The following is a 460,000-nucleotide window of genomic DNA, read 5'->3' as shown; positions in this document are numbered from 1 at the left end:
GCAAAGGATCATGAGTTCAAAGACAGCAGGCCTGAAACTCACTGAGTAGCGAAGGATGACCTTGAACTTCTCGTCTTCCAGCCTCTACTTTCCCAGTACTGGGATTACAGGAATGTACCACTATGCCTGGTTGCCTGGTTTATATGGTACTGTGGATCAAACCCAGAGCTTCTTGCCTGCTAGGCAACCACTCTACCAATACAGCCACATCTACAACCCCAAGACCTTGTGAAAGAAAGGAAGGAAGGAAGGAGGGACGGGGGAGGGAAGGGGAAAAGGAAAAGGAAAAGGGAAAGGGAAAGGAAAGGGAAGGGAAGGGAAGGGAAGGGAAGGGAAGGAAAGGAAAGGAAAGGAAAGGAAAGGAAAGGAAAGGAAAGGAAAGGAAAGGAAAGGAAAGGAAAGGAAAGGAAAGGAAAGGAAAGTTCAGGTCAGGTGTGGCGGTGCACACTGTAATCTCATACTCAAGCGGCTGAAGCAGGAAGATTATAGAGGGCAGCCTCAGCTACATAGTTCCAGGCAGCTTGGGCTACAGTTTTTTTTCTAACAAGAAAAGAGGAGGGGGCAGAGTGAGAGAGAAAGGAGAGGGAAGAGGAAAGGAAAAGAGCAAGCTAAGCTCAGCAAAGTCCTTACTTATGTCATACAGCTGCACCCTTCCCAGGACTTCGCCTGCTTAACTTTCAGCAAATAAGATGGGATTTTGGTGTAATTAACATTGTAAGGCAAGTTCAGCCCTGTCTTCATAGCCTTAAGGCTGCTGAGTAAATCTAGAATCATGGTACATGATTTTGATACTGAAAAAAAAAAAAGACAGGAAGAAGGTGGCTCAGCAACAAGGAAAATATCCAAGAAGCACATTAAGAAAAAAAAATAGGCTCTAGGGTGCTGGCCTGTAGTTTTTTAAAAACTTCTTTATACAGAATCTATCAAACTGTTACTAATATGTACACATTTCAGAGAAGGTCACAGGCTCATACCTAAGCCTTGGGGAGAGAAATAATCAATTTTAACAAGTTATCATTTAAGATTCCATTATAGGTATCAAGTTCAATGTGAAGACCACATTTTTAATCCTTAATTATAATAAGTATGCTCGTTTTATAAAAGAAGTGACTCACAGAATTTGCAAATTATTCAAAAGTTAGTACTGGAGGAGGGGATGCTCACTATATTCAAACCCAGATCTCTACCTGAGTGTAGACTTCACACTCTAAAAGGAGTTTTTTAAACATTTTCAGCCTTGAAAGAACTGAATCACGAACTTTAGAAAAGATAATCACAAGAAAAAGATTTGGCCAAGTTACAAAGCATCTTAATTAGTGAGAAATATGCTTTGGATTTCCTAACTTTTACCTAAGCACCGTAGCCCAGGCCGCCTCTTTTAACTGTAATTCCTCCATTTAATTATAATTGCGGGGGGTGGGGGCACGACACGCTGACACGGATGACACCAAATAGCTAAGGACAGACAAAGCGTGTCCCAAAGCACTGATAAAATTCCTTCAGTCTTGCCGCTGACATCACGTATCACTACATTTGGGAAGAATGAAAAAGTTTACAGCTCTATCTAAGTCATGAGGTAATTAAAACAGTATGTTTGGCTGGATCCAAGATTCACCTAAATCCTACACAGTAAACCCAATATAGACTTCATATCCTTTTTATTGTTTTTCTGACAGAACAAAATGCACTCACTATAATGAAGAAACATATAAATCTATGTGTTCATATTGTGTCTAGGAAATTAAAGCCATAATTTCTCTTTAGATGAGCCGTATCTCTTGTCTTTTTCCTCCTGTGCTGACTTAGCATGGAGAAAGGGGAGAAAAAACGAGGGAGGTGGTAAAGGATATAGTCAATGCATAAATAATATCGGCTGCTATCATTACTCGTTACTATGTATGAAAGAAGCTGGTGGCTGAGACAGGCCCCATCGGATCGCTTTCCCAAAAGTAGCAGCGTTTCTTCCTAACACTTTCTGCTCACAATCGACGAAATGAGCCTTCTCTTCATACACGATCTAGTAATTCTGTTGAGCAGACATCTGAAGAGTGAACCGTCTCTCCATTACCCTTCTACCATCTACAAGCACGGTGCAAGGAAATGCAGGGCAGAAAGGAAGGACACAGGATCAGTACTGCCCTGTGGAAAGCTGCAGGCGACAGAAAGGCAGAAAGTCACCGTCTGTACAGAAGCCAGACAACTCAGAGGGCTGCCTGAGCTCGCATGAGAGCTAGCTACTGCTTCCCCGCTCTCCGGGGAAAAAGATCTTCCCATCCTTATCGCTGGAGGGAAGGATTTCTATGCCGCCGAACAGTCCGAAAAAAATCACACGCGGGAGTGTGCTGGAGGCGAGGGGGTGGGGGGTGTGTAGTAGTAGGTGCCTCTCGTCCAAGTAGTAGCGAAGAGCGCTACCTCCGTGTTATTCGTAGAGAAGTACGGCCGTGGCACCTGGAGGCACCGCTTGGCCGCGGAGCACCGAGTGGCGGTCGCTCTGAGAGCCGGTTCAGGGGGGAAAGGGCTCTCAGCTCCCCGATCTAGAGGGCGTGGAAGAGGGTGCTGCCGTGCCGCCAAGGGCCGCCGCTCCCCTGCCCGCCCTCCCCGCCTCTCCGAGAGGCAGCCTGGCCACAGTACCTTCTTGACCGTGCGCGGCGCCTCGGTGACCGTGCCGTCGGGGCTGACCAGGGCCTCACCGCCGTCGCGATGCCGCTGGTGCTGGTGATGCGGGTCACTCCGCTTCATGGCCGACGCTTGAGGTACCTTCCCGGCCGCGGGGCTGAGAGCCGCGGTGGGCCCCGAGCCCGGGCCAGGGGCTGGGGGCCGCTCCGCTGCGGGAGCCGGAGCTGGAGCCTCTGGGTCCCCGCCGCCCGCCGGGGGTACCATGGCGCCCACGGCCGCCGTGCTCAGTCCTAACTGGGGCTCCGCCTCGGAGGGGCTCAGATCCTTCAGCTCCACCTCAGGCACCTTGGGGGTAGCAGCTGCTGACACAACCTGCACCGACATCACCGCCTCCACTGCAACCGCCGGCTCAGACTCCAGCTCCAGCTCCAGCTCCCACTCGGCCCCGCCTCCCGCCTCCCTTCCCCTTCCCTCCCCAATACCCCCACTCCTCCCCTTCATCGCCTCCGCTCCCACCCCCTTCCTCCGCCCGCTCGCTCGCCGCCAGCCCGACCCCTCCAGCCCCGCCCCACCCCAGGCCTACTCACGCGCGAGGCCCCACGGAACCTGTAGTACGCTTACTTCGGGCAGCACGTGGCTAGAAGACTGTGGGACTTCAGCACCCAACCTGCACTGCGCGCGCGGGGACAGGCCGCAGATCTCCTTGGGAGTTGTAGTCCCTTTGGCCTTCCTCCGAAAAGTAGTTTTCTGTGGAGAGGGAACTCCCAGAACAGCGACTAACGGAAAAGTATGAAAACGGATGACGCGACGGAATAGATGAGGAAAACGTCTCCAGAGGGGTTGCGGTTTCCGGAAGGGAATGCCAGAAACCCCAGGGAAAGTGGGGGAAGAATGACCCGCTCCCCTGACGGCGTGAATTTCCTCCGGAGTGTGCGCATGTGTGCGATCATGTGGGCGGCCTTTAAAGGAAAAGCGGCACATCATGGGAGGTGGACGCCGGCTGCGGGCTGGGAGGCATGGTTTTCTCCCTTTGGAGCTGGCTCTCTAAAGCTTTTTTTCAGTGGGTTGGTTTCTACAAGAAATGAAATAAGCCATTGCCTGCTCTGATGATTTCTGGCATATTCTTAGTGAAGAAGCTAAAATCAGCCCAAAAGGAAGAAATTTTGTCAGGGTGTGGTGGAGTTCTCAGTAATACTAGCAGTTCAACAACCAAAACCTGCACGGCACCAGTAGTTCAAGGCCAGCAAACCTGAACTAAGAAGCAGGACACTGCCTTAAAAAATAAAGTAAAAAGTTAATTTCTTCAAGTTGAAATTTCAGAGCTGAGAATTACACACTGCTTTTAAATGAAGCCAAATCTTGACTATTAATTCTCTAGAAATAATCAGAAATTCAGATACGCATTATTGCATAGCAGAATATTAATCCAAATAGTGATTTTTCTAAGTGATACAAATTTACTGTGATAAAGTGATACTGATTTACTGTCTATATTTTTCTATTTTGCACTTAGTGTAAGAAAGATATATAGAAATTTTATGTAGTGAGACAAGGTCTTGTCATCTGTCTTCGGCTGGCCTAGAACTCTCTAAGTAGATTAGTCCTGGCTTTATATTCACAGAGATTTGTCTGTCACTGCCTCCAGAGTGTTGGAGTTAGAAAATGTGTCACACACCCATCGAGACGTTCTAACATCGCGTGTGTATCTGTGTGTGTGTGTCTGTGTGTGTCTTATACCATGGTGTGTTATGCCCAGCTCACGGAGTCCCCCTAAAACCATCTAGGAGACCGAGTCCTATATATAAAAACAAAAAGTCTTGGGCTGGAGAGATTGCTCAGTGGTTAAGAGCATTGCCTGCTCTTCCAAAGGTCCTGAGTTCAATTCCCAGCAACCACATGGTGGCCCACAGCCATCTGTAATGAGGTCTGGTGCCCTCTTCTGGTTAACTGTATACTATATGTGTGTGTGTGTGTGTTATATATAAATTATTTCGTTATTTTTTCAAATTATATATAAGTTATTTCAAATTATTATTATTTTTTTGAGACAGGGTTTCTCTGTAGCTTTTTAGAGCCTGTCCTGGAACTAGCTCTTGTAGACCAGGCTGGCCTCGAACTCACAGAGATCCGCCTGCCTCTGCCTCCCAAGTGCTGGGATTAAAGGCGTGCGCCACCTCCGCCCGGCTCAAATTATTTTTTTAAAAAAGCCTTTATTCTTACACAAGTTTGCAAACTCAGTCTCTCTGTGTGTCCAACATATTGAAACTATTGGAGAGCTCTGAGCTCAACTAGTTAGATTTTTGTAGTAGTAGCAAAGGTGGGGGTGAGGGATTTCTAAGGTTCAGGACCCCTGATTGACTGACATTTGTCTATGGGTGTCCTGGTGAAAAGCCATGGGTGTGTGCTGGCAGGCGATCCTATCTACAATGGTTGGAACGTTATGAATTCCCTTTGGATGGTTGGTCTGTTCCTGGGTGGTGCCTGAGTACCATCAATTTGTGGTCTTTCTTGCCACCACGTACTGTCTCAGGGAAAACACCTGAGAATCAGGCCTCTGTTGCTGGGTTCTCCAGTCACAGGTAGAAGTCGAAGGCATCTGTGAGTTTGTTCTCTTCCTATGTATGGGCTCCAGATAATGGATTTAGGTAGTAGACTCGGAGGGCAAGTGCTTTTAAAGGGCACACCATTTTGCTGGCGTAGTATAATTTTTCAATCTAATATTTCTTTAGATTTTCTTTCTTTTGATTATGTATGACTTTCTGCCTGCATGTACGCCTGCAGGCCAGAAGAGGGCGCCAAATCTCATTACAGATGGTTGTGAGCCACCACGTGGTTGCTGGAAATTGGAACTCAGGACTTGTGAGAGAACAGCCAACGCTCTTAACCTCTGAGCCATCTCGCCAGCCCTAGATTCACCTATTTTGTTGTGTTATGTGTGTTAGGGTTTTGCTTGCACCTTGTGGGTTCTAGGTGCTGGCTGAAGTCAGGTTTTAGGTCTTGTGGAACTAGTTAAGAGATCATTGTGTGATGATATGTGGGTACTGGGAATCGAACCTGGGTCCTCTGAAAGAACAACAAATTCTCTTAACCGCTAAGCCAGATCACCAGCCTCCAGTTTTATTTTTAATAACAAAAAATAAAATAAAATGACCTACCTCTCAGCTAGGTCATAGTGGTAATCTGAGCACTGAGGGAACTGAGACCTGACTATCAAGAATTTGCCAAGGTTGGCCTTGACTACTTAGCAAAATCTTGTCTCAAAAATAAGGAATATCTGGGCAATTGTGGTACATGCCTTTAATCCCAGCACTCAGGGAGGCAGAGGCAGTAGGATTTCTGAGTTCAAGGCCAGCCTGATCTGCAGAGCTAGTTCTAGGACAGAGCTACACAGAGAAACCATGTCTCAAAAAACAGACAAACAAAAAAGTCTAAAAAAAAAGGAGACAACACTACACATTTTAGGGGTGAGAGAGTTGGCTCAGAACTTAGGAACCATTGCTGGAGTTTGTTCCCAACAACCACATCGTGTGGGTGCGCACGCGCACACACACATATACACACACACACACACACACAAACTAAAAATCTATTTTTAATTGCACATTCTTTGAGATTTTATGTGACTATTAACTAAAGGAAAATGCATTAAAATATAGTTGGCTTTTATTTTTTATGTGCATTGGTGTTCTGCCTGCATGTATATCTGTATGGAGGTATCAGGTACCCTGGAACTGGAGTTACAGACAGTTATGAGCTGCCATGTGGTGCTGGGAATTGAACCTGGGTCCTCTGGAAGAACAGTGAGCCACCTCTCCAACCCCATATTATAAGGTAGGCTTTTTTATTTGTAAAGAAACTGAGGCAAAGGTGATCACAGAGTTTGTGCTGCTCAGAACGCAACAACAGCCCTGAAACTCAAGTGGGCCGCTGGCCAGCAATCATTGGAGAAGCTAATTTCCCCTTAGCCAGAAGGAGACGAAGGGAGAAATCACCTGCTTCCGTCTGCTACTAGCATCTTGGAAGTCTCTGCATTTGATAGCTTTGGAAACTTTCATTTCCCGGTCTCCAAACCTGTACTGGAAGGCCCCTGAGCACTGCCATTTCCACAAAACCCCAAAATCTGCCAGACACAAGAGTATATTAGTTTTTCTCTTCACATGTCTGGCTTTGATCATTTCCTTCCTGTTTTGAAGAAGGGGCCCAGAGCTTCGTTCTCCAGCTGTTGGGCAGAAGCTAACAATCTAGAACTGATTTCTTCTCATAATGCACAAGGGAGCGTCAGCACAGCCACCTGGCATACACGGAGCTCGTACCCAGCAGCTGCTTACCTGGCCGGCCACTAGAATTGATTTCTGAGCGGAAGAACCCACCTTCCGTGGGATGTGGTGATGAAACAGAAGGAGTGTGAGCCCTGGAAAGAGGCGGACATTAGTCTCTGTCCGTGTCCTTCCATTAGAATCAACAAGCAGATCATTTTCCTCGCCTTTCCAGCTCCCTCCCATCCACCTGCCATTCCTGTGACAGCCTCGTTGCTGAGGCAGACCAAGCATAGGGAAAGGTGAGCTTGCTAGACTAGAAGCAGGGGGATCGTGCATTAACTATTAACTATTTAAGGAAAGTTTAAGTTTATGCCTACAGGTCTTTTTCCTTCTGCTGGCTCATTCAGCTTCCAGAAGCCTGGTAGACAGCAATAATCTTCCATAAGGCATCTGACAGGTCCAAGAGAGAAAATGAAAATCCTACTGCTGGGGAATTCTCCAAGGACACAGGGTGGCCCGATTACACACAGTGAAGATCACTCTGTGAAACAGCTAGTGGCCTCTGTGAGCAGACAGCCAAAGTCACCAGGCACATGAGGCAAGAAAGGGAGCCGGGGGAAGCTCAGGGGAGAGTGCAGTGCGCGCCTAGCGTTCAGAGGCCCAGGTCCATCAACACAAGAGGAAGAGGCTAATATTATTTTATCATAAAATAACTGGTAGTGCACACATATATTCTAGTACTCAGGACACCAAGGAAGGATTGTGAGTTCAGTGCTCCCTGGCACACAAAGAGGGCAAAGCCTAAGCTGTGTAGACTGCCCCACTACACCAAATCATTAATACACTTGGAGACATATAATACCGGGTTTGTGAAGGAGCATACAGTTTCAATGAGTAAACATTCAGAAAACAAAAGCACTCCCCGTCCCCTTGGCTTTTCAAAGCAGGGTTTCTCTGCGTAACAGCCCTGATTGCTCTGGAACTCATTCTGTAGACCAGGCTGGCCTGGAACTCACAGAGATCCACCTGCCTCTGCCTTCCAAGTGCTGGGATTAAAGGTGTGTGCCACCACCGCCCGGCACAAAAGCACTTTTTAAAAGAGAGCCTGCTAGCAGAATTTTTTTTTCATCAGAAATTTTTAACTAGACAAGTTTTGTTGTGGCTGTTGTTCGTTTGTTGAGGTAGGATCTTCCTGTGCAGCCTGGCTGGCCTAGAACTTACCATTCAGGCCAGGCTGACCCAAAACTTCATCAAGTCCTCCTGCTTCTGCCTCCTAAGTGTGCTGAGATTCCAGGTGTGTGTATGCCTGTATAGAAAAGATATTTTCTATCTTTTGCTCAGAAGTAAAAAATGGTAGCTTATATGCATCACAAGTGTTTTAATGTATATTTTGGCGTAATATATGCAATGCACTGAATAGCTGTAGTGTTTTGGCAAAGCATTTTTTAGATGAACATGTTCTTTACATCTCAGAAGCAGAACTGCAGGTACAGTGCAGTGGGAGAGCGCCTGCTGTGCCCGCTCTGAGGCTTGGGCTGCATTCCTAATACCACAGTAAGGAACCACAAAGTCACAGAGGATAAAAATTAAATATTGAGAGAGGGTGGGGTGAAAGTGATAAAGATACAGAACATTTGAAACTCACTAAGTAAATGTTAAGCACACATAAAATCAATTAGATGACTGACTAGCAAAGCCCAAATAATAAACATTCCAGAAGGACAAAGAAAGTAGAGAGGGGAGTTAGGGAGCAGCAGTGGTGGAGGACTTGCCTGGCATGTGTAGAGCCCTGGGCAGGAGCAAGAATGCAAAAGGAGGGACTGGAGAGATGGCTCAGAGGTTAAGAGCACTGACTGCTCTTCCAGGGGACCTAGGTTCAATTCCCAGCACCCACATTAACAACTGCAACTCCAGAATCTGACACCCTCACACAGACATACATGCAGGCAAAATACCAGTGCATATAAAATGAAAATAAATAAATTATTTAAAAAAGACTCTCTGCAGGGGAACCTAACCATCTGTGCTTATATTTCACAAAGAAAAGTGGGAAGATGCTGAGGGGCAAAGTGTCAAGAAGGTGGCTTCAACATTGACAAGAAGAAGGAAGGGTCAAGGAAGGTCAACAAGTTTTTTAAAAAAAATGAAAGGAGCAACTTCATGCCTAGCACAGTGTGTGAAAATATGTCGGGGACCAGCATGCACACAAACCATTTTTTGTACCAGAGTGGAGGTGTGGGAATAAAAATACAGCTCGCACAACTATATTGGGAGGGAGTTTTATTATTTTATATCATTGTGGAATTTCAAAATTCTGACAAAAAGAGTACCTTTCAAATGGGGTAAGTCTACTTAGAGAATGTGAAGTCATCCTGTTTACATAGCAAGACCCTATCTCAGAAACATAAAAGGGACTGGCAAGACAAGTCAGCAGGTAGAGGCACTTACCATCAAGTCCCATAGGGACCAATCAAACACAAAGCAATATGTAAACTGCCTGTAGATACAAAACTGCATCTACACATAAGAAAGTATAAGAGCGGGGCGGTGGTGGCGCACGCCTTTAATCCCAGCATTCGGGAGGAAGAGGCAGGCGGATCTCTGTGAGTTTGAGGCCAGCCTGGTCTATAAGAGCTAGTTCCAGAACAGGCACCAAAAAAAAAGAAAGTATAAGAAACAGCCAAGTATGGAGGTACCTGCCTGTAATAACAGTTTACTAGAAGGCTGAAGCAGAATTGAGAGTTTAAGGCCAGTGTAAAGAATATATAGAATTATGGGCCAATCTGAGCTATATAGCAAGAACTCAGCCAAGCATAGTGGTGCATGCCTTTAATCCCAGCACTCAAGATCTCTGGGTTCAAGGCCAGTGTGGTCTACAAAGCAAGTTCTAGGACAGACAGGGCTACACAGAGAAACCCTGTCTTGAAAAACAAACAGAAAAGTCCTGAAACCGTGTTTCAAAGCAGACTAAAAAGAAATTTAAAAAAAAAAATACAGACTGTTCCTTTCAAGAAACATGAAGAACTAACTCATGAAAGCTGTCCTCTGACCTCTTCATGTGTGCATGGCATATGGGCACACACACAATAAGCATAATGAAAATGTGTGTTTGCGTGTGTACACATGCACCACCTTGTGGGCTCCAGGGATCAAACTCAGGTTGTCATGCTTGGCTGCAAGCCGTTACCTGCTGAGCCATCTCCCCGGCCCTGCCCAGCATTTTCACATGCATTCTATGTAGCAAACTCAGGTCTTACGCTTGCAAGGCAAGCATTTTATCAGTAAGCTATCTCCCCAGCCCTGGAATGAGTTTTTAATCTATTCTTCTTTTGTATTTTTTCTTGTCTTTTCAATTTTTCACACTAAAAGCTCAAGTGGGCAGGGGAATTTAAGGAAACTGGGACAGAGGTAGGAACTGGGAGTCTGAGGTTGAGAGTGTGGTAGGGGAAGGTGAGCACAGCTGGTCGGGGAGGGTTCTCAGGACAGCAGGAAGCCAAAACCGGCACCTCTTCAGCCAGTTTTTTTTAAGGTGTTTCCTTAGGAATCAGATTCAAGACTTTTAAACGGAATGGTGGTCATTGTTGTTCAGCGTGACTTCCTACAGAAATCCTGTAAGGCTTCCTGTTTGCTTGGGTGTCACATTCCTGGGCATCCAGCTGCACCTGAGTCTTCATGCAGGTGCGGGGGTGGGGATTGAGTTAGTGCTGCCCTCTAGTGCTCACAATCTGTCACTTCAATGGGTTTTTCAGCTTTTTGAAGACTCAGATTGAACTCAATACTCCATCCTATACACAAGCAACCCTTCTAAGGAAAGAAGAAAGAGAGGAAAACTAATAACTAATAGTTAAATGTTCATGGATAAGAAATGAAGAAAACCATAGCAATTCCTTATTTCAGAAAATACCGCACAACACGGATACATATTGTTTTAAATGCTGTCAATGATTTTTAAAGCCGTACTTCTGTACAGAGCTGTAATGGCAAGAATGAACACGACAGGCAAGTGCAGAGGATGGGGTGGCCTGAGGAAAACACAAAACGGGGAATCTGGGGATGAACTACCACTGAGCTGGAAGAGCCAGGGCTTCAGGATCAGAAATCCCGGGCCACTGTCTGAGCCATTCCGGCTGTGCGGTTGTGTGCAGGTCACTTTGCCTTGCTTTGCACCCCTGGTCGGATCCCTGTCACACTGAGACCAGAAGGCCCTGCCTGAATGCCAGCAGTACCAGTAGCTGAATGGTTTGGAGCAGCCTGTAGGTCTTTTGTGCCTCAGTACCTTGAGAGGCCTAACAGAACCATGCAGGGCTGGGAGGTTTCGTGAGCTGAATCCTGCGGAGGGCTCGGAAGAGTGTCTAGCTAATATTTGGTGTTAGGTATCAGTGATATAACATATCTACAAGCTTACCTAGGATAAAATCAACATGTCCTTTCTTTTCTCCCTGAAATCTGGCTCTGATGAAAATCCTGGTGTCCCCATCACACATGGCCGAAGGAGATACTCCTGAAACACACTCAGCAGTCAGTGACTCTCAGGTCCGTGGGTCTCACTATCTTTCCTCCACAGCCCTTCTTGCTGTAAAGTGTAGTCTCTTGAATGCTGTTCCCAATCTTCTGCTGACGTGTTGAAGAAGCAAAACTAAACTTCCCTTTGACTGCCCAGAAAGCAAGCTGTGAACCCAAATGCACCGACCTAACATCTCTGGTAGAAGGCAGAGCATGCCATCTGCTGCAATGGTGGAACCTGGGATTGGCAAGAGCTGTGCCCATCTGTACACCACCAGGGACTTCCCACGGCCACTCCAAGGGCCTGTTGCATGTCTGTCCTTGACTCTCTTGTTCGGTGCTTAAGGATACAGCTGTGGCCACAGAGGATCTTTTGTCCACTTCGAGCCAAGGAGCTGGAGAGGGCAGCCAGCACAATAAGCCGAATCAGCCCAACATCTGACTCAATCATAACCTCATCAGTCCCAAGCTCTCCACTGGTCAAAAAACCTTAGGAACACATAGAAGATACAGACCAGGTACATAGGCTAGAGCTGGGGCTGGGCAAAGAAACACACATGAACTTATACAAAAACATTTATTTACTGTTTATATTTCTTCTTCTCATACCGATCCCCTGAACTGGAACCCAGTCAGCTTCTAAGACATCCCGCTGTCTGGTTCTTGAATGTGGGGCACTATGAACACGACTAGACATTGTAAAAAAAGTGGGGCTTCCCCCTTCCCAGCAGATAAAGAAGTCAGAAGCTTTTGTGCCTAGCTCAAGCTATAGAAGCTTCCCGACATAGCCCCTTAAGTCAGAGGGTCCATCCCCACTGGATGGACATGTGGAAGAAAGAACATGTCTCTCAGAGGCCTGGAGTGGAACCAGTCTCTCAGCTGGAGACTGAGCTCAGTAGTAAGGTGTGTGTGTGTGTGTGTGTGTGTGTGTGTGTGCATGTACACATGCTGCTGTTTTAGGGTGCTAAGCAGGAAGAGGTTAGTCTGGTGGAGGTGAGACGTGAATGTGGAAGAGAGTACAGGAAAACAGGATGTGTCTGGGGTAGGGCCACCTGCTGAGATCAGCTATGGCCTTTATGGGAGTGGTCATCACAACTACCCGGAAGAGGAGGAAGAGAGTCCTGTCCCCACTTAGACAAAAGACAAACGACACAACGAACACTTTTGGTCTAAGAGTGCCAGAAAGGAAGGACAGCCAGCCCTCATCTGCCAGACATGGGTTCGGTCGCCTCACTGGCCACCATAGCCCACTCTGGGTAATGTCGCCCCTGCCCCTGCCATTCCTGCCTTAGCACAGCTCTACTGGAGACTGCCCCTGCCAGCCGGACTCTAGTCGTTGGGGCAGAGACGGGTGGGGGTGTCTTACTCCTGACGTGAGACCTATCAACGGCTATATTCAGCTTGTTCCCACAGTCCGGTGCTTTGAGGCAGACGCACAGAACTCTTCTAGCCGGCACGTGGCCCACTGACTCTGTCCGATGAGACCCCAGAGGTGTGCTCTCAGGAAGAAGAGCCACAGAAAAGGGTGCGTTCATCTTTCTCATCCCAGGGCCTGCCCTGCAGGCTCAGAAGTCCGAGTCTGCATCCAGAAGCTCAGCCTCCATTAGGTTAGTGCGGGAATGAATGGATCCCAGCCCCTGGAGGCGGCCCTGGGCCCAGACCTTAGGGGCTGAGGCACCAGGGAGAAATGGGTCTTGATGGGGACTAGGCTCTGGACAGAAGGGGTTGGAGACTAGAGTCCAGGCTCCCTGTCGGCAGGGCTCCCCTGTTCCCCAGGCATTTGCAGCCACCAGGCACTTCTGCCGGGGCAGCTGAGGCAGCCGAGGAACTGCACTGGGGGCAGGGGCAGGGGCAGGGTGGTGAAGCTCGGGAGCTGGTCCCAGTGGGCACACCTCCTTCTTCCTCTTCCTCCGCTTCTTCTTCCGGCCCAAGCGCTTCTCTAGCTCTGGGGAGATCTCTGCCTCAACCAGCCACAGGTTGGCTTGTTCCTCTGGTGGCACTGTCAGGAGGAAAAAAAACTCTGTCCTTGCCACCCTTCCCTCACCAGAACCCCTATTCCTGAGCTCCGGGACTCCCCAAGCCTTGGCACCCCTTCAGATCCTCTGGGGCCTTTCCTGCCTTCCCCCAGCCTAGCAGCCCCATACACTCCAGTCACAGGAGCTCCTAGCCTCTGTGGCCCCGCCCCTTCCTGCAGAAGCTAGAGCCCTCATACCTGGAGTTGCCACAGGGGTAACAGACACATCCTGGGGCAGTATGGCTCCTCTCCGAGCCACCATTTTGGTGACATGCTGGGCCCAGGCAGAGGAGACGTCCGCTGAAGGTTCGTTGAGGTCAAAAGCCAAACCCGCTTTGGAAACGAAAGGAGAGTGAACAGTAAACTCCTTTCTGTAATACGTCCATCTTCTCAGCCAGTCCCTCCCCCTGCGCTGGCAGAGTCCACCCTGTAACCAGTGGTCGCTGCCCATTCAAAACCGGAGGGGAGCAGCCTCTGGTCCCCAAAAGGCGTAACCTGAGCCCGCAAGTCCAGAGCCAGCACCCTGATTTGCACTGGCCCAGAAAAGCCACTGGAGATGGCAGACAAGAAGGGGGAGGAGATTCGACTCCTCAGAGAACCGCAATAGCAGTGAACAGGCCAGGAGAAGAAAGAAACGGGGGAGGACCCATGTTGGGGAGACTGGAACAGAGTGCAGTGCCTTATTTCTCAGTTTGCCAGACAGCCCATGTGTCCTGGATGGGACAGGTCTGCTACTGTGGCGGTTAAGTGTCTCAGCGGGAGAAGAGACTGAGGCTCACCCACAGGCCCGTCATGGGAGACAGTGTGCATGCTGAAGGAGAGCTCCTGGCCCGGGTTCTGCAGCAGCTCACGCCGCTTAGAGAAAGCCTTGGCAATCATCTTGCTCTTCTTGATCCTCTTGGGCTCATCGTCACTCTGCCCAGTCAGCCTGAGAACAGAAAGGGCGGGGCTGGAACATGGAGGAGCAGCTGCTTTCTTTCAAATCCATCGAAAGGCCTGGGATTCTCGGCCTAAGGACCTGCAGTCGTGAGGACTCTGACAACCTGAGGCCTTCACTGTAGCAAAGCACGCCTAGAATGCCGGGCTCTGGTGGGCCCTCCTTGCAAAACACTGGCACTCAGACTCAGCTCAGGGCCAAGCTGCATGGGGACAGGAGCTGTCACTAGAGGGCACTGGTGAGCTGCTAAAAAGTTAGCCACACAGCTCTTGAGTGGGGCGGGCGTTTTGGCAAACAGCTGCCCCAGCTGTGTTTTGGATTAGACAAGGCCTCAAGTGAGGCCATGGAGCTGAGGGTGAGACAGGAAGGACAAGACCAGAGGGCTGCTGACCCCACCTGCACCAGGTGCGCCTCCAGATGAGCAGTGTGGCCTTGGTCCAGACCCAGGTGCTCATGGCAATGCCAGTGCCAAACATGGCAAACAGATTGATCTTCTCTACCAGGAGGCTGGGCCGATTCTTGATCTCACAGTCTGGAATGGGCTTCTTGGTAGGCAACCCAATGGTCACATTGGCCTGGCACCTGTGGTGAGGGAGGACCAACAGCTGAGGCTATCTGGATCCAATAAGAAGGCGCCCAAACAGAAATCCATTTAGGGAAGAGCTGAGCCCCAGTGAGATTCTCCCCGTGTTCCCTGTCCAGAGGTGTTGTCTATATGTCTGTGTGTGTCAGTGCTGGGATGGAACCCAGGCTGTAAGCATGCTAGACTCTACCACTGAACTAAACCTTTAGCACCCCATGACTTTCTTTGGAATCATCTAGGGAGCTTTTATGAACTACTGGTGTCTGAGCCTCAGATCAAACCTCTGGGACAAGAGCCCAGTATCACTGGGTTACCCCTTCCCAGGCTGGAAGGTAAAAAGTCCAAGAATGAGCCAGAAACAGTCAGGGCAAGCATCCCTATCCCCTTTTTTTATTAATGAGATTTACTTATATTTATGTATATATCTATATCTATCTAACTATCTATATCTATATATCTATATATCTATATATATATGTCCTATATGTGTATACCATTTATATCCAGATGTCTGCGGAGTCCAGGAGAGGGTATTGAATCCCTGGAGCTGGGGTTACTGGTATTTGTGAGCTACCAGGTATAGGTACAGGAAACTGAACTTGGGTCCTATGGAAGGGTAGAAAGCAGTCCTAACAGCAGAGTCGTCTCTCTAGGCCAATAGTACCCCTTTAAAGGGGAGTTTAACCATGGCTCCAGTGGCAGCGGGCATCCTTTTAGCAGTAGAGATGACTCACTTGCTCTGGTTCACCTCCTTGGGCACAAAAAACGCTCAAGCAAAACTGGCTAACTTGACCAGGTTGCTGAACTGTCACAGGACCCGCCCCTGTGCAGGGGCTCAGTGAGAGCCGCAGAAGGCAGAAGGCTCGCACAATGAGAGAGCTCAACTTCTGCAGCCAGAACAGAATTGGGCAGAGAACAAGGGTTGGCTTCTGAACTCTTGCAAACACACAGGACAGCCCAACCAGGGGGTGCAGACAGACATGCAGGTGAACGGCAATTTGAAAGCCGTTTCTATCTGAGGGACCCTGGAAGACCACAGGCGAATGGGATGCTGCCTTGTAGCCGGAGCTCCAATTCTGCCCACCCCCACAACCAAACTCCGGGCCCCTCACTCACAGCACATAGTCCCGGAAGCTACGCTCCCACTCAGCCTGGTTGAAGAAGTCATAGAAGTGGCAGCTGAAGGTGATGAGCACAAAGCCAAAAGCCAGGAAGCCAAAAATGCCTGTGGAATTCAGGGGCAGGATCGGTTATCAGAGCAGACACTGTTGTGGCACAGGAGAGGGGACCGACTGCCCCACTGAGTACTGAAGACAGCCAAGTCCAGAGTGACTCATGCTGGGCTCGGGTCTTGACTGAATCCTCCAAAATAAATCCAGAAGGTTCTGGAGGCAACTATGGGAGGCCACAGAGAGGGAAAGGGGCCTGTGGAAGTATTCTTGGCACCAACCTGGATTCTTCACTTCTTACAGGAACTTGCCACCTCCACTATCACCTACACCTCTGCTTTGTTCCCTGAATACTTTCTTAACTCTCCCCACTGGTTTTCTGCATCCCGGAGGCCCCGGGAGGATTCAGCATTGAGCTGACCAAAGTCCCCTGGGCACTACTCACCCAGGCGCAGCATGGTCTCATTGATCTTGCTGGCAGCCTTCTCACTCAGAAGCCCAGGGTGGTTGCTCTTGATGGAGAACAGAGTCATGACCCCTGAGCAGAAAGACAGCTCAGGCATTAGCTGGGGAGAAGCCGCTCTCCTGGGAGGGTTGGGGAGGGAGGGCCCATGGCAGTGGAATCCTACGACTAATTATGCCCAGCCTGACTTAAACCTTGGGGAACCAGAGAATGAGAGAACAGCTGTTGGCAATAGGCTATGGGCTGGGGTAACTGTGGCAGAGCCTAGAAAACAGCCAAGGACAGAGAGAGGAAACCAGATGAAAGCTACTCTGATGGAAACCATCAACAACAGAAATACATTGTGTGACTGACATAAAACCTCAAGTTTTCTAGAAGCCACGTTAAAAAAGAAACTATAATTTTACTGTATTTTATAAACCAAATATATCCAAAATAGAACCGCTTCTACATTTCATATGACAAAGTATTAGTGATATAATTTGTATTTTACCCTTTTTTTCATGTTAAGTCTCGAATGCACTGGTTTTTTTTAAACTTAAAAAGCATCCCAGTTTGACCTCCTTTCAACATCCATGGCTACTGGCTACCGTAAGAGATGAAGCAGACGCGCAACCTACAGCAGAGGCTTGGACTCCCCCAGAAAAGCAGGGAAGAAGGCTGAACAGAAGGTGGGCAGTTCAGTGGGAGGAAACCCAAACTGACAAAGAAAACCAAGAAAAATGAGCTGGAAACCAAGGCAAACCATGGGGTGACAGATTGAGACGGGGAAGTTGGGGACCAGTAAATCTGTACATGTCGTGAAAACTGTTTGTGTATGTTAGGGGATGAAATGACTTGGAAACCAAGCTCCAAACATGACAGTGTATTTCAAGTTAGTGTGAGAACACATAAGCAATGGTCCCAAGATGGTCCACGTGGATCAGCTAGGTGTCCCAGGGTGTTCATCACACAAGTACACCCTGACAAAAAGGTACAAAAAGGTTTGGAACCCAGCCCAACCTCCCCTCAAAAGAACCAAAAACTTGGTCATGGCTTTGGAAGAAGAGGTACATTTTTCTGTCCTCACAGAAATGCTATCCTGCCTATGGCGTCATCTTCCATACTGAACCAAGGACTTAGGTCTCCTGTCAATGGAAGGCAGCAGAGCTGGAAGCTCCTGTTCCTACTTCCACAGAGCGGGCGCTCAGCATACCACATTACCTGGCTGGCTCTGGCTGAGTCACTCACCTCGGATGAGAAAGTAGCCTCCCACGATAAGCACCAAGCCAATGGGGGCCAGCACAAAGCCAGCACGGTAGCGGTAGTTCTTGTAGCCCACAAAACAGATGCCACTCACAGAGTCTCCATCTACCTGGAGCAGGACGGTACGGAAGGTAAGTTAGTTCCGGCCCTTCCTCCAAGCTCGCCCCTTTCAGCCGGCGCCCCACCACTCACTATACCTGGGCCACAGCGAGGATTGCCACAGTGAGGACAAAGGGGAGTGACCATGTGAGCAGGTGGAAGTAGGAGGTCTTGCCTGAGAGAGGCTGGTAGGTGGTACCCAGGGCTTTGAAGGAAGTGTGCCAGGCATAGGTGAGGACCACGAACCAGACCACTCCCGCCATCAAGGCATAGTACACGATGACGAAGATGATGACACACGACAGGGTCTCGCTGGAGCTGTGGAGATGTGGGATGGCACTCTTCTGCCAGGTTGCTCCACCCTGCCCAGGTCCTAGTCTACTGAAACGTGGAGGGTTCCCGGGAGTTTAGGACACAGGCCAGATGTGAAGAGGCTCTAGAGCACATCTCTTAAAGAGACAGTGACAATTTCGGTGCTGAGACTAAAGCCATGGTCTCAACACTGAACACAATAAGCCAGTGCTAAATCCTACCCAGAATGGTCATTACAGTCTTTTCTCCTCCCATCCTCGCCTCTGGGTCCCCAAAATACTTACGTGGGCTCCCCAAATCTCATGGTGCCATCTGCTCGGCAAACAATCTCCCGACGGGCACCATCCATGAACTGGGCCAGCCAGCCAATGCTGCCCACGAAGAAACATGCATTGACATAGAAGAGAATAACCGCGGGGTAGCGATTGGAGTTCCGCCAGTCAGCCACAAAGGTGGCCTAAAGGGAGAGGCAGCCGTGCAGTGACGTGAGGGTTTGTTCCGCTACAGATGCCCTGATCTGAACCCAAGACCCCACCTCCAGAATCATCCATGGGTACCCTACCGAGCAATTTCGTTCTAGAGTCCCTGCGCCTTGGGCTGTCCAAAGTCCCAGGCCCTTGCCCTTGAACACTGCTCACCAGTGTGAAGAGTGTGCAGAGACCTGTGACCGCCCCGAAGGACGCGATGTAGCTGTGCATGTCCTGGTGTTCGGCCTCGGTGTAGAGCGGGTTCTGGCACTGGATCCCGCAGCCTTCCACATCCTCGTACCAGCTCTTGGGGTTGTCTGTCCGCACCAATGGGGCTTCGCATTGGCCTGAGCTGTTGAACTTGATGTTCTGCACCTCGTTCTGGCACAGGGGAGGAGAAAGGAAACGCCAAGGGGAGACGGAAGTCAGGGTTGAGGCTCTTGTTTGGAAAACCCGGCAAGAGCAGGTATGCTAACTGGAGGCCCACCTGCTGCTCAATGGTTCTACAGCCTTGGACAAATTATTTGACTACTCTGTATCTCATTTTTCACATCTGAGAGAGTAGCCCCTACCTCATGATAGGGCCTAAGGATTAGGTTGAAGTTCCTACAGTGGTATCATATGTAGAAAATGATAATCAGCATCATCGTGATTGTTCTGTTCTCACTTCAGACGTCTCTTTTCCAACCCACACTAGCTCACGCCCTTCTATCTTCCTGTTTCCAGTGCTTTATGTATGTATGCCCTGACTCCTATTTATAACAAAAGTCCCTGAAGACAGGCTCCTGTCACAGCCGTAACAGCTCAAAAACTATATACTGAACTTAGTTATCTCGGGTCAACAGAGAAGCCTTCATAGAGACCCAGACAGTGGGTTACAGCTTGGGTGGGTGGTTCATGTGTTTTCTGACTACAGACCTAGCGGCTCCTAGGAGAGACATCTTTGGCTACCCTGTATTCAGGTCAATGCCGCTCTAAGCCAGGTTAGATCAGGCTAGACCACCCTATCTTGCCCCATAAAGCACTTACTGGGCAGCCTTCGGGGAAATGGTCCGGGGTGCAACGCAGGAAGTCAGGCCATCCTCGCTCCCGCTCCACAATGGCACAGGGGCCTCGGGTGGCCTGGCAGAGGGTGCGGCTGGGCAGCTCCACTCGGTCATTCTCACACTTGGGCATGTAGACAGCACATAGCAGGGGCTGAATCACTGCCCAACAGCGGGGGGCATTCCGGAGGCCTGGGAAATGGTGACAGTGTGGGTACACTGCAGCGAAGACCTCCTCCACACTGACCCACTGATACAGCTGTAGCCCCGCCCCTAAACCTTGGCCATACCATTTCTCAATAGGACGCCTGGAGAGAGCAATCTCGGTGCTACAGGCCTGCCCATGCATTGCAGGACACCTGGCACAACTAGACCCTGCTTTCTAAATGCCAGCAAAACCCTGAGGTCAAGGTGACAACCAAAAATATACACTCCCAACTCCAGAGATGTCAACTAAAAGACAGCCAGAAGAGCCAGAATCTCTGCGCAGTCTAACTCTTTAAAAAAAATTTTCTAAGATGTACATATTTTATTTTATGCAAGAGTCTTTTGCCTGCATGTTCACACCATGTGTATGCCTGGTGTCTATGGAGGTCAGTCAGAAAGGGCGTTGGATCCCCGGAAATGGAGCTACAGATAGATAGGTGAGAGCTGCCACGTTGGTGCTGGAGTTGATCAGGGTTCTCTGCAGGAGCAAATGCTCGTAACTGCTGAGCCGTCTCTCCAGCCCCACATGGTCTCATTCTTGATTAGATGTTGGTTACATGAGTGTATTTGCTTTGTGCAAGTCAAACTTGGGGCTCATTCACTATTGCCGACACTACAATTCACTTACCAATTCTTAAAACAGCTGCCACTTTGGAATACCCTGCTGAGGGGTGGTAGGGCCTCTGACTGAACCTCAGGTGGGGAAGTACCTAAACCCTTCTACAGGCCTCTCTGTCCCAATACAGAAGGGCTGTGGGACCCATTCACCAAAACCAAGAGATGTTTCCCCGCGCCCAGCTCCCAGAGCCCCTTATCCTCTTACCAAGCTGAGGCAGAGAGAGAAGAGATGGGGGTTTAAGAGGAGGTACTCAGGGGAGCCAGGAACTCCAGAGCCAGAGGAGGAAACAGGTCAGATGGAGAGAAACAGAAGAGGCTCTGTCCAGTGCACAGGAAGGAAAGACAGACGCTATCAGCACAGACACACAGACTTCTCCCCAACCCCCAACCCAGCCTAGGTGTTGACATGCTCATCCCAGGTCTCAGCTTGCTGTTTTCTGCCCTCCTGAACCCCTCTAAAATCACTCCTACTTTGGGAACACCAACATTCCAGGCAAGAAGTTGTACTCGGAGAACCTTCTGAGGGCGTGAGAGCCACTGTGGATAGCTGTCCCACTGTCCGGCTAGGGATGGTGGGGCAGGCAACCATTCTCTCAGGGAGGAGGAGAACAATGGAACACAGGAGTAAAGGGTATGGACATTGTGATCCGCCTGCCTGGGTCCAGATCTTGGCCCCACCACACCCTGGCTGTGTGCTCTGGAGTACTTTACCTCTGGTCTCAGTCTCTGTATCTGTAAAATGGAGATGACAGATTTACATGGTGGGACACTGGGCAGAGTGAGAAATGGCATAATATATGTATTTGGCACAGAACCTATCAGGGACTAACAGAAAGACTAGCTGTTTTAGTACCAGTCCTAAGGCCCACCCTCAGGCTTCACAGCTCCAAGAATACTCCAAGGTGCCAAGAAAGGTCCTGCCAGTTATGATGCACTATCCTCAGAAAACAGTCCCTCCTCTGATGCCAGTCACCACCACCTGGGAACCTTATCACCTCGAGGGAAGACCCAGTTGGGAAACTCTGAGCCCGCAGCTTTAAGTAGCAAATAGAGCTGTCGGGAGGCCACTGTAAGGGGGCTGTGCAGTATGCCCTGGCTTGTGAGGAGGATGTGTCCCCACGAACACATCATGAGGTAAAGACATACTAAGAAGAAAAGGCATTTAGTATCCATGAACAACTGAGCAGACAGGTTTAACAACACAGTATGCTGTGTGCAGCATGCTGAATATCTCCCCATGTGATCGAAGGGCTGAGTTGGGACTGTGGCTAATGGCTGCTACCCAGCATCTGGAAAGAAAAGTCAGACCACATAGTGCTAGCCCGGGAAAAGATCCAAATTCAAAAGTAGTGAGTGGCATGATGTCTATTTAATGCACGTCACTTCTGCACCATCCTTCAGACAAAAAGTTGTTTCAGCTGAACCACTGTAAACTGGGCTGTCCGCTTCCGTGCGGACTGGGAGCCGGTGAGATGGCTCAGTAGGTAAGGAGCTTGCTACCAAGTCTGGCAACCTGACTTTGAATTCTGCGGCCACATAGTGAAGGAGAGAAACAACTCTCTTAAGCTGTCATATGATTGCCACATGTCCACCATGGCACGGGACAATATACATCTGCACACGTTCAAACACACGCGCGCGCGTGCGCGCGCACACACACACATACACACACGTGCGCACAAATAAATGTAATAAAACATTGTTTAAAAAAGAAAATAGGCCGGGTAGTGGTGGCACATGTCTTTGGACACAGCACTTGGGAGGCAAGCAGACTTCTGAGTTTGAAGCCAGCCTGGTCTACAGAGTGAGTTCTAGGATAGCCAGAGTTACACAGAGAAACACTGTTTTGAAAAAAAATAAAATAAAATCAGATAAGATCATTCTCCATCTTGAATACGGTGACTAGTCACACAACTTTATCCTTTCTATAAAACAGCTGTTTTGTTTTGTTTTTCCAGACAGGGTTTCTCTGTGTAACAGTCCTGGATGTCCTGGAACTAGCTCTGTAGATCAGGCTGGCCTCGAACTCACAGAGATCCATCTGCCTCTGCCTCCCAAGCACTGGGATTAAAGGCATGCACCCCCACCACCCAGCATAAAACAGTTTTTTATGTCATACAACTATGCTTTTGTCTAAACTCACAATACTGAGAAGCATGGGGTTGGGGATGCACCTCAGTTGGCGAAAGATGCTTGTCTAGCACAAACAAAGTCCTGCGTTTGATCCTCAGCACCAGACAAACTGCCTAGTGGTGCATGCCTATAATCCCAGCACTAGGAGGCCAGATGATCAGGAGTTCAAGTTCATCCTAGACAATAATACATACAAAGTCCAAGGCTAGTCTTGGATATATGAGACCTTGTCTTAAAGGGGGTGGGGAGGAGGATTTTATTGAATGTTTATTAAGTAATATATTTAAAATACAAAAGGGGGACGTATCAGGCAATCTTTTTTCTAATTTTAAATATTTTATTATTTCACACTTTAAAAACAAACTATCCAGGGCTGGAGAGATGGCTCAGTGATTAAGAGCACTGGCTGCTCTTCTAGAGGTCCTGAGTTCAATTCCCAGCAACCACATGGTGGCTCACAACCATCTGTACTGAGATCTAGCGCCCTCCTCTGGTGTGCGGGCATACATGGAGGCAGAATGTTGTATACATACATAAATAAATCTTTAAAAAAAAAAATCCAAGGTTTTTTTTTTGTCTTTTTTTTTTTTTTTTTTTTTTTTTTTTGCTTTTTAAAGACGAAATCTTACTATGTAGTTCCGGCTGGCCTGAAACTCACTGGTAGATCATCAGGCTTCCCTGAAATTAACAGAAATCCACCTTTCTTTGCCTCCCAAGTACTGGGATTAAAGGCTTGTGCCAATAGGGAAAAAGCCCCCCCCCATGCTCCAATTTTTACATAAAAGAAAATTCCAGGGGCTAGAGAAGGGTCAGTGGTTAAGAGAGCACATTGCTCTTGAAGAGGGCCTAAGTTTAGTTCCCACATTAGGCAGCTCACAAACCCTGGCACTCCAACTCCGGGGGAATCTGTTTCTCTGGCCACCCTGGTTACTTGCACTCACATACGCGCGCACACACACACACACACACACACACACACACACATTAAGAATTCGTAATAATAAAAATTTTTAAAGAGAAAATTCCAGGTGGGTCAAAAGTAACAATATTTTAAAAATTAAAGTAGTAGAGGAAAAGATGAGAAATAAAGGGGTATTATTTGTTATGTGTGTGTGTGGTGTGTGTGTATGTGTGGTATGTAAGTATGTATATGTGGTGTGTGTGTTTATATGTGGTATGTATATACATACGGTATATGTATGTGTGGTATGTGTGGTGTGCGTGTGTGCGCGTGCCTGTTTGAGTCTGGAAACCGGAGGTCAACATCAGGGACCTTCCTCCTTCCTTCTCAACCTTACTTTTGTCTCTAAAACATTTTTGCATTTTTTCTGTGCTGCTGGGGGGCAGGCTGTGCCTGGGCACACACAAGACTGGGACTTGGTTTGGGACTCTGTCCTCTCCTTCCACCATGTGGTCCTGAGGACTGAACTTACGTCCCAGACTGGACGTAAGCTCTTACTCACTGAGCGATCTCACCAACCCTCCTCTCTATTTTTTGAGGCCCAGAGTTCGTTGATTTGGTAGACTAGCTCTCTTTCCTGAGCCTAAGGATCCTAAGGGATCTGCTGTCTTTTTCCCCAGTGCTGGGATCATAACAGTGGCCTCCAGGTCTAGATTTTTACACTGCTGCTGGGAATCTGAACTCAGGTCCTCACGCCTGCCTGCACAGCTAGCACTTCCCCCGCTTAGTTATTTCTCTAGCAGTGGGGTCTGAAGGAGAATGGCCCCACAGACTCATTCATTGTTCTCTAGTTGGCGGAACTGTTTGGGGAGGACTGGGAGGTGTGACCTTGTTGGAGAAGGTGTGTCACGGGGAACAGGCTTTGCGGTTCCAAAAGCCCACAGCACTCCCGGGCTGTGCCTCAGGCTTGTAGATCAAACTCACAGCTACAGCCTCAGTGCCATGTCTGCCTGCCTACTGTCATGCTCCCCAGCTATGATGGTGAGGGACTCTACCTGACACTGTGAGCCGGTCCCAAATGAATTGTTTTTTTCTGTAGGTTGCCTCGGCTGTGGTATCAGAGCAACAGGACAAACTAAGACACTAGCCCTATCTCGTTTTGTTTGTTTTTAAGACAGGGTTTCTTTATATAATCTTGGCTGGCCTATAACTCAGTAGGTAGATCAGCCTGGCCTCAAATTTATGACAGTCCACGTGTGGAAACCTCCCAAGGCTGAGATTTTAAAGTCATCGCGTCTGGCTTTGTGAATTGGTTTTGTTTTGTTGTTGTTGTTTTTAAACCCTGGAGAATGACACCATGCAAACAAAACAACACAACAATAAAAACAAAACAAAAACCCTCCAAAAAACAAACAAAAAAAACCTTGAAGCTACAAAATAAACAAATTTAAAAAAAAACTTCGGAAAAATTCAACAGGGTAAAAAAAAAAAAAAAAACAAAACCCAGAATCATGGGGACAGAGAGATGGCCCAGCAGGTAAGAGCACTGGGAGCTCTTCCACAGAACCCCAGTTAAGTTCCCAGCACCCACATCAGGAGACTAGCAAGCACCTATAGTTCCAACTCCAGGAGAGTCAACTCTCTCTTCTTGCCTCCAGTGACACCCGTGCACATGTCACACACACACACACACACACACACAAATCTTTTTTAATCACAAGAAAAGTAGCATACTGAGAAAATATATTTCCAGCATATATCAATGATAAAAGGCTAATCTTAAATACACAAAACTGTTCCAAATCAGTAAGAAAAGTTTAATCCTGTAGAATGATGGGCAAAGATAGAATAAATCACACAAATAATGAATGTATGGCCTTTAAGAACATAAATCTTCAATCTTGGTCTTAACAAGATAAATGCAAAATGAAACCATAGTGATATATAACTTTTTATATCTTTTTATATCTAGACTAATAAAAATGAAGGCATTTCAAAATCTTGAACCATCAAGCATGTGGGGGTAAACAGACACTTTTATATATTGTCAGAGATAACAAACATTGCTAATTCTTGGGGAGACCACTTATCGTTATCAGAATTTTATAGCAATTTTACTTCACAAGTTGATGATATATATGATATGTATCACATGATATTCATGACAGTACTGACCGGAAAAACAGCTTGAGTTTATATCCTTCATAGGAGACCAGCCATAAAACACACAAGTCAATCAGGGCTGGGATGTAGCTCAGAGCTAGAGCAAATGCCTCACATTTACAAGGTTCTGGGTTCCAGTCCCAGCATAACACACACACACACACACACACACACCCCACAAACAACATAATACAACACAGGCTCAGCACTTAAGAACACAGGTTACTTTTCCAGAAGAACAGGGTTTGAGTCTCAGTGCCCACATGGCAGCTCACAACCATCTCAGGCATACACGCAGTGCAGACATACACACAGGCAAATTACTCTGCCTCCCAAATGCTAGGATTAAAGGTGTGCACCACCACTACCACCTGGCTTGAAACTAGAGTTCTAAAAAACAAACAAACAAACAAAAACAAAAAGCCTGTAGGTGAATTATATGTCTAAAAGTGACTGGGAAATCTATGAAATTTTCTCTTTAAGTAAATTCATGAGCCGGGTGGTGGTGGCGCACGCCTTTAATCCCAGCACATGGGAGGCAGAGGCAGAGATCTCTGTGAGTTCGAGGCCAGCCTGGTATACAAGAGCTAGTTCCAGGACAGGCTCCAAAAGCTACAGAGAAACCCTGTCTCAAAAAACAAACAAACAAAAAAAGTAAATTCATGATTTGGGAAGAAAAAAGGATTTTTCCCCTAAATAAGACACAAAAAAGCACAAATCATAAATGTTTGATAAATGCCTACATTAATATTCAAATATTCACACAGAAAGGAGAATGTGAAAGTAAGCTATGAAGATATTTTTAACCCTTACAACCAACAAAGGGTTCATATCCAGCATATGTGAAGAATTCACACCAACCTAATAAAAATGTCAGGCAGCCCTCTGGAAAAAACAGATGAAGAATTTCCACAGATACTTCACAGCAGAAATTCAAATGGTCAGCAAACATCTGCAGAAATGTGGCCTTTGCAGGCAATCAAGGAAACGTAAATTAAAATAATAAGGACTAATGAAGTTGCTTCATATGTATGGGGCCCTGGGTTCGAACTCCAGCGCAGCTAAAAAAAAAAAAAAAAAAAAAAAAAACCTCAAAATTAAAATCAGATTAGCCAGGTCTTTAATCCCAGCTTTCAGGAAGCAGAGGCAGGAGAATCTCTGTGAGTTTGAGGACAGTCTAGATTACAGAGTGCATTCCAAGATAGACAGAACCACACGGAGAAGCCCTGTTTCAAAAACCAAAACAAAACAAAAACATAAAATGGACAAATTGCAGTATGTTCATATGATGAAACTATTCAGTAACTAAAAAGAGCTACAGTAACATGGATAAATCTTATGTAATAAAGAAGCAAGACATCTGGACATGGCAGCAGTGAGGGGCGGAGGCAGAAGGATTACCACGAGTTTGAGACCAGCCAGAGCTACAGAATAAGACTATCTATCAAATAAATACATTGTTAGCTAGCAAGGGTTGGGAATTGGGGGCATAGCTCAGTAGCAGAACATTTCCTAGCACATATGAGGTCCGGGGTTTGATCTCCAGTATCGAAGGAGGAGAAACCAGAGCATAAAGGATATAGCTCATTTGTAGGGTGCTTTCGGAGCAGCTGCCAGGCCCTGGGTTCAGCCCTTAGACATCACTTTATAATTATTTTTTATCTGGTATCCTTATGTTTTATGTACTTCCTGTAGGCTTGAATATTTTGCAATTAAAAGAATAAAAATGTGAAGCAAAGATGAAAACCTTGGTCTATAGGTATGTTTTCTCCTTCCTTCCTTCCTTCCTTCCTTCCTTCCTTCCTTCCTTCCTTCCTTCTTTCTTTTTGGTTTTTCAAGACAGGGTTTTGTTGTAGTTTTAGAGCCTGTCCTGGAACTAGCTCTTGTAGAGCAGGCTGGCCTCGAACTTACAGAGATCCTTCTGCCTCTATCTCCTGAGTGCTGGGATTAAAGGCGTGAGCCACCACCGCCCGGCATGTTTTCTATATTTTCATACTTCACACACACAATTTATTTATTTACTTATTTTGAAACAGAGACTTGCTATGTATGGCCCAAGCTGGCTTCAAACTTACAACTATATTTCGGCCTTAGCTTCCTAAGTACTGGAACTCAGACATGCGTCATTATGTGTACACACACACACACACACACACACACATAAAACACACACCACATCACACCACACTCACACACAGTTTTTAATTGCCCTGATGATCAGCCTGTTTTTGAAAACAGCCAGAAGGAAATTCTTCCGAAGCTCTCCTTGCCAATTACCCACCAACACTAACAACATCCCAACTTGAGGTCTGAGAGACCAGCGAGACATTCCTCCCAGTTTCTCGGTCTTTTTCCTGCTAGCCGGACCCTAGCTAGGCAACAGAGCCACACACCCATGTATACACAGACACAGCACAGCAGCGGTAGGGGAGGCTACGTGCTGGCTCTCAGGAACCTATCCCCTCACCACCTGCAGGCTTCTCTTTCTCGCTTTCTTGCCCCACTTCCTAAACCAGATTTGGCCCAAGGTGGACCATGGCCTGGACAGTATGTTTGTCTGGTCAGCTTGGAATGCATGGAAGGACACATTTCCAGCCGTAATGGGGAGAAACACTAAGTGAGTAAGGAAACCCAAGTTTGGAGGGATGAAAAACATAGGAGAGGCCTGAGTTCTATACACATCCAGGAGTCAGAATGACCTAGTTATAAACTTCACAATTTGCAGATTTGGCGATCCGGATGAAGAAAGCATTTAGTGGCCTGTTCTCTGTGGCAACTCCTCCTTTCCAGATCTGTTAGGAATCTCTGTGTAGATATCCACTGAGCAGTCTAACACACAAAGCCAAAGCCAAACCCGCACTTTCTTCTTCAACCTTCCTCTGCTACCAGGAGAAAGCAATGGGACCATCACCCACAGCATCTCACGCTTCCTCCGGCTCAGTCAAGGCTGTTATCCACTCATCAGCAAATCTACCTCCGACACTCTAAATCTGCCTAGCCTTCCGTCTATTCCTCCTATCCTGATCACCATCATCTCCCACCTAGACTATTTTATTTCCCAACAAGTAACCAGGATCCGGGTTCTCTCTTCTCTCTGGCAGCTGTTTCTACAACAGCCCCTGCCCCTCCGATGCATGTGTGTGCACCTGAGTGTGTGTATGCACACTGCAGATGCACTGAGGTCAGAAGAGAACATTGGATCTCCTGGAACTGATGTTATAGGCTGTAGTGAGATACCAGATGTGGGTGGTGGGAATAGAACCTGTGTTCTCCGCAAGATCAGCAAGTGCTCTTAACCACTGAGCAATCGCTCCAGTTGTTCTTCTCCCAGTTTGTTTGTTTGTAGTTGTTTTTGGAGACAGGGTCTTGAGCTTTAGCTGGCCTGGTGCTCACATCTACACAGCTGACCTAGCACTCACAATGATCCTCCTGTCTCAGCCTCCCAAGACCTGGAGTTACTATCATGCATCACCACGTCCAGGCAAAAATAATCCTTCAAAATCCCTCAAAAATGCAAATAGATTACATTTTTTCCTTTGCTTAAAACCTTCTTTATCAGAGGCTTCTTGTCATCCTTCAATAGATAACATCTCAATTTACTAAGGGGCAAGAAGCTTCGGCTTTCTAGTCCCGTCATCTCCTGCAGTTCTGTTTCTAAGGTGCCTTGGTCCAGTTCTATGCCTCTATTGTTATGGTTTTGGTCCCTGTCCCTTTAAGAGAAAAGCCACGCCCATTCCCTCCCCATCCGCTGAGGCAGGCTGATCTTCAGCTTCCGGCCCGAGCTTGCTCTCTTTTCCAACTTCCTCTCAGAGAGGCAGCTTCGCCTCTGCCTCTCTCCCCACTTCTCTGCTTCCCCCCCCATCTCTCTTCTCTCTCTCTCTCTCCTCGCCTCCCTCCTGCCCTTTCACCCCACTGTGGAACACCCCCTTCCCTGGGTTTCGGCCCCAGTGTTGTGTTTCTTTCTGCGGCTCGTGTTTACCCGTGGAGTCGGAGGGAGTAACCTGGGACTCGACCACGCACGCAGGAAGCTAAAGATCAGCGGATGGAGAGGGAATGGGCGTGGCTTGTCTCTTAAAGGGACAGGGACCAAAACCACACCCCCTTCCCTGGGTTTCGGCCCCAGTGTTGTGTTTCTTTCTGCGGCTCGTGTTTACCCGTGGAGTCGGAGGGAGTAACCTGGGACTCGACCACGCACGCAGGAAGCTGAAGATCAGCGGATGGAGAGGGAATGGGCGTGGCTTGTCTCTTAAAGGGACAGGGACCAAAACCATAACATCTATTATATTTCTTTCTAAGTACCATGCTCTCTTCCTCTGTACTATCACCTCTTTCCATCCCTTGTCCCAACCCTCCCTGCTTATTTCTCAGGCCACTGATTAGATGTCAGCTTCTCTGGGTACCTTCTCTGGCTTCCCAAAGCTCTGTGTTCCTTCAGCACCCACAATACTTTTCATAGATAGTGCCAACACCTGTTTAATCGTCCTTTCTCCTCTTGAAATCATAGAGCTCACTTCTATAATCTCCATCTTGATATACTTAGCTCCTGCCCCAGGATGGGATGTACTCACTGCAGAATTGAATGAGGCTCTGAAAACCATAAAGATCCATCTCTATCCTCAAGTTTATGATGAGCACAAGTTAGAGTATCTTTTATCACCCACAAAATCCCCTGCCAAAGTCAGACCATGCCTAACACTCATCAGACTCTAATTCCAGACAGGACAAACACTAGTTCCTGCTCAAACATACCTGTGATTCTCACACATGACTCACTTTCTCCCCATCCATCTACGGGTCCAGCCTGTGCCAGCACCCACTTCTGGATCACACACAGAGAAGAGATCTAAGCTGTAAACAATGGACAACAGCAGGAAAGAGATCAGTGTGACCCAGAAGCCCTGGGCTCAGAGCTTGCACCTCTGCTCAACCCTGATTAGACAGCTAGTGAGCCTGGAATCTGAACAACTGGCAGACGGCTCTAACTCCTGCACACTCCTGCCAGCTCGGCAGCTGCTCTCGCGCGATGTGGGACGGAATAAGGTGCATTCATTTCCTCCTTGATCTGATGACAACTTCGGAGGGCAACTTTTTCACATGTCACTTGAGAGAATTCAATCACAGGCCCCACAAATAATATTATACATAGAGAAACAAACTATTTTACACACATACACACACGGGTGTATTCTTTCAGCAACACAAAACTTGATTATCTAGTGCTGAGAGATCTGCATTTTGGTTGTGAGCCTAGCCTTTAACAGCTGAGCCATCCCTCCAGTCCTAGATCTGCATTTTTATATGGCTGCCTCCTAAACTCAAGTCTTATCTCTGATGGTGCTCAGAGATACCTTGTTGAATCCTTTCTTTCTTTCTTCCTCTTGGGAGGGCTGTTTTATTTTTTTGTTTTTTTGTTTTCTGAGACAGAGTCTCACTATATAGCTCTGGTTGTCCTGGAGCTCACTATGAAGACCAGGTGGGTCTCGAACTCACAGAGACCTGCCTGCCTCTCAAGTACTGGGATTATGCCCTGATAGATTTTTTTTAAATTGTTTATTGGTGTGGGGGGGGAGGGAGGAAGGGAGAGAGGAGGAGAGAGAGAGAGAGAGAGAGAGAGAGGGAGAGAGAGAGGGAGGGAGAGAGAGGGAGAGAGAGAGAGAGGGAGGGAGGGATGGAGGGAGGGAGGCAGGAACATTTCACAACTCAGTTTTCTCCTAGCTTGGGATCTGGGGATCAAACTCGGGTCTTGGGCTCACACAGCAAGCACGTCTACCTGAGCCATCCTGCTGGCTCTTAACTTTCTTTCATGTCCTTTTTTTCATTCTGCCGGTCTTCTGCACACACATTGCATGTATATAACTTCAAAGACTACAATTATATTCCCTCTGTCTCTTCATTCTTATACCTTCTATGCTACATTTATGCATATATGTGTATGTGTGAAATCACACAGACCTTATATTGATTTATGGATTGTTTTCAAACCTACTCTTGATTACATATAGCATATGCCTCAGAGTCTACAGTTCTCAACCTTCCTAAGGCTGTGACCCTTTAACACAGTTACTCGTGTTGTGGAGACCCCAACATCAAATCATTTCGTTGCTACTTCATAACTGTAATGTAAGTATCTGTGTTTACTGATGGTCTTAGGTGACCCCTGTGAAAGGGTTGCTCGCCCCTTAGAGGGGTCGAGACCCACAGATTGAGAACTGCTGCTTTAGAACGCCATCTCCTTGTAGGATACAGTTCTACCTCCTGGGTATCAGCCACCCTCTAAGTTCCTCCTCTAGCATCAGCATCAAGCCTTATAGCCTCAGGCAACATGCAGCTTCAGCTGAGAACTCTAGTGGTCAAGTTGACAATGACAGTCTACCTACGCCTAACACTACCCCAGCCCCAGGATCCTACCAGCCTTGGGGGGGGGGGGGGAGCTATGGCTAGGGACACTGCAGGCCAGTCCAGCAGGCTCTCTGGTTTGCTCCAGGCTCCGGATTTTCTTTTCTATCCCATCAAGAGCAGCTTTTACATCATACTGGGGTTGGGGGGTTGGGAGGGGGTGAGGGGAATGAGAAGGTGAGAGGCTAGTTACCCTCCCAAGCATCCTACAGGTTCTCAATCCAAAACGGTGACAGGTAGGTAGACAAACCATTCGAAATAATCTAGGATGGACTTCGGGTGCAGCTGCATTTTCAGGCTCTGCCACAATCCTACCCCAAGTAAAGGACTGTGGGACTTCCAGCTACCCTGGACGGTGTCCATGGGCTCTCAACACCCGGACTTCGTGTTCTTCCATAGCTCTCACTGGCCTGAGGCTCCACATTTCCAAAGAGCCACAAACAATTGCTAAAACTGTCTCCTTCCTTCTTAACCCGAGTGGGTCAGAGTTTCCATTTCTCAGATAAGGAAGTTGAAACAAGTAAAAGCAAGACAAAAATCACAGGTTTCCTAGACTGATCTAAATTAAGATTACTAGACGGCTCGTATGGCTTTTAGTTATTACAAGGGGGGCATCTTTTCCTTCACAAATTTCACAAGTATTTTCTCACTCCTTCCCTTCAAATTCTTAAACGTCTTCCCCCGTCATCCTTGTCTTTCTTCTCTCCAAATCGGATTTCCTCAAGGTCTGAACACTGCCCAGAATCCCTGCGGACCTTGCTTCAAGAAAATATCTCCTCTCCCTTTGCTGTGGCTGAGCGCTCCCTCCTAAAAGGCCCCACGTTCCCCCAACCCCATCGTTGCTCAGGCTCTTTGTAACTGGCCGGCTTCCCCGGCCCCATCTCCATCACGAAGGTTCCCCTTCCCGCACACGACCTGCCCCCAAAGTTCCAGACTCGTTTCTCCGGCTCTCCCGGGTACAAGCCGCGCCCGCTCAACAGTTCAGGCCTGAGCCTTTTCTTTCCATCACTGTCCCGTCCCATCACCTCTGGGTCGCAGTGCCGGTTCCCGCGCGCTTACCCGACCAGAGCACGAGCTTGCCGTGCGCTTCCTCCTGGGAGTCCGAGTCCCCAGCCAGCAGCGTGGAGGTGGCTCCGTAGGGCAGCGCCGAGCCCAGGCACACGTTGTAGCGCAGAGGTTCGCAGTGGGCGGCCCGGCCACAGTGGCTCAGCAACGGCGGCGGAGGGCTGGTCACCGGCGCGTTCCTCCTCCCGCTCCCGCCGGCGCTTCGAGGCCCAGGCCCGGTCGCGTTCCCGCTCAAGGCCGTCCCCCGACCCGGGCCCCCCAGCAGTACCACCAGCAGCAACTGCAGCAGCCTCGGGGACGCCAGCTCGGGCCCACGCGCGGGGCGGGCAGCGGCCATGGCCAAACCCGCCAACTCAGCAGAAGCCGAGGCGCCCCCGCGCTCCCCGGAGTCCGTTGGCTAAACACACGACCCCGGGGGCCGCGGAGGCTACTTAGGCGACCGGTGCGCCCCGTGAGTCTGGGGCCAGTTTTCGCCAGGCGCAGCGCGCGTCCGTGCCCCTCTTCTCCCAACTTTGCAAACTTTGGAACCCGGGCCCCATGTTGGGCAGCGCAGGCCCGGGCCAGGATGCACGGACTCCGGACTGCCTCGCCTGGCGATCGGAGTTGACTTCAGCCCTGGGAGCCCCCTGGGGCTCCGATCTCCAGCCCCATTCCCTCTCCCACCATTAAAACCAACTCCCAGCTCCTCGGAGGAGGCCAGGCACCGGCCGGGGGGTGCGGGAGTTGGTCCCCGGCTCCGCCCCCACACCAGCCCGCGGCCCAGCAGCCACCTCCGCGCGAGCGCGCCGCAGCCCCCTGAGCTCTCCGGGCTGCCGACTACCGGGCTCCTTTGTTGCTCTAGCTGGCCGTGCTCTCTGGAATGCATGGGCCTCGCGGAGCCAAGCCCTGCCCCCCCATTCCCCACCCCCGCCTCCGCCAAGGCTAGGGGAGGGCCTGGGCGAGGGAGAGCAGGAGGAGAGTAAAGCTGGGGAGGTGGAGCCCGAACTTCGGCGGCCTAAGCGCCCGCTGGGGCTGGGGTTGGGGGATTTGGGAACCTTCATCCCACCCGGCGCCATGCTGGGGTAAGATACGTGCAAGTCGTGTCCCAGAGCTGCTATGAGACACTTGACTGAACCTTTAGTTGATCCGAGGGTTGTTCGATGTGATGATTTTCAGAAGAGGACTTTTCTGGTTTAGGGTAGCAGGAGGATGCCTAAAGTAGTCAGGAGTTTTCACTCGTCACTACCCAATTCCCAAACCCCGCCAATCTTTCTTGTTTTTTGTTAGATCTTTAAACTTAACCAGTTACCCTGGTGAAGAAGGACCGAGTTTAGGGTTTCTACTTCTTCAAATTCTTCCAGCTCTAGATATATGTGGGAAAATGACCTCAGAGTCACCCAGAGTAGCTGCTGTTACCTGTGGGAACAGATGTCTGGCATGAGAACATGTCAACACCAAGCCTTTATTGCTCAAATGTGTTGTCTGGACTGTGATTTCCACTACTGTCCCTGGTGTGCCCTCGGGTTTTGTCCACAGGAAGCCAGTCCGTCTTGGATGAGTCCTCGCTGCTGATCTGCCCCTCATCTGCCCCATGAAGTTTCTCCAGTTCCCTTCCACACTCAACTCCGCTTGCTTTCTTCATTGTTTCAAGCAGCTCCTTTAAATCACAGCTCCCTTAAGCAAGAGAAGCTAAGAGACTAATTACCTTGAGTAACTTTTCCTTGTGGCTTGCTAGTTTAGCTTTTTCTTGTTTCCTGAAGAATAAATAGTTCACAGCCTATCCCTCTTAGCAAAAACAGTTTCTGTTACCCTACTAAGAACAAATTAGCTGCCAGGCGGTGGTGGCGCACACCTTTAATCCCAGCACTCGGGAGACAGAGGCAGGCAGATCTCTGAGCTCGAGGCCAGCCTGGTCTACAAGAGCTAGTTCCAGGACAGGCTCTAGAAACTACAGGGAAACCCTGTCTCGAAAAACCAAAAAAAAAAAAAGAACCAAAATTCAGATACATCCTTAATTGGTACTCAATCCCCAGAGTTATAGGAGGTATTTAATTCAATCTGGGGGCTTGCTTTATGTTTTTCATTCTATTCCTGTTGCTGTGGTAAATGTCCTAACAGAGTAACTTTAAGGGAGAAAGGACTTATTCTGGGCTCACTGTTTCGGGTCACAGTCTATCACTGTGGAGAAATTCAGGCAGGAGATCGAAGCAGCTGGATTGTGGATTGTGCATCCACAATCTAGAGCAGAGAGAAATGAATACACGCATGCTTCCTGGTACTCATCACCTTCTGTGTACTTACACAGCCCAGGATCCCCTGCCTAGGGAATGGTGCTGCCTATCGTGGGCAGTCCTGTCTATATCAGTTAGTGTAAGCAAGATGATTCTCCATAGACATACCAACAAGTCAGCTTCATCTAGAGATCCCTCCTGGAGAGCCTCTTCCCACAGGATTCTAGACTGTGTCAAGATGACAATTAAAACTGTCACCAGAGGTCTTCCTAAAATCCTAGGATGCACTCAAGTGGTGGCTTCAGGTTTTCATTTTACTGCGCTGACAAGGCTTGTCCTCAAGAAACATCCACAACGTCCTGGCAAAGCAGCCAAGTTTTCTCCTCCAGTGCAGGGACCTTATCTTCTTATACTCTTTGTATCCACATAGCATTTATCTCATATAGTATATACATTTAGCTCATTTAGTATATACATATTGATCACTTGATTAGCTACTTAAAATGAGGTATATTTGAGTGTGTCATGGGAATTTATAGCAAAGAGAAATCAGTGTGAGAATTGGATAATATGGGATTTGAACCCACATTACTGAAGTGTGACTAGGAGGGACCAGAACGAGAGAAACAGACAAAGACAATATATGTTGGGAATCCATGACTACAGCTGAGAGCATGGTTGTCCTGGTAACTGGATGTAGTTGAGCATAAACACAGGGAGGCTTATTGATAAAAAGCCTCACATGACAGAGATATTAATACTTTTATCAGTAATAAAAATGTAAATGATATGGGGAGTGATAGTAATCATTCATAACTAATAAGATGATGTGATAACATGAGCTGGAGGCAAGGGACCATTGGAGGGCAGTCATTTGTAATTTATGGGAAAAAGTAAACTAGACAATGTCCTTAGGGCATAACATCCCCACGGGAAAAATAATTTGAAACATAATGATCTTCTTCAGGATTTCTTTTTCCCTGTGATAAAAATGAAATAGCTGATATAACCTGTCTCCGTCTGTGCTGTACAGAAAACTACCTCGGAACCTAAATCACACGGACACTCTACTTTGTGAACTTCCTCTACTTATTATCTGGCTGGTTGTTACCAGGGGTAGTTTTGTTTTTTGAGGTTTGCTCTCATTGTGCATCCTTGGCTGAAACTTGCTACTTAGACCAAGTTGGCCTTGAACTCAGATCCGCCTACCTCGGTCTCCAGGGTGCTGGGATTAAAGGCGTGCACAACTATACCCAGGATCACGAGAGCTTTGAAGGCTGGAGGATGTTTCTAGAATATTCAGCGCTCTATACATTAAAATCTTTTCGTGCTGTCACCATGGTGCCCATGAATATCCTAGCTGATGTTCTCAGGAGCATCAACAATGCTGAGAGAAGAGGCCCTGCTCCAAAGCTTCAGTTCCTCACCGTGATGATGAAGCCTGGTTGCGTTGGTGAATTTGACATCGCTGCTGACCACAGAGTGAGGAAAATCGTTGTGAACCTCACAGGCTGGTTGGACAAGTGTGAAGTGATCAGCTCAATGTGCAACTCAGACCTAGAAAAATGGCAGAACAGTCTGCTCCCATCCCGTCAGTTTGGCTTCATTGTACTGACCACCTCAGCTGGCATCATGGACGATGAAGAGGTAAGACGAAAACACAGGACGGAAAATCCTGGGATTCTTTTTCTAGATATGTAAACACATAAATAAAAAGCATTCATGGGGGGGGGGGGGGAGAACCTCCACATGCGCTGAAATAGTCACTTGTCTCTGCTTTATAATATCAGCAGGTCCAGCGGATTGAAAGCCTTCTTTTAGCCTCTGCAGTCACAGCTCTCCTCTCTTTCTCTCTCTCTCTCTCTCTCTCTCTCTCTCTCTCTCTCTCTCTCTCTCTCTCTGTTTCCCTGTCTCTCTGTCTTTCTCTCTCTCACACACACTTGCATGTGTGCGCGCACACACACATCATAAAAATGCCCAAAGGTCCTTCTTCAAGCTACGAAGGAAGGCTTTACATTTCTTGTCTGGGATTTCTTGTTAGGGATGAGGAAAATTCATGGTTAAGCATGGTGGCACATGCCTGTGGTGTTATTAGTACTTGGGAAGTGGAGATGGGAAAACCAGAAGTTCAAAGTCATCCTTGGCTATATAATGAGTTAGAGATGAGCCTGGACTACCTGAAACTCATGTAAAAAAATATAAAAAGGAGGATGCTGGAGAGATGGCTCAGTGGTTAAGAGTACCGACTGCTCTTCCAGAGGTCCTGGGTTCAATTCCTAGCACCCACATGGCAGCTTACAACTGTTTGAAAATGCAGTTCCACGAGTTCTGACACCGTCACACCCAGTGCACATAAAAATAAAGTTAGATGAATCATTAAAAATATTTTTTAAAAATATAAAAAGAAGGAAGGAAAGAAAGAAGGAAGGAAGAAGAAGAAAAAAGGAGAGAAGAAGGTTGTTTTAGTTTTGTTTGTTTGTAGTAGAGTCTTGCTACATAGCCTGGCTGCTGTTGAACTCTTGGCCCTTCTCCTGCCTCAACTCCTGAATGTTGAGATTGTAGGCAGGGCTAGAAGAAGGAATTGAGAACAGCTTTAAGGCAGAAGGTAGAAAGATGGCTCAGCAGTTAAGCATACCAGCTGCTCTTCCAGAGTATCAAGGTACAATTACCAGTACCACATGGCAGCTCACAATCATGTGTAACTCCAGTTCCAGGGCATTTGACATCCTTTACTGGCTTCTGCAGGCACCAGGCACACAAGTGGTTCATAGGCACACATGCAAGCAAAAAATTCTTACACATAAAATAATAAAATTTCTTTTCAAAAAAAGAGCTTAAGATGTTTCTCTGAGCCAGTATAAATATTCTTCTCTAAAGAGAGAGGTTGTGTGTGTATACATACATACATATATGTATATGTATATACATATACATATGTGTATGTGTGTTTTGAGACAGGGTTTCTCTGTAGCTTTGGAGCCTGTCCTGGATCTAGCTCTTGTAGACCAGTCTGGCCTAGAACTCACAGAGATCTGCCTGTCTCTGCCTCCCGAGTGCTGGGATTAAAGGTGTGCACCACCACTGCCCAGATGAGAGAGGTTAAAGATATTTTTTATTTCTCAGCTTTCACAGTGTGTGCATGATTCCATTCACCAGACTTCAGGGTTCATTTCTGGGGGGACTCTGTTGACCTAACAAAAGGAAGCAGGAAGGCTGGCAGAGGAAATGCCAGTGGTGCTATCCTAACAGTGCTGTTCACAGCTACTGAACCAAGTGCTCATGCATAGCCACACAGCCAAGTGCTACTCCCTAGACAGAAGGAAGCAGAAAGAGGCTGTGGAAAAGAAGGGTGTTCGTCGAGAACTGAGATGTCCTGGCGGACCTTCAATAGCACTCGGTTTGTCCAAGTTGGCCCAGCCCTCCAAGAAGACCAAAGTCATCAAAGTCTGCTGAAAGCTTGTCTGTATGACGTGATGTGCTCCCTTCTGCAGCACGGGGCTAAGATGTCAATTCAAGAGTCTTAGCCCTGTCTACATGTCCTGGCACAATTCTGTCCGAGGTTACCAAGGCGTTACAGGACTTGATTTGCTACGTGTAGCTTCTTGATTTCTGAGTCATTCTCTTCAAATATCTTGGCAGTCTGAGGTCATGTAATCGCTGATGACTTTGTGATTTGCCATAGGGCCCTTTGCTCAGACAGGTTTGACGTGAACCTATCTATCGGGTCTCCGTGGATATCCTTAAGACCATGGTACCTCTTTACAGATCAGCTGTTGCACGGGCCAGAACCTGGAGCAGAACTGTTATATGTTCCAGTTCTTTCCTCTTCTAGTGTTTCTTGGTTTTCAGATATGGTTTTCAGAGAAGAGCATTGAGCATAGGGAAGAGACAAAATGAAAACAAGCCGAGGAAGCAACCTCAGAGGGCTTAGCAATATAGATTCGAAACTGAAGATTTGCACTAGCCATTGCTAACTGAGCCCTAGCGGGTAATTTCTGTGCCATTCTTTCTTCCTTTCCAAAAATAAATTATCAGTTGTGTTCCTATAGAGCAAAAACGAACAAGCCTGAAAGGAAATTAAGACAGTGATTATATTCATAATAACATCGAAAAGAATTAAAGAATTTTGAGTAATTCTGACCAAGGAAATTGAAAGACCTGTAATATACAAAACCATAAAATAGCCAGGCGGTGGTGCATACCTTTAAATACTTGGGAGGCAGAGGCAGGTGGATCTCTGAGTTCAAGATCAGCTTGGTTTACAGAGCTAGGGGTTACATGGGGAAATCCTGTCTCGAAAAAAACAAAACACAACACAAAACAAAAACCCCACAAAACAGGGGCTAAAGAGGCATCTCAACAGTTAAGAGCATTTGTTCTTGAAAAGACCCAGGTTCAATTCCCAGCACCCATAGGGTGGACCAACTCCAGTTCCAGGAATCCTCATGTAGTCTTCTGATGCCCTTGAGTTCCAGCACGCACATGGTACATGTATATACACACTCTGGCACATACGCATACACATAAAATAAATGAATAGATATTTAAAACTCAAAATACTAATGAAAGGAATTAAAAGAGCCTTAAATCAATGATCAAAGTAGGAAATCTCAGCATGGTTAAGGTATTAATACTGAACTACAGATTTGACATTTTCCCTAAAAAAATTTCAACAACTTTTCCAGGCCTTGTAACCCAGGCCTGTAATGTCAACTCCCAGGAGGCTGAGGTGTAAAGATCATAAAGCAAGGTCTGCCTGGACTGCAGAGAAACTTCAAGGCTAACCTGGGAAAGAACTAAACATTTTTTAAGGACTAGCTAGGACTGCAGTTCAGAGGTAGAATGACTTCCTAGCGTGTCCAAGGCTCTGGAGAGAATCCCCAGTACTGAAAACTAATTAATTAAGGGGCTCCGAGCAAACACATTGGAGGAGTCACTCTTCTCAGTGTCAAAGCTCTTCTAATTAAAACACCACGGAGAGGGGAAGTGTGGAGAGACGGCTCAACAGTTAAGAGCACACATGGTGGCTGACAACCATCCAGAACTCCGGTCGCAGGGGATGGGACAGCCTCAGCTGAACTCAACACCAGGCTTGCACTGCTGCACACATGCAGTCAACACGTGCGAAACTCCTAAAAGTAAATAGATAAAAGCAAATCTTTTTATCTTTTATCTCTATGGGCACATGTTTCTGTGTACCATGTACGTTCATGTACGGAGACCAAAAGAGGAAGAGGAATTCACTGGAACTAGAGCCATGGCCAGGTAGGAGCCGATATGTGATACTGGGAATTGAACTCGGTTCTCTGAAAAAGGAGCAACTGTTCTCATCACTGAGCCACCCCTCCAGCCCCAAATAAAGTTCTTTAAAAAACTGGGCTGGGCAGTGGTGGCGAACACCCTTAATCCCAGCACTTGGGAGGCAGAGGCAAGTGGATCTCTGAGTTCGAGGCCAGCCTGGTCTACAGAGTGAGTTCCAGGACAGTCAGAGAGCTACAGAGAAACCCTGTCTGGGCGGGGGTTGGGGGAAAGTGGTATCAGAATAGGACAGACATACAATAGACTAGACATACAGACTAGAATAGAAACCTTAGAAATAAAACCCTTTACATCTGTGGCTATTTTGTTTTTCTCTAATTGGTCATTTGAGTCACGGTCTCAGCGTATATTCCTGTCTGGCCTGAACCCACAGAAATCTGCCTTCCTCTTCCTCACAAATGCTGGCATTAAAGGCAAGTAACACCTTGCCTACTTTGTCTATTTGCTTTCAATAAAGGCACCAACAGCAATTCGTGAGAAAAGACATCTTTTCAACAAACAGTGCTGGGGAAACCTGACAGTCCTGTGCAAAAGAATGGAGCTGGCCTGTTACCTGAAGGTGTGTGTTTTTAACGTGGCTTATCTCTGCCAAAATTCACACCGAGGCTTGCACCTCACTGAACATTCGGGTGACGGTGATGAGGTGGTGCAAGGGAGCAATGATGAGGTGCTGGGGAGGTTAAGAGATGTGTGGTCAGGAGGCTCCACTGTCATGAGTGGATCCATATGTTCTCAGTGATGGTTTGTTCTTTGAAGCTGGGTCAGGTCTGGTGGAGCTGGGTCGGGAAGGTTGTTCTAAACCAAGTTCAACTTCCACAGCCTTCTCCTTTGCGCTGTCTTCTCATGGCCCCTCCCTTTCTCCCCATCCAGCACATTCTCTTGCCATGTGACACAGCATGATTGGGCCGCTCAAAGAGCCAAAATAAAACTCCTTTCTGTATAATTTAATCAGTTATACCTATTTTTTTACAGCAGCACACAAAAAACTATTGTGTACAAAATACACACACACACACACACACACACACTCAAAATGGAGCAAACTCCTTAAATACTACAGAAAATCTGCCTGGTATTTGATTTGGCAATGGAAATTCCATGGCCATGATACCAAAAGTATAGGCAATGAAAGAAAAACCAAATAGACTGGACTTTATCAAAATTAAGAGCTTTGGGAACCAGAAGAATAGCTCAATAGTGGAACATGTGCATAGCATTTACAAGGCTCAAGTTTCAACCCCCAACACCAAAACAATAATAACAATTGTTATTATAACAGCAGGTCTTGGGATGTAACTTAATTGGTAGAGTGCTTGCTTCTCATGTACAAAGCCCTGGGCTTGATCTACAGAAACACACAAACTTTATTTATTTATTTATTTATTTATTTATTTATTTATTTATTTATTTATTTTTGGTTTTTCGAGACAAGGTTTCTCTGTAGCTTTGGTGTCTGTCCTGGAACTAGCTCTTGTAGACCAGGCTGACCTCAAACTCACAGAGATCCACCTACCTCTGCCTCCTGAGTGCTGGGATTAAAGGTATGCACCACCATCGTCCAACAAACAACACACAAATTTAATGTGCATAACTATATATGTTGTGGAATAATCTTTTTGCATACTGTGATATGTGTCACTCTGATTGGTTTAATAAGAAGCTGAACAGCCAATGGCTAGGCAGGATTTTGGGGGCAGAGAAAACACTGGGGAGAAGGGCAGAGTCACAGGGAGACACCAGGACTCAGGGCAAGCAGCATGGGCCTTATAAAGTAAAGGTTACTAAGGCATGAAAAGAATGTAGATTAATAAAATTAAGCTAATTTAAGTTATAAAAGCTAGTTAGAAACAAGCCTAAGAGCAGTGGAGACGCACACACGCCATTAATCCCAGCACTTGGGAGGCAGAGGCAGGCAGATCTCTGTGAGTTCCAGGTCTACAGAACGAGTTCTAGGACAGTCAGGGGTACACAGAGAAACAAGCCTAAGCTGCCAACCAAGCTTTCATAATTAATAATAAGTCTCCATTAATAAATCAAATATTAGAGTAAAAAAAAAGTCTCCATGTTGTGCTTTGGGAGCTGAGTGGCGGGACAGAGAAGGCCACCTACATATGTATACATTTAGTTATACCATATGTATATGTATAACTATACTGAAACTATAATTCCAGTACTTGGGAAGTGGAGGCAAGGGGATCAAAAGTTTAAAGTTATCCTTGACTATATAGTAAATTCGAGGCCAGCTGGGCTACACAGATCATGTTTCAAAAAAGTAACAAAAAGAATTAACTTGTGCAAATCAAAGGACACTGTCAAGAAAATGAAAAAAAACTATAGAATTAGAGGAAATTTTATAAAACATGCATCTAGTACTAGGTACTAATATTGAGAGCACGTACAGAACTTTAAACTCAACAACAAACAACTTAATTAAAGAGAGGGAAGTCTGTGCCTGTAGCTCAGATGGTAGAGAGCTTGCTTAGCATCCACGGGGCCCTGAGCTTCATTCTCGACAGTGAATGTACCGGCCAGGACGGTACACATCTGTAATCCCAGCGCATGGTAGATGGAAACAGGTAGCTCAGAGGTCAAGGTCTTCCTCAGCTACCTTGTCAGTCTGAGGCCACCTTGTACTTCATAAGACCCTGTCTCAAAAAAAAAAACAAGAAAAGTTAACTATACACCTAACAAAATATATACAGAATCTATATGATGAAGAATTTTTAATGTTAAAGAAAGGAGTCAAAGGCAACTCAAGACAGACTTACCATGTTCATGGCCTAAAGACCTGATGTGGCAAGGACTTCCTTTTTTTCCTCTAAATTGATTTCCAAGACCTCTTGTTTGATCACAGCAGGGGTCTGACAGCTCCAAGGACAGTGAGTGTGAGTTGGCCAGAGAGTGACAATGGTAGGATTTCCACATATCTGTGGCCTGAGTCTCTTAATCAGGCTTCTGCAGGAAGCTCCTCTTGCTGGAGAGTAAATGAGATTCGTTCAATTCTAAAATGAATGGAAATACAGACCTCACAGTTGGTAATGGTTTCTTCTGGCTGTTAGCAATCGTTTCTCAGTCTTGTGCCACTCGAAGACAAGATGCTATGGAGATGAACTGTGGGGCTGGTATTTACGACAGAGAGAAATTTACAAAAGCAGAATTTATCCAAAGGGACAAACCAAGCGCTGTTTGGATTGCTATAAAATGCCAAGACATTGTGAGCAGTCAGCTAATCATATTCTTGTAAACAGATTTTTTTCTCTAAATATTGTTCTCAATTCTAAAAGTTTCTCTGCAGATGTAAGTTTACTCTAAAATTTGAGTGGAAGTTGGAAGACATTAGGGTAGCTGAGATCTTGTCTGTGTGTGATACTGGGGACTGAGCCCAGGGCCTCCCACATGCTAGACGAGTGCTCAAGCCATCCCCCAAGACAGTTCCTGAAAAACAAAAGGAATCCCTGCCCAGTGTTGAAATGGGCTACTCCAGTTATCAAGATGGTGCAGGAACAGAAACGTAGCTCAGCTGGTAGAGTGCTTGCTTAGTACGCACAAAGCCTGGGTGTTGCGTGCCTATAATCCAGCATTTGGGAGGTAGAGGCAAGATCAGGAGTTCAAGGACATCTTGGGCTACATCATAAGTTCTAGGCCCACCTAGGCTCCCTGAGATCCCTATCTGGAAACAAAAGACATCAGGCAGTGCAGTACTAGCAAGAAGGTAGATATTTACTTCAACGAAACAGAAATCTCTCTCTCTCTCTCTCTCTCTCTCTCTCTCTCTCTCTGTGTGTGTGTGTGTGTGTGTGTGTGTGTGTGTGTGTGTACACTTGCCCTTATGCCACAGCCTGCATGTGGAGGACAGAGGACAATTTTCAGGAGTCAGCTTTCTCCTTCCACCGCCTGGGCTCCCCCCATCAAGTTCAGACCATTAGTCTTGACAGCAAGCACCATCTTACCTGCCGGACTAGCTCACTGGCCCCTTCACTTAGTGGGTTTTGTTTGTCTATTTGTTTTGAGATAAGTGAAAAATTTCTGAACCCCAATGAATCTCTTTGCCAACACAATAATCTAAATCAGACCAAATCAAACCAAATTAGAAAAAGCCGAGGTTTAATGGATACAAATGCTCCCAGATGGCTTTCCAGCCCCCCAGACAGGAGATGGGAAAGGAAGACCAGAAAACCTTGTGTCTGTTTTCTGAGAGACAGTTAAATACCCATGGGAGTGGTCTTGAGCATCTCTGGGGAGGGGTCATCGTTTGTCAGGCTTCCTCGGGGGCAGAGTCTGGACTGAGGCAACTCCAAGACATTCCAAACGCTTCGGGTATATACGGATGGGGGACGGTGCTGGAGTGACGCTTTCACCTGAACATCTCAGACTCTTTGATGCATGAGCACCAGGGGCTGGAGTGGTGTCTTGACCCAAAGACGAGGTCTCACTCTGCAGCCCTGGCTGGCTTGGAATTCACTATGTAGTCCAGGTTGACTTTGAGCTCTCAGAGATCCTCCTGCTTCTACCTCCAGAGTGCTGGGATTAAAGGCGTGCATCACCACATCTGGTTGGTCTCTGGTTAATATAACAAAACAAGCTGGGCAGTGGTGGTGCATGCCTTTAATCCCAGCACAGGAGGCAGAGACAAGTGGATCTCTGTAAGTTTGAGACCAGCCTGGTCTATACAGAGTTCCAGGACAGGCTTCAAAGCTACAGAGAAACCCTGTCTCGAAAAACCAAACCAAAACAACAACAACAAAAAAAACCCATGAATTTTTATTTATTTATTTTTATTTTATGTGTATAGATAGGTGTTTTGCATGGTGTTTGGGGAGGTCAGAGAGGCCAGTTGTGAGATACCCTGTGGGTGCTGAAAATCAAATCTCTCTCTCTCTCTCTTTTTCTCTCTTTCATTAGAAAACAAACAGGCATGTAAAAAAAATAAAATAAAATAAAAACAAACAAATTTGAATAGGACAAAGGGAAAAAAAAGAACCAAAGAAAGAGCACAAGGAACACATATTAACACAGACACACACACACATTAACACACACAGAAATCCCATGAAGACACAAAATCAGAAACCATAATATATAGCAAAAGATCTGTAGGTGAGGGGGAAATCCCCAGACAAGCGTTATGAGACAAAAACAAAAACAAAACAAAACACTGGAAATACGATTGATTTCATCCATGCTGGCTATCTACTGCAGGTCCTAGGGCCTGGCCTTAAGAGCAGTTTGTATACCCAGTGAGACTCCATTGGAGAAAAACAATTTTCCTTTTTTTAGTGGTTATCAATTGGACATAGCTTCTGGGTTAGAGTCCACTAACCCAGAGAAAGTGAGTCCACTTTCTCTCTCTGCTCTGGGACCTTCATCTGACTTAGACCTGTGCAGGCTGTGTGCATGCTGCCACGCAAAATCTCTGCACAGGCTGTGCGCGTGCTGCCTCGCACTATGTCTGCACAGGCTGTGCGCGTGCTGCCACGCACTGTCTCTGCACAGACTGTGCGCGTGCTGCCACGCACTGTCTCTGCTCAGGCTATGCAGGCTGTGCGCGTGCTGCCTCGCACTATGTCTGCGCTGGCGGTGTGCATGCTGCCACTCACTATCTCTGCGCAGGCTATGCGCGTGCTGCCACGTGCATAGTCTCTGTGCAGGCTGCACGCGTGCTGCCACGCACAGTCTCTGTGAGTTCATATGTGCATCAGTCTTGCTGGGTCTAGAAAGTCTTGTTTCTTTGGTGTCTTCCAGCCACACTGGCTTTTACAGTCTTTCCGCAACTTGACACCAGAAGCATGAGGCAGAAGACAGAACGCTGATGTTGGAAAGATACTGATAAATTAAACCTTTTTTTTTTTTTTTTACTCTGCAAGAGACACTGTTAAAAGAATGAAAAGAGAGGCTAGAGAGATGGTTCATTGGTTAAGAACATGGACTGCTCTTGTAGAGGACCCGAGTTTGATTCTCAGCACCCATGTTGAGTAACTCACAACTTCCTATAAACATAGCTCCAGAAGGATGTGACTCCTTCTGGCCTCTATGGGCATGAGCACAGACATACATACAAACACACACACACACACACACACACACACACACAAATTAAATCAATTAAAATAATTAATCAATTAAAACAGGCACAGTGACACATGCTTTTAATAACAGCACTTTAGAGGCAGAGGCAGGTGGATCTCTGAGTTTGAAACTAGCTTGATCTACAGAGAGAGTTCCAGGACAACCAGGGTTGCACAGAGAAACCCTGTCTAAAATAAAACCAAAACCAAATGATCAAGATAAGAAGAAAAATTACATACTGAGAGGAAATATGTACACGTTACTCGTTCAACAAAGCCTTGTGTCTGAGCTACACGTGAAGAGCTTGTGCTGGGTGATGGTGGCGCACACCTTTAATCCCAGCACTCAGAAGGCAGAGGCAGGTGGATCCTGAGTTCAAGGCCAGCTTGGTCTACAGAGAGAGTTCCAGGACAGCCAGGACTACACAGAGAACCCTGTCTTTAAAAACAAACACAAAGAAAAAAGAAAAAGAAAATAACATTAAAAAGTCCAACAACTCTAAAACAGAGAGGTGGCACACACGTGTAATCCTAGAACTCAAGAGGTATACGCAAAAAGACTTTTTTATTTTTTCAAGACAGGGTTTCTCTGTGGAAATGGAGCCTGTCCTGGAACTTGCTCTGTAGACCAGGCTGGTCTCGAACTCACAGAGATCTGCCTGCGTCTGCCTCCCGAGTGCTGGGATTAAAGGCGTGCGCCACCACCGCTCGGCTAGGCAAAAAGGTTGTTCAAGGTTATCCTTGGGCATATATCAAATCTGAGGCTAGTTTGTGATATATGGGACTTTTTCACAAAACAAAATAAAATCAAACGATTCAATTACACATTCAATGAACAAACAACATGCAGAGCTAACTCATCAAGAGAATAAGTAACAGCTGGGTATGGAGTGAGCTCTGTGGTCCCTGTAATAGGGGAGGCTGAGGAAGAGCACTCCCCACAAATTCAAAAACAGCCTGACCAACATAACAAGATCCTAATGAGGTAGGGGAAGGAGAGAAGAAAGAATCAGGAGGGAAAAAAAAAGAAGAGATGAGAGGAGAGAGAAAGGGCATTTAGATGTCAGATAAGTGAAAATTTAGCATTAGTAGCCCTTAGAGAAATGTAAATTAAGCCATAACGAGACATCACCACACACTTATAAAAATGTACAGGTCTGCTCTGCATGTATGAGGCCCTGGGTTACACACATCCATCGCGTTTAACAAAGCTGCAGAGAAACCGTGCCACTCACTCTCACACTCACACTGTTGGTGAACACAAAGTGATACCATTTGGAAAAACATTCGTCTGTTCCCAAAATCAAATCAAACAACAAATAACCCAAACAAACACAAATACCATATATATATATATATATATATATATATATATATATATATATATGCATGCTCCTGGGCATCTTTCCAAGAGATATGAAGGTTCATTTTCATGCAGGAACTTGAACCTGCATGTCATAGCAATTTAATTTGTAAGAACCTCCAAACTGGAAACCAGCCAAATACCCGGTAATGGATGAGTGGCTGAATGAACCAGGATTCGTCCATTCTTATCACCGTGTAGTAGCCAGAATTTAAAAGGACAGTGTTGTTGATATAAGTAACAGCTTGGATGGATGGTAAAAGAATTACAAAGGGTGGGGAAAAAAGCTGGTCTCACAGGGACACCCACTGGCTTGCTCCGTTTCTGTATCATTCGTGGAGTAGCGTAATTACAGAGATGGAAGACAGATTAGTGGTTGCCAGGGGTGGGTGATGGTAGGGAGGGATGGGTGTGGCCACAAAAGGGCAACACCAGTGTTTCTTGTATGATGATACAGTTGAGGTGGGTTTTTGTTGTTGTTTTGTTTTGATTTTTACTTCTAGTGCTGCAGGTCATACCCATGCTATCTACATACCAGGCAAGCGGTGTAGCACCGAACTATGCTACCAACGTCATGATTTTGTTTTTTTGTTTTGTTTTTCAAGACAGGGTTTCTCTGTAGCTTTGGAGCCTGTCCTGGAGCCAGGCTGGCCTCAGACTCACAGAGATCCGCCTGCCTCTGCCTCCTGAGTGCTGGGATTAAAGGCGTGCGCCACCACTGCCCGGCTTATTTTTGTCTTTTAATTAAGAACATTTGGGGGGGGGGGGGCTGGAAAGGTAGTTCTGTGGTTAAGAGCACTTCCTGCTCTTATAGAAGACCCAAGTTTGGCTCCCAGCACCCATATCAGATGGCTCATGACTGCCTGTAACTCCAACTCCAGTGGATGCAATGAGCTCTCCTGGCTTCTGTGGGTACCCACAAACACATGGCAGACACAGCCATCTTCAACTACATAGTGAGTTTGATGCTAGCCTGGGCTACATGAGACCTTGCCTCAAAAATAAATAAATAAAATAAAATAAACAAACAAAAAAAGGCAAAGAGAAATAGCAAATCCCCTCTGAGCTAAGTCTGGAGTGGAAATCTTGATAAAGAGCTTAGCTAAGTGAATGGACCGCTACAGGGAGGCAGGCAAACCTGGGTATTGACTCAGCAAACATGGCATGCCAGGTGCCTTTTGAGTACTAGGGAGAGACCATGACAAGCGTCTACCCTTTTAAGCTTATACTCAACTAGAGGAAACAGATTTATTTGAGTATGTGTTATAGCTCACTCACTCTACGTACCATAAAGCTGGAGACGGAGGCTTTGAGCAGAAGTTGTGAAGGCTAAGAGTACACTGAGGGGCGTTATTCTTGACAGGGCATTTGGAGGAAATGCTTGTGATACTAGCAGTTGGAATGCTGAGGCAGAAGGGAAACTGTGAGTTTGAAGCTGGCCTGGCCTCTGTTAGCAAATACCAAGCCAGCCAGGACTACCATAGTGAGATTCTGCCCAAGGGGGGGAGAAAGAAAGAGAGAGAGAGAGAGAGAGAGAGAGAGAGAGAGAGAGAGAGAGAGAGAGAGAGAGAGAGAGAGAAAGAAAGAGAGCTTTGTTTGTTGATCCATTGCCTCCACATCTTCCTGGGGAGTCTGTATATCTAGCTGCTATTGCCACCATTGCTACATTCCTTTCCTGATGTCAGAACCTTGCTTCTTTGGGCTTCCCACATGGTCTGAAGACAATAACTCCGCAGCAACCCACCAGGCCTTCAGCACCAGACTGAGACTGCTGGAGCTTGCAGCCTTGTGGCCTGAGCAGCTTCTGAGCTCTCAGCCTCTCCGGTGTGAGACGGGCTTTGTTGGACTATCCAGGCAATATTGAACTCCTGATAGCCTCCATGCCAAGAGTTGCTGGGATTACAGGTATGTGCCACCATGCTTGGTCAGATTTTAATTTCTTTACAAATTTCTTCCCTTCAGTAATTTTGTTTAATAAATGCAACTTGGCAGTGAATGTCTTAAGTGTCCTTTTCCCTTGCTGTGATAAATACCCAGACAAAAGTGACTTGAGGGAGAAAGGCTTTTATTTGGTCAGTTTCAGGTCATCACATCAGTTACGGCAAGGAAGCAAAACGTTGGGAGCCTGAAGCAACTGGGTCACAGTTCATTCACAGTGGGACAGAGAGCAAGGGATGAATGCAAGCATCTAGTGTTCGGCTCATGGTCTCCTTTTCTTGTAGTCCAGGCCCAGTGGATCAAATGGTGCTGTCCACATTGGGTGGGTTTTCCTACAAAAATTAACCCAAATTAAAATCCCTCACAGGTATGCCAGCAGGCCAACCTAACATAAGCAGTGTCTCACTGAGACTTCTTTCCCAGGCAATTTTATATTGTGTCAAGCTGACATCCAAACCAATCCTCGCGATAGGGGTATAGATTACACCCTATTTTTTCTTTTTTCTCTAGCTCTGACCAGGCCTTCTGGGAATATGTCTTCATTTAGTGTCTTTCTGCAACTTTAACCATGAAAAGGCAGCTGAAAAAAGGGCCTAGAACATGACAGTGTTGACCCCGTGTTCCTCAGAAAGAACTTCAAATGGAGCAGTTCAATGAAAGGAAGCAGTTTCGTAAGGAAAAGCAGCAGTTCATGGCAGTTAAACCATTGGCCTTCTAGCCTATGGCAAACGTTCATGGTAAGTTTTATTATACTGTGGGCTTGACAAAATAATTAGCCCTAAAAATTTCCACATCCTAAACACCCATCACACACAGCCAGCCATGTTACCCCACATGGCAAAAGGGACTTTGTCAATGGGTACAATTAGTGACTGAGATTCCTGAGAGCGGAGAATGGACTAGGTTATACACATGAGCCCAAGCTAATTATATGAGCTTTACAAATAGAAAACTTCTCTTAGCTGCAGAACCAGGGAGAGGAATAGAAGGACCCAACCCCACATTGCTGACTCTGAGGATGGAGGTAGGGGCTGCCAGCCAAGGAATGCAGGTGGCCCAGGAGCCAAGATTCCAGAAAGGACTGTAGCCCTGTTGATACCTTGATTTCTGCCCAGTGAGACCCATATCAGACTTCTCCCCTGCAAAACTGCAAGGCAGTAACTTTGGTTTTTGCATGAAGTTCGTGAAAAAAGTACTGGAGCACCTATTGAAAATGAACATAGCCTTTCATTTGTTTCTAGTTTCTTTAAATTATTTTGTTTATGAGCAAGAGGAACCAGGTTGAGCTTCCTTGAACCAAGGAAAAAGGCCTTCTGTGAGCACACAGGGCACCTCAGGGAACCCCAAGGTAGAAAAGCAGAAGAGCTACAGAGAGGCAGCTTGGGGATAAGCTGCTCCAGGAGGCTCCTTACTCTGGTCCATCTCTGCCTCCCATCCACCTCCACTCCGCTTCATCTCACTCTCCCCTCTTGGTAACTGTACATTCTCTGCTGCTTAGTCCAGGAATAACTTCCACTTCCCTACTGGACTAGAGTCTCATTCCCAAAGCCAAAGTCCCAAAAGAAGAGATTGATTCTGGGATTATTTGTATAAAGTACCCTATAGGGGTTAAACTCTTCCCAAGAACACACACTACCACTGGGCTGGTGGTGGCGCATGCCTTTAATCCCAGCACTTAAGAGGCAGAGGCAGGTGGATCTCTGTGAATTTGAGGCCAGCCTGGTCTGCAGAGCGGGTTCCAGGAAAGGCTTCAAAGATACACAGAGAAATCCTGTATCCAAAAGCCAAACAAACAAAAGACACACTACCTCACCCAACTCAGAACGTGACCTTTCTTGGAGAGGGTCATTGCAGATATAATGAGGACATAATATAGTAGAGTGGAGTCTTAGTTCAAGGACTAGTGTCCCTGTAGGGAGAGGGAAACTGGGACACAGACAGATACAGATGAGGATGGTCATGTAAGGATTCGGAGCAGTTGCAATGATGCTCCCTTGAGCCAATGGCCTCCAGAAATTGGAGAGGCAAAGACGGCTCTTACCTTAGAAGCTTCAGATGAATGTGACCCAGGCAAACCTGACTTTCATACTTCTGGCCTCCAAGGTGAAGCAACAGTTTTTGTGCTTAAAGCAATGTGAGCTTTGGTGGTGGCAGATTTTGTGGTGGCAGATTTAGGAAAACCAATACAGTGCCAAGTGTGATCCAGTCCTTTGTGCCTAGGGAACAAGGTCTTTCTTTTTTTTCTTTTCAAGACAGGGTTGAGCTTTGGAGATTTTCCTGGAACTTGCTCTGTAGACCAAGCTGGCCCAGAACTCAGAGATCCTCCTGCCTCTGCCTCCGAAGCGTTGAGATTAAAGGTGTGCACCATCTGGCCAGGACTAGATCTTAGCGTACAAACGTGACACTTCAAGACTCACCCCCATGGAAGGATGGATCACAGGATGTGGGGCTGATACCCTGAAATGCTATCCTTCTACTTCCATAGATCTGGGACAAATACAGTCTCTCCTACTCTCCTCTTTCTTCTTTTCTGGTTTCCCTTTAAAGTATTTAGCTTTTTAACCTTCTGGAAAGTACTATAGTGTGTGGTATAAGATACAAATTGGGGGCTGGAGATGATTCAGTGGTTAAGAGCACTGATTGCTCTTCCAGAGGACCTGGGCTCTTCAATTCCCAGCACCTATGTGGCAGCTCACAACTGTCTTTAATTCCAGTTCCAGGGGAGCCAACACTCATGGCAAAACACCAATGCACGTGTTTTATATATATATATATATATATATTTTGAGATAGGGTTTCTCCGTGTATCTTTGGTTGTCTTGGAACTCATTCTGTAGACCAGGTTGACCTTGAACTCACAGAGATCTGCCTGCCTCTGCCTCCCAAGTGCTAGGATTAAAAACATACCCAGCTAATATTTTTTTTAAGATTTTATTTATTATATATACATGTACACCTGCAGGTCAGAAGAGGGCACCAGATCTCATAGATGGTTGTGAGCCACCATGTGGTTGCTGGGTCTTGAACTCAGGACCTCTGGAAGAGCAGACATTGCTCTTAACCTCTGAACCATCTCTCCAGCCCAGCAGCTAATATTTTTTTTAAAAAAGGGTACAAATTGGTTGTCTTCCATACTGCAATCCATTTGTCAATTTCTATTAGTGTTCTTCTTATTGCCATGTTGCATTTCATTTATTAAATTGAGCACTGATGTTTGAACATTATTTTTGGAATCTCTAGGCTCTATTCCTCTGATTGGCTCATTGGGTTTCTGCCATGGAGTGAGATGACTCTGTATGTTTGCAGGATTTGGGGGGTGGGGTAGGGTGGGAGTTTGATCCATGACTGCTGGCCAAGGGTTCTAACCCTGAGCTACATCCTCCAGCAACTCTGCAAGCTGAGTTCTGGGTTCCCCCTTGTTTTAAGCCTTCCTCTAAATGCTTTATCTATAGGATCTGAAATATCCACTTCCTATGAACATACTCTGGAGAGAATGGGGTGTTTATAAAATGTTTCTGAAGTTTTGTAAAAACACACTCGAACTCTTCTGGTGGGAGTAGCTGTGCTGCACCCCCACCCCCCACCCCTAATCTGTGAAGGTCTCGTTATGTTGCCCAGATTAGTCTTGAAATCCTGACTTCAAGTGCTCTGCTATCAGCTTCTTGACTAGCTGAGACTCCAGGCTTACCACTGTGCCCAGCCTGTTTCTCTTTTTGAAATGGATCCTGGTCCTATTAACACATCTGCCCTTATGATGAGTTAAAGCACAGTGAAGCCTGCATATGTACTATGACCTTCATCGTATGTACACACAGTAAGCACTCAGTCGGGTGATAGAGATGACCACAATATTCCTACCTCATTCTTGCCAGTATCCAACTCTGTTCATCCTCTGCCTTCCTCTAGTTGTGCATAGGTCTAGAAGAGGGATTTGTGACAGGCTAACCAATGGCCACCCTCAGCATGTCTATGTCTGAAGCCCTACAGTCTTTATCTATCTCACGGTGAAAGGAACTTTGGAGATGTGGTTAAGCTAAGCTAAGGATTTTTAACCTCTTTACATTAGTTACTTTACTGTGTGTGGCACACATACCCACGGAGGCATTTCTGGTTTATGTGTGGCAATCAGTAGCTATCTTACAAAAGTAAGTTTTATCCTTCTGCTGTTTGGTTCTTGGCATCCAACTCAGGCTTGGCAGCAAGTGCCTTTATCCCGGCCATCTAACTGGCCCCAAGCTAAGGGTTTAAAAATGAGACAATCAACCTGGAGAATCACAAGGTCCTATAAGAAGGGTGGTGGGAGAGGTAGAGAAAAGGAAAGGCAATGGCAGAAGTTGGAACGATTCATTCTGAGGGAGGAAGGGGACCTGCCAAGGACCCATGTAGCCTCTAGAAGCTGGGAGGAAAAAAAAAAAAACAAAAACAAAATAAACACAGATCCTTCCCTGGAGCCCCCAAAATGTAGAGTCCTGGCCACATTTTCATTCTAGCTCGGCCAGACTCATTTGGGACTGTTTTCTAGAATTGTATAACAGATTTGTGCTCTGAAACACTAAGTTTGTGATAATCCGTTGAAAAGGAAAAAGTTAGGAGGCAGAGGCAGGTGGATCGTTGTGAATTTGGGGTCAGCCTGGTCTACATGATGTTGAGCCAGTGAAACCTCGTCTTAGAAATGAAAGGGAGGGAGGCGGGAGGCAGATAAAGGAAGCCCTGCTTAGCTGTAGGTGTGAAGCTAGTGGCTCTTTTCTTGCTATGCCATCCAGCCAGGTATCCACTGACTGCTGGTCTTGCGGGTTTCTAACCTTGTAGCTCGATTTCAGCAGTCAGTGACGAGTCACCACTGGATACTCACTCACCTTTGGGTTTTTTTAATTCTTAATTTTTATTTGATCAGCTGTTCCAATATATCAATGGTAAGCCCTCCTGATTGACTGAAGTTACTGAAGTTACTAGCAGTATGTAGAAATTTAACTGAAAAATAAAAAAGAAGAAAAAAAGAAAGAAAAAAACAAGCAAGCAAGCTAGCTTAGCGGGGCAGTGGTGGTGTAAGTACGCCTTTAGTCCCAGCACTCAGGAGGCAGAGGCAGGCAGAGCTCTTTGAATTTGAGGCTGGCCTGGTCCAGAGCTATTACACAGAGGAACCCTCTCCGGAAAACCCAAACAAGTCAAACAAACAACCCCTCACCAAAAGAAGTTGATTAATCCAGGAGACATTTTCTCTCCTAGCAAAGGTGCGAGCCGGGGGAGGGGAGCACAAACTTGAATTTAGCCAGAATCGTTTGAGCTGTGCTTCTGAACATTTTTTTTATTCACTGGGTTTAAAATCTGGGGCTCTGGCAGAAACTGGAGAAACTGGTCCGTAGTCCAAGCAAATCTCACCGCCGGTGAGCTACTCAAAGCAGCAGTATTGGCAAATACACACCACCCCAATTCCTAACTCAAGATTCATTCTCTGGGTCTGTATCATTGGAAGAAAAAAAGCATAAGACGCATGTTTTGGGCACTCCTGAAGAATGGCATCTTACCACGAAAGAGCTTTTTCACTCCTCTCTTTCGGAATAAAAAGGCTCTTGCTCGTGATTTTTATATGCATGATGATTTTATTTCTTCTTCCCGATGTTTCAAGCTGGGCGCTAAACATTGGCCTAGGCCCCAGGCGCCTGCTGGAAAGCCCTCACAGGCTCAGAAGGTTGGCAGAGGAAGCCGTAGGGGCAGGAGGCACCCACCCCCCCCCCCCCCCCCCCCCCCCCCACACACACACGCTTTTGTTTCCTAGAACCTGAGGGATTTTCTTGAAGTCCCCTGAGCCAGGCCAAAGACTCCCCCAATCCAAGACCCTGGCTGCAGGGGTCGATGCTCTCCTAGGTCCCCAGATCACGGGTGTGGGGACCACCCATGTAGCAGAGCCTCCCCGTCCCGCCCCGAGCCGAGCCCCGCCCTCGCAAGCTGCTCCAGCCTGAGGAAGCCCCACACACTGCCGAGGGCTGGCTGAGTCCTCCCTAACGGAGGCTGGCCGTCAGGACCCAGCTCCTCCAGATACAGGCAGAGGATGGACCGGGCCTTTCCCTTCGTCCCCTTCCACTATCATGTCGAGTGCTCTTTCCTAACTCCACGTGCCATCCTAAGTAAATTTCAACACGCTGTCATATGAGAAAAAGCAAACAAAACAAAACAAAAACAAAGATAACAAAGATAATGATTTCAGCACCTGAAATCATTCTACCTAATTTAGACCGGAGAGCGCGACCCTGATGTAGATAGATGGGGCATGTGGAGGAACAGGGAGTCATTGTGCGACTTAGGGGTCTCAAGTCTCCTCCAGGAGGCAGGGCCCACGGTCTGGTCCTTTCTCTTCTAGTTGCCCAAATGGAAAATTGATGTAGGACAGCTTAGCCCAGGTCAACAAACTTTTATTGCCATTTCTGCCAGATTCCCGATTCTTCCGCTGTAGAAACACTGAGTTCTGGTGCTGAGGGATGAGGGTGGAGGGTGTTGCCACTCTTCTGCCAAGTTAAAGAAAACCCCACTTGCTGGAGAGGGAGGGCCAGACAGAGAGGAATTCAAGGGCATCTATGGCTTAGGCCGGCTTCGGCTGGCTGCAGAATATAGGGACCGTGGTTCCAAACTTTTTTGCGAAGGGGGTGGGGATGAATTTGGCTGCTGTTGTACCCCTTGCCCTTGCTGCCATGTTTCCATGGAAATGAAGGAGGGGCAGGATGTAGCTCACTCTGAGTACCTGGGAGGGTGGCAGGGCAAGCATTTGGTAAACATATCCCCTTCTACTCCTTCCCCCCATATACCCAGCTGTCCCCATGCAACCCCCAGGCTCACTCCCCTCTGCCTGCTCCACTCCCTTCCACTCCGGAGCTGGGGTTATGCCAACTGGACTCCAGGCAGGGCCGCTAGTGTCTGGTCTCCACAGCTAGGTCTCCCTGGCAGCAAACTCTAAGTATGTCCACCTAGCTCCAGAGCAGCCCTAACAGGACTGTCTGTTGTGCCTCAGGAAGCTACGCAACTAGTATCCCAACAACTGTCGGTACCTCCGCTGCTTCCCACACACCGCTGACCAGATGAAACTTCAAAACACAAACCCAAATGTTCAAGGTTAGAAACAGGACAAAATAGTTCTCTAACAATGCTGAGGCTAGGATGGGGGATGTGAGGCACGTCCTTCTGAGACCTGAGCCATCTTGTGCCCTGTCTTCTGGAGTTTGCTTCTTTCCACTGGGCCCTCATTGCTGGGGGGCTGAAATCCAAATCTCCATAGGGTACCGTTCTCAGTACCCTCTGCTGTTGGTCCATGAGGCTTGCCCATCACCACGGCCAGGCCACGGGAAGGCTTCTCAGTACCACGGGTCAGCCCGGTGCTGCTGGTTGTAGAGCTGGAGTTTGATCTGATCTTTGATTTGATTCACGAGGACCTGGGACAGCAGGATTCCCACCAGCTGCAAGGGACAGAATGGATGTAGCCCTCAGCAGAGAGTGACTGTCTGGCTTTCCCTGTCTTAGTCTTCCCAAGGAAGCACCCCCACCCTCACCCCATGTCAGTACCCAGCCGATCCATGGATGCCTCCACAAATGACAGCCTTCGCAGAGTTAGTAAGACCTCGAAGTTGGGCAGGGTAAGTTACCTGCGGTATGGCCAGGCCTAGTGCCACGCCGCCGAGTAGGAACAGGTTGCTGTGTATCCAGTTGACCAGCTTGTCAATACAGCCGTTAGTGTAGATGACTTTACTAGCTTCCAAGTAGTCAAGAGCCTGCATACCTTGGCCACACATAGTGTTGATCACTGCCTGAGGGAAAAGTTGAGAAGCCGAATGGTACTCCCACACCAGGAAACACTGGCTTATAAACATGCCAACTTTCCCAACTCCCTACGTTGTCAGAGAAGGTCTGCAGAGAATACCGGAATAAAAGTGGCTTAGTGCAGAACTCCTTTCCAAACTCCCTGGGTCTGATGCTCTGTTTCAGACCTGCCTCTTCTGAGGCCCACGTGGGCTGTTGGAGTGAAAGGCAAGCGTGACCCCATAGTGGGGTGAACACAAGCATCTACCAGCCACCCTGCGCACCAACTGGTTAAACTAGGGGGATGGATGGAGTGTAACCATAACAGCCTTGCTGACCAGGAAGTAACTTGGAGTGTTCCCAGGAGGAAGTGAAGTAGGGTGTTTGCTCACCTGATTGGGGGTGGGCAAGCAACAGGAATAAGGCACAGAGCAACGCTCACGGCTGGGGTTGTCCTCCGAGCAGTTGAAGTACATATTCTGAGACCAGTCTCTGTAGGAAATCCCTCCACAGCAGCTGAACTGCAACAAGACCACCAGAGAGATTAAGAATCACTGGTTCAGCCTACAGTCCACAACCCCAGAGAACCTAGACAACAAAGAGGACCCTAAGAGAAATATATGGATCCACCTAGGAAGGAGAAAAAGACAAGATCTCCTAAATAAATTGGGAGCACAGCGGGGAGAGGGGGAGGAGGGGGAGGGTGAAAGGGGAGAGGGGAGGAAAGGAGAGGAGTGGGGAAATATATAGCTCAGTATAGCTCAATTAAAAACAATAAATCAAATAAAAATTTAAAAAATCACTATTCCCCCTGATTCCCCACACTAAGATGGCCAAGGGGGTTCATTTGTAACATCAAGTTATTCTAAACACATCTATGAATTCAAGCTTCTTGGTTGCTTTCACCTGAAGAAATTCTCTTTTTAATTCTTCATGTGTCTTATTAGTTAGTGCTTGATACTCCGGCTGCATGCATCTCACACACACGCGTATGTGCGCGAGTACACACACACACACACACACAAAACTGTACATATAATTCAGGTGTACCCTCTTGAGAGAAGGTTCTGAGTTTACAACCCCATAAAACATAGCCTGACAGAAGGAGATACTTAAGTTTCTGGCTAGACTGGGGGTGCGCAGTGATGGAGAATATGCTTAGACTGTGTGACCCCTGGATTCACTTCAGCACTACCAAGAAAAACTATTTAAATAAAATCCAAACTGAAAAACTTGACATTAAAAAAAAAATCCAAGAAGAAAATCTTCAATATCATGAGTCCACAATTACTCCAGGGAAGCAAACTGAATCCTAAAGTCAAAAGTCGCTGACCAGGGGAAGAGACAACCATCAGTGGAGCCGAAAACACCTCCATTCAAATCTCCCTTTGATTCACAGCACCATAACGCAGAATAGCCACAAGGTGGATGTTACCACCCTCTGCTGAACAAAATATGGCAGTCACTCGAAGAGTATTATTTAGTCTTAAAAAAGGAAATTCTGGGGGCTGGAGAGATGGCTCAGAGGTTAAGAGCATTGCCTGCTCTTCCAAAGGTCCTGAGTTCAATTCCCAGCAACTACATGGTGGCTCACAACCATCTGTAATGGGGTCTGGTGCCCTCTTCTGGCCTGCAGGCATACACACAGACAGAATATTGTATACATAATAAATAAATTAAAAAAAAAAAGGAAATTCTGGGGGCTGGAGAGATGGCTCCGAGGTTAAGAGCACTGACTGCTCTTCCAGAGGACCTGAGTTCAATCCCTAGCAACAACACGGTGGCTCACAGCCATCTGTAATGAGATCTGGCGCCCTCTTCTGCTGTGCATGCATACATGCAGGCAGAACACTGCGTAATAAATAAATAAAACCTTTAAAATGTAAGGAAATTCTGGCACATGCTACAGCATAGATGAAACTTGAAGCCATGCCAAGTGAAAGGAATCAGTCGCAAAAGGACACATACTGCATAATTCCATTCATATGAAGCCCCCAGAGTAGTAACATTCACAGAAAGTTGAATAGTGGTTGCCTCCATGAGAGTGAAATGGAAAATATTTAATGGGCACAGTTCAGTAGGGAAAAATGAAGTGGTTTTAGTTTTTAAATTGTTCACACACACACACACACACACACACACACACACACACACACGACTCCACAGTGCATATGTGAAGGCCAGACGACAACTTTTGGGCGTTAGCTCTCTCCTTCCACTGAGGATCCCTTGCACCAAACTCAGGTTGTCAGTCAGGTTTTTACCCTCTCAGCCATCCCACCAGCCTGAAGAGCTTCGTTTTGTTGTTAAATTGAGGGTTCCTGCAGCCACGCTGGCCGGGAACGTAGTATGTAGCCAAGTCTGGCTTTGAACGCTCAATCTTTCTGCTTTCATTTCCCTAGCACAAGCGATGGTGTGCACTGCCATACAGACAAAGACGGGAAAGTTCTGCTAATAAATGGTAGTGATGGGCACAGACAATGTGATTTTTTTCCCCTCCTGTACTGGAGATTGAACCTGAGACCTAACCCATACCAGGTGCTCTATTACCGAACTACAACCCCAGGATCTCACAAGTTACTCAGGCTGTCCTTGAACTCACACTACAGGCCAGGAAAGCCTTCAATTCTTGATCCTTCTGTTTTAGCCTCCCAAGCAGGGAGGATTACAAGTTATGTCAACACATCCAGCTAATGTAAATATTTTTAATACTTAAAATGGTAAATTCTGGGTTGTGGGCACAGCCCAGTGTTATAGTATTTGCCCATGATGTTCAAGGCTTTGAGTTCTACTCCTAGTTTCACAAAAACAAGAAAAGCAAACAAACAAAAATGGTATTTTTGGTTGTGTATATTTGGCCACTTTTTTTTTTTTTTTTTTTTTTTGGTTTTTTGAGAAAGGGTTTCTCTGTAGCTTTGGAACCTGTCCTGGAACTAGCTCTTGTAGACCAGGCTGGCCTCGAACTCACAGAGATCCTCCTGCCTCTATTTCCCGAGTGCTGGGATTAAAGGCATGTGCCCCGGCCCGGCTCACAATTTTTAATGTAATAAAATATATAGTTCCTCATTCCCCTACAGGAAACCCCTTACAATGGATTTCTTAAAAATTCTTCCAGAATCCTTTTGCAAATAAGAACCCAGAGTCTTTCCTGTCCTTTTCTTTACATAAGCAGTAGATTATGCAAATTATATGCACCATTATGCTCTTAACAGTACCTGTTTCTCCCATAAAGTCCTTCCCAGAATATATTACTTTGCAAGTAAAAGAAGTCCACAGGCTTACAGAGTGAGACATTTCTTGGACAACCGTAACTTTTAGCCCCTACCCCCCAGGACATTGGATGACCACACTATGCATGGCTTGTACCTTCTTCTGGCCAAAGTCAATTAGGTTCTGCAGGTCCAGGTCGTCTCGATAATGCACAATAGCATTGTTGATTAATTCACTCACTTTCCCCCGAGCCTGCCAGATACACAGTGAAGCAATCAGGACAAAGGACTAAACCATAATTTATTAATTCCCTCAGAAATGACAGCAAACACAGATGGGCATCTGTGGTAGTTTGACTATGCCCCCTAGTCTCCGATGTTTGAATATCAGTCCCTCATTGGTGGTACTGTTTTGGGAGATGTGGGAGGTGTGGCTTTGTTGAAGGAAATGTGTCACTGGGGGTGGGCTTTGACGTTTAAAAGCCTTGCACCATTCCCAGTGCACTCTCTTCTCTCCTCGTGGGTCAAGACGTGAGTCCTCAGCATCCTACCTCTGTCACCATGCCTGCTGCTTGCTGCCCTGTCTCCCCTGCCACGCAGACTTACCCCTCTGGATCTGTAAGTTCTCTTAAGTTGCCTTGGTAGGGGTATCTTATCACAGCAACAGAAAAGTGGCTTATATACCACTGTTTTGTCTTTTTGCTCTCTTTTTCAGATTTCTTCCTGTTTTAGGGTCACAGCACAATTTGTAGGGCAGAAGGGCACCCGCCGCACATACATACTACAGTGTGGTTGGAGGCCCAGGGTAGCCCTTCCCAGTCTTATGCTACACCCCAGCAGATCAGCGCATTCTGCATCCCATTCTGCGTATACACTGACAGCCACTAAAGTTAGTGAAGCCAAATGACCCTAAGTCCCTACCTTAGTACCAGCTCCCGTCTCTCCAGCAAACCTAGTCGTTGCCACTGTCTCCCATTCTGGCCTCCTTTTTTACACACTGGATGTTTCTATCACATCCTGCGGGCCATTAACTCACCAGTGAGCCTCATTCCGTCACAAATGCATTTTGTACTTTACCCTTCAACAACCTTAACTTTAATGAGAAGCCCTGTGAGCTTTAGTGACTGAGGCCATGCTAAGCTTCCAATCCTTGTTCATACAGGATGAAGGGGGAAGAGCCTGACTGCTAGAGAGATAAAACTTACACTCTTTGCTCCTTAACACCAACGAGAAAGCGTAATTTAGGGGCCTGGGTCACTAAGCGGTATTAGTGACGAGGCAGTCACTAATTTCCCCCCAAGAGCCGGGGCAAATCACAGACTAAAGTTCAAAATTAGGGCAGCTACCAAAGGTCATGGTCATATCCCCTCAGATCATCTTTAATCTGAATCAGCCTTGAAATCCGACCTACCCAGGGAAGCCAGTTGGTTTTCAAGGCTCATCCACTCTGGGGGTCAGGTGGGCAAGAGAAACATTGATCCTGACGTCATTGCTTCTCAGAACTAGCTTTCAAAATAATGCAGTGTTTGTCTACCTCTGCATATCAGTACGTCAAAATATATATTGACTAATACCACGAAGAAATGAATTTTGTGTTGATTTTTAGAAGAGCTTACTGTGCGGAGACACTGACCCCTAGTGGACACAAGAAAACTGCATCTCTTTAGACTTGATGCATCTACTTTATTACGGCAGAAGGGCTTGTCAGCTGCAGATCAGCTCAAGACTGCTCAGTTTAACAATCTCGTATCATGGTCTCTTTCTGCTCAACACTTTTCCTATGGATTTTTGTGTATTTGTGTGTTGAGACAGGGTTTCTCTGTGTATCCCTGGATGTCCTAGAACTCACTGTAGACCAGGCTGGCCTGGAACTCAGAGATCTACCTGGGATTAAAGGCATGTGCCACCACACCTGGCTTCTTTTCCTGTGATTTTATCACACAGCCTTGTACTTTATTCCTGCTGACTATCTGTCAGTTGAGAATGGAATTCTGGTTCTCCCCACCCCCAGTCACTCAGGTTTCTGAGACAGGGTCTCATTAGGTAGCTCAGGCTGTCCTGGAATGCACTACACAGACCAGGTTATCCTCAAACTCACAGTCATCCACCTGCCTCTGCCTCCTGAGTGCTGGGACTAAAGGCGTGCACTACCACACCTGCCTACGTTTTCTTCTTCCTTTATCTTAAAAGATAGATTTCTCACTATGTAGCCCCAGCTAGCCTGGAACTCACTAAACTCATGGATGTTTCTGCTTCTGGCTTCCCAGTACTAGGATTAAAGGAAAGGCTGGTTCTTCATTAGGCCTGTTGCCTCAAGACAGCCCACCTTCAAATGTGGGAAACGTGGTTCAGAACAGGCTTAGCCTTCCCTCTGCCTACGCATCTAGTTCAATAAACAGTTCTTGATTAAGAGTCTCTTCAGGTCTGTGGTTCTGATCACAGTTCTACTCGGTCATTTACCATTCACGTTTGCAGGTTATCTTAATGTCTCTCACGGTTATAGAATTTTCTTCTCTAATGGCATCTCGGATTGTCAAAGGAAAACGCCTTACTATTATGAGATTCTCTTTAAACAGGTGATGTTAAAGGCCATTTATTCATCCCTAAGGGGAAACGTTCAAAGGCTGGTACTTCCCAGGGGAAAAAGTGCTGTGGCTAATTAGTCAGGAGTAGGAGCTTCCCCTTCCTCCCTCTGGTACTGAAGAGGCCTCTAGGCTCCCAGTGTTACCTTGTCTGAGAAGACGAAGCCCAGGATGCCGGCAGCCAGCTGCAGCAGGAACACGATGGTGAGGCAGATGGAGAACTGTGGCACACAGACAAGACAGGAGACAGTCGTCACTGCTCAGGGAAACAGCCCTTTCCAGGGCCAAGCCGAGTACTGAGAGGCAGCTAGGCTCTTCTCCACACCCCACCCCCACCCAGCATGGCAAAGGCTACAGCTCCAGGACAGTGATGCAGAGGTGGCCACCCTGTGCTGGGTCACCCAGAGCACTCTGCGGTGAGCAGCCGCCAGCACTTAGAAGGTAGCACACGACAGAACGGTGGCCTAGCGGTTCAGAAGGCACAGGGAGAGGAAAGCGAGGTCCTTCTGTGGAGCCTCTGCGCACTCACCGTCTGCAGAAGGCAGATGTTCTCGCGAAGGGATCCGATACAGCCACAGAAGGTGAGGAGGAACATAAGGACACCCACCACGATCAGCAGGATGGCAGGGTCCACCGCCAGACAAGCCAAGGCTGCTTCTGGGAGAGAGGCTGACCCTCAACTGGAGCCCGGTGCCCTCCGAGGGGGCTCCCAGGAATGGATGGGACGGGAGGGGTGTACCCACACTGTTCTTCCTGCACTAGGGGAGTCTCCTTGCCTGGTGATGATTATGAGAAAGCAAGACCTTCCCCAGGGAAGAACAGAGAGCATGTGGAGGGAGTCCTGGCATGTAACTGCAGGAACTGGGGAGCAGGCTCATGGTGGGGCGCGGGGGGGGGGGGGGGGGGGGGTGGAGGGGCACTGTCACTCCAGAGATGAATTAGAATGACACTGGGCTCACAGCTGGGTGGATTCCTAGAAACTCCGCAGAGGAATCCAGCTTGAGTTATTTCAGGGTAAACTAGCTAGGGAGGGCAAAGTCCTTGACTGCTCTCTGCTTCCACAGGCTCAGCTTCTCTCCAGGACCTAGGCTCACGGGCAGGCAGATCTTGGGAGAGGGACGGGGGCTCAGGAACGCCCAAGTGAACCGCCAGTCTGACCTGACCCAGGGCCAGGGCGGAAGCAAACAAGGGCACAGTGAGAGTGTGAGAGGTAGAGGGAGACCTGGAACCCACCTGCGTGCTTCATTAGCCTGGCATAGACACCCACAGCCACCATGACCATGGAAATGACCTGTGGGAAGAGGCAAGGAGTCAGATTGAGACTGGGATTGAGAGAGCTCAGGACACAATGAAAATCCTGCTAGGAGGGCAGGGAGGACAGCTCTCCCGGGGTCCGGGTGCAACATCCCTACCTGCCTGCCCCCAGTGACAATGTGAATGCCGCTTTACCTCCGTGAGAAATCCCCAGTACCGGCTCCTTCATTCTCTGTGACACAGCTATCTCGTGAGACAGAGAGTGTCCCCATTTCACAGGTGCAGAAATTAAGATAGTACAAGTTTCATATAGAATGGAACAGTGATTAGAAACACAAGTTTCGCCGGGCGGTGGTGGCGCACGCCTTTAATCCCAGCACTTGGGAGGCAGAGGCAGGCGGATCTCTGTGAGTTCGAGACCAGCCTGGTCTACAAGAGCTAGTTCCAGGACAGGCTCCAAAGCCACAGAGAAACCCTGTCTCGAAAAACCAAAAAAAAAAAAAAAAAAAAAGAAACACAAGTTTCCAGACAGGCTTGGGGGTATAACTCAGCACAAGGCCTGGGTTCAATCACAAACATCAGAACTTCACACACATGCTGCGTGAGCACATGCACATGCACGCACACACACACACGCACACACACACACAATTGAAACAAAGTACGGCCTTCTGAAAGATTCAGATAGTTAACCCTATTTAGGACAAATTTCTGAGTCTTAGTTGATTCCTGCATGTGAAGCTGGAATGCTGGAATTAAGGACAGAGAGCCAGGTGTGATGGTTTATGGCAGCCAATCTCAGCATTTAGGAGGCTGAAATGGAGAATTAAGAGTTCAAGGTCAGCACTGTGTTCCAGTGCAAGAGCCTGCCTCAAAGGAAAAAAAATATTTTATTTTTATTTGTGTCTGTGTGGACGCGCACTGAAGCCAGAAGATGGCGTAGGTGATCCTTGGATCCCTCGGCACTAGAATTACAGGTGTTTGTGAAATGCTTAGCGTGGGTGTCCTCTGAGTTACAGCAATCAGCGTTCTTAACCACCGAGCCATCTCTCTAGCCAAACTTTAAAAACGAATACTCATATTTCTTCTCGTTTCTTCTCTCACCACCCCCAGGAAAGGTTTCTCCACGTAGCTCAGGCTATAATGGTACTCGCTCTGTACACCAGACTGTCCTCAATCTTAGAGATCTGCCCACCTGTCTCCCAAGTGCTGGGATTAAAGGTATGAGCCACCATGCCCCATTGAACTTGTATTTTTTATATCTTAAAAAATGTTTTAGGGGCTGAAGAAATATCTCAGTGGTTGAGAGCACTTGCTCTTGCAGAGGACCTGGGTTAAGTTCCCAGCACCCACACAGTGGCTCATAAACACCTGTAACCCCAGTTTCAGGCAATCTGGTCCCTTTCTCTGGCTTCTGAGGGCAACTTACATACATGCAGGCAAAATGCCCATACACATAAATAAAAATAAGCTAATTTTTAATGGTTGCATTCATATCTTCATTTGCGTATGTATGGGCTCATGCCACATACACACGAAGGTCAGAGGACAGCCTGCAGGAGCTGATTCTTTCCTTCCAGGGAACAAACTTGGGTTGTCAGGCTTGGCACTGAGCTATACCAGCTGACTCATGCCACCAGTCCAGAAAAAAAATATTTTTGTAAGAGTTAAATAAAATAATGTTTGGAAAGCACCTAACACAATTTCCGACATTAAATATCCATCACCAGTGTGATCACACAGGGATTGTGCGATTCTGAATTCTAACCCACCTGCATCAAAAGGCAGGGTTTCCAGGAAGATAGATCTGGGCTCTAGCTCTCCAACTCCTTGGAAGCCAAGGATAAAATGCACACGGACACAAAAGGCAGGAGTGTGTGTGATTCCTGGCACTACCACAGAAAGGAATCTTTATAGACTCCGGTGCCAGTGCGGAAGAATACAACCCAGGCCTGACAAATGTCATGGCTCCTCCCTGTGAGAGCAAACCCATTAAAGGTCCCCAGAGGCTTTTAATCCCTGGACCTCCAAGAACGCTCGCTAGGTAGCCCCAGCTCCCTGCTCAGCTTCAAGCTCCGTTTCCAGGCTGGTGCTAAGCAGCAGCTGACTGTCACCATGGCAATAGATGAGGCCAAGCTTTGGCAGAGAGAGTTCTTAGTAGCAGGGACTTGACCAACTCGGGAAGGAAGGGTATGGCAGTTAGACCCCCACATCCTGCAAGACAAGAATCAGCTGGAAAGGGCCATTTGGAGGGGGTCTTCCATGAAAGAAGGGAGCTGGGCCCCAGTTCAGGTAATAGGGTCAAACCTAGTCCTCTGTGAAAAAGGTATGTTTTCATTTGGCACTTATTTCTGAAAATTCTTTATTATTTAGTGAGTTAATGGCTAATCCTGGATTAAAAATAGGTCTCTGGTGGATTTTTGTGAATCCACCGCCCTTTCTCCTTGCTCCTTCATCTGGCCCTTCCTCTGACTCATGCCCAGCATTATCAACTGGCCTCCAAAATTGTGTTTGTGCATCCACAACCCTGTCTACACACATACACACACACACACAAAACTGAAATCTGGCCCTTCCTTAGACTTGGCTCCATGTATTATCAGCTTTCATATTCTGCCCAGAACAAACAGGACATCTTACAGAGCCGAATGTGGGGCTGGAGGTGCAGCTGACTCTTCTATAGCATGGCCAGGCTTAGGAAATATGGGGGAGGTAGGAAAACCATAGGTCAGTCACCTCCAGGTATGGAAGGGCCCTTTGACAGTATGAGTAAATGTCTCTGTCCTTTAAAACTTACCACACCTGGGCCGGCAGATGGCTCAACAGGCAGAGACACTTGCTGTGCCGTACCTGGAACCTATTCCACAAAACCATCCCCTGCCCTACACACACACACACACACACACACACACACACACACACACACACACACGTCTTTAGTTAGGGTTTCTATTACTGGGACGAAACACTACAGCCAAAGAGCAAGAAAGAGTTTATTAGGAAGTCAGGACCGGGGATCAAAACAGGACAGGATCTGGAGGCAGGAGCTGATGCAGGGGCCACAGAGGGGAGCTGCTTACTGGCTTTCTTCCCCTGGCCCGCTCAGCCCACCTTCTTATAGAACCCAGGACCACCTGCCCAGGGATGGCACCACCCACCATGGGTTGGGTCCTCCCTTAATGATCACTAAATGGGAAAATACTTTCCAGCGGAATCTCATCGAGGCATTTCCTCAGCTGAGGCTCCTTTTCTCTAATGACTCTAGCTTGTGTTAAGTTGCCACACACAGCTAGCCAGTACAGCATGCAATTCCCTCGTCGCTACACATAACTGCAGTTCTGAGTACCATTTTACTATGGACTGAATTAAAAACAAGTATCTATTCTGTGTTTTTGTTGCTCCCAGTCTCCTTGCATGCTAAAATGTTCTAGACTGGTTAACTTTGTACAGGGATCAAATCAGCCGGCGTGATGGTGCACAGCTGTAATCCCAGTGCTCTGGAGGGAGAACTGGGAGACTTAGAATTTCAAGGCCAGCCTTGGCTATGTTGTAAGGAAGCCAGAATGGGCTACATGAAACCTTATTTCAACAAGAGAGAGGGGAGAGGAGGAACAGAAGAAAGAGAGGGAGGGAGAGAGGCAACATATCATAGGGCAACTTAATTCTCTCCATGGGCCTATAATTGCAACAGTAGCTCTGTCTACTAGAGTAAGTAGAATAGCATCCTCCAAAGACAATAATGTCCTAATTCTATGAACTATGAATATATTATCTTACATGGCCAAAGAGACATTTTGCAAATGTGATTTAAGATTTAGAGACTGACAGATTACCCCCCCAGGGCCCAATATGATCACAAGCATGGTGCAGGAGAATTGTCTGTATTCTGTCAATCATGTTTTAAACACTGATTGGCCAGGCAGGAGGTAAAGGTGGGAAAACAAGACAGGAAGTAGAAATGATGTAATGAGAACAGGAGAACTCTGGGAAGGAGGAAGTTGATTCCTCCCATTCCTGCCCAGACCACCGAAGCAGCAGGATGTGATCTGCCCCACTGAAAAAAGGTACTGAGCCACATGGCTAACATAGATCAGAAAAATGGGTTAATTAAGATGTGAGAGTTAGCCAGTGAGAGGCTAGAGCTAATGGGCCAATCAGCTTTATAACGTATAGAGATCTCTGTGTGATTTTCTTTGGGGCTTGTCGGCTGTGGGGTACCGGGCAGGACAGAAACCACAACAAACAAGCAGGCCCAGACCGTTCATTGTTACACAAGCAGACCTTATCAGAAGGAAGGAAGAGGGGCAGGTTCAGAGAGGGAGGTAGAGCAGTGGAGGTATCATGGACCGCATCACTCCAGCCATGGATGCGGTGCCATGGATGTAGGCAGCCTCGGATGCTGGAGCAGGAAAAGGTCATCTCCTGCAGAGAACACAGGAAGGGAGCATGGCACTGCTGACACTTGATGATAGCCCAAGGAAGCTGGTTTTGGATTTTGGACCTCTAGAAATTGGAAAGATCAAATCTGTGTTATTTTTAAACATTAAGTTTGGGGAGACAGGATCCAACACACTGTTCAAATCCAACCAATCAGCTGTTAGTATAAGGTACTGTGAAGACATACAATCTGTGTGTTATCCTGGAGAGAAAACAAGAGCATCTATAACTTAGAGTGATGGCTCTCAATTCCACCTGCCATAGAGTCGCCTGGGCACCTGGGAGTGGAGGAGATACCTCAACTCTTAATGCCTCTACTGCAAGTCAAATAGTTTACAATCTCTGGCAAGGAGGCCCAGGCAAGCATAGTTGTGGAAGAGTTCCAGGTGATCACACAGGGCAGCCAGCTTGAGGACTTTGAAGTCTAAAGTGCAGCCAACCAGGAATGTAAAGTTGAAGCTAGGTTACATTAACATCAAGACTGAGGCTTGACTATTCTTAGTAGCTCACGTGATCACTAAGGATGCCCTTCCTCGGAGCTCTCCAGACCTGCATCTCACCGTTTTATCTCCCACACTTCTGTTCTTGCCCTCATTTCCCACCCCGGAGTCCTCAAAGCTGCTGCCATGGCAAGGGGGGTGTTGCCAATATCAACACCAAATTTCAAAGCTGAACAGAACTTCAGAACCGGACCCTTACACTCACACCTAAATACAGAGGAAGCTAAAGAGCAGAAGGGACATTTGGTCAAGTGTATACGGATGCTGTGGCGACGTCTGAACCCAGTGCAATTTCCTATCTCATTCCAGGATTCTTTCTAGGGTATCAGTCTTTGCTACAAAATCTTCATAATAATGACTTCCTTTCACGAGGAGAGAGATAAAGTCACTGTTCTTCTTAGAGTGGGTTTTCAGATAATGGACAGAATGAAGACTGGTTAGAAACTTTTAAAAGCTAGGTACCATTTTCAAAATAGCTGAGTCTAGCTTTTACGCAAATTTATATTCCTGAAAAGCTGACAGTCAAATGATATAAAATAATTTGTATGCACCAATGCACACACACACACACACACACATATATATATATATATATATATATATATATATATATATATATATTCTTATATACAGTGAGTTATCACCTTGGAATGATAATGGTCATCCCCTGGGCTTCAGTGAGGAAGGGCTAGTTTAGGACCAGAGCAGAAACGTATTACGAAGAACATGGAACAGGTTGGGGCAGAAAGTAAGAAAGTATTCAGCCATAAAACTGGGGCAGGGGAGATGGCTCAGTGGGTAAGAGGATTTGTCATGCAAGCGTGAGGACCTGGGTTCAGATCCCAGCACCACGTAAAAGCTGGGTATGGCTAAGTGTGCCGGTAACCCCAATACTGGGGAGCACATAACTGGAGAACTTGTTGATCTGCCAGCTGTGTCAAAGTGGAGAGTTTCGCATTCAATGAAAGGCCCTATATCAAAGAAACTGGCAGAGAATGGTAGAGGGAATCAGTGTCTTCCTTTGGCCTCCACATGGGCACTCACAGACAGACACACGCACGCACATGCACGCACACACACACACACACACAGACACCACACAGTCAAAATTCTCATATTGGTGAGACACAGGCACCAAGTGAATGAGCCACCAAAGGCCAAAGCTAGAAACACTTAAAGCATCACTGAAGAGAGGACCCAGGCTTGGTTCCCAGTAACCACACTGGGTGACTCACAACTGCCTGTAACTTCAGTTCCAGGGGATCTGAAACCTCCTCTGTTCTCTTCAGACATTTACCCTTACACGCACATACCTACACACAGCCATACACACATGCACATACACATACAGGTAATTTAAAAATAAAAACTAGGGGCTGGAGAGATGGCTCAGAGGTTAAGAGCATTGCCTGCTCTTCCAGAGGTCCTGAGTTCAATTCCCAGGAACCACATGGTGGCTCACAACCATCTGTAATGGGGTCTGGTGCCCTCTTCTGGCCTGCAGGCATACTACTGTATACATAATAAATAAATATAAAAAATAAATAAAAACTAATTGTATTATGATCCACAGTATAAAATGGATTATTTGTGCATCTTTACTGATACAAATAAAGGACTTAGTAAATAGACAATAGCTAATAAACGTAGGTATCAAAGAGGTATAACACAGCTCCTTGCTGCTAAGTGTGCACTGTGCACCCAAAGACCACAGCACAGAAGAGGAACAAGCAATTACCCAATCATGGAAACCAACCCACAGCACCTCAGGCTCTCGATCAAGGTCAGCAGCAAGAGGGATGATGGTGATGAATCACCGAGATAATACAAAGTGAGGAAAGCGTTACTTTGCCACTGTGGTCTTCCCCTCAAAACCACAACCCCAGGAACACCATGAGCAAGATATCAGGCAGTTCTAATACAGAGATGTCTACAAAATACTACAAAAAGCCCCTCAGCAACCTTCAAGGCTATCAAAAACAAGTTTGGGAAACGTCACAGCCAAGAGGAAGGAAACATGGCAACCAAATGTAATGCAGTATCCTGGAAGAAAGAGGTGGGGAGACTAAGGGAGCCTGATTGAAGTCCAGAGCAGGACAGCATTGGTGCAACAGACTTAAAGAGCCTTTTTAAGTAAGGGCTGGTGAAAGGGGTCAGTGAGAAAGGGAGCTTGCCAACAAGCCTAAAGACCTGAGTTCAAGTCCTGGGACACACATGGTAGCCCACACTAATCCAGGACTTGGGAGGCAGAGGCAGGTGGATCGCTGTGAATTTGAGGCCAGCCTGGTCTACAGAGTGAGCTCCAGGACAGGATCCAAAGCTACACGTGGAAACCTGTCTTGAAAAGCCAAAAAAAAAAAAAAAAGAAAGAAAACCAAACTACCTTAAAATTTTAAACTTAAGTTTTTGGGGTAGCATCTTCTGTTGAAATTTTTTTCATAATATATATATATATATATACATATATATATATATATATATGTTTTTTCGAGACAGGGTTTCTCTGTGGCTTTGGAGCCTGTTCTGGAACTAGCACTTGTAGACCAGGCTGGCCTCGAACTCACAGAAATCCACCTGCCTCTGCCTCCCGAGTGCTGGGATTAAAGGCGTGTGCCACTACCGCCCGGCCAAATATAACGTATTTTGATCATGTTTTTCCTCTCCCCAAATTCCTCCCACCCAACTTTATGTTCTCTCTCCCCCCATTTCAAAATGACAACAAAAAAAAACAAGAAACAACAACAAAAACCTCCACAAACCCAAAAGTCAAAACAAGCAAAAGACCAACAAGCAAAAACAAAACGTCCACAAAAGCAACACTGGGTTAGTTCTGTGTTGGTCAGCTGCATCTGTGCAAGGGGGCCTGTTCTGAAGTGCGGTTCATATACTCAATGGATTCCACTGGAGAAAGCTGGTTTCCCTTTACCAGTGGGTATCAGGTGCAGATAATGTTCCTGTCAGGGGAGGGACCCAATATCTACTTCACCCTCTTCGTGCCGGGACCCCATATGATCTGAACCTGTACAGGTCTTATGCATGCTGCCAGTCTCTGGGAGTTCATATACACCAGCCCTGCTGTGTCCTCTGTTAGCGCTGGTTCTTACAGTCTTTCTGCCTCCTCTTTTGCATAGTTCCCTGAGTCTTGCGGGGAGGGATTTGATGACAGCATCCCTTTTAGAACCTGGTGCTTCAGTCCCTCACTCTCTGCACACGGTCCAGTTGTGGGTGTCTGTGTTAATCCCCATCGACCGCCAGAAGAAGCGTCACTGATGTGGGTTGAGGTATTGATATGCACCCCAGGCCAGTGTCATCACTGGAGATCCCTAGGAAAAGCTGGAGACAGGCTAGAAGGCAAGCTGGGGTAACATTTTAAAATAGGGTCTTGTTGTCAATGCCGGCTTCAAACTCACTATGCAGCTGAGAGTGACCTTGAACTACCGTTGCTGCCCATGCCCCCTCCACATCTCCCCTGGCCTCCCAAGTGCTGAGAATACAGGCATTTGCTACCACATCTGGTAAATTACACATTTTTGACGGGATTATTATATAGATATTGTTGTATTCTGAGGAAGCATAGGACACTAATTTCTATGATAGAGAGAAACACTTTTACTAACATAATACGCTATTAAATATATGTCTCTGCATGTCATAAAACAACACAGGCAGTACTCTGAATAAAGAGCTTCCTTGTTTCCATTACAGTATTGTTACTGGGCCTCTTCTCCAGTGCTGACTAGAGGATTAACAGCGAAGGCACTGACCTGTTTTCTTTTCAAAAAGAAAACAGGAAACAAAATTCTCCCCACTATTTTACCTTCTCTTGCAAATTAGGAAAAGACACCCATGATTGGATATATGTAAGGAAAAAAAGTCTTGTTCTAGCCCCTACTGTACTAGTTCACAACCCCAGGTTGAGGCACTGAACACAGGTTCCCCAGCTCAGTATCAACGACTACAGGCAAACTGGTAGCTGGTGGTTTGCCAAACCCTGAGGAGGCCCTGGGAGATAAGAGCAGGGCCCTGTTCCTAGACACTACACACATGCAAGGGGCTTTTGTAAAACAGAAAATATTAATCATTACCAAATATTAGTATCATTAAATATCATCTTTCTATGGCTGATGGTGGGACTGTGAGCAAACCAGTTTTAAGTTCGAGGCTGACTCATTCCCATCTACACAGCATTCTCTTCCTCCCTGAAGGAGGTTTCACCTTAGGGCCCACCTCCAGCAGGGGACTCCTAGGAGCCGCTTCCAGGGACAGTAGTAGGACTCCCTTCTGTGAGAGCCAAGAGTTAGCACCAGACTAAACTTGGTTTTTTTTTTTTACATTTATTTATTTATTCACCTATTTATCTGTGTGTGTCCATACATGCATGTTCATGCCACGGTGTACATATGGAGATTGGAGGCCAACTTTTAAGGAGTTGGCTCACTCCTTCCATGTTCTGGACTGAACTCAGGTCACCAAATTTAGAGAAAGAGACTTTTATCTGCTGAGCCATTCTGCCAGTTCCAGACTACACTTACACACGCTATTTCATCCCAACTGCGAGGGCACTAATGTCTCCATTTTATAGAGCTGAGGTTCACGGCATTCAGGTGGCGTTGCTAGTTCATTCAGGTCGTGAGGCTGAAATGGGATGGGAACTTATTCTAGTCCTCAGAGCCTTAGGACCTCAGCCACAGGGCCGGCCTCTTATCTCTGTGTAACAGGCACCCCGGACCCCACGCGCATGCGCACGTTTCCAATGGGCTATCACCAGGCAGGAAGAACAGCTGCCCTCGGCTATCTTGGGGAGCAGCCGGCAATCTCCAAAGTAGGCAGAGCTCAGGGAGGGCGAAAAGATAGCATGAGAAAATAACAGGGTACCAGCAAGCCGTAGGGGGACATTCAGAGGAATCTCTAAGTGACACCCTGAAAGGGGAAGTCATGGCATGAAGAAGCAGGACCTACCAGTCAGAGAACCCTCCAAGAGAAAGCATGGGCCATGTCTGGTGGCTCCACATTTCTTAATCCAGTCTGCAGACAGCTGTGGTGGGGGCGGGGGTGATTTCAACGGCCACTTCATTAGCGTCTTTGCCCCTCTTATAAGGTTAATGGTAGAAGACAGCTGTTGCACTGCCTGGAAATCCAAGGTGCCAGATTCAACCCTTAGCCAAAGCAGTTACTCCAACCCTATTTAGAGGAAACAGGAAGGAGTCTCTCCTTTGTTTCTCAGATTTTCTATCCTATTTCTGGGTGGAATGGAGGAAATCACAGCTTCCCAGAGCAAAGCAGAGCCCACCCCTCACGTCCCAAGACCCTCACATGCTTGTCATCCCAGAACTGCGGATCCTGGAGTTCTGAGGAGGCAACTGTCTGTGTGGCATGGGCTCTTGGCTTGCTCCTTCTGAACTGGATGATGTTACTTTGACGGAATGGAGGAGTCTGCAGGGCTCTTCCCTCATTACGTCTATGGCTGACCCTTTGGTGTCTTCCTCAGATCATGGCTGCTTTTGCACTTCCAAGGAATGCATGAGGAAGGGAAGTCCAGAGCTTCCCACAGTACAACTGTGCAAACTCAATGGTTGCTGGACATAGTAATGCATGCCTGGAATCCCCAAACTCAGAAAGCTGAGGCAAGGGGACTGCTGTGAGTTCAAGGGCAGCCTGAGCTACACAGTGAAGCCTCCCACCCCAATCCAAACTCAAGGTCCTAGAAGGACCAGCCTAATTCATAGTCTGACAGTCTGTTACTAAAACTATGAGAAGAATTTTACATTTTAAAAATTCCTTCTAAAAGATGCTGAAAATTTAACTTTCTACTTAATATAAGACCAGTGGAGTCTCTAGGGGAGATAGGAAAGCATGCACGATATGATGGTTCTTATCACCATTTAAGTGGTTTGAAGCTTATTTGTTGTTTAGTGACAAGGTCTTACTATGCGCCCATGAGTCCGGCTTGCCTGGAATTTGCCTGGTAGCAGGGCAGGCTGATCTGGAATTCAGAATAGTCTATTCTGACATTGAATTTAGGATCCTCTGCTTCTTCACTTTCCTGAGTTATAGGATTACAGGAATTCGATAATCTGGCATTTCTATTTTTTTTTTTAAAAGAATCTGAAGGTAGACATGGTGATTCATGCCCACAATCCCAGCACTCAGGAGGTTGAGGCAAGAAGATCTCTGTGAGTTTGAGGCCTGTCTCACAAAATCAGAAAGAGCAGCTGGAGAGATGGCTCAGTGAGCAAAGGACTTCTAGTCCCAGAACAAAGACCTGAGTTCAAATCCCCAGACCCACATGAAAAGCTGGACTTAGAGGAACAGTGTCTACAATCTCAGTACTCCTATTATGAGATGGGAGGCAGGGACAAGGGAATCCTAGAAGCTCTGAGGCCAGCTACCCTAGCATAGGCAGCATAAGAGGCCCTGTCTTAAACAAGGTGAAGACAGATACCTGAGGTACACACGCACACACACACACACACACACACAGAGAGAGAGAAAGAGAGAGAGACAGAGACAGAGACAGAGACAGATAGAAGAGAGAAAAAATAGATATCCAGGACAGCCTCCAGGACTGTATAGAGAAACCGTGTCTCAAAAAAGAAAAGAAAAGAAAAAAATCAGAAAGAAGCTAGACTCAGTGGTACAAATTTGTCTGTAATCTCAGCATTCAGGAAGTAGAGGCAGGAGGATCAGAAGTTCAAAGTCAGACTCGACTACATAGTGAGTTTGAGTCAGCCTTTCTCAAAAACAAAACAAGAATCTGATTGCTTCATTTATTGAAGCCTCCCTAGCCTGCTGGCTTCATGAATGTGGGAGAGAAGAGGAGGTGGGAAAGTGTATCAGGAGAGATGGAAAGACCCTTCCAGCACTATAGGATTTTGATAGGTTTAAAGTCTGGTCACCTCCTCCTGGCTTCAGAGGCAAGTCACATTGCCGCAGGTGGTCTGGGATGATTCTCAGTGTCTGGAGGACTCCAAAAATAATGGTCAGGAAGTGGACTATAATGGGTGCTACTTCTTCATGCAAATCAGGACATTTATTCAAAGGGTTTTTGAAACAACATGCATCATGATATAACTAGGATCCAAAACCAACAGATCTCCTAAGCCTTCTCTAGGCTGTGTAATGGCCATGTTGCCCTATAGTACAAAATGGCATTTTGATAATAAGGTAGTATTAGGTTAATCCTTACAATACAACTACAATTCTATTGACCATGTCTGAAGCGTTAAGCGTGTTAACCTTCTCCCTGTCTCTGTTCTCTCTCAGGAGACTATACTTTTTAAATTTGAGAGCTTACAATGGTAGAAAAGATTCCGTTTGGTTGGTTTTTTTGTTTTTTGGGGTTTTTTTTGCTGTTTGTTTTTGTTTTTTCGAGACAGGGTTTCACTATGTAGCCCTGGCTGTTCTGGAACTCACTCTGTAGACCAGGCTGGTCTCGAACTCACAGAGATCTGTCTACATCTGCCTCCCGAGTACTGGGATTAATGGCGTGTACCACCACTGCCTGGCTCTAATTTTTTTAAGAGTCCTCACCAGTGGCTGGGATTGGCCTATGGAAGATACGGATGGGGTCTAAATGTGTCACAGATGAAGAAAAGAAATCCAGATGCTGGGGGTGGCAACCACATGTGGCTCTAAGGGCATGGCTGTCACTTTTGTCTGACCTGACTCAAGGGAGAGGTGTCAGGCAGGTAAATCTATGAGGGAGACAGTCTAGGAACGAGTCTAGGAGGGAGGGAGAGAGAAGGGACACTGTGTGTCTGTCCACTGACGAAGCTTCGCCCTCTCAGGCAACAAACATTCCCTCAACCTCTACTCCTGCCCCAGCTACTAAGAATCCAGAACTGGCTGGGTGGGCGGTGGTGGCACACACCTTTAATCTCAGCACTTGGGAGGCAAAGGCAGGAAGATCTCTGTGAGTTTGAAGCCAGCTTGGTCTACAGAGTGAGTTCCAGGAAACCCTGTCTCAAAAACCAAAACAAAGAAACAAAACAACAACAACAACAACAAACCAAAGCAAAAACAAAACATCCAGAATTGAACTCAGCAGTCTCTTCCCTCAGGAGCCTGGGGTCTAGATGGGGAGACGGATAAATAAGCACATGACTGCAGTGAGGGAAGGAAAAGGAGGGACCAAGTAAGCACCCCAACTGCTGCCCTAGGTGGAGATAAAGGGCCAGCAGGGAGCGGAGCTGTGCTGTTACTGCCCGGGGCTAATACTCTGTTTCCCCGCTGCACTGTGTTAACTCTGTACAGAGGTGACCAACACAGGGAGGGTGGAGAAAGGCAGTTACTTCTGAAGAGTTTTAATACAACTTCTAGGATCTTGGAGCAGTTACTTCAGGCCATGGAAACCCAACAACCCGTCGCCCAGCAACCTGATTCTGGGGAGAAAACCAGAGCTTCCAGGCCAAAGAGGAAATGAGATTTGAAACATAAACAGGAGAGACTGATTCTGATTCCAAGGGAGGCATGAGCCTTCCGAATCAGACTCCAAATGCCCTGAGAGCCAGGGCTCCTGCAGCAGTAGAGGTGGCCCCTGCCACCACAATCCCTGAATGTGAGCCCAGATGATGCTGGCCACCTTCCTAATGTCTATCAGGCACAGAGACAAACAGCATCCCTACATAGCTCCCAGGAGCTGGCAAGATGCATGACTCTGCCTACAAAGTGGCCCAACTGTCCCGGCCATGGGTGCTTTCCATGCAGAAAAGGGGAATTTGATTGGGATAGTGGAAGCCTACAAGGGACATCGCATACCAGTCCCTTAAGCAGATGGGAACAAAGACAAGCTCAGAGCTGGAGAAGTTGTCCTTCACTGACAGCTGCATGGGTATGGGGTACAACTGGGGCTCTGGGCCTGAGAGAGAAGTGATAATCAGCAATGCCTGAAAAGTACCTCCCCTTTCACCCTCTCTTAGGGAGGCCAACGTCCCAGGGACCAAGACACAGAGAGCTTCACGCTTAGATCCTGCCCCAGGTCTTAACGAGAGAAAGCAGTTCCCAAAGTGATTTATTCTTCTATACATAGCTTACAGAAATAGACAAATTCCTCCTTTAGAGGGGAAAGATTAAGGACAGAGAGACAGATACGTTGGTTTAGCGTCATACAGTAAGTAGGAGCCGGAAAGAAACTGGGACTCTTGTCCTTCCATGTGCTATTTCTAGAGCCACCAACCTTTTGCATCTGCAGTAGGCCAAAAGGGGATTCTGCCCTAATCCGGGGGTAGTACTGGATAGCCTCTGATTTTGAACGAAGCATTTTTTTAATTTTAGTTTATTTAGTTTTTTGGCAGGGTCACGTTTATTCAAGGTGGGGGAGCATTTTGTCACCCATGTGAGTGGATGGCCAAAATGCTTTCGTGAAGCATTTTAACCAACGTAAATGGGCCTAGGAGCCTGGCTCTCTGCTGGGCTGTGACCCCCAAAGTTATTTGTTTGATAAAAGGGGTAGAGAGTAGAGCATAACAGTTCAAGAAAATGTTCCAGGACACGAGTGGCAGATGCGCCAGCTGCTGACCTGAGGGTGACAGAAGAGAGAGGCATCCAAGGAGGACCCACTCGAAGGTGGTGCCTCTGGTTCTTACCCCTGCAGGGGGAGTTCCCCTCAGTATATCCCTTCAGCCCTGAAGTGTGCTGGTGAGGGGTTTTCTTGTTTGCAAACTTCTCAGGAAAGCAGAACCCAGGCCATGAGAACTCGGGTTGACTGGTTACCCCACAGGCTACAGTAGCAGCCATCTGGGCCACAGACCTCCCTGACAAGCATGCCGATTCAGTAGCAAATCACCAGTCCAGGCCTGCTAACCAGCTGCTGGAGCCTGGTGAAGACACTGGCCATGGCTGTGATTGCGCTTCCTCCCCGGTAAAATGTGGAAGTCTACCAGGATGCCTGCTACATTTTTTTTTATCCTAGTTCTAAAACCGAGAATTTGATAAAAGCCCAAACTTCAGTCTTCCCAAGAGTATGAGGGCTGAGAGTGAGCTGTCACCACCCCCCTCTGGGATTTCTCTCATTTGTCCCAACAGGCTAACACTTATGTACTCTGTCTCTGCACTTCACACCATGGCCCCTGTGAAACCTTCCCGGCAGCCGCTCAGAGGTCTGGTCTGCTCCTTCTCCTAGGAAACAGATTAAACCCACTGTTCTTCCCTCCCGCAAACCTGAACTATTGGTCTCAGGCTGAGGTAGGCACGGATGATAGGTTTAGGGGGCTGCAGCTCTGGTGTGGTAGGAGCTGTCAGAAGGATGGGGAGACGGGAAAGGACTTCCCTCTGGTATCAAATCCAGAGGGGCCCAAGCACTCTCTAGCGGTGAAACAGGACTCGGCTAACATTTTCTGATGAGCTCCCCCTGAATTCTCAGCCCGCTTCTGCCACCTCTCCATCACACCGGATTGGAATTTTGGGGGGAGGAGGAAGGGAAGGCCTGCAGGTTTGAATGGATTTACCCAGATCGGTCAAATCAACAAGGATTGTAGAGTGGGGACCGAAATCCAGGTGTCTGGAGCCCTAGGTCAACATTGTTTACACTTTTCCCACCCCCAAACGGAAGATTCTGAAGGGGCTCCCAGCCTTCTAGCCCAACAGAGGATCCCTTTTAAATTAGCTGAAGGCTGTCAGCTCAGAGAGGAAAAGCTGATCTTGAAGGAGGCAGGGCAAAGTTTAGGGCCACTCTGGGATAAGCAGGATATACATCGGACCTAGAGGCCATTCTTAACCCTTTTCAGCCTTGACAGGAGCAGACACCGAGGCCTGCAAAAGGGAGAGATATAGCCCCTTGACCCATCCCCCCGAGGAACTGGGGGAGGGAAGGCTTGGGGTTTCCCTTCCTTCTCTCTCCCTCTCCCTCACTGCCTGTTTTGGCAGTTGGGCCTTCCAGCACCCAGGCCTGAAAGTCCCTAACCATGAAACGTGCCCATGGGGCTGTCCAGCCAGCTCTTCTCCCAAACACATCTCTTCTGGCCTCACACAGATCCTCATCCCTGCTAAACCTTCATCCCTGGCAGCAAAAATGATGCCCCCTCCTAACGTCCCCTCCTGACACGGAGGCACAGTGGTGTTCCTCCCCAGGAGACATGCCCCTCAAGTGTCACCAGCCCAGAAAACTAGGCGGCACCACTCACCACGCTCCTGGGCACCGGACAGCCCAGGTCGGCCCTCCCCAGCCACAGGCAGCCCCCCTTGGCGCTCCGGGATGCCCTGCAGCCCTTGTGCCCCTTGACCCCCGAGCCTCACCCAGAAGAGCATGTTGAAGAAAAAGAGCAGGTATTTCACCAGCGGACTGACGAAGGAGAACTCCTCCCCGTAGGCAGCGGGCGCGCCAGGTCTCCGCGCCATGGTCCGCCGATGCCCCCGGGGGCCTATCTCCCAGCGGCCGCCGGCCCACCTGCGTGCCCCGCAGCCCCGGACTTGAGCCGCGGGCCCACGGGGACCCGGACGCCGGGATAGCCGCACCGCACCGGGAGCCGCCCGAGCCGTGCGTCGGGGAGCAGCGAGGCCGGGGAACGGCGCCGCCGCTGGAGTCGCGGCGGGCAGCGTGAGCAGCGGAGTATCCACCGCGGCCGCAGAGCAGCCTAGTCCGCCCGGCTCCCAGGCAATCGGGTCCGCCCCCTGGCCGGCCATTGGCGAGGCTGCCTAAGCCTGACTTCTCATTGGTTGGCGGCTGATGTCACTAAGCTGCCAGCCATCCCTCTCCTCGGAGAGGCGGGGGAGACACCTGTTCTGTGAGGGACAACTTGTTAAAGGGTCAGTGGTTCTGCTTCTCCCCGCCTAGACTGGAAAGCCTGCGGGCTGCAGCTGCTTAGGGGAAAAAGAATGAGGAAAAGGAATGCACCCTGCATCCCACACCCACGGCCTCTGCCCAGTTGGTGTGCACACAAGCAAACACACGTACGTTAAAATCAACAAGTACGTATTCTGTGTTGAGCAATTCCTTCAACGCTGTGGAAACAGAAAAGGATGAATGTGATCCCCAAGGGATCAATAAAATCAGAGAGACAAACGACAGGTACCTACTGGAGGGTAAAGAATAGATGCAATCCTGATTAGTAACCATGTATTTTAAATGCTTGTTTAAAGCTCAGTAGTGGAATTCTCAAACCGTCCTCACCAATCCTGCCATCCTGTCATTACCGTCCGGGCCCTCTATTCAAGCCTTCTCGGAACCTTGATCTACATGGATACATGTTTTTTAGCATGCTGATGGGGCATGCACAGATTGAATCCTGAGCAAGCGGTGGCCATTGTGCAGGCTACAAGTAATATAAACCTAACTTTGGGGAGGGGCCTGATTCTGCGATCATTAGTATGCTCTCCCCAAGCTGCACTTCGTGTAACGTTAAATCTAAGGATCAAGTTAGACAGTGCGTGTGAATCACTCACACATACCAGGGCTCACTAAATGTGGTGTTTTAAAAATTTGACTTCTTTAAAAGATTTTTTTAAAGAAAAAAAATATGTGTATGTGTGTGGGCCTAATTGTATGTATACTTACGCATGCAGGTGCTGATGGAGGCCGGAAAAGGCATCAGATCCCCTGGGACTAGAGTTAGAGAGCATTGTGAGCCACCTAATGTCAGTGCTGGGAACTGAACTTCGGTCCTCTGTGAGGGCTGTAAGGGCTGTTAATGACTGAGCCACCTCTCCAGCTCTGGTGTTTTGTTTCAGTAGAATTCAGAATCCCGTGTGGAAAAAAAACAACAGCAGAATCACCATCATGTAAGTGTTAGAAGCTGAGCAGCAGAAGGTGTTGTGGCAGGAGAGACCAGGGGAGGCTGAGAATGAGAATAATAGAGACAGCGGGGAGGAGAGGTGGACACAGAAAGGTGTGTCAAAGCTTGGACATATAAAAGCATATCATGTGTTGTGTGAAAAATAAGCAGATCACTTTTCATGGCTTGGTGTAGCAGTGCAAGACAACACCAGCTAATGCCAGCATGTGTTGGATTGAATTAAAACTGTAGAAGGACTTATATCAGATGGCTGAGTTTGTGTTGAACTGATTGGGACATAGTAGTTTTGTAGAAGGAAATGTGGTAAAATCTTTGTTTTCAGATAGAGTGTGAAAGAGGCTGAAGAAAGCTTAATCCCAGCACTTAGGAGGCAGGTGTATCTCTATGAGTTTGAGGCCAACCTGGTCAACGTAGTGAGTTCTAGGTCAGCCAGGGGGTACACAGTAAAATCCTATTTTTAAAAATCCTAATACTATTGTTCAACTGTCCCCTAAGTTTTTATCTTTATGGCCATACATTAGTGCACCTCTTCACCCTCATCGAAGAAATCTCTTTTTGCAGTAGATGGTTATTAATACGGGAACCCATAACTTGTCAGCAAACAGGGAACATGATACTGTAGAATGCTCAAGCTGTAAACGGGATGTGTATTTTACATCCCCTCTGCCCACAAGGTTCAGAGATCACTGGAGGAGCTAAGCTTGTAACAGTGAGAGGCAGCAGACACGTGTACTGAGACAGTATTTGCTGGACATGACAGGGCTGTTGTATACATGAGCTCGCAATGGCTGTGACTTCATGCGCTCAGATGTTAGGGTTTTTAAAAATCTGTTTTTAGAACCAGGCATGGTGGCACATACCCTAATCCCAGCATTCATGAGGCAGAGGCAAGCAAATCTTTTCAAGTTTTTTTTCAAATTTATTTATTTATTTATTTATTTATTTATTTATTATGTATACAATATTCTGTCTGTGTGTATGACCGCAGGCCAGAAGAGGGCACCAGACCCTGTTATGTGGTTGACTGGGAATTGAACTCAGGACCTTTGGAAGAGCAGGCAATGCTCTTAACATCTGAGCCATCTCTCCAGCCCCAAATCTTTTCAAGTTGGAGGCCAACATGGTCTACATAGTGAATTCCAGGTCATCCAGGGCTACATAGTGGGACTCTGTCTCAAAATAAATAAATAAATAAAAGCTTGCCTTTTGTATAAGATTAACTTAATCAAAAAAGAATGACAAAATTGGATAGAATATTTTGAGCCTGAAAACAATTAATAACTCAGGAAAGGCTTAAACTAAGGGAATATTAAGTAAGAATTATATTGTATTTTGTACATTTCAAATTTATTAGACAATTGCAATAGGTACTGAGTACAATTGCACATTCAAAATGGAAATATGATTGGCAGTATTCAGAAAAAGGAGAGAGCAGGCAAGGTATGATATTTGAGACTGAGCAAATTTAGTCAGAATAAGCATTACGAAGAAAGCTTAACTGTGTCCTCTTACCAAAGCCTGACAGTTATCCTTCTTGGGGCCAGGCCTTCTTTTATGACTTTCTCGAGAAGGTCAGTTAGTCTGGGGATGGCTGCAGAACTGGAAAAATCCAAGCCAAAGCCTAAAATCCAAAGAACAAAAATAACATCAGTAAATGAGATGATTAACGCTGGTTGGTTTTTCAGGTGTGTGTGTGTGTGTGTGTGTGTGTACATGCACATATGCTTGCACCAGAATTCAATGTCAGTTGCTATCTTCAATTGGTCCCCACTTTATTTATTTAGTTATTTATTTGTATTGTGTTGCGGGGGAGTTGGGGATTTGTGGACAGTGGACCGCTTCTAAGAATCAGTTCGCTCTACTGTGTGGATTCTGTCTTTCCAATATGTCCGTTCCATGAACGCGAGCCACCAGGTTTGGTGGTGAGGCGCCTTTCCCTGCTAACCGTCTTGCTTGCTTCCGCCTTATGATGATTTTCTGAAAGAGTTATTGTCATTTGTGCAGAAGCCAGAAAAGGTGTCAGATCCCTTGGAGTTGGAGTTACAGGTGGCTGTGAGCTGCCCAACATGGGTGCTGAGAAACAAACTCACGTCCTCTGGAAGAGCAATAAGTATTCTTAACTGCTGAGCCATCTCTTCAGGATAGAGTGAGGGATACGGTCGAGAACCAGAACCACTTTGCAGTGTTGTACTGAAGCATCTTTATGGCAGTGTTTATACTATGGTGGGCGTCTAAACATGTAAGTCTGCGCATATTAATTCAGATATGTATGTGTGCCTAACGTGCGAGCTAGGAGCCACAGAACTGTTAGAAGTGCATCAGTAAATGCTTGTTTCTCGGCAAAAGACTATGAAGGTGAGCAAGACCTTGAAGGTGACCCCTGCCCTTGAAGAGCTCACATTCTCGCTGGGAAATCAGATACACATAAAACTTCAAGAGACATTTAGACCATCTACCATGTCTCCAAGGACCCCTGATTGCTCTCGTCCCATCCATAGAGATAGTTGTCATTTTGAACAATTTAATCATCCACCCCACCCAAATAAACCCTATATGAGTCCAGTTAATTTTTCATTTCATGTTGTGAGATACCAAGAGGGCCACTTAATTCTCCCCCTCAAATACAAATTTTGACAAACTTCTAGTGAATAACTTTGGTAGCTTAAGAAGACAGGCATAATTTACCACAGAGACTAGAAAGCCCCCCCCCCCCAATGGCTTTCATCAGGAGAATGAGCAGGAAAGGGAAGGCTGAGGAGAAGAGCTTGTCCACTAGATCAACACCTCGGTGCAGAGGCTACTTGCCCTTGAGTCTCACAGATCTACTTACTAGTTATTTTAATAGAATTCCTATTAAGTCTGTTTAAGCCAAACAGTCCTAATCAATACCATGAAATTATGAACCAAGATCTATTGGAGTAGAAGGAAAAGGAAACTTGGTGTTGATAGAGAGAGATGGGGCATAAAGAAAGTGAAGGGAGACCCTAGAGAGGAGAAACAGAAGTGGCACCTGAGCTGAGCCAGAAGGTACTCAGAAGACCTGCTGAAGAGGGACATGCCATGCAAGCATATATGATTGACAGAAAGCAGCTACACACGACCTCGCTCCACCAACAGACAAGCACGCTCATAATTACTACACCTTTTCATGAAACTGTTCACATGGTATTTATAGCTCATTCTTGCACCTTGAACATTCACCTCAGCAGGTTGTGATCTGAAGGAGAGACCAAAAACTCCCCTCAGAAGGAGCTGGCCCTTTAACAGCCCTACTAGTAAAGTTTATAGCAGACTTGCTGGCTGACTCATCTTACAAGATCAAGTTCAGGCTAACTTGCCTTCATTTCTTGATCTGGAGAGAGTGTACTGAATACCAACTTCATAATTTCATCCTTGCTTGCTTTCGTTTTGTTCTGAGGACGGAACGGCCTTGTGCAGTCCGCAGGAGTGTTCTACCCCTGAGCCACATGCCAACGATCCAACTGCCTTCATTCTCCAAGATCCATGTCTTCAGAGACCAAATAAGGAGGTCGAGAGGGAGCTTCTTAGGAACCATCGCAGTGATGAAGCTAGAGTCTTTGAAACTGGCCTTGACCTCCAGAGAGTGGTTCTGAGCGTAGTTTATTGGCCTGGTAGCTAGAAGCAGTTTCAAAGGCTTCTGCAGTAAAGCCTTCTTTACTGCTGTAGCCCCCACCCGTTGTGTTCAGAGGCCAGCGTAGGGACTCTGCTGAGCATACCTGTGGCATGTATATGTATATGTATATCAGATGTACATTTATATCATGGGCAATGACTGAGATAAGCTGATGCTGAGCTCTGCGGCCCTCCTGACAACCAAACCTGTTCTGACTTGTTCTGACTAGTTCTGACTAGTTCGTGTTGAGTGTTTAGGGCTCAGGACCAATCCAGAAACCATTTCAATTTCCCTTCAGTTGTTTCCCCCTTTCTGATTTACAGCCATCAGCAAAGGACTGCAGTTTCTGTAGAGGGGTTAGGAAGATGTCTACTGTGAGTGGCTGCCTGCGTAGTGGGACCCTTCTTTCTAGGGAGTTAAACTTCATGCAAGGTCTCTGGGTCTGGCACTCTGCTGCAGTCCGTAAATTGGTTAAAGGATTAAGATTCTTTTTTCTTTTCTTTTCTTTTCTTTTTTTCAAGACAGGGTGTTTTTGTAGCTTTGGAGCCTGTCCTGGATCCTGGAACTAGCTCTTGTAGCCCAGGCTGACTTCGAACTCACAGAGATCCGAATGCCTCTGCCTTCCGAGTGCTGGTACTAAAGGCATGTGCCACCACCGCCTGGCTAGGACTAAGATTCTTTATTATGGTGCCAAACCTAAAACTTCTTCACACACACTCACAAACACACACACACAAACACACACATACACACACACACACACACACATACACACAAACATGTTAGGATGCATAAGGTCCTAAGTTCAATTCCCAGCAGTACAAAAACAGGCAAACCCTTCTATCGGCTGCCCATCTACTCTGGTTCCAGCAGCACAACTTGCCATTGTCAAGGACACTCTGCAGGTCTGATTGCTGCTTTGGCTCCACCGTCAATTACAGAACCAGAACCACACTTTGCTGACTAGCTGCTGCCACTTGCTCCAGGCCACCCAGAATCCCATTATCTTCCCTGCATTCGGAGCTCGTGTTAATGGCAGCAGTTTCTGCCATGTCCCTGGCCTACAGAGAGTTGTCACAAGAGGTCTTTAAGGGAGCACTTCTTACAATGTATTTCTCTTTGCTTTGGGGACTCTCCTAGTGGGCTTAGGAAAGGGCAGATGAGAGTGGCTTACATAAGCCTACTGCTTTAGTCCAATAGCTCCGAGCCTTTGGAAGTTCTCCTCTGTAGTGGCTATTCTCTACTAGAGCCAATGGTGCCCTCCAGCAGCACTTGGAAACCGTTTCTGGACATAACTAGAAGACTGTGACTGGTATCTAGGAGGTAGGATACTGCCAAATGAGGCAGGATTCCGATGAGGCAAGGCATCTAGGGCACACAGCTAGATATGCCACTTAGCTCATTCTAATCTTGTCCCTACTGCTGAACACCGCACAGTGCTCCATGACAAAGTATTGTATTAATACTTTCAGTGTTGAGTGACCCTGCTTTATATTAGAAGGAATAGCTGCTGATTTAGGTCACCTGCAGGTCCAGATTTGTATTAACTAACCAAACACCCTGAGCCCTTTTAGATCAAGAATTCCTGCAGGTGAACATAAATCAATAAATGTGGTTACTTCATCTTCATGCTTCCTTCACCCTGGTCCATACTCTTAAGATCCATTCCCACACACATCCCCAGGTTAAGACACACTGGTTGTTAGCCAAGCAGTGGTGGCACACGCCTTTAATCCCAGGACTCAGAAGACAGAGGCAGGTGGATCTCTGTGAGTTCAAGCACAGCCTGTCTACAGAGCGAGTTCTAGAACACCCAGGACAGCAACAACAACAAAAGATGAACTGATTGTTTAAAATTGCGAACTTGCTGAAGAGATGGCTCGGTGGCTAAGGGCACTTGTTGCCCTTGCAGAGAATCCGAGTTCAGTTTCCCTGCATTCGCAATCATCCATAACTCTAGCTTCAGGGGATCCAATGCCCTCTTCCGAACTTCAAGGACACTGTGAGCACACGAGGCACATGCATACATGAAGGCCAAACACACATACATATAAAATAAATAAATCGAAGAGCAAACAAACTAAAACCCAAAATTGCAGGCTTTCTTCAGTCTGGGCAGATATATATCAGTGGGCTAACGTAGTTCTTCACTGCCTATCCTTTTTTTTTTTATGGTTAGACTTTGTATGCCAGCCTATGGGACCTGCTTTAACTTGGAACTTAATAGATCCGGTAGCAATGAGAAGCAGAGGGGTGTGTTCATGGGGGAAACTGTACCCCTTGTTAAAGCTCCTACCTCATGGGAAGCCCTTATGATTTCTTCAGGCAAAGAAAGTCTGTCACAAATGTTTAATGGAATGACATGGGGAGAATAAATAAAAATATTGAAGTATAATTGAATTTTATATTTCAAGTATGATCCATTCTTTACAGATATGATTTCATTATAGAGAATCAGATGAGATTTGTCTATTTTGAAAGGAAAGCTGGATATAAATAGGTTTTCATAGATTACATTAGTTCTATTATGAAATTCATGTATTTGTGATGCAATTGTTAGGGTACGTCTTTCACCTGATTACAGGCAAGATGCAATTCACCTTTTCAAGGTGAGGTGTTTGTAACGATACATTGTTTTCTGTGGTATTTTGTTCTTTGTGGTACATTGTTCCCTGTGGTACTTTGTTCTTTGTGGTACATTGTTCTCTGTGGTACCTTCACTCACCATGAATGAAAACCCGTGATAATAATATCCATGCATTGGATCCTTGCATCTACAATAGAGCTATGCTTACGGGAGTGTTCAAACCAGAACAGCAAACGTCTATGAACACCCATTAGACTGTGCTAAGCGCAGGGGCACAAAGATTGACGAGGTATAGCTGTACCCATAGGTGCACACAGTCTAGCTCTGAGCTTGGCTAAGTTGTGTAGATTGAAAACAGATTGGGTCTAGCTTTGCCAAAGATAAAAGAATATAAATTTAGGGAAGTGTGTTAGCTCTTTCCTGTAATTCCAGTATGTGGGGGTTTAAGGTAAGAAGATTTTCTTGAATTCCAGGCAAGCCTGGACCAAGCCTGGGCTATCAAGTGAGACTGATTAAGGAGAAAGAGAGAAGAAGAAGAAGAAGGAGAAGGAGAAGGAGAAGGAGAAGGAGAAGGAGAAGGAGAAGGAGAAGGAGAAGGAGAAGAAGAAGAAGAAGAAGAAGAAGAAGAAGAAGAAGAAGAAGAAGAAGAAGAAGAAGAAGAAGTAGCTGGGCATGGTGGTACACTTAGGACACAGAGGCAGATGGATCTCTGTGAGTTCAAGGCCAGCCTGGTCCACACAGTGAGTTCCAGGCCAACTAGGGCTGTTCTGCTATGTCTTTCTATATTGCCCAAACTGGTTTTAAACTTGAACTCATCCTGTCATAGCCTCCCAGTTATTAACATTACAGGTATAACCCGGGCAGTGGTGGTGCATGTCTTTAATCCCAGCACTCAGGAGACAGAGACAGGTGGATCTCTGTGAGTTCGAGGCCAGCCTGGTCTATAAGAGCTAGTTCCAGGACTGCCAGGGCTGTTACACAAAGAAACCCTGTCTTACAGGTATGTGGACCATCAAGACACTGCTGCCAAGGCTGAGGAGCTTAGTTTGATTCCTGGGACTCCCATGTAGAAGGAGAGAGTCAAGTTCCCTAGTTATTCTCTAACCTGCAAATGTGTACCATGGCATGTGTACACAGCACTTTGTACATATAAATAAGAAATGTAGCCAGGCTGTGGTGGCGCACACCTTTAATTGCAGCACTCAGGAGGCAGAGGCAGGCAGATCTCTGTGAGTTCAAGGCCAGCCTGGTCTACAAAGCAAGTTCCAGGACAGCAAGAATACACAGAGAAACCCTGTCTCGAAAAACAAGCAAGCAAGCAAACAAACAAACCAAAACCAAAATAAGACAAAAGGTAGCTAAATATTTTGTTTAAAGTTTGCAGCTATGTACTGTGCATGACTGGTTCCATCATGCCTAACTTCCAACACCTTTTTAAAATGAAAGTAACACTTTAATTAAAAAGAAAAGAAAGCCCAGAATTGTGGAGCACACCTGTAATTCCCAACACTTAGGAGGTGGGAGCAGAAAGAGACCCTGCCTCAATAAATAAATAAATAAACAAACAAATAAATTTAAGAAAACGTGCCTAGTTAAGTGCACTTGTAATCCCAGCCCTAAGAGTGGGAGACAGGTGAACTAACAGCCTATTCCAGGCCAGAGAGAGACTTTCTGGGGTGGTTTGAAAAGGAATGACCCCCATAGACTCATGTACATGAATGTTTGGCCCTTAGGGAGGGCGTTGTTGAAGGAAGTGTGTCACTGTGGGCGTGGACTTTGAGGTCTCCTATGCTCAAGCCTAGTGTGACAGTCTCCTTCTGCTGCCTGTGATCAAGATGTAGAACTCTCAGCTCCTTCTCCAGTACCATGTCTGCCTGCAAGCTGTGGTATGTTTCCTGCCATAAGGATAATGGACTAACCATCTGAACTGTAAGTCAGCCCCAATTAGATGTTTTCCTTTATAAGAGTTGCCATGCTGATTTCCAAAGTGGTTGCACAAGTTTGCATTCCCACTAGCAATGGAGCTTGTGATTAAACCGGACTCTCTGAACGTGGCTGACAAGGAGGGCTGACTGAGAAGCCAAGGACAATGGCTCTGGGTTTTGATTCTACTGTATGTACTGGCTTTGTGGGAAGCTAGCCTGTTTGGATCCTCACCTTCCTAGACTTGGATGGATGGGGGAGGAACTTGGACTTCCCACAGGGCAGGGAACCCTGACTGCTCCTTGGACTGGAGAGGGAGGGGGAGGGGGAGGGAAATGGGAGGAGGTGAAAATTTGTAAAATTATATAATTTAATAAAAAAAAGAAAAAAAGGAGTTGCCATGGTCATGGTGTCTCTTCACAGCAATAGAAACTCTAAGACACCTAACTACCAAAAAACAAACAAACAAACAAACAAACAAACAAAAAGACACAGGCATCTGAGGAAAGACACCTGAGTTTGACCTCTGTCTTCTACACACAAATGTGCATGTGCAGATGCACCACAGACACACAGATACGCACATATACACTCAATTAAAAAAAGAAAAGAAAAAAAAGCAAAATCTAAAAGCCCACTGACTTTCAGAATTTCCTTTTTGTCATAAGTATGCATACCCACATAGGTCTGATGGATTTTTTGTTTGTTTGTTTTGTTTTCTAAGACAAGGCTTCCTGGAACTCTGTAGACCAGGCTGACCTTGAACTCACAGAGATTCACCTGCCTCTGCTTCCCAAGTGTTGGGATTAAAGGCGTGCGCCACCACTGCCCAGCCTGACGGACGTCTATTGTTTTCTGGAAAACTAAACAAAGTCAGAGGCAATGTCTGGAATTTTTAAAGAGCTTGGGGAATTATTTAATGATTTCCATTTGCATTATCTTTTGATCCTCCTGCTAATTCTATTAGGTAACCATTTTTAGATTAATTCTTAGCAAGCATTAAAATTGTTTGTAAATGTTTGCTTTGATGTTTATCAGAGGCTGTCTTGCCCGCTGCTTTGAAAGGGAGGTTAAGTCTGAAAACCAAAGGGAGAGGCAGAGTGAAGTGATTTTAACACAGTCTTGCGGGAGACTGAAGAGATGGCTGAGAGGTTAGAAGGATTTACTGCTCTTGCAGAAGAGCCTGGTTCTGTTCCTAGCACCCACAAAGAAGTTTTTATTCTACCAGCTGAGAAGTCAATGGTCTACCCAGGAAGAGTCCTGAAAGTCAGAAATACCAACTGTTACAATTTGAAGGTGATCATGCACCGTAAACTCTATATTTGAACACTTGGTGTCTAGTCCCCCACCCACCTCCACCTACCCCCATGGGTGGAGTTGTTTGGGAAGCTTAGGGAAGCTTTGGGAGGTAGAATCTCCCTGGAGGAATTAGATCACTGGGAATCCACTTCCTGTCTACTCTCAGTTTCCTGACTGCAGATTCTCAATGTGACCACTAGCCTCATGCTTCTGCTGCAAGCAATGCCTTCCCTCCCGTGGTGGACTGTATCTTCTCTAACTATAATAGAATAGACCCTTGCTCCCTTAAGTTGCATTTGCAAGGTACTTTGTAACAACAACCAGAAAAGTAGCTACTACACAAGCCAAAATGGTGGCTGCAGTTACGATGTGTATTAGATTATTTGACTGGATGGGTAAATTTTCTTTATCCCATGGTGTCTCGCAAACTTTAAATTTGAATGTCCATAGCTTGAGATCACATTCTCTGCTCAGCCATTGTTTTTGCCTCTCCTACTTAGAAACATTAAATTACCCTGGCCCCAACAGGCATTTGAAATTACAGCCTCAAGTGCTAGAATTAAAAAAAAAAAATGTTAGCATCTAAAACAATGAGCTTCGTTATGGTGTCTTCATACATATGCATGAATACACTTTGTTCTCATTCACTCTGGCCTCCCTCATTTTTCTGACTCCTTCTGACCATAGTCTTTCCTCCCCCTAGACAAGTCCCCACTCCTGTGTCTGCTTTCATGTCATATATATACTTTTACCCCCGTCCCTTAGGATCTCTTCATTCCTCTCATTAACCCTCTTCAGTTTCAAGACCTACCTACGTAGTCATATAAACACACACACACACACACACACACACACACACACACACACACACACTGTATTTATAGATCCTGCATATGAGACAAACATAGTATTTGCCTTTCCTAATCTGGCTTATTTCACTTACCATAATGATTTCTAGTTCTATCCATTATCTTCCTAATGCCATGCTTTAATTTCTCTTTGTAACTGCATACAATCTCATTGTGTATATGTACCGCATTTTATGTACCTATTCATCTCTGAATGGCCATCTCAGCTGGTTCTATTTCCTGGCTATTGTGAATAAAATAGCAACCTCATCAATTCAGCACTAGAATTTCGCCTGTAGACATAGTTTGTGTTGCTGGAGCGATGCCAACAATGACCAGCAAGTAAAGAATGGCTCCAAGTAGTTAGAGGCAAGTTTCTAATGGAGACAGGACTGTCAAGTAGTAAACTTATAGATCAGGAACATGTTGTATAAGAATTTAAAAAAAATCTAACATGTGCAGGAATGGCGGGTTCTGGGAGATTCTGAAAGGTCTATACATTAGCAAGTCAGGGAAGTTTCAGTTCTTTGTGTTCATTCACGAAGACACAAACACCAACTGGTGGTAGAACACAACTTTAATCCCAGAACTTGGGAGGCAGAGACAGGCGGATCTCTGTGAGTTTGAGACCAGCCTGGTCTACAAAGTGAGTTCCAGGACATCCAGAACTGTTACACAGGGAAACCCTATCTTGAAAACCAACAGAAGAAGGAAGAGAAGAAGGAGAAGGAGGAAGAGGTGGAGGAAGAGGAGGAAGAAAAAGAGGAGGAAGGAGAGGAAGAGGAGGAAGAGGGAGAGGAAGAGGAGGAGGAGGAAGATGAAGAGAAAGAGGAGAAAAAGGAGAAGGAAGAGGAGGAGGAGGAGGAGGAGGAGGAGGAAGAGAAGAAGAAGAAGAAGAAGAAGAAGAAGAAGAAGAAGAAGAAGAAGAAGAAGAAGAAGAAGAAGAAGGCGGCATTGCTTCCTGTTAGAATCCTTTGGAAAATTCCATGTTTACTCAACCTCCATTGACAATACCTCTGTTTAGATCCTAATGGACACAGGAGAGGAGACTGGAATTGGGTGAGGCAGTTAGAGGAACATTATGGGTCTTGCAGGTGGAGAAAGAGCCAGAGAAACAGCATGACTTCAAAACCAAAGCAGACTGAGAATTAAGTTTGGAGCTTTAGACAATGAGTTTCAAAAAGTTTCCAGCTATGAGAAGTGGGATGCAAAAAAAAAAAAAAAAAAAAAAAAAAAGGTTTGGTATCCAGGACCCTGAAATGCCTTGTAAGATGTTCTGTCTGTACCATATTGAATATAGAACTGCAACATAGGACAGAAGAGTCTTTCTAGATGTGGAAGGAGAAGAAGGGATGTAGCACACCCAGGGGAAATGCTATTGTGTAAACATTTCCCCAGAGTTTCTGTAAATTCAACAATGTTGGGAGATGGGGTCTAATAAGGGTTATCAGGTGAACCCTATCCTATTCTGTAAAGATCATTTCCCCCTCATCCCTGTCTATGATAATTTTGTCAACTTGATCAGAGAGATGTCTAGATTAGAAAGCGCACCTCTGAACATGTCTGTGTGGGTATTGCCATTGGCTAACTGATTATGAGGGCTCTGATCCAATGAATGGTTTAAGCCATTGATGAATCCAAATTGGAACAGACTATAGCAAAAGTTGGAACTGTGGAATGTGGGGCCATGGAGAATGGCCAGATATAGGATGCTTATTTTTTATTTTTAAATGTGTATGAGTGTTTGCCGGCATATATGTATGTTCACCAAATACATGCATGCCTGGTGCTTGAGTGCAGAGGAAGACAACAGAACTAAGTCACAGATGTTTATGAACTGCCATGTGGGTGCTGCGAATTGAGCTAGGGTCCTCCGCAAGAGCAGCAAGTGCTCCTAAGCCCCAAACCATCTCTCCAGCACCTCAGATGCTTTATTTTATGGCTTATTTTATACAATAACTCTATTAAAGACTAACATTTCTTTATCTCTGGCAATGGTAGATGACTGCTTTTCGGGAGCTTCCAGAGGGAGCAGCACAGTGGAGTCCTTTAACATCCCACATACGGTGCTGCCTGTGTTGTGTCATTGAGGGACTTTATCAATCACCACTGTGCCCTGAATTTGCATTATTATTAGATTGAGGTATTAAATTGTATGCTCTCCCTCATGCATGTTCCTTCACTTTGTGTGTGTGTGTGTGTGTGTGTGTGTGTGTGTGTGTGTGTGTGCGCGCGAGATTGAATTTAGGCCTTATGGTGGTTTGAATATGTATGGCCTATAGACTCATGTATTTGAATGGTTGGTCATAGGTAGTGGCACTATTATGAGGTGTGGCCTTGTTGGAGTTGGTGTGGCCTTATGGGAAGTGTGTCACTGTGGAGGCGGGCTTTGAGGTCTCATATGCTCAAGCTACACTCAGTGTAGGTCACAGTTGCTTCTGCTGCCTGTGGATCAAGATGTAAAACTCTCAGCTCCTTCCCCAGCACCATGTCTACCTGCATGCCACCAAGATGACAATGGACTGACCCTCTGAAACTGTGAGCCAGCCCCAATTAAATGTTTTCCTTTATAAGAGTTGCTGTAGTCATGGTGTCTCTTCACAGCAATGGAAACCCTAACTAAGACAGGCCCTCGGCTAACTATTTACCACTAAACTATATATACTTCAGCCTCCAATCAGACAGCCTTTTAAAGATGCATCTATTCATGGAGGGATACCCAGCCCAAAATCGCATTCTTGCCTTCAAAGTGACACACTCCCAAGACACTTGTTCTTTGTACTCTCTGTTCAAGCCACCAGAAAGCCACGGGGGGCAGAGCTGGGATGTGATGGCAAACATTGGAGATTGATTTGAATTATTTGAGCACCCTGAAATTGTTTCAAATACTTATGTAGGTAGTACCCAATTCTGTCTGAGCTCAGCATCCATTCATTGTCCCTTCTGGAGCCTTCTGCTGTCTTTCCTCTGAGAAACACCCCACAACCTGCCATTTTAGACTAAGTAACAAACTAAAGAGCACATCTATCCTGGAATTGGAGCATAGGACTTCTTCTAGCCAATAAGAATATAAGGGTAGGCATGTGACCCAAATTGATCCAATCAGAATGAAGTCTAGAATTCAGTAGGGGAAGAGAATGTTATCGAAAGAGATTCCTTCTCTCTTTTGCTGGGGACCCTAGCATTCATGTTGCTAGTAGATCCACCAGAGGGATCCTGAGAGAGGAAGCCTACAATAAACAGACATAGAGCCGAGACGAGCTTAAACCAAGTCCTGATGTCATTTGTGTCTGAAGATCCAATAGTCCCTATAATCAGCCCTACCCTTGGGCTTCTCAGTTATGTGGGTCAATAAAATTGTGGGGTTTTGATTTTTTAAAAAAAAATCTATCATATTTTGTTTGTTGCCTAAGTCAGATAAAAATAGTCACCTTGCAACTTAAAACGTACTGACCTGCATACCATTCCTCTGGTTGTGTGCTGTGCACATTAATAGGATTCTCCTTTTCTTAGTCCATCCTACGTGCAAACCTGCCATGCGGTAGGTGGCCAGATCTAGGATGCCTGCTTTTGTAGCTTAGCTATTGACTTTCTCTGTTCCTCTGGCAAAGGCCTCCTTTCAGCCGGGCTAGCAGGGAGCCCACAGTGGGGCTCCTTTAAAGGTAGATCCAGAAAGCTAGTCCTACAGACAGCTGACCACAGACAGCCGGGCAACCCGAGCTGGCATGTACAGTCCTCAGGCCAACACCAACCTCTCTGTAATGGGCAGCTCCCGCAGAGCCAGCTTCAGCAAGGCCTCACCAGCAGTTCCTGACGGAGGTGGAAAATAACCCCAAGAAACGTGGCTCTCTAAGCCGGGGACAATCAAGGGATGAGTCAGCCTTCTAGAGAAAATTGTCTTCAATTTTCTGCCAGGCCCCAGCCCCCACAGCAGCAGGGCCTGCAGGCCTGTGCGCTTCTTTCAAGGGCGTAATAATACCTTAGATGTGAGAGCGCGCTGAAGGGCTGGGCCTCTTTCACAGCACTTATGCATTCATTATCTCATTAGGATAGCGGATTTGCTATTTTTTTCCTTCGGATTCATTTTAAAAAAATTCCAAATCCAGCGGAGGAAATTTTTATTTGGCTTTCAACAAGCTTTGAGAAGAGAAAAATCAAAATTGAATCCAAGAGAGAAGCTGCTCTAGAGACAGATATACCCCTTCTCTCCTATGCCCAAAATACCAAGAGGACAGGAGCTAGACTTTAGAGGAAAGAACAGACTGGGAGCTGAAGCCTGGGTTTCAGTTCCAAATCTGCTAAGCAGTTGTGTGACCAGGACAAGCCCCTTAATCTCTTAGCACCGGTTTCTTTCTTTGAGAAGAGACACAATCTTCCTGCGGATGTTGGCTTTAACATTTTCTGAAGTTCTAAATCTTCAAGGCTTTGATAACTGTAGAGTCTGATGGGACTGACTCCCTCCCTCCCTCCCTCCCTCCCTCCCTCCCTCTTTGGCAGGTATTCTGTATAGCTTTAGAGCCTGTCCTGGAACTCGCTCTGTAGGCAGACTGGCCTCGAACTCATGGAGATTCGCCTGCTTCTGCCTTCCAAGAGTTGGGTTTAAGGAACGTGCCACCACTGCCCCACTAGGGACTGACTTAGAAGATGCTATTGGTGGTGGTGGTGGTGGGGGGGGGGGGGGAACGCGCGCATGCGCACGCACGCACGCACGCACATGAATACGTATGTCAGGGGCCCTAGTACAGGGGGATACAGAGCTGAGCACAGCCCCCTCCAGGATCCCATGCCCTCTTAGGTCCTCTGAAAACAGTGGATAATGGGCGATAATGACTAGTAAGTAAATGAAGGGAAGAACCGACTATGCACAGAGCGCTTCCACTCAGCCAGGAAACTGCCGCCTGTGGGAAGAGGCATAGAGACTGTGTAGCTCCTTGGGGTGGAAGTGTGACCCTCCTGACATGGGAGATTCTCAAGAAAAGCCCATCTGTCCTATCCTTTGGCTATTGGACTCCAGAAAGAATGGTCCCACCGAAATTGGATTCTCCTACAACTCCTACGCTGAGGGACTGGGAAAGACTGGCAACCTTGCAGGAGACAATGCAGCAGAGCTGCGTCAGTGATGGGCAGGAGGCACGTAGACTAAGACTGTTTAATTGTGCTTACCTCTTGCCCTCTCTTTAAATTTAAATCTCATGTCAGTACCCCAAATTTAGACTTTAAATGCACTACCCAAAGATTCATGCGTTGGTGGCTTTGTCCCCAGTGTGGCAATGGTGGGGCCTAAAAGGTGGAAGATAACTAGGAGGTTGGGGCCTTGCTCTTGGAAGTGTTGGCGTAAAGAAGCTGGTTGATGTTCAAGTCAGTGAGTGACAGCAGCGGAGAAGGAACAGAGTGGATGACTACATCAGCAGGCAGTGAAGGCAGGCAGGAGCAGAGCTTTTCCCTCAGACCTCTCATATCTGGGTCATCCCTGGGGAAAGGCCTTCCCCTCCCCTCAGTTAATCTTCCAAGGAAATACCCTTATAAACCTGCCCAGAGGCCTAAACCTACTCTAATAGCTTCATCAAAGGCACGCATACAAGTGCATGCATGTGTGTAAGTGGGCACACCCACCCACGTGTGTGTGTGTGTGTGTGTGTGTGTGTGTGTAGGATTTCACACACCACTCTGAGCATGTGAGGTCAGAGGATAACTTTTGGCAGTTGGGTTCTCTCCTCCAGTTATGGGTTCTGGGAATCAAATTCAGGTCTTCAGGTTTGCATGGCAAGTGCCTCCACCCACTAAGCTGTTCCCATGCTAGATTTTTAAGTGGTTGCTGGAGATCCAACCTCAAGTTGTCATGCTTGAGAAGAAAGCACTTTCCTGACTGAGCCTCCTACCCAAACCATAGCCAAAAGGATTTAACTCCTGGTAAGAGCAGCCAGTTGCTGCCTGAAGTCCCTGGAAGGCTACTCTGTGTCAAAGATTCCCCAGGTTGATGGATTACCGGCTGCTGAATTCTGCAGGTTGATGGATTTCTGTTCCTGGCTTCTGAAAGCTATTGAATGCTTTTGACCTAGAATCAAGATTATTTTGGGTTATCTTTGGTGTCCTTCATAGCCATTTATTACCAGTCCAGCTCTGTATCTAAGTATCAGCTGAAAATATTAGAATACATTAATCGAGTAGATGACCAGGTCTACCAACCTAGAGACTGAGACTGTCATTAGATGGCATTGGGAACCTGATCAGACGTTTCCCTGCTCTGCTGAAACCAACCTCATCAATGCGTTTGGTGAACGCATTGATTTATAGCTACCTTTTTGTTCTGTGACTATAAAAATTCATTCATCTGCTTCCTCGGTGGACTGAGTCCTCAGAGCAACCTCAATCTGTGTTCCTGGACTGAGGTCACTCACATTGGGCTCTGAAGAATCATCTCTCATTTTTCCTTTTGGGATGGCTAACCTTGGTTGTCAAATTGATTGGCTCTAGAATCAACTAAGAGACCTATTAGGACAAATGAGATGACTCAGTGGGGAAAGAAGCTTGATGAGTTGGTTTGATATCTGGAGCCAATAAGAGGGGAGAGAACTGACTCCCCAGAATCGTCCTCTGATCTCCACATGTGTCCATGTAATCTCTACATGTGTACCATGGTATATGCTCACTCCCCCCTCACATGAACATTAATAAAATAAAATGCCTTTGACAAGTCTACGAGAAGAAGAGAGGGAAAGAAAGGGAGGGGGAAGGGGCTGGAGAGATGGCTCAGTGGTTAAGAGCACTGCTGCTCTTCTGAGGACCAGGATTCAATTCCCAGCACCCACATGGCCGTTCACAACTGTATGTAGCTCCTGTTCCAGGGGATCTGATGCCCTCATATAGACATACCTGCAGGCAAAACACCAAAGTACATAAAATAAGAAAAATAAGTTAATTAACAAAAAAGAAAGGGAGTGGGAGGAAGAGAACTACCTCCCTGGTGGGGAGGGGCAGGACTGTAAGGGATTAACCTGAAGGATTAGCCGGGGGAGACCTTCCTTCAGAGTGGACAGTACCTTCATGCAGTGTCCTAGCTAGAAGGAGGAGTCCTGATGGGAAGAGTTTCTGTGTCTAATGCCCTCCTTCTCTGCCTGCTGGCGAGTGCATCCACTCTGTCACTGTGACTGCTGCTGCCATCCTCGGCTTCTTCGGCTTTCTACAGGGTACCAGACATCAGTGGTTCTCGAGGGATTCTCCAGGCTTTCAGCAGCAGATCGGAACTGCTGAGACATCCAGCCTTGTGAACTGAGTAGCTACTGTTCTCAGCTCCTCCACGATGCAAGCGGCCATGCAAGCTGGACTACTTAGCCTGAAGCTTAAAAGTTAATTCCCTTTGTAATATACATCCACTCGCCAGCTCTCACTATATCTTTGGAGCAAGACCCAGGCTGCACATTTGAGTCATAACTAATTTACTTGCCTCTTTCCCAGCTTCTTGTTGGGTTCCTCCCAGACACCTGACTTCTTATTTCCCCAGTCCTCTGCTTTAGGAGGTCCATTCCAGGCAGTATCTAGTCTTCCTTTATGAGGACTAAAGTTATATTTTAAGTTTGAGTTACTGTGCTTAAGAGAGCTATAAAACAGAAATGCCTCTAACGTGTAAGCCCCACTTGCCCAAGGACAGATAGCTGTAATGGAGACTACACGTTGGTTTCCTGGCTGCCCATGTCTGAATAATCACACAGAAACTGTATTAATTACAACACTGGTCAATAGCTTAGGCATATTCCTAGCTTGCTCTTACATCTTAAATTAACCCATTTCTGTTAATCTGTATATCACCCTGAGGCTGTGGCCTGCTGGTATGGTTCCAGAGTCTTTCTCCTTTGGCAACTACATGGCTTTTCCTTAACACTGCTTTCTTTCTCCCTGCATTCAGTTTAGTTTTCCCACCTAGCTCTATTCCACCCTGCCATAAGCAAAGCAGCTTCTTTATTAACCAATGGTAATAAAACACATTCACAGCATATAAAGGGGAATCCCACATCAGATTGCTTCCTGGAATGCGAGGGGCTGTTCATGTAAAATAACAAGTCACATGTTTTCACTTCAGCAAACATGGTTGGTTGTTGTCCCAGCTGCACAGGATGTGCATGATCACACATGGGCAGGGGGCATGTAGGCAGGAAGTATGTCAGCATGTATGTTTGCCCCCAATCGGACAAAGGTGGGAAGTATGTAGCCTTGTGGGGTTTGCCTTTATAAGTCTCTGACTAATGTAATTCAGGGCTATACTCTGGGAATCCCAGGTGTGGACCTGGCTAGTGTCCATCATCCTGGTCAGTATTTAACAGCGCTTGCTTCAGATTTCACTCAAAAACTGTGGTAGTGGAGACAGTCTCACCCAGTGGGGTTAATACCTGCCCCCAAACCAACTGTAGAACAGTAGGTTAAGACTATTGGGATCACAGTGACCTTACTGAAACACTAATGAGAGTTAGACAGATCTCTGATAGGCAGACAGATAGGGAGAGAGACTGTGGCTAGGTAATAAAGGTGATGTGTTTTCAAGATGACTGGTTTCTTTCCCACCTTCCTGACTTGAGACAAAAGTCTGGCATATTTTTATTTATTTTTTTTTTAAGATTTATTTATTTATTTATTATGTATACAGTGTTCTGCCTACATCTCAAAGAGGGCACCAGATTTCATTAGAGATGTTTGTGAGCTACCAGGTGGTTGCTGGAAATTGAACTCAGGACCTCTGGAAGAGCAACCAGTGCTCTTAACCTCCAAGCCATCTCTCCAGCCCCTATATGTATAATTTGGGGGTTTTGTTTGTTTGTTTGTTTGTTTGTTTGTTTTTGAGACAGGGTTTTTCTGTGTAGTCCTGGCTATGCTGGAACTCACGCTGTAGACCAGGCTGGCCTTGCACTCACAGAGATACACCTGAAGTCTGGGATTAAAACAAAAGTTTTGTCTCCCACCAGAAGATCCCCTGCTGATGGAAGCTCTCAGCAAGCTCGAGGTTGGGTCAGGACATGTTATACAACAGCTGTGGCCGATCAACCCTTGCATAGTTCTTCAAAATGACCAATCCCTAAGTTAGAGAATGAAAACTCTCAAGAGACTTAAAAAAAAAATCAGCGCTCAAGAACAGACTGGATTTTCGGCTCCTTGATTATCCCATCTGTTTTGTGGAGTGTCTTTTTCTCTGTCTGTTGCGTACTGTGTTTCCTCACCTCCCCTCATCCCCCCTCACCCCCGTAAACACCTTTCTTCAACTGCTAATTCTGTCTGCAGTGTTTGAGGTTTCTCAACGGCTACTTATTGCACTCAAGATTTTTCCTGCTCTTCAGTCCTTTACCTGGCAGAGAAAACCACCCTAATGAAGACTCCCAGACTGTTTTATTTTGGGGGCTCACCTCCAGGATTTCTTCCATAGACTGTGTTACAATGGCTTCCGGTGGCTTCTTCCATTGGTAATTTACAGAACACAGTGTCACTCCTGGAGAAGCGAGGCCCTGCTCGCAGCTCTGATGCAGCAGTAAACGGTCTGCCCACGAGGACTAAGAGCTTCGGAATCTGCTCCAGGACGAGGACTTTGCCGGAAGGGAGCCTGGAGAACCGCTGACCCACACCTAGGAAACAACTGAGGCCTTGGTGCAAAACTAGAAGGCTGTAGCTCTACAAAGTCACACAACGGCAGAGAAGAAGCCGGAGGTTCTGTGGTGAACAGGGAGGCTTGAAGAGGCTTGTGGGAAGTCCACTCAACCTTTGAAGTCAGAAGGACTGTGCACACATGCTTGAATGTGCCTTCGGGATGAAAACAGACCCCAAGCTGCATGTAGGACAGAAGTCTCATCACCCAAGTCCTGATCAGAACCTCTGATGGCTACTTTGAATAAGGATGGTAACAAAAACACATTCTTCCCTGGCTGAAGACTGAAATACCACTCGTGTGTTCTCTATGACAGTCATCGGGAGGAAATCGCCAAGCTACAAGGCCCTAGACAGACATAGCACAAGAAAGTAAATTCTGTGAGGCACAAAATTTTAGCCCAGAATAAACGATCTCTAGACAGTTTTCGAAGGATAGACTAGACTAGCCTTGACTACGTGAGATCCTGTCTCAAAAAACAAACAGAAAACAAAAGATGACTGGGGATCTTGGAACGGGTGAATCTGTTGCTGGAATCCAGGCTGAGGCTTTAGCCCAGGAGAGCCCCAACAGACAGTTGAGCCACAGGACTGAACAGGAAAGATGGAGATGAAGCAGGAAAGGAATTCATTCAGTCAGCCATAGTGAGGAGGACAGGGAGAGCAGGGTCCTCCTGGTGGACCCAAGGATTTCAGAAGAACAAAGGCAGAGAAGTGAAAACAGGCTTAGTGGAGCAGGGTTGACCAAGCAGTCTGCCTGATGGCTATCTCAGGTCTGGTCCTGCAGACACCGTAGGGGATGATCCCCTACCCTGCAAGGCTCCCTTTTCCAGGAACTTGAGATAAGCTGGGGAAGAGGGTGACTCAGTGGGAGAGTGGGTTAAAGGGGAAACCCGGCTAGCTGGACAATGATGGCATTCTCCTTTCAAGGCGCCATTCCTGTGTTCTAGAATATGATGTTATTAAAGCTGGCAGTGGAAAACGTATCTGAGGCAGGATGGAAAGACAGGAAATTTTTAAGAGGACATAAGAGGGAAAGAAGGCCCTCCCCCTTGGATTTAGTTTGCTTTACTTGCCTACTGAGAGTCAAGAAACATCAGGACAACTGATAAAGCTAGAAATGCCCTTTAGACGTAATGCCTGTTTTCCAAAGTAAGAATGTTAAAATAAATAAATAAACCAGGTACGCTGGGCATGTTGGTACACACCTGTAACCCTAGCATGGACTAGGTGGTGGCAAAAAGGATCAGAAGCCAATTTAAGGCCAGCTACATTGGGCCCTGTTTCAAGAAAAAGAGAAAAAAGGAGGAAGGGAAGGATAGAGGGCAACAGAAAGGGAAAGGCAGGCAGGGAAGGAGGGAGGGAAGGAGAGAGGGAGAAAGGGAAGGAGGGAGGGAGGGAGGGAGGGAGGGAGGGAGGGAGAACAACCATGTTTACTTAGCAAGGGAAAGGCTGGTAACCTGGAATTTTATCATGTTTGTACTCCTCTCAAATCCTTAAATCTGAGCAGTGCACCTCAAAAAAAATCGCCTTAAATTTTAAGTTTCTTCCTTCCTTCTTTTCTTTCTTTCTTTTTTTTCTTTTGTTCATTCATTCGTTCATTGGTTTTGTTTGTTAAACAGGGTCTCACTCTGTGCCTTGGCTGTCCAGGACTCACTTTGTAGCCCAGGCTGGCCTGGAAAGCAAGGCTCACCTCAGAAGTACTGAGATTTCATACCCAGCTAAAATTTGCCTCATCTTTAAGCCTTGTTGTGGATTACATCATTTGAACAATGTGTCTTAGGAAGCCATAGAATTACATCTACACAATCGTTGTGAAGACAATGTGGCCCTCCTGAAAGGTGCATTAGTTAAGGTGAGATCCTATAGTTAGGATGGTTCCTAAAGTCAATGTCTGGTGTCTTCATACAAGAAAAAGACAGCTAGAGACTCAGGCATGTGGGAAGAAGGCCATGTGACAATGGAGAGAGGCATGGGGTCATGGGCCCACAGCAAGGGATGCTCGTACCACAGAAGACAGCCCTAGGACAAATGTGGTGGGGCTTTGTGACTGTGAGAAATCCTTGAGAGGAGAAGCAGTTAAAGGGAAGGAAGATTTACCTTGGCTCACTATTTCAGAGGTTTCAAGTCCATGCTCAGCTGGCTCCATCGTTTCTGGCCTATGCTAAAGCGGAAGGTCACAGCAAGAGGCACGGTGTAGCTGACTGCTCATGTCACGGTGGCCAGGAGGCAGAGTTGGGGTGGGGCAAGGCATATCCTTCCAGGGCATGACTTCACTTCTACCATCTGGGCCTTGGCTTCCAATGATTCCACTGTGTTACATCAAGGGATTAACCCACTGATTAACTCAGAGGCTGAGACGGAAGGACTGTCACAAATTTGAGGCCAGTTCTTGGCTAGCCTGGGCTACAGAGTAAGAGCGTCTTATGCCGGGTAGCTGGTGGGCGGCAGTGGTTAGATAAGATGCAGAGGGAAAACCCAGAAGTTTTTCTTCCAGTTTCAAAGATTAAGCAACTGGTAACAGAAACGGAGGAGACAGAAGAAAAGGAATCTGATTTGGGAGGAAGGCTCCTGCATTTGACATATTGAATGAGCTCTCGGCAACCCATTCAGATAGGAGCATCTGGCCGATGACGAATGTCACTGCATATTTAGACAACATCGCGCAGCATAAAGACAATAAAAAGAGAGCCATTCACAAAATACATACCCAGCGCTCTTTCTCAGGGTGGACATTGTGTGGAAACACGAACAGCGGTGCACACGGGCCAGAAGACAGCCGCCCTCCTAAGCATCTACGTTTAGCCAGGGCCTGGGCTGACTCTGAGGAAGGCGAAGGTTAGAAAGCGAGGGAGAAATGGCATCCCTGGTGTGTCCCTGGCAGGAGGATGAGAGCTGTCAGCCATGCTGAAGAGTCGCTGGTGGCCGAGGAGGTGTTGCTACCTGGTGCTCCAAGCTCCTCACCTGGACCTGGAAACAGGTTTGTCCCAATAGTATCACAAAGTGAACGATAAAAATGGCAATGTTTTACAAGTGCAAGCCGGTGGTCATGGGGTCCGCTCTGAGACAAACCTGCTGAGCCTTTCCTTCCCTTCGGACAGTGTATAAAGTCTGGCTGTGTTGATATGCGGACTGACGGGACTGGTTTTTGTGTGCTTGGTGGTAGCCTAATATCCTAGCTTTTGTGTCTTCATTTTTAGATAAGTTCATATAGAAAAAGTGGTCAGACAGGAAGAAAAAAGGGAGGGTATAGTTGGCTGTTTGGGCATGCATCAAGCCCCACTCCATGACACATGGAACCCTCGCCTCCCTGGCCACACAGTTACCGTCATCCCAGGGGCCCTCTGTCTGGAGGCAAATCCTAGTTAGAAGAAAGTCTTGGACAGACTTGGAGTCAAGGATAAGCAGGGAGTCATCTGCTTAGCTCATCTGTACCTGCTGAGCACACCTTAGTGCTGTTACCTGCCTGGGGCCACCTCCGCTGACAGCTAAGTCAGCTATGAAATCATAAGCTTTCCCTTCCTGGAAGTTTGCCCACAGGTCAACTTCGGAGCCAGATAGTGAAGCTCCATGGAAGAGAAGCTCACTCTTGCCTTCCTGAGCTAAAGAGGGGGACACTTTCCAGGATCCTTTGTTATAATTCCCCATGGCTGCATCCAGCAGAGCGGTTCTCTCTGGCTACATGAAGGGTGCAAGCCATTTCAGGGTTTCCTTGTGGGGTGGGGAAAACAGAAATCATTCTGATTTTCCTTATCCCCAAAGTTAGAGGGCTAAAAATTTGCGCACTGAGAGCAAACACGAAATTGCAGGGTCTTTGGTGCAGAGCTGGGCTAAGGATGGGGGTGGAGGTAGGATATTGTGAACTTGGCCTGCACTGGGGGAAGGAGAGTAGCGTGTAAACTCAGCCTGTCCTCCCTGGAATTCACCTCTAGAAAGGGAGACTTTCCGATGCTAAGTTAGCCAAGCGGAGCGAATGCAGAGTGCCGGCAAAGCCCTTCCTTCTCGCCTGACTGGGAACCTCAGAGTTAGTTACTGAGTAACTGGAGGATGCAATTGATGTGCCTCGAAGGGTTTCATGGGAGCAGCGGTTTGAAAGCTGTAACCGAACTGAGTCCAAGGTCAAAAGTTAGGAGAAACTGGATCCCAGACAGAACTATGCAGCTGCAGGGCAGAGGGAAGCCAGACCAACGAATGTAAGGCAGCAAGCGAATGAATGAGAAAAAAAGGGGGTGGGGGCTGGTACAAGCTTTCAACTTGCCTCAGTGTCTCAATGAAACGGGACTGACTGAGCTGCTGGTGACCCAGCAGGGCAGGATACAATCAACTCTGTTGTCCCTCCAGTCTTGTCTATCAGCACAGCCTTTGCTTTTGTTTGTTTGTTTGTTTGTTTGTTTTTTGAAACAGGGTATCCTGGAACTCAAACAGAGGCCGGGCTGGCCTCCAACTCACAAAGATCCACCTGCCTCTGCTTTCAAGAGCTGGGATTAAAAGCGTGCGCCACTACGCCAGGCTACAAGCACAAACTCTTCAGCATAGAATATAGGAATATAAGAAACAGGGAATATAATTCTCATGTTCCTCTTATTTTCTACTTCAAACATATCCAGAGACGTGCTACTAATTATATCTCCTTTGAGAAACCCTCACTGGGACCTCCCCTCCTCTCGCGCCTCCGTGAGCAGTTTGTGGTCCCTGCTCGGCATTGAAGCACGCCTCTCTTTTCTACTTTTCTCGCTCTGCTCCATGCATTTGCTCCCCTCCCGTGAGATCACGTCATTTCTTATTATGTTTTATTTGTATTAGATGTGATTGACTCGACATTGGGTGCACAGGAATTACTCAATCAATACTTAGGAAACGAAGGACCTAATCAAGACCAGCATGCAGCTTAATCCGGTTCTCTTCCCTCTCCCTGGCTCACTTCCTCTGCACCCTTCGCTCCACCCACATCTTCCTACTAAAGTCTCCAGCCGGGGACTCAGCCGCTGTGTCCAGTCTTGGCGCCTTCTCTCCTGCTGCCCTTTCCTCTGGGATTCTTTCCCTCCTCTTTGCTCCCATGCAGCCTCACTCTGGCATCTCCATCAGCTGGCCCGGAAAGCTCCAGAAAGACGGCACTAGGGGCCTTACTTTTCTCCTGCCTAGCCAGATGCCTTATGCTGCACCCAGCAGAGGCTCAGCCAGGATTTTCTCGGGTAATGAATGAGTTGCCAAGGTTTAGGCCAAAGTGGTCTTCTGGTCCCCACCACACAGCACCTCAGCGTGGTCTGATTAGATGTCATTTTGTTTGGGAGGGTTTGCTCGGAGACTTGAGATAGGGATTGGTGGGTATCTGTTGCTGTGGTAAAACACCATGACCTAAAGCAACAAGGGGCAGGATAGTTCAGTGGTTAAGAGCACCTGCCCTGCTGATCTTCCAGAGGGCCTGAATTTAACTCCCAGCACCCACTTCAGGTGGCTCACAACTGCCCATAACTCCAGCTGGGGTGAATGATCCCACTTCCTCTGGCCTTGACCATCACTCTCTCCTCATATGGCATACACACACGGGACACACACCTACACAGAAATTGTATCAATATATAATAAAATGTTCTATAGAATAATTACACATAATATACATATTTAAATCGATATATAATATAGTATATATCTATTTAAATAGATATATAATGTAATATATATATTTAAAAAACAACTATGGCAGGAAAAGGTTTATTTGGATTACCTAGCCCTGTTCACAGTCCACTGAGGGGCTTCAAGGCAGGAACCAAAGGCAGGAACTGAAGCAAAGATCGTGGAGGAACAATGCTTACTGTCTTGTTCCCAATGGCTTGTTCAATTGTTTCCTAGTACAGCTCAATACCACCTGCTTGGGGTGGCACTGCCTGGTGGGCCCTCTCACATCACATCATCCACCGATCAAGAAAAGTAACGCCCCCACATACACACTCCCCTATCGACTATTTTTCTCAATTAAGATTTCCTCTTCTCGGGTTTATCTTGGTTTGTGTCAAGTTGGCAAAAACCAATCAGCACAGCAGGTAGGGCTGGAAAATTGTTGGACTAATCTGCTGGGCATGGTGGCACATGCTTTAGATTTCATCTGCCAGGAGAGAGAAACAGGTGGATCTCTGAGAGTTTAAGGCCAGCCTGGTGTATGTGAAAGTTCCCAGCTGGTCATGGGAGTATAGTGAGACCATGTCAGAGAGAAACACAGAGAGAGAGAGAGAGAGAGAGAGAGAGAGAGAGAGAGAGAGAGAGAGAGAGAGAGAGAGAGAGAGAGAGAGAGCTGGGGAAATAAGTCAATGGATAAATGTATATATACCAGATAGGCGTGAAGATTGGAACTGGGACTCCTAGAACCCACATTAAACCTGGGTAGGTGTGGCTGTCTACTGTAACCCTGGCTCTCTAGAGTGAGAGATGAAGACCCCCGGAGCACCAAGACCAGGGCTTCACGTTAGTAAGAGACCTTGCCTCAGAGCATTCAATCGGTGATTTGTGTCTCTGTGTGCACGCACATGAGCATGTGCACCTGCACACAACGTACGCCTACACATCTGTGAAGACATGCACTCATGCATACATACACACATAACCACACAAAAGGAATGTCCAGTGACTTCTGTCTCACTGTGGCTATTTACTCAATAGTATGAAGTGAATCTACTGTAGAGGAAACCGTAGGCTCCCCTATGCCATGAAAGTGGTGTGTGTGTGTGTGTGTGTGTGTGTGTGTGTGTGTGTGTGTGTTGGGAACTAATGGTATAGGCCTGTAATCCTGGCTACTTTGGAGGCTAAGGCAGGAGTAAAAGTCTAAGGTCAGCTTGGGCTACAAAGTACACTGAAGGCCCGAGCAATTTAGTGATAGCCTGTCTCAAAATGAAAAGTAAAACGCAGGCTGGAAATAAAGTGCAGGTGAAGGGCTTGCCTAGCAAGTGCTGCAGGACAAAGGTGGGGGAGGGGAGAGGGTGGTGTCCTGGAGAGACATTTCTATTTTATTGTCTTACCTCCTGCCCTATCTGGCACAATCTCAAATGTCAAGTCTATACAAAATTACAACATGGATAAGGGTTGGCTTGTTCTGTCCTACTGATGTCCTCCTTCCCCTTTTTGTCTCTTTCTGTGTCCCAGTTTATGAACCAAATGTTTCTGCTCTGTTCTATGTTTTCAGGATGGAACCTGATCAATCAGTAACCAGGATGGAAAAGTCAAATGCTTGCAGCGGCCAAAGGAAACATTCTGAGTTCCCCGGGTAGGAACAAAGTGACCAGACCCTGATTACAGGGGCAGCCGATTCCTTGCTAAGGCAAGTAGGTGGTAGGTTCGCAGGGGCCACAGTCCAGGATCAATGAATCTTAGGCTTTACATGATCAGCCTTCTTCTTTTAGTCTTTGAATTGTGTGTATGTGTGTTTGTGTGTGTGAGAGTGTGTGTGTGTGTGTGTGTGAGAGAGAGAGAGAGAGAGAGAGAGAGAGAGAGAGAGAGTGGAGAGAGAGTGTGGAGAGAGAGAGAGAGAGAGAGAGAGAGAGAGAGAGAGAGAGAGAGAGAGAGAGAGAGAGAGTTCTGGTGCCTGTGTGTTTGTGTGTGTGTGAGAGAGAGAGAGAATGTGTGAGTGTGTGTGTGTGTGTGTGTGTGTGTGTGTGTGTGTGTGAGAGAGAGAGAGAGAGAGAGAGTTCTGGTGCCTGTGGAAGCTGGGTGCTGGGAACTGAGCTTTGGTCCTCTGCAATCTTAGTGACTGACCCATCTCTCTAGCCCCTGCAATCAGCCATCTTATGAACCTTTTCATTATTAGGAAACATTTGTCCAAGACTAGGGATAGGGCGAAGGAGATTATTTGGGTCCCTCTCATGAATTACAGAGTACAGTGCCAGGGTTCTCCAGGGAGTATCTGATTCTACAGCATCCTGACTATTGATGGATCTTGAGATGGGGAGACTGGATTGTTCTTGATTACCCAGGTGACCCCAGTGAAACCATGAGATCTTACAAGGGGAAGGCAGAGGAGAATTAAAATTAGAGAAGTGGAGGTGATGAGGAGTCAGAAAGACTCAGCCTGCCTTTCCCGGTTTTAGAGGCAGGGAGGCGTGCAGCTGTGAGCCAAGAAATGCAAACAACCTCAAGATAATGGGAAACAGCAAAGAAATGGGTTCTTTTGGCTATAGCCTAGCACCGTTAGGAGGAACATAGCTTGGCCACACAAGATTTTAGAAAAGTAATCCCATCTTTGACTGCTCACTCCTGATGGAAGTTAATTAACACTCTAAATTTTTCTTCTGGCTTTTCAAGACAGGGTGTCTCTTGTTGCCCTGGATGTCCTGGAACTTGCTCCATAGTCCAGGCTGGCCTCAAACACAGAGATCCACCTGCCTCTGCCTCCTGAATGCTGAGGTAAAAGGTGTGCGCCACTGCCCAGCCAACATTCTAAGATACTCAAGAATTGTAAAGTGATGATAATTTTGACTTTTGTTTTCAAAATTTATACAACTAAATTCCTTAAAAAATATATTTATTTAGGGATGAAGAGATGGCTTGCTGGGGAATAATCCTTCTGTCCATTGTGAAGATGTGTTGCTCTCATTGTTAATAAAAGGCTGATTGGCCGATGGCAAGGCAGGATTTTCACGAAAGAGGGAATTCTGGGGAGAAGGGCGGAGTTGGAGGAGAACCATGAGTGAGCAGGATGGGAAGTATGTTCATGAGGTCAAGGAGCCTCGGGGAAGCACATAGATCAATGGAAATGGGTTAATTTAAGTTATAAGAGCTAGATAAAAACAAGCTTACACTACCTGCTGAGCATTTATAATTACTATTAAGTTTCTGTGTGGTGGTTTGGGAGCTGGTCCACAACTCAATGGTTAGGAGTGTTTACTATTCTTGCAGGGGACTAAAGATTAGTTTTCAGCACCCACATCAGGAGGCTAGCAACCACCTGTAATTCCAGTCCCTGGATCTGATGCCTTCTGGACCCCTCTAGCATCTACACACATGGTGTATACAAACTCATGCAGGCACATATACATAAATAATTTAATGCCTATTTGTGCATGTGTGTGTGTGAGAGAGATTTCCAAGGAGGAATACAGATCTTTGTAAACCAAAGCCCCATTTGAATTAGTTATAATAATATATTAATATAGTTTGGTTCCTTTATCTGTTGATAATAAATGATTTTTGCTAAGTTTATATTTGTGTAAATTCCATATTGCTGATTTTTTTTTTTTTTTTTGGTTTTTGGTTTTTGGTTTTTTGAAACAGGGTTTCACTGTGTAGCCCTGACTGTCCTGGAACTCACAGAGATCGCCTGCCTCTGCCTCCTGAGTGCTGGGATTAAAGGCATGCACCACCACTGCCTGGCAATATTGTTGATTTTTAAGAGCTAACTTTGGCAACGATATGCTTATAATCTGTTCCCTGCACCTGTTAATGTTAGCTCTAATAACTATTTTCTTTTATCTTCAGTACAAGAGACTGAAACCTAGGGCCTTGCACTTGCTAGGTAAGCTCTCTACCTCTGGGCTACATTCCCCCACTTGGGCTCATAATTTTAAGCCCACTTTGCGATTACTCGCCAACTTGATGTCTGTTTTCTGAGCAACCAGTTAGCACAAGTTACAGAAAAGCACACCCTGTTAAGACCTGCACTTGGGGTCCAGTGAGAGTTACTGATCTGCTAAGATTTTGGTCCTGATGACGACTTCACTGGGACTTGCCCAGCATCAGATAGCGTGCTGTGTTTTCAACAGCTAAGGCCTTAATTTTCTTTCTAGTGCTGGGAATTGAACCCACAGCTTTATGAATATCCAGTAAGTGCCCTACCTCTTGGTTACTCTCCCAGACCTTCATGGAGCAGGTTTTTGCTGAGGCAATAGATAAGCCCTTGCCATTTCTTTCCTGATAGCTCAAACTAATGTCTTCCATACTGTCTACTACTGAGCAAACTTACCAACAGGGAAGGGACACTCAAAAGAGCTCTGTGTCAGAGTAACTAAATGATGATGTCTGCAACTCATGCCAACCCAGGATGGCCCACATCTTGAGAGCCAAGCCATGGGCGTGAAGGATGAAGGCTGTGCCCTGACGCTTGTCACGGGTATGGTGACACATAGCAGCTGCTGCTGTCACCACTGAATGTAGAATCATTCTCATAGCTTTGGACACTGAGGCTCACGTACGTTCATCGAGTTCCTTGGGGTCTCACAGAAAGTGGGTTACAAACCAGAATCTTTCCTAGTCCAAAGCCCTGAGTTTTTGCTTAATTCTCTATTTCTTGGTTTTATGTTTTGACTGTTTCATACATGTTTATAATGTATTTTGATCATATGCATCTCCTTCCTAACTCGGTCATTTCCTTTGCATATCACATTTTAACCGGGGACTGTACTCTACAGTGTCCTTAGTAGGAGTAGTAACTGTCGCAATGCGTGTCGTTGGTCGTAAGGACTGGGAAACACTGCTACCAGTGATGGTTGTTAGGGGTCTTACAACTGTGACGATCCTGCTTTGGAATGCGTTCTCAGAAATCTACACTGGGGGAACAGGATTGTTCATAAGCCTAAAATTTAGCACCTTTGTACATAAGCAGAGGAATTTTTTCAAATCGTTTAAGAGCATAGTTCATTTCACTGGAACCCAGCTGTCATGCAGGTTAGAGCATGTCTGTAGTTTGTTTTGTTCAAAATTTTACCTAGAATCTGGGCGTGGTGGCAAACGCCTGTAACCCCAGCATTAAGGAGGCTGAGGGTGGAGATCTGTGAGTTCAAGGCCATCTTGGGGTACATAATGATACCCCATATCCCTCCCCTATTGCCAAACTGGAAAAGGACGTCAGATATTGTGGCCTTCAGAGAGGTGTTAGCACATTTGTGGCTGTTTGACTTTATAATCAGTCTACTTTTAGGAGTATTTATCATTTTATTCCATATTCTAATATACTCGTACCCAGCATTCTTATTTTATTACAATTTTGCTGTTAATTTCTCTATTTGTGTCAACTAAAGTATTCAGAAAAAGTTACACCGATATTAAGGATTGAACAGGGCTCTTTTACAGCCTTGTTGGAATGACAGCTGCCAGAAGGCAATCCAGTCCCTCTGTGACTTCTGATGGAAGCAAGAAACATAAAAGGCTTTAAAAGTACCTTGTCACAGTGGGACAGTGGTTCTCAACCTTCCTAACACTGTGGCCCTTTAATACAGTACCTCATGGTATAGTGACCCCCATAAAATGACTGTTGTTGCTACTGCATACCTGTAATTTTGCTACTGTTATGCATTGTCATGTAAATATTTTTAGAGATACAGGTTTGCCAGATGGGTCGTGACCCACAGGTTAAAAACCACCCAGTAGGAAGAAGATCATGTCTTCTGCTCTTTCCACAGAGCTAAAGAAGAAGTGTAATGCTCCACCTAGGCCCATCTGAAGGATGCTAAAGCCCAGGTTGTACAGGGACACTCTAAAGGTCAGCAGACTGGTCCAGGTTTTCCGGAAGAAATACGTCACCTACGTATGCAGTGGGAAGAGACTAATGGCTCAACTGTCCATGTGACACCCCGGCAGTGGTCATTGCCTAGCTGACGCAGAACGAAGACTGCACAATCGTCCTGGGACAGGCAGCCAACCCTCGCCGAGTAGGAGCGGAAAAACACAGAAGGCACAAACGGCCGAGAAGATGTGGGAACAGGGTACCCTTACATACTACAAAGACTGCACAAGGCCACCCCGCTGGCCAAATGTGGGGAGACTTGGAATGGTGAGGGTCCACATTAAATTGCCCTGGGCCACCTTTAGTCTTCTTAGTACCTATTCATCACCCACCTCTGTGGCTTGTCTAAGATTGTGATGAGCAGGCGAGCTCTTTTGGAACTGCTTAGCTTAGCAACCACCAGCTTCCACCAACCCCCAACTAGGAACATCTGAGACTACCAGTAGACACTGCCCCTTGGGGCTGGAACCATCTCCCCAATGTTTCTGCCAGTGTATTTGAAAAGTGACTTGGTTTATGACTTTCTTTTGTTTCGTAACTCTAAAAACTTCATGAGTCTATTCTCACTTGGAACATGTTATTTGGGAAAAAACTGAGTGCCCATTCCTGGGCCATGGTCACTGCTGTTTGACTCAAGAATAAACTGGCTCTTACTTCCCTCAATGTGAAAGCTGTGTTTTATATTGAGGGTTGTAATCACAATAATTAATTATCGATTATTATTTAAACTTTTTCTTTTTTTTTTACTTTTTATTTTATGTATGTGAGTCTTTTGCCTGCATGTATGATTGTGTCGTGTGTGCATGCCTGGTGCCCACAGAGACCAGAAGAGGACATTGGATGTCTAGGGACTGGAGTTACACGGGTGGTTGTGAGCCACTCTGTGGTGCTGAGAATCAAACGTGGGTCTTCTGGGATAATAACAAGTGCTCGTAACCACTGAGCCATCCCTCCAGCCCCAAATTATAAACTATTGTCCAGTTATTTCTCACTTTAACACAAAAACATTGCATTGGTTGTCTTTTTTTTAAATATTTATTTATTTATTATGTATACAACATTCTGTCTACATGTATACCTTCAGGCCAGAAGAGGGCACCAGATCTCATTACAGATGGTTGTGAGCCACCATGTGGTTGCTGGGAATTGAACTCAGGACCCTTGGAAGAGCAGGCAGTGCTCTTAACTACTGAGCTATCTCTCCAGCCCCTTGGTTGTCTTTTGAAATCATCAATTATATTCTATAAGTGGGTGTGTGTGTGACAGCGAGCTTTTTATACAATATAAGGGTGCCAAACACAGAGGAGAAGCATGGCAGTGGAATTAGTGCTCGGGCAGCAGCTGGAACACCTCAGCTGAGAGTCGTGGCTGTGTGGCTTCTTTTGAGCACACTGCGTACCTAAGGCCTCCTAGGGGCTAGTGGGTGTGGCTCAGCAGTAAAGCACTCGCCTTATGCGCATAGGCCCTAGGTTTTAACCTCATCAAAGCAAGATCCCTTCCTCTGTAAGATAATCAACACCCCCAGCCTTGGCTTCTCAGAATATGTATTGAGAGCAGAGAAAGCCCTAGACACTAAGGACTATCTCTTAAAGAGCCTTGCTACATTATTATTTGATCACATTATTTGTAATTAAACTTAGCAATACTCTTAGCGTTCTCTGTGGGTAAGCGTGGGCTTTGAATAGCTGGTCTAAAAGCTTGCCTTGAACAAGCACTTGACAAGAGAGGATATTCAAGCCAAAGGGCTGATAAGCTCTGGGAAAGGTAACTTAGTCATCAGGGAAACACTATAAGGAAACACCGTTGCCCGCCCACCAAGACAGCTAAAATAAAACTAACAAGCTTTGTTGTCGAGAATATAGAACAATGGGAGCTTTCACACATGGCTGATGGGAATGTGAACCAGTATAAACCGACACGGTGGAAAGCTGGCAGAGCAGCTCCATTCCTGACTTCTGAAGCCCACAGAATGTGTGTGTAGGTGCTGGAGGCGCTGCTCAGCGGGGGAGCATTTGCCTAGCATAGACCCTGGGGTTTAGGGCTCAGAACCATGCATCAATCAATGAGATATATAACCAATATTTTTCAAAGGCATTACAAGAAGTCCTCCTACGATAGTCCCAAATTTGAAATATTCCAAGTGTCTACAAACAATAAACTGGCAAATTGGGGTACATTTCTGCAATGACGTACTAACGTAATGGAGAAAAAAAAAAGCCACTAAAGAAACACTCAGGAAGCAGAAGCAGGTGGAAGAGGATCGATCTCTGGGAGTTCAAGGTTAGCTTAGCTATATAGAGTTCTAGGACAGCCAGGCCTACCTCAGAGAGATCCTGGCTAAAATAAAGAAAAAAAGACAAAGGAAACAGCAAACAAAGAACACAGATGAATGTTACTGTTAGGAATATTTCCTAACGCGAGCTCCCTGACGACGCAAAAATTCCCAATCAAGTCAAATCAAAACATGCCAAATTAAAAAATATCCAGGTTTAATGGGAGATCTGCGCTCTTGGGTGGCCCCAAGGGAGAAACCGGGAAGCCGCAGGGACGCGACCCCTCCCTCAGAGGAAGAAAGGGAGACCACGTGTTCTTCTATTGGGGGGATCACTTAAGTACCCTGGGGAGTGGTCCTGACCCCAGGACCTGGCCTGCTGGGATTTGAAGTCCAGACCAGGCCTGGGGGCTGGGATAGATGCGAGGAACTGGGACCTACGCTCCCAACAGTTACAACGTTCAGCAAAACTCACACACATGAGTATATATTGTTTGACTCCTTCTACGTGAAATTTGAAGGCAGATAAAGTTAATGAATGGCATTATTGTAGTTTAGTTTCCGTTAGCATGACAAAGCACTTGTACTGGAATTATTCTCCCAAATATAAGTGTTGCCATCTAGGGCAGCAGCTCTCAACCTGTGGGTTGAGTCTGGAATGACCCTTCCGTAGTGGTCACATGTCAGATACTTACATTACAATCATAACAGTAGCAAAATTACAGTTATGAAGGAGCAATAAAATCATTTTATGGTTGGGGGTCACCACAATATGAGGAACTGAATTAAAGAGTTGCAGCATTTGGGAGCTTGAGAACCCTGCTCTAGGGGTCTGGTTTGGGTTTACTTTCCCTGCTAGTTGGAGAAAAAAAAAAATCGAAGGATCCTCAGACACAACAGTCAGTGAACTTTGTTACAGGTGAAGAAGCAGCCACACAGCAGAGTTCATAAGAGAAAGGCAGAGAGGAAATCCTCTCCCCGCCCCCCATGGCTGGGGGGGGGTTAAGAGGTTCTGGTGGCTGGGGTGGGTTTCCTTCCCCTAATTTCAGGTTGACTAACTTAGACAGCAAAAGGGGAGCTGATAGGGTCGCAGCTTCAGGTTCATGCGTTCGTGATGGCATAGGGCAGGCCAGTGTCCCTGATCTTGTGTTTGGTCAACTTGGACATAGTAAGAAGATCTGATAGGTCCAGAGCTTTGAGTAAACACGTTTGGTACTGGTCTTAAACATATCTGACCACCTCAAACTTGGCAGCAGGAAGCTGGGGGTGGGAAGGGAGGTGGGGGGAAGATGGGGAGCTGGGGAGGAGGGAGGAGATGATGGAGAGGCTACTGGCAGGAGAAAAAGGCCTCCAGGACGTTGCCTCCAGTCAGGAGAGTGAGGAAGAGCCCAGAAGATTGATACCTTCTCTATCTCTCAGTGCCCCTTTCTACCCAGCTGCCTGTGAGTGTTCTAACCTAGTCTTTCATGCATTTAAGCCAGATGTAATGATTTAAATCTCTAATCCCAGCAGTTCAGGGCCCGAGGCAGGAGGACTGCCTTTGTTTGCTGCCAACTTGGACTACTAAACTACATAATAAGTTCCAGGCCAGCTTGGGCTATAGAGTGAGAAACTATCTCAAGACAGCAGCAACAGCAAACTCTCTCTGTTCCTCATGTGTGTGCGGAAACACACATACACCACACTTGTAGGAGTCAAGGCTATGACTCAATAGTAAAGGGCTTCCTACTGTATGTGAAGCCTTGGGTGCCCATGCGTCTCCAGCATGCAGCGAAAAAGGAGTAGTTGTTCGAGACCAGCCTGGTCTACAAGAGCTAGTTCCAGGACAGGCTCCAAAGCCACAGAGAAACCCTGTCTTGAAAAACAAAAACAAAAACAAAAAAAAAAGGAATAGTTGTTGAAGTTGCTATTTGGTTTTTGGGTTTAGAAACTTCAGTTCGAGAGCCAGTGCTCACATTTGTGAAGGTCCCCTACCGCCCTTCTCCATCTCCCTTCCCACAGTGAAGACCTGTCTAAAAGTCAGCCACTTTCAACCAGATCCTAAACAGGATGTTCAGGATGCTGATACTCTGTACATAACTTGTCTTTTGTGAATGCCGCATGCCGGCCACGTGACCTGTTTAGGTGATGTAATCTATATCATATAATCTGTCCCCTATACTGTTACTTTAAGGCCTGCACTCACTTCTAAACTTCTAAAGTTGACTTACATCCAACTTTAAGATAATAAATCTTGTGTTTCAAAACGAACTTCTTATCTTTAATCCCAGCACTCGGGAGGCAGAGGAAGGGGGATCTCTGTGAGTTCGAGGCCAGCCTGGTCTACAAGAGTTAGTACCAGGACAGGCTCTAAAGCTACAGAGAAACCCTGTCTCAAAAAAACAAACAAAAAAAAAAAAAGAAAAGAAAAAAGAAAAAGAAAGGAAAAGAAAACAGATGTTACTTCATGATCTTGGGTTATGCAATGGCTTCTTAGCTATACCAAAACCAGTCAAAAAGAAAGAACTCAGAGACTAGAGAGGTGACTCAGTGGTTAAGAGCACTAGTTGCTCTTCCAGAGGACCCACAGGCCTTTTATTCTGCCATTTAAATCTATATTTTAAGTATAAGTGTTTAACCAATGCAGAAAATAAACTATACAAAGGTAATAAAATAAACTAAACTGGTTGTCCTATTAGCTCAGGCTTCTCATTAACTCTTACATCCTATATTAACCCATAATTCTTGTCTGTGTCAGCTACATGGCTTGGTACCTTTTATTAGAGAGGCATTCTCATCTTGCTTCCTCTATGTTTGGGTGACAACTGCAGACTGAGACTTTCCTTTTCCCAGAATTCTGCTTTTCTAGTCTCCATGCCTATACTTCCTGCCTGGTTACTGGCCAATCAGCATTTTATTAAACCAATACAACTGACAAATCTTTACAGGGTATAAGACCATTGTCCCACAGCAGTATATTGATGCAAATTAAAGATATTTTTGTCATATTACACTGTGCATTTCTACCTCTGATTAAGATATTTTTGTATATTGTCACAAGTTTGAGGTCATTGTTCTTATCTGTACATCTGTTTACAGACTGTTTATTCTTATAATTTGAAGCTTTAGTCTTTAAGCTACATAGGTGATTAAGAACTACAGGTTAATAGATACCCATATTTGTCATACTTATAGTTATGTTAGTTAGGTTTTCTAGATGCAAAAAGATATATCCCATATAGCTAGGTAATCTTCAAATACTTTAAAGACCTGTAGAATATGACATTTAAAATGTTTTAATAACTTAGAATTCTTTTTTTAAAGATTTATTTATTATGTATATAGTGTTCTGTCTGCACACCAGAAGAGGGTACCAGATCTCATTTATAGATGGTTGTAAGCCACCATGTGGTTGCTGGGAATTGAACTCAGGACCTTTGGAAGAGCAGTCAGTATTCTTAACCTCTGAGCCATCTCTCCAGCCCCCTTAGAATTCTTTTTTATTCCTTTTTTTGTTTTGTTTTTTCAAGACAGGGTTTTTTAGTAGCTATGATGCCTGTCCTGGAACTTGCTCTGTAGCTTAGGCTGGCTACAGAAATCCACCTACTTCTGCCTCCTAAGTGCTGGGATTAAAAGTGTGTGCCACCACGGACCAGCAATAACTTAGAATTCTGTTGATGTGAGACATGACTGCTCCTGGCAGCACCAATCTACTCCTGAGAAGATGATGGGCACCAAAGACACTCCGTATGGAGTTTGTTTTCTTCTTGGCAAAACTGGCCTATTGAACAAAGAACTGCCCTGGCCTCGACTGCTGACTGTAAGTACCCTGTCCAATCTGGACAAACAGGATACAAGAAAAAGGTACTGCTGAACCTTGCTAAGTCAGGATAGAGCAATCTTTCAAAATTTTCTGCTTCTGAAAATGGTCTGTCAGATAGTCTAGGCCTGCCAAAGTTGGATGCCCCAACAGCACAGAGAAACATTGGGTGACTGTCCAGGAAGTCAACTGTTTCTGTCATGTCCTGCATCTTTTAGAAGTCACTGGCTTGCACTTTCTGCTTACTCAGGTACCATTACCTTCCTTCTCAGGTCTTTGATGGGTTGAAGACTAGATAGTTATAGTTATAATTCTTTTGTATCTTAGCTAAGGGCATATTAGGTACAAGATTTGGACTCTTCAGGATAGAACAGCCATTAGAGTATACCTACGGTCTGGACATTTAGACTATGTGTTTTATGATATTGTTATTGTTGGCTGTAGTTTTCATTTTAATTTATAGTTTTCATTTTAATTTATGTTATTACTTTTTCTTTCTTTTGAACAATACTTGGTAGTTCTTACTGTATATAGTTTAGGCTAAAATTAGAATCTTCTTAATTAGAAAAAAGGGGGGACATGTGGGAGCTCCACCCGTTTAGCCAATGACATTTGGAGGTGTCTTGCCAGGGGTGTGATTTTCTCTGGAGATAAAATGGAAGAAAGGGTCACAGATGCTCTCTTGGGTGGCCGGAGCCAAAGCAAGCCTTGCAGAGCAGGAGCAAGTCTCATGGTTGGCCGCCATTGCCTTTGGGAGAACGACAAGACAGGGGCAGCTGGACCAGCAGCATCTAACTGGTTCTGTGTTTGTGAGTTTGTTTTTCCATTGCAACACTTCATAAATTGTTAAATAGACCTTTGTGGGCTCACACTTTATTTTCTCCTTTCACTAAGGATAAGTAATAAGACAGTTAAGACCTAAGTTTATAGTTCTCAAAAAAAAGTGTGGGGGTTCAGTGGATGGAAGATGGGAAGAGCTGGAGGGGAAAAAAAAGAAGGCGGATGTGATCAAAATTGTACACACATCCTAAGTTCTCAGGGACAAGGTTAAAATAGATTATTTAAACTACTGGGATATAGAGAGGACTCTCTGGGCTCTCAGGGCACCCACACTCACACGTGCACAGACACACTCTCCATCATACATATACGCACACACATGCACACATGCATACACACATACTCACATTGACAAGTAAGTCGAGGGCGGGAGAGATGGCTCAGTGGTTAAGAGCATTGCCTGCTCTTCCAGAGGTCCTGAGTTCAATTCCCAGCAACCACATGGTGGCTCACAACCATCTGTAATGGGGTCTGGTGCCCTCTTCTGGCCTGTGGGCATACACACAGACAGAATAGTGTATACATAATAAATAAATATTAATAAAGAAAGAAAGAAAAATAAATCGAGAGAAGGGGGTGAGAAGACAAGAGCCTATGTCCTTGAGTGACTTCAGCTTCTCAAGAGAGAGTTGCCTGGGTTCTGCTTCTTAGTCTGGGTGCCGGTTCCATGGGGAAGCTCACTTTGTAAAAAGTACATGGGTGGACATGCGTGCAGTTTTTATTATATTATAGGTTCAATTAAATCCTTAAACAGTAAAACATACCGGCAATCCTAGAATGCAGGAGAGCTGAAGGCCAACCTGTCTACATAGCGAGTGCTAGGCCAGTCAGGGCTGAGCAGTGAGACCCTCGAAACAGAGAGAGAGAGAGAGAGAGAGAGAGAGAGAGAGAGAGAGAGAGAGAGAGAGAGAGAGAGAGAGATTGAGAGAGAGATTTCCTAAGCTAGTGTGGCCTAGGTCCTTTCTAAGAACAAACCCACACCCTGCCACACTTAAGGCTCTGTTTGTGATAAGCGCTAAGGGGACATCTCGTGATAAAGTGACAGGTCCCAAGACTCAAAATCAAGGATGTTGTATAGTCTGCTTCCTGTGAAGTCTGATAAAACATTGGCCAAAACAACTTAAGGAGAAGGTTTATCTGGCTTACAGACTACAGTCCGTCACAGAGGGAAGCCAGGGCAGGAACTCAAGGCAAGAGCCTGGAGGTAGGAACAGAAGCAGAGACTAGGAGGAGCGCTGCTTACCGTGCTTCCCACTCCTTGCTCAGTTACCCATCCTCTGGTTTTTATTGTGTGTATGTGTGTGTGTGTGTGTGTGTGTGTGTGTTGCCTTTATGAATGTTTGTGTACCACGTGCATAGAGGAACCTAGGAGGTCAGAAAAGGCCATAGGATCCCCTGGAGCTAGAGCTGCAGATGGTTGTGAGCCACCATGTGGATTCTGGGAACTGAGCTCGGGACCTCCAGAAGAGCATAGAGTACTCTTCATCACTTTCTGGTCCCTCAGCTACCTTCTTTATACAGCCCAGACACACCTGCCGAGGGATGGTGTCATCTACAGTAAGCTCGGCCCTCCTATATCCTTTTGCAATCCAGAAAATGCCTCTTAGATGTGACCATGGCCCAGTCCCATGGAGGTGCATTCTCAGGTGAGGTCCCCTCTTCCCAGATGAGTCACACTGACAAATGAAGTTATGACAGGCATGATCGAATATGCCCTTATGCAAAGCAGGGTCGAATATACCCTTATGAAGGAATGGTAAACCAAGCATGGTGGCATATGCCTTTAATTCCAGCACTTGAGGGGTAGAGGCAAGAGAATCAGTTCAAGGTCATCCTCAGCTACTTACATGCGTGAGTTTGAGGCCAGATTGGGATAAGTGAGACCATGTGTCCAAAAAAAAAAAAAAGGTGAAAGAACGACGAGACGGCAAATCTCTCTGGTGAAGTCTCTCCTCATTCACCTTGGATCCAGGAAGAGCTTTCAACTCACACACAAGAGCCAGTTTTCATAGAGCTGTTTGTGCTTGTCTTTAGGTGTAGTACCTGTTTTATTCGCAAGAGGGCGGTATGGCACCACGGCGCTGGATTGGCAACAGGGGCGTTGGCTGGAACCGAAGCGATTGAGAAGCCTTATTCCCTTCAGCCTTGAGAGTCAAGCCACGCGCTCCTTTGTCTCCTCCCACCACTAGCAGAGACGGGGAGAAACCCTGGTGCAGGCAGGGGAGGTCTTTTGTATCTATAATGCATTGAACTGAGAGATACGGACTAGGGAGTTTAGGAGTGCGTTGTTCTGTGAGCCTCACAAATGTGTCTGTTGCTTGTGGAGGCTTCCAAAGGAGGGAATATTGACTGAATAGAGTTTTTTTGGGGTTGGTTTGTTTGAGTAGCGAGGACCAAGACTGGTCTTGAAGGTAAGTAGCTGATGATGATCTTGAATTTCCTCCTTCGCCTCTACTATATGGGATTACAGGTGTGTGAAACCATACCCAGCCCATAGTAGGCTTTTAAAAAAGATTTTCCAGAGGGCATGGTGGTGCACGCCTTTAATCCCAGCACTTGGGAGGCAGAGGCGGGCAGATCTCTGTGAGTTCGAGGTCTGCCCACTCTACATAGTGAGTTCCAGGAAAAAAAAAAAGAGGATTCCTTGTTAACACTGCCTTACCCACTGTATGGTGGCTGATGACTGTAATTAGATACTTAGGGACTAGAGCAGAGGACAGCGTTATGCCCAAATCCGCGAAGTCCCCCAAAAGCCAACAAGGAGACCGAGTCCCATATGTAAAAGCAAAGAGCCTTTATTTTATGCAAGTTTGCAAACTCGGTCTCTGTATGTCCAACGCATTGGAATAAATGGAGAGCCCCAAGTTCAGTGAGAGTTGGGTTTTTATAGTAGTAAAGGTGGGGGTGAGGGGTTTCTGAGGTTCAGGACCCCTGATTGGCTGACATTTGTCTAGGGGTGTCCTGGTGCATGTGTGCTGGCAGGTGATTCTATCTACGGCGGCTGGAATTTGGGCATTTCCTTTGGATGGTCTGTGCTTGGGTGGTGCTCAGGTAATCTTAGTTTATGGTCCTTCCTGCAACCAGGTATTGCTTCAGGGTAAACTACTGAGACCCAGGCCTCTATTAAGTTTATCGATGGCTGAGTCCTACTCTGGCAGGTGATAATGGTTGAAGTAAAGAACGACCTTTGGGTGATCTGTTCCTATTTAGCTTATCATGGCTGGCTTCTACGGACAGAAAGTTCTAGGCCAGTCTGGCCTTCATAGCAAGAGCTGTTTTAAAACAACAAACACAACAGTGGGCTGTGGTCGTGGCTCAGTTGGCAGCATGCATCATGTTAGCACACACAGAGCCCTGGCGCCATGCCCAACATCACATAATCCCGTTGTGGGAGACACACAGTTACCCACAACCGGAACCGTCATTCCCCTTACTGCACTGTGATTCTTTTCTCTCCCCAGGCTTCCCGCCAGCTCTCTTCACCATCCCCATCCGAGTCACGCACTGGAGACAGCCGGACATAAAGGGCCATTTGCTCCCTGGTTTCTCACAGCCCATCTGAGCATTGCCAGGGTCAGATTCGTCTGGGTGCTTGCTGACAACCACTGAGAAGAGGGGAGAAAACTGTAAAGTAGGCGCCCCTCCTCCATCACGCCCTCGTGAACATGACAGTGAGAAGTTCTTTTAGGTTCGGCATCCTCAGATTGTATGGGAAGAAACACAACTCGAAGGTCAAGTGACTTGCCCAAGATCACCCAGCTAGTTGACAGCAGCCTGTGATATAAATCAAGACCCTGACCCCTGACCCCACATCATTAAGATTTTGCTCTCCATTTCTTATCGCTAAGTCTAGACCAGAATTCTAACAGGTACTTCAGGGATTCTGTAAGACTTTGGTTATAGGAGGATTTGTCTAAAAGAAAAAGAATTAATATGTATAATCCTGATAGCGTGAATCAGAACTGTCTTTGCCAATTGTCATCTGTCATCTCTAATATTCAGATCACCACAAAAGTTCCACTACTAAGGGTCTGGAGAGATAGCTCTGTGATTAAGTATACCTATTGCTCTTCCAAAGGACCCAGGTTCAATTCCCAGAACCTATGTGGCTCACAGCTGTGTGTAACTCCAGTTCCAGGGGAAATCAGACGCCCTCTTCTGGCCTCTGTGGGCACTGCATGCACAGGCATTTAGGATGGCAAACCACCCATACACACAAAGTAAAATAAAAATAAAGATGAAATAGAAGCTCCCACATGCCTCAAAAAAATTAAAAACCTAAAGGCAATTATAAAGGTCATATAATTTCTTTATCAGATTTATTTTATTATTTTATCTGTATGGGTATTTGGGCTATATGTATGTATATGTGCCGTGTGTGTGTGTGCCTGGCCCCCAACAGTCTGACGAGGGTGTCAGAAATCCTAGGCCTGGAGTTACAGGTTGTAAGTGGAGGTGGAGCTTTTCTTTTATCCTGACCTCCAGGTCCCAAATAATCACACAGAAGCTTATGTTAATTACAGAATGCTCAGCAGATAGCTCAGACTTCCTACTAACTAGCTCTTATAGCTTAAATGAACCTATTTCTATTCACCTATATTTTACCATATGGCTCATGGTTTTACCTTCCCTTTAGCATCTTGCTTCCCCAGTGGTGGCTCGCATCTTTCACTTGATCTCACCTTTCTTCCTTCCTGTATTTTCAGTTTGGTTTTCTCACCTAGCCTTATTCTGCCTTGCTATAGACCAAATCAGCTCTATTATTAAGCAATGAGAGCAATGCATATTCACAGTGTACAGGATTCTCCCACAGCAACAGATAGTTGTGAGTCATCATATGGGTGCTGGGGATTGAACTTTGGTTCCTCTGTAAGAAGCAACAAGTGCTCTTAACCCCCTTGCCAACTCTCCAGCTCTGATATAAGGTTTTTAATGAATAATTTGAATTAATGAAGCTCTGACAATTAGATAGCCATGTGGAGAAAGAAATGAACTTCTACCCATGTTTTATCCCATAAGTATAAATTAAGATACCATTAACCATAGTCTTAAATGTGAAATATAAAAGTATAAAACTTCTAGGTGAAAAAAAATCTTGTAGTATTAAAAATATTTCTTAGCTATCATGTTAAAATCTGATTGCTAGATGTGATAAAGTAGTGAGTTAGACTTAATCAAAATTCAAGGTTCTATCAAAAAACAATTGTAGCTATGCATACACACCTGTAACCCCAGAACTCAGAAGGAAGAGGTATGAGGATTAGGAGTTCAAGACCAGCTTGGGCTAAAAGAGACATGTCTCACATAAAAGAAAGACAAACAGATATCAAATATTATTGAGGATGTGGAGAAAGAGCAACCCTTTATACACACTTAGTGAAAATGTATATAAGTGGAAACAAAATGGAAATGTTTCCAAAAACTAAAAGCAGCTGGTTGTGGGCTGTCATGTGGATGCTGGAAATAGAACCCAGGTCCTGTGGAAGAGCAGTCAGCGCTCTTAGACACCAAACCATCTCTCCAGCCCTGAGGCAGAATCTCTTGATGAACTGGGAGCTCACAGAGTCAGCTAGCACAGCTGTTAGCATGCCTAGCATGCCCGGGGCTCTGCTGTCTCACCTCTGCAGTGTGAGGAAGGGAAGAAGCAGTTGCACGCAGAAGGCTTTAATGTGAGCTCTGGGCATCAGTTCAACCCTCCAGGCACTATGTTCATAAAACCAGCACGCTATTCAGGAGCCATCTTCCTGGCTAGTGTCTTAATTCAGGGCTTGGTTTGCTTTGGTTTGTTTTGGTTTGGTTTTTGAGACAGGGTTTCTCTGTGTTGTCCTGGGTGTTCTGGAACTAGCTCTGTAGACCAGGCTGGCTCCGAACTCTGTCTGCCTCTGCCTCCTGAGTGCTGGTAGTAACGGCATGCACAGCACTGCCCACTGGCAAGTGTGTTCTTAGCGTGCACTGGCTTTAGCCTGACTTTTACCACCAAGCTTGAACCAAGACTGTTTTGTCCCAGTGCTAATTTTTCAGTTGTTCTTTAACTTTGTCACATCTCGGTTTCCTAATCTATAAAACGGGCATTATAGTAATGCTTACCTCCCAGGGTAGGTGTTATAACCAGATGAGATAAAGACAGCTGTGGGGGATAAGGTCAAGGATCTGGTGTTAGCTCAGATTACATGAGATGCCGAGTCCAGTCAGCTGTTAAAATTCCCTCCCAGGAGGATGCCAGCAGCATCTACCCTTTCTCTTAAACTCCCAGAGGCAAACTGAGACAAGAGTCCACCAAAATTCATTCTGGGGAATCATAAGTTTATTGGGAACCCTTACAGAGCATAGGTGAGTGGTTATCTATAGGGGTGTGTGTGCTCCCCACAACATTCCATACCTGGAAAGCCTTTGCCCAGCTGAGATGATGGCTTCCCCCGCTCCTAGTCTTCCTGACCTGTCTGGTACAGTCCCTGCCAGAGGCCATGTGCAGCTAAGATTTCGATACAAGCAGTAGTGAGCGGCTAGAGCCTCAGGGGCTGTAAGCAGCCAATGAGAAAGCTGACATAATCCGTTTGCAAGGGGGCACAACTGAACTCCGCAAGATGGCGGTTGCTTGGCCAGGAGCACACAGTCACTAACAACACCAACACATATACACTCATAGACACTCATAGATTGTGGTGGGGAAAGAGAGGACCAGTTGATCAATTGGATCAGCTCTTTTTGTAAGCACAGGTATGTGCTGTTCTTTATTTTTGGAGCAAAAATGAGGACTTGCCAAAAATCAGGCAAGCGGTTAGTGTGTGTGTGTGTGTGTGTGTGTGTGTGTGTGTGTGTGTGAAACCTTTGGGCTATTCAGGAAAAGGTTCCAGAAGCTTCCTCTGGCCTTTGACCCTTCTTCTGCTCCATGGTTTTCTCCCTTTGCTGTGCACTTCTTCCCATGGCACCTGCGGATACTGAGAACTTGACCAGCCTGTTGCTAAGAGGAGATTCGAAAGCTGGGCAGGGCAGTTCACATAGAACTGGAATGGGCTCTGAGCCACCGAACCTTTGTTAAGTGAGCCCAGGATAGACCATGTATTCTCCGTGTCTGAGAGCTGCTCTTCCCGGGTCACCGTCTGCTCAGAAGTTGGTTAACTCACTTCTTTCCAAATCATCAATGCTTTAGGAAGCTCGAAACATGGAGTCCAAAGCTCAAAATCTCAAATAGACTATTAGACTTTGGGGTTACAAGAATTTCAAAATAAAGGAAAAGTAAAGTGTCTGAATATCAGTTTGGATTAAATTTGGCATAAAAAAATGATGAAAGCCCTTAGGAAAGTCTGAAGAATCTGGGTGGTGGTGGCACACGCCTTTAATCCCAGCACTTGAGAGGCAGAGGCAGGAGGGTCTCTGAGAGTTCGAGGCCAGCCTGGTCTACAAGATGAATTCCAGGACAGCCAGGGATGTTACACAGAAAAGGTCTGTCTCAAAAAAACAAGCAAACAAAAAACAAACAAACAAACAAACAAGTCTCAAATGTAGCAAACAAAAAACAAACAAACAAACAAGTCTCAAATGTATCATTTTCTCTTATAAAAGTCCCAAAGCAGACACTACGCACAGTGTTAGGAATCCAGAGAGGGTCTTTCTTACTGTCACAGGGCGTGGGTGACTGCAGGGGAGCAGTTTGTGTTGGACATGACAGGGCCTTTGTACACAGGAACTCGCGGTGGCTGTCACTGCGTGTGCAAGATAAGCGTGACAAAAATTCCAGCAGGGATGTGGGAGGGGCTCATGAAGCCCCACTGCTGGCAGAGGAGCTGTTAGCAGCTGCGGAGGGGGAGTCAGTTTTCTTTGGAGAGTCAGCCTGCCTCAGCTGGCTTTCTATTGCTGTGATAAAACGCCCTGACCAAAACCAACTTGGGGAGGAAAGAATTAATTTAGCTTACATATCCCGAATCACAGCACACTGAAGGAAGCCAAGGCCGAAACTCAAGAAAGAACTTGGAGGCAGGAATCCACATCAACCATTCGTCAAGAAAATGGCCCACAGACTTAGTTATTGGCCAATCTGATGGAAGCAATTTCTCAGCTAGGTTGCTCTTCCCAGATGTGTCAAAGTCATCCCAGCCAGAAGCTCATAGGAAATTAACACAGCGAGATCAATACGTTCTAATTAGAACAGAAGGAAAAGAGACTGACTTTTAGATTGCGTTGATAACGAAAAGGTCTGAATAAAAACAAATCTATTTACAAGAAGGGGCATTACTTAGCCTGGACCCTTGGAAAAGGACACTTGTAGGAAAGAGGTATGTAGCACGATTAATAAAAATCCAGAGACAGAAATTGGGGTTCAACCTGAAGGTCAGAAAAGCCAAACAGCTAGCCACTGGCTCTTACTTCTACCTTAGTCCGAAATGGCGATCCTGCCTCCAGGAATCTCAGAATGAGACTGACTGAGAGCTGTCTCCTCCCGTTTTGAAATCCTCTCTAGGGCTGGGATTAAAGGCATGCACCGCTGGGATTAAAGGCATGCACCGCCCAGTTTCTATGGCAGCTAGAGTGGCGACTGGGATTAAAGGTGTGTGTTACCACTGCCTGGTTACTCTCAGACCTTCAGGCAAGCTTTATTTATGCAAATACAAATGAACCTATCACTACAGAAGCAGACATGGGCAAGACCTTCTATACACTCTCCGAGAGGAATGAAATCTCCATCCGTGGTCCCTGCAAAGGTGTTTGCCGTGTAAGGTGGGAAGGTGGGGGTTGCTGCTACTCCCCTCTCCTTGCCTTGGCTGACCTTAGCTAGCAGCTACCCTCTTACCCAGAACATAGACGTCAGTGACCGTCTCTGCTGCTTTCCATGCATCTTTGTCAGTCAGCCTTTCCATTCTGTGGTTACAGACCCACAGGAGAGAAAGCGTGGCTGAGGGAGATGGATCTTCCCTGGGGCCGGTCCAGTTGTCACCCTCAGTGACTCCTCATCCCGGAGCTGCCCTCAGGGTCTTTCTCTTGTTCTAGCAAGTCTGGCCTTCTTCTGGATGTGGCCTCTGTCCTTCAGAGAACAAGGCCTGGTCACGGACAGTGGCGAGGGCTCCGAGGGAGTGTCTCCTATCTTCGCTGATTGGCAGCTGGCTTTGAGAGTAAGCTGAGGAGGATGTTAGTATTAGCTATATCTCCTTGTACTGTAATTCTTCGAGAACCTGCGGAGGAGAGTGTGAGAGTCCTGGAGGTAAGTCGTGCCACTGCCAGACTGCCTTTCTGACCTGCGCCCCCACCCCACCCTCAGGAAGTGCTGGAGAGCAAACTCCCGTGGCCTCTGCGTGCTAGGCAGACAAGCGCTCTCTCCACCCAACCCAAACCCCAGCCTCTGAAGCACACAGACGAGGACATAGAGGGACCCCCTCGCTTGCCTTACAGTTTGGTACTAACAGAGACGCTTCTTTCTCTGGTTGATCCTGATTTAATGACAGCATGTGGCATGCAGAGCTGAGCATGAAGCAGTGTAGTCGTGGCCACCAAAGCTGTCGCTTATCAGTAACTTCCAATCCAATGCTTCGGGTTTGATTGAGTTTGGCGGTTTGTTTGTTTGTTTGATTTTTCAGACATTATATTATTCTGTAGTTCAGGCAGGGTTAGAACTTACTTAGTAGCCCATATTGACTTCAAGCTCACAGCGTTCCTCCTGCCTCAGCCTCCCACGTGTCCAAAATGTGTCTGTGTGTCTCTGTGTGGTATGCATGTGATTGTATGTGTTTGCACATGCCTGAATGGATGTGTGAAGGCATTTCCTGCAATCATTCTCCACCTGATTTTTCAAGATAGGGTCTTTCTCTGAGCTCAGAGCTCAAGGGTGTGTTTGGCTGGCTGGCCGTGTGCTCTAGACATCTGCACATCCCTCCATGGCCTCCCCTCTACTAGAGCTGCAGATATGCAGCACAGTGCCCAACGTTATGTGGGTGCTGCAAATCTGAACTTAAGTCCGCGTGTTGTGTGGCAGTCTTTACTGACTCGGCCATCTCCCCGAGCCCCGGAAATGTTTCATTAAGCAAAGCATCATGCGTCTGAGTAACATCAGATAAAGAATTTATAGCACATGAAGGGCGTTCGAAGCATCTTCATCCTCTGTGAGCTTTTGAGTTCCGTGCACCGTGCTCTTTCTTTCTGTCATGGACATAACTGTTTGGAGATTCTAAACAGTGATGTGTCTAACCCTGAAAGAGGCTGTCTCTATCTCTCTCTCATTCCGGAGTCATCATTCCTTAAAGGAAACCAGGGCTTCTGAGTCTCCTGCATCCTTCTCGAGAAGGTGCGCTCTCTGCATTCCTCTTGAAGAACAGCCCTACATGTCTTGTTTTATATGCGAACACACAGCAATGTGGCCACCTTTAAAATGTTTTAGTCCTAAGAGTTTTTTTTTTTTTTAACATGTCTACGGGGTCCTGTAAGAACACCCCCAGTCACGGTGGAAAATGTCTCTGCTGGCAAATAAAAGGAATCAGTGGTTGGCAAGCCTATCTGGTCTGGGGTTACCCCCTGCCCCAGGAATCTTCCTTTAGCTGCATTACAAGGTGAGCAGACCCCTCTCAGAACAATGCGCCTCTCAGTGCTGGGCCCCTGCCTGAGCTGGGCCACATGAATACCCCTCTCTGAACGGTAGTGCATTCTGCCACTAATAACTGTCAAGGTTAGACACTTGCTATTCACATACGTTCCCAATACATCCAGGTATGAAGAGCAGAAAGGCTGTTCGGGCCTGAGCTGACTCAGGGTGCAAGCTCAGTAAGGCAAAGCTGTGTCTACAAGTGAACTTTTGGGGGGGCTCCCCTATTTGCCCATCCCATGCATATGCATATTGGGAAAGCATCCGCTAAAATCAGATGTATTAAGGGAATGGGCACAAACAGTAGGAACATCATTATATTTCCTATCCGTCAGAACAAAGAACTACCTCCATTTTGCCCCTTAGAAACCAAACTCATCCTTTTCTTGAAACCTATAAAAGGAAGACCCATACCATAGTCGGGCCCTTATGTAGCCCGCTGTCAATCTTGCTAGCACATCTGTCTACGATCTGTACTATCACTGTGCTGCAGAGAATGTTTTCCTGTGACTTTTATCAACCTGTGTGAGCCTTGTTTTCACCCCTTTGGACAAGAGGCCCCAAACCTGGAAACATTCCACCTTGACCCTGGCTGACCCCTGACGTCAGGGCCAGCCAGGATAACGTGAGAAAATCCTTTTTTTTCCCCTAAATGCTAAAAGTGCCATCACTACTTTCCACCCTATTCATCCTGATGTCTGCAGCTGACGGCCAGCTGAGCTAGTCAGTGTGGTCAGAGAGCCATGGGTCTCCAGCCGGACCCCCGTGCCTGCCCCGCGGATAGCAGAGGTTACACAGGTGAGGAAGACGGATGCAGGTCTCAGCTCCCTGGGGGGAAGTGGATCCATGCCGATGGCTGCTTCTCCAGGGACGAAAATGATGTCAACGCGAAAGGAGAAGCAGGTGCCCTCGCCAGCCACGAACAAGGCAAAATCCCTTGCAATCGCCCTCCTTCTTTCTGTTGTTTTGAGTCTGTAGATCAAAACCAAACTCTTGCAGCTGCTAGAGAAAATAGAAAAAAAAATCTTTTCTCCACTCCCCCTTTCCGTTTCTCCTGAGTTTTCCATTTAGTCTCACGGGAATCGGAAGAAATGTTGCTAGGTCTTGCCCTTGGATTGTTTCTGCTCTCTAGATCAGAGTCTAACTCCGCTGCTATCTGAATTTTAAATGTTTTTCTCCCCTTTTGATTCTTGTTTTCTTTTAATTTAACAAGTGTCTAAGTTACGGATGTCTAGCCATGGCATTCAAACATTAAGAACACAATTCATTGCTTGTTCTGTGGCTTTGCTTGAGTAGTTCACAGCTGCCTACAGAGTCAGGCAGGTGATTCAAAGGGAAAGAAACACAAATTAAAGGTGAAAATAGCTCCTTCTATCCAGTCAGGAAATAGATTGCCTCCCAAAATGGGGACCTTTCTGTGTACGGCCGTTGCTTGACTGCTTCTCCTGTCTTTAAAACTTGTGTTGCCTGCCAGTCAGTGGGCACAGGTTAGACAATTAAAAGCCATTAGGGCATCTGCTAACCAAAGACTCTCATGACAGGATAACTGGGTCGTGAAACTGAGCAAATTAGACTCTTCCCAGAGCAAGACAAATCCACCCATCTGTCAGGTCAATGCTTGCATGGTGCGGTGGTTTGAATGAGAACGGCCCTCCAGAGGCTCATATATTTACATGGTTAGTTCCCAGTTGATGAACTGTTTGGGAAGTTATTAGGAGGAGCAGCCTTGTTGGAGCAGGTATGTCATAAGAGGTGGGTTCTGAATAATCAAAAGCCCATACCAGGCCCCCCCCATCCTCTGACCTTGTAAGTAAGCCTCCAGTTAAGCGCTTTCTTTTATGAGTTGCCTTGGTCAAGGTGTCTCCTCACAGCAAAAGAGTAGTAACGAAGATATATGGATAATATGAACACTTTATCTTCCTTCCTGTGGCTTTTAGAAATCTACTACTAAATTTTGGGGACCTCACATTCCCAGACTAACATGATCTCTAAATTTAAGGGTTCAGAGACCCTTTCTTCTCTATAACATAAACTGGCATAACTCACCCTGTCTAATTTAGGAAGTATCTCCTCTTATCTGGGTTCCTTATGAAACAGCTTATGGATTTTCCCTTTCCCTTTTCCTACCCAAACTCTAAGGTAATAGGCACTCTTGGATCGTGGCACTTCCACCATTTCCCCTAATTGGGAAAATGCCCTGCCAGGACCCCAATATTCTTATAATGATTATCTTAAGCCATCGCTCCTAACAGTCCCAAATTCTCATTCAGGCAGTAACTCAACACCCGTCAGCAGTTTTCCCAAGAGGCTCCCCCTGAGGGGTATCACATGGCAACCAGAGGGTGGCCCAAAGCCACGGCATTCATCCGGGAAGGCTATGGTTGGACAGCAGGTCTTGTTATGACCACCTTGCCATGCTTATCTTCCGTTTCTGTAACCCTGCCTATTTTCCTGTCAAGTCCTCCATCTGGAAACCCCTTTACTCTTGAACTATAAAAACCCTCATCTTACCCAGGGACAGTGCTGATCTCTTGAATCCCCACCTTTAGGGAGAGACAGCCCATGTACACAATTTTAAAAGCTTGCTTTAATTAACTGCGTGCTTTAATTAGTATGGCCATGATTTGGGTTAGTGGCCTTTCTCCTCACGTCTGTGGGATTAACAAACATGCAGAGCAGCTTTGGTTAGCAGGGATTCTTGCCTCCTTCCTTTACACTTTAGGTGCTAATAACTTTAGATTTGATATTCTTATCGTGCGTTGTATGCACATATTGTGTCAAACACAAAGGATTTAAATAAATTAAAACCAGACCTGGATCATTTATTTAAGAGGCAGGTTGGAGTTTTAGCTCAGGAGTCCTTTCCTCACATGAATGCCCTGGGTTCACTTCCCAGTACTGGAAAAAAAAAAGGGGAAGATTTATTGCTTAGAGGTTACAGAGTTTCAAATTTTAGGCTTCTATTGCCAGAATGGCCTTCAAAACTGCAAGATGATGCCTGGGCTAGTTGATTTTTTGTTGTTTATTTGTTTCAATTTTGCCACAGCCCTCACAGCTGGACCTTGGAAAGTTGACTGGGAGTAAGATGAGATTAAGACAGACAGACAGGCAGACAGACAGACAGACAGACAGACACAAGTAATGTAAGCTGTGATGGGGTAGAATGTGTGTGTGCTGGGATGGATATGCTCCCACAGCCAGGATAGCACGAAGGAGGATATGACTTAGCTAATCTATGTGGGCCTCTATCAAGAGCAGTCCCAGGGAGCGTGATGATGCAGTCATTGCTGAGGTGGAAGCAGAGCTCTATACTTTTTGCACATTCTGTCTTTAGCTAACAGTCAGCCAATGGCCAACATCTCTACTCGGTCAACATCTTCTACCAGGAGAAGGCCTTGCCGCCCCTGAGCCGGAAGCACTGGCACCCTTGACATGGCCACACTCATGTCATGAATGCTCGCTCGTTCATACAGGGATGCACTCGCTCCCCATTCAAATTAGCACAAGCGAAGGTCATCTCAGAAGAGAGAAAACACCTCCATCAGATTGATCTGTCAGCAAGTCTGTGGGGCCTCTTCCTGATTAATGATTGACGTAGGAGGAACCGGTCCTCTGCGAGTGGTACCGCCCCTGGGAAGGTTGTCCTGGGCTGTATAAGAAAGCAAGCTGAGTGGGCTGGAGAGATGGCTCAGTTGTTGAGAGCACTGGCTGCTCTCCCAAAGGATCTGGGTTCATTTCCCGGTACCCACATGTCTGTAATTCTAGTTTCAGGGGATCTGACACTCTTACACAGACATACATGCAGGCAGACCATCAACGTATATAAAAATAAAAAAAATATTTAAAAAGCAAGAAAGCAAGCTGAGCGAGCCATGGAGAGAAGCCAGTGTGAAGCATTTCTCCAAGGTCTCTGCTTGAGTTCCTTCCCTGACCTCCTCCAGTAAGGAACTGTAATTGAGCTGGGATATGTAAGCCAAATAAATCCTTTCTTCCCTAAGTTACATTTGGTAATGGTGTTTCTTTTATTTTTCTTTTATATATATTGGTATTTTGCTTGCATGTATGCCTGTGTGAGGGTGTTAGGTCCCCTAGAACTGGAGTTACAGACAGTTGTGAGGCACCAAGTGGGTGCTGGGAATTGAACCTGGGTCCTTGGGTAGAGCAGTCAGTGCTTTTAACCACTGAGCCATCTCTCCAGTCCTGGTCATGGTGTTTTATCACAGCAACAGAAACCTAAGGCAATGTCCTTTTTCCTCCAGCCTTGACAACAGATGAATCCTTGTCAATATATGAATCCCCTTCAATGTGGTCATTGCAAAGTGCTCTTTCTTTGCTTTTTAATGCATCTCATTGAACTGGCAAAGCTTAAACTCTTTGTGCATGTGTCAGTCACGTGCAGTTCTCTAATACTTTGTTTATATCCCTTGTGAGAGCGAGCTTGAAAGAGGTGGCACAAAGCTAAGAATCACAACAGGTACCTTACTGGTGTTCTTTGCATCATGAGAAGACACCAAAAACCAACATTGCATGGTACAACCATATTTTGTGTTTCTTTGTGAACATAGAGACCACGGTGAGCTGAGTGAGCTGCCTGTAAGCATCCCCATGTAGTGAGGAGCAGCGGGCCTGCATTCCCGCCCGGCTCCCAGCTGCCTGGCTAGTGTATGCCCCAAAATAACAACACACAAACTGTATTCTTTTAAACACTGCCTGGCCCATTAGTTTCAGCCTCTTACTCACATCTTGACTAACCCATATCTAATAATCTGTGTAACACCACGAGTGGTGTCTTATCGGGAAAGATTCAGCACGTCTGACCTGGTGGCTGGCTTCATTGCATCTGTCTCCCTGAGGAGAGGCACAGCAGTCTGTCCCAGAGAGGAGAGGCGGGGCAATTGTCTGAGCCATCTACCTCACTTCCTTCTTCCTGTTCTGTCTACTCCACCTATCTAAATCTTGCCCTATCAAAAAGCCAAGGCAGTTTGTTTATTAGCCAATGAGAATCCTCCATCATCCCCAGAAGTTTGTTCCAGGTTATGTGAACCAGCAGGCTGGAACTCCCTGGAGGAAGGAGCTGACCAAGGATGGGACGAACTCCTCCTTCGTAGGGACTGCACCTTCTTCTGCTCCTGACCTGGTGCTCACCACACCTCTTCTGAACACCTGGCATGTTACACGCCCTGCACGGACACAGTGCATGCATTTGCCATTCACGGATTTCTTCCTTATGTCCACTCTGTAGCCAGCATCCCTTCTCACAGCATGGAGACTGGTCCATCAGGGCACTGGCCCCAGCAGCACTCCCTGTGATGACAGAGAGATGTCAGACCCCTACTTCCTGCCCACTTGCTTTGCTTTGTTTTGTATCCCCGGCTGGCTTTGAACTAGCTATGTGACCAAGGATCGCCTTGAACTTCTGACCCTCCCACCTCTACCTCTCGCTTTTTCACCTATCGGCCCAACTTTCTGAGATATCTCTTCCCTGAATGAAGCCTGTACTGAGTGGAGGGTTAGACTTCATCAGAAATCCAGGAGCAAAGGGTGGTGACCCAGAGAGGCCTGCGTGTTCTAAGAGAAACACCCAGGGAGTCACCTGGGGCCATCAGCTCCTATGTAGTGTTGGCCCGAGGACAAGAACGGAAAAGTCTGAGGAGGATGAACAAGGACTAGGAAGACATTGCTGTGAATAACACCAAGACTAAAGGGTTAAACTAGATTGAAGTGTTAAAACTAAGTTATTCTAGTTCCCAACTGCTTCCTTTGACTAAACAGTACCTGCTATTTAGAAGAAATACTTAAACACCACATTGCATTTTATCATAGAATAAAAAGGGAAAACATAGCCAGGCGGTGGTGGCACACACCTTTAATCCCAGCACTCGGGAGGCAGAGGTAGGCGGATCTCTGTGAGTTCAAGACCAGCCTGGTCTCCAGGACAGGCTCTAAAGCTGCAGAGAAATCCTGTCTCGAAAAACCAAAAAAAAAAAAAAAAAAAAAAAAAAGGGGGGGGGGGAACATATAGGCTTTGGGGATGGTGGCACTTATGAGGCTGAGGCTAACACACCTCTTGAAACAAGGAGTTTTAGGTCACCCTGAGCAATAGTAAACATCTTCTTAAATTAGAGCCTGGCAAGATGGCTCGTACCTATAATACTGAAAGGTTAAAGTTTTAAGTTTGAAGCCAGCAAGGGCCACATAATAAATTCTTTGCCCTCCTCAGTTACATAGTGTGAGACACTCTCTCAAAAAAATTTTAAGCATATATATAATAAGAATTAAATAGGTTCATCAAAAATGCTAGCAGGGAAGTGGGTGGTACATGGCTTTAATTTCAGCATTTGGGAGGCAGAGACAAGCTGATCTCTGTGAGTTCAAGGCCAGCCTGGTCTACAGAGCTAGTTCCAGAACAGCTAGGACTGTTATACGACAAAACCTTGTCTTGAACCCCCCACACACCAAAAAAATTCTGAGGGCTAGGGGTGTAGCTTACTGGTAGAGGGCTTGCCTAGTAGGCTTGAGGCCCTGAGTTCACTGCCCAGCACCACTAAAAATAAGGGGAAAGTAACATAGATTTAGTATCTTTATTACAATTCACTACAGTATACTGTTTACTGAGTATATAGCTTAGAAGTGTTAAGTATATTCATATTCTTGAACAATTAATTATCATTTGTGTGTGTGTGAGAGAGAGAAAGAGAGAGAAAGAGAGAGAGAGAGGAAGGGAGAGAGAGGGAGAGAGAGATCCTCTATACACATGCAAGAATATGCATATGTAAAAGAACAGCTTCCAGGAATCGGTTCCAACCTAGGTTTTCAGGTTTGGTGACAACGTGCCTTTATCTGCTGAGCCATCTCATTGGCTGTCTTAGGGTTTGTATTGTTGTGATAAAACACCATGACCAAAAACAAGTTGGGGAGGTATAGACAGAAGTTTCTGTCCCACCCTGTCCCACAGGATTCAGTCCCAAATAAACACACAGAGGTTTATATTAATTATAAATTGTTTGGCTTATTGTTCAGGCTTTTACTAACTTCCTCTTACAACCTAAATCAACTCATAATTCTTAGCTGTTTAGCCACGTGGCTTGGTACCTTTTCTCAGTAATGCATTCTCATCCAGCTTCCTCTGCTTCTGGATGACGATTGCATCTCTGCCTTCCCTCTTGCCAGAATTCTCCTAGTCTGGTTGCCCCGCCTATATTTCCTGCCTGGCTATTGGCTGACCAGCATCTTATTAAACCAATATGAGTGACAAATCTTCACAGTGTAGAAAAGCATTACCCCACAGCAGGGAGGAAAGGGTTTATTTAGCAAACACTTCCATATTGCTGTTCCTCATCAAAGGAGGTCAGGACAGGAACTCACACAGAACAGGAACCTAGAGGCAGGAGCTGATGCAGAGGCCATGGAGGGGTGCTGCTTACTGGTTTGCCTCCCATAGCTTTCTCAGCCTGCTTTGTTAAAGAACCCGGGACTGCTAGGCAATGGTGGCTCATTCCTTTAATCCCAGCACTCAGTGACGTCAAAGCAGGTGGATCTCTGTGAGTTTTGAGGCCAGCCTGGTTTATAGAGTGAGTTCCAGGACAGCTAGAGCTACACAGAGAAACCCTGTCTTGAAAAACAAAACAACAAACAAACAAAAAGAACCCAGGACCACCAGCTCAGGATGGCCCCGTCCACAACGGGCTGGGCCCTTCCCAGGGACCTCTAATGAAGAACTTTCCTGCAGACTAAGACTTTGTGCAACCCTCTCTCATGGAGCCATTTTCTCAGTCGAGGTTCCCTCCTCTCTGACAACTCTAGCTTGTTTTATCTTCGACACAGTGGTTGCACCTTAATCTACTGCTATTTCCGCCAGCAATTGCAACACCACAGTTACTGGCCTACTTCTCTGGCAGTGGCCTGGCTTCTCAGACCACAGCCTGGCAGAAATTCTGTTCCTGCAGGCACTGGCCCTGCTGCGGCTGCTGCAGGCCTCTTTAACTAAATCTCTATTGTTTTATTTATTGTTTATTTTATAAGACTCAAGATTTAAAGTCTGGGTGAAAACTTGCCAGCTCAGAGAGACGGAGGAGCAACTAGCTAACCTTCTCTCCTAGGTGGCAGCTCCCCAAAAGGCCTGTCCTTCTACTCCACCAAAACAGAAAAGGCTAAAACGAAAAAAATCCCTCCCTACTTCCTCTAGTGCATCTCTCTATCTCTCCTGGATGCCTTCTGATGCTCTATGATTACTTTCTGGAACTAGTTGCTAACTCAGCCTCCTGACCCAAGGTTAATTTTATTTAATTAACATAAATATTAACTCAGGGTTCACAGTATGATTAAATATCCCCCCACACTAACTTGTGTCAAGTTGACATAAAATTAACCATCACGCTGGTCCTTCCTTTTTGTTTGTTTTTGCCTCCCCTCCTTCCCTCCCTTCCTTCCTCCTCCTCTCTCCCCCCTCCCTCTGTGTGTGTGTGTCTCCCTCCTTCCCTCCCTCCCACCCTCCCTCCTTTACTTCTTTTCATCTTCCTTTCTCCTCTCTCCCCCTCCCTCTGTGTGTGTGTGTGTGTGTGTGTGTGTGTGTGTGTGTGTTTGTGTGTGTGTCTCCCTCCCTCCCTCTCTTACTGAAATGGATAGAGCCTCACTATGGAGCCTGGGCTGACCTCCCAAGCACTAGAACTATGTGAAAAGAACCAGGCCATCCAGGGATACACAGATGATCTTGTTTTAAAAAACCAAAACCAAATGAAAAGATATAAACTTGCAAAGCTCAAGGCCAGGGACTGGACCTGCTAGGCCTTCGAAAGCCCTCAAAGCCTGACCCACTGCAGTAATGTGCCTAACTTATAGCATTTTAGACATAACAGCAAAAACAGGACTAATAAAAACAAACAAACAAAAAGGTAAGCCAGACTTCACTAAAATTAAAAATATTTATATTTTAAAGTTTACTGTCACATGCCTGGGGCGCCTGAGGAAAGCAAATGTGTGCTGGCAAGATGGCTCGTCAGCTGGGCTGGAGAGATGGCTCAGAGGTTTAGAGCATTGCCTGCTCTTCCAAAGGTCCTGAGTTCAATTCCCAGCAACCACATGGTGGCTCACAACCATCTGTAATGGGGTCTGGTGCCCTCTTCTGGCCTGCAGGCATACACACAGACAGAATACTGTATACATAATAAATAAATAAATAAATATTTAAAAAAAAAGAAGGCTCGTCAGTGAAAGTGCCTGCTCTCCAGGCCTGACTAGAACCAACTTTGCTGACTCCTGCACCCTAGCTGATGGTACACATGCATGCACACGCATACACACACACACACACACACACACACACACACACGCAAAATGATGATGATGATGATGATGATGATGATGGCGACAAGTTAAAGAGCAAGGAAAGAGATATCTTGATTGAGGGAGCCATTATGAGGCTAGCAAGAAACTTGGCACTACAGAAATTCCTAGGAACCCACAAAGATGACCCTAGTAAGATCCTAAGCAATTGTGGAGAAGGTGCCTGAACTGACCTTGCCCTGTAGTCAGATTGACAACTATCTCTTTTTTTTTGTTTGTTTTGTTTTGTTTTTTGAGACAGGGTTTCCCTGTAGTTTCTAGAGCCTGTCCAGGAACTAGCTCTTGTAGACCAGGCTGGCCTTGAACTCAGAGATCCGCCTGCCTCTGCCTCCCGAGTGCTGGGATTAAAGGCGTGCGCCACCACCGCCTGGCTTGACAACTATCTTAAATGTCATCATAGAATTTTCATCCACCAACTGATGGAAGCAGATGCAGAGACCCACAGTGAAGGCCTGGGCTGAGCTCCCAAAGTCCAGTTGAAGAGAGCGAGGAGTGAGAATATGAACAAAGGGGTCAAGACAATGATGGGGACACCCACTGAAACAGCTGACCTGAGCTAATGGGAACTCACCAACTCCAGCCGGACAGCAGGGGAACCAGCATGGGACCAAACTCGGCCCTGTGAATGTGGGTGACAATTGTATGGCTGGAACAGACTGTGGGGCCACTGGCAGAGAGACCAGAATTTATCCCTAGTGCTATCTGGAACAATTTCTCTTTGGAGGGATACCTTGCTCAGCCTAGATACAGTGGGGAGGGTCTTGGTTCTGCCTCAAAGTGATGAATCAGACTTTGTTGACTTCCCATGGGAAGCCTTACCCTCTCTGAAAAGTGGATGGGGGAAGGAGCGGGAGGAAGGGAGGGAGTGGGAACTTGGATTGGTATGTAAAAATGAGAAAAGGTAGTTTTTTAAAAATAAATAAATAAATAAATAAATAAATAGGAAAAGAAAAAGGTAATCATCTTTGGGCCATACAACATGCCTACAAAATCTAAAATTTTGGGTGTGCAACTCAGCAGGCTGTGCTTTCTAAAAATGCTCTAAGCAAGACGTATTGGATCATGCCTGTAATCTCTGCACTGGGAAGGCTGGTGCAGGAGGATCACCTTGAATTCAAGGACACACAATCCCTTGCCAGCTTGGGCCCAGCAGAATGGCTCCCTCAAAGAACGGTGGGGAGAAGAAGAAGGGCCGTTCTGCCATCAATGAGGTGGTGACCCAAGAATACACCACCGACATTCACAAGCTTATTCATGGCGTGGGCTTCAAGAAGCGTGCCCCTAGGGCATTCAAAGAAATACGAAAATTTGTCATGAAGGAGGTGGGGACTCCAGATGTGCGGATTGATACCAGGCTCAATAAAGCCGTCTAGGCCAAAGGAATAAGGAATGTTCCATACCGTATCTGGGTACGTTTGTCCAGAAAGCGTAATGAGGATGAGGACTCACCAAGCAAGCTCTACACACTGGTGACTTACGTGCCTGTTACCACATTCAAAAATCTACAGACAGTCAATGTGGATGAGAACTAACCTACTGAATCTCAAATAAAGTTGGAGAACTACCGGGGGGCGGGGGGGGAGGAAGGACATTCTGGGCTATGCAGTGAGTTGCAGACCAGCTGAGGTTACAGAGTGACAGACACACCGTTGCCATTCCTCGCCCCAAGCCTTCCAAAGCAAACCTAACAATAGAGACGCCTGCTAGGTGACAGTGCCCCACACCCAGGTTTGAGAATCACTGATCAAGACACTGTGGGCAAGCCTGCCAGTCCTGTCTCAGTTCCTGTTCTTGCTGGGTGTGCATTTTCTCTGTTGTTACCGCTGGGCTTCCTGCGGCTCGTTGGGCCTATGCTTTTACAGTAGACTTGTATGATGAGCGAGCCTTCTGCTCTAAACACCAGTAACTGTCCCACTAGGAAACTTCAGTAGCAAAATGAAGGTGTGGCTGTCATTCCACGTGTAGTTGCTGTACTTGTGATGCCTTGAGAGCTTGACATAGGCTTGCACTCTAGACCTTGCCTTGGATTTAATGGAGCTAGAAAGGCAGATGAGCAAGAAGTCCACCCCCCCCCCCATCTGCGGCAAAGTATAACAGAATAACATCAAAAGGGTCAGGTGGCTGAGCGATTGAGGCAGAGACAGAGAGGCTGAGGCTGGTGGGTTTCTGTGAGTTCAAGACCAGCCTGTTCTACAGAACTAGTTCTAGGACAGGCTCCAAAGCTACACAGAGAAATCCTGCCTTGAAAAGAAAGAAAGAAAGAAGAAACAAAGTTTCAGTCATGGAAGTTTGAGTCCTAGCCCAGTGATGTATTTAGGCCTTGGGATAAGAGAAATTAGAAAGTCTGTCTGTAGAGCAGTCTTAACATTGGGGGACAATAACAAGGACAGTGGCCAGGTCAAAGGTCTAGATCTACAATACGGAACCAGGGCAGGTATACCCTGAGTGCAGACCAGGCCGAGGAGCAGGGCACAGAGGAGTCATCTCCACAGATGACTAAGCATACATTTCTCAGGAAGCAAGACCCAGCTGGGAAGCAGGGAAAAGCCAGCCGTGTGCAAGGCCACGTGACTGTGACTGTCTGAAGTGATCAGCTGAGCCTGAGTAATCAAAGCATTGGTTCGTTTCCTGCTTCCTTTTCTCATTAAATACATTGTAATCTCAGTTACTTGAGAAGCTGAGGCAGGAGGATTTCAAGTGCAAGAGTCTGTCTCAAAACTGGACTAGACTATATCTTTGGAAGGAAGTAGTGTGAGGGTTGGTTGGTGCCAACGCTGTCGGATCACGAGGTCCACCCTGCTTTTGAGAGAAACAGAAGGTATACCCCGTCCCAGCTCATGAGCAAAGCTCTTTCCTTCACTATCATTACAGTTTGGACTACGGTTTGATCCTTATCACCCTGAAGTAAACTAGGTGAAGGGTGAGGACATGGAATGTAAAGTGAATTATACAAATTCATCTAGAGAGGAGTGTGTAGCTCAGCGTTAGAGTGCTTGCCTAACATGCATGAAATCCTGGGTTCAGTTCATACGTACCACAAAAATGAACAATAAATCTTGTTGAGAGAAAACTGCCCTCCCCTTTCCTCTGTGTCAATCTCCCAGAGAGAAAAAGCTCAACGGGAGATTGAAGAATCTGAGGGAGAAGGAGAAGTCAGGGACCAGTCCCCGAACTTTGCGTGTTTTTTTCTTGATTTCCCCGGGGTATTTTGCACTGGTTTTGTTTGGTTCTGAAATGAATTTCATTTAGTTCATAGTGAGAAGACAACAGCCTACTTGGTGCTTCTCCAGTCAGCATTTCACAGAGCTACCCCTCAGCACAGCGGGCTCTCACTGACGGGCTGAGCTCTGTGCTCTCACCATCTTAGAGACATAATAGTCTTATTTACCATCCCCGACTCTAGCTCCTCCCATCAGCGTCAATTTACTTTGCAAGGAAAATGAGAAAAGCTGGCTGTGGCTCAGGTACCTATGAGCTGGAAAGCCAAAGGCAGATGCTGTCAGTTTGTGCCCTTAGCCTCCAAGGAGGGTTCAACGGAGGGGAGAAAATGTTGGGTTTGCAGTGCTTCAGGCTGTATGAGCTGGAGGAATTCTGTCTAAAGCACCTGTCCTGCCCTGAGGGCTGATTAGCTAGGAGCTGTTGGTCAAGAAGATGAGGCTACAGGGCTTTCTTCTTTCAGAAAAGGATTTATCTAAACAGGGCAGTGGCAACACCTTTAGTTCTAGCACTGAGGAGGCAGAGGCAGATAGATCTCTGGTCTACAGAGAGAGTTCTAGGACAGCCAGCCTGGTCTACAGAGAGAGTTCTAGAGAAACCCTGTCTTGGAGAAATAAAAAAAGGATTTATTTTTATTTTATATGCATGAATGTTTTGCCTGCATATATGCACCACTGTTATGGGGACCACCAAAGACAACCACCCAGACACAGTTTATGGCCAACTTAAAGTCTTTACTCCACTGGGTATTGTAACATGAGGGCCTGCTTGTTTGTCCCAGCCACCCTGCTAGCTTAGCCCCAAAATAATCACACAGAAACTGTATTCATTAAAACACTGGTTGGCCCATTATTCTTATCTGTTAGCCACATGGCTCGGTACCTTTTTTGGTGGGGCAGGTCACATCCTGCTTCTTTGGTGTCTGGACAGGACTGTGGAGGAATGGGCTTCCTCCTTCCCAGAATACTCCTGTTCTCATTGCCCTGCCTCTACTTCCTGTCTGGTTGTCCTGCCTATACTTCCTGCCTGGCTACTGGCCAATCAGCATTTATTTAAAATATAATTGACAGAATACAGAATTGTCCCGCACCAGGTTATGGTTGTGCATACCTTTAATCCCAGGACTCAGAAGGCAGAGACAATCAAATATTTGTGAGTTCGAGGCCAGTCTGGTCTTCAGAGTGAGTTCCAGAACAGCCAAGGTTACACAGTGAGACTCTGTCAAAAACAAACAAGTAATACATAAATAAAAAAAGAAAGTCTTTATTCCATCTGGAGGGACTAAATTTAGGAATTTGGGTCCTAAGTATTGCCCTGAGCATTTAGATCAAGGGGCCTTTAAAGTCAAAAGCAACATCCTATTATCTCTCTCTGTTGGGGTGTGTGTGTGCGGTGGGGGTGGGGGTTGGAGGGTGTTGTTTACACAAGCAGAAGTTTAACAGAAGGTAAGATAAGCAGTTAACTGGAGGGGGGTGCTACACAAAAAGCTAAGGCAAGTTATCTAGGCTATCTGGACATGGGTTCCTAGGATAGAGTTGGGTAATTTTTCATGGGATTCTCCATCAAAGAAATCGAATTTTAGTGAAAACTGAAATGGCCTCAGCAGAAATATAAGATGGAGGAACCTGTGCTGTGCACTGCCCTGCCCTGTTTGCATGGTGCTATGCCCAAGTTTCTGGTCCTCAAATGAATTCACAGAGCCAGATTTCTGATGCATATTACACGAGGGTTTTTAATATTCAAACTCAAGTTTGGATCAACACCTCTCCAGCACCCAGCATGGCGGGTATGGAAAGTGTGGCCAAGAGCCCTGGGAAGGTAGAACTTTCAAAGGGGAAACACCGTAATCAGGGGGTCATGTCGCCGTGGGATTGAGTAAGAAGGGCATAGGGTAAGGTAGTTTCTGAAACCATTGGTCAGTTTTTAGGTGCGAAAGCCTAACAAAGAGCCATTAATAACTGACAAGTTATCTTCAAGGACAGGATGCCTCCCAAGAACATCTGGACCTCGTTAAATTTTATGGTCCTACTCCCTATCTTCTTCTTTGGCCATCTTTAGGGTAACTGTTCCAATTCTGCTATGGCAGCACATTTCTGGAGCTGAGATTGGCCCCTGCTCATTATATGGCTTAAGATGAAGCCCCTTCTTTAAAATGGAGTTTGCAAAGTCAGGTCCTCACATTGGTGCCCTAGGAGGGTCAGAGAAGGTGTTCAGAGACCCTGGAAATGGAATTACCAATAGTCATGAGCCGGCACATGGGTTCTGGTTATTCTGCAAGTGCAACAAGTGCCATTAAATGCTGAGCCATCTCTCCAGTCCTAGTATATGACTTTCCTTGGCTACGACCACCAAGATTCGGTCAACACTGGCTCTTGGCAGATATAACCTAAAGTTTATAGTGTCTAGTGTCATTGTCTGAAGAAGAAGATAATTCCTGCTTTGTTGTTTTAGTTTAAAAAAAAAAACCTCAAAATTGAAAAACATTAATGTACTCAACAAACATTTCTTGCCAACCTAGTCAAATGCCAAACATGGCTCAAAGCACCGGGTGGGATAGTTGAGCACAGTGATACAAGCCTGGAATCCCAAGTGGAGGCTGGACATCAGGAAGGGGGGTGGGGGACTGAAACCCAAAAATGAGATTCTTATGATCAAAACCTTACTTTGAAGGATTCACACTGTGAAAGGCTGGGAGGAAGGCAGCGCTTCCCTGAGTTCTCACGGAATCAGGGAGTATCACTCCCTGATATCAGAGCCCTGGAACCCAAAGCTCCTGCCAGGACTTTCATAACAAAGGCACAATTGATACTGGCATAATGATGCATGCCATGAGACTGAATGAAGTTCCATCTCCTCTCAGAAATCCTTTTGCGTTCTACTTGGAACGATACTCTGAAGTTCCAACCCTTCAGTGGGGGCGGGGGGGGGGTGGGAGGACTGGTCATCCTAATGACCAGCTTCCAGCCTGAAGCTGTCTAGGCTTTTTCTTGAGTCACTTCATTGCCACAACCAAGATGTTGCTCACTTTGGAGATCCCAAGAGTTTTGAAGCACTAAACCAACACCTTGGGACAAGGACACAGCATATTCTTTATTACACATCACCTTACATGAATGGAACACATCAGTAAATGAGATGCAGAACCACATATCATCAAACATCACGAAATCAGAAAACATTCTTTCCCCTTGATTTCCTTTTTCTTTCTGCTCTTGTATCAGTCAGGGTTCTCTAGAGTAACAGAACTGATATAGCTAAAGATATGCACATATAAATATTGTATATGTATATATTATATATGCACATATACATATTGTATATGTATATATTATATATGCACATATACATATTGTATGTGTATATATTGTATATATACATATTGTTTGCTGGGAAACTCCACCTCACCCCTGTATGATCCAGAAAGCCTCATTCCTCTCCAAACCCATCCCACTCAGAGAATCTCTGAACAAAGGGAAGGCACCAAAAAGCCCAGTTCTGTATGCTGTGCCCAAGTCCCCACCTAAAACATTCGACTTTGACCGTACTTGGGCACAAACCCAGCTTGTGGTGGCCATGTCATCACTCGTCAACCCCTCACCTACAACCTAGATAAGCTCCCTGTTAGTTTGTGCATGTGGCTTCTCTGGCACTGGGTAACCCATTGGGAGTTGTGTTGCTCAAATAAACTTCTTGTTCTACTTTTTCAGTTCAACTTGATCTAGCTTACTGCATTGGTAGAGAAACCTATTATGGGAGTAGGGTGGCAGAAAAATCTACTATCTTGGTGCTGAGACCCAGGAGGAGTTGAGCTCTCCCAACTAGTGGACCAGGTCCTCCAACCACATGGAGGGGGGCACTCCTCTCCTTTTATCTTTCTCTCCACCAAACATGATCCACTTTTGACTTGGAGCAAGTCACCCATTTCCCAGCCATTACCTAAGGAGGTATCAGGTACATTTGCTCCTGGTTCCAAAGGGCTAGAGTCCATGGTCATTATGGAGCATGGCAGCAGGCAGCTCCGGTACTGGAGCAGTAGCTGAGAGTATTTCCTGATCCGAAAGCAGGAGGCAGAGAGAGCTCACTAGGAATGGAATGGACTTTTGAAACATCAAAGCCCTTCCCTTTCCTCTAATAAGGCCAAATCTTCTAATCCTTCCCAAACAGTTCCAGCAACTAGAGACCAAGTATTCAAACATATGAACCTCTGGGGGCCATTCTTATGCAAACAGCACAGCTACTTTACTAAAAGAGCATAATCTCTAACTATATTCTATATGTGGGTATACACTTATACCCACAGGTAAGTGTAGCTCTCATCCCTTATCAAAGAAGCTTCTCGTTGCAACAGGCAGAGATCATTACAGAAGAGCACAATTGATCAAAATGCAGAGAACCCTTGACCATGGGTTTTCAGCCCCAATAGCTACATCTACAACACAACTCCTATACCCAAGGCTCAGAGAACATCACAGAAGAGGAGGCAGAAAGAGTCTAAGAGCCAAAGGACCAGGAGAGCTGCTGTGAGACTGTGTCTCCTGAGAATAACGGGAAGCGGTCTCCACGTAACTGATCAATCTGCTGCATAAGGCTGAACAAAGACAGTACCAATAGACATACAAACACGGAAGGGGGAACTTTCACAGGGCCCTACCCCTAGACAAAGAACTACTGATAACTAAGAAATACTGAGGGCAGGAGAAATAGTCTTCCTCAGAAATAAGCCCTTTATTGGTTTACCAACTTGTCAGCCTTGAAATCACATACATACAAGTATTAAATGTTATTTAATATTAAATATTAAATATTAAACAAGCTGTGTTCATAAGTGTATTTATATATGCATGTACACACACAAACACACACATATACGAATACAAACGTATGTAAAATAAAGAGGCCATGGATTTGGGAGGGAGCAAGGGGGGAGGCCCCCAGTGACTCCAATTTACAGGCAGCATCGGCTCCATTTTGAGTGCAGATGCAGAAGCAGAAAGAATTGCCCTCCATCTCACTGAACAAACGGGAACTACCACCTGCCCAGCACCAAAGCCTATCGGAACAGACAGGAACACATGAGCTTATTAAAACCTTACCAGGACTAGGGAAACAGCTTATTTGGTAAAGTGCTTGCCATGTTTCTTAGCTGCTGTTGTATTGCCATGGAGACATCATGACCAGGTCTGCACCAGGTCCTCTGAGCACATATTATGTTCAGTGTTTTCATGGGATTCCCGAGGGTGCGAAAGAGTGGGTCTCTGATTTTGTCCTTCTCTTGGGCTCCTTTCCTTCTTTTTTATTTATCTTATTGAACTACAATGTGTCAGGCTTTTTTTATATTATTGTATTTCATTTTATATTTTATTACATATATATATTATATTATATTTTATTATTATCCCTTAGAAGTCCATTTGTTTTCCAATGAGAGACAGAAATGGAATGGATACAGATGGTGGGGGAGGGGAGGAGGGACTGGGAGGAGTAGAGGGAGGAGAAAACATAATTAGAGTGTATCGTGAAAAACGAAAAAAGAACAAAAAAAAAAACCCCAACTATTCTCATTCTAAAAGGGAAAAAAGGAGGCAAACTGGTGCTGTGATCAGAGCTATTTCCCCCACAGCAGTCACGTGGCACCGAGGGATAAGGGACTTAAAGGTGCTAATAAGCCTCTACCACTTATAAGCTTACTGGATACTGATTGATGGAGGCGATGTGGAAATAAAGGGAAAATGGGCATCTCCAGAAATAGAACTGTTCTTTAATAAGGACAACTAAAGGGACACGGCCTCTTGGTGGAAGTGAGACTATGCACACTTTGCAAGGGGGTGGGGCTTGGGATTTTATGAGGATAGGCAAGTCCATCTGCCAGTCAGCTCTCCTGCAGTCTGGGAGCAGTAGACACGTGTTGATATGTGGAGTGCCCAGTCAGAAGCGTCGAGGTGTTATCTATCATGCCAACTTTCCAATTTAGACTTCTCAGTCCAGGCTTTTAGGTAATTAACCCTTCAGACACACCAAACGAAGAGACGATGCAACCACTTCATTGGAGACACATAAAAGGGCAGACATCTCAGACTCTAGCAAGGTTTGCTGGCCTGTAACTGTTACAGGCTAATGTATCTGCCCTGGACATCACGTCGACGGTTCTTATTGTCCCCACCTGAGCATATTTCCCCTACTTCTGAGCATATTTCGGCCACTTCATACTGTGGTCCCTTTGTCTGGCCAGCTCCAGAATTGGTTAGTTAACAAAATAACTGCCTGCCTGCAGGGGCTATTTGCATCTGTATTGACTCTTTGCATTGGCTCTTTATCTTCTGTAATCTCTTCACCTCTCCGCTCTCTAGAACCTATTTATAAATGTATGAAGCATGATGCATAATTTGAAGCTTATATTAGTAATTAAGATTGTACTAAAATTAATTTCTTTTTAATTGCCATGGCCACAACTCTGGGTGAAATTAGGGGCACCCACTTGAGAACTGATAGTTCTCAAAGTCTTTTGACATTTAGTACAATCTGACATTGTGTAAAAACACAGTGTGTGTCAGTCTCTGTTAGTGGCATAACTCACTCATGACAGGAGGACTCGGTGGAGCCATAGCTTAGCTTGCTATTTAACTTGAGGTTCATTGAAAGTCATGTGTGCCATCCTGGGACAGACCTAAGCTTTCTGACAATCTCCAAGACAGCACCTCAGGGAACTGGAGTGCACATCTGACACTTTCCTTCTCCTCTGCCACAAAAGTAACTGTTTCTGTGGTCTGTGTTTCAGAGAGCTGCGTTCCCTGTCTTCTCTGCATCCTGTAATCACAGCTACCACCACATCCAAATCCATCCTCCCGAATTTATTTTACATCTCCATCTCTAATGCCTACATTCGGCCTCTATTGCTCCTCACCAGGGTTACTGCAACAGTTTATAATTTCTGTCGTTGCCCAAGACATTCAGTGTTGCAAGCCGGAGTGATTTAAGAGAAGTCTCTAAGGAGCTAAAGACAGCCACTTAAAACAGTTTCTGCACACTTACCATATGTTAGGCAATCTCCTGAGGATGCAAAGATGTGTGGGGTGTTGTTTTTGCTAAACATCAAGTCTTTTCTCCAGCTGGTGTGGACTTCTCTCAGTCTATAGACTCTATAGAATATGCTTTCCTCTTTTCCCTACAGACTAACAGTTGCTGCCTTTGCCTGGAATAATATGTTAGTTTCTTAGACATCTATCAGTCTGGTCTTAATTTAAAATATTTTTAGGTGATAATCTCAGGCCTTTCAATCTAGAGTGTTCTCTCTCTCTCTCTCTCTCTCTCTCCATCTCTTTCTGTTTTTCTAATGACAGGATCTCATAAATTTCAGATTGGCCTCAGATTTACTAAGTATCCAAGAATGACCTTGGGCTGGAGAGATGGCTCAGTGGTTAAGAGCACTGTCTGCTCTTCCAGAGGTCCTGAGTTCAATTCCTGGCAACCACATGGTGACTCACAACCATCTGTAATGACATCTGGTGCCCTCTTCTGGCCTGCAGACATACAGACAGAATATTGTATACATAATAAATAAATAAATTTTTTTTAAAGAAAGTATCCAAGAATGACCTTGAACTTCTGATCTTCTTGTCTCTAACTCTCAAGTGCTGGGATTAGAGGTGTGTGGGTGTCTTAGGTGGTGTGGGGGATAAACCCAGAGCTTTGTTCATGCTAGAGAGTTCTCTACAGATTGAGCTCTCTAGTCCCTGTTTCAGTAACCATTTTTACTTTATACGTATGAGTGTTCTTCCTGCATGTATCTATATGCGCCATGTTCATGCCTGGTGCCTGAGGAGGTCAGAAGAGGGTCCTGGAATTACAGTTACAGATGCTTATGCACCACCATGTGAGTGCTGGAACCAAACTTAGGTCCTCTGCAAGAGCAACACAAGCTCTGAACTGACTAGCCTTGTCTCCAACCCTGAAGGTTTTTCGTTTTCATCAAGTACAGTGAACTTTTTCTTTTTAAATTTATTTAACTTTATGTGCATTGGTATGAAGCTCTCAATCCCCTGGAACTGGAGTTACAGTTGTAAGCTGCCATGTGCATGTTAGCAATTGAACCTGTGGGTTCTCTGGAAAAGCAACTAGTGCTCTTAACCACTGAGTCATTTCTCTAGTCTCTGAGTTCTTTCTTTTTGACTGGTTTTGGTATAGCTAAGAAGCCATTGCATAACCCAAGGTCATGAAGTAACACCTGTTTTCTTTTCTTTTTCTTTTTTTCTTTTTGGTTTTTCAAGACAGGGTTTCTCTGTAGCTTTGGAGCCTGTCCTGGAGCTAGCTCTTGTAGATCAGGCTGGCCTCAAACTCACAGCGATCTGCCTGCCTCTGCCTCCCGAGTGCTGGGATTAAAGGCGTGCACCATCACCCCCTGGCCATACACCTGTTTTCATTTAAGAGTTTTAACTCTTACATTTAAGACTTATGATTTTTTTAAAGTAGAGACAGAAGTCCACTGTATTGAAGGCACTGTTCTATGGCTGTTAAAAGACATCACAACCAAGGCAATTTATAAAAGAAAACATTTAATTGGGAGCTTGCTTACAGTTTATGAGGTCTAGTTCATTATCATAATGGCAGAGCATGACAGAACTCATGGCAATGGAGTAGTAGCTGAGAGCTACCTCTTGTAGAGAGAGAGAGGAAGAGAGAAACATTGGCCCTGGTGTGGCCTTCTGAAAACCTCAAAGCTCATCCCTTTGTGATAGACACACTTCCTCTAACAAGGCAACACCTCCTAATCCTTCTAATCCTATGAAAGGATTCCACTCTTCAGTGACTAAGCATTCATATAAAGAAGCCCAGGGGAGCCATTGTCATTCAAACCAACACACCACCACTCTTTTGCTAAACTATAGTCATCCAACTTTCTTACTCTATTGAATTGTTTGGCTTTTTGTTTGTTTGCAATTTCACTGTAAAGTTCAATGAGAGTAGAGGCCAAAGTGGCCTTACTATAGGAACTCGCTCTGTAGAACAGGCTGGCCTTAAATTTAGAGATCTGCCTATCTGCTTTTGCCTCCAGAGTGCTGAAATTAAAGGCATGCACCACCACCGTTGAGCTGCTTAAAGACATGGTTTCCTGTACCGAAGGCTGGTCGTGAACTCCTCTTGATGGTCTGTCTTCCAAGAGCTGAGATTACAGGCCCCCTCTATACAAACCAACAGAGTATTGACTTTTTTTTTTTTTTTTTGGTTTTTCGAGACAGGGTTTCTCTGTAGCTTTGGAGCCTGTCCTGGAACTAGCTCTTGTAGACCAGGCTGGTCTCGAACTCACAGAGATTCGCCTGCCTCTGCCTCCCGAGTGCTGGGATTAAAGGCGTGCGCCACCACCGCCCGGCTAGTATTGACTTTTTATATAAGAAGAAAGGTATATTACAAAAGCAACATCCAATATGCAAATGACCCTAGAGGGTAAGAACCTGAAACAGAACAAGAAATTCCTTTTAAATGTTAAGATCTTAGTAGAAAAAAGAAAGAAAGAAAGAAAGAAAGAAAGAAAGAAAGAAAGAAAGGCTCATTCTGGATTTATTCAGTGTGGCACATACCTCAGGTTTGAAAATAGTAATTTGGTTAAGTGTACCTAGTGTGATTTTAATGAGAATCAGAGTAGGAATCTACCCAAGAGATGCCCAATCATACAACAAAAGCATATGCTCATCTATGTTCATAGCAGCATTATTTGTAATAGCCAGATCCTGGAAACAACCTAGATGCCCTTCAGTGGAAGAATGGATGAAGAAACTGTGGAATATATACATGCTAGAATACTACTCAGCGGTAAAAAACAATGACATCTTGAATTTTGCAGGCAAATGGATGGAAATAGAAAACACTATTCTGAGTGAGGTAACCCAGACCCAAAAAGATGAATATGGGATGTACTCACTCATAATCGGTTTCTAGCCATAATTAAAGGACATTGAGCCTATAAATTTGGGATCCTTGAGAAGATAATAAGAAGGTGAACTCCCAAAAAAAGATATAGTAATCCTCCTGGATATTGGAAGTAGACACGATCGCTAGGCAAAATTGGGAACTTGAGGGTTGGGCGAGACTGGGCCAAGGGAAGATGGGGAGAGAAAAATGTGAAGGGGAGAATGGGGGGAGCTCGGAGGAATGGGATGCTTGGGATATAGGAAAGGTGGATATGGGAGCAGGGAAGCATATATCTTAATTTAAGGAGCTACCTGAGGGTTGTCAAGAGACTTGACCCTAGAGGGGTTCCCAGGTTTCCAGGGAGACGCCCCCAGTTAGTTCCTTGGGCAGCTGAGGAGAGGGAGCCTGAAAAGGCCAGTTCCTATAGCCATACTGATGAATTTCTTGCATATCACCATAGAACCTCCACCTGACGATAGATGAAGGAAATGACAGAGCCCCACATTGGAGCACCGGACTGAGCTCCCAAGGTCCTGATGAGGAGCAGAAGGAGGGAGAACATGAGAAAGAAAGTCAGGACCGTGAGGGAACCTCCAGCTGGCGACAGATGGGGAAGGTGACTGAGCCCCACATTGGAGCACTGGACTGAGCTCCCAAGGTCCTGATGAGGAGCAGAAGGAGCGAGAACATGAGGGAGAAAGTCAGGAACGTGAGGGGTGCGTTCACTCATGGAGACGGTGGGACAGAACTAAAGGGAGATCACCAACTCCAAACTCCAGTTGGAATGGGACTGATGGATCATGCGACCAAACCCGTCTCTCTGAATGTGGCCAACAGCGGGGGCTGACTGAGAAGCAAAGGACATTGGCGCTGGGCTCTGATTCTTCTGCATGGACGGGCTCTGTGGGAGCCTTCTCAGCTTGGTCGATCACCTTCCTGGACCTGGGGGGAGTTGGGAGGACCTTGGACTTAGCATAGAGTGGGGAACCCTGATGGCTCCTTGGCCTTGAGAGGGAGGGAGGGGAGGTATGGGTGGAGGGAAGGGGAGGGAAGGGGGAGAAGGAGGGGCGGGAAGGGGGAGGAGGAGCGGAGGGAGGGGGAGGAGGAGGGAAGGAGATGGAAATTTTTAAATATAAAAAAAATAAACCATGAGAATGAAAAAAAAAAAAGAAGAAAGGTATATTACAAAAGCAACATCCAATATGCAAATGACCCTAGAGGGTAAGAACCTGAAACAGAACAAGAAATTCCTTTTAAATGTTAAGATCTTAGTAGAAAAAAGAAAGAAAGAAAGAAAGAAAGAAAGAAAGAAAGAAAGAAAGAAAGAAAGGCTCATTCTGGATTTATTCAGTGTGGCACATACCTCAGGTTTGAAAATAGTAATTTGGTTAAGTGTACCTAGTGTGATTTTAATGAGAATCAGAGTAGGAACCGTGTCTTAAGTGACCTTTGACTGTGCAGTACACTATAGATAGTAGGACCTTAAAGACAGTTGAACAGACAGTCCTTGAGTGCCCATCGGAGATAGGAAGGACTGACTCCCTGGAGAGGAGTGCGGAAGTAGGAAGCGGGAGGAAAGACTTTGGATTCATTGTCAAGGAGATAAGATTAGGTCAGGGACGTGACACAAGTGGTTCTTAAAGCTCGAGTAAGACGTTAAAGACCTAGGTAACTATCTTGTTTCCCATCCCTTCAGTTCTCCTGGTCCGACAGGGTCACTTCCGGGAGGAGGCGGGAAACAAGAGGAGGCGTGCCGGGAAGGAGGCAGTTTGTAGTGCACCAGACGGAAGTGTGCTAAGGTATATGGGCGGCTGCTTCCGGTCTGGTAAAGCTCTGTTTCAGGTTCGCTGCGTGGTTTGTGTCATGCGGTGATAGGCCTCTGAGATCAAGGCGGGAGGTGAGGAACTAAGAATCCGTGTCCGGACTCTAGAGACTGGATTCTAGCAGAAAGACAGGACAAAAGGGATCTGGGAACCTGAGACGACCTATCCGCTGTTTCCGAGGGGGCGACTTCCACGAGGAACCCTCCCCCCCCCTTTCCCTGGTAACGGCCAGAAAGGAGGAGATGGCGCCAGTCAGGGAGCGGCTGTGGCCGAGACAGTGAGCAATCGTGAGAGGCGGAGCAGGAGGGAAGCCTCGGAGAAGTATCGGAGTCGTCGCTGTCACCGCCGCCGCCAGCACCATGGAAGGAGCCAAGCCAACATTGCAGCTCGTGTACCAGGCAGTGCAGGCGCTTTACCACGACCCAGATCCCAGCGGAAAGGAGCGCGCCTCGTTTTGGCTTGGGGAGCTGCAACGTTCGGTGAGGGGCGGGAAGTGGTCGTTCTGCGGCGCGGGGCGGGGGCCGGGTGGGCTCTAGGGTTGAGAGCCTGTGCGGGGCGGTTGGCCTGGGAAGAGCCTCTTTCCGTAGGAGCTGCTGCTGTGGGGTGGGGCTGAGCAGCCACATCTCTGCCGCCTTTCAGAAACTGGTGGCCCCTGATCGGCCACGAATTGGTCCTTCCGCTATCTCGTAGAATCCGATTTGTAATTCTGAACTTTTCGCTTGTGGCATGAATCTAGTCTCCCCGTTTAAGTTCCGCCATCGCTTTTGCTTTTTAGGCCGTGCCTCTCTGTTTTATCTTCCTTTAGCCAAAGTCAGCCCCAAATGCTTTCCCATCTTTCACATAAGGATGCTTTTGCTCCACCTTCTCTGTCCAAGGGATGCATCTGACAATTTCTTCCCGGTGGTAGCCTTACTTAAACCTCAGTGTTCCTTGCCGATTTTCACTCGAAAATTCTCGTTATTCTCGAAATTTCTCAGTCTTCTAGATTCATATTCATGACCTTTCCTTTGTTTTGAAGTGCAATATAATATAAAGAAAAATTAATTATTGTTTCAGGAAATCTTTGGAGTTCTTTTGCTGTATATTGGATTCTTACCTTATTTCCTCCACCTGTAGGTTTTTATTTGTAAGATGGGCATCGTAACTGCTTTAATTAGCCCATATTATGTGAGCAGGTGGTGGAGTGTTTGTGTTACATCTATTATATTTCCTCATGTTTAAGTTTTTTAGTTCATGTAACTTTGTTGACTCACGTTTTGTATTTTCTCCCTTGATTTTCACCCTTACTTTTGCTGTTTTATGTATGTATTTTGGTTTTCCAGACAGGGTTTCTCTGTGTAGCCCTGACTCTCCTGGAACTCACGCGGTAGACCAGGCTGGCCTCAAACTCAGAGATCCGTCTGCCTCTGCCTCCTAAGTGCTGGGATTAAAGGTGTGTGCCACCACCGGTCAGCTTTGTTATGTTTTATTTTTATGAGTTTGTATGGGTGCTGATTTTTTTGTTTTGTTTTGTTTTGTTTTTCGAGACAGGGTTTCTCTGTAGCTTTTGGAGCCTCTCCTGGAACTAGCTCTGGTGTACCAGGCTGGCCTTGAACTCCTCTGCCTCTGCCTCCCTAGTGCTGGGATTAAAGGCAGGCACCACCACTGCCCGGCATGGGTGCTGATTTTGCTGACAGTGTATAGGTTTTAGTGTATGACCTGTGAAATTTTTTGAAAACTGAGGAGTCTCACACAAACTGACGGACTAAACAGTAACCTTTATTTTTCGTTTTGTGTGTGGTGCTGGAGAGCCAGTCCAACCTCCATCCCTAGCTCTCCTCTCCCTTCAGTTTTGCATTTCATACTCGCAAGAGTGCTTTTGTTTACTCTAACTCATAACTGATACTTAACAGTGCTCTTCTCTGGTATAAGCCCCGAGGATGCAAGTACATAATTTAAAAAAAAAATTGCCACTTTAACTTTGATCATTGTGTGTAAATGGGAGACCCAAAGTCCTTGCTTACATAGTGGGAAGACAAGTAAGATTTTGTTGTGTGTGGTGGCACATGCCTTTAATCCCAGTACCCTGGAGGCAGAGGCAAGAGGCTTTCTTGAGTTCAAGGCCAGCCTGGTCTACAGAGAGTTCCAGGACAGCCCGGGCAACACAGAAACCCTGTAACCAAAACAAGAAAAAAGGTTAAATTGCGTCTTCCATGTAGGTAGGGCTCATGTAGTTTTTAGTTCTGTAGTGAAAGGAGTTACAGTTCTCTGATTTTCATACTTGGTTTCTTTGAGGGGGAATGATGAGTTTCTGGTGACCAAACTTGAGGTCAGCTCTGGAGTTCCAGGACAGCTAGGGCTGCAAGTTAAGAGACCCTGCCTCAAGGGGGAAAAAAGACAGCTTCTTGGAACAGAAAAAGCGTAAGAAAATACTACACCGTTACACATCACCATTTGCATTAAATTACTGATTGTGTGTATGTGCAGACACACCTGTGGACGGTAGTGTTCTTCTGACTTGTGGATTCTAGAGATCTAACTCAGGCTGCAGGCTTGATAGCACGTGTTCTCACACGCTAAGCCGTCTCATTTGCCCCACATGAGCATTTAAACGGACAGGTCAGGTGACACTTGAACTTCTTGATTCTTTTATTTTCTTCAGGCCACAAAGTTGTACTTTGAATCTTGTCATTACCAAAAGCTCCAGTCTCTAGATCTCTTACTCAGACAGTCTTCTCTGAGCACAATCTATTATTTACTGTTTCCTAGCTCAAGAATTTTAAGTGACCCCATGTTTGATGGTTTTTGTTTGTTAGTTTGTTTATTTTTCGAGACAGAGTTTCTCTGTGTAACATCTCTTACTGTCCTGGAACTTGCTTTGTAGACCAGGCTGACTTTGAACTCACAGAGATTCATCTGCTTCTGCCTCCCATGTGCTGAGATTAAGGGCATGTGCCACCACTGCCTGGCCCATGATTGAGTATTTACTATTTTGAAATCTTAAGTAATTTCAATTTTTATCAAAATTTAAGTTTTACTGTAAAAGCTTTTTTTGTGTGTGTGCTTGGTGAGCAGTATGCTTTTTTTTAAGTTTGTTTTGTTTTCTATGTATCTTAGTCATTTGTTCCCAAATGTCCATAGTATAAATTGTCCACTTTATATTTTCATATTAATCTGTTTTCTTTGTTGGCTGAAGAAGACTGTGGCCCTAAGATCTGTCAACCCCAAACATAGCCCTCAGTTCAAAGACAGAGTTTATTCTTGAATGATCGTGGTCCACAAACAATGAATCAGGGTACCCTGAAATGTGTTCTATTATGGAAGTGGTTACATGAAACTGTACAAGTTATAGAACAAGTAAGCGGGGCTGCAGATAATGGCTCCGTGGTTGAGTGCTTACTATTCTAGGGGATCACTGTTTGATTCCCCCCACCTGCCTGGCACCTCAAACTGGCTGTCCTCAAGCACCAGGAGATCTGCTGCTCCCTTCTGTTTGTGCGCACACACACACACACACACACACACACACACACACACTCACACTCACACACAAATTAAGAATAAATAAAAAAACAAGGAAAGTCAAATCAAAGAATTTATGGAATACATTAGTTGGGCATTGGATGATCGATCGGGTTATAGAAAAGAAACAAACTGTTAGGGTTTTTTTTGTTGTTGTTGTTTTATAGGGGTTTTTGTAGTTATATTTTGAGACAGAGTCTTGCTGTGTTTGGCCTGGAACTTGCTACGTTTACCAAGTGGCCTTGAACTCATGGAGACTTGCCTGTCTTTGCTTCCCCAATGCTTGGATTAAAGGCATGTGCCACCACAATTGGTTATACAGTAGGCTTTAGGTACTCTGATGACATTTTTAATTTATAGCCTTTGGATTGGTAGAAGTTAGTGGTTTGGTAAGAATATACCTTAAAGGTCAGAAGTGAATGCTGTTGAGGGAGCTAAAAATAGCCCAAGATTATGACTGTATCTGCAACGTTCCAACTTTCTGTGATCGGGAGTTGTTTCCCTGTGTAACAGTAACAGTTTTAGCTGTCCTGGAACTAGCTTTTGTAGACCAGGCTGTGATTCTCCTGCCTCTGCCTCCCGAGTGCTGGGATTAAAGGTGTGCACCACCACCACCACCACCACCACCACCACCACCACCACCGCCCGGCTGATCAGAAGTTCTAATTAGCCGTTTAGTTTTATAGAGTCCTTAACACAGGTAAGAGGTTTTTGTTTATTGTCTTTCCATTTCTCTTATGTGTGTGGGGGGCATGTAAGTACATGCAGATGGAGGCCAGAGGACAGCCTTGGGTGTCATTTCAGGAACTGATGTCTGTTTCATTTGAGAGAAAGTCTCATTGGCAGCATAAAACTCACCAACTAGTGCTAGACTGGTTGGCCAGCTGAACCCTAACTTCCCCATGCTGGAATTGCAAACTGGTGCCTGGCTTTTTATTTGTATTTATTTATTTTTGTTGTGGGTTCTAGGGTTCAAACTCAAACTTTATATATGTGTATGTGTATATGTATATTTTCTTTTTCTTTTTCCTTTTTTTAGGTTAAGTACTTCCTTGACTGAGAATTAGTTTTAGCTTTTTTTTTTTTTTAATAAAAACCTTGAGGGGATGAGGGCAGAGTTTCACTCTGTAACCCAGGCATCTTTTAATTCTTGATCCTTCTGTCTCTGTCTTCTAACTGTTAGAATTATAATGCACCACTGTACTTTTGTCTTAACTTTTCCTCACTTGCTTTTAGGGAAAATAGGGAAGGGGGGGGGTAGTAGTTGGGATAGGATCTTGCTACATAATCAAGATTGGCCTAGATCTTATTTTGTGTCCTAGGCTAGTCTTGAACTTGAGTTTCTTCTGCCTTAGCTTTAGAATGGGCTGCTGTCCATGGCATCTCTCACTGTCTTCATGTTGCTCATTTTTTCCTGGGCCACTTTTCTTTGAGTAGAGTCCTCTAGTCTTCTGCCTGGAGATTATAAGCTAGTTGCCAGTGTCCCAATTGCTAGGTAGGGGAATGAGGGCAGGTGGGGGAGTTCAAGGTTTTCATTTAATCTTTTTATTTTCAGATAATATTCCTGTCCTTACTTGAGTCTTTTCTCAGCAATCCAGAGTCCCTATTTGAGTCCTGCCAGAGTAGAGCACAGGGTAACCTCTTAGGATAGGAGGATAATAGTCCAGTGGCTCAGAGTCAAGGAGAACATCTAGGGATCTCACTGCTGCTTATTCAGAGCTGGGGGTCTGCCTTTAGTTGTACCTGGTGTTTATAATTCTGAGCTACAGGATTCATTTTTGGGTTTCCCCATCTGAGCTCATCCTGTCCCTAGGCAGATTTCAGCTATTTTTAGGTCTGTCCATTAAGATAGTTTATGTGTTGGAAGACTGTAGTCATGCACACCTTTAATCCTGGCCAAGGCAGGCTGATTTCTACGATTCCGAGATAAACCTCGACTGCAGAGTGAGTTCCAGGACAGCCAGGGCTACACAGTGAAACTCTTGTCTTGAAAAAGTACCTCCCCCCCAAAAAAGGTTTTGCAGTTTTGTTGTTATCTGTTTCCATTGTCTTTGTCATGTGGAGTTTTGCCTTCTTTTTTTGGACAGTGTCTCTTTTAACTCAGGATGGCCTTGAAACCTCTGCAACTCCTTATCCTCTTGCTCAGCTGGACAAGTGCTGGGGTTACAGTGTTCTGTCCAGTCCAGCTAAAATAGGTGTTTGTTGAAGAGCCTTTGTTCATTGCCCTACAGACTTTTTCACCAAAATCCTTCAGACATAGTTACAGTCTCTGGTAAGCAGATATCACTGACAACTAACTCCAAAGTGTTTTGAAAGAAAACTAAGTTATTTTGAATCAGATCTTAAGGAATCCTTATGTGATAGCAGTTTGCATGTTTTGAAAACACTTAGTGGTTTCCTTTGGCCACCTCTAGTGTATCTACAGAATGAGTAGACCATTTAGAAAGCACTGGGGAACACAGACTGTCTCTTTCTAGGGCTAGTAATTATGCTGCTTAGTTGTTTTACGTTGGTTCTTTTACAGAGATAATCTGTGTGTTAGAAGTTGTCTTGAAGTTAGGGTTCAGGCTGAGGCTGTGGCCCAGTTGGTGGAGCACTTTTCTATCATGCGTGAAGCCGTGGGTTTGATCCACAGCTCTGCGTAAACCAGGTGTGGTGAGTCATGCCTATAATGCTAACTGCTTAGGAGGTGGAGACGAGACAACAGCCACATACTGAGTCTGAGGGCAGCCTGGGCATGAGACCCTACCTTAAAAGTGTCAGAGACAACTATGATAGTGACTCACACCTTTAATCCCAGCACTTGGTTGGCAGAGGCAGGCGGATCCCTCTGAGTTCAAGTCAGCCTGGTCTACAGAGAGTTCCATGACAGACAGGGCTACACAGAGAAATTCTATCTCAAACAAAAACAAAACAACAACAAAAACAAAACAAAACAAAAGCCAAAGAAAGGTAGGCTCTGTGTTCTTATCTGGAAACTGAGTAGATGATGAAAAGCATATTTAAAAAAATTGAAATAAAGTCAAAGTCATGCTTTAATGGACTCGCTTGGTATTTTTGTGTATGATTTGTCACATGTCAGTGGAAATTTTCTCCCATAGCATGTCAGAGAGGTTATGAACCATGGCTTCCAGCTTCTGGTTTCTTTTCCAGTGCTTTTCCCCTCTGGGACTTTACTTAGGAGGCAAAATAGTAAGAAGCAAGTCTTTCTGCACACGTGGTGTAGCCCTGTGCTTGTCACCTGCATAGTCACACACAGACGTTTTCAGAATCTCTTTCTTTAGGTCACTGGATGGTTCATTTCCTTTGTTAGCCCGCTGTGTTTCTTCCAGGAATTCTTCTCATCATACTGAGTACATACCAGATCAGAGACAGATGATCTAGATTCATGTCCCAGTCTCACCGCTTACTAAATATGTGACTCACTCTCCATGTTCCTTAGGCTTTCTCTGCCTTGGTTTCCTTGTAGAGTTATGGATGACTCCAAAGCAGCTGTCCTGCAAAGTCTTCACCTCAAATGAATGATGACTTCCCCACAGCCAAACAAAGGAAGCCACCTGAAATTCTTTGAATCTTCCGCTTAGTTCTAATACCTAGACCTTTGGTTTGTTCTAGTAGTTGTAGTTACTAATTTTATCTTTTACGTGTTTATTTTTGTGCTTATGTTTGGAACTTCTAGTTAAGTGACCTTTAAAACATAACTTGATTTTGAAATGAAGCCCTTTTAAAAAAGAAAACTGTTTCTATATAACTTCTGAGGGTCAGTTAGCGTAATGAATATAGGAATTAATATTGTATGCTTCTCATTGGAAGAGAAAGAGAAAAAGGCTAACTCACTGATCTACCTGGATCATTCCATGTGGAAGCCATTAACCAGGCATGGCTATTTAAAGTGAAAGGAAAGCTGAAATAAATCCATTTCGTTAATTGGACAGGGTATACATGGTTTGGAGTCTTAGAGACTGTGTGAATTTGTGATGGTGTTTTTGTGGATGTGGTTGTCTGTTTTCTGGTGCTATTCATTTTTACCCAGATTCATTCATTTTTGGTCCACCTGGTCTTGGACCAGTTGATAGTTTGATCTAGAACTTAAAATCGTCAGGGCACTGCTACATTTTCTATTTATAACACAGGTTTTTCAAGACTTTTCCAGGTATTTATTCAGCTTTTATTGTGTTGATGTTTATGAGGAAAATGAAAAGTGTATTTTATGGATTTAAAAATGCTTATTATTGTGCATGTATGGGCACTCAAATAGGTCTGCGCACATCTTTTGGGAGTCTGTATTTTTACATTAAATGGATTGGGAGTTAGAACTCAGCTGGTCAGGCTTGTGTAGCCAGTGCCCTTACCCACTGAACTGTCTTGTTCACTAGCTTTTGTGGATTTTTAAATGTTTATTTATGTCAGATGTGGTGGTGCACACCTTTAATCCCAACACTCAGGAGGCAGAGGCAGGCAGAGAATTTGAGATTAGCCTAGTCTACACAGTGGGTTCCAAGACAGCCAAGCCTACATAAAGAGACCTTGATTCAAAAAATATATTTATTTTTATTATTGTGTTTGTTTCTGTGTGTGAGTGATACATGCCAGAAGATGGTGTTAGATTCCCTGGTGCTGGAGTTACAGGGGATTGTGAGCACCAGATATGGTTGCTAGGAACTGTATTCTGGACTTCCATAAGAGCAGTATTTGATCTTAACCATTGAGCCATCGTTTTATCTCGTTTTTTTTTTTTTTTTTTTTTTTTTTTTTTTTTTGAGACACTCTCACTGTGTAGATCTGGTTGACCTGGAAGTTGCTATGTAGATCAGGTTGACCTGAATGTACAAAGATCCTCCTCTCTCTGCCTACCAGGTGCTAAGATTAAAGGCATGCAGCACTGTGCCCAGCTATTGTGGATATTTTTTTGTGTGTGAGGAGAAATTCAAAACAAAAATTTGCCATTTTAGCTATTTTTGTTGTTTTGTTTTGGGACAAAATCCCACTATGGAACAAAAGACTGTCTTTGAACTCATGCTCTTTCTCCTCAGTCCCAGCACTGCTAGACTATAGGCTTTGCCTAGTTTAAAAAATATGTTTGTCTGTGGGCACCTGCACAGGCCAGAGAGGGTAGCAGCTCCCTGGAGCTGAAATTATAGGCAGTTGAGAGCTGCTGTCCACTGTGGTGCTCTGAATCCAACTTGGGTCCTTAGAAGAGCAGCAAGCATTCCTAACATGGGCTAACTATCTCCTTAGCCCACCTTGTAGTCATTTTTAAGTATGTAGTTCAGTGATATTAAGTATACTGACATTTTGTGACTGTTGCTACCATACATCTCTAGAATTTTTCCTAAAATAACTAAGATATACTCATTAAACCGAACTAGTCCCTGTTCCCCTTTCCCACAGCAATCTAATGTCTTTGAAATCAATTGCTGTCTGGAATCAACAATTTTGTGGTGTTACAGACTTTTCTCACGTAGCATAGTGTTCTCAGAGCTTATGCATGAAGTCCCTGCTTATTTCTTTTGGGATATATAATCAGAAATAGAATTGATAAATCACATGAGCTTTTGTTTTTAATCCTGATAACTGTCTTAGGTTTTTAGAATCTTTGGTTCTAATTGAGTTTAATAACAGTATAGGAAGTTTCGGTACATCATTACTCAGACTTTATTGCCGTCTTCCACAGCTTGCACCACAGTGCCGGACAGTCACCAACCAGTGCTTTATGGTTGTCCAGGTAAAGCCCAGACAGAAGCTTCATTTGTCTTTATTGGAAAGTCACATGTCTGTTACACGGCAAGTTTGTAGCGGTAGGAATCCCTTTAGACACTACACATTTTTCCTGCCTGGTATACTTTTCAAAAGAAAGTATTAGGAAACAAATCTTTCTTTTTCTTTTGATGAGATTTTTGGTAGCAAAATTTATGTTTTTTACTTATTTTTCTCCCTTGATCCTGCAGCACAGTTCCTTGTTCTCATTGTGCACATTGTTCGTGCTTTCTGTCTCTTTAATAGTGTAATGACATTTGAACAGTCACCCCAAAACAAGAGAGTATATGAGTGAATTTGAAAATAAACATTTTTGAAAATTCAGAGCCTTATTTATTTATTTTAAGACAAGATCTCACTATGTAGCTCCTTCTGGTCTGGACCCGGCTATGTAGACAAAGCTAGTCTTGAACCCACAGAGATCTGCCTGCTTCTGCTTTCTGAGTGATGGAAGTCAAGACCCTACCAGGCAGGGCCCAGATCTTTTTAAACACAGTAATTTCATAAATAGTACCCTAATACTACATGTCACATTTTAAAAACATTTTTATTTATTTTTGGCTTTTCAAGACCTTTTCTCTGTGTAGCCCTGGCTGTCCTGGAACTCACTCTGTAGATCAAGCTGGCCATGAACTCACAGGAATCTGTCTGCCTGTCTCTGCCTCCCAAGTGCTGGGATTGAAGGTGTGTGCCATTGCCTGCCCTCAACATTTATTTTTATAAGTTTAAAATTTTTTATTCTCAATTTTGTTACTATGGTTAATATGCAGAGTAAACTTTTATGAGTTCAGCAGGAGGTATAGCTCAATTGTGGAGTGCTTGCTTAGCATGCACAAAGAAGCCCTGGGCTCACATCCCAACAATGCGTGAAACCAGTTGTAGAGGTGAATGTGGTGTAGTAACAGCACTGGGTATATGGAGGCAAGAAGTTCTGAAAGAAATTCAAAGTCGTCTTTGGCTCTGCTGTGAGTTCTGGATACTGGGGGCTACAATGGAATTTGGTCTCAAAAAAACCCCTCCTGCTATTGAGATGTGTCTGCTGCCAAGTCTGATAACCTGAGTTCAATCCCTGGAACCTGATCTAAAGGAAGGAGAAACTGATTCCAGCCAGTTAACCTCTGATCTCCACTCACATGTAATGGCACACATGCATGTAAACACATATAATAATTAAAAATGTGACAAAAATTTTAAAATTTCATGTAATATTTGAATTATTATACATTTCTTTAGGTTGGCAGGAATGAAAGTAAATAGGTTTTCTATATTTTTGGCTTTCAGGAAGTCTTCTTCCCTGGACTATGCTTTCAACAATTGGTTCTTCTACCTTGACAGTCTCTGAAGAACAGCAAGTGGTCGCAACTGTTGCTTTCTCTATAGCCCCAGCTCTTTTGACCTTAATAACTATAGGAAGTTGAGATTGCCTAGCAACTCTCATTTAATAATTCTATCATTCATTGATTGATTTTCCTTTAAAATGCAGCAACCAGACACTTTGTTACTTTTTGTGTCTCATTGAATATCTTATTTCCAGAAACTCATTTTTTGTTTGTCAGAGCTCTTGGGTTCTCTGAAAAATTTCAAGTAGTTCTATTTAAGTTGTTTTTGTGCAATTAACAGCCCTGATTTGAGTCTAAATCTTGGCAGCTAATGACTCCTTTAGCTCCTGTTTGGCTGTGTGCTTGCATTGTTAGGCCTGCTGAGTGATTTTGGTTGATTTGGCAGTTTTAGAGCCGTTGGTATACCAGTGAGTCCTGGAACAGCAGTGCATCAATAAAGAAGAAAAGAGGCAAGTACTGTGCAGATATGCTGGGAAGTCTAATGAAGGACTTGGTGCATGCTAGTGAAAGGGTTGCTGAGCCATAGCCTGCCCCGTATTCATCAGAGTCATGGAAATAGCCTTTGAAAGAAAAGACTGTAAGGGTCTGTTCTGCTGCTGCTGTGTGAAGAGGGAGATTGAATTAGACCTTAAATGGAACGTGTTCTCTTGTTGCAGTCTCTTTGAAATGTGCTGCTAGTGGGAGCTGCAGCTTCCTGCTGACTCTGAGCCCCAGGCTTCGGTTGAGATGGCCCTTTGAGAATGTGGAGCTTAGTCCAAGCCTGGATTTCAGTGGGTAGCACCTGGCATCTGTGGCTAGAAAGTCCTTGAAGTGTAAGTGCTTTATTCTCTCCTTGTAAAGGGTCCTCTTTATCCTCCTTTATCTTTCTTTCTGCAGCATAACAGGAGGAATGGTGAGCCATGTACTCTAGCATCCATGGGTGCAGAATTTGGTTGGCTTGGTGACCAAAACAAGATAACTTGTTACTGTTTTAAAGCTACAGCTCCTAACCCCTCCCAGCCACTAGAATTCAGAAGCAAAGAGTGAAATGATAACTTATTGCCTCTTAACATTTTGTGTTGGCAGTTTTGAGGGGAGAGGGGCTAGAAGCTGGGTTTAAGCCACCATGTGGTTGCTGGGAATTGAATTTAGGACCTCTGGAAGAACAATACTCTTCACCCCTGAGCCAACTTTTGAGCCCCAGATGCTGAGTTTGAACTCAGGACCTTATAAACACATGCTGGGCAAATGCTTTACAATTGAGCTGTATCCCTAACATCTACCCCACCCCCAGCACTGGCATTGAACCTTGGACCTCATGCATGATAGGCAAGTACTCTACCACTGAGCTATATCCCCAGATCTTTTTTCTTCTTCTTTTAGTTTTTCGAGACAAGGTTTCTCTCTGTGTAACCCTGGCTGTCCTGGAACTCAGTATTTAGATTAGGATGGCCTGGAACTCACAGAGATCCACCTGCCTATGCCTTCCAAGTGCTGGGATTAAAGGCATGCATTACCACCACCACTGGGCCCCAGATCTTTTCTTACTTTGTAGTTTGAGACAGACTTTCAAAATTGTCCAGGCTAGATTAAAAAACCTCTGTATAGCCGCCCAGAAAGGCTTAATGTTTTAAACTAACAATTTACTTAGTAGTGTTTTGGTTTTTTGAAACGGTCTCTCATAGAGTAGGCTGACTCCTATGTAGCTCAGGGTGACCTTAAGATCTTGTTTCTCTTCCCTACTTCTGTCTACTCAGCACTGGGAGTATAGGAATGCACCACCATTCTTGGCATTTAGTAACTTTGATTGTCATTTTCCTTAGGTATTTTGCATGTGATTCTCATATTAGTTTTATTTCAAAAAACAGATATTAGGTAGGAGAGGTACAATCGAGTAGTATACAAGGCAACTTTAAGACTTAAATGCTAGATGGGCATGGTGGCTTACAGCTGAAATCCCAGCACTAAGCCTAAGGCAGGGAGATAGTCAGGAGCCTAAGATCAGGCTGAGCTATTAAACGAGACACTTTCTGTGTCTTAAAAATTAAGTAAAAAGGCACTTGAAACTAGAAAATAGCTCTTCTTTTCTTTTGGTTCTGTTCTGAATTTTTGTTGTTGTTGTTGTTTGTTTTTGGTTTTTAGAGATAGTTTCTCTCTTCTGTCCTGACTATCCTGGAACTTGCTCTGTAGATCAGGCTGGCCCCAAACTCAGAGTTCCACCTGCCATTGTTTCCCAAGTATTTTTACAGGAGTAAAATACTTTTACTCCTGGGAGGTTATTTCCTAAGGTCGTTTACCCATAGAATTGTCTTAGGAAATGCTTAGAGCTGCTCTCTATTGTCTGATTAAAAAGCAAATTTCTTTTTCCTAAGTCAGTTTTATACCATCTGTGACAAATACTTGAGATAAACAAAAAGAATCCAAATTTATTTGGGCACATGATTTCAGAGTTTTCTGTCCATGGTCTCGTAGTTTGTGGTTCTCAGATTGTGATGAGGCAGAGTATCATGCTATGTAGTGATTGTGGAACAAAGCTGCTCATGTCATAGTCACTGGAAAATAGGAAGAAGCAAAGACAGGGCCTTAGGATTAAGTATTCCCTTCAAGTATGTATGCTTTGCCCTTCTTCCTTCAACCAGGCACCACCTCTTAAATTTTCTATCATTTCCCAATAGTCCATTATGGTTTTTTTTTAAATTACATTTTCTTTATTTTGTGTGAGGTGGGGGCACATGTATGCCATATGTGTAGAGGTCAGAGGAGTCATTTCTGTTTCCACCATGTTGGTCTTGGGGATCAGACTCAGGTCATCAGGTTTGGGGTAAGCAAGCACCTTTACATAATGAGTCATCTTAATGACTCCGACATTAGGTTTTGAATTCATTTGTGGATTAAACCCATTTATGAAATTTAGAACCTTCGTAGTCTTAACACCTACCAATGATGCCATTTCTAAATATTAATGAATTGGTGACTTCAACAAGCAAGTTTTGGGGACTTTTCAGTTCTAAGCTATAACCTCCATTTAGATCACACAATCATTAGATGCAATTTTCCCTTTTTTTTCTTTTTGAGACAGGGTATATTAGTTATTTATCTTGTTGCTATAACAAAATACCTGACAAAGCAATTTAAGGAAAGAAAGGTTTGTTTTGACCCACAGTTCCAGGGAACATAGACTATCATGGTAGAAACATTAGGCTAGCAGAAGCAGGAGGCAGCTGATCACATGTCCACAGTCAGGGAGCAGAGAGCTACCGATATTTCTGTTTAGCTTGCTTTCTTTTTATTCAGTCCAGAATTGCAGTTCATGGAATAATAAATACCGTTCACATTTAGGTTTGTCTTCCCACCTCATTTAACCTAGTTTAGATAATTTCTCATAGGCATGCCCAGAGGTTTGTTTCCATGGTGATTTTTAATCTCATCAAGTTGACAATGAGGAATCACCATCTCAGAGGGTCTCATGTAGCCCAGGCTGGCCTCAAACTCACTGTGTAGCCGAGGATGTCCTTGAACTTCTGTTCTTCTGCCTCTTTCCTGGGTGCTAAGATTACCCTACGAAGGTATTACACCACTTGAACTCAGGACCTTTGGAAGAGCAGGCAATGCTCTTACCCACTGAGCCATCTCTCCAGCCCCAGATTTTCTATTTGGTTTAGTTGTCTGGATCTGAATATACTGCTGCTTTTATTACATTTCAGAAATACTGAAAATATTTTCAAGTAAGCTCCTTTTAGAAGACTTAATTTTTTTTTCTTCCAAATTTCTTGTCTCTGAAATTTTTTGAAACCCTTTATTTTTGAAGCTGTTGATCATCCTGCTCCTGTCTCCTAGGTGTTGAAATTACAGATGTGTATCTCAGTATATGGAACAAAACATTTAAATTTTGTGATTTTAACTAGAGAAAACATCAAGCTTCTCATCACTAAAAAGCAAACAAAGGCCGGGCGGTGGTGGCGCACGCCTTTAATCCCAGCACTCGGGAGGCAGAGGCAGACGGATCTCTGTGAGTTCGAGGCCAGCCTGGTCTACAAGAGCTAGTTCCAGGACAGGCTCCAAAGCCACAGAGAAACTCTGTCTCGAAAAACCAAAAAAAAAAAAAAAATAAAAATCAAACAAAATTCAGGATCCATTCCACAAAGCCTGTGTGATTCTACAGATGAGAACAGGGGTCTCCTGTGCTGGAGACAGCTCAGTGGATGAAGTGCCTGCTGTGCAAGAGCGAGGACCCGAGTTTGCATTCCCAACACTCACATGGATCTGGAAGCAGTGTGTGCTTCTGTAGTCAGTGAACTCTGTGACATCATGGGAAGTGAAGACAAGAATCCCCAAAGCTTGTGGTTCAGCTAGCCTGGGCTGCACAGTGGTGAGCAAGAAACCCTGTCTCAACCTAGAAGGTGAAGAGCACACCTGAAGCCCTGCGACTTCCACAGAGGCACCATAGCACTGCTGCACTTGCCGTCATGAACACACACAACGTCAGACTCTTCTGTGCTTCTGTGTCTGTAAAGACCTGATTTGCTTGCTTGTGCCCTTTCTCTATCTACATAGTTAGACTCTGGTGTCATAGTTATCCTTAGTGTATATGTGTCTCACACATCTAGGAAAGCATGTGCTGAATGTTTGGGAAAACTAAGAAGTATCATAGAAGCTGGGTGTAGCTGCGCACGCCTTTAATCTCAGACTAGGGAAGCAGAATCAGGTGGATCTCTGTAAATTTGAGGCCAGCCTGGTCTATAGAGTGAGTTCCAGGACAGCTAGGGCTGTTAGAGGAACTCTGTCTTAAAAAACAAAAAGACAGAAGAGATGATATCTCTTTTTGTCATACTTAACAATGTAATATGTACTTTATACAAAGCTTATTGTGACTTAAGGATTTCTCTATGCTTTTGGAAAATGCAGAGATAATTAAGGTTGCTTTTGTGTTTTGAAGATAGCTATGACATCTTAGAATAATCCCAGTATGGAGGGTCACAGTTGAGCTATGAGAGTCAAGGGTACAAATAAAAGAACTTATTAAGACTGGGGCTCCTTTGATCTCACTTATGATTATTATTTTTTAGTTTATTTATTATGTGTGTGTGTGGAATGTGGATACGTCTGTGTGTCACACACAGTGCATGTATGGAGTCCAGATGACAACTTTGTAGGGCAGTTCTCTGTCTTGATGTGGGTTCTGGAAAGGGATCTCAGGTCATCTACCATTTCTCTTTTTTAAATACATTTTGTCACAAGGTCTTGCTAAGTTGTCAGGCCATCTTGACTGTTTCATTCTCTTGCCTCAGTCACTGGTATTACAGGTATGCACCACCATGTCTGGTATCCAAAGGTTATTAAAATCAAACAACAAAACAAATTCCAGTATTATGAAAGGTTGTGGAAAAATAAATCTCTTTGCCCTTTACGTTTGCTAATTTGCATTCCTGTTCCCAAGTTAACCAATTTGCCCAAGGCAACTTAATTTTGTTTTGTTAGGCTCCCTTCATTTTCATTTATTTTTATATATGTATAGGTATTTTGCTTGCATGCATATCTGCATCACATGTGTGCCTGGTACCTGCAGAGGCCTGAAGGCATCAGATCTCCCAAGACTGGAGTACAGCAGAACTTCATTGTGGGTGCTAGGAATCAATCCCAGTTCTCTGGAAGAGCAGTCAGTGCTTTTAACTACCAAACCTTCTCTCCTTATTTTTTTAAATATCTACTTTTAAAGAGGTAGAGATAGTTAAGTCAGAAATATATAATTAAGCTGGATGCAGTAGCTTATACACCTAAGGCAGATGGATTTCCATGAGTTCAAGACAAGCCCAAGCTCAAAAAAAGCAAAAAACAAACAAACAAAAAAACCTAGCCCACCTTCCTCTCTACCTCCAGTTGCCAGTGACATCAGTCTCTGTATCCTGGGACCCCATGCAATTGTCCACCCTCAGCATGATACCCTATAAAAGAGAGGAGATGGAATTAAACCATCCCCAATCATCGGAAGATTTGGAACCTTACTGAAAGTGGGTATTGTTGGATTGCCAAATGTTGGGAAGTATACCTTTTTTAATATGCTAACCAGCAGTCAGGCTTCAGCAGACAACTTCCCATTCTGTACCATCCACTCCAATGATAGTAGAGTTCCTGTGCCAGTATCGCAAACCAGCAAAGATTACTGCTTTTCTAAATGTAGTGGATATTGCTGGCCTTGTGAAAGGAGCTCACAATGGGCAGGACGTAGTAAATGCTTTTTTTTTTTTTTTAAATCTCGTATTAGTGCCTGTGATGGAATTTAATCTAACATACTTTTGAAGATGATGGATGATATCATGCATGTTGAAGGAAGTGTAGATCCCACTTGAGACGCAGAAATAATACATGAAGAGCTTCTGCTGAAAGATGGGGAAATGATTAAACCCATTATAGATAAAACTAGAAAAGGTGACTGTGAGAGGGGATAAGAAACTGAAGCTCAATCTAGGCAGTGCTGACTCATGTTTTTAATGCTGGCACTCAGAGGCAGTGGCAGTCAGATCTACAGGGCAAGTTCCAGGACAGTCAAGGTTACACAGAGAAACCCTGTCTCTAGAAAAAAGAAAAAGAGAAACTGAAGCCTGAAGATGATATGATAAGCAAAGTCAAATTCTGGGTTATAGATCAAAAGAAACATGTTCGCTTCTCTTATGTTGAGTGCTGAAGAGAGACACAAGTAGCTGGAAGTAGGAAAGTAAACAGGACAGAATCTGCTTTGCCAAAGATCAGCACGCCAACTAAAGTACTTTTTTGTACTGCAGGCCCAGATGCAATGTGTGCATGGACCATCAGGAAAATGACAATGAAGGCTTCTCAGGTTGCAGGAAAGATATACACAGATTTTGAAAAGGGATTCATTGTGGCGGCAGTAGTACCCTGACTTTAAAAAAAGAGTTTATGAGTGTTCCCCTGGGGTCAGTCCTGCAAAGCCTCATCCAGATCTCTGTCTAGCTCTTGAGTGCTTCCTTCGTGCTGGGTGGGAGTGCAGGGATGGACCAGTGAATGAGTACCATGTTTACAGACATGCTGCTCATTGTTTTTATCTCCATGTGTACCGTTGCTCACTGAGGCATCCTGAGTTACAGGACAGGCAAATATAAGAGATTGAAGGCAGAAAACAATAAAAAATTAGAGAAGGAAACTGTAGCAGAATTTGCTCATCTCTCTCTCTCTCTCAAACACACACACACAGAGAGAGAGAGAGAGAGAGAGAGAGAGAGAGAGAGAGGAGGAGGAGGAACTAATGAACAATAGAAATCTGTCAATGGTAATACTGAAAGCCATGTTTGCGGTTAGCTTTTGCTGCCTTATGGGAATGTATAATTCCATATTTGATGGTAGAGCCATAGTAAAGTTCCCCTTCACCCTACATTCATTCATTCGTTTGTTTGTTTGTTTATTATTTATTTATTATGTATGCAATATTCTGTTTGTGTGTGTGCCTGCAGGCCAGAAAAGGGCACCAGACCCCATTACAGATGGTTGTGAGCCACCATGTGGTTGCTGGGAATTGAACTCAGGACCTTTGGAAGAGCAGGCAATGCTCTTAACCTCTGAGCCATCTCTCCAGCCCTCACCCTACTTTCTTACATCCAAGGATGGGAGATGACACTTTGATTTTCCTGTGTATTCTCTGTACTGTCAATTTGACAAAACATCCAGAAGATTGTTGACCTTGTCCCTTCACAAGCTGCCACCAGCCAGGCTGATGGAGTTCTTGCTCCCCACACCTCAATCTCCTTCTGGGAAGTTCCCTTTTATTTTTTTATTTTTTAATTTTTTTAGTTATAAACTAATTGGCCCATTAGCTCAGGCTCCGTATTAGCTCTTATAACTTATATTAGCCCATTATTCTAGCATATGTTAGCCACATGGCTTGGTACCTTTTCAGCAGGGTAAGTCACATCGTCCTTCTTCAGTGTCTGGGCAGGACTTGGAAGTTCCCTTTTAAAGAAAATAGAATTCTTTATTTTCTGTGATACTTTTTTAGATATCACATTAGACTGGCATGGTACCTGGCTACAATCTAATTTTGAGTTATTTCTCTGCTCTTTGGCTATGATCAGAATGAGAATGATACCTAACTAATAGAATAGTGCTTTTGGTCATGGATGACTTTGTTTTGTTTTGTTTTTTAAGACAGGGTTTCTCTGTAGCTTTGGAGCCTATCCTGGAACTAGCTCTTGTAGACCAGGCTGGCCTCCCAAGTGCTGGGATTAAAGGCATGCGCCACCACTGCCGGGCGATGACTTTTTAAGTCAACTTGTTAGTTAAATTTGGGTTAAAAAACACAGACACACACGGACAGAGAGACAGTGACACGGGTCATCCTTGAATTCCCCAAGAATGCCCCCTTTATTGTGTTCAGGGGCAGATTTTATAGAGATAGCCACGCCCCAGCCAAACCCACCAGAAACCACTCTCCTTCCATCAGGAACTCCTGAAGGTCTCGTGCTCAGAACAGCTGTAGGCACTCAGATCAGGGGATTACAAGAAATTCAAGATCTGGGGTCTCACTGCTCCCAAAACCTTGTCTTGAAAACACCATGTAATAATAATAATAACGACGACGATGATGATAATAATAATAATAGAAAAGAAAAAATAATTTTGGTCTGTCGTTTTGGTTGTGCAGTTCATCCAGAGGCACATGATATCTGCTTGTCTGTTCTGGTTACCTACTAATGTGAAGCATTACCCTAAAACAAAAGCTAGTTTATTGTATCTTATACTTGGTAGACAGGAATTGTTGCAGGGCTCCTTGGCTTATAATCATGCTCACTAAGATATCCACTTAGTCACTGGGCTAGTTTGGAAGTTTTGAGACACATGCTAATAGGACACTAGTCAAAAGGCCTAGAAAGTTAGACTTAGCCAGGCCCTCTTGTTCTTTGTATAGTCTGAGGGCCTTTCTGAGTTTCCCCACCAAGAGAGTTGTTGAGAATTCCCATGTGGCAATTGGTTCTCAGAATAATGCTGAGAAAGGTGGCGGAAATTCTGAAGCTGCCTCTGACCTAACTTTTGAAGTCTGCTGTGTTCTGTCAGGTACACAAATTACTCAAGGCCAGATCATATTAAAGGAGAGGGAAATAGATTTGATCTTTAATCTAGAAATATCATTGAGTTCCAGTTCTCTTTTCACCATCCGTTTGCTTGTTTTTTGAGACAGAGTTCTCTATGTAACAGTCCTGACTGTCCTGTAAACCAGGTTGGCTTGAACTCACAGTCATTAACCTGCCTCTGCCTCTCAAGTGCTGGGATTAAAGGCCTGAATGGCATTCCCCATTCATTTTTGGTAATGTACTCTGTTGCTAAGTCAGTGCTAAATCCATTGTTCTGGTATGCATTTAAAAATTTTAGTTGCTAGAATACCCAGCTTTGACTCTGATGCCTGGGACAGAACTGGGTGGCGGGAAGGTGTGCTTAGTGTTATGTGGACACTGTGCTCAGAACAAAGGCTGTGGTAAAGTTGTCTTCGTCAACACACCTGAAACTCCTTGGACTCACCAGTTATTTAGTTTTAAATTAATTTTTGGTCACTGTGTGTTCAGAAACCTTTTATTGTTGCCAATGTCTTTTTCTTGAGACCTTGATGTTCTTTTGCATGTTGCACAGTTTAAGAAGCCTTAGACTTGCTGGGCGTTGGTGGCGTGCCTTTGATACCAGCAATCGGGAGGCAGAGGCAGGCGGAGCTCTGAGGCCAGCCTGGTCTACAAGAGCTAATTCCAGGACTAGTCCCAAAGTGACAAACCCTGTCTCCAAAAACAAACAAAAGCCATGGACTTGAGGGTTGGGTCTGTGGCATGTGCCTGAAGGAGAAAGATAATGAGTTTCAGGCTATCCTGGGCTCTGTAGGCAGCCTTTTAGGAAATGAAAAGAAAGAAGAAATGGCAGAGAAGAGCAGGGAGAGGGGAAAAAAAGAAAAAAGAGAAGAAATTGGTTAGAACAATTTATATGGTGCTGGAGATGTTCATTTGGTGGAGTGCTTGCCTAGCATGCAAGGCCCTGTTCAGTCTCCAGCACTGATGGAGGAGTGTCTATGTGTTAATTTTATTGGTTAATAAAGAAACTACCTCGGCCCTTTAATAGGACAGAAAATTAGATAGACGGAGTAAACAACAGAATGCTGGGTAGAAGGCAGTGAGGCAGACGCTTCAGGCAGTCGCTATGCTTCTCCTCTCTGAGATGGACGCAGGTTATGGTCTCTCTTGGTAAGCGACCACCTTGTGGTGCTACACAGATTACTAAATATGGGTTAAAGCAAGATGTAAAATTAGATAATAAAAGGATGAAACAAATGGGCCAGGCAATGTTTAAATAAATACAGTTTCCGTGTAATTATTTCGGGTGTAAAGCTAGCCAGGTGGCAGGACGCAGCCCCGCTGCTCCTTCTACACAGCACTACTTAAACTGGGAATGGTGTTGCATACCTGTACTTTCAGCTCTCAGGAGCTAGGGGCAGGAAGATCAGGATCATCCTCCACTACATAACTTTGGATGCATGTATCTGTCTCAAAAAAAAATCTCGGAAATTGACACTGTTTCAAAATTGAGACTGATCCTTTTTTTCTCATTGTATTATTACCAGTTAAGATTTGTAGCTGGGGGGGCTGGAGAGATGGCTCAGAGGTTAAGAGCACTGCCTGCTCTTCCAAAGGTCCTGAGTTCAATTCCCAGCAACCACATGGTGGCTCACAACCATCTGTAATGGAGTCTGGTGCCCTCTGCTGGCCTGCGGGCATACACACAGACGGAATATTGTATACATAATAAATAATTTAAAAAAAAAGATTTGTAGCTGGATTAGGATTTGTCAATCATTAGTCAGTTGTCTACTGTGGCTGCTTGCTTTTTCTTCAAGAGTTCTCTTTAAAATAGGACTCCCTCTTATTATGACCAGTTATTCGTGATCAGATTTGTTGTATTTTGTTCTTTTTTTATTATTTCTATAGACAGGTTAATTTGTAAAAAATGATTTAGTCACCTTGTTAAACTCTGTCATATGTAAGCATATCAGAAAATAAATGATGTGAAAATTTCACTTGGACCAAGATATATTTCCTGTTGTTTATGAGGTACTAAACTTTAAAAAGTATGTCCAATGAGACCAATATAAAATGTTTTTCCCTTTCATAGATATATTGAAAAGTTTCCAGACTTAAGTCTTAGAGTGAACAAAACATTTAACTTTAAGAGAAGAAACATTCAACTTAAAAATAGGATTAGAAGCTTTATAATGATGTTTTTGTTTTAGTTTTAGTAGAAATTTCTGGGACTTTTTTTTAAATAACCACTGTATAGAATTGGTTATTCTAGTCTTTCAGATTCTGTCTTTTGATTCAGTTGATCTGGCCATTAGGCCTTACTAGTGTAAATCACAAAGTCTTAGGGAGTACTTTTGTTGAATAGGCCCTACGAACTGAAGTTAATTTGTCAATTCTTTCTTCCATTATATTTATTTTAACTATATATATATATATATATATATATTGAAGTTATATAACTTTAAAGTTATTTATAAAAAATAATATGCTTTATGATATCTTTTATTTACTTTCAGGTTCATGCCTGGGAGATTTCTGATCAATTGTTACAGATCCGACAGGATGTGGAATCATGCTATTTTGCTGCCCAGACCATGAAAATGAAAATTCAGACTTCGTTTTATGAGCTACCCACAGACTCTCATGCTTCTTTAAGGGACTCATTGCTAACTCATATTCAGAACTTGAAAGATTTGTCACCTGTCATTGTAACACAGGTAAATCCTTTACTCACTAAGGAAACTTGTAAGGTCATTTGGATACATCATGATTCATTTTGGTTTTTATTGGTAGGCTGTGTAAGGTAATGTTAACTTATTGCTATATTTTTACAACTGTAGCAGAATAAAAAGTTCAATCATTTGTATTAATCTTTGAGTTCATTAGGCTTCAGACATTAAATATTGAAAGTGGGGAAGTAAATGTATGTTTTCTCTAGCATGTGCTCCCCCTACTTTTAAAATTGCAGATGATTATGTTAAAATTGCAGATGATTAATAAAATGTGTATTATTCTGAGTTAAGTCTATGCAGTAACTTTTTTTTCAATTTTTATTAATTTATAAACTCTTTTCTGGAAGGACTGGCAGTAAAAGTCTTATAAATGAAACAATGAACATCTTGGCTTTCCCCTTTAGCCAGGAAAATACATTAGAAAGTAAAGTACATACATGTGTTTGCCTGACGTGGATGTGCTCTTGGGGAGGCTTCAATATGAGAAATAGAAAGAGCAGGGAAATGGCAGTCCATTATCTGAGGACAGAACCCAAGTCTAACTCTGTCAGTAGCTTTGGTCTTTTGACAAACTAGAATTTATCAGTCTCTGAAGTTCTGTGGTATTGTATTGCCAAATAAAAGTAAGTATTGGCTGGACAGTGGTGGCACTCACCTATAATCCCAGCACTCAGGAGGCAGAGGCAGGCGAATCTCTGAGTTTGAGGCCAACCTGGTCTACAAAGAGAGTTCCAGGACAGCCAGGGCTGTTACACAGAGAAAACCTGTATTGAGTATCTATTTTTAAACATATTTTGATGTTTTTAAATTGAGTATAGTGGTTTAAACCTGTAATTGCAAGCCGGGCGATAGTGGCGCACGCCTTTAATCCCAGCACTTGGAAGGCAGAGGCAGGCGGATCTCTGTGAGTTCTAGGCCAGCCTGATCTACAAGAGCTAGTTCTAGGACAGGCTCCAAAGCTACAGAGAAACCCTGTCTCCAAAACCAAACTCAAACCAAAACAAAACAAAACACCTCTAACTGTAGCACTTGTGAGGTGGAGAAAGGAAAATCAGGAGTTCAAGGTCAGCCTCGATATCTAGTGGGTTTGAGGCCAGTCTGAGCTAGATAAATGCTGTCTCAGAAACAACAATAAAAAAAAAAAAAAGTATCCCAAACCGGGCGGTGGTGGCGCACGCCTTTAATCCCAGCACTCGGGAGGCAGAGGCAGGCGGATCTCTGTGAGTTCGAGACCAGCCTGGTCTACAAGAGCTAGTTCCAGGACAGGCTCCAAAGCCACAGAGAAACCCTGTCTCGAAAAACCAAAAAAAAAAAAAAAAAAAAAAAAAAAAAAAAAAAAAAGTATCCCATCTATCAAGTATGTTTTGTTGATTTTTTTTTGTCTGTCTTTAATTTTTAAGGTTGATCTCTAAATCCAAGCAATTTGTAGTTAACTAAATGACTGGATAGGTAGACATTCATGGGGAAGGAGGAAAAGGGATGCTAGTCTTCACTGTCATAGTGTTTGAAAGAATTGTGGTCTCTTTTCTGTTAGCATTGGTGGTTTCTGTATCTGGTCTATTCATTTATTTATCTGTCTTCCCATTCAGCTGGCTTTAGCAATAGCAGACCTTGCCCTACAGATGCCTTCTTGGAAGGGATGCGTACAAACATTGGTAGAAAAGTAAGTAATTTTTATCGATAGTATTTGGATTTCCATTAATCCACACAGAGAAATCTGTCCTAGTAACTAGATTAGATTGTTTTCTAAATTGTGGGCATAAAATTACAATTTGCTTTAGTTTTCTTTTGTTTTATTGAGACAGGGTTTTTCAGTAACAGTCCTGGCTGTCCTGGAACTCACTGTGTAGACCAGGCTGGCCTTAAAATAATAGATCTGCCTGTCTCTTCCTCCCAAGTACTGGAATTAAAGGTGTGGGCCACCAACAAAGGCTTAAAAAATATTTTTTAAAAAATTAATTACATATAGGTATGTGTGTGTACTTGTGGGTACGTGTACATGGGTGCAAATGCCCACAGAGGCCAGGTAAATCTCCTCTGGAGCTGGAGTTATAGATAATGAATGAGATAAATAGTGATATGCCTGATCGGGATGGGGGAATTGAATTTGGGTCCTCTGGAAGAACAGAAAGTGATCTTAACCACAGAGCTATCTATTTCTCCATTCCCAAATGATATAATGTTTTTTGTTTGTTTATTGGAGGTGTGCTTGCCATACCACTATGTCAGGGGACGACTTGCAGGAGTTGGTTCTCTACCATGTGGGGTATATTGAACCCGGGTCATCAGGCTTGGGGACAAGCACTTTTATACACTGCAGTATTACCAGCCCCTGAATTTTATATTATTAACTTTCTTGTTAAAGTAAATTTGGGGGCTGGGCATGGTTGTTGTACACCTTTAATCCCAACAATCAGGAGACAGGCGGGCACATCTCTATGAATTCAAGGTAGCCTGATCTGCATATTGAGCTCCAGCTTGTCAAGGCTACATTATCTCTAAATAAATAAATATGTGCAATAATAATATTCTATAGTATAAACTTATGAATCACATATGACATAGGAGTCATGAAATTGCTGATTATCTTCAAAATTGAGGCATTAAGATTGCTTAGCCATACCTGCAAAGTCAGGAAGATATTGGTGTTGAAAACTGGAGGCTAATGATAATACAGAACTTAGCCAAGTTAGTAAAATATTCGGTCATATGTGTATGTGCATGTAATTTTTAAAATTAACTAAAACTGGGAACTGGAGAGGTGGCTTGATGGTTAAGAGCACATACTGCTCTTCCTGAGACCTGAGTTCAATTCTTAGCACAGGATCAGGCAATTTACAACTGCTTGTAACCCCAGCTCCAGGGGGATCTGTGGGCACTTACTTGTATTTATGTGCACATAACCCTTCCCCTACACACATAATAAAAATACATTTTTTTTTTTTCTTTTGAGACAGGGTTTCTCTGTGCAACAGCCCTGGGTGTCCTGGAACTTGCTCTGTAGACCAGGCTGGCTTCAAACTCACAGAGATCCACCTGCCTCTTGCCTCCTGAGATTAAAGGCGTGCACCACCATAGCATGGCTACAAAAAAATAAATCTAACTAAAACTAACTTACCTTCCTTTCTATTGCCATATTTACTCTCCCTTCCTTCTTCCCTTCTCCTTTTTTTTTTCTATAGCCATATAACAAGTTGGAAGCCAGCATGGAATGCATGAAACGTTGTTTCAATAAAACAAAGATTTCATTCGTCTACAAAACTACAGATAAACTCTGTCTTGAAAACAAACAAATAAATAAAGCAAAGATTACATTTTCTTTTTCTTTCTTTTTTCTGTTTTCTTTCTAAGGTTTTTTGAGACAGGGTTTTTCTGTGTGACAGAGCCCTGGCTGTCCTGAAACTCTCTGTGGACCAAGACTGACCTTGAACTTCCAGAGATCTGCCAGCCTCTGCCACCACCTCCTGGCTCTTTTCCTCTTACTATTGAGAGTGCTGCTTTTGTTGTTGTGGGCTATTTTGATGGATGGCGTTGTGATTCTGTATTTGCTGGCTCTCAGTGACTCGTGATACATCCTCCTTCTTTTCTTTTCCAGATATAGCAATGATGTAACTTCTTTGCCCTTTTTGCTGGAGATCCTTACAGTGTTACCTGAAGAGGTACACAGTCGTTCCTTGCGAATTGGAGCCAATAGGCGCACAGAAATTATAGAAGACTTGGCCTTCTATTCTAGTACAGTGGTATCTTTATTGGTAAGTTTGAAATATTCATTTGTTGATAAAGGACAGAGACCATGGAGTGATTATTTTGTGATCTGGCCACAATGGTATGAAGCAGTTTTCTTTGGAAATGTGGCATTAATACTGTTTTGACATTTATACAAAACGTTTAATAATACAAAATACTTTTAAAACTTGTATTTCTTGAGCTTCTTTGTAATGTTGTGAGGGTGATATCTCTTGTGAATGTAAGAAATAATAGAAGATTTTACTTGGCCATTGAAGAATAGTATAATTATAATTACATTCAGTTATATTCAATTTGGTGTTAAAAACCTATTTGGAAAGTAAATATCTTTAAATTTTTTAATTGACCATTTTAAAATTTTTTTGACCATTTATTCTTAAAGAAATTAGTATTTTAGAACATTAGAAAAAAATTAATCAATTATATTCAAGTAACTTGGAAATCATATCCTGTGTCTGTCTGTCTTAGTTTGGGATATTGAGGGTTGAACTGAAGGCCTCATGCATACTAGAAGTGCTTTACCACTGAACTGCAACCACATTTCTCTTTTGTATGTTTTGGCTTTAGTTTCTTAAAATTACATGTATTTATTGTGGGGAGGGGAACACACATACCTGTGTACTCTAGGATGTGTGTAGAGGTCAGAGGACAGTTTGTCCAAACTGCTTTTCTTCTTCTACTATGTGATTGTCCCAGGGATCAGGCCATCCGTCTTCTAGCATGCATCTTTTTTGTTTGTTTGTTTTCTGTGTAGCTCTGGCTGTCCTCTAAGTTGCTTTGTAGACTAGGCTGGCCTTGAACTCACAGAGATCCATCCGCCTCTGCCTCCCAAGTGATGGGATTAAAGGCTTGCACCATCGCCACCTAGCATAGCATGCATCTTTAAGACACAGAGCAAGCCATTTTTTGGGATGGGGGAGATTGAGACAGGGTTTCTCTGTGGATTTGGAGCCTGTCCTGGAACTAGCTCTTGTAGACCAGGCTGGTCTCAAACTCACAGAGATCTACCTTCCTCTGCCTTCCAAGTGCTGGGATTAAAGGTGTGTGCCATCACTGCCCGACCAAGCAAGCCATTTTTTAAAAGGGTCTCATGCATCCTAAGTTGGCTTCAAACTTGTTTCATATCTTCATATGAAACTTGTTTCATAGCTTCATAGCTGATGATGACCTGCACTTTTAATTCCCTGATTCCCTTTTCTCTTCTACCTGACTCTGTCTCCTAAATGCAGTATTATAGTTGTTTGCTACCACACTTGTCCCTCAATTTTTTTTAAGATTTATTTATTTATAATGTATGCAATGTTTTGCCTGCATGTATGCCTGCACGCCAGAGGAGGGCACAAGATCTCATTATAAGATGGTTATGAGTCACCATGTAGTTGCTGACACTTGACCTTTGGAAGAACAACCATTGTTCCTAACCTCTGAGCCATGTCTTCAGCCCCATCACTCAATTTTTTTTAAAGTTTTTTATTTTTATGTTTTTGTGCCAATGTCTGCCATGTGTATGCATGTGCCAGTGGAAGTCAGAAGATGACCTCAGTTCTCTTGCAGCTAGAGTTCCTAGGCCACTCAGTGTGAGCTCTGGTGTCTGCACTCTGGTTCTTTGGAAGAGCAGCAAGTGCTCTTAACCTTAGGCTTGAGCATTTTCTTCAGCTCTCCAGCCTTTTGGTTTGTGAGATGTGGTTTTATAGAGCACGGACTCAGGTAGTTTCCTGCGTTAGCTTCCTGAGTAGTTGAGACCGGGCACACTGGTGAACTGACTGCTGTTGACCCTTTCACATATGTCCCGTGAATGTCTACCTCTGTGATTACAGTTTCCTGGTTCAGTCATCTACCTTTATTTTTTTATTTTAGAACATTTCCTATTTAATGCCATGTTTTTAGAGCACATTCACATTCTCCCAGTTGGTTCTAAAATACTTGAAAACAGAGTTCACCAACAGTATCCACTAATGCAGCCCTGTCTTGTTTTAGGCTACCAGTCACAATCCTCTTGCTCTTTGTCTTTGCACAGAGAGCATTTGTCTTAGAGAATGTCTTTAGCATTTATGATTACGTTCTTTGTTTTTTCTGATTGCTTTTGTAATCTCCTTATTCTAATTGGAAGGTCTATCTGAGTCGGCCCTACTGAGTAAGGACTCCTCAAAAGAAATTAAGCCTAATACCTTAGGGTATCCATTGCATGTAATAAATAATTCTCTACTGTATTAATAATGCTACTATTTACATTCCATCTTAGGATAATTGAGAAAGTAGTCACTTGGATCCTTTTCTTCAGGGTTTAATTTATTTTCCTTCAGCATGCTGATTAGAGATAAATTAAGAGACTTGATGGATTTAAGAAAAGGTTTTATAAGTTTTGGATTGTGCCCATCTCAGAGTTATATCTTATGCAGTATTATAATGTCTGATTGGTACTTTATTAGTAATGTTAGGGTTGTCCTCTGGATTAGGGTGATGACAGTCTGGTTCCTCCATGCTTAGCGTGCTTTCTTTTTTTGCAGGGTAATTTGTGTGAAGGTAGCTTATTTTAGGAAAATCCAATTTTTAAAAAATGTATTTATTTTTGAGACAGGATCTCATTGTGTATCTCTGGCTGGCTTCAAATCCCCTAGAACTGGAGTTATAGATAGTTGTGAGCTGTTGTTTGGGTTCTGGGAATACAACCAGGGTCCTCTGGAAGAACAGCCAGTACTCTCAGTCAGAGTCATCCCTCTAGCCTGGATCATAGGTCCTAAAGCAAGACTTGTGACATTTGAGTCTTTGCTCTGCCATATTAAACAAGATAACTAACTCTTCTGCCTCGGTTTCATCATCTGTATACGAGAGTAATAGTGCTTATTTCATCCTGTGGAGACTGAATTAATACATTTAAAGCTATTACAATCATGTTTAGCACGTAATAGGGTTCAGAACATATAATGGCCGGTCACTTACTTGTTAGTTATATGTTACTTCTTTGACTAAAATGCAGTATCCATGAAGAAATTAAAAAATAGAAGCAAGCCCATTTATATACTTGTATTAGCCTTTCTGTCTCCTGTTTGTCATATTAGAGGAAAAAATTGATTTTAAAATGGATGTTTTTGCCAAGTGTGGCAGCACACACCTGTAATCCTAATACCTAGGAGGCTAAAGCAGAGGATAATGAGTTTGAGTCCAGCCTGAGCCAAATAACAAGATACTGTTCTCAAACAAAAAACCCTTACTCTTTCAATATCGTTCCATGGGAATGAAGTGGTATATAGTAACATACTAAACTTTCACTTCTCATCTTTACAACCAGTCTAGTACTGCTTGGAGGGCACTTATAAAAAAAAAAAAAAAAAAAAAAACAATCACCACGGCTAGGGATGTATACATTGTTGCTAGAGCATTTACCCAGTATGCACAGGTCCCTGGGCTCAATCCCCAGCACCAGAGAAGAACAAAACCATCATCTATGGAGAGTGGTGATACACACCTCTAATTCCAGCACTGCAGAGCAGCAGCAGAGGCAGGCAGATTTCTGTATCAGGCCAACCGATCTACATAGGAAGTCCCAGAACAGACAGACAGACAAAGCATCACTGCAGATTGTATTTTAGATGAAGCTTTGAGTCTGGGGAATTTTTCTATGTAGTTGATATCACTGTGTAAACATAAATATCATAATTTTATTCTGTATACTGTGGTTGTCACTAGCTTGAAATAATTTTTAAAAATCGATACCAGGTCTGGAGAGACGGCTCAGTGGTTAAGAGCATTGCCTGCTCTTCCAAAGGTCCTGAGTTCAATTCCCGGCAAACACATGGTGGCTCACAACCATGTGTAATTAGGTCTGGTGCCCTCTTCTGGCCTGCAGGAATACATGCAGACAGAATATTGTATACATAATAAATAAATAAATATTTAAAAACTTTTAAAAAAACAAAAAAATCGATACCAGTTGATTACAGGCAGTTAATTATGATTATTCTGTGGTAATGGAAACAATCCTGGAAATCCAACTGCCAGACTGAAGGTGTGGTTTGTAATACATTATGGAATGTAGCCCTTTTCCCTCCCTCCTTGCTTGTTGACCCTCATGGCAATTGTCATGTGAGCTGTCTTGAAACATTCTTATATAGAAGAAGTTGCATTATACTTTCTAAAATGTAGCACAAAATGTTCAGATAAAGGCAGTGGTCAGTTTTAGTCTGACTTATTTTATGTCTTTTATAAACACCTGCCTTTCTTTCATAGTACTGGAAATTGAACCTGAGGTCTCTGTGTATGCTAAGCTGGTGTTCTACCACTAAGTTATTTCTTATATTTCCAGATCTCCCCTAAAAAAGCTAACAACTTGCTTTAGAAGTCTTTTTAAAAAAAGATTTATTTTTATAAAAAGTCTTACAGGTGTTTTGCATGCATTTATTGTGCATACCTGGTGCCTTCTGAGGCTAAAAGAGGTGTTGGATGCTGTAGAACTGGAGTTACAGATGATTGTGAGCTGCTTTGTAGGTGCCGGGGACTTACCTTGGGTCCTCTACAACAGCAGTGAATGCTCTCAATTGTTGAACCATCTTTCCAGAAATCCTCGCCCTAACATTTATTTATTTTGTGTGTGTCTCGAGTGCCATGCCACACGTGTGGGGATCAGAGGATGGCGTGCAGGACTTCTTCTTCCTCCACCATGTAGGTTCCAGGGATTGCACTCACTCGGGTCATCATCTTAGGGAACAAGCAGCTTTACCTACTCACCCATCTCACCACCTCTTTATGAGAGAGGATGTCTTCCTGAGTCAGTTAGACCAGCTGATCAGGACAGCAAGCCCTAGGCATCTTCCTTTCTTCCCTTTTCCAGCAGGGAGATTATTACAGATGTGTACCACTGTACCTGGCTAGAGTAAGTACTGGGGATCCAAATTAAGCTCATCATGCTTGGGTAGCAGTCTCCCCAGAACCTTAGGTACCAATTACATATGGAGAATAAACTGGTGTATTTTAAAAGTAGTTGTATTGATGAGAGTACATTAATGCATAAGTGGGAACTAAGAACCTTGTTATTTTTAATGTCTGTTTTGGATCTTTCACCTCTTTGTATCTCAGTTTCCCCACTAAAAAGAGAAGATAATCGTATTGTAGTATTTTGCTGCAAATATTGTGGTAATAGGAATTAGAACAGTGGTACTTATAAAACATTTGTGGCTGCTTGTTGCTAATGTCGTTATAGACAGTATATAATAGTGACTAAAGTATAAAGGTTGATTTTTTTTTCTTAAACTATATTTTCTATTTAGATGACATGTGTAGAAAAAGCAGGAACTGATGAGAAGATGCTTATGAAGGTTTTCCGCTGTTTGGGAAGCTGGTTTAACTTGGGAGTTTTGGACAGTAACTTCATGGCTAATAATAAGTTATTAGCGCTGCTTTTTGAGGTTTTGGTAAGTAAACCTATAACTGCCATTGTCACTTTTAATAACCAACCTTCTGGAACAGTTCAGTGTTTGTTTTGAGAGAAAAAATTTATCTGAGTCTTAAGAATAGCATAAGAAGGCGTTGAGCTTGATGGCACATGCCTATAATCTTAGTGTGTGAAGTAAAGGCCAGAGGATGAGAAATTCAAGGTCACCCTTAGCTAAATAGCAAATTTGGAGCAAACCTGAGCTAAATAACACCCTATCTTAGGGAAAGATAGAAACCCACTGAGGCTGACATGTAATGGAGCATGTGCTGCTCTTCAAATGACCCATAAATGCAGGAGTTTCAGTCTGCTGGGCATGGACACCATTGAGCTTCTTACGTTTATTCCAAACCTGCATACTTTTTGAAAGAATTAAAAAATTTCATCTGTCTTGTGTATATGTGTGCTTTCTATATGAAGATATGCACATGCCACAGCACCCATGTGGATGGAGCCCTCTGTATAGGTCCATCTAGTTTTTGAGGCATCATCTCTGCCCTTGTTTACTGCTGTATTGCATTCTCTAGGCTAGCTGACCTGAAAGGTTCTTGTGGATTCTCCTGTGTCTGACTCCCATCTTGTCAGAAGAGTGCTCTTATATAGTTCCGAGGGATCTGAATTCAGATTCTCAGGCTTGTGTGGCAGACACTTCCACGCCCTGAACCATTTACGTGTCCTGCCCCCTTTTCCTAATAAAGTGTCTCTAGGATTACTCCTTTAAAAAACAGGGATGGCGAACAAAAAGCTGGGTATTGGTGGCGCATACCTTTAATCCCAGCACTTAAGAGACAGAGACAGGTGAATCTCTGTGAATTCGAGGCCAGCCTGGTCTACAGAATGAATTCAGGTTAGCCAGTACTGTTACAAAGAAGCTCTGCCTCAAAAAAACAAAATAAATAAAGAAAATATTTTAAAAAGAGGTAAGAACCCAATGGGATGATTTGCATCTGTTAGCTCTCCTAGTTTAAGTAGCTCTTATCCTTAATAGAGAGAGTCTGAGTGTCTGTTATCATTATCATTGTTGTTATTAGAGAAAGACTTAGCAGTGACAGCTTCACTGAATTTACAGACGCTCTTAACTGTGTCAGTGAATAAGAGCCCTCAGGTTTCCCTCCTTGTACTTTTGTTACTGTTTTGAGACAGTCTCAACTAAGTAACAGGCGGCTGATAGCTGACTGCCCGGGTGACCCAGGTTGTCTTCAAATTCAAGATCCTTTTGCTCTCACCACTGGGTGCTGACATTGCAACTTGTGCTACCATGTCGGCTCCACTGTTGGCCCTCTGATGAGTTCTTATTCTTACAAGTTGTTCTTTTGATTTATTCCCCACTTATGATGCTTAGATTTCCCTTTACTTTGCTTTTTTGGGTTGATTGTTTTTTGAACATCCTCAAGTACTTTCCAAAGAAAATGTACAAAGAGAATAAACTTTTGAAGGTTTTTGAATGTCTAAGGAATATTTTGTTCTTGTTTTGTCGAGACAGTCTGTCTTTGAACTCGCTGTGTAGCTGAGGATGAACTTGTCCACCTGATCCTTTGCCTCCATTCACTCCCAAGTGCTAGGGTTAAAGCACCACAACTTTTAAAATACATTTTAAAAAATTTATTATATGCGTGTGAATGTCTGAGGACAATTTACAGAGGAGTTGTTGTCTCCGTTATGTGGGACTAGGGGATCAAACTCAAGTTGCTAGCTTGGCGAGTGCCTTTACTTACAGAACCATTTTACCAGCTCCAAAAATTCTTTTTTAAACCAGGGTCTTATAGCTTTATAGTCAAAGCTACCTTGGAACTCAGTCTATCCCATGTTGATCTTGAATTTGTAGTAATCCTCTTGTCTCTTCCTTCCAAAGTGTTTGAATTATAAGTGTATTGTATGATACCTAGCAAGAAATAATATTGCTTTTATTTTTTGATTGATACATTGGGTAGCTGTAGTTTTAGGCTGTGTTCTCATATACTAGCATGTATTACCGTGAAAATGAGAAATTGGGAGAATTTGCCATTTCTGTGTTAACTCTCTTCTCCACCCCAAAAGTTTTAAGAACCTCTACTTAACTTTGGTATGTAATTGGTGTTGCTGAACCTTTTCATTTTAAGTAGTACTTAAAAAGAGAATGAATTTCAAAATCCATTCAGTGCCATTGAGAAACATAGCATTCCTTATGGAAGAAATAGTTTAAAGAGAAACACGGGGATAATCTGGTAACTCCCAGATGTGATGGCTCACACCCGATCCCAGAACTCTGGAGACTGAGACAGACAGAATGCTGTGTTTCCACGAAAGCTAACAGAAGAAACCTGGTGTGGTAGTACAGCCCCTTTTATCCCGATACTTTGGATCTCTGTGAGTTTGAGGCCAGCTTTGTCTATATAGTGAGTTCCAGCACAGCCAAGGCTACACAGTGAGACCCTTTCTCCAAAAGAAAGAAAGAAAGAAAGAAAGAAAGAAAGAAAGAAAGAAAGAAAGAAAGAAAGAAAGAAAGAAACAAAAGTAAATAAAATGAAAAAAGTTCATGTAAGTCTGACTGATGGATAAAGAAGTTCTTTTTTTTTTTTTTTTTTTGGCATGCCTAGAGAAGTAGGGTAAGGAAGATGTTGTCTTGTGAAGGTCTACAACTCAGGGGCTCTTCATAGTGTACTCTCAGTCAGGCGGATAAAGAAGCACATTTGGTGTGCATTTCTGTAATCCTAGAACAGGGAGCTAGTTTCTGCTACACCGTGACTTTAAGGCCAGTGTAGATTACATGACACCTGTTTCATACAACAAACAAAAAACAATTTTCAGAAGGTTGTGTTTGTTCTCCCTGGAGTACAGTGATTCTGATTTCTGCTTTTGTACTCCGTCTTTCAGCAGCAGGATAAAACCTCATCTAACCTCCATGAAGCTGCTTCAGACTGTGTATGCTCAGCTCTCTATGCTATTGAAAATGTGGAGACTAACTTGCCATTGGCCATGCAGCTTTTTCAGGGGGTCCTGACATTGGAGACTGCTTATCATATGGCTGTGGCACGAGAAGATTTAGACAAGTGAGTAACTATTGAAGTAGGAGCCCTGGGTTACCTACAATCTGGGCTTTTTCCTCATTTTTTTTTTATAATCATACATTGTTTTTTGATTCTGTGTGACTTTGCAAATGTGAAGTGTGTGCTGTAGTTGATATGTACCTTCCTCTGGAATAGCAATTTGGATCTAGGAAAGAGGATAACTACCAGTTCTTGGTTGTTCTAGTGTTTTACACTTAAGAGAAGACTTGAAGAAATATGGATAAACTTTAAAATGCATACTTTAGGAGCTGTAGAGATGGCTCAGCAGCTAAGAATGGGCTCGTCTCTTGCATAGGACCTGACTTTGGTTCTTAGCATCCATGTCTGACCCCTCACTCCTGCCTGTAACTCCAGGGAATCCTATGCCGTCTTCTGTATTCCATGAGCACTTGCATTCACACATGCAAATACCCACACAGAGATACATAGTTTAATGGAACTCAAGCTCTCTAGCAAGCAAGTGCTCTCAACAACTGAGTCATTGCTCCAGCACCCTAATTTGGAGTTTTTATTCAAAGATTTGTAATACAGAATATGAATTGACTCACCATCATATGCTTATCTGTACAGATGTGAGCATTTAAAGGCATTTGCCGCAGAGGTTATGATGCCCATCATGAGTATTCACTTGAATGTCCCTCAGGCAAAGAGACTTTTTGTTCATTTGACTCGTATCTGTGTATGTAAAGTCCAGATTCTTGACTTGGTATTCTCATTCCGCTTCTGCAGAGTTCTGAATTACTGCCGTATCTTCACTGAACTATGTGAAACTTTCCTGGAAAAAATTGTTTGTACTCCAGGCCAAGGTCTGGGAGATCTTCGAACTTTGGAACTGCTTCTTATTTGTGCAGGCCACCCTCAGTATGAGGTAGTATCTATACTGTGTTAAGGCTTTAACACAGTATAATTTGAGAATTTGCTATCTTGTTTTTTATTAATGTGATCTGGAAGTTGTGTCTGGTTTGCATATGAGGGTGGGGGTGCTGTCCACGTGCTGTGGTGTGAATGTGAGGCAAAGCGGTGTAGTACAGACAGTTCTCTCCTCCCACTTTTATGTAAGCTCCAGGGATTGAACATCCTTGCTCAGCAAGTACCTTACCAGTGGCCCATACTTACATGGCCCATATTTAGGATACTTTTAAGAGTTGTGTTTGGCGCCGGGTGGTGGTGGCGCATGCCTTTAATCCCAGCACTCGGGAGGCAGAGGCAGGTGGATCTGTGAGTTTGAGGCCGGGCTGGTCTACAAGAACTAGCTCCAGGACAGGCTCCAAAAGCTACAGAGAAACCCTGTCTCGAAAAACCAACCAAACAAACAAACAAAACAACAACAACAAAAAGAATTGTGTTTGGATTTCCATTTTGCATTCTTTTCTATTTTCTAATCTGTTAAGGTTGACTGTTGTAGGCAACTCAGAGAATCTGTCAGAAAGAAAACCTGTTACCTCCCACTGTGCCTCCTTTCTAGTTCCACTTATTTTTTTTTAGAACTTTATCGCTAAAAGCAGCAATGAAAACCCACATCGTATTGTCAAATTTCTGAGTAGCAGACATAACCAACTCAAAGAGAAAATACGTTTGTTTTTGTTTTTTTCCGAGCTCACACACAGTTTTGGATGTTTGGATGTTTTTGTCTTTGTCCGTTGGGCCCAGGCTTTGAAGAGTGCAGTTAAAGAGGAAGCCTGTTTACCTCAATCTGGCTACACAGGCAGAAGGCAACAATGAGAGTCTAGGTCCCAAAACTCCCTCTGGGAAGTTCCCAGTGACCCACTTCCTTCTAAGCCCAGCCTCATAATGGTCCACTACCTCCCAATAGCACCACAGCCTTCTACACATAGGAACCTCTGGGCATCCCCGCTGCAAACTCTGGACTATACTAGCTCCTGTCAACTCCAGGAGTCTTCATGGCGCCAGTCTTTCTTTAGACGAAGTGTGAGTGAGACTTAAGAATCTCCTTCTCACCTAGGCACGGTGACACATGCCTTTAATCCTAACACGCAGGGAGCAAAGGCAGGAAGATTTCCATGACTTTGAGACTAACTGGTCTATACTGAGTTTCATTTAAAAAAAAAAATCCTTAAAGATCTTTATAAGATGGAGATAATGGCACATACCTATAATGGCTGTAATCCCAGTACCTAGAGGCTGAGACAAAGGATCATGAATTTGAGGCTAACACAGGCTACATTGTAAGCACCAGGCTAGCCTGGGCTACATAGACATTGTATTTATAAAAATAATAATATTCTTTAAGACAATTTACAATCCCTCACCCTACTTCTTTTGTGGAAGTGAGGATCACTCTCAGAGCCTTATGCATGTCATACAAGTTGGTACCACCAGTCAGCATTCCCAGTCAGCTGTTGTGGGGGTTTTCTGTCTTGCCTGGTTCCCACAGTTGTTAAGTCCCAAAGAAATCACACAGAGGTCTACACCAACTATAAACTGATTGGCCCATTAGCTTAGGCTTCTTATTAACTCTTATAACTTATATTAACCCATTATTCTTGTCTATGCTAGCCAAATAGCTCAGTACCTTTTTCAGCGAGGCAGTCTCACATCTTGCTTTTTCTGTGGTGGCCCCCAACTTCAGTGGAATGGGCCTCCTTCTTCCCAGAATTCTCCTGTTGTCATTGACCTGCCTCTACTTCCTGTCTGGTTGTCTCGCCTATACTTCCTGCCTGGCTACTGGCCAAACAGTGTTTACTTAAAATACAATTGACAGGATACAAACAATTGTCCCACGCCAGTCAGCCCTTTCATTTATGTATCCCTGGCTAGCAGACTGGCCTGATAAGGGTCCTGTCTCCATCTCCCAGTGTTCAGACAATAGGCATCTATTACTATACCCACTTATAAAGTTCCTAGATTTTAGAGGGTGGAGAGATGCTCAGTGGTTAAGACAAATGGCTGCTCTTCCCAAGGACCCAAATTACTAGAACCAGTCCCAAGGGATCCAAGACCCTTTCTGACCTCTGTGGGCACTGCACTCACATGTGTGCAGACATGTAGGTAGACACCCATTCATAGAGTGATCAGTAGAAAGTTTAGTTTTTTTCCTAGATTGTTAAAAAGTTCATCTATTTAAGAAATTATACCTCCTATTTATCTCTTAAGAAATATAAAGGGTGCTGAAGAGATGTCTCGGTGGTTAAGAGAGCATACTGCTCTTCCGGAGACCTGAGTTTCAAGCACCCACATGTGGTGGGTTACAGCCATCTGGAACTCCAGCTCCAGTAGAATCTGATCTCTCTCCCTACCCCCTACAAGTTAACATAATAAAAATAAACTGTAAGTCATGTTTACATTAAAAGAAAAAAAATTAAAGAAGTGTTCTTGGGTTGGGGGTCGTTTTGAACAGCTCTCCTTTGAATCCTTAATGGAAAGGAGCAGCAGCAAGCCCCACTTCTGTACTACTCTTACTCCTATGTCCTCAGCACCTTGTCTTTATCACAAAAGGTGCTGTTTACTTGTCTACAGAGCCCCTGAGGATTTCTAGTTGTGCATGGAAGGTTAGCTGATCCTGAAATTCTAGTCTGTTTCTGCTGTCTTTCATGTTCATGAGAACAACTAAATGGGGCTGGACATGGTTATGTATTCCTATAATCCCAGACTTGGGAGGTGGAGGCAGGAGAATGGGAAATTTAGATTCATCCTCAGCTACTTAGTGAGTTTAAAAATCATCTGTATTAAGGCAATAACAGTTAGCTCTCCTGGAAGACATGTGATGTTGGCATGATTAAATGGTCCAGAGTTTGGTTAAAACTATGCTTTTCAAGACTTGCATGTCTTTGTTTTCTATAGAATCTAATGTGATTTGGGAAAAGTTTTCTCAATTATAAATAGAAAGTGTAAAGCTAGTCATCTAAGTAACCACTGAGGTATAATTTGGGAAGATATTTAGGAGGTGACAACAAACCTGTACCACGGAAAGGGTGGTTTCCTAACTGCATATACATATGGAATAGTGTATATCCTTCACTTTATGGTAAGTAATGATAAAACTAATTTTTTCCTCTGTTCTTTTCATGCACAAATTAACCATCAACTTTCTTACCTAACAGGTAGTAGAAATTTCCTTTAACTTTTGGTACCGACTAGGAGAGCATTTGTATAAAACCAATGATGAAGTCATCCACAGCATATTCAAAGCATACATTCAGAGGCTGCTCCACGCCTTGGCTCGGCACTGCCAGTTGGAACCAGACCATGTAAGTCCCTCTACTTCTCTTCTCCGCCTTTCGGCTCTGACGCGATCTAACAACCTTCAAGTTTTTTTCACTTTAGCTTAAAAATTAGACCTATATAGGCACATTGTTTTTGCTGAGCTAGTAATTGTGTATGTAGGAATTTGCTTTAAATGATGTTATAGAAGAAGAAAGCTATTTTTTTGTGCAAAGTATCGTGGGTATGTGTGTGTAAAATGTTTGACTATGTTCAGAAACTTGTTGAACCTCTATGTAGCAAATGAGAATTTCTGCAATAGTAATCGGTATGATAAGTGATAGAAATCAAAATGTTGAATTCTGTACTGTTTGTTTGGGCCTTTTTGTTTTCTTGTAGTGCCAGGGACCAAACCTAAGGCCTTGACCATTCTAAGCAACTGCTCATGCTGAGCTACATTCCATTTTCTTGGTGGCTTGTTGGGTTTTTGTTTTGCTTTGAGACAGGGTCCACTGTATATGCTGGCTAGCCTAGAGCTTACTATCTAGATCAGGCTGGCCCCAACTTGAGGTCCATCTGCCTCTGCCTTTGAAGCACTGATGTTAAAGGCATTTGCCACCACACCTATCCTTATTGGTGTTTTTGAGACAGTGTTTTGATATGTAGTTGGGACCAGTTTTGAATTCTTAATTCATCTGTGTCAGCCTCCCGATTGCTGGGATTGCATGTTTACACCACCACATTGGGGTTATACTGTGTTTTTAATAGTGTAGGACTTGTGGTTGGGTAAAAATGAATACAAAAATGTTAAAAAAAAATTGTGTAAGGAAGTTGAGAATTTTGATTTCCCCCCACATGTGTATACATTTTCTTTATATCACTTATAATCATTTGATAATTTAACAGAAAATGCATACATTTGCTTAGAAGAAAATATACTAGGTGCATGAAATATTTCATTGGCAAGCTCTTCCACTGCTTTCTTTGCTTAATGTCTTTGCATATTATGCCTCAGGTTTTTTTATTTTTTTAACCTTCTGGGTAGTTGTTGGGTGGCTTTAGTCTAGGCCCTGGAGTACATTTAATTGCTTATATTAAAATCTGTCATACTCATCTCTGAATTCTTCTAAACAATCCCTAATTGTAACCACGATTTGCTTGAAAAACCACACATGAGCTGTTCTGGTCAATGGATTCTCTGCTCTGTGCCAGTTCTGTGGTATCATTTCCCTTGCAAATGTTCTTTACACTTGAAGTTTATAGTACTTTAGAATTTTATACGTCATTTCATTTGGAAAGCCATCACTTCCTTATTATTTCTCCTTTTCAGTTTCTTTATCCTAAAACAAGGAGACTGAGCTAGGTGAGCAATTATTGGTGGTCCTGAAGGGTGCTTCTACGATGTTCATAGCCCAAGGTTTTCAGAGGCCCCTTTAACCTCTCAGAATTAGTTGGTAACTTGTTTATTTGGAGAAGTGCATTGGGATAGGAAGTTTTTTTTTAAAGGTTTATGTATGTATGTATGTATGTATGTGTGTGTGTGTGTGTGTGTGTATGTATGTATGTATGAATGTATGTATGTATGTAAGCGGTATCCTGCCTGTAGGCCAAAAGAGGGCACCAGATCTCATTACAGATGGTTGTGAGGCACCATGTGGTTGCTGGGAATTGAACTCATGACCTCTGGAAGAGCAGTCAGTGCTCTTAACCTCTGAGCCATCTCTCCAGTTCCTGTTTTTTGTTTTGTTTAATATTTTGAAAAAGAAAGCCTCAGATTTGTTCAGTATTATAAAGAGCTGACCTCTAGATAGGCACCTTTTACAGCTTCTTTCCAGTCACTTCTCACCCCTTGATTTTCTTGTAAACAAGCAAGATGTTTAATTAAAAATACAAAATAAAGATACATAGTCACATAGTCACATACACAAACAGAAGAGTTTCTTTTTTCAAATATTTATTTATTTATTTATTATGTATACAATATTCTGTCTGTGTGCATCCCTGAAGGCCAGACAGGGGCCCCAGACCTCATTACAGATGGTTGTGAGCCACCCATGTGGTTGCTGGGAATTGAACTCAGGACCTTTGGAAGAGCAGGCAGTGCTCTTAACCGCTGAGCCATCTCTCTAGTCCAAGAGTTTCTTATAGTAGAGTGGAGAGTAGACTGTGTTGACTCAGCATACCTAGCTCCTGAGAGACCTTCTGTTCTGATAACATAGTGTTGTGATTTCGCACTTTGGCTCATTGGCATTTGACTGCTGAAGAGCTTTTTCTTTATGGATTTTATTCAGAGAATTGACAGTGCCAGTGAGTTATTTTTTAATGTATAAGTTTTTTTTAATTGATTTTTATTGAGTTCTACATTTTTCTCTGCTCCCCTCCCTGCCTCTCTCCTCCTTTTCAACCCTCCCCCAAGGTCCCCATGCTCCCAATTTACTCAGGAGATCTTGTCTTTTTCTACTTTCTACTTCCCATGTAGATTAGATCTATGTAAGTCTCTCTTAGTGTCCTCATTGTTGTCTAAGTTCTCTGGGATTGTGGTTTGTAGACTGGCTTTCTTTGCTTTATGTTTAAAAACCACATATGAGTGAATGCATGTGATAATTGTCTTTCTGTGTCTGGGTTACCTCACTCAGAATAATGTTTTTTAGCTCCATCCATTTTCCTGCTAAATTCAAGCTATCGTTATTTTTTTCTGCTGTGTAGTACTCCATTGTGTAAATGTACCACATTTTCTTTATCTAGTCTTGGGTCAAGGGACATTTAGGCTGTTTCCAGGTTCTGGCTATGACAAACAGTGCTGCAGTGACCATAGTTGAGCACATGTCCTTGTGGCATGATTGAGCATCCTTTGGATATATACCCAAAAGTGGTATTGCTGGGTCTTGAGGAAGGTTGTTTGCTAATTTTCTGAGAAATCGCCACACTGACATCCAAAGGGGTTGTACCAGCTTGCACTCCTACCAGCAATGCAGAAGTGTTCCCTTTACCCCACAACCTCTCCAGCATAAGTTGTCATCAGTGTTTTTGATCTTGGCCATTCTTTACAGGTGTAAGATAGAATCTCAGAGTTGTTTTGATTTGCATTTCTCTGATGACTAAGGATGTTGAACATTTCCTTAAGTGTCTCTCAGCCATTTTAGATTCCTCTGTTGAGAGTTCTCTGTTTAGGTCTGTACTGCATTTATTTTATTGGATTATGTGTCCAATTTCTTGAGTTCTTTGTATATTTTGGAGATCAGACCTCTGTCTGATGTGGGGTCTGATGTGGGGTTAGTGAAAATCTTTTCCCATTCTGTAGGCTGTCATTTTGTCTTGTTGACTGTGTCCTTTGTTTTACAGAAGCTTTTCAGTTTCAAGAGGTCCTATTTATGAATTGTTTCTCTCAGTGTCTGTGCTGCTGAGGTTATATTTAGGGGTTAAATATAACCTAAATATAGGAAGTGGTCTCCTGTGCCAAAGTGTATTTCCCATTTTCTCTTCTACAAGGTTCAGTGTGGCTGCCTTTATGTTGAGGTCTTTGATCCATTTGGACTTGAGTTTTGTGCACGGTGAACCAGTGAGTTTTAAACAGATGATACATTGTTTTGAATTTTAGGAGGGAGTTCCTGAAGAGACTGATGACTTTGGGGAGTTTCGAATGAGAGTGTCAGACCTGGTGAAAGACCTGATTTTCTTGATTGGATCTATGGAATGTTTTGCCCAGGTAAGTCCATTTGGAGATTCTTGAGTCAGTTTGACTGATTGCATTGATTGTGTTTATCTTGCTTCTATATCTTCTGTAAATGTTCGCTCTCCCCCCTCCCCCAAGCTTGGTGGCCATATGAGACAGTAGATAATGTAGGTGCCTAGCACATTGCCTGGCATATAGTAGCAATGTTCATTTAGGGTCCGATAAACCGGTTGTAGTGGATAGATAAATTCAGTTATGATATCCTCTATTATTCCTACTAATGAGAGCCATTCCAAGTGTACAGCTAATAAATATGGAAGTCTCCAGGAAACTTATAGGGATTTGAACCCCACTGGGAAAAATGGGCAGGTTTTCCTGCTTTAATCCTAACAACTATTTAAATAGTTACGTCGTATTTCCTTGGTCCACAGTTAGTTAGACTCTTGTGCAGCTTTCTCCCAGAGGTAGGTAGATTTGAGTAGAGAGTCCTACTCCTGTGGTTTCCTGGCTATCATTGAGTGACATTTTACCATGTCAGGTTGCAACCATTATCATCATTCCACATCGCTTAATATTAGAACAGTTTCAGGTGTTGTTAGTATTGTTGGATCATACTTTAATGAGCCCTGATGTGACAGTTTGGATGCTGTGTTGTAGCAATATCAAACTTACCAAAAAAAAAAAAAAAAATGGGGAGAGGAGGGCTTGACACCCATTTTGTATATAAAACTTTTATATAATTTTGCCCAGGAAATGTTCAGTAAATTACAACTTTTCATTACAAAGCTTGTTTTTTGAATCTACTATACAGATTTGGAAATTCTTAGGAAGCAAATTCAGTGGGCAGATAACCTATATTCAGATTTCAACTCTTTTCTCACTGGCTCTTGTCTTTGATTTAAGCTTAAAAATTATATAAACTGTCAGTGTTGCCAAGATGTATTCTGTGGAGCACCAGGTCCAGAAAACGTTCTTTGGCAAAAATGAAAGGAAAGAGGTTTTTTTGTTCTTGTTTTGCTTTCCTTTGTAGTGTCTCTTTTGACTGTAGAAATTTAATTTGTTTTGTTTTCAGTTATTTATTTTTGACTATAAACATTTTACTTGGCCTAATAGCGAGTTATGCTCCACACATATATATGATCTGGTAAATTAAGAACCAGAACATCACTAAGTATTCTAGGTTTTCCTTTTTTAAAAGATGTGTTTTTTAGCAGGATGATGGTGGCACACGCCTCTCTAATCCCAGCACAAAGAAACCCTGCTTAAAAAAACCAAAAGAAAACCAATAAGTGCTTGGATGTTCATTGTATAGAGCCTACTGTTGGTGCAGCCAGTAATCCAAGTACAAAGCAGGTGCACATGCAGGATGTGTGCTTTAAGAATGTTTACCTATTGATGTGCTGTCAAGACCACCAGACACTCATTAATGTTTTACATTTTCCCCATGATTCTCATTTTTTCTGAAAACTCTTGGGGTTCTAAATATGTTTATTTTAGGCACTAAAATCGTAGTTCCTTTTAAACAGTGAGAATCCAAATATGAAAGTACTGTTCTTGGGTGGCTCTGAGAGATAATTGGGTTTAGAAAAGAGAGCCAGATTTCTTTGAACTAACATTTTTTGTTTTGTTTGTGTTTGGAATTCTGGTTTTTTTTTTTAATGGCTCCATAACCCACCTCTTCTTCTCTAGTTGTACTCTACTCTGAAAGAAGGCAACCCACCCTGGGAGGTGACAGAAGCGGTTCTCTTTATCATGGCTGCTATAGCAAAGAGTGTTGATCCGTGAGTGTCTAATAAGTCTTTTGCTGGGAACTCTTAAATATCAAAAGAAAGGAGATTTACACCATGTTTCTGTATGGTATATTATTGGAAAGTCTTACAACTTCTATGCTGCTGTCTAGTCTTACAGCTTTAGTCTGGTGCAGGATGGCCTGCATTGCTGATGCCATATTTTAATATGTTTCCTAGAGTTAAACTTATTTTACTATTGATCCTAGAAATAGAATGCTGATTTTTTTTTTTTCCTTCAGTGGCTCCTTTGTGACAGTTTGTCAAGGAGTTTGTTAGAGTGTTACATTGTTTGGTATTTCCTTAAAAACAATGGGATTGGCATTAATTTGGGTCTTCTGTTTTGTGACCTTAGGTAAGCTGTTTAATTACATTGTTCTCTTTCTCAACCTTAGGGAATCTATGGGTTTCAGAGGCAGCATTGATACCATTTTACTTCAAAGAATAGAGAATCTAAAGGGCAGTTGTTACTTTTGCTATTGCCATTGAATATTTTAAATTATTTGAATTTGAATTGCAATTGCTAATTGCTTAGCATGAAAATTAAATTTATGGAAAGGTTCTTAAGCAGAGTTTGCTTGTGTCCTGAGTTTATACACTGATATAATAATTTTGTCCAGTTACATGGGATTTTGATCGTCACTTACACTCTGGCTCCATTTAGGACCATGATTGGAAGGTGGCCGAGACAGATGGAGGGGCACCTGATAAAGGAACAGTGCTTCCTTCTTAGCTGCCTTTCTGGGCCTGGTCTGCGAGCTTGTAGATGTGTTTTCAACCTAAGAAATGCTTCAGGAAATGATTAGGCCTATTTTTCTTTTTTCTAATAGAAGTTCTTCTTCTTAATTGCTTACTGTAGCATTTGCTCTTAAACCATTTGGTGTCTTTTAGAGCCTTCTCTGATGGTCTGAGGGTTACTTAAATCCTTATTATTATACCCAATAGGTATTTATTTGAAAAGGGATAGGTAGATAGTCTCCCATAACAGGTAGAGTGTCCAGTCTAAAGCATCAGTGAGAGAATAATTACTTGTTTATCCTTTCTTCAAGCCAACATGTGATTACAGTTTTTCGTTTCGGTTTTTTTTTGTTGTTGTTTTTGTTCTTGTTTTTGTTTTTTTTTTGTCCATTTAAAAGATGTTTTAAGCCTAGTAATTGGCAGGTGATATTCATGCTATAATCCTAGGTTTTAAACATTCATTTTAAACATCTTCATTTCTGGATTAAATTCTAACTAGGAACATCTTCCATTCTGTGTTTTAAATCCAGTTTAGTAGGAGGATGAGAGTGGTAAATTCACAGAACTGTGGAAAGTGTTTGATTGATTTAAATTTCCCCTCGTGTCCCAAATCAGGGCATCCTAATGGCCCCTGCAGCCTGTTTTCTTGGATTCTTTCACTTAGTGAACTGGCTCACCTGTACTTTCCTTTTCAGTGTTCCCAGTGTCCAGCCCTAAGAAATCCTTTGGAGGGTAACAGCTAACAGAAGTGGCCTATGATTGTTGTTCATTCACATTCACCTAAGTACTAAGCAGTATTTCCTGAGTGCCCACTATGTGCCAGGCACTGTTCTAGGTGCTGCAGATAGGGGACTAAATGAACCATCCAGCTGACATCTGCCTTTCCAATTGCAAATTTCCTCTGTTTGCTAGCTTATATCTAGATACTTTCATGCCATTCAGAAGGAGCAGTGTACTTCTTCTGGAATATTGTTATCTTTAATTTCTATCTTTTGTCACTTTTTGAAGTATTAGGAAATGTTCAGGACTGGAGAATGTGCCTCAGTGGTAAAGCACATTCTTAGCACCTCAAGAAAGGAAGAAACCAAAGTCCTTGTTTGAAAATGTTGTGCACTTTTATTTAAATAGTTATTATTTACTTAGACGTCCTTTTTGCAATGTGAAGTTTCACTGCTGCCTATTGCTTGGCCAGAATAGTACCCCTATAGACAGTAACTATGAGTACTTGTTTTCTGTCCTCAGGGAGAACAATCCTACACTTGTGGAGGTACTGGAGGGAGTTGTCCGTCTCCCAGAGACTGTCCACATGGCTGTGCGCTACACCAGCATCGAGCTGGTTGGTGAAATGAGTGAAGTGGTTGACCGGAACCCTCAGTTCCTCGGTGAGTGTGGGTTCTGCCTCTGCTGCCATCACTTGAGCTGTCTCTTTTCTTACTTCTCATAGAATAAGCACGTTGTTATTTATATAAGTTGCTTAGCTTGAACATTTGTTAGACTTCCAGAGGGCTGGACTACTTCATACTTAAATTAAGCACAGACATTTCTGTCTCTGATAGTCTTTGGTACATGTGTTAGCTAATCAGACTGTCCTTCTAACACCAACTAAAGGAAAGAAAGGGGTTTTATCTGTTAAGTAGATTTTTTTTTAAAGATTTATTTATTTATTATGTATGCAGTGTTCTGTCTGGCTTGCAAGCCAAAAGAGGACACCAGATGAGTATGAGCCACCATGTGAATGCTGGGAATTGAACTCAGGGCTTCTGGAAGAGCAGGCAGTGCTCTTAACTACTGAGCCATCTCTCTAGCCCCATAAGTAGATTTTTTTTAAAATCTAAACTACTAATTATTCAAAATAAAAATAAATTAAAATGAGCTGGATGGTGGTGGTGCACACCTTTAATCCCAGCACTTGGGAGGCAGAGGCAGGCAGATCTCTGTGAGTTTGAGGCCAGTCTGGTCTACAAGAGCTAGTTCCAGTACAGGCTCCAAAGCTACAGAGAAACCCTGTCGCGAAACAAAAACAAAAACAAAATTTTATGCTGAACCCTGTCTTGAAAAACCGAAAAAAAATTAAAAAATAAAATAAAATGAATCTTGAGAGTTGGAATTAAAGTTGGAATCATTTATCCCAGCACCCTTATTTTGCAGATGAATGCACTGAGATCCAAGGGGAAAAAAATTGTCCAGAGAAATATGTAATCAAACTCCCGATATTTGAAACGATTCATTCTGAGAATTTTATGTGTTCCCAACTTTGTGAATATTTGCAAATAATCTGGTTTTAATGGCTAAAGTGTTTGCCACAAAAAGCAAACCAGTAGCTAAGTGTGGTGGTGAACACTAATTTCAGCACTTTGGAGGCAGTGGCAAGCCGGGCTCTGAGTTCAAGGCCAGCCTGATCTACAGAGAGAGTTCCAGGACAGCCAAGCCTGTTACACTGAGAAACCCTGTTTTGAAAAACCACATACATACACACACACACACACACACACACACACACACACACACACACACACCAAAATAAGTACATGTTTCTTTTTCCTCACTTTTGTGCATGGATCCTACTATAGGTGTGCTTGGTTATTACCAAGCTACTTAGCAAGTGGAGCATGCCATTCCATAATATTTTCAAAATACCTATGGTGTGTGTGCGCCCTTCTACCAGGAAGCAAAAGTGGGGTCATTGTTTGTCGTGTCCAGTAAGCAGCAAAGTTCAGTCCTTGCTTGCAGTATTTCATTCAGATTTGTACATCAGCAGTAAACAAATTGCTGTGTTGGAAATAATCAACTGCTGATGTCATTTGAGAGTCAAAGCCTACAATGCTGGAGTTGTTTGGGCTATCATTTCCAGTTTTCCATCTTTGGAGTATTTAACCAAATAGGCTTGGGGCCTTTGGGGACGAGGATAGACTATGGTAGGTTGTGTTAGAAATTAAATTTATAGTACTGAGGATCCATTCCAGGGCCGCATTTATACTAGCTAAGCATTCTACCGCTGAGCCACATTCTCACTTCAAGATAACTCTTTTAATTGGTTTTTGACACAGTATCCTTTTGATTCCTTTAAGTTTTGTTTGTTTTTTCATGGTAACCATGAAAATGATCTTATGATCATATAGCACATTTAATATTTCCTTTCCTTAAAAATTATCTTTCCTGGGCTGGAGAGATGGCTCAGAGGTTAAGAGCACTGGCTGCTCTCCCAGAGGTCCTGAGTTCAATTCCCAGCAACCACATGGTGGCTCACAACCATCTGTACTGAGATCTGGCGCCCTCCTCTGGCGTGCAGGCATACATCGAGGCAGAATGTTGTAAACATAATAAATAAATAAATCTTAAAAAAAATTATCTTTCCTTTCTTTAAAAAAATCTGATTTTATAAAGAAAGGGAAAAGAAAAATAGCATTAACTCTAGAAATAACTTTTGTAGTCAAGGTTGTTGGAGCAGTTACATTTGGTAAAGTCATACTAGTCTAAATGAAATATTTAGAAGTGCTACCGATGGGATTTGAGACATGGTTTAGTGGGTAAAGCACTTGCCCTGCAAGCTTGACGGGAGTCTAGGTCCCTTCAGCCCACTTAGAAACTGGACAGGTGAAATGGGCAACAGAAATACCAGCATTAGTGAGACAGAGACGGTCTCCAGGGCGGGCTGGCTAGTAAAACAGTCAGCAAACAGTGTGTTCAGTTAAGAGCCCCTGCCTCTATAAATAGAGAGTGACAGAGGAACACCTAACACCAACTGTGGAGCTACATGTGAACATTCATATACATATGCACACATACACAATTGTATTTGAATGTTGTTCTTTTAAAGTATACGCAACAGTGGGGCTGTGTGCATAGGAGTGCAGGTGTCTGTGGAGGCCAAAGGCATCAGATCCATCTGGAGCTGGAGTCACAGGCAGTTGTAAGCCACTCTAGGTGTTTGACACTGAACTGAGGTCTTGGGAAGAGTAGTGCACACTACTAATGGCTAAGCCATCCCTTGGGCTCACGGTCAGTGGTTTTCAAACTGCTGCCTGGATCTGTGGGGTTCACAGGAACAGTTAACTACAATGAAGAAAAAATTGAAAGCTGAAGCGAATGGAACTCAGGGCTTCCTGACAGAGCATCAGTGAGATCACCTCCAAATCTGTGGGTTGTTTTGTTTTATTGGTTCTTTTAACATTTTTATTTTATATGCATTGGTATTTTGCTTCCATGTTTGTCTATGTGAGATTGTTGGATCCCCTTGAACTGAACCATTCTACAGACAGTTGTGAGCTGCCACATGGGTGCTGGGAATTAAACCTGGGTCCTCTGGAAGAGCAGCCCGTGCTCTTAACTACTCAGGCATCTCTCCAGCCCCTGTTGATTCTTTTGAGACAAGATCTCATGAGCTATGTAGCCCTGGCTGGTCTGGAATTCATTACATAGACCAGACTGGCTTCACACTTACAGAGATCAGCCTACCTCTGCCTCCTAAGTGCTAGGATTAAAGGTGTGTGTCACCACCTGCTGAAATTTATTTTTAAACCAAGGGTAACTTATATTTGATTTATGGGTTACGTTTGAAAAATATACCGACCTTTATTGTAACAAAGTATATACTTTTCTTGAGTATGATGTATAATCTGTATTTGGCTTTTATTTCGTAGACCCTGTATTGGGCTATTTGATGAAAGGCCTGTGTGAAAAGCCTCTGGCTTCTGCTGCAGCCAAAGCCATTCATAACATTTGCTCAGTTTGTCGGGATCATATGGCTCAGCACTTTAATGGACTCCTAGAAATTGCCCACTCCCTTGATTCTTTCATGTTGTCTCCCGAAGCTGCTGTGGGTTTGCTAAAAGGTTAGTAACAGTCTCCTCTCAACCATTACTTGTGGTTATCTTTTTTTGAAGTTTATTAGTTATAATGTTCTTAGTGATGGCAAAAGTTGCTTTTCTGTTCAGGGGAAATTTCCAATATGTGTTCATACATTCTTTTCTTAGCAAAACTTAAGCCTATCAAATTAATTCACACTGCTTTGCAGTATGTATAGTGTAGTTATAGACTTGGGGTAGAGACAACATATTCTTGTTTGCTGCTAAGAAGAAATGAATGATGTGTTATATCAATGTGAAAATCAGCCTGAATTCTTCTAAACAAACACACAAGAAAGCTATAATTTTAAAAACAGTACTGATCTTTTTAAAAGAATTCTGTTTATTTTTGTAATATAGATCAACTAATTTAATTACCTCAATTCAGCCTTTATGCTCTTCATTTGAGTCATTTTGTTTTTCAGGAACAGCTCTTGTCCTAGCAAGACTCCCTTTGGAAAAGATTACTGAATGTCTTAGTGAGCTATGTTCTGTTCAGGTTATGGCATTGAAAAAGGTGAGCCCAAATAAGGAATTAAACAAATATATACTTATATATGTTCAGAAAAAAAGTACAATTCCTATTTACAAGTTATCATATGTTTAAAAGGCAAGAGAATTAACTGAAATTCATTAAAATTAGTAATTGTATTTGCATCGTAGAAAATATGCAATTGGACATTAATTTACCTCAAGGAAACAGTCTGAGAAAAGCATTGTTAGGCATTCTGTAGGTATTCAGACATTTGACTGTTATACAAACCCAGAAGGTCAGTCATTGAAATGACTTCTTTTTTTTTTTTTTCTTTTTTCTTTTATTGGTTTTTCGAGACAGGGTTTCTCTGCAGCTTTTTTAGAGCCTGTCCTGGAACTAGCTCTTGTAGACCAGGCTGGCCTCGAACTCACAGAGATCCGCCTGCCTCTGCCTCCCGAGTGCTGGGATTAAAGGCGTGCGCCACCACCACCCGGCTTGAAATGACTTCTTGATACAAGTCAGGAGACATAGCAAACACTGGGTATAAGGGCTGCTGCTACCATAGCAGTTTCTTTTTCCTGAGTATGTGTACACTTTAAAATAATGGTAAGGCCAGGCATGGTATCCCTTGCACTTGAGAGATCGATTCAGTAAGATCAGGACTTTGAGACTAGCTGGGCTACTTAGTGAATTTCAGGCATCCCAGACTAAATAGTGACACACTCTTCAAATAAACAAACAAAGCCAAAGTAGCAGTAATAGTAGTATAGTAACACATCAGTAACAGTCATATCAGAAGCATCACAAATACAGGAGTAAACATTGCACACTGCTGTTTGAGTAGCTGTGAAATCAGTGTTAAGCTTTTCAGGTCCATTATAATCTTGTAAAGTGACTTTATACATGTGGTCTCTCATTGACCAAAACATTGTTTATGTGTCACATGATTATTTAAAAATTAGTAGATTCTCTGGGTGATGGTGGTTCATGCCTTTAATCCCAGCACTCAGGAGGTAGAGACAGGTGGTTCTTTGAGTTCAATGCAAACCTGGTTTACTGAGCAAATTCAGGACAGCCAGGACTACACAGAGAAACCCTGTGTGGGTGGGAGACAGTAGATTCTCAATATCGGTGATAACAATTTAGAAGGTCCAGTGTGAAAAACAGGTCCAGGAAGTAAAACCAACCATATTCTAGAAACCTAGAAACCAGGAGTATTGGCACACACCTATAATCCAAACTGTGGGTGGGGAAGATTGAGACAAGATGATCATGAGTTCAAGGCCAGCCTCAGCTACGTAGTGAGACTGTTTGAGGAACAGAAAATCTCTAGTCTACCATATTTTGTTGAAGAACACTTTAAAGCTGTCACCTCTTCTCCAGTTGCATTTCTACTGCAATAACGATAGACTACTAATGGAAGTTTTAGAACTTGCCATAATGGTCCTGAAGTTCATCTGGAATGATCTATACTGCTAGCAGTATTTAAGGAATTTTAGGAAAGAGAATGAGAGTCAGTTTGCTTTTAAAACATGCTTTAAAGAAGTAATAATCTTAACACTTATATAAAACTAAATATAAGTTGGGTATGGTGTCACATGCCTATAATCCCAGTACTCGAGTACTGAGGCAGAAGCTAACCTGGGCTACATTTACATAGGAAGACTTTGTCTAAAACTTAAACAAAACTGACCTGGGAAGAGGGTTCAGTGGGTCAGGGTGCTTGCCACCAAGCTTGAGGATCTAAATTTGATCCCTAGGACCCACATGGTAGAAGGAGAGAACTGATTCTCACTCCTTGTTCTGGACCTCCACTCGACACTCTGCCCACCCCAGACTTAATTGTGTTTTTTCTTTCTTTGTTTTTTGAGACAGGGTTTCTCTGTAACTTTGGCCCCTCTCTTGGAACTAGCTCTTATAGACCAGGCTTGCCTCAAACTCACAGAGATCCAACTGCCTCTGCCTCCCTAGTGCTGGGATTAAAGGCGTGTGCCACCACCGCCTGGCAAATGTTTTGTTTTGTTTTGTTTTGTTTTGTTTTGTTTTTTTAAAAAAACTGTATATAAGAACTGGAGAGATAGCTCAGAAGTTAAGAGCACTTGGTGTTCTTATAGAAGACCTGGGTTCAGTTCTTAGCATCCTCTCTGGCCTTCTTGGGCACCAGGCTTATACACAGTATACATACATATTTACTCAAAAACTTAAATATTTTTTAGCTAAATATAAATGTTATATATACTAAGTATAAAATAACAATGTACAGTTTCTATTATAGACATCTTAATCATAGATTAATAGAGAAAAAAATCAAATGATATTTTATCCTCTCAAGTGATTACATAGTAAATACACTAATATGCAGTCTAATCCAGGGCACAACAAGATGGAGGATTTGTACCATTGAGTAGTTTTCCAGCTCTTCTTAAAGAGATAAGCAGAAGTTGAGGCAAAGGCTGATATATAAGAATGTCTGCTGCAGTATTCACTAAAGGTCTATGTGTGTTAATGTGTTTGTTTCTTCAGCTGTTGTCTCAGGAGCCCAGCAATGGCATATCTTCAGATCCCACTGTGTTCTTAGATCGCCTGGCAGTAATATTTAGGTAAGAAGGGAGGTTTGGTCTCCTAGAGCTAAAATAAAAGCACAAATGAAACACCAAAATAAGCCAGCCAGTAGTGATGGTACAAACCTGTAATCCCGTTCTAGGGAGGTGGAGGCTGGAAGATAACAAATTGAAGGTCGTGCTTACTACACAGCAAGCTGAGGCCAGCCTAGGCTACGTAAGATCCTGTCTCTGACCCTACCTTGCTACATACAAACACACACAGAGATCAGCTACACCACCACCACCATCATCCCCATCGCTTTGGTCATTATTTTGGTGGTTCTCAAGCTTTAGTGTGTACCAGAATCACCTTGAAACTCTTTCAAAACGGATTGTTAGGTCCCATCCACTGAGGTATCTTGATTCATTGGATCTTTAGTAAGATGTAAACAGTTGACATTTCTCTTAAGTTCTGTAGTGATACTGTTGTTTCTTCCTGCTGTTACAGAGACAATACTCTTCGGGATCATTGGTATATATTATATATATCCAAAAATTAATAAAGTTTCTTCAGTGCTGCATGAAATAAGTCCTTTGCATTCAAGAGGAGCCATGATTAAAAAGACGATTGAGTAATGGTGACCAAAACTTGATCCTGGCTGAATTGTATAGCTTATAAGTTTGTTAGACTCATGGGCAACTAGAATATCAGAGTAATAGTTGCATAGTTGCATAGAAGAAGCCTATGCCAGGCATTGTTTTTGCTTATTAGCTATTACTATCAAGTGACTTGATGCAACACTTTTTCCCTTCATAGCTATGAGGGCCTGCTAACAATAGCTTCCCCCACTCCACAAGGCAGTTTCTTTATAGCCCTGTCTGTCCTGGAACTCACTCTGTAGACCAGGCTGGCCTTGAACTCAGAGATCCATCTGCCTCTGCCTCCCAAGTGCTGAGATCAAAGGTGTGAATCATCACACCTGGCTGAACTTTCTGTGTTTTAATGCTCAGGGTAGGTTGTATGTATTTTTATTAATTTGGAAACAAACACATTTAGGTTTATAAGGAGAAATAATTTATTTATTTAATAAATCATATATTACCAATTTAGGATTGTTCTCTCAGCTATTAGTTGATATGCTTTCTAAGTAGTAGAGCCTGCCCTGCAGCCCATATAACCAGAGTTTCATGAAATTTCCTTGTTCTAGTAGAACTGCCTTAGTGGCAGTTTGATATTTGCGTATGTGGGGTGGCTTAAAGTATGTTTGTTTTACTTGAAATGGGCTAGAAGAAAACTGTGTTGGTGTAAGTAAATGACTCTACCATCTGATTTTATGAGCAGAGCGAGGTCTGGGTTCTTAGTTAAACTTATCTTCCACTGTTTGTGGCTATTATCTTTTCCCAGGCACACCAATCCTATTGTAGAAAATGGACAGACGCATCCGTGCCAGAAAGTCATACAGGAAGTAAGTACTAATGGATGCTTTTTTCTTTTCCCTTTAAGACTTTGAGAAGCTGTGTTGAGGAGATACTGTCTTTCACATGTTCATAGTGAGATTTAATTTATTGGCATGGTTTGATTTTAGGTTTAGACTTGATGATAATAAAATAGTTGGGAAACACACTGAAAATTCAAAGAGGTATAAATTCTCAGATTAACTGATTGCTAAGCTAAGAGGCTTAATCAGTCCTAGCCTAATATTGTGACAAAGTAAGTGACATTAGCTTTCCCTCAGTATAGTACTCCCTTGTACTTTATCCACTCAGAGTAATATGAGGATCAAGAGATACGGGGTTTTTATTTGTTAGTTCTTGCTTATTTTATAAATTGTGTGTTTGTGCACATGCACTCACACGGCACACAGGTCAGGGCACAACCTGCAGGAGTTGGTTCTCTCTTTGTGTTCTGTGTTGCCCAGGGATTTAATTCAGGTCGTACGTTTGGGTGGCAAGTGCCTTTACTGATGAGTCATCTCTATAGCCAAAGACATGGTTTCTAGAAGTGCATTGCAAACTTTGGAGGTCACATAAATACTAGATATCCTTAATTTTTCAGTGTAGCAGATAACTATTTATATCCCCAGTTCTTTTGTGTGTTTTCTGCTTTCCTAAAGCTACCTTTAAAGAATTTTTTCCTCTGTAATTCTTTTTTATCCTCACTGAGGAATTCTGAAATTTAGGAAAATGTGTGTCTGATTTTTATAGAGTTGGTGGTCTTGTTCTAACGAGTCACTGTGTTTCTCTCGAGAAGCAATTGGGTTTTAGTAATGTGTAATATATGAACCTTTGCACATCTGTATACATACTGGCTGAATCAGGCCATGCATACTACTATAAAGAAAATCCTATCCAAGTCAGACAGGTGTAATAATGTATGCAGCAATCCCAGTAACTCGAGGCTGATGCAGGAAGATTGTCATAGCTTTGAAGCTAAGCCTGGGCCACAGAGTGAGCTGAAGGCCAATCTGGGCTATGCTGTAAGACTAAATGATTACTTAGTTTAAAACAAATCATATATTACCAATTTAGGATTGTTCTCTCAGCTATTAGTTGATATGCTTTCTTTCTCATATTTTAACTTTTGATTCAGATATGGCCAGTTTTGTCTGAGACTCTAAATAAACACCGAGCTGACAATCGGATTGTAGAACGTTGTTGCAGATGCCTGCGCTTCGCTGTTCGTTGTGTAGGCAAAGGGTCTGCAGCCCTTCTACAGCCACTAGTCACACAGGTAAGTTTTCCTTGAGGGACATGCTGTGTACAGAACTATACCTTCAGCGCAAAACTTTGTTGATGAAATGAAACCGTTTTGATTGATTGATTTAGAAAGGAAAATATATTTTAATAAATAAATACATGAAGTAAGTATGTTGTCCATAGAGAAAGAGCTTGTGTAGCAATAGTCTGATTAGACTGGCTAAAATCCTGTGAAGAGAAGAGCTCGTGCTCAGCCTTTATGTGCCTGCGGTAAACATTTTATGTTAATGTCTTTGGGGACAACGAAACAAGTCAAACTTGCTGTTTCTTGACCCAGCAAGATTTTGTTCTATCTTGACTATATTTTGCTTTTCACACGGGTCGCTTTTATTTGTCAAAAATAAATGTGATTCTCTTCTTTTCCTCCAAGTGGTAGTATACATGCATGTGTGTAGGGAGAGTGCTGTCCACAGTTAACAAGAATGTCTTCCTCAATCAAACTCTAAATTTCTTGTAGAGGTGAGGCCTCTCCCTGAACCTGGAAATCTGGTATTCTAATGAGGTGGCAAGCTTGCTCTAGGTGTGCCTTGTCCTCCTCCCAAGTATTCAAATTGCAAGTGTCCATCCCATCTGCCCAACTTTTACATGGGTACTGGGAATCTGAACTCTGGTCCTAATGCTTGTGCTTTTATCCACGAGTCACCTTCCTGATCCCAATTTTTTTTTAAATCATTAAGATTGGTAATTGTGATGGTGTGATTTGAAGTAGTAGCATTTAGACCTACATGAAATACTTATCCTTAGATCATTAAGTAATTTGTGTTGATGTTAGCCTCCTGTGTCAATATAGCACATTTAAACTATGGGGAGGTTGGGGAGTATTTTTGTGCTACACTGTCAAATTAGAGTTCAAACATTGACTATGCCAACGAGACTACACTTTTACTGTGTGTCCCTTAACCAAAATAAAGAAAAATGAGGATTGGGCATACTGGTGCAGACTTTTGATCCTAGACAGTGAGACTATATTTTGGAAATACTACCCCAAGTACTAAATTGCTTGTAGTTTGAAGTATTTGACAGTTCTTTCAACATTGTCTTCAAAGGCATGAAAGAATTCTTTAAAAAGAAAACTTGTGGACTGGAGAGATGGCTCAGAGGTTAAGGTCCTGAGTTCAATTCCCAGCCACATGGTGGCTCACAACCATCTGTAATGAGATCAGGTTCCCTCTCCTGGCCTGCAGCAGGTATACATGAGGACAGAACATTATTACAATAAAAATAAATAAAGCCGGGCGGTGGTGGCGCACGCCTTTAATCCCAGCACTTGGAAGGCAGAGGCAGGCGGATCTCTGTGAGTTCGAGACCAGCCTGGTCTACAAGAGCTAGCTCCAGGACAGGCTCTAAAGCTGCAGAGAAACCCTGTCTCGAAAAAAACCAAAATAATAATAATAATAATAATAATAAAAAATCTTTAAGAGAGATTTAAAAAAAGAAAACTTGAAAATTAAGTTGAGCCTTGTGTTTCAGGAAGTATTGCCAATAAACTGTAAAACTTTGCCTTAAAGAGAAAAGCCCCAGGGTCTAGAGAGATGGCTCAGAGGTTAAGAACAGTGGCTGCTCTTCCAGAGTTCCTGAGTTCAATCCACCAGCAATTGCATGGTGATTCACAGATATTTATAATGAGATCTGGCGCCCTCTTATGACTTGCAGGCATACATGCAGGCAGAATACTGTATACATAGTAAATAAACAAATCTTTTAAAAAAGAGAGAGAAGCCCCATCTGATTTTCTTCCTGCAGATAGATTGTTGATACTCCAGATACTTTCTGAGGGGTGAGGGATGAGCTGACTGGGTAGTTTCTTCTTGCAGATGGTGAATGTGTACCGTGTACATCAGCATTCCTGTTTCCTGTACCTTGGCAGTATCCTTGTGGACGAGTACGGCATGGAAGAAGGCTGTCGGCAGGGATTATTAGACATGCTCCAGGTGTGTTTTTCCTGGAGAGAATATGCCAGGCTTTATGGGCCTGGGGACCTTTGCTGTGTCTTTATTCTTATCACAGCCATGGCATATTGATTTTCTAATGTCTGGGAGGTAGACACTTATTTTAGACAGGGTCTCACTGTGTCCTGGAACTCACTATGTAGACCAGGTTGGTCTCAAATTCACGGAGATCTGCCTGCCTCTACCTTCCAAGTCCTGAGGTTACAAGCTTATACCACTATGCCTGGCTTTTTAATTTCTTACTGCATTTGTTGGGGTGTGGGGTACACATCACCACAGAGTGTGGAAGTCAGAGGACAGCTAGGGAGTTGATTCTTTCCTTTCATCATGTGGGCCTAGAAGATGAAACTCAGATACCGGGTTTGATGACTAGACCACATCTAGTACAATATATAAAGTGTCTTCCCTAATGCTGGGATGGGCACTTGCTGTTCTTGCAGAGGACCTGAATTCGATTCCCAGCACCCATGTAGTGGCTTTCAGCTGTCCATTGCTCCAGTTCCAGGGGATCTGATGTCACCTTCTGACCTCCAAAGCCACCAGGCATGCAGATGGTGTACATACATAACATGCAGGCAAAATACTCCTACACAAAAAAACAATCCTTAAAGAATTTTTTTTTAATTTCTAATTCTGTGCCAAGTGTGATATTTCATAACTATAGGCATTTTGTGAGTTGAAAGCCAGTCTGAGCTACATAACCAAATCTTGTCTCAAAAATATAAAGAGTGGAGTCAGGTGGTGATGGTGCACGCCTTTAATCCCATTACTCCAGAGACAAGTGCATCTCTTGAGTTCGAGGCCAGCCTGGCCTAAAATCAACAAGGAGCTCACTAGGTAAAGTGCTTTCTTCAAAAACATAGGAACTTGAGTTCTCAGAACCCGTAATTCCCATCAGCTACAGTGGTGTGAGCATCTATAATCTCATGGTTCCTGTGGAAATTGAAGCTCTCAGACCTGGATGTCACGTGCGACAGAAAAACAACAACGGTCCATACCTAGGTTGTCATCTGATCTCCACATTCATGAACACAAATAAGTTTTTAAACATTCCACTAAAGATTCAGATATGATGGTGCATGCTTATATTGTCATTATTCAGGAATTTGAAGCAGGATTGCTGTGAGTCTGAGACCGACCTTGTACACTGTGACCCCAGTTTCAGGAGCTCGGTGACACTGTCTTCCAAAGTAGAAAGATCAACTGAAATATGTACTTGTGTCCCTAAAATGTCTTCTGTGTGTTAACTGTATTGTATGTGTGATATACACATCAGTGTATAGGTGTGTGTGTGTGTATACATTTGGAGACAAGACTAGAGCATCAGGTGTTTTTCTCCTGCTTTCTGCCTATTGCCCTGAGATAGGGTCACTCACTGAAGCAGAAGCTTTTCCCACAAGGCCAGCTGGCTAGTAAGCTCTTAGCATCTGCCTGTCTAACCGCCCCTCAAAAAAACCTGAGGTTACAGGCACATCGGGCTGTTTTTGCAGGCACTGGAGATCCAAACTCAGTTCCTCACGCTAGCATAGTAGGTGCTCTTCCCTACTGAGCTGACTCCTTCCTCAGCCCCTAATAGGTGACTTTTTGATCTTTTCCTCTCTCTCTCTCTCTCTCTCTCTCTCTCTCTCTCTCTAAACATATAAGCTTGTTCTTTGAATTGGTCAAGAGTTCTCTTTTTCTATTCTGCCTATCACAATCTTGTCATTTCCTACGTGCTTCTTCTACTTGTATTTGCTATAATGTTTGGCAAGTCTAAATACTGACATTTATGTTTAAGCATTTGTTTTAAAATTACTGTTTTGTTCTAGGCACTATGCATTCCCACTTTTCAGCTCCTAGAACAGCAGAATGGCCTCCAAAATCACCCCGACACTGTAGATGACCTATTCAGGTTAGCCACCCGGTAAGTCCTTCTGAAGAACAAGACTTTTTAATGTTAATTGCTCATCTCTTGTCACTGCTTAATTTTGCCATCTGACATTTTATTATTTCCTTCTCTATAAAATGAGGTCATCAGGAAAAGTAGCTTAATGATTCATAGTCTTTTTGTGAGCTGCCCTATACGCAGAGGTGAGAGGGGGTATTAGGTGGGAACATGGAAGGAATATGCACAAGATAAAAATGTACTTAGGCAGGCTAGGAATGTGTGTAAGTGGAGACTCCGAGCTCAGTGCCCACTATCAAATGAAAATAAAATAGTGCTTACCCAATGTCTTCGTGGTTACTGTTGCTGTGATGAAACACTGACCAAAAGCAACTTTGGGAGGAAAAGGTTTATTTCATTCACAGTTCCATATAACAGTTATTATCAAAAGCGGTGACGGCAGGAGTCTGGAGGCAGGGGCTGATGTAGAAGCCATGGAGGGTGCTTACTCGCTTGCTCAGCCTGCTCTCCTATAGAACCCAAGACCATTAGGCAAGGGTTGAACCCACCCACAATCGGCTGGGCCCTCCCACATCAATCACTAATTAAGAAAATGCTTTACGGGCTTGCCTAAAGCCTGATCTTATGGAGGCATTTTCTCAGCTGAGACTTCCTCTGCTTAGAAGGCTCTAGCTTGTGCCAAATTGACTTGAACTAGCCAGCACACACAAGTAATCCCCAGTAGTGTTACTGTCGCGTGCTGCTCTCATTGTTTCCTGCTTTACTCTACTTCTTGAAGAAACTGAACATCCTTAAGATAGAACCAGTGATTCCTAGTTTTTGTTTATTTTATAGACAGAGTCTCCCTTCATGTCCCTGACTGTCCTGAAAGCTCACTATGTAGACTAGCCTGGCTGACATCTACCTGCCGGAATTAAAGATGTGCACCACCATGTCCAACTTCGTCTGACTGCTAATTAATTTTCCTCTTTCTGTGATGAAATACCCTGTCGGGCAGCTTAAGGAAGAAAGGGTTTCCTTTTGCGTAGTCTAACGCTTTAGTCTGTCACAGTGGGGAAGTTACAGCAGTAGGAGCTTGAAGCAGCTGTGCTAGGCTGACTTTCTCGTTTTTTATGCAGCTTAAGATCCCAACCCAAAGAATGGGACCGCCCAAGGGCTGGAGAGATGGCTCAGCAGTTAAGAGCACTGACTGCTCTTCCAGAGGTCCTGAGTTCAATTCCCAGCAACCACATGGTGGCTCACAACCATCTGTAATGAGGTCTGGTGCCCTCTTCTGGCCTGCAGGCATACATGAACACAGAATATTATATATAGTAAATAAATAAATATTTAAAAAAAATAATGGGACCGCCCAAAACAAGTGTCCTTTCCACCTCAGTTACCCTTATCAGGATAACCCCCACAGGCATTCCCAGAGGCCTGTCTCCCAGGTAATTCCAGATCTCATTGAGTTGAAATTGAGAATAGCTGGTTCACTGGTCTCCCCCTTTTAGTTATATACATATGTATGTATGTAAAGAGTTTTTAAAGAATAACTTCAAGGGCAGGGCTCCTTGGAATGGGTTCACCGTTTGGTGGCATCCAGTGAGCTCTCGCGCTGGGCAGTGCCCATATCTGCAGAAGGTCTCCAAGGTTCTGAGAGAAAGGATAGCTTCAAGTTCCCAGCAAAATTTAGTGAAAAGTATGGTTTCTCTGTGCCTTTTTTGTCCCCCCACACACGTGTATACACACCTCCCCTTTTATCAACATTCTCCTCCAGAATGATCTGTTTACTAAAATCCATTCTCCTACACTTGTTTTTGAAACACAGACTCTAGAGTGGACATCAGGATTCACTTCTGATATTTTGCACTCTGGGCTCTGAGAAGGGTCTAAGGAGTGGTTACCGCTGTAATCATACGAGGCGTCTTCTGTGCTCTGCTTTAACCCTCCTTCCCTAGAGTTCCCAGCACCTGGTGGCCTTTACTGTTTCATGGTTTTTATCCTTTATCTTGGCTGCTTTTGTAGCCTAATCTTATTAATACCTAACTTCTCCTCACATACCAGATTTATTCAGCGTAGCCCTGTCACCTTACTGAGAAGCCAAGTAGTCATCCCCATCTTACAGTGGGCCATTGCGTCTACCACCTTGGACCACCGAGATGCCAACTGCAGTGTCATGAGGTTTCTACGAGACCTCATCCACACAGGAGTAGCAAATGATGTGAGTATAAACATGCCTTTTTTTGTGGCTTTTTCTGTCTCTTTTGTGTACTTGGTTTGTTTTAGTTGACCTGTACCATAGGGGATCAGTCACTGACCAAGTTACTAACCTCTAGATGTCAGCCATCTGTGCTAAGTGCTGCATACTGCACAACCCTTTTTCCTAGTGTATGCTCCTGTTGTCTTACAGCATGAAGAGGATTTTGAATTGCGTAAGGAACTGATTGGACAGGTGATGAACCAGCTTGGACAGCAGCTTGTAAGCCAGCTGCTCCACACATGCTGCTTCTGTCTGCCCCCTTACACCTTACCAGATGTTGCTGAGGTGCTCTGGGAGATCATGCAGGTTGACAGACCGGTAAGTTTCTTTCATAAGGTGCCTGTTCTCGCAGTTCCCAAACCTAATAAGCTTTGGTTCCTTAAAACTGGCCCTAAGTTTGAACCAGCTGTATTGTATATTTCCTTGAAACCAAATTTAGACACATCACTAAGCTTAATTTGTAAGTAAAGGGGCCCATTGAAAGCTAGTCATTTCTTACTGGATTCTTGATGTTTGTAATATCACCAGAAGTGTGTACTAAGCTTTGGATTCGCTTGTGTCTAGTCCATGGGAAATCTATTCATTTGAGAGAGATACTTTGGGGGGGGGGGTGTTTGAGACAGGGTTTCTCTGTAGCTTTGGAGCCTGTCCTGGAACTCTGTAGACCAGGCTGGCCTTGAACTCACAGAGATCCACCTGTCTCTACCTCCTGAGTGCTGGAATTAAAGGCATGTGTCCATCAACACTGCCTGGAAGAGATACTTATATATTAGTTATACCCAGATGCAGATTATTCAAGAAATGTACAATCACTCTGGACTCTATACAGGATGACATTGATGATCCTTGATGCTTAATTAACCAAAGTTTCTGTAGGGATACAAGTATTAGAAGTAAACCATAGTATATACACCTAGATTTGACTGGGTCCTTTTTCCATTCAATGTGGAATGGAGGGACTGCTCATACATGCTAAGGATGTGGTATACTACTCGTCTGTACCCCAGCCTTGGACATTTTCTAAGGGTATGTAATAATGCACAGGTTACTTCAACCCTCATGCTCATGGGTGACAGATACTGCAGTTAAATGACCCTCGCTGCCTCAAGTAGTTTCAGTACTAGCTATGTAATCACAAATGATATTATGCCTACTATATAAAAATATAAGATTTTTTTAAATTTTATGTGTGTATGGATGCCTGCATATATGTTTACAGCACTTGTGCCTAGTACCTGCAGGGGCCAGAAGAGGGCATTGCTTCCTTTGGAACTAGAGGAATAGACAGCTGTGAGCTGTCATTTGAGTGCTGGGAGCCAAACCATAGTCCTCTGCAAGAGAGGCAAATTCTTAATCAGAGTCATATCTCCAGCTACCATGTCAGAGCTTTGAGCATAGTGACACAGTATAATACCCTATAAATTATTTTGAAAAATATGATTTCTAATTTTTAATGTTAATGTATAAGCCATTTATGAAAATACACAGTAGGGCCTAAAATAAACTATCTTCCAGAACCAATAAATAAGTAATAAAAATGCATAATGGTACTGTAGTTCAGGTATTTATTTGTTTAGTTCATAGATAGATATTACAAGGAAACTGAATTAATACAGTCCCTGGGCAGGATGACTTTAAAATCCTCATTCTCGATGCTTTCTGATATGGTTTCTATATCACCTGACCCAGAAATCATACATCCCTGACTCTTTCCCCAAGAAACAGCAGTACAAGTATAAAAAGGGTGCGTGCATTTGTGTGTGCATGTGCAAGTATGTGTGTGTGTGCATGTGTTAAAAAGAAGTGTTTTGATCACTACCAGTTTGATAATTGTTTAAAGGAACCTTTAAAGTACATGGTTTAAGCAACTCAGGTTTAGTTAACTGCAATTTTAGCATGTTCCTAATTAAGTATCACAATTCATAATTATAGTAAAAAATTTTATATAGATACCTAGAGTAGGAGGTCCATTTAGGCCATGGTACTATTTTGAAAACTTGTAAAGGAGAAAATTCTCATTTACTTAATTCTGAGTTCCTTATTTTTCTATCTGCTTTATTGCTTTAAAAACACAGGTACATAATGACACACACTGTGATCCCAGCTGATCTCAATACTTGGGAGCTAGAGACAGAAGGATCACCACAGGTTTGATGCAAGCCTAGTTACATAGTGAGTTTTAGGTTAGCTGAGCGTTTCTGTTTAGTTCATATTGCAGAAACAAAGCAAAAAGAGACAGTGTGAATGTGTACAGAGAGGGTGTGTGTCTGTGTCTTGTTGATTAATTTGTTTTTTATTTTTCTTAAGACAGGATCTGACTATATAGCCTAATCTAGTCTGGAATTCCCTATGTATTCCAGACTGGCCAGAAATTCCCAGTCCTCCTGCATCCATCTCCCAAGTGCTTTGATTATAGGCTTGTGTCTCCATACCTGGCTATGTAAGCCACACATTGTGGACTGGAGAGATGGCTCAGCAGTTAAGAAAACTGGCTAATTTTTCTCCTGACCTGGGTTTGATTCCCACTACTCACATGGTGACTCTCAACCAATCAGCAGTTCCAGTTCTAGGAGATCTAACCCCTCTTCTGGCCCCACAGGCACTGCGCTGTGATACACAGACACTTATGCCAGCAGTGTACTCACCCTACATGCACATACAATAAAATAAAAAAAATTAAGCTGTTGCGGGACAGTCATTATCAATATTTTCCATTACACCTTGCTTGTCTGTAATATCCATAGGTGTTCCTTCATTTCTTCATCATTTGATTTGATCTTTTCCAAGCTTCTTCCTGTCTTCTCAAAGTTAGACTGTAGGAACATGCTAGCAACACCTTCCTTGGTCTTTCTGATTTTCAGATGTTTATTTTAAATTGCTTTTGATCTTTAAGTTATTTGATCTCAAGAGTTTTCTGACACCTAGTAATTTTTTAAATAAATATATTAATGGTAGGAACAGACTAAGAGTCTCATCCAGAAGAGACTTCACTTACAAGGATGGCTGCCCTCTGTCCCTCTGAAGAGAAGATAGACCTGCTTTTGTTTTGTTCAACCCAGAACATTTGAAGGCCTAGGATAGTATTTTGTTAATCTTATTTGGCCCAACTCAAGGGAACTCCTGGGGTTGGTTAGCATCTGTAGGCGCCAGATCTTATTCCTTTTAAAACTCGTATCTAATTTCTCTATACAGACCTTCTGTCGGTGGCTAGAGAATTCCTTGAAAGGTTTGCCAAAGGAGACAACTGTGGGAGCTGTCACGGTGACACATAAACAACTTACAGATTTCCACAAGCAAGTCACTAGGTGAGTGGTGAGTGGTGCCGGGGCCTGTGAAAGGAAGACAGAAAATAGCTGCTTAGACTTGGCTTTTCATGAATGGCATAAAAAGTCAGTGGGCGGCAACTTCGCCATGCCGTACAGTGATGTGGCCTTCAGTTAATCAACTAGAGTGCCTGTTTAGTTAGGGTTTCTAGTGCTGTAAAGACACATGGTCACAGCAACTCAGAAAGGGAAAGCATTTAATTAGGGCTGGCTTGCTTACACTGCATGTTATCATCATGGAGGGGAGCATGGAAGCATGCACGCAGACGTGGTGCTGGCTTCATCTTGATCAGAAGGCAACAGGAAGTAGACTGAGACACTGAGCATGGTTTGGGCATATAAGACCTCAAAGCTCACCGCCACATAATTTCTAATCAAGGTCACACCCACTCCAACAAAGCCACACCTTCTAATATTGTCACTCCCTGAGCTTATGGGGGCCGATTACATTCAAACTACCACAGTGCCCAAACCTAAAAACACTCAGATTCTTTTGAAATTTTAAAGTTTTAATACTGTGCAAATAAAATAAAACATTTCTGAGATGTTTTAGGCTCATGAGTCATTTACAGTGCATTATATCTTAATTTAAATGTAATGTGACTGTCTTCCTAGTTAGTCTTTAAAACTAGTTACTAGTCATTAAAGTACTCATACCTTTTATTGCTCCTATTAGGAAATGGGTTTTCAGTTTTTCAGTATTAAAATCTCAAAAATAAAAATACAGTGTTGTTTTCTAAATGTAACCTTGAATCAAAGTCTGTGTGAGACATTATGGTCTCTACATAGTATTCATGGCAGTTACTCGATTTGAATTTTGTAACTGATAGGTAGAGCCTTTAAAATTTGTCTAAATCTTAAGTACAGGCTTTTATTCCTACACTTGTGGGATGGTGTGCAAGCCAAAGAATGAGTGTGTAGCCAGGGTGATAATGTCAGAAGAAAAAAACAACCTGGAAATAAAATTATCCATCAATAGAGAATGGTTAAATAATTCATTATATGTCTGCATTAGTAAATAGTCACTAAAAAAAAAAGTACATGTGATAGATGAGAAAATCATACAATTCAGACATGGTGACACATGCTTTTACTTTTTAAAATTTTGGCCATAATGAGAAAGGAACGTCATGTTGGAAGGACATAGAACAAAGCTGCTCATCTTATGGTAGCCAGAAAGCAGAGGCAGACAGAGTGGTATCAGGATAAGATACATGTGTACTGAGAGTCTGGCAGGTTCAGATCCATCAGAGGCAGCTCACAATCCACCTGTAATTATAGCTCTGGAGGGTCTGGAAGGGGAGTTAAGGTGTAGGAGCTCAGGAGGTGTATCTCATTTGTAGTCAGGAAGAAAGAAGATGAACAATAGTAGTTAGCTGGATTTCTCTTGTATTCAGCCACACTTATTTAGAGTAGGTTTTCCCTCCTTAGTTAACGCAGTTTAGAAACTCCTTTACACACATGCCTAGAGATTTGTCTCAGGTGATTCTAGAATCTGTCACGTTGACAGTCAGCATTAGCCATGTATATGCCCTGTTTTATTTATTTTTCTGTTTGTGCACATTTAAGGTCTACTGTGAATCATGCTGGTATAAATAACATTACCATAAACATGGATACTATTATTACACATGGATGTGTGAGCCCATTATGGTGAGACAAACCTTTAATCCCAGTATCCACAAGCCAGAAACAGGAGGATCTCTGTGAGCCTGGTCTATATATACATAGCCAAGTTCCAGGCCAGCCAGGGCTACATAGTGATCCCTCACTCAAAAAAACAAGAAAAAAAATGGCTTGTGTCTGGGCCCTGCAACCTAACTTCAATCCCTGGGACCTACATGGCAGAAAGAGAAACTGCAGGCAAGTTGTCCTCTAACCACATACACCTACAAATAAACAGATAATGTTCAGCAGTTAAGAGTGCTTGCTGCTCTTGTAGAGGACCCAAGATCAGTGCCCAAAAACACCCATGTTGTGCAGCTTAAAATCACTCTAGTCCCAAGGGATCCAGCACCTTTTTCCGGCCTCTGGACAAACAGATGAATGAATGGACAGACACACACAGAGACACAAATATTAAAAGTAAATCTTGTTGGCCGGGCAGTGGTGGCGCACGGCCTTTAATCCCAGCACTCGGGAGGCAGAGGCAGGCGGATCTCTGTGAGTTCGAGACCAGCCTGGTCTACAAGAGCTAGTTCCAGGACAGGCTCCAAAGCTACAGAGAAACTCTGTCTCGAAAAACCAAAATAAACAAACAAACAAACAAACAAATAAATAAATAAATCTTGTTTTATTTTTTGAGCGGGATTTCTCTGATAGCTCTTGGCTATCCTGGTACTCACTGTAGACCAGGCTGTCCTGGAACTCATAGAGCTACCTGCCTCTGCCTATGCTATTAAAGGCATCTGCCACCATGCTCGATTGGAAAAATAAATTATACAGATTAAAACATGGATATGCAAATACTCTTTTGAGACCCTGCTTTCATTCCTTTTGGCGTTTATGCCTAGCAGTGAGATTGCTATACTGGAAACTATTGTACTTGGGGAAAAAAAGAAAGGAAAAGAATTTTTTTGAGCAGCCACACTATTTTCCAGAGTACCTTCATTATTTATATTTCCTCTAGGTGTGTACAGCGTTTTAATTTCTCCATATCTTTATCAACCTTTTTGATATGGGAGGTGCTAGAGGACTTCAAGGTTTTTTTTTCTTTTATTGAAAATAGGTTTTTCCCCCCATCACATAGTAATGTCCTAATTACAGTTTTCTGTCCCTCTACTACTCCAGGCTATTTTGTTGGGTTGGTTTGGGGGATTTTGGGTTTTGTTTTTTGAGACAGGGTTTCTCTTTGTAGCCCTGGCTATCCTGGAACTCACTCTGTAGCCTAGGCTGGTCTGGAACTTAAGAAATCTGCCTGCCTTTGCCTCCAGAGTGCTGGGACTAAAGATATGTACCACCACCACCTGGCAAAATGTTTTATTGTGGACTCTTTATTTTTATTTATTTGTTTGTTTATGGTTATTGAGGACAGGGTTTCTTTTTCTCAGTGTCTTCCAGCTCTTACTAGTAGCTACTTTAGCAATTTAAGCCTAGTATCCTTTTTGGATATTTGTATCTTTAAAAAAAAAAAAGTCTTTAAGTCCCATGACCTTTCTGTGTTTGTTTGTTTGGTTGGTTTTATTGTTTTACTTTGTTTTTTTTCTTGAGACAAGGCCCTACTGTATAGCACCGGTTGGGTGGAGCTTACTGTCCTTGGTGAGCTTCCCGCTTGACCTCTCTGGTACTAGGATCATTGTGTGAGGCGCCTTCCTAGCTCCTGTTGGGTTGTAGAGTTGCTTGTGTATTGGGCCTGTTAATTCCCTATGAGATACATGATTTGTAGGTTTTTTTCTCCCATCTTGTGGCTGCTTTCAGCTCTGTTGGTTGTATTCTTTGTTCAGTTAGGACATGCTTATTTTTTATGACTATTTCTTCTCTTTTAATGGTCTTAGCTCCTTTGTCAAGAAATTCTTGACCATTACATGAGGATTTGCTTCTAGGCTGTCTGTCTCACTGCCGGTGTCATGCTGTTTTGATTACTTTGACAGTATCATGAATTTTGAAATCAGGAATTATGAGACCTCCAGTTTTGCTGCCCCTTTTCAAGACTGTTTTGGGCATTTGGAGTACTTGAGATACCATGTGAGTTGTAGAAATCTTTGTTTCTGTAATACTGTTGCAGTTTTTTAGTTATTGTACTAAATCAGTAGACTTCTTTGGCTGTTGCTGATATGACAACAATATTAAGTCTCTGAGCTGGGTGTGGTGGCTTATGTCTATAATCCTAGCACTGGGAAGGTGGAAGTGCAAAGGTGATTTTAAATTTAAAATAAATCCCCAGCCACATAGGGAGTTCGGGGCCAATCTAACCTACATGAAACTGTCTTAAAAGGGGATGGAGGGTTGAGGCAGGAGGATCATCCATTGTAAGTTCAAAGCCAACCTGAGCTATATAGTTTCAGGTCACCCTGTACTATAATGTCTTAGCTAAATGTTGGGGGGGGGGGGAGTGGGGAGAACTGTTATTTTGTAGCTTACTAAGTGTCTAAAGGTCATGCCCTAGAACTGATATTTTAATTTTATATCAGCTGATATGCATGACTGAAAATTAGCACAGTAACTGGCCTTTGTGATACATTTTCTAAAGTAGGGATTCCCTTGTACCAGGTAAGCATATATAGACTACGGTGACCTTATGAAATGATTTGATTTCCTTTCATTGTGACTTTATAGTACGGGTGGTATTTCACATGACTGTGGTCTCAAGAGAACGTTGCTTCTCCCTGCTTCTGTTTGTCTGTTCCATCTTGCTGGTCAACAGAAACCATGATTCGTTGGCTCTAATTTCCTTGAAGCAAATGGAAGCCTAGGGGAAATCCTCCAGAGACTGTTGTCATTATGCTGTTATTTTCATTTCGGTTAATTCGTCTTTAAATGAGGTTAGTTCTACCCTGTAAGGTCATTAAGAGATGCCAAATGGAACCCCGAAGCTCCCACACATAATAGATGATCCGTGAAGTTTAACTCCTTTTTGTTTGGAAAAGAAACTGCCAGGCTGTCATTGCCTATTTGCAAAACTAGCTGGGGCATGTCTCCTGCCAGCTTTACAGCAGCCACCCACACGTTCTGGAATATGTCTCCACAGGCCCATATGCTTTTGATGGGGCTAATATATGATGGATAGAATAATGAGTAAGTCTAAAATCAAGTCACAGGCACCATTCTAGTTCGTGAAAGGGCTAAAGAAAAGGCTCTAAGTAAAGCAGTATTGTGAGTAACCGTATCCTTGGTCCTTGCTCAGTGAGAAGGCAACTGAACCAAGTAGCCTTAAGTTCTGCAGCTCCCAGAGCAGGCTGGGGCAGGTGCGTGCATGCGTGTTTGCGTGCATGTGTCTGTAGTCTTGAGCTAAAAGGGGTTTGAGATTGCTCACCTTCTCTTAGTAATTCTCTAGTGTGTGTTGTCCTTGAACCTGTGCATGACTCAGTCTCCCTTTTGGTTTTAAAGTTCTCTAACTCTTGTCTCAACACGCTGTTTTGTTTGCCCTCCTAGCAGGGAGGGTGAACTGGTTCAGCTTCATTGTAGCAAGTCCTGGCCTGCTTTGCAAATGGTGTTGGTAATGAATTCTCCAGCTTTCTTATTTGGTCAAGTTGAAGAAAGCTGAGCTTTATCATCTTAGAATACATTTTTTTTTTCTGAAGAAAAAAGAAAAAACATGATAAGCCATCATCAGTTCAAATTGATTGAGACTAAAAGAAATCCTGCCATTATTTCCTACTTGTCCATGCCTAACATGACATCATACCATGCATGACACTCTTAAAGCTAAAAGGTGCTGAACATAGGACGTGTTGACACTGGAATTAGAGACCAGATGGGGTGTTTCACTGGTCAGGCTGTCATTGTCTACCAAGACACCAGATCAAATTTCCTAGCACCTGCCTAGGATTATGAGGGTTGAGAAATAGTGGCCATAAGCATATTTGGGAAAAGACTTGGAATTATGGGACTAGAATATAGAAAATAGTAATAGGGGTTGGAAAATAAAATCTGAGACCAGAAACTAGTCAGTGCCATAAGAACCACAGTAAGAAAATAGTGTTGACATTTAAGGGCTTTTTAAAATTTTGTTTTCGTATTTTGTGTGTAGGGGGTATTTTTGTTTTATCTTTTCATTGAGCTTTTTGATCCTTTCTTGTGGGCTTACCCACCAAGGTCATTTAAGTTCAAAATTAGCTGGAGCTCTTGCCAGTCATTGATAGGATTGGGCACAGAAGTGGAGCTGATTGGAGACTTACGTCATCCTTACTGTTCATATTCCTGTTTAGAATAGAACATCCTTGTCTATTCCTGTAAAGAGACACCATGACCAAGGCAATTCATATAAAGGAAAACATTTAGTTGTAGGTTTCCGAGGGTTGGTCCATTATCATTTTGGGTCCCCATAGGCCTGTAGCAGTATCCTAATGTAAAAATGCATTCAGTTCAACTTCAAAGTCCCCATAGTCTTTCACAGTCTCAAGACCAAGGTTTCTTCTGAGACTCATGACAGTCTCCTAACTGTCACCCTCTGTGAAATCAAAATAAAGAAGAGATCACCTGTCTCCAGCATTCAGTGGCACAGAATACACATGACTATTTCATAGAGGAGGGAAGGAAGCACAGTGAGGAAATGCTGCACCAAAAGCAGCTGGGCAGAGTCCAGATTCCTCCCCTGTGTCTCACCCAGTCACTCTTCAGACCTCAGCTCCCTTCAGTGTTGACTGCAATGCACTTCTCTCTTGGGCTTTCCTCCGTGCGTATCACACTGCTCTGGCATCTCCAGCATCTTGGGGTCTCCAACACAATCCACGCTTCACCTTTACAACTTCTTGCAATGGTATCGTTGGGCCTCCATGCAGAGATACCCCTGGCACACACCTGGCCTTTATTTAACCAAGAAGGGAGATTTCACAACCCCTTTCTTGTATCCTTAACTCTAAAGCCAGAACCACATAGCTGAAGCTGCCAAGTTCTGCTGCTTGTGGGAGCTGGAACTTGGCTCCTTAATTCAAATACATTTGTATCAACTTTCTGTTGATGGTTCCCTTCCCTGCTTATGCTTTTCTTTAAGTCCTTTTCCCAGGTTGGAAGCTTAGTTAGGTGGGATCTTGCCCTGAGGTCACCATTCCCTTTATTCCTTTTAGCATCAGGCCTTTCTTTAAACTTTTTATCTCCTTGAGCACAGGATTAAGCTCCATTATTTCATTACATTTTCTGGTGTTCCTTTTCTCCTCAAATTGTACATTTTGTATTTTTCCTTGCTCAGCTTGATCCTTTTCATTATAGAGTGACCACTAGTAACCGCAGGGCAGAGTCAGTAGTGGGCTGTCTTGAAATCTCTGGTAATGCTAATAATCTAAAACTCCTCAATTTAGCCTCAGTCAGACTTTTTTGGACAAGGGCAGAAAACAGACATATTCTTCTCCAAAATAGCATAAGAATCGCCAGGTGGTGGAGATGGGATGCCTTTAATCCCAGCACTCGGAAGGCAGAGGCAGGTAGATCTCTTGTGAGTGCAAAGCAGCCTAGTCTACAGAGCAAGTTCCAGGACAGCCAGAACTGCACACAGAGACCCTATCTTTTTTTAAAAAATATTTATTTATTTATTATGTATACAATATTCTGTCTGTGTGTATGCCTGCACTCCAGAAGAGGGCACCAGACCCCATTACAGATGGTTTTGAGCCACCATGTGGTTGCTGGGAATCGAACTCAGGACCTTTGGAAGAGCAGGCAATGCTCTTAACCTCTGAGCCATCTCTCCAGCCCCCAGAGACCCTATCTTAAAAAAAAAAAAAAAATCACAAGAACAGTCTCCAGGCCACTTGCTAATAGTCCCCTCTGCTGAAACCTTTTTAGCTGAGCTGTCATGATCTATATTGATTTCAATACCACTGTCTTCCATGCTCCTACCACAATGGCCCATTTAACCTTGCTTAAAGTGTCTAACCAGTTTTCTTGTCCAAAGTCTTCCATATTCCTCCAACAAGCGGCATGGTCAGGTCTAATGCAGCAATGCTCTACTAGTCCCTGATACCACCTTCTGTTTTTTTGTTTTGTTTTGTTGTTGTTGTTGTTGTTTCGATACAAGGTTTCTCTGTAGCTTTGGAGCCTGTCCTGGGACTAGCTCTTGTAGACCAGGCTGGCCTCGAACTCACAGAGATCCGCCTGCCTCTGCCTTCTGAGTGCTGGGATTAGAGACGTGTGCCTCCACCACCTGGCTCCAGCCTCTATCTTATTCACTATTGTACTAATGTGAAGAGACACCACGTTCAAGACAATTCTTATAAAAATAAAGCATTTGATTGTGGGCTTGCTCATGGTTTTAGAGGTCAGTCCATGATTGTCTTGGTGGGGAGCATGATGGCGTGTAAGCAGACATGGTGCTGGAGAAGCAGCTGCCAGGTCTGTGTCCTGGTTCTTAAGCAGAGAGAGAAACAGATAGGCTCTGGGCTTGGCATGGGCTTTTCAAAACTCCTAAAACCCTACCCCCCAAGTGACACATTTCCTCCAACAAGCCCATACCTCTTAATTTTTCTCATCCTTTCAAAGAGTTCCACTGCCTGGTGACTAAGCATTAAAATATATGAGCCTGTGGGGCCATTCTTATTAACACACCACTGGGAGCATGGCCCTATGGCTGGCAGCTTTACACCCTAATCCACAGGCAGCAGGGAGAGAGAGCATGGGCCTGACATAGGTTTTTGAAACCCCAGTGACACATTTCCTCCAACAAGGCCTGTCTCCTAATCCTTCTAATCCTTTCAAACAGTTCACTGGTAACTAAGCATTGAAATATACGAGTCTATGGGGTCCAGTCTTACTCAAATCACCACACCTACTTTGCTATTCACCACAGTTCTCTTGTCTTTAAACATTAACTTATTTGGAGTTTATTTGATTGGTTAGTTGGTTTGGTTTGGTTTGGTTTTTTTGAGACAAGGTCTCCTTATGTAGCCATAGCTTGCCTAGGACTTAAACCAAGCTAGTCTGGAACTCACAGAGATCGTCCTGTCTCTTTCTCACATGTGCTGGACTAAGGGCACACACAACCATTCTCAGCACTCAATCTCAATGCTCTTTTTTCTCACTCTCAAAAAGGAGCTAGATATAGAGGTATTCCTCCGTCTGGGTTAAATTGAAAGACCTCCATTGAAAACTGGGTAAAATTTTAAACATATAGGATATTGGGATAATAAAAGATTCTTGAGTCTCCAGCACTTTGGGGGTCCTTGTGTATCCTCTCTCTTAGTGGTTTGTTGTAACACACACAGCAGCCTCTGGTAGGTTACTTACCCTCCCTCCTAATATTGGAGACATGAATGACATGAGCTTGCATGCACTTGACTGCTTCCTTAGCATATGCTGTTGATTTTTAAATAGACTAAAAGATATAATTTTGTTAGTAAAGCTTGTTAAATCAGTAGAAGTGTTAGGACTATAGATATAGTTTAGTGGTAGGTTGCTTGCATAGCACGCACAAGACCCTGGGTTCAATCTCCCACTATGCTAGAGAAAGGGTATTGTTGATCCATTACATGCCTATGGCAGAGAAAAACTAGAAGAAAATTTCTGAAATACTCTGTCAACTCCTGGAGTCTGAATCAAGGTTTTTCATCATTTTGTGTTGTAATGAGGAGTGGCAGGCTGTGTTCCCAGCGCCTGGCTAGCTTAACCCCCGAAATAACCACATGGAAATTGTATTAATTAAACACTACCTGGCCCATTATCTCCAGCCCCTTATTGGCTAACTCTCACAAAGTAGTTTAACCCGTCTCCATTAATGTGTATCGCCACTTGACTGTGGCTTACTGGCATGAGTCTAACCAGCGTCCGTCTCAGAGAGGAGAGCCATGGCGTCTGCCACACTGCCTTCTTCCTCCCTGAATTCTGTTCTGTCTACTCCACCCACCTAAGGGCTGCCCTATCAAAAGGCCAAGGCAGCTTCTTTATTCAACCAATGAAATCAACACAAATGTAGAAGGACCTCCTTCAACAATTCCCCTTTTCTGTTTAAACAAAAAAGAAAGGCTTTCACTTTAACATAGTAAAATTACATATAACCAAACAGTTATCAAGCAAGAATTACAGTTACAATATTTATATCTATTTTATCTTTAATCATAATTAAGGAAAACTATATTTATTCTTCAACTCCATCAGACTCCAGAAGGATATAATATTACCTAAGTAAACCAGAAATAAGCAACTTCCGAAACTCTGGAAATGACAGAGACATCTCGCTGTCTAAACCCAAAGTTCTTCTGTACCACTGGGGCATCCATCTTCGGCCTTCAGGCCCATAGTATCCAGCAGACATTTCCATAAAGCAGGAAATTTCAAAGGCAGTTCAGTCACTTTCTGCTGTGTCCTGCAGAATGTCTCACAGACTCTTTCATGAATCAGGAACCCTGAAGGATCATCTCACCTTTAGGCAAGTTCAGCAGTCCTCTCTCTCTGAGTTCTTCATGTCCAGTTTACGCATCAGTCCAGGCAAGAGCAGTTTCTTGCCCAAATGGCTAACCAACTCCATGAGGAGCCTCTTCGATGTCCATCTTTCTCTTGAAGTAGATTGGTGCTGCCAGGAGCAGACGTGTCTCATTGTCATGAAAAACCCTGAGTTATTAAAACATTAAATGCCATATTCTGTAGTCTTTGAAAGATATGAAGAATGCCTATCTAACTGAAATATATCTCTATATATCTAGAAAATCTAACTAACATGACTACAAACTTGACTGTTACTGATGATTATCCATTAACAACCTATATTTCCTAATTTACATTACATTTTTAATGAACTACACAATACCTTAATCAAGATCATAAATACCTTTACATATAACAAAATTGACCTTAAATTTATATCACTAAAGCAAAATCCATACCAATGCAAATTATCCATATCCCCCATTAAATGTAAAAGAACATTTATAAACAAGATTTGAGAATATGGATGTAGTTTTTTCTCTCCAAACTGCTTCGTGCTGTATGGGGGCACTGTTAATCAGGTCTTTCATGGTGTATCCTGTATGCTAGGTTCATCTCAGTCGGAAGTAATTTTCTGAAGGTGTTCATGGTGATCTTTCAGGAGGGCGTGGTCTATCATAGTCAGGAAATCTCTCTGCAGCACGCCCTAGAAAACAGCAAAAAGTTGTGTTAAACTCTGGTTTTGTGTGTGTGTGTGTGTCTAGAATTCCTTTTCAAGCCCTCTCAGGTTTTACGTGGAGTTTGTTACCACGTTGGGTGCCACTCTGTTGTAAAACACCAATTTTGGACCTTTCTACTTGGTGAGGGAATCTGTAGATGGGCATTTGATACCTTTTCTGTTGCTAGCTCTTACCAGTTACTTCCTCTGGTATTTAACCAGCACAGGATGGCAAGTCTTCTTGAATTCTAGGCTGTATCCCTGTGCCTGGGTTTCTTAGTCAGGAGAGGATGTGTTAGGAAGTGCTTCCTTTCTCTTGCTTTGGCTTAGCCCCAGGTTCAGTTAGCAGAGCTGTTGGGGAGATAGCTAGAAGAATGAGAGATTTGCCTCCGCTGGTTTCTAGATGGGTGTCAGACAAAGGGAAGAGTCAGATGAATATTGGGCTTATATATTATAATAATACTGGGGCATCTCAGCATTTGCCAAGAACCAAGTCCTGTTCTCTTTTTCTACATGTGTTAACCCTTTTCTTTCTCCCCCTCCATCCAAGAGGAGATCCTGAGCATCCTGTCCACTAGAAAATCAGTGGCTGACAGTCCTAGTTACTGGATGAGGCCTTGGAAACAGCATCTGTCTGTGAATGAGAACAGGGAAGGGGGCTACCTGAGCAGAGCTCATAGAGTGAAAGTGCTCCCAGCCTTGTGGGAATCTGCTGGCTGTCTTCCTTTGAGGGCTTCTGGGTTCCTTGCCTCAGGAACTTCAAGTATTGTCATAGAAACTCACATTTATTGAGTTGGTTTTGCTCATTGCTCTTTTGTCATAAATGTCTTATTTATATGAATGAATTTGAGTCCCCGAGCAACATGAAGTAAGTGATAGATGAGGGAACTAAGGAAAGATGAGTGTCCTTGCCCATGAACACAAGAGCCAGAGATCAGCCCTCAACAGTTTGTCTCCAGAGTTCATTTCTTGAGAACCACCAAGCTTATAATTATCTTCATTTATGGAAGTTCATTTTTACCTGAGTTCTGGGAAGATCTCAGTCATGAGTTGATGGAAGTCACTTCTAGCAGAGTTGGAGCCCTCTCCGGTGTGCCTTGGCATTCTGCTACTCCCCAGCCTGGTGGCTCTCTTGTCTGCAGTCAAGCGCCACCCACCCACCCTTTCTCTTCTAGTGCCGAGGAATGTAAGCAAGTTTGCTGGGCCTTGCGAGACTTCACCAGGTTGTTTCGGTAGCTCAAGCTCACACTCCTGCACTGTGCCTGTCGTCCAGGTGAGTTGTATATGCTTCGGGGTCTTTCTGGACTTGTGGGGAGACTTGAGAATGGGGTTACATTTAAGGCTCATTGCTGAAATCAAGAAAGAACTTAGTGTGCAGTTATCTCAGTGCCTGGGACTTTTCAGGACCTTGATTGTCTTGGACCAGAGCAGGCAGATTAACCGTGTGTCTGGATGCCATTTTCCTTTCCATAGAGGGGAACTGTTGCAGGATGCACCTGAAAACATTTTTCCCTAATAGTTAGCCTAATAAGTGTGTGGTAACAATCAAGTTGGTACTTTTTAACCTTTGCTGAGAACAGTGGTGACCGTAATTCCTGGGACCAATCTTCTAAGGCAAGTTTGCCAGAATTAATGTGTGAGCAGCTTATTCTTATTGTTTCTGTGATTGAAATATGCCAAGGAGCTGTAGGAAAGCAGCAGTTTCTCGAGATGTCTCCTGGTGGTCGACTTTCTCTATGTGTGAGAAGCTCGGCTAAGGAAAGGATTGACTACGTGGTAAAATTTACTTACCAGTTTATTGCCTAAGAAAGGCAATTCTGTAAGCCCACACTTTGACATTTATTGTCCCACTCAATAGACAATATTCTGAATCTGGCACTTACTTGTTGTTTCTGTAATGAATGCATTAATAGGTCAAGGTGATGTTCAGTAGTATCTTACCACACCAAAAATTATTTTAAAGGTTGTCTCTTTAGTAAGTAATGACATCGTCTGAGGTTGTCAATGCATTGATAGACCTCAAAAGGTTGCTTGTAGGCAGCTGTAGATGTTCTCTGCTTATCTTCCTCAAGCCCTTACTAAGTGTCAGGTACCATTCCTGTGTGTTGAATATATTAGCCAAGAGAATCTTCCTATCAGTTTCTGCTACTTGTACTCATTTTACAAAGAAGAAAACTGAAAGTCAAATATGTAACAATTTGCTAAATGTTACAGTTAGAAGCTGGGGGAGGCGGAGTTCAGGAGTAGGATTCTAGTACCAGAGCCCTCACTTTAGCCATTATAATAGATGGCACATCAGTTCAGCAGTCTTGCCATAGAGTTTAAATCATTGTTAGTAAACAAAGCCCTCTTTCAAACTAAATCTTGAATGAAAACCCAGTATTTAAGAGATTGAAGTGGAGCTTTTCTGGTGATTTACCATGGAAGGCTCAATTCTGTTGGCTTCCTCCCAACCTTTACATCATCCTTAGAGTCTGCAGCTCAGCACTGGAGACATGCTGCAGGCAGTGGTTTAGGGAAGTTGATGTTGCCATGAAATTAATTGCAAGTTGAGAAAAGCCAAACTTTGGTTTTGCGTGCGTGTTAACCTGAGTTCTGTAACAGAGCCCAGTGAGTGCCTGAGCAAACGCATAGTGTGCCTCAAGGCGGCTTTCATCCTGCTCACCGTCTTCTGGAGCCCAGCTCTCAACAGTCTTTCTTCTCTTTTGTCAGGAATGTCTTTTTTTATTAGAAGACAGGAAGAAAACAACCCAGACTGTGTCCCACAATCAGAAACCTCCATTGTGGCAGAGGGACCTTCACTGCCGCCAGACAGGGAGAAGCTTCAACCTCCCGAGGCATCCTGAGGAGTTCCTGTTTGGGGTGTGATGGAGAAACAGCACGGTTTTAAAGGTGGCCGCAGCCTGTCCGGCGTGGTGGGAGGGGAACTAGTTTCCTGGTGAACTTCTTTCTAAAAGGAAAAATAATTCAAGGAAATTTAAAAAAAAGAAGAAGAAAAAGAAAAAAAAAACCCTGGAAGCTGGGATGAAAGCAGAACTGTACCATTCACCTGGTAGCAGATGACGCACCCACGATAGACATACACCAGCATGCAGTGCACATACAGAAACATAACAGTGAGAACTCTCTGTGAGACAGGCACGTTCCCTAAGGGAAATGTGGAAGTCAAATGAGAAACATGGCTACACTTGGAATTAAAGAGTCGTTCATGTCTCCTCTGTTGTCCTTCCTTTAAACATGAGTAGAAGGATCACATGCACACCCCAGCCGTTCCACCGTTAGAGGCATCCAGACAAGGAGCCTGTTCTGCTTTCTGTCATCATCAGGGATGAAAGTCAGAACTAGCCAGGGCCAAAGTTGCTATTCCTGTAGAGCCCAACCCTGCTCTGTTGAGTTGCTGAGTCCACTCCAATTTACATGCTAAGTCATCAGCCTTGGGGAGAAAAACCAAAATTGAGGCGGGTGGAAGGGATATAAATGTGTGTTAAATATTTCTTTTTCTTAGTGAATTATTCATCCAGACATAGGAGGGGCAAGAACAAAAAAGGCTATGGAGGAAATGTATTTACAAGACTACTTGTATTTTGCTTAAAAAGTGTGAAAATTAATTGACCTCTTGGGACATGAGGCTGAAGCAGGGAACCCAGAACAGACCTTAATGAGGGAGTGTGGTCTTGTGTTGCCATTAGATTACAGGGGCACTGTTCTGTCCTGTGGTGTAAGCATCTCAAGATGAATCAACAGCACCAAAAACAAAAAAAAAAAAAAGAAAAGAAAAGAAAAAGAAAAGAAAAAAATAGAAATAAAAAAATAAAAAAACCAATTTTTAAAGTTTTACCAGTCTTTGTTTTTGATTCCATTCACTACCTCACTGCTTCAACGTGAATCTGGCTCATCCATCTGTATAATCAGCCTTTGTGGAGCCTAACGGGCTTCTGAGCAGAGTTTAAAAAGGCAGGTTCCGCCCTAGGAGTCATGCCCTTCAGGAAACTGCTGGTTCTTCCTTTCTGTAGCTTCTGCTGCTTTCTCATCTTTCATGCAGCCTCAGTGAAAACGAACTGTGTTCATGTCATATAGTCACAAACACATAAACTGGGAATGAACTGTGTGCTCGTGTGTGTGTGTGCAATCACGCGTGTGTGCGTGCCAAAAGCTTAAAAACAAGGTTTAGTTGAATCACCTTTGACATGATACACCTGTGAAGTTATGCCATAGCTAATAAGATGGTGAACATATTAGTGTGTATGTGATGTATGTATATATGTGCATGGGAGGGGGGCACACATCATGGAGGCCAGAGGAGGGACATTTCTGTGCCCTCTGTACTTAAAACCATTGATATCAAAACCTCAGGGCTGGGCAGTGGTGGCACACATCTTTAATCCCAGCACTTGGGAGGCAGACAAAGGCAGGCGGATCTGGCCAGCCTGGTCTACAGAGTGAGTCTCAGGACAGCCAGGGACACACCATGAAACCCTGTCTCAACAACAGCAACAAAAAACCTCACAGGCCTACGAGGTAAAACATTAACCAAATACAGTATCTTGGATGGCGTCCTAAAACTAAAAGGGTAGGAAAGAATTAACTAAAGTGTTGTGGGAAGTGGGGGAATGAAGGTTTCCATCTTGAGATAGGGTCTGAAGGCTTTGACTTCTTGACACTCAAGGCTCCCATGAAAGCACACATCCCATAGCCAAGCTTGCATCCCCAGCCCTGCTTCTTATTTGTCAAATTTTATTTATTGTGTATGTCTGAAGTGGAGGACACACATGTTTTTCTTTAATAGCTGGGGATCTTGCTCAGTGACAGGTCACATCCTTAGTGCCCCCCAAATGTTTTTGGGATACACACTAGATATTTATACTATTATTTCTCGTATTTACTTCAAAATAACAGTAGGAAACCAAATGGGAGTTGGAATGAGAAGTGAAAAAAATTGTGTGGGCTAGATAATATTCCTGTGAGCCAGGTTCCAGTGATGAACCACAATTTGCATGTAATATCCTATTACTAGTAGCACATGCATGAAAACAAGACTTAGTTTTCAGTCACCCTCCACTCATGTAGACACGCTGTCCCAGACTGGCTTTGAGCTACTAAGCTTCCTGTCTTCACCTCCTCAGAACTGGGATTACATTACAGGCATAAGCATTATACCCAGCTATGTTGGGAGCAGTGCACCCCCAGATCCTGCATTTCTTGTAAACAATTTGTTTTCCTCTGCTCTGAGACAGCCTGCAGCTGCTCTGAGACAGCCTGCAGCTGCTCTGAGCACGAGACCCTCAGGCATTCCTGATGGCAGGAGAGTGGTTTCTGGTGGGTTTGGCTGGGGCGTGGCTATCAGTTAAGGATCCCTATATAAGCGGCTCTGGTACACAGTAAAGGGGCATTCTTGGGGCATTTCTGTTTCAAGGATGACCCGTGTCTCTGTCTGTATGTCTTTGTGTGTTTAAATCTCTAGGCTCTTGCCCGGCTTGCAAACGGTTCTGTAGTGCAGGCTCCGTAAGGGTTTTTACACAGCTAGGCCTTTTTTTTTTTTTTTTTTTTTTTTTTTTTTTGCGGGGGTGGGGGGGTAGGGGTTCAAGACAGAGTTTCTCTGTAGTTTTGTAGCCTGACCTGGAATTACCTCTTACAGACCAGGCCAGCATCGAACTCACAGAGATCTGTCTGCCTCTGCCTCCCAAGTGCTGGGATTAAAGGCGTGCGCCACCACCGCCTGTCAGCCTTTTTTATTTTGAATGTGTGTTACAGGGAATCAAAGATGGCCTTGTGCATTGCTGAGCAAGCTCTCAACCGCTGAGCTACATCCCCGGCCGTTAAACTCATAGATTACTCCAGCACTTAGGAGATAGAGGTGAGGACAGAGAGTCAGGGGTTCAAAGTTTAAGGGCAGCCTGGTATCAGAAAGAGAAAAGGACCCCAGATTCTGGCAGTCTGAGGGGACTAGCACCCAGTTTTTTTCACTCTTCTGGGAAGGTTTGGGCAGTTTTTAAGATGGCACACATTCAGAATTCCACATCTACCTCAGTCTGCTTTCTCCTTGAAGCAGAGTCAGCCAGGTAAATGTCTGTGAAGGCCCAGCTGACTTCCTGACGGGTCTCCCCAACCCACCCATCCCGGTGCCAGGCAGCCCACCCCACTGAGGCAAAGCTGGCTGACAACTGAACAGTCTGGCAGAGCAGAGGAGTTTCTGGGCCTGGAAGCAGTCAAGGAATGAGCAGATCTGCTTTTAACATTTATTAATCCAAAAATATATTAAATTCTACTGTGTACCCCAGCTTCTTAGACTCTGGAGGAAGGCAGCTGTCAGCCCCAAGTGTCTAGTGACGTTCTTGTCAGAAGGAAGATGAGAAAGGCTCAAGCTAGGAATCCCTAAATCAGGCCTATTCTCTGCAGAAACCCATGAACACTCCTTGGTACTTTTTGCTAGAGGAATCGGGGTAACCATAAAAGTTGGCTACCCTGGGGTAACTGGACCCATGTATCTAGGTCCCGGGCTAGTGATGTTCCTTCCCTCCCACTGAGCTGCTGGCTACACTTCTTCAGAGCTAAACATTACAGATCTCCGGGAGACAATGCTCAAATCGAAGAATTTTAGGGAGACTGTGACCTGAGGCCTCTCTTTGATGTCCAACTCTTTGGCCCAACTCTTTCTTAACAGACTCAGAAGTAGAACCCTGCAGCCAGCCAGGCCTGCTGGGGCTACTGCATTGCCTTGTCAATCTCCACAGTTGCCCCAGGAAACCCAGGCCAGCCACTATCTGTAGCCTTGTTACTGCATGCCAACTGGATGATGCATGGGCCAGGGCCCTTGGCCAGCACCAAGGCCTGCCCCAGGAGGGGCCTGGGCCATGGGCTGCAACCGCTGCTGGGACTGCCAGATGTGATGGAGCTCTTTGAACTGCTCCACCATGTGGTCTTTGAGATCTGGGTTTGAGATCTGCAGCCGGATGCTGTCCGCCGACCAGGAGAGCTCCCCGGAGAACATCTCCAGCAGCAACCGGGCTGCAACGGGTACCACCTGGGGAACAAAGGAAAGACAGGGCATGGAGAATTGTGCCAGGATTGTTCAATCTAGCTGGGCATGAAGACATCCAGAGGCAGATGGTGGACTGTCTCGTCCAGCCCTAGCAACCAAGTCCTCATGGTCCAGAGGGTCCCACTTCTATCCTGGGCCAAGGGTCCAGCCCCACACAGAGCTGGCCAGGGGCGCACCTGTACAGTAATGAGCTTCTTCTCTCGGGGTTTGAGGTCAGGCCATTCTTCACCAAAGCAGAAGAAGATCTCAAAAGGTGGTGGGGTGTTGGTCTGACCCTTCTGGAACAGGATGAGTTCTGCATCAAGATTAAGGCCTCTAGTTAGAGGTTAGAACCCTATCCTGAGTGAAGGACATCTCCAGGAGGAGCATGGAATGGACCTCACCGTTGAGAAACTGTTCCAGGCTAAAGAGCTTTGTCTTGACTTCTCGTTGGATGGGGTTGGGGCGTAAGTCCTGGGCTAAGGCACAGGGCCCACTCCAGAACACCTTGCACTGACACAGACGGATGGCGTACAGGTCCTGGCCCTGCAGCTGGAGGATGAGCCCGCGGTCCAGCACATCCAGCAGCTGGTTTGTATAGAAACGCTGCTTGTCACTAGGGATGTCCTCTGGGCTAGGGAAGCGCACTTGCTCCAGGCTCACGGGGCCAAAGAGTTCCACTTGCTCCTGGGTAGCCTCTAGCTGGCTGTAGAAGAGCCTACAGCCTTGGGGGTTGCTGATGGTGAGGGCACGGGGTGGCCGACCGCGGTACTGGAACTTGATCTCCAGGTCAGTCACTGTGGGACAGAGCATCAAGTCACCCAGGCTGTGAGCCCCATGGCTCTTGAGGCAGCCTCCCCAGTTTACCCCTGACCCAGGAAGACTGGCCTAAAAGCTTTTCTTTGTCATCCTCCTTCGGAGTCAACCCTTACCCCATCCCTGCCAACCCGCCCAGCCCACCAGAGTCCTTACAAGGCAGCATGTGGGGGCTGATCAGCAGGTCAGGCAAGAGTTGTTCTGTAGAGGGCTGGCTGGGAGCCAGCGGTCCAGGATCCAGGTCCTCAGGGAGAAGCTGCCGGAAGTCAGCAGGATTTCCGGAGGGAGGGACCAGGAGATTTGGATCTGGGGCTGGGGGACCCAGCCCTACAGATGGCTGGAGCGCAGGCGGCCACTTGACACCGCCGTCTTTGGGTAAGGAGTAGGATGCTATGGGAGGCCCGGGTAGCACGGGTTCTGCAGAGGAGATGATGAACACGGCTGTTAATGCCACCTCGCCGCCTCTAAGAACTCTCCCAGGCCTGAACTCCAGCCTTGCCTCCCCCAGCCTTCCTCAGCACCCTCCCAATTACCTAGGATACTTGTCACCTCTTATGCTAGACAACCCCACCACCACCACACCACCTCCCAGCCCTACCTGTGATGCTCAGGCCTGGCAACATTCTCTGGAGCTGAAGGGAAGACACGGGCAAGGGAGGAGGGAAGGCAGGACAGGTTATTAAATTGATATGATGCTGAGGAAACGGTGCTCAATAAACAGGGCAGTCCCCCAGCTTCAGTCCAGTGGCAGCCAGACCCAGCTGCTGGTCCCGGATCTGCCATCTTCAGTAGGTCATGAAAACTACCAGTTTCCCCATTTCCAAATGTGCATTCTGCAGGTAGAACTAACCACCAAGCCTAACTGTTGTGGAGGGTGGGCAAACATATGACCCACTGTAAAGCAACAAAGCCCTAGGAGGGGCAAGATGGGCACTCTATTCTCCTTCAGAATCATCAAAGGACAACCCAAAGAAGAGCTATGAAGGAGAGTGGGCTCCGGAGGAAGGGACCACTCAATCCTAAAAGTGGGGGCAGGGCAGCAGGGATCCCAGCAGGACCAGCCTCATTAGCTTAGTGCAGGAGCCCGTGAGTACAGTCCCTCTGCCCGCCCTCAACTCCACACACCTCTTCCTCTTCTTCCTCCTCCTCTTCTCCAAGAGTGTAATCTTCTCCAGGAGTGGGCTGGGACTCTGCATGTTGAGGGAGACAGAGCAAGACAGGGAGTCAGGAACAAAACAGGAACCAGGCCAGGCTGTGGCTCCATCTGAACAACCAGAGAAGTTGGCTGTTTGGCTGGTGATTCAGGCCCTATGATACCAGCACTTGGGAGGTAGAGACAGGTGGATGAAGAGTTCAAGGTCATCCTCAGCTAGTTAGCAAATTTGCCAGCTAGCCTGGGCTACACGAGGCCCTGTCTCAAAAAGAACAAAATTCTCTGGGGTTCCATGATTCACAAAGCTGGCCAAATGTGGTTGAGTCAAAGGACCCAGCATCAAGAGGCAACAGAGCAAGGCCTCCCCTGAAGCCAAGAGCCCAGAACAAGGGCAGTGGTAAGGAAGCAGCAGGAGCCCTTGCCCCACTCCCAGATATTGGTAGGAGCCCTGGGATTATGACCTGGCACGGCCCACACAGCACACCCTGGAGCACTTGGCTGGAAGGTCCTTGGGCTTTCTTGTACCCAGAGGTCACAGCTTTTCTGGTGTCACACAGGGCCAAGCATTGTACCTGCGGGAGCAGGGCCATTGGAGCAGACCTCGTAGATCTTGAAGGGCTGAGGTGGCATGTCTCGAGGGCCATCGTAGTACAGACGGAAGTCACGGCTTTTGTTAAGGGCACAGCGCAGGTTGGCCTTCCACTTGGCTGGGTCAGCCTCATCCACCCCCTCGGTGTACTTCCCCGTCTCTTGAGCCCAGGCCTATGGAAGAAAAAGAAGACTGCAGATTACAGGGAACTGTACCTGTCACTGAGACCCCAGCACGTCTCTTGTCCTACAGATGTCACTGCTGAGAATTTTGGCCACCACGCTAAGCCTTGCTAAGGCTTTGTCTGTGTTAGGTGAATAGGACTAAGCTTTGTCCAGCCCTTGGAGTTGGAACAAGCTCAATGAAGTCTGTGTGCTACTCGCTGCTGCTAGGAAGGCCAACAGGTACAATCTAAAAGGAACATGTCACTATATCAGCAGCCAAATTATCACTGTCGTCGACATCGTGGTGTTAAAGATGGAACACAGACCCTCACACTTACTAAACCCATTCTCACTACCACTGACCCTCAACCTGAAACTCATCTTATTTTGCATGGTAATTCGGTAACATCGGGATTATAGGTGTTTCTTCTCTTTAATAATAATTTTGATAGACTTATATAGAATATAGAAATATCCAGGGGGCTGGAGAGATGGCTCAGAGGTTAAGAGCACTGGCTTCTCTTCCAGAGGTCCTGAGTTCAATTCCCAGCAACCACATGGTGGCTCACTGCCATCTATAATGAGGTCTGGGGCCCTCTTCTGGCCTGCAAGCATACATGGAAGGAATGTTGTATACATAATAAATAAATAAATCTTTAAAAAAAAAAGAAATATCCACACAGATTGTGGTAAGAATCAAGTATAAAAGCTAAAATTATATATATATATATATATATATATATATATATATATATGATTTTAAAGTTTTTACAATCAGCACTTCTTTGGTCTAACAATTTTTAACTCTGAACTCCAGACCTAGACCGACCATTATAACAAAGGCTAGAATCCAGGAGGAATTACGTCTTCTTCCTAACACGGTCTGAAGTGTCCAAACACTGAGTCTAGGTGCGGCATACCGAATCCTTCCAGCGGCCACTCAATTGTCACAAGAAGTGAGGCAGACGTGCACTGGACAGGAAAGCTAGTCCTGATTTTGGGCGAAAAGATGCAGTTATAAACCAAGCTTGGCTTTATCCAGTGAAATGGTTCCACACAGAGAGGCATTTGCCTCTGTGTTTGTCATGCTTGACTACTGAGTCTGATCCCTGGACCCACACTGGAAGGAGAGAGCCAGCTCTTGCAAGTCGACCTCTGACCTCCACACACACGCTGTGGTAACTACACACTCCCAACAAATAAGTAAACAAATAAGCAAAAATGAAAGTCTATGTATGGGTTGACTGTTTTGACACACATCTGTCATCTGGGCACTTCAGAGGGGAGGGCAGAAGGATCAGAAGTTTAAGGCCAGAGTCAGCTACATAGCAAGTTTGAAGCCAGCCTGAGTGGTATTAAGAACATTTCAAGACATATAAAATAATAAATAAATAGCGCACGGGGAGGTCCCAAGTAGCAGATGGTGAGCACAGTGGGAGCAAGGCTGGTCTTGATCCCTAGCATAAAGCTTGCTTTGACGAGAAAGAGGCATTATGGTACAAGCTTGTAATACCAACACTCTGGAGGCAGAGGCAGGAGGATTGCCACAGGTTTAAGTCCAGTCTAATCTACAGAATGAGTTCTAGGTCAACCAAGACGACATAATAAGACACCATCTCAAAATAAAACACATCTTAATATTTTAAAAATGTGACTGGATTCCAATCTTGCTTATCATCTACCCGTACCGAAGCCTTAAGTCGCTGCAGTGTGTAAGCCTAGTGTAAAACTACTGTAGGGGAGCCTGCTGGGCATCAGGGTTAGAGATTGTCGGACCTGTGACATGTGCTTATAATCCCAGCACCTGAGAGGCTGAGGCAGGAGGATGACAAGCTCAAGGCCAGCCTTGATTACAACAGAGTCTAGCCACCTGGGCATCATATAGAGCGACCCTGATTCAAAAACCAGACCAAAATGGAAAGATTTGGTGTTGGAACGCTAAGTCAGTGGCTTCATTTAGTGCACGTGTGTACTCAACGTGTACTCCTGTGTGACAGTGAGTCAAGAGCTAGGAGCATGACAAGGAGTTACAGGGTGGGGCTCCCAGAGACCTTCCTTGTCCACCTTGCTCTGGGCTATAGCTTAGAAGCGATCCTGTGTCCCCGAGTCCAGGCATGGGGTCCCCTGAGCACTGTAGCTGCCGAGTGGACCACCTCCAGGAGATGATGGTGGATCTCCACTGGGGGAGGGGGGCTGCCCCAGCAGTCTAGACAGCACCTTATCCAAGGCTTACCTTGAAGATGGTGTTGTCTCCATCCTGGCTGGGCCCGTGCCTTGTGGCATGGCGCCAGGGGATATAGAAGAGTTTCCTTTCCCCGTTGACCCACTGAAGTCCTGGGTACTGGCAGCTGTTCACCTGGGCCACCAACCAGGGCTTCAGCCTCACACGGCGGGGTGGTGGGGGAACCCCCGGGGCTGGCTGGTTCATGGCAAAGGGCTCTGCAGAAGAAAGCAAAGCAGACCTCAGCAGATTCACACAAGATGCTCCATGAAGGCCGTGGATGGAGCCTTGCGGATATGGCTCAGTGCAGGCTGAGGTCAAGCCTGTTTTCCCAGCCTCCTCGGTTTTCTTGTTGCAGGCTCCCTCACCCTGTGGTTTCTGTGCTGGTGGGTGCTGTGGGCCCCTTCCTAACAGACCATCCGTTTTCAAGGGTGCACTCAGTACCCAACTGCTGCTTCACTGGAGAACTGTCCCAGTTGTCCCAGTGTCCCTGGTCAGGACACTGATCACTCTGGAGTCGCGCTGCAGCCAAAGCTGGCTCCCTTACATGGAGGTGGGCTAAGGGGTGACAGGCTCTTCTCTGCAGTTGGCTATTGGCACCATGCCTTATCCCTCTCATCCCTGCTTAGCCTTTCCCTCAGCAGTTTACTCCAGCTCCGTCCCCTGAACTGCCCTCCCCATCCCCACCAAATCTTCTAAACTAGAATCCAATCTCAGGCTTCCAACAGAGGCCAGCTTTAGACAGAAGCACACCGTGTGGATGGGGTGGGGTGAGTTCATCCCCAGCCCGCAGGGCTCTGCCATCACTTTCTGGCCTTTTGACTAAGATCACGTGCTGCTCTGCTATTCCTCCTCAGTTTCTCTCAGGAATGATGCTTTCATCCCCCTTGACCTCCTTATAGGAATCCCATGAGTCCACTCAGATGAAACCGGGAAGCCAGCTTCGATGACACCACTCTGAAGCCATCGATGTCCTAGCTTTCAGTTCCTGCCCCTTTTCTCACGTTCCTTCAGTGCCTAGGAAGCCTCTTGAGCAGTGGTTCTCAACCTTCCCAAAGCCACGACCCTTCATGTGGTGGTGACCCCCAACCATAAAATTACTTTTGTTGCTACCTCATGACTACAATTTTGCAACTGTTACAAATTATCAGGTAATTATCTGCCATGCAGATATATGACCCCTATGAAAGGGTAATTTGATCCCCAAAGGGGTCATAACCCACAGGTTGAGAAATACTGCTCTAGTGTTTACAGTGGCAGGAAGTACAAGCCAAGATCTAACAGCTCCCCACTGGAGGCAAGCCCCCGGGCAGGCGACAGGACGCATGAGACCCTGGTGCCCTCCCCTCTCCCTGCTCACTCTCCTCTAAAAAAGAACTGGAAATTTACAGCAGTCTAGAGCTCCCTCTTAGCCATCCTCACTCTGGGAAGTTCTCTCCTTCCTTTGGCCACGCCCTCAGTCTTGAACTCTTGGACCCAGAGGCAGAGGCAGGAAAGAGGGAGGCCACCCTGCCACCAGCTCCTTAGAAAGGAGTCACTTATTCAGCAAGTTAAGGGACAAAATGAGCGGGCTTGCTTGCCTTTTGTAGCTCGGAGCCTCCGTTTCCCCTGCAATTCCCCACCCAGTATCTTTTGGGTTGTGGCTGGTACATGCCACATCTAGGCTAGCAGACTGTCACTCTGCAGACTGCAGGGCACTGCCTAGCTCAGCTGTCAGTGACCCATGAACAGTAACGCCAGCACCAGCTTTGGACAAGGAGGGTGGAGAGGCTCCCAGCCCTGCCCCCAAGCCTAAGAAGACAAGAAGACAGAGGCTTAGTTCCTCTTTCTACATCGGCCTCCACCCTGACCGAAGGGAAATGAAAGTGGCCCTGATGGGACAACTCAGAAATCTGACTCATTGGGCTGACTTGTGGGCTGATGGAGGGAGAGGGCATAGAGAAATTTCATGAGAGTCTGGAACCCCATCCTCTAGACCTACTGACAACCACCTGCGTCTTTCTTTGTGGCTCTCAAGAAGCTTTGATCCTAGAGCAGCCAGCACTTCTGCTCACAGGAAAGCGGACACAAGGACAGGCGAGTTACCCTGAAGACCCCACACAGTCCAGCCTGTAGCTGGCCAAGGGTGCTCTGATAGGAAGACCAGGACTCTCTCCATGCTTCAGGAACCAGGGAGCCAGAGACCAGTGCAGCTTTCTGTCCCAATATGATGTTTAATTCAGAGAAAGGCTTTAAAATTGTTACTCTGACCTCAGTGTTAGGAAGTGGCTCTGAGTCTGACCCTGGGTCTGCCAGTTCCCAAGTCCAGTGTCTAAACATGACTGCCTTCTCCTGGGTCTGGAGGTTCGGAGTAAGATGGATGAAACACCCAGACTGAGACAGATCTGTGGCTATCAGCCCTGTAAAGGAGAAACCGCAGAAATCTCAAGATGGGTATAGACTGCTGAAAACTCGAGGAAGCAGCCCACATATAATTAGGCACAGAAGCGTCCTGAGAAGCAGTCCGTGAATCCCAGCTGCAATGGAGAGTTCCCACAGCTCACCCCAGGGTCCTGAAGTCCCAGGAGAGGTCACCTAGGTTGTCAGATCACTGAGAGCTACGAGGGCTGGTGGGGGAGGTCCTGTCATAACGGAAGTAATAGAGGCAGAACTTCAAAACCCTCCTGTCTGGTTCTAAGCCCCACACCCAGTTCAAGGAACCTGCAAGGGGTTACCTGCATTAGGCACGATCCTAAGTCCCGCCCTCTCCAGGTGAGCCACACACCAGGGGCCCCACCCCTTCGGAGTGCAGACAGGCTGACTTTCTGGAGCAGCAGGTGCGGCAGGAAGAACCCTCTCTCAGCTTCCTCCCAGGGCAGGTTGGGGAAAGGCCAGAGTGCTAGGGAAAGCCCCGGAGCAGCGCTTTTAGTTAAAATGGGGTGGTTTCCTACCTCTTTCCTAGTCCTAAACCAGGAGCTTAAGAAGTAGGGACGGATACTCCTCACCTGGGGCCCCCAGCTTCTCCAGCCTTCTCAGTCAGCCCAGCCCACGTCCTTTCTGGTCCTGCTCACTTATCCCCACACTGGGTCTCCTCTCTGGGTCGGCCCCAGAAGTCACCGTAGAGTTCTGGCTTTAGTATTCGTTCCTGGGCCACTCTGGCTGGGGACGCCCTGCTCTGCTACCCAAGAGGAGGCCAGGAAAGCCTCCGCTTGCACCCCGGCTCCTAGGTACGAGCTCTGGGAGACACCTGCCTGGCCTGCGCTGCGGCCATACTGCTAACACTTTCCCTCCATTTTCAGATTCTAAGTTGTTTCCTCTTAAGTTTAGGAGCAGCCCGTCAAGAAACCAGACCAAGCATTGAGCCCCCCCCCCCCATTCTTCTTGACTGCTAAGAAAATCGGCGTCCCTTTTGAGCCACGAGTCAAGGGGCGGCGCCACTATTTGACACCATCTCCCCCCAAACTGTATTTCCACAAATTCCTGCCCTTGGCTTTAAGATCCTTGGGAAGGGTGACTGAAACCTCAGCCACTTACTCGAAAAGATGAGGCGTGGCCGGGGAGGAAGGACGGGGCTGTGCGTAGAAGGGATCCTCGGTGCCAGACTGTGGCCCCGCGTGAGGGCGCTTGGCATCCTTGACCCTGGCGAGGCGCGAGGAGGATGCGCACTCGTTATTCGTTCCTCGTCCCTCGCCTGTCGGGGCTTTCCCCGCGCCTGTGGGACGATGGCGGCTGGAGCCCAGCACTCAGGGCTGCCTGGGCGTGGAGCGCCTTGAAGACGTTGGCGTCGGCGGGGCGCTGCCTGCGATGAGCGCCCACCGGGGAGGAGCGGAATCGCGGCCCCGCCGGCCCTCTTGGCGAAGCAGTTGACTTGGCAGTAGCCGGGGACGATTCCCACCACCCTCCGGGCTTGAGACCCAGCACAGCCCACATCTCCTGGACCTACCTGTCTGCGGTGCGCCCGCGGGGAGCCAGGAGCCCCGGCCGGGCGCTGCGGCCGGTCTGAGCCCTCCCCGAGCTGCGCCTCCAGCGGGTCGCCTAGTCCGCCCCGCACTTCCGCATCGTGCCGCCCCCGCCTCGGGCAGCGCCCCGCCCCGTCCCACGCAACCACCCCGGGTCCCCTGCACCGACCCGCGCGAGGAGCGAGGCGCCAGGCCCAGGGCCTCGCCGACATCGCATACAGCTCAGCGGCCCGCACCGAAGGCTCCGGCTCCTTCGGGAATCCGGAGAGTCAGTCACCCATCACCCGGTCCCCAGACACCCCGTAGCCGGTCCCCACCCAGTCCGCGCCCTCCTGGAGCTGGAGATCCGCTGTGCACAGGCGTCAATGGAGCCACACTCCAGGGCGTTTCGAAGCTGAGAATCCCCTGGTCCTCTGCTTCCCACCGCGACCCAGCTATAGACTGCAGAACTCAGAAACCTCTTTCAACATACCCTGGGCCGCTGTCTGTCTTCAGCCTTTCAGCCTTAACATACATACACCTACTCGCCGACTCGGACTCACTCTGTGGCTGCAATCCCGTCTCTTTCTTTGTCTCTTACCTTCACAGTGGGTTTGCCATTTGAACTTTTTTTTTTTTTTTCGGTTCCATAAACCGGCCTACCTGCTGTTGCCGGCCTCAACTTTCACACATCCTGTTCGTGTAGGAACATTCTTCACTCGCTGACTCCCGCTCTTCAACTTTCGGGTCAGCATCGCATATTCTGAGAGTCTAGGTGGTTTTTCCGGAAGGGTCTACTCTTTGAGTCAGCTTCTGGTTTGTTGTTGTGTTTGGTGTTATTTGTTGGTTTGTTTCGTTGGGACAGCTTCCCAGAGTCCTGGGGACTGAACACAGGTTGTCTTGCTCTGGTGGCAAGTGCCTTTATCCAATCGATGATCAATTTCACAGGTCCCGGTTTCTGGTGTTAATGTCTGATTTTCCGTGAAATTCATCTTATTGGGGACTAGTCCTGTCTTGCATCATTCATGATCTGTAGTAATTTTTATTTTTCTGTTTGTTACTGATGCTGGACCTTGCACATGCCTATATACCTGCCCTGCTCTATCATGGTTTTAAAAAATGATTGTTTGTTGGATTTTTTTTTTTTTAAGGAAAAAGATATACTGCCTATGCTGGTCTAGAACCAAACAATTTTCCTGGCTCCGATTCCTGGAGTAGCTGAGATTTCAGGTGTAGTATCCATCTTGATTCTTTTTAATGATTTATTTATTTTTATTTTATGCATATGAGTATTTTGTCTGCATGTATGTGCATCATAAACATGCAGAGACCCAGAAAACAGAGTTGAACCTTTGAACCTGGAGTTACAAACGGTTGTGAACAATGGGTGCTGGGAACTGAACCCAGGTCCTCTACAAGAGTAGCAAGGGCTTTTAAACACTGAGCCACCTCTCCTGCTCTAAAGATATTTTTTTCCTAAAGATATTATTAATTAAGAAATGTTCTGTATTAATTATTAAGTTAAAATTGTTCCTGAATTTCTTTTGTGTGCTTATCTGTGGGTACAGTACGCATGAGGATTAGTAGGTCAGAACACAGCTTTGGGGGGGGTGTCAGTCAGCTCTCTCCCTCACCATGTGGGGCCCAGGGATTGAATGAAGGTTGTCAGACTTGTCAGCAATCACTTTTGCCTGCCTAGCCATCTTGCCACTCCTCTCCACCCCCTTATTCACTTTTAGATAGCAAATAAAGCATATGCATTCTAGACAGCTCTTTGTTCTTTGCATTTTAGAGCCTGGAGCTGCTAACAGACACAGTGGTGTTATTTAAATGACTTAGAATTTTGGCTTCTTTGTCCACCTCTGTTGCCTTTCAGGATTAAACTTCAGTGAGTAAAAAGAACCCTGTAGGTTTGCTTTGTTTTTCCTTCTCTTTGTATATCTCACTGTGACCTGGATATAAAATGGAAATATAGGGGCTGGAGAGATGGCTCAACGGTTAAGAACAATTGCTGTCATTTCAGAGGACCTAGGTTCTATCCCCAGCGCCCACATGGAGGCTTATGATTCTCTGTGACTTCCCATTGCCTGCTGAAAAACACCAATGCACATAAAATAAAAATAATTAAAAAGATAAAATGAAACTATATATTTGTATCTGCTGAATAAATCACTGTCTTACACTCTACCAATGAGCCACACCTCCTTCTGTTTCACATTTTTAAATTTAAACCATGTGTGGATCCATTCGTGGTTGCACATGCCCAGCACTGGGGCAGAGACAACGGTGTGTCTCATCCGCTTGTCTTCAGAAGGGAAGATGATTTTACTGGGCTCACAGCACCGGCAGCAGGCCAGAGGATAAACAGGGCCCTGAACAGACTCTGCTCCATTCAGAACCTGTCTTCTCTTGCCAAGGAGCTCCCTAGCCAAAAACTGCCCTGTGTGTCAGAAGGAAGGGTAGTGCTGCTTGTTCGGTGGACAGAACTCCAGCTCTCCCAGGAACGAAGGGTCCTCTAGATTTCTTGCACCATCACAAGCTAAGGGGAAGTGAGGCCCCAATCTTCTGCTTGAAACCAATCTCAGTTCCCTTTGTGCAGTCAGGGGCCCAGGAGGGTGCAGAGAGTCTTGGTCTTTGCAGTCCCAGGGGCTTATCAAGAGCCCTGGCCACTCCCCACCAGTGACATGACCCTGTCACTCACTTCCTCTGAGCATGTGAGAAGAGGTGCATTCGTCTGCTTTGGGCAAAGCTGTGGTATAGCCACAAGGGGGTTAGAGGAAGCCATGCCACCAGAGGGAACCGAAAGAAACCCAGTGTGAGTGACAGAAGGCGACAGACGCACCAGGAGAGGCTAAAGGGACTCCAGCACCTGGAGGGCAGCCCACTTTAGGTAGGGCCTCAGAGGGGCCCACTGCCTTTGCTGCCCAACACCTCCCGTACAGGAACCCCATTTTCTCTGGCCTAGGCTTTGCAGGGTCTCCAGGCTGGCCTGATTGTCAGACACACCACACTTCTGAGAGTGAACTAGACATCAGACTGGGTCCAACTGGGATCCAATCCTAGATCTACCCTCCAGGAACTGTACGACACACCTTCTCTGCTGGAGCCCCCCTCCATCCCTGTCACGGATGGAGGATGCCAGGTTGCCAGTCAAGCTCCTTGCCCGTGCTGGGATAGAGTGGCAAACAAATCTATTCTGTTCCAGAGCTTCTTCTAGTCTATGGGCTGAGACAATTAGACTCAACCCCTGTTGGGCAGGACGACTGGGACGAGTGATAAGGGCCACCCCAGAGGCAGCTTTGCTTGGGGTCAGTGGAGAACTCAGAGCTGCAGCAGATGTAATCCAGCTGTTCTGGCTTGGAATTTTCCAATGGTTTTATGACCTGTGCTGTGGGCATTGCTGTCAGAGGTTCTTCTCTGTTTTTACTAACTGCCTCCGAGCCTTCTGAGGTGTGACTTGGAAGTCCCCCATTCAGTCAAAACTGTCACATGGGCCCCTCCAGACCTTAGGTTCTCACCTTTGCCAACCCGCACTCAGATCTCTCTTCCACAACCTGGGGCCTAGGAAGCTGTGTGGACACCACTTCAAGGCAGGGGCTGGCTCTTCTGCTCCTCTGTCTCACTAAAAAAGGAAATGGCACTTCCCTTTCTGTCCCTTGCTGGTCACTTCTCTTGCTGATGTCCTGAATGAACTCCATTTTGACTTTTTCCCTTGGACCTTGGGCTTGCCAGCTCAAATTGGCCCTAGGCCTTCAGGAAGGCTCCCTCCCCAGCTCCAGCATTTCCTGATCTCTTATTTAAACCCCTACATCCAGGGGCTTCTCAGTATTCCCTTTAATGGCTGTGACAAAGGTGCCCCACTTTCCTCTGGGACTCCTCTCCGGCTGCCCTTCCTTGGGTCACTTAGTGTCAGCACCCTCCTCACCTCTGGCCTGTTTATAAAGGCACCCAGACTCTACTGGGTTAGATGGCCACCCCTCCCAGACTCCCTGCACTTCGGGCTTAGAATCTGCTAAACTCAGCATAAGCATTGCCCCAAACAACTTCCCTCCCCATTGCTGGACTCTGTCATTGAAGGGACAGGGCCTCCCTGTTGCCGCCCATCTAGAGGACACACTGTGTCCTCATGAAGCAGGTACCTGGCAAGGAGGAAAAGGGGAAGGAGGAAGTCGGCCTTCTGGGACTACTACAATGGGAATGGGTGGGCCCCACAGAACCAGCTGAGGATCTCCTCAGAGTGAAGAAAGTAGGAAACTGGGAGATAACAGCCCTGGGGGTGGGAGCTTGCAGGTCAGGGCCCTCTCCTTTCTTTGGTGCTTACAGGGAAGAAGAGGGTGCCAGTTCTCACCAGAGTGGACCTAAAGTTGAGCTCTGTGAAGGCCGGTGTCCTGCATCCTCAGGTTTTTTTTTTCAGTTTTCTAAGCCAAGACCCTGATGCCCAGCCAAACCATGGAGCTGGGTACAATGGACCATGAAGGAGCTGAAGGGCCTAGAGAGTAGGGAGAACTCCTTCCTTGTTTTCCCGGCCTCCTTCTCCTCAACAGCTCCTTCAAAGATACAGAGGTGCTGGCGTGCCCGGGTGGCTTGACCAGGAGCCATTTCTGAGATGGGGATGCAGGGGAGAAGAGGCCCCTGCTCAGGCCTCTTCCTCTGTACCAGCTGCCCAAGTTTTGCTGTGAGGTGGCAGATTATAGGAGGGACCCGGACTAGGCACAGGGCAAGTTTGCTCCATCCCGGGTGCCTGAGGCAGTTCTGAGGTTCAGGGTGAGCCAAGAAACAGGATAGAAGTGGGGACCCCTGCACACAGCAGCCTATCCTAAACCACACAGAAGCAGGGATGACCCTACCACCTCCCCTCCACTCCCAACCATATCCTCACCAGGGGAACGAGGACTACTGCTGACTTCAGATGCTGGGTTTTGAAGTCAACTAAACCATAAGTGACATTTTAACCCTTTGGAGTCAGACAGATATAAGATTACACTAATGAGATCTTAACATATGCCTTGCACAGGTTAAGCCCTCTGACATCTTTAATTGTTTAATCGCAGGCAGTCGCTAGACAGTGGGTGCCATTTGTGCCTCCATTTACCAAAGAAGTGAACTGAGCTCCTTCCTTGCTAATTAACTTCACAAATTTCAGAACCCTCCTCAATTTACTTCTCTCTGTATGAGGTGGGGGTTGAATTTTATTACCCAGTGGTAGTGGTACATGTCTTTAATACTAGGGAGGCAGAGCAAGAGGGTTTCTGTGAGCTTGAGACCAGCCTGGTCTACAGAGTGAGTTCTCTGTCTAGAAAAACAAAACAAAAATAAAAACAAAAATAAAAACAAAAACTATTTATGTACTTATGTACATGTGTGTATTTATTTATTTAGAGACAGGGTTTTTTTGTGTAGCCCTGGCTGTTCTGGAACTTGCTCTGTAGACCAGGCTGGCCTCAAACTCACACAGATTCACCTGCCTCTGCCTCCCCAGTGCTGGGATTAAAGGTATGCACCCAGCTAAAATAATTTTGGAAGTTTATTTACTATAAAGTAAATAAACACACATACTATAGTTATGTGTGTTAAACGTGTGTGTGAACATGTGTATGTGTGAATGTGTGTGTGAGTGTGTGAGTGAGTACACGTATGAATGTGTATGTGTGAGTGTGTACATGTGTGTATAAGTGTGTGTGAGTGTGTATGTGAGTACACGTATGAATGTGTGTGCAAGTGTGTGTGTGCAAGTGTGTGAGTGTGTGCAAGTGTGTGAGTGTGTGAAGTGGACACGGCGAAGGGCATAATGCGGTGCTCTCGTAGTCAGAGGACATCTTTCAGGATCTCGTTCTGTCCTTCGAGCTTGACTTCCAGGCACCCCAATCAGGTCCTCGGGCTCACTCCCCAGGTGTGTGCTGGGATTTCTATTTCAGGTCCTCATGCTTACGCAGCAAGTATTTATACCTACTGACGTCACTTTATATCCTTTTTTAAAAATAGTTTTGGGAACAAAAGCCCAGGACCTGGACTAGCTATACACCGCTGAGCTAAATTCCCCACCTTGTCCTGTGTGTTCTCACTACTGTCTCGGATGACCCCCTGTTTGTAGGAATGTCACCCGGATCTTTGCCTTCATCTTCAAAGTCAAGGCATCCTCTCTGTCAACAGACATGCCTCTGCACCTAACTGTGCCCCCTTTTGCAGTGCTTGGGCTCACACTCGAGCCTTGTGCATGATAACCACAAGGTGATAGGCACAAGATGTACCACTGAGCTAACCCTCAGCTCCCAAAATGTCCCCTTTCATAGGCACCAGTTGTTGTGAAGTAAGGAGCCTCTACTGACTTAAACTTAACTAACTACATGTGCAGTGACCCTGCTTCAAAGACGGTCACATTCTGAGGTTCTAGACGGTAGAACTTCAACATACGAATGCAGGGAAAGGGGGCACAACTCAGCCTACAAGAATAATTCACACATCTGGCTGCCCTAAACCCGAGACCATATTTCATTCACATGCACAGAGCAGGGTCTGCTTGCTCTTCACCTGAAGACACTGAGACTCAGCAAGAGGAGGTGGCCTACCCGTAGGCATATAGCAACAAGACAATGAGACACTGGGACCTGACGCCAGCTGCACCATGTCTTCTCCCATGCAGACAGGTGATGCTAGCTGCTTGGCCTTAGCTTTCCGTGCAGTCTCACTGTATCTCAGTGTTCTCATTGATAAAGTGGACTCGATACACTGTCAGCAATAAAATGCACCACTCGGGATAAAGATGAGGCAGGCCCAGGGCCTTGCACTCAGTGCAGGCGACAGGAATAAACACAAGAGCAGCTGTGCCATAGGGCACGCCCTACGTTCCGTTGCTTCTCAGCTGCTTTAGGGACTGCCCATCCTGGCTACCTTAGTATGGGTTTTACTGCTGTGAGGGGACACTGTGACCGTGGCAATTCATAAAGGAAAACATTTAATTGGGGCTGACTTACAGCTCAGAGGTTAGGTCCGTTGTCATCAGGACAGGAAGCATGGCGACATGAAGCTGACATAGTGCTGGAGGAGGAGCCGAGAGTGCTACATCTGGATCAGTAGGCCGCAAGAAGAGAGGATAACACTGGGCCTGGTTTGGGCATCCGAAACCCCAAAGCCCACTCTCAGTGACACACTTCCTCCAACAAAGCCACACCTCCTAATAGTGCTACTCCATATGGGCCTATGGGACCATTTTCATTCAAACTACCACACTGGTTATAACTTTAGAGGAGGCGAAACCAAGGGGACATGAAGATCCCCATACTCTGACAGCCTGGAGCTTCCTGACCCCCATGACAGGCTGCCCCTGAGACATGCCCGCTCCCAACTTTTGCTCTCCTTTCCTTTCCCTGAGCCAGTTATAGCAAGAGAGAGGGCAGAGGAAGGCAGCCTCCTTCCCCCCATTTGGGATCCAATATTGTCTGTGCACCAGAGGTGGCTTTGTGCCCTTGAGATGCTGTGGAAAGCAGGAAAGTGAGCGGCCTTAGCTAGAAAGAGACCCTTGAGAAACCATAGAAACAAAAAGAAACCCAGGGAATATGGAATTGGTTGGTCTCAAGGGGATAGTCCGAAGTGACTGGCGTGGTTCCCGTGTCTTGTTTGTTTGAGACAGGGTTTCTCTGTGTAACAGTTCTGGCTGTCCTAGACTCACTTTGTAGTCCATGCTGGCTTCGAACTCACTAAGATCCCCTGTCTCTGCCTCCCAAGTGCTGGGATTAAAGGCGTGCACCAACACTGCCCAGCAGGTTCCCATGTCTTAACATAGCTGTGCTGTTGGAAAAAAAAAAAAAAAAAACAAAGCCAGGCGGTGGTGGCGCACACCTTTAATCCCAGCACTCGGTAGGCAGAGGCAGGCGGATCTCTGTGAGTTCGAGACCAGCCTGGTCTACAAGAGCTAGCTCCAGGACAGGCTCTAAAGCTACAGAGAAACCCTGTCTCGAAAAATCCAAACAACAACAACAACAACAACAAAACAAAACAAAACAAAAAACAAAAACAAACAAACAAAGAAAAAAAACTCAGGAGGCAGAGGCAGGCAGATCTCTGTGAGTTCAAGGTCAGCCTGGTCTACAGAGTGAGTTCCAGGACACAAAGATACCCTGTCTTGAAGAAAAAAATCCTCAGAACTGTAATCGACAAAGGGTGAACTCGACTATAAGTAAAACTAAAACTACGTATTGAAACAGGGTTTCGTGTAGACCAGGCTGGCCTCAAACACCTGCCTTGTGCATGCTGATGTCACAGATATGTGCCACCATACCTGGTTCTGGGGATCAAACCCAGGTCATCATGCATGCTGGGCAAATATTGCAACTAAACTACAATGATTAAAGCAAAAATTAAGAAATTTGTCAGGCTATATGGCACACTCTTGTAATCGCAGCATTCATGAGAGAAAGACAAAATGATCGGTAGTTCAAGGTCAGCTTTGTCTACACCCAAGGATTCCCAGGACTCCTGGATGCTCCAGAGACCCAGGTCCACCCTCATGTAGTAGCTTTAGCTGACAGGCACGGCAGTTGAGGTCCCAGAAGGACATGGGTGATATTGAACAAAGGTTTTGTGAAGGGAACATCCATCAAGGCATGGCCAGGAAAACAAAAGGCATTTTGGAAGTCCCATCCGTGGAGAGCCAGGCCTCCCTCGGAAAAGCTGCTCTCAGAAGTTGGGTACAACAAATGGGGTCTACTCTCTTGCGTTCTTGACTGCAGCAAATGTCTCTTATGAACTAGACCCAGAGCCTACAGGGAATCTGGCACTGTAGGTTGGATTCTGTCTGGGTAGGAGTAAGGCAGGAAAAGACAGGAGGATGGCACGGGACGGGATGGCAGATAGAAAGACCGAAGCCACATGGGAGAACACTTGAGGACCCATTGCTGCCCCCACCTTCACCCCAGGAACAGCCAAAGATGTTAGCTTTGTGCAGCTGGGAGTCCGGAATGGATGGTGAATTCGTCGATGGAAATGCGGCAGATGTGTGAGGAGGGTCTGAGGTGAGCAGATTCCCAGGGTTCCCATTCTTCCGGGATATTAGGGACAATTTTCTGAGACCTCACTCTGGGCCTTACACACATTGTGGACGTGAGAAGGGGTCAGACTGGGTGGGATCAGATGCCTGTGTTAGTTGCTTTCTAGCTGCTATGACCAAATATGTGATGGTTTGGGGGTTCAGGCATCACGATGGGGAGGGCATAGTGGCTGAAATCTCATGGCATCCACAGGCAGGACGTAGCACTCCCATTTCCCCCACCCCTTTTTTTTTTTTTTTATATAATACTGCACACAGGATGACGACACCCATACTGGGGACAGATCTTCCCTCTCTGGTTAAGTCTTTCTGCAAACACCTCCATAAGCACACCCGGAGGTATGTTTCCTGGTGATTCTAAGCCCAGCTAAGTTAACAATGAAGGTAAGCCATCACAGAACCCCTGCCAGGCTCTGGGGAACCTGCAAGCCCTTCCCAGACACCTCCTCAAGGGATGTGTCCCTGAGAACTGCCTTCTCCATCTGGGCTGCTCGGGGACACAGGCTAAGTTTCTGGGACTCGGCTAGGTGTCTGTTTCTCAGGAGATGGGAGGGACAGCTGTGCACAGAACTAGGGTCTGTGGTTAGCACACTGTGCACATCTGTTGAATTCCTCCACGCGCGCCTCCTGGTGGGAGGAGCAGAGAATGACCACACATATTTTCAGGCTGCCACGGAGGCAGGGATGGTGGCAGTTGGTGACTTGCCTCCTGCCCCTGGCAGGCCAGAGTTGGCCTGGTGCAGCCATAGGCACCTGCAGGGGTGTACAGGAGTATTCTCTGCCTTTCACACGGCCGGACACCGTCCTGCTCAGCTTGTGAGCCACACTTCTAGACTCACTACAGAAGGCGGCAAAGCTTTGAGGTCTGAGGGACAGCCCTCTGACTGGGAGGGAGGGTGAGGAACAGAACGGAGGCCAACGGCCCAAGTCTGATCTCCTTCCTCCTCAGGGGTCTCTTCCTTGGGTCTTCTTCCTCTGCCTTGAAGCAGACCTTGGCAGGTAGCAACTCTTGTTACTGAATTTAGCATGCCAGGAAGCTGAGCATCGCTGAAATGAGGGGTGGGGGCCTGGCTGAGGGTTAGAGGACAGTCCGTGATGAATAAAGAAGTCAGAGCCCGGGCTGGAGAGATGGCTCAGTGGCTAAGAGCACTGTCTGCTCTTCCAGAGGTCCTGAGTTCAATCCCCAGCAACCATATGGTGGCTCACAACCATCTGTAATGAGATCTGGAGCCCTCCTCTGGCGTGTGGGCATACCTAAAGGCAGAATGTTGTATACATAATAAATAAATAAATCTAAAAAAAAAGTCAGAGCCCCTTAAGATCCTTCAAGAACCCCTTTATCCCTATGCTCCCCACATTGGGACGCCATGGTCTGCCTCCTGCATGTCCCAGCAGGAGGTCCTGGGTTTTAAACGCTCGGAAAAGGAGGTGCCCTGCTCAGATAACCTTGTTGGCGCTAAGGCCCTTGTTGGACAGTTCAGGAGTTCATTCTGGCACATGTTGAGGCACAGGAGAGCAGGTAGTGGGGTGGTCACCAGGGGAACCTGTCAGCAGCGTTGCTGATTCGACGCTCGTATTTCTAAGCCGTTGACGCTGTCTTTCCTCGCACAATCCTAGAGCTGTGAAGCTCTGTGAAATCTCACCAAGGCTATAGCTCCTGCGGTACTAACCTGAGCATCTCAGTGCCTCAGTCCCACTTTCTGAGGTGTGCTCTATGGACAGCTTCCTAGAGGGGACAGGAATGTAGTATAGTGCACTGTCCATGGGTAGACACTAAGGAAATCACTGAAAAAATAACCATTATGCTTGAATCTCAAATGTGCCCCCAGAGCACGTATGCTTCAGGTTTGATCTCCAGGGAACGTTGTAGAGAGGTGGGGGCAAGGCTCGAGTTGGAGAAAGTAGGGGTTTGAGGCTATGCATGTCAGGGCCACAGCACCTTCCACTCATCAGCATGGTGGCGCAGACAGGCCTATAACCCCAGCACTCATGGGGCAGAGGCAGAAGGCTGGAGGCAAGTTAGGGTCTAGCCTGGTCTCCATAGTGAGCTCATTAAGAAAGTTAAAAGCTCTCGCTAAGATGACAATGGAGTCTGAAGTTGACTTTCTCCACTTCCTGTCAGCTCTGTCCTAGAAGTCTTAGTTAATATGGCAAGATTTGGAAAGGGCTTAAAACACACACAAACCAGGAAGGAAAAGAAAACTGTCCTTGCCTGTGGGTGACACAACCGTCTCTGTATAAGATATGAAACATCAAAGAAACTGGAACTGCTGTTTATGAGACAGGATAGGAAGCCTAGGAAAACCCTGGGGAAATGAGAAGGAGCAAGGAGACCCCCAACCTGCAATCCAGGTGAAGTCTCTGCCAGCAGAGAATTCCAACACAGTTAGCAACTACTTGAGGCTGTCTCCCTTCCTGGTCATGAGCCTACAGTTCTCTAAGAACCTCACCAAAACCTCCCATTTACAAGGAAAAGACATATCCAAAATCCCTTAAACAACTCTCGTGGATTCTGCCTTTACTTTATTAGGCCATAATTCCCTCAAGGCATCTCTAGAGTCACTTCATGTGTCTCTCATCAAAAGAGAAGGAGAAGGAGAAAAACTGCTTAGCAACCATTTGAGATGTAACTTGAGAGTCATTAATAACACATGGCCAATGCTAAGACAACTAACTACTTACACTTATTTGGAAAAGTCTGTTAAACCCCAGTGAGCATGTCTTCCTTCAGGTCTGACTTCTGAGGCTCCAGCCAGTCGTTCCGGGTTAGGGACCACTGAGTTTCAGGGTCTCTAACTTCATCTTTGGGCTTAGGAGCAATGAGAGCAAAGGTCCCATGCAGGGAGGAGCAGAGGGGCAAAGACCTTTAAGGAGTTCACCCAGCCCCCTGCCGGAGGGTCAGCCAAAATCCTCAACAGAGACATAAGTGATGTCAGAGAGCTGGGGAGAGCCACAGCGGCAAAGCTACGGTCGTAAACTACCCTGATAATTTTGTGAACGCACACAAGTTGCCTTGTGGTTAAAATACGTGCCACTAGATGATATGGCTATTTGTTCTGTCATCACTTAACCACAGTGTAAGATAGAGACCCTTGGCGCAGTAGCCTATTAAGGGCACTCCAGAGCGTCACGTGGCCGCACTATTGCACAGCCCAGACACAGGTCATATCTCCTAGCACCAAAGGCAGTGCAGAAGGTGGAGGGCCTGAGGGATAGAAGAAGAGAGTGGAGCGAGGGGAGAGGATCTCTGCAGGCAGCCGTGTCTTAGTCGTTAACAGATCTGAACTCCGACGGATCTCCGGTGCCAGTCCCTGGGAAAAGCAAATCAGAAGAGACTGGGAAGACAGCGAGATGAGGGAACTGACCTCCGTGTGCATCCTGTGGTACACACCTGTCCCCACCAACCAATGAACAGCTATTTATTTGTTTATTTATTTAGATCTTTGTTTTTTTTTTTTTTCGAGACAGGGTTTCTCTGCAGCTTTAGAGCCTGTCCTGGAGCTAGCTCTTGTAGACCAAGCTGGTCTCGAACTCACAGAGATCCGCCTGCCTCTGCCTCCAAGTGCTGGGATTAAAGGCGTGCGCCACCACCGCCCGGCTATTTATTTGGATCTTCAAGACAGGGTTTCTCTGTAGTTTTTGATGCCTGTCCTGGAACTAGCTCTTGTAGACCAGGCTGGCCCCGAACTCACGGAGATCCGCCTGCCTCTGCCTCCCGAGTGCTGGGATTAAAGGCGTGCACCACCACTGCCAGGCATGAACAACTATTTAAAAAGAGACAGACAGATGACAGACAGACAGATGACAGACAGACAGACAGACAGACATATGACAGACAGACAGATGACAGACAGACAGAAGGCCTGCTTGGGAACAGGCACTCTGCTGACTGACCACCTGATGTGGTGAAGCTTGCCTCTAGCTTCAGAACCCAGGGCTTGGTGGTCACAGCCACCTCTATGATGTGCCCACCCACCATGGCTGGCTGGAAGGTGAGTCCGGCATAACCTCATTGTTCTCTCACAAAAGTAAAACAAAGCAAAAACCAACCACACTTCTAAAATCCCAACAGGTTCTAGGGGACAAAGAAGAACAGTCCTAACTGCCCTGTCCTGTGAGCAGTGACTGGCAGGAGCACGGATTGAGCAGACATCCTGGAACTTGGCAGTGATCCTGGAGTCCAAGCCAGTGGCCCTGAAACCTGGACTGGGAAAAGAAGAGGATAGTTCAGCCATGGGAAGCTCATCCATAAGAGGAAAGTCAATGATGGGCTCCAGCTGACCGCCTCAAATTCTCCAGCGGTGTCCTCGGCAAGTGTCTGAGTTGCCGGTGCCTTCCTGCTGTCCTTTGTTGTTTCAGTTGGAAGCCTCGCGTGAAGGGACACTGTGTTCCCGTGGGGACACTCTGCTCTGCTCAGAGCCCCTTCTATTGGGAACTCCAGCTGAGTGCCTCAACAGGACTTCCCCGGCTGATTTCCACTGGGCGTTTTCTATCCATTTGTTTATCAATCTGTATACTTAATAAATCCATTCATTCGAAATGAAAAGATGGCCATTCTAGAATATTTCTCCGACCGTACAGCACATAATGGGCATAAGTAGGCACCAAGCGATGCCATATTTGTTTTGAAGGACTGATTCTTATGAAAAATGAAAGGGGACTTATAGGACGACGGCAACACTGGAAGTGGAGCAAGTGATGACACCCACGACACCCGGGCGCCTACACGTCAACAGCTGGGATGACAAGGGAATCTGTGCCCGTGCGCCTGCAGTTCTGCAGTTACTGGTTAATGTGTAGAGATTTGGGGAATCTTTGTGCACTGTCTTTTCTGCTTTTTCTTGCTTGCAAAGACTGTTCACTAATCAAGGTCACTGATACCGTCACAGGCTCTTGCTAGAATGTAAAACATCCTCTGTATATCAGATGCTGTGAGATCACCGGGGAGACAAGAAAAACGGGGCACTGTAAAAATCCAAGCAATAAGGAGACTTGCCCACGACTTGCATCAGGGAAAAAAAAAGGCTTGGTACTTAATAATGCAAATGGGCAGGTATTTATTTATTATGTATGCAATGTTCTGCCTGTGTATGTCTGCAGGCCAGAAGAGGGCACCAGACCTCATTACCTATGGTTGTGAGCCACAATGTGGTTGCCAGGAATTGAACTCAGGACCTTTGGAAGAGCAGGCAATGCTCTTAACCACTGAGCCATCTCTCCAGCCCCGCAGGTACTCTTAATATGCCACAATGCGTCGCCATGGGTGCAACTTGGATTCAGCTTTTGTTTTGAGAAATGAGATAAGAAAGACACCGTAGAGGCTGGAGAGACGGCTCATCCGTTAGAACTGGCTGCTCTTCCATTCCCAACATCCATAAGGCAGGCCACAAGCATCTGTAACTCCAGTTCCAAGGGATTCAGCGCCCCCTTCTGGCCTTTGAGAGCACAGGGCGCACACACAGTGCACAGACATTACGTGCAGTTAAAACACCCCTACACACAAAATAAAAGTAAATAAGTAAATAAATCTCAAAATTAATTATAACGAAGAAACAGTGCATAGGTGTGTGTGTGTGTGTATGTAGAGAAAGAGAGGTTGAGAAGGAGATAATATGAGGTTATACTTTTTAGAAAAGGGGGGGAAGAAAAGTTTAGAGTAGAAAACATTTTGTATAGTAAAATACAAAATGACTGAAGTTTTTTAAAATGGAAAAGGAAAGATAAAAAGAAAACCAAAAACCTTAAAGCCAAGTTAGAGAAAGATAAAGTTATATGAGGGGATGGGATGAAAGAAGATATATATCTGATGATTTAAGGTTATTAAAATACCTGAATCAACTCAAGCCAACACTTATAAATGCTGGCTTAACAGAATAAATCATGTATAACTAACAGAGATAACCATTTGGGGAAACTGAGTCATACCAAAACTCAAGACTAATTTTAAACTGTTTGGCTTTTTTTTTTTTTTTTTTTTTTTGGTTGTTTTTAGACAGGGTTTCCCTGTGTAACAGTCCTAGCTGTCCTGGAACTAGCTCTTGTAGACCAAGCTGGCCTCGAACTCACTGGGATTCACCTGCCTCTGCCTACCAAGCGCTGGGATTAAAGGCGTGCTTCCCCACCCGGATATATATATATATATATATATATATATGTGTGTGTGTGTGTGTGTGTGTGTGTGTGTGTGTGTGTGTGTGTGTGTTTGGTTTTTTTGTCTGAGCATTATCCAGTTTTGGCATCTACCAAGATCTCTCAGAAGATGAGGGGCAGGGCTAGGCACAGTTCTGTGAGGAAGTGTGTGTGTGGGGGTTCACATGCTAGGGACCTGGCATTTAGTGCAGGCTCCATGGCTGATGCTCAGTAAGACTTTGAACCTGGCTCTCTCATCTGCTTCATGGGTGAAATGGGGGCAGAGGCACTCCTCCCTGTATTGTTGGGGTACAGCTTAGAGATCATGAGAAAAGATAGGTATTTGTACCAGGGATTTTGGTTTGGTTTGGTTTGGTTTGGTTTGGCTTTTTGTTTTGTTTTTGAGACAGGGTTTCTCTGTGTAGCCCTGGCTGTTTTGAAACTCACTATGTAGACCAGGCTGGCCTCATACTCACAGAGATCCCCTTGAGAGTGCTGGGATTAAAGGCATGTGCCACCACAGCCAGATTGGGAATTAATATTTTCATCTGCACAAAAAGTTTCTGAGGAGGGTGATTAGAAGTTAGGGCCAAAGAGAAGGAAAACTGGCTACCGTGGACTGGTAAAATGGCTTAGCAGGTCAAATGCTTACAGCGCAAGCCTGATCTTCTGAATTGGGTCCACAGTGGAGGGAGAAACCTGCTGCGATTGCCCTCCTGGTCCACACTGGTGTGGCGTGCACGTGCCTGAACACCTCTCTCTCTCTCTCCTCTCTCTCTCTCTCTCTCTCTCTCTCTCTCTCTTCTTTTTCTTCTTCTCTCTCCTCTCTCTCTCTTCCTCTGTCAGTCTCTTTCTCTCCCTCTCTCTCTCTCTCTCTCTCTCTCTCTCTCTCTCTCTCTTTCTCAGTATCTGTTTCTGTCTGTCTGTCTGTCTGTCTGTCTCTCACTCGCTCTCATTACTTTCAGGGTTGGATGAGAGCTGCTAGTTCCTGGTTCTCTTGGCTTCACTGGCTCTGGCTTTCCCTTTGCTGTGTGACCCCAGCTCCAGGTCACAGAGGCGAGGTTGAGTCACATTCTCTCCCTCACTCCTCTGCTCAGCCCCAAGAGGGGCCCACACATCTGGGGAAGAGACCCTGCCCTCTTTTTACTCAAGCCTTGACTCCTGAGGGAGACCTCCAGTTCCTGCCCCGCCTCAGTTGGGGGAGGGTGGCTTGAGAGGGACTTTGGCTGGATTCACAGCTCCACCCTCAATGTCCCTCTCTGCCTGTGAACATGGGGCCCCATCCTGCCTTCCCAGCTGCACTAAGCTGTTTCCCAGTCCTAGGCTTGGTGGACAGTTTTCCTGGTTCCCACACTTGGTCTCCTTCCTGCTAAGGGCCCAATCGTGCTCCCTATGGGGGCTGAAGGCCTGCCTGAGTGCAGCGTCTGAAAAGGGGGCTCATCCAGCCAGAGAAGGAAGGTCTAGGCATTTGGGGCCATGATGGGGGTCTGGGTTAGAAGTGGTGAGTAGGGTCCAGGAAAGAAATAAGAGAAGAGTGGGTACTCCTGATTGAAAGTGACCATCAACCATTTGCCAACCACTCCCCTCGATTCCTCTCCCTCTCCCCATTTCACGTGTGTGTGTGTGTGTGTGTGTGTGTGTGTGTGTGTTTTGTTCATCAGACAGTTCATTCATTCATGTATCCCAGGCAGGCCTCAAACTTGCTGTGTAGAGCTGAACCCTCTGATAATCTTGCTTCAACTGGGAAAGCTGGGATTGTGGTGTGTGCCCCCCACACCACTTTACACCCAGGATTGTGGGTGTGTGCCCCACACCGTTTTACACCCAGACTTTCTGTATCCCAGCCCCCGAGATTCTTTATCTAAGAGACTTGGCTTGCTCTTCACTGTACAGTTTTAAGTTGACAGTGGGTTTCACTGCTAAAAAAAAAAAAAAAAAAAAAAAAAAAAAGCAGAGGCACTGAGGGAATTTAAGGGTTATTTACAAGCATGTGGAACTGACTGCATAGGGATTGGGTAATAGAGTAATATTTATTTATTTTATTTTATATGTATGAGGTGTTTCGCCTGCATGGGTGTATTGCCTAGTATTGGGGAAGTTACTAATTGGATTCCTTGGAATTAGAATTATAGACTGTGAGCATTCATGTGGGTATTGGGAACCAAACCCGGGTCCTACACAAGAGTAGCAAGGTCCCTTAACCACAGAGCCTTCTCTCCAGGCCCTTTCTGAGCTGACACTGCTGTTCTTATAACCCCCGTGAGGTAGAGGAAGAAAAGTTACTCAGAACCCTTGAAGGATTAGTAGTCCCGAAGGGCAGGGAGATGGCTGGCCCTGACCCCTCAACCTTGCTCCCAGCTTCCTGCGGAGTTTGAAAGACTGTTATGGGTCAGGACCCGCAGGGGTCCCCGGGGTTAAGAAGCCCACGGTGGGGTAGGGGAGCAGGCACCAAGGGGCGGAGAGCTGCCGGGCCCTCCCTGAACAAAGACTGGGTGGGCGGCGGCTTGAGTCTCCGCACCCCGCCTCCCGCAGCGCCCGCCGAGCACCGACCCACAGCCAGGCGGGAGGAGAGAGCATGGCGGGGACCAGGGCGGTGCTGCTACCTCTGCTCCTGCAGCTCGGGAGTCTGGTGCTGGCCTCATGCGGTGAGTCGGGGCGTCGAGGGTGTGCCCCCACTTCTGGCTCGGCCCGGCAATCCGTCAGACGGCTAAACCACTTCTCCAGCCCCGCCTGGGCAACTTGTCCCTGGCCGGCCGGCCTCAGTGCTGTCTCTCCGTACTCCCCGTCGGTGGGCGAGCAGAGTGGGGGAGGGGCAGTCAGGCAGGGGTTCCTGGACTGGGCCAGGTCCTCCTGCAGTCCCTGCCAAGGAGTCCTGAGCAACAACGAAGCAGAGGCTGTCCTGGTATCTGGGTGTCTGAAGTTAATTATTTGTATTGAGAGAAGGGGAGGAGGAGGGGGAATGCTCTCTGTGGGAACTGACTTTGTCCTGTCAGGCTATAGCCTTTGGGGCTTGCACGAATGGATGGTTTCTGCAGGAACAGGGTAGGAGGAGGCTGAGGGGGAACCCGAATTCAGTTTCTGGGGTGCAGCCAGGCTTGTGCCACTTGCAGGAGGATTTTCTGCAGATCTTCCAGGAAAGTGACTGGCCCTGTTTTCAGCTGGGGATTCCAGAGGACAACCCCCGCCCCGCCATTGCTTTTTTGACCCCCCTCTGTTGTGCCTGCTTAAGCCGAACTGGGGGAGCAGGCTGGAGTGCTGGGTCTGTGGGAGTAGCAGAGCTAGAGGAGGTCATGCTTGGGTGCAGGGATTCAGATACTGAGACCCCCATCCACGAACACCCTTCATGTGGGTGAAGAAGGGATGGGCTGGTTATGGGACAGTTGGGAAACTGGTGGGGACTAAGAGGGGTACAGAAGGGAGGCACCGAGTCCCAGGTTTCTGCCTTAGGTAGCTGAGTGAGTTGGGGTGGCACTAGTTGAGCCGTCAGTAGACATTGGACGGGAATGCCCCCTCCCCGGTGGTGATTGTAAAGAAAGAAGGAGGTGATGCCCCTCCACCTCACAGGTCTAGTGTCCCTGGGGAAAAGGCTTTTGGTTACTCCAGCTGGTCTTGATTGAGTTGCCGCTGTGGGAAAGAAAGGCCAGCCACCTTCAGCCTCCTTTGTCACCTCTTCTGGGGAGCCTCCACTCCCCTTCCACTCTCTGGATGTCTGTGGGAAGCAGCCTTTGCCTTTACCTTCCCGGCTTAGTGGGGATGAGCTGAGGGGAACATGCCTATGCCCCACTCCAGGCCTAGGCTCGGAGGCACATTCCTCCTTCTTGGACATAATGTTATCTGGAACCAGGAACAGGCTGTCTTCACTGTGCTGCATCTACTGGGGGCCTTGTCAGAACGGCAGAGCTAGGTTCTGCTTTCCAGAGCCCACCTCATCCAATATGGGGCCTCCCGTGCTCTGGCACACACTTATAAACAGTGGGGTGAGGAGCACCTTTTCCCAAAGCCATTACTTTACTGACAGGTATAGATGAGCGGGGACATGTGTGAGCACGTGCATGCGCACACACACACACATGCATGCATGCACACGTGCACGTGTGCACATGCACATCTGCACACGCGTGCGCACACATGTGTGCACATACACACACATACCAGACCTCCAAATATTTAAGGAGCCCTTCTTGCACGTATCCAATACCCTCCCTTGCATTTCAGCCTGTGCTGGACCCTTGATCAAACATAACATGTCAGGTCTCCAAGCTATCTCTGGCCCATAGTGGATGGATGATCCAGACACCCCAGCTCCGTGCCTAAGGATCCCCGCAGAGTCAGAGCAGGCTTCAGGGAGGCCTTGGTCTGGATACTGCTCTCTGTCCCTTCTGGAAACTGATCTAGGCTACTCTGGTGCTCTCAGGGTATCTGTCTCTGTGCGTTTCTGCTGTCATGGTCTTCCCTGCCTGCCTGCTTCCACTCCAGCACCTTCACAGACCGTGTCTCCTCCCACGGATGTGGGACGCGGTGGGGCGCATGCGTGCTCTAGAGGCCAGAACCCAGGAGACCTTCCCAACCGCTGCCCACAGGCCAAGCTGGCTTCTTGCGCCCTTTAGGTGGGGAGGTCTCCAGAGAGCGCCCGAGGCTCGCTGACATTCTGGACTATCAGCAGCAGGCACCCTCCCGCGCTTCAGTCCCTGCTGGGGCCCACCAACAGCAATGGTGCCCCCTTGAGGAAAGGCTGGAGCGGCTGGAAGCCGAGGTGACTGACCTCAGGAAGCAGGTACTGTGGAGGCAGGCTGACAGGGGTGGGGGTAGGATGCGCTTTGCGTTTTGGAGAGAGAGAGAGAGAGGATTGGGTTTAGAGGCCCCAAGGACACTAAAATAGTAGGTTTTGTTTGTTTCATTTTGTTTGAGACAGGGTCTCTCTACATAGCCCTGGCTGTCCTAGAACTCATTAGGTAGCCCAGGCTGACCTTGAACTCACAAAGATCCACCTGCCTCTGCCTCCTGAGTGTGGGGTTAAAGGCGTGCTCCATCATGACCAGCCTTTGTTGTTATTTTTTTTAAGATTTATTTTTATTTTACATGTATGGGTGTTTGTACACATATTTATATACGCGGCATGTGTGTGCCTGTTGCTCATCAAGACCAGAAGAGGGAGTTGAGTCTCTTGGACTGGAGTTACGGACTGTTACGTGGGGGCTGGGAACCAAACCCAGGTCCTCTGCATGAGCAGCCAGCTTTGTAACCACTGAGCCATCCTCTCGCCCTTCTTTTGTTTCTTTGGTTATTGTTTTGACAGTGCTTGAGACTGAACCCAGGTCCTCACACAGTCTAGGCAAGGGCTGTTCCACTAAGGTATATAGCCCCAGCCCTTAGAATTCGGTCGTAAGTGCACAAAGAGAGGTTCTTATCTGACTGGTCCTAATACCTCTTCTCTTCGGAATGTGGAGCCTCCAGGGTATGTGTTTTTGATTCAGGTTTACATATTCTCTCATGTGTTTGTCAGAGAATGGGATATTGCGAAGGCATAAGACACCACTGGAGAAGGCTGTGGATGGGTAGCCAGGCAAGCTGATGTGTGCCTGTAATCCCAGCACCTGAGAGCCCGAGGCATGAGTGTATGACCAGACTAGGCTTCATAACATATAACCACCAGCCAGGGTTTGTCCCCACTCCAACTTACTCTTTAATTATTAGGACAGGGGAGGAATCCCGAGTTCCTCTGTCCAAGCCATAGTTACACTTTTCCTGAAACATACTGATGGACGGGCACTCACCTCTGCTCAGGAACCCTTGTTTTGCCTCAGTTTCTCCATTTTACAATCCTTAAGGAATTATCTATGATGGAAGCTGAGCTGAGCCTGCCCCTCCACTCTGTTTCCCCAGAACAGGGACCTGCAAGCCAGGGTGCTGCAAATGGAGTCACGTGACTGCTGCTCCACTGCCCCCCAGTGCTGCGGGCTGCAGCGCACCTGTCCTGAAGGGGCTCGCTGGGAGCCTGATGCCTGCACGACCTGTGTGTGCCGTGACGGGACCGCACACTGTGGCCCCCAGCCCAACCTGCCCCACTGCCGCGGTCAGTATCACCCCGTCCACCCGCTGCAGCTCTTTGGGGGCCTGGAGAAGGCAGTAGGGTCCCAAATGACATTACTGTCTCCACCTCAGGCTGCAGCCACAATGGCCAGTCTTATGGTCATGGGGAGACCTTCTCCCCAGACGCCTGCACCACCTGCCACTGTCTGGTGAGTGCCTGAGACCCATGTAGATGTCCCAGACCTGTCCCTGTGTCCTGTCTGCCTCTCTCTAGCCACCTGTCACTGACAGGCTGTGCTGGTTGTGTTCTGGCGTCTGTCTGCCTCTCCTGCCCGGACTCTCATCCTTGGGATTCCCATTGGTTCTACTTTCTGGAGCTCAAGCTCCACATACTTGTTGGGCCCCCAGAGGTGCCTGGTGGAATTGCACTAGAAAGAGGAAGGCTTTAGAGCCCTCTGTATTCAGGGACTGAGGTGGGGAGAGACGCGAGGTGGGAGACAGTTAGTCTAGGAAGGCCAGAAGAGCCAGGATACTGCCCGTTGTGCTGTTTGGATTTCCTTCTATGACAGTGGGATTCCACTGAAGTCCACAGCACCAAAGAGTGTTAGGAATATCCCCCTGGTATGGAAGGGTTGGGGAGACCAGCTGGAAGGCTGCTACACAGGGCCAGAGAGGGCAGTGGGCTGCAGGCAGGGGCTGTTCCTACAGAACAGGCAGGGGCCGGTGACTAGTTAGATCCCATGGAATAAGAGAGGTCAGATGGGAAAGTAGAAGGGTAGTGACGGCAGAGGCTTGAGAAGAGCTGGGGGGAGGGGAGGCTCTGTAGGCGTTTTTATTGTTTTGAGACGGAGTCTCACATGTAGCCATGGCTGGTCTGGAACTCGTAGAGCAAGCTGATCACAAAGTGACAGGGGTCCTCCTGCCTCTGCCTCCCAAGTTCATTGTTTCTTCTTTAATTAGTCTTTGCAAAATCTGAATTTCAAGAAACACATGATTTAAATATATACAGTATTCCTTATACAGTATTTGGGACATAATCTCTGTTCTTGTTGTTTGTTTGTTTGTTTGTTTTTGTTTTTAGACTGTTTTATGTTGCTGTGGCTGGCCTTGAGATCCTGATCCTTCTGTCTCTGCCTCCCAAATGCTAGGATTCTAAATGTACCCCCACCACACTTGGCTTTTTAATTATCTCTTGAGAGAGGCTCTTACACTGTAGCCTGAAACTTACTGGGTAGCCCAAAGTGGGCTGAACTCAGAGCAATCTTTCTGACTCAGCCTGAGTGCCGGATTACAAATATGAGCCACCACATTAGGCGTGTGTGTGTGTGTGTGTGTGTGTGTGTGTGTTCCATGGTCTTTGCTCGCTCGCCTGCTTCTTTTGAGTCATAGTCTTGCTGAGTTGCTCAGGCTGGCCTTGGATTCATTCTACAGCCCGGGCGAGTCCTGAACTTTTGATCCTTCTGCCTCGGCCTCCAGAGTAGCTGGAATGACAGACATGCATCACCAGGCCAGGCTGTCCAGTGTCACTTCTCTGGAATTCCATTGTAACTGAGCGCCCTGTTCTTTGTCTGGTACCCTACTAGGAGAGGCATCCCAGTTGGTGGTCAGCTGAGGGGGACAAGGACTCCAGCCAGCCCTAGGATAGAGACCAAGGCTGGAGTCCTGGGAGCTGGTGGACTTTGAAGGGACTCTGGGGCTAGCTCGGTGGCAGAGCACCGGATGAGCATAAACAAGACACTGCCCTAGAGCCCCGGCAGTCTTCTCCTCATGCCCCAAACTGTATAACTCAAAGCCATGGACATACACAGAGAGCTTTCAGGGTACACGGCTCGGGGCCCCTGCTACTCCATATGACAAGAGCCTTTGATGATTGTGTCCTGTGTGGCACAGGCTTGGAAGGGGGGGTGGTGGGCTCACCTTTCAGGACACCCTCCTCTACTTGTTATAAATAAAGCCAGCACACTGTCAGAGTCAGACCCTTGACTGTCGCTTGCTGGAAAGATGGAGGAAATATAAAAACAGGTGATCCAGCTTTTGTTGTCGTCCCAAGCACCTGGGTCTCCTACTTGGGGATCCATGCTGGGTTCTGAAGATAGCTCTGGGGGCCACAGGGCTGTTGAAATGTGGCATCCAGAGACCAGTGTCCTTTCCACTGGCCAGGTAAGAGTTAGGGTATAACCCCCGCCACTGTTGATGTCCCCCCGCCCCGCTGCTCTGCATTAACCGAGGCCTGGCCTTGCCTCTGAGCATCTCAGTTTGGAGCCTGCTAGGCCTTTGAGGCCTGCAGGGTACCCCAGCATGGACGGTGGAGAGAGTTCAGGGGAGGACTTGATGTCTGCTCTGCAGGCAGGAACTGTACAATGCCGAGGTCCCTCATGTTCTGAGCTCAACTGCCTGGAGACCCTCACCCCACCTGGGGAATGCTGCCCCGTCTGCCGTCCAGGTGACTCCCTGTTCTTACCCATGTATCCCCTCGGCCTCTGTGGATCCACACCTGCTTGGGGCCATGCCTTCTCTTGGGTGCTGTCCACCTACCCTGCTCTCTAGTGACCCTTGCCATCCTGGCCACCAACCTTCCAGGCTGTGAGTATGAAGGACAGCTTCATGAAGAAGGGGCCAGCTTCTTATCCAGTTCCAACCCATGCCTCCAGTGCTCTTGCCTGGTGAGTCACTGTAGCCTCTGCCCAGGCATGCTTCCTTGGGTCATCTCTGTCCCACCCCGCCGTGTCCATCACCGTTAGCCCTGTCCATGCCGTCTGAACCTGGTGCCATTCCTGCTAGACACCTGCCCATCTTGAGCCTGCGGAAAGTCACACCCAGGGGTTTTACAGACATTGTCCATTGTAGAGGAGCCTGGTTCGTTGTGTGCCTGTGAAGTGCCCGCCAAGCCCCTGCCCTGAGCCAGTCCTGAGGCCTGGACACTGCTGCCCAGCCTGCCAAGGTGAGAATCCATGACCCTTTCATTTATTCATGTATTTATTTAACGTGTATGGGGGGTTTTCCTGCACGTACATCTGTATGCGCCGTGTGTATGCAGTGCCTGTGGAGGGTGCAGGGGATCGAACTCAGGTCCTCTGGAAGAGAAATCAGTGCCCTCAAAACACTGAGCAATCTTTCCAGTTCCTGTGACTCTTTCTTTATAGAGTCCCCAGCAGGCTGTCTCACTGTTTCTCGACTCCAGAGCCCTTCCTTCTAGACCGATGTTTGATCAGTAGACAAGCAATGCCAGTCCAATCACACTCTGGATCATCAAGACCAGAGTTCACATTTTTCCATTGTCTCTTAGTGATTACGCGACTCTAAGCCTTTGTTTCTCCACTTGTTTTCCATTTGTAAGGTGCACGTGATGTACCTTCTGATAGTGTATAATAAGTGACTGTTGTCTGCTTTGGACACCCAGACGCAGACTCCTCCCTCAGGGATTGCCACTAGAGGGTGACTCCCAGTCACATCAGCACTATAAACTAGTGAGGCAGGAGCAGAAGCAGGGACCAGGTACTGTGGAGAACAAGTCCGTCTGGCCACGGAAAAGAAGGCATTCCAGGGGAGTCCTCACTAACTGAGGGTATGCTGTGCTGTCTAGGGAAGGCATGGACGAGCAAGCTGAGGAGCAATGAGGACCTCACCCTGTCTGGGGCAGTGAGAGTCCCTGAGAGTCTAGACCAGTGGTTCTCAACATGTGGCTTGCGACCCCATTGGCAAGCCTCTATCTCCAAAAATATTTATATTATGATTTGTAGCGGTAGCAAAATTACAGCTATGAAGTAGAAATGAAAATAATTTTGTGGTTGGGGTTATCACAACACCAGGATTGTATTAAAGGGCCGCAGCATTAGCAAGGTTGAAAACCACGGGTCTAGACAGAGGTAGGAGCATGAGAGGAGAGGGGAGAGGAAGGTAAGATGGGGCCCAGGAAGATTCCCATTATTGCCATTCTCCATCCCCAGCCCCGGGCTGCACAGAAGGTAACTCTCACAGGGACCATGGCCAAGAGTGGACCACTCCTGGAGACCCCTGCCGCATCTGCCAGTGCCTGGTGAGTCCTGAGGCTGCCCCTGGATTGTCCCTCACCCTGCCCTGCCATCGGGCCTGCTGGATTCTTGATTTCAGAGATAGAGACGATTGTATTGTGGGCCCTGCGAGCATGTGACCTGGTGGGCTTGCCTGTTCTGCTCTGTTCAGCAGGCTGATAATTTTAGCTCAAGAAGTTCATAGGTGGGAGGAAAGCCAATAGGGCAGGACACACTGGGTGGTCAGAGCACCAGAGAGAGAGGAATGCAGCTGGACTTGGCAGCAGCCAATCCTGTGACACCAGAACTCTGAAGATGTGGCTGGCCAGAACGGCTCTGGGCTAGATGTGGTGGCAAATGCCTTTCATCTCAGCACTCAGCAGAGACAGGAAGTTTATGAATTTGAGGCTAGCCTGGGCTACGGAGTAAGGCCCTTTCTGGAAGTAGTTTCACCTGCCTGTGATCCCAATTCTCAGGAGGCTGACGCAGGAAGATCATGGATATGTGGACAGCAGAGGTTACGTAGTGAGACCATGTCTCAACTATCCTTCCTCCAAACAAACAAACAAACAAACACACACACACACACACAACACAAGCAAAAAACCCACAAAGAAACAAGAGAGGGATAGTAGGATTAAAAGGAATGCGAAATATCTCGACTACTCTGTGTCCATCATATGTTGTGATGGGTAAGTAGATTACAATATGAAATTTTAATTTTCTCTGTTTCCTTTGATCTTGAAAAAAGTTTGCATGGGTTCTGTGGCTTGAGTTATCTTGTTTTTCGGCAGCTTGGATCTTCATGGGTGAGAGTGCTGTTCCCCTGTGCCTTGGGGAGCGGGTGAGGAGGGAGATGTAGGGAAAGACACCCTAGGAATTGTCAAAGGGCGCAGTTAAAAGTACCGGCGTCCTGAGGTAGAGGCCCACCCACACTTTTCATTTTAACCCACAGGCCTCTGAGCAGCGGACTATGGTCATCTATTTTTTTTCCAGAAAGACAGACTGAGTCATAGGTAGCTAAGTGACATGCTAGGTTGTACGTCTGTACTAGCTTCCTAGGGCGTCAGTAACTGAGGGCTACACGCTAAGTCACTTCAAACGACAGAAATATACACCATGCTTCTGGAGACCTGAGGTCCAAGACCTAGGTGTGGCAGGTTTGATTGCTTCAATGGCTATAAAAGGGAATTTTTTTTTTTGTGCCTTTGCTGGCTTCTCATCATCGTTGCCATTCTTTGGCTCTTACAGCATCCAAGTATTTTTTTTTAAGATTTTAGATTTATTTTTCACTTGTCAAAAAAATTTTTTTTGAAAATCTCACTAGATTGAACTCACAGAGATCCGCCTGCCTCTGCCTCTCAGGTGCTGGAGTTAAAGGTGTGCACACTACAGCTGGCCTCGTTTTTCTTTTTTAACTGTGCGAATACCCACGTGTCTGAGTGTGGGTTTGTGTGTGTGAGTGCAGCCCCCATGAAGTCTGTCAGATCCTTTGGAGCTGCAGCCCCGGCCACCTCTGCAATAGCAGTGAGCACTCTAACTGCTGAGCCAGCCGCAGCATCCAGATCTGGCTGCATCTGGGCGTTCTCCCTCTGTGTGTCTGAGTTCCTCTTTATATACAAATGCTAAGTCATAGTAATACCTCATTAACCGACTGCATCTTCACCAACTCTGTTTCCCAAAGAGACCAACCATACTCGGAGGCATCAATGTACGAGTCCAGGCATATGTGGGGGGTGCATTTCATCCCATAGGGACTTCTAATGTGTGGATAGCTGGGCTTCTAATGCCACTTCTGTTTCTTGGCTAAACCCTGCCACGGGGATCTCTTCTTTGCCTACCCTTGCTAGGAGGGCCAGATTCAGTGCCGCCAGCGGGAGTGTGCCAGCCTGTGTCCGTACCCCGCCAGGCCCCTTCCGGGCACCTGCTGCCCAGTGTGTGATGGTGAGTCAGGAGTGGAACAGAGGCCCTAGAGAGGCCAGCAGCGTGGGTGGCTGGCCCAGCGTGGGTTGCCTATGATGGCCTGGACTGGGGGGACTGGGGCGGTGACTTTGCCCTGAGGAGCATCTGAGCACAGTTCCCCAACAGGCTGTTTCCTAAATGGGCGGGAGCACAGCAGTGGGGAGCCTGTGGGCTCCCAGGACCCCTGTTCCAGTTGCCGCTGTGCTGTGAGTATGTCTGCCTGGCAGGGAGGGCCTGGCTTCAGGGCCTGTTCCCTGCTGACTGGGCCCTGTTGGCAGAATGGGAGTGTCCAGTGTGAGCCTCTACCCTGCCCGCCTGCACCCTGCAGATATCCGGGCAGGATTCCTGGGCAGTGCTGCCCCGTGTGTGATGGTGAGTGCCAGGGGCAGGCACCAACTAGGGACAGGCTCGGGATAATGGTGAGCTTTGCCTTCCTCGCACCTACGCTCCTACCCCTTCTCACCTCGCTCTCAGGGCACACATCTCTGGTGTGTGTGGTGGAGGCAGGCAGGGTCTCCTGGAGGACCTGCTTAGGTGATCTTCCTCAAGGTGGGGGATGATATGCCTTGGGATGACATGAGGCTTCCTGCTCAGCCACTAGTCCTGTCCCCCAGACCCCTGTCCTCCTGTCCAGGCTGTCAATACCAGGGACATGACTATCAGAGCGAGGACATCTTCACCCTCCAAGAGAATGGCCGCTGCCTTCGGTGTTCCTGCCAGGTGAGTATGCCTACCTTCCACCCAGTTTTGTGTCCCTCCTTAGGGGCTGCTCACTCGACCCTCTTCCTAGGCTGGTGAGGTATCCTGTGAGGAACAGGACTGCCCGGTCGCCCCCTGTACTCGTTCCGCCTCTGGCCCCCAGCTCTGCTCAGGTGTGTCTGTGTATGTTGTGGGGAGTGACTGCCAAGGGCACTGCATGGGGTGGAGTTCAGGGGAGAACTACCCCAGTAAGGAGGCTATGGTGGGTTTGCAAACCAGGGTCCCCCTGGGCTGGGAAGGACAAGGATGGATGAAGCTATTTAGGTTGCCATGGTGACAGGCCCCCTTCCTTTGCTGTAGCCTGTGTACTCAATGGTGAGGAGTTTGCTGAAGGGATCCAGTGGCAGCCAGATGGACAGCCTTGTACCACCTGTTCCTGCCAAGATGGGGTGCCTGTGTGCAAGGCTGTGCTTTGCTCCCCGATACCCTGCCAACATCCTACCCAGCCACCCGGTGAGTGTCCCGCAAGATCTCATCTTTCCTATTTGGCTTTGAGAAGCCCACCCTGACCAGCCTGCCCCACTTAGGTGCCTGCTGCCCCAGCTGTGAGAGCTGCACCTACCATGGCCTCGTGTATGCCAATGGGCAGAACTTCACAGATGTGGACAACCCTTGTCATGCCTGCCACTGTGAGGTACATTCCTGGGCTTAAAGCTGCCCCTCAGAGCCCCTCCTGGGCCCTCTTCCATTGTCCCTTCCCTGCTCCCAGGATGGGACTGTGAGGTGCTCATTGGTCAACTGTCCTTCCACGACTTGTGCCAAGCCCCAAAACGGACCGGGCCAGTGCTGTCCCAAGTGTCCAGGTATGTGTTTATTGTGTCTGACTGGCCTGGGGATCTGGACTCCATTGTCACACAGCTGGATGGGACCAACAGATATCTTCCAAAGCAAGGGCTTTCAGAACTGTTTTGGTCCCACACAGCTAAGAGCTCCATAGAACTCACAAGGGCATGGGTGGAAGGAAAATAAAGACTTGCTACCCTTTTGTGTTACCAGACCACCATTATCCTCTCAGATGCAGTCACCTATGCACCTGTGTAATACAGGTTCCTGCAGTGTGTTGTGTGCGCGTGGGGCATGATCCCTGTGTGCATGAATATGTGTCCTAGACACACACACTTGTGTAAGCTCTACTCAGCACCCCCAGAGACACACACCCTTCTCCTTCTGCAAGTAAAGGGACTCAAACTTTTCACACCAGTGAGAGAGATATACATTGCTACCTGTAGCCCCCATCCTCTTCTCCCTGATTGGTGGCTCTGGGTTCTGGGAGTACTGGAGAGGCTGCAGGTGGCACCTAGCCCTGTCAACCTCTGCCTGATGGCCTTTCTCCACTGTCTGCTGCCCAGACTGCGTCTTGGAGACACAGGTGTTTGTGGATGGAGAGAGCTTCCCTCATCCAAGAGACCCCTGCCAAGCGTGCCATTGTCAGGAAGGACAAGCTCGCTGCCAGCCTCGTGCCTGCCCCAGCGCCCCCTGTGGTCACCCGCTGCCCAGCACCTGCTGTAGGACAGACTGCAAAGGTGAGGTCGCGAGGTTGGGGTATGGATGCACATGGCATGGACAACTCCCCAATAAGTATTTAAACCCTGGGGACAGTGGTCCATAGCTACCCCCTCTTTAGGCTGTGCCTTTGGTGGGAAAGAGTACCCCAACGGAGCGGACTTCCCTCACCCCACTGACCCATGTCGCCTGTGTCACTGTCTGGTGAGTGTGTGACCCGGAGTCAAAGGGAGTGTGTGTAAGGGTCTGGGACCACTTCTCACTAATCCGACTTGACTTCACCTTTCTGTCCATCCTCCTCAGAGCGGCAACGTACAGTGCCTGGCGCGTCGCTGTCCGCCGCTGTCCTGTCCCGAGCCAGTCCTGCCTCCGGGAGAGTGCTGCCCGCAGTGCCTTGGTAGGTAGGCAACGCTCCCTAGGCAGCCCCTCCCCGCGGCTCCTCCTGCCCCTCGTGCCACGTGACACACTCTTTCGCAGATGTCCCGTCTGGCTGCCCACGGTCAGGGGATGGGGTTCCTGCCCGCCACCAGGAGCACTTCTTCCCATCGGGAGACCCCTGCAGCCGCTGCCTCTGCCTGGATGGCTCGGTGTCCTGCCAGCGACTGCCCTGCCCGCCAGTACCCTGTACCCACCCGCGCCGGGGCCCCTGCTGCCCCTCCTGCGATGGTACCTCCTCTGTGGTACCCTTCGAGATCCGGGTGGCACCCCCCATCCCGTTTTGCCATCGGCTACCCGTCTCCCAGCCTTGGTGTCCCTGCTCTTAGAATATGCCTTCCCAGAGGTCCTCCTTCCTCGGGCGGGCGCTCTCTACCGTACCTGGGGACTTTAATAAGAATGTAAGGACTAAGGCCCAATAGCAGGGTCTGGCCACCAGCCACCACGTTCCCCCAGTCCGTGCTCTTCCCTCTTAGGCTGCCTGTACCAGGGGAAGGAGTTTGCCAGTGGAGAGCGCTTCCCGTCTCCTAGCATCGCGTGCCACCTGTGCCTCTGCTGGGAGGGCAGCGTCAACTGCGAGCCCCGGGCTTGTGCCCCTGCACAGTGTCCCTTCCCCGCCAGGGAAGACTGCTGCCCTACCTGTGATAGTGAGTTGGGGATTGGGAAACACAGGACACACCCTGCTGGGGCTCGGAGGGGGTGCTGATGAGAGAGCCAAGCCAGCCTCCTCTTCACTGCCCCAAAGTAGATCAAAATAGTAAAACAATTTCTACTGTAAGAGAAAAGAAAGGGCGGTGGTGGCGCACGACTTTAGTTCCAGCACCCTAAGGCAGGCAGATCTCTGAGTTAAGGGCCAGCCTGGTCTATAGAGAGACTTTCAGGACAGCCACAGCTACACAGAGAAACCTTATGTCAAAAAACAAACAAACAAACAAACAAACAACAACAAAGTCCTGTGCTTATGCCTGCATTTTCTCCTGTCCTTGAAACAATTTAAGAGCATGAATTTGGGCAAATTACCAAATCCCATCGTGCCTAAGCTTTAACTCCTGTCAGAGAGGTTCTCCCTCCTCGTCACTCTTGTATTATCTTAGCACTCTTTATCTTTGAGACGGGGTCTCATGTATCCCATGGTGACCACCAGTTTGCTGTATAGCAGAGGATGACCTTTGCCCTGCTCCTCCTTCGCCTCCCAAATGTTGGGATTACAGGCGCTAATCAGCAAACCCAATCTATTTTAACATCTTCTATCAAATGTAATTTTATTTATTTAGTCCTTTTCTTTTTTTATCTTTATTTATTGCATATACAGTATTCTGCTTGCATGTATACTTGCAGGCCAGAAGAGGGCACCAGATCTCATTACAGATGGTTGTGAGCCACCATGTGGTTGCTGGGAATTGAACTCAGGACCTCTGCTGGAAGAGCAGACAGTGCTCTTAACCTCTGAGCCATCTCTCCAGCCCCAGTCCTTTTCTTCAAATGGAATACTGGTTAAATTTATGTAGCTGAAGGTCAGAAGACAGCTAAGTGTTGAGAGTCATTTCTCTTTCTACCAGTTCCCAGGGACTGAACTCATATCACCAGGCACGTTGGCAAGAGCCTCTACCCACTGAGCCATCTCACCGACCCCCTAGATGAATTAAATGAGAAAATTAGGCTTGCCATGAACAGATTACCATGAAAATGGATACAATTAAAGGACAATACTGTTGCTGCGCAGTGGTGGTACACGCTGTTAATCCCACCAGCACTTGGGAGGCAGAGGCAGGTAGATCTCAGTGAGTTCGAAGCCAGCCTGATCTACAAAGCAAGTTCCAGGAGAGCCAGGACTGTTACACAAAGAAACGCTGCTAGAACCCCGCCCCCCCCAAAGCACAATACTGTTAAATTCTGTCCATGCCTGTAATCCTAGGACTGAAATGGTCTAGACAGCAAGATCAGGAGTTCAAGGCCAACCTCAGCAATGTGATGTTTCAAAAAACATCTATCTATCCATCTGTCTATCTATCTATCTATCTATCTATCCATCCATCTATCCATCTATCATCTATCTATGTGTTTATCATCTACCTACCTCTCTACCTATCATCTATCTATCTAGATATCTATCCATCTATCATCAATCTATGTATCTATCATCTCCCTATCATCTATCTATTATCTATCCATTCATACATACATAATAGCATATATGTGTATACTCTGTCCCTGCTGAGCTGGGGTAATAGGTTTGTGGGCAGTCCTGTTTGGCTTTTTTACTTGGGTACTGGGAGTTGAACTCAGGTCCTTGTGCACACTGCAAACCTATCTTTAGCCACTGAGCCACCTCTCTTGCCTCCCATTGAACTCCTGATCATCCACTTGGCAGATGCTAGGATTATAGGCATGTGCTGTTATACCCTGTTCACCTCGTTGGATTTTTCTTGTTTGTTTGTTTGTTTGTTAGGTTTATTTAGTTTGTGTGTATGAGTATTTTGGCTGCATGTGTGCCATGTGTGTGCCTAATGGCCTCAGAAGTCAGAAGAGGGCGTCAGACCCCCTGGAACTGGAGTTACAGATGATCACAAACCACATGGGTGCTGGGAATTGAACCCCAGTCCCCTGCAAGAACAAGTGGGGCTGGAGAGATGGCTCAGTGGTTAAGAGCACCACCTACTTGTCTAAAGGTCCTGAGTTCAATTCCTAGCAACCACATGGTGGCTTACAGTCATCTGTAATGATATCTAGTGTTCCCTTCTGGCCTGCAGGCATGCATATAGACAGAATACGGTATACACAATAAATAAATAAATCTAAAAAGAACAAGTGGTCTTAACTGCTGAGTCACCCCCACCGCCCCGTTTTTTTTTTTTTTGTTTTTTTTGTTTTTTTTTTTTTTTTTATTAATTTAAGGGATACAAGCAAAATGTCAGAGAGGAGCCGGGTAGTGGTGGCGCACGCCTTTAATCCCAGCACTCAGGAGGCACAGAGGCGGGTGGATCTCTGAGTTCGAGGCCAGCCTGGTCTACAAGAGCTAGTTCCAGGACAGGCTCTAGAAACTACAGGGAAACCCTGTCTCGAAAAAAACAAACAAACAAACAAACAAAAAAACAAAATAAAACAAAACAAAATGTCAGAGAGGAGTACAGGGCAGGCTGTCTTCCTCCTTAACCAACCTGCGTTGATGTAGTATTGAAACGGGGCTAACTTGATCTACACCACTGCATCCCCAACTGTAGTCTGGGAGATTTGGAGCCTTCTAGCAGTGGCCTGCTGAGCATCTAACCCTGTGCAGGGCCTAGTGTGTTTTCCTTATAGATGTATACTAGAATTTCTTGCAGGGTGCAGGGGAGAAAACCTGCCCTTTGGCCAGTCCAAACCCCACCCTGTCGAGGCTAGTTTGAGAGCCTGGACCCAGCCCCACCCCAAGGCCCCCAGGTGCCAGGTCTTTGAGGCTCTGGCCTCCTGCCCGGTCAAGCTCAGGGAATGACTGCTTTTCTCTCTCCCTTTTCTGCCTTCCTATTGGTTCCCATCTCTGATAGGCTGTGAGTATCTGGGGGTATCCTATTTGAGCAGCCAGGAGTTCCCCGATCCCCGGGAACCCTGCAACCTGTGCACCTGCCTTGGAGGCTTTGTGACTTGCACCCGCCAGCCCTGTGAGCCTCCAGCCTGCAGCCACCCGCTCATCGTACCTGAGCATTGCTGTCCAACCTGCCAGGGTATGAGCCACCCGCCTCACCCCTTACTCCTGCTGGAGTTCCCTGGGGCTAAGCACCAGTGGGCCGGAGGTTTGTGTACAGTTGAACCCCCCTGAGATAGGCACACAGAGATTCTCTTACTCCCAGAATCCCCATACGCACGTATGATCTGCCCTCTTCTCTGTTCCCACTGTCACCTCATCAATTGGTCCTTTGTGTTCTGAACTTTCCCACTCTTAAATTGTTTTGCTGCCCTTTTAAAATGTCACCCTCTCGAAAGTGGTCCAGTTGTTCCCATTGCCCCTAGTCACCAACCAGGATGGGCAGCTTTTCTAGCCCACCTCCTCTGACCCAACCCACCTGGTCACCTATCCAGCCGGCCCGTGCCACCCTGTCCTCTCCCATGGAGGCAGGATGTTCTCCTAGGTCTTTGATCTCCATTTCACATCCTCTTCATGCATGCAAATCTCTGTGCAAAATCCAATAGTCCTGATAATAGCTTCTCCTGCACTCCTCCCCTCCCCTGCCCTTCTCTGCCTTACTATCTCTAGTTAAGCTGTGTGTGTGTGTGTGTGTGTGCACGTGACAGCGGAGGGCTCTGTTGACAGTGGCCCACATGTCCCATTCCCCACTCTGCCAGGATGCCTGTACCATGGGATCACTGCTGCCCTTGGAGAGACCCTTCCTGATCCTCTTGACCCCACCTGCTCCCTCTGCACCTGCCAGGTGAAGGGACTCTTTGGGGTCTTGGCATCTTCTCATCCCTTATCTTCCTTCCTGGCCTGGGACGGGTTGTCTGCATCTAGGCAGCAATAAACATATTTTGCTTGTGATATCCAATGAGACAAAAGTGAGGTCAGGTCTCCTGCCAGGGAAGAGGGGCTCGGGCCAAGATTGTAGTGCCATCTGATTGGAAGGTGACGTGATCAAGTAACACTGTGATCTCTCATCCAGGAAGGCTCTATGCGCTGCCAGAAGAAACCGTGTCCTCCAGCTCTCTGCACACAGCCTTCTCCAGGCCCCTGCTTCTGCCCTGTTTGCCGCAGTGAGCATAGTTTGTCACCATCTTTCTGTGTGCTTGGCACCTGTGCCCTCCTCCTCCCTCTCCTTCTGCCAGGTAGACCCACTCCCCACAGAATGTGTGTCTCCCATAGGCTGCCTCTCTCAGGGTCAGGAGTACCAAGATGGGGAGGAGTTTGAGGGACCCGAGGGCAGCTGCCAGCGCTGCCGCTGTTGGGTATGTAGAAGCAAGGCTGAGCCAGGATGGCCCATGCTTCTGGGTCCAAGCCTGCATGGCACGCCCCTGACCTTGCATCTCCTGCCTGCAGGCCGGCCAGGTCAGCTGTATGAGGCTTCAGTGCCCACCCCTGCCCTGCTTGCTTCAGGTCACAGAGCCAGGGAGCTGTTGTCCTCAATGCGCAGGTATACCCGACTTCGTACCCACACTTCAGCCTCTGATTCTATAACCTTCCCTTCACCCCCACCGTGCCTCCGTTCTTGGTTGTCCCTCAATCCACACTTAGCCTTTCCTCTCCTGGACCAACACACCCTTAGTGCCTGGCTAGATTCCTGCCTATTTCAGTAGTAATAATAATTATGATTGCTGGGCGGTGGTGGCCCATGCCTTTGATCCCAGCGCTCGGGAGGCAAAGACAGGCAGATCTCTGTGAGTTCAAGGCCAGCCTGATCCACAAGAGCTAGCTCCAGAACAGGCTCCAAAGCTACAGAGAAACCCTGTCTCGAATAATAATAATAATAATAATAATAATAATAATAATAGTAATAATAATAATAATAAATAACATTTATTACAGGTAAAAGACTCTCTCACACACATATACACCTCACTTTATCTTATCTGGATATGCTGTCCTCATTCCTACTTTTTATTACATTTGTTCATTTATTTTGTTTGGGGAGCACATCACAGCCTGCACATGGGGATCAGAGGACAGCTCATGGGGGTCTTTTTTCTCCCCTTTAACCACATGGCTCCCAGGGACTCAGCTCAGGTTGTCCAGCTTGGTGGCAAGTGGATTTGTTGGCTAAACCGTCTCCCTGGTCCCCTTCCTCTCATGTTTTGAGGATGAAAAACAGAGACACAAAAAGGTGACCTAAGTTTCCTGGCCACTCAGCTTGCAGGTCGCAAGGTCAAGCTGCACATTCTGGCCTCTGGGTCCGGAATCCCAGCCTTTCTCAGCCAGTCTGCTGCCTCTCACCTCACCCTGTGTAGCCTACCCAGAACCCCCTCAGCATCCCTTGCCTTGTAAACAAGACAGGACAGACATAATCCCCACTGAATACGGAAGAAGACTGAGGCCTGGAGAGATATCATGGGTGTATAGGGTGATTCATTCCATGTTCATACCAGTGTTGCCTGATGGGCTTTCATTGACAGCGCCTGCTGCCTGCAACTTGATCAAACATGCAAATGACTCCCTACACCACCGCAGACATGCGCTCTGTCCTGACCCATCTCCATGCCACAGCCGCATCCTGGTGCCCTCATGTCTTGCTGACCACAGGTGGGATGGGAGGGGTGCAGATAGCCAGATCTTGGACTCAAAGCTTACACCTGCCTGTCTGGGACCCAGGCTGCCTCGCTCATGGGGAGGAGCATCCTGAAGGTAGTAGCTGGGTGCCTGCCAACAGCCCCTGCTCCATCTGCATGTGTCACAAGGGCATCGTCACCTGTGCCCAAGTCCAGTGTGCCAGTGCCTGCATCCGGCCCCAGCAGGAGCCCGGTGACTGCTGTCCTCGGTGTTCTGGTACTTGGAACCTGGTGTGGGAGGGAGCGCTGGGCAGGGGGTGAGCACCTCCCTGCTTTAGTGCTAGACTGGGTGGCAGAGGTGGGACGTGAGGGACCCCGGGAGCAGTGGCCTTCATTCTTGCACACTCCTCAGCCCCAGGGTGAGGGACAGAAGCTGGAGGGTGGAGGAGCCCCCCACTTGACATCGCTGTCAGCCTGAAGGTTCCTCGTTCTCTGTTCTTGTCCCCAAGGCTGTGAGCATGAGGGTCGGAAATACGAGCCTGGGGAGAGCTTCCAGCCGGGGACAGACCCCTGTGAAGTGTGCATCTGTGAGGTAGGAGAGGGCAGTGTTTGGGACTGGCTACTTAATGGAGCAGGACCATGGCGATCAGACAGAGTGTGTCCCTGGGCCCAGGACAGAAGCTGAGCTTGGTCAGTGGAGCCAGGTCTGGATTTAGGCAGAGCACAAGGTCCGAATGGGGAAGCTGTCAATGGATTTGGTCTTTGAGGTGGTGGTGTTCAGCGAGCAGCCCACATGGGAAGTCTTTACTCTATTTTAGCAGTAGTGGTGAGGGCTGGGATGTCGTTTAGTTGGCAAAGTGCTGGCCTGGTGTGCACAAATCCCTGGGTTCAGTCCTAAGTACCACATACATAGGGCACTGTGGCATATGTTGGTAATCCTAGCACTGGGGAGGTAGATGCAGGAGGGCCAGGAATTCCAAGCCGGGGTTGGCCAACCTAGACTACACGAGACCCTATCGCCAGAAACAAAAGTGATGAACGGTTTGTGGTTACGAAGACAGGCAGTGGAGTGGGGAGGATGATGAAGAGCGCCGAAGGGTTAGAGGTCACGTGATGGTTCAGGCCCCAAGAGGCATCATCTCCAGATTTAAGAGCAAGATGACATGCCCGTACTACCTGAAGACGAGGGTGCAGCAGACACCGTTGGGAATCCTGGTGCCCAGGGACAGCTCAGCTTCCACCGCTTTGGACTCATCTCTCCTCATTCATTCTTCTTGTAGCTGCAGCCTGGGAGACCTCCCAGCCTTCACTGTCGCCGGCGGCAGTGCCCCGTTCTGGTGGGCTGCCCACCAAGCCAGCGTCTACCCCCTGGGCCCCGGCACTGCTGCCCCACCTGCGCCCGTGAGTCCTAGGCGAAGGGGCCGATAAACTAGGCGGGCAGGACTGCATCCCTAGAGAAATGCTAGAAGAGCCAGCTAGCTCTCCCCTTTTTGCCTCAGCCCTCTCTCGACTCAAGTGTACTGTTTGGCCTAAGTGGGTGAAGCCCATTCCACTCCTAAGTGGAAGCTGGCGAGAACTACTGGCCTCTGCGGCCAGGTGCGCTTTGTGGAACATCCTGCCCAGCAGGGGGCGCTGTAGGGTAGCGGTTGTCGGCTGGCTCTATGGGAGCCGCGAAGCAAAAACCATAGGGACGTTGAATGGCTCAGCAGCAGGGATAGGGAGAGCCCGTCTGTTTCTTTTCTTCAAATAAGAATTTTAAAAGATATGTGGAAGTAAAGAGAGTCATATTTTCGCTATAAATATTGAAAACTAGCACAGTTGTTTCCTAGATTTAAGACTTGGCGTGTACTCAGTCTCCCCATCTTTGGTGTGGAAGCCATCAGCGACGTGATGGCTCAGCTTGGCTATGCACGCGCACATCTTCCTACACACAGACAGGATTCCCCGGGCGGGGGGATTGCTTGCCCCTCTGTCCTTGAGACATAGAGAAACCCTTCGGTAACACAGAGTTCACCATCTTCATCATATTTAAGCTACACTTGGGGCTATTCAGTACGTGCATAACGTTGAGATAGCATCCGTTGGGACCATATGTTCTTATAGCACTTGCTAGCATGAACTGCAACGGGTGAGAGGAAGACTCCTTTATTAAGCGCCTAATGCATACCACACACCACTCGGTGCTTCTCATAAACTGCATCTCATCTAATTTTCACAGTGACCTGGTCTGGAAAAGTGGTACTATTACACTTTTACACATGAAAATCTGAGACTCAGAGGAGTAGATTCATGTGTTCATGGAGTGATGGAGCCAGAACCTGGGATCCCTCACTGACTCCCCCTCTGGTCAGATTACAGGAAGGGAAGAAACAAGAAGAATGGGCCAGGCCATCTGGCCATGCTCCTGCTTAGTAACCCCAGGCTGAGGGAGCCATGCTGTGTAGGTTTCCGGTCCCACTCCATTTAGTAGCAGATTTCTCCCAAGGGGCTGAAGGTGCTTGCTTCAGCAGCACATGCTCTAAAATTGGCTTGATAAAGGACAGGTACACCATTGCTGTGGGGATTATCATGGCCCCTGTTGCAAGGATAAGTTGCAAATTCATGAGTAATTCCACTTTCTCTGTCTCATTAAGCTCACCTACAAAACAAACAAACAGAAAAAAATACCCAGGAGGCCCAACTTTTCTTTTATGGAGAGAATTGGGACTGCAGTTCTGTTCCCTGACCCCTTCACCCCACACTGGGTTCTTGCCTTCACAGAGGCGTTGAGTAACTGCACAGAGGACCTACGGGGGACTGAGCTGATGCCACCAGACCCCTGCTATATCTGCCAGTGTCAGGTGAGCCCTCCTGCTGTGGGGACTCCCAGATCCCCCTTTCTCCTGCTCTGTGAGTTGTGGCTCCCTTCTTCCCCATAGCTACCCCTGAGCTCTTGCTCACTCTGACAGTTATCCTGAATGTCATCTCCTGCCTACACCCTACTCCCAGTTCTGCCCCCACGACCCCATGAGAGCTGCTGTTTCCTGTCTATATTTACATGACCACAATAGGATCTGACATGGCTCTGTACTCACCGGACCTGTCCTGAGCTCAGCTGTCACCTGTGGGAGCACCACACACCCGCTGACGGCTGCTGCCCCATGTGTAAGGGTGAGTGGCCAGACTTGGTCTCCCCATCGGAGAGGAGCCTAGTGATGGAGGGAGAAGGGGTGCATTCGTGGGTGCCCTGAGGTCTGCAGGCGGAATGCAGCTTCCGTTCTTTTGAGGAAATGGAAAAGGTACCCACTGGGGTGAAGGGGAGCTCCAGGAGGCAGAAGAAATAGGGAATGAAGCCCGAGTTCTCAAGCCTGAAGGTTTTTCAGGGGCCTCGTGGTCCGCAGGCCCACTGTGGGCATTGCGTTTTGCAGTTGGGGGTTGGCCCAGTAGGGGGTTCTAGGGACTGGCATTTTGGATCTCCAGGACTCCATAACCAATCAGCCTGATTCCCGCCAGGCTTACCAGGCTTGCTGAGGAAATGAACACCCTCAGGGTGCTTGCGGAATGGGGCTGAGTTCCAAGAAGGGAGAGTATTGCTGAAAGGACACACATTTCTCTTCCTCAGACTGAGTGGTGGGGTTCTCGGCAGGAGTGTGGGGGATGGAGAGTTGGCAGAATACCAGCAACGCTTGCATTACCTGCACCTGTCATGGGACCTGGGAACAGGTGGCTGTGCCAAGAGGAAGAAGTGCCAGCAAATATGGGCCGTGTGAGTGGTGGCCGCATTGCTCTGGGCAAGGAATTGTGACCTGGCTTCATTCCCACCTGCACTGTTGGGGGCAGACAGGAGGGACAGATGGAACTACGACCCTCCTCAGAAGGCCCCCAGAAATCACAGGCTTGCTTCCTGCAGGAAACCCCTCAATAATAGTATCTGTCTTCAGCGGGGCCATGTGGAGTGGCACCTCAAGGAGTGCCAAGAGCTGCCCTGTCCTCATGACTGGCTGGAGGTGCCTAGGGTTGGCACCTGGGGTGAGCAACGCCAAGGTGAGGGCTGTGACGGCGGAGGAAGGGTAACACAGATGATTCTGTCTGTCTGCCCCACAGGAGCGTACAACAGGGCAGATGGGAAGGAGATCCTCCGCCACTCAGTCTAAGAAGGAGAAATGTGTGTCCTTCCACCGGCATGGGAGTGTTTGAGTAGGCTACTGACCCTCTTTGTCTCGTTTTCCCTCAGCCTCTACCCAGTCTTGCATGCATCAGGGCCGCCAGGTAGCCTCTGGGGAACACTGGGCCGTGGATGCCTGCACCAGCTGCTCCTGCTTGGCTGGCACTGTGCGCTGCCAGAGCCAACGCTGCAGTAAGCTCACTTGTGGCTCGGTGAGTGTTTTGGTCCAAGGTGGTAGGAGCCAGGTGCACAGGGCACTGCTATCCCAGAGCCATGAGAGTGGCTTGGCCTCGAGTTGCCATTCGTGAACTATTAGTAGAGCCAGGGATGGTGCTGTTCCGGGAGAGACCACCAGAGGGTGGCCTGACCCGCTCTCAGTGAATCTGGGTTCAAGGGGGTCAGAGAGATGATGGGCGGATGCTCAGACTACTATGAGAGACAGCTAAGACTTGACAAGGGAGTGTCCTGTGACTGACCGTGTTTGGGTCTGAGGCCAGGATGAGGCTCCTGTCCTGAGCCCCGGCAGCTGCTGTCCCCGCTGTTTGCCACGACCGGCTTCCTGCATGGCCTTCGGGGACCCCCATTACCGCACCTTCGATGGCCGCCTGCTGCACTTCCAGGGCAGCTGCAGTTATGTGCTGGCCAAGGACTGCCACGGCGAAGACTTCAGGTGTGCACCCTTCTCCCTACTCCCTGCCGCCTAAACCTGGCGCCTCTGACCTCTGGCACCCAGGCCCTTCCTCCCCATAGTGTCCACGTGACTAATGATGACCGGGGCCGGAGGGGTGTGGCCTGGACCCAAGAGGTGGCGGTGCTGTTGGGAACCGTGGCTGTGAGGCTGCTACAGGGCAGGACAGTCGTGGTGAGCCAAGGACCGGGGGAAGGTCAGTCCTGCACAGTTCACCTGTCCGGCCCAGCACGGCCCCTCCCTTCTCCCTCTCTTTCCCAGGTGGACCAGCAAACGGTGACCTTGCCCTTCCTTCAGGAGCCCCTGCTGTACATTGAACTTCGTGGTCACACTGTGATCCTGCATGCCCAGCCTGGACTTCAGGTGTGGTTAGAGGACAACGTTGGGTGGGACCGGGGGTTCCATGCTTCCTACATCCTATAAAGACAGGTGGAAGGAAGAGGTGGAAGGGAGAGCGCACAGCTACATCCTCAAAAGGCTCTGTCCTGAGCCTGTTTTCAGTCTTGGATCAGCCATCCATATCCTGAGACTCTGAGCCACCATCAGCCTTCTCTGGGCCTCAGTTTGCCTGTCTGTAAAGTGGGGAGTTGATAGGGATAGGGAAGCGGCCAAGAAGGTGTTCAAAGTGGTCTCTGTGGGCTCTCCCAACTCCCATGGAGGAAGGTGGCTTGCTCTGTTGCTTCCAGCCAGAGTCATAACTGACAAACCCATGCTTGTGTGCCCTTGATCCAGACTCTAATTACATTGTATCATCCTTAAGGCCACAAGACAGTGAATCTCAGGAACTGGGTTTTGTTCCACCGGAAATCTAGTTGAACGGTACCCAGGAATAGTGGGCAGCCCTCCCCACCACCAGGCTAGGGAAGTGGCCCTTCGATGTGTAATGTGCACCTGTTCATCCCGCAGCAGGGGGACTATCAGACTAACGCCTGAGCTCCTTGGGGTCTCTCTCCTTCCGCATCCCTAGCCCCGGCCTCTCACACAGGTGCTGTGGGATGGGCAGTCCCAGGTGGAGGTGAGAGTTCCCAGCTCCTACCGGGGCCGGACTTGTGGTCTCTGTGGGAACCTCAATGGCTTTGCCCAGGATGATCTGCAGGGTCCAGATGGGAGGCTCCAAGCCACAGAGGCTGCGTTTGGGAACAGCTGGAAGGTGAGTGACTTGGGAGCAAGAAGTTGGGGCACTAGAAGAACTGGGCACTGGCCCTTGCTGTGTAAAGGGACCCAAGACAGATTTGGGGGTTTTCATGGAAGTTGGAGGCTTGAAGCCTGTCTCGATTAATAGCAGAGGTAGGATGGCCTGTTGGAAGCCTTGTCTCCTGAATCCCTAAAGCCTGCTTTGTCTCTCAGTCACTCACAGGCTGTGTGACCTTGAACAAGTCAAGGTCTACCTACTCTAGACCTGTGATCCTCTTCTCCCAGCTTCCATCGTACGGGAGTCACAGACCTGAGCACTGGGCACTTTTGATTCCTTCTGTTCCCTTTTGAGAAAGGGTCTCCTGTAACCCAGACTGTCCTTGAACTCTCTGTGTAGCCTTGAACCGTGTGACTAACCCTCCTGCCTGTCTCCAAAGTGCAGCACCATCCTGGTTTTTCCGTGGGGTGCAGAGTATCAAAGTGAAGGCTTTGTGCGAGAGAAGCACTCCCAACTGCACCCCATTCTAGCCCATCCTTCGCTTTTCCCAAAGGGAGCACTTTGATTCATTTGCTTTCTCTTTTTTGATACAAAGTCTCACCGTGTTGTCCAGGTTGGCCTGGACCTTTCTCACCCAGGACCCTCCCTCCCCAGACTTCTAGAATCACAGGTGTGCCCCACTATGTTTGGCTCTTTAAAAGATGTGTTTTCATTAACATGTATTGATTACACATAATAATGTGTTTCATTTTGACATTTTCATACATGCATTTACTGTATTTTGATTACCTTCCCCATCCCCCTCTCTTGGTCTCCCGTGTTCCCACTAATCCCCTTCCTCTTCCCAGTTAGCCCCCACTTCTACTTTCTTGTCTTTTTTATTTTTTTATTTTTATTTTGGTTTTTTGAGACAGGTTTTTTCTGTGTAGCTTTGGAACCTGTCCTAGAACTCACTTTGTAGAGAGAGAACTCACTTTAACTTTGTAGTTAAAGGCTGGCCTTTAACTCACAGAGATCCACATGCCTTTGCCTCCTGAGTGCTGGGATTAAAGGCGTGTACCACCACCGCCTGGCCTTCCTTTTGATTATTTCCCCCCTCTGATCAAATGGATTCCATTTAAGGTTGTAGGTAAGACTTTGTTTACAGGAGTGTGACATGTTCTACTCAAAGGGAGATTTTGCCGGGGATGTTTTCATATCATGGTTGCTCTCTCCATGTAGGTCCCTGAAGGGCTGGGTCCTAGCCAGCCCTGTTCTGCAGGCCGAGAGGTGGACCCATGTCGGGCAGTAGGTTACCGTGCCAGGCGTGAGGCCAATGCCCGGTGTGGGCTCCTGAAGACCTCACCGTTCAGTCACTGCCATGCTGTGGTACCCCCAGAACCCTTCTTTGCTGCCTGTGTGTATGACCTATGTGCTTGTGGACCTGGAGCCTCAGCTGACGCCTGTCTCTGTGATGCCCTGGAAGCCTATGCTAGCCACTGTCGCCAGGCTGGGGTGACTCCTGTCTGGAGGGGCCCTACACTCTGTGGTAAGGGGGTGATACCAGTTTGCATGAAATGAAGGCCCAGTTCGGAAAGAAGGGGTAGCCCAATAGACTGAAGTCTGGGCAGGAAGGGTACAGGGGAGACATAGCAAAATGACCTAACAGTCAGAGAGATGCTGGGGACCTCTGTGACATGGCTTTCCTCTGCCTACAGTGGTGGGCTGCCCCACGGACCGTGGCTTTGTGTTTGATGAGTGTGGACCACCCTGTCCCCGCACCTGCTTCAACCAGCACATACCCCTAGGGGAACTGGCAGCCCACTGTGTGAGGCCCTGTGTTCCAGGCTGCCGGTGTCCTGCGGGCCTGCTGGAGCATGAAGGCCACTGTATCCCACCTGAGGCCTGCCCACCAGTCCTGCTTACTGGTGACTAACCAGCTCACACGCTGCCCAGTCCTAGCCAGGAGCAGCCCCTGTTCCACCCTGAGTTAAGGATACCCTCAGCCAGGACTTATCTGGTCAGACGTCACCCTTGGTAAGCAGCAACCTCCAGGCCACAGCTGTAGAGAGAGAGACAGTGCCCTGCTCAGGCAACGGGATCCTGGGACAGCCTCCAGACATCTATAGTGCCAAAACACAAGAATAAACTCGACACTTGCCCATGACTTCCTTGCGTGTGTATTTCTTCATGGCACTTGCGTGTTGACTGGGCTGCTTGGAACATGGGGCCCAGTGGTCAGAGTCATCCTTGTTCCTGTGTCCCTGGGCTGCCCCCACTAGCCACGTCCTGGTGCTGTCTGGGAGACTGAAATGGAAAGGATGACCCAAGTGTCTTGGTCCCTGCCCTGTGCCTAGTCTGTGTGGTAGGCATGACTGATAGTTTTTGTTTTGTTGCTGTTGTTTTTGGTTTTTTGAGACAGGGTTTCTCTGTGTAACCCTGGCTGGCCTGGAACTCATTCTGTAGACCAGGTTGGCCTTGAATTCAGAGATTTGTCTGCTGGGATTAAAAGGAGTGTGCCACCACTGCCTGTGACTCTTACGTGAGACCCTCTGTGGATCCGTGTGGGGCCTTGCAGGGGCTGCAGAGCCTCTGAGAAGAGGCACAAACCAAGTCTTCCTGTTTCTTCTGGGTTTGGCAGTACTAGGTGCTTCATCTTCTTGGTCACACTAAGAACTGGTGACATGAGGCTCATTATCTAGGAAGAGACAGACAACACAAGTACATATGTGTATTTGTGCATATATAAGTAACCTTAGAAACATGTTGTGGGCATGCGCATTGTGTGTGTGTTCGCAGCCACAGCATCAGGTGGGCATGTAGTCAGTACAAACAGCTTGCCAAGACGTCACTGTAGGGGAGGGAACATGGGTTTTAAAATAGAAATAATCCAGAATTTGAGTCCTCTTTGCCATATACGAGCTGTGTAAGTGAGGGCTCAATGACCCAGGAAAGGAAACAGTCGGGATCTTTGTTATTTTCTTAGGCAACAGAGTGCTAAGTTGAATTAGAGCCCACCCACCTTCCCAGCGCAGCCTTTTGAAGAGAGAGGCCATTTTCATTTGGGAGCCAGAGAGAAAAGTTTGCCCTGGCAGGGATGGCAAGGCTGCAGGAAAGCCACACTGCTCAGACAACACAGGCTGGCAAGATCCCAGGCTACCTTAGTCCGTTTTCCATTACCATAATGAAATGCCCAACACGTTTAATTTATAAGTGAAAAGGCTTGTTTTGTCTCATAATTCTGGAGGCGCCCATCCGAGATTGGCTTGCCCTGTTGCTTTAGGCCTTTGGTGAGGGGAGCAGGTGGCAACAGCAGGGATTATTCATTGGAGCGAACTTCTTACATCATGAGCCAGGAAACAAAGAGAGACAAGACAAGGGTCCCAAAACAGGCTTCAACTGCCAACTACCTAAGGATTTTCTACAATACTTCATCCCTTAAAAGACCACAGCATCACCCAGTAGTGCCAGCCTGGGGACCAAGCCTTTGACACATAGGTCTTCGGGGGGACAGTTGACATCCCAACCGTAGAGTAGACCTTTGTCTGCGTTTGGTCCTTTTCCTTCCAATAGTTTGCCTATGTCACATGAGGACAGCAACAGCATGTGTCCTTGCAAGAGGCACAGGTGGGATGAGCCAAAACCATGTTTAGCGGGTGGGCAGAGGCTCTGCTCTTGCTGGGCTTTCTCCTCTGCTCACTCTCGCCTCTTACTGATTGTCCCTGAATGATGCTTTCCCAGAGTGTGTCTGTCATGTCCCTCCAAGTGAGGGACTCATTGCCAGTCTCGTGATGTGTGGTTAAGGATGATCATAGCATGGAGCTGCAAGAGGGAATCACATGCAGAGGCGTGTGAGTCCTGACATGTTAGGCTGCCAGGAGCTGCTGCTGTCACCATGATCCATACATAGCATACTTACCTGGGGACCAGATCACACAGGTGGGAAATTCTTGTAAGTATGGATGTATTCATGTGATGGTTAATTCTAATCCTCAGCACAACTAACAAGCACCTGGGAAGGACATGGTAATGAAGGACTGTCCTGATCAGGCTATCCTATGGGCATGTCTGTGGGGCACTGTCTTGATAGTTTTAACTGCCGTGGGAATGGCACTGTTCCCTGGTTGGGGGCCCTGGACTGTATGCAGGTAGAGGAAGCTAGCTGAGTGCTAAGCGCATGTATTTCTTTTCTCTGCTCTTGGCTACAGATGTGATGTGACTAGCCATCTCCTGTCACTGTGACTCCCCAACATTGATGGGCTGTAACCTGTAACTGCTCTCCCCTAAATAGCTTTTCTAAAGATACTTATTTTTCTTTTATGTGTCTGTGTTTGCCTCGTGCTTATAAGGGCACGACACATATACCTGGTGACTACAGAGACCAGAAGAGGGTGGAGGATCCTTGGGAACTGGTTTGACAGAGGGTTGTGAGCTGCCATGTGGATGTTGGGGACCTGACCTGGGTCTTCTGCAAAGTGCTCTTAGCTGCTGAGTCATCTCTGCAGCCCCACTACGTTGCTTCTTGTTGGACCATTTTTACCACAGCAGCATACAGAAAACCAGAACAGTGCATCTGTAAATATTCACTAGGGCTGCAAATAGGCACGTGGGCTGAGGTCTCTTGTGTCATGCTTTGTATTCCACCTCTAGTCCAGGAAACCTACCCGAGAGTGAGCCTAGTATCCCTGGGAGGCTCCTGCCCAGCCTGGCCCTGCTCGGGTGTCAGGGCCCTGCATTATTGAGATCCGAGCTTTTGTTCCTTGTCCTCCACCTCTCTAGAGGCCCTTGTGGCAGATACAGATACGGAAGAGGAAGAGGACATTTGCCCTGTTGTCTTCTCCATGGCACAGGCAACCACCCCTGGGGGTCCAAGACTCCCCTGTAGCCTCAAGCAAGCCTTAACCCTTCACCAGCTTCTCTTCCGGCGCCCTGCAGATCTAGGCCAGCTCCAAACTGCATTAGAGCAGGTACAGAAGGCTGAGGGATGATTCCAGGGGACAAGTAGACGGGGACCTGACACCCATGATCCCTGCTCCAGGTACATGAAGGCTGGGAAGGTCCCCCAGGGCTGGAGCTACCCATGACGCTGCTGCAGATGGAGCAGAGCCTACAGGCCCAGGAGAAGGTAGAGGCCGGCACATGGGGGAAGCAGATGCAAAAGGCGGAGTGGATCCCCTCATTTCCTGGCTTCCCATCCTCATGCAGCTTCTCTGGGACTTGGAGCTGCTGACTGGGGTTGGGCTGGGCCTCTTCTGGCCCCCCTGGGCTAGGGTCTATGGCCAGAGAGACCAGACTCAGCATGTACGGAGCCAGTGCAACCAATCCTGCAGGAATCTAGAAGGGGACTCCAAGCGTCTGGTGAGTGTGGTGAGTAGGTGCACCATGTGTCACCCAGGTGGTCTAGAGGGTGAGGGGAAGTGGGCAATGCATGGGCTTTGTGATTTACAGGCCTAGGTTCAAATTTCTGCTTTGTGGTTTCCTGCAGACTGTAAGCTTCCAGTTGCTCAGTTATAAATGTGGGTAATAATAGATCCTTCTAGATCTTTCTTCAAAGACCACTGGACTCACTGGGACAAAGGGTTCCTACCATACCCAACAAATACCATATGTTCCTAACTTCAAGACTGCACAGTTAACAACCAGCCGTACGCAAAGCCTTTCCATGTGGCTGCCCAGAGGGAAAGATGCCACCTGGCAGGCCCAAGAGGGCAGAGGTACCCAGCATGGCCCTGAGACAAAGATGCTGAGCAGCCTTTGCCACGGGCTGATCCTTTGACTAGGTGACCAGCCCCAAAACAGAGCTGAGAACTGGGGATGGCGCCCCTGAGGTCAGGTTAGTGGCTTCTTGGGGCTGAGGCACCCTCTGTGGTAACAGAAAGTTTGCTAGTAGTGACCACTCAGGAAGAATTCACCCAAGCTGGAGGAAAAGCTGTCACAAAGGGCATGATTGCCAGGGGGCGGGAGACATGAGGGCCTGCTGGGAGCTTCCTTCCTACACAGGGAATGCCACCCTGTGAGTCTGGGCTCACTTAATCTCTGCAGAGTACCAAGCTGCACCCTCCACCATTCCAGGCTGGGGAAGCCCCCAGTGAGAGCCATCAGCTCCTCAAGGGGTGAGTCTTGCTCCCCAGGGACTCTGCAATCTTAGTACTGCCTCACAGCGACAGAGAACCCACTTCCTGTCACAGTCCCGCTTCCCTCCTCCTGCCTCCAATTCCTTCTAGACCCTTGCTCAGTCCCTGGCAGGACACCACAGCTCCCAGGAGCCAATGGGTACAGGAGTTGGGGAGGGGGCTCCCTGAATTCCAACTTGACCTACTTAGCAGCCTGAACAGACGAGGGTGTCTAGCAGGCAGGCTGCTCCCCACTGCAGCTGCTGAACTCCTGCAGGAGGCAGGCCACAGATCCTTCGTCTGCCTCAGATCTGGGTGAAGCCAAGAGCGATGCTGACCCAAGGCTGGAGGGCCCCATCATGCCTGCAGAGACAGCACTTGGTACACCAACAGGAGCACGTCCAGAAGTCAAGGGAGCCGGCGCTCCTGGAGCTGGTAAACCAGACTAGACTGGGAGGCAGGGACAGTCTCACCCCGGGTCCTCATCGCTGACCTCGTCACTGCCAAGTTATCTGGGGACGCCAATTAGGTTTTCATTTATTTTATTTTATTTTATTTTATTTTATTTTATTTTATTTTTGAGACAGGGCCTTGCTATATAGGCCACCTTTTTGTTCTGCTTTGTTATTCTCCCCCCACGCCCTGACAGGGTTCCCTGTGCAGCTCTGACTGTCCTGGAACTCGCTCTGTACACCAGGACCTGGCCTGGAACTCAGCAATCTGCCTTCCAAGGGCTGGGTGTGCACCACCAGTGCCCAGCTTTGCATGGGCATCTTAACTTGGAACTTGGTGTATAATCCAGGCACCAATCCTCCTGCCTCAGCCTCATAAGTGCTAGGATTATGGGTACAACACCATGCCCAACAGAAGCAGGTTTTATTGCCAGTTTTTGAGTTGGCACCGGCTATCTCGGACACTGTGTCCAGTGGGGCCAAGGCAGGGAGCGGCAGCAGTTGAAGAAGGGACAGAATGGCAAGCCTAGACTGTCCATTCACTACCCTCATGCCAAGCACAGTGCCATACGGGAGACACGGGAGGACTTGGTCTAGTCTTTGAGATCACACCCTTGTGAGAGAAGAAGATATGAAGTGCGCAGATAGGATTTGGTGCCCTGGCCTCCCTTCCCCAGGCTGCTGTATTGATTGATTCTCAAATTATGTGTTAAGCAATACATCTCTCAAAGCTATATGCTTCCAATTGTTTTACCACTTGGAAGAATGCTAATGGTTCTTTTTTTGATTGACAGAGTTTTTACAAGAATGTTACCTCTTGGAAAGACAGGGATACAAATTACACTATATTACCTGGGAGGATGCTCTCTGCACTATATTACCTGGGGATGGGGTGCTCCCTACACTGTATTACTTGGGGGTGGGGTGCTCCCTACACTATATTACCTGGGGGTGGGGTGCTCAGAAGGAAGAGGGTAGGAGGTTGTTTCCCCACCTTTTGGCAATGATTTTCTAAAGCCAAGAATCTTGTAAGTTCAAAGAGCCCTTTGAAGTCACATGTATTTCCATAGAAAACACACCCCTGTGGTTACTGCTGAGAATATTGTTTTCCCTGCAAGAGAAAGACGTAACAGTCTTCTTGCACGGAGCTGGATTTAGGAGCGATGAAAAGCAGACCCTCAGTTCTGTGTCTGCAGAGAAGCTCTCTTTCCCTCGGCTGCAAGAAGCAGCAACAGCATGTCCCTCTTTTTGGATTTCTTTTGTTAATTATGAAGACTTGGCAGTTTTAAGCCAGGCTCTGGTTTAAAATTTCATTGTAAATGTCCTTTGATTTTATTGCCAGAAACAAAAAGTAGGGCTTTCCTTCAAAGCAGGGAAAGTATGGCACACTGTGTGTGGGGGGGTGGGGGGGTCCTCCTGTGGGCCTGAGCCAGGAAACCTGGACAAAGTCTGGGTCCTAGGAAGACCTCAGCAAATGGGCCCTTCTTGTAGTGTTCTTGGAACACAAGGAACTGTGCAGGTCTTTGAGCTAAAAAGATGAGGAAGTTGGGGTTGGCCGTTTGTGGACACAGGAAACACGTGGTAGGCCTTAGGAATCAAGGTGTGTGGATTGTGAACCGCCACTCCTGGGACCCCTCCCTTGCCTACGCACAGGGCCCACCCCACCCAGGCATCTGCATTCTATTCCGGTGCAATGGGTGTTAGAGCCAGGACAGTCTTAGACATTAGTCAGTGTCTGACTTTTCCCCGTAGGTTGCTTACATCCCACGGGCAGCAGTAACTTCAAGGAGCCAGGAAACTCAGAGATTAAGGTGAAAGGGTCAAAGGGTCATGGGCAAGGGCCCTCTCAGGGGGCAGCAGGGGTGGAGTGTGCCAGGGAAAAGGTTGCTGGGGTGAGGTGGGGCTGCCTCCTACAGCTAGAGGAAGGAGGGACCATTGCTGAGACCTTTTACACCACATGAAAACGGTGTGGCACACTCAGGGACCAGCAAGAGTGGGTGGGTAGTGGCGGTGGCAGTGGTGTGATATGCAAGATGCTGGGGGAAGAGCACAAACTTTTTGGGTCCAAAATATTTTTTCTTTTTTTTTTTTAAAGATTTATTTATTTATTATCTATACAGCATTCTGTCTGCATGGATGTCTGCAGGTCAGAAGAGGGCACCAGACCTCATTACAGATGGTTGTGAGCCACCATGTGGTTGCTGGGAATTGAACTCAGGACCTCCGGAAGAACAGCCAGTGCTCTTAACCTCTGAGCCATCTCTCCAGCCCCCAAAATATTTTTTCTTCCTAGGACCCAGACAAGATGGAAGAAAAGAGTCAAACAGAGCCAAACGTTCCGAGTTCCGGTGGACATACTCTCAGAAGCCCACAGGAGAAAAAGCTGGGCCAGGAAGCCCCAGAGCCGGCTGACTTGGCTTCCCAGGGCTTGCCAGCACATCAAGATCCCCCCAAGGGGCTTGACACTGGCCTGAGCTATGAGAGCGCAGAACCGCTGCCACTGCTCGCAGACTCTCCTCAGGGCCATCCTGAGGAGACACCACAGGGTCAGCGTGGGCAGTCGCTGCCGGGGTGTAAAGGAGAGTCAGTTCTGGGACTAGGCAAAGGGGCTGCTCAGAGTCAAAGAGAAAGGAAACAGTCTCAGCAGGGCCAAGAATTCAAAACCCCTCAGTTTGGGCAAGACAGTAATTCAGAAGTCCGGGGGAAAGCGACAGTATGGCACGAGGAAGAAGGCGACCCTCAGGGCCATTCCAGGGATTTCTGCAGGTTCCCAGGAAAATCGATCCCCCAGTGTGTGGAAACCGAGATACCAGGACCCCCGGGTAGTAGCACCCAGATGACCCAGGAAGGGGAGTGGGCTCCTCCCTGTGCCCTGGTGCCTCCTGCCCAGCCGCTGCTCCGAGGCCCAGAAAGTGGGATACCGGCCTTTGGGGAACAGGAACCCCAGACAAGGCTTTCTGGCGCAATCTGGGAGCAGAGAGGCCCTAGGGACCCCAAATCCTCAAAGGCAGCATGGCCCGAGCCTGGGAGCACGGAGGAGGCACCGGCCCGCACTGAGCAGGAGGCTCTGCAGCGGTTGCTGGAGCTACACGGCGCAGCCAGGGAGCGGCGGCGGCAGGACCGCGAGCATCAGCGGCTGCGGGTGCGTCCCAGGGTCCGGTCTGCCGGTGGTGGAAGCGATGGGAGGGTCGCCGAGGCAGAGCCCAGCTCATTGCCGCCTCCCCAGGTCCTGGAACGACTCCGCATCCTTGGGAACCATCACCGCAGGGTTCACCCCCTGGGGCTCCCTCCCAGAGCGGCTCAGTTGGCACTACAGGCAAGAACCTGGGGCAAGGTGGCTCGGTCACCACGGTTCTGCCCCTGGAGGGGAGGGCAGCAGCCAGCGGCTTCCGAAGGGGTCCAGCGGGAAAGGGGCGGGCGCTGGACGGTGCCCTGCTGGCTGCACCAGCCCGCTCAGAGTTCTTGCCACCTAGGAGGATGCGGCAGGATGGAGACATACCTTGCGAGAGCGGCTGGAACAAGTGCACCGAGGAAGGACTCAGTGGCTGCGGGCACTCGGGGCCAGGTGAGGGCGGGCAGGGAATGGTAGGCACTACTTTGCCCTAACATCTGATTGACAAGTCACTGTCTTCCCAGGAACACCCAGAACTTTCAGGAGCTACTGTCCCCTGGCACTGTGAAGCCTAGTCCTGGAGAATAGTGCACACACCACCCAGCCTGCTCCTGCCCTCGCTGGGTCGCCGTGAGATAAACTAAAGGAAAAACTAAAGGGTAACCTCAAGTGTGAAGCAGTTTCAGAAAGGTTCCGACGGAAGCATCAAGGCCAAGGAGAACAAACACACACACACAGCAATGTGGCTCCACCAGAATCCTATTATTTCCTCTTTCTGCTCCTCTGTCACTGCCTGGCCCAAGGTCAGAGGGCCAGGTCCCGGGGGTCCAGTAGTGCAAAGGCTCCATTCTTACGGAAGAACGACTCAATGCGGCACATCTTGCAGGAGACCAATTCCTGCTTTATTGGGGGGCCTGGGAAGAGACATCAGACTCTACGAATGGGTTTCTGGAGTACAGGAGTCCTGCCACATATCCCTAGGACTCTGCCTATGGCTCTACTCCGTGCAAATGAATGAAAAGGGCTTCCGAGGGGTGAGGGCTACAGGAAAATACGTCTGGGTGGTGGACAACTGGACTCAGCAGTGATGGCTGTGTGGCCTGCTGCTGTCTGCCATGGTAACCCAGTTCTAAGATGTTCCACCAGGGCCAGTAGGTCAGTGTGCCTCTAGCTAGGATTGTCACAGGACAGACTGTGGAGACATGGAACTTCCTTCTACCCCATCCCCTTCTGGGGCCTCCTCTTGCTTTTGTTGGGAAGCTGCTCCCCTTACTTGTGAGGTATGGGGGGGGAGGATATGAGGGAATTGTGATGCTCTCCAACCATCCAAAATTTCTGCACACCCAGGCAGACACACTTCTTAGAAATTCCTGACTGGCAGTAAGCGGACACTCAAGGGCCCTCATCAAAGCAGTGACACCCGGGGCCTTAGCGCTTTCCCACCAAGCTTCTCCTCCTGTCTCTGTCCCTGCTGATGACCTGCCTTCAGCCTGGGGCGGAGCTGCGGGCTCAGGTGGATTGTCCTCCCACCAATGCCATCCCTACCTTCCATTCTTTGCTTAAATAGCCCTTACCCTCTGATGACTCCCTCTGAGCTAACTCCTCAAGGCCATGCTTCCCCACAGAGCCGCCTCAGTGATGTAAGGAGCCTATCTAGGCCAGCACAGGTCTATCTTCACACATCTCCAGCCCTGTCTCTGCTGATCAGCGACTACAGTGAAATCTGTGCATTGCCATTGATTGCTGTCCCTGTCACACTGAAGCCATCAATGAGCTCCACTGAGTTTTGTCCAAAACATCCTTGATCTCAGTTCTGCTAATCCTACCCTTGCCAAGGGAACACAAAACAAATGCCTAGCTCATCTGCTAGATGCTTCAATTTCCCAAATCCAGAATCACCGGCTTAACCCCCCCACTAGCTTCCCCTCAAATGAGGAGAAAATCCAAAGCCCTACCTCCATCATTTACCCTCAGCCCATAAAAGCCTCAAGACAGACCTTTGCTAACAATCTAACATGAAGCACATGCTCCCCACCCCGCCCCACCATCCCTTCATCTCACAGGGCTTGTCCCTTAGATCTGTCTCCTTGCCCTGTTTACAGTCTGGCCTTCCCCTAGAATGCCAGCTCTTCAGCATAAGGCACAAGTTCCATGTCTGGGAGGTGACGCATGTATGGGAGGCTGGGGCTCACCCAGCTGCCAGCCATATGTGAAGCTGGTGGTGATGGGGAACAGGTAGCGCGTCTCTGGCAGGTCCAGTTTCCGGGCGTTGAGATACTGGTAGCGTCCCTGAAAGTCATGGGAGATGCCTTCATAGAGCAGGGCTTTGGTGTCAGGTGGTACTGGGTACATTTCTGACTGTAAAGAAGCCTCTGGGGCAGGGCTGGGGGCCTTAGAAAGGGTTGCTTTGGAGACAGGTGGTGGTAAATCCGGGGCCTTAGGCATCAGGGTGGGCAGTTTGAGGGGCAGGCGAGCTGCAGCCTTAGCCCTCTGTTTGGCCTTCACCAGAGCCCCATACTTGCAGTGCCATTCACAACGCAACTTCATCTCTCTGAGGTATTCCTCCTTCCAGAAGTTTTGCCGCAGGGTGTCCATGTTGAGCTGCCTCGACATGGTGGCAAGGGAATAAGCGCTATCGGGGTGGCTATTGCTGAGCACAGCAGACAGAGACAGTGGGGGGCTGCCCTGGGACAGTCACCTGGCAACCGAGCCTCACCTCACACAGGGCCAAAGTTCTACCTGCCATTGCCCTCAGCAGATGTCCCGGGTCACCCTTTCTGAGACAGTCCGGGGCAGGGCTCACTAAACACCTTGATCCCCAAACCTGAAGGCTCCAAGCTCCAGCTAGAACAGCCATTCTCAACCTTCCTAACACTGTGAGCCTTTAATACAGTTCCTCATTTTGTGGTGATCCCCAACCATAAAATTATTTTCATTGCTACTTCATAAATGTAATTTTGCTACTGTTGTGAATTGTAATATAAATATCTGTGTTTTCTGATGGTCCTGGGTAACCCTTGTCAAAGGGCCATTCCACACCAAAGGGTCTCGAACCACAGGCTGAATGAGAATGATCTAGAATGACAATCCTAAGCAATTGCTTTTATTGCTTGGGCAAGGCCCCTCCCAGCACCATGAAAACCGAGTAAAGGCACAAAGGTAGGGACTGGGCTCAAACTTTGTCCTCCATCCCTGAAGTCAGTCTATGATGTAGGTGACCAGTCCTTGAATTAGGCTCCTGCTCAATGCTTCTTCATCACCTGGTTCTTTGGAAGCTTTCGCCTGTTTGCCAATCTAATGTACCCCAACACTGCACCCCTCATGTATCCATTCCAGCATCCATTTGGAGAGAATATTCTTTTAATATCAACAATGACACAGCACAGGGAGGAGGGGGTGGGGAGAGAAGATGATTGGGCTTTCTCTCCCTAACCAGCCTGGATCTGAACAGCAGAACCCCAACAGCTTAGGAGCCACTCCGTGAAGAGGAAGGGAGGGGCTGGACAACGAGGCTTGAAACTTAAATAGAGGATGGCAAACTGGGAGAGGCCTGGGAGTGAGGGGCTGGCGGCTGAGGAGCCCTAGCGCAGGTCTTCGGCCGTGAACATGCCCTTGGCCCTGCGCAGGATGGAGTCTTTGGCTGCATCATAGGGATGCTCCTTGGATGGGATCTCCAGGACAGCTGGGATGGAGCGCTGGTGGGCGTCAAGGGCATGCCGAACCATCTCTGCGATGTACTGGTTGATGAGAATGATGCCAATGTCATCCCTGTTTAGAAACTGCCTGTTGGGGAAGAAGAGGAGGAGAATGGCGGTGACCAGGGGGCACAAGGGTTTCAATCATAGCTTTCCTTGGATGAAGCAATTGCATTCAGAAGCTCAGAACCATACTGACCAGGGTGCATATCAGTGTGTTCTATATACTAGGAAAGGGGAGGAGAGGGAAGTAGGTATGAGGCCCTTTGTATCAGCATAAGAAGATTCTAGAAACATAAGACTCTTAGTATTGATGAAGGTGGAGAAGGTAGAAGTTTTAAGATATAGGGCTGAGGAGAGCACTGAAGGCCTCAAGGTCTATGGCAGGGGTATGGGCCAGGATGACATTTGCCATAAGCTAAAGACAGAAAGAGGAGACTCAGCAATGATGGAATCACAATTTCCAGACAGAAACCGTCATTATGGTTTTCCTATCATGTGATCATCCCCTCCCCCCAGCCACAGACATCTACTCATTAAAAATAATTTACTGGGAAAAGAGAGAGAGAGAGAGAGAGAGAGAGAGGAGAGAGAGAGAGAGAGAGAGAGAGCGCTAGGTGGTAGAAGCACACTTTTAATCCCAGTACTTCAGAGGCAGAGGCAGACAGATCTCTGTTGAGTTTGAGGCCAGCCTGGTCTACGGATTGAATTCCAGGACAGTCAAGGCTACACAAAGAAACCCTGTCTTGAAAAACAAAGCAGCAATAATAATTTACTCTACCCACTTTGTGCTAAGCATGGAATAGATTTGACTTGATCATTTTAGGATCCCTTCTTGTTGGAAACATGGGAAATTCTTAGAAGTAAAATCTGTCCTCCAATGACATTGGAGGTCACTTTGCCACATTGCTTAGAGATCAGCTGATCATCACAGTCTCCCAGGTCTGAGCCTGCCACATCCCAGGCAGTGGGAACTAGTCTCAGCCAGTATCCCTGGACTGGGCTATTTAGGGAAAACAGGTAAGGGCAGTTTGTTCCTGAGACTTGGCACAGTAGCCCTGGAAAAGGAGTGAGGGAAAGAATAGAGAGTTGGCACCCTCGATTCTGGTCAATAGGACACTTCCTGGCTTAAAAGGAAGGCCTGCACCCACCTTTTGGAACTATGATCTTCGACCCAGGGTACAATGTGAGGACTTGAAGCACAGGTCTTTGTGGAAGGTCATACTTTCCAGATGTTCTGCCCAATGTGCTCAAGACAAATGGAAACCCCAAGGCAGATGGCAGAGAGCTGCGCAGAGTGGGCACTAGCTAAGAAAGGCAAACGATCAAGACGGCCCAGTGGGTAAAGGTGCCTGCTGGCTGCTTGACTTCTAGCCTCGGAACTAGCAAGAGAAAACTGACTTCACAAAGTTGGCTTCTGATCTCCATCCACAGTCACACATCACACACCGAGACTCAGTAATTAAAAAAAAAAAAAATAACAAGAAACCGGCGGTGGTGGCGCACACCTAATCCCAGCACCCAGGAGGCAGAGGCAGGCGGATATCTGCGTTCAAGGCCTGCCTGGTCTACAGAGCGAGTTCCAGGACTACAAAGAGAAACCCTGAGTTAAACAAACAAATAAAAGAGAAAGCGTTAACCTAGGTTGAGCCTCTTACGACTGGTGTGTCTTTGCTTAACCTATCCGCCCTTTTTCTCACCAGTAAGCAGAAATAACCACTACCTTAAAGGGCAGTTGTGAGCCTCTAAGAAAAATGAAGCGCGTACACACACACACACACACACAAACACACAAACACGAGCCCACTGGCCAGACTCACACTGGATGTGGTTTGTTTAGGGTACGACTCTCGAAACGTAAGGTCCAGAAAATACGCTACAGGTGAGCGTCAGGGACCCGGAAGAGGCGCTGAACCTGCCGGTCCCCACAGACTGGAGGCTCCCGGCGTCCAATTACGGCAGGGGCGGACATCAAGCCCGACTCTCCTAACCTGACACACAATCATGTGACGGGGAGCTCGTGGACCTGCCGTACGCCGGGCCCCTCCGAGCCCCAAAAGGGAACTTAGACAGCGGAGGCTTCTGCTCCGGAGGGGCTGATAGCTTCCAGGACCATCTCGATCCCTGTCGCCGCTTGACACCCAGGTAAACAGGCCACTAATTCTAGCGCTTACAAGCAGGACCCATTCATTTAGGCCTCACAGGCTACCGTACCTGAAAGTGTCTTCGATCTCATTGATGGTAGTATCCTTCTCCACTACCAGGAAATTAGGGTGGCGGTTCTTGTTAAGCTCCCCTATGCCGCCCAGCAGGAAACCCGTTACCGTGTCCTCGTCTCCAATCACCGCGATTAGTTTACCCCTGCCCGCCATTCCGTCGGCAGAGCAGAGCGCTCACCCGGCACCTGTGATGCTCCGCCCCCGCAGCGGCTCCGCCCTTCAGTCATGCGCGGTTCCCCGCCTCCCGGACATGCGCATTAGCAGGAACGCGCCTCAGTACTCCTGCGCCATAGAGGCCGGAACTACGTCTCCCAGAAGGCTGAGCGGCAGAGGCCTCTCTCGGGCGTTTTGTGTTTTATTCCTTCCTTCTGGAAGATATGTTTATTTGAACCTAGAGTTATTAGAGGGCGAGACTTCAGGGGGCATACTCTCTTTTTGTGTATGTTATTTTGTTTTTGGCTTTTTGAGACAGGTGTTCATATAGTCCGGGATAGTCTCGAACTTGCAGTGTAGGAGAGAATGGCCTTGAATTCCTAATAACACTGCTACTTTCCACACAGAACAAAGTTTGTGTATAGTTTGTTTGGTTTAAAAATTTTGTTGTTACATTTGTTCTTTTGGAGACTAGTGCGGGGCGGTGGAGGTGGGGGGCATGGGTGTGAGGTCATAGTGCATTCTGGGCCTTAGGGTCTTCTGGTCAATTCCGTGTATGATTTGATTTTTTTTTTCTTTCTTTCTCCTTCCTCCGCCCCTTCTGTTGTAGTTTAAAAACGCCACAAAGAAGCCACACCGATTGTGCAGCAGGGCTCACATGGAAAGTTTATTGGAAGAGAAGAGAGAAGGGACAGAGGGGGCAGAGACCAGTCGGTCCTCCGGAACAAGAGTGCTGGAAGATGGGCAGTGGCCACCTTTTAAAAGGCAACGTAGTAAATGTGCACAGGGGTTGTTATTAGTGGCTATAGCTGAGGATCTATCCTCTCTCTGTCTCTATCTCTGTCTCTCCTTTTTTAAAAAAAATATTTATTATGTATATAATATTCTGTCTGAGTATATGCCTACAGGCTAGAAGAGGGCACCAGACCTAATTACAGATGGTTGTGAGCCACCATGTGGTTGCTGGGAATCGAACTCAGGACCTTTGGGAAAGCAGGCAATGCTCTTAACCTCTGAGCCATCACTCCAGCCCCTCTCTCTCCTTTCTTTTTCTTTTTTTTTTTAAATATTTTTTTATTTTATTATGTAAACAATATTCTGTCTGTGCCTGCAGGCCAGAAGAGGGCACCAGACCCCTTTACAGATGGTTGTGAGCCACCATGTGGTTGCTGGGAATTGAACTCAGGACCTTTGGGAAAGCAGGCAATGCTCTTAACCTCTGAGCCATCCCTCCAGCCCCCCCCCCCTCCTTTCTTGATAGGTTTCACTATTTAGCCTAACGTGGTCCTACTGCCTTAGCCTCCCAAGTACTAGGATTTAAGGCTGTGCCTCTTCCACATCCCTGCCCCTATGTTTTGATTTTATTTGGCAGTTTGTTTTTTGAAACCTGCTATATGTATGTAGCCTATGCTGCCTAGAACTCAGAATGTAGACCAGGCTGGCTTTGAACTTGCAGCGAGTGATCCTACTGCCTCCTCCTCCTGAATACTGGATTAAAGGAATTCACCACTAATTCCTCCCTCCTTCATTTGTTTGTTTTGCCCAGTGAGGCGGCAGACTTTTCAATTCTTGCCGCAGTCTGGGATTACAGACATGGACTACCACAGTTGTCCAAGAAAAGATATTTGCTGGGGCTGGAGAGATGGCTCAGTGGTTAAGAGCACTGGCTGCTCTTCCAGAAGACCTGGGTTCAATTCCCAGCAACCACATGGCAGCTCAGCTATCTGTAGCTTTACACCAATGCACATAAAAGAAAGTTAAAATAAATTATTTTTAAGAAAAAAGAAAAGGCCGGGCGGTGGTGGCGCACGCCTTTAATCCCAGCACTCGGGAGGCAGAGGCAGGCGGATCTCTGTGAGTTCGAGGCCAGCCTGGTCTACAAGAGCTAGTTCCAGGCCAGGCTCTAAAAAAGCTGCAGAGAAACCCTGTCTCGAAAAACCAAAAAAAAAAAAAAAAAAAAAAAAAAAAAAGAAAAAGAAAAGATATTTGCTAGCTGGAAGGTTCAGGTCTAAGTCAGGGTCGTGTACAATGCACATTAACTATGCCTTGGTTAACAATTACTCGATATATATTTAATTACAAGAAACAGCAAATTGGTGGCACTGTAGTGCTGTAGAGAGGCCAGGCCTTGTGTTCGTTGCTACATTTAGAGAACTATATAGAAGTGACCTTAGCGTTTAGGAGGTTGAAGCAGGACTGCCACAAGTTCAAGGTCAGCCTGGACTAGGTAGTAAGACTGTTGGGCCTAGCAAGATGGCTCAGTAGGGGCGGGCACTTGTCACATAGTTGATGACCCGAGTTTTGATCCCTAGAACCTACATGGTGGATGGAGAGGAGCAAGTTCTGCAAGTTGTCCTCTGACCTCTACATTTGTGTTCTGGGACATACAGACACACACAGAGGCACACTAAGTAGCTAAATAAATGTGAATAATTGTTTTTTAAAACTCATCCCCCCAAAAAATAAACAACAAACAAACAGGTGGTAGTGCACACCTTTAGTCTCTGCACTTGGGAGGCAGAGGCAAGCAGATCTCTTGAGTTCAAGGCCAACCTGGTCTACAAGAGTTCTGGACAGCCAGAGATACACAGCAAAATCCTATCTCAGAAACCAAACCAACAAAATTAAAGAATCGAGAAGTTTCCCTGAGGAGTAAAGGGTAATTATCACCGGCTCGGGCAGTAGAGCTATCCTGGGTGTGTTTGGAGGCAGGACTACAGGAGGGGGGAGGAGAAGCAAATGGACATGATGGTGCTTGGAGAGCAGGTGTGTCTAATGTGGTCTAAGTGTCCTCTGAGCTGGTCAGACGTGTCCTCTGCATCCCGATCCTCCTGTGTGAGCAGCCTTGAGCTCCCACCGTCCCAGTCAAAAGCTTCTCCTTGCTGTGTCTTCCCCACCCTGCCAGACTGTAACTTCAAGCTGCAAGCCAAAATTAACCCATCATCAGGTATTTGGTCACAACTACAAGTAAAATAGAAACAATGTGGCCTGGGATTTGGGGGCACGCTCGGGTTTCACGCTCGACCCAGCTGTTTTGAGGCTTCCCTTTAGACTTGGCAAGTTCTCAGGGCCATGCCACAGGGTTGGAAGAGGATTGGGGAGGGGTCCACAGCTGCTCAGCACCTGCTGCCCCACTATGACTGGGTGAGAGCAGCTTCGAGTCACAGGGAGGTCAGCAAACCAGCTCAATCTGGGGCAAGGAGGGACAGGCAGGGTGTCGATGGGACCATTTGCTCCAGCCTCTGGCACAAGCCCTGTATGAGCACAGGTGGCTGGGTGCACAAGGCAGCAAACCTGCCTTCAGTGGGTTGAATGAGCCCCAAGGAGCTGAGGCGTGCCACGCTTATCACTGCTCCTTCATTTAACCGCCATTTATCAAAAGGGGACTAGGGACAGGAGCTAGGGACTAGTAATTGATAGAACGTGATGTCTGTTCTCAGGCGCTCCCTGCAGGGGCAGAGGAAAAGTGAGAAACCTCAGTGGGAAGAGCAAGGATGCAATAAAGAGAAGTTCCAGAGGGGCCTTGATGGCAGATCCAGAGACAGGAGAGGAAAATACTTCCTGTCACTTACAGTGTGACAGGGGCAGGAGACAGTTCTATGCTGCCGTCTGCAGCAGTCTGGGAGGGTTTTTGTTTTGTTTTGGTTTTTCTGAGACCTCTCTTAGGTAAAGCTGGTTTGTTTGTTTGGTTTGGTTTGGTTTGGTTTTTTTGTTTTGTTCTTTTGTTTGTTTGCTTTATTTCAGAAAAGAATTTCAGGAGGAGCCAGTACCAAGGAGAGTTATTGAATTTATTAGCGAGATTGATAGAGGTGGTTACACTGCGAGGTTCTCGGGGGAAGGATAGGATCTGTTCAGACATGGGTGTGGGCTTCTCAAGAGAGAATGACGCGTCTGCCTTAACCATAGCCCTATGCGCTATTTTGGTGATTTCTGGAGTCACATTTCAAAGGGTTACTAAGGAGCTGACATGAGATCACAGGGTGGTTCCCGATGTGCCCTGGGTAGGCTTACAGCTGATGACCAAGGTCTTAAATCACAAGAGAAGCCCGAGGAAGTTGCATGTTTTCATTATCAGCGACAGTTTAGAGTTATTTGTAAGAGTCCCAGAAAGCTTCCTGTTTGCAGATGGGAAGAAAGGCCATACGTGCTTAGGCCTTAAGCATGGTTCATTGCCATTTTAACAGTTTCATTTGAAATACCTCTCCAGGAAAGGAGTATTGTCTCTAGGTTGGCAGTCTTCACAGAAAATGTGAATGGTGCTGGAATTTTTGACTCTCAGCCTTGAATCAGACTCTGGGAGTGAGGAGGCGCCTTTTCCTTCCCATCCCATGAGTCTTTCTGTCTTGCCTCATTCTTGGGACATAAAGGGAAAGAAGAAACCTAAATAGAGAATGAGAAAGCAGATCGGTCACTGAATGGAGTTGGGTTTGGGGGCTAGGGTCACATTGTCTTGGGTCTTGGTGGCATCACTGTGGTGTGCATGGGGATGGGCCGATCATTAGGGGATCCATCTGGTGAAGTGAACTTTTGTGCCCTGCTTTGTAACCTGTTCACATATCATTCGTGCCTGTATAGAACTCTCAGGGTCAGGAGCTTAGATGTGGAGGCCATGGGAGTCTGTCCACAGATCAGGGTAGTAACCATAAACAGACGTGTGCCCCACAGAAGCGGGGAAATTGGTAGTAGTGACTCAGAAGAGGCCAAAGGAGGTCCAAGAAAGCTTCCTGGTGGCCAGAAAGACAAGTGTGGGAAGGCGAAGGTGTTCTAGGCAGAGTCCAGAGCTGCAACACAGGTATCCAGGAAACCACAGAGCAGGATGAGGTACAGAGTACACACAGGGATTGTGTGCACTGCCCAACCACTTGGGGAGATGGCTTGAACTCAGGGGAGTGTGGAGACCATCTGGAATGGGACCAGAGCCACAGGGGCCCTGGCTCTAAACCAGAGGGACACGAGGCCTTTAATGGGACCTGTTCTAGCTGCATGGAACATGGAGGGCCGGTCAGGGCCAAGAGATTAGTTCAGAAGCTGCTTTGGAGTCCAGAAGGAGACCTGAGCTAGGTCAAGACTTGAGGTGAGGGTATAGCTGGTCCAGGTCTGACCTAGGGTCTCGAGTGAGGTTCAGGATTCTCATTTGGTTTCTGCTTGAGCCGGTGGTCACAGTTCTTTGTTTTGTTTTGTTTTTTGTTTTTGTTTTTGTTTTTTGAGACAGGGTCTCTCTATGTATCTCTGGCTGTCCTGGAACTCACTATGTAGACCAGGCTGGCCTCGAACTCATCTGCCTTTGCCTCCTGAGTGATGGGATTAAAGGTGTGGGCTATCACACCTGGCCTTTGTGGTCATAGTTCTGTTTTTTTGGGTTTTGTTGTTGTTGTTTGTTGTTTGTTTTTTGGAGACAAGGTTTATCTGTAACTTTGGAGCCTATCCTGGAACTTGCTCTATAGACCAGACTGGCCTCAAATTCACAGAGATCAGCCTGCTTCTGTCTCCCAACTGATGGGATTAAAAGTATGTACCACCACCTCCCGGCATGGTCACAGTTCTAATAACCTAATTTGAAGAACATCCTTCAGGTTGGGTTGAATGTAAGTGACCTTCCAGTCACCCTTAATAGTGTCCACTCTCCTCTGCCTTCTACCAACCTTCCAGCTAGTGTGGAATTCTCCACCTGGTCCTCTTTCAGTGAACATTCCAGACTTCTTGATTTCCCCAGGCCCTTGCCCTCAGCCTGGGGTCAGATCTCTGGGGAACAACCGGCTGGCCTCCGTGTGGCCCTCTACTCCGGGTCAGGGGTCAACAGTGGACAAGCACACACACCATAAAGAACAGGCAAGCCTCCGCAACAGCTACACTTTATTTGGTGTTTTCCACATGTGCAAAAGTTTCCCAGAAAGTTGGGCCCCACAATGTGTAAAAAAGACCCCCGATAAGGCAGAGCTGTGCAATCATAAAAAAATAATAATAAAACAAGAGAAATCAGTCTCCCAGGAAGCCTGGCGTGGGCAGAGCGCGTCACTTGGGGCCAGTCCACATGGCTCCATTTTCTTCTCCTTGTTCTTTTCCAAGTCCCGCACTCTAGGGCTGTGGCCACCAGAGGGCGCCATAGAGTCCTCAGGCCTGGCAGTTTGTGAGGGTGACTTCTCCCACACAGACACCCCCAACTCAGTGCTTGCCCACTGACTTCAGCCCCACTATGATCCTGGGGCTTCCACAGACCCCCCAACCCCTGTCTAACCCCTTGCTCCTGAGTCTGCCCTCACGCCACACGGGAGGGACACTGATCCCAGACAGATAAAGGCCCTCCACCCCTCACGGGCACGGTGAGGGTGGGGAGGTTGTGCCACTCACTTCACACCCAAGGCAGGTATTTTAGTGTCCGATTCTGGGAGTGTGCATATGGTTGTGGCACGTTAGTGTAGGTGTGAGTTTGGCAGGAGGTGGGGTGGGGGGCCTGGGCCGGGGGAGGCACTTGTGGGATTCAGGGCACATTGACCTTGAAGGGGCTTCCAGGGACACTTTCATCACCCCATTTGACAATGAGGATGTAGTCTCCTTTCTCCTTGACAGTGTAGGTGACGTTGTAAACCCGGTTCCCCACGTGCTTCACATAGACCTCTTCACAGGGGGTTTTGGGCCCATGCACGCCTACCATCATCATGTTGGTGCCTGGAGGGGGAAGCAGAGAGGAGTGGTTCACCCCAGGGTCACCAGCAGCCCCCCTCCAGCCTCCCCACAGCTTCCTGCCCCCTCCCCTCTGCCCCCAGACCAGCCTCTTGGCTGGAAGTTACCTGCTTTGCTGCAGTCCACAGTAAATGAGTTCTTCTGACCCACAAAGGCCTGAGACAAACCAGGGCCCCTTGTCACCACCTTGCTGGCATCTGAGGAGAACTTGGGGATGGAACTGTAGCTGGCGCCCCGGCTTGAGGAGGACTTCGTCACCGTCTCCACCAGGACTGTGGATGTTTCGTGAAGGCTGTGGCCTCCAGACAACCGGGGACCTGAAGGGCAGAGGTGGCCAAGGGCCTGGTCAGAAGGACTTCTGTCCTTTTCTAGGGCACTGACAAGCTTCTGGGATGGGCATCGGTGACACTGAAGGCACCGGGACCCTCCTGCCCTCAGCCGCAGCTCTGGAAGAATGAAGCCTACTCCAAACAAGCCACTCCCGGCCCACTTGGCTCCCTGCTCTTCCTGGGCCTGAGCCCCTTCTGGCTCCATCCCTCCTTCTCCAGGCTTCCGCCAAGGACTCAGGTTAACTCACAGGAGTATGGCTTTAAAACAGAGAAAACTAGAGGTCTAGCTCAGTAGTAGTACCTGTCTAGTACTGACGTGGTTCTGGTTTAAACTCCAGCAGTGGAAAAAAGAGTTGTGTTAAAAAAGATGTATTTACTCATTATGTATATAATGTTCCTTTTGCATGAACACCTCCATGCTCTTAGGCTCCCAGCCATCTCTCCAGCCCCAACTCTACAGAATGGAATGCTGCCTAGTTGGGCCCACCCCCACCATGGTTACTTGACCATAACTGAGGGCAGACTACAATCCGATGTGACTGGCCACTAGAGCCAGCCAGGCAGGCTTGGGCTGTATGAAGCTTCTCCGCCCAGGGTACTCACCTGTGACCTTTGCTTTGAAAGGGCTGCCCACAATGTGCTGAGGGCCACCATACTTGATGGCAATGAGGTAGTTACCAGGGGCCATGGGAGTGTAAGTGACTACATGGCCCTCGGGGCACTCCCGACAGTCCAGCTGCACCTTGGAAGGGCCATCGATGGTGACAGACAAGGCCCCTGAGCCTGCGTTCTGGGTGTTCACAATGAACTCTGATGACACACCTGGAGAACGGAGCGAGGTTTAAGGTTAGAAAGAGCGCAGCCCAGAATGGAGCCCTGGGGTCATTGGGCAACACTGAAAGTCGGTACCAATGAGTGTCTGACCTCCCAATGGGTGTCTGACCACACCCCCAAATCTAACCTTGCTCCCCACCTAGCTCCACACACTCACCAGTAGTGCCTCCCTCAAGCCCAGGTCCGTATGCTGACACCAAGCCTGGGTCCCCAGCTTGGCTCTGCTCGCCAACGCGGATCTTGAAGGGGCTTCCAGGGATGTGGGCGCCATTGAACTTGACGTCAATTGAGTGGACACCATTTTCATGGGGGATGAAGCGGATGGTATGCTTATCTGTGGGGCAGAAACTTGGTGAGTGAGCCTCCACCTTTCTCCACCCCTTCCCCGGAGATCCTGGACTGACGGGGTGGCAGGGGCAGGGCCAGCTCACCACTGTCCAGCTCGGAAACATAGCACTCCTCCACAGCTCCTGAGGGCGTGTGTACCCTAGCATCGATCACGCCCCGTGCCCCATTGAGCTGTACCGCGAAAGATGCCGGCTGGTTCACCTTAAGCCCTGTCTCCTGCAAAGACCACAAAGCATAGTCAGAGTCCCAGGAAACTGGAGCTAATGCAGTCTTATCTGCAGCCCAGATGGCAGGAATAGGCTGAGAAAGCAAAGGCTGGTCTGCCACTCTCTACATCCACCTGCCATGAGGTTGGTACCCTGCTGGGTACCACACATGCTGAGGAAGTAGAGGCCAGACCTGAGCAATGCAGGCCTGTTAGCAGAGTTTGACAGTGCACACAGAGTTTGGATATGGCAGGCTGATTGTAGACTGCCCCAAGGACACTTCTTGAAGGAGGTGGCCAAGAAGAAGTGAGGAGAACACAGGCAGGGCTCAGGGGTAGGGGGATGGAGGCTTGGGCTGGAGCGGAGGGGTTCGCTGTTGGTTGATAGGATTGCACTGCAGGGCAGCTAAAAGGGCGTGAGGCAAAGCCTCCTCCTTGTCCGGACACAACAGCTAACAGCTCTGTGACTGAGTGTCCATTTCCAGTGTGGCTTGCTGAAAGTCTTCATGGAGCACATTCCCGTATGGCAGAAGGAAAGGAGACCTTTCTAGATGCCATACCAGGAAAGAGTATAGCCGGTCCCAGTGGCCAGGAGAGTCGCCCAGACTCTGTGGCTACATGTGCCCTCTCAGGGGTCTTTTGCAAACTAGCGTAGGCTTATTTTGTATTGGTGTTATGTACATATTCTCATGAAGTCATTAGCTGCAAACATTCTGAAGAAAGTGGAAGGAACGCAGTGACAAGAATTTCAGCTCTCAGGAAGGACAGGGCTTGTGAAAAGCACAGACAAGGTACAGAGCCAGAGGAGAAGCATTCACTGGGGTGCAGACATGCTCCCTCGAGGGCCCTGACCCACGCTGTATGCAGTGGGAGAAGGGGCTGCAGCCAGCTCATCTGCCAAGGTCACTGCCCTCCTCGCCCCCCCCCCACCCCCGCATCTCTCAGGTCCCAGCCTGGCACAGACCTGGAGGCTGGTAACGGTGAGTCGGCGAGCATCGTCTGAGAGAGAAGCCACAGGCACCACAAAGGGGCTGTCTGGGATGTGTTCATCATTGAACTTGATGGAGACCTCATAGTCACCTGGGGAAGGAGGCTAGTCAGCACAGTTTCCAGGATGTGGGCAGAAGGGGCAAACCACGCCCAGCCCGGTCTCATCCCAGGGCAAATTCATTGGATCAGGGCTCAGGTAGGTAAAGGGACTTGGGGTGGAAGGGGAATAGGGACTGTGGGAGAAAGTCCTGCAGCCCCAGGCATCCTTTGGTCTGGTCAGCAAATAGAAACCCAGGATGGATGAGGGCAGCCAGGGCAGCCCACTCCCCACCCAACTGTGAACGCCTACCTGGCTCCTGGACAACGTAGGAGACGCCACAAGAACCATCTTTGCGGTCTTCAAATGCAATTTCTGCCTTGCTGGGACCTTCCACAGCAATAGACAGGCCCCCGGCACCAGCTTCGCGGGTCCAGATGCTAAACTCGGCTGTATTCGGGGCAACAGGGGAAGGATGGTGCCTGAGATCGGCTGCTTCTCACACTGGCTCCCCCCACCCCAAGCTCTCCCTGGCTTCTGCCCCTTACCTGGCACGCCAGCTACACCTCGCTCCAGCCCTGTGCCTCCAGCCCGCACCTTGTGGGCACCACCTTCACCTAGCGGACCCACAGTGAACTGAAAAGGGCTTCCGGGTACGTGTTGGCCACGATACTTGACTGCGACTGTGTGGGGACCCATCTCCTGGGGCACGAAGCGCACACTGTATGCGCTGTCCTCGCCCTCAACGATTTCTGCGGCTTCCGTCTTTCCAGATGGGCTGGTCACCTGGGCTGTCATGTCCTGAGAGCTGGCCTCACCTGAAGGATTGGAGTGATATCAGGTCAATGAGAGGCTGTATCTGGTTTCCATGGTGCCCTCTCTCCTCAGAGAACCCCTTCTTTGCTCAGACCTGTGCTGGCCATCTAGGCCAAGGTGGCCAGAGATGGGGCCATTCTGTCTCACAAAGCAGGAGGCCCCGTCTCCCTGTGAGGACCCCAGTTCCCAGTGCGCTGCTCACCTTCCTGCTGCCGGGTGATGCTGCCGAAGGAGCCCAGGCGTTCCCGGCCTAGGAAATCACCAAAAACAGCAGGGAAGGGGTCTCCGCCAACCTGGGTGGATTCTTCCACCCTGACTTCACGCTTGGTCTCCCCACCCCGCGTCTTGCTGATCTCGGTCCGCTCTGTGCGGGTGTATGTGTGACTGCTGCGCGTGAAAGTCCGCGTCAGGCGCTCCTGCGCCGACACCATCTGAAACCAGTTTCCTAGAGAAAGCCCGGAGCCAGGAGGTGAGGAGGGAGGCAAGAAAGCCAGAGGGCCCAGTGCAGATTCAGGCTGCAAGTGCACCCCATGGCCAGCCCCACCCCTCCCTGGCTTTCCTCCGCTTTGGCTGTCTACCTGGGATCTTGAGGTTGAGGTCGCAGGTGCTGCCAATGGTGGCAATGGAAGGCGCCTGTCTGCGCCTGGTGATGCTTTCCTTCATGCGTCCCTCGCCGGTTACCTTCACGGTGAAGGGGCTTCCTGTGAGGGACATGAGGAGAATCAGGGTCATGGGTTCCCTGCCTAGTCACCAGATCTGTCCCCATCAAGCCGCAGCCCAGAGCCTTACCAGGCACGTGTTTGTCAGCAAACTTGATGTTGATAATGTAGGTGCCGGGTTCAGTGGGGCAGTAGGTGACTTTGCATGTCCCATCTTCCATATCCTCACAGTTAATGTCCACCTTGCTAGGACCTTCGATGCTCAGCCCTAGGCCTCCATACCCTATGGGAAGGGGTGAGGAAACGTCTCCCCTGAGCCTATGACATCACACCCACATTGCTCTCCTGACCCATGCTGTAGACTCAGCCTAGACAGATGCCGAGTGAGTACGGTGGCCAATGAGGAGAAAGGCGCCATGAGAGGTAGAGAGGCAAGCTGAGGGTTTGCCCTTAAGGTCCAGTAGAGGCCTTCTGGAAAATTCTATACTGCAGTCCTGTTAGATTCCAGGGAGTGGGGACCAACAAGCTCACGACAGCTTTCTCTTAAAGCTGTGGCAGAACTGGTTGGGGAACATTTCCCCCAGTGGGCTCTAGGCTGAATCCCAACAGGCCCCCAGAAGACCAGGGGAAGAGGCTGTGGCCAGAGGGGGAGTTCTTGGGCAGAAAAGAGGGATGCCAGCTAGAACGAGGAGGGGACCAGGGCGGGAAGTACCTGCATTGCGAGTATCCACGATGAACTCTGCCAGCTGGAAGGTCTGCCCCTCAGAAAGGCCCTTGCCCCAGACTCGAACTTTGCTGGCATCTCCGATCTCTGAAGGCCCCACCAAAATCTTAAAGGGGCTGTTGGTGACATGCTTGCCACTCTTGCGTACGCTCACCACATGTTCACCCACCTCCTTGGGGGTAAAGGAGATCCCTGTAGAGAGGAGAGAGTAAGCAGAACATCCCTAAGGCCCCCCACTCACATACCCCCCATGAATCACTGTGCTCACCAATGTGCCTGTTGGGCAAGCGCTTTAGCAGGCATGGCTCCTCGTTGCCTGAAGGGGCACGGATGCTGGCCGTCAGCTGGCTGAGGTCACTCTCAGTGATCTTCAGGGACACATCCGTGGAGGTGCCCACGTTCAGCTGTGATGTCCTCATTGAATCGTCACCTGTGAGGGAGTTGGAGTGAGTCAGGCTGTGGGCTCCAGACAGACTCTAGCATCGCCGGTCTGCATTCGCCTTAACAAACAACCTCAGAACCTCAGACCCAGCGTCTCTTTTCTCTGTGCAGGTCTCAGTCTAGGAAGGGCTAAGTCCCTGCTTGAACCTTTACGTATTTAATCCTGAGTCACGTGGTATGATTGAACACAACACCGGACTCTGTAAGTCTCTGTCACAGTGCTAAGCTGTCTCTGGGCTTTCTCAAGGTATCAGAGACGTTCCAGTGCCCTACTTTTTCAAGAGTAACTTGAAAGTAAAATGATTTCTTTTTTCAAGACAGGGTTTCTCTGTGTAACAGTCCTGACTATTTTGGAACTCTCTAACTTACAGAGATCCCCCTGCCTCTAACTCCCAAGTGCTGGGATTAAAGGCACGCACAAGCGCTACCCGGCTTGTTTTATTTTTTGTTTTTTGAGTCAGGGTCTTTCTGTGTAGTCTTGGCTATCCTAGAGCTCACTGTGTATAAACTAGGCTGGCCTTAAACTGACATAGATGAGCACATCTTTTAAAGTATCGGGAGGATGTTTTTCATCTGTTGTGGAGAACAGCACCTATATTTATCTTAAGATGCTCTCCCCCTCGCCAGCAGTTCCTACCCAAACATCCTGAGTGACTGACGTGAGTGTGTGCGTGGCAGGTTGTGCGTGTGCCTCACCTGTGATCTTGGCCGTGAAAGGACTCCCTGGTATGTGCTTGTCGTCAAAGCGCACAATGATGCTGTAGTCTCCAGGTGCTGTGGGCAGGTAGGACACGGTGCATGTGCCATCCTTGTTGTCCTTACAGGTGATCTCTGCCTTGGATGGACCCTCCACAGCCAGGGACAGTCCCCCTGTAGGAGAAAGCGGGCTGAGATCAGAGGGTCTGCCCTTGTGCCTGCACCTGCTAAGTCCCCTCGCCTCTCTTGGCAGCTTTCCTCACCTTCCCCAGCATCCTTGGTGACAATGGTAAAGGTGGCAGGCTTGTTGACCATGCCATGGCTCAGACCCGGTCCGTAGGCACTGACATGGCGGCTGTTGATGGCATCCACATAGAATTGCAGAGGGCTCCCTGGTAAGTGACAGGTAAGGTTGGATCAGCACAAGGGCAGGGGTTTCCCACAACCATGCTGGCCCTCAGCATCTTCAACAGCCTTGGGTGCTGAGCCCCATGTTCCTGCCATTTGGACCTGGCTCTTAAAAGTCCACCACCCACCAGAACCTCCCTTGGTGCCTGTGCATGGCAGGTGCTTAAATACTCCTTTAAAGGAGAAAGGTAGGACCAATATGGCATCAGCGTCTCTTGCCACCGCCTCACCCTGCCTGCAACTCACCAGGGATGTGGTTGCCATCATATTTGATCCCCATCTGGTGCAGGCCTTTCTCAGTCGGAGCATATCTCACTGTGATGGTGCCATCTTTGTTGTCAGTGATGTTGGGACGTGCTGTCTTACCAGAGGGCATCCGCACCTCCCCTGCAGAGCAGACACACTTACATGAGGGGTCCCTGGTTTCTCCCACCAGAAGCCCCGCCTGCCCCAGGACCTGCTCTTGTGTGGCTCTGCTTTGACCAGAGGCCAAACACTGGGAGGCAGCCTCTCTGGGAACAGAAGGATGATGATGAACGGGAAGACAGGGGGCTTGAACCTGAGATCTAGCGCCGCCCAACCTGTGGGACCCAGACTCATTTGTTTCCTCTCTCTGGGCCCAGTGCTCATCGCTACACCTGGGCTTAGATAAAAGGCTAACGAGCACACTCAGTTCTCATCAGAGCCTCATGTGTGCAGGACCCCATTACCTGTGAGCTCCCCTTTCTGCACGGTGAAGGGGATGACCAGGTTGAAGGGCCTCAGCATGGACTCCAATGGCTCCACGGGCACCACGGGCTCCTCTGTGGCCTGTAGCAGGTGAGAAGAAAGAGCATTGTCAGGGAGGGCTTGGGGGTGTGGCCCTGCCTTATGACTGAAGTCAGAGAGAACGAGGAAAGAACAAGAAGGTTAATAATGAAACCCGAGTGGTCAGCTGCAAAAGGAGGGGTGCCATGCCCAGCTCTGGGCTCCCTCTGCCCATCCTAATGCCTGCCTGTTCCCCAAGAGGCCCAACCACGGCCCAAGCCTGCAGAAGAATAGGAGGAAGAAGTGAAGGAAGTGGGGAAGAGGATGGCGAGGCCTGTCACGGGAAGCTCTAGTACCCAGTGTGTGGGGCAGGTGCCAGGCCGAAGAGGGGCATAGGGCTGGTGCAGCTGCAGCATTTCCTCGGGTTCCTCCACGTGAGGCAGGGGGTCACAGGCCTGAGAAGCAATGCACAGGGCACACACTGTGGTGGGACCTAGAGCCCAGGACTGCCTCAGTGTGGTGCAGGACTGAAGTTCTGGGTGAGGACCTCAGGTGTCCCACCCTTGTCCTCCAGGGCCACCTCTGTGGAAACAGAGGAGCCAGGGACAGAGAAGAACACAGTGAGCCCCTCCAGAGAGGGAGGACATCTCTGAGGCCAGAGGAGGAGCTGGGCCACCTCCTTGCACTTTGGGAGACTGCAGGGACTACAAAGGCTCGATTCTAGAACACTCTGGCTCCGGGATCCACTCATCGGGCGTGAGGACAAGTTTTTTGTTTCCTCAAGGATAGCTTCTAGGATCCCTTGCAGCGACTAGGAGGCGTACTCTCCACTCCCCACCCCTGCCCTCCTGCCCACCATGGCCCTGAACTTACCAGCACATGGAAGGGGCTATTGGGGATGTGTTCACCCCCAAAGCGGATGGTGATGACGTATTTGCCCGGCTCGGGTGCTGTGTAGTAGATATCGAAGGTGCCATCGTGGTTCTCAACCACATCCACGTCGAGCTCCGCCCCGTCCGGCGTGGATACTGTGCAGGTCACTTTCCCCTTGCCTGCTGCCTTGGCATCAACTGTGATCACAGTCTCCTCTCCAATCTGGATTCGGGGACCCAGGCAGGCACCTGCCACAGTGAGAAAACCAGATCAGGGGCTGTGGAGGTCATGCCTAGCTCTCTCTTCTTCCCACAGCCTCCTTCCCCTAGCAAAGAAAGAAAGAGTTACTCACCCAGTCCATGGCCTCCAATGGACACTGGAAATAGATGAGAAAGTTAGGCAATAAAGGTTCAAGATGAGCTAGTGTGTGTGTGTGTGTGTGTGTGTGTGTGTGTGTGTGTGTGTGTGTGGCAGGTCTGGGACAAAGGAGACGGGCTCTTTGCCAGCATCCCCTAGGGACTGGGCTGGGGGTCTAAATGCACTTTAGGGGGGCTGGTTGGTGAGAACGAATGCAGAGCTGGTGCTCACCTGTAACAAGGCACTTGCTGGCATCCCCTGTAGGCAGGGCATGAATGCGGAAGGGCGAGTAAGGGATCTCATCACCGCCATACTTGATGGTGATGGTGTATCGGCCACTCATGTCTGGCAGGTAGGACACAGTGTATGTGCCATCCCCATTGTCTCGGATGTTGGCCTTCTTGGGTTTGCCCTCAGGGTCCTAGGGGAGAAAGAGAGGTCAAGTCTGCCTATGTCCACAGAGGCCGGCTGGGAAGGGGGCTGTGCCTAGACTCACCAGGATCTGAACAGTGAGCAGCCCTTCCCCAGCATCCCGAGCATCAATGGTGAACTCCACCGGTAGACTGGCAGGGATGCCGGAGGCATTGAGGCCGGGGCCACTGGCCCGCACCTTGCTGGCATCATGGGCTGGAAGCACTTTGATCTTGAAAGGGCTTGAAAAACAAGGGATGGACAGTCGGCAGGGGGTTGGAGCTTAGGATTGGGAGCCTTCTACCTATGGGCAGGAGGAACAACTCCGCAAGGGCGGCATGGAGGGACTGGTTCCTGGGCCCAAGGGACATTTTGAGTCTTGGAGGAGGTCTCTAAAGCACCCTTTTAGCATAGTCTGAGCAGTTTTTTCTCCAAAGGAGGATGCTGTTATTTATTTAAAGAGGCGAGTACCTAGGCTTTCTGTGGCTTTTTCCCTAGATGTTGATTTGGTATCAAAGTTCCTGGGGTGATATTATCTTTAGGGCAGAGAACCCTGGAATGGAGCAGGATGTGGTAGTCCCAGGAAGGAGGTTCAGACAAATAACCGGGACTCTGTCCAAAGCCTAGCCCTGAAGGTGTGGCCTGAGGAAAAGCTCTCTAGAGCTCAGTGTGGATTGCCCGAGGCTGGTCCTCACCTGCGTGGCACCTCTTGGTCAGCATACTTCACAGCTACTGTATAGGGCCCATCAGTGGCCGGCGTGTAGTGGACAGTGTGGGTGCCATCGCCATTGTCCCGCACCTCTACAGGCTCAGCCACACCTGGACAAAGGTGAGGGGAGGGGTCAAGAGGGCCTCCTGGAACCTCACTCCCCTTCTGTCTCCTACCCCAGACGTTCCGTACCTGTGGGGCCCAGCACGGCCACCTGCAGAGGAGCCCGGCCGGCTTGACTGCAGTCCACTGTGAAGGTCTGAGGCACTCGAGCCCTGACGCCAGTCCCTAGCCCTGGTCCTGAGCACTTCACCTTCCCAGGGTCCACCACATCCTTCACAGGAACTCGGAATGGGCTTCCTGAGAGGAGGAGGAGGAGGTAGTGTTAGCCTGTATCCACTGCTCGGGAAAGTCTGTCTCCCTGGGCTGAGAATCCAAGATGGAGGTGATCTGCTACTGAGAGGCCCACAGGGACAACAAACCAACACGGGAAAGCAGTTTGGAACTTGCTAAGAAACAAAAAAACAAGAGTAGGCAAATTTGACTGCAGAGAATGAGACTGGGAAAAACCTCACTTACTTGGACTCAGCCTAGGAAGAAAACCCTCCTAAATTGTTAAAATGTGAAAAATGGAATATTTTAAAGACAACTTCTGTTTCTGACGCTGTGGCTGAAATATGAAGAGGTTATGCAAAATTCAATAGGGAGAAAACAGTGTCTGGTTTCAGCAGACCCAGTTCCTCTAATAACGGAAGACGACTTGACACACCCAAGCGTCCGTATAGGACAGCAAATCTAGGGAGTGGACCTACATGAGCAGGGTCTGGGGCTACAGGCGAGGGCCTCTGGGAATGAACTGGAGGGCTACCACATCCACAGCACCTCACACCTGCTTCTGCCCTCTGCAAATCTCCACATCCCCCTCTCTGCCCAGTTTCCTTTGTGACCCCAGCCTCTTTGCCCACCTGGGATGGGCTGTCCCCCAAAGGTGATGTTGACATCATAGTCTCCCGGGGTGAAGGGGATGTACTCCACTGTGCAGCTGCCGTCCTTGTTGTCCTTGCAGGACATCTTAGCTTCTGAGGGGCCCTCAATGGCTAGGCCAAGGCCCCCTGTGCCAGCACCCCTATAAAAGAACACTCTGTCAGCTGTGCTAGAGCCAAGGAAAGGTATGGAAGGGTCTGGGGGTCAGGGAGGAACAAAGGGGGCAGGCTGCTGGGGCCCAGTGCTGGAGAGAGGGACAGCATGAGCTGTGGGAACGCAGGGAGAATGATCCCTGGTCACCCCTGAAACAGGACAAAGTGGGTGATGGGACAAACGGGCAGGGCGAGCAGCAGGGGTCAAGATGGACAGGACTTGGGGTCAGGGTGAGGCAAAGAGAAAGATACCTGGTTTCCACAGTGAAGCGGTTGGCCTTGTTGACCACGCCACCCTCCAGGCCTGGCCCAAAGGCTCGGACTCGGGTGGGGTCGCAGCCCTCGGTCACACCCACTCGGAAGGGGCTCTTGGGCACAGCTACTTCGTCATACAGCACCTCCACCAAATGCACCCCTGGAAGCCGGCCACAGGGTCAGTCGGGGACAGCAGACCCTCCTCCTTGCCCCCCTCTCCCCCAGCATGCCATGATCCAGCCCCACTCCTACGAACTCCTCACCTTCTTCGTAGGCGGTGTACTGCACTCGGTAGGTGCCGTCCCCATTGTCTGTCACATAGGTATCTGTCTTAGCCCCCGAGGGGTTGAGTACACGAGCCGTCACGTGGTTGCCACCCGTGGCTGTTAGAGACCTCGCATCCACAGTAAATTCAGTGGTCACCTCCCGCAGGACACCTAGATCCAGGGAGCAAGACTCAGCCTTCATGCTGCCCCTTCCTCATCCCTCACTCCACAGCTGTTCTTCCAGGTAGAGCCTAGCCTCCTCTCTGCACCCCGTGAGGCTCAGGCCTTTCCTCACACCTCTGCCTCTGCCTCCTCCTGTTTAGCGCCATCCTTTGCCCTTGCTGGTGCCCCGCCAGGCTGAGGACTGTGTCCATCTCGCCTCTGCTCAGCTCATTCCAGTTGAGTCCGGCTCTCTTGCAAGCAGCCCACTCACATAACTACCCCCTGATTCCTGGTGCCCACCACAACACAGCTTTCCCGCTGTGCTGTTTTATGTAGTCTCGGCTTTATGGGGTCTGAGATGCCTTAAATGGACGAGTTCAAAGATCTTACCAGAAAAGTGCCCGGGGCGGATGCCATTCTGTCACAAGAGCAGAGACTAATAATCTTCATGCCCTGTCGAACCCCCTCGTTCCTTTTCTGGGGTGTTGGGCCCCCGAAACCTCCATTTGTTCATCCCCCAGCTCTCCTCCCTCCTTCCTGACCTAGTCCCATAACTTGGCACTGCGGGCTGCTCCTCTCTTACCATGTGGCTCCACACCAGGCCCGGAGACCTTGATGCCACTGGTATCAACTGCAGGCTGCACGTGGACACGGGTGGGGAACTTGGGTATGGGGTGGCCGCCATACTTGATGGTGATGGTGTAGGTGCCCGGGAAGGCAGGGCTGTAGGTGATGTGGTAGGTGCCATCCGCGTTCTTGTGGATCAGCACCTCGGCTTTGACGCCAGCATCGGACAGGATCTCAATGGTCAGCTCGGCCTCGCCCGCTTCCGAGCAGTCCACAGTGAAGGTGGCTGCCTCGCCAGCCTTGCCACGCTCCAGGCCCGGCCCACTGGCCCTCACCTTGCTTGGGTCGAACACAGGCTGGATGGTGGCCTTGAAGGGTGAGCCGGGGATGTGGGCTTCAGCAAACAGGATATTGATGGTGTACTCGCCTGGCTCTGTGGGCAGGTAGCTGACCGCACAGGATCCATCGCCATTGTCCTGGCATTCGATCTTGGCTTCGCAGGGGCCCTCAACAGTCAGCCCCAGGCCTCCCGTGCCAGCCCCTTTGGTGTCAATGGAGAATGGGGCAGGAGTGCCTACAAGCCCGCCCTTGAGACCAGGGCCATAAGCGCAGACCTAGGAAGATAAGCACACATGTCAGTCCCCTGAACTCGGCTTCTCTGGAGCTCCCAGACTGCAGCTGTGACCTAGCTGTGACCTCAAGATGTAGCGGCTACCACAGAGTCTTCACGACTCCAGGAGGGGACACCAAGGCAGAGACGACGCAACAGTGAATCAGGTCTGATTCCAAGGCCAGGCTCTGAGACCGGTCCTGGCAAAGGATGGTCCTGGCCCTGGATGCGCCTGCTCCAGGCACGCACGTCCTGCTGATCTCTGCCAATAACTAACCCACCCATATTTTCTACCCGGCCCCCAACTCCTGGATCCCACCAGCCCCTATGTATTTACCTTGGAGGGGTCAGGGGGCAGGACGCCTTCTACAGCAAAGGGGCTGCCAGGTACTGGATGACCATCGTAGGTGATGTCCACTTTGTAAGGTCCCTCTTCAGGGGGCATGTAGCGCACGGCCTGGGCTTCTGCTCCACCCCCAGGCTCCAGTTTGCAGGGGATGGGTCGTCGGGAGGGTGAGGTCATCCGCACATCTAGCTGACCCTGACCACCAGCCCCTCTTGTGTTCACTGAGAAGGCCTGTTCCTGTCCCACAGACACCTCTGCATGGGGCAAAGGACACCATGAGAGGAGACTCCGGACACTCACCAATACCCTGCAATCCCAGGGTGGCTCTTCACTTACTGCTATTAAGGCCTTGAACTTTGACCTTGCTGAGGTCCAATGGGGGTGCTACGTTCACCACAAAGGGACTTTTGGGGACAGGGTCCCCACCGTAGGTCACTGTTACTGCCATGTTGCCCTGTTGGGGACAAGAGAAAGAATACAGTGGCTTAGATATAACCGGGTAACAGCTTCTTGGACTCTGCAGCTCACTGATCCAGAGGGAAGGACCAAGGACCCAGAAGGGGTCTGATGTTGAGGAGCACACATTCAGACCCCATCAGCAGCACAGGGGACAGCATGAGGGGATGAGACATACCTGCTGCACAGCAGTGTACTTGACAGTGTATGAGTAGTCATGGTTGTCAATAATTTCAAAGTCTCGCACGGCCTCGCCCTTGGCTGCCCCAGCGAAGTGCACATCCAGCTTGGCCTTGCCGGCTCCCTTGGTCAGCACCGTGAAGTGAGTCGGCTTTCCAACTTCCACACCTGGAAGCCCCCCGCCCCAAGAGATGGTAATGGGGGCCTGAAAACCAATTAACCACAACCCCAACTCACACCAGCCCCATCCTGGCCCAGGCATCTACCTGTGCGGCTCAGCCCGGGGCCCTCAGCCTTGACCTTGCTCGCATCATGGGATGGGTCCACCTTGATGTGGAAGGGACTGGCAGGGATCTCCTGGATGTGGAAAAGTCTGGATCAGGTTTCCCAGGGGACAGGATTGAGCTAGCTGCTGCTCAGGATGCTCAGGGACCCACTGAGAGCAAAGGCAACCTTTAAAGGCACCTCCCATGCTGTCTGGGGCACAGTGCACACACACACACACACACACACACACACACATACACACACACACACACACACACATACACACACACACACACACACACACACACACACACAAAGGACTCCACAGCCTCTGGGTAACTGTGCCTTCCGCCCCAGAAACAGCTCATTTCCAGCCGCCTTCCCAGACCTTTACCATGCAAGCCCACGGCCTCCAGAAGCTGAGGGCTGGCGTACCTGGTTGGCAAACAGCACCATGATGGTGTAGTGGCCAGCCCCTGGAGGTGTATATTTGACTGTGAAGGTATCATTGTCATTCTTGATGATGTCAAAGTCGATGTCAGCTTCCACAGGCCCCACCACCCCAGGTGCACACTTGATGCCAATGCTCACATCGCCTGAGAGGGAGGAAGGGCAGGGGCTGTGAGACTCAAGGGCGCCTCACATTGGAGTCTCCTGGAATTGCACCAGGTGACTGATTCCAGCGGATCCCAGCCCTTCCCACCCAAAACACACCCCCAAGGGAGTTGTGTACCTTGTCCGGCTTCACTGCAGTCCACTGTGAAATAGGTGGGTTCATTGGCCTTAAGGCCTGTCTTTTCCACTCCGGGGCCGTATACCTTTACCCGCTCAGGATGGCTGCCCTCTCCCACATTTACCTGTGGACAGGGGTTTGATGCTCAGGGTACTCTTTTGTTTCTTTATATTCGGGGTAACCTTTCCCAGTAGCTCCCCACCCCAGCCTCAGCTGGACCAGTCTTAGCCTCTTTGTTAGAGCCTTGAGGCAGGAAAATGTGCAGAGGGTTCGCGACAGCAATATCTGCTACATGGGGCCCACACTCCTCTGGGACTCCTGGCAGCGTGCAAGGGGCAGAGTTGGTAGGCATACCCTGAAGGGGCTCTTGGGCACGTTGACACCTCCCCAGGAGACGATGATGGTATGCTTAATGGGCTTGGTAGGCACGTAGGAGCAGCGGAAGGTACCATCACCATTGGGGATCACCTTGATGTCGATGGGGCAGCCATCTGCATCCTGTGGGCACCAGGCAAGCAATGTTCACAAGGGCAGAAGTGGCCACACGGTCTCTCAGTGCGCCCTCTGCTGGACCAGGCACTCTCTGCACCGTTCCCATTCAGTATCTACACACCCACTCCAAGACCCAGCCACTGACACCAGGTCCTGAGTCTACTTCCACGTACTTTGGTGGCCAGTACCTACCCTGGGAGCCAAAAGACTTGGCATGAGGCCACCTGTGTGGCCTGCTTCCCAGCTTATGTTTAGCTTATACATTAGTCAGGTAGAGGCTGGGCTAAGTCAATGTTCCTAAAATTGATTAACAAGCCTTTTAAAGGGCAGCTGTCTCCTTGGAGCCTCAAGGTCTTTAGGGGTCAGTGGACACTAGTTTGTGAAACTGACTCGAAACCAATGTCATATTTGGTGAAATCATCTTTCAACTGCAAGTTATTGATTCAAAAATGAATTTGGGATAATATGCTATTAGAATTTTCATCAGTAAGAAAATATGGTTTTAGTTTTCCATAGAACTATGGCTACATGAGACTCAATCCCGCCTTTCTGTGATGTTACAGCCTCCGTTCCGGAGGCCCCTGTATGTGGCAGTGGGGCACTGTGGGGACAGCGAATGTCCCACCTGGGCATAGAGCTTCAGGTCTCCCTTGCCAGCAGCGCGGGCATCAATGGTGAACTCCGCCGGCTTGTCCACGATGCAGCCAGTGGGCTCCAGGCCGGGTCCAAAGGCTTTCACCTGTGTGGGGCAAGAGTGGAGGGTGGGGCTGGGGACAGGGGGAGGTCCAGTGCACCGGAGCCCAGTCCAGACAGAGTGTGGGAGCCGGGACCCCACCTTGTCCGGGAAGCAGTCTGGCGGGGCTGGTTGGATATGGGCAATGAAGGGTGAGTCGCGGATGTCCTCGTCATCACAGATGACGTGCACAGCATACTCCCCGGGCTCGGTGGGCCAGTACCGCACGTCGCAGGAGCCATCACCCTTGTCGTCACACTCTATCTTGGCTTGTGAGGGCCCCTCGATGGAGAAGCCTGCGGGGAGGTGGGACGGGTCGGAGAGCGTAAGAGGCGGCAGCAGCTAGGCCCCTAAGGGAGGTCCCCATGTTTCCTCTGCCCCCTCCCCAGTTACCTTTATGTCCCTGTCTATACTTTCCCTGATGTCCTTCAACATTTTCACCCTCTGCCCCCCACTCCTCAGTACCAATCCCTTATGTCACACCTCTTCTGCCACCCAGCCACTTACCCAGCGTCCCCACTTCCGTGCCGATGGCTTCCACCACAAAGTCAGCTGACTTGCCCACCTGGCCAGTCTCCAAACCAGGACCCCACGCTCGCACTTTTTGGGTTCCGGCCTCAGGGCTCACTTGGACCTCAAAAGGACTAGGAAGAGGAAGGACTTGGCATCAATGCTAGGAAGTACCCAATCCGAGCCACCCTCTTCCCCTCTTCAGATCTGCAGGGGGTGACCTCCTTTCCTTGAGGCCAACGCCACACACGGGAAGACCCAACAGGAACGCGGTGTTACGCTTACCTGCGGGGAATGGCATAGCCACCCCATGTGATGGTCACCACGTACTTCCCGGGTACCACAGGGTAGTACTCGCACTCAAACACGCCGTCCCCAGCCTCCCGCACTTTCACGGGCTCCTCTGTGCCCTCTGAGGAAATAGGGGCCAGGGAGTATGGGTCAAAAGCCTGGGAATCCCAGGTTTTTGGTTCCCCAAAGGAGTCCTTGGAACCTAGGCCTATCTAAGGGAGATGCCAATAGTAGGGAGAGCTGAAACTAATATTGGGACCATGTGTCAGCCCTGAGCACAGCAGCCCAGGTTAGCACACATGGCAGAGAAAACTAGCTCCCATTTGCAGACTGGAAAACAGGCAGAGAGGAGAGTCCACAGTGCCCCTGGTCACTATGTCTCTGGAGTCTCAGGATGGGATTGGGTGTGCTGGCTGTCATTGGCTGTCAGAACTACTGTCCAGTCCCCCAGCCCTGGGCCCTGGCACTCACTTGGCCCCTTGACTGTGACCTTGAGTTCCCCGCTGCCAGCTCCCTTGGTGAACACCTTGAAGTCAGCCACCTCTTTCACACGGACGCCTTTGGGCTGCAGGCCTCGCCCAGAGGCACGGCAGGCATTGGGATTGCAGGCTGCGGAAGGAAGAAACGGGATTGGGTGTGAAGGGCCCCAGACAAAGGCCAAGCTTCTCATCACTAACTGTATATGATCTCATGATCCCTCCCAGGAACTAGGCATGTCCTCATGCAACCCTGCCCCATGCTTTCTGTGTCCACCACAGAACCGGGACTGCTGGGAGCAAGGCTAGGTGCTGGGCAGGGATCTGGTGCAGGCCCAGGTCAGGGCCTTTTCCCAGAGCCGCTTGAGACAAAGACATGGCAGAGTCTGCACTAAGTGGGCTCAGAGACAAGGAAGATTCTACCCACACCTAAGGCCTTCTCGGTACCACCATAGCAGCCTCACAAAAGGTGGCATGCCACAAAACATCCAGCATCACCATGGAACAAGTTTTCCATGTAGCATTACACCTTTCCACTGCTCATGGGCAACGCATGGAAAGCAGCCTGCTACAATACAGGAAATGGCATGGAGCTCACGGGCCACCGCAAAACTGACAGCGACACATACTCTCGACCCGCCGGAGACGAGAACACGGCTAGAGGCACAGAACTCAGACCCCACCACAGAACACAGGCAGTGGCTCAGCGGCTGGGGCCAGGCAGGGCACGCTGAGAGACAGTGGGGCAGATCGCAAGTCTTACGACGGAAACTACCAGACAAACAGGAAAAGAAAATAGACCTGCCAGAGAACACAGGCACTGGCATGGGACTCCAGCCTGTCACAGAGTGCCACAGAATGGGAGCAATCCACACCGTGTGGGCATGCCACAAGCACAGGTGAGGCCAGTCGGCTATGTCCATGCCTGGCCACACCTCCACTGGCGAGTACTAACGTGGTGTCACTCTCTTGGCCTGGTGGATGATGGGCACAGAGGGGGTGGGCGGCAGCAAGGGCACTGAGTACAGGGAGAGAGCCGGTCGGGGACGGGTTCATCAACTGAGGGCCTTGAGAGCACCAGATGTGTGCTCTGCCGATGCGGCCCCGCCCTCATCTCCCAACCCTCCTGTGTTGCCCATATTCTGGTCTCTTTCCATGCAATCTCCGACCCTTCCCTTACCCAAACAAGCCTTCTTGGGGTGGAGGAATGAGAAAGACAGCTCCCCCTGAGCCCCACCTGCTCAAGCTGCTAGCTGTCGCCCCCACCTCCACCCCGTGGAGGAAGTGCTGCGTTTCTCAGAACTGAAGTTTGGCTGACTTCGGTGAGGTGAAGCGCACTCACCTTCTGCCACGTGGACAGGGAAAGGACTTCGGGTAATGGGGGCGCCAGCAAAGGCCACGTGCACCGTGTGCGGTCCCTCCATCACAGGCCTGTATGTGCAGCGGAATGTGTTGTCGCCCTTGTCCTCCAGGGTCACCTCTACCGTGTCCCGCCGCCCTTGCGGGTCCACGATCACCACGGCCACATCGCCGCTGCCAGCCCCTGTGAAGGACAGGCCGTTGGTACCCACTCTAGACACACATCTGATCAGGCTCCCTCATCAGAGGCTGCCACACTTACCTGCAGTATAGATGTCAAAGTAGGTGGGCTTGTTGGCCACATTACCCACAGGTTCCAGGCCAGGGCCGCGGGCTGATACCTTGTTGGCATCGCCAAGAGCCATGCCCACATTCACCTCAAAGGGGCTACGCTCGATGTTCTGGCCAGCAAACAGCACGGTCACCTGGTGCAAGGGGGAGGGTCCAAGGTTAGCTTAGGGGACACTAGTTCTGAGGGAGTGGAGAGGCGAAATGAGGGTGAGAGGTTGGCAGTGGGGGTGGAGTGTGGGCCGAGAGGGACAGCCGTGATAGCAACAGCGTGGACATCCAGGAGGGCAGAAGAGCCTTCAGGGGGGATACCTTGTGTAGCCCAGCAACCTTGGGCACATAGGAGACGGCGTATGTGCGGTCCTTGTCATTGTTGGGAACGACTTTGGCCTATTGGGAAGGAAAAAGATTGGAAATCACAAGACTGTCACCCTTACTGATGCCACAGCCCTGGACTCCTCTTGGGAGTCCAGTAGCCCCTGGTTCCAATCCCCTCACCCCCAGCGCTTCACTCTACCTCCTCGGTGTGCCCCTCAGGGTCCTCGATGTAGACCAGCACCTCGCCCATACCAGCGTCTACTGTCTGCACGGTGAAGTGGGCTGGCTGCAGCACAGTGTTGCCCTGGGGCTCGATGCCTGCGCACAGAAGCAGAACCCAGGTCACTCAAAGATCCTACACCAGCCCAGATGCTGCGGGATGGCTATTAGGACTCAACACATACCTGGCCCGTAGGCGATGGCTTTCTTGGGGTTTAGCTGCTTAGAGCGAACAGGGGCACCAGGTTTGAGCTTGGCCTTAGGAAACTGGGACAAGTAGGTCATGACAGAATGCTCATCCACGTTGGGATCCACGATTTCTTCAGGGGCAATCACCTGCATAAGGAGAAAGGATGATGGCACAGTGCTCTCCCAGTTCCCACCTGCTTCCTGGCCAGGTATCCTTGCGGTCCTTTCCTCTCCATCACCCCTCCATCCTATCCCCCATTATGCCAATCTGCCAGTGTACCTGGGGCACTCCAAGCCAGTCATCTGCTTGCTGCATGGCTTCTCTGGCATTCTGCACAGGCTGATTGGGGTCCCAGGCTTCCCAGTCTGGGCAGAGACCTAGAGAGATGGTAGAAGTACGTTTAATAGAGTAAACCACGGAGCTAGCACAGAGCATTCGTTTGGCCAACAATCCCAGAATCCATGGTTTTACATCCTTTCCGGCCAGCTCTAGGCCTTTCCCCAGCCAGGTTCCCGTTATCCTCTGACACTGCAAGCCATCACCATGTCAAGGCATAGCAGTCCTTGCTAGCACCAACAATGCATCCTTTCTCTCCCCCGATGACGCAGCCTGGCACCAGCCCTGCCAGCCAGCCTCTTGCTTAACCCAAGACCTAGCAGAGACCCTGGGCACGAAACCCCAACCAAGGCCTCTTCCACTTCATCCACTTCATGACAGCTGTCTAAGGATGGACAGGAGGTGAGAGCCCCCCCCCCCCATAGCCCCATGATGTAGCTTTTCACAGGGGCCTAAAAGTCCTACCTCTTTAAGCTGTCCCACACTAAGAATAAGGCTAGCTTAGAGATAAGATAGTTATCTCTCCCTTTTCAACTGCCTGTTGGGGGAAACTGAGGCAATGAAGCAGCTGCTGGAAGACAGATTCCTCTGTAGGGCCATCAAGAGCTCAGCCTTCCATCAGGTAGAATGCTGAGGGAGTCCCAGACCACCCTGTGAAGGGCTGGTTGTAGGGGGTCGGGGAGCAGCTTGGTTCAAGACAGAGATAGAAAAGTCTGATAACACAAACGAGGAAGGGGCCACTCAAGCTGGAATCCGTGACTGGCTGGGACAGCTGAGCTCACTGCTGGCAGCCACACCAGCTTTGGGCAATGGCTCAGCAGCTGGGAATGCTTCCCAGGCTGCATGCCCCCGCCTCCCACCCCTGCTCCCCAGCTGACCCCAGGGCGGGGGAGGATTCCCCCAGAGGGGCTGAACCTCCTCAGGCCAACTGCCCCACGGTAGATGACAGGAAGGAGCTGGTTGTTAGGTGGGGCTCTGGTTTGTACCGCTCAGCTCTCTAAGGGCTCTGATCTGCTTGGACCTCACCAGGCCGGCCCAGAAGGGCAGGCCAGGGTCACCTGCCATTGGACAACACCATGACACCATCCTGGGCCTCACCCTTCTCTCAAAGCCATCTCAAGAGTTATACAAAGAGTCTTTTCTGTATCCAGCTTGGGATTTCTTGCTGTAAGTCCCACCTATTTCCTTTCTTCCTGCTGGAGTAACAGAATGGTGTTCATGTGACAAAACAGGCCCTGGCTCTGAGGTGACTTCTGGACTGTGTTTTTGGATAAATCACTAGTTCTCTCTGGACTTCTAGGCTTGCCTATAAAATGATTGGTTAAAATCCTTTTCTTGCTCCTATCGAATCTAGCCCAGTCACCAGCTAACCTTGATCCCAGCTGGAAGAGGAGCAAACCCCAGAGGTGGTCCCGATCCCTTGGGCCCTGAGGTGGGGGCGTCATGACAAACAGCGAGCCTCAGCATCTCCCACTCTGCTACTGGGCTAACCGTTGTGAGGTGTGCGTTGGCTTACTCACCAGGGGCACAGTTGTCCACCAGGGCACCCAGAGCCTTGCCATCCTGCCAGTCTCGATTAAAGTTGGTGATGGGCAGCTGGGGCACCTTGTTCTGGATCCAGCCAAGCAGCCGCTGTTTGGGTGTTTGTTTGCGGGCGTCCTCATCATCTTCATCCTCCCACATGGGCATGGAAATGGAGTAGTGAAGGATCAGTGTCCAGATGAGGCCCAGGATCAGCTTCAGGTTCCCATCCACGATGGCCTTGCTGTCTGCAGAGCGAAGGGGACAAGCCAGCTCAGAGAGGCACCCTGTGGTGGTACCCTCCGTCTCTGGCAGTGCCCGGAGCAGCTGTTTGAGCAACAGGGTTACAGTCCTCCACCTATCTTCTCTGCCTACCTTCTCCTTTGTTCACTCCCGAGAACCTCACCAGATGCCAAGTTCTTTCTGGTCTCATCTTCAGAAACGGGCTGCTCCCCTCTTTGGCACCCCTTCCTCTACCCAAGACCATCCCCAGCACTGGGCCAGTCTCCCTGGCATCTAAGCAAGTACCCTAACTGGTTTTGCCCTGAGTTGGGATCTGATGTAGCCTAGCCTGGATAGCCTTGAATTCTGCTCCTCCAGCCTCTACTTCTGAGCCCCGACATCATAGGCACAAGCACCACATCTGGTTTACACAGCACTAAGATCAACTCAGGGTCTCATGGATGTCAGGGGAGCAGTCCACCAGCTAAGACACATCCCTAGGCCCCCTGTTTTAACTGATGATTGACACCCAGGCTGCACATATTAGAGAATATATTCTGATAAGCTCTGACAATCAGGCATACTCACAAAACCATTGGCATAAAATAAAAATAATAAATATAACCATCGCTGCTCAAATTTTCTCATACATAACTTTCTGTGGTCCTCCCTCCTGCCTGTCGTGCCCCCACCTTCTGTCTGCTTTCTAGTTTCATATAAATGGGATCGATTGGGACATTTTTCTTTTTGTTCTAGCTTCCTTCACTATAGAACTTGAATTTTATCCTGTGTTTGTGTTTGTGTGTGTGTATGTGAGTGTATATGTGTGGTGTGTATACATGTGAGTGTGTGTATATATGTGTGTGCATGTTTGTATATGTGTGAGTGTGTATATGTGTATACATGTGAGTGTGTGTATGTGAATGTATGTTTGTATATGTGTATGTATATGTGTGTATACATGTGTGTATATGTGTGTCAGTATATGTGTATATATGTGTGAGTGTGTATATGTGAGGGTATGTATATGTGAGTGTGTATGTATATATACATCTGTGTATATGTGTGTCAGTATATGTGTGTATATGTGTGAGTGTGTATATGTGAGGGTACATATGTGTATATATGTATACACACACATATATGCACACAAGTGTGTGTGTGTGTGTGTGTGTGTGTGTGTATAACAGAAATTGATGTCAGGTGTCTTCTTCAATCATTCCCCACCTCATTTTTTAGATAGAACCTCTGTATGAAACTGAAGCTTAGCAGTTTAGCCAGACTGGGTGGTCAGGCATCACAGAGGATTCTTTTCTCTCTGCCTCCCCGTGTTGGGATTCCAGGTGTACCAGCTTTTCACACGGGTGTTGGGGATCTGAACTCAGGCCCTCAGACTTGCATCCCAAGTACTTTACCAACCTAGCCATCTCCCGGGATTTTGTTTCTACAGTGGAGCTCGAACTTTCAGGGTCTCAGTAAAAGTGGATGACTATTTTGAAAGCTCAAGTTAAAGTTGAGCAGGACCAGACCAAGCCTGCCTCTATTCTGGTCTGCAAGGCTTCTGTAACATGCAGGTCTGGGGGAGAGAAGGGATACAATATGTGCTCAGCCAAACCTTGGAAGTTACATTGTGGAATGCTGAAGGTTAATGGTATTTCACAGGAGGCAGGGGAAATATCACACCTGTAGCCTCAACTCTCAGGGAATACTTTGACCCCCAACTGGTAGACTATAGATTTTGGAATCCATCTTATTTGAAATCAGCTTCCCTAAGCCCTGCTTGTAGGATGCAAGCAGGGACAGAAGACTCATTTTGTTTACTGAGGTTCCTGAGAGACAAGAGGGAGAGACAAGAGGCTCCCCCTTACACATCATTTCCTGTTCTCCTTTCCTCAAATCTTGGGGAGCTTGCTAGGGGACAAGGGCCCGGGGAGCCTCTGTCACCCTCCATTCCTCTCCCACCTGCCCCCCAGGGCAGAGGAATCTATTGGCCCCACCCCCACCCTCAGGCCCCAATGTCACTGATTCATTCTTCCTTCCCCAGCAGCTCCACAGCCCGCCCCTTTCCCCTGGCTTCGCTGCAGCACAATGGTTTGGCAGCGCTCAGATTCCATGACACATGGCCTCCCGGTGTTCTCCAACACTCTCTCTCAAACACGGGCTCACAACACTTTCACACAGACGGGACACCCGGGTACCCCCAGCCGCTTTCACAGCTGCCCAAGCCCAAGTCAGGCTCTCAGACCCAGAAGGCTTATTTGCAAACTGGAGCCAGACCCCTGGGAGGGAGACCTTGAAGCAAGCTGCAGTGCTGGGAGGGGGTGGAGCTGGAGGGGGGTCATTCATGTTTGCTGGAAAGAGCGGTTTCTCCCTAGCAACTGGCCCTGGGCCAGACAGCAAGTGGTCCCCAGCTTGGGGCAGGAGGGGGCAGGGTAGCAGGCCCAGAGTTCCACCCTGGGAGCTATGACCTTCCTCTCCTTCCACCCTCTTAGGAGGCCAGGCAGGGGAGAGGGTGGTGGAGCCGTTCAAGCCAGGCTCCTTCCTGCTGAGCATCCCACCAAAAGTCGCTGCCTGGGGTAGGGGGGGGGGGGGAGGGGAATAACCCCAAGGGGTGGGAGGGGCCAGACAGCTAGCTTGTGACCCCCACCCCTTGCCTAGAATAGAGGGGAGGAGACAGGGCTGGCCAAGGGAGGGGCTGGGACAGCTGCTGTCCCTTCCAGCCTCTCCCTCAGCTATTGGCTCTCAGAGAAGGAATAGCAACTGGAGAACAGCTGCGGGACCGAGCTGCCTCATAGGCCTCTTTGTTTGGAGGGACTGAGGGAGGTGGGGGTTGCACCCCGGCCGGGGGTAAGAAGGGCAACTAGCTCTTCCACCCCAGCCAGGCCTAGAGCTCTTCTTCCAGGTGAACTTAGCTGTCAGCAATCTTTCCAAGCCCCAACTTCCCTTCTAGTGAGAATTCCACCCTCAGGTGCCCAGATGTTCATTCTGTCTTGAGATAGTATCTGGCAGGAGACCCCTTCCCAGTCTAGATAGAATGGGGAGCCAGAGTAAGTAGGATGAGCCCCTCCCCCTTGTGGTATTCCCTTTCCATCTCCTAGGGATCGCCGTCTGGGGTTTGTACCCCTTCCCTCCAGCCTCAGCCCCAACTCCAGCTCAGCCGCTGAATTGCTGACAGCTTATCTCATCAGCACAGGGTGAGCCACTTGGCCCAAACAGGGCACAATTCCCCTTCCTCTCAGCGGGAATCCTGGAGTTTCCCTCCCGCCCCCAAACTAGTGCTGGTTTCTTCCCCCTCTACTCTGGGCTGGCCCCTCCGCTGCAGAGCCAAGGGGGCTGGAACCAGGCACCGCCGTGGTGAGGGGGAGGGGAGAGGTGCGCAGGGGAAGGATGAGGCCTGGAGAGGGGCCCACCGCCCCCGCAGCCAGCAGGGAAGGGAGGCTGAGCCATTTCCTATAATGTCTTACAGAGGCTGCAGACTTTCCCGAGACCCCACCTGGGACAATCAGTACAGTCTCTCAAGTCCCGATGTGACGGGGTGGGGGGGGGGGGGGCAGCCCTAGGACTGGCTTGTCTTGAGCCCCCCCCTTCACACTCATCCAACACTCTCCTAATTCTTAGCCCCCTCCCCCACCCCTTGTCCTCAGGCTTGTCCTTCTGGAAAGCTCAGAGACATCTGCTGTGTCACGGAGACAGGGCTATTTCCAGGCCAGAGCAGGAGGGTGGGGTGTGTGGGGGTAGTACTGGGGCTAGAAGAGGTAAGGCCCCGGCAGAAGCCTGGTCAGGGCAAAGGGCCCCACACTGATCTCAGCTGCTAATTCAGGAGGCCTGGGGGTGGCCCTAAGGCCCACTAGCGAGTGGACAGACATCTAGTTAAGTAGTGACGTTAAGAAGTGGCGGACAACACCTGGCACCATGTACAGTTCCCCTTCTAGGGCCTAGGGTGCATCCTCCCAGAGGGTCCTTCCAGTATATCCCAGTAGGGCATTAAGAGTTCACCCAAGGTGCAAACTGGACACCTTAGTCCTGGCGGGGCAGGGCTGTGAGGCGGTGGAACAACCTTTTACCATCCAAAGCCCACCCTGGGCTACTGGACTCACAGGACTAGCGTGTCTCCCCCACCCCCACTCGAACTGACACACCTTCCAAATCTGGTTACACTCAATGACTTCCTCTCTTCCGTTCCCCTCCCTCTAGGGCAGCTTGACCCTTAGTTGCAGCCAATCCCAGACCAGGGGGTGGGTTGGAACAGGGCATGGACCGTCAGGAGTCGTCCCCCCGCCCCCCCACCCCCAGGAGACTGAAGCGACCAGGGCTATCAGGAGTTAAAGCTCCAGGCCCGTCGCTCAGTGCCTTTTTAGGCTTCTGAGGATGGGCTCCGTTTGCCCTAGCCCGGCCTGATCCCAGATGGGGAGCACATGCCTGCTAACAGCCTTACTGGAGCTTCGGGCCACTAGTCTCCCTGGCCTCAGGGTCCTGAGGACCCAGAGGCGGTTGGGATCTGTCCTAAATCTGCTTTGCCTAGCAGCGAAGGGAATAGGAAGCCATTGCTTTCCATGGGGTGGGGGAGACGCCCCCAGGAATTCACAATGGGCACCAGCCCTGTCCTCTCAAGCATGCGCAAGGGTTGCCCGATGGAAGGAAAAGAAGGGGACACTAAGCAGGTTGGTAGGAGTGCGCCTAGGGAGGCTGAAACTGAGAGGTTCGGTTAACTTCGGAAAGGTTGGACTTCCCGGGGTGCCAGCTGTCCTTAGAGGGGTGTCAGCGCTGCAGACTGTGCTAGTGAGGGAGAAACCCAACCAGAGTCCTCTCTGGAACCGCTCTCTCTCCCAGCTCCCGGTACCCGCACCTGTGTTCCCTGTCCCAACCCCCCGCTGTGACAGTGCCCTGTCGCCCGCACTGACCGATGGACACGAGCTTGATATGTTCGCGCTCCAGAAACTCCAGGGCCACAGACACATTCTCCAGCTTCATCTGGCGGAAGTTGGGGCGCGGGTGGAACTTGCGGTACATGCGTTTCTGGCTGAGCACTTCGAGCAGCGCGATGAGGCGCAGCCCGTCGCTGAGGTCGCGCTGCAGGTCGTTCAGGCGCTTGCCCACACACTTCAGGTGCTCATTGCACCACCGCGTGAAGGTGTTTTGCTGGATCTTCTTCCATGGCGCGTCCTCCGCTAGGTCCTTCTCGGTCGACGGCATCTCGTCCGCCTCGTCGGCCAGGCCGAGACCGGAGGCGTCCGAGTAGTTGCTGTTGTTCATCATGCTGGCACGGCAGGGGGCCGGGGACGTGGGGCCAGGGGTCGGACTGCGGGTGCTGTCGGGGCGCTGTCGGTGCGGGACACTGCGCTCTCGGAAACTTCTCTTGCGCTCTGGATGGAGGGGCTCGCGGGCGTCCTGGGCTGAGCTGCTGGGCTGTCCGGCTGGGGCTCTATCTCCCTCCGGGGCGGAGCGGTGCTCTGGAAATGCGGGCCGGGCCCGGGCAGGGGGTTTAAGAAGCCCCCGGGCTGCCGAGCTCCCCCCGCAGCGCCCGCGGCCCCGGGGTCCACGTCAGAGCGCCGGCCTCCCAGGAATGCCGCCCGGCCCGCGGGTGGGGGCCGCGCTGAGCCCCACGGCCCCGCCTCCGCCCGCCCCTCCTCCACGCAGCCCGCTGGAGCGGGATGGGGTGGGGGCGCTTGCCCCGCGCTTCCCCACGCACACTCTACACCCCAAATCTAGTCTCAGTCATTTAGGGGTGAAGTACACTCCTTCCACACCCAGACTGAATTAAAGAAATGAATGGGGAAACTGAGGCAGTGGTTAGGGCTTAATACACTCATCTGGTGTTGACAGAATTTTCTGGAGTTGGTGACAAGGCTGTTGACACAGCCTAGGAGACCTGGCTTCTAGCCTGGTGTATTGTCCACCTGTGAACTCAGAAAGGAAGTGAGTGTGTGTGTGTGTGTGTGTGTGTGTGTGTAGACAACCCCAGAGGAAGCAGGGACACTGACCAGGACAACTTGGCGGGAGGAGACTGAGTTCAAAGGGATTCCCTTATTTTGCTACTTTACAAACAGAAAACCCTTGTTTGGAGCACAAACCCAGGGCCACCGAAGAAAGGCCAAGGCTCCTGACCCTGACTCAGGGCCCCCGTCACTAGTCCATTTAGACTTATTGGCTCAGAATGAAGCTGAGCTCAGGAAAAAGGTACCCAGTGAGTCACTTTGTGTGCCACCCCACCACCCCAGTCTGACTCAACCAAGTTGGTGAGGGGAGGGAAAGACTGCCCAGGTCGTACCAGGGAGCCCCCCGGGCAGTATGCCCACACGGGCCATCGGGCAGATCATCCCAGGAAAAGTAGGAGTGTGCCAAATATCAGGAGAGCCCTGGTAGAGGAGCCAAGGGAAATGTGACAGGGGCAAGTGGGCAGGGCCAGGGGCAAGTGGGTATGAAGGGAGCCTAGGCAGGATTGGGCTGAGCATAGGCCCGATAAGGCAAGAGGCATGGGGGATGTTGGCAACAGAGAAACTGAGGCAGGCACAGCAGCCTGTCATAGACAAGGGAAAGAGCTACAAAATGCATCTATGTATGAAGGAGAGGTCAGAAGTCCTGACCTCTTCCAGGGTGTGTGTCCTTTGCTTTCCCAGCCTTCAAATCGAAGGAAGTTTAGCATTGAAGGAAGACAGTCCTTAACTCAATCCATGTGGTAGCTGAGGCTTGGGATGGTTCTTTGACCTGACAGGTAAATCACTTTTACCTTGTTCCTCTCCTCCCAATCATAGTGAAAAGGAAGAGGATAGTGAACATCTTTGAGGCTGTTTCCTCAAGGGCAGAGTGAAAACCAAGCCCATTATGGACTTAGAAAGCAGTGTAGGGCTTAGAGGGAGGTGGTGCTTATGATGACATTTCCATCAATCATTTCTTTGTTCTTCTCATCTAATGAGAAGGCCTCGTCCTTAGGCAGGGAGCAGGGAGGAGCAGAAAAGGGGCCAGAAACAGGAAAGGAACCTGTAGTGTATGGTGAGCGTGGCAGGGGTGCCTCTGGGGCCCTGAGAATGACAGGAGAGGTATAAATAGCTTGGGCCCTGCAGCTCATGTTCTGTTGGCTGCCTGTGACGAGGTGCTCAGGAATTCCACTCTCCTGCTGGCAACCCCCCTCCTTGTCTCCTTGTCTCCCAAACTGTCATTCTCCCTAAGCCACCTCCATCCCTGCATCCCACAGTCCAAACCCCCAAACCTCCAAACCCCCAGCAGGCATCGGCACTGTCTGTTTGAAAGACTGAGCTCTCCCATGGAGCGATGCCTAGCTCTGGAGGCTAGCAGCTGGGTCTCACAAGGGAATCTCTCTCTCTCTTTCTCTCTCTCTCTCTCTCTCTCTCTCTCTCTCTCTCTCTCTCTCTCTCTCTCTCTCTCTCTCTCTCTCTCTGTGTGTGTGTGTGTGTGTGTAAAGACAGACTTCTGACAGCCAACCCAAGGACCCAGGAGCACTAGGCTCCGTAGTGTTGTCTTTGATGAAGAAACCAAAATATAGAGTTGAAAAAAAAAATAGAGTACTCTCTGAGCTACTGGAGCTGGAGAAAGGAGGTCAGCCGGAGCACCTAGAACTGACCCCTTACAGTTCCTCATGGCTCTCAGTCTCACGTGTGTGGGGGTGTGGGGGCTCCTAGTCAGGCCAGGGACTCTGTTGGGGTGGGACTGTTCAGAGGGAAGCTAGCAAGGGGCAAGACCTCGGAACGATAGAAGGGTAGTTTCCCTTGCATGTATATTCTCACTGGGGCGGGGGAGGGGGGTCAGCGTGCAGGCCCCACACGGGGATGACTGGGCGGGACAAGTGGTAGCAGAGCAGTGCACACAGTGCCAATGGATGGTTCCCATCACCCTCCTCCCTGAAACCTGAGCCTCTTGCTCTCCAGGATAAATCGGGGCCTGACTCAGGCTCCGGCAGCCTGTCACAGTCAGCCTGCCCAGGAGCGGGCTGGTGACTCAGCCCTCAATATAGCCCATGAGCCCAGGTCCCCAGCCTCAGCCATGCAGGCAGAACAGACCGTGCGCAATGCTGTTCTGGGGCCTGCCAAGGGGGGCCCCCACCCTGAGAAGAGCTAGTATGTTCTTCCCACAAGCCAGGCAGAGGTCCCAAGAGGGGCTTTACAGGTGGTTTCATCAGCTGAGTGTGTTTGAGAAGTGTTGGCTCGGGCCACAGGCTGTTTATAGCCCCCTGACTATCTTTTGACCTATCTCAGTGCCTGGCTCATCACCTGGGCCTGCCTCTCCCATCAGGGACACCGCTGATCAGTCACCAACAGTGGTCATTTATAACTTCGGTCGAAGCCCCTGGAGTGAGTCAAATGTGCCACGTTTGAAGATTTTGCGTTTTGGAACCAGGGACGTTCCCAGGGTCACCTGTGATGACGCTAGGCCTCCAGTGTAGGGGCTCTGACATGGTGATACTGTGGCCTTGTCGGATGTCGGGCAGAATGGTAGAGGGAAACAGGGCCAGACCTGTCTCTTCACGGCTCGCTCTGCGGGTTACATAACTCCTCTGAGCCTCTACTTCCCCCTCTGTAAAATGGGATTAATCCTATCCTCAAAGAATGTGGGTCAGGTACCCTAAAGGGAACAATTGTTTGTGGGCGAAGGCAGGCCATATTCTGTCACTATCTAGGCTTTCAGGTTCGGGTCTCTTGGGTAGATGGACTGCCTCCCAGAATCTTCTCTTCTAATTCCAACTGCTGGTGCTGGTCCTGCATGTCTCTGAGCTTCCATCTACTGTCGCTGACTGTATGTACTGTGGCCCACATACAGAACAAAATAAAGACAAGCTGCAAAGAAGACTCTCTAAGGAGGGGAGCTTCCAAGAAGACAGACAAGCTGAGCTACCTGGAAGAGGTGTAGACCACTGAGACACCTGGGAAGGACACTCCAAGCCCGCAGGCTGTGCAGCGTGCTGCAGATTCCCAGCGCTGTGAACTGTCACCGGTGCTGGTGTAGGCTCTGGTGAGGTAGCCGTCGTCTTTGAATCACCTCTGCTCCTGTAAGTAACCCTTCACCCATACTCCTGGAAGTGACTCCAGTTAAACTCGTTGGTTCACCAGATTTGACTTTGGTGGCATCTGTATTTAGGTCTGCCAGGCGGTCCCTATCTGTTATGGGCGGATGTGTGTGTTGCGACTCCCCAAGGAAAGTCTGTTACACAACAGAGGCAGAAAGGGGGGTTTCGAGGTCATAAAAGCCATTTTGAGTTATCTGAGTGAGTCTCAACTGAGGGAGGATTGCTAGGATCAGGGTGACCTATGACCACATCTGTCAGGGACTGTCTTGACTGATGATTGATGTGTGAGTGTCCATCCCATTTTGGGTGGCACAGTGCTTGGGCAGTTGGTCCCGAGCTGCATAAGAACGCTAGCAAAGTGAACAAGTCAGCAAACAACGTTCTTCCGTGGGTTCTGATTTGAGTTCCTGCCCTGAGTTCCTTCAATAACGGCCTGTGACCTGAAGGCTAAATTCCTCCTTCCTACCCCAGCCTAGGGTGGTAACAACTCTTCACTGTTGCTAGGACCTGAGTTCCTTGCTTCTCCCATCTTCCACACATAATTGCCTCATGAAATTCTCTTCAGTCCAAGCATCCGAGTGTCTTGCTTGCTGCCTTGTTAGTTAGGCTCTTGACTAATTAAACTGTCTCCAAAACTGAGTCCCTTAAGTTGGAAGGCTAAACCACAAAGGCTCCCATGAAGATCTTAGGGCTCAGAAACGAAGAAGTCTTTTGTTTGCTCATTGCCCTCGTCCCATACACAGGGTACCCAGTTCACTCCAGTTCTCTGTGTATTTAAAAGTTCCTTGAGATAGGGTCAAATAGGTACAGCTCAATCTCTCTGTGATTCACCTGGCAGCAGAGAGAGCCAACCTCATTTCTGAAAAATTGTATTTAAAAGGCAGACTCTTAGGTGGGAATTCTTGGTTGAAAGGTAATTGCTCTGTTCAGTGCTATGTGGAACATTTAATGAAAAAAAAAAAGCCACACAATGTCTCATGTAATTAGGTTGACATTTAATTACAAGGAACCCAGGTTCTTACACAAGGCAGGAGGTTGGAAGCCAGCAACTCCCATAAGCCTTTCCAGTCTGAGTGGCTGAGGCAAAGGAGATGGGACACATGGGTGGGTGGGGGCTCTGGCACAGTGTGTTCTGCCCAAAGGTGAGGGTGGTAGCCTCTGGGGATCTGCCCTCTGGTCTGGCCCAGGTCTGCCATCACTTCATGTAGCAGTATTCTGTATCTTGCGGTCGCATGTTGGGTAACACATACAGAGCCACTGCTGCAATCGCCAAGAATACCACAGGCTTCCACATCCCAAACATGTTCTGTGGGGACCAAAGAAAAACAGTGAGTTCCCAGCCTTCTGAACCCTTCCTTAAGCCAGAAATCACCTGCCTGCTCGAGGGCACACCTCAGGAACATGATAGCTCAGCTTTTCTCACGTCCTGGGTAACCATGGAGATAGTAGACTTTTCATTTTGACACCACTAGGTTTGTAGTGATGCTGTTTGTATCACTTAGGTCATTCCTGAATCTGTGCTTGATCTGTCCCCGTGGGATGAGAATATTGGTTCCCGGTGCACAAGCCAGACAATCCGTGTGCATGTGTGAGAAGAAGAGGGGTGGTCCCGCCTTTGGAGAAGGCAGGCACATCTCATGAGCTCTATGTACAAATGAGATCTGAGTTAAGAGGAAGAGGGGCGGGGACATGGAGGTGACCAAAATGCGCTGTAGAATGAAGTAAGTAGGGAATTCACTGGTGGCAGAGATTTTATGTCAGATGTGTTATTCCTAGGAAATTCAGGGGAACCTGCTGCTGGTCCTGGGGAGCAAGTGTCAAGAGCCAACCCAGCTGACACCCCAGCTCCCCACGTTCAGTCACCAGGTCACACTGGCTTCCTGTAGCATGCGCTCAGTGTGCTAAGGCTTCTAAACACTCCAACTGCTGTAAACCCCGAGGATTCATGGGTAGCAAAGGGCACCAAAGGAAAATGTTCAGGAAACAGGAGTCTTCTTAGACATGAAAATAAGAGAAAATGTTCCTATCTTTACTTCTCTTTTTACTGTATTGCTTAAGGGATAGAATTTGGATTTTGGATCATAAGTTATGGCATAAGGGGAAAGAAAGATGTCTTGAAGAAAAAATGGAGTACAGCCCATTAAAGCTAACAACATATTTGTTTAGAGAATAACTGATCTAAAGAAAAATTTAAGCTAATTACAAAGAGCAAAGATAATCTCTCAAATTTGTAGGAATAGTTACTAAGAACAGAATATGTGAAATGATAAAACTTAATGTTGGAAGTCGATGTATAGAAAAATCCATAAAAGAAACTTGGAGCAGAACCAGGAGGATAAATAAATGCTATTGCCTGGTCTGTCGGGCCCTCTCAAGACAACTGGACGATCTAGAAAAAAAATGTTCACTCCAGCTGTGGTAGCACACCTAATCCCAGCGTTTAGCTGCATGGCCAGTTTGAGACTAGTTTGGGCCACATGAGATGCTGTCCTCCAGATGCCACTTCTAGCTGAGCTAGATAGTTGACGGCTGTGGGGGAGGGTTAGCCATTTTTGTTGCTGTTGTTGGAGGTGGTGCAGCCACTGTTAAGGGGTCTAGTGAGTGGGTGGCCTGACGTTCATGTGCATGCAGACAACGCTGGGTTGAGCTGAGGGTCCCAGAGAGCTTCTGGGCCTTCTAGAAATCACAGGACCAAACTGACAGATTGAGGAAATCATATTTGGACTTAAGTAAAGTGTCTGACAAGATTTCCTTGAAGTCCTTGCAGACAACAGGCAGGCAGACAAAGAGGGTTACAGTGCAGTGTGTTGCATGGTCAATTCTTAAGTGACCAAACTGCTGAATCAAGAGATCTTGGCCAGACAAGTTCCTAAGCCTGGGTCCGTCCATGCAGTGTGGCTGAACACAAAGGCAGTGGCCTTGCCACCCCTGAGGATGCGGATGAAGCTGGCAGGAAATGGGACTGTTGTGAGAACACGGGGTCAAGGTAAACAAACAAACCTGACAAAAATTCCTAGGTTACAGGAATGAACTGTGGCTAATAGAGAAGGATGGAAAGTCTGGCCTTGGAACTCTAAACAATCAAGTGTTAACACAGAATGCAGAAAGGATAATTAGTGTGCACAGCATACAACAGAGTTTTAGAGACAAGACACAAATAAAGTATTATCAGTTACCAGGAGAGCTACTGAGGGTGAAGGTTGCACAAGCAGAACGGGGTACCAGTACAATCTGTTGTATACCTGCGGCCGGCCAGCGAGAGGTGCTCAGAGTGAGAAGAGATGAGGATAAGGGCTGGGGTGTAGCTCGGTTGGTAGAACACTTGCCTAGCATGTATGAAGCCCTGGACTTGGTCCCCAGCACCCCTAAAACTCAGTGTGGTGGTGCACACATATAATCCCAGTAATCCAGAGGGAGTGGCAGGAGGACCCGAGTTTAAGGTCATTCTCCCCTACAAATAATTTGAGTCCAGTATGGGCTACAAGAGACCCTGTTGAAAAAAAAAAATTACAAAGCAGAATGGGGTGGGAGAGAAAGGGAGGGAGCAATGAGAGAGCTGAGAAACAGAAAGAGGATTTGGTTTTGCGTTTTTGTGAGACAGGGTCCTTACTCTGTAGCCCAGGCTGGTCCAAAGTCCTATCTTCCTGCCTCTCTAACTGAGGGGATAGGATTGCAGGTGTATGTAATCACACCCTGTTAATATCAGTTCCTTACATTCATATCTACAATTCCTGGTTGTATTCACCTGTCTACACTAGCTTTATCATCTGTAAAATGACACAGTAGGCGCTTCCTCAGAGGATTGCTGTAGGGATTAAATTAGTCCATATATGTACTGTGACTAGAGACGAGCCTGGCACGCAGCACACACTATATAAGTACATGCTCTTTTTGTTTTTCCTATGATTTTAAAAACTGAATTTGATCTATTTTTTTTAATTTTTAAAAATATTATTTATTTTTGGGGCAGATTGTGCACATGGAGGTCAGAGGACAACTTGTCGGAGTAGGTTCTCTTTTTCCACCAAGTGGATCCCGGGGAAGAACTTAGGCAAGCACTCCTGCCTCCGAGCCATCTTTCTGACAGGCAATACGGCACTTTACAGGAACTATGGGAAGGGCGGGGCAGAATCATTCTTCATTCAATTTGAAGAAATGGAAATCTAAACCATGTATTTCCCGTGACAAAGTTAACAGGAGGAAGCAGACTTGGTCAAGCTCCTGGCACCTGTCACTGACTTCTACCCGATGGTGCCTCAGGATCTGGGCAGAAGCTGAACACTGGGGATTTGCAGAGCTCAGGGCACAAATGGCTCCCAGGAGAACCCTTAACCACAGTGCCTTCCCTGCACTCTGATGGGGCATGGTGGAGCCTGGCAAAAGGCTGTGGCTGAATCCCTTGTCTCATTCCACAGGAACTTCAGAGATTTCTGGAAGTATGCTTGGAGGAACAGGTGTAAAGGAGAGGTCCCTGTCACATGAAAGGAGCTAAAGACTGTCATGGGAAGTAACTGAACAGCCTAAGAGAAAGAAAAGAGAAAGACTGGAGGCAGGGGACTGTGAGAAGATTAAAGAGAGAGGAAAAGAAGCCAGGAGGGGAGGCAAGTTGGTTCAATAGGTAAAGTCCCTTGTTGCTATGCTGATGACCTGAGTTCCATCACTGGTTCAGACAGGGCAGAAGAAAAACCACAAGACTCCGAAAGTGGTCGTCTGACCTCCACACAGAAGCTCACCAAATAAATGTTATATATACATATACATATATATATATGTGTATAAATACATATATATATATATGGAAATGGTGAGGGTTGTCACCAACAAAAGCTGTCACTCTGGAACTTTGCATTAAGTCAACTGTATTTATTTTATTTAAAGAGGAAGAAGAAGAGGAGAGAGAGAAGTAGCAAAGTCTGACAAGGAAGTCAAAATAGAACTTACAGGTTTCAGGAGGCAGGTGGAACCATAGGTTCCTACCTTAGACCATCAAACAATCTTCATCCTAAACATCCTAAACTGAAAATTCTGTCAACAGACCAGATGACAGGAGCTAGGCCAATGGAGAGGTGCCCAGACCACATCAGTCTTGATTGCTGAGGACATCTGCATCTCTACTCATTAGGAACTTTCCACCAACATCACATCCTCTCCAGAAGCCTGGCTTGAGAAGCCAATTATAATGGAATCTGATCCACCAAAAGAATGAACACAACTGTACATAATTTCCTGGGATTTTGTTGTCGTTTTTCTGGTAAGCAGAAATTCTAAACTAGAGACCTTTTAAGGTGGGAATATATACTACAGCAGGGATTCAGTTCTACTTCTACCAAGGTGGAAGGACCAGCTGAGGGTGCTGTCATCCAAGTGTTCCTGAGAGGATCAGAAGGATCACAGCTCTTTGGATCTCCTCTTACCCGTAAGCACAGGGAGTAATTTCTTCTGGGTGGGAACATTGGCAAAAGCTTGTCTCTGGGGTTTAAACAAAGACAAAGCTCAGGCCTGCCTTGCAGGCAAACATCAGCTCATCAGAAGTAGCTTGGTAGCTTTTTTCTATAGCAACAAAGATGTGCCAAGGACAGAAACTCAAACTGTGCCTCTGGTAAGCATTCCAACCACCTGTGCATTATGTCCATCATGGCGTGCTCAAGAAGGCTTGTATGGTTTGCACCAGAGTCAGAGAAGCCAGGGCTGCAACTCAGACCTGAGCCTCGGCTATTGTGTCATGGGAGGAGGAGGAAGCTGAGGGAAGAGGAAGCCATACCAGTACCTGGGTTAGGACGCTGTCTCAGCCCACCAGCACCAGAGCAGAGCTGATATGACCACCAGGCCTACAAGAGGCAAGGAGAATATGGGGGGATCCGGGGCAGGGGATGGCTGCAACATGTCAAATGAGAAGCACAGGAGAGACCGGGGGACGCGTGGTTGTATGAAAAGACACAAACACACAGATCCAACAGATAATGAAGATGAGAAAACAAAGGGAAAAGAGAGAAGAATCAAAGGTTAAAAACCACATAAGCTGGAGCAATGGCATTTCTTCTCTGCTCCCAGAGCCTTGAGAAGAGCAGAGGAGTTCCTCATACAGGAAGCCTGCAACAGTTGTAAAACTGAGTTAAGCAGCAGACAGGTCCAAATTAGGTATCTGGACCAGTGTCCTCTCTAGTCATGTAGAGCTCATGTCCTGTCAAGCAGAAATTACCGGCACCTAATCTTTCTTCTGGAGAAGTGGAGCTCCAGAGAGGACAGTGGGCTTCCTCACAGGAATCAGGTAGATACTTCTGCTGGATCACTCCAAGAAGAGCCAGCCACCTACCAGCTTTACTTTCCTTCAGTTTTAGAAGTATGCAGAGCTCTGGTTCCCAAAATCCCCTAGGAATCCAATGCTTTGTGAGACAAAATGTACTACATCAATCTAACAATAGAGGTTAGTTCTTTGACTGCAGCACTAGAGAGAAACTGAATTTGTACATAATAATGTGAATGCCAGTGGAGCTGTCTGCAGGACATTCAGATCCACTGGGACAAAAGGGCATCTACACATGTAGACATCAACAATGCATTTGACTTTGAAGTACAAAAGTCAAGCTTCGATTTAGAAAAGTAGTCCCTGAGGTCAAGTCTCTGAGCTCTGAGTCTGGTAGAATGTAAGTTCGAAAGCAACATTGGCCTGGGGAAGGGCGATCGTCACTCCTGTTTACATCCTAACTAACAAGTCCTTCACCTCATGGTTAACAGGGAACTTGATCTATACTGGATCATGAACCAGTAGTGCAAACCAAACTGCTGGAAAATTCCAGATATCTATAAAGTGAGTGGGATAAACTTATCACAAGAGACATTTTTTCTGCACTGTAAAACTGGGCTGATACATACCAATGGAAATGTGTCAGTTGCCTAAAAGATGAAACACTTCTCTAAGCAGCTAACTTACCTCTGTTATCTGCATATACCCCAAGAAAACCCCCCCCCCCCACACACACACACTCTCAAGGCCCAGGAACTAAGGCTGAGAGCAGTGACTGGTAGCAGACTGGCCAGTGTCCCTGCTGTGCATACTGACTTGAGCATCACCCAGTACACTCCAGAGGCCCAACTCTCACATTCTATGATATGCAAAACCTAGTGGGTTATACAGGCCTACAAAGCCAGAGCACTAACAAGGGTTAGATCTCACAGGGTATCATGGGAAAAAGGGATGAAAGTGATTTGCTGAGGCTAGCAGAAATGAATAAGGGTTACATCATCAAGGTCCTCTGTGTCAGGGAGAGGGATGAGGGAACACTGTTGACAGGGGGGAGGTGGACTGAGAGCAACACATAGTGTAAGTGACCTTGGTTCCAAGAAAAGGCAGTCATTGTGCAATGGAACTTGTCTACGCCTGTCATTTTCCCTCAGGAACACTGCCTTTTCCAGCCCCTTCCCATTCTCGTGCCCATGCCCACCACATACTCTGGCCTTCACTTCTTGTAGAATTGTACCCCTGGCAGTGCCAGTCTGAACACCAGGGCACCTGAGCCCCAGCTCATCCCCACTCGATCCAGCCTTGGCTGTGGTTTACCTTTCTGCTGCTCAGAAAGCGTAGAGGGTTGCCTTCCTCAGCAGCCTCAGAAGACTCCTCCTCTCTTCATTGTCTTCCTTATCCTCCCCTTCTCGGTGGGTACCTCCTCTTCGTAGTCCCCATCCTCCTCTTTTACGAATTGCAGGCTCTTCCCTATGGTCTGGTGGCTATTAGCTAGTTCCACACATGTCTTTCCTTGTCGTGCTTTTCCTTTTCTTTCCTTTTTGACTCTTACCATCTCTTTTCCTCTTGGCTATCTCCATCTAATTCCTCTGGCTGGCCTTGTAGTACAGCACCCACCTCCAGGTTCTGCGGGGTGGAGGCGGGGCGGGGCAGGGCTGCTGTTACCCATAAAGAATCTTACCCTCGAGACAGAAAGCTCTACTTGTATCACGTCAGACTTCCGACGTGCAGGGCTGTATTTTGGGTCTACTAGCTAATCTTTCCAAGAGTGCTGTGGAGGGCAGTCACATTTAGTATGTTAAGCTAGCACTTCTTGTTTGACCATTAAGCCATTTTAAGCATTTAATGATAATTCAAAATTCTTGGGCTCTGCTCCTTAACTGTTGCTTCCTACCCTTCCTGGTAATGTTTATTACACCCAGTCCTCTTGAATAAATCCCTTTCTCTCTATCTAGTTGGTCATGTAACTAGGAATAACAGAGTCCCAAAAGTCGGCCTTAGGTCAGTGAAAGCGGTTGTTGTGCATTCTCCCCATAGCACCCACAGAAGTGATCAAATGCTAGAATTATACAGACAGAACTCCTGCAGACATCAGTGGTACCAAAAGCCTTCCTCAAAGTACCTTTGTTGGTAGGAATTGTTAGTGGGGATGATGTTTCTTCATGGGGTCTCCTCTATCCACCTGCCTCTCTGGCTACTAAGGCTGCAACTCACCTTTCTGTTGTCAAAGCTGCCGTCCGAGATCTCTGAGCATGCCTTGCTCAGCTTCTTGTTTTTTACTCCATTGGCATTCTTGTTCATGTTCTTATTGCCATTCTTCCCCCTGGCCTCGGAGCTAATAGAGGACCTGCTCTCTTTGAGCTGGCGGAGTTCTTCCTGACAGCACTGCAGCTGCCCCTCCAGCTGTTCCTGCACTGCCAGAAGCCGCCCCTGCTCATCCATGCTAGCCTGGTATTGCAGCTGCAGCTCCCGCAGTTTAGTCTGCAGTTCTTTGATCTGTTGGTGGTGGGATTCCAGTTATCCACAGCATTCCCACCCAGTCAGCCCAGGCCCTTAAAGGATCATCGCCTCGCAACTCTCCCTCCTACAGCTCACAAGGAAGTGGACAATAAGAAATTCAAGTAGACAATGAGATCTAAGCAGTTTCACAGATAGATAGCTTTCCCCCTAAGTCAAGGTACTAGAAGGTCTACATCTAGGATGACAAAAAAATAATATTAAATCAATAAATATTATTACTATGTTTTTGATCATGACCTGTCCGGGGAATAACTACAGGACTGACACCACTTCTGAACCTCAGGCATTTATTATTATCTAATTCTTTTTCCAAGAACTCCTACATCACCTAGCCCATTTCTCTCTCTTTTTTTAAATATTTATTTATTTATTATGTATACAATATTCTGTCTACGTGCATGCCTGAAGAGGGTACCAGGCCTCATTACAGATGGTTGTGAGCCACGATGTGGTTGCTGGGAATTGAACTCAGGACCTTTGGAAAAAGCAGGCAATGCTCTTAACCGCTGAGCCATCTTCTCCAGCCCCTAGCCCATTTTCTCTAGCAGATAATTACTTGGGGAATTATTGCATATACCAGGCAGTGTCCTGGGCACCTGAACCTCCCTTCTAGTAATACACAGTTATAACCCTGTTCCCTAGTCTCAGGTTTTGGCCTTTCTGGGCTTGATGGCAGCATATGGTCTGTTCCAGTAAGTACCAATCAACTAGGCTCATGGGGCCATTACTTTCTGGGTCTGTTCCGTCTATCCCAGGCATACATGCAGGGACCCCTCCACTGGACAGTGAACCATGGCGGGTCAGAGTCCTGTCCTTGAATTTATATAACCTAGTTGGAAAATAAAAATAATAAAATAAATAAACACAACGAGCCTAAAAATAAAGAATTGGCAAGTAAAAAAAATAGCTCCATACAAGTGCTCTGGGGTACAATGTAAGAGAGAGAACAGAAGCAGCCAAAGGGAGGAAGAGTAGACTGGCTGGCCAGTTATGGAACAGCCAGTGAGCACTGGTGCACTGATCCGTCAGATGCAGCATACTGCCGGTCTCCTGGGATCTGGTTTCCCAGCACTCCCCTCCCCGCCTTGGTCTCTGGACTTCCTAGGGGAACTTTGCCACTGGCACTGGTACCTCATTCTTTGTCCGCTCCTGGGGAAGCCGTGGGCTTCTCGAGGCTCTCTATGCACTCCTTCAGCTCCTTCTCACAGATGTCTAGCTCCTCCTTCAGCCTCTCTCTGTTTCACCAGACAGCCTGCACATCTGCTCCTGCAGCTGCCATTGGTCCTCCTGGCTCACCTGGTACAGGGCCTTCACTGCCTGCAACTTGGTCAGCACCTTGCCACTGTTTCCTCAAAGTGCTGCAGAGAGTGGGGAGCAATGATGGCACCCCAAGAAGCATTGATCTCTGCCTTACACTTTGCTAGGCCCTTCCCTGGAGCTGCCTAGGCGAGACTGTATTTCCTCCCAGAAAGAACATCCTGACTACGTTCGAAGTCCTTAACCCCAGGGTCTCTGTCCGAATCAGGCCAGCTCTGTTAGGACTGAGGGAAGCAGGGCAGCAATGAGTAGGAGCCTGACCTACTTCGGGAAGTCTCCCAGGCCAGCTCTGACCCTGCTCCCTCTTTTACTACTCCTTATGCCTTTTCCCCTGGTAATGTTTCCTCAAAGATAGAAAACCCATCTTCCCCTGACTGCCCAGTCATCTAGCAGTGGTTGGTTACCTCTATGTCTTCAGGCTCAAGCAGGGTCCTCATCGGTGCCACGCTAGCGTAACTCTTGTGAAGGTCTCAGAGCTGGCGGCACTGCCGTAGCTCTTCTGTAGGCCCACACTCGTGTTTACTGGAGCGGTAAGCTCTTTGATAGGCCTCATTGCAACTGGCGCGCTGTCATAGCTCTTGAGGAAGCTTTCATTGCTGACCTGTGAGCTTACGTAACTCTTTTGATAGCACTCACTGTCCTCGACGGTGCTGTCATAACTCCTGTGGAAGCTGTCACTGCTGGGGGGGCATGCTGCCTAAGTTTCTCTGTAGGACTCAAGACTCATTTTATGGTGGGGACTGAGTTTGAGCAGCTGCATTCTCTTCATGGCAGAGCTGATAGCTCAGCCTGCCAGCCTCCTCCGCTCTTCTAGGAGCGCCCATGCTCCTGCTGCAGTAGCTCCTGCTGCCTCTGACTGCTGTCGTATAGCATCTGCAGAGCCTGCAGCTGGTCACAAGCACCTTGGACTAAGAGGGAGGTGGGGGAGCGGGAGACATCTCCATTACTCTGAGACATTTCAGTCTTTAGCTGCCCCCTCTCCCAGAGCAGATGTGAGTGCTCACCTGAGAGACGCACAGGCACACACCTCAGTCTCACAAGGCTTTGTCTTTGACTGAACCTACAGGTGACTGCTCCTTTGGGAAAATCTCCCCAGGGCAGATGCTCAGTGATTTTAGGGCTCCTGTTTCTGTTGGGTTTATACTCTGGCATATCTTCCTCCTTGAAGCAGTATAGGTGACTCTCAAGAACACCCCGGCTCCCTACCACACACCACCGTTTTAATCAAGTGTACTCCACAATCCTGATCTTTAGGCTCAGTTTATCTCCCTTACCCTTTATGGTAAAATCAGCCCAGCTGGGAATGTGTGAATATGAATTCTTTCCTTGGAAGATGCAGGCTTGGAATCAAGGTCTAGCTACCTACTTAGTCCTTGTACCTTCTGCCCCAGATTCCATATCTGGCCTTGAGGTATGTATTCCAGGCCCAGGTGATATTCAGCATTAGATACAATTGATTAAGCAAACAGTTTATATCTGGTTTCCCAGTCTCTATGTTACCCAGGCTTTCCAGCCTGGATATCTTACATCCCTGGAATGATCAACCCTCCTGCTCCTGTCCCCGCAGTTTGAATTTCTGCTACTTCCTGGTTCTCCTCGTTCATGCAGCCTCAACTGAAACTGTCTACCTGCTCTGTCTACATCAGACCAAATTTAATCACCCATTCAGAACAGACTTGTATGGAGATTTCTACCCTATTTTCCCTCATAGGCATGACCACCTGTTAGTGCTTGATGAACACACTGGTTTTCTGTTAAGTTCCTGTGACCTGGCTTGGATAGTATGGTCAGTACCCACGAACCCTGTCTGTTGCAATTGCTTTCTTGGAGATGACTGGGCCAGATTTGTTTGTGGAGCCTCAAAGTGTTAAACACTCAGAAAATGGAGTTAGACTTTCCCAGGTCATACAAAAAAAGCCAATACAATTTAGGGCCAGTCCAAGGAACCAAAACAAACACGGAATTGATCCCATGCATCTTGAAATGCCATGTTGATGGGACTGAATCCAGTGGTCAGACAGACTTCTGGGCTTCTTAACTCTGCTCTAGATGCTGATTGCACTTCAGCTCTTCAAGCTGAATCATTCCATAATTCCAAACATCAAACCAGAGTGTGTGCCTCTGCCGCAGATCCCTCAGGGCCATCGAAGTAAAGCAACAACTTACTGGAGCCCCGGAGGACCCTGACTAGTGAAGGGCGGGCTTTAGACTCAGCCTGCAACCCTATCCCCCTGGGCCTTCCTGAGTCAACTCTTCCATAGCCCCACTCCTCCCCTCGCCACACAGCTGTACCCATGAGAAACCGTTCTCCTTCCTTCAGCTGCGGTTACCTTATTCTCACAACTGGAAGATTTAGGCCCTTTGGCATCCTGAGGGTTTGCCAACACTTCCTGGAAATTAGACTCTTTGAAATCTCGAAGTTCTCTGTGTGCTTCTAACTGTTCCTTAATACACTTTCTTGATTCTTTATCAGTTTCCTCTGTTCGTCCTGCATGCTTGGTAGAGCAGCTGCATTTCACACAGGTCTTGTAGCTTTGAAAGCAGCTCCTGACTCTGAGTAGGGTGAGGAGGAAAGTGATGGTTAAGGGAAAGCAACTGCCTAGGCCCCATTCCTGTTGGGCTCCATCCCTTATTGATCCAGTCCTTCCGGGAAAGGGATTCTTCTATGGAGCTCTGCTAACTGAGTAAAAGATTCATATGTGTGGATACTATTTTCCAGTCTACAGAGTGATTCTCGGGTGCATCCTCCAGATGGACCAAACAGCTAAATATACAATGTTGCGCAGATTCAGAATATAAAATACATTTTAAGGTTTAAAGCCCCTTATGAAGAAAAACACCCAAATCAGCTCTGTGGGAGGATGAAGAGAAGGAAGAAGTGCTTGGCAAGAAAGGAAAAACACTCACATCCCTCCCTTTTATTTTTCCCACGGGCAGTTACACCTGGACGCTTGTTGTCAAGCAGCCTCCCCTGAATCCAGTTGGTCCTACACCCTGGCAATGAGTACCTTCTGCAAGAGGCCACTTTGGTTTGTGGAATGTGAGCCTGTGCAACTCTTCCTGCAAGCTGGCCCTGCTCCTCCTGCAGTCTCCTCTGATCCTCCAGGAGTTCACACTGCTCCATCTGCAGGTGCCCCATCTCCTGCTGGCAGGCTTTGAACTTGTCCTGCAATTCTGTCGTCTGGACAGCAGTGCATCACACTATGGTGGGGAGGGGCAGGGCAGGGTTATATGTAAGGCGTATTTTGGGGGCTGGCAGGAGCACTTGTATGCTCCCAGCCCCCTGTGACGTACTAGGTCCTCTCTCTTCCCTGGTCAGTCACCTTGGCCTGATCACCCTGAGCAGACCAGACCTCTAGCTAAGGGGAAACCCTGCGGTGTAGTCTGTGCAGTCTGCTCTGCAACTCTCAGTATCTATGCTCTCGTTTCATCTGCCCTCAGAGGTGATTCGAGAAGCAGTGATCTCAGTGTCCTTCTCTGTTCTCTGGCCCTTTCCTGTGAACACTATCTCCACAATCCCACACTATAGGAATTCCAGCTCAAGCCACTCTGCTGATTGTTTTCCTCATCAATAAGAAACTTAATTTTGACCTATTTTTCCCTAGTTTTGCTTTCCTTACCTTTACCTACCCGCCCACACTGGAAACTGGACGTAGGGCCTAATGAATGAGGAGGCAGTGCTCTCCCAGTCCCGGTGAGCTGCACTCCCAGTCTTATCACGTGGTAAAACCTTAGAGAAGATATGAGCTATTGCTGAATTTCGGTTAAGACTACATATCCTATGATTCTCAAAACCAAGATATTTTAAAATCAAATAAAATTCTCAATGATTTGCACACTACCAGATCTCTCACTTCCTTTTCTAGGGGGTAGGAGGTGTTCAAGACAGGGTTTCTCTGTGTAGCCCTGGCTGTCCTGGAACTCACTCTGTAGAACAAACTGGCTCCAACTCACAGAGATCCGCCTGCCTCTGCCTCCCGATTGCTGGGTTTAGTGCCCACCACTACCCGGCCAGAATTTATTTCTTAAAGAAAAGTGAGACAAAATATTGTTCTGAGCCGGGTGGGTGGTGGCGCACGCCTTTAATCCCAGCACTCGGGGAGGCAGAGGCAGGCGGATCTCTGTGAGTTCGAGACCAGCCTGGTCTACAAGAGCCTAGTTCCAGGACAGGCTCCAAAGCCGCAGAGAAACCCTGTCTCGAAAAACCAAAAAAAAAAAAAAAATATTGTTCTGTTACAAGTCAGGTATGGTGGTTCATGCCTGGAACCTGAGCAGCTGAAGTGGAGCAAAGAACAGTCATCAGTTTCACGGGTGACCCAGTCTACACAGTGAGACTCTGTGCCAACCCTTCTCTCCACAAAAAAGTTTAATTTGAAGAAAGCAAAATTAATGATTTGAGAATTTACTCCAAGACCGACTACATACATCTTAAAAGAGTATGGTTCTTCTAACAGTCAGCACTCTGGGTGCAGACCAGACCCTAAGACCATCACCTACATCCTGCTTCTGACTCTGGCCCTATTCTTTTTAGTTTATTTACATAGGCATATGGGTTTACGTGTGTGCTCCTTCCTCTAAATGACAGGACATCAATACAGTTATAATACCAATTTATATACATGGGGTCATAGGAAAATAGATGTTCACACTGACTGAGATCAAATGCATTGATCTACTAAGCTATGGCTCTTTCTCAAATCAAGTTCAAGACTGCCTTTGTCTTCTGCCTTTAGCTGGGTAACCTCAACCCTTTGTCTTTGAACCTCCTTTCTCCCAAGCTGGTACCAGACGCACTCAGCACTCTGAACGACAATTACCTTGTTGGAACAGTTTCCCTCGTCATCACAAACAGGCTGGTTGGTCTTGAGTTCTGACAGCTCCTGCTGGCAGAGCAGGAATTCCTGCTCCAGCTGGTCATACATGTGCTTCTGCCGATCCAGCTCATCTTTGCTGGACTGATACAGTCCCTTCAATCTCCTGAAGCTGGGCTTGCATCCCTGTATTCTGGTAGGGGAGGTGAGCCATCATCCTATGAACACATCTACCACCTCACCTGGATCTGTTCCTTCCCCTGACATTCCCAAGCCTGACTTCATCCAACCAGGGAGAATCAGGGAGAACTAAACAGACCTATCCCTAACAGGCTTGAGAGACTGCATCAGGAAAGAAGCAATGGGATTCCTTTCTGCAGCCTGAATCTTCTGGTTTAAATAAAAGGAGGCATGTGGGTATATCATGGCTCTAGTCCACCTCACTAACAATTCCCTCCACAGAGCTTCTACCCAGGCCCACTCTGTTGTCAAGCCTCACAGAAGATCCAGCCTGGTACGTGCTCCGGGCCTGGTCCTCCTTTTTTACCTTATCATTTTTCTCTCGGCAAGCAGTCCACCATGCCTCGGAGATGCTGCAGTTCTGTCTCATGGTTCCGCAGCTTGTCCTGCCAGGTGATGCTGTGCATTCCAGCGCTTTTCCTTCTCACACATACTGCTTGTGGTGCTGGGACCTGGCAGCTTCTGGAGCTGGCACCTTAACTCCTGCATGCAGGAGGCTTTGGGTAGTGGTGCTGGGTTTTGTGAGTTTGCTCTCTGTCCCTAACTAAGCCACCGACCACCTGAGAATCTCCTCTTTTCACCTGCTACTTGTCCTCCCACCTCTGCAGCACTTGAAGGAGATAGTTATCTTTTTGGCGTGTGTGTTTGTTGATAAATAAATGTAAACCACTCTCAATGTAACTGGGGCTAGCCTTGAACTCCTGAATTTTCTGCTTCTTACCATTCCTCGTTCTGTCATTATAGATGGCTCACCACACAAGGCTTTAAAAAATGTTTGTCTGCTTTTGCTTTTGTTTCAATGCTAGGGATTGAACCTAGGACCCTCATGCATGCTAGGTAGACAGTCTACCAAAAGCCATATCCCCCAGTTTTGGAGTTACTATATATTTACCTTCCCCCAAAGTCTCAGTTTAGTGCTCTTGACCCCTCACTGTCCTTCACCTTTGGTGCTGTTACCTTCTCACTTGGGCTCTCTACAGGTGTGGATCTGAGACTTTTCAGCTGCCGGAGCTCAGACTGAAGCTGCAACTGCACCTTCAGAAGCTCATTCTGCTCATCCTGGCTAGCATCATACTTTTGCTGCAGGACACAGAGCCTGCTCTTCAGTTCCTCATTCTGCAGTCGGGAGGATGTGGTAAAGCAAGTTACTCTCAAGAAGCAGGAGGACTTTATCCAGGCCACTGGGATGCTTTTCTTGAGCTTCTTGAGAAGTTCTCTGGACCTACGGCTGGGTGTCCTCAGTGATGAAGACACTTGACAACACCCACCTCTCTACACACCGTCCTATGTGGCTTCGGGTGATGATGGGCTCTGGCCATAGGACAGGAGTCAGCCGAATTTTCAGCCTCACTCCTCATGTCCAGCCTCCCTGGAGGCAGTGACTCTGAGCCTTGCTGCCCTTCCCCCAGAAATGTTTACCTGGGCGACGCTGGTGGGAGGTTCTGAAACCGAAGCACCTCATTCTGGGCACACTTGAGCTCCCTCTGCAGCCTCTTCTGCTCCTCCTCACTGACCCCGGCGGATGATGCTGGAGCTCTTCCAACTCACAACACAAGTCCTTACACTAGGTGGGGAAATGGAAAATGGGGCTCATTTGTGGTAGATGGCACATGCACACTAAGGACAGGGAAATATGTCATTCTTTAGATTTGAATATAGTCAGGTGTCACATAACAAGGTAGACTCATGCTGAGAAATTTGTCATTAAGCCACTAAATCATGTGTGATCATTACAGAGTGCAGTTATACAAACACAGATAGTATAATGTGTGTGCGTGTGTGTGTGTGTATGTGTGTGTGTGTGGTGACCAAGCTTTACTATCCCTAGGATGCCAATGAACACCCCAAGATTGAACTATGAACAAAGAAAATGATGCCATTAATAGATACAACAAATATGAGATATTTGAAGATGCTATCAGTATAACATGGCATCCTGGAGTTTTTGTTCCTTTGGGTTTTTTTGTTTGTTTTTTTGAGACAGGGTTTCTCTGTGTACAGCCCTGGCTGTCCTGAAACTCACTATATAGTCCTCAAACTCACAGAGATCCACTTGCCTCTGACTCCCAGATGCTGGCATTAAAGGCATGCGCCACCACCTCCCGCCTGGCATCCTGTTTTTATAACCGAACATTTTTTTTTTGTTGTTGTTTTCAAGACAGGGTTTCTCTGTGTAACAGCCCTGGCTGTCCTGCTGAAACTCGCTCAGTAGACCAGGCTGGCCTTGAACTCACAGAGATCCTCCTGTCTCTGCCTCCCGAGTGCTGGAATTAAAGGCATGTGCTACCATGCCTGGCTTCTGTATGTGTTCTACTTTCACACTGCTGTGGTTCACAGAGTAGACTTGTTTACACAGCATCACCACACGCTGTTCAGTAACACGTTGCACATCAACATCAGTAGGAGAAGAACTTCTCAGCACTCACAATCATATGGGACCACTACCGTACGTCTGGTTCATTGTTTGATTAAAATGCCATCACATGACACATGACTATATTTCTATCAGTCAAGCAAGGGCCCAGGATACCAAACCCTGCCGTAATGCGTGGCTCCTTTGTTAGCCCTACTCTTACTACAGGAAAAGGTGAGAGAGATAGTAGCAGCAGCCGGCCATTCCACCCTCTGCAGCCTACCTTGGTCTGCATGCCCTGCATCTGTTCCTCAGCTCCCAGCAGCTGCTGGCGCAAAAGCTGCATCTCAGGATCAGGCTCTGGGAAATCCAGTTCTGAAGTCTGAGACTCTGCTGACATCATGCTCCTTAGCATGTGGGAGTCCAACCATCGTTCTGTTGCTCTTCGCGTCCTGTAATCCGGAACCCAGGGCTATGTTAGGAAGAGCTCTCTGTCTGGTATGAACAGTCAAGTGTGCTCAGGCCCACTGCTTCCTGTTTAGGCCAAAATCACTACAGTGCCTTTTACTGTGCCTCACTTCTCAAATACATTATTTTTAAAAGATTACACAGAACCTCCAGCACTTCACTGCATAGGCATTTTGAGTTTGGGACATCCTAGGATCTTGGTTTCAAGACTGGGCCTGATATCAAGCCACCTATAACCTGAAGGCTCTACACCAGTGGTTTTCAACCTGCGGGTCACGATCTCTTTGGCGGTCTCATACCACATATTCTGAAAATCATATATTTACACTGCAATTAATAATAGTAGCAAAATTACAGTTATGAATTTTATGGTCTGGGTCACCACAACATGAGGAACTGTGTTACGGATTGCAGCATTAGGAGGGTTGAGAACCACTGCTCTATGCCATTAGGACTGAATCACATCTGTGTGGACAACAAAGGGATCTCGGTTGAGCCAATATAAAGCAGAGCTAGCTGGAGTCCAATGCCAGGAATAGAGGAAAATTACATTTTTATAGCTCACTTAACTATAGTTCTGATATAGTTTGGTGGCATTCTGAGCCTGCTCCTGGGAGGTCTCCATACCCTTGGGATAACATAGGAATGACTGCTTTCCAGGAGCAGAGGACCATTCAGGACCCTAGCCTCTGCCTCCTGGCTATACCTATCGCTCTCCAGCTCAGCAAGCTGCCCAGTGAGGCTGCTGTTGCTCTCCTGCAAGGCCTGGTACTCCTCATTCAGGAAGTGGTAGCGCTCCCGAAGTTGGTGTAGTTCTTCTGCAGAAGAGAAGCAGAGAGAGGTAAGATCCTCAGTGATGGGAGCACTGATGACCAACCCCAAGTTTTCCTGGATGGAAACAACAGCAAAAAGCTACACAGTCTCTCTTTTCCTCAGGCACAGACGACAGACCCCACGTATTCATCCTAATGCTCCCAGTGAAATATCCTATGGAGCTTTTGGGAGATCTTGAAGGCTAAAGTACATTGAATTTATTGTATTTAAGTTTCTAGTTAACTATTTACGATTACTTATCCATTATCTTTATCTTTTTTTTTTTTTTTTAAGATGGGGCCTCAAGTAGCATAGGCTAGTCTCTAACCTCAAACTTCAGATCTTCCTGCCTCTTCCTCCTGAGTGCTGGGATTACACCAAGCCTGCTTTTTTTTTTTTTTTTTTTTTTTTTAAAAAAATGAGGTGCCTGGGATCATACACAGTTTCACTAATGCTTGTTGAGCAGTCTAGCAACTGAGGCACAATCATAGCACCCATGATGTTTTTAGCACAAATCCCGAGAGATGTGAACTTCTAGATCTGCCTTTCAGAGACAACCCACTCATTCTGAGTATCCTTTATTTCTTTTATCATCACGCTGAAGACACTGGCCTGGATACAGTCCAGATACTCCTTGTTGGGTTCTTTGATTGTTTTTGTGGGGAGTAACAGTGTCCTGGCTGGTTTTGTGTGTCAACTTGACACAAGCTAGAGTCATTAGAGAGGAAGGAGCCTCAGTTTAGGAAATGCTTCCATGAGATCCAGCTGCATTTCTCAATTAGTGATCAAAGGGAAAAGGCACAGCCCGCGGCAAGTGGTACCATCCCTGGGCTGGTGGTCCTGGGTTCTATGAGCAAGCCAGGGGAAGTAAGTCAGTAAGCAGCACCCCTCCATAGTCTCCGAATCAGCTCCTGTTTCTAGTTTCCTGCCCTGACCCCTCCTTCAGGGGTGAACAGCAATGTAGAAGTGTAAGCTGAATAAACCTTTCCCTCCCCAACTTGCTTGTGGTCATGGTGTTTCGTCACAGCAATATAAACCCTGACTAAGACAAAGGGTGCTTGGGATAAAACCCAGGGTCTCACCGTGCATGCTAGCAAGCACGCTGTCATCAAGCCGCACCCATTTTCCTTCATCTGTTAATAGAAATGCCCATCCCAATCGAAAATGATTCTTTTCTTCAAGCATAAGAAGAGACAAGAGGTCCAGCTGAAATACCACGTTATATCTCCTTATGAGGAAGAACCATCAGAGCTGTAGGGGAGGCTCAGCCTGTAAGAGGGCTGCTGCGCTTCTATAAGAGTGAATTCAGTTTTCAGCACCACGTTGCCTGGCTCATAACCACCTGTAACTCTAGCTCCAGGCTTCAATGCCCTCTTCTGGACTCAGCGGTGACCCAAACATGTGACAGACACATACGCATATAAATAAAAATAATACATATTTAAAGAAAAGAACAATATTACTGGGGCTGGGGAGATGGCTGAGTGGGGAAAGTGCTTGCTTGTATAAACATGAGTTCTGATTCCCAGTGTCCCCATAAAAAGCCTGGAATGGAGGCTTGTACCTACAATCCCAGAACTGAGGCATGGGGACCAGTGAGATATCCTGGGGCTCACTAATGAGCCAGTCTAGCCAAGGTGTAAGCTTCAGGTTCAGTGACAAATTCTGTCTCAAAAAAAAAAAAATCAGGTGAACACCAACAGATCCACAGCACCAACCTCTGGCTCCTACCATGCATGCAGTGGCCAGGGCTTCCCCAACCCTAACATATACATCACACACTCCGGGACACATAAAAGAATCACAGCACTTAGAACACTAATTCTACTGACATTTAAGATACACTAACTGGTCTTGATTACAATATAAGACATATTATATCTACCAGAAGATTCAACATCTCTGAATATCACTTCTAATGTTTCTCCTTTATTTCCATCAGAAGCTCTTAGACAGGTCGAGGCACACACCTTAAATCCCAGCATTTGGGAGGCAGAAGCAGAGACCTCTGTGAGTTTGAGGCCAGCCTGGTCTACACAGCAAGTTTCAGAACAGCCAGGGCTATGTAGAGAGACTCTGTCTCAATAAACAAATAAATAAATAACTTGAATTAATTAAATAAATAAGTAGCTTGAACTAAGTAAGTAAATAAATAAATAAGAAGATGTTCTTAGACTAATTTTAGACTGACCATGAGAAGGAAGGAGACCTTTATTGAGAACTGTGCATGAAGCTTTGAACTTGATGATTTTGACCTTCATTTAATCCTTGAGATAGCCCTGCGTAAGACCACTCCCCTTAAAAAAATCTTTAATTTTAGAATAGTTTCAGACTTACAAAACGAAAGAAGACAGTGCACAAAGTCAGTAAAAAGTTCTCTGGGAGAATTCTCACTCAGGTTACTCAGCTACTAAGCATCTTAACCATTGCCTACTTGTCATGATTAAGAACCAGCAACACCTTCCGATTAACTCCACATATCGTTTAGGCTTCTCCGTACTTTCCTGAGGCTTCTTTTCTGTCCTAGTGTCCCATTCTGCTGTAAGACTTTATTAACTATGTTGGGTTCCATATTCCAGACATAGAAATGAGGTTTGGAGAGAGTTAATAAGCTGACTAAGTTGACCATGCTGCCCCAGCTAGAGCTGAGATCCTGGCTCAGGTGAGGGCCACTCTAGCTGCATCCTTTCCCGTGTGCTGCCTCCCTCACCTGTCCAAAGGCGCTCATGAAAAGCTTAATACAGCTGGGAACACTTGGAATTCTTTCATTTCCTTGTTGACTGTCTCTGCTTGACTTGGCCAAATATAGGGCCTCCATTATACCCAGATCATAAATCCAGGCTAGAATAAAGGCTAACCCTCTGATGTCATGAATCCTAGCAACTAGCTGGGAGACTTTCTGAAAACAGGGCTTGGGGCTTTTGAGTACCACATGCATTACTAGAAATAACCTTTCTTCCTCTCCAGCTGTCTTGTGTTCTCATTTGTTGTCTCCCAAAGTTTCTACTTTGGGGAGGGCTAAATGAACCTACGAATTAGCATTCTAGGTCTCAGACTCAGGACTAGAGGCCTAAACAGATTCAGGCAAAGAGCCACGATGCCACAGCAGCAGGAAGGGGTTCCTGAGGTGACAGGTCCTTCTGTCCACCCCAGACCTTTTTTCCACATGGAGTATTTTCCCCGAGTCAAATCAATGAGGACCTAACAGTTCTCTGTTAAGAATCTCCAAGGAACATCTCTATGGCACTAATTCTTTTTTTTTCATGGTTTATTTTTTTATATTTAAAAATTTCCATCTCCTCCCCTCCTCCTCCCCCTTCCCTCCCCTCCCCTCCCCTCCACCCGTACCCTCCCCCCCTGGCACTAATTCTTATACCACCATGGACTTGTTATGTAATGGCTGAGTGATTTTTTTTCTCTAGTCTCAAAGTAAACATGGGAGATTTTTCCTTCTAGAAGTTTCTAATGCATAATCTCACACTTCTCTTCTACCATCTTCCTACCTATGATGTCCTCTCCTCTGTTTAACTCTGTGAATGGGGCAAAAGGTCTCATACCTTGTATCCCAGAGAAGTCTGAGACACTTAAATCAGATGGTTCAGATGTCTTCAATTGCACTTCCGCACGGAGTGAGGCAATCTCCATCTCATAATCCCCTCGAATGCGCTCCATATCCTCAAGTTCATTCTGCAGCCGGCAGAGATCTTCCTGCAAGGATGCGATGTCGCTCTCATGCTCAGATGCGGAATCTGCTGCAGCCTGCCGCAGATTCAGGATCTCCGCCTGAGCCAAATGCAACTCCTGCTCTATTTCTTTAAGTTCACTGTCTTTTTCACGCTCTAACAGGGAAATCTCCTCTCGCAGATGTTGCAGCTCACCTGTCAAGAAGATAAGTGAGTGAGTTAAGCATGGTATGGAAGCACAGAGTTCAAGATAGACTTACTTCCTGACTGGAAACTACAGACAACCTAGTCTTCCCCCCACAAGAGAGGCAGAGCATCATAAGGTATAAAATAAAAGTATACCAAAGAAGGGATTAGACAGTGACTCTTTGCAGTAAGTGTGGTAGCCAGGCAGACTTTGAGGCCTTACACTCACAGCATCAATGTGGGCTAGTGTGAACAACAAATATGAAGTGCTATGAGAACACGGTGCAGTGACACATGTACAGAAACGTAAGGAAACCCATGACTTTGCATGATATTCATCTGTATAAAATTCAAGGAAATTCTCAGCTATCTCATGAAACTATCTCGTCCAGCCTGAGCTGGGTATTCTATTCCAACAAAACAAAACAAAACACCGAGTAGGCAGTATTTTATCAATGTCCTAAGTCTTTCTAAAAATCCCACAGCCAAAACAAAAAAATAATGTTTAGAGCATTTCAGTTATCCATCCTGGGAGCTTAGGAAATTCAGAGCCTCGGAGGCTGTCCCTTACCCCAAACTCCCTGTAAAGCACAGAATGTGAGACAGCACACATTTAGGATTCAAGGTTGAATTAAAAAAGAAGCTCATCATAAAATAATAAAATATGACATGCTAACCTACATGATGACTGACAACATCAACTGTGAATCAATAGTGCCAGTCACCAAAAGGGCCTTAGTAGAAGCCAAACAGTGCCTCTTTGAGACCTCCAAAACCAGCAAGTCGAAACAAGCCTTTTTACTAACTAAAAATACAAAAGTGCGTCCATGCTATAGGAACCAGAAAGAAAACCAAACCAGACACCATATAATATAAAGATACAGAAAAACGGTCTATGCCCCATAGACAGATCTACGCCCATAAAGAGCAGTTGCTTCAAAGCTGGGAAAATGGCTTAGTCGGTAAAATGCTTGCCAAGCAAACAAAAGAGCCTGAGTTCAGGCCTCCAGTATCCACGTAAAAACCCAGTCATGGCGGCATGAGTCAGTTACCCTAGCCCTTGGGACTGGGGAGTGGGAGTGGAAGGTGGAGGCAGACCACTGGGGCTGAGTAAGCGAGCTCTTGGCTCAGTGAGAGACCCTGTCTCAAAAAAATGAGGTGGACAATGACTAAAGAAGACAGTTGAGGGGCTGGAGAGATGGCTCAGAGGTTAAGAGCATTGCCTGCTCTTCCAAAGGTCCTGAGTTCGATTCCCAGCAACCACATGGTGGCTCACAACCATCTGTAATGGGGTCTGGTGCCTTCTTCTGGCATGCAGGCATACACACAGACAGAATATTGTATACATAATAAATAAATAAATATTAAAAAAAAAAAGAAGACAGTTGATATCGACTCCTAGGCTCCAAACTCACATGCATACATGTGCATTCACAGACACGTGCATACACATGAACACAAGTATGCCACACATTTAAATACAGTAAAAAAAAACAGTTGCTTCAGAGAAATAGGCTAAAGTGGCAGGTATTTTAATCTCCATATCACACCTGTGCATGATACTGCTTGATTTTTCACAAGTTTCTACATTTTACATATGGATTATACATGTATTTTAATTTGCAAAACAAATGTGTTAGAACTCTGTGGAACATCTGAGGTTTCTTTTTTCTTCCTTTCTTCCTTTTCTTTTCTTTCTTTCTTTCTTCCTTCCTTTCTTTCTTTTCCTTTTTCTTTTTCCTTTTCTTTCTTCTTGAGACAGGGTTTCTCTGTGTAGCTTTGGAGCCTGTCCTGGAACTTGCTCTAGACCACATTAGCCTGGAACTCACTCACAGAGATCCCCCTGCCTCTGCCTCTGGAGTGCTGGAATTAAAGGCACCACCACCGCCCGGCCTCTTTTGTTTTTTTTTTTTTAAAGACACTCTCTCATTCTGTGGCACAGGCTGGTCTCAAACTCACTAGGCCTCAGCCTCCCAAGTGATAGGATTACAGACATGAGTTGCCCTATTTAGTTTTGCATCTCAGAGTTCTAGATGCAGGTACCCATTTGGAATGAGTGAGACTCTCAAAGGTTAGAGAGTTAAAGGCATGGATTCCAGTAAGAATTCAAAAGCAGGGTCAGGATTAAGGAGAATGAGGCTTCATATGACTTCTGTGTCCCATCCCCTGCTCACTCAACCAAACATTCAGAGTTCATCTTTTCCTAGCCTCTCCTCCCCCACCTCCAAAGGACCATCCTCAGAGCTCTTCCGACTCCTTGAACTCCACAGCATGTTTGCTTGTGTTTGGTTCTATCCTCACTTGGTACAAACAATGAAAACTGGGAACATGCCTGTTTGGTTTACCCTTACAGCGCCCATATCTAGTAATGTGCTTAGCAGAATGCAGCTCAATAAATATTTACTGTATTCATGCATGAGGGAGGGGCTCATTCATTCGATTTGTACTGAATTTTGTCTCTGCATACAGAATTACATGTTTAAGAGAACCTAGGAGTTTTATAAGACACATTTAAAGGCATAGTTGTACATGCCTGTAGCCCCAGCCGTCTAGAGTCTGTGGCAAGAGAATTGTTTGAGCCTGGAACTCTCGCTAGACTAAGCTGGCCTCGAACCCACTCACAGAGATCTGCCAGCCTTTGCCTCCTGAATGCTGGGATTAAAGGCGTGCGTCCACCACCGCCCAGCCTCTTTTGCTTTTTAAAGACACCATCTCATTCTGTGGCACAGGCTGGTCTCAAACTCACTAGGCCTGTGTCAAGCTGAATGGAGAGCAGGGAGAAGGGAAAAAGGACCTATTTGGATAGATGGCAGATATCAACGTTAGATAGGCACGTCCGGTCCCCCTCCATCAGGCATGTGCACTAGGCTGCGTAACTTCCTGGATTTTGTTTTGTTCTACATTCCTTTAGTAGGGGTTGAACCCAGCACCTCATGTATGCTAGGCACTGAACCACATCCCCAGGCTCAGACTTCCTATTTGAAAGGAAGTAATACAGCATGTTCCCTGCTTTCATAAAGTTCATAGCCAAGAGCACCCCATGACACAAATATACTCCACAGCACGAGTTACGGGGTGAGATCCAGACGCTCAGCTCAGTCTAGTTGGCGGGGGAGACACGGGGGTGTGTGGTCAGCTGGACACTATGATGAAGACCCAGGACCTGGGCTGGTCATTCGGGGGCAGGGGTGCGACTAACCTCCATCTCCTAGAAAGCCCTCAAACCTCACTCTGTGGCTCTGTAAACTGACTTCTCAGATCATGGGAGTTGGGGTAGGGATGGGTGGCGGGGAGCCAGGCCTATCCTGGAAGCCAGATGGGACAGCCCAGTCAGGAGCTAGAAAGGCAGGGACCAGGTTCCAAAGAGTTGGCGCCGGTTGACTGCGGGCTGGGGCCGTCGGGGCGGGCGCGGCGGAGCATTCAGGAGTCGGCTAGCGGGGCAGGGAAGGCGACTCGCACTTACTGGTTATGGACTGCATCTCGCCGGCCCCCCACAAGCGGTCTCCCAGGGGGGCCTTCCGCCACCCGGCCGGTGCCGCCCCGGGGGGCTGTGGCGGCCGGAACGGCCTCTTAACACCAGGTACCTCTGAGGCCGCGAGCGCCCCCACTTGGCGGAAACGGGCAACGCGCGTGCGCAAGGACCCGTCTCAGGTTCCTCCCGCGGGGCGGGGCGGGGCTTGGGTGGGTTCGAGACCCTTAGCCCCTCACCTGGGGATCGCTGAAATAAATCTAGCTACAACTCCTTTCCCCCCATGGTCTTTCAGATTTTCAGACTTCTCCATACTGGAAGGAAAGGAAGGTTCTTTTCTAAGCAAAGTCTAATATTTGGCTCAACTGGCCTTTTCTTTCATCGTATAAACAAGATCAACGGTTCCTAACCTTAAAACAAAACCTTCTCCCTTGAGCTCGCTCCACTGTCCCTCATTTCTCGTTAAAATGGTTATCGCCATGCTCTGTACCCGGTTCTCCATTTGACCTCCTGTTTTCTCTCCAGTTCCAATCCAATCTGCGCTGTCTCCCGATTCTCCATCTTGCCAACGCCAGCGGCCATCTCTCTTGCCTTTGCAGCTTTCCACACAGTGGAGCGTCTCTTCCTTGAAGCATTTTCTGCCCTTGGCTTTCAGGACAGGATGAACTGAGGTCTTCCTTCTATTACCATTTCTTTTGTTCATTCTTCCTCCTACCTTGGGCCTCTAGTTAGAGAACGGACCTGTCTCTCCCACTGGTATCTCTTGGTGGAACTGAATGCCCAGCTCCCATAGATTATAATGCTGTCTGCATGTTAAAAATGATCAAATCTCATTTCTAGGCCTTGTTTCTCCCCCAGTTCTGGATCTACACATTCAAATGCTTCCTTCACATACTCATTTGAGCATCAAACTCATCCGGCAAATAAAACTCGTAAATGGTTTGCCTAGTCCCCAAACTCATCTCTTGCCAGGCTTTTCCAAGTCAATTAAGTATCACCATGTACTCATTTCTTCCCGGTAGTCATGAAGGTTCCACCTTCAAACATGTTCTGAACCCTCTCCATTTCGACAGCCCTAATTCAAGGAAACAATCACACTCCCTCTCCCCCTCCTGGATTCCACAGGACTTTTTCGGAGGGTTAGGGCTGTTGCTCAGTGGTAGAACACTTGATAAAGGCCTTGGATTCCACCCCAACACTGGAGGAAAAAGACAAAAGTAAACTAAAGCCTTGGAAAATACTGTGGTGTCTACTTCACCCACACAGAAAGCTAGCCCTGTCAGCTGACCTAAAAGGCCTTTGTAGCCAGACTTCTGCCTTCCTCTTGCCAGGGTCCTTCAGATGCACTTCACAGTGACCTTGGTTCTATCCCCCAACACATGAAGCTCATTCTCATCTCTGGACCTTTGCGTTCCCAGTTCCTTCTGCCCAGTAGGTCCTTCCATCAGATTTTGAACAACTGGATCCTTCCCATTACTCAAGTGCCATCTTCTTGAAGTTGTCTATGTAAAACTAACCCCATCTCATCCCCATCCACATATCACATATCATATTGAGTTCATACATGTATTGCCTTTATTGCCAACTGAACTCATTTTACGTTTTCCTTTAGAATTTACTTTTTTTTTTTTAATGAGACAGGATCTCATGAAGCTCACATAGCCTTGAACTCACTATGAAGCCAAGGCTGGCATCAAATTCCTGATTCTCCTGCCTTTACTTCCCACATACTGGGATTACAGTTCTGTGCCCTCCTGCCCAGCTGTGGAATCTACTCCTCAGGCATTTGATCAATTGTGTTCCTTGTTGTTTTCTTTAAATATAATGGAGCTCCACAAATAGTTGACGAACAAAGGAGTGTGCCCCATTTTATAGACAAGAAACCTTTAATCCCAGCACTCAGGGGGCAGAGGCAGGTGGATCTCTGTGAGTTCGAGGCCAGCCTGGTCTACAAGAGCTAGTTCCAGTACAGGCTCCAAAGCTACAGAGAAACCCTGTCTCGAAAAACCAAATAAAAGAAAAAAAGAAACCGAGACTCAGAGGGATCAAAGTGACTTGCCCAAGGTAACAAAATTTGTACACGATAAAGCTAAGCCCAGAAGCTTGGATGATGTTTAACCAGCACCCACGCTCCCTCCCTCCCTACGCCGTGCATCTCTGTCGTTTTCCTTCTCTTTGCCACATTTCCTGCCTCTCCCTTGGCTTACATCTTGTACCCTTCTCTTCGGCTCCTAGGGTTACACATTCGCTTGCTCTCACCAGGACAGCTTCCAGACCTTTCTCCTCCGGTTATGGTTATACTTTTTATTTGGCTTGATCTCAGCTCTCTCTACAGAGTCCCTGCTGTTTTCTAGGGCAGATCCTCAAAACCTTCCGGAAGCCCAGAGAAGTAACAAAAGCTCCCTCTTTATTTGGTAGTGCAGGGAAATGTGGGACGCCTGCCTTACTGCTTTCTGAGACAAAGGGTCACAGGCTTTGGAAGACAGGATTGGGGGGCCGCAAACTCAGGTTCTTACCTGTTTCCTTCAAAGACACATGGTGTGTCCCCCAGTCACATACCATTGGCTCTCTGCTCTCCCCATACCCCCCTTGGAGGAACCAGAAAAAGAAATATAACCTAGAACTCAACCTTGGTCATCCACCCCGGCCCTGGATGGGTGAACAGGGATGTGGGGGTGGAAGAGGAGGCTGGGAAGAGAAAAGGGAGGCTAAAGAGAGGAGGTCAGGACTGCCATGTAGAAATGCAAAGATAGGAAATTAAGGCAAGAAGAGAACAGGGGGGCAAGGAGAAGAGAAAGTGATGAGAAAAGAAAGAATAGAGAAGAGAGAGGTAAAGGTACCAGTTAGGTTTGTATGATCAGGGTGGTCGGTGTCTGTCTAGTTGTGGGGGGCAGTGACCTTGTTATCAGGGTGGTCAGTTTCTGTCTAGCCTTGGGGGGCAGTGACCTTATGATCAGGGTGGCCAGTGGCTGCCTAGCCTTGGGGGGCAGTGACCTTGTGATCAGGGTGGCCAGTGGCTGCCTAGCCTTGGAGGACAGTGACCTTGTGATCAGGGTGGCCAGTGGCTATCTAGCCTTGGGGGGGGGCATTACCTTGAAGCTGCTGGATCTGCTTGGTGAATACTTCTGCCTGCTGGGCACTGGCGAGCCGCTCATCTTCCAGGAGCCCTGAAGTGAGAGGGACATCTGGTTTGGAACTGGGGACACACAAAGCCTTTGGGCCCAGCCCTCCTGCCCATCACAGACGCTCACCCTGAAGCTCCAGGGAGTCATCCTCATGCTGCCCAGCGAGCTCACGGGTCTCCTCCAGCTCTGCCACCAGCTGGAGCACCTGAGCCCTTAGCTCCTCCAGCTCAGTCTCTGTGAGGCTCAGGCCCCGGTGCTTGCTCACGGACAGGGAACCCAAACTCCCTCCTTTCTTTACTTGATCTTCTTCGAGCTCTTCCTCTTCTTCCTCCTCCTCTTCTTCCTCCTCATACAGAGCTGGAAGTAACACCTCCCCTGGGAGAGACAAGGGTCTCACTGGAGAGTCGGTGTCCATTCCCCTCAATAGTCCTGCATCATCTCACCACCCCAGGACCTGAGCAGTGGAATAGTGCCACCTGGCGTCCTCCAAGGCTCCCCGGGCAGGACTTAACACATGGCGAGGCTCTGGTGGGTCAGATTAGGAAGTACCCTCTCCCGCTTCCGAGCTCCTAATATTGAATGTCTACCGCCCTTACAGCACCCTCATGCTGGCTCACTGACAAGGAGCTTGCATGAGGACACCTGGCACTTCTTTCTACTCTGATCACTGGGTAGTGGGGACAGGAGTGAAGAAAGGGTCCAGGCATTCAGACACCAGCTGCGTATTTAGGCCAAAGGGGGCAAGGCTGGGACAAAAAAGAAAAACAACCCATATCGAGGTGGTTTGCAAAATATTAGCCTTTTCATAGTAGGAAAGCACTGGCTTGGCCTGCAGGTAAAGAAGGAAGGCATCAGAAGGAAAAGACTCTGAGTTGTTTACTGGATAAATTATCAAATACCTTTTTGAAATTTTCTACATTTATTTTTGCCTAGTGGGTACCATAAGGTCCACCTCTTTCCTGCTGACCCAAGTTGGCTTTCAAGGTCTGAAGCTGAATTCATGTATAAAAGAAAACCTGCCATGTTGCACATCTATCTATCTATCTATCTATCTATCTATCTATCTATCTATCTATCTATCATCTATCTATCTATCATCTATCTATCTATCATCTATCTATCTAATGCATCTGTTCGTTTTCCTGATTATGTCTGTCCATCATGTGCATCATGTGCATGCAGTACCCTTGGGGAAAGAAGAGAGTATTGGATCCCCTGGAGCTGAGTTATAGGATGGTTATGTGCTGCCGTGTGGGTGCTGGGAATCAAACACTGGATAACTGCTAAGCCATCTCTCCAGTACTGTTAACATATTTTAAAAACTGAGTTGGAGGGGCTGGAGAAATGGCTCAGTGGTTAAGAGCACTGGCTGTTCTTCCAGAGGACCTGGGTTCAGTTCCCAGCACCCACATGGCAGCTCACAACTGTCTAACTCCAGTTCCAGGGCACCCAACTTCATCACAGAGATATGTACAGGCAAAACACCAATGCACATAAAGTAAAAATAAATTATTTTTAAAAACAAACAAACAAACAAACAAGCAAAAAAAGACCAGTCACTGAATTGGAGCCAGGAGTGGGCCCAGCACTTGGGAGGCAGAGGCAGGCAGATCTCTGTGCGTTCAAGACCAGCCTGGTCTACTGAGCCAGTCCCAGGATAGCTAGGGTTACTACACATAGGAATCCTGCCTCAAAAACAAACAAAACAAAACAAAACAAAACAAAACAAAACCCTGAATTGGTACTGGTGTCATTTTCAGGTTGGTGAGCACTCCTTTTACTGCAATGCAGTTCTCATAAATAGCAATCTTGTCTTGGTGGAGACTGCCTTGTTTCTAAATTCTGAAGCTCTGGTTTCCCCTTTCTAATACCAACAGCATGTGGTTCATCTAAGGCCCCTTATGCCAGCAAGCCTCTAGGGAAGGCCTGTATTGGATTGTAGAAGGGCCTGGGGACACTTCCCAGGAAGTCCTGGATAATGTTTTGGTCCTACCTGCCCTATCCCCTGGGTGTGGTGTTGGAAGTTGGCTTCACCTAGCTCTCTCCTAAGCACCCTCTTACTAAAGCTGCAAGGCTCCATTCAGAGTTGACAGTGGTGGCACCAGACAGTTCACACGTCCATGTCCCGGCTTTTAGAAAGGAGAGACAGCTCGGGATCCAGGTCAGCAGGCAGCGAGAACAAGCCCCCCGCTGAAAAGCTGCTTCCAGGCTCTGTTCAGCAGGACCTCTTTCTGTCTGGCAGCTCCCCCTGGTCACACAACCTGGTTAGCTGGGTGATTGGAGCCCAAAGGGATGCGTTCAAACTTCTATCAATGTCTATGCCCAGGGGAGGCCTGGAGCTCCGCCACCAGGGAGGAGGGGCCTGAGATGAAGTGAGGGAAGGGCCACATCCTGGCTCAGAGCTCGGGTCAGGGACTGAAGGAGGATGGAAAGGGATTGGGGAATAGGGTGACGGAAAGCCTTTTCTTCCCCCCCACCCAGAAAACTCACCCTCCATAGCTTGCATCCCACGGCGTTCCAGGGACCCCCAGCGTTGGCCTTTCTTCCTCTCACAACCCTCAGATACCTCATAAGCGCCTAAAGTGGTTACTGTGGGTCCTGTGAACAGGAAGAAAGTAGGCACTGTAGGATTCGAGAGAGGCTGGGGGCTGAGGGGAAAGAAAGGGACGTGAGTTCTTGTCTGAGAACCCCGGAATTTGTAATCCCACTGGAGGAACCTGACTCACTCTGCCCGGCTCTGCGAATCGACTCCCTCCGCCACCTCTCACGCTCCGCCTAAGGAGAGGACCCCAGCCCGGGCGCTGCCCAATCTCAGCACCCCTGTTCCAGGATGTTGCCGGCTCCTCTCCCTCGCCCAGACAGAAAGAGGGTGAGTGTTTAGCTTGGGGCACAAGGAGAAGAGGGGTAGGATGGGAACTAAGAAAGAAGGCTTTGGGAGGATGCGGTGGCGCAAAGCAGAGGAGGGAGGGGCGGCCGGACCAGGAGGAAAGGGGTTCCAACCCAGGCCTCTCCTCTCCCCTCCCCTCGCTCACTAGACCTCGCCCACCCCACCCTCACTGTGGTCAAGAGCTTTTATGAATTGTAAGGGTGCAGGAGCTAAGGCCCCCCCTCCCCGCTCCCGCCGCCCCTCACGAGCTGGAAGCACTGTCGGGCTGGAGAGACGAGGTGGGGAGCGCTTGGGGAGTGACCGCTAGGGAGGGGACGCCCCAGGTCCAAAGATGGAGAAAGGTCTCCGGTGGAGGCCAGGGTGGAGGGGGCCGACTCAGTACCCGGAGCACCTGGGGGTCAGGAGGAAGGAGAGCCGGGAAGAAGGAGCGTGGGGAGCTGAGGGAGGGGCGGCTCTGACCTGGGCTGGGGCAGCTCCAGCCCGTGGCTCCCGCGCCGGCCCCGCCGCCTGCCTCCATGACCGCTCCCGCCGCCGCCGCCTCCCGAGCAGAAGCCGCAGCCGCGGGGCCGGGGACCCAGAGCCCGGTGCGCAGGGAGGAGAGAGGGCGGGCCGTGGGGGCGGGGCCTGGCCTGGCCACCTGACGCGGGTGCCCGCCTGCTGCCGCCCGGAAACCCTCCCTGTCCGTCCCCAGCTCCTGACCGAGTAGGGACCAGCTCAAGAGACTCAGCTCCTGTCAACAAAGTGCCCAAGGCTCACTCGAGGCAGCTCCTGGTCTGCTGCGCCTGCACAGCGAACGTGAGCTACCGGGACTTAAGGATGCTCCCAAGGAGTGACAAGATGGGTTGGTTCTGGCGACAGAACCCACCTTGGGTCAGCTGCTCGTAGGGACAGCTCAGCTCTGGGTTTCAGGGCCTGGTCCTGCCTGGTGATTGAGGCCGAATAAACAAGAATGGGCTGTTTCCTGCAAATGCGCAGACGTGCGCGCACTTCCTTGGTCTCCACGTAGGGCCAGCGTCCCCATAGCCGCAGTTCACCGAGCCCATCCCCTCCCGGTAGCCTCACGTGCCCCAAGCTGCTGCAGGACTGGAGGGTAGGGAAGTTGAGACCTGGATGTGCCAACTGCAAGGCGATGATCACTGCTTTTCCTGAATTTCCCAAGCCAGAGCCAAGGACCGACTTAGAAGGAGCCCTCAATGCACCAAGACCTGTCATGTCCCCTGTCCTTTAGTCACGCCCCCTATGGCCTATTCCGTGTGGGCACCGCTGATATTCCCTCTGTTAGAACGTGTGGGAAACCACGGGGCTTATTTCACCTTTTCAACTATTAATTCAAGAGGTGATCTTGATCTTGAGGCAGATCTGACATGTCAGCAGGTCTCGTTCAGGTCAGAAGTGGGTACACAGGAACGGGCTTCCCGAGTCCTAATTGTGGGGTGATTTCTAAGCTGGTTACACACACCCGTCCTTTCTCTTGTAGTCTCATTCCTAGAGTTTGGACGTGGGCTGGCTGTGTTGACCTCCCCAGGCTGCCAGGCCTTCCGTGTGCCAAGGAACGAAGCGCTTCTCTGCCTGCACATCCCCTGCTTATCAGTAATTTCAGTCCCAGGCTGAGAGTCTCCGGACACCCCAGTCCTTCCTTGTTAGACACCTCTGCTCTGCTCTCCCCTCCCGGCAGCATCGCAGTGTTTCCTGCCGTCAAGGTTGGAAAGCATCCTTAGTCATTTTCATATCTTCAGCTTCCAGCAAAGAACCTGGCCCCAGGAACAAAGGAGTAAACACGACTCTTCCAACTACATTAATAATGCCCTCATCACTCATTACAGAATTTACACTCATGCTCCCTATTAACAATAATGCCCAAAAGTCAGTAGTGAGTCCCAACCACCCCAGTCTGGTGATGGAGGAATGAAGGATGTTTCGTTTTCACTGGCTCCCCAGGGTACAGGCTCCACTCCAGCCGTAGTAATCCTGCCATGGAGAAGAACCCCCGGCAAGCCTACTGTCCCGCAGGTCGTCCAGCCAGACTTGGGCGGCAAGGTCATTGCTAGAGATGATGGAGAGTGGCTGCCGTGGGGGTCCTAAAGGAGACTCACTCTGGAAGCGCGGTGGCTCTGCCCCGTGCATCTCCTGTCTGTCTCAGCAGCAGGTCATAGTAGCGGTTGGCAGGGGTGAGTGGAAAGAAAGGAGCTGTCAGTTGTGCCATCCAGGAGCCCAAGATCTCTCCTCAGGGAAGCCTAAATCTTGAGCATCAGGACTAATCTCTCCCCGGTTCCTGGGGTGCAGGTCATCACTCACTGTTGATCTGGGGGAACACTCAAGGGGGACCTGAACCAGTCTGTTAGCAGGAGGCAAACCCTATTTGGACCTGTATGGAGTTGAGATGAGGTGAAGTTAGGGGTCAGAAGGAGAGAACTTAGCAGGTCTGGGGAGGGGGGCTGTGGTTCTGGGGTGTGTTTCTGAAAGGCCAGGTAGCCAGGTGATTATCTTAGAGGGATTATCTGGATTAAACCTCATAATCCCAGGGTTTAGGACTCAACCTCACCACCAAACCCATCCCGGGAGATCATCCGCTCTGAGGACTGATGCTGCCATTTATCCCCCGTTACCCTTGTTTCCAAATGCTCAGAGCAACCATTAGACATTTTTAGAATGAGCATTTGCAACAAAGTAAAGTTCAAAGACTAATGTAACAAGCATGTGCACAGCAGACGGCTTGTATCGCTTTCCTTTTCACGGGATTCTGGGGACTGAAGCTTGGAGCTTGTGCAGGGTAGGCAAGTGCCCCACTAGCAACTACATCCCTAGCCACTTTTAAATTTTACAAATTTTATATTTTAGTTAATTCTTTGAAAATTTTATATTTTAGTATTTTGATTCTATTTACCATCCGCCACTCCTCCCATGGCCACACTCTCCACCCTCACCTCACTACCTATCCCCACCCCCCAGGTTTTCTTTTATTTTTTTTAATCAAATCCATTTTTTTTTTATTGCCCTCCTATCCTTGGGAGCAGGGCCTGCCATGGAGTGTGGTTGGCCTACCGGGGGTCCCATCATTAAAGAAAACTGACTTTCTCCCAGAAGTAATTTTACTTTTTATAACTGTATGTTTAAATTTTACTTATTTGAAGGTGTGTGAACATTTTGTCTGCATTTATATCTGTGCACCACATGTGTGAAGTGCCCAAGGAGGCCTGAAGAGGGCGCTGGACTGCTGGGAGTGGCGTTCTGGATGGTTGTGAGCTGCCATGTCAGTTCTGGGAATTGAACCCAGGTCTTTTGGAAGAACAGCCAGTGTTCTTATTCCCTAAGCCGTGTCTCCAGGACAATTAATATCTTGCCAGATTTGATTCTGAGGTAGGTAAGCACAGGGACTGGTGTAGCATCTCGGGATCCTGTCTGGGTTTAGTTATGCACACTCCCTCCCTCCTGTAATGTGCTTAGCAACCTAGATCTTCACCTGCATGTGATATGCATGCACAGCCCTCTCATAGCAATGCCCCTAGCGGCCATGGGTCCCATCAGGGCACACACACACCACTCTTTAAACAATAGTTCAAGTTTCTCCATCCCTAACAACTATCAAGATTTTTATTCAAATGTATTCCCAGTGGGGCTGGAGAGATGTCTCGGCTGTTAAAGGCTAGTCTTACAATAGCAACAACAATAATAAAAGACTGATATATTCCCGACGCATCTGAGTAGAAAGAACAGAAAGGCAGTCCTACCTAAACTGGGTTTGGGGTGGGTGCCCACAGGAAGGGAAAGCTGTGTCCTTGAGTAAACTTTTAGGGATAATGCCATATTTGTCATCTTACACCTATGTATAATTGGGTGCCTCTATAATTAAAACCAGATGTATTATGGAAAAGGATATGTGAAAAATGCATATATGATCTAATCTATTAATTAAAACAGAGAGCTACTGTGATTCTGCACTTTGGTAAAAACTCCATTGCTGAACCCCATAAAGGGAAGCCTCAAGTCATAGTTGGGGTCCCTGAACAGTCTCTCACCCTGTGAACCACTGATCCCATGAATTTCCCTCTGGTCCATACTGTTTGTGTTGGTTTTAAATAAAGTTTCCTTGTTACTTTGTAGGTCTGTGTCAGCCGTTATCTGAATTAGAAGCCTGGGACCTGGAAAAACCCAACCCTGACCATCCTTGGTTTGAAAGTTGCACCTTAGCCAAGCATGGTGGCACACCTTTCATCCTAGCACGTAGGAGGCAGAGGCAGGTGGATCTCTGTGAATGTGAGGCCAGCCTGGTCTACAGAGTGAGTTCCAGGACTGCCAGGGCTGTTACACAGAGAGACCCTGTCTCAGAAAAAAATGAAAGAAAGAATGTTGTACACATATATTCACAAAAATTACATAATTTTGATTTGTGTGGTTTGGACACCTGTCTAAATAATATTACATATTACCTGTCTAAATAATATTACATAATATTGCACTTTCATGTGCAAACCTTAAAATTGTAGGTGCCCATAGCATCTCCACAGAGCTCTGGCCGTCCTCTAGTGGGCGTCTGGGCTGCTTCCAGTTTTTCATAATAAAACAATGCTACAGCTGGCAGTTCTATGTATGCCTTCCTGGCACGTGTGTGACCATGTCCCAAGGGCAGACTCCTAGAAGGGAATTTCTGGGTCATGGAATGAGTGCCTCAAAATTTTACTAATTGTTGCCAAATTACTCTGTAAAGTACTTGGGCCAATTTAAGGGCCACAGTTTGTGGATTTGCTTATCTTTAATTCCCAGCCGCTGCTGGTGTAGAAGCCACTCATGCTAGTCTCCAGGTACATTTTTCTACAGTTCTTTTCCTTCCTTCCTTCCCCGCTCCCCTCTTTTTTTAATTTATTTTTTGTTTTGTTTTTGAGATGGTCTAATTGTATAGCCTTGGCTAGCCTAGAGCCCACTATGTAGAACAAACTGGCCTCAAACTTACAGACACCTGTCTGCCTCTGCCTCCCAAGTTAAAAGTAGCATGTCCGCTGCCACCACACCCAGCCATGTTCTTCGATCTCTAAGTCTGCAGTCACCGTGCTTTTATGGAAGTGGCTGAGCGCATACCAACGCTCTCCTTTCCTGGTCCCTGAATTTCAGTCTGGTGTTTTGGTTTCCACCCGTTTCTAAGCCCACTAAGCTTCATCCCACCATCCCGTTCTGTAGTCTGTCATTGTCACCCTCTGGTTTCTTTTTTGTCTTATGTTAGGGCTGGAGCCCTAAGAGTGATCTTGAACTTCTGATCCTTCCGTCTCCATCTCCCCAGGGCTGGGGTTACAGGTGTGCACCACCACACCCAGTTAATGCGGACTGAGCCACTAACGGATCTCCAGCCTTGCTGATATATTTATAAATTCCTCTGCTCACCATTTCTGCTTGCGTTCCACTATTTCTTACGCACTTCTGTTTCCTTTTTATGAAATGTATTTGCAGCATGTCAGTGAAAGACGTTGCTTGGCGATTATTCTCAGTCTTTTTCTTGAAATGCCTGGATTTTATACTCCTTCGATGGAAGTTAGGAGGACATGGATTTTTCTTTCTTGGACTTTTTGTTTTGGAACAAGGTCTCACTCTCTAGCCCACACTGGCTGGGAACTTGCTAGGTAGTTCAGATTGACCTTAAACTTCAGAGATGCCTCTTTGGGTAAAATACTGTTTAAGCATGAGACCTGAGTTTGGATCCACTTCAAAAGCCAGGCACGGCAGCATGCACTCATAACTCTAGCACTGGGAGGTGAAGCCATGTGGCTCCTAGGGGCCTGCAGCCCAGCAATTTAGCCAAAATGACAAGCTCCAGGTTTAGGGAAAGACCCTGTCTTAAAAAAATAAGATGCAGAGGAATAGAAGACACCTGAAAACAAATTACATCTGGTTTTCATGGCACATACACCACCCCCAAACCTCCATACCATGCACATACACACATGTGCACACATACGTATACACGCCACACACATATACACAAACACACATACCATACACACACATATACCACACACCACAGCACCCCCACACCCCATACCATACACACACCACACACACCATACACATACATATACCATACACATATACCACACACCCACCCCACCCCACCCCATACCACACACATGTGCACATATACCACACACATACCACACACACCCACACACAGCTACCAACAACAGCTAGGTATTTTCCTTTCTAGCCATTTTGAAGATCTTCCTTTCTCTTTGTCTTTATAGTTTTGCCATTCTAGTGAACTCAGGATTCTTCAACCTGAGGATTTATGTCTGGGTTTTGAGTCTGGGAAATTCTCAGTTTTTTTTTTTAAATATTTATTTATTTATTATGTATACAATATTCTGTCTTGTGTATGCAGGCCAGAAGAGGGCACCAGATCTCATTACAGATGGTTGTGAGCCACCATGTGGTTGCTGGGAATTGAACTCAGGACGTTTGGAAGAGCAGGCAATGCTCTTAACCACTGAGCCATCTCTCCAGCCCCAGTTTTTTTTTTAAAAAAATACTACAGCCTCTTAGCCTGCAGATCAATCTCTCCCTTGTGTCTGTTCTTTCATAGTTCTTCATAGTATTTTTCTACTTGCTCACATTTCTGAATGATTTGTTGTTTTGTTTTGTTTTTTGTTTTTGTTTCTTATGACAAGGTTTCTCTGTGTAGCTGCCTCTGCCTCTGCCTCCTGAGTGCTGGGATTAAAGGCATGTGCCACCACTGCCCAGCAATTCTGAATGATTTTTATGAGCTCTCTCGTCTAACTCACTAGTTCTCTGAGTCTAATTTGTGTGGTGCCTCATTGTCCCCAGCTTCCATGACCTTGAACGCCTGGTTCTTTTCTCTCCACTTCCTGATGCTGAGATTACAGTTGTACACCACTAGGCAAGCAAGCATCTAACGGAGCTTCACTCTCAGCCCTTCTTAAGATTTATTTTATGTGTTGGATCCCCTGGAACTGGGGTTACAGACAGCTGTAAGCTGCCATGTGGGTGCTAGGAATCAAACCCAGGTCCTCTGAGCACTGAACCATCTCATCTCCCCAGCCTCTGTTTTTCATTTCTTAATGTTTTATTTATTTTATTCCCTCAACGCTCTCTTTCTAGTCATTGTTATTTTCATATTTTCATTACAGTTGGCTTTCTTGTCTCGATCGTAGTGTACTTACTATGTGGAAGTTTTCATGCATGAGGCATCCCAGCTCTTGGAGCACTCTTGTTTCTTCTGTTCCCCCTAGGAGGAATTACCTCATGGAATATTTTCAAAGATGGTGACAAGCCACTTTTTTTACAAATATTATTACATATATATTAACTTTATTTTATGTGCGTTGGCATGAAGGTGTCAGATCCCCTGGAACTGGAGTTACAGACAGTTGTGAGCTGCCATGTGGATGCTGGGAATTGAACCTGGGTCCTCTGGAAGAAGCAGTCAGTGCTCTTAACCACTGAGCCATCTCTCCAGCCCCGACAGGGCACTCTTACTGGGCATATAGATGATGGACCAGTAGGGATCATACAGAAAGCAGCTCTACATGGCAGGGGATGAGTCCGAAGCATTGACTGGGGACACACATGTACAGTGGGCTGCTGATCCCCTTCAGGACAGACACGAGGTGAGGGGTTCTCCCTGGTGTATCCACAAGAAGGGGTTGGGGCACAGAGTTTATGGAAGGCCTTAAGGAACGGCTGTAGATAGGGTGAGTTTTGATTATCCAACAACTTTTCCTTTGTTTTTAATTTGTTTTTGACAATTTCATACATGTAGTCAATGTATCCTGATGCTATTTATTCCCCATGCCTCCTCCCTGTCCCCACAGCCTCTGCCCCAACAAGCCCCTTATCTTTATATCTTTTTTAAACTCCCCGAGTTGAATTAGTGTTGCTGGTGTGTGCATGGGTGCACCCCCACCCCATGGAGCATGGGAGCGGCTCCATGCCACAACAAAACTGATTTTCCCTTCCCCGGCAGCCTGCCAATAACTTCTCTCCAAGGTGTGGGGCCAGGTGAGTCCCATCCTGAGTGGCAGTGTTTTGAGCAGCCCTCAGTGCCTCGGCATGGTTGAGTCTGACTGTTACACAGCTGACCGAGTAACAGATTTCTATGCAGTTTGTACTTCTTGGTCAGAAAAAAAGTAGAAGAAACTGGGAAAGCCTACACAAATCATGCTGTGTCACTGTGATTTTTTTTTCAGTAGGTTTATCTCTCATGCTCACCCTCTCTATCCTCCTCCTCCTCCTCCTCCTCCTTCTCTTCCTCCTCTCTCTCTTTCTCTCTCTCTTTCTTTTAGTAAAATCCCCCCCATATGCCTGGTTTACTGAAATATTGCTATAGAACTCTTCCTTGCTCCAGTGTGATCATGAGGCATTTCTAGGAACTTCAAGGGTTAAGAACCATGTTTCCAGTTAGGTCCTAGTGCGATGTAGATGACTCACCGGACTTCTCTCACCCAGGTCTCCCAGTGGAAGCCTGGTAACCACAGCCACGCTTGTCCAGTTTGACCACTTGGAATAACAAGGTGTATATACAGACTAAGACTCTGAGGTGACTGACAGCTGCCATCACATCAAGATCCTTCGGTCATACCTCTGGCATGAGCAGGCAGTGGACGTGGCAGAAAAGAATAAACAGGGCTCGTCCGGGATTTGAACCCGGGACCTCTCGCACCCTAAGCGAGAATCATACCCCTAGACCATCGAGCCACTGGTAGTTACCCCTGGGCAGATGTGTCCTCTCTGCCACATCACCATCATTAGTAGCAGTAGTTGTGGTTCCTAGGAGCAGTTTTTCTGCTCCTCTTCTCAGGCTGGCTCCCAGCCCAGGCAGGCAAAGCTCCAGCAGGCCTTGCTCCTGGGCTCTTTCCTCAGTCACACAGCCACTCCCCTGCCTGGGGCTTCATACAGGGCTCATTCTTCCAAATGTGTAGGTGGAAGAAGAAGGCCAGGCCCTGGCAGGCAAAGAAAGCCAGGCCCCAGCAGGTACCTCTTCTCTGGGTAGCCCTAGGACTGTTCTCGCAGTCAGTTAAGAGCTGTTTTCTTTCTTAGCTCCTGGTCAGACCACCAGAAAAAGTTTCTCCACATCGCGTAAACTCCTGGGTGATAACCCAGAAGCTGGACCCAGCTCATTCTTGCCTAGGCCACATTGGCTGACTTACCTAGTCTTCTTCCGTCTGCTGGGAACGCAGACCCCTTACCTGTCTAACTTACAAGGTGATGGTGAGGACTAGGTGAAGGGTGTGTAAAGAACTCTACAGCACAAGCGGCCATGGCAGTACCCTAAGACGGGGAAGGACCCAACAGAAGAGTGGCCACTTGCTGGCTAGGCCAAGTGTGTACTCTGTGCTTTGCCAACCTGTTGACTTTGGGACAGCCTGGTGAGGTCCATGTTCCCTGCTGCGAGCTAAGGACACTCGCCTGCATTCACTGAGTGGCTCCAGTTGCTGAAATGCTTCCTCTTGCCTAGCTTCCGTTTCTGTAGCCGTCTGCGCCTGAAGCGGCTTTCAAAGCAGGATGCGCAGCTTCCCAGACTAGAAGACTGGAGACGGGTATCCATCCTCACATACCTACACGGCCCTCCCCACACCAGCCAGTTTCTGCTCCGTGGTCCAGGGAAACTGCGAAGTGTCAACTCCAAAAGAGCTCCCATCTCAGAGAGTTCGGAGGTCGTTTCTGAGGCCAGGCAGTGGCACAGCCTCTAATCCAAGGCTCCGGAGGCTGATGGGCGTATGGACTACAGAGCAAGTTTCAGGCCATCTGAGGCTGAGTAGTGAGATCCTGTCTCTAAAATGAGGAGAATAGAGCCAAATATATGTGACATGGCCCAAGGACATAGATTCAGGTTGCCCCAAACACCATTTTCCAGAGCGGTGGCGCTTCATGCTGTTTTTAAAGTTACATCATGAGAGTATGGTAAGTTAGAGACCCTTTCAAATGAACGGATGGGAATATCAGGTAGGTGGGTCAGAGCAAAGTGGGGGACATCTCTGCTATGATTTCAGCTGCTGTCTGATGATATTCTTTTTGGATGGCAGAAGCTAGTGGTCTGTTAAGACATTCCGAAACATTTCATGTGATAGTCACAAGGGTTCTCGGTCAGACACAGGGACGGGCAGTGAGTGGCTACTAATATGAATAACGATAGCCCAAGATAATGTAGCTCCAAATCTGCAACATTCCAACTCTCCACCATTATTAAATTCTTCAGCCTAAGCCGGGCGGCGGTGGCGCACGCCTTTAATCCCAGCACTCGGGAGGCAGAGGCAGGAGGATCTCTGTGAGTTCGAGACCAGCCTGGTCTACAAGAGCTAGTTCCAGGACAGGCTCCAAAGCTACAGAGAAACCCTGTCTCGGAAAAAAAAAAAATTCTTCAGCCTAACGTTCTTCCAACCGAGCTGCTTTGGCAACTCACACAATTACGAAAATCTAGTCAGTTGACCAATCCCACAGGACCTTTAACATAGGCATCGTCCGTTTCTAAGAGTTTCCATTCACACAGGGTGACTCACACACAGCCTATGGGTGGTGCAGGTTGGGGTTCAGCAGGTGGGAAGACTCCCCAAAGAGGGTAAGGGCCGAAGTCATGGCTCAGGTGCTAGGACCGTGTAGTAGACCCGTATAGCAGACACAGTGGTCTCCGCTGGGCCTATTCCCCATCTAACACATATGGAGTCCTTTCTTGCTTTTGGCTGGGGCTTCTGTGAGTGGGGAGCTCCCAGTGGGCAGAGACTTGTTTTAGTGGTCTTCGAGTTTAACCCTGTGCCTGGGCTTTGAACCAGTGGCTCTCAGCACATCTGTAGGCCTGTTCTGCTTATGCCCGTGACAGGACCGATCTCACCAAATTCTCTATACTGTGCCCATAGTCGCCACCCAGCAAAGGCTGTGGGAGGAATAAATGAGCCAATGAAAGTTTCAGGAATGTGCACACACACACACACACAAAATCATGAGTGGAAACAGATGTGCAGGGGAGCCCTGAGTAGAACCCCATCCTGTGAAGTGACCCTTCTGAAGAATGGACTGACCAGCATTCCTTTGCCCCTGGACTGTAAAGTTTTATTATTACCACTCAGGAGTGTCTGTACCCTATGACTGTTCTGTTGACCTGTCATGGGGGGTGGTGTGCACTCATCTCTTCGCCAACGAGAGAAGCTTTTCCTGTCGCCATTCCTACGCTGTCAGCTAACTTATAAATAGAAGTCTGCTCAGCCTGTCATTCCCTGCCTTCAGCGCACACTCTCCCTGATGGGCGTGTCAGGGGCTGATGCTGCTCCTGTGGGGACGTCACTTAAGATGTTTCAAAGCTGAGACTCCACTTAGGTCCTAGCCAGGGCTTTGGGGTGGGGGTGGGGTCCTAAATTTGGGACAGGACTGTTCTCTGTGTGGCCTTTCTGGAGCACAACTCTGTATCCTGAATGCCAGGTATCTCATCTCTGTGGTCTGGGCATCACGAACCATCCCTCCATGCTTCCTGCATGGGATGGAGGGTGTGTGTGGGGGTTCCCTGCTAGAAATCCATCAGGATCTGCCTACAGTTTAGTGCCAGACTCAAATGGCTGTGCCCTAAATCCATACTGTAGGATTCCAGGCCCATCATTGCTCATGTGTTTTTACATCAAAGGAGACACAGGTAGAATTTTCTAGAGAGACCCCTGCTGCACCTCTGTAGCTTCCTCACTTTCTCCCAAGTGTGAGGACGGCTTTCAGTCAGGCAGATCACTGGGGACTCCCTCGTGTCTACTAGAGCATGTCAGGCCTTCCTGATTTCAAGCATGTACCTGGAGAGCTTTGTGGGTCAGTACTCAGCAGAACTGTCACAAACATGTCAAACTCACTGTCAACATTGTCACCTACGCATGAGAAGCACAATAACACTGCTGGCAAGATGGCCCAGTGGGAAAGGGTGACTGCTGCCAAGGTTGATGACCCAGATGGTGGAAGGAGAGAACCAGCCCCCACAGGTTGTCCTCTGACCTCCTCGTGTGTCCTGGGGCACAAGCTAACCCTAGTTGTCTCTAGAAGGAGTGACCAAGTAGTTGGAGCCTGGGCAGAATGAAATGCTACCATCTATTCTTTTGGTAATTTTTGAATTTTATAAATACTAAGCAGAGAAGAAAAAGGATTAGGACCAGGAGAAATAAATCCCAAGGCTCCAGATACAAGACATTCCTTGGACCAGAGGAGTCTCATGGACTTCCAGAATTCCACCTCACCCAGTGCTGTGAGTTCATCTTGGGAGTCAGTGATCTAGTGGTACATTTCTGTGTCTGGTGTTGAGGACATTGTTTATTTTATCCCACCAATGTCTCCCGGAGATGCATTCTTATCTTTCATAATCACAAAAATAGTTGGTTTGCATTGGTTTACGCCAACTCTTGCATACATAGGCTCTCCTGAACTTCGAATTATGTAAATGTGTAGGTCGCGTCTATAACAGTAATACTTTTCTGGTCTAAGCCTCACTGGGTCATCTATCACATTATAACTGGGTCTGGGTTCCTCCCAACCTCTCTGACATGGGAGGGTACTGTCTTCGCAGGTATCTGGATATCAGAGAGGACAAAGGGGTGTCTACCACCTAGCCTTACATTAGGAGTAAGAAAGCCAAGGTTGTTTGAAATCCACGGTAGTCAGAAACCATATGCAGAAAGCAGAGGCTGACTTGCAGGATGCTGGCTGAGGAATAGCCAGGTGACTTCTGGCTCTGTCCTCAGGTCCTGCTTAGGTGGATTCTGGACCCTCAGATGGACTTTCCTAGTAATCTCTGCAGGATCTTACTGTGGGTGAGCATGTAGCATGAATAAACCTAGAGACAGATATTGGGGTTCAAGCTGAAGATCATAAAAGCAAAGCAGTCAACCACTAGAGAGACCTTTTACTTCTACCAAATCTTCAGATCGGAAAGGCAAGATCATGTCTCCATGAATCCTCAGACTCCACTCTTGGCCGAGTTCCTATCTCTTCTCTATATTCCTCTCTCTGCCCAGCCCTATCACTCCTGTCTCCACCTCGTTAGTGCTGGGATTAAAGGTGCGGGATCCCAAGATCCCACCTTTGTGTGAGCTCTGTTTCTCTTAGACTGATTCAATCTCATGTAGCCCAAGGTGGCCTTGAACTCACTGAGATCTGTCTGCCTCTGTCTCCCGAGTCCTGGGATTAAAGGTGTGTGCCACCACTCCTTGGCCTGTACGGTTGATTAGTATGGCTGCTTTGCCTTTTGATCTTCAGGCAAGCGTTATTTATTAAAACACAAATAATGTACCACTATATGAGCATCTGTGTGAGGTAACATGCGTGTGCACACATGGGAATGTCATTCTGTTTGTTTGTTTTTTGTTTTTTGAGACAGGGTTTCTCTGTATCTCTGGTTGTCCTGGAACTAGCTCTTGTAGACCAGGCTGGCCTCGAACTCACAAAGATCTGCTTGCCTCTGCCTCCCGAGTGCTGGGATTAACGACCACCACCGCTGAGCTGGGAATAGCATTCTTTCCAACATGGTTGACTTGTCTCCTCCTAGTGCTTTTGACTTAGGATTCAAGGGATTGCAACAAATACCCTGGTCAGGCTTGGTTATAGTTTTGTCAGGCTTGGTTATAGTTTTGCATTTTGTTTTTTATTTAATGCATTTTTTATTATTTTAATTTGTATTTAGGACTCTTTGTGTATGTGTCTGTGTGCACATACACACACAATCGGATCTCCTGAAGATGATGGAGTTAAAGCAGTTGTGAACCACTCTATGTGGATGCTGGGAACTGAACTTGGGTCCTCTGTAAGAGCAGTATGTACTCTCTTATACACTGAGCCATCTCTCCAGCCCTGGCTTAACACACACACACACACACACACACACACACACACACACACACACACACGGAATTGATATAGATGCTTCATTTATGGCTGAGCACTCAATAGTCAATTACCCTTAGGCCTTTGACCAGATGACTCTGCATTAATGGCTACCCACTGCAGTCTTCCCAGAACACACTCTGTAGACCAGGCTGGCCGTGAATTCAGAGATCTGTCTGCCTCTGCCTCCCAAGTGTGCACCACCACCGCCCGGCTTTTTTTTTCCCTCAAACTATGTGTATGTATGAGCACTGCGTGCATGTCTGGTGCCTGTGGAGGCCAAAAGATGGTGATGGATCTTCTTGGAACTGGAGTTACTTGTAAGCCACCATGTGGGTGCTGGGAACCAAACCTGGGTTCTCTGTAAGAGCAGCCAATGCTCTTAACCACCGAGTCATCTTTCTAGCCCTCATATTCTAGTTTGAATAAGAAATGGCCCCCATAAGTCATTATTTGAACACTTGGCTCACAGCTGATGATGGCGGGGTGGGGCAGGAGGGGTATGGAACTTTCTAGACCCTTGCTGGAGGAAGTGTGTCACTAGGGGCAGCTTTGGGAGACTGTGGCCTTATCCACTTCCATGCTAAGAGGCTAACTCGGTGTCCATCACCTCATAGTGAACCTAATTCACTCAGAAGAGTGCCATTCTCTCGTGTTCTAATCTAAAAGAAGTCGAATCTAAGAGGCAGCCTGGAGGTCCAAGGAGGAAGACTCACGACAGAGGCTCAACAGGACACAGAAGCAGTGACTGCTCAGGCACACCGGGACTCCAAAACAGGGTGGAGTTGCTTCTGTCATGTTCCATCATGGCTGTTTTGAGTGCTCCCAAAGTGGGCTGGAGAGATGGCTCAGTGGTTAAGAGCACTGGCTTCTCTCTCAGAGGACCCAGGTTCAATTCCCAGCACCCACATGGCAGCTCACAACTGTCTGTAACTCCAGTTCCAGAGGGCCTGATACCTTCATACAGACACACATGTAGTCAAGACACCAATGTACATAAAATAAAAATAAATCATATTTAAAAATTATAAAAATGCTCCCAAGGGCGCTCCCCACTCTCTCTCTTCCCGTTTCCAGAGGCCAATTGCCAGCCTCTCCAGATAGGGACACTCAGATGGGCACCTTTCACAAAGGGCCAGGGTGAGGTGCAGAGTCGGGGAAGAGTTGTGTAGTGGCATTTGCAGTGGATATAGGTCAGCATCTTCCAGGCCACAGGGACCAATATTGACCCACCTCAGCACCCAGCCTTGCAGATCCAGGTTCCCTGACCCTAATCTGATATCCTCTGAAGAATACAATCAGCTTTGGGATCATGAAAGGTTTAGGTGGGGGTGGAGAGAGCTCTAATCCTGGACCTCATCTTTGAGAGGCTTAGGGTCATTCAAAGTCCCACTGTGTCTTTAAAGGAGGGTGCTGTCGGGAGGGGCAAAGCAGAAGAACAATCTATAAGAGGGACTGGAGGTGGTGGTGAGGGCACCCCAAGCACAAGATGTCAGGGGAGGAAGAGTTCTACCTGTTCCGCAATATCTCCTCCGTGGGGCCCTGGGATGGGCCTCAGTACCACATTGCTCCCGTCTGGGCCTTCCGCCTCCAGGCAGCCTTTATGGGGTTTGTCTTCTTCGCAGGGACCCCACTCAATGCCATAGTGCTGGTGGCCACACTGCGTTACAAAAAGCTGCGGCAGCCCCTCAACTACATCCTGGTCAACATATCCCTCGGGGGCTTCCTCTTCTGCAGCTTCTCTGTCTTCACTGTCTTTATCGCCACCTGTCACGGATACTTCCTCTTTGGCCGCCATGTTTGTGCTCTGGAGGCCTTCCTGGGCTCTGTAGCAGGTACAGCACCGTAGGCAACCGGGGCTAGGGAACGGCAAAGGACGTTACTCCAGGATTGGAAACTGGAGCCACGCTTCTGGTTTGGAGCAGGCTCTTAATCACCCTGAGTACTTAACCAAAACAGGATGCATGAGCGTGCAACTCTATCCCAATTCTCTGGACTCAGTTCTATTTGTATTCTACTCCAGGCTGGGCGAGGCTGTCTATTCTGTTTGTTTCACATTTGCCACAGGTCTAGTGACAGGATGGTCTTTGGCTTTCCTGGCTTTGGAGCGCTACATTGTCATCTGTAAGCCCTTTGGCAGCTTCCGCTTCAGCTCCAAGCATGCACTGATGGTGGTCCTGGTTACTTGGATCATTGGTATCGGAGTGTCCATCCCACCCTTCTTTGGCTGGAGCAGGTGAGAGTGCAGGGTAGTGGTTTGATGTGGAAAGAGAGATTGGGTATAACCTTTTACCTTTTATTCTTTGATCTGGGTTTGGAGAGTAAGGAAAAAGGGCAGCTGGAGTCATCAATGTTTACTCTGCAGTTGGAATTACTGCAGTCTTTTCTGGCATCCTTCCAACTGGAGAAGCTAATCCAGGAATGCCAGCTCCCACCCTGCTAGCTCTCAGGGAGAGCCAAGTGAACTCTTGATCCTTTTCAGGTTCATCCCTGAGGGCCTGCAATGCTCCTGCGGCCCGGACTGGTACACGGTTGGCACCAAGTATCGAAGCGAGTACTACACCTGGTTCCTCTTCCTGTTCTGTTTCATCGTGCCTCTTACCCTCATCTGCTTCTCCTATTCGCAGTTGCTGAGGACTCTCAGAGCTGTGAGTGGCCTTTGAGAGGGTCAGGTAGGAGTGAATCAGGAGGCTCCAGGACAGAGCTCGTGTGTGTCTGCCCCAGGACACACGTCTGGAATATCCGTGGTCAGACAGGAGCTAGCAAGAGTGGGGAAGGGGGAATGAAAAATCTTGGAGTCACAACTCAGCGGTACAGTATTTGGTAGCAGGTGGGAGGAGTGCTCTATCCTAGCACAAGGGACAGTGGGGGAAGGGGACAAAGACCTGGATGAGGAGGAGGAACGGAGTGAGACTGTCATCTTTCCTAATGCCAAAGAGCTGAGATCCACTTCCATGATACCTCCCTCAAGGGAAAGCCAAACTCAGAAGAGCCGGTGAGATAGATATTTTCACTACACAGCAGGGTTCAGAGTTCTGGAGTTGAGTCCAGAAGAGAGGCTATGACCCCTGTGCTCAATTCCAGGTGGCAGCTCAGCAGCAAGAGTCAGCTACGACCCAGAAGGCTGAACGGGAGGTGAGCCACATGGTGGTGGTGATGGTGGGATCCTTCTGTCTCTGCTACGTGCCCTATGCTGCCCTGGCCATGTACATTGTCAACAACCGTAACCATGGGCTAGACTTACGGCTCGTCACCATCCCTGCCTTCTTCTCCAAGAGCTCATGTGTCTACAATCCCATCATCTACGGCTTCATGAATAAGCAGGTAAAGCTCTCTACCTACATTCCCATGAGGATCTGGTCCATTAGACGCTGGTTCTTTGCTTATTGACATTTTAACTAGGCACCCTGGATGCTACACAGGCCTCACAGATGAGGAAAGGCAGAGTCCAAGCGAGCCAGAAAGCTCTTGGTTGGCATATATATATATACATATATATATGTATATATATGTGTATATATATACACACATATATATATGTATACACACACACATATGAATGATGTGGTTCCTAAGACATTAGAAGGGAGGCTAGACCTTGAGTCGGAAAAACCAAGTTGTTCTAAAGGGGGGATGGACTGGGAACCTTCTTAGCAATGCTGGAGATTGAACACAGGGCCTATCTCATGCCAGGCAAATATTCTTAGTAGTGAGTTATACATCCCTACCCGTAAGTTTTCTGTTTTGGTGAAAAAGTAGTAACATCAATAATAACAGATGTCTAGCTTTTTGTAAATTTTTTCCCTTTTTAAGATAGGGTCAAACCGTGTAGCCCCAGAACTCCTATGGAAACAAGTCTGGCCTTAAATTCAGCGATCAGCCTGCCTCTGTCCCCAAGTGCTGAAGTTAAAGGTATGCACTGCCATGTAGGTCAGTCTTCTGCAAACTCTTAATCCAGGCCTTCTAAAGTCTAGCTTGCAAGATCAAGTAGACCCTACCCTGCCTCAAAAAACCAAATTAAAAAAAAAAAAAAAAAAAAAAAAAAAAGCGGAGTTTAAGTTGTTTGTAGGACAAGGATGACACACGCCTTTCCTTCCAGTTCCGGGCCTGCATCCTGGAGATGGTGTGCAGGAAGCCCATGAATGACGAAAGCGAGATGCCTGGCTCTCAGAAAACAGAAGTTTCTACTACCTCTTCTAGCAAAGTCGGCCCTCACTAAGGACCTTAACTGGCCTGCTGGCAGCAAGCAGAACGCCACATTTAGTTTCTACATTCTCTATTAAAACCCTAGCACAGGGAAGAAGAGATGGGAAGGGGAGTAATGGCACTCCTGGGAGCGTTTTCCTGTTTTCTCTTCCTGTCAGCGAGGCTGCTCTTCCCACATGGACCATTTCAACAGTCAGTTTCTATTCCTAAGTGGTACCTTTACCCCCGGAGACCTGTAAGAGAAAGGGCACACTTTCCTTCTCTGTCATTTTTCGTTCCCCTTGCTGTGTCTGGGATGACACACCCTGTGTTAGGTGAGCCATAGGGGCAGGTGCCTACAGCGAATTTAAAAGACCCCCCCAGGGGATTTCTTGCAGTTGCTGCAGCCTAGGTTGTGATTGCCATGGCCAGAGCTGCCTCAGCTCACCCATCTCAAACAGAATTATTCTAGGTGTTCTCCTCTCCACTTGGCTAAATGAATGTATATTTAAAGCTATGCATTGATTAAAGTTAGTCGTTTAATCCCATGACACCCTCAAAATGAATTTGCATGTCTCAGTACCATTTATAAATCAAACCCAAGGGCTAAAAACATTTTACCTTACACTCTCCCTACACCTGCTGCTCCTGGAAAATGAATCCCTTTAAAATGAAAACCAAGATAAATATGTTCAGCTATACTCAAGGAAAGCCAGTCTCAGGTGATGATGCACTGGAAGGCAGGAGGGTCAGAGCTGTGAGAAGCAACCAGAAACCTCAGGAACAGGAAAGGACTAAGTGTGAGGGAGAAGGCAGTGATCTCTCTCAACCTGGAGGGGAGATACGATGGGACATTCTAGGAGAAATCCTTCTTTTTGACGTTTTATATTACAGAATTCTAAGCCACAATCCCATTTATTCCTTAACTCTAGGTTTCTTCCTTTTTTAAAAAATTTATTTTGCCTGCATGTATGTCTGTGTGAGGGTGTCAGGTCTCCTGGAACTGGAACTACAGAGTTGTGAGCTGACATCTGGTTGCTGGGAATTTAACCTGGGCCCTCTGGAAGAGCAGCCAGTGCTCTTAGCCGCTGAGCCATCTCTCTAGCCCCTTCTTGGTTTCTTGAGACAGGGTCTCACTATGCAGTCTTGGCTGGCCTGGAACACAATCCCATTTCCAAGAGGATGAAAGAGACACACGCCCCCGATGAATGTAAACAGTTTTTATTCAGAAACAGATAGGTACCTGCTTGCATTACAGAATATAAAACTTGGTTTACACTCTATAAAAAAGAACCAATACTCAAATTCAAGAGAGCTTAGCATTCACAGAGCACACCCTATGGACATGCAGTCACTGCTCACTGCCTCAGACTGGATTTAAACCAGAAACCCAAACCCAAACCCCAACACTATATGGGGCTCATGGAGATGGGAGCAGGTCTTGCTGCTGAGCACCCTATGTCCGGAATATGCCATTGTAGCACACTAAGCTTGCTGGTAAGTGTGTGACTTTCACATCAGTGTTAGCCTCTGTGCGCCAAATGAGCCGTAAGGCCCTCTTGCCACACGGTGTATGATGCACCCTCTCTAAGTCAGGGTTGGTGGCATTAATTATCTCTGGTCTCCTTAACAATAAAGAGTTAATCTGGAAGGCAGAGAATGTTTATTACTCCTATCCTGGGGTTAAAACCTTGAGTGTATCTGCTATCAAGAGCTTGATGCAATGGCTGGGGTGAAGTCACACCACACCTGGCTCTTTACCACACCACGCAGCCAACCTCAACAGGATTGTGGAAGACCAAAGGGCAGGTCTAGGTTCAGATATGACCATCACCCAGCACCACCACCTGAATGTATTATTCAGATATAGGAAATAATAAAGATTATACATACATACATTTATCTTAGTAACCTGAGGGTTAAAGATTTGGAATACATTAATTCTTAAGAGGCCCATTAGTAAGAGATCAAAATATTGGGTTGCACAAAATATGGGTCAATAGAGTTGGCAGCAGACAGGGTTTTTGATAAGGATGGCAACCTGACGATCCGTGACCTTCCTACCTACCCCACCTTTTAGTGTCAGAGAGAAAGGGAGACGACAAAATGGGATCGATGGGTTAAAGACAGGAAGGATGAGCGGTGGTCCTCAAACCAAAGAGCCTCCTCTATATGTCTGTCCTTCCATCCTTGAGTCAGAGGCCTGACAGAGAGTGGTTTGCGTTCTGAGGTATGAGGATCCTGGTCAAATCAGCAGCATGAGGTTTTTAGAAACCAGCCCACAAGACAGGAACACTGCAACCAAGCTTGTAACTAATACTGCTATTCAGCTATTGTCCACAAGAGAAAAAGAAGGGGAAAACTCACTGTATCAGGAGGTTCAATGCTTTCATGTAAGGTGCCCAAATCAGTCATCTTGTGGCTTCTTAAATAAATTCCCATTTGGTGGTTATTTTTCCTGTTAAAGGCACTTTCAATGACATGATTGCAGAAAGTCAATTTTAATTGCAGTAAAACCAAGATTAGTTCCTGGGGGGGCTGGATGGGGCCCTGTAGTGATCTCCATAGGTACACATCAGAATAAAATGCATGCCCTGCACACACTTTTTCCTTTCATTTTTCAGCTGTTTCCAGTTGGAAACAGCTCTACAGAGAGCTAGAAATAGCCCTGGGAAGAGATCATACACACTACTTGATTCATTTTTCAAGACACTGGCCCTACTTCTTCCCACAGCTGTGCTTGACAAAATTAGCAAATAGCTAGTCCTAACGGGGAAAAGAGTGAAGTCAAGTTGCGTCAAGCTGTCTTACAGCACGGGGATCTAGCCTTGCTCAGTGGCTGGGCCCGTGACAACTGTGCGACCACTTGAAAATTAAGCATTTCAACAGGCAAGATAAAGCATTCTCTCTCTAAACATAAATCATGGAGTACATGTTCTTCCTTTTTTTCCTCTCCTGAACATTTCTATTGATCTCAGGCTTTTAAAAAAATTAGTTAAGTGAGAATTATAAAAAAATACGTGGCAAGGGGCTGAGAAAGAGTAAAGGGCTAATGTCTGCCTACAAGTGTGGGTTGAGGACCTTGATCCTTCATATTATACTCCCAACTAGAGAACAATACAAAAATAAACACACCATGTCATACATTATACAAAGTGTAAACCTACAGACACGAGTGCACTACTCAGAGTTGTTCTTCAGAAGCACAGCCCTCCAGTCCCTCGAGGGGAGAAGGAAGGGGGCAGGGTGGTTTTCATTATCTTGATATGCCTTTTCATGTCTTAAAGTTTGTAATAACAGTCTCAGTAGCGCAAACAATTTCATGTGAAACCAGAGCTGTAAAAATAAATTACTTTTGAAGAAATGTAGGTTCCTCTGTCTGCAGCTTAGAACTCATCATGTCGCACCAAGGCCTCCCCAAAATCTGTGGCCTGGCTGCCCACAAATAAATCATACTTGTCGACAATCTCCTCCTTGGTAAGCTTGCCATCCTGAAATTACAGGGAACAGAGAATTGAGACCATATATACTTTCCATTCCAAATTCAGAAAGATTGCTATAAAATAAGAGTAACCTGAGACTGTAATACTATAAGGTTCTAGTTCCCACTTCAGGTGTTATCTTCCATCTCTCTCTTTCTTCCCCCCCCCCCCCCCCACACACACCTTTTTTCATCAAGAAAGTCACTAGTGGGCTGGGGATATAGTTTAATGATAAAGTGCTTGTCTAGTATGACTGAGGCCCTAGGTTTGACCCCTGGACTCAGAAAGCCAGAGAGAAGAGTTGTTCAGGGCTAGCCTGGGCTACAGAGGGAGATTCTATTTCAAAGGGGGAAAAAAGTCAAAAGTGGAAAAAATGGGCCAAATATACTCAACAACTTCAGGACAGAGACACAAATCTGTTCCCCAGGCAGCAAACATTCTTTTTGGAGTCAACTACGGGGCAGTTGCCAGGCATGGGTGGAAGATGGGGAGGAACACCGGGTTGCTACTCCAGGGCGCATCAGATTGAGGTCTGGCAGAAACAGTGAACTCTCCAGGGCCAATCCTCATCTCACCTCCACTTTAACAAGATGAACCACATCAAAACAGGCTGCGCCACTCTTCTCAAATAGCACCAAGACTCCTCAGAGAAGACTGCTCATTCTCACAACTCGGGGCATGAGAGCTGGGCTGCTTAAGTGATGCTGAACAAGAGCTTAAAACTCATCAGCCCTTAATAAGATCCTAAGAGACAGCATCTGAAGACTAAAGATGCTCAAAACAAACAAACAAACAAACAAACAAACAAGTCTGGTCTTTAACATCCAGATCTCTGAAAAAATGACAGGGCTTAGTAAAAATGTGATTACCGCCGGGCGGTGGTGGCACACCTTTAATCCCAGCACTCAGGAAGCAGAGGCAGGCAGATCTCTGTGAGTTCGAGACCAGCCTAGTTTCAGGATAGGCTCTAAAACTACAGAGAAACCCTGTCTCAGGAAAAAAAAAAAAAAAAGGAAGAAGAAAAAAGGAAGAGGAGGAGGAGGAGGAAGAAAGAAAGAAAGAAAGAAAGAAAGAAAGAAAGAAAGAAAGAAAGAAAGAAAGAAGAAAATGTGATTACCTAAGCACCTCACATAATTTTCAATTCTAACAGAGTCTAGAGAAAAGCTGGCTTATAATCCCTGTAAAGGGCTTAAATTTTAAGAATATATTTGATGCTGGGAATGGTGGTATACCTTTAATCTCAGCAATGGAGAGACAGGCAAGCGTGTCTCTGTGAGCTGGAGGCCAAGATGGTCTACACTGGAGTTTCAGGCCAGTCAGCAAGGGCTATATATTGAGAGTCTCAGTCAGTCAGTCAGCTGTCAGTCTGTCTGCTCTGCTTCCTTTAAAAATTCTATATACAGGGCTGGAGAGATGGCTCAGCGGTTAAGAGGACTGACTCTTCCTCCAGAGGTCCTGAGTTCAATTCCCAGCAACCACATGGTGGCTCACAACCATCTGTAATCTGGTAATCTGTAATCTGAGATCTGGTGCCCTCTTCAGGGGTGTAGGTACACATGCAGGCAGAGTATTGTATTCATAATAATAAATAAATAAATCTTTAAAAAAAATTCTATATACATATGTGTGTATTTGATTTAGAATGGCAATAACTGGCTTGGAAAAAAAGGTAGAATGAGCCTGTAAAAGGTAAAAGAACACAGGAAATAACAACTGACATTTTTAAAAGATAATTTCCTGGGGATTCAACAGTTAGAACTGATCCATGCTGGGTCAGCTTTAAACCACTACTCTTTGCTAAGTCCAGGTTTCTCCAACACCGTGAGCACAGAGCAAGCACTTTCCAAAATGAGATCAGATGGTTAGTCCTGCCCTGAAGATTTCTGGTCATTAAATTTAGGTCCTTGGCAGATTTGAGGTAAATAAGACCCTAAAAACACTATATATTTTGATGACATCTGTTTAAGACAATCCCCCAGGAAGACTCTGATCATGGCTAGGCTGCTTGGGCCTGGAACGACTTACCTTGTTTTGGTCTGACTCATAGACTAGATGCCTGGCTTCTGCCTCGGCATGGTCATAGTCGGAAGGGAGGATCCAGTCTTTGGTCTCCTCCTTGTCCATCTTCCCATCCCGGTTCTTATCTCGAAACTCAACAAACTGTTCTCGCTCTGTCTTCACCCATTCTGGCTCATCAGCATTTCCGTCATGACTGTACATGTCACCTGTGTGCAGAAACACAAACAACAGAATTAGTCTTCTTCCGAAGGCTACCCACACACAGTCACACAGTTTTCTTAGGCCAGAGAGAGAGAGACTTTAGAGAGTACAGTAGTTGTCTGTGGCTTAACTGTGGATCTTTAACAAGAATATTTCCACATGCTGACCAAGTGACAGGAGAGCAGAACTTGTGCCTTAAAAAAAAAAAAAAAATTAATAATAAAAAGAAGGCAGAAGCTCGGCAATGGTTGGCACATGCCTTTAATCCCAGCACTCAGAACTCTTCGTGAATTTGAGGCTAGCTTGGTCTATAAAGTGAGTTCTAGGACAGGTAGAGCTACACACAGAAACCCTGTCTCGGTGGGGGAGAAAAAGAGGCAGAAATAAGGAGGTGAAGCTGAGCATGGTGGTGCATGATTTTAAACCCAGAACTTTGGGAAGCTGAGGCAGGAGTTCAAAGCTAACTTGGGCTACATGAGAACTTATCTCAAAATAAAAGAAGTAAGTTGACCAATACCAAGTAAGATTCCCTCGCTTACTGCACTGCATTTATTACAAGTGGCTAATTATATTGGACACTGGCTTAAGGAGGTCTAGTTATAAACTCTGAAGGAAACTGTCTCCCTACTAGCCAGTGCCTACATAAGTGTGCTGTCCGAGTGGTTTCCACCAGGACAAGAATGCCCCATGCAGAGGAACACCCTCAAAAGCACACTGAAGGGACAATCAGGAAAGAAGCAAATTCCTGATTCTCAACTGCACGTAATTTTTTTTTTTTCTTAAAATTCAACTGTGTAAGAATGTGGCATGGCACTGAAGGCTTCTACTCTGTTTCCCTTCTGCAGTCTCCTCCTTTACTTGTAGACAGTTAAAAGCATTGGTGTTAGGTCTTAGGAAAGCAGATGGCCAGGGAAATTGGTAACAAATGTCAAGAGGCAAAATTGAGTCTGAATTTTAGTTATGAGATCATTAAAAACAATTCTGATGATAGATTACATCACACATTTTGGCATTTAACTCCAAAGAAGCTGGAAGAAGAAAGCGTGGCCGTCACAAACCTCCCATTCCACTCAGCTACACAGACAGGGCTTCAGTAACAGATAGTTTCGTGTTATATTAAGGTAACATGCATACAGAAAGTGCCATTTTGAGACAGGGTCATACCCCAGATTGGCTTCAAATTGGAGATGTTCCTGCCTCAGCCTCCCAAGGGCTGTAACTGCAGGCAGGTGCCACCTGTTCAGCTGCTCAGCTCTGTGTAACATTTTCAGAGTAATTTAATCTGTAAGATACTTAACACTAAGTTTTATTCTCGAAAAGAAGCCTTTTGATATTTCCATTTAAATGCACAATACACTTGTAAGTAATTATGTCAAGAGAATTAAGATAAAAGTCCAAGATAAAATGTATCAAGAAGAAACACAAAAATGTTTGCAAAACTAAAAATCAGTAAACTACAAACAGTAGAGAAATAGCTTATTTTTTTGTTTTCTCAAGTCAACACTATCTTTGTCCATTTTGTGACTGTAAATGGGATGAACATCCCCACAAAACTAAACAAAAATCAACTGTGATCAAGGAATGGTCACACTGCTGCCAGACAAACATTGGCATTTAAGAAATTATATAGGGCTAGGATGTAGCTGAGTGGCAGAGAGCCTGCCTAGCATGCCAAAGTCCTGGATTTGACTTCCAGTGCCTAACATAAATATATAAACAAAAATAAATGTGTTTCCAGTTTAGTTATGGAAAAATGTGTATATTTTACATATTTATTCTCCATGCATATATAACTCAAAGCACTATTTACCCTTTAATAACTAATAAATGCAAAATTAACGATTAGCTGGACGTGATGGCATACATCTTTAGTTCTAGCACTCAGGAAGCAGAGGCAGTTAGAGCTTTGTGAGTTTGAAGCCAGCCTGGTCTACAGAGTAAGTTTCTGGGTGGCCAGAGCTACACAGTAAGACCCTGTCTCAAAAAGCCCAAAAGAAAGTAATTAACATTTATTGAGTGCTCATTGTATCCCAGGCATCATGATCAGTACCCTACTTACAACTATTTGTTTTCATTATGTGAACTTTCAAACATACACACACGCAGAAAAAAAAATCCATACATCTCCCACTTAGCTACCAACTCCAACAGCTGCCATGGTTGTGCACACATGCTCATCCATGCCACCCCACCCTACTTATTTTAGGGCAAATACTAGGTACTACCTACCCCCATATACATTTGAGTTTAGCTCTAAAAATGAGGGAATTTTCTTATAACCAGGAAGCCCTCAGCACAGTGTATAAAGTGACCCCTGTGCACCACCCACTGTCCACTTCAAGTTTAAACTCCTGAATTACTTTTTAAGAGGTGGTGTATTTCAACCTCACAGAATCCTCCTGCCTCAGTCTCCTAAGTGCTGGGATCAGGCAGGGTTACCACACACAGCTTATAATGGTTTAAATGACTAATTAAATATTTTAGATAACAACTTTAAAACATAAGTGAATGGCATTCGTTGAAATTTCTTTTAGGTTTGTTGTGGTGGCGCACACCACTCCCAGCAGAGCCAGGAGGACCACCGCATGTGTGAGGACAGTCTGGGCTACATGGCAAGACACTGTCCTAAAAACAAAACAGAAGTTAAACATTTTAAAGGCATGTGAGTAAAGATGACAAAAAATATTACTTTAGTTTATTTAAAAAGTATTCAACCTACCAAATACTAAGGAATGGACATTTTGGTTCAGACTGTCTTAAAAAAAAACTTTGGAACAATAAATGCATCATAGAAATACATAATGAAATGTATACAGATGAAATGGGAAGATGATTAGGGTCCGAGTCAAACAAGAAAGGGAGTAAAGAGGGCTGGATAGACACTTTCACTTTTTTTTTTTACAGGTCTACTTCCTGTAGTGATTATTTTTAACTTTTTTTTTAAAATTTGCATTGGTGTTTTGCCTGTATATATGCCTGTGTGAGGATGTTAGATCCTCTGGAACTGGAGTTAGACAGTTGTGCGCTGCCATAGGGGTGCTGGGAATTGAACCCCAGCCCTTTGGAAGAGCAATCAGTGCTCTTAACCACCGAACCATCTCTCCAGCCCCTTTTTTATTTCTTCTTTGTGTCTTTCACATCATGTATCTTGATCTGATTTATTTCCCCATCCCTTCATATCCACCCTTTGCTCTTCAACCTAATAAAATTTAGGAGAAAATAAAAGAAGGGAAAATCTTGTTATGGAAGCTGTGGCGGGAGCAGTGAGTCGTCCAGTATACCTTCTGTCCAAGTGTTCACTGCAATGAGTCCCTGGTCTGGTTCCAGGCCTCTGGCTTCTGCTACACTATGAATGCTGGGCCCTCACTGGGACTCTTCTTGAATATCCTGTTGTTGCCCTGTATCATGGAGATCCTGAAGCTTTGGGTCTACAGGACTGGCCCCTTCTCACTTTTTCTATATGACATCTTTTCTAACAGGGCAGAAACTGGTACATACCCAGCATCTCAGCTATACAAGCTTGCAATAGTTACTGACCTACAAAGAAAGCTACACATACTCTTGATTGTTCTGTAACTTCACAATGTAATTTCTCTGCCCTGGAATCTGTACGATGCAGAAGAAAACCTTTATCTCCTTATTTGGCCTCAATGCTTGATAAGTGATGTTACTTAACTCTGATAAGCTTGAATTTCTCTGCTTCAGAAATTTAAATGGGGAACTCAACTTTTACTGTACCAACAAAATGCCAAAACCAAGAATAAAAAAAAAAATACTTAAAAGTAGGAAATCTGATAAACTTGAATTAAGAAAACATGACACTATCACGATGAAACTCAATTATTTCACAAAAACCTCTCTCACTGTTCATTCCATTTTCTCTGGCAGGTATGAATTAAGAATATCTGAGCAAGGAGTGAGTCTGTTCAACACAGTCTAACAGGAGCAGAGGCAAACTAAGACTCCCTTTCAGGTTTAATACTTAATAACAGAGATCAGAGATCAAAAAACAAAATGAGAAAGTTTACTAGAAAAGCACTATGAGCAAGTGTGAATGTGGCGTGCAAAAGAACTGAGAACCCAGATATATCTGTAGCCACAAGGTTTTCAATAAAGAAAGGATAACCAAATGGTACTCGGAAGGCTGCATATCTATGTATAGAAGACTGAATAAATCAGATATAAACGCAAAACTCTAAACTGTAAGATCAGGAGAGGAACACATAAGTCATGACATCAGTGCAGACAAGGATACTTTAAGAGACCCAAACTAGGACAACAAAAGTAAAAGCGGACGTGTAATCACACGAAGAAACAATCAATAGAGGGAGGGACCAGCAGAATGGAGCAAAACAGCCCAAGCGTTCCTGTGTTAACACAGGTACAGACATCCACAACTCACATAACTACAAATTCAAGGCTAGCCCAAGCAACACTGTAAAACACTGTCTCAATATACCAAAAGATGTGCATTAGAAGAGTGTTTCAAAACAGAATGCCATTGGTAACAAAGACATTGAGTAATTGTAAAGCAATTTGCTAAATTATTCTCAAGATAGTAAAATTTCACAGGGAAGTAGGAGTGGATATGATCATGATACATTGTATACATGTAATCACCTCTCAAGTTTCATTTGTAGCCCCATTCCTGCTCCCTCATAGAGATAAAAAGAAAAAAGAAAAAGGATGTGTGAGGCCAAAATAAATACCCTAAATAAAGTGGAAACTTATGGACTTATCAGAAAATGTGCATAACACAGTCACCGAACCCTTAGTCAGTCACCCATTCACTAGTCCTGCTTGTTTCATGCAGTCCAGAGTGGCCCCGAGTTTCTGCCAAGTGCTGAGATTCATGCCTGGCTTTTCCATCAATTTATTTGACATACTTTGTTTTTTAATATTACTTAAAAATTATGTGTGCATACATGCATCTGTGTGTCTTTGCGAAGGTATGGTGAGTGTGAGTGCAGGCATCAGATTCTCTAGAGCACGAGTTACAGGCAGTGTGGCTGCTGGGAACCAAACTTAGAACCTCTGGTCAAAACTGGGACGTACCAACCTCTCCTGCCCCAGTTATATTTGTAATGACGATTATTTACCACATTGGTCTGCTTTAACAATCTGCTAAGAGTTGACCCATGAGGTAAACTCTTTCTACGAATTACAACATTTCAGTATTTAAAGTATTTTCAGTATTTCAAGACACTAGAAACAGGAGACTTACCAATATACTCTTCTAGATCAATGAAACCATCAGCATTCTTGTCTATATCCTCCATTGTTTCCTAAATAGAAAAGAACAAAAAGACTTGGTGTGTATGGTTAAAACCAGGAAGGATAGCACACACATGTAATTTCAGCTTTTTGGGAGCCAGAGACAAGAAGATTAGAGGCTAATGCTCATCCAAGTTACAGGTCTATATACAGACCTATATAGCAAATCCCAGGCTTAGTATATGGAATAATATCCAAGCTAGCTAGCCAGTCAACCCCAAATGCACACAAAACAAAAACCGAAAACTCAAACGAAACAAAAAAGGGAGGGAGGGAGGGAGGGAGGGAGGGAGGGAGGGAGGGAGGGAAAGAAAGAACAGAACACTCATTCTTCTGGTTAGAGAAATGCTAAATATTAGCCATTACTTACACTATCAAATGACAAAAGGTTGTAGCCCTAGTCATGTTGAGCTCTTGATAATGGGAGCTGAGTCTGCACTGTTGGCAGACCACCTTCTGTGGGAACTCCTGGGTATCATGGAACTACTTGGCTTCTGAACAACAAGCACAGGATAGCCTCTTACTCCTAACTTTATGGAACTACCAATGAAGTGGAAAATCATTATTTAATAGGCAGGTTTATGACCAGCAAAAAGCCTAAGGCACTTAAGCAGAATACGTAAGCAACAGAAGGAGAAGCTGAGTTGTGGTTGGAAACCCTTGGTCTTGCCTACCTGCACAACTATGTCTTTCATGTAGTCATATTCCTCAGGATGCAGGAAAGCAGTAAATTCCTCCTTTGTGGCAATTAGGTCTCCATCCTTGTCTGCCATTTTAAACCTCCGCTCATCTCTAACCATCATCTGTTTATAATTGAATCCATCATCAGGATCTGGATCATCTAGAAAACAAAAATTTAGGTAAAGTCTTAAAAAAAAAAAAGTCTTCCAGAAAACACAAAAAGGTAAAGGGATCAGGATCAGACCGATTTCAAACAAGATAAACCAAACAATGAAGATACAGATAAAATTAAACCAATCATGAAGAAATGATTTTGATTTCAGAAGCAGCAGTAGAAAGACACTTAATTTGGGACTAAAGCTTCAGTGATCACACCTCCAAATCAGGTCCAAGCTGAAAGTAAATGGCTGCCATTCAACATGGAACTGGCCCCTGATTAGTTAACTCAATCATGTGCCTGTTTCATCATACTGGTGTTAAGGTTAACAGCAGGCTTGGATTTCTTAGTTCTATCTGGGGGGCAGTGGAGGCTGTAAGTCATACTATCTGGGTGTGAATTTATCACCTCTAGCTGTGTGTCCTTGGGCAAGCAACTTTTTTCTTTCAATTTCTTTCAATACATTATGTGCATGAGTATCCTGCTTGCCTGTACATCTGTGTACCACGTGTGAGCCCAGTGCTTGCGGAGGTCGGAAGAAGACAGCAGATCTCCTGTGACTGGAGTCACCATGTGGGTGCCGGGAACTGAACCCAGGGTCTCTGCAAGGGCTCCTAACTGCTGAGACAACTCTCCAGCTCTCAGGCAAGAAACTTAACTGTGTCTCAGTCTCCTACTCTGTAACATGAGACTGTACACCTTATAGGTAGTTATAAAAAGTTAAATAAGAAACAAACAGTTGGGTAGTGATGGCACATATCTTTAATCCCAGAATTTGAGAGGCAAAGGCAGGTAATCTCTGAATTCCAGTCTGGTCTACATAGTTTGTATCAAGACAGAGCTACAGAGAAACTTCTCCCTCAAATTTAAAAAAAAAGAGGAAAGAAAATGAAATAAACCAAGTGAAAAGCTTGAACAACATCTGGTATATATAGTTGGCAGCCAATGTCTGTCAGTTGTTGTCATTTTTTTTTTTTTTTTTTTGGTTCCTAACCCTAACCCTAACCCTAACCCTAGTCATTTTTGTTAAACATTAGAACATCCATTAAGACTAGGTATCGCCGGGGAGTGGTGGCACACACCTTTAATCTCAGCACCAGCCTAGTCTACAAAGTGAGTTCCAGGACAGCCAGGGCTGTTACACAAAGAAAACCCTGTCTCGAAAAACCAAAGAAGACTCTAGGTATCAAAAGTCTTTGTCCCATTTCATTTTAATGTCACTTGGATTCAAGCAACAAGAACATTACCATTTGAATGGTCCTACTGACCTTCCCCCTCATATCTACTGAAAATTACAGGTAAAAAATGCAGACTGCTATAGAGGTAGAGAAAGTAGGTCAATGGTTTCTTAGGGACAGGCAGAGGGGGAGGTGTGACATGAGGACATTTTGGGAAGTGACAGATACATTCTAGATGTCAGTTATTCTTTGATAAGTTTTAAGAGAAAATAAATATTAAAATATAAAACTGGAGAGATGGCTCAGTGGTTAAGAGCACTTGCTGCTCTCCCAGATGCCCTGGGCTTAATTCCCAGCACCAATATGGCAGCTCCTAACTACCTGTAACTTCAGTTCCAGGGGATCTGACACCTCTTCTGGCACTTACCCATACACAGAAACACACATACACACAAAAGTAAAATAGAATCTTTAAAAAAAAATCAAAATATAACCAAATGGGATACAGACTAATCTGTCATGATTTTGAGTTGCACAAACAACAGCTGGTTTACACATAAGCAGCTAGGAGACTGAAATTTAATTTCTGTAAACTGAAAAAAATATAAAGGAGCTAACTGCAGAAAAGTAAGAAACTGGGCTGCTGTGTAAGCCAAAAGACCTAAGAGGTATAAAGATACTTTGAGAGGGAAAAGATACCACATTAAAATTAGGAAATTACTGTTCTGTAACACACTAAATGAAGAGACCCTGGTACCTATTTGTCTAAAAACTCACTGGTCTCTTTAAACGATAATACCATATTGTTGATATTTGATATTAGAGGCCAATCTTTCTCTATTTTAAGCACACTTAAAAAGGCAAAACAAAGTAAAAACAAAATAGACCAGGCATAGTGACTTATGTCTTTCATCCTAGCACTCCAGAGGCTAAGGGGCAAAGGCAGGCAGATCTCTGAGAGTTCAAGCCAGTCTGGTCTCCAGAGAGGTCCAGGTCATCCAAGGCCACATAGTGAAACCCTGTCTCAAAAACTCAAAACCAGTCAAATAAAAAAACTCCCACAAACAAATACCCAAGCAACCAGACAAACAACCCCTTCCCCCACCTGCCCTGTTCTGAAAACAAAGCAGCTTGAAGCTTCTTTGTTGATCAAGAATTTAGTAAGCAGTAGAATCACACAAGGCTGTAGGCCTCTGTACAGGTAAAGTCAAATAGGTTAGAGATGAAGAATAGAAGGAAATAACGTATTTCTCAAACACTATGTTGTCTCTTAAAAACAAACACTAAGTTTCAGTTAAACTATGTAGCACTAGTCACCTTATGCATTTAGACTAGATTCCTAAGAGCCCTTTGTCTCCTTCCTTGGGGTAGCACACAGAAACTAGAATCAAGTAGCCTGACTACTTTAAGTGTGGCATCCACACCAGACACCAGTTTACAGTCCCTGCAGGCCTTGCTTACAGCCTCTGGTTCTGCTCTAAGCAAGCCCAATCTTGTTATCTTTTATTATTACTTATGAGAGAGACAGTGCATACAGTACAAATGTTCCTTTTGTGGAAGGTGGGATCACTGAAAAGTCTTTAAAAGCTGAGATGATTTATACACAAACTCAACTCAAATCAAAACCACATTCTCACAAGACTCCTCAGCACTCGTCTAAAGCCAGCTCGCTGCCCCCGAGGGCTCATCACCCAGGCCTCCTGGGAAAGGGCCTTATAAAGACATTACTTCTTCAGCTAGTAGTGCTTTGCCTTGTGCAGTCTCGGGCAGTAGAAATACCCAGTACATTGAATCATCAGCCCTCTGAGGCAAGAAAGCTCTCAACAGATTTTTATGCACATAATTATACACAGTTGAAGCAGAATTCTGGATAGCAAGGGTGTACCAGAGCCTGAGCTGAGATTTATTAGCACACCATTTTGTTGAGATCACGGATAGTCTAGTCTATCCTTTGCTCCATATTTATAATTAATTCTGATTAAGTCAGAAGGGTGCTGGGTCTCAGCCAGAGAGCAAGAAACATGGAATGCTTCTCCATCTGTGCTGGGTTCTTAATACACATGTTCTTAATTTGGTGGATATGTTTGGTTCTTGGCTCAGTGTCAAGCCTTGAGAGACTGCCACTTTAGTCTTAGGAATGAGAATAAGTCTCTTCACCAGAAATGCATAGTCCTGTAATTAGCATGGCAGCTGGCTATCTGGTGGGGAAACAAACCTTTACACACTCCTGTTAGTCATTGATGGAAAATGATTTCTGTAACCCTGATTTGTCTAATTCCAGGATTAAAGCACAAAAAAAGTACCGTTTATATTTTCATGCCTCAAGCTAAAACTATATATACACAATACAGAAATCTCATCAGCTCAGTTAAGACTGCCACCTGGAGTTCAGCAGCAGGCAAGCAGAAAAGCATCGAAGTCAAAGATAATATTAACCAGTAGCCCCGACAAACAAAAAGGCTACCAAATCAACACAAAGCAACCAAAGCTATGCTTGCCTTGAAGCATTTGCAAAGCAGGCTGATATATACTCATGTGCCAGAGAAAACAAATGGGAAATTTTCATTTCTAAACTTCAGTAAGCACGACACACGGATGGCTATCTTACTTGAATTTATTCCATTCATTCCTAATGGTTTCCACTTACTCTCACCACTCATGAAAGAATCTAATTTGATTTGAATTTCAGGTCCAAAATTTGAACAGTACTATGGTAAGAGAGAGCTCAAGGCAAGGCCTCTTGCTTTGCACTGCTGGACGATACAGTCTTTTACATGAAATCTACTCTAAAAATTATTTTTATATGAGAGATACAAAGGAAAAAAATGGCAAAAATACATTTGCAGTGCTTAAGACATAAATGTCAAACTTCAGAGGATCAAAATCAAAACTTAAAATATATAATATACAAATTTTAAATTAATGAAACAAAGGGAGTCAAGTGGAAATCAACTAGTGGAGTCTGGCACAGAGCCTCTCTCCTGCCTGACCCATTTGTCTCTGACTCAAGGCCACAGTCTGGCCAGCCTGGCATCTCGCCCTTACCCAGGTAAGTGCCATAAGTCACGTTTCTGTACTCATCCCAGGAGATTAAGCCGTCTTGATTCATATCAAACTCCTGCCACTGGTTTTCAACATTGTCATATATGTATTTCTTCTGGGCGTGCTTAATCCAGGATTTCAGCTCCCCCTCCGTCACAAACCCATCTTTATCCGCGTCTATTTTATCTACAATCATTCTACAAGACAAAACAGTTGTGTTTCAAGGGCCAGGTCCACAAGGCTTTTTCCCCCAGATAGTAGCGACCTACCTAAAACGTAGCCGTAGGTGGCATTTTTATACTCCTCCCAGGACACGAGGCCATCCTCATTGAGGTCATGCCCCTTCCACTGCCGCTCTACATCCTCGTGAATCCAGCGCTTTTGTGCAAACTTAATCCAGCCTTTGAGCTCATCCACAGTGACAAACCCATCCTTGTCGCCATCTATTTTACTTACAATCTTTCTGTAGAAAATGCAGAGAAATCCAGCAACAAATTAAAAAGCAACAAGTCTCTGGACATTGCCAGGAGTGTGTTGTGACCACAGGTGTTGCCCAGGGCTAACACACAGAAATAAAAATAAAAATTAGAAAAAAAAAAAAACTCCCAAGACAAAACTGTCAAACAGAAAATGATCACTTTTCTCTTTACTGGCTGGTTCCTGGCTTATAACAAGCCATCTGGGAAAGTGACCAGACCATGGCCAGTGCACCGGGTCCTAAAGTCAGCCCAGACATCTTTGCAGTTAGGTCTGAGTCTGGTTTGCAGACCCATGTCCACATGGGTTCTTGCTTTTACATAAAACAAGATGTAAATTTTTGTATATTTTCCTTTACTATGTTTATAAAAGAAGGCATACCTCTTGGGTAAATAATCACTAGCATTAACAATGTTTTCCTTAGAATTTATTATCTCTAAGTCAGACCTTAAAATAAAAAATTAGTTGCTTTTAGAAAAAGCTATTCTTTTGTTAAAAACACATAACTTCTTATTAAGAGTGAGACCCCATTAAAAAAAAAAAAAAAAAAAACAACAACCCAGACCACATACATTTTAAGGCAAGATAACTGTAAAAAAAAAAAAAAAAAACAAAACCAAATGAATACAAGAGGCATAAATCTTAAAAATGCCAGTAGTTCTTATACATTACAGGAATTGGATTTTTACATATAGCCACAAAAACAGAACTCTGTGGATATGGAAAGAATATGTATTCCTGGCTATAAGACTGTTAATAAGCTGAGAGGTTATTAGCAGGCAGATTATAAAGCAAAACAACAAGAGTAAAGTATGGATCTATTTCCTTTTATAAGATTCTTTCTTCTAGATATGTCATTTTAATTAAGGATTTAAAGACAGGTCTACGGGCTTTGTGTGCGGCTCAGGAGTAGAGTGCTTGTCTGGTGCTTGTGAAGAGCCGAGTTTGATCTCTAACATCACTAAGTAAATGCTCATGACAAAACCCCCAAAGATGCAACCTCCTGTTTCTAGAGGACTCAGTAAAGCCACACATTAAACAGCCCAGTTTAAAATGGGAACTTCTGTATCAAAAGCCAAGGTGAGCAATGAGCACATTCTCTGCTTGGATGAGCAAATGCCCCTCCTTAGTTCGTGGTTGTTTCACGACTAGAGCATGAGAAAGTGATTTGAAATCAGAGTTCTTCAGCAAGACTATAAACCAACTCACACTGATACAGCATTAGCTCTATTACTTAACTCTAGACAAAAGTACCTTCCCTCAGAGGATGTATAATCTAGCGTCAGCTCTAAAACACTGATCGAAAAGGGAACACACCAAGACGGCACCTCCTAAACACTTTCCTCCACCTGCATGGTAAATTGTTCTCAGAGAATTTCAATAACATCAACAATTAAGAAAAATTCTGCATTATCTATAATAGGATCCAATTTATGTTCAAATGGTATTGCTACCAATGGTGCCACTACTAAGAAAAAAAAGGGGCGGGCTGGAGAAATGGCTCAGCGGTTAAGAGCACTGTCTGCTCTTCCAAAGGTCCTGAGTTCAATTCCCGGCAACCACATGGTGGCTCACAACCATCTGTAATGAGGACTGGTGCTCTCTTCTGGCCTGCAGGCACACACACTGACAGAATATTGTATACATAATAATAAAAAAATGGGCACAGTATCAAAACTTCTCCTGATCCCTGAAGGTATTTTTAAGCTATTATAAATACTCTGAAGAACTGCTTAGATAAAATAGGTACATGACTGTTCAAGAGGTCTCCCCCGTCCCCATATGATAAAGGGTTATTTAGGGGAGACTCACAGATCACTGTTCTAGATCATAATCCTCTGCACGAACAGGGAACAGGAACAGAGTCTAGCCGTCGGAAGTAAGAGCCGGCAAGAGAGTGAGCGCAGGCTTTACGGCTGCATTTATAGTATAAGAGACCAAGCCCAAGTGGGCTGGCTGGTATCAAGAGGTTTCTCTTAACAAAGGAGGCTGGTTTAACAGTATCCTATTCTGTATCACCCCCCTGGCTTAACCCAGGAGTTGACAAACTTCTTTTGGAAAGTTAGTAAATATTTTACTTCATGAGTTACACATAACTTGATGTTTGTGTATATACACACAACCTCTGAGAGAAAATAAGGGCTGGCAAGATGGCTCAGTAGTTAAGAACACTTTTCTTCTTACAGAGGACTCAGGTTCAGTTCTCCAAACCCACATGGTGGCTCACAGCCACCTCTAACTCCAATTCCAGAGCTCTGATACTTTCTTCTAACCTCTGCAGATGCCAGGCATGCCTGTGGTGCACACACATAAATGCAGGCACAACATTCACACACATACAATAACACAGATCTAAAAAAATTAAGTGAAAGATTGGGACAGTAGCTCCAGTATGCATGGAGCTCTGGTCTCAACCCCAACCCCACATAAACCCAGGGCAGTAGCACCACCTATGTAGCATCGAGGAAGCAGGGGCAGGAGCATCAGAAGTTCAGGTAATCCTCAGCTACACAGTGAATTCAGGGCTGGTCCAAGACAGTCAAAACCCTGTCACCCATCCTCCCCCACCCCCGCCACAGACTAATAAAGCAAAATAGAAAAAGCTGGGTATAATAGCACATGCCTGAAATTCCAGCACTGAGCTAAGCATGGTGGAACACACCTTTAAACTCAGGAGGCAAAGATAGGTTGTGGTGGTTTGGAAGAAAATGGTCCCCACAGGGAATGGCACTGTAAGCAGGTGTGACCTTGAAGGAGGAAGTAAGTCACTGTGGGGGTGGGCTTTGAGGTCTCTTGCTCAAGTTTCCCTCCATGTGACAGTCAGTTGACTTCCTGCTGCCTGCAAGATGTACTCTCGGCTCCATCATGTCTGCACACTGCCATGCTCCCTGCCATGATGATAATGGACTGAACTGAAACTATGAGTTCCCTCAATTAAATGTTTCCTTTTTAAGAGTTGCTATGGTCATGGTGTCTCTTCACAGTAATAAACACCTTAAGTAAGTTGAAACCAGCCTGGTCTACAAGAGCGAGTTCCAGGACAGCCAGGACTGTTACACAGAGAAACCCTGCCGTAAAACGAAACAAAAAACAGAGGTGAATCTGTGAGTTCCAGACCAGACACAGGTTATACAGTAAGCCCCTGTCTCATGAAACAAAAACAAACAAAAGAAATCCTAGCACCCAGGAGATATGCCTGTAATCTCAACACTGGGAGGCAAAAGTGGACAAGTAACTCCAAGATGGAGGCCACCTTGGTCCATATAATGAGATCCTATCTCAAAAGGCCAAAAAGCCCAATCAAATCCAACCCAAAACAAACAAAAAAGTTCTACTTGTCAACGTTTTTAACAGAAAGATACTGAAAATCATCTTCTAAATTTGTCCTAAAAATGTTTCCTGTGGTCTTTTACATATTACTGAAGATTTCAAAAATAGGAATAATTTTTTAACATATAGAAAATGGTTTTTCTCCTTAATAATTACTCTCTTAAAGAATGACAGGGGTAGGGTGGGTGGTGACTATGATTTACAAATTTTGATTAATAGTTAGCTACCAAACTAATGTTTTAAAATGCTATAATAAAAGCTTATCTGGGATTCGCTCTCTGTGGGGAAGAGAATTGAACTATGTAGCCCAGGCTGGGCTTGAATCACCAATCCCTTTCCTTTAGGTTCCCCAAGTGCTGTTGTGTGCGATCAATGCCTGGCTTCACCTGAGATCTTGTGCTTTCGAGGCAATCACTGCATACAAGAGGGACGTCTGTCACTACCTCTAAAGTTTGGGGAAAGCAAACTATTTAGTTTAATTACACACTGTATAAAAACATGGCTTTTTCACTTTTTCTAATTATACACAGCTTGCCCAATGCACTTAATTTTGATATCTACTGATGAAAACCCCAGCACTTTCTCTACTGAAAACGGCTAGATAAGTGATTCTACCAACCCACAAAGCCAGAGGGCCCACTACATACAGTCCTACCTACCCTAAGTGACCCAAACCTAAGGGTCATCCGTGATTCAAGAGTAATTCTGCAGAGACTTGTTCAAACCAAAATGTAGGTTGGACATATACAGTATTAATAGGTATGTCATAAAGGACTGAGAGCACCCACATGGACTGCTCTTTTTAGCTCCAAATGTTAGCATAGTTATAAGGTTAAAACTAAAAGCAAGCAAGGTCTCTTAAAGATAGAGAAGAAACCTAGAAAGAAAACTGGCTTTCTGATATATGCATTGGTGGATCATCTTCAACTGTTCATTCAATATAGCAGCCATTTTATTACTTCTATCACTGCTGAAGAATACAACAGTGCACACTTCAGTCAGCAGGTAACACAAGGAATAAATCGTTATTTAAGTTTTCATCAAAGAAAACTACAATAATATCTTACAGTTATAGTATTGGACATGATGGCAAAGAAATGCAGCGTGGCACTTGCTACATAAATCTCTTGAAAACAGTCCACAAAGCTGTACCAGTGACACTCATTCAGGAGAATTTTTTTCACAGAATTGACCTGAATCTTCATAAAAATCTGAGTTTTAGAAGAACCAAAAAAGACATGCTTAGAACTCCAGAAACAGTTAGCGTTCTACTAAGTGACGATTACCTGCTTATCTATCTTTGCATCACACGTGTGCGGTGGGGGCAGAAGAAAGGCACTGAACCCCCTAGAACTCAAATTACAAATGGTTGTGAGCTGTAGCATGGGGCTGGGAACTGAGCCCAGGTCCTTTGGAAGAGCAATCAGTGCTCTCACACACCAAGCCATCCCTCCAACCTCACTACTGAAGTCTTTAAGAAGCTGCTTAGGGGCACAAAACTTGACTAGAACAGCATCACCAAAAACCATTCTGATTCTGAAAGTAAGGCCATTATTTGGTATATTAATTTTTATCTTTACTTATTATTGTTTGTTTTTTGAGGTACTAGGGATCAAGTACAGGACCCTGAACACACAGGGCAGTGCTCTGTCACTGAGCTAAACTCCAACCCTAGTTTTGTTGTGATGACAACATCACATCACGATGTCAAAAGGTTGGACACCTCTATTAAAGGGCATGGTTGTTTTGACTTTTATTAAAGGACACCTGGAGAAATAATAAACTTTACAGAAATAAGGAATCAATTTCTAGTTTACTAGGTACCTAGACATAACTTGGCTTGGGCATCATTGAATAAGACAAAGTTTTTTAAAATTAAAAGCAGCAGAACTAAAAACCCCATGTAATGTTCTGGAATCAAGATGATAAAGTTTAGGCTGGGTCCAATACTATTGGTTACTTTAGGACAATTTTTTAATTAGCTTTGAATTATGTGTGCACATGCCTGTGTGCACCATGTGCACATGGGTGCAGGCATCCTTAGGTTCTCGAGGGCATCAGATACCCTGGAGCTGGACTTAAAGACAGATAATTCTTTTTTCTAATTGTTTTTATTGAGCTATATATTTTTCTCTGCTCCCCTCTTCCTCCCTGCTCCCATGGTCCCCATGCTCCCAATTTACTCAGAAGAGCTTGTCATTTTCTACTTCCCATGTAGATTAGATGTATGTATGTCTCTCTTAGGGTCCCAGGTAGATAACTCTCGATAGGAGTGCTAGGTACTGAATCTGGGTCCTGTACAAGAACAGAATATGCTCTTAACTACTGAGCCACCTTTCCAGGCCTACAGGCTACTTTCACTTTACTCTGTAGAAGAATGGGGTACATACTGTTATTCAGTGGAGAAGTGTATTAAAGAAGGGATTTTATTAGGTTTTTTAGTGGTAGCGATTCTGCTGTTAGTACTCAGAAGACAGAACTCAGTACAGCTTTATTAGTGACTGAACCAGAAAATAAAAAGAATTAGCTGATTTATAAAGGTGCTTCTCACCCCCTGGACCCCTGCCCTGACTGAGAACAGACACCTTACCCAAGCCTTTCCTTGCTCTCTTCTGGTGTCAGCTGATCAAAACTCTTTGCTTCTTCTGCACCCAAGAAGGCATCATGGTCATAGTCAAAATTCTGAGCATCGTTGTGAACTTTGTCGCTGAGCTGAGGCTCATGGTGTACTCGGTCCTTTTTTTCAGTAGGCTTGCTCAAAGCAAAGGCTGTGCACAGGGACAGGCACATAAGAAACTGCCGCAGGTCCATGACAACCTATCTTAACAGAAGAAGAAAGAGTCAACACAGAAGGCAGCATGCGTGATAATAAGAAATCAAAACACGTCTCAATTAAATTACTAATTTGGTATGTACACATAGCTAAGTCTTTTATATTACCTAAATATTTTGACTTAATCCCTAAAATAAGTACAGGAGTTTATCAGACTTCCAGTCCCTATAGTGGGATATTTTCACCAGTTTCCTTTATGACTGTAGGATAATTAGGAATTTAGAGTTCAAACAACTATAGTTTCTTTTTGAGGGACACAAAATTTTTGTCCAAGTTGTCAAGAGGTAAAACTGAAAGAACAAGTCTTAAATCCTGATTCTAAATCCTATGCTTTTTGTACTTTTATCAGTGATCTGGTTTTCAAACACAGTTGAATAATAGAACTACCTAGAAGACTTAATGCGCACCCCCCCAATCAATTCTTAAAATCTCTCAAGTTGAACCAGGCTTCCTTGTTCCATAGCACAGGTCTCTCACACAGGCTAACCTTGAGTCCATTCATCTGCACAGTCGTACCCCCAGACTTGCTCAGACACAAAGGCCACCAGGTACTATTCAAAGTACAGATTCCTGACAGCCCCTCTAGTCTCTTGGTTCATAGTCGCAGGCAAATCTAATAAACACAAGACTGGACCTCTACTGAAAAATTCCAGAGAAGCTATCAATTAAAAACCCGTGTCATGCCGGTGGCACAGGCATTTAAACTCAGGCAGCCAGGGCTGTTACACAGAGAAACTCTGTCTTAAAAAAATAAAAAACAAAACAAAACAAAAAACTGTTTCACACACTTAACAATCAACTTACTCTATTACTAGAGAGGCTAAGGTCTTAAGGAACAAAACCTTAAAATTAAATCAAAGGGAATAGTTTTCCTGAACTTTCATATTTTAACTAATCTTTCATTGTGAAACATGAATGTTGAACGTCTGTGCTCCATTCCATCAGTGAAAATAAGTTCTTAGCAATTTTACAGCACTTCTTATTCCTCCCCTACTATGCCTCATCTCTGGTATCTCTGAATGTGCCTTTATTTGGAAATACAGTCCTGGCAGTTCTAATCAAGTTAAAATGAAGTCATACTCATTTAGTGTGAGTCCAAAGATGGATGTCCTTATAAATGAAGAAATTTGGACACAGAATTAGAATGTTGTGCTACGACAGAGGCAGAGTTGAAGTTTATACATGTGAGTCAGGGAATGCCAAAGACTGCTGACTTCTGGTAAGAAGTGAAGAGAGTCAGGAAAGAGCCTTCAAAGAGAGAATGGCCAAACCAAGACCTGCGCTTGAATTATAGTCTCTGAAAGGGTTAGAGGACATCAACTTCAGGGGCAGGTGAGATGTCTCAGGGGTACAGGGCTTACTGTTCAAGTCTGATGACTGGACTCTGATCCTGGAACCCACCTAGAGGTGGGAGAAAGAACTGGCCCCACACAAGGCCGTCCTCTAACTTCCACAAGTGCATACATACCCTTATCACACAGACAACTAGTAATTAAAACAAAACCATCAGTTAATTTGTTGCAATTTGTTTTAACATCCCCAAGAAATGAATACAAGGTTACAGTGGTCAGGACCGCTACATCTTCTGAAGTTAAATACAGCATGCTGTCCTAACATGAAGATTAAACCCAGGCATAGATGATTTTCCTTTTCTGGGGATGTCACCTGTGAAACTAACCAGTGTAAGCACTCACATGTATATGCAAGAATTTACCTAATCAGAAAATTCTCTCAGCAAAGCTTCTAACTTAGAGGTTGCTAATCCAACTACACCCCACAAACACCTCTAGCTGGTTCTGCTTCAAGGTTTCGGGAACCAGAGCAAAGGGAGAGGGCTGTGTTAAGGAATAAAGAAATTAAATATGCCAATATAGTCTACATCCTTCAATGTGTCTATTTTCCCGTAACCCTCAAATAGTGGACTTACAAATTTAAATTATTAAGTGATTTATAGAGCCCTCTAGATTACAAAACTAAGAAAATATTTAGCACAGCTAATAGTGAACATGCTTATATAAAAGCCCTTAAAAATAAAAGCAGTCAGGCATGGCGACATATGCTCTTAAATTCCTGCACTCAGGAGTTAGAGGCAAAAGCAGAGGCAGAAGGATCTCTGTGAGTGGAGGCCAACTTGGTCTGTATAGTGCGTTCCAGGACAGCCAGGGCTACATAGTGAGACCCTGTCTCAAAACACAAAATAAACAAAAAGACAAAACCAAACAAACAAAAAAGAAAGAGAGGCGGCTCATCAGTTAAGAGCACTTGCTGCTCTTCTACAGGAGCAGGATTTGATTCCCAGCACCCACACTACCCACACCGCCGCTCACTTCTGTTTCCTCAACATCCAGTCACCCTGAAATCTGTTTCTGTCTGATCACTGAATAAACTGCCTAAAAGAGTCACTAGGACCAGTCAGCTGGCAAAGACAACAACCCTATCAAGTCTCCATCTCTGCAATAGATAATAGAAAGAAATTTGTATTTTGAATAAGGTCTGTTTAAAAAACTGTTCTGTAAGGAAGATGGCTTAGTGGGTAAGAGAGCTGGGCCAGTCTGTGGACTGGAGCTTAAGAGGTCCAGGGCTGTGGGGAATGAAGACATGAAGAGAGTCGGAGCTTGATGGCTGCTAGCCTGGCTCAGGTCCAGTCAAAGAGCCTGTCTCAAAAGGAATAAGGCAGCGGAAAGTGACAGACAACACAGGGGACGGACACACACGTTCTCTATACCCACACATACCAAAGTCTATTAGAATTTATGACAAAAGGCCTCTTCATTTTTATGAAGACACACAATCAAAACATATGCCCCCCAAAATTTGATAGTACTAGATTTATCTAAATCTATCCACGATAATAAACAAAACAAAGTTTTATCCAAGGCATGTAAAAATACTTTTGTGGAGTTCATTTCTAAAGCATCTTTGTCTTTATAATCAAACGACAGAAAAAAAAATTAATATCTCATTCCCCCCATTTTCTTTAAGTACATATTAACATATGAAAAAATGATATACATAAATGAGCTACATAGCTGTATGAGCTTTTATCACAAGATCTACAAGGGCAATCCAAAGGTTATAAAAGGTATTACTTCATCCCCCATTTATCAAATGATTTACAAATTTGTATCTCAAATTCTGACCCTCCTCTATTAAATTTAGCATTTTTTTTCCTTAGAGAGAGAAAAAAGGTCATGTGTAGTGGCTAGTGCCTGTAATTTCAATATTTGGGAGGCTGAAGCAAGAGGCCGCTATGGTGTGGCAAGATGGTTCAGCAGGTGAAGTCACTTACTGTCTGACAACCTGAGTTCAATCTCTGAATGGTGATAAAGGCGAAAGGGGAGAACTGATTCCACAAAGTTAGACTCTGACCTCTATAGGCGTACAGACGCACGTGCATGCTGAAGCTTGCATTCTTATGTGTGCTTGATACCTCCCTCCCTTCCCCCCACAGAGAGAGAGAGAGAGAGAGAGAGAGAGAGAGAGAGAGAGAGAGAGAAACAACAGCAAGTTATACATTCCAGGCCAGCCTGGGCTACAGCTAAGATGCAGTTTCAAAAAAAAAAAAAAAAGGTCTAGTTAGTATTGTAACCACAAGCCACATGGACTAATAAGCATTTAAAATATGGTTAGTGCAAATCAAGACACGTTTAGAAGTGCTATATTTTATATAAATGAACATATGCACCCTGTTTCAAGAAAAAGTTTCCCTGAAAGCTCTAACTTTTTAGCACCAACCTCACCTATCCTTTCTGTCAGCTTAGATGTCTATGTTAAATTCAGCCTTCCAGAAACATTAATTCTGAGAGATTCCACAATTATTCCAGATGACCAAAGACCCATTGCTCAATAGCTAGCATGTGGGAGAAGTGGGTGTGGCGGTAAAATTCCAGTTCTCTGAGTTTGGACACTCAGCAGAAGGAACTTCTCCATCACAGAGTGGAAGACCTGGGGCTTAAGGGTCTACTTTATTTCATGGGAATCAACAGCTTGACAGCATTATACTTAACTATATTAAGACTTGGGGTGTGAAATCTAGAAATAAAAATGAGCTTGTTATCTATCTGGTATTCCTTACTTGCAGACTTTAATATAAGAACAACTAACATAGATTATCACACAAAAGTCAAATCACCCTTGATATCCAGAAAGGCACAATAATGACAAATCATTGACTTTTCTAGTGACAGTCAATTTACACTAGTTTACGCAATAAATTCCAATTAATCAAGTGCAAGATTATAAGAGGGCTGAGTATATAAAAGTGCAAAATTTGGCTATTAAAGCTCTGAGAATGACTGAAACTATTACCAGGTTTAATTAGTCATACAATCAAAGCAATCAAGCACAAATGAAAATTTTCTGGCCACACAATCAACTTACTTTTGAAGCTGGACAGATGGTTCAGTGTTAAGTGTCCTCCAGAGGACCAGGGTTCGATTCTCAGTACCCACATGGTGGCTAACAACTGTCTGTAACTCTATTCCCAGGTGATCCCACTCCATCTTCTGGTCTCTTTGGAAACTGCACACATATGGTGCAGAGCCATGTGGGCAAAATACCCATAAACAAAATAAAATCTCAACAAACAAACCTAAAACAAAAACAACTTACTTGAAGGAAAAAGGTTGTAGAAATTCGGGGGTGGGGGACGACTTCCTTTGGGCTGAAATTTTAATATATAACTTATGGTTCAAGTTATTCTAGCAAAATATACAGAAAAAAAAGCCTTGGTGTCTAGCAGTGGATTCTGTTGTATATGTTTAGCATGCATAAATCTTTGAGAATTTGATAGTTATTTTAGCCTGATCTTGCTTCAGTGTCAAAAGCGTAAAAATTTTAAGATCTTAGATGGGGGGAAGCAATCACACAAGCTCTTGGATGAAAAGAGCTAGCTGGCCACTATGGCTGTATCTCAGCTGAAAGAAGTCTGCACTTCTTGCTTGTATCACTCCACAACAATGACCACAAGCTATACTGCTTTTCTTTAGTTTTCTCAGAGGGTCTACTTTTTGGCTTTTTAACATTTATTTGTGTGCATGCATGTGGTCATATATGAGCTAAGGTTAGAGAACAAGTCTGGGAAATTGGTTCTGCCCCTGCACCATGTATGTACTGGATATGAAATTCAGGTTGTCAAGCTTGGGAACAAACAACTTCAGTGGCTGAGCCACCTCAATTCCACCCTTTTTTTTTTTTTGGAAGGGGGGGGGTTTCATTGTTCCTCATACTGGCCCAGAATGCGCTATGCCAGGTAGCCATTAGCTTGAGGCAATCCTCCCCATGGGCTTTCCAAATGCTAGGATTCCAGGCATGTGCCACCATTAGATTCTGCAATTTTGAAACCATTTCTGCATAAGTTAATATAAATTATCTCTCTATAGTTCCTAATGTAGAGTCATATATATATATGACAATTAAACCAATAAAATGATGAAACCAATACATTTTATTGGCTTAATTGGTTGATATTTCGCAACAATGTGGTTTTGCTGTGTTTTCCAACTCCCAATTTCCATTACTAGATCTGGCCAAACGCCAGGTATAGGCAAATATGTGATTTCAGGGGTTGGCAAGATGGCTGAGCCAGTCAAGCCCAACAACTTGAGCAGGACCCCAGAACCCATGGTGGGAGGTGAGAACGGCCTACCACATGTCATCTCTCCCTTGACTTACACAGCATGCCATGGCATGTGTACACCCCTTCCATAATAAATGTACCTTAAAAATAACTTCATGTTATTTCGTATGCTTAACTCTAATATATGTTACAGAACAACAGCATTTATATTTAGGAGTCCATAGAAAAGCGGGGAGGGGTAGTGTACTCCTTTAAACTCAGCATTCGAGAGGTCAAGATGGGAACTTCGAGGCCAGCCTGATTTATATATAGTGAGTTCCAGGCCAGCCAGGACTACATAGTGAGACCTTTTCTTTCACACACAAACAACAAACCAAAAAACAAACATTCATTGAGAGAGAATCCAGGATCTTAATCAAGCATCTCCCATGACTCTTCATGGCTATCCCAGAAACATCCTGTCACACCAGTGTTACAAAAACATGGAGCTAATACTAACATACTAGTCTCCCGCACTAAGGCAATGGTAAAAACCCCATCAAAGGGATATGTAACATACCACTTGATGAATGGCACCAAACATAGAATGAGCATGACGCTGAGGTGAATTCCATCCACTCACACAAACTTCAGCATTTTTGTGAGCTCATAGCTCCAACTTTTGATTCTACAAAATATCCTGTTGAAGCCCCTTGAACGCTGAAAGGCTTAAAGAGACTTGCCTTTGACACAACACTTACAGGTTAGCTCTTGCCCCTCATTTGTTCTTCAGAGCTGGCTACCACTTTATACTTCAATCTAACTGAATGAGGTCAAATACATATTTGTCTTGGATTAGCTTTTAGGCATAGCAAGGAATAATTTATCAGTCAATCGAAGTTTTTCTACTTTCAAGCTCAATTAAATAAACTCGAGGGTCATTAGTCCCAGTTTATTAATGCTGGCTTGACAGTCCACGACAGGAAGTGAATGCAATTCTCAAAAAAATCCTGCGCCAAGGCCTTGTACGCTTAGGAATTTGGAACAAAGACCCAAAAGTTTTAGCACCAATCCACTGAATTGTCCCAGTCATGCAAAAAGAAACTTTACAAAATACAAATCACTCTTAATTACAGCAACTATAAGGAATTAAGGCCACTTTTGAATACAGCACGCCAAAAATCCGAACTAGCTCTTGGGAAAGGCGAGCAAAAAGCATGACGTTTAAGGTAATTAACTCCCTAACTAACATGTGAAAACTGCTTTCTATTAATGACTAAATTCGGCCAAACACAAAAAAGTGCAGCGTTTCTTTCTCAATTAACAAGTCGTTATTAAAATAATGACACTGTGTTCTTCGTTCTGTTCCCCACCTTCCTACACCCTGTAAGACAGCAAACTCTTTCTTTCTCGGCACTTAAAACCCACTCACGGGATGTGGCCTTGGGGCGGACCTGTGAAAGGTGCAGGGAGCTGATATAAATCTCCCCAAGTCTCTCCGACCTTCAGGAAACAAACAAGAGTGGCCCTCTAGTCCCAGGGACAGTGTGAGTGGAGGGGGCCCGGGCAGAGAACAAGGACGCGCGAAGTCAGGCACAAAACGGTGCCCAGGAGGGCGCAGGGCCTGGGAGTCAAAGTCGGCTGGGCCACAGCCCTCTCCGCCAAGCTGCGGGACGGCGAGCCAGGGGACAGAGAGGAGTCTCGGGCCCGCTCGAGTACACTGAGGGCGGAGAGAGGAAGACCCACCCCGCACGTGGAACAAGGCGGACGGACAGAATGAAGGCAAACGAGGACCCACCGGGCACCACAGGGGGCTTACCTTTCCCGGGAGCTCCACGCCGCAGGATACGGTGGCCGAAGCTCACCCAGGGGCTCAACTCCCGCGCACAAGCACCGCCCAACCGGAAGGGGCCCATCGCCCCGCCCCCATCCGCCTAGTCGGCGGCCTCCACACCAATCACCAGCGAGACCGCTGCTGATGCGTAGCTTTTCCACGCGGCCATTGGTTCCACAACCGCGCGGCCGTGATTGGCTTGAAAGCGCCACGTCCCCGCGAGCGCGCTGAGTTGCGTGGACCGGATTCCCGCCCAGTTCGGGTCGCCCAGCCTGTGGCGACTCTGAGTCCCAGTTCTATGCTCTTGGGCGTGTGGGCGCGGCCCGCTGACCGTGGCCCCCCTGACCGCCACGTCCGCATTCACGACGCATGAGTCTGCTCCCAGGGCTTCTAGGGTTATTCTGATAGCTTTCTTCCTGCGCTCAAGCCCCCGGGGCCGGAATAATACCGCGGTAGCATCACCACCCGCGGTGAACTAGCCCAGCTTCTGGCTCTTGAGGGTCCCGGCTGATCTGCTGAACAACACCCCTGCCAACGTGTGCCTTTTTCCCACCCACCACGCTCCTTCGCACCTCTGCCCAACCCATCATGATCCCCGCCTTCCCCGAAAGCCTTACATTTTCACATCCTTGTGGTCTTTGTTCACAAAGCATCTTCCTCTGCCTGAAAGGTGTGTGTGTGTGTGTGTGTGTGTGTGTGTGTGCGCGCGCGTGTGTGTGTATTTCTCGATTTTCCAGCTACTGAAAGCCATTAGTCGTGAAAACATCATGAAACAGGTTGCTATCCTGGAATGTCTTAGAGCTGGGTAAGCAAGCAAGACATATTTACTTTCCTAACAGTTTGTATTTTCAGTACACAACCAGATTTGGCTAATAAAGGCACTTATCCTTGTGTCTTCGCTTAGATCAAGTGCTGGGTTAGGATTCGCCGGATTTAAGCATCAGGAGCTCCCAGCTTACAGTCCAGGTCCAAATGCTCAGTAATACTAAATACATTGCGTCGCAGGCCCCTGATTGAAAAGAAGCCCAGGAAATTAGCAATCTCTCTCTCCTCTCTCTCTCCTCTGTCTGTCTGTCTCTCTCTCTCTCTCTCTCTCTCTCTCTCTCTCTCTCTCTCTCTCTCTCTCTCTCTCTCTCTCTCTCTCCTCTGTCTCTCTCTCTCTGAAGGTGGGCAGGGAGAGTTTGAACCTAGACTTTGCCTGGGACTCTATAATCTACCATTGATCTATAACAGCCCCATTAGCTACTTAGTATCAGGAAATTAAAGCATGTATTCATTGAGGGCTACTATATTTTCAGTACATATGGAATGAATAGCACATAAAGCTCATGAAAGACTTAAGAAAGCAAATTAGCTTAAGATGAGAAAGGCTGGCAACTACTACTTGGGGCATTCAAACTAACGACTCAAAACACAACTCCCATCTCAAAGAGAGTTCATTCTGGAGACAAATGTGAGTGACCATGACCAGGAGACCAGATTAGGCTACCCCAAATTCCATGTACCAATGTAGTAATGGTTTGATGAAGCTTTTATAATAACAGAACAAGGAAACTATTCACTATTACATTGGTGGAAATACCAGAGAATGGGTTACAGCCTTCAGGTATTATCTGATGACGCCCTTAGCCCTCGAGTTGTGAAAGCTAGCGGTCCTCTAAATCAGTACACTCCAAAGGAAACTAGCGCTCCGTTTCTGCAGTCCACATGATTTGCCTAACGGCCATGAAGCTGTTTGGTTAGTTACAGAGGAGAGCAGTAGACAGCTCTTAAATAAATGGACAGTAAGAGGGCTAAATATGGCCCCAAATACTTTGCAAGGTTCTAACTTCTCCACTTCACTGAGGGTCTAATCAGCTAACAGATCTTGTAGAAGGTTCAGTTTGAAAGTGCAGCTGTTGTCCCCACCAGCCAAGCTGCATATTTTGTACATGGGGCAGGGACACATAGCACTTACTGAATATTACTAATGTTCCATGTTGCTAGGAAATGCTTTCTAGCCGCTGAGGTAGATGAGGCTGGGTAGTAGGAAGGACGGCAATCTTCAGGAGAGGGGAACAGCCTGTTAGAGCCGTCAAGGAAAGAACTCTGGATCAAATCATGAAAATCTACTAGCTGTTATATTCCAGACATATTTTTTAAAGTCCTCTGCATTTGACATAATGTGACTTATATTAAGAGTAACACATCAAAAATTAAAATAACCAAGAACATTGTCTGGCCTAATAGCGTGAAGGAAATGGGCATTAAAACAACAAAACAATTAAAAAACCAAACAACAAAAAGCCCTAGATTGACTATATATTTGCCCTAGTGATTACAGTTACTTTTCTCTGTGAACTATCTTATTTATAATTATAGTATTTGAACAAATCTATTAACTTTGAAATCCAATGTGTTTTTGTATTATTGCTTTTGTCCTGGCCATCTTAATTCCATAGCTATAACCTTGGGTGGAGTGGCTGACTCTAACTCTAGGAAAGATTGATTTTTAATATTCAAGGTACCATAGCTCTTTTTTGTTGACTACTGGCCAGATCTGTTTTATTATATTGGTATTAAGCTAGATTTAGTTGAGGAGACTAAATAGAAAGCAACATTGTAAAGGAAATTAGATAGTGATATAGTATTCCTTTTAACTTTCTTTTTTTCTTTTTTTAATATTTATTTATTAATTATGTATACAGTATTCTCAGTATTCTGTCTGTGCGTATGCCTGCAAACCAGAAGAGGGCACCAGATCTTATTACAGATAAGGTTGTGAGCCACCATGTGGTTGCTGGGAATTGAACTCAGGACCTTTGGAAGAGCAAGCAGTGCTCTTAACCACTGAGCCATCTCTCCAGCCCTCCTTTTAACTTTCTTTTAACAAGATTGTTTCATGCACGAAATACTAATAACAATGATAGAAGCAAGAGATTAGACTTGTTAGGAATCGCAATTTAATTGGAGGATGTAGCATAAAAATAAAATGCTTGCCTAGCACGCATGAAGGTACTGGGTTCAATTCCAAGCACTACCCCCATCACCCAAAAGTCAGAATGTTACAATCCTTATAGGCATAACTAAATCTCTTTTAATGGCAGAATTGGAAATGGGACTCTATAAGGAGTCACTATAGTTTTGTCTATTTCCTTTTTGTTAGCAAAATATAAATATTTAATAAAAAAAAACCCAGCTTATTGTACTGTAGACCACCTTAAATACCCGTTTAATGAAGAAACTTCAGCACTCGACATCATGGATGTTGTGGTTATTAGAGGTTGGTGTCTTTTGTATAAATTAATGAAAAGTAAATGGAGGTAAAGTTACTCTGTTCAACATCTGAGTGTATTGTAGGGTCTTTTATAGTGTTTAATTGGTTGGACCTAGTTAATTTTTTAAATCACAAGTTTATTTCTTCTGGCTGTAGTAAGTCCTGTGCAGGAACAAGTGCCCTTAAGCACTGAGCCAGCTCTCCAGCCCCACACTTGAATCTTCTAAACATGAAAACTAGTTTTCTGTAAGGCAGGGGTTCTGGATAAGCAAACAATCATAGCACACAAGATTTATGCTTTTGTAAGTTAATTAAGAACCAAAAGTAACACTATTGTATTGCTAAGGAATACACCAAGTGAAATACTAAATATCAAACTATTTTGAAAATACCTAATTATGAAAGGATTTAAGAATCATAAAAAGAGCAATGTTGTCACTTGAAATACTGAAGCCCATACGGTTGTGTTCACAGATGAAGTAGGTGTATGTTTCTTCTGAGAAAACTGAACCTAAAAGTTCATCTCGTCTAGTCTCGTCATCCAGGAGTAGGTTAAAGGTGCCTGGATACATTTTTCCTCCTCACATCAGAATGGGGTCTTTGCTGTGATGTCCTTTTTCCCATTAAGCTGATAAATTATCTGGTTTCCTTATTCTCTGAGGAAGACTATATAACTAATTTTGAACTTTTGATTATCTAGTTAACGTTTCTTTTTAGTAGCAAATGCTTTTAATAGAGATGGTTCACATACTTTCAACTTATTTTTAAATCGAATGTCAAGTACTTAAAACACTTTTCATTAGTTCTTTGAGAGTTTTGTATGTTTTGATCATATTCAATCTCCTTCCCTACCCACCTGACTTTGCCCTTCCTTCCTTCCGTCCTTTCTCTTTCAGACTCCTCAAGACCAATTTGTGCTGCCTAAATATCTTGCATGTGTGATCTTCATTGGCTCATGGATGACATGCCAGGGGCTACACTCTTAGAGAAAACTGTATCTTTCTCTCCCAGTAGCTAACAATTGCCAATAACTTCATGACTGGAGGTCTTGTGTGCTCAATCCCCTATGTATGCTGGGATTTGACCTGGATTGGATCTGCATGGGTTTTGTACCAGTTACTGTAACTTCTGTGAGCTCATCTATGCAGCTGCCCTGGTGTGTCCGGAAAGCTCTTCTGCCTTATAGCCATCCACTGCCTCTGGCTCTTATACTCTTTCCACCCTGTCTTCTGCAACGATTCCTGAACTGAGAAGTGGGATGGGGACAGTATATATGTTTTCTTTGCGGGTGAAAATTCTGCAGTCTCTTGTTCTTGGAACCTTGGCCAGTTGTGGGTCTGTTATCACTGTCTACTGCAGGTAGGGGCTTCTCAGATGAGGGTGAGACACGCACTAGTCTCTATGGGTATTCCCTATGAAATTCACACATCTGTAAATACAAGGCTAACTAACACCTGCAAATTAGAGAAAGACACATGACATTGTCTTGACCTTTAATATTCCTTCGGTATAAATCATAAAATTTAAAGACATGTTTATTAAAAATGATACTAGGGCCATTTATTGTTGCTTAAACATATGTTTTTAGGGATGACCACTTGGTGTTTGATAATCATTTTGGTGACTAATTCCTGGAGGAAACTAATTCTCCCTCTCTTGGCTATTGTTAGCTGCCTATAGCTCTTCATCTAGGGATAGAAACCTCATCCATGAGATCATCACACATCCAAGATATTTAGATAGCAGAAATTGATCTTGAGGAGTCTGAAAAGGAAGGAAGAAAGGAAGGAAAGAGAGAGGGAGGAGGGAGGGAGGGAAGGAGGGAGGGAGGAAGGAAAATGAAGGCAAAGTCAGATGGGCAGGGAAGGAGAATGAATATGACCAAAAGATGTACAAATCTTATCCATGAGATTCCTGTGTTGCCATGTCAACTGGTGCCATTGTTAAGGTCTTGTCTACATAGCCATTTTGTTGAGACAAACTACTTATTTTATAAAAAAGATAATGCTTTTCCAAAATGGGTAAACCTTAAGAGAAAGTCAAAGCTTTAGTTAATTTTGATAATTTTTTAAATATTTATTTATTTATTATGTATACAATATTCTGTCTGTGTGTATGCCTGCAGGCCAAAAGAGAGCACCAGACCCCATTACAGATGGCTGTGAGCCACCATGTGGTTGCTGGGAATTGAACTCAGGACCTTTGGAAGAGCAGGCAATGCTCTTAACCTCTGAGCCATCTCTCCAGCCCCTAATTTTGATAATTTATTGGTGCTATTTTTCAATCTAATGGGCCAAATTTTATAAATAAAATTAATATTAAAATATTTGTCCATTAAAATGACTTCCATGATCATATGTAGTTAGTAGGAATACCCCAAATTACTATTCAGGCAATGGATATCTAACAAGCAAAGGCTTTGTCCAGTAGGAAAACATAGAATATAAAAATAAATTTTGTCTCATTTAGTAAAAGAATAAAAACACAGTCCTTGTTTTTTGAAGCCATTTTTTTTGTAAACTTTAGTAAAATTAGATCAATACTTAAGAAAACCTTTCTGTTGCAAACAAAATCAAACATTAATTTATCTCAGGTCATAATTTTGACCTTAAAATTTAATAAACTTTATATTATACTCAATTCAGTTATAGCTAGATCAACTTTAAGTTTTATTTTCACAATCTTTCTACAATATAATCCAGTCTTTTAAAATTATTATCACACATTTCCATTTTGGAACAACCTTTATTTACCATACAAAGTCCTTTCTCAACTAAAGCATTTTTTTCCTTTAACTTTTTTAAATAAAAAATATATCTGATCTATAATCATTATATCTCCTTTTCTAACTTAGTTTTTGGTACTTAGCCAATTATTGTTATTTTAAAAATAAAATTTTAAGAACAAGTTTTAATCAGATAATTTTCAATAAAACCCCAGAAGGCTGTACCTAAAATAAGAAAACATATACATGGGGTCATAGTTAGCTTCAGCTATAGACACAACCCAGAGTCACTTGGGAAGAGGGAACTCAGTTGGGATATCACTTCCATCAAACTGGCCTTTAGAAATATTTGTGGAGTAGTTTTTGAATTGATAACTCATGTAGGAAGTCCCAATCTACTGTGGGGAGTGCACCCCCTAGGCAGTGAATCTGAGCTGTTTAAGAAAGGTAGTTGAACAAGCTAATAAGGACTGCTTCTGCATGGTGTCTGCTTCAGCTCCTGCCTTGGCTGCACTCAGTAATAGACTGTAACCTATAGCTAAATAAGTCAATGTTTTTCATAGCAACACACACGCACACACACACACGCGCACGCACACACACACACAAACATACAGAAAGAGAAGAGAGAGAGACAACATAAATAAATAAATTGAAATAAGTTTTTGAGTTAGTGACCTGGATGAAAGAAATTAAGGTGGTACTCAAAGCTTAAATGTTTGGGCTATGGCTGTGGCTCAGTGGTAGAGTGCCTGCCTAGTACACACAAGGTCCAGAGTTCAATATCCAGCACAAAATGAAATCTTTAAAGAATGGTCCTGGTTCCTGGATACAGGAAATGAGTGGCATGGTAAGTTGAGGTGATGGAAGGAATCAGAGGCTGGTGGAGGTACTGGAGTTTTTGTTCAGGAGGGAACTGTGTTGTCTGGGTTTTCTGTCCTGCCCACTTCCTGCAATTGTTAAATCCCAAAGAAATCACACAGAATTCTATATTAGTTATAAACTGATTGGCCCAGTATCTCAGGCTTCTTATTAATTCTTATAACTTATATTAGCCCATTATTCTTGTCTATGTTAGCCACCTGGCTCGGTACCTCATTCAGCGAGGCAGTCATGTCTTGTTTCTTCTGTGGCTGGGCCAGGACTGCAAAGAAATGGGCTTTCCTCTTCCCAGAATTCTCCTGTTCTCATTGACCCGCCTCTACTTCCTGTCTGGTTGTCCCACCTATACTTCCTGCATGGCTACTGGCCAATCAGCATTCTATTAAAATACAATTGACAGAATACAGACCATTGTCCCACAGCAGAACTGTTGGAGCCCTTCCAAGAGAGAGGCAAATTAAGATCGAATTAGAAAGTAGTCAGTAAAAGAAGAGGTCTTAGGAGTGGCACTCTAAGAAATGATACCACTAGGGCTGGAGAGATGGCTCAGAGGTTAAGATCACTGGCTGTTCTTCCAAAGGTCCTGAGTTCAGTTCCCAGCAACCACATGATGGCTTACAACCACCATGTATGTAATGCGATCTGGTGCCCTCTTCTGGTAATATAGGCAAACATACAGGCAGAACACTGTATATGTAATAAATAAATCTTAAATAATAATAATAATAATAATAATAATAATAAAGAAAATATACCACCAACTCTACTCAAGGCCTACTGGCCCATTCTGTCTCTGAGAACCTCGTGTCTGGTCTCTGGTCTGCTGTGGGCAGATGATGGCCTTGACTGGAAAGGCTGAGCTACCCTCTGAGTGTCCTTACTCTGCTCCTGTGGTACGAATGAACACCCCACAAATGAATGAAGTGTTTTCTGTGTGCCAGGCAATGCTCTGGGCACTGTGGATGCAGTGGTAGACAAAAGGGGATTAAGTTCACAGTGCTTATATTCTGATCTGTAGGAACAGGCGAAACAGACAGTCAGGCTTTAAAAAGCCAAAAGGAGAGATGGCAATATATACAACGGAGTAAAATAAAGCAGAGAAGGCAGCGAGGAGTGTTGAGATTTTTATATGGGATGGCTAATTTAAGGAGCACTCAAAAGTTATGCCAAGCGGGTGTGTCCATTTTTCAGGACTGTCAACCCAAAAGGAAGCGTGCCAGTGTTTCCCAGACAGAGACAGTAAAATGTAAATTCACCTTACCTTAACACTTTGTCTTCCAATCTGAGAAAATCTGGTTCTAAGAGGGGCTGGCGATATAATTCAGTTTGTGAATTATGCTTGCCTAGCATCTATGAGGCCCTGTATTTGGTAAACTGGGAGTAGTTGAAAATGACTATGATCTCAGCATCCATGAAGTATCATAGGTGAGCTCTCCCCCGCCCCTGATTGAGACAGGGTTTCTCTGTGTAACAGCCTTGACTGTCCTAGAACTTGCTCTGTAGACCAGGCTGGCCTCAAACTCACAGAGATCCACCTGTCTCTGCCTCCCAAGTGCTGGGATTAAAGGTGTGCGCCACCACCTCCCAGAAGAGACCCTACCTCAAAAAACAAACAAAAGCTTGTTCCTTAGCTTGCAATCCACCACCGGGTGAACAAGCCTGAACTGGGCACTAGGCTGAGAAGAAAAACGAAGCTGTTCCGGAGTCATCCGAGCAGAGAGGAAACCACATCCATCTGCTTGGTTTATGGCTTTACTTTTTAAATTAGATAAATAGATGCTTGGCAGAGCATCTCTTAGAGATGTGCTTCTTGTGTAGTTCTCTTCATCTTTTCTCCCGGGTCTCTTCTGTTTCTTTGTGTTGCGACTTTTCTTCCTGCCTCTCTTCTCTGACTCCCTCGTGCCAACTTCTGCTCTGATTTGCTCTTGTCCACTGTTCCCCTGGGCTTGCTCCCCTCGCACTGTTCTCCTGGCTCATCTTTTGGAGAATCCATCCCAATCTCCCTGCTTGGTGCCATGGGATGCAGACTGCTGTACCCTCAGGTGGTGGTGAGAAGATGTGGAGGGGCTGACGGGATGAAGAAGCATTCTCCTCAGAGCTGCGACAGCTCGGCTTTTCTCCTAGTGGCCATTTCCTCCCCCATTCTGATCAGATAGAGCTCCCGGAAACTGAGTACTGAAGAGAGTGATGGTGTGGACTGCACAAAGTCTCCCCAACGGGAAAGGATCCGTCATATAGAGATTCCTGTGAGTGTCGGACAGAAAGTGGTCAAAATCACATGGGTTACCAGAAACACTCTTCTGTGAATGCACAGACACATGATAGCCCTTTGTCTCTGGGGATTTATCTCCTGACAACTCTAAACTTTATAGATATCCTTCCTTCTGCTACAGACAAATTAAAGTTTAATTCATAGGCATGGTATGAGATTACCAACATGCCTAATAATTAAATCAAACAATTGTGATCTAACAAAAGTTATGGTGGCTATGGTTTCTCTCTCAATATTGAATCTCCATTTAATTTTGGGGCTGTATGTGGTGTGGCTAACTGAAACCTTGGAAAGTGAGACCACAGAAGGGGCACTTGTTCTTATTTACATTTTCATTTTGAATGTGTTTAACTACATGGATGGGGTAGTTAAACACGTGAGTGCAGGTGTCTGTGGAGGCTGAGGCATCAGATTTGGAGCTGGAGTTACAGGCAGTTGGGAGTCTTGAAGTGACTACTAGAAACCAAATTCAGGTCCTCTGGAAGAACCGTATGCATTTTTATTCTTAACTGCAGGATGACCACTTTGGCTCCTGCGTACAATGAAAACTTTTCTGTTATTAATAAATGGTCTTTTGGAAGAATTTCATGAATTTTCTTTCATATGATATTATTTCATTGATGCTATCTAAAGTTTTACCACATTTACTTGTTTTGCGTGTACATTGTAAGAAGGTTATGAAAGTAGAAAGGGATCATGGGAAGGCAGGAAGAAGAGCAAAAAGATAGAACAAAGCAATGCAGGTGACAGGAAAGGGATGGGGACCAGCAAGAAGGGAGCAGTGGGAATAGCGAGGGCAGTGAGGGGGGAAAAGAGAACAAAGTAGAAGGACATCTACTTAGGAAATGCCAGAGTGACTGTTTGCACAGTGGCAGGAGAGCCACTTCGGTTTATCTGAAAACAAGAAAAATGCCATAGTGAAACCATAGCTTGGTGTGTTCACTTAAAGATTACTTTAAAAATAAAGTTTTTTTGCAAATACAAAAATAAGTAACTTTTATTTTTATGAATTAGAAAAACAAATTAACCGACCCTCTTTAGGGCTGCCAGACCCAATGCACAGAAAGTCTTCACAATGCTTGCTGAATAGATGTAGGATAGAAGGGGCACCTTGGAGCATGGAAAGGGAGAGGCTGGGACCCAGGGAAGTTTGTCCTCACCCAGCCCTGCAGTCCAGCTCCTTCTCTCTTTACTACCCCACCACCATTAGTTAGGAAGACACCAAGAGCTCTAGGGAAGGAGAGGGGAGAAGGAGAGCCACGGGAGCTTCTGAGCTCCAGGAGAAGGGCCTCTATGCCTCCTACACAGCAGGAAGAGAAGGCCCCAGAGCACCAGCTGAATGGTCTGCCTTTCAGTGCCCTTCAGTGGTATCTGGAGATACCACACTGTAGAATTTCACTCTATTATCGGAGGCAGAGTAAACAAGGGAGAAGAAGAGAGGAGGGTAAGGTTACTGTGGCCAGCAACCCATCCTCCTCACACAGCATTTGGAATCACCCTGAGGACCCTAGGACACGGTCCTGCTTCTGAGATTCAACTCCAGCCAGTCCCATGAAGGCCACCAGATCAATCCCATGGCCACCATACCTCCAGTCAGGGACAGCCGAGGCCTGCTGGAGGCAGCCAGAGTGCCCAGGAGTGAGAGGGGCTGTGGCCCAGAGGGGTTCTCTCTTTCCCACTCTCCGTAAGTCAGTGTATCCCTCCAGCTGAGATCACGAGTACAGGGGACACTGTCTTCACTGGGAGTAGCTTTCCCTAGTCAAGAAAAGGAATATATTTGCACTCTGGCTCACAGAACACTCTGGAAACTAACAGCTAATAGTTGTGGGGAGAGGAAGCCATCATACACGGGACAGTCAGACAATTACACATTCTTGCTTTCGTCATTCGTGGCAACTCTCCCACAATCCCCACCTTACAGATAAGAACTCTGAGGTCCACAGAGGCTGACTGATTTACTAACGGCCGTATTATCATGAGGCAGAGTCAATATGCAAAGCCAACCAACCTGATTTGAGAGTCTATGTTCTTAACCACTAACTACATCCTGTTGAGTAAAATTGAGGGTTAACTGAGCTAATCTCCCCAAGGATATATTCAGTCGGCTAAACTGACAACAGCCTTGAAACTAGAAGAGCAAAGTCAGAGCCTTTTCTTAAACCCTTTGCCCCTGGCTATTCAAAATATAACCAAAACCTTGGTATCAGTGGGGATCATATTAGAAATACCTGATTTCAAGGCCTTCTGTCCAGGTCTAATGAGTTAGAAACAGCATTTTAACAAGACCAAGGATTGACTTGTACACCTGCTACTAGGGGCACACAGGTGAACTTTGGGCTTCTGTCTAGACTGCATATCCATCCCCATGCCCGTCCGCTGGAACTCTTGTGCAGCCAAGGTAGGTCTTGAGCTCCTGATTCCTCCTCTCCTTGCCTCGCAAAGGCTGGGATTACAGGCATTCACCACAATGTCTAACTATGTGTGCATGTGTGCATGAGTGCTTCCATGCATGTGTCTGTGTGTGTCTGCGTGTGTGTGTGTGTGTGTGTGTGTGCATACGTGTGCATGAATGTGTGCTTGTGTGAGTTTGTACAAGTGAAGGAAGTAGTCTCAGAGACCGGAGGCATCCGATGCCCCTCCTTCCTTGGGAGCTGGAGTTAGGTAGTTCTGAACTACCCAAACTGGATGCTAGGAACCAAACTTAGATCCTCAGGAAGGGCAATATGCATTCTAAACCCCTAAGACAATCTCTGGAGCCCCATGGGTTCTGGGGGTCAAACCCAGGTCCTCATTCTTACAAGGCAAGTACTTTACTGGCTGAGTTATGTCCCTGCTCTTCTCGTTATTTTAATCCAGAAGTTCCAATAGAGGGTTTAGGGCATGGCTCAGTAGGAGATAGTAAGGGTCCCAAGAGCTTGGCATGTAGCTTCCCTTTTCTGGCCAGTACTTGACCCAGCAAGAAAACAAGGTACAAAACACATCCCGACGTGGATCATTAAAATCAACCTAAGAACATTTCAACATTAGATATTCTGAAGTTTCTTTTGGTGTTGTCCAAGGCTCTAGTAAGATCCTATGTAGACCAGGCTATCCTGTAACTTGCCATACAGACCAAGCTGGCTTTAAGCTTGAGGCATTTCTCCCAGCTCAGCTTTCCAAGGTCTGCAATGACGGGTATGCATCACCGCACCTACCCAGATATCCTGAAGTTCTAAACCTTTTCTCTCCAGTCCCAGCACTCATTGGAAACATTCTTGAACACTCTGTTTTCCTTAACTCTAACTTCATAAACTATTTTAAAGTGTGTGTGTTTGTGAATGTGCTTAAAATGTGCTATAAAAACAGAAAAAATAGTTGACATCGTGTCAAAGGTCACGGCTTGTGGGAAGGCAGTCCCAGATGGGAGGAAGTGAGGCTCTGCTCTCCTGTCAGGACGCAGGAGCTAGCAGCTGGCAGCTCCATCTTCAGTGCCCATGAGAGCCTGAGCCTTCCCTTTGGCACATCTTCCTTGCCCACTAAGCTCGAGTATATATATATATATATATATATATATATATATATATATATATATATATATCACTTCTCTTTATAGGGTATATTTAAAAATTCAGACTTGGGGCTTCTCTTGAAAAAAAAATCCAGAGTATCTGACGATACCAGACTACGTGCCAGCATGGCGGCAATTAGTCCAAGTCTTAACCACCACTGTTGTTGTTATTCCTGTCTCCGCCGCTCTTGATTGCCTTATTAATGTTGACAACAGGGGGCAGTTGCCAGCAGTTGTTTTGTTTTCTAACTTCACTTATATTTTCCGTGTGTGACTATTTTGCCTATATGTAAGTCTGTGTACCACATACATGCCTGGTGCCCATGGAGACCGGAAGACGGTGTCGGTTCCCCCAGGACTGGAGTTACATTCAGTTGTGAGCTGTCATGTGAGCTGGGGCTCGAACCTGGGTCCTCTGCCAGAGCAGCCAGTGTTCTTAACCACCTAACCATCTCTCCCGCACTACCGGCGGTTGTTTTAAACATCATAAGGTGAGATGGCAAAATTCCTTTTGCCCACGTTCCCTCAGACCTTTATTTGTTTATTCTACCCTTAGACATTGGTTTCTAAAATGTTCTGATTTGGATCCTAGTTCTTCTAGGATCTCCAACCTCCTCTACATTCCAAAATATAGCATGAGGTGGCTGTCTCTGAGCCAGCATGGAGAATTAATTTGTCAGTGTTCTTAGGTCCAGATATTTATTGACGTTTGTGCTTGGTGCTGTGGATGACTTAAGAGGCATGCATGCAATTTAACATTTATTAATAGATAATAATAATAATAATAAATAATAAATAATAATAATATAGGCCTTATGCCTATAAGAGAACCAGAAAACAGTGTGAGAGGTTAGGAGGAAAGGCGAGTCTTGGCAGGAACGTGTGGGGTAGGATTTAGGACAGACGGGTTTAGAGCAGCTCCTCAGGGGAAGGAAGTGGGTGTGGCATGACTAAGGTATGACGAAGCGTGGGTAAAATCGGACTGAAACAGATGTGGCTGGGGTAGACATGAGGCAGGAAGCACGTTATCAGGGAAGACAGGAAAGATGGGGAGGCTGATGAGGGACCACATCCAGAAGAGTCGAGGTAGATTAGAATTTGGCAACAGGGAACCAGCTAACGCTTCTAGAACGTCATAGTTTCTCACATGGCCTCATCTACTCCATCTGTCCTGGTCCTATCATATATGGCAATACCCTGAAAGAAGTGAAGTCCTCTCTACCTTACATATCTCTGGAACCCCAGCATGAGCTCTGAATGTTGTCTAGAAAGGAGTTTCTATAATTTTGGTATGTTCTCGTGTGACTTCACCCCCCGAGCAAAGGCAGTGTGGCACTTAAAGAGCTTTTGGTGAGAGCTTTTGAATAAATCAGTGAATCAAGAAGTGGATGCTGCAGATGTGAAGGGAAAAGTACTGGCTAGGGTCATGGGTGGAACTGGAAATCAAGAATAAAGAAGCATCTCAAGCTGGGCGGTGGTGGCGCACACCTTTAATCCCAGTACTCGGGAGGCAGAGGCAGACAGAGACCTCTGTGAGTTCGAGGCCAGCCTGGTCTACAGAGCAAGTTTCAGGACAGGCTCCAAAGCTACAGAGAAACCCTGTCTCAAAAAGGAAAAGAAAGAAGAAAAGAAGAGAAAAGAAAAAAGAATAAAGAAACAGATTAATAGAGCTTGGTGCCAAATTGACTTTGGTGACCAAAAAGGCCAGAGAGTTACCCATTATGGTAGGGGGGATCCTATGGTTCCCCTGATGGCATCCAGAAGGCCAGAGGGGGCCTTGTGAGGGATCTAAGTCTATGCCTACACAGCAGCCAGCTCTCCCAGCATGCAACCCTGTGTCCTTCCTTACCTGCATTGGTCTTGTTGATCTGAATCTTCTTGCTCCTCCTGGAACTCCAGTCATTTCAGGGTCAAGGAAATGAAGATCAAAGTTAAGGAGAAGAACATTAAATTCAGGTGGGATTTTTTTTTTTTTTTTGGTTTTTCGAGACAGGGTTTCTCTGTAGCTTTGGAGCCTGTCCTGGAACTAGCTCTTGTAGACCAGGCTGGTCTCGAACTCACCAAGATCCGCCTGCCTCTGCCTCCCGAGTGCTGGGATTAAAGGCGTGCGCCACCGCCGCCCGGCTTTCAGGTGGGATTTTGTGTGTTGTTTGTTTTTTTGAGACATGGTCTTATCATAGTCTTAAATTCACTATGGAGCTGAGGATGACTCTGAACGCTTGACTCTCCTGCCTCCTGAGTGCTGGAATTATAGTTATGCACCAGTGTACCTGGTTTATGCAATAGGACTGAGGATCAAACCCCAGCTTTGTGTGTGCTGCTGCAAACACTCTATACACTGAGCTACATGCTCAGCCCTGAAGTGACATTTCAAAGCTTATCCCTAGTTAGACTTTTCCCCCATGTGAAGGATTTAGAGACAGATATAAATATGAAAAAGGCCAACTGTGGCTACACTGGGTGGGTGTGATGCATACCGTGTTTCCAGAAGAGAAAGGGGAAAGAGGGGTGGGATGGAAGGAGGTAGGGACCAGAGCCCAGGGCTCTGATATGTCTGAGGAGGAGGGCTGTGGTCCTATCATGGATCTTGCGTCTCCGTCATGCATGCTCTTTACTGTTCGGTGGCATGTTGCTGCAAGTGAGCAAAACCCGCTAATAACTGCAACCAGCCTGGAAGGCGCCTGAATCTGAAGCATTAACACGTGGAACTTTGTTCTGGGAAACCAAGAAAGCTAACCCTGAGATAACAGGGAGGCAGAAGTGATACTCTCCACTCTTTTCTTCCAAATCTCCCTGACCCATTTTTATACACGGCTGTCCAGACAAGTTTACCTGCTTATCTGGTCTCTCTGAGTATCTTCTTCCCTTCCAATTAACTGTCCAGGCTACATCTAGAGTGACCTTTTCAAATGCAAATTGTATCACAGCACCTCCAGGTGTCAAATGCAGCTAAGGCTGCACACAGCACTGGAAAATGTGAGCCATTAATTTCCTGTTTCTGCTGCCATGCCTGTCACTAGCTGCTATGTCTCCTAGTCATGATGGGCTCTTGTTATTCTTCGTCCATAAACCCATCCACACCTCACAGCATCTAAGTTGCCCTGACCATGGCCTTTTATCACAGCAAGAGAAAAGTAGCGAATACAGTGTCCTATAAATGTTAGCTGGGGATTGTGGTCATGTCTGTACTCAAAGGCAGGACGATACTGAATTCTGAGCCAGTACTGTCAAGGTAGACGCTGTTTCAAACAAACAAAAAACCTATAGTAACCAGGTAGTGTGGCACATGCCTGTCATTCTAGCACTTAGGGGAACCCGGGGTACAAGGTCATCTCAATAGTTACTTAAGTTTCAGGCTGTGATTGTATCCGTGATTTAGTAATTTGACAGTTTAACACTTTATACTTTTGCACTATCAGAATTCAGCGCTAGTTCAGAATGTGGCATTCTTTTGTTTTTTTCTTTCGAGACAGGGTTTCTCTGCAAAACAGTCCCGACTGTCCTGGAACTCACTCTGTAGACCAAGCTGGCCTTGGATTCACTGAGATCCACCTGCCTCTGCCTCCCTGAATGCTGGGATAAAGGGTATAAATCATTACGGCCCTGAATATGACATTCTACGTAAAAATTTTTTAATTACAGTTTTCTGTATACAGAAACAATCTTTTATACAGTGACAATCTTTTGACAAACTGTTAAATCTTTCCCAAGACCATTAGTAAAACACACTAATATGTATTGAGATAGCACTCATATCTGCTTCCCCATCTGACAAAGAGCATGCTAAAAGCATGGTACTTATGAGCTCCCAATCCCAACAGTATCCGGATGTGGCTTTCTTTTATCTTTTAGGTATTACAGAACAGAAAGCTGGGGCACTAGTCTGAGAGCCTTCAATCACTCAGAGAGACTGTCTGTAGGCTCTCTTGCTTTTCAGCTTCCCACCCCAACACTATTCCATTTGCCTCTGAGTTACTCTAACTGGTTCCTATTATGATAAGCCCCTCCTCCTGGGTTGATAGACACCTGAGTGATAGAGCCTTTGCTTAGGAAGCTTGAGGCCCTAAATTCAACCCCCAAGCTGGAGGGAGGGGGTATCTCCTCTTCTATGTGTCACCAGGAATGGTGGCACAGATTTCCTTCTAATTCCAGAATTTGGGAGGGAGAGCCAGGAGGTTAGTAATTCAAGATTGTTGGTTTTTTGTTTTTTTTTTTATCACATAGGGAATTTGAAGTCAACCTGAGCTGCATGAGATCCTATCTTAAAGCAAAAAAAAAGTCCCTTCTCTTTGACACTTCATTTTTCTCTCCTGGCGATATTTACTAATTCATTTTTGGTTTTCCTTCTCTGTTTGTAGCCCGAGCTAGTCTGGAACTCATTCTGTTGCCCAGGCTAGCCTCAACTTTGAAAGAGTCTGCTTGCCTCAACCTCTTTCTCAGGGCTGGAATGACAGCTATGGGTCACCACACCGGACTTCCTGTTTCCCATATCACACTGAATCATCTGTACTACAGGGACGTTTCTTCAGGCATGGAAAAGACAGGCCTGTATCCTGGAGCATCCCAGTAGATGACACTTTAGGAACAACCTCAGGGGCTCTATGAAGTCCAAACAGAGGCCCTGTCAATGGGGAAACAAACCCAGGACACAGCAAAGTCTAAAGCAATGAAGTATGCCTCTGTAGAACTAGATGCTGGGTTAGGATTTAACACTCCTTCTCCCGTGCCTGTTATAACTCATTTTCATGCTGAAGAAGTATTTCATTTCTACACACCTCCTCTGGAGTGAGGCCTACCTCGCTTGCTGTGTGGAGAGAAAGGCAATGAGAGCAGGACCGACCAGAGACTATCACTGCCTGACAGTGTGTCACGTCCCTGACTGTGCTCCTTCACCCAGGGTCTCGCTGCTGGGGTCTTCCGGGTTAACCTGATTTAAACCATGTACCTGTACTGTTTCCGCTGATGCAAGTCGGCAAAGATCTGAGAGAGGGCCTCACTCTCCCCCTTGGCCATCAGCTGTATGAGGCTCTCGCTGGGCCGGGGACCTTGAGGTTTCTTCGGCACTAACTGTACAGAGAAGGAGCAAGCAAAGCAAGAGGTTAAGCCGTGGCTCGCTGCATTTTCTTAGTACCAGGGCTCTAAACTCTGACATCAGGACCCAACCATTCCCATGAGGCAGCCATTCCAGTTGCTCACGGGAACGATTCTCTCAGTTGGTAGCTAAATATTTGGTATAAACGTCCTTTGGTGTCTTCAAGGTAAGATCTTCATTGTACACTTGCAAACATATAATTAGTATCATTAACTTGCTAATATGAATTTTAATACCTAGTGCTTTTTTTTGGTTTTTCGAGACAGGGTTTCCCTGTAGTTTCTAGAGCCTGTCCTATAGACCAGGCTGGCCTCGAACTCAGAGATCCGCCTGCCTCTGCCTCCCGAGTGCTGGGATTAAAGGCATGCGCCACCACCGCCCGGCCATTACCTAGTGCTTTTTTATATTTAAATGTATATGAGAAGTTCATGCTTAAAAAAATGAGTTTCTCTAAGAAAAGTCCTCTGCGCAGCTGCTTTGTGGGTCTGAAGCGCACTTGGACCTGCACGAATGAGTCCACCTGTGGCGGCTACAGGTCAGCACTGAGTGTTTTTCCCTCCATCATTTTCCACCTGATATTTAAGACAGGCCTTTCGCGGGACCTGGCTCTCACTGACTCCACCGGGATGGCTGGTCAGCGAGTCCCAGGGATCCTCCCCAAGGGAGCCAATGAATCACCTGACCAACAGATATCTCTCAGAAAATCTGATACACCTAAAGACATACTGAGGAGAGGGGAAGAATAATTATGCCATTAATAAAATAATGTGCTTTTCATTCCTAGAAGCCCCCTCCCATACAGTTGCTCCCAGAGCCTCACTGTTAAACCCACTCATTTTTCTGTACCTCAGAAAGTGTAGCTCTTCCTTTTCTTGTTTACCCTTTTTTCATATACCGCCCAAAGCAAAAGCACAAAACCCAGTACTTGGGCTTTCTCAATGTTTCTCTGAAGACTCTACCCCATGGTCCATTCTTATTTTTTTCCTTTTAAGACTGAATTTATCTGTAGCTTTGGAGCCTGTCCGGAACTTGTTCTGTAGACCAGGCCACCCTCCAACTCACAGCCTACAACCCATTCTTTTTTTCCCTTCCTCTTTATTTATTTATTTATTTATTTATTTATTTTTGGCTTCTTTGTTATTTTTATTTGAGGGTTTTATTGTTGCTATAGAGACAAGGTATTCTCTTTTATCAGGGCACAGGGTGACCTCAAAGTTGTTGTTACAGCCGGGCAGTGGTGGCGCACGCCTTTAATCCCAGCACTAGGGAGGCAGAGGCAGGCGGATCTCTGAGTTCGAGGCCAGCCTGGTCTACAAGAGCTAGTTCCAGGACAGGCTCTAGAAACTACAGGGAAACCCTGTCTCGAAAAACCAAAAAAAAAAAAAAAAAAAAAAAAAGTTGTTGTTACAACCTATTCTAAAGTTGTTTGCCAACTTCCCTTGTTAAACACTCCTGATATCTCGGACCATAACTCAAAGGCGTTAATAAATCAAACCCTGCCTCAAGCAAATACAACACCCACACGGTTCCAAGTCCATGCGTTGCAGCACGCGCCTGTACTCTACACATGTGGAGGCTAAAGCAGGAGGCTGGAAGTCGTAGGCCATCCTGAGTTCTGCGGCAGGATCCAGCCTCAAACAGAACTACAGCTACATTCACAAGGGTACCAGCACAGGGAATCATGTAGGGGTACATTTAACAAAAGGATGCTGAGGTTGGGAATTTAGCTCCATGGTAGAGTGCTTGCCTAGCAAGTGCAAGGCCCTAGATTGGGTCCTCAGCTCCTAGAAGAGAAAAGAATGAGAAAAGAGAGAAGGTAACGAAAGGATGTCAACGAGTAAAGAGCTTGATGCCCAGAATGCATCTAAAAACAGGTGCAGCAGCTCACGTATGGAACCCCAGAGTGCCTGTGGTGAGATGGGAACCAGAGACAGGAGAATCCGCAAATGGTCGAGGGCCAGTTAGCCTGGAGAACCAGGGACCCTGTCTCAAGTAAGGTAAAAGAGGAGGACTGACACCTAAGGTAAGCTATCCTCTGACATCTACATGTGTGCCATGGCACATGTATACTTGCACATGTACACACACACACACACACACACACACACACACACACCCCACATAGGGTGGAAGGAGGGAGGGAGGATGAGGTGGTAAGAATAGATAATGAAAAAGCTACAAGTTCCCTCATGGGCTAGGGAGTGGGTAATAGTACTTGTGAAAGAATTAGGACCTGAGTTCAGATCCCTAGCATTTGTGTAAAGAGCCATTCACAGCAATGCCCACCTCTAACCCTAGCACTGGGGGTGAGGGGTTGGGGAGCAGAGACAGGAGAATTGCTGGGGCTTGTTGGTCACTAGTCTAGCAAAAATCCCTCAAGCTCCAGGTTCCATGAAATACCCTATCTCAGAGGAATAAGGCAAATAGCAATAGAGGAATATACCTGAAGTCTTCCTTTGGCTTCTGCATGCCCCAGTGTATACCATCACCCAACACACACACACACACACACACACACACACACACACACACGCATATGCTCACGCACACATACACACATGCACACATGCATACTGCATGGACACATATGTATGCATGCACGCACATGCATTTGCATACACGCACACGTACACGCATGCACACATGCATACTGCATGCACACACGTGCACGCACACGCATGCACACACACATGCACACATGCAGGCATACCAGAAAAGTCTCTTTTGACCTGGCATGGTTGAACATGCTTGTAATCCCAGGACTTGGGAGCTAGAGAAAGGAGGCTCAGGATTTCAAGGTCAACTTTGGCTACACAATGAGTTTGAAGCCAGCTCAAAAAGCCAAACCAAAAAAAAAAAATAAGTAAAAGCAAAACCCTTCTCTCTTGTTTGTTTTCACTGAATTGTGGTGATGGCTGATGGTTGCACAACTGTGTGCCTTTACTGGAAGCATAGTTATTTAGAAAGGGGTATTCCGTGTTTACAAATGTTACCATGTCTGGCATAGAGTGAAAGCTGAGGGCACTCAGCAGTGGCTGCTGAAATCTCCCTTCTCCAACTCTGGTCTTGGCTGATGGCTGGCAATGGGGATTTCTTACCTCGGACTTTGCACATGGGCTGCAGAGGCTCTTGGGTACCAGGCAGTGAGTGACAAGAATGCTAGGGTCCTTGGTGGTGATGGACAGACCCTTCTGCAGAATCTGAACCAGGCGGATCCAAAAGTGGAAGACAGTCTCGGGGTGGTCAGGGTGGAGCTTTAGGAAGTAGATCTTCTCGGTGACTGTCCTCAGCCTCAGGATGCGTTCATGGTGGTCACAGATCTGAAGCTCCACAAACTTCAAAGGAAGAATACTAAGACACAGAAGAAGACACCTGGACAACCCCATCACTTCGACATGTCTCCTTAAGGGTGGGGGCTTTGAGAGGCAGGAAAGAGAGCTCTTGACCTACAGTAGTGCTAAACTCTGGGGAAGGCAGATTGCCCTGGAGCGCTTGATGCAGACTCTCAGAGACAATCCCAAAGATTCAGATTCAGTCTGTCTGGGCTGTGGCCCTGGGACCTGCCTCTCTCACACTGCCACGATTCTCATGCCAGTGTTCCCTGGGTCCCGTCACAGATGGAGCTCAGGAGTAAGGTGGCCGAAGACGTGAGATTTTGCTATTTCCTCCTTGAAAACGCAAAGGGAGCTGACCCACCCGCACAATTTGTTCATTCAAGGACCTGGCTTAGATATGACATTAGTCACCTGCAGGGGGCAGTACTTGCTACAGGTATACCAACATCGTAATGGAGAGCTCCGCGCGAGGTAGCTCGGAGGGATGAAGGGGTTTCCTGGACCTCTGGTAACATCTAGAGATTCTTTTTTTTTTTTTTTTTTCTTGAGATGATTTGCAGACTGTGTAAGGAGGCCTTTTGTGGTCTGAATGTCAAATATCCCCAGAGGCTTACTTGTTTGAACACGCGGTCCCCAGCTAATGGTGCCATTTGGGAAGGTTGTATACAGAACCTTTAGAAGGAGGAAGTGGATCACTGGGGGCGTGGCGGGGGAGAGCGTTGAGATTTTACAGCCAGACCTCATTTCCTGTTCTCTGTTTCCTGTTTAGATGCAATTTCATCAGCCAGTTTCCTGCTCTTGCCACCATGTCTCCCTTTCCCCGCCACAATAGGCTCTGTCCTGGAGGAACTGTAAGCCAAAATGAACCATCTCTCCCCTAAGCTGCTTTTCGTTGGGGTATGTTTATCACAGCAACAGAAAGGAAACGGAAACAAGGCCCAAGCATCAAGAAGAACAGTTCTATCCCAAGCCTTATGCTACCATTTGCTACAGCCCTACGTGGAGCTTAGGCAGTTTGCTTTATAGAGGAAAACTGCAGCCAGTGACTTGTGATACAGAAATTGACTCTAGTTAGGTACACACCCAGGACCGAAGAGAACATGGCCTCTCCCGAGCAGCCCTCCACCCGCCAGTCTCACGGCCTCATTACTCCTTAACCGGAGGCTCGGAGGTTTCCTGCTAAATCAGAAGCGTGAAGCAGGAAGACAAGCTTGGAGAGCAGCCTCCACTCCTGTCCCTGAGCTTCCCTTTGCCCCAAATAACTTGTCTGTCCTATGAAAAATCTGTCTTGTCTCATCTGACTTGCGTGTGTTATATGCATGTATGTTTGTCAGGGTGAGCTTGCCCATGCATGTGCTTGTGTATGGAAGCCAGGGTTCAATGTCACTGTCTCCCTCTAGTCCTGTCCACCATTTAAAAAAAATGTTTGTTTGTTTGCTTGCTTGCTTGTTTTGAGACAGGGTCTCACTACGTAGTTCTGCCTGCCCTGGAACTCACTATGTAGATCAGGCCGGCCTAGAACTCACTGTGTAGACCACGCCAGCCTAGAACTCACAAAGATCCACCTACCTCTGCCTTCCAAGTGCTGGACTGGATTTAAAGGCATGTGTCACCATGCCCAGTCTAAAATTTTATTTTATTACTTGTCGTTATGTGTATAAGGATTTGCGTGCATGTCTATCTGTGCACCACGTGTGCAGTGCCCACATTATCCAGAAGTGTCTGGTACCCTGAGACTGGAGTTACAGACGGTTGCTGACTGCTATGGAAGAGGAGCAAGTGCTTTTAACCACCGAGCCATCTCTCGGGCCCCCACCATCTTTTTAAAGGGGCAGTTGGTTAAGAAAGAAAAGGAGTACGATTTGCTCTTGCAGAAGACCTGCCAACCACGTGGTGACTCATAACCATTTGTAACTCCAGGGGATCGGACTCTCCGCAGGCACTGGGCACGTACATGGCACACAGATATACATGCAGGCAAAACATTCACATGCTCAAAACAAAATCAGAACTTTTTAAAAAAAACATTTAAAAATATAAGAAAAAAGGTACTCATGAGGAAGGGAGTGGGTTTATGAGTTGGGAAGACAGTCACTCAAAAACTTCCACCGAAATTATTGAGACATTGCTTGTGGAATCCTGAGCTTATGGTTTTTTCATCTGGCTAGAGTAGCTGGCTCGTCCCTAGGATCCACCTCTCTTCCTCTAACCCCTTGCACTATCTCTGGGGTTACAGGCACACATTGTACTTGGCATTTTGCATGGCTGCTGATAATCCAAACTCGGAAGCTCATGCGCATCATCCATCTCCCCATGAGACATGTTTCCCCACTCCCACCCGTCTGTGTATGTATGTGTTTGGGGAGATGTGTGTGCGTGTGTATGCATAAGTATGTGGAGGTCAGAGGTTAACCCCAAGACCCATTTCTCAAGTGTTTTCCACCTTGGTTTATTTATTTAAAATCAGAGTCTCTTACTAACCCTGGAGCTTATTAGCCGGGCTAGGCTGGGTGGGTAGCAGACCCCAGGATCTCCCTACCTCTACCTCCCAGGGCTGCGATTACCATGTGAACCACTATACCTATTGTTTTTTAACACGGGTTCTGGGGACAAAATCCGGGTCTCCTCGTGTTTGCACAGCAGGCACTATGATTGAACTACCTCCCCAGCCTCCGACTTGCCTTAGGTTACTGCAGTCTAGAGCAGCCAGTAGCCAAGCACCATGGTGCATGTTTGGAATCTAAGCACACAGAAGGAGGAGGCAGGTAGATCAAGAATTCAAGGCCAGCCTTGACTGCGGAGTGGGTTCGTGGCCAGCCTGGGCTATAAAAGATTTTGTTTAAAACAAAACAAAATAAAATAAAATTCCAAGTAATGTCGCTGCTGCAGTGACTTCTCAGTTCACCCCATCTGGACTTTAGTATCCGGCAGCCTCCACCTTGGCCTGCCCTCTACCCCGCTCCATCCCTCACTCACATCTGCACTGCTTACCTCTTCAGGGTGATGCTCGGGGCTGTGGATGGTCTGTTCCATGTCTGGCTTTGCCCCTGATGCCATTTGACTCTGGCCATAAGGAGGATGTTTGGAAGGGGTAGGCAAGGCACAGAGGAGGTCACCCCAAGGGCCATTGTGTTGGAGGCTTTGTAGATTTCTTTCCAGTTTCTGCCCCTTCTGACCTGCAATGCAGCCCCCGGGCCCAGCCTGAGCATTTAGAAAAAGCAGCAAGATGTTTCAGCCAAGTTTCTTCATTCAGCACTAAACTTTGTTTTTGATAGCTCTGGCTGGCCTAGAACTCACTATGTAGACCAGGACCAGAGAGATCTGCCGGCCTTTGCCTCCTGAGCGTGGGGATTAAAGGCACATGCCACCACACTATGAGAGTCGCTTAGCTTCTTTGTGGGAGGAAGGCCGTGCTGTGTTGCTGAGTGTTTAGCAGCGTCCTTGGCCTCTGTATCCTGGATGCCCTTAGCAAACTCGCATCCAAAGTCTGACAACTGAAAATGTCCTCAGACATTGCCAAATGTCCCTTAGGAAGGAGGACTTAACCATTGCTTCTTGACAAATATTTTAACCTGTATTGTTTTGAAGACTCTAGTGGGGCTTATGGGTATTTTTTAAATTATTATTTTTCTTTTTAGCTATTTACACAAGAAAAAAAATGAAGCAAAATAGAGTCTTACTCTATAGCCCAGGATAGATTCATTCTCAAGGGCATCCTCCTGCCTCAACCTCCCGAGTGCTGGGATTACAGACTGTACCACTAGGTAGAATTTTAAAATAAGATTTAAAAGACCTACTATTAACACAGAGCAAGAAAAATAACTTAGGAGTTCCTTGGCATCTACTTCGTGTCTATAGACACTCCCTTGACAGTCTCCTGACTTTGCTTTGAAAATAGTCATCCTCATGGTCCTTCCTTCAAAGTTCTGTCTGGCCCAAGGGGAGCCCAGGCAAGTAGATAAAAACACACCAAATCAACCGGGCAGTTGTGGCACACGCCTTTAATCCCAGCACTCGGGAGGCAGAGGCAGGTGGATCTCTGGGAGTTCGAGGCCAGCCTGGTCTACAAGAGCTAGTTCCAGGACAGGCTCCAAAGCTACAGAGAAACCCTGTGTCGAAAAACCTCACTGCCTTAACTTGGCATCAGGTGATAGACCTGAAAATAACATAAATTAGGGGTTCCAATGCCTCATCCTCCACTCAACAAAGGATGCCTGACTTTTCTTGCTGTGTGTACACTTACAGGAGCAGCGCTGGCCAGCCTGTGTCTCAGCCCGCTAGCTCTCCTGCATCAGCTCATCTCCCACTGCGGTTCTAAGGATAACTCTTTCGGTCCCATCTTGGGAACAGGTTTACAAGAATCAAGGAGGGCTGTTCTGAGTCACCCACGAGTACCTGGATAAAGTTGCTTTCAAACACCACAGAGTTGGGAAACAGGTTGAATTCTGGAGAATGAACCATCTGGCAGAGCAGTCCTTCCTCCACTCCTAGGCCCACTCCAGGGTTCGGCTCCCCTTCCACAGGCAAGAGGCCCCTGAATTTTTCCCAGGCATTCAAGGAAGGGAAGGTTGGATAAGGTCTTATAACTTTTACAGTCTTCTTCGAATTCCACCAAGACTGTCTAGGTGGAAGTGATGTCATCCTGTCTGCACATGCTCAGGGGCCCTCTGCACAGTTGTCCTGGGATCTCTTTCTTCCCTTCTGACCCTGGGCCGCTGGCCAAGGCCTGGGGGGCAGCTGGTCAGCTCACAATGATGAATGGATGACATCATGAAAAACCACAGTAGGCCTGCAAGAAAGGGAAGCGGGGGAGCCTCCCATTTCCTCCCAAGACAGTGTTGGTCACTTATGCACTAACATCCCAAGTCCTTCTCTGGGGCCTACGTGGAACAGTCACAGAGCTTTCTGGGAAAGCCTGAGGCAGTTAGGAAGGCTCTTCCTGACCCTCAACCTTCCCTGACCTGTGTGTGTGTGTGTGTATGTGATGTGTGTGTGCCTGTGTATATATGTGTATTGATGTGTGTGTGTGTTTGTGCATGTGTGTGTTTGTGCATATATGTGTATGTGATGTGTGTGGTGTGTATGTGCATGCGTATATGTGTATGTGACCTGTGTGTGTATATGTGTATGTGATATGTGTGTGTGCATATATGTGTATGTGATATGTGTGTGTGTGTGTGTGTGTGTGTGTGTGGTGTGTATGTTGCTGGGGACTGAACCCAGGGCCCCTCACATGCTGTATGAGTTGCCCAACTTTATCCCCAGCTCACACAGAACGTGAACTTGCCATATTTCTGCCTCAGCCTCCTCACTTCTGAGAGGATGGACCTGCAGCATGAAGTTCAAGGTCCCCCATTTTCTTTACATTTGATTGATGGACTGAATGATGTGCACACATGGGTGAGTGTGTCACAGCATGTGTGAAAGTCAGAGAACAACTTACGGAAATCAATTCCACCGCACAGGCTCTGGGGATCAAACTTGGTTCCTCAGGCTCGATGGTTAGGTACTCGCCTTTATCTGCTGAGGCATCTCACCACTGAGCAATCTTGCTGGCCTACTCCCTTACTCTCTTAGAGAAAATTATCCTAAACAATGCAAAGAGCTGATGTCTATTCATCTATTCAAAACTCATTTCCAGAGCCTCACATGAAATCATCCCCTCACCACACACCCTGATTTAGCATGACGTCATCAGCCTCTCACGCTCTGGCTTAACATGACATGAAGCTCCCACACCCTGGTTTAACTTGACCCCTGCACCCTGATTTACATGCAAGAACCATTTCTGCTTCTAGGAGAGTTGCTGGTGCTTGCTCTCTGCCTGCTATGGCTGATTGCAGCTGCAGAATCTTGTTCCCTTAGGAAGTCAAAACTGAAGGAGCAGGAGAAGGAATTAGTTTCTTACAAGGCTCACTGTGGAAGGGTACCAGTTGGGAGGGACAACACCATATCCTGGTCTCAGTAATCATGTATCTTCCCAAGAGCCAGAGAAAGAAAAAATAACCCAAATAGTGGGCGTGGGGTGGGTCAAAGAACCAAGCAGGCTGACAACTATTCAAAGTCAATTTAAGAAGACATAGTATTCTAACTTGGACACAGTTCTAGGAGTTGTTAATGTATCACCATCGAGGTCAAATGTGATAAATAGAAAAATGGTTTGGCAACCAGATATACAAAGGACAGGCCTAGATGCTACTCCTATATTTTATTATAAAGTCAGAAAGAGGCTGAGCATCATGAGGTTTTCCTGGTCTGGTTCCATCAGCCCTCTCCCCTGGCCCTGAGGCTACACCGCCCAATTTCTTGGGAATCAATGAGATGCCCAGCTCTCATTCCTCGTTTTCATTTGCTTACAGTGTGGGGTAAAATGCCGCCCCTTTGTGAGATTCTCTAAGGATGGAGTACTAGACCACACCCTGTAGTTTGCATCTCCCTGGAAACTAAAATCATGATACAAAAGTGATGGCTGTCAATAAGCTGTGCTCCTTTCACGGTTGACACTTAACCACAGCACAGCCTGCTGCGTTAGATGCGGGGCTCAAGAAATGTAGCCACCAAGACATCCCAAAGTCAACTGGGAAGTTGACTCTGCTGTTTTCCATCCAGGGACACAAAGCCCGTTTCCGCGGTGTTCCTTGACCTTCAGTGGAAGGAGGCTTTAGCACTGGTCTAGAAAGTTAATGATAACAGCACTTTTGGCTCTAAACCGGATGCCGAACAATTGTATCAATGGTGTTTCAAGGTGTCTATCTTCTCCTCCTTGACCCCTAGCCTTCCAACACCAGTGCTTCGAGTTATTTTAATTACCATGTAATATACCCCAATACTTCTTCCACTTCTTTCTGTTAAACACAACATTGTTTACAACTGTGAAAAGGAAGGAATAAAAGAGAGACCAAAGAAATAACCTCAATATTAAAAAATTCTTTTAGACATAGTATAACCATTTGATGTCCATTTCTGTGGCATGGAAATTACTGACATTTTCTTGGACATAGGCCATCTAGAATAAAAGTACATTGTGTGGCTTCTCTTGCATCTAGGTAAAGCTATACGACTATTCTATTGAAAAACATATAAGCTCAAGTAAAATTTCTGGGAGCAATTGTTTTCGGAAGAAGGCATCCCTTTTCCCTACTCCCTATTCCCGTCTCCCTCCCTACTTCCCCCACCCCAAACTGGAATAAAATTTCCATTCCAATCCTGAACTGTGAATTTCTATTTATAAAAAATAGGAGTTTTTAACATGTACTTATTATTTTGTATGTGGCTGTATATGTGGGGTGGTGCTGTAGGATACGTGTGGAGGTTGGAGGGAGCCTGCTCGCTTCTGCCACCATGTGGGGCCCAGGGATTGAGACTCTGCCATAGACTTTAACCATCTCCACAACCCAAATTTGGATTTTTGAAATTAGATTGAGTCAAACCTAAAACTGGCTGAAGCTACATAGAATTCTTGCTTGCTCTTCAGAGCAATCCTCCAGAAAATGGTGAAGCTGTCCACCACAGTTCTAGGTGATAACGAAGTTAATTTCCCGGGTGTCTGAACCTTAGTATACAAACTTGTGGCTTCTGGGGAGGGCAACTGTTTCCTTCAACACTAGCAAACGCTGCTCCTGTGCTCCTCGCGTGTTAGGTGGTGCTGGTGCTACCATAATGACCATTCTTTGAATGTTTGATGGTGGCAGGTGTGGTGACTCTGGAGGGACGTGTTCTGACGCTTGCTCAAAGTGACCAGAATCTCTGGGTGTCAGTCAGGGCTGGACCAGGCTCTGTGTAGCTTAAGGCATGCTATTTAAAGATTTCTCTTCTTTTCTTTCTTTCTTTCTTTCTTTCTTTCTTTCTTTCTTTCTTTCTTTTCCTTCCTATTTCCTTTCTTTTTGTTCTTTTCCAGACAAAGTTTCACTATGTAGCCCTGGCTGTCCTTGAACCTACTTTGTAGGCCAGGTTGGCCTCAAACTTGCAAAGATCTACCTGCCTCTGCCCTCCAAATGCTGGGATTAAAGGTGTGCATCACCATGCCCTGAAAGGGTTTTTTTTTTTTTTTTTTAAGGTTAGGTAGCGGAGAGCATGGAGTCTGTCTTTATTGGGTACAGAATGTCTGTTTAGGAGTGTGAGCCACTTCTGGAGGGGGTGGGAGGTGATGGCTGCACCACTGTGAATATGAGTAATTTCACGGCACTGTGCCAAAAAGCTGATAATGGTATCACTTGTGCTGTTATTTTAACTATAAAAAAGATATCTGGACTTTAAAAAGACAACGTGAAGACCCCCCAAAAGTGTGACATGAAATCACCCCGGGCTGGTGACTATGACTCACAGTGCGAATTTTTCTAACAAGTGTTATGCTTGGGTTTCATTTTCAGTACACAAAAAGATTATTAAAACTTTTGGGGGGACAAGGTCACACTCTAGCCAGGTTGCTCTGGAACTCATTACGTGGCCAATTGAGCTTGCACACTTGGTGATCTTCTTACCTCAGTCTCCCACGTTCTGAGATTACAGGAGTAAGCTACTTTGTCTAGCTCTAATACACACACACACAAATGTGTGTGTGTGCGTGTGCATGCGTGTGCATGCGTGTGCATGTGCACATGTGTGTGCATGCATGGGCATGCGTATGTTGGTATTGGGGATTGAATTCAGGTCCTTGCAAATACCAGATAAATGTTCTATCACTAACTTACACCTCCAGCCCTTAGATAATTAAAAAAAAAAATCCCAGAATACTCCTAATTTTGGGGGAACATTATAACTTTGTATGGTATGTGTGAGGATAGGTACGTGTAAAGCCAAAATATTGTATTGGGGTCTTGGTTTGGGTTTGGAACGAAGTCTTAGGGATTCAGGTTGGTTTGACCTCACTATGTTGAGGATGGCCTTGAACACTTGATTCTCTGTCTCTGGCTCCTGCATTGAGACTAACATGCACACCCACCATTAATGCTCTCATATTCTATTGTTTCACAGACTTTTTTGGTCACTGGTTTCATTTGGTCAGCACTACAGTTGTGTTCACATATTTTCATCTTACACCACCAGAGGGTGCATTGCAATTTCCCTAAGCAGCTAAATTATTGCCACATCTGGCTTATTAAAATCAGTATCCAACCCAAGAGCTCACCTTTCCCCTTTGTTTGTTTTTATCTAGTAAAGTCTCTTTCTTAGGATCCCGAATAGTGAAAACATTAGTTAGCTGTACTGCAGGAAGCTCCTCTTTCTGGGTTTGCCTTGTTGGTTCCTCGTGGTGATATTTAGGTTAGTTCTCCAGCCACTAACTTGTTATGAAACAAGATATTTTTTAGCTCAAGACAAATATTTCTTTTAAAATTAAAATGGTTGCCATTCCTTAGTAAAGTTCTACCATGGGATCTGTACAAAGAACAGCCCTCCCCCCTCGACTAATGCCAAAAGGAACATAAGTGACTGTATATCAGAAGAGAAATGATTTCAGAAAACAGGAGAAAATACTTGACAACAATCTTTGCTGTGCTGGAGACTAAATGTAATATGAAAAAAAAAGAATAACAGAACCAGAATGGAAGATTCTGATGGGAAGAGAAAAGGGAGAAACAGAGGAAATAAAAACTCTTAAATTCTTGAAATCGCATCAGAAGCTGCAGCTGATGTGATAGAAAAGCAAGTCACTGATATGGATGACAGAGAGGGTGAAGAGAACAGCGGCAGGAGGGGACAGCGCCCAGCGTGACAGTTAGGTCGATCCAGTGCGGCAGGTGTGCCTTTGAAGAGAAAAACGAATGGAGCTGGACAACAGAAAAAAAGTTATTCTGAAACTAAGCTGCCTCAGTACATCAGCACAACAGGACTTACCATATTCCAAGGAGACTGGGTAAATATACTAGAGAGGAAAGAATGGCTTTTCAGAAACTCTGAGTTACTGGAATGAAAAGAGGAGCATCCTACTGCAGATATCCAGAGAGATGAAGCCAACGGTCTACTAAACAAAGAGAGGATGACCTCAGACTTCTCAGGCCTTTTAGATGACACAAGACAATGGAACAGTGTAGAAAGAATGTTGAGGAGAAAAGAATGTGGCCCCAGAATTCTACAGACAGCCTGAGGTCTGTCTATAGCATTCAATTGTAATGGCAGCAAAAAATAATCTTAAAACATATAAATAAGGGGGCTGGAGAGATAGCTCAGAAGTTAAGAGCACTAGCTGCTCTTCCGGAGGTCCTGAGTTCAATTCCCAGCAACCACATGGTGGCTCACAGCCATCTGTACTGAGATCTGGTGCCCTCCTCTGGCGTGTGGGCATACATCGAGGCAGAATGTTGTATACATAATAAATAAATCTAAAAAAAAACCAGTTTCTCTAAAAAAACATATAAATAAACATATAAGCTAATTGAAAAAAATTAGTTGATCCACTTGCTAACAGTATAGTTTTTAAATGTGGATATAGAAGGTAAAATTTGGGGATGGAAAGATGGCTCAAAGGTTAAGAGCACTGACTACTCCTCCAGAAGTCATGAGTTCAATTCCCAGGAACCACAGCACCAATAGTGAGATCTAACACCTTCTGGTTTCAGACAAACATGCAGACAGGACACTGAATATATAATAAATAAAATAATTCTTTAAAAATTGAGATAAAGACATAAATATGTATTGGTAAAATAAAAGTAGTGGCATGAGATATTATTTAGAATATAGCCAAAGTATCCCCTGTATCTGGTGATTAAACAAAACGGCTTTTAATTTTTCTCTCACAAAGACAGATATTCCAAAGCTGATACATCGTCTCTGTCCTGTGGCTTCATTTCTGAGCCTCAAGGTGGCTGCGCTGGCTCTTGTCATCGCGTTTGCATGCTAATCAGGAAGAAGAGGGAAAGCAAAGAGAGCACGAAACATTCCTCTTACGGGATGGCCTAGAAATGGCATTATCATTTTGACTCACATTCTATTGGCCAGAGTTCAGACACATGGCCACACCCACATCCAAGGAAGGCTGGGAAAGGAGCTGTTAGGCAGGTGGCTAGGAACCAGCCTAGAGCTGGGCATATAATTATTGAAGGATGAAAGATAGCTGTGGGCAATTGGTCCCTGTGAAGAAAACATGTCACAGGATGACACCTAACACATACATTAACAGCATAATAACGTTTAGTATACTTGAGACAGGGTCTCACTATGTAGCCTAGGCTGGCCTTGAACTTGAGATCTGTCTGCCATGACCTCATCAATGTTAGGATTATAGGTGCACATCACTACGCTTGATTAATAATTTCTTAAAAGATGCATTATTTATATGTATGTGTGTGCCTGTGTGAATTTATATACACCATGTGTGCTTTTATTATCTGCCAGATTTTTCCGTCATATTATTCCTTTTCCATATGCAAGTTAGTAAAAATTTCTGGGCAATATTTGTGGTTGCATGGATAGAGTCAGTTCTTCAGAAAATTTCTACTCATTAGTCTCAGGCACAGTGAGAAAAGTTCCTACCAGGACCAACCACCTCTCAGATGGTACAAGCAATGCATTCCTATGTCCATCACTCCTTTTACTAACAGCCAGGCCCTCACCTCAAGAAGCTTCGTAGTGTTATCCACCACCTACCCATCCATCTGTTCAACATCAGTATAGCTCATAGGTCCCAGTTTGATTCAAGGGTTTGCAATTCATCCTTGCTATTACTTGCTTTGATACCCAACCTGTCCCAGACCTGGCCAGGGGCAGTACCTCCAGGCTGACCTCTGTGTTCTGTTCTTTCAACTTGTCCCAATCTTTCAAAAAAAAATTTGAGCGTTCCCCCTTTCTGAGAAGCGCCTGGTGGTACACATCTATAATCCCAGTACTACCAAGGTGGAGGAAGAAAGATGAGGAGTTTAAGGCTGTCTTTGAGACCTGTCTTAACAACAAGTGGTTGGACCAAGAGGGCTTTGACTTAATTAAAGGATTGTTCTATTGAGGGATTCATAGTTTGATGGCATGATTAGGAAGTGGTAGAAACTAGGAGGTGGTGCCTGTTGGAGGAAATAAGTCATAGAATGGGGAGGGGAGGGAGAATAACCTGAAAGAGTATACCTCCTCGATAGTCCTGTTTTGGTATACTTTTCCTCAGCCACCCTCTGGTTCTCTTGGGATGATTTTTGTTTCGGTATTTTGTAACAATGACAAAAAGCTGATTAATATAGTGTTTAAATTTTTCACAAAAAGCTGGGGGCTGGAAAGATGGCTTGGTGGTTAGAGTACTAGCTGATCTTCTAAAGTACTCCAGTTCAATTCCCAGCACCCACATGATGGCTTGAAACTATCTGGAATTCCAGCTCCAGTGGATCCACTGCCCTCTTCTGGCCTTCCTGGGCACTGCACACACATGGTGCATATAACACAGGCAAAACATCCATTAACATAAAATGATCTTTAAAGGTGTATTAAAACTTTAAAAAAACAGAAAATTTCAGAATGTTCTTTTATCTTTTTCTTTTCTTTTTTGGTGTGTGGTTTTTTGAGACAGCATTTCTCTGTAGCTTTGGAACCTGTTCTGGAACTCACTCTTGTAGACCAGGCTAGCCTCAAACTCACAGAAATCTGCCTGCCTCTGCCTTCCAAGTGTTGGAATTAAAGGTGTCTGTCACTACCACCCGGCCAGAATGTCCTTTTAGTTTAATTTATTTGTCATCTTATTAACAGAGTAGAGTGAAGGATGACTAGTCAAGTTGAACTGGTTGCACTGGAGTGTTGCAGTAACAACTACAGAAACAAAGACTTTGGGAGCAGGGTCCTTTAGTGAATTGGTTGTTAACCTGTGGGTCTCAGCCCCTTGACAAACCTCTGTCTCTAAAATACTTGCATTAGGATTCATAACAATAGTAAAATTAGAGTTATGAAACAGCAATGAAAATAATTTTATGATGGGGGTCACCACAATAGGAGGAACTTATATAAGAGGGTCACAGCATTAGGATAGCTGAGAACCACTGCTTTGGAAGATGTCTGTCAATGTAGAAAACAACCTTAATTGTGCCTTGCTGTAAGGGAATAAGCTATAGAAAATGTAAGGACACAGGTGATGTAAATGGCAGGTGGTAAGCAGCTCCAGGGGCTCAGCTAGAGGGAGCTAAGGCTGGATAGTGAAGAAGCATTGGGCACTGATGTCATGGACAGAAGAGGAGCATAGGAACAACTCTCACCTTTAGTGACAGCCCATAAGGGATTCCAGATGGGGACCAAACTGGAGCAACTATATCAGGTAGCTCTGAAAAAGATGCACAGAATGGCCAGGATTGTTCTTAGCAGAAAATGAAGCCAACAGGGCCTTGTTTGCCCAAGAGCTCAAAAAAAAAGTCTGTGAAGTGTTGAACTAAGAGCCCAGATGAATAGTTCCAGGGAGGGAGGGAGGAGGAGTGAGCAGAGAACCAGGGACAAACAAGGCAGTTCGCCAATATGATGACTTTCAGCCTGGTTCCACTAAGTCGTCTTTTTATGACAATCATTTTGTCATACCCTTTTATAGTGACCAGAGTCTACTTGTACATATATATGAAAATATGCTGCTTCAACTGTAATATAATAGGAAATCCATAATAAGACAGCACACACCAGTGTGTAAATGCTCCAAGTGACTCCATTAGAAATAGAGCAGAAAGGAATCTAGAAGGTAGAAGTTACAAAGGCAGACTCATAAAATTGTATTGAGGCTAGGGATATAGCTCAGTTGGGTGAATGCTTACTTAGTGTGCTGAAGCCCCGTGCTGATAAATTAAGCAAGGTGGTGCATCCTGTGCATTAATCCCAGAACTCATGGGGTACAGTAGGTGAATGAGAAGTTCAAGGTCATTCTCAGATGCACAGAGAATTCGACTTTAGCTTGAACTATGAGAGCGTGTTTTGTTTTGTTTTAAAGATAGATTGAATTTGCTATTCAAAGCGAATAAAGTTCCATAACAGACTGATAGCTGGGACTCAAAATAGTCAAAATGAAGTGTCATTGTCTCAGTTAGGGTTACTATTGCTATGATGAAACACCATGACCAAAAGCAACTCAGGGAGAAAAGGGATTATTTCACTCACTGTTCCATATAACAATTCATCATCAAAAGCAGTGAAAACAGGAACTCAAGCAGGACAGGTGGTATGGGAAGTCCTTCTGTATATCTGTATATGTGTTGCTTTTATTAATTAATAAAGAAGTTGCTTTCAACCAATGGCTTAACATAATATAGCCAGGCTAGAATATATATATATATCATATACATATATATATATATATATATATATATATATATATATATGAGAGAGAGAGGGGGGAGGGAGGGAGGGAGGGAGGGAGGGAAGGAGGGAGGGAGAGTCAGTGAGAAGCCATGTAGCTTTTGCTGGAGCCCAGCCAGTAGGCTACTACCTTGTAGTGATGCACAGATTAATGGAGATGGGTTAGTTTAGGATATAAGAACTAGATAGCAATATGTTTAAGCTACTGGCCAAATAGTATTGCAAATAAGAAAAACCAAAACCAAAACCAAAAACCAACCAACCAAACAAACAAAAACCACATGGATTTGAAACAGTGGCTTCCTGTCTGTGCTGCCAGCAGGAACTCTGGCTCTTTCAGGAGGCTGAACATTTGAATGAGATTTGTGAGCAGAGGCTACAATTTGCTTGATGGCAACACAGACCTGTTGCAACCCAACCCTGGATCTGGGGTGGAGAGAATGGCTCTCTTCTGCAGTGAACATGCTTCTGCCATGTTGGACTGGGCAGAGCCAACAGGCCAAGCTGCAGTGTTGGTCCTAGCCACGCACACTTAGCATTTAAAAAAAGATGCTTCTTGTCAGAAAATAATTACAGATACATAATAAAGACAGATTCAGATTTAAAAAAAAGACCTCTAAGTGGGTCACAGTGCTAAATAAATGCATGTAGGTTTGGGAGAGAGAAGAAAAAGAGTATAGAGAGTTATGAAAAGAAGTAAGTGGTTTTTTAAAAAAGTCTTTAAAGGACAGAGTAAACATGTAGAAAAAATTATAGAAGTAAAGAAAAATAAGCCATGTAAATATGGGATATACACAGAAAGTCTGGATTATGTATGTTATTGTGTTTTCTTTAAATTTCTTGATGGTGAAGGAGCTAAGTACAGAGAGACATTTCATTGTACATGCTGCTAAGCTAAGCCAACACATATGTTTTAGAGGTATCTTAACTTCAAAATTTGGGTTTAAGGATTTGTTGCTTTAGAAAAGAGGTTCTTCTTTTGTTTCCACTGAAGATGAGAACCTATGGATTCCTTCCAGACTAATGTAGTTTGATGGATCAAGAGCCCCTGAAAGGTCATGTGAACACGCTCCAAAATACTTTGCTCAACAAAATGCAGGAAGTCGTTTAGAGAGAACTATGCCCAAATTCCCAAATATTGTTTATAATTGTTTGTTTACATATAAAGGGGGATATGCATAGGGATGAATACTTGGCATTGGTATGGATCTTGGCTTACTGATACAAATTTAAGATCAATTTTTATATGTATATTTCTGTTCTTGATTAAGGTATTGTGTTTGTGCAGCTCACTTAAAAATGTAATGTATAATTAAGAAATAAAGCTTAATAGATAGTCATCTATCATAGTCAAGCTTCTAGTCATGTTAGCTAGGGTTTTTTTTAGATAGATATAGATATATTTCAGTTAGATAGGTATTCTTCAAACCTTTCTGAGACCTTCAGAATATGGCATTTAAAATGTTTTAATAATAACAATGAGACACATCTGCTCCTGGCAGCACCAATATGCTTCAAGAGGATAATGAGCTTTGAAGAGGCGCCTTATGGAGTTTGGAGTTTGTTGGCCATTTGGACAGAGACTGCTCTTGCCTGGACTACTTGGTGTTACGCTGTGTGAGCTGGGCATGCAGGACCCATGGAGAGATGACTGCTGAACTTGCCTAAAGGTGAGACGGTCCTTCAGGGTTCCTGCTTCATGAAAGAGTCAGCCAGACATTCTGCAGGACACAGAAGAAAGTGACTGACAAACTGCCAATATAGGTGGAATTATCTGAGATTTCAAGCTTCATGGAAAAGTCTGCCAGATACTATGGGCCTGTAGGCTGAAGATGGATGCTCACAATGTTACAGAAGAACTTTGGGTGACTGTCCAGGTAGCGAGATGTCTCTGTCAATTCTAGAGTTTTGGAAGTTGCTTAAAGTGTACTTCCTTTTTTCTTAGGTAGTATTATATCCTTCTGGGGTCTTTGATGAAGTTGAAGAATAGATAGTTATAATTATAGTTTTTCTTAGTTATGATAAAAGATAAAGTAGATATAAATATGTAACTGTAATTCTTGATACCTGTTTTCTTACATGTAATTTTACTATCTTAAAGTTAAAGCCTTCTTTTTTATTTATGGTGTGGGACGTCCTTCTGTATATGTGTTTCTTTTATTGGTTAATAAAGAAGC

General features: G+C 46.4%; 13 protein-coding genes, 1 non-coding gene and 3 pseudogenes across 28 annotated transcripts in view; 6 read left to right on the top strand and 11 right to left on the bottom strand.

Moving 5' to 3' along the window:
• Positions 1-3,522, bottom strand: part of Ahcyl2 (adenosylhomocysteinase like 2) — a 154,952-nt gene extending 151,430 nt beyond the window's left edge. For 2 of the 3 annotated variants that reach the window (XM_038318692.2, XM_038318694.2), the window contains exon 1: positions 2,632-3,054. In XM_038318692.2, coding sequence (XP_038174620.1) covers positions 2,632-3,000 — 369 coding nt within the window. In that variant the 5' untranslated portion in view covers positions 3,001-3,054. Of the gene's footprint in view, positions 1-2,631; positions 3,055-3,237 lie in introns of those variants that run through there. The other variant, XM_038318695.2, reaches the window with a different exon arrangement.
• An 8,419-nt stretch (positions 3,523-11,941) lies between these two features.
• On the bottom strand, positions 11,942-34,052 carry Smo (smoothened, frizzled class receptor). Its single transcript, XM_038319503.1, has 12 exons — positions 33,188-34,052; positions 19,697-19,902; positions 18,839-19,048; positions 18,485-18,657; positions 17,987-18,206; positions 17,775-17,898; positions 16,527-16,619; positions 16,029-16,137; positions 14,726-14,911; positions 14,172-14,320; positions 13,591-13,725; positions 11,942-13,377 (listed from the first exon to the last, which is right to left on the bottom strand). The coding sequence occupies exons 1-12, from the start codon at positions 33,528-33,530 to the stop codon at positions 12,944-12,946; spliced, it is 2,382 nt and encodes a 793-aa protein (XP_038175431.1). The 5' UTR covers positions 33,531-34,052; the 3' UTR covers positions 11,942-12,943.
• A 2,689-nt stretch (positions 34,053-36,741) lies between these two features.
• Positions 36,742-37,096, top strand: LOC119808220 (annotated as a pseudogene).
• Positions 37,097-56,482: 19,386 nt separating this feature from the next.
• Tspan33 (tetraspanin 33) lies at positions 56,483-81,420 on the bottom strand. Of its 2 annotated transcripts, none has more exons than XM_038319035.2 (8): positions 81,088-81,420; positions 64,898-64,955; positions 64,194-64,321; positions 63,811-63,885; positions 61,240-61,335; positions 58,266-58,394; positions 57,720-57,881; positions 56,483-57,533 (listed from the first exon to the last, which is right to left on the bottom strand). In XM_038319035.2, exons 1-8 carry the CDS (start codon positions 81,187-81,189, stop codon positions 57,432-57,434), a joined length of 852 nt encoding a protein of 283 aa, XP_038174963.1. In that variant the 5' UTR covers positions 81,190-81,420; the 3' UTR covers positions 56,483-57,431. The 2 variants fall into 2 exon arrangements, with proteins under 2 accessions (XP_038174963.1, XP_038174964.1); XM_038319036.2 differs by having other exon boundaries at positions 64,194-64,318.
• Positions 81,421-141,948: 60,528 nt separating this feature from the next.
• LOC119808228 lies at positions 141,949-142,335 on the top strand (annotated as a pseudogene).
• Positions 142,336-155,724: 13,389 nt separating this feature from the next.
• Tnpo3 (transportin 3) lies at positions 155,725-234,657 on the top strand. Of its 2 annotated transcripts, XM_038318014.2 has the most exons (24): positions 155,725-156,224; positions 167,000-167,155; positions 177,901-178,101; positions 179,706-179,779; positions 181,712-181,868; positions 187,128-187,271; positions 190,145-190,320; positions 191,068-191,206; positions 194,400-194,546; positions 198,098-198,205; positions 199,862-199,953; positions 201,940-202,079; positions 205,338-205,529; positions 205,967-206,058; positions 208,540-208,616; positions 209,965-210,025; positions 211,150-211,290; positions 213,131-213,247; positions 215,074-215,168; positions 217,197-217,353; positions 217,543-217,710; positions 220,585-220,697; positions 232,620-232,717; positions 234,157-234,657. In XM_038318014.2, the coding sequence occupies exons 3-23, from the start codon at positions 177,979-177,981 to the stop codon at positions 232,678-232,680; spliced, it is 2,574 nt and encodes an 857-aa protein (XP_038173942.1). In that variant the 5' UTR covers positions 155,725-156,224; positions 167,000-167,155; positions 177,901-177,978; the 3' UTR covers positions 232,681-232,717; positions 234,157-234,657. The 2 variants fall into 2 exon arrangements, with proteins under 2 accessions (XP_038173942.1, XP_038173941.1); XM_038318013.2 differs by lacking the exon at positions 167,000-167,155.
• LOC119806456 lies at positions 170,485-173,004 on the top strand (annotated as a pseudogene).
• A 3,009-nt stretch (positions 234,658-237,666) lies between the features above and the next one.
• Irf5 (interferon regulatory factor 5) lies at positions 237,667-248,045 on the bottom strand. 5 transcript variants are annotated; one of them, XM_038318016.1, is made up of 10 exons: positions 247,328-247,375; positions 246,919-247,023; positions 243,418-243,623; positions 241,004-241,193; positions 240,404-240,468; positions 239,877-239,910; positions 239,435-239,695; positions 238,867-239,259; positions 238,660-238,778; positions 237,667-238,465 (listed from the first exon to the last, which is right to left on the bottom strand). In XM_038318016.1, the coding sequence occupies exons 2-10, from the start codon at positions 247,013-247,015 to the stop codon at positions 238,217-238,219; spliced, it is 1,614 nt and encodes a 537-aa protein (XP_038173944.1). In that variant the 5' UTR covers positions 247,016-247,023; positions 247,328-247,375; the 3' UTR covers positions 237,667-238,216. The 5 variants fall into 5 exon arrangements, with proteins under 5 accessions (XP_038173944.1, XP_038173946.1, XP_038173945.1 ...); XM_038318018.1 differs by lacking the exons at positions 246,919-247,023; positions 247,328-247,375 and adding an exon at positions 247,986-248,045; XM_038318017.1 differs by lacking the exon at positions 246,919-247,023 and having other exon boundaries at positions 247,328-247,382.
• A 17,024-nt stretch (positions 248,046-265,069) lies between these two features.
• On the top strand, positions 265,070-291,243 carry LOC119808110 (kielin cysteine rich BMP regulator). The gene is made up of 38 exons (XM_038320451.1): positions 265,070-265,139; positions 267,102-267,268; positions 268,378-268,567; positions 268,657-268,733; positions 270,871-270,967; positions 271,105-271,187; positions 271,372-271,465; positions 272,472-272,560; positions 274,385-274,478; positions 274,623-274,702; positions 274,775-274,868; positions 275,131-275,216; positions 275,287-275,368; positions 275,556-275,708; positions 275,783-275,889; positions 275,965-276,058; positions 276,605-276,778; positions 276,880-276,962; positions 277,062-277,155; positions 277,236-277,424; positions 277,670-277,840; positions 280,718-280,894; positions 281,514-281,599; positions 281,828-281,918; positions 282,028-282,110; positions 282,202-282,295; positions 283,468-283,641; positions 283,874-283,956; positions 284,645-284,765; positions 286,125-286,204; positions 286,415-286,514; positions 287,578-287,720; positions 288,006-288,178; positions 288,259-288,370; positions 288,458-288,559; positions 289,182-289,346; positions 290,550-290,856; positions 291,026-291,243. The coding sequence occupies exons 1-38, from the start codon at positions 265,070-265,072 to the stop codon at positions 291,241-291,243; spliced, it is 4,677 nt and encodes a 1,558-aa protein (XP_038176379.1).
• Positions 291,244-299,788: 8,545 nt separating this feature from the next.
• Positions 299,789-301,597, bottom strand: Atp6v1fnb (ATP6V1F neighbor). The gene is made up of 2 exons (XM_038317939.1): positions 301,177-301,597; positions 299,789-299,898 (listed from the first exon to the last, which is right to left on the bottom strand). Exons 1-2 carry the CDS (start codon positions 301,595-301,597, stop codon positions 299,789-299,791), a joined length of 531 nt encoding a protein of 176 aa, XP_038173867.1.
• Positions 301,598-302,326: 729 nt separating this feature from the next.
• Atp6v1f (ATPase H+ transporting V1 subunit F) lies at positions 302,327-305,114 on the bottom strand. Its single transcript, XM_038319744.2, has 2 exons — positions 304,894-305,114; positions 302,327-302,767 (listed from the first exon to the last, which is right to left on the bottom strand). Exons 1-2 carry the CDS (start codon positions 305,049-305,051, stop codon positions 302,566-302,568), a joined length of 360 nt encoding a protein of 119 aa, XP_038175672.1. The 5' UTR covers positions 305,052-305,114; the 3' UTR covers positions 302,327-302,565.
• Positions 305,115-311,198: 6,084 nt separating this feature from the next.
• On the bottom strand, positions 311,199-338,505 carry Flnc (filamin C). Of its 5 annotated transcripts, XM_038318630.1 has the most exons (48): positions 338,151-338,505; positions 333,027-333,275; positions 331,450-331,547; positions 331,166-331,316; positions 330,961-331,079; positions 330,756-330,833; positions 330,418-330,580; positions 330,139-330,339; positions 328,792-328,929; positions 328,315-328,441; positions 328,027-328,163; positions 327,622-327,815; positions 327,412-327,525; positions 326,649-326,792; positions 326,295-326,418; positions 325,997-326,157; positions 325,561-325,651; positions 325,293-325,462; positions 324,995-325,112; positions 324,650-324,912; positions 323,719-324,316; positions 322,971-323,144; positions 322,705-322,867; positions 322,282-322,442; positions 321,509-321,676; positions 321,303-321,426; positions 320,693-320,849; positions 320,428-320,617; positions 320,192-320,215; positions 319,840-320,087; positions 319,323-319,421; positions 318,930-319,029; positions 318,466-318,606; positions 318,075-318,203; positions 317,812-317,985; positions 316,943-317,104; positions 316,663-316,866; positions 316,081-316,233; positions 315,870-315,992; positions 315,494-315,736; positions 315,024-315,293; positions 314,788-314,925; positions 314,413-314,528; positions 313,327-313,459; positions 313,053-313,229; positions 312,665-312,883; positions 311,840-312,049; positions 311,199-311,717 (listed from the first exon to the last, which is right to left on the bottom strand). In XM_038318630.1, the coding sequence occupies exons 1-48, from the start codon at positions 338,503-338,505 to the stop codon at positions 311,530-311,532; spliced, it is 8,181 nt and encodes a 2,726-aa protein (XP_038174558.1). In that variant the 3' UTR covers positions 311,199-311,529. The 5 variants fall into 5 exon arrangements, with proteins under 5 accessions (XP_038174558.1, XP_038174559.1, XP_038174562.1 ...); XM_038318631.1 differs by lacking the exon at positions 319,323-319,421; XM_038318634.1 differs by lacking the exons at positions 315,494-315,736; positions 320,192-320,215 and having other exon boundaries at positions 319,418-319,421; positions 319,805-320,087; positions 338,151-338,442.
• A 4,958-nt stretch (positions 338,506-343,463) lies between these two features.
• Positions 343,464-374,898, bottom strand: Ccdc136 (coiled-coil domain containing 136). The gene is given in 32 exon segments (XM_038319848.2): positions 343,464-343,574; positions 350,724-351,005; positions 352,161-352,190; positions 352,192-352,266; positions 352,269-352,369; positions 352,372-352,387; positions 352,751-352,812; positions 352,815-353,162; positions 353,165-353,254; position 354,220; positions 354,677-354,795; positions 354,798-354,842; positions 354,845-354,899; positions 355,355-355,370; positions 355,372-355,412; positions 355,414-355,526; positions 355,529-355,547; positions 357,164-357,319; positions 357,321-357,350; positions 357,705-357,722; positions 357,724-357,786; positions 357,788-357,880; positions 358,355-358,547; positions 358,847-358,917; positions 358,920-358,961; positions 360,034-360,202; positions 360,925-361,036; positions 364,589-364,909; positions 371,462-371,536; positions 371,621-371,869; positions 373,985-374,092; positions 374,841-374,898. Coding segments are annotated over 32 exon segments (3,282 nt in total).
• Positions 374,899-383,006: 8,108 nt separating this feature from the next.
• Positions 383,007-383,078, bottom strand: Trnap-agg. Its single transcript has one exon. It is a non-coding gene; the product is annotated as a tRNA-Pro (tRNA).
• A 6,634-nt stretch (positions 383,079-389,712) lies between these two features.
• On the top strand, positions 389,713-392,442 carry Opn1sw (opsin 1, short wave sensitive). The gene is made up of 5 exons (XM_038320917.1): positions 389,713-390,058; positions 390,291-390,459; positions 390,706-390,871; positions 391,308-391,547; positions 392,323-392,442. The coding sequence occupies exons 1-5, from the start codon at positions 389,713-389,715 to the stop codon at positions 392,440-392,442; spliced, it is 1,041 nt and encodes a 346-aa protein (XP_038176845.1).
• A 1,171-nt stretch (positions 392,443-393,613) lies between these two features.
• Positions 393,614-422,573, bottom strand: Calu (calumenin). 3 transcript variants are annotated; one of them, XM_038320122.2, is made up of 7 exons: positions 422,459-422,573; positions 414,840-415,066; positions 408,712-408,905; positions 404,059-404,225; positions 403,335-403,395; positions 397,916-398,115; positions 393,614-395,899 (listed from the first exon to the last, which is right to left on the bottom strand). In XM_038320122.2, the coding sequence occupies exons 2-7, from the start codon at positions 415,058-415,060 to the stop codon at positions 395,795-395,797; spliced, it is 948 nt and encodes a 315-aa protein (XP_038176050.1). In that variant the 5' UTR covers positions 415,061-415,066; positions 422,459-422,573; the 3' UTR covers positions 393,614-395,794. The 3 variants fall into 3 exon arrangements, with proteins under 3 accessions (XP_038176050.1, XP_038176048.1, XP_038176049.1); XM_038320120.2 differs by lacking the exon at positions 408,712-408,905 and adding an exon at positions 408,446-408,639; XM_038320121.2 differs by lacking the exon at positions 408,712-408,905 and adding an exon at positions 408,446-408,639 and having other exon boundaries at positions 414,840-415,070; positions 422,459-422,560.
• Positions 422,574-433,115: 10,542 nt separating this feature from the next.
• Positions 433,116-448,223, bottom strand: Fam71f1 (family with sequence similarity 71 member F1). Its single transcript, XM_038319421.2, has 6 exons — positions 447,978-448,223; positions 446,574-446,758; positions 443,346-443,598; positions 440,101-440,222; positions 437,005-437,042; positions 433,116-433,363 (listed from the first exon to the last, which is right to left on the bottom strand). Exons 1-6 carry the CDS (start codon positions 448,221-448,223, stop codon positions 433,116-433,118), a joined length of 1,092 nt encoding a protein of 363 aa, XP_038175349.2.
• Between the last annotated feature and the right edge of the window lie 11,777 nt (positions 448,224-460,000).

Source organism: Arvicola amphibius, chromosome 2 (assembly GCF_903992535.2).
Source record: "Arvicola amphibius chromosome 2, mArvAmp1.2, whole genome shotgun sequence".
In the NCBI taxonomy this organism is placed as follows: domain Eukaryota; kingdom Metazoa; phylum Chordata; class Mammalia; order Rodentia; family Cricetidae; genus Arvicola; species Arvicola amphibius.
The sequence above is the reverse complement of the archived record's forward strand: the minus strand, read 5'-3'. Positions and strand labels throughout refer to the sequence as shown.

Bases quoted from the DNA above. Each gene is read 5' to 3' on its own strand.
- Smo (XM_038319503.1), bottom strand. From the start codon at position 33,530: ATGGCCGCTGCCCGCCCCGCGCGTGGGCCCGAGCTGGCGTCCCCGAGG. The intron at 19,049-19,696 runs GTAAGTGCTTTA...CCCCTGTGCCAG, and splicing joins ATTTCCCCGAAGGCTGCCCA to AACGAGGTGCAGAACATCAA. The intron at 14,912-16,028 runs GTGAGTGAGGGG...CCCTCACCACAG, and splicing joins AGCTTCCGGGACTATGTGCT to GTGCCAGGCCAATGTGACCA.
- Tspan33 (XM_038319035.2), bottom strand. From the start codon at position 81,189: ATGGCGCGGAGACCTGGCGCGCCCGCTGCCTACGGGGAGGAGTTCTCC. The intron at 64,322-64,897 runs GTGGGTTCCAGG...CCTCTCTCCCAG, and splicing joins CAGGCTAATGAAGCACGCAG to AAGCAGCCTTGGCTTGTCTG. The intron at 57,882-58,265 runs GTGAGCAAACAC...CTTTTCCCTCAG, and splicing joins GCTTGCCCACCCCCAATCAG to GCAGTGATCAACACTATGTG.
- Tnpo3 (XM_038318013.2), top strand. From the start codon at position 156,105: ATGGAAGGAGCCAAGCCAACATTGCAGCTCGTGTACCAGGCAGTGCAG. The intron at 205,530-205,966 runs GTTAGTAACAGT...TTTGTTTTTCAG, and splicing joins TGCTGTGGGTTTGCTAAAAG to GAACAGCTCTTGTCCTAGCA. The intron at 206,059-208,539 runs GTGAGCCCAAAT...TTGTTTCTTCAG, and splicing joins AGGTTATGGCATTGAAAAAG to CTGTTGTCTCAGGAGCCCAG.
- Irf5 (XM_038318016.1), bottom strand. From the start codon at position 247,015: ATGCCAAGCGCCCTCACGCGGGGCCACAGTCTGGCACCGAGGATCCCT. The intron at 243,624-246,918 runs GTAAGTGGCTGA...TTTCTTCTGCAG, and splicing joins GCCACGCCTCATCTTTTCGA to AGCCCTTTGCCATGAACCAG. The intron at 240,469-241,003 runs GTACAATGCTTG...CTCAACATGCAG, and splicing joins CAATGGCCCTGCTCCCGCAG to AGTCCCAGCCCACTCCTGGA.
- LOC119808110 (XM_038320451.1), top strand. From the start codon at position 265,070: ATGGCGGGGACCAGGGCGGTGCTGCTACCTCTGCTCCTGCAGCTCGGG. The intron at 267,269-268,377 runs GTACTGTGGAGG...CTGTTTCCCCAG, and splicing joins TGACTGACCTCAGGAAGCAG to AACAGGGACCTGCAAGCCAG. The intron at 268,734-270,870 runs GTGAGTGCCTGA...TCTGCTCTGCAG, and splicing joins GCACCACCTGCCACTGTCTG to GCAGGAACTGTACAATGCCG.
- Atp6v1fnb (XM_038317939.1), bottom strand. From the start codon at position 301,597: ATGTCGAGGCAGCTCAACATGGACACCCTGCGGCAAAACTTCTGGAAG. The intron at 299,899-301,176 runs GTGAGCCCCAGC...GTCTCTTCCCAG, and splicing joins CACATATGGCTGGCAGCTGG to GCCCCCCAATAAAGCAGGAA.
- Atp6v1f (XM_038319744.2), bottom strand. From the start codon at position 305,051: ATGGCGGGCAGGGGTAAACTAATCGCGGTGATTGGAGACGAGGACACG. The intron at 302,768-304,893 runs GTACGGTAGCCT...CTTCCCCAACAG, and splicing joins GAGATCGAAGACACTTTCAG to GCAGTTTCTAAACAGGGATG.
- Flnc (XM_038318630.1), bottom strand. From the start codon at position 338,505: ATGATGAACAACAGCAACTACTCGGACGCCTCCGGTCTCGGCCTGGCC. The intron at 324,913-324,994 runs GTAAGTGAAGAG...TGCCCCATGCAG, and splicing joins AGTTCAAGGCCTTAATAGCA to AGGTGTCTGTGGGACAGGAA. The intron at 320,850-321,302 runs GTGAGGACCAGC...TTGTTTTTCAAG, and splicing joins GACCAAGAGGTGCCACGCAG to CCCTTTCAAGATCAAAGTGC.
- Opn1sw (XM_038320917.1), top strand. From the start codon at position 389,713: ATGTCAGGGGAGGAAGAGTTCTACCTGTTCCGCAATATCTCCTCCGTG. The intron at 390,059-390,290 runs GTACAGCACCGT...CATTTGCCACAG, and splicing joins CTTCCTGGGCTCTGTAGCAG to GTCTAGTGACAGGATGGTCT. The intron at 390,872-391,307 runs GTGAGTGGCCTT...GCTCAATTCCAG, and splicing joins TGCTGAGGACTCTCAGAGCT to GTGGCAGCTCAGCAGCAAGA.
- Calu (XM_038320122.2), bottom strand. From the start codon at position 415,060: ATGGACCTGCGGCAGTTTCTTATGTGCCTGTCCCTGTGCACAGCCTTT. The intron at 408,906-414,839 runs GTAAGGTGTCTG...CATTTTCTACAG, and splicing joins GAGAGCAAGGAAAGGCTTGG to AAAGATTGTAAGTAAAATAG. The intron at 395,900-397,915 runs GTAAGTCGTTCC...CTGTAATTTCAG, and splicing joins ATGAGTCAGACCAAAACAAG to GATGGCAAGCTTACCAAGGA.
- Fam71f1 (XM_038319421.2), bottom strand. From the start codon at position 448,223: ATGACATCACTTCCACCTAGACAGTCTTGGTGGAATTCGAAGAAGACT. The intron at 440,223-443,345 runs GTAAGAAATCCC...TTCTCTGTACAG, and splicing joins GCCCATGTGCAAAGTCCGAG to TTAGTGCCGAAGAAACCTCA. The intron at 437,043-440,100 runs GTACATGGTTTA...CTGGAGTTCCAG, and splicing joins CATCAGCGGAAACAGTACAG to GAGGAGCAAGAAGATTCAGA.